Source organism: Sus scrofa, chromosome 2 (genome assembly GCF_054392235.1).
Source record: "Sus scrofa isolate SSC_HxYL_T2T_F1_AM1 chromosome 2, Sscrofa_HxYL_maternal_Yorkshire_Landrace_v2.0, whole genome shotgun sequence".
In the NCBI taxonomy this organism is placed as follows: Eukaryota; Metazoa; Chordata; class Mammalia; order Artiodactyla; family Suidae; genus Sus; species Sus scrofa.
In genome coordinates, this window is record NC_139384.1 from 84,186,032 (window position 1) to 84,693,684 (window position 507,653).

The following is a 507,653-nucleotide window of genomic DNA, read 5'->3' on the forward strand; positions in this document are numbered from 1 at the left end:
CTGGGGTCTGAGCCCCCAGGCACACAGAGCACAGAGAGCGTAGCATACATAGCAGAGAACGCCGCGGTTTATTCACATACTGGAATAGTGCGTACAATTATGAAAAAGGGTTTTTTTGAATGAACTACAGATATAGACAATATGGATGACTCTTAGAGATATAATTTTGAGTGGAAGGAAGTCAGATCTCAAGATATTATACTGCATGATTCCATTCCTAGAAAATACAAGACGGGAGTTCCTGTCGTGGCTCAGCGTACACAAACCTGACTAGCATCCCTGAGGATGAGGGTTCGATCCCTGGCCTTGCTCAGTGGGTTAAGGATCCAGTGTTGCCATGAGCTGTGGTGTAGGTCGCAAAGGCGCTCAGATCCAGCGTTGCTGTGGCTGTGCCATAAGCCGGTGGCTACTGTTTCAATTAGACCCCTGGCCTGGGAAACTCCACATGCCCTGGGTGCAGTCCTAAAAAAAAAAAAAGAGAGAGAGAGAGAGAAAGAAAGAAATACAAAACAGGCAAAGTCAATTTATGATGATGGATAAGAATGGGATATAGGAGTTCCCGTCGTGGCGCAGTGGTTAACGAATCCGACTAGGAACCATGAGGTTGCGGGTTCGGTCCCTGCCCTTGCTCAGTGGGTTAACGATCTGGCGTTGCCGCGAGCTGTGGTGTAGGTTGCAGACGCGGCTCGGATCCCGCGTTGCTGTGGCTCTGGCGTAGGCCGGTGGCTACAGCTCCGATTCAACCACAGGGGCTTCCTGGGAGCACTGGACATGTTTCACTGCTCAATCTGGGGCTAATTACATGGGTGATCAAGTCGTAGAAATTCATCATTATTCATTATGCGTGCTTTTCTGTATGTGTGTTCTACTTCCATAAAAAACTTTTAGAAGTGGTTCATTGAGGTGTAAAAGCCATGCTCAAATCATAAGGTCAATGTCTGGAAATAAGCTGTAAATGTGAGCAGTAAGTAGCTACAGGTCGGCACGAATTGGAAACACAGAATCTGTACGTGCCGTGCCGGGACTAGTTAAACTGTGAGGATGAGGAATTCTCACAAGCACCGGAAAGGGTGTGAATGGAAAACACAGCAATCAATTGGCATTTATCAACTCTGTGGTCACACAAGCTCTGTTCCTGGTGCATTAACAGTTAGGAAACGCTCTTGAAAGGTGACACGGGGCCACTGGCAATCTGAGCTGCAAAAAATATAACAGAATCGGACCAAATATTTTCCAAACAAAAGCCAGTGACCTCTGGATTCAACCAAATATTTTTATCCCACTCCCAAACTTGAGCAAAATAATGCAATTTGTGTTGTGAACTGGTTGTTAAACACAGCCATTATGAAAAATAAAATTATAGAAACTTTATATACGAGACAAATTATATTAAAACCCAAATGATAAATATTCAAGTCATCACTTGGTACTTTTTTTTTTTTTACTACATTTTGCTATCATCTATGCTCTTGAGTTTTTTTAAATATTTATTGTATCTGTTTGGTGGAAACATTATCTAATGGTGGGCTACTGTGCTTCTTTTTCTGATTCTGTAAATCAGTGACATCGGATTGATAGCTTGAAATCAGCCACAAGGAGAGTAATTTACACACTGTAAACAGGCAAGTGCTACCAGCCCAGTGAGTGAATGAATGAAAGATGTCAGGGACATCTCTCAGCCACTCGTGATTACAAAGTAGCTGCTGTGGCTCCAGCCATCATGCCCACATTCCACATGGGAGGAAGAGGTAAGAAGACTGGGGAAAGGGGCAGCACCAGACCTGACTGCCCCTTTCCTGAGGCAATTGAAAACTTCCCCAGAATTCCCCAACTGTCTAGGTCTCATTGCTCAGAACCACGTCCTACGACCATATATACCTGCAAGGGAGGCTGGGAAGGCAAGTGTTTGGATTTCCCAGCCTTTAGTGGAAAGGAGGAGAACAAGGGAGAAGCACTTGGGGATGTCTTCTGTGTCTTTCCACCAGTAGCATCTGCCCCATTTAATTACTGAATTTTTTTCTCCAGGGAAGAGGATCTTTACCGTTAAGCATTTATTTTCTTCCTTTCTTCCTTCCTTCCCTCCTTCCTTTTACTTAAAAAAGACCCCAAAAAACAAAAACCCTAAAGTAGAGCGTTAAGCATTTCTTCGTGAGCCTCAGGGTCGCTTTGGGAAGGCGAGATGGGGTCAGTACTGAAGGGCCACCAGCTTGGGGAACAACCAGGACGAGCCACTGCTGCAGAAAGACGAGGTTGCCTGTAAATTACAAATTCCATGCAGCTTCGTACATCAAGAACAGCCAGGGGCAGTGGTTTGCCTCCTTTGGGGACAGAGCAAAGGAAGAAAATGATGAATATTATGACAACAGCCCCATCGCCCTCTTCAAGCTGGGCAGCAGTGACAGGCTTGCCTGCTGAAGGATGTGGGCGTCCCTGGGAAAAGGTGCTTGCACACATTTTTGAAACATGCGTTTTGAGATAATGTTTCTTTGTGACACCCTCATGTTGCCCATCTCTACAGCTGTTATCTCAGACGGCTGCTCAGCTGCTCACCGCGGGGCCGGGAGGTGTTCAACCACTTGGAAGGCCCGGGGCCATCTCTTTGGGGCTGACATCCCTAACTCAGAACAAATTGGGATTTCTTTCTCTCCCTCACCCCCCAGCCTCTGCCCTTCGACACACCTACAGAAGTTCCGGGGCCAGGGAACAAACTCTTGTCACAGCCAGGACAACGCTGATCCTTAACCCACTGTACCAGGGAACTCCGTGGGATTTCTTAGGAAAATGCAGCTTCGTCACCAGAGGTCTGACCCTTCACACGTGATGGGGCACGTGGTGATTTTCTTTTCCTGTTGGAGATGAATGATTCATCGTGGGATATATTTGAAAACTACACCCAAATGCTTCAGCAGACACCAATGCGGGATTCTTTGCCATGTTAACACAACCGAAATTGGATGTGGCGTGTGTGCTTCTTCCCTAATGGCGAGGACCAATTTTCCAGGCTGCAGGGAGGGAAAGGGGTCTTTGGCGAGACATGCCTGCATTTTCCCAGTCCTCGTTTGAGTTGCTGTCAAGCCTCCTGCCGCCTGAAGCTGACCTTGCTACTCAGTAATTATGGGCTTAGTTTTTCGAATTTCGCAGAATCAGATCAGAGACGAGTGAGCCTGGGATGTGGCCCCTGACCCACAACTCAGCCAGCGACGGGAGCAGGATGGATACAGCGCAGAGAAAGACTGAACATCAAATCAACCTCTTGGCTGGCAGGAAACAATTATCGGGGAATTTTTAAATAATATGTTTTAAGACGGTTCTGACAAAAGGCTTTTCATCATCTGACAGCCTGCTCAATCTGACTCATTAAAAGAGGAATGAATGTTTCGTTCATGAGCAGACATAGTTTTCACCCATCTGATGGATGGGGATCACAGGCTGGGTGAGAGCCCTGGTCCTGCAGGGTGAAGGGGCAGCAGATAGGCTCCTCTATCTAAAGGAGGTGCACAAGGCACTGGGGGTCATCTGGCTACAGGAATTAAAGGCAAAATGACAGAAGCTTCCACCCAGCCATCCTCCCCTCCCTGAGACCCCTTTCAGGAATTTATTCTAGAGAAGCATGAATACATGAATACCAAGAAAACTGCTTTGCTGTAGCATTGCTCGTAATTGGGGAAACTGGGAAATCACCTCTATGTCCACCAATAGGGGATCAATTAAACAAATGACAGTCCATCTGTACAATGGGATATTACTTTTTACCAAAAAACAGGGGGATTCTGTTTGTTCTAGTTTCCTTCTTCTTCTTCTTCTTCTTTTTTTTTTTTAAATGGCTATACAAATTAAAGGCCTGGGCCTTCATACATATGGAAGTTCCTGGGCCAGGGATCAAACCTGAGCCACTGCTGCGACCATGCTGGATCTGGATCCTACAACCCACGGCCCTGGGCTGGGGATCAAACCCATGCCTCCTACAGTTGGATGCTTTTTTCTTTTTAGAGCCACACCCACCACATACAGAGGTTCCCAGGCTAGGGGTCCAATCGAAGCTGTAGCTGCCGGCCTAGGCCTATGCCACAGCTCATGGCAACGCCGGATCTTTAACCCACTGAGCAAGACCAGGGTTCAAACCTGCGTCCTTATGGATGCTAGTCAGATTTGTTAACTGCTGAGACATGACAGGAACTCCTACAGTTGGATTCTTAACCCATTGCACTGCTGCAGGAACTCCTCCACCCTCTTGACTTACTTGTCATTTCTTTCCTTTTTTTTTTTTTTTTTTTTTTTTTTTTTTGTCTTTTTGCCTTTTCTAGGGCTGCTCACGAGGCATATGGAGGTTCCCAGGCTAGAGGTCTAATTGGAGCTGTAGCTGCCAGCCTATGCCACAGCCACAGCAACTCGGGATCTGAGCCGCATCTGTGACCTATACCACAGCTCACGGCAACACCGGATCCTTAACCCACTGAGCGAGGCCAGGGATCAAACCCACAAACTCATGGTTCCTAGTCGGATTCGTTAGCCACTGAGCCATGACGGGAACTCCCTGTAATTTCTTTCTCTGAGAGGAACCTTTCTCTGAGCATCCTTCTTTTTCTGAGGTGTTCTCATCTAGTTTATTTACCCATTTGTTCAATCCTAGGATTCACATAAAGTAGCGACAGAATAGCCTACTTGTGAAAAGCAGCTTCTAGTGGAGTACGCAGTAGTGTCTAGGTATTTTTGTTTCCAGCCTGACAGTATCTGGTCAAAACACTGTTTTCAAGAGTTACTTAGGTCAGCTCTTTTCATCCCCCTTCATTTGTAGTTGGGTTCATGTGTTACCATCTGCTTTCCATTTTGGGGTGCCCACCATGTTCTGGTTGGTTTTAATTAGTTATGGATCAGGGTATGTGAAACAGAATAGTGACTGTAAGAATCACAGCCATTTGTTGTTTGTTTTATGGTTGCATCCACTGCATATGGAAGTTCCCAGGCCAGGGACTGAATCCAAGTCACAGCTGTGACCTACACCACCACTGACCAGGGGGGTTGCTGATGGGACCAAGACTGTGTCCTTATGCTCACGGGGCTGAGAGTCAAGTCAGGGGATGGTCATGGGACCACTCTGTCCTGGGTCACTGAGGCTGTGGTGAGGGAAGGAGGCTCCTGGGGACTCCCCCCAAAATATGTTCTCATCCCACCTCCAAGAAACTGTGATTGTGACCTTATTTGGAAAAAAGCGGCTTTGCAGATATAACTAAGTGAAAGGTTTTGAGATGACGAGGACATCCTAGATTATCTGGGTGGCCCTAAATCCAATGACAGGTGTCCCTGTAAGAGAAAGGCTGAGGGACACTGGAGGCAGAGAGATGGCTCTGTAAAGACAGGGACAGAGGGTGGAGGGATGTGGCCACAAACCAAGGGACACTGAGGGCCACCAGAAGCTGGGAGATGCAGGAAGCCTCCCCTGGAGTCTATGGAGAGAATGTGGCCCTGTGACGCCTTGGTCTTGGATTTCTGGCCCCTGGGACAGAGAAGAAATACAGAGGTTCCCAGGTTAGGGGTCAAAGCGGATCTGCAGCTACTGGCCTACACCACAGTCACAGCAACAACAGATCCGAGCCACATCTGCAACCCACAGTGCAGCTTGCAGCAACGCTGGATCCTTAACCCACTAAGCAAGGCCAGGGATCAAAGCTGCATCCTTGTGGATACTAGGTGCATTCTTAACCCACTGAGCCACAACGGGAACTCCCAGGTTTTGTGTTTCTAAAGTGAAGCAGCTGCCAGGGTTATTGGGGGGAGTGGGGAGGGAGGCTGTCTTGGCTGGAGAGGCCCCTCCCTGCCACCCTGGGGAGCTGCTGGGAGGGGGACCATCTGTCCCTGCCACCTCGTGAGTGGTGGGTAGACCCCGCATCAAGGAGATGCCAGACACCCACTCCTCCTGTCGTGGTGTCACCCTCTCTGGCTGCTGGTGGCAGCAAATCATTCTTATTTTCCCCATTAAGGGAGTAAAATCACAAAGTAAATCTAATCCATAAATAATGCTCTGGGGTGTGGGTGCCAGGGCTACGGTGAATCCCAGCCTAGAGCCATAGGGCAGTCAGCACTCAGCTTTGGCAACTTCTCTGGTTGGTGATGATCTCAGGGCTATGACTTGTGTCCCTAAGCACCCTTGAAGGGGCAGGGAGGTGGCTGGGTGGGGTGGCCAGCAGAGGAGGGGGGCAACTTGGGGTGGGGGAGGAGAGCAAGCAGGCCTACCCGGCCCCAGGCAGGCTTAGAGGATGCTGACCCACCTCGTCAGTGCCACAGAGGGCTCCCTGTAGCAGACAAGGAAACTGAGTCCTGGCTGTGCTGAGGGCACCACAGGCAGCATCTCCCCAAAAAGGGGTCTGAGAAGTGGGTGATGGTGGCAGTGGCTGGATGGAGATTTCATCAAAGGAAATCTGCTCCAGACACAGCATCCTTTAGGATGCTCATACTGCAGAAGAAAAAATGAGGCCCAGAGGGGGAGCCCCTGTCCACAGCCCCCTCACTCTCAGCTTCCCCCCGTCACTGTTCTGCACAGACAACCCAGGGCCTACCTGTCCAGTAAGTACATCTCCTCAAAGCTTTTCCCTTGACCCTCAGCCCCGTGTCCAGCCATTACCTTCCTGTGCGGGGATTGTGCTCAGAACTGACTGGAGAGCAGCTGGCCTCTCCCCACTCCCAACCCACCCATCCCAGATCATGGCAAAAGTCATCTTTCCAGATGCCCAGCTCAGCCCCCTCTGCCCTGGTCTCTGCATGGGTCTGTTCTCCTCTCTGCAGCCAGAGGGCGCCTGTGAGCACTGAGTCCCGTCCCTGGCCCATGGTCCAGCACTCCAGGGCTCCTGCCTTTCTGGGGTAAGGCCCTGCACACCCTGCCCCACTGTCTTCCCTCTCTCCTTCAGGTTCAGTCTGCTCTAGCCACATGGGCCCCCTCAATGTTCCTCCAAAATGCCAGGCACGGTGCTGCCTCAGGGCCTTTGCATTGGCCGTGCTCCCAAGACGCCCCCGTGGCTCACCTCTCAGCTCCTCCAGGACTCCCTGTTATTTGTATCATAGTTGCCATTCCATACATTTTATGTACTGTCAGTGGCTCCCCCTGGTGTCGGCCCTGGAGGGCGAGGGTCCCAACTACGGCTGTATCCCCAGAACTGGCTGGACCATTGACACATTTCTAAATACAGGGGACCCAATCTCATCCCACTGCGTAAGACCCACTGTCTCGCACATCCAGCGGCTGCTCACTACAAAATACACTCCCCTGGATTTCTCTGGTGGCTCAGCAGGTTCAGGTTCCAGGGTAGTCACTGCTGCAGCGTGGGTTCGATCCTTGGCCTGGGGAACTTCTGCCTGCTGTGGGGACAGCTTCCCCCCCCCCCGAAAAAAAAAGTTAAAAAAAAAATTAATAAAATTGAAAGGGAAAAGACACACTCCACAGATATGACAGGAACTGAGTGGGTCAAGGCTGAGAGAGCAAGGGGTCAGATAGAGGGCCCCACCCCAGCAGAAGGGACTTGCTGCCACAGCTACCTCTGGTTCAGCCGGCCCGAGAGGGGTACCTGACAGCCTCTAATGGGGGCAGTCTTATGGAGACACAAACGCCATATGTCCAGCTTGGTAGGTAAATCTCATTCTGGAGGCTGGGAGGAGAGACCATGGGGCCAGGCCAATGTGTGCCCAGCCCACCCTCTGGTGGGGGTGGGGGAAGGAGATGCCACGGCCACCAACGCCCCTTGTATCCTGGGGGTGGGGGCAACCGGAACCCACCCCCTGAGTGGAGACTGCTGACCACCTCCCCGGCACCCGCTCAGAAAAGAAGACACTGCCACGACCTGGAGCTGTAATTCGCAGTGCTCACGAGCCTTTAATTCATTATGAACCTAGAGGCAGGGGAATTAGGCAAAAATACAGCGCATCCTTAATCTCGGGTAGGAAAAAAATCAGAGGGGGTGGGTTTTCTTTTTTCTTGCCGTTTTCGCACATAGACACAGATATATCTTCGTGGGGAAAGTGCATTTCCCTTTGCTGTGCCGCCACCTGTCTGCACCAGTCTGGGAACCCACGACCGACCGGGTGCGACCCAGAAGGACTGGCCATGCGGCCAGAGGGGCGTCTGGCCGCTTCCTTTTTATTCTCTTTACAATATAAATAGCATTTTCAAACTACATATGAACACAGGGACAGCGCCCGGGGTGGGGGGCTGCTGCATGCAGAGGGAACCCCCACATTTCGCCAACTCCCCTGGTACCTCCCGCCCCGCCCGCCCCTCCAGGGCACCTGCCCCTTCCCCCACCAATGAAGTTACTCTCCACTTTCCTTACGTGGTTCTCTGGCCTGGCGACCGTTAGAGCCTCTTTTAAATTAAAAAAAAAAAAATTTTTTTTTTCTTTTTTTATACAAGCAAGTGATGCTCTCCATCCCTCTGCACGGGACAGGGGCGGGTGGGGGTGGGCTGAGCCGGGCTAGCTCCTTCCCCAGCCCAGGGAGGGGGGGAGGGCGAGGAGCACGTTTTTGTGTAGAAATTCAGCCCACAACCCTTAAGAGGCAGATCTCCCTCGAGCTGAAAGCAGCAGATTCCCTTTCGTGCTCTCTCTCCCAGACGCACCAATCCCTGCGCTGCAGAGGACACAGGATATGCCAGCCCCTAGGGGTCCGGGGAAGAGCCCCCCGACCCCCAAGGACCTCCCATCCGAGGCCTCGGCTGGGGAATGGGTCTCCAGAGGGGAAGAAGCTAAAGATGGAGCTACCAGAAGAGAGAGCATTTATTTTGCAAAAGGCCACACACATGGGGGCGGGGGAGAGGCCACCCCCAGGGAGCTGCTGGCCTCCTTCCGAGGGCCCAGGAGGCGGTGCCAGCCGCCCAGACCTTCGAGGGACCAGGCGCCACCTTCCCAGGTCCCCAGGCATCCTGCCCTGGCCTCCGGGCGCCCCCAGGCCTCGCCGCAGCTGCAGCACATCCCTGTGGCTCATGGAGGAGCAAGACCCGAAAACACGACAAACATAAACACAAGAGCTGCTTTCATCTCCCGCAGCCATTTCGGTTTTGAGAAAAAGGACGTTTCGTTTTGTTTTTAAAGCCACAAATCTATAAAACAACTTTGGGTTTGTTTTTTTTTTTCCTTTTCTTTCCTTTTTTCTTGCATTTTTTTTTTAAACAATAGGTATTTATAGAAAGAACCTCACAAAGGTGATTTATATACAGAAGTCACAATCTCCAAGGCTGCTCAGGGGGCAGGCAATGCAGTAGCACCTTTTCGAGAAGAAGAGCTTACATGGTTTACGAATCTGGGTCGAAGGGGTGGCGCGTGCCCCCGCTGGCCCCCCAGAGCCCACGGGGCCCTGCTCCCTGAGTCCGGGGGCGCGTGCGGCGTCCTGCTCGCTCCTGTCGCCGCCGCCGCCGAGGTAGGCTCTCGGGCGGGGGAGGCGAGGACAGGGATTCACACAGCAAGCAAACGCCAGGGCCCGCCGCGCCTGCCTTGCTGGGCCGAGGGGGTCGCTGGGCAGCCGGCTGGCCTAGAAGGAGGCTCCGGGCCGGCACTGAGCCTGCAGGAGGCTCTCCATGAAGGCCAGGTAGTCCGGGTTCCGCCCCGAGTCCTCTGCGGCGCGAGGGGTGCCCACCCGCGGGCGCTTGGCGGCCTTCACCTCCTCTCCCGAGAAGACGTTTTCCTGTGGGGCCCCGGTGCTGACCGACTGCAGGAGACCAGACAGCACGGGGGTTAGTGGCGGGGGGGCGGGGGGGCTGCAGACTCGAGCTTTGGGTCCCCCTGCAAGTCCAACGCGGAAGCCCTCCAGCAATGGGAACAGGAGGCGGGGCCTTGGGGAGGTGATTCGGCCGTGGGGGTGGAGCCCTCGGGAACGGAAGGGGGGTGAGGGCCCTTATAATAGGACCCTGAGCGCTCCCTCCCTCCCCCACCACGTCAGGACAGCTGTCTGGAAACCAGGATCGTCATCAGACACCCAATCTGCCGGTGCCTGGATCTTGGCCTTCTGGGCTCCGGGACCGGGAGAAACTGCTTGTGGTTTAAATGCCCCCCAGTCCAGGGTGTTTTGTTACAGCGGCCAGAATGGACTGAAATCGGGGCTCCACTTGAGGGCCTGGCTAGAGCAAATGCCTGCCCTGCTGGGACCAACGGATCTGGGCTGCTGGCTCCCTCAGTTAATGATCTTCTGAGAGACAACGCTCCCTGGTGACGGCCACGTCTACCTCATGTATCCCTGTCCTGGGAGTGAATTCCCCAGTAGGCGGAGGAGGGGCCCTAACCTCCCAGTCACTGGCCCCCTAGCAGGGCAGGCACCCTGCTGTCCACAGAGCGTGGGAGGCAAGGTCAGGCCACACCCTGGGCGTTGGTCTGCCTGGTAGCTCCTGTCTGCCCACCCCCCTCCCCGCCCCGCAAGGAAACCTTGCGTCTGAGACCCCCCACCAGCTCTGACTCAGCTCTTCCACCCACGGCCAGAGCCCCTGCTCCCCAAAACCTTGCCTTTGGATTAAACATGAAAGAAAGAATAAGGGAAAGCCATCTCCCCGGTTCCTTTCTGCACAGCCAACCTGCAGCTCAGATCCACGTTCAGGTATTGCCTCCTCGCCAGCCGGGCTGACCTTCCCACCGCCCCTCTGGCCCCAGAACAGGCAAAGGCCAAGGCAGGAGCTCAAGGATGCCTGGCCGGGCACTCCTAAAGGCCCACTAAGGGCTCCTGGGGGCAGCGTTCCCTACCTACCCCACTTGGCCACTTACTAGGCGCGACCGGACCCTCTTGGGGAGCTCCTCGTCCAGCGTGAAGAGGTCGCCACGCTTCACCGTCAGCTGGGACCCGTCCTCGAATTCCACCTGCCAAGGGGACGCAGTTCTCAGAGCTCCTGGCTGGCACCTCCTGGCCAAGGCCCTGTCACTCTCCACTCTCTTGCCGCCCCAGGTGAGCGACAGACAGGAAACAACCTGCATTCCGCAGCCGTCAACTTTGTCACAGGGACACAGGTGGTTTTCCTTCTAAGATTTCACACCTTTTTTTTTTGTTTTGTTTTTTAGGGCCGCAGTCGCAGCATACAGAGGTTCCCTGGCTAGGGGTCTAATTGAAGGTACAGCTGCTGGCCTACAGCACAGCTCACAGCAACGCTGGATCCTTAACCCACTGCACGAGGCCAGGGATCAAACCCGCAGCGTCATGGTTCCCAGTCAGATTCGTTTCCGCTGCACCATGACGGGAATTCCCATTTCACACTTTTTAAATAATTTCTCTTCTGTAATCATGGGAAGACATTCACAACCAACTTGCCATTTTTTTAAATCGGAGGCACTGAGTTGCACCCTTAAAAATGGTTAAAACCGTAAGCTTCATGTATACTCCACCACCAAAAAAGCCAAAACCAAAACAAAACAGGAAAACATCTCTACAGGGGAAGCCGCTTGGAGGGCCTTCCAGCTTGTGCTGACCTCCTCAGTGAGTGGGCAAGCGCAGTCACACCCAGCAGGACTGGGCCGACGGCCCCGCCCTAAACGTGTCCCTGTACCTGGGCCACGGGGACTCCCTCACCTGGTAGATGTGACTGGTCACTGAGGAAATGAACTTGGCCCTGTAGATGTTGCCGTCAGTCCACCGGAGCTCAACAAACTCGCCCTCGGGCGGGGGTCCCAGCCGGACACAGTCTCTACTCTGTGGAGAGAAGGATGGGCGGGGGGTGAGGGGTGCTCTAGGCTCTGTTACCACGCTCGCCTGGGCTAAGAAAGGTCTCATTTGGTAGATTTTGCAGCCAGGAGGAAGGCCGAGCTCTCTGCTTGAACTGTAAAGGCCAGACCCCACCTAAGGCTGGGGCAGGGGGGGGTTGCGGGAGCTCGAAGCCCTCCAAGCCCTGGTTCACCTTCCTTCTGGGCGTACCTAGACTGGCCCCGCTCTGGGCTGTTTCTGCAGAAATGGTGGGTGCTTTCCAGCAGGGGACCTACAGCCTGGGCCTGTCCAGCAGGGACACAGGCGACCCTGGATGCTGGGGACCCAGGTCGAGGGATGCAGCCACTCCCAGCTTCTAAGGGTGGTGCCCGCCTTGCGCCACCCCGCCCCTCGCCCCACCCACTGTCCTCGCCCCACCCCCGCCCCACCCCACGTGGCTCACAGTGATGCTCTCTGGGTACAGGTTGTCGCTGTAGGACCCATCGTCAAAGTTCACTTCGTAGAAGGTCTGCGTGGTGGTGCCAATGACACGGCACCGGTAGTAAAGCCCGTTGCGGTTCTTGGTGATGACCACCTGGCCTAAGGACACGGCCCTCAGGACCTGGACCTGGGGGTAGAAGGGGAGTCAGAGGCTGGGCGCAGGTCGGGGGTGGGGAGGGGGGTTTGGAGGGGAGGGGCAGGCACTCACGTTGTGGCTCCCTGACTTGTGCTTGAAGCAGGTGATGGAGACGACGTAGGGCCAGTCATCTGGCTCCATGAGGACGCCGGCGGCGTGGGCACAGGTCACATGGAAGGAGGTGGAGCAGTGCTCGCAGGAGCACTGGATGCAGGCGCCAGACACCTTCTTCATCCGCTTCCGACAGTACACACATTTCTACGGAAAACAGGCAGCGGGAATGGGGCTCTGGCCGCCGCCTCTGTCCCCAGGGCTGAGAGCCCCCTTACTACACCCTCGGCTCTCTCTCCTGGGGGTGACTCTGAGACCTAGGACTGGAGCGCAGAGGCCCGGCAGCTGGCCTTGGATGGAGGCATCCTGGGAGAGGCTGGCCCAGCTCCCCTTGGCTGGGAGTCTTGACCACAGGGCAGGTAGGAGCCTCCCCCTAAACCACTCCCAGACTCACCAATCTGCCTGCCCCAGCACTCCCAGGACTTTCCCACACACCCCTCCACATAGCTGCCAGGAACCACTAGTGAACATGATTCATCCATGAAAAGGCGAGAAGCACTGACACTTGCTACCATGTGAATGGACCTCGAGACCATGAGGCTCAGTGAAGGAAGCAAGACACAGAAGGTTACACAGTGTGTGATTCCGTTTATGAGAAACGTCCCGAACAGGCCAATCCAGAGAGACAGTGGGTTCGTGGTTGTCAGGGGCTGGGGAGATGGATGGGGGGGGAGTGACTTCTAAAGGGGACTGGGTTTCTTTCTGGGGTGATGGAATGTTCCGGAACTAGACAGAGATGATGGCTGCCTAACTCCATGAATGTACTAAAAGCCACTGCAATGTTCCCTTTAAAATAGTGGATTTTCTCTTACTTTTGAATGAACAGCACTGCAGTGGAGCCCCTTTGTAAGGAGGGGCAGAGGGCCCACACCGTCGCAACACCCTATCTGGGCTGACCTGCTCTGCTAGGTGACAGCTCCAGGGCCATGGACGCTGCGCCCCTGCCCACATCCAGCCACTACTTAGCAGCTACCAGCCTATCACTCTTGTACATTTAATAAGTCGGCCTTTATCGCTCTGTAAACCATATTCAAAAGCCAGAGAAGTCCCATAGCCAAGGTGCTGCACAATCGCGGGCCCAGCACTAATCAATAGCAATGAGATCTCATTATTAAACTGTCAATGCCTGATTCTCCGCTGGGCCGCAGGGACAGGTGCTGACACACAATGGCCCTCAGGGACGGGGCTCCGGTTGCCTCCATGGGGAGTGGAAAGTGGGGCACAGCCCACCCAGAAACCCAGCCTTGACACCACAGCTGAAACCCGAAGGCCGAGCATGGCACACAGCTCATCCACTCCAGCACGTAGTGACAGCTCATGATTCTGTGTTTCTGCGTCATGAGGGATGTGGGTCAGGCCTCTGCTGGACCATGCATCAGGAGTGAGCTCCAGGCCACCCTAAGCGCAGACTACCTGTGCCCCCTGCCTTCTCTCCCATCAGGACCTAAAACAGCCCTCTACATCTCAAAGCAGGGCCGATACGAGGGCAGGACCAGTTCAAAGCACCTCAACAGCCTTGCCTCCACCAGCCCCCCAAAACTAACTGGCCTGGTGAGGGACCGAGCTCGAGGCTCAGGCCGCCAGCCAATGGGGCCAGCCCCCACTCACCAGGACTGCCAGGCACCCAGAGCCAGCAGCCAGGGAGTCACGGGGAGAGAAGGATGGCAGAGGACCGATCCTGCAGCCCTTGCGTGGCCCCAGGAAGGCAGGCGGGCGGCTGGGCAAGCAGGAGTTAACCACTGGCTTCCCTGCACAGCTCCATTAGGCAGTACAAGCGAGCCTCGTGTAAAAGGATTTTTAATTCATCGTTACAAGTGCCGGTAATGAAGAGGCTGCAAGCTGGAAATGTCAGATGATCCATAAAGCGTCTGGGAGGGAGGATCTATCACGGTCCCGCGCACCGCACCATCGCTCCACCTGAATAATGAGGCCTTTTATACCCGCACTCCTGGAGGAATCACCAGCAGGCACCGGCCTCTTGCTGATGCTCCTCTGGGCTGGGCAGGGCTGGCGCTGGCCAGGGCCCCCCTCCCCTCCCACACGGCTCCTGTCCACTCAGCCCTGCCCAGGGGCCCTGCATGTTGGGCTCCGTGGTGGATGTCTCTGTTCCTTCGCTCGGGACTCACCACCAGGCACACTGTAGGCCAGGAGGAGCGTCAATACCCAGGCATTGCTCCAGGGAGCTGGGAAATCAACCAGGTGGGAGCCCCTGGCCAGGGACCCAGCTCCCCGGGGGGCTGCAAAACACATCTCATCACCCACATGTCCCCCACAAGGCCACCTGCAAACTCACAGGTGATGACCTGGGAGCATGCGCTGGTGCTCAGACAGCATGATCAGTGCTTTCTGGTGCGGCCCAGCCCGTGCTCACCATGCAGGGGAGCACTGGCACCCCTTTTAATGGAGGAGAAGGCTGAGACACAGAGAGGTCAAGGAGTCTGTCTGGAGCCACACCGCTGGCTGGTGGCTGAGCTGGAATGGAAACCAGCTTTTGCTCACTGTCTTGCCTACTACCTGGAAGGCTCCCCTGAGGGGTGTCTTGCTTTTAGCAAGAGCAGGAGGCCAGCCTGGCGAGGCCACACCTGCCTAAGGAGGGCCGTGCTCCTTAGAGGGAGAGTGCACCAGCCATCAAGAGAGGTCACTTAGGGAGCTCCCGCATCTCCAGAGCAGAGAAGCCAACAGCCCAGTTTAAAAATGGGCAAAGGACCTGAATACACATTTCTCTACAGAAAACATGCAGATGGCCAACAGTTACACGAACAGATGCTGAACATCACGAATCATCAGGGAAATGCAAATCAAAACCACCTGTTAGAACAGCTATCCTCAAGAAGACAAGAGACGCCAGTGTTGCCGAGGGTGTGGAGGAAAGGGACCAATCGTGCACTGTTGGTGGGAATGCAAATTGATACAGCCGCTATGGAGAACAATATGGCAGTTCCTTAAAATACTAAAACTGGAACTAGCATGTGATCCGGCAATCCCACTCCTGGCCTTCTATCTAAAGGCACACCCCACATTCATTGCAACATCATTTACAACACCCAAGACTTGGCTTGGAGACAAGAGCCAGGACTTAGAAGTCTGGTGAGTCGGAAACTTAAAAGAAACAACCTAACTGTTGGCGGACAGTTGAATGGATAAAGAAGATGTGGTGCAGTAATACAAAGGAATACTATTCAGCCGTGAAAAAGAAGGAAATCCTGTCATTTGTGGCAACATGGATGGAGGTTGGGGGACACTATGCTCAGTGACATTAGCAAGACCCAGAAGGAAACCCATTCCCATGAGGAATCTAAAACAAACTTACAGAATCAGAGAGGAGAGTAGTGGTTGCAGGGGTCAGGGAGGGGAAACAAGGAGCTGCTATTTAACATGCCAGCTACACAAGATGAAGATGTTCTAGAACTCTGCTGTACAACCACTGTGACTGTACTGTGTACGGAAAACTTTGGTGACAGACCAACATGGTTAAGCAAGAAAGAATGGGGCAGAGTGCCCATGGTGGCTTCTGCTGTGTAAAAAGCTGGAAACAGAGACTGAGAGAGGAGCCTTGCTTTTCTCCAGGCACCTCTGGGCCTATTTAGGCCAAACTGAAATCATTAGGTCTGGCTCCCTGGCCACTACCCTGCATGCCCAGGGTGGGACTCCAGGGCCCCTACCAGCTTCCACCGCTGCTCGGGGATGGCGCTGATGTCCACGGGGTGGCGCTCCATCACGTTCAGGAACCGCACTTCGGGGACGGCAATGGCGCAGATCACGTGGATCCACCTGGGGGCAGAGGGTGGGGTCACGGGTGTACCAGCACCAGCCCAGAAGTTGGGCCTATGGGACCTCATCTACTCCTCCTGCTCCTGCCCTCGCCCACCCCCCACATCGTCCCTCGGGACACCCCAGGAGGAGGGACCCTTCTACCCACCTCCTGTCCGTCGTCATCTGCAGGGCTCCTCCGCGGAGGTTGCACAGGCAGCACTCCTGCAGGAAGCAGACAATCGCTGGGTGAGGGGTGTGCAGGGTGGGGCCGCCCGCCTGCTGCTCCGGGACCTGGTCCGGCCCCCTCCCTCCGTCCTTACATTTCAAACTAGCGGCCACTGAAGTGATGGGCCAGGAGTGCGTCGGGCTCCACCCGAGGCCCAGGGAGGTGAGGCCGCCAGCCCAAGGTCACCCTGCGGGATCGGGTGAGCCCCGGGCCCGGGCCCGGCTCCCCCACGGGCCGTGATGGCTTTCAGAGCACCACCCCAGCTGCAGGGGCGAGTTACCGCAGTCCAGGCGTGGGCCGCGCACCGGGAACACGTCCAGCCCTCATTGACCAGCTCAGGGCGGATGCCGTAGCAACCTGGAAAACAGGGGCGGGCGGCATCTGTCACCGCAGCTGCGCGCGGGCTGACGGGCCCCTGGGGTGCGGCTGCGGTATTGAGGGTAATTGTTCTCGCCACCCGCTCTACCTCGATCCAGGCCACTGCACGCAGAGCCAGGGAAAGTGTGGAAACAGGCACGGGGAAGAAGAGCAGGTCTCCAAAGCAGAAGCCCTACTGGGTCTGGAAGCTCAGTCTGGCCTTCACTCCCTCCCCCCACCGCGGTCTAGGAGCGCCCCGACCCTCTCTGAGCTGAGAGCCAGGAAGGTGGTGGAGAGGGTGTGTGGGAGGCAAAGAGGGCCTCAGGGAGCCTAGAGTCCAGAGCAGCAGAGCTGGGCAGGGCAGAATCACCGCTCCTGGCAGCACAGTTGGACGCTCAGGGTTACCAAGGCGGGTTGGCTTTAGGACGTGGTCCCAGTTTACAAGTGGGGAGAGGGCCCGCAGGGGGAGTGGAGAGCCAAGTCCCCAAGCAGGGGAGAAGGTACCACCCACCCCAGGACCCCACCTCCCCAGAGTCACCACTCAGCAGTACTGCAGGGGCCCTCAGCCAGCCGAGGCTTGCGGCCCAACAGGGGCCCTGCTGGCTGGGGTGGTTATCGACCAGTGAGGAGGGGTCCCTGGAGAGACCACAGAGAAAGCAGGGAAGCAGAAACGAGGCTCTGTGTCCCCATGGAGGCCTCAAGGTCCCTGAGAGCCATTCCATAGCTGCCTGCTCTGTCCCCTGGGGCACTCAGCCAAGGCCAGGCCCTGGGCAGTGGGAGCAGAGTCCTGGCTCCTGGAGGAAGTGGGGGCTCCCCCTCCAGAGGACCTCAAGCCCCTCGAGAGCAGTGAGGCAGTAGGCTCGGTTGCTGCCATCCCCCTGACCCCCAACCCCAGGAGCAGTTCTCCCAGCCAGGCTCAGCTGGGCAGAGCAAACAGGCTCCCAGCCAAGAGACAAAAGTGAGCCAGGGGAAGGCCTCCTCGGGGGCAGATGATGGACAGAGATCTACGGCCACCTTCCTACACAGGCTGCACACGAAATTAAGTGGCTCCAGAAGCCTTCCCGTCCTAGGAGTTCAATATCACATTCGCTGGCCCCCCTCCACCCAAGAGAGGGGCAGACATCTATCTTCCCGTCTCGGGCTACTGGCCTTCTGGATTTGGGGGAGGGTAGTTGCCGACGGCGGAGATAAATCAGACCCCTGGACCACTCCAGCATCTCAGCTTTACCATCAATTCTAACTCTGGCCCCAAAGTGCAGAGTTTAAAAGCGTCACGGCCCCTGATGGGCACTTGATCTCCTGCTGCCTCCCAGGCCCTGGTACGGAGGGAAGGCCTTGGCAGACCCTTCCAGAACGGGGCTGATCAGACAAGCCCACCGTGGCCAGTGAGAAGGGCAGGACGTCTGCTCCATGACACCAGGTCCTGCTATGGGCCCGAAGGAGCAGCCATGGAAAGTGGCTTCCTTGCCTGGCAGACGTGAAGGCAGCTGTCTCGGAGGGCAAAGTGGGGCTGCATGTGGCAGACCCCACGGCTCTTGTCCGGCCCATAGCCCTCCCTCGGGCGCTGCCCGCCACCAGGGCCCGGCACTCACTGGCGTGGACCTGCAGGCAGCACTTGGCACAGGCGATCAGCAGGCTGGTTCCGTCGTCACCGATGTACGAGTTGGCGGGGAGTGGCTCTGTGTTTTCGCCGCTGGAGATGAAGCACATCTCGGGGATCAGCGGCCGTGTCTTCTGGCCACTTTTGGAAGGCGGTGTGGCCGAAGGGCCCTCCCCGAGGGAGGCCTGGGGAGTCTCCTTCTCGGTCTGTAGGGACTGCGGGAGACGGACTGCCTTCAAGGGAGAGCCCGGCATGGGCTGGGGGGGGACAGGGCATCCCTAACGCTGCCCTCGGCCCACTGGTCCAGCAGCCTCCATCTGTCATGTACATCCCCGGCCAGCTCCTGGCTGCACTCATACCTCCTCGACCAGGACACCTACAGCCGCCCCATGACGGGTCTCCATGACACGCCCTCCCAGCCCCCAACCTGCTTGGAAGCCCCTGATAGAGCCTCTCCAAAGACAGATCCGGTCCGGCCTGCCCCCAAACCCTCCCACTTAGGTTGATGTCCAGACGCAGCATAGACACCACCCTGCTGCCTTCGTCCCCCTCGTCCCCGCTGCCCTGACTCTCTTGGTTCCAGCCACATGGGCCTCCTCGCTGTTCCTCCAACATCTCCAAAGCCAGGATCGGTCCTGCCCCAGGGCCTGTGCATGCACTGTTCCCGTGGCCTGGGGCACTCAGATCTCTGCTCACTGTGCTTTGGACCCCACCCTGCCCACATGACCAGCAGGTCTCCAGGACTCCGCCTGCTCTGTCTGCCTCATGGTTCTGACCATCGTGTGACACCATGTCATCTATGTGTCTATGTGGGGTGTTCGCCTCTCCTCTGACTTGCACCCCATGATGGTTGTACTCTAGTCCTCCCCAACCCCCATATCCGATCAGAGGAAGAGACTGTGATGAAAAGTCCTGCCCACGACACCAGTATCCAGCATGATCCCCGGACCTGTCACAGGCTGTTAGGGCTCCCAGTTGAGCCTCCCGGGCACCCAGAGAGATGGGAGGACACTGCCCCCCTCCCAGTGGAAGCAAAGAAGTCACGGGGGATCACCAGCCTGATGTACCATGGGGGGGGCACCTAGGGTGTCCCACCTGGCACCCTGGATTAGGGGGCTAGCTGGTTTCCAAATAGGCAGAATTTCCAGCCACAGCCCTTCCTGCAATGCAGGACAAGAGAGGCCTGGCCCCTGACTCCAAGGGCTCCAGACTGAGGAAGCCAAAGCCCCTCGAGGCCCACTGGTGCTGTGGGCATGATTTAAACCGAGTCACGATGCTTCACTTAGCAACCAGGATTAAAGAGGTTGGCCTCTTAAGCCAGCGTTCCCAGCTGACTCCCAGCAGCACCAAGGAGGGTCCTGCCTGAAGAAGTCTGAACATTTCATCTCATCCACTTCCACCACCCAATGTGGAATCGCTTAGGGACAGCAGGACCAGGCAGCTGAGCAGCAGGGCCCTTGAGATGGGCATGCTGCCCTGGCACAGGGCACAGACCTCGGACTACTCAGGTAATGTGTGGAAAACCCCAGGCATTCGGCTAGTAGCCGGGGACCCCAAAGCAAGTGAGACCTGGCCTGCCCTCTGGGGGCTGATAAACAGAGGGCAGGATTAAGAGCAGAGGTGGGCAGAGAAACCTGGGGGGCCAGAGTCAGCCTGGGATGGAAGGTCCAGAAAGGTATCCCAGAAGAGGTGGCCAGCCACTGAGTGGCCACAAAGAATGAACAGAAATCCACCTGGCAAGAGGATCTGGGTGGGTGCCCAGGGGCCTGAGTGGGTGCATGAGAGATGCTAGGGCACAGCATGGAGCCTGCAGGGGTTTCCAGCCAGGCTGTGCGTGGCTATAGTGAGGTGTCAACCGGCAGGGCAGAAGGCAGGCAGGGGGAAAGGGCTGGAAAGCAGGCAGTGGTCAGGGCCGGGCTAGGGGGAGAGAGGGAGAAATAAGAAGGAAACCGGGAGGGCCTGGCAGCTGACAGTACCAAATGGAATGCCAGGAGAGGCCAGGTTCATGGCTAGGGAAACTAGGGACAGATGTGAGATGCTGTATCTGGGCCAGGCCACGCAGGGGTCTTTTCCCGGCCCCAGTCCGCCCTCGCCAGCCCCACACTGGTCAGGCTTCCAGGCTCCTGTTCTCGCTGAGGGCCCCTCCTTGGCCCCTCCCAGCCCAGGGGACACTCAGAGGACAGCTGTGTGAGCTTCACGTTCCCTGCTTCTCTTTCAGGGCCTTTCTTCTTCTTTTTTGGCCCCCTTGTGGCAGATGGAGTTCCGGGGCCAAGGATCAGATCTGAGCCACAGTTTCAACCTAAGCTGCAGCTGCAGCAACGCCAGATCCTTAACCCACTGTGCCAGGCCAGGAATCGAACCTTTGTCCCAGTGCTCCCATGATGCCGCCAATCCCATCGCATGACAATGGGAACTCCTCGTGGCCTCATTTTTATGCACGTTAATAAGTTTACTTTCCAAGGGGCTGTTTCAGACCCCGGGGCTCTCTCCCCGCAGGCCTCTTGTGGGCCTTGGGGCTCCCCACCCAGCCCACTGTGGCTCCGACTGCAAGTGGGCTCTTGGTCCCCCCATCAGTCTCCCTTTGGGAGGGAAGGGGTTCCCCTCAAGCCGAGTGAGACTCTGGTGCCAGCGGGAGCAGGCAGATGCTGCCAGGCCTGGTGTGGTCCCGCAGCAGCGGCAGAGGCTCACCTGGCTGTATGGGTAGAAGAGAGTACAGATGGCGCAGTAGGGCTCCGTCAGGGCGGCCGCCGCATTGAACTTCCTCTCGGCCTGGAAGTTGGCTGCCTTGTTCTTCCACTGCAGGGACAGCAAAGACCTCAAGGCCTCAGGGTCACCCACGTCCTCATCCCCAGAGAAAGGGAAGGCTTCTGGAAGAAAGTGGGAGGAGGGAGCAACTTGAGCACTGAAGACCGCCCTCCCCCCCAACCTAGTGCACGCTCGGGGTAGGAGAGGTCCCCACTTCTCAGCCCCTGAGCCCCTCTGCTGGGTAGCGCCCTGGCTGCCCTAGTTCGGGGCCAGTCCTACCCGGGGAAGGAAATGGGGTGGCCAGGCCCTGGCAGGTCAGGAACGGACCCCTGGGAGTTGGGTGGGGGCACTGTCGCCCCAACATCCTATAAGACGGAGGCCACTGAAGACGTCCCTCCTGCCCTACCCGTCACCTGTCACCGGGCTGGCCTCTGCTGGTCTTGGGTCCCAGCCAGCTGTCCCCAATCCCCCATGTCCCATTCCTGTGTCTCCTGAGGACGTGGGGTGCCATCCGCCATGGCATGAGCACCGGTGGTCCCCAGGAACCTGCCTCAGTAGTGGGGTGTTCACTGCTGCGGCCCCAACCTTCCCAGCTATAAGGCTAGGCCACCTCAGTGCGGAGGGACCCTGGGGCCACAGCTGATCTCCAGAGAGGTCCTGCCCACTCCCAGTGCTCTGGCCCAAGACCCATAGCGTTTCGAGAGCCCGCCTCGTCCTCATGCTCAAATTAGATTCAGAATGAAAGACGCCATCCAGACAGTTTTCAAATTCCACATGCATCTTAAACAGAAGGCTGAAGCGGAAGATGAAAAACTGGCTTAGCAGGATTTCTGCACACGAGATAGCAACCCTGACTCTCGGCTGAGTGTTAAATAGACGCTTCTTCATCTCCGTGCCTCCGGCTCCAGCTGCCACAGCCTTTTATTCCAACTTCTCCCAGGTCCACGCTGGGCTCAGGCAACAAGAGTTACTTCTGCTGGGACTGGCCGCGCCCCAGCCCAGTGCTAATCGTTGGCTGAGGGCAGCCGGGCTGCAGGTCAGAGTCTGGAGCATCACTCATAACCCGGGGCCCTGCAGTGCCGTCTCCAGGGACAAGTGAGGGGACTGCAGGGCCAGAACGTCTCCGCTGGAAACAGGCGAGTTTTCCGGCCTTGTGATCCTCTAACCCTGAATTCACTTCTCAGACCTCCCCCTGGTGATGCTGGCACCGCCACCAGCACTCACCGCCAGCAGCCTCTAAAAACATTTGGGAAGCCCCACTTTGCGCCAGGGACCCGAGCAGATCGGGAGGCCATGAGAGGATGAGGCACGGCCCTTGCCCACTTGGGGGGCCAGGAAGGGGCTGTGCTGGGTAAGCATGGGCAGGAGCCTCTGGCAGCAGCAGCAGCTTCTCGGCTCTCACAGGATGAGGAGGGGGCACAGGTTACCATGGAGAGTGTGAGAGCGTCATACCAGGAGGCCCAGGTAACAAATGGTCTGCATTCCTGGTAACTGCTGTGTGCCTGGCACCAGCCCATACACTTCACAGGCCTTAGTCCCATGTACCTCCCTGGCAGGACACCTCAGGGGGCCAGCAGATCCCTTCTACAGATGGGAAAACTGAGTCACAGAAAGGCAACCTACACCAACCACAGTCCTGGGCTCCTGGCAGTGGCCTTGAGGTTTGAACCCAGGCAGCAGCACCTGCCCCTTAGGGACCCCGCTAGACATTTCAGGACCTGAGCCCAGCAAAGCAAGCACCCTCAGGGTAAACAGCACAACTGAGGGTGGGCCAGAGGCTGGGGGCATTCCTGGGGGCAGCTGGGCTTGACCTCAGGAGCTGTGGGCTGGGAAGGGGGCAGCTTGGCTCCATGGCATTTGGGGAGAGGATCTGACACTGTGCTGGTGGCTGGGTCTGCAGAAGGGGCACTGCCCGGGGACCAGCAGAGCTGGGGACACCCTCACTCACCCTCATCACTGGAGGCCTCCTGCTTGACCACAGACAGCGGGGACCGGGTGGGCGGCCTGCCCAGAGGGTGGCGCCGGCTCTTCTTAATCTCCATCTTCAACTTGGAAAAAGTCGCTGGAGCCTAAAACAGCACAGGAAGCCACTGCGGGGGCAGCTCCAAGGGACCTCTGTGTCCTCAGTCATGGTTGTGAGGTCCCAGGAAGATCCCTTCTGGGCCAGGGATCAAACCCAAGCAACAGCAGTGACAATGAAGGATCCTTAACTGCTAGGCCCCCAGGCAACTCTCGCCACCAGTTTCTAAACCATGGACGTGCTGCTGGCCTTTGGGATGAGAGCCACAGGCGCCGTCTGAGACGAGGGGGGGGTCACATGAAGGCAGGAGGCCCCCACCCGGGGACCCTGGCCAGTGCCCACTGCCACCCTACCTGCACCTCGCCAGCTCCGCTCTCCTCCTCAGGCCCTGTTAGCTCCATGGGAGCCACCTGCTCCTTCCAGGTAGGGCCCTTCTGGGCAAAGTGCTCAGAGGCCTGCTGGCAGGACACGCGGCCCTTGTCACCCGTCGTGGGGCCGGGCCGTGGCACCACGTACAGCATGGGGATGATGGGGCGTGGCTTCGCCTCTGGCTCCTCGCCAGGCGCCTCAGGGGGCACCACATTGAGGGGCGGTGGCGGGGGGCTCTCCTCAGTGGCCTCAGGGCCGGGTGCTGGCGCGGGGGACTCCAGCAGGGGTGCCTCCTCCATGGGGAACTGGGGGGGCAGGGGCGGCGGCAGCTGGTGGGGGTGCAGGGGGCCGCAGCTCTTCTTCTTCCGCTCGCTCTTGGACTTGGCCGGCCGCAGTTTGCCCCGCCCGTCCTCTATGGGGAAAGAGAGAGGAGTCAGAGGTGGGGGACGGGTCACCCAAGGGGGCCAGGGGCCAGGTGCCCCCCTTGAGCCCCCCAGCCTGAGCAAGGGCCCGCTGGGGTGGTTGAGGGCCCCTCCTGCCCAAAGAGGCCTTCCCCCAAGGATTCTGGGTTTCAAGCAGTTCTAACTGTTGCCAGGTTCCCCTGCCAGGCGGCTGAGCCATCAAACAACAGCACCCTGGCCTCAGAGTTCTGCCACTTGCTCAAGGAACCTTCTAGAATGAGCACTGGGCACCAAGGTGAGCTATCCAAAAGCAGCTGGGAAGAGACCTGCTCTGGACATCCTTACCGAGGGCAGAGGTGGGATGTGCTTTCTTTTTATGAATTTGAGTTTCATCCATTCCTAGTTAGAACATGCAACTTGCAGCATTTTTATTTTGTTGTTGGGTATTTTTTTTTTTTTTTGGCTGTTTGTTTGTTTTGCTTTTTCAGGGCCACATCCTTGCCATATGGAGGTTCCCAGGCTAAGGGTCGAATTGGAGCTACAGCTGCCGGCCTACACCACAGCCACAGCAATGCAGGATCCGAGCCGCGTCTGCGACCTACACCACAGCTCACCACCACACCAGATCCTTGACCCACTCAGCAAGGTCAGAGATCGAACCCGCAACCTCTTGGTTCCTAGTCGGATTCACATCCACTGGGCCATGATGGGAGCTCCAACTTGTGGCATTTTTAAAAAGCAAAACCTTAAACAACAAACCATAAAGAAGCAACTCTGCTTGAGTGGAGCAGAAGTGCTAGATGGGCCCGCGTGGCCAGGAGCACCCTTCCATGCTGAGGGCCTGGGCACTGGGCTTAGTAGGGGTGGGGGGTTCCTGACAGGAACAGGGTGAGGAGGGAGGCAGGCAGGGAGTGTCTTCAGCAGAAGTTTAATTTAGAGCGTGTAGCCCACCAAATAAACTGAGATGGGCTGTGTGGTTGGTGGGGTCTCAGAGGCTGTCTCAGCAGCAGGGACCCTGCAGATAGGGCTGAGCTAAGGATCCCGAGGTAGATCCTGTGTACTAACAAGGATCTTTAAAGACAGAAGACCTTTCCCAGCTGGGGTTGGGACAGTGGGGGGTGGCGGGGAGCTGGGGCTACGGAAGAAGCCAAAGGTACACTGCATAGCTGGTTGTGAGAAGGGAGGAAGGGCCCGCAAGCCAGGGATGTGGCACCTCTAGAAGCCAGAAAAGCCAGGAAATGATTCTCCCCTGGCCCATCCGGAAGGACCAGCCTCGCCCACGCCTGGATTCCAGCCCACTGAGACCCGTGTCAGACTCCTGACCCCCAGAAATGAAGGAGAATAAGAGTGCTGCTTTTAGCCACCAAGTCCATGGCTGTGTCACAGAGGCCACTCATGCAAGGCCTGCTGTGCTCAGGGTGAGGCATGCAGGGCCTCAGGGACTTCCACCCACAAGGACCACCAGGGCCCAGGGTCCCCGCGAGTTCAGGACATCACATGAGGTGCAACAGTGGTTGATACCCAGGATGGGTTGGTCGTCCTGCTGATGGCAACCATGAGCCACTGGTGCCAGCAGTCGGGCTGGGAAAGAAGGGACTCAAAGGAAAGGAGCGGTCCCTTCCTTGCTAAACCTGTGACAACGTGATGCGTGACAGGGTCCGGTCAGCCACACAGCATCCACGGCATCTTGGTATTAAAAAACCCATCCAAGTGTCACCCCATCCTTCAGCCAAAGATGATGAAGTGAGTGGGACGACGCTCCCAAAGGTGAGATCATCACTCAGTCCTTGACTCATGCTGCCCAGGGAAGGGATCTAGCAAGCACCCTCCCCTCCCCTCCTCCAGGCAGACCCCCAGCCCTGAGTGCTGGGAGGGGGCTGACTCCTGCCCAAGGCCCCCACTAGCCGCTGCTGGCTGCAGCCCTGTGCCCACTTCGGGCGGGCTCCTGGGCAGGGAGCCGTGCATTTCAAGAGGTGCCCAGAGGAGGGAGCGCTCCCCGACTCCCCTCACACCCTTAGGCCCTGAGCCTGCCAAGGGTGCCATCAGGATCCCTCCTGCACCTTCACCCATCTGGAGGAGGCTGGCAAGCTCCCCACGACCCCTTCCACCAGCACCCCAGGAACAGTTACCCGGCCAAGGACACAGACACGCTGTAGACAGAGCTGCTTTTCCCTATGGATGCTGAAGCTGGACAGTCCTGGTGACAAAAGGTCACTTCCCTGTCCCAGGAGATGTGGAGGGTAAGAGATTGGAGGGGAGCGGGGGGAGAGGACGGAAAAGAAGGGGAGAAGAGGAGGGGAGGGATAAGGAGGGAGAAGAGAGGGAGGAGAGCGGGGGATGGGGAGAAAGAGACGTGGGGGGAGCACTGCTCCTAATGCTCGGTAACAGCCGCCCGGCCCGGGAGGTGACTGAGGACCCAGGAGATCAGGCTCTTCCTGGCCGCTTCTACCAATTTATAGAAATGGCGCTGCCCAGAGTCCTGTTCTATTTGTGTAAAAGGCTCTTTCAGATAAACAGCTTTGTTCTCTAAGGAATGTCCCCTCCTGGCAGCAGGAACATGCAAATGGAAGTCCAAGCGGTGGCCTCCCCAGCCTTGGCCTCCAACTGGCAGAACCTATGTGCTGCCCCCGCTCCAGCAGCTGCTGTTAGAAGGACAGTCCCCAGCCTCTTCTAAATGTCTCCCAGGCTCTGGGAAGCCAAGGGAGGCACACCCAGAGAACCCTGTTGGGGACCCTTCCAAGGCCAGGAAGGACACCAAGGTGCCCAGGCTCTGTCCTCACGCCATGGTGACTGCCGCAGGCCCCGGGCAGGGCAGTACTTGGACAGCCCCTTGGCTGGCCTGCCTGAAGAATCTTCAGAACGAAGCTAAGAGGGTGGCTGGGAAAGGCCTGAGGCTCGGAGCGGGGTCCCTCCCCAGCACACAGGGCCTCTCACCTCCCTGGTGCCCAGGTGTGGGGTAGGCAGAATAGCAGGGACCTCCTCCTCCAGCAGATAAGCTGAAGTCCTTCTGGTACTTTCATTTTGGGCCACACCCGTGGCTCATGGAAGTTCCCGGGCCAGGGATTGAACCTGCATCACAGCAGTGACAATATCGGATCCCCCACCCTCTGAGCCGCCAGGCAACTCCATGGTTGGTTTTTTTTTTGGCGGGGGTGGGGGGGCGCACTTTTATTTCAGCACGGAGTCACAGCCAAGAACCCCTCAACAGTAGATGTCAGCTTCCCAGGCCCCCAACACCTCTTCTCCCACTGAAGTTTCCCAGTGAGGGCACTGGGTACAGGGCTGCTGCCTGGCTAGGGACCCTTCCCACCCCACCCTCCCTGGCCTGGGCCAGCTGGTCCTGGTCCCCATGGCCGCTCCCGCCGGCACCACATCCCTCCCCAAGTGGAGCCCAAGCCGGAGAGTGAGGAGGCTGTGCTGGGTGCCGGACAAGGGGCCCCTCCCAGGGTCAGGGCTGAGTGCGGGGGAGGCTGCTGGTCCCACTGGGCCAGGCCACGGGGCAGCAGCTCTTGCGGAGCTCTGGCAGTAGGAGCAGGGGCAGGGGGATGCTGGTAGCCAGGAGGGGACACAGCCCCCCCTCCCTAGGCCAAGTGTCACATCAGCCGGCCCTGGTCCCCTCCCATCCCCTCAGAGTCCGGGCTCCCCCATCGGGGAGAACCCCGTGTGTGAGCAGCAGCAAACACGAAGTGCCCTAGCCCGAAGAACGCCAGACACAGTCCTTACATGCACAGCTTTGAGGGGTACTAAGCTAGCATTAAAGGAAATCTAGAAACCACTTTAAAATCTTCCACTTGTTCCCTGAATGCCTTTGCTGTCACCCCTGACTGTGAGCATGTATTTATTTGATGCGTTCAGAGGAAGCTTCCCTCCAAGGGGCTCGAGGAACAGCCCCTGCCTGGAGCATGGCGCTCCCTCAGCTGTGGCCTCCGGGTTCAGTGGCCCCACACCCCAACCCCGCCTTGGGAACCAGGCTCTGGTGTGGAACGGGGACAGGGTGTCAGAATTGGGGAGCACTGCCAGCCCTGAGCAAAGAGGCCACCCTGGGAATGTCCTCCCTCTTCCTGAGCCTAAGGAAGCCGATGGAAGCCACAGTCCCAAGGGGCCAAAGGGCAGCCCAGCCACCGAACGTTAAGCCCATCACACAGCGTGGACCCTGCAGCTGTTTTGGAGAAGCCCTCAGGGATGGACCCCAGGAAGAGGAACAGAGTGACTGCGGATGCTGGGGATGGAGCCCTGCGTCCTACACACTTTTGTCTATAGTATGTATATTTTACTCTCCAAGGACATGGATACCCCGTTTAGGTGAGAACCTGCTTAGAAAAGGGAAAACCGGGAGTTCCCTGGTGGCTCAGCAGGTTAAAGATCCAGTGTTGTCGCCGTTGTGGGGTAGGTTCGATCCCTGGCCCAGGAACTTCTGCATGTCGAGGGTGAGGCCAAAAAATAAAAGGAAAAACTGGAGAGGAACTAGGGTCTCACTAGGGAAGAGCGCAAGGCCAGCTCTCAGGATCCCGAGACACCAGGGCAAGGGTGCGTGTCACTGTGACAGGGCTGGGTCCAGGCAGCCAAGGGCCAGCGAGGCTGAAGGAGGTGAGAGGAGTGGGGTGGGGGGTGCAGCTGTCTCTAAGCAGTCAGTGGGTTTGGGCAAAGATTCATTTGAAATTCATTCAGTGAAGGAAAAGAGAGCCATTAGTCCTTTGTAAGCAGTTGGGTAAACAGAGTGTCTATTCTCAGTGGTTGCCCTACGCCCAGCCTCAGGCCAGCAGCTGCTCAAAAGGAAAAGAGATGCCTGTGGTCAAAGGGCATTCTCCCCCTCTTGTCAGGAGAGGCCCCAGTGAAACCCCCGTCTCTCGAGACCTTCTGAACTGGTCAGTCCAGGGGCCCCCCGACTCCTAGATTTGTTCCAGGGAGGCTCACCCTTTGGTCACTTTTATTATTAGGAGGATCTTCTTGGAAACCACGTGTTCTGGTAAGAGCCGCTACAAGAGAAGCGTGATGTGGCTGCGTGGGTCAAACTGGGCTCTGGCAACTCTTCTGAATCCCTGCACCCCTAGAGCCCCCAGGTCCATTTCCAAGCGCGACAGTGGAGATGTGGGCTTCTTCCTCACCCGGCCGCCTCTCCTCTCTCTGTCCTGTCTCCCTGGGCTGTCCATGTTATAGACTTCAAGTCCCCTCCAAGGAGATTAAACCCCAAAGCCTCTGGCCATGTCTCATAGCAATGCCCCTTCTGCCACCTTGACCAGCCTGGGCTGCTCCCTCCCTGCTGGGGAAGGCAGGTCATCCAATCCTCACCCTGCCTCTACAGAACCTGTTCCTCACGCAAATAAGGTATCCAGCATGTGGATATAAAAACAACTGTAAAGCAAGACGAGCCCTCTTTTTACCCTCATGTGCATTCTTTCTCTCTCTCCCTCTCCCTCTGAAAATGTTACTTTTGCCTTAATAAATTTGTAACACGCCCACCATGTCAATGCCATGACATGGCGGGGCGGAGAGGGAGGAAACAATGCAAATCTATCATTCTAGAACAAATTCTATCATCCAGACCCTCCTGTGCAATGCCCGGCAGCTTTGTGATGCCTGTTGGGTGAACGGCATGCCAGCTCCCTGGGGACACCCCAGCACACGATTTACCTGAGAAATTCTCCATGCTTCCCTGTCTCAAGCCCCCCTGGGGAACCCCCTCAGGGACACATGGGAACATTTGGGGAGCAGGCTTGCCCTGCCCCATGGACAGTCACCTCAAATGCCATATCATCTGTGACACCAGCCGGGTCCAAGACGCAGCCCCCGAAGAGGAGAATGAGGACCCGATCCATGGCCTGTGACAGGGGCCTGAGGTGCTGCTGCCCGGCAATCTGCCGCCACCACCCCCGCCCCTCCTTTACGCCCAGGGAGCAGCTGCTGCGGCAAACGTGTGAGCAGCTGAAGCTGCAAATTAGGAAAATGAAACCAGCCATGGAAAAGTAAAAGCAGCACCATAAAACGTGGGAGTGGGGAACCTTCAAACGCTCATGGAGTGATGTTCCACAGCTAATGGGCCCCAGGCCATGTAAAGGGCACGTTTCTGAGACACCCCCACCCCGGCGCCCAAATATACCCTTTTGTTTAACACCAGCCAGTGGGTGGATGGGGCGTCCCCACCTCAGGCACATCCAGCCTCTGGCCACTAACAGCAGGCTGAGCAGATAACACCTGTTATGGACCCAAAGTCTGTGTCCCCACAAATTCACGCTGAATCCTACTCCTCAGTGGAACGGTGCTGGGAGGTGACTGGGTCACGAGGCTAGGGCCCTTGTGAAGGAGCAGTGACTTCCTAATAGAGGCCAGAGGGCTCGAGGACACAGCAACAGAGGGTCACATGCAAACGAGGAGGCGGGCTCTCTCAACACACCAACTCCCTGATCTCCCAGCCCCGAGCACAGCCAGGAATCAAGCCTGTTGTTTCAAGCTGCCAGCCTGTGGGTTCTGTCACAGCAGCAGGATGGGCTGGGACAGCCTCTCTTCGGTTTCGGTTTCGGGAGGAGAGGGACTTTGGCAGCGCCCCCAGACCGTACATTTTTTATAAAACGTCCACGCTGCCAACAAAGCACGTGAATTGGATTCTGCAAGAGCAGAGACTGGCCCGTCAAGCTGGGGGCCAGGAAAGGGCCGGTGCAGACACGGGGTGGCACTGACCTTCGGCGCCCTCGGCATCCCGGCCCTGCGGCAGCGACTGGGGTTCCTCCTCCTCCTCCTCGGGGTCGGCCTCCAGTGCGGCCTCCTCCTTCACTCCGCCACCGGCCTCCTCCAGGATGGCTGCCCCAGCTGCCCCCTCACCAGGAGACTTGGGGTCATCCGGCTTGGGCTTCTTGGGCTGGCTCCGTTTCCGGTGTGACCTGGAGAGAGAGGTTTGTCAGGCAGGAGACCAAACAACAGAGGGGAGAAGCCCCCAGGCCGGACGCCCTGGCTGGCCGGCAGATGGAGCCCCCCTTGACGAGCGCCCCCAGGAGGGCAGGGGGACATGGGGCCCTGGCTGAGGCTGGCTCCTGGGCCAGGGGGGCGGGGCCGCAGAGGCTTGGGGGAGGGGAGGGGGATGGCAAGGGTGGCCTGTGTCAAGCGGGTGCTGATGGCAGCTGGAGATGGGATGGCGGGACAGGGTGGCTCCGGGAGCCTCTGTGTGGTGGGGGCGGGAGAGACGGGAGCGCGGACTCGGATGGAAACAGCAGCTGGTGGAAAATGCCTGGACGACGACGACGAGACAAAAGGTGCACTTACGACAGCCCCGGCTTCCTGGTCTGCTCTTTCTTCCTCTCTAGATTGGGTTTTCTCTCCTCCTCAGTCTTTTTCCAGTGTCTGTTTTCTTTCAGACTAATTTGTCTAGAATGTAAATGTCAGGGGGTTTTTCTCTAGGACTCGCGTTAACTGCCCCAGACGCCTCGCCGAGGGGCCTCGCCCCGGCCCGCACTCCCTGCGTCCTCTCCACGCGCAGCGGCTCCGAGCCCAGAGCCCGCGGCGGCCGCTTCTCTAAGCTGCACCCAAGCCCTCCTCACCCACTGCCCACGCGGCCTCCAGGCCGGGGCCGGGCTCCGGGTGTGACAGTCCCCAAAGAGAGGGCACCCCTTGGGCCCCAAGGGAGACTCCCTGCTGAGGCTGAGCTGTGGCTTCTTAGTGAAAACGAGGGAAAATCGAGGGGGGGAGGAATCAGAGTTAAAAAAGAAAGGAAAGCGATAAAGAGGGGTGGGCGGCAGGTTAGTGGCGGGCATCCCTGCCAGTCCAGTGCCTTTCCAGGGAGGGGACAGTGGCTTTTAGGTCTCAGGAGGTGAGTGACCGGCCAGGGAGCAGGGGCAAAAGCCGGGTCAGCGTGGAGAGTCTTAGCCCTAGGTGGGGCACCAGGACAGCCACAGGCTGTCACCAGGACACTCTTAGCCAAGGCAGCTGAGAGTGTTAGCTTTTGGGGGAGGGTTTTTGGCACTGGCTGGGGCTGCCCTCCCCTGGGGAGCTCTCTATGCGGCCCCAGTGGGGTCAGACACTAAGACCTTACAGGAGACCCTGCGGAGTCCCTGGCAGCTGCACCTCCAAGGATCAAGTGCTCGCTAAGGAGGAGCAGGGCCGACCGACTGGAGCCACCTCCCCCAGGGGCGTCTGCAGCACCTCTGCCTTCCCTGCAGGATGCTGGGACCTGACAGCCTCCTTGCTGCCTCCCTGCCTGACGCTGCTGGCTCCTGGGGTGCCTCCTTCTAACCAGCCCCTAACCCTAACCACTAACCACTGCTGGTCCTTCGCTGCTCAGCTGCCTACCTCGGGGGCCCCTGGCTTGTGGCTGCTCGGTGACCTGAGCCCAGGCAATGCCTGGCACATGACAAGCCCTACTTGATGTCTGCAGCATGGACCACCCTGATGACCGAAGGGAGAAAGCAGGGAGCATTCCAGGGAGGGCGCATCATGGGCAGAGGCATGGCACCACACACAGCATGTCATGCAGGCTCACTGCGAGGGGAGGGGTGTGGGAGGACGGGTGTGGGGGGGGCAGGGTGGGGTGGGTTGGGAACAGATGGGGGGCGGGAGAGGGCACGAGAGGCTCAGGCCTCCCCGGGGACCCTCCTCACGCTGGGTGAGCTTGGGAAATGCCAGGTACAGTCCCGACTTAGAGAGACAGATGGGAAGCTCTGGGCTGTCACCCAGAGGCTTGTCTCCAGATCCAGGGATGCTGCAGGGCTAGGTGCCCACAGGTGAACCCCCCCTCACTGGCCCCAGGCAGCACCCAGCAGAAGGCGTCTTCCTACTGCCAACTCACCTGGCCTCAGTTTCCCGCGACCCAGAGGAACCGGCCCTGAGGCCACTTCTGACCCTGCCCCACCTGCTCTCAGGGTTTCCAGAGAGCTCAGGCCTTCCTTGGCCCCCAACACACCAAACTCCTAACCCCAAGCACCAGCACCAAAGCCCTAGTAGCTGCCAGGCCTTGCTAATGCAGGGTCCCCCTCCCCGCTCAGAATGGGGGCACCTAGGCACAGAGACGTAGACCAGGGACCATGTCCAACCTCAAAGGAGAAAGCAGCCTGAACATCCAAATGCAAAGAAGACTCTGTTTCGTGACAACATAAGCTGGGAAATAAGTGGTTGCTGACAGCTGGCGGAAGGAGTGTCGGCCTTACACACCCTTGTCACAGCCTGGCCATAAACGCATCCGCTGGGCCCACTCTCTAGACGCAACACCGTTCCCTCTTTTAGCCATTTCTTCTTGCATTTTCCCTGTGTCTCCTCACGCTGCTACTGTTTCATTTTTTGGTTCTGGCTTCTCTGATGAGTTGCCAGCCCAGACACTTAGGCTGCCTGCCTCTACCCCTCCTGGCTTCTCTCTCTGCATCTGCCACCATCTTCGGTTGTGGCAAAATTCCATGTTACATTTTTCTTAACCCGTAAAATTGCTCATCCCCAAGCAACAGAGTTGCTTGCATGGCACTCTTTGCTTGCTCTTCCTGGAGTTAGTAACCAGAGTTAGTGACCTCTCTCAGAAGCTTGGCTTTCTTGGTTATCTCCCAGCTCCCAATGTGGACTCCTTGGCTCCTCAATGACACCCTGGGGCCTGCCCTTATCTTGAGACTGCCTTGGACTCTCCTGGGTTGGATCCGATTTCCTTGATCCCATGTCTTTGTTGGTTGATGCCCTTGTTTGGCTGGGGAACATCCTCTGGCAGCCTTCTCAGAAAGGAGGGGAAACATGGGACTTTGCTTGTCTAAAATGATTTTTATTCTCCTCCCATATGTGGCTGGTATTTTGGCTGAGTGTACACGTCTGGGCTGAAATGATCGTTCTTCTGACCTTTGAGCCCTTGTCCTTTGTCTATTAGCTTGCAGCATCATGATCACCAAGTCTGGTTCCTTTTTGGTCCCTTGTTCTTTTTTTTCCCTCCGATCACAGCATACAGCGGCTTGATGTGGGATCTCAGTTCTCAGACCAGGGATGGAACCTGGGCTGCAGTGGTGAAAGCACAGAATCCTAAGCACAAGACCACCAGGGAACTCCTAGTCCCCTGGTTCTTTATGTTGATCTGTTTGTTCATTCCAGAAGCTTCAGGAACTTCTGTTTAACCCGAGCTGTGAAATGTCTACGCTGTAGATTCCTCGAGCCGTCTCTCAACTCGCCTCTTAGATTTCTTTGCTCTTGCTGAAATGTCCAAGAGCCATCCCTTTCCTAAAAGTCTTTTTTTTAAAATACACAGGGTCTTCTTCCATAAATGCCAAGTCACCTCCCCTTTGGGAGGAGAAATAGGTTTTCTTTCACTCCCTGCATGGCCCCTTCCCTGGGGTCCTGCTTTCCTTTTGTGTTTGAGATTGCCTTTCACTCTGAGTTTCCTCAGAGGTTTAGGGACCCCCTTGGCTGTGATGTACAAGGGACTACAATGCTTGGGGGTGGCTGTGTGAGCAGCGCTGGTAGAAGGGGACAGGAAGAGCAGGGACTCTTGTCACATCAGAGAGGATCCTCGATGTCCCATCTATGGTCTGTTCTGTTGGGCTGCTCTGACCTGGCCCTGGGGTTGGGGATACACAAGGCTGCCAGGTTCGACCTCACCCCGGAGCGGGGCCACCACCTTCTGCTGGGAGATGGGGTAGTGGGAGGGGGCCCGAGCCCAGCAGTTCCTCCCTCACCTGCCCCCCATCCATTGCAGTCTCCGTCCCAGGAGGTGCCCGTGTCTTGAATCCCAGGCCTTGTGGCAGGAACCAGCCCACTCTCCATCTGTAGGCCCATGGATGCAAGTTTTCTCTGTGCTGCAAAGCCAAGTGTTACTTGCCCATCTTTTCCTTTTTTTTTTTTTAACCTCACCACAGCATGTGGAAGTTCCTGGGCCAGATGGAACCTGTGCCACAGCCGCAACCAGAGCCATGGCAGTGACAACATCAGCTCCTTAACCTGCCAAGCCACCAGGGAACTCCTCACTGGCTTATCTTTTCCTTACTTCAAAGTCTACTCCTCACCCCCTCATTTTCTCTGTTCCTCCTTTATAGTTGTTTTTTTGTGGCATTTCTGGGGAGGGTGGAGATACATGCGCACTTCGCCTGCCAGGCCTAATAGGATGTCACTTGGTTAAGATGACAGGAACCAAATCCTTACCCTAGTATTCCCAAGATGGAAGCAGGTATGCTTAGATCTCAGGTGGCAGGCAGGGCAGAGTCGAGGGCTCACTGAGGGTCCCAGGGCTCAGAGCCCCTCAGGCACCCCAAGGCGGGGCTGTTGTCCAGGAGTTCTGACTCTCCAGCGGCCCTGCCCAGAGTCACAGTCCCTTCCTCCCAGGGTTGCCAACCCCATGGAAAGTAGGTGTGTCCTTGAGTGGGTATCACCTTTGAGAAACCACCAAGCATATTCTGGGGAAGTCACAGGGACAAGCTCCTGGGGCCATGGGCGCTGGCAAGCCCCTTCTGAGCAGCCAGGGGCTGAGCAGGGTGGTGGGCTCGGGGACCAGCAAGGTCAGGGTGCCCAGCGGGAGCGGGGTAAGAGGCAGGCACTGGTGTCCAGCCTGGCCGGAGCATCAGGCACGGGGAGGAGAGGGGAGACCAGGTCGGCCCTTCTTGGGTCTGAAGGCGGGCCAAGTGGGTGGGGATCCGCTCCCTGGCTCTTGGGCTCCTCGTTTCCGTGGTAAATGAGGAATGCGGGCGGAAAGGTGGCAAGTGGGAGCTGCAAGGGGAGGCGAGCAGGGCTGGCAGGCTCTGGCCGCCCACGTAGGATGGCCCTGCGGATGCGGAGGAGCATGTCACGTCTTCCCACTACCCTCTGCTCCAAGCGTGGAGGCTGCAGCAGCAGCTGCTCAGCTGCTCTGCACGGGGTGCAGAACACACACCTGCTGGAACACGTGGGCGACGCAGAGCGCTCCTTAAAGCTCCCGCTGGAAATAATCAGGAGACGAGAGGAAAGACAGTCTACATATGGCAAAGGGCTGTTCGGGCAGGAGCGGGGAGGGGGAACTTGCTGAAGACACAGGCAGAGAGCCAGGCTCCACTGAGCACTGGGCAGGGGTCACACGGCAAGGACAAGAAGGTCACAGGTTATGGGCCCTGTTTGCCACGGGATGGAGTCAGCTTCAGGTGTGGACAGAACATCCACGGGAAGGCATCGTTTTCTCCCAGAGGGGCCAACAATCGTCTCTGCCCTGAGATGACACGTGGGGCAAGGGGCAGGGGGCTGTCTGGAAGGATGGGTCCTCGAGGGGCAGGGCTGGGGGGCCTGGCTGAGCCCATCTGAGCAAGGACCAGGGAGCTGGCGCAGTGTCCCGGAGGAGGCGAGGCTGCGCAGGGACATGGGGGGAGCGGGGGCAGCAGGCAGCAAGCCCACCCCAATGCCAAGTCCTTGGGCAGGGGCATTAGGAGATGTCTGGGGATGTCGGTGTTGTCACACTGGGGGAAGGGGTCGAGCTGGCATTGAGTGGGTGGGGTCAGGGATGCTGCTCAACCCCTTACAGTGCCTGGGAGGGCCACCCACAGAGGAAGTCAGCAGTGCCCAGGGAAGATCCTACCCCCACATCTGGCCCAAGCCAGGATGCTCAGGTAACGCTACTGCTCCCCCATAACCAAACCTCCCACAAGGGAGGCTCAGGGGAGCGGGCAGCCTCGGAGACCAGGCACAGCAATTCGAGAGCAGGTTGGCCGTGTGGCCAGGAGAGAAAGTCACAACGGACTTCTGAGGGCCACTGCCATTGCGACGGGGGGTGGGGGGCAGCCTGGCCTTGGGCCTTCAAATGTGAGTCCCCAGTCAGCCTCTTTAGAGAAAGCCCCCCTCCAAGTGACTTTTTTAAAAAGAGGGGAATCTGCTTTACTCTACACGCTAAAGGCTATAAGGAAGATTATGTCTTTGGGAACACTGAAATACCTGTTATTCAGTTCCAGGCTGGCACAAAAGAGGGGTGGAGGGGAGAGGGACACTCCAGACAGGAGCCGTGCAGCAGGATGAGGGGGCAGGGGGAGTCTGAAGCTCTTCCCCTGCGCACAGAAGGTTTAGCCAAGGCCCGGCGGCCAGGTCCCCATCCTCCGGGCAGGTTCCTGTCAGCCTCTAATCCCATTCCGTCCTGGAATGAGGCCCAGCTCCTTGGCAGTTGGCTCTGTTGACCAATTAGCCTGAGCCACAAACCAATCAACCATTATGCAAATGCCGGGAGCTGGCAGGTCAGCAAAGCTCGCTCTGTGCTCTGTGCTCACCCTCTGCGCTCAGCGCTGCAGATGGGCCACACCAAGAAGGTGCTTTGCGTGGGGAATACACGGGAGAGTGGGGGATCAAAGGGAGAGACAACCAAAGAAATCAGAAGAGAGACTCACCTTCACACGGGCTGTGGGGAGCAGAGGTGAAAGCAGGTCAGAACATTCTCAGAGAGGGGCCGCGGGGTGGGCAGAACAAGCGAATGAGGGCGCATGGATAGGAAAACAGCCCCACGGGAGAGAAGGTTGCAGGCAGCACGACCGCTCCACCAGCCTGACTCTCCCCCAGTTTCTACAGAGTATGGGGGTGCCGCCAAGGAAGGGGAGGCGCTGTCCGCGGCCAGTGCGGCCAAGACCTGCCAGCAGTGACCAAGCGGCTGCAGGAGGAAGCCTGCACCAGAGGCCCAGAGACCCTGCCGCCTGTCTTGGCGCTAACCATAAGCTCAAGTGGTGGTTCTATTTTCAAATGGTTCCGAAGTTAAAACAATAATAACATTTTGTGACACGTGAAAATAATATGGAATTCCCACTCCAGTGTCCATAAATAAAAGTTTTATTTAGCATATGCCACGCTCATTGTTTATGGAACATCTACTGTCCGGGGCAGGCTCTCTGGAGCTGAGGGGTCACAGGAGAGCCCACCAGGCCCTCGAAGCCCTAACACAGATACACGCAGGATGTTGGCCACCTGCTCTGCACCGCCCCCCCAATTCCAGCCACACCCCAGGCCCAGTGAGGGCCTGCTGACCATTCCTCTGGCACCAAAAAGCCTGGACATTTCCTAGAGAAAGAGCACAACGGAGACTGATGCTTCCCACAACAAAAGCAATCAGAACAGAGAGGCTGCCTCTTCTCCTCCAGCCCAGCACAGCCCTGCCACCCGTGCCCCCACGGCCTCGCGCGGATGCCAAGAGGGTGCAGCCCTTCTGCCCCCTCCTTCCTCACCAGACACCAGGCAGCAGACAGGCAGGGACCACAAAAGGTGGAAGGTGGGTCACAATGGGGCCCCCGTGATGGAATGGGGTGGCAGAGGGCATCCAGCAAACGGGTCTCTGCAATCACCTCCATGACCGCGGAGCCAAGCAACATATTATAGGAGGTGCCAGAACTAAGCAGCTGAAAACCTGAGAGGCAGGGGTGTGGCCCACGCACAGGGAGCTGGGGGCCTTCCCCATGGCTCCCACCATCGCTCAGAACCAAGAAGGGCCAAGCAGCCCAGATGCAGAAACAGGGCTCTTGCACCCAGGATCAAGAGCCAAAAGCCCGAAAGGGACAGTGTGTGGTCCTGAGAGGGCAAAAGGACCCACCTCCCAGGAGCGGACGACAGCCCGAGGCCCAGACCACACGGCGCTGATGGTGAGGCTCCAGATGCCCTCGGAGGAAGTCAGGCCTGAGAAACACACGTTGTCTCCAGAGCAGGGAGAGATGGAGGAGGAGGAAGAGGAGGAGGAGGAGGAGAGGAGGGAGGGTAGAGGGACAGCCTGCAGCCCCTGCCATCAGGGAGCGCCGGGCAGGGGTCGCTGGGTGACTCACCTGCGGAGGAGCTTGGCCTTGAGCGAGGCCCGGGAGGCGCTCCAGGTGCTCAGCTCGGGGCTGCTCAGGGCCGTGGGCCGGGTATGGTCCAGCACCGTGAGGTCTTTGCCCTGCTTCCACAGCTCGTAGCGCTCCGGCTGCAGGATGCGCACGAAGACGTCCATGGAGATCTTGACCATGTCCTTCCGGCATGTGCACTGTGCGGGGGCAGGAGACAGGCCACTGAGCCCGTGGGCAGTGACTCCACACACGCAGGGCGCGCTGGGCCCACCCGGCCTCCCTAGAACCACTCTCTAGTGACAGGAAAGGGCGTCTTCTCTTCCCGGAGTCAGGGGGAGGCTGCTGCACCCCCGCCCGGTGATGAACCCCTGGCCCACCCCTCAGAGTTGCACCCCCACTGAGGAGCCCGGAGGCCACGTGCTCTGAGCTGCGGCTGCCTCGCATCTTTCCAACCAAAATCCCTCCCGGTCAGACACACGTGCCCCCGACTAGGGAACACGCACGTGGACTGTTTTATAACAGCAGTAATTCCCAAGATTACTAAGAGGGAGAAAGCTGTCAGTTTCCAAAGAGCCAACAGGGAAACAAATGTGGTCTTCAGCGGGTGCTCCCAAGTCCCCGAGTCCCTGCCTCAGGCTTTGGGAAAGGAGGCTGAGGACTCGGGAGGCTCAGCCACTTGCCCCCAGGGCAGGGGGCGGGGCAGAACCCACTTCACAGGGCCTCCGGCCTGGCCAGTAGAGTCCTTTGTGTCTGGGAGCTTCAAGCAAGGCCCAAGTAAGCACGATGAGGACAGGCGGAAATGGGGTCCTTCCCCACCCCTTGATGTCTAGACCTTAAATACCCTACACACAAAAAAGTAAGTGTCACGTCATCACGGTGGCCCCCAGGACCAGGCACCATGCAGGAGGCCCTCCAGATGCCCCAGAGGAGTCTGGGGCCAGAGAAGGCAGCCAAGGATGGCAGAAGCCTGGCCCAAGACTGTGAGCCCTTGGCCAACGGGAGGAGCCCAGGCAGCCATGGTCTGCTTACCTGACAGCTGAGGCCAAGAGCAAGAGGGAGGACCTAAGAGAGGGCAGGAGGAATGGAGGGACCACTGTCCCAAGGCTGGTGAGCTGCCCACAAAGAGCCAAACGGTAGATGCTGTCAGCTCTATGGTCCACCCCTCTGTTACTACTTCTCAGCTTGGCTGTAACATGGAAGCAGCAAGACCAACTCATGTTCTCATATCGGGGGAAGTGCTGATAAAGCTTTTTTGTAAGTAAAGGCAGGAGTTCCCATTGTGGCACAACAGGATTGGCAGTGTCTTTGGAGTTCCGTGCAAGTTCAATTTCTGCAGCTGCAGCTTAGCTCGCAACTGCAGCTTGGATCTGAACCCTGGCCGAGGAGCTCCACGTGCAGTGGGGGGGGGGGGTGGCGGCAGGGGGGAGGGAGGGGGGCGGATATGGCACAGTCATGGTCTCCAGGGTGGGCAGCCCTAGGGGGCTGCACTCACCTCCCACTGAAGGGGCAAGGTCCTCGCCTCCTTATGGGGACATCTGTCGTGAGAGATTTGACAGGGGACACCTGTGCTGTAGCCCCTGCAGTTCTCACTCCTAACAGATAAACAGGCTTAGGAGATGCCTGTTCCCAAAACTCTGGCTTAAAAAGCATCTGTTTTCTTTTTTTCCCCAGACTGCAAGAGTGTGTGAGTGTGTGTGGATGTGTGTGTGTGCGTGCGTGCAGATGTTTGTGTGTACGTATATGTGTGGATGTGTGTGTGGATGTACTTAGAATCGCACATGCATTTATTTTTCATCCCATACAATTTCAAAAGACATTATGAGTGCGTTTCTGTTTTAAATGCATGTCTCGCCTCCATTTACAACCACCTCCATCACTGCCACTTTCTCAATGGAAATGCAGGAAACGGAAGGAAAAGACTTAATTGAGTGCGGCAATTATGTACCCTGCCCTGACGAGCCCTTTGCAACTTCCCTCAGTTGGCTCGGGAAACAGGGAGATATTTATGACCCAGAATCTCAGGCTGCTAGTGGGGGGCAGGGCGGAGGAGCACATGGCATTTTCTGCAGCCCCAGTGCCCCCACCCTGCCCGCTCCCAGGCCAGATCCCGGACCTCAGGCTGGGGACAGCAACAACCCGACCACGCCAAGTGGGAGGGAATATTTATGACCCAGCGATTCCCAGCAAACTCAATTCATCTAATGAAAAATTGTACAGGAGAGAAAGGCTGGCGATGTAATTTGGCTGCAGAGTGTGGGAAGGACAGATGGCACCCATGCTCCAGATTCCTGCCCGGCCATGGCCTCCCTGGCGTCGCCGTCAACAGCAGCTTAAGGGATTTGTATCGAGCGGCTGTGCAATTGCTTTTCCTTAAGTAATTAAAAAAAGCACCTGTGTGCGGCCTGCAGGGGACACGGAGCCCATGGCCCGTGGCCTGGAGCCCATCCCACACCTCTTGCCCGGCCCGGGCGAAGCACTGGGAACAGCCATCCTCACCTCTCCATGAGGGTTCTGGCTGTGGTGGGGTTTGTCACTGGTGGGGATGGAGGGGTGGGGAGCATGGGCGGGCACAGCGGGAAGGAGGCAAGGCCCTGCGGGTCCTGGGGGAGAGGAGGGACAGCCCCCTGTCTAGGACACAGCAACAGTCACCTTCGTGGGCTGAGCAGCTGAGCTTGGGGGTGCAGACACTACAGACCCATCACCTTGACTCAGTGCAGTCTGGCAGTGGAATTTGCTAAGACCAGCGAAAAGATCCAACTTCTTAAAAGCAACTTCCAGGGGCTGAGCGAGCCAGAACTCCCCACAGCCCCCGCAAAGCTGTCTTCTGATCTGTAGCCCCTGCACAGTGGAACTGCGAGCATTGCTGCTTCACTTCAGGCCCAAGAGTAAGCACGGGGGCTCGTGCTGCAGGGCCATGCTGGGAAGGGGGCGCAGGGCAGCCTCCGAACATCGCCCGGGGAAGGCTCACATTCTCCCCTCCACCCCGGCCAGCTCCCAGACCTTCCTGAGCACCTGCTTGAGTCCCTAGAGCTGACAGTCTCTGTGGCTGTCACTCCAGCTCCTGAGCAGCACTGTCAGCACCAACGCCAGGCGAAGTGTGCTCTTGCAGGGAGCTAGCTGGCGTGAGTTAGTTAGCTCTGATGGAGAAATTGACTCGGAGAGGAGGGAGGAGGGCAGAGGGCCCCCTATGGCCTGAGCACACCCTAGGGTCCTCTGTACCTTAAAGACTCAGCCACCAGAACCATGTGGGGCGGGGCTCCCACTCTGAGAGGAACTAGGTAATGAGGCCGTGAACATCCTGTTCAAATCAACCACGGCAGGCGGCTGGTGATCCCACTAGTGCAAAGGGGCCATCTGGGGACAGAAGGAGTAGAGGCCTGGGTCCCACCACCAGCCTCTGCGGGACAGTCTGTGCCAAGATGAGCTGTGACATCTGTGGCTCCAGACCCTGGGCCTGCCGGCCTGCCTGCGGCAGCAGGGGGGCAGGAGAGGGCCTTCTGTCCACAGGGTGTGCCTGTCCACTGAGGGCTCTCAGCCCCCATCTACCCATTCCCACCCCAAGATTCTGGGCTGGGTGGCCTCCCCTGGTGACGGGAACAGAGGGAGACAGCACAGCTGGGGCTGGGCCCCTCCTGGCACCCTTGACACGCAGAGCCGAAGAAGCCTGACAGCCCCGAAAAGAGCCCTTCAAAGAGCCCTTGACTGCGCCACTCACTCAAGGAGCTGCAGGCGCCAAGTTAATTAACCAGTGGAATGGGAGGAATGGGGGCGGTTTAAGGTGACAGCACAGAAAGGACACACAACAGCTTGACCCCTGCAGTGACACCCCTCCCCAGGAGGAGGGACAAGACGGTCTCCAGGGAAGCCAGGCCCCTGGATAAGCAAACCCCAGCTGCCTGCAGACCGAGGGGCTGGCCTTGAGGGCGAGGGCGCAGCTCTGACGAGCCTCTAACGGGGCTCTGCAAGCCAGGCCCTTTCCTGTCCCTCCTGGGGTTCTCCCCCGAGGAATTGAGAGATCCAGACAAAGACTATCTCTGCTTCATGACAGCGAGAAAAACACACACATGCACACACACACCACCCGTACACGCCTCGGGAAAACTCTACCCACGCTGTTCAACAATCACAGGACAAGACGGGATGAGTGACAGGCACACCACGGCCCTGCGTGGGGCTGATTCACCAACCAATTCAATGACAGAAACGCTCTTAGGATGGATCTGTTCTTAGAAGAAATATAAAACACACAGTTAAGAATACAGCAAAGCCTCAATCACGAGCAAAAATCTTTAGAGAAAGCCAAGGACATCCATCAAACACCACCCATGGTCCAACCACAGTTCTCTCAATGAGGGGGTGGTTAGGGGTCGATTTTGTGGTATCTATTTTTTCTACATCTCTTCATCAAGCAGGGATATCATTTAAGTTGGCTAGGGGTGGGCAGATGATGGAAAGGGGAACCCAATCTGGCCCACCACCTGTTCTTGTAAATAAAGTTTTATCGGCACATGGCCCCGCCCACAGCTGCATTGGTGTTGCTACTGCAGAGCCGAGCAGTCACACAGAGACTGACAGCCCCCACATCCACAAATATCCACTGTCCCTTTCCAAAAAGTTTGCTGAACCTTGATTTAAGTCACAGAATCGTGTTTTTACAAGGTAATCTTGAAGCCCTGACCTCCAGTGTGTCTGTATCTGTAGAGAAGGAAAGAATTAGGAGATAGCAAAGTTAACTGAGGTCGTAAGGGTGGGGCCCTAATCCCGTAAGATGAGTGTCCCTGTAAGAAGAGGAAGAGGAAGAGTTCCCTGGTGGCACAGCACTGCCCTGGATCCAGCATTGTGACTGCTGTGTCTTTGTGTTTGATCCCTGGCCCACCCAGGGAACTTCTGCATGCCACGAGTATGGTCAAAAATTTTTTTTAAATAAAAAGAGGAAGAGAGACAGATCCAGTTCCTATGTCCCTGCTGCCCCCAGGGGCAAACACAGCAGGAAGCTGGCCTTCCGCATGCCAGGACTAGAGTCCGCACCTGGAAGCTGACTGTGCGTGGCACCCTGATCTCAGGCTCCTAGCCTCCAGAGTGTGAGACATCCGTGTCTGCTGTTCAAGCCACCTAGTCTCTGTTACCAGGTTTTAGCAGCCTGGGCTGATGAGGACAGGTGTCTGCGTGGAAAACTTACTGCCATCCGCTTTGTATTAAGCATGGCAAGCCACACACTCCCCTCCACCTGCTGCCAGAATCCGACTCTTGCCAGGTGCCAGGAAGCACCCAGAGTCTGGCACACGGGGCGTGGCCTCAGGCTCCACTTCCTCTGGGCCAGCTGCCTCTGCACCTGCAGCCCGAGCCAGCCACCCTGGGGGAATGTGGCCCCTATAGCCCATCAGGACCCTCCGGGGGCCTAGGCCAGCTGCACACACCCACGGGCAGGCCCAGCCCCACACTATCCTGGGGGGCGGCATGGAGTCTCCTTCCTGGGGGAGGCACCAGCTTCTAACCCCAGGCACAGATTCCCACTTGCCACCTGGGAGTGCCCTGGGCCTCCGGTTTCAAAGAATACACGGAGGAACACAGGAAACAACACCTAAGGAATAAAGGGGTCAGACCCTCGGTCACCTCGCCAGGAGAGGAAAAAGGGCCAGCCTTGGGGGTGAGTTGTTCTATTTTTCTTGGTGGTGGGTGTGTGAGCGGAAGCCCCTTTTCTCACCAAATCAATCCCAATATGCTACACCAACCAGCAGTAACTTTCTATATGTAGCTCGAGACACACCTCAGAGGAGGCCCAAGTTCTAGGCACCGCTGCCCCGCGGGCTCCCTCTCACAACAGGGAAAGATGCAGAAAACTTGCTAGAGCTTGAGAACGGTTTGGCCTGGAGTGGAAGCATATTTTAAGGCCTTCAATTTCCCAAGGTTTTGGATTTTTTTTTTTAAAAAAAAGGCACTGATCTTAGATTAGATTCAGCAATTAAAGCCATAAAATCCCAGAGCCAAATGGTTTCCAACTTTCAGCTCACAGAGAGCTCCATCTCCCTCCTCAGAACCACTACACGCTCCCAACTAATCAGGCTAAAAGGATATGGTCCCACAGCCCAGTGCGGGGGCCCCCGCCCTGCAGCAGTTCACAAGGGGGGGGTCTGGAGAAAAGACATGCCTGCGAGGGGGCAGGAACTTGGAGGCAGAGAAGGGCCACGGCCCCTGAAGGTCTGCCAGAGCCTTCCCCGTGGCTGCCAGGAACAAGCACCTACTGTGTGCTAGTTTGGCCCTGCCCCTCCAGATCTGGGTGCTTTTTGCCCAGATAAGGCCCTGGGGCAGGGAGGGCCCCCCTTCCTGCCTCCTTACCCCCCACCCCAGTCACTGCAGCTCCCAGACTCACCACGGGCCCCAAGGACACCAGTGTGCATGTGGCTGGCCTGCTCTAGTTCTGAGGGTGGGGGTGGGGTGCAGAGAGGGCAGTGGGTAGAATATGGGGGGAGAGAGAGGGTGAGAAGGGAGCGGGCAGAGGGAGTTCAGGGGCAGCAGGAGCCTCACAAGGCAGAACCCTGGCCCCTGCGGCTGCGCCATCCCCACACAGGGTGCCCCTGACATGGACCCTCCTGTCACATAAGCACAGGTCTATGTGACCTGCCTGCCCCATGGCTCCATCACAGCCCCATACAAAAGGTCAGGGGTCTTGACAGCCCCAGCGAGAGGCTCAATGAGACGCACACTTGTCACTTCTAAATGACAAATGACGAGAGCTACGACCGTGGAGTTCAGGAGCCCTGGGTCTAATCCGAGCACCGGGCCAGGAGCAGGGGGGCTGTCGCCCCACGTTGGTGGACTGACACATCAAACCTCCAACATCCGAGCTCGGGTCTCCCAGGACCTGCCGTGAAGTTTGAGGAAAATGAGAAAACAGGGCAGAGCGGAGGTCTGTCTCTGGTTATCAGAGCAGGGGCTCCACGCAGAGACAAATAGGTTTCTTCTTTCCAAAGCATTTAAAAATAGAAATTGGAATGTTCTCGGGCACAGAGTGGGTGGCCCCCGGGGCCCAGCAGCGCTCTGCTCCAGCAGCTCCAAATGCTAGGGCAGGGGCCTGTGGCAGCCCGTGGACAGCAAGGGGCAGCAACGTCTCGCAGGGATGGCTGGATCCTCTGCTTGGGGGGCCGGCCTCTCAGCCCCGAGCCCTGGGGCCCGTTCCTCCGTTCCCCTCGCCCAACCCCACTCAGCTCTGGCCTTGATCCTTCGCGACATCCTCTCGCACCTGCTGACCCTTCCAGGAGCCCATAAAGGCCCCACCCTTAAGCCACCCCTTGCCTGTCGCTGCCAGGCCAGAGGACAGCACTGTGGGGACAGGTAAGCACCACGTGCCAGTCGTTCGGGGTCTAAATGAGCCTGAGCACAGCTGCCTGCTTCAGGCGGGCTGAGGGCACACACCATCTCCCTTGCTCCTGAAACCACGGCTACGGGACCTGTAAGACAGGAGCATCTTCAAGGACGGGGAGGGGGGAAAGAGACACAGAAATGCCCCAATGCAAGTGGCAGGTGAGGAGAACATGGATGGAGGGGAGCTGGGCCAGCAGAGAAACGGGCCATCACAGCCAATGCACATCTGGGTCTTCTGGAAACTGGGGTCAGGGGCGCCACTGAACTACAGACCTCAGGGCCAGGGCTATGGGAAGAAACCAAGCCCTGCTCCCCCACCTGCTTCACCGACATAGGGATGCCAGACCAGGGTGGGGAGGAGGTGGGTGCCAGCCCCGGGACTGGGGGAAGGGACCACATCGTCACGGAACCTGGAGGCACAGGCTCCAGCTGCTCTTGGCACCCCCTTCCACATCCTCCCCAAAGGGAGGGAATCAAAGACACTGGTACCCCAGCCCACTCAGATCACCCTGTGGTATAGCTTCAGGCGAAAAAGACCTGCCCTGTGTCTAGAGCTGCCACCAGCCTCAGGGTTCCCACTCATAATTATTAGTGTTAAGCATCTTCTGTGACCTGTGGAGACCAAAGCAAATGGAAAACAGTAACTGGAAAGAAAAGACAGAGAAGCCAATTTTAAGAAGAATTTAAAATAATCATTGATATCCTCAGAAATAAAAGACACAGCCTTGGAGTTCCCACTGTGGCATAGTGGGTTAATGATCTGGCTTGTCTCTGCGGAGGCAAATTTGATCCCAGGCCCAATGCAGTGGGTTAAGGATCTGGTGTTGCTATAGCTGTGGCGCAGGTTGTAGCTCTGGCTCGGATTTGATCCCTGGCCTGGGAACTTTCATATGCCACAGGTTCGTCCAAAAAAAAGACACAGCCTCATGAAACAAGAACAGAGCCTATAAAAAAGGAATATCCAGAAGACCAAAAAGGGCAGAAATTTTAAAAAATAAAAATAAAAATGCATTGATAGAAAGTTTTAGTACATTAATAGAAAGTCTTCAGCAGAAGTAAAGAAACTCCCTCAAAAAAAAAAAAAAAACAGATAAAAAAAGACAAAACAAAGCAGAAAAGGGGGAGAGAGAAAGAAACTGGATCATGAGATCTGAAAATCTACCAGAATGACAGGAGCTTGAAACAGAGAGAAGAGAGACTGAAGAGAAAGCCATCAATGAAGTAAAGAAATACCCTGGAATCATCAGGTTCCAGGGAGTGTCAGGTGGCTAAAATCAGACTCATACTAGATATATAAGAGGGAAACATCAGAACCTGAAAAGAGGATTCAAGAAGTTTCTAGAATGGGGAGTTGCCATTGTGGTTCAGCAGTAGCAAACCCTACTGGAATCCATGAGGACGTGGGTTTGATCCCTGGCACTGCTGTGAGCTATGGTGTAGGTCACAGACTCAGTTCGCATCTGGCGTGGCTATGGCTATGGCTGTAGCTGGCAGCTGCAGTACTGATTCTAGCCTAGGAACCTCCATATGCCGTGGGTGCAGCCCTAAAAAAGACAAAAAAAAAGAAGAAGCTTCTAGAAGGGAGAAATGCACATCACATACCAAAGATTGGGAATCGGAAGAATGGCTGACTTTTTGCCACAACAGAGAATAGAGACCACAGGTAAGCCAGGCCCTCGAACTTGTGAGGGAAAACCACTGCCGCGGAGATGTCCACACCCAGCCCAAGTGTCAACCACCATCAGGAGCAGCAATTTCTGGGAGAGCCCCTCAAATTCCATGGTCAGCCTTTTTCCATTAAGGTGTTTTTCTTCTCTTTATTTGTTCCCTCTTTTCAGACATGGAAAGTCTCAGAAAACATCACTGCCCTGCTCCTTTCTCAGAAGTCCTCAGAGAACGCATCTTTCCAACATAAGGTCAGAGCAGAGTGTTATTAATAAGAAAGGGAACGAATGTTCTTTCCAGCACCCACCATCCCTCCCCATTGCTTTGGAGGATGTGGCGGGCCGCTGATGGTGCCCACTGGATCCAAGGTCCTCTCGGCAAGCACTGCGCTAAACTGAAGAAAGCATCAGCCCACAGGCTCAGATGTGTGCCTGCATCTTCCTGGGCAGGGGGAAGGGGAGGGGAGGCTGGCGCTGTCTTGCCTGTGGAGGTGGGGCTGGGGCAGGATGTGAGGAAGCCATTGTCACAAGCCTCTCTAGGGAAACGGGACCAGCCTCTTGCTCTCTGAGTTTGACATGAGATAATGCAAGCGAAGCCCCCAGCACTGGAGTGTTCCGGCCCTAAAACAAGCCCCCTTCCATCTGTTTCTCCCCTCCCACTCATCTGGACAGTGAGATGCATCAGGGCTGCTCTCGGTGTGATTCTCCAGCCTGGTACTCTGTTCTCAATGGCTAGGAATTATGCTTTACCAACCATAACCCCATGCAAAAGTGAAATCGTATATAGTGCCTGCTTTCGGAAAGCGTAGTAAGAGATAAAACGAAGAAGACACTGAAAGCCAGACTGTGCTTTAACATCTTATCACAAAAGGAAAATTCTCCCCTCTGCCAAGCCCCGCAGCCACGACAGGGGCTTTGGCTGACACCCCCCCTCAAACCTCAGCCTCTTCCCAGTGACTTCAAAGCCTCAGTCTGCAGGGCTTCCTGGGCTGGACTTCAGACAAGAACCCCCCCAAAGCCCATACAGGGGCTCTGTATTCATCTCAAGCTGGGGCTCCAATGGGGAGCAAACACCCCCAAACCCTCCAGGAAGCCTGACAACTCCAAACTGACACATGGGCCCCCAATGCCTGAGATCTAAAGAACCTGGGGGCCCTCAGGAGAGCTCCCTGGTGACCTGATGGTTAGGACTTGGTGCTTTCATCACTGCGACCTGGATTCAATCCCTGGCCTGGGAACGGAGATCCCGCATCAAGCTGCTACACGCCACGGTCAAAAAAAAAAAAAAAAAAAAAACTTGAGGGTCCCCAAGTGGATCCTCACCAGAGGCGGAGAGTAAGGGCTCCCATCCCCTGGCAGCTATTCACCCCACCACCAACAGCCACATGGAGAGCCCCAAGCCGCACACAGAGATGAAGCTTGGGATGGACTGAGGGAACAGCCACCACTTCGCAGGGGGCAGACGTCTGAGGAGCAAAAGGCACCCTCTCCGTCCCGCACTCGCTATTCCCACTTTCTCCAGCTCCTTCCAGGCACATGCTCTGCGTTCCGACACACAACACAGATGTCCTTCCCTTTCTGGAGAAGACCCCCCTGCAGTCACTGTTCACACGATGCCTCTTCCCGGGGATGGAGGACGTAAGGCGCTCTCACACACACCCCGTGTGCACGGAGTGCCCGGGCCCCGATGGCCGGTCGAGCACGCAGGCCTTTGCATCGTTTCTCCACGTTCAGGAACCTGCATATATTAAGTTCATATAATCCCGGCTTTAGTGACTGATTAACTTCGCTTCCCTCAGCTGCCTCTTTGCTGATGGCAGCCGTCTCCATGGTTCCTGATGGGCATGACCTGCTTTTTCCCTTTTTGTTCTACTTGCTTTACACCACACGTGTTGAATCCACAGTCTTTAAAATAGTGACTTTGGTTTTTTGTTTTTTTTGTTTTTTTTTTTTTTTGGCTTTGTGGAAGTTCCTGGGCTAGGGGTCAAACCTGCCCCACAGTGGTGACCCAGACCGCTGTGGTAACAATGCCGGATTCTTAACACACTCGGCCACAAGGGAACTCCTGAAATACCTGCTGGAAACCTAAAATACTCTGATGGAAAACCTCTCAGCATCCCTACGGCCCTGGATGCATGGAATAGCTGACTGCAGGTCTCCTTCAGCCTCTTGGGTATAGGAGCCATCAGAAGGGAAGAGGAACTCTGCCTATAGGGACCCTGACAACTGAAGTGACTCCAACCCCCAGCCAACTACAGGTGTAAGAAAGCCCTGTTTGGAGGAGGCAGACAAGCGGGGTCTGGGGCTGCAGCAGGGGCAAAAGCGGGGTCTGGGGCTGCAGCAGGGGCAAGAAGCCCACAGCCCTAGTCCCCTCCCCACCCCACCCCTGCCATGGAGAATGAGACAACCGTGCTTCAGAGGGAGGGCCCTGGAGGAACTCTGTGAAGACTCACTGTGTTGCAGGCTTATGATGTGTTTCAGGAGGTGGTCTCTGCTTCAGTAAAATGTTTACCACCCTCTAAAAAAAGCTCGCTGTGGAACCACTCCACTTGGCCTAGAAGGTCAGCCTTCCTCTGTGGGCACCTGCCCTGCCCCCTCCCGCCAGGAATCTGGTTCCCGGGGGGAAGGCACATACTCTGCAGTGCATCTGTCAGGATCGACCAGCCTCCTGGGATCCCCAATTGGAGAATTCCTGATCCAGGCTGAACAGGGCCAATAGCATCCTCAGAGTGTCTGTGTCACATCCCTGCTCCTCTGCCCACACCCACTCCCCCATCCCCATTGGCCCCAGGCCCCCTCCCCTCCCAGCCCGCTGTGGGTGGTAGGGGGGATCATGAGGCTCTGATCTGAGCTGTGACACGTGCAGTGCTGAGGCACATGCCACTGGTCGCCTCTGCTAAGATGGAAGTGCCACAGCAGGACCAACAGCTACACCAGGAACACCAGCACTCCCTCTTGGGAGCTGCGCTGCACCCGCCCCCTCCCCTGCACCGCCTTCATCGAGGTCTGTCCTGGGCAGGCAGTTCGGTATGGAGTACAAGGCTGAGCTGCCCCGGAGCCCCAGGGTTCACCTGCCGGTTCCCCCTGATTTAAATAGCAACAAGCTTTAATCACAGGCCATTTCTTTCTAAAAGATTGAAAGATTTCTAAAAGGTTGAGTTCCCTGGTGGCCTAGTGGGCTAAAGACATGGCATTGTCACTGCTGTGGCACAGGTTTGATGCCTGACTCAAGGAGCCTCCACCAAAAAAAAAAAAAGAAAAAAAAAAAAAAAAAAACATTGAACAGACATTAGGGTTTGCTTGTATCAAATACCAAAGAGGGAAAGAGGAGACACAGCAACCAGCCTAAGGAGAAGATTATCAAACGAAGTTCACTGAAGGCATCCCTGATGGTGTCTGCCCACAGGACCCTCCTGATCTGTGGTCAGTGAGGCCATAGCACTGACTTGGGTCGGGAATCAGGGCAGAGCATGAGGGGCTCCACAGGGACCCAGCCAGCGGCTCGTGCCGCCCTGCCATGTGCAGGGTGAGGGCAGGCCAGGCTGGGGGCCCTCGGGAGCGCAGACTCCATGTAGGAGGCCAGGCCAGGCCTGCCTTCCAGCCCATGGCTCGCTGTAGCCAGGCCTGAGCTGCAGACCCGAGCATGCTGGCTGCCAGAAGGGTCTCCCCCAGACAGCAGAAATGTCCTACTGCCCATGCTTATGTCCGTGTGAGATCACCACCAGCCCCTGCAGCTATTTTTTTTTGGGGGGGGGGTCTTTTTTTTTTTTTTTTTTAACCTTTTCTAGGGCCGCTCCCGCGGCATATGGAGGTTCCCGGGCTAGGGGTCTAACCAGAGCTGTAGCCACCAGTCTACACCAGAGGCACCGCAACGCGGGATCCGAGCCGCGTCTGCTACCTACACCACAGCTCACGGCAATGCCGGATTGTTAACCCACTGAGCAAGGCCAGGGATCGAACCCACAACCTCGTGGTTCCCAGTCAGATTCCTTAACCACTGAGCCATGACGGGAACTCCCCCTGTGGCTATTAACTAGTACGTGTGACCCAGGCATAGGACTTCGCTTTAATTAACTTAGGGTTAACGGGCCGGACAGGCTGATAGCTTCAGTGCTGGACAGTGTGGCTGGAGATGCCCACATCCCCTCTAGGGCCTATCCCACAGACCCTTCCCCCGTCCCTCCCCTCCACCCCACTTCCTGTTCCTCAGTGTGGACTGACACTCCTCCCACTAATGCTCCTCCAGGGGGCGGGGCTAAACAGCTTACCACACACCCCCCACCCCCCATTCATCTTCACCAGGGACCTCAGAACTAGCCCTTATTGGAAAGCGCATCCTTGCAGATGGAGTTGGTTAAGATGAGGTCACACTGGGGTGGGGTGGGCTCTAAATCCAGTGACTGGTGGTGTCCTTTTAAGCAGAGAGAAAGTTAGGGGTTCCCTGGTGGCCTAGTGGTTTGGGGATGCGGCGCTGTCTCTGCTGTGGCTCAGGTTGCTGCTGTGGCGCAGGTTCAACCCCTGGCCTGGGAACTTGTGCATGCTGCAAACAAAAAGAAGGAAAGTTGGACCCAGGTACAGGAGACAGGGCCACATGAACATGGGCAGAGACTAAAGCGATGCATCAATAAACCAGGAACACTAAGGACTGCTGGCCACGACAGAGGCTGGAAGGGGCAGAAGGACCCTCCCATGGAGCCTTGGGAGGGAAAGCGGTCCTGCCTCCCCTGCATCGCAGACCCCAGCCTCCAGGACTGGGTGGGGACTCCTTTCCCCTGCTTTCAGGGTGCCCCGCCCCATTGATGGCATTTTGTGACATGGACACACTGGGGTCTTGAACCTCCCCTGACACTGCCTGTGCACCCAGCCCACTGTGCCTTTGGTGGTCCCCCGAAGGTCAGAGAGCTCCCCAGCATGCTGCCAGCACCTCATTTCCGCCTCCCAGCGACATAGGGGATGACTGCAACACACGACACACTCTTCCTAGGGAACGAGCCGGGGGCCGGGGGCACTTCAGCCCACAAAGTGTTAAACACCCAGCGAAGGGGGCAGAAACCCCGCTGAGGAGCCTGCATCTGCTGGGGATGGCTCACAGACGCTGGCCCCCCGTTTCTGATGTAATTACCAGCACTGCAGCGAGATGCGATAACAAACCAGTTCATTAGGAAATCCACTGGAAGCCCTCGGAAGCGCTTCATAAACAAAACAATTAGGCACAGGGCTCTTGGGGCTCCTTCCATCCTTGGCTGGGGGAAGGGCGGCTGCTTCCCAGGCTCAGGCAAGGTCACGGGCCTACAACCTGCAGGATGCTGCCCACCCCACCTCCAAGGTCACCCCCTTTCTTTCTCTACACAGAGGAAGCCTCATCCGTGTGGCACCATGCAGCCTAGATGGTGCTCCTGCCTGCTGTGACAGGGTCCTCCCACCTCCCCTTCTGCATGGATAATAAACCCAGGCGCTCTGTGCCAGGCCCTTCCAAGGGCACCCCCGGGGACATCTGCTGCAGCCCTTGCACTCTCTGCCTGAGGACCCCTGCCAGCCCCTCAGCTCTCTTCATCCCAAGCTGCCCTTCACCCACGGCCTCTCCTGTTGACCAGGACCCAGTGGACTCACTCTCCCTCTTCTAAGGCTGCAGGGGTGCCAGCCCACCTGACCTCCATAAAAACCTTACCATCCCCCACTGCCCGACGTTTCCCATGACCGAGAAACAAACTCCATCCAAGGCAGGATGATGGAAAAACCTGGATTCTCCTCTGGTCATGAAGTTGGTCCAGACTACACCCTCATCTCAAAAGGCTTCAATCCCTCCTCTGGGCCAGATGTGGCCACTGCCCTCTGGAGCGTGCCTGAGGGAGCATAGATGACAAGGGCTGGGGACCTCAGCTGGAGGAACACACTCCCGGAAGAGCCTCGCCAGCCCAGGGTCCTCACCCGGGGGGACACTGGGCAATGTCTGGGGACATCGGTGGTTGCCACACTGGGGGGCTCCTGGTGTTGAGTGGGTGGGGGCAGGGAGGCTGCTCCACCCCCAACAGTGCCCAGAAGACCCGCAGAGGTGGTTCAACTACAGGGTCCACAGAGCTGAAGGGGAGAAACTGGTCTGCGGATCAGAATCACCGGCCCCCAGTTCTACTGGGAAAAGCAACTAAGCCACAATGACAAGGGGCTGCAGGCCCATGGGTGTGAGTGAGCCCCCTGACGGCCAGCATCCTTCTCCCAGAGCTGGCACCTGGCATCGGAGGACCCACGAGCAAAATGGCCAGCGGAAGCAGCACAGTGATGAGTGGCTAGCACCCTACATGGGGTCTGGAAGCCCCCACCCCAGAGAGACAAGGGTGCAAGCACAGGTGAACAGCATTTCTAGAGCTCACCCTCTGAGCAGGAAGCCTGAACACAGCTGCCTGCAAGCCAGGCCACAAGCCCAGGTGCAGGGGCAGGAGCGAAAAGAAGACGGAAGGAAGATAGCAGGGCTCTGGGCCACCAGGAGGGGGAGGTCTGCCCACCACCCGCCTCGGGAGAGCAGCAAGGAGCGGAGTGGAGGCCTGCACTCTGAGCCACTGGCTTGCAAGGAACCGTATGAAGGGGATTAAGCGAAGCAAGCAGAGGGCAGAAGACACGACAGGCTGGCGTGTTCACGGGGCAGGGAGAGGGCCTGGAACCACACCTGTGATTCTTTGCAATGGTTTCCTGAGGGGACAAGCGGGCAGCAAAGCTCTGTTGCCCTCCCAGCCACAGCAGCAGAGAGCGGAGGGTGAGAAATAAATTGGGGACTGACAGGTGGCCTCTGAACCCCCAGGCTAGAGGGAAGTCCCCCCCCAAGGGAGCCCACCAAGTGCTCAAGTCCCGCTCATTCACAAAACACAGGTCTGAGCTGGCGGGGGCACCTCTCTCTGCCTCCAAGGCTGCTCCCTAGACCCATCCTCCTGGGGTGCACTCATTGGGGCCACACTGCCCCTGAGGGAGTGAAGGCTCCTTCTTAGGGGCAGAAAGGCCTCACTCTCTTGTGTGTGATGCACAGGTACACAAAGAGCAGGTGAACAGACAAGCGGTGTATCCGTGGTGTTAGAACCTTACGGCGGGGCAGTTGGGGAAAAAAAATGTGGAAGCGTTCTGCGGGGGTGGGGGGGCGACAATGAAAAAGATGGGAGAACTGCCCATAACCGTCTAGACCAGGCTCTCTCCCAGGACTGGCCCCAGGGTATACTGGGGACCTCTGTGGTTCTCACGACTGGGGAAGGAAGGGGCTCCCAGCATGGAGGGGGGTGGGGGTCAGGGATGCTGCACCGCCACCTCATCTTCACCCCCAGGGTCGAGATGCCTCAGGGAGACCCTGCCTGAGACCTGTCCTTCCATATCAGGTCACGCCTGTTCTCCGAGATCAGCGTTTAAGCCGAAACGAAACCAAGCAGGAAGACGGCTCTGGGCTGCAGCCCTCCGTGCACTGCTGTGCGCATCCTGGGCTTTGAGCAGGGGAACGGGTTTACAGCTGCTGCCAGGGACAGGACAGAGTGACAGGAAGCTCTGGGGGAGGCTTGCAGGGAAAGCATATTTTATATGGCAATTGACTGCGACCCCCACGCACCAGCCACCACCAGTGCTATAAATCAGGGGGTCAGGGAGGCGTGGAACGGACCGGCGTGGCCAGCACCTCGGATGCAGGAGGCCCAGAGAGGCGCCAGGGGTGCAGCTCTGTTCCCGGCCCACCGCCCACCCCCACCCTCACCCTCACCCCACCTTCTGTCACCTCCCCTTGGGCTCCAGCTAATCGCCCAGAGCAGGCAGCGGGTTACCAAACAGAAGGCAGGTGTTCTTGCTCTCGGGGGCAGCAGAAACAATTTGGTTCACATCTCACAGTGGTCAAGCTCGAGGTAGCCCAGGCTGGGGAAGGGGTGTTCAGGAAAGGGCCCCCCAATCTGGATGTGGGGCTGCCCCTAGAAGCAGGGCATCTGGGGACAGGACTCTCCCCACTGTCCATGTGCCACAGAAGCCTCCCTGCTCGGGGCCACTTTCCCGAGGGGGGTGCCGAGTGGCCCAGACAGCTGGCGGAACACCAGCTAAGCGAGCCGGGCTCCCAGCCGTTTGAGCCGGGTTCTAAATCTCTCTCGCTCTGTTTAATCTCAAGTCAACTCCTGCGCCTCTCGGGGCGGCCTGGATGTTGGAAGAGGCCCTTGTCAGGCTTCACCCCGTCGCCACCCACCGCGGGAGCAGTGAGGGCCAAGTGAGCTAATCCAATGTGGCGTGCAGCCTTGTAGGACTAATTCGAAGCTCAGCCCTAAAAAGGCCGGTGCCGCACACTTCATTTTCTCCGGAGCGGCTGCAGCAGCCCTTTGATCTCCCCTGTTAGTCGTCCCACAACAAAGCCAGCCTGGCTGAGCGCGTGCCCGGGGGAGCTCTGCTCCTGCTGCCTCAGGCGAGCCCCAGACAGCCGCCTGGAGGAGGCCACCAGCCTGGGAGACCTCTGGGGGCAGGAGCACATCTCCCAGAACCCCGGGCAGGCGCACTTTACCTCTCTCTGGTCCTTGAAGGCCACGAGGCCCAGAGTCAGAGTCTGATACAGGCAAGAACTGTCTGTAAAGCTGGAGAGAAAGACAGAGCTGGGTAGGGGTGAAGCCCAGGAGGCAGAGGGAGAGAGCTCTCCCATCCAAGGAAAAGGATGCTCAAAACAAAAGCAGCAGCACATGATCAGAGGTAGCCGGAAGGATGAATATGGCCAGTCAGGGACATGCTTGCTGTCTGGTCTGACTCAGGCGTTGTGGAGTCCTCGTCCTTGGGACCATCAGCTCTGCACCCTTTCCCCCTCCCAGCCAGCTGGGGCTCCTCCTAAGCACTCAGTAGGTGCTCAGCAGAGCTCACCGGACCAGGTGTGCGTGAGCCCCTAGGCAGGAAAAGAAGAAAGGAAGGAAGCCGGCTCCTAGCATGAAGGTTGGCCTTGCCAGGAGGTCCTCACAGTTTTAGCTTGTTTGCTTTATTCCTATGTTAGTGTTTTGTTTTGTTTTGTTTTTGTCCACATCATCCACAGCATGTGGAAGTTCGCAGGCCATGGATCGAACCCATGCCACAGCAGTGACAACAGCAGATCCTGAACCTCTTAGGCCACCAGGGAACTCCAACTTACTTCCTATTTTAAAAACAAACCAACAAAAGCAGCACCACTGATGACAAGCAAGAGCCAAATTTTTCTCCTCAAGGGGCTATAGGGAGTTTACAGGAGAAGTCCCAGGGAAGGCCAAGATCATGTCTTTCTTCCCCCAAAAGTTACAACCAGCTTTAAAAAAAAAAAAAAAAAAAAAAAAAAAAAAAAAGTTGCATAAGTAGAAATGGTACGAAGTCAGGGTGTGATTTTAAGGCATCCCAAATTCCACCCCACAGAGCTAACTAAACTTTGGGCAAATCCACCACACACACACACACACACACACACACACACACACACACACACACACGGGATTACATAGTCGTGATCCAAATTTTCACTCAAAATGCTATCTATTCCCATCTCTCCATGCCAATCAACAGCAACCCATTTCCATGGCTGCATAATATTCCACAATTCACCTAACCGCCTGAAGAGTATAAACTTTCCACTATTAAAATTAATGATACAATGACTATCCCCCTGTGTGAGGATACACACAGGGTACACACCTTCTGGGAACTGCCCCCAGGAATCCCCCCAGCAGCCCACAGAGGGGCCTCTTGGTTCCAAAACCCCCTTCCCAACCACATGGGTAAAAGACATGAATCCACTGGCACACTGGCTTCCTCCTGCAGCACAGGCTCCAAAACCACCAGAGGCAGTAGCTGGGGGGCAATCTGCTAGAAAGAACAGCACCTCCCCACCAATGCCAGAGACCCTGGGGCCTGTGAAGGAGGCAGCTCTTTAGCCCCAACTGGCCAAAGCCAGGGCTGCCCACACCCTAGATCAGGGGCTGCAGATGTCCTGGTAAGGGCCGCGTGGCAACTATTTTCAACTTTGCAGGCCAGATGGTCCTGTTACAGCTACTCAGCTCCACCACTGAGGGCAAGCAGCCCCCACACAGCATGCCAATGAATGGGCACGTCTGTGCCAATAAAACTTTATTTATCAACATGAAACATGAGTTTCATCTAGTTGTCACGTGCTACATATTCTTCTTTTGATTTTTTTTCCCCAGCTCTTTAAAAGTCTAAGAATGGTTGTGTCTGCCTACCATAAAAAAACAGTCAGCCTGCCAGGTTTGGCCTGTTGGTCCTCATTTGCTGACCCTGCTCTAGGAAAAAAAAAAAACACAAACACCTGAAATTCAGGCTAGCGAGCATGAGAGTTGAGAATTTCATATGTCAGCAGAAGGAGAGTGAAGGATAAGGGATGCTAAGGGGAGGAGGGGGCCTGCTGGGTGCCTAAAGAGGTAATGAACCAACAAGAAAAAAAGCTCTAGAAGTTCCTGCTGTGGCACAGTGGGTTAAGGACCTGGTGTTGCCACAGCTGCAGCATAGGTTGCAGCTGCGGCTCAGATTTGATCCCTGGCCCAGGAACTTCCGTGTGCCATGGGTGAGGCTGAAAAAAAAAATCTTTAAAATCTGGGAGGTGGAAGATCTGCCCCTCGACCCCCGACTGTGTTCCGATGAAATGTGCTGGAAGGCGACACAGATGGGGTCAGGCTGCAGGGAAAAGCCCCAGCTCAGTGGGAAGAGCACCCTGGGTCCTCCTCATACCCCACCCCACCCTCTCCCTTAAATCTGCAGGCTCCAGCACCATGGACCTGAACAGTCCCCTGCCTCCGATGCCCTCAGCTTGTTATCCTCAGCGGCCCCTCCAGCCCAGACTGGTTATGGGGGCGGCAGTGGAGCCTGGAGAGGCGGGAACTGCTGGCCCACTTTACCACCTGAAAGCCTGAGAGCTGACATCAGATGGCCACGGACGGGCGCCCCATAGCCAACAGCCACTCCTGGTGGATCCCCAGCCTCCAGCCGCCAGGCCGGGCAGCTGGGGTGGCTCTACAAGGGGGCCTCTCGGCACCTGATGCCCCCTGGAACCCGGGCTGGCTCGGAGCGCCGCACATTACTTGTTCAGTAATTTCACGCTATGCTGCCTGGCAATGTAAGCGTGGAGGCCCAATCAAAAGCCGCGCTTCCCAAATGTCACTTGTTTGTGAACACACGGCTGAACCCAAAATTGCTTTTAATATCCGGGCGGGCCCTGCCGGCCCCGCTGTGGTGTTGGCTCTGGTGGCTCCTCCAGGACAAGCCCCGGGCTGGGCTGACAACTCAATCGTGGTCACGGTACACGCAGGCCCACAGGAACACAAAAAACATCCCAGGATGTGGAACTGCTCCTCTGGATCTAAGGGCCCATCTCTCCTCTTCTAGCAGAGCCAGTCTCTACCAAAGACAATCCCACCACAATTTTCCGAATTAAGTGTAAAGAGCCCAACACTTTAAATCCTGGGGCGCCTCTCCAGTCTTTCCGGCTACAAAGCCCGGTGCCTTTCCTCAAGTGCACTGATGGAGCCAAGTCAGAGAAACAGATCATTAGAAGGACGGAGATGAGCCCAACTCACTCAGACCTTGCTGCCCAGCGGAGAGGTAACACAAAACCACCTTGATTTTTTTAATCTTAGCTTTCTGCCATATCCGAATGTGAAAAGAAACAGGCAATGTTCACGTTAAGGATGTACCCTTTTTTTAACCCCGTCTATTCCAAAGCACCAGTCTGTAACCTCCCTGACCAACCTTGGTGAGGGGATTCCTGCCCTTTGCCATGTGCTGTGCCTTGGACTTGGGAATGGGGAGGGGTGGGTTTCACACTCCGCTCCCCTCCCCTTCAGTAGGCTGTATCTCCAGGCCATGACACCTGATCGTTGCAGCCTAGACCGTATTTTGCAAAGGTCTGAGATCTAGGAGATGCTGAATGAACTGGTGGGTTTTGGTCCACACGGCTCCCACCTCCAGGCTGGGAGAAACCCACATGCCCTGATCCCGGGCCCTGACTATAAACTGACTGAGCCATTTCCCCAGGAACCTCAAGACTCCAGCTCAGGAGGCTGGTGGGAATCACCCTGTTTTCACCTGTATAGGCCCAGCTGAAGGGGCGTCTCCTGTCCCATGACCCCAGCGCCAGAGTGAGATGCTCGTGAACGGCCAGGAGCCTTTTTTGGTGGAGACAGAAGATGAAAGGGGCTGAAACCTACAAGTCAGAGCTACTCGGCCTGAGCCCAGCCTGATGGGCAGAGCTTGCCAGCTTCCACTGGGGCAGCCACAGTGCCAGTCCTGGGAGCAAGGCCCCTGGTCCGGGTAGCTGGCGGAGGACTGGGCCTGCTGCCTACCCATCAGCCCTCCTTGTAGCTTCCTACCCAGGGCGCCCTGCCCAGTGCCCGGCTGCTCCCTGACCTGCCTCGTGTCCCTCCGAGCTGTCCATCAAAACCACGGACCGGTGCGTGCGGGGCTAAAGGAACTGGAGAACAAGCACTTTGTTCAGATGTCAAATCTGTTGGCTGATAATCAGCCCTCGGGGACCAGAATGGCAAATTATTGAGAAAATCAAAGAAGTCTTCTGGCCTTTCGGGTCCTCTAGGGACAGCGAGGCAGCCAGAAGCCTTCTGGCTTGAACAGTCTGCTCTGCCGGGGTTCTGCCCCCCTTTCTCTCGCTCGCTTGTTCACACCATAGCAGAAAACCTCGTAGCAAGGAAGCCAGAGGAGAGTGAAAGCAGGCCCCGGGGCCCTAAGTATCCACTAACAAGTAGCAAATCTCTCCTGATCTGCAGACAATCAGGAGTGCACGTGGGGTCCTTCAGGAGAGGGGGCACCCCAACCTCAGGCCTGCCCAGACCCTGGGCTCCCCACATTGCCCAACTTGCCTGCGCCCCCTCCTCGTGCCTCCAGGTGAAGAACATGCTGGGGACAAGTTTGCTGAGGATCCAGACACAGACCCTGGGGACAGCCTGGGCGCCTAGTCAAATGCCAATAGCCGTCACCTGGGCTCTGGGCTGAGGGAGCCGGCGGGGGGCCTGGCCTCTCTGAGTCCCTTTCCCGGGGTGCGCGCACCCACCTGTGTGGCCACCTTGCCGTAATCAATCCACCGCAGGGTGGCGAAGTTGGTAGATTCTGCGCAGTTGAATCCGTGATTGAATCCGGCGTGGTAGCCGTAGGGAAAGGTGATCATGAATTCTCCCGCCTCCTGCGTGATCTGAGGAGGAAGAGGCCAACAGGTCAGCGGCGAAACCCGGAGTTGGAAAAGACGGGAACTGGTGCGCGGCTGGCCTTCCAGAAGCAACACCTGCCACAGGGCATTATGGGCTGGCAGCAAAGCCACGGGAGCCACCAAGGAGCATGGCAGGGGACACGGGCTAGAGGACTTGCCAAGGAGGGCCAGGGAGCCTGACTTTAGGAGCCAATAGAGGGAAAGGCAGCTCCCCGACGCACAGGCTGCGGGCTGTGCTCACTGCGGCTGGTAAAGCAGGCAAGGCAAGAGGCCAGGTCGGGAGCCTGGCGACCAGCCCCGCTGCTCACGGAGGCCCCGCCAGGCCCCAAGGTGACAGACAGTCTGCAGGCTCCAGACGGATGAGCTGCAGGAGGAGGGGCTGTTCAATGTTGGGATTCTAGGGGCTTCTCGTTTGGGGGAGGGGGGTGCCTCCTGCCTTGGAGGCAGGTGGCCTGTCAGGCCTCCCGTCCACCGTGAGATGTTGCCACAGAGCAGCGGGGCTGGCGAGGAGGGCGGGTCATCAATGGCAGCAGCTGCCCAGCTCTTGGAGCGCAGGGCAGCACAGCAGCCTGCCCTCGTGCCAGAGAGGACCAGCCACATGCACGAAACGTTCCCAGAAGCTGACCTAAGTCACCACCACCGCTGTGAGCGGGGCCTCTGTCCGCTACATCCCGAGATAGGTCCTTCCAAGTGAGGGCAGAGACTGAAGAGGCACAGCCAGCCCACAGGGAGGACACTAATTAAGATCAGAACCTTAAACAATCTTATGTTTCCAGATCTATTCAAAATGGTCTGGATGACTCTGGTCCGGCCTCTGCAACAGATACCCCAAACCAAGGAGCTAGGCATAAGTGACAGGATTGGGGGCCTGCAACAACCCCAGACTGAGACTTCCAGAAGTGCTGCCCCAAGGCCTAGACCCCCTTCCCCAACTCTACACTGACCACCCCCCGCCACCCCACGCTGAGTCCCATGAGAAGAACTCCAACAGACAAGTGTCCCAAAGGACAAGTGACAGATAACAGTGGCCACCGTACCCACTCGTGTCCTGGGACGCAAGGTGGGGCTGCTGGCCAATCCACGGATGTGGATGTGGAGGCTGTGGCAGGGCAGTGACCCTCTGGAGTCAGGTGGGTCTTTTCCTAGCTTGAACGCTCAGTGGAACGCAGATCAGGGGGTCTGCAGTTCCAAGAGCTGTGGCCCCAGAGGCCCCCACCCCCCAGCTCCCAACCCCACCGATAAGGCTTCTCTCCGAGGTTTCACTGACATGGACCACCCGTCTGCGCTCCTGCATTCGGCCTCTTCCGCTCGGCACGTCCTTGGGGTTCATCTGTCCTGCTGGGCACGTCGGTCTCCTGTCGGTCTCCTGTCGGTCTCCTGTCGTGTGGCTGTCGCTAATTTGCTCATCCAGCCTCCTGCCGACAGGCCCGCGGGCTGTTCCCGGTCTGGGGCTCTGTGAACTGAGCGGTGGGGACCTGTCTTCTCTAGGCAGTGCTCACGTGTCTCTGGAGTAAACAGACACGGAGCAGCCACTGGGGGCCCCAAGAAACTGCCTAGCGGTTTTCTGCAGCAACTGCCGATTCTGCACCCACTCGCAGGGGTGAGGGCACGTTCCCATTGCCCCCTTTCCTGGTGGCCTTCGGGGCATTTGGACGGAGCTGTCCTGGAGGGTATGCCGCGCCGGCTTCCTCCCCGAGGCCTGCAGATGCCGCCCAGGCGTCCTGCTGGCACCTGCGCTCGCCTCCTTCTGCAAACTGCGTATGTTCAAGCCTTCTGCTCCTACTAAAGAGGTGGTTTGCTGCTTTGTCACTGATTTGTAGTTCTCAGGCCTGCTAATAACCCCAGAGAGATGAGTAGAAATCAGTAGACTCATCTAAGTAAGCAATGTGGAGTCAAACCCTGGCAGGGGAGGGTGGGCGGCAGGAGACAGGGGGAGTGAGACTTCCAGAAGCCAGCCACGGAGTCAAAAATCAATCAAAACCGACGTAGCCTGGAGAAAAGCCAGTCCTTAAGAACACGGAGATATTTTTCTTTTCAAATAATGAATTGCACCAATCAAGGGAAGTCAGTGTGCATTAAGCTATATTTTAAAATTCCTGTCCAAGTGACAGCCGCGTGCCGGGATGAAGCGATGGCAGATGAGGGAGGAGGGGACACATGGTATCCCCAGGGTCTGGCGGCCAGCGTGCTGGGTCCTCAGGAAGGGTCCCCTCGGCCGGCTCCTGCCACAGGCCTCGGAGCCACATGAAGGGAGGGAAATAAAAGTCGGGTTTGGGGATGTGGCTTGAAATGCAATTACTGATCTTCTTATCCGACTGGAGCGGATCCTGGGAAGCGCTGTCTCAATCTTCGCCAGAGCACAGGCTGGCCTGCTTGAGCCCCAGGGATGTAGCAGGGTCGCCATCGCTGAGCCTGACGCCCTGGTGTGGGGAGGCACAGAGGGCCTGGTCCCCCACCCGACCCCACCCATAAATCAAGGCCCAGAACGGAAGAGGCGTTCATTTAGAGCGACAGGAAGATTATGTTCCCGTCAGAAAATCTACATCCTGGTGGCTCCATCTCAAGCCCGTGCTGTCTGTCCTCCATGTCACCGCTGTCAACATTATCCCGACAATAAATTAGAGGCGCTGGGGATGATGGATAGGCTGTGGGGCAAAGTAATCAGGAGCGGAGGGAGCACCAGCCCCAGACGCCCATCACGGAGGGAGCCCGGAATTCGGCTGCTTCTGCGAGCTCTCCAAGAATAAATGAGGAAGTCCGTGGCAGATTACAGAAATACACACTTTTAATTATTAAAAAGCTCTGCTATTGATCTGCTTTTTCTTCTAGAAGTAAATACCATTACAAAGATTTATAAGTGGAGTGCGGGGAGTCACTCTTTGAAGGCTGCCAGGAATTCAGATGAGGGGTTCCGAGTTCAGCTGGAGCTTGACACCTCAGGGCCTGGAGCCCAGTCCCGGCGGCACACGGAGGGCTCTCTGCCGGCCAGACCAAGGCCTCAGGGGCCAAGCTCTGTGGGCAGCTGGGAGGCCAGGCCTGAGCCAGGCCTCTGGTGTGGGGGTTGCGGCTGCCGACCCAGCCTCGATCGAATTGCCAGCAGCCTGTCCATGGCAAGAGGCCACTGCCTTTGGGTCAGGCTCAGGCATTTCCTATCCAAACTTCAGGGCCTCGCTGGCGCTGACCTGGGAGAACAGAGGGTGCCCCCAGCTGACTCCTGCAACCGGCATTCCTCTTCAGAAGGCACCACCCTGGAGAATGTTCTCAACACACGGACGGACAGCAAATACTTCTCACGTCCATGAGCAATGCTGTGATCTGTATGGGAGGTTCCTGGTGACGAATGCTGTTCCAGCCAGCAGACAGAGGCAAGAAGAGGGAAGCACGGCAAGTGGCAGGTCTCAGAGCCTAACATCCTGCCATCAGATGAGCAGGAGAGACGGCTAGGAGTCAGCCTCCTGGCTGCGGCCCCAGCAGAAAGGCCAAGTCCCTGATCTGCGTGCTCACGCTGTGGGCAGTGTGATTGAAATGTCAGAAGCAATTTCCGACTGGCTGACACTCTCCGCAAGGGGGAAGCACACGGGTCGGCTCGCAGAACTCACTCCTGCGTCTGCCAAATCGCTCTTTGGGGAAACCTACAGAAGCCGGGTGTCAGAAGGGTCCCCCTCTGCCCCCTGCCCCCAGTGCCATAGCCCACACACCTGTCCGGAAAGTTCCGGGCAAGGGCCTCTGGCCTGGACCGACTTAGGGACCCAGGCCTCAACTCTCCTGGGTTCCAAAGAGAGGGTCTCCCAGGAGACTTGTGTGCAGGAAGGACTGGCCTGGAATGAATGACGGCCCCCACCGCCTGCCCACCCTCCACAGGTGGTGGGGTCTCTGCCAACCAGGCTCCTGGCTCAGCCTCCAGCCTCACAGCCCCGCGGGGACCAGGGCAGCAGCCTCTGGAGCAGGAAATTGAATGAGTTCGCAGCGTTCACGCTGCGGGAGAGCCAGACATTCCTTTTATCTTAAATTTATTTTATTGAAGTGTAGTTGATTTACACCAGACATTTCATTTCTAAACAGGTACTCCCCTTCTCTCAAAGGCCCTGTGCCCTGGGCGCAGGTGGGGCCGGAAGGTGCCCCAGCTCCTCAGAGCTTCCTGTCCCCGCCATTCACGCTCCAATCCGACCTGAGGGACCTGCAGAGGCTGGGCTTTGGGAGGGAGCGGGAAGGAAGGGCTGGGCTCCTCCTGACTGCCCCTCTTTCATCCTCACCCCCCACCATAGAAGAGTTGGGGCTGGTGGACCAGCTAGGGTGGCCCTGCCCCAGCTTACCGTCATTCTAGAACCTTCTCCAAGGTTAAGACACCAGTTTCCTGGGGTGTTCGTGGTCACCTGGGCCCAAGCTCCAGAAGCCCCATTAGGAGCAGGTGGTCTGTGCCCAGCCCCTACCTACCCGGCTAAACGGGATCCCATACTTCTTGAGGATAATGGGTGAGATGAGGGTCATCTTGTGCCGAAGGAAGGCATCGCAGCCCTGGGAGCTCCCGGGGAAGAAGCCTAGAACAGAGAAGACAGCGTCAGTCAGACGGGACAGATCTGCATCAGCCTGCAGGGACAGGGTGGGCGGCTGGCTGGGATGTCTCTCCGGGCAGCTCTTCCCTCCCGCGGCCCCCAAGAGAAATGAAACACACAGGGGATGGGGTCCTGAGTGACAAGGTGCACCACGCAGGGCACACATTCATGCCCCAGGGTACAGGGTAGGGGCATGACTGCCCAGAGACTGCCCCCCCCCACCAAGCTCCCCCTAAGCAAAAACCCACTATTGGAGTTCCCTTGTGGCGCAGCGAGTTAAGGCTCACTGCAGCAGTTCAGGTCACTGCTGCAGTGGGAGCTCAGTCCCTGGCCCAGGAATTTCCGTGTGCCATGGGCATGGGCAAAAAAACAAAAAACATAACACTGCAGTACATCCACACAGTCACTCGGCCACATGAGAACACAGTCTGGAGATAGGACAGGGGAGCTGATATTCTAGAACCAGACAACTGGCGAGGAGCGGGAGGGGGGGGGCCTGGCCCTGCCCCCGCCAGCCAAGTCCCCAGCGAAGAGGAAGGCAGCCTGACCCTGCTTGGGTGCTGCCTCGGCTCTCCACCCACGTGGTCCTATGGCCACCAAGTAGTTAAGGACACGGAGGCTTCGGCCAACAACCCACCTGCCCAAGGCCCCAAACCCCTCGGACAATGGCAGGGTGGCCCGACCCATGCCTGTGCCCTCAGCCTTGTCCCTAACCCCCTGTCTGGTGCTCAGTCAGTATGCTCCCTGGCTAGAGCGCGCCTCGTAACTAATTTAAGATAGTGTCCCAGAGGGAGCGGAAGATCCACATCAGCTCTACCTGCCCCGAAGCCCTGCTTAACTAACACAGTCCAGGGGTATTCCCAAACCACTGGCTGGCTGAAACCCAAACCTGTGACACGCGTGTTAAGGAAAAGGTGGTCCTGGGTTAAGTACCCCCTGCCCCCGAGGGGCTCCTCTCCCCAAACCCACACAGATGGCCAGCACCAAACGGCTGTCCCACGGCTCCGTGAGGTGTGGGACACACTCCCAGGCATGTGGCTACCCTCAGGGCTGACCAGCCCCAGGCCCCTTCTAGAAGCTGATCCAGACCAGGCTCCGGCCTCCAGGCCAGGGCACACCACTAATGAGCTGCTGGTAAAGAGGGCACACTCTGTGTGTGTGTGTGTGTGTGTGTGTGTGTGTGTGTGTCGGGGGGGGGCACGCACACGTGTGCTCCTGTGCTCGCAGCCCCACCCACACGTCCAAGCTGGAGGAGGCTCGTGACACAAAGGACACAAAGGCGAGGTTCTGGAAAGTGCCAGGGATGACTGAATCCAGCAACTTTCCTCTGCACTAAAAGCATTTCAATTAGAGTTATGGCTGCCTGCCGCCCGGCCCGCCGGCCTCTCTGCAGTTCCTCTTTTTAATGCACAGTTTAAGTGGCTCTCATTAAAGCTCTAATAAAGGCGCACATTTTAAGTGATTAGCACCAATAACGCGCCAACACATTAATGCTCTCCCTGTGGGCTGCACAACTCTCCCAGTGAGCCCATTCCGCACACAGCGATTCATTTTCCGTATTAATCGCAAACTCATTCCACCCATCTCAATAATGGCGACCGGGACACACGCCCCCAGAAAGTTGGGAAGGGACGCCTAGGAGGGCTGTGAGTCACCTGCCCTGGAGCCTCCCCCCGCCCCGTCCTTCCTCCAAGGAGCAGAGAGCAGGTCTGAGCAGGGGGCTGCAGAGGAAGGATCAGGCCCCCGTGGCCCGACCCGCTGCAGACGCCCAGGAAGTGAGCCTGCACCCAGGTCCGGGTGTCAGAAAGGACCTGGCGGGAATACCGTAGAGGTCGAGCGAGCTCCAGGGACAGTGGCCATGGCATGGTCCAGGGGCAGTGGGGGGGCCCCACAGGGTCCCAAGTCCAGCTTCTCTAGCTGTTGCTCAGGTCACCCCAAACTTTTCTAGCAGAAAAGGCACAATGGGAGGTCCTGCTGTGGCACTACAAGATCTGAGGCATCTTGGGAGCACTGGGACATAGGTTTGATTCCTGGCCTGGCACAGTGGGTTAAGGAACCAGGGTTGCTGCAGCTGCAGCATAGGTTGCAGCTGTGCCTGGGATTCGATCCCTTGCCCAGGAACTCTCTATGCTGCAGGTCAGCCAAAAAAGACAAAAAAAAAAAACAAGGGAAGAAAAGGCACAGTGAGGGAGAACAGTGGGCGTGGCTAACTGCAAACTCCCCTCTGAGCCAGAAGAGCAGAGAAGCTGTGGGCAGGGCCCGGGGAGGCCAGTGATGTGGTCCATGGGGAGCGTCCACACCGATCCCTGTGGCTCTGCAGGTGTGTGGGGCTGAACAGCGGCCCCCAGGATGTTCCATGTGCTGACCCTCACGACCGTGGGGACAGGGACTCTGCCAATGGGATTAAGTTCAGGTCCCTGAGATGGGGATGGGCCTGGATCACCCAGGGGGCCAGTGTCATCCCAAGGGTCCTTATGACAGGGGGGCAGGGGGAGACTCGACCACAGGAGGGGAAGCCACAGACCAGGAAGACAGAACAGATAGGAATCGGGCTCTCCCCCAAAATGATAGCCGACACCTTAGTTTTAGCCCCTAAAGGCTCACTGTGAACCTCTGATCTCCAGAACTGTAAGAAAATCAACCTGTGGGGCTTTTTAGTTGGGACTTTTTTCTGAGCAGTTTAAGAGTCACAGCACAATGGAAGGGATCCATGCTGCTTTAAGCTACTGGGTTTATGGTAATTTGTTAAATCAACAGGAAACCGATACGACAGAAAAAGACATTTTTAATTTGCATTTTTTTAATGTAACGGGAAAAAATTATTTTCAGTTTTTTTTTTCTTGGCCACGCCCATGGCATGCAGGAGTTCCTGGGCCAGAGATCAAACCCACGTCACAACAGTGACAACACCGGATCCTTAACCCACTGCACCAGGGAACTCCTTGGTTTTTCTTTTTTAGCTTAACAAGTAAATGAAATTGCCTTTGCCAGGACCGCCTGCAACTGGAATTTCTACCAGGAGAAGCATGTTCCTAAGAGTGGGTCCAGCCCTGCCCATGAGGACAGGGTTCAGGTTTCCAACAGAAAATGGGACACAACAGCCTCTTCGTTGGAACTGGTCCTTCTCCCCAGATACCCTCCCTCCCACATGAGAACCTGTTTCACGTGCAGCAGGAATTTGCCAGGCAGAGAATGGGCCATTCCCACCTGCAAGGCAAGTGCAGGCAGGGAGGCTCACACAGAAGCCAGCGGCCAGCAGTCAGGGAGCCTCACCAAGGCCAGGCTGTGGCTTGGAAAGATTCTGTGGCCGCCTCAGGGTGTGGGGTGGCCAGAGGCCCTGCGCTGAGTGACAGACCTTCACCCCCCACCCAGTCAGGGCCTGCGAGGGGGTGGCTGCTCTTGGCTACCAAGTGAGGCCCCAACCACTGGGCCACTAAAATCTGTTAACACCTGTCCAGGCACTTACAACTGTCCACACTCAGGACACAAAGAGCCCCCGCTGGGACAGGGCAGGTATGCAATGGGACCGCTGCGGGTCAGGGCGGCCAGAAACCTCAGCACCCCGCAGCCTGGGTGTCGGGCTTGTCTCTAAGGAGCCCATGACCTGAAGGCCTGCCTTGACCCAGATGGTCACTGCCCCCTCTCTGGATGCAGCCTGGCACCCTCTCTGACAAATCTCTTCAGCCCAGGAGGCCTCAGTGAGGGTCTGAATCCAAGTGGTGGGATGTCTGCTGAGAAAGCCCAGGTGACCCAACCCTGCAAGGGATAGTAGACGGCCCTGCGGTCCCCATGCGGCTGTGTGGCACAGGTGGGGAACTCCTAATTGGATTTCCCGGGTTCCAGACTGAACCCAGACTGCACAGAGACACAAAAGCACGTATGTGACCCAGTGCCAGGCACGAAGGGGACAAGAACTCTGTGCCAAAAGGCTGGAAACAATAGTGAGGAAGTGACAGCATCTGTGTCCGTCTTTTTTTTCTTTTTCCTTCTTTTTTTGCTGCAACCAAGGCAGGCAGAAGTTCCTAGATGAGGGACCAAACCGACACCACAGCAGTGACAATGCCAGGTCCTTAACCCACCGAGCCACCAGGAAACTCTCTGTGTGGCATTTGTGAAATGACAGACCCGCAGCGTGGGGACCACAAGTGGAACACGGGGGAAGGCAGTGGAACGGCACAGGACACATGGAGCACAGCCCCTCCCAGACAATGACGCCCAAACAAGAGCGTGAAGCCGGAAGGAGGAGGCTGCCGGCCTGCCACCCACCCTGGCCCCAGACACCTACCGATTGCTAGTCGCTCCAGGCGCTTGCCATGCTCTGGCGGGATGGCATACCTACAAGAGAAGAGAGACGCGTCAGAGGCGAGAGCATGTGGCCGCTGCATAGTTGCTGCATAGTTGAGGGCTCCCAGGGACACGGCCATGGCCTCAGGTTAGGGACTCGGGCCCTGCATAGAGCAGAGCTGGGTGGCTGTGGTCAGTGAGGGGTGACGCACTCATGGAATGCCAGGAGTGGAGACATCCCCAGTTAAACGGCACTCAACTTCGATGAGGTTTAAAAAGCAAAAAATAAAATAAAGAGCACTGAATTGGAACGGCGGAGGATGGGAAGCATCCCAGCCCTCAGCGGGACCAGACTGTTCTCCCAGCCCCAGGAGCCAAGGGGAAAGAAGCTTTGGGAAGAAGAGAGATTCCATTTGTCAACCACTTCTTAAGTTTCATTTTCACACGTTTTTACATTTGAAAGATGACTGTGGCTCCATCCTAAATAAAAAAGATGTAACGGTGAAAGTTTCCAAACAGACGAAGCGAGCGTGTCATCCACTAATGCCGCATGCCGAGCTGGTGGGGCATGTGCCTGGGACACGTTCCTGGCAGAGAGCGGTGCCCGGAGAAATGGCCTGGGCCAGGGGTCCAGAATCCCGACCCAACTGAGGGGACTCCAACAAGATGAACTGAGGGGAGGGCCCGTCTCCCCTGGCAATGTCTGAGACATTTCTAGTTGTCACAGACTGGGGGAATCCTGGCATCAAGGGAGTGGGGGCAGGCAGGCCGCTCCACACCCCACAGTGTCCAGGACACGTGTCCAGCGTCCAGAGTCCCGCCCGATGTCTGCAGTTCCAGGGGGAGGCTGTGCTCCAGAATAACAACCGCAGGATAGCAAATCCTAGAATGAGTCCCAGGTGGATGCCCAGGGCAGTGCTTTCTCCCCCACAGGGCAGGAAGCTGGGGACAGGGAAGAGGGCCCAGGTGTGGCAGCTGGGTGAGCCTACTGCAGTCAAGAGGTTTATCATCACTTTTAATCAAGTAAAAGGGGGTGAGGGTAGGAGATAAGGTGAACATTGTGTTGTCTCTAATCTAACAGGCTAAAAATAATTAATTTCTGAGCATGCTCCGCAGCACCTTTAATTCTGCTGTCGTCAGAGAATTTCCCATTATCCGGACAAAGACTCTTTTTTAAGTGGCCTTTTATCATTTACACAAAGATGATCGAAGTTAATCCCAATCCAGAGCACCTTTGTGGGATTATTGTTCCCCACCAACGAAACATCCTGTCCCTTGTGGGAAGATGCTCGAGGATGGGGAAGGAACTAATTTATGGCTCCAAGGCTGTAATGATTAATGCAATATCCCCAGCCTACAATGCTGCCTTCACTTAATTACCGCCTGTAATTGGGAGTTGTAAAGATAAGATTAATTGAATCTGGGGGATGTTAAAAGTTTAATACATTGGAACGTGGCTCCTCTGTTATCGGAAAGTCCAGGCTGCAGGACGCTGGGCTGTGTTCAGAAGAGCAGCCCCGGGAAAGATGACAAAGGACTCTTGGACGGGAAGCGGGCAGCCTCAGGGGACGCCTGTGCTCTGATAGCCAAGAGCAAGCTGCGCCTCCCATGGCTTGGAACAGGGACAGCCTGGAAGGGGCTAAGAAGCCCAGTGCTTCCCCGGCCCACCCCGAGGGACTCGGGAAAATGAAAACCTCAGTCTTTAAGGAAGGCGGGCTGTAAGGGGGTGCTGGTCCTTAGTGATACAAAATGCTGGGCGTGTGCCATCCATTCAGAGATGGAAGGGAGAGCAGCAGAGGCACCATCTAAACCGCTATGGAGGCGCACCCCATATCCGCTGGACTTTGGGTGCTGCAGGTTCCCAGGGAGCCCCTCCTCCCGACACCAACCCTCCCCTCCTGGGCTCCAGCTACAGAGCTGGCCTCCCAGCAGGGCTGACATCCACCAGTGGAGAGAAGTCCCCAGCCCACAGGCTCTGTCTGCTAGGAGGGCAAAGGTGGCCCTCGAGGCAGAGCCTTGTGGGGTCTCCTGCCCAGGGCCCGGCCTGAGTCACCTCATCACAGTCCTGCCCGGCGATACACTACCAGGTCGGGACATTCCCAACACTCAGGCTTGGCTCTGGGAGGGAAAAAAAAAAAAAAAAAAAAAAGGCAGCAAGAAGGAAAAGCAGCTCTTTGGGTTGAGCAGGTCTGCTCGCTAACCCTCAAGGCAGACAAGCATCTGTGTGGCCATTAGTGACCGTGTTCTCAGGCCATAAAACAGAGTCGTTTTATCGGTCACCAACATGGTGGCAGTTTGTCCTGCTCCTCAGGAACTCTGCCCCCATCACAAGGTCAAATCCCGAGGCCAAAATCAACCTGCTCTGCCTGCCTGAGACCCTGGGTGGCCGCTCTCTGGACGTGGCAGCCCTGGTCTCTCAGGTGATGAAGGGTTCCGGCACATTTCCTTGGACAGATGGCCGCCCCGGGTCCACGTCCATCTCATGACTGGGCCAGTGCTAGGTCTCCCAGCAGGTGGGTAGCCCTGCCACCAACAGCCCCCCATGGCTCCCCCAGCCCACCCTCTGCCAGCCTGAGCATCCATCTCCAGCAAGGTGGGTTCTCACCCACCCTGCTACACATCAGCCCCCACGGCTCCATGGTCCCACAGCCCCAGTGCCGGCCACACCTCCCCACCCCCACCCCCAGCAGCCCTGGTTACCACACTCTGCCCCCGGGGGCTGGGCTGCATCCGGCTGCCCTCCTGGGGGATCAAGTCACTGCAGGCCAGCACACAGGTCCCAGCAGGAGAATCTAGAACCGTGGGGGTAAAGGAATGGGCAAAGTAACTTCCAGAAGCTGGGGAGTGTCGGAGGGAGGACAGACTGGGGGCTTCAGGGGGCAGAGTCAGAAATAGGGGAAACCCCATGGGGCAGGCCGTAGGAGGGACAGGCCACCCGTGCAGGGTCACTCAGGTGCCTCGGGCTGCAGGAGTCGCCCCTCTGGACCTTCCCCCCAGCCGCTCTGCCTGGTCAGCTCATCTCCAGATTCTCGCAGCCTGTGCTGCGTGTCCCTCCTCCGCTCCTTTCTCTCTGCTTCTGAACATTTGATACAAAGTACTTCTAGGTGACACTAAACCTGAAAGTCGTGGAAGAGTTAGCACTCTCGGCTCACTGTCCCTGGCAGCCACTCCAGGTGACCCTGTGGAGGCTGCGGCAGGACTGGACAGGCTCCATAACTCCGGGTTTAATGTCGTGGAATCGCCGAGAAGGCCGAGGGAGAGAAACTCGGGCCTCATTCACCAGACGCCTTTCTTGGAAAGGCAGCCATCTGCAAACATCAGGGGCTTCGGTGAGAAAATAAAACATTTTTCCATTAGGTGTATGGCCCAGAAGGTAACGGGGGAGATCAGGACTAGGAGCCAGTCCCTAGGTGGGGATATGAGACGTGTGTGGAGCCACAGGATGGTTAAGAGACAATCTCAGTCCAGCAGTTTCACCGTTTAAACCATAGGCTGACTGGAAGGGGGATGATGGTGACCAGGGTGGGGACGTCATGTTCCAAAGGAAGCAACCCCTGGTCCCAGGAGACATGGGTGAGCTGGCCTCGCAAGGTGTGTCTCCCAGCTTCCAGCTTCTCTCCTTTTCAGGCTGCCCCCCCCCTTTTTTTTGTCTTTTTAGGCCACACCCATGGCATATGGAGGTTCCCAAGCTAGGGGTTCAATCAGAGCAGGAACCATGGCCTACACCACAGCCAGAGCAACTCAGGATCCGAGCTGCGTCTGCGACCTACACCACAGCTCACGGCAACGCCGGATCCTTAATGCACCAAGCGAGGCCAGGGATCAAACCTGCATCCTCATGGATGCTGGCCAAATTTGTTTCCACTGAGCCACGACAGGAACTCCTTTTTTTTTTTTTTTTTTTTTTTTTTCCGCTTCTTCTTCTACACTTGAGGTATTTTCAGTAGCAGATGTACCCTCTCCACTGACAGCCACCCCCCAAAAGGCAAAGCAGCAACCCACAAACCTGGCACAGGGCGAGAGGGAGGTCTTGGGCCAGAGCAGCCAGCAATCGTGTCCACAACCTGCAGCCTGACACTCAGGCGACAGTCTGACATATTACTGGGGGCCATGAACATAGCCAGAGGGGGGCATCTCTAAGGCCCTACTGAGGCCAGGCTGGAGCCCAGAAAAAAGCTGGTGAAATGGCCCAAAAGCTCATGAAAAGAAGCTCAACATCACTAATTATTAGAGAAATACAAATCAAAGCTACAGTATCACCTCACACCAGTCAGAATGGCCATCATCAAAAAGTTTACAAACAAAAAATGCTGGAGAGAATGTAGAGAAGAGGGAACCCTCCTACCCTGTGAGGGGGGGATGTGAATTGATGCAGCCACTATGGAGGTTCCTTTGAAAACTAAACATACAACTACCACATGATCCAACAATCCCACTCCTGGGCCTCTATAGGGAGAAAAACATATTTAGAAAAAAATATCAGCACCCCAATGTTCACAGCAGCACTGTTTACAACAGCCAAGATATGGAAGCAACCTAACTGTCCATGCACAGATGAATAGATAAAGATGTGGTACATATGCAATGGAATACTACTTGGGCATGAAAAGAATGAAATAATGCCATTTACAGCCACATGGATGTACCTAGAGATTATTATACTCAGTGAGGTCAGTCAGACAAAGACAAATATCACATGATACCACTTATATGTGGAATCTAATATGACACAAATGAACTTATTTACAAAACAGACACAGACTCACGGATATTGAAAGCAAAATTGAGGTTTTCGAAGGGGAAACTTGGTTGGGGGGAGGGATAAAGTAGGAGTTGGGAATTACCAGATACTACTCTACAGAAACTAAATAATCAACATGGGATAGCACAGGGAACTATGCTCATATTCTGTAATCATCTATATGGGAAAAGAATCTGAAAAAGAACAGATATGTATACAACTGAGTCACTTTGCTATACACCTGAAACTAACACAACATTGAAAATCATCCATACTTCAACAAAGTTTTTTTTTTTAAAAGAAGAAACTGGCAAAGCTGGCGGGTCATGGGTGCTGGGCAGGCAGGGGCCTCAGCCCAGCAGGAGGGCAGCTTCTGGGCCCGGATGGAGCAGCTAATTGCAAGGAAACACGTCCTCTGTGCGCAGGCGCTCACCTCGGGCAGGGGACAGGCTGCCTCCACCTTCTGGCGATGCTGGCCCAGGAAAATCTTCCTGTCCGCAACGGAGGATGCTATTAATAGTGTCATTTTCTTGGTGTTTTGTTTATTCCCCTGGAATGGCTTGATGGATGTGAATAATTATCAGACTATAAAAGCCAGCAAATGTGCTATTTTCTATCGCTCTAAATCATCAAACAAATAAAGTGTGAAACTGCATTTTTGAATATAATTTTCCCCTCTAATGGCTTAGAATTATTATCAAGAACAATGAAAATAAATAAGCAAATGCCTCGCGAGTTAAAAATTAAATGAGTGTGTCAAGAGGAGGAACACAGGCCGCCTTGGAGAGCAAGAACCTGCGTGGGAGCCACTGGTTCTGACAGCAAAGCCAGGGGCTTCGGGTCATGTGGCACCCAGGCCTCTGGGTGTGGAAGCGCACCCTCTGGCCCAGGGAGTGGGTGCCCTGGGACCACCTCCCAGGGGGAGGGCTGCACTGGGGGGCTTGCGTCATGGTACCTGTGCCCCCTGCTGACCACCCCCCACCCCCAGGCCAGCAAGAAAACCTGCGGTCCTGGGGCAAACGCTCAGGACAAGGAACAGGAAATGCCAGTGGAAGTGATAGCATCCCCTTGGGACCTGGTGGCCCGGCTGGCTGGCCACCCCGGGATGCAGGGCCCATCACAGTGGACTGAGTTCCAAGTGAAGAGGGTGTGTTGCCATAGAAATGTAATTCCTGCCCAGTCCTGCCAGCTGCAAAGGTAATGAGACTGGATGGGGGCCTGCCTCTCCAAGCCCCAGCTGCCCGTCCCCAAAAGGCCCCCTCAGCTCAGCCAGTGCCCTGCCCAGAAGCGCCCTGCTGGGAGTCAGGGATGAAGCACTGGAACACAGTCTGTATGTCCTCCCCAAGACGTGCATGACTCTCCACCAGGTGACAGCGGCACTCGGGGTCTCTCCCATCGCCCAGCCTGACAGCTTCACCGGCGCAAGGCGCGGCTCCCCTCCCTTCCCCTCTGCCGAGGAAAGGAACGCGTGCCAAGAGCGGGGGTCCAGCCCGGAGCCCTTTGGAAATGTCAGTTCAGTTGACGCGTGTTGGAAGGTGAGGAAGTTAATTTCACAGTGTCTGCACAAGGCCGGGGCAGACGGGCCCCTTGCCGTTTAACATGCTATAATTACAGAAACAGAAACGAGAAGGCAGAGTCCACGGGAAGTGCTGAGACCACATGTCACGTTGGAGGCCACCTGGCAAGAGTGAGCTGCCCAGGAGGCCACGGAAGCTCCAAATGCCAGTGGTCCCTAGTGCCCTGTGTGCAGGGCATACGGAAAAGCTGTTATTACTGCGACCTGCACACAAAGCCCATCCCTGCCTGCAGCCCCTGGCCCACACCCTCTCTAGCCATGTGCAGGGGGACAGTTCCAGCACGCTGCCCCATAGTCTGGGTGGGCCAAGCAGAACGACCTGGTTACAGAGTGGACTCCCCACCCCCCCGGGTGCCCAGACACCAGTTCTGAGCTGGTTAGACATGAGCAGGGCCAGAGTGGCCTCATGCTCCACTCTTCCATGCTCCGCTCCTCCACGCTGCAGAGCGGAAGAGCTCTGAGAAGCACAGTCACAAGCAGTCACTGCTCATTTGATTATCACAGAGATGAGCCATGTCAACTTGCTCAACTCACATGCCCAAGCACTTTGGGTGACTTCCATGCACAGCATTTACATAAATTCCCAAACCATTCGGTATAAAAATTCTTAGCCATCTAGGACAAGGAGGGACCTTCCCATGGTCACACCTCCTGGAGAGGCAGGAGAGGCATAGCTGAAAGTTGGGGCAAGGCAGTCCTCAGTGCCACACTGAAGATACTAGCCAACGTAGTAAGTCAAGAAAAAGATCTAAGCAGAGTAATAACCGAAAAGGAAGACACAAACTTTTTCACATAAAGTAACATAACCTTCTACTTGGGAAAACTAAGAGCGCAAGTTGCTGAATGAAGAACTAAAAGTCCGGTGCAGGATACAAAATCAGTATGTGGATGGCCAGGCTTCCTCTGTTCACAGAAGACTCTAAAACCCACTAAGGTGGGAGTTCCCGTCCTGGCTCAGGGGTAATGAACCTGACTAGTATCCATGAGGTGGCAGGTTCAATCCCTGGCCTCGCTCAGTGGGTCAAGGATCCAGCATTGCCATGAGCTGCGCTGTAGGTCACAGACGCAGCTTAGATCTGGCGTTGCTGTGGCTGTGGCACAGGCCAGCAGCTGCAGCTCTGATTCAACCATAGGCCATGAGTGCAGCCCTAAAAAGATCAAAAAAAAAAAAAAAAAGCAACCCTAAAACCCACTAAGGTAAATCCTCTCCCTTGTTTGGGGTCCCGAGGCAGGAATTCCTCTCCACAAACAAGGGCACACATAAACCAGGGTGAGGTGGCCACTGACAGAATCACAGCGTCTGGTCCAGGAGATCAATGCGCACTCTGTGAGGCTGATGCTGCCAGGTGATACAGGTGCTTGCGGTGTCTCTGTCCGGAGCAGGACAGGGCGACAAACACACAGGCCGACCTTGGAACTATCTTGGGTTTGGTTCCAGACCACCGCAATAAAACCAATACCACAATAAAGCGAGTCGCACAGTTTTTGGTTTCCCAGTGCGTATAAAAGTTACGTTTACACTGTACTATGAAGGGTGCAACAAGAGCATTAGGTCTTAAAAAATAGCATACATACCTTAATTTGCTTAAAAATTGCTAACCATCATCTGACAATGCAGGGTTGCTGCAAACTTTCAATTTGTTAAAAAAAGAAAGAAAGAAAGAAAGAAAAACATCCACAAATCGCAATAAAACAAGGCATGCCTGAACAGCAAAACACCCACTGGCCCACGACAACCACATCCTTCAGCAAAGGAGGTAACAGGTAACAACACTGCCAGGTGACCCCCGGAACACATGCGTGGCAGGGCTAGTTTGTCAGGTACAAGCAGGGCAGCCTCATCATGAGGTTCCAACATGAAACGTGTGCTACTAACAGTTGCAGTGATAGCACGGTTAAAGGGGGACAAATGGCCCCCTTAATAAAAGATGTTAGAGGAGTTCCCTTGTGGCTCAGCGGGTTAGGGACCTGGTGTTGTCACACTGCTATGGCTCTGGTTACAGCTGGGGTGCAGGTTCGATCTCTGGCCCGGGAACTTCTGCATGCTACGGATACAGCCAAAAATAAGTAAATACATAATTAAAAGATGTTAGAAAAGACACACAGTCTCACCATTGAAACAGGAGGGAGGGGTTCTGAAGGCCAGGTAGATGGACAGACCTGGGGGCACTGAGATACCCCACGGTCCCTGTGCCCCACTGGGAGGGGAGGAAGAAGAGTTGTCACCAACCGGTCAGGAAGGCGAGGCTGCAGGGCACCTGGCCCAGGGGGAGGAAACGGGGGACTGAGCCCCTTTTCTAAACACTCGGGAGCAAAGGCAGTGCACTTCCAAGTCCCTGAGCAGGACCGCCACACAGAGGCTCCAGCCCAGGTGGGATCACCCCCTCCACCTCCGACTTGGCCACCAATGCACAAAGGAGCACAGCCCAGGCAGCGTGGCTCCCTCGTTGAGAGTGCCTGAAACTGTCTGACAGCGAAAGAACGAAAGGACGCCTGCCCTATTTCTATCAGGAAATCCCATCTCGCCCTCTGAGGAGCCTGTTCCGTGGGAGGCAGCCTCCCTCATTTGTCCCCAGAACCAGGGTCCTTTATGCGACAACAGATACCAACACTTGCTGGGGAGATAGGATCAGCCTGGGACCAGGGTAGCTTGTTCCCAGGATGGAACCTTATTGAGCTGCAGCGCTTTTATCTTTAATGGATCGTTTTACGGGACAATAGATGGTGGAATTTGGTATCTCACACCAGCAGTGTCAATGATTTCAAATAATGACATTTTTATTGAAACGCGCATGAGATAAACAGAGGCTTGGGAGCTTTGGCTCAGGGAAAAACGGGGAGTCTCAGGTGGGGATGACAGCTGACGGGGGCGGGGGACACCAAACGACCAGCCTGCTGGCACGACAGGGTACTCTGAGGGGGTGGGGAGGGGTGGGCAGAGACCTGGGTTGCCTCCACCTCTCCTGGGTTCCCAGGGGAACAGGGGTGAGCATCCTGAGGCCCCCCCAGCAGCCAGCCGACCCCCTTTAATTAAGGAACAGACTACAAAGTGAGTGGGGTGGCGCAGCAATGAAGCGCCTGATTCCAGCCCCTGGTTTATTTCAGGCCCATGAATTATTTCTGTCGTGTGAGAGGACCGAAAGCGCAGGGTCACATGTGCGCTGGGTTTTAATGCTGCTTTTGAAGCCGTGGGGGGCCCTTTCTCAGGTGAGGTTTTACAAGGCGGGTGCCGATCAATGCAGCGTCTAGTCAGAGGTGGGAAGGGGCCTCGTGGGCTGCCAGCACGGGGGTGGGGTCAGCGTGGGGGGAGCAGGGCCATGAGCGCTCTGTGCTCTCGCTAAAGCAGCCGCCTTCTCCCCCTTGCCTTCTCCCCCTCTTTGAACTGGCCTGAAAACAACAGGGAGGCGGCCTCCCATTGTGTCTAGGGCCCATGACCTCCCCCTCTAGTGGGGCTTGCGCCGAGCAGGGACCCCACCCCAACCCCCCACGCCTTGATTTTATTTCTGCTGCAACACAGGAAGGTTTGAACAGAAAAGAACAGAGGAAGGTCCGCTGAGAGTACCCAAATCTGCAGGGACAGGAGGGAGGTGTGGGGTGAGCTGAGGGTGGGGTGGAGGGCGGGGGCGTGGCTGGGAGTCGAGGTCTGTCCCTGGGCTGGGAGAGGCGACCTGGGAGGCCCCAGGCCTGTGAAATCACTTCCCATGCCCTTGACGCGTTTGTGCTCATCATCACCCACACCCACGGACACGCCAGGCCTTCTGAACCTCATATGGACACACATAGACCGTAGAGGCCCCTGGCCAACAGAAGGACAGGCCCTGGGCTCTCCCGGCCCCCTCAGGGTGGCCCTAAGCGACCTTGACTTGCTCGCTTAACATCAGGACCAACTCTGGAAAGTGTGCAGGTTAAAAGGTTAAAAGCAGCTCTGCGACCACCAGGGGTTCCAGCTGCCACGTGTTAAGACAATCAGGTGTCAGCCGACTGCCCAGCAGATGAATGGCACAGGGTGCTCGGGGTCACTCCCGGGGCCGCTCTGGGCCCTGGTGCTTCGGGTTAAAGTCACACACAGGTAAGCCGGAGAGAGCAGAGACCTAAGCCCAGTGGTGGTGGTGGGGGGGGGCTCTGAAAGAGGGCCTGCCTCTAGCAGGTCTGCTCTCGCCAGTGCAGCCTTGCCGGTTCCCACCTGCCCGGCTCCCCATCTCCTGCTGCAGTGCCCATGTGAGCAGAAAGCACATCCTCAGCCAGATTTTGAAGCAAAGCTAACGAAAGGTCCCTCTACTCACAGATTTGCAGGAATCTCCCTTCCGGGGAGCTGAAATCTGCCCACAGCAACCTCTCTACCTCAAGAGAAATTTGCCATGGAAACCAGACCCTGCAAACAGAGCCGGACTCCCTGATGGCTCATCTGCAGGCCGGGTGAGGGTGGTGAGGGACTCCAGCCCCTCCGGCTTCTGCGGCGGGAGTGGTCCCCACAGCAGGCCACAGACCCCCACAGCTTGAATCAGCCCCTGATCCACACACTGCCAGTGGGAGGATCTCAAAGGGGCACAATGCCCAGCAATGACACTCCTTTCAGAAGGACACACAATTTCTTAGAGCAGCAGGCGGACAGGCAGGGGAAGGATTCCAGTGACTGGCCTGGCGCTCCAGCCTGGAGCCAGGAAGGTGGGCCGCCAGGCAGGCTGGTCGGTTCCCGTGGCCCTCAAGCAGAAGACCTGCAGTCTCAGAAGCAGCTCGAGCCAGCGCAGTGCTTTACTGCTCCAACTCCAAAGCACCCACTTTGAACCAAAGATGCCAAAACGAAGGGCCATCTGCTCCTGCCAGACCAAGCCAGCAGGCTGTGCAACAGGCCAGCGACGCCTGTGATTTGTGATGTTTCAGGGACTCTGTTTCTTACAGAGGGTCCACTCTCTCCCACGGCTTCAGTTCGGGTCACATTTGCCAGCGGAGACACACCCTGTCCCCAAGGGGAGTGCCTGTCTGGGCACATGCTCCCAGGACCCGCCACCCCTTCTGACTTACAGGATGATGCTGAGGGGCAGGGCTGAGCAGTGGTTAGGCACATGAGCTCAGCCCCACTGCTCCCTAGCTCTGAGGCCCCACCACGGCCCCAGATGGGTCCGTAACCCATCTGTGGCGGAGAGCAATGTGGGACAAGACCAGGAGTCACTCCAAGCGCAGCCTGGCACACAAGAAGCATCCGAAGGTGGTCACGGCCATGGCTATTTCTCATCACGTTTCTTACCCAAGCGGCAGGTGAAAGATGACGTGACGTTTGCAATGGCCCCAGGCTGGAAACAATCCAAACATCCCACCATCAGATAAAGAGGCAGAGGTACGGTCACACAACAGAAAACACTACAGCCGTGAAAATGGATAAGCCAGCACCACACGTGCCACAGATGACTCCTCCTCACAGACTCCAAATGGAAACACAAGACACAAGTCAGTCCGTGTGTGTGGACCCCAAACCTGCCAGCACTTAGCCGTGTCTCCAGAAACGCAGACGCACACAGAAAGCAGCCCAGGGAAGCAGTGACACGAGGGTCATCGGAGTCGGGAGGATGGTCACAGCTCTGGGGGGTGGGGAGGGAGGCCATGGAGGAAGGGGCCCAGGATGGGAATGAGGAGGTTACTTTCCCAACATCACACATCTTGGAGAGTCACATGGGGCGGATTGGGCAGTCGTTCCATAAACTGCATGCAAATGTCGATCTTTGGGGGCAAGTACATATTTGGCATGCTTTTCTGTACCATGTTACATCTCACAATAAAAACCTTTATGAAAAAGTGAACGCAACGTGACATAATGTGACTGGCACAAGCCCTCAGATGCCCCCCAAGGCTCCTGGCCCCTGGGGCTCACACACCTGCTCTGGTCATTCCAGCATCCCTCTTGGGGCTGTTATGAGATTGCTCTGCTGTAAATAAAGGCCCCAAATCAACAGATCCTAAAATAGGGAGGTTACCCTGGGTGGGCCAGACCTAATCAGGTGGGCCCTGGAAAGGTGCTGGGCCCTCTCTAAGTCAGAGGGGCCAAATGTGAGGGGACCTCAGCACTGTATGGACCTTCCTCGGGGCTCCAGGTACTGGCCCAGCCTGCTGACTCCACCTCTGAGACCTTGAACTGGGGCTCCGGGTACCAGCCCGCCTGGGTACTGTGCACCTATCACCATGAGCCACCCCCGCCTGCGGGAATCACTGTGCAGCAGCAGAAAACTAAGACTGCCCAGCTGGAGGGAAGGAAGAAAGATCAGAAATATCTGACAGAAGGATGCCAGATCGTCCACATCTGTCCAATTTGGGTTCTGAGCATGAGGCTCTGTTAATTATTCTGTCTCCTTTCCCCATATTTGAAGTATTGAGAGAGAGAGAGGAGGAGGAAAAAAAAAGAAAAAGAAAAAGAATACACTCCAAATAGGACAGAATAGAAGGGGGCAGGCGTGACTTTACAGTGGAGACATCTGACCAGCATGACCTCAGCAGCCAAAGAGCCCAAGGTCAACACCAGCAGTGACGAGCCAGGCTGATGGCAGGCACCCCGATATTACGGAGGAGACGTCCCCTCCCATGTGGTCCTCTTCTCAGCACCCAGCGCTCCAGTCTGACAGGGAGCAAAACACCAAATTCCCACTGGGGGAAATTCTCCAAAACCTCTGACCACCGTCCTCCTCCAACTGGCCAAGGGCCTCAGGAACAAGGAAAGTCAGGGGAATGGTCACAGCCCAGAGGAGCCTGAGGAGATGTGACAGCTGAATGGCCCATGGGTCCTGGACGGGGGCCTGGGACAGAAGAGGACACAGAGGGAAAGTAAGGCGAACTGCATGAAGGCAGACTCCAGTTGACAAGAGTGTAGCCATATTGGTTCATTCACTGCAACACATGTTCTAGCCTCGCGTAAAATCCTAAGGAGGCTGGGTGTGGGGTGCATGGGAACTCTCTGTACTGTCTTCTCAGTTTTTTCTGTAAATCTAAAACAGCTCTGAAAAATAAACTCTGAAAAAGAGAGAGAGCGGATGCCACTGAAACAGTGGATAAATAGACAAGCCTGTGACAAATATGGAAGGAAGCTGGAAGGGGCTGCGGTGGACTGTCAGCACTGGGCCCCCTCCATCACCCTGCCCTCCTGCCCCTGCTCAGCGAGAAGCTGTTTCCCAAAACTCCCTTGGCCACAGGGACACCCAGCTGTCCCGGCTCCAGCTCAGCTCATCCAGGGCATCACCGGAGCCCCCCACTCAGCTTTGCTGGCTCTGGAGGAGAGCATATGGTGAGACTCTTCCTCAGCAGAAGGCTGACCTTCCTCTGCTAGCGTGATGTTAAAACCACTTTGCATTCCCTGAACAAACACCAACTGTGTCTGTCCCCGCCAGCGCCATGAGATTCAAGGAGCCAGCCAGCTCCTGCCGTCAAGTAGCAGCCCCTGGGCGAACGCAGGGTTTCCGAGGTCCCCAAGCCACCCTGAGGCGCACATGGCATGGACTGTCATGTGATGCAAGCGTCCAGCTTTGCTGGAGCAGCACCAGGCCCCTAAGAGTTTGGCGTGGGTGAGACCGGCCAGAAGCAGTCTGGGCTGATCTGGGATTCAAACTGCACTGTGTGAAGTTGCCTGTTGTGCCCACCATGGTCATGAACGACGCAATCCTATCCTCACGGTGTGGTGACACTTGGGGCCTCCATGTGAGACTCAAAAGTCTCTCCGGCATCAGGAGTTAATTTTCGAAGGCCAAAGCCAGCTTTCGGCTTCAGATTTATGACACAATCCTTACAAGCAGTCACTGGGGGATGACAGAGCGGTCCCGAGAGAGCAGGCTGAGGGCTCTACAAGGAGGACGGGGAGGGGACTCAGGCCAGGGGTGACAGGGCTGTCCTTCCCATCAGTGCCCACGTGCTCAGGCCCTCCTGGCCACTCGGCCAGGTTCTAGGGGGCTCTGTGGCTGAGTCAGCTCCCGGTCGCCTTGTGGAACGCCGGTGTCCTGTCTCTTGGGCACAATCCCCAGGGTGAGGGGTGGGCCCTGGAGGCCCGACTCACAAACTGCCCATGCGGAGAGCGAAGCTTCCTTTCCCTACACATGCACTGCCACATACACAACTCAAGAGCGCATGTGTGTGCATGACACCCACGCACACTCCAGGGTGACCGAGCACCATGACCCACCTGGGCCGGAGAAGTTTCCAGGATGCAGGACTTTCAGGAAAGCTGCACTGGTCACCCCAATACCAAGGTCACCTGGCACCCTGAAGGATGAGGTAATGGGCACGCATCCAACAAGGGGTGGGCACACAAGAGTAGAGGCTGCCCTGGCCACAGACGGTGTCAAAAGAGATGACAGAGAGGCGCTCCCTGCTGCCCATGACAAAAGAGATGACAGAGAGGCGCTCCCTGCTGCCCATGACCCCACGACGAGCCTAGCGACAGGCCACAGAGCTAGGACCAGGACCAGGACCAGAGCTAGGACCAGGAAGAGGGGCCTCGGCTGGTCTTGCTCACCAGCCTCAACCTCACTTGGGAAAACAACCATCTTCTCATAGGAGGAGGGTCCTTCTGCAGAGATGGGGCCACCGCCCATGGCAAAACCCCCAGCAACCAACCTCAGGCAGGGCAGTGGGGGTTGGCTGTGGGCCGAGGGTGGCCTCCGCCTGGAGCTGCAGGGTCTGCCCTCTGAGCAAGCAGATTCCAGCCAGCGGGGAGCAGACGCCAGGGCGTTAGACAGTGGGACCCTGCCACCTTAATCGTTATCTTTGAATAAGCAGGGGTCCCGACGCCTCTCTGCTGGCTGGTAATCTGCTCTCAGGGGGAGCCTTCTGCACGAAAACACTCTCTTGGTTGCTGTATTTCTGGTCCTCTTAGCTCAGGTCCTGGGGCTGAGTAAGGAGGAGCCTTGGCTGGTTTCCCCAGCGTGTTTCTATCCGGTGGGTCTCTTCCACCTAACACCCCCTGGTGCTGAGGCCGCAAGGAGCTGCTGTGCTGAGCCGCCACAGCTCTGTCCCCAGAGCCCAGTGGGGCCAGGCTGGCGAGTGAGGGGAGGCGGAAATGCATCATCTCACTCTGGGTCTTGTACCGGTGACAGGGCGCAGTACCGGGAAGCTGAGTTATTAAAGCCAATCTGTGAAGCTGTCAGACTGCCACTAATCTCCATTTCAGATGACCGCCGAGCCAGCCCTCCCAGCCACCAAGGGGCAAGGCGGCCAGGAGGGGCCCCCCTGCACTGCAGGAGGAGGGGGCCCCTGGTCCCCACAGCGCCAGGCTCTCAGCAAGTTCGCACAGGGACCTCCCCCAGCGCTCTCCGCTCTCCACCACAGGCCTCAGGCTGCTGCCTGGGGGTCGCTTTGCTTGGCTCCATCAACCACCAGAATTTCCAATTCTGCTGCTGGTGACGAAGCAGAGGCCCTCATGGCCAGTCTGGCACTGCGGTTCAGCAGTGCCACCTGCAGCCAGACCTGGGGAGCCTTTGTGGGGAAGTGGAGAGGCACTTGTCCCCAAGGCTCACTGGGAGGAACTGATCAGTGCCCGCAGGGGCAGTGGGCTGATGCTGCCTAGGGGGTTGCAGGGAGGTCCTGAGGTACTGGAAGGGGGCCCAGCAGCCCCCTCCCCCCAAAGAGCCTTGCCCTACATCCCTGGGCAACAGACCCATGAATCCAGAGCCCAGGGCATCCAGCCTCTCCACTAAGCTGCAACCAGAAAGCAGGTAACGTGGGAGCCAGCCAGCATCTGCACCCTGGCTCGCCTCCCTCCCTGTGCCCCACAGCAGGGAGCACACACACTTCAATGCACATGGCTGCTTGCACACGCACACACATGCACACTCACATCCGCACAGGCACACCTCTAGAGCACCAAGGGCAGGCAGAGACGACTGCCTGCTGTGTGTCAAGTTTCCCGGCAGCAAAAGAAAGGCTGCACAATCCGCTCCTGTGAAACTCCCCTGAGCAGAGATGCCAAAGAAAAACTGTAGGTGCCACGGAATCAAAAGGAGAAATTCTCTACACGCCCCAGAGCCGCATTGCTCAGGCTTCTTAAAGGTCAGGGAAGGAGCAAAGCTTTGGAGTCTCTGGGGCTCCCTGCCTCTCCCGCCCATCGCACCCCAGGACCCCTGAGCACAATCCCAGGGACCCTCTCCCCCTGCCCCTGACTCAAGGAGCCTGATGCCAGGCAAATAGAGGGGGGAGGACGGGAGGAGCCGAGGAAGCTGGAAATAAACCAACTGCAGAATCTAGGGTCTGCCTGAAGGTTAAGGTTCAGGCCCAGACCATCCCATAGGGAACACTGTCCCTCTAGCGGCTTGTCCTCCACCCACCCCCACTGGGCACACAGTAGGTGCTGCCTGTGGATACGGGGCCCTACTGTCTGGGCAACAGTATGAAACAACAGCTGCGGGTGTGTCACAAGCTCATCTAAAGTTCCTCTTTAGATGCTGCCAGCAGGGACCCACAGACGCCCTACCAGAGGCAGATGTCCAGGGAGGCTGACAGGCGGACCACCCCTGGGATGGCTGACCCAGCACCACCTCTGGGTTCCAGGAGGGCCTTGCTGGGGGAGAATGGAACAGGGGGGGACAGGTGTCCGGCCAAGCCCCGGCTGCCTGGCAAGTCCCTGCAGGAGGCCCTGAGCCAGGCAGAGGCTCAGGCAGAACCACTCAGCCTGCTTCCTGGTGCCCACAACCTCCTGGCCTCGCTGACCAACTGTCTAGGCCACGGGAAGCCTGGGTCGATTCAAAAGCCCCATCTCAAAAGGGATTTTTGAAGCACTCAAACACTTCAGATATTCTTAGCCTCACTGCCTGAGAGCGCCGCATAATGCCGGCCTTTTGGAGCAAATTCCATGCTTTTATCGACACCAGGCTGTTCACGTCACTTTGACACACAAATCACACTACCCAAGTAGCAGCAGACCCGGAAAGCCTCCATGAGACGCCGTAAACCTGAGTAAGTCGACACTTTAAAAAAAACTGTCACCGAAATACTCCGAAGTGGTTGCAATTAAGCTGCTGCAGACGCAAGAGGAACAGTGTAATTAGGGAAACAGACGTGGGAGCATGATCACTGGAGGAGAGCACCCCCCCAACCCCAGCTCAGGGGAAGGGCAGGAAGCAGAGGCCTCACCCTCCCTGCCCAGGAACGAAAGGACACCACCCCTGCCGCCACCCCCCTCCCCATGTGTTGGCCCAAGAGGGAATGCAGCCTGAAGGGCCAGCTCCATCTGATGTGACCTCTGAGCCAGGGCTCCCAGAAACTACGGGGTTGCTGTGCTCCCAGCATCCAGGTCTCCTGACTGTCTCTGAGCTCCCCTCAGTGCCAGGCCTCTGCTGGGGGGACCAAGGACCCTGCCCTCGTGGGGTCCAAGGTCTGGTGGGGATGATGGCTGAGCTGGGTGGGCCAAGGGGAGAGGGTGGGCAGCCCAGAGCCCCTGAAGCTGAATCCTGCATGGTGCCCGGAAGAGCCCCTTTCCAACAGCCACACTTGGTCAGCCTGAGGGGACCCCTACATGCAATCCCACCCTTTCAGGACCAGAAACCAAGATTCGGATTGAGGGACCTTTCCGGAATGTTCTTCCTCTAAGGAAGCTTGGGCTGCTTCCTCTAGCACCTGAGGATTCAGGCTGCGGGGAAGGTGGAGGTGGGTGGATAGTGGGGGCTGCCCCAAGCAATCCAGGGTGCAGCGCAGGCACAGGAGTGTTTGGGGCTGTCCTGGGGGGCGCTGGTGACAGGAGATGAGTGAACAGAGCCAAGCATCAGCCCTGACCTGTCACCCAGGGCCTACAGCTCCTCAAGTTCCCAGTGTCCCTTCTCAGGGACCTTCCACAAACCCAGTCCCACTGTCTTCCAACCACCCTAGGCCCCAGACGCCCACTCCTCCTTGCACAGCGCCTTCCCTGCCCTGACTACCCCCCACCCACCCACCCAGTCCCCAGAACACACTTAGCCCCAAGTCGCCTCAGGCCTCCCACACCTGAAAGCTTCCTTGGCCAGCACGGGCTGGGATACAGCAATGACTGCTTGCTTTCCTTTACTTTTTTCTTTCTTTTCAAAGGAAGAGGTGAGTTTTCTCCCCTCAGAACCTCTCTAGCTGGAAGACCCTGACCAAACCTAGGGCTGAGCATTCCCACCGTCCACCCACCCGGCAGAGGCTCCCTCTCCTTCTGCTGCTGTTCCCAGGGGACGGCCAATGCCACTGCCAGGTGAGGAGTCCATAAAAGGATGAAAGAACCTGGGAAATTTCCACCGCCACGCAGGGTGCCACAGCCCGGTGGGAAGGGTGGGAGCGCCACCTAGTGGCCCTCGGGGGAGCTGCGCCGGGACGGGACTGGGACAGGGCCAGTTCCTGCGGCCAGAGGGTAGCTGTCCCTCCCAGCACAGCCTTCACCATGAGACACTGCCCAGGCCAGGGAGTTGGGCCACCTGTACACACTCAGTCACACACATGCACAACACACACATGAGCACCTAATACACACTAAAAACAGACAAACATACACAACACACATACATACATTCATACGCATACTCACACACACACCCATGTGTACACACCATATACACTCACACTTACATATATACATTCACATATACCGACATCTATTTGTATATACACACAAAAGCAAGTGCACACTCACGTACTCAGATATACACTTATAGACACAGTATATACATGTATATATACATGTGAATACACATGTATATTCACACACGCACCCTCACACACTCTCTCTCACACACACACACACACGTATGCACACGCACACAGCCCCAGCCTGTGGATCTACCTGTACGGGAAGCCAGAAGGCCACTCATCCACACTCAGCCCACAAGACCCATGGGAAAGACGCCGCCGGTGCGGAGCTGGTGGGCAGAGCCCTCCAGGGAAGGAGCCAACCCCCTCACCCCGCAGGTGCGGGCCTGGGGCCAAACATGACCCTTTCCCGGCCAGGCCTGACCGGGGCCCTCCATGCAGTCCCAGCCCACCCTTGTGTCCCCGTGGAGAGAGGAGGGGACAGAGTAGCTGCGCCACCCCTGGACAGCGCTGGGCTGGCACCCTGACCAGGAAACACTCACTTGGGTGCTCTGGACCACACATCAGATGTGAGATTCAGGCCTTTGTTCAGCCACCATCACCAACCTCCTCAGTCTCTCTAAAGTGTTCCCAAAGGCAAATCCCTCCTAGCCTAGAGGTTCTGCTGATCAAGGGCTTATGAAAAGCCATGAAGTAGAGAAGCGGATTGAAATCAGGAAGCCCATGAAATTGCACCAGGATCCCAACAAACACACAAAAGAGCACAACTCAAAGGTCAGAGGGCCCATGGCCAGCAGGATAATGGCCTCAAGAACCACAGCCTAACCTGGGACCCGCGGACATGGCACCTCACGTGCCAGGGGGGCGTCTGCAGGAGGGATTAAGTTATGGTCCCTAAGATGAGGAGGATCCCGGATAACGGGGGGCCCAGAATCATCATAAGGGTCCTTATAAGAGACTCAAGACGCCGCACTGCTGGCTATGAGGATGGAGCGAGGGATGTGGCACCTCTGGAAGCTGGAAAAGGAGAAACTGATTCTGCCCCGGAGCCTCCAGAAGGACCAGCCCTGCACACACCTGGGTTTAGCCTCGTGAGACCAGGCAAGACTCCTGACTCCAGAATTGGCAGAGAGCAAGCGTGACCTGTGGTCCTTTGTTAGAGCAGCCATGGGAAACCCACATAAAGCCCACCATGCCGGTCCCCAACTCGTCTCCAGCCTCCCCTGCCATCCGAGTGGGAACTGCTGCCAGACAGTGGGCCGGGGCCTTCCTCTGCCCACACCAGAGGTGAGGCGAGGGTAGTCACACGGCCAACAGGGAGGCCCGGCTGCTGAGCCCTCCGCTCAGTGGGCCTGCTCCCACCCCCCAGGCAAAGGACCCCCAGACCGGCAGGCACAGGCTCAGCCAATGGGGGCTCAGCTCTCTGCTGGGATGACAAGGTATGGGCGCCTTGGCCAGGGTGCCCCCCGTACAAAGGAGAGGGCTCACTGGCTGAGCCCCACCCTGCCTCCCCTCCCGCCCGCAACCCTCTGAGCTGTGGCGATTATTGTGACAATAGAACTTTCTAAGGGCTGGGGAGAGGCAGAGAGATGCAAAGTCCCCAGCAGAAGGCTCTGCTGGAAACCACAGTGAACAAAGACAGCCTCCTGTCGCCCTGCCAGCAGAAGCTGCCGGCCAGGGGAGTGCTCAGCTCAGAGATTCCAGAACATGATCCAACCCAGCCTGCGGGGCCCCTGGCTCACAAGGTGCCCTTCGGGGCGGCCTGCCCACCCTGCCCTGCAAACAGCAGGTGAACCCCCACAGTGGGAGAGGGAGGGAGCTGCTAACCCCTCCCCCAACCTGCAGGCCAACGAGGAGGAGAGGGAAGGCCCATGCACAAAGCCACCCACTCCCCAGGTCCTCGGCCCCATGAGCCCCCAGCACAACAGCCTCGGTTCCAGGAGGCGCTACCATGAGGTACCCCGGACACAAAGCACAAGCTCCACTGTCAGGGGGTGGCAGGTTGGGGTATGCATTCCCTTATCTAGCTGGGGTGGGGCCAGCAGGTGGAGCAGCCAGAGTCCCCCCACCTCTGCCTGCCCCCCCAGAGCCACAGCCTGAGCCACATCCCCCGGGAGCCACACAAAAGGGATCCCCTGCCCAGCGGGGCAGCCTCTCCTGATGCCTTGAGGGTGACGGAGCCCCTCCTCCTCCCTCAGAAGTGGCTGACGGAGCTGGCCCTCACCATGACTTGGGCTCCCCAAAGTGCAGGTAGTTGATGCTGTACAGGTCCATGTCCTCCGTGTGCCAGGCGAAGGTGGTCTTCCACATGCCAAAGTACAGGTAGGGGGTGTTGACGCCCTCGATGATCGTGCCGCACTCGCGCTCCACCATGTCCAGGATGGTCCGCAGGTTCCCGATGTTCCACTGGGCCACGTCCTGCAGGGCGGCGAGCACACGGTCAGGCCACTGGCCGGCCCAGGCTCCCGGCCTCCCCCTGCCCCCCACCCCCAGCAGTGAGGCACGTGTGTCATTCCCTCCAAGCCCCAGGCTGCAGTGCAACCCTGGCAGAGGGCCCGAGAGTCAGAGGTTGCCCCTGAACCAGCCCACTTCAGAGCCTCACCCACCCCAGGGGTCCCAAACCCACAGACCCCGGCCCTGTGCCCTGTGCTGGGTGGTTGGTCAAGCGTGGCTTTCCCCGGATCCCACGCTGAGCTACTTCACACAGAGGTGAAGGTCACGGTTGATTGTGAATAATTAACATGCCCTGAGGTCAATGACTGGGAAGGAGGAAGGTCGAGCAAGCTAGCTGGGCTCCAGGGATGGTGCCAGACAGCCCTCCCGCACTTTCCCACGGGGCAGCCAGAGACGGCACTCAGGACTAGGCAGGCACACTCCTCTCTTGCTAGCACAATAACCAAACAAACTCCGTCTTGTCATGAGAGCTCCTAAAACACGCATTCATCAACTTCCAGTCCCCAAAGAACCCCCGGGGCTGTTGAGGTACTGAGTGCACTCTGCGTTCCCTCGTCCCATATCCACCCCGTGGGTCCATGTTCCAGGCCCCTGACTCGGCAGGGCCGGCAGTCAGTCCATGCAAGGTGAGCCATGGCCAAGCCCAGGACATGGGGGAGGTCAGCGATCAGACCCTCGCTGCAAGCCAGAGAAGCCCGGGGTCACCTCGAGGAAAAGCTGCCCAAGGTTGGGGGCACCAGCATCCAGTCACCTCCCCAAAAGCCCATCTATCAGCTCCACTGTCTCGACTGAGCAGGATGATAATGCATCCTGTGACTGGGCTGAGTCATTCTCTGCTCTGGGCCTCAGGTTCCCCATCTGCCCAAGGAGATTGTTGCACTAAGTCGGGCACGGCAGACACATGGAACCAAAGCCCCAAGGTCTCTTCCAGAAACTACGGCAGACTCGCTCACTGAGCTTCGCCTTGGCCCCACTGAACCTGAACTTGGCCGAGGAGCCCTCCTCAGGGCCATGAACACAACCAACTGCGGGCAGCACACAAAAGCAAACCTAGAAGTTCCCAGTGGATGAGGCTCCAAACTTTTTTTTTTTTTTTGAACAGACATTTCTCCAAAGAAGACATAGAGGCTCCATTTTTTTTTTTTTTTTTTTTTGCTTTTTAGGGCCACAGCTGCAGCATATGGAAATTCCCAGGCCAGGGGTCAAATCGAAGCTGTTGCACACGACAGCCACAGCAACGCAGAATCGGAACCAGGTCTGTGACCTACACCACAGTTCACAGCAATGCCGGATCCCTGACCCATTGATCGAGGCCAGGGATCAAACCTGCATCCTCACGGATACTAGTCAGATTCGTTTCTGCTGTGCCACAACGGGAACTCTCTCCAATTGTTGAATTTGTATTCAAAAACGATAATTTTAGGTCCTCAAGGGAATGGGAAGATAAGCCACAGACTTGGAGAAAATATTTGTCAAAGACATATCTGACAAAGGATTGTTATCCAAAATACATAAAGAACTCTTAAAACTTAACAATGAGAAAACAAACAACACCTTAAAAACTGGACCCAAGACCTGAACAGACATCTCACCAAGGAAGATACACAAAGATGGTGAATCAGCACATGAAAAGATGCTCCAGGAGTTCCAGTCGTGGTGCAGCGGAAATGAATCCGACTAGTAACCATGAGGTTGTGGGTTCGATCCCTGGCCGTGCTCAGTAGGTTAAAGATGTAGCATTGCCTTGAGCTGTGGTGTAGGTCACAGCTGTGGCTTGGATCCGGCATTGCTGTGGCTGTGGCTATAGCTGGCAACTGTAGCTCCGATTTGACCCCTAGCCTGGTAAAAAAGAAAGAAAATGGAAAAAAAAGAAAGCAAGAAGAAAAAAAAAAAAAAAAAAAAAAAAAAAGATGCTCCACATCCTACAGTCATCAGGGAAATACATATCAAATCCAAAACGACTTGAAAAGACACATGTACTCCAATATTTACCGCAGCACTACCTGCAAGAGCCAAGACATGGAAACAACCTAAATGTCCATCGACAGAGGAGTGGATAAAGAAGATGTGGTACATATATGCACGATGGAGTATTACTCAGCCATTAAAAGGAACGAAATAATGGCATTCTTAGTAACATGGATGGACCTAGAAATTATCATGCCAAGTGAAGTCAATCAGACAATGAGACACCAACCTCACATCCTATCACTGACATGTGGAATCTGAAAAAAGGACACAGTGAACTTCTTTGCAGAACAGATACTGACTCACAGACTTTGAGAAACATACAGTTTCCAAAGGAGACAGTTTGGGGGGTGGGGGGATGCGCTGGGGTGTGGGATGGAAATCCTATAAAACTGGATTGTGATGATCACTGTACAAATATAAATGTAATAAATTCACTGAGTAATAAAAAAATCCAAAAATTATAAACTTCTTAGGAGAAAACATGGGGACAAATCTTCACAACCTTCAAATTGGCAAAGGATTCTTAAATAAGACACCCAGAGCACAAGCAATAAGACAAAAAGAACAGATAAACTGGACTTCATCAAGTTAAAAACTTCTGTGCTTCCAATACAGAGAATAAATCTATGGTTGCCAAGGCGGAGGGAAGGATTGGGAGTTTAGAATTAGCAGAGGCGAACTATTATACATAGGATGGCTAAACAAGATCCTACTTCCTTGTATAGCACAGGAACTATATTCAATATCCTGGGATAAACCATAACGGAAAAGAGCATAAGGAAGAATGTACATAGAGAGTTCCCTGGTGGCTCACTGGGTTAAGGATCTGGCATTGTTGCTGCTGTGGCTCAGATTTGATCCCTGGCCCTGGAACTTCCACATGCCTCGAGTGTGGCCAAAAAGAAAAAATATATAGTGTGCATATATACACACACACACACATATGTATAACTAAGTCACTTAACTGTATAGCTGATATTAATACATTATAAATCAACTATACCACAATAGAAGTTTTTTTTTTCATTCTCTGTTTCAAAGAACACAATCAAGAAAGTGAAAAGACAACCCACAGAACGGAAGAAAATATTTCCAAATCATTTCTCCAGTGAGGAACTTGTATCCTGAATGTATGAAGAACACTTACGACTCAATAATAAAAAGACAAATAATTCAAAATGGGTGACATATCTGAAGTGCCATTCCTCCAAAGCAGGTAGACAAGGGGTCAACAAGCACACGAAAAGAGACTCAAGATCATTATCACCGGGAAATGCAAATCAAAGCTACAGTGAAACACAGCTTCACACTCACCAGGACGGGTAAAGTCAAAAAGACAGGCTAACACGTGTGGACAAGGAGGTGGAGCAATCCGAACCCTCGTGCACTGCTGGTGGGAATGCAAAACAGCGCAGCTGCTTTAGGAAAAACAGTCTGGCAGCTCCTCAAAATAGTTAAACAAGGAGTTACCATGTGCCCTGCAATCCCACTCCTGGGTATGCGCTCCAGAGAAATGAAAACCACACAGGTCCGCACACCGACTTGTACGTGACTATTCATCGCAACATTATTCCTGGCAGCCAAAAGTGGAAAACAACCCAAGTGTCCATCAATTGGGGACTAGATAAAGAAAATGTGGTCCCTCCACACACGGGAGCATCCCTCGGCCTGAAAAGGAGAGAAGCACTGACGCTCGCTACCATGTGGATGGACCTTGAGACCATGATGCTCGGTGAGAGAAGCAGACACAGGACCCACAGTGTGTGCTTCTAGGGATGGGAAACGTCCAGAACAGGCACATCCACAGAGAGAGGGAGTGGGCTCATGGTTGCCAAGGCCAGAGAAGGGGACAACGGTGACTGCTAATGGGGACGGGGCTTCTTTCTGGGGTGATAAGAATGTTCTAGAGAGGGAGTTCCTGTCATAGCTCAGCGGAAACAAATCCAACTAGTAGCCATGAGGATGCGGGTTCGATCCCTGGCCTCACTCAGTGGGTCAGGGATCCGGCACTGCCATGAGCTGTGGTATATAGGTTGCAGATGTAGCTCAGATCCCATGTTGCTGTGGCCATGGCCAGCAGCTATAGCTCTGATTCAACCCCTAGCCTGGGAACCTCCATATGCTGCGGGTGCGGCCCTAAAAAAGAAAAAAAAAAAAAAAAAAAAAAAAAGGTTCCAGAGGGTTCCTACTGTGGCTCAGTGGATTAAGGATCCAGCTCGTCTATGCAGAGGTGTAGGTTTGATCCCTGGCCCAGCACAATACATTAAAGGATTCGGCACTGCTGCAGCTGCAGCTTGGATTCAATCTCTGGCCCAACAACTTCCATGTGCTGCAGGTGCAGCCATTAAAAAAGAAGAAGAAATAAAAAAGGATGTTCAACAACTGACTATTGGCTGCACAAATCTGAATAAACCAAAACCCACTGAACTGTATGCTTTAAATGGGCAACATGTGTGACATGTAAATTACATCTCAATAATCCTTTAAAAAAGAAAAGAGTAAGTCAGATAATCAGCAAACACAATGCAACTAGCACCAACTTTCCAAAACGCTACATGGAAAATAATGGATCACTGGACAATCAGGCATCTGAGTTCACACCCATCCTATACCCAAGCACATGAACTTCAGTTCTTCCATCCTGTCAGCCTGTGGGGGTCAAATTTCCCATCTTAGAAGTCACGATTCAGAAACCAGGCAGCAGAGTAGCAAGCTGGGATCAGGCTGGTGAGAGCGACTAACACTGCCTGCTAGGGACCCAGGCCCACGCTGCAGTTGAGTCAAGAGGGCAGCCAGCCGGGGTCACAGGGGTCACCTGCCACCTGCCAGTCGGCTGGGGTTCTAAGGCCAGCTCAGGACTGGACGCAGAGAGTGGAGAGGACCAGGCTCCCAGCCACAGAGCTTCAATGCCCCCACTTGCTGTTGGAGGAGAATCACTCAATGGTTAAAGAACAGAGGCGCCTTCCTGCCCGGGGGCACCCCAGGCCCTGCCTGCAGAGTCCCAGGGAAAAGCGCCCTCCTTGTGTTTGGAGACCACATGTGGCCATGGGGATATTCACTGCTGTCCTGTCCGAGCAGCTTCCTGAAGGAGCAGAAGGCACAGATGAAACCTGATCCCAGGCCACCAGAGAGGGCCGCTCTGGGCCTCACAGGGGCCTGATGTGGGAAATGAAGCGCTTAGAGGCTGGGTCTCTTCCTCCTGGGCCCAGAGACCCCTGAAGAAGGCAGAGAAGCAAGGGGAAGCAATGGATGGGCACAGGACCTGCAGCCACCACCCAGGTGGATGGGCTTCAAAAGACCCCAGGAAGCGTTGGGGGACATAGCCCAGCCAGCCCCCCACCCCACCCTCACCAACTGGCCATAGGAACTTCTACACTGGCCCAAGGGCAAGCTAACTTCCGGTGCCAAAATCCACTTGTGTAGGGAGTTTCTTGGTAGCCCAGTGGTTAAGGATCCACACTGTCATTGCTGTGGCGCAGATTCAATCCCAAGGCATGGTCTCTCCCAAAAAAAAAAAAAAAAAAAAAAAACACCATGTAACCCCAAAATTTGCCATGAACAAGGTGACCGCTCCCAGCATTCAGAGGTGCGAGGCTGGGTGATGGGCAAGGGGCACCAGCAGGGGTGCAGGGAGGTGGCAGTGGTTAAAGGCCTAGGCTGCAGTGTGTGCGACAGGACCCCTGGGCTGGCATCCTCCAAGCAGGTGCAGCCCTGCTCCCAGAGGCTGCGTGCTCACCCGGACGAGGCCTGGCCTTGCAGGTCATCTGACCCTTTGGGGACAAGGCCAAGTGGACGACGAGCTCAGAGTCCGGGTCACCCCCGCTGAAGGGCTGCCATGAGCCCCGTTTTATTGATGGGGAAAGAGAGGCCCAGAAAGGAAGAAGCATGGTTGGGGCAAACTCAGCGTCAGAACCCGGGGCGAAGGCATCTCCCTACGGTTTGGGGTGGGGTGGCAGGCGAGCTCACTTTGAGCCTGACCTTCATCTCAGGTGAGAAACTAACATCCTCAGCACCACACAGCACAAAGCAGACCCACTAGCGAAAAGCCAGGCCTGGTCAGACGAGCTCCGCAAAGCCAGTGACCCGAAACGGTGGCAGCGATTCGTATCGGGACCCAAGCAGTAGTCAGCTGTTTCCCACACCTTTTGGGAAACACAAGCCACCTGTTCTAACAGCTTCCTCCACTGGGCGCCCGAGAGGGTCACGACCCTTCTCGGGAAGGAACTTTATTCCCTTCCTGCCCGAGACCAGGTGGCGTCCATGGCTGCCCTCAGGGGAGCAGGGCTGAGTGGATACGAGTGTCCCAAGCAGATGACCTTCAGAGGGACGACTGGGGGTGGGGCTGCTGGGGGAAGCGGCGGTAGGGGGAAGGGCTGGGTCTGAGGCCAGGGCATCCTGTGAACACACCAAGGAGAGACACTTCCAAGGGCTGAGATTAACCCCAGCAGATCCATCCCAGGGTTAGCCGAGGTCTCCTAAAAAAACAGGGTCCTCTCAAACCTCCCTTCTTCTGGGGTCTCAGCATCAAGCCTTGACCAGGGCCTGGTCTTGCCCCTGGATAGGCCCCGGCAAGCGCAGGCCCGAAGCCGGACCAGGAGCAGCCTGGCCAGTTGAGAACTCATGCTCCCGGGTTTCCCAGGAGATTGAAGTGATAAAACTTGACGAGAGAAGCACTTGAAAACCAAGAATCTAGAGAGGCCCTTGGGAGAAGGAATGGAACGCTCAACATCATCTTTTGAAAACCGCTCCATGGCTGGGCCACTAGGTCAGCTGCAGAGCAAGGGATCAGGGCAGGGGCAGCGCCGTGACTGGCAGGACAGATTCCGCAAACCTCTCCACCCCTGCTTTTCGTCCTCAGCTTGGCCGGCACTTGTAACGGAGCTGAGCCTTCCGTGTGAGCCTGGCCTCCATCCTCCAAGCCCGGGCCCGCTCGCACCCCCTCCCCAGCCTCCACCACCTACCGGAGGAGCCCTGTCCTCCCCGAGTCCCTTGGTCTGGATGCCAAGGGGCCACAGTACTTACGTCATCGTACAAGGAGCCACTGATGTCTGCCCCGTAGATGGGTGACACAAAGGTGAGATTCTTCCAGTACTTTCGTTCCAGGTCGTCAAAGTCCTGGTGCCGCGGGGTGCAGTACCTGGGGACAAACAGCACACGGAGCGTGTGGGGCACCTGCTGGATACACCAGGGCAGGGGCTCTGCCCAGACACCCGCTGTCCCTGTGGGCACAGCCTCAGAGAACACAGATGAGGTGTGGGGACGGACCAGGGAATGAGGTGGACAGGAGGGTGGGCAGCCCCCACCTGGAACAGTGCCACTGGTCCATCTCGCCAGCTCTTGGGGCTGGGGACCCCCAGGGTCAGACCACCACCAGGGACACAGGAGCAGGAGAAGGGAAACGGAAGCAGGAGGAGGGACACGGGAGCAGGAGGGACACAGGCTCTGGAGGTTATTATCCTCCTGTGGCTCTGCAGATATAAACCCACAATGGGCCAGGGTGCTGCCACAGGGGCAAGGACTGGGTGAGGGAACAGACAATGCCTGTCCTCCCAGGATGCTTGTTTGGGAGCAAAGAGACCACCAGAAATGCACAAATGACTTCAAAGAGCAAAGGAGGCTGGGAGCCACACAGAAAGGGGGCCATAAACGATGCTGATATGTGGAGGGGAGTGTGCCCAAGTGCCCATGAGCTCCGGGGCTGTGTGTGCCATGAGTGTTGTGTGGAACCAGGACACGGGGAGACATGCCAGGGAGCCCTTGTCTCAGGAGGTGCCATCAGAGCCGAGACGTCCTGGGAGCGGTGCTTTAAGCACTCGGGGACAGTGTCGAGGGCAGCGTGATGTGGACAGCGTGGCCCCGGGTTGGGGAAGGGTCCAGATTTTGCCCCCTAAGTCCGGGGTCAGGGACTGTGAGCATGGGGGTGCTGAGACCCGCCCAGGGCACACAGAGTGGGCTTTGGGGAAGCTGCGTGTGCCTCGCGCTCTGCACCCCCCAGTCCCCGGCAGGCTGGGCTTCCACCTCGGGTGTGGCTCCCCACTCCCACCCCAGCCAGGGTTCCACCCACAAGGCCCGCCCGCGCACTTCTCGCTGTTGGCCAGGCGGCGGTACTCGCCGACGGTCATGGCCTTCTTCTGGATGTTGTACTGCGTGAAGAGGCCTGACTGGCCCGTCACCACCTGCTGGATGGGGGCCGGGATGACCACATCATCGATGTCGTCGTACGTCTGCCGTGGCTTCCACTCTTTCGGGGGGATGATCTGCAGGACAGAGAAGGGGATCAGCGGCACCTTCCGGAGGTGCAGCCGCTCAGGACCTGGCGCCAGATGGGGTGCGGGGGGAGGGGGCACAGGGGCACCGGCTTCCCGTCTGAAGACCACCAAGCAGGGGGCAGGGATGGGCTGGGGGCCCCACTCGGCACAGAACACACTCGCCTTGTCTCAGGGCTCTGCTCCCTCGCCCTCTGGCTGCCACGTGACCGGCTCAGGACACCCCCCAGAGCAGAGACACAAATACTGCAGCACACACTCATTCCGGGAGCACTGTTCAGTGCCACCTACTGGGGCAATCCCAGCTCTAGGCGCTGGGGAGACGTTAGGGAACAGACCCACAAGGGCCCAGGCCCTGACTGGAACAAGCATATGACACATTCTGGCACGAGGTAAGGAAACCAGAGGAAGGTGTCAAGTTCTGAGTCCCAGGGATACAGGACAAAGCAGGGCTGGCTGAGCAGCCCAGAGGCAGAGGGCAGGGAGGGGGACAATTCCAAGTGGGACAGGGCCTGAGAAGGTCACACAGCAGTCCCCTCCCCAGAAGGAGTCACCACACCCCTCACCAGCATCTGGGGCGCCTTATCCCACCCACCCCGCTCCAGGAGGGGACACAGGGTTCCATGAATCGACTTCACCCTCTGGTTCCTCTCTGCTGATAACCTCTGCGAAGGCCCACGGGGCCTGGAGGGTGTATCGGGCCAGCCAACTGCTCTGGGTAAAGGAACTAAACCAACTGCTTTTGGGTGTGTCAGCCAGGCACCCTGGGGCAGTGGAATGCTCACCAGGGCCACGAGGGAAAAACACGACCCCGAGGTCCGCAGCCCCACTCTCAATCCCCAGGGTGGCAAGATGCCTCGCTTGGCAATGAAAATACTTACTCTCCAGCTGCTGACTTACAGAAGGGCGCTGCCCAGCACCAGCACGATGGGGGTGCCCACCCGTATAACTGGGTAATAACAACAGCAGCTACAATGGGAAAGTCAGCGCTCCTGCCCCATGGGGAACACTGGGTGATGTTTGGGGACATCTGTGGTAGTCACAACGGGAGTTCCCTGGCACTGGGGGGGGGGGTGCCGGGGAGGTTGCTGCACACCCCACAGGACGGCCCCCTGGGGAGAATGACCCGAGCCCAACATCAGCAGTGCAGGGGAGGAACCCTCATTTATTTATTTTTTTGTGTGTGTGATTTTTTTTTTTTTTTGGCTTTTTGGCTTTTTGCTATTTCTTTGGGCCGCTCCCGCGGCACATGGAGGTTCCCAGGCTAGGGGTCGAATCGGAGCTGTAGCCACTGGCCTACGCCAAAGCCACAGCAACGCGGGATCCGAGCCGCATCTGCAACCTACACCACAGCTCACGGCAACGCCGGATCCTTAACCCACTGAGCAAGGGCAGGGATCGAACCTGCAACCTCATGGTTCCTAGTCGGATTCGTTAACCACTGCGCCACAATGGGAACTCCGGAACCCTCATTTAAATGAGGATTAGACCCCTCCCAGAGCACATGGCCATTCAGTTATGACGCTACAAGCACCTGGAGTGACAACAGGGTGCTGGGCTCAGCCCGCTGGTCAACAGCTTTCTTAGACTTGCAGTGAGAAATCTGAGAGTCAGGCAATGAACTAAAACACTAGGCTGGAAAGGCAAAACACGAGGCCGAGGTGCCTGCCTCCTTGGACCCGTCTGTCCCCACAGCAGCAGGGAGGCACCAGGACGGGACAGGGACACACATGCACATGTGTGTCAGCATGACTATGCCCACAGGGTCTCTCAGCAACAGCGGGAAAACTGCTCCCAGAAGCCTGCGCCCGCCCTTCCAGAGAGAACCACCTGCCCCGCAGAGAAAAGAACCAATAAAAAAACCCAGCACCTGAGAGGTGCGCAAACAAAGGGCAGAGGGGAAGCCTGCCCTGAAAACCCTGGCCTCACTGAAATATCTGGTCCGAATGGTTTCCCGTTCCTGCCAGCAAGTGAGCCGAGAACTGGTCCGTGGGAATGAAAAGCTTAAAGCAAAGCCACGGGGCTCAAAGGAGAGGCAGGCGCTGGCGGCCAAGAAGAAGAAAAGGGAGGGAGGGGATGGAGGCAGGACCCACCGGGGAGACTCGGTCACACCCCATACAAGGCTGGACTCAGAGCAGCCCCAGAATAGAAGATGCTGGAGCCAGAGCCAGAGATGACAGAGGGAAGGAGGAGAGAGGTTAGGGGCAGGGGGAGGGGTTTACAGGTACTGCTGACAGATCGCTCCATGATGTTAACAAGATTCCTGGTAACAAGGATGACTTGATTCCAAAAACAGAACCAGCGGCTAAGACCCGGCAAAGGCGGAACTAGGTCAGGGCCAGGAGACACTCCAAATAGAGGGAGGGCCCCCCCATGCCAGCCCCCTGGGGCACCTGCTGGAGGGGGGAGGTCACCTGACAACGGACCCCTGCCAATCAGCCCAGCCCCAGAGGCTGTGAGCCTGCAAGAAGCCAGGCCAGGAGCCACCAGAGCCACGGCTCCCAACCTCAATGAGAAGGTTCCGCTATGTCTATGCTGCCTTGGTGCCCAGGGGACAAAAATCAAGGAGAGGGGAGGGAAGATGTTGTGGGCCCATACTTTCCTCATCTGTGAGGCTGAGATGCTGTCCAGCCTTCTCCCCTGCCCCATTTTTAAAGGCTTGGTTGGGAGGAAAGAATAAACATAGAACAGCTTTCAGAACAGGTGAAAATTCTGCAAAATGCACACTTCAATGTCTGCAGATCAAGTTTTCCAGGCGCATGGCCACACCTATGGGGTTACAAGTATCTACAGCCACAGAGCCGAGCAGGGGCGACAGACGGTCCAGGCCAAGAAGCTGAAATATTTACTACCCGGCTCTCCGCAGACGAGGTTTACCGAACCCCTGCTTAAACAAGAAGAGAACTGGGTATTAGGTTAAAGTGACGGTCACCCAGGAAGCTACTAGAAGAACCCAAACAGGTTACAAATCTGCCAGAGTATGTGGTGAGCAAAGCCTCACACACGCACAGGTTCACGTGAGCACGAGGAAACGTGGCATCCAGTCCCGACCTGATGTCTGCACAGAAGAGGTGGATGCGGCCACCGCTGGTCAAAAGCACCGCAGGCCTGCTGCCTGCCACACACACACACACACACACAAACACACACATACACACACACACACGCATGCATGTTCATGTCCACACGTAATGCGATGTGGAAAGAGACACAGGAATCGGTGATGCACTGCTCCAGGCAGAGGAGCTGGGGGACGGCACAGGTGGAGAGGAGACATTTTTTTCTCTCTACCCTGTTTGAACTTGCCTGGTGTGCCCTACAGTCTCCAAAAATCTGTTCATGGAGCTTTTATACATGGAGGGGAAAAAGAACAAGTCCTACCAGGAGTTCCCGTCGTGGTTCAGTGGCTAACGAAGCCGACTAGGAGCCTGACGTTTCAGATTCAATCCCTGGCCTCATTCAGTGGGTTAAGGATCCGGTGGTGCAGATCGCAGACGCGGCTTAGATCCTGCGTTGCTGTGGCTGTGGTGTAGGCCGGCAGCTACAGCTCCGATTAGACCCCTGGCCTGGAAACCTCCATATGCCGAAGGATCAGCCCTTAGAAAAAGGCCAAAAAAAAAAAAAAAAGAAAAAAAAAAGAAAGAAAGAACAAGTCCTACTGTACAGCACAGAGAATTATATTCAATGCCCTTTGATAAACCACGATGGACAAGAATAATTTTTCAAAAGAGAGTGTATGTACACATATAACAGAAGTACTTTGTCATACAGAAATTACCACAATATTGTAAATCACTATACTTCAATTTTTTAAATAATCTGTTTAACTAGGAATATAAAGGCAAAAAGTACGACCCCACACACACCCCACCACAGACTCCCCTGGAAGCCCCCAGGGAGGGTAAAAAGGCTGTGGATGCCACCACGATGCTGTGCCCCACCCAGCATCAGCGATGCTAGGGATCCAGTACCAGGACAATGCCTGACATGGGGGAACAAATGTCTGTGGATAAGCGAGGTCAGAGGGGCCCCATGCACAGAGCAACAGGCCCCGTGCCCTGGGATGTGCACAGGGCAGGGGCCGGGAAGAGCTGCACGGGGCCAGGGCATCACCCACCTTGGCCAGGCCTGCGCGGTGGGCTCCCTGGGACTCGATGTAGGCCACGTATTTGTTGAAGTCCTTAAACTCCTCCATGGTTGGGCGAAATGTCATGATTTTACAACTCGGGTTCTGGGCCCCGTGATCCTCAGACCCCATGGCTGCAGTGGAGACACGGCCTCACCTGCGAGGGACACAAGAGAGTGTTAACACCACCACCGCCACCAGCCAGTTCCCTTCTAACCCTAACCCCTCCACCTGCAGGAGGAGGGGCGAGGAGGGCCTGGGGCTCACTACACCACTGCCCCTGGCACCAGAGACCAAGGGCCTGCCAATAACCACCAACAGAGGCGGCCCTGTTCTAAGAGGCCACACGAGGCTGGAAGCCAGGGCACCCATTCCAAACAAGAGGCCTTGGCAAGAAAAGCTCTTCCTATCAGGGTTTCATCCGCCTTGGAGCCGGAACCCAGAGGCGGCAGCATGGGCGGGCTGGGGAGTGAGTGAGGCCGTGGGTGAGCCTTGCACGAGCAAACGCTGAAGGCCACACTCACGAGCTCTGAAGGCTCTGAAGGTCACACTCACAAGCCCCTCCTCGGGCAGCAAGCAGGTCCCTCCAGCCCTGGCCCAGCTGCTGTCAAGAACCCAGGCTGCCCGAAGCCAGAATCTGTAACCAGAAGAGCAAAAGGCCAGCTTCCCGCCAGGTTGCCCTGAGCTATAACCAAGCCCAAACAAGGAAGGGCTGGCGGGGCGGGTCTGGTGGCCCACATTCAGGGCCGGCCCCTGAAGAGTACGGAGATCGGGCTCTTCTCCGTGACAAGGCGGCAGGCTGGAGAGGACCCATCTTGTCCTTCAAGTTACAGGGACCCAGCGGGGTGGCAGGTGGCCCGCCCCAGTCAGGAAGAGGCTGGGGGGACAGACTCCAGGGGAAGGGTCCCTATGGGAAGATTAAATTCTCCAACAAGAGAAGACCAGACCCCCTCCAGGATGTGGGGAAGGTCAGAACCCAAGTGCACATCTTGGAAGGAAATTAACCAAGTCCATCTCCTTGCAGCCCAAAGTGAGCTGAGGAGTGAGAAAGGCAGGGAGCCTGCCGGTCCCAGAAGGTGGAACCAGGGGTCCATGTCGCCAAGATGGGACCATTGCTCCCTAAAGGCGCTCCCCCTGGCGGGCACTAGAGGGCAGCAAGCGCCCAGGAAGGAGCTGAGACAGACCTGAAGGTCCAGGCACCAGGTCCAGACCCTGCATCAGGTGGGGGGCTGAGCACTTGATGGGAGTTGCGGGTGGCTCAGGCCTGGCTCTCAGAGTCACACCTGACAGCTGGACTGGTGAGAACCCTAAGGCCCTGGCGTCCAGACTGGGACCCCCTGAGACCCTCTGGCCTGTGTGCACAGGAGCCTCTCCCTCCTCCTCCCAGGGCAGCCAAAGGCGCAGTCTACACCGCAGGCCATGAGCGCCTGGGACCATGTAACAATGCTCGGAGCAGGATCACAGGGAACCACCAAGAAACCACAGGCTTATGAAGGAGAAGGGTTGCCACAAACCCCCTCCAGAGCAGCAGGCACCAGAGGGCCCAGGCCGCAGCCAGGACGACCAATCCCAGGGATGCACCACCAGGCTGTCCCCAGCCCCCCCCCTCGCTTGGTGCCTTAATCCCCACCTGCCATCCCCTACTCACCTCACCTGAGCCTCCAACACAGCTACCCTTTCCCCTCCAGCCCCAAAGTGGCCACACTGGGTTGTCTTGGGGCCTCTTCTATCTGGAGGGCACTCAAGGCCCGGCGGGGGGACAGGCCTGACCCCAATACTCAGGGGAGCATCAGTGGATCATGTGTGTTTTTTTTTTCTCTCTTATTCATGCTCTTTGCAATGAAGTTTTTAGTAGGCAAATATAAAGAAGAAAATTAAAATGATTTATAATCCCAACACTCCAATGATTCTTGACACATTTTTTTGAAGGAGGGCAAATAAAAATCGCACATGCACATACTTAAAAAACAACAAAAGGAATCTGACTGAAATCCAGCCCTGGGCCAACCTTCTGATTTACTGGAAACCAACCTTCTGGTTTACCAGAGACAGCGGAACACCCCCCACCACCACCACCAATGAGGGAATCAAGGAACAATCCAGAAAGAGTGCTGTGTTCTTCACCAGATAGCAACATGCCAAAGAAGCAGGGGTGTGACAAATCCATCGCAAAAAGACTAAAAGTACAATTTGAAAGCAGGCAAGGAGTTCCTGTTGCGGCACCGGGGAAACGAACCTGACTAGGATCCATGAGGTCAGGGGATCGATCCCTGGCCTTGCTCAGTGGGTTGAGGATTCGGCGTAGGTTGCAGACATGGCTCGGATCTGGCATTGCTGTGGCTGTGGTGGAGGCCAGCAGCTACAGCTCTGATTCTACCCCTAGCCTGTGATCTTCCATATGCCGCAGGTGCAGCCCTATAAAGGAAAAAGAATTTTTTAAATTAAAAAAACAGAGTTCCTGTCATGGCTCGGCAGTTAACGAATTTGACTAGCATCCATGAGGACACAGGTTCAATCCCTGGCCTCGCTTGGTGGGTTAAGGATCCGGTGTTCCATGAGCTCTGGTGTAAGTTGCAGACTGGGCACGGATCCTGTGTTGCTGAGGCTGTGGCGTAGGCCAGCAGCTACAGCTCCTATTCGACCCCTAGCCTGGGAACCTCCATATGCCGCCGGTGCGGCCCTAAATAGCCAAACAAAATAATAATAATAGTAATAATAATAAAATTAAAATTAAAAAACTAAAAGCAGGCAAACAACTTGAAAGACACATCTCCAAAGGAGAGCCAGAAATGGCCAATAAGCACAAGAGCTACTCAAGGTGATTAGCCATCAGGGAAATGCAAATCTAAACCACAGTGAGACGCATCTCGCCCCCACTGAGAGGGCAGGAGGGAAAATGCAGATGATAACAAGTGTTGGTGAGGCTGTAGAGAAACCACAAGCCTGCCTCCCAATCAGTGGGAAGGTAAGACGAGGCAGCCACTGCGGAAGACAGTCCCACAGTCCCACAACAAGTTACACATGGCATTTACCAGGTAATCCAGCAACCCCACGCCTGGATATACACCCAGAGCAATGAAAACATACGTCCACACAAACACGTGTATATAAATGTTCACAGCAACATGACTCAAAACATCCAAAAGGGGGACACAACCCAAGTGTTCGTTAACACATGATGGACACACAAACTGGTCCCTCCTCACGCAGGAGCATCACCCAGCCAGGAAAGGACAGAAGCACTGACACTCACTACCATGTGGATGGGCCTTGAGAATAGGATGCTCAGTGAGAGAAGCAGACACAAGAGGCCACGCATGCCCTGTAGGCTAAAAGGTCTGGGGTTTCTTTCTTTCTTTTTTTTTTTTTTTGTCTTTTTGCCATTTCTTTGGGCCGCTTCCGCGGCATATGGAGGTTCCCAGGCTAGGGTCCAATCAGAGCTGTAGCCACCGGCCTACACCACAGCCACAGCAACACGGGATCCGAGCCGCGTCTGCAACCTACACCACAGCTCACGGCAACGCCAGATCGTTAGCCCACTGAGCAAGGTCAGGGACCGAACCTGCAACCTCATGGTTCCTAGTCGGATTTGTTAACCACTGCGCCATGACAGGAACTCCAGGTCTGGGGTTTCTTTTTGGGGTGATGGAAATGTTCCGAAGTGGACTGTGGTGAGAGATGCCTAATTCTGAATCCACTAAAAGCCCTGAAAACGTGTGCTTTAAGAGGGAAAAGTGGGTGGCTGGCAGATTCTATCCCAATAAAGCTGCTACTACCCCCCAAAAAAGAAAGGGGTGGGGGAGAAGCAAAGAAGAAAGTTCTACACTTGCCAAACAAACAAGCAAACAAAAACAATCAACAAAAACCTCTGGCCACCTGGCAGGAAGGGTAGCTGGAGCCCTCATCTCAGCTCGCAAGAGGGCTCCCCCAGACCTGAGACCCCAACCCCCCATGACAGAAGGAGGATACCCCCAAGCCTGGCCCCAGAGGCGTCTGCTGGGTTCCTTCTAAGATAGGAAATGCAGCCTCCAGAGACATGTGGGCTCCTCCTGGCCCAGCCCCCAAAACCAATAACAGGAAAGATTAGGGTCCCTTTCTCCCCGCTCCTCGTTGTAAGGCTAAGAGCAGGCATCTGAATATGCTCCAACCACTGAACGTGCTCTGCTCTGACACATTCTAAATGGATGAACTGTGTGCTATGTGAATTACCTCACAGTAAAGCTTGTTTTTTTTGTTTTTTTTTTTTTAGAGCCTAGGGCTCGAATCGGAGCTGCAGCTGCCGCTACACTACAGCCACAACAATGCCAGATCTGAGTCACATCTGTGACCTACACTGCAGCTCACAGCAACACCTGGATCCTTAACCCACTGAGCGAGGCCAGGTATCAAACCCACGTCCTCATGGATACTGGTGGGGTTTGTTACCACTGAGCCACAACGGGAATTCCAAGCTTTTCTTTTTTCTTAACAGGCGCTCCCGTTGTGGCTCAGTGGGTTAGGAACACAGCCAGCATCCATGAGGTCAGGGGTTCGATCCCTGGCCTCGCTCAGTGGGGTTAAGGATCCGGGATTGCCGTGAACTGTGGTGTACGTAGGTCGTGGACATGGCTTAGATCTGGCGTTGCTGTGGCTGTGGATAGGCCAGTAGCAATAGCTCCAATTAGACCCCTAGTCTGGGAACCTCCATGTGCCGTGGGTGCGGCCCTAAAAAGACAAAAGAAAAAAAAAAAATGCTTAGAGTTCCGGAGGCCAGGAGCCCACCTGGATCTCACGTGGGCCATGTTCCTCCTAGAAGATACCTGCATTTTCCAGCTTCGAGGGGCACCACATCCGGATTCAAGGCCCCTTCCTCCATGTTCATGGCCAGCAGCACGGCATCTCCATCTCTCACTCTCTCTTCCGACCTCTGCTCCCATCACCACGCCTCCTTCTATGACCCTGACCCTCCTGCCTCCCTCTTTCAAGGCCCTCTGGGATGACATCAGAACACCCAGCCAATGCAGAAGAGGCATCCACCCCAAGATCTTTAACTTAATCCCAGCTTTAACTTAATCCTGTGCAGAGGCCCTCTCCCCACAGAAGGGAGCATCGTCACGGGTTCCAAGGTCAGGGCGTGAGCAGCTTGGCGGACACTAGTCAGTCTAGCTCAAGTGCAGCATGAAAAAGTCATCACACAAATGGCATTCCCACTGTGGTACAACAGGACCAGCGGCATCTCTGCAGTGCCAGGACGCAGGTTCAATCCCCTGCCCAGCACAGTAGGTAAAAAGGATCGGGTAGGGCAACATAGGCCACAACTGTGGCTCAGATCTGATCCCTGTCCTGGGAATTCCAGATGCCCCAGGGTGGCCAAAAAAGAGGGGGAAAAAATCCATCACACAAAGAAGTAAGTCGCCACGTCCCTCCACCCTGGGACCAATGCTGTGAGGTGCATCTCAGAAAGATAAGCACACGCACCTGCTCTCGCTTAGACAAAAGCAGTTTCTAGGAAATCAGAAATGGGACCAAGTGATGCCCAGTGGTCCGTAAGCCCCTGCCTCCCCCTCACTTGAAGAGAAGTGGCAGCTCCCCGGGGCATGGAGCCTGGAGCCATCCTCTGGTGGCAGAGCTGATTCATGGGCACAGCCGGAGGCCCCAGTGTTGCCAACGGAGCCATTTCTGGTCACTCGCCCCCCAGATGACCTTGGCCTGCATCTTCACATGGGTGCGGCATTCCCTCAGGCTGACTACTCGTCCTTCCTCCAGACACCAGGCTGAACTGTGAGAAGGAGCGGGGAGGTGTGAACTCCCGGAGGAGGAGTGGGGCTGCAGGATGGCCCTGGGGCGGAGGTCCTGCCACGAGCCCCATCTCCAGGAAGCCTGAGTGTGGCAAGGACAGGCCCCGGGGATCCCCTGGGGCCAGGCTTGGCCCCTGTCCTCCCACATTCCCAGAGCCCCTTCTCTAACCCCAGAGCAAGTGGGCAACACCCGGGGACCCCAGTGATCAGGGCTATGCTCTTGGAAGGGGCCACGGGGCTGACAGCACCGGCCCACAAAAGCCTCAATAAGCCACGTGGGGCAAAGTCCCAGTGAACATCGTCATGAGTCATGACCTTGGGCGACTCTAAGTTGAGTGTCTGGGAGTTCCCATCGTGGTGCAGTGGTTAACGAATCCGACTAGGAACCATGAGGGTGTGGGTTTGATCCCTGGCCTTGCTCAGTGGGTTAAGGATCCGGTGTTGCCGTGAGGTGTGGTGTAGGTTGCAGATGCGGCTCGGATCCTGCATTGCTGTGGCTCTGGTGTAGGCTGGTGGCTACAGCTCTGATTAGACCCCTAGCCTGGGAACCTCCATATGCCGCAGGAGCGGCCCAAGAAATGGCAAAAAGAGAAAAAAAATAATAAAATAAAATAAGAGTAAGTGTCTAGGAGTTCCTGCTGTGGCCCAATGGGATTGGTGGTGTCTCTGCAGGCCAGGATGCACGTTTGATCCCCAGCCCAGCACAGTGGGTTGAAGGAGCAGCACTGCTGCGGAGAACTCCATATGCTGTGGGGCGTCAAGAAAGAAAGAAAGGATAGAAGGAAGGATGGAAGGAAGGAGAAAGGGAGGGAGGGAGGGAGAAGGAAGGAAAAAGACAAAAATGAGAGTGTCTAGTTCAACCCCCAATCCTCCACCTAAGTAACCCCCAAACTGCAGAGAGCAAACAAATCAACAGCCATGTATGTCCCCCGAGGTGGATGGCCTGGCCCAAAATGGACAGAGGCAAACAGAAACCATTTATCCAGCCTCTCCACCTGAAACCTGTGCTAAGGCCACATTCTTTTCTTGATCTTCAATATACGTTTTAACCTAAAAAAAAAAAAAAAAAAAAAAAGCTCTCCTTGTCCCAACCCTCCCGGAGGAAGTGCCCCAGTGGCCTGTGCCATCACAGTGGAGCCACCCACAGCCCATGACAAGGGCATCTTTTATCAGCCCACAGACATCACCTGTCTGTGCCCACAGATACAAAACTGGGTTCTAAGGGTGCTTTTTTTTTACAATGCAGGAAAAAGCCCCCAGATCTGGGGGTGTTGGGGGGAAGCAGATCAAGCATATGTGAAAGAGGAAGAAATCCTTACAACTTAGTAAATGAACAAATAAGCAAGGGGGGGAGCAGGGAGGGGCAGGGTGGGAAGGCCACCCTTAGCCTGTGTGCCCCTCGCCCTCCCTCCTATGTGGAGCTGTTCTGCTCAGAACTGAACCAGCGCATCTCCAGCTCAGACCCTGCTCCTACAGAGAAAGAGAGGAATGGGAACTGCTTGGACGCTTCTTCAGAATCACGGGAACCCAACCACGGTGGGGGGAGCGTGAAAGGTGAAGCACGGAATTACCATCTGGCCCAGCGATTCCACCCTTAGGCATCAACCCAAGAGAAACACAGACACACATCCACAAAGATCCTTGTACTCAACTGTTCACAGCAGCCTCATTCATAAGACCCAAAAAGTGGGCATTAGCCGAGGGTCTTTCAATGGATGAATGGATAAATAAAACTTGGTCCATCCATGTGGTGGACCATTACGCAGCCATGAAAAGAGTGGCACTGACACTTGCCCAGACATGGATGGACCTTGAGACCACGATGCTCGGTAAGAGAAGCAGACATAGAAGGACACACAGTGTGTGAGTCCATGGATGGGGAACATCCAGAAAAGGCACATCCACAGACGGAGAGTGGGTTAATGGCTGTGAAGGGCTGGGAGGAAAAGGGAGTGACTATTTAATGTACAGTAGATTTTTAAGGGGTGGTAACAGCGTTCTGGAACCAGATATGGTTAATAGTTGCACAGCTCTGTGAACACAGTAAAAATCACTGAACTGTATACTTTTTTTTTTTTGTCTTTTTAGGGCCGCACACACAGCACGTGCAAGTTCCCAAGCTTGGGGTCAAATCAGAGCTACAGCTGCCAGCCTATACCACAGCCACAGGAACACAGGATCCGAACCTCATCTGCTACCTATACCGCAGCTCACAGGAAAGCCAGATCCTTAACCCACTGAGTGAGGCCAGGATCAAACCTGCATCTTCATGGATCCTAGTCGGGTTCTTAACCCACTGAACCACGATGGGAACTACCTGAATTGGACACTTTAAAGCATGACTATTATGACACGTAAACTGTTTCTCTATAAAAATTAAATTCCATGAAGTCCAAGGCAGTCTCTTTGGGACCTGCCAGACCACAGTCAACCCATCTGGTTTCTCATGAGGACTGTGACCCGAAGCACACCTAAGGCCTTTGGAGGAAGGAGCCTGTGACCTCATTCATTTCTACTCCCCCCACCACCTGCCCCAGAAAACGTCCTCATGCCATCCAGGGCCAGTGTTCAGTTTGTCCAGCTCTTATCTCTTTGATAGAGAGGGATGGAAAGCATTCTTATGAGGGATTACTAAGAAGGTAACTGCGAGCTAGGTCCACAGAACGTGTCACGCTGCTCAGGGTAAAGGGCTTTCCTAGAAATGCAAATCAAAACTACAATGAGATATTCCCGCACACCAGTCAGAACGGCTGTCATTAAAAAGTCTACAAACAATAAATGCTGGAGAGGGTGTGGAGAAAAAGAAACCCTCCTACGCTGTTGGTGGGACTGTAAGCTGGTATAACCACTGTGGAGATCAGAATGGAAGTTCCTTTAAAAACTAAATACAGGAATTCTCTTAAGGTACAGCAGGTTAAGGATCCAGCATTGTCATCACAGCAGCTTGGGTTGCCACTGTGGTGCGGGTTCCAGCGCCCAGGAACTTCCACATGCCATGGGCACGGCCAAAAAAAAAAGTTAAAAAAACTAAACACAGAACTACCATATGATCCAGCAACCACACTGGATCCAGAGAAAACCATAATTCAAAAAGCTACATGCACCCCAATGTTCACAGCAACATTATTCACAGCCAAGCCATGGAAGCAACTAAATGTCTACTGACAGATGAATGGATTAAGAAAATGTGGTACATATGTACAATGGAATATTACTCAGCCATAAAGAAGAATGAAATCATGCCATTTGCAGCAATACAGATGGACCTAGAGATTCTTATATTAAGTGAAATAGGTCAGATAAATACCGTAAGATACCACTTATATATGTACAATCTAATTTTAAAGATATGAAAGAACTTGTTTACAAAACAGAAATAGATTCACAGATTTCAAAATCAAACTTCCAATTACCAAAGGGGAAATGTGGGGGGAGACAGAAGTTAGGAGTTGGCAAATTGGCAGGAATTAATATATAAACACGCTACCCTATAAAAAATAGATAACCAACAAGGACCCACTGTATAGCATAGAGAACTCAATATTCTGTAATAACCTATATGGGAAAAGACTCTGAAAAGAATGAATGTATGTCTATGTATAACTGGATCACTTGGTTGTACACCTGGAATTAAATAACACTGGAAGTCAACTGTACTCCAATAAAATTTTTTACAAAGAGAGGGAGAATAACCAGTTTCAGGGAACCGAGTGTCTTGCACGAGAGCCTGAGTTTTGAGGGGAAAGCAGTGCTCTGGGACACAGTCAGAACTGACCACTCCCGAACCAGTCAGGAAGGGCCTGGTCCACCCAGCCCCAGCCAGCGACAAGCCAAGCCGGTGGGGACTGGGCTGGCCCACCTTTTTCAGGCAGGACCGCAGAGTAAATGTCTTCAGCTTTGCAGGCCATGCAGGCTCTGTCGCAACTACTCAAATTCACCACCGTGTGGAGGGAGAGGGAAGGGAGTGGGCCTGGGCTCTGTGCTGATAAAACCCTACTTATGAGAACAGACGGGGACAGGGGGCCGATTGGCCCTCGGGTCACAGTTTGCCGGCCCCAGACCCAGATGCCTGAAGTCTACCCTATTGAGGAGCCAACCCTTTGTTCCACCGCTTGGAAAGGGTAACCCAAGCTCCACAGCCCAGTTCCTGGGTTTCTAAATCCTGGCAGAATAGAAAAGGCCACGTTCAAGTTCACACTCGGCCCTCGTTAGCCACACGGCCTTGGGAGGAGCCTCCGTCCAAGATCAGCACTGAACATGCACCTTTCTCACCCAGCCAGCCTTTCTCAGGCCACCAGGAGTGGCCGGGAACACAGGGACAGCTTGTCCCACATGGAACACCCCTCTAACCCCAGTCACCCCGTCCCTCAGGTGCTGACCACGAGGCTGCTCCCTCTGTTCTTACCAGTGACCACCTTAGGCCACCATCAGAAGCCACCTCTGGAAAACCCTCTGTCCCTGGTTAGTTAGAAAAGTACAGGAGAGGAGTTCCCTTGTGGCGCAACGGACTAAGGACCCAAAGTTTCACTGCTGTGGCTCAGCTCGCTGCCACGGCGCAGGTTCAATCTCTAGCCCTGGAACCTCCACATGCCATGGATGCAGCCAAAAAAAAAATAAAAGAGTAAAATAATGCTCCCTTTTTAGAGACCCTCCCCTACCTGCGACTGGTTGTCATTTCCAGCAGAACATAGGGTGGCGGATATATAACCCTCAGTGAGGCCACAAGTGGTATTCCGCTGTCCAGGGCCTGTTCCACATGACAGACAGGGCAGCTCTTCCTGGGCTACCCTGGTGGCCCCCCAAATACACAATGGTTCTCAGGGCTTCTAGAAGTGAGGCACAGGTGTTCAGATGCTAAGGGGCCAGAGTGCAACAGTGGTGCATATGGACAGGGAAGGCTCGTCTGGCAGAACCACCCGGAAGGGTCCAGGCTCCTCTAGGGCATCTGCTCTCTGGACACCCCAGGAACTCAGAACCAAATGGGGCCACCTTCTCCACCAGCAGCCCTGGGGCTGAGGGCGCGCATGCACTTACTTCAAAGTTCCTGGTTCCTAGTGGGTAGCAAGGCTGCAGGGAGATGGTCCAATAACCGGCTAGGGTTTCTATCGGGTTCTAACAATGGTGATGGTTCCTAAAATGCATAAAACAAAAGCTTGATTAACTAAATTGATGTCATGCTTAAGTCTTCACTCCAAATTACGCCCCTAGCAGCTGCAGTAGCCCAGGGACCCTGGCTTCTGTTTGGATGATTCCAAATCCTCGCCATTGTCCAAGAGCCAGGAAATCCATCACCAGGAGCACCTTCCCCAATCAGTCCTTCTCATGATGCCTGTCTTAAGCTCAGCTCCTAAAAATCAGTAGCTGAGGAAGCAAGAGTCTCTAGAAACAGTCAAATCAACCCAAAGAAGCTTCTGGAGGAGTTCCCGTTGTGGCTCGGTGGAAACATATCTGACTAGCATCCATGAAGATGCAGGTTTGATCCCCGGCCTCGCTCAGTGGGTTAAGGATCTGGCCTTGCCCTGAGCTGTGGTGTAGGTCGCAGACGCAGCTCAGGTCCCACATGGCTATGGCAGTGGTGTCAGCCGGCAGCTACAGCTCCGATTAGACCCCTAGCCTGGGAACCTCCACATGCTGTGGGTGTGGCCCTAAAAAGACAAAAAAAGAAGCAGCAGCAGCTTCTGGAGACCTTTAGGGGCACACCTTTAGGTGGGAGGACTACAAGAAGCTCTGCCTCCTCCGCACCCCCGCAAGCAGGGCAGGTGTCCTCTGAAGAGGACAGTTGTACAGAAAATGCTGTGAAGTAACTGCCACCTACACCCCTAGGGGGCAGAGAGCATAGGACAGAGTGTGGCCAGGGGACTGGGTCATTCACAGCTGGGCTCAGGGGACACTTGCAGGACAGATTCTAAAGGTAGGGTGTGGCCCCAGGGCTCTGACAATCTGGCTCCGGCTGCCCGGCCCCAGCTGCCCTCTCTGCCCCCACCTCCCAGCCACCTGACCTCCCAGTGGCTTGGAGTCTGCAGGACCCTGGGCCTTTGCACATGCTGCCTGGGCTGGAAGTGGCTGCTGCGGGCCGAGCCTCTGGGCAGGGCAGCTTGCCCCTGGGGCCCTGGGGGTGTGGAACTCGGTCCCCACACCCTTTCCCCCCGTTCTCCAGGCACTGTAAATAGCACGAGTTTTACAAATACCCTTTCAACAGGCAACCTGTGCTGACCTCGTCTATCTTATTTTAATCGGGTTTTTTAAATGCTTGGACATGACTTCACTGTTTTCTAACAGGTCACAAGCCCTGGGCTGAAAGGCCACGCTGAGCTGTGGAAATGCTGGGCCTCAGGTGCTGCTGCTGCCGGCCCCACGGCCCCGCCAGCCCAATAGACAAGAGCCGAATGAAGCCCGGGGATCCGATTATTCTGGCACCTCTCCAGGGGGCTGCGGCCGGTGGACTAATGGCCCCCAAGGAGGTCCCCATCCTAATCCCCAGGAGCTGTGACTATGTTCTCTTTTGTGGCAAAAGAGTCTGCAGATGGGATTAAGTGAAGGATCCTAAGATGGGAGACGATCCCTAGGTTATCGGGGGACCCAGTGTCATCACTAGGGTCTTTCTAAGAGGGAGGCAGGGGGGCCAGAGTCAGAGAAGAACGGAAGCCAGAGGCAGAGGGCAAAGTGCTGGGCTCTGAAGACAGAAGGACAGCCACCGGCCAACGATGCAGCGCCCCTAGAAGCTGGAAAAGACAAAGACCAGATTCTCCCCTGGAACCTCCAGAAAGAACACGGCCCTGCCCACGCCTGGACTCTAGCCCCGTGAGACCCATGGCAGACCACTAGCCTCCAGGACAGAGAGATGAGGACTGCGTCGTTTGAAGTCACTGAGTCTGTGGTCATTTGTCACAGCAGCAAAAGAAGACTGCTAAGGCGGCTGCCACGTGCAGCTCCCAGATGGCAGAGGAGAGGGACTGTTTCACGCCCACTGCCCGCAGCCCATCGTCCACTCATGTCTGATGCAACCATGCTCCCTCGTCACTTGTCACGCCCTCTTTGCACGCTGTCTCCTCAGATGGACCATGGGCTGTTAAGGTAGAGACCACCAAAGCCTGTGGTCCTCGGCTTGGCAGACCCCAGTCTGCTGCTGCCTGGGGCTGAGTGGCCACAGAGACCGGAGGGTCTCCTGCCCTTGTGCTCTGGGGGACAAGAGCACTGACCCCAGGATAGGAGGCTGGAAGCTCGGGGGCTGAGGTCAAGGCTCAGTTCTCAGGCCAGAACCACGGCAAGGCTGCTGTCCACACAGGGCGAGGCTCATCTGTCTCCCCTGCTCCCGCGAGGAGACTGAGAGCCCCTGTTGCCAGCTTATCCCCACCCTGGGGACTCGGAGATACTGGAGGCCTGACCTCCCTGGTTACAACCTGTTCAGCACAGGGCAGCCAGGGGTGAGGAATCAGAGGGCCTGTAAGTGTGGGCTGGCCACAGTGACGTCCCCCCAAAAGGGACAGCATGGAAAGCAGGGAGGCGTGACTTTACAGTGGAGACATCTGACCAGCACAATCTCAGCAGCCAGGGGGCCCAAGGTCAACACCAGCAGTGACGAGCCAGGCTGATGGCAGGCACCCCGATACGACGGATGAGACGTCCCCTCCCGTGTGGTCCTCCTCCCAGCACCCAGCGCTCCAGTCTGACAGGGAGCAAAACACCAAATTCCCACTGGGGGAAATTCTCCAAAACCTCTGACCACTGTCCTCCTCCAACTGGCCAAGGGCCTCAGGAACAAGGAAAGTCAAGGGAACGGTCACAGCCCAGAGGAGCCTGAGGAGATGTGACAGCTGAATGGCCCGTGGGTCCTGGACGGGGGCCTGGGACAGAAGACATGGGATGAGGGGTAGGAAACACAGCAACATGAATGAAGGCGGACTCCAGTTAATGAGAGTGTAGCCATCCTGGCTCAATACTGCAACGCATGTTCCAGCCTCGTGTAAAACGTAATATTGGGAGACTGGGTGTTGGGGTCAAGGGTGTAGGGAATTCTCCCTACCAGCCTCAGTTTCTCTGTAAATCTAGAACCACTTTAAAAATGGTCTAAGCAGAAGTTCCCGTCATCGCTCAGTGGTTAACGAATCTGACTAGGAACCATGAGGTTGCGGGTTTGATCCCTGGCCTCGCTCAGTGGGTTAAAGATCCAGCGTTGCCGTGAGCTGCGGTGTAGGTCACAGATGTGGCTCGGATCCCGCGTTGCTGTGCCTCTGGCGTAGGCCAGCAGCAACAGCTCCGATTGGACCCCTAGCCTGGGAACCTCCATGTGCCGTGGGAGCGGCCCTAGAAAAAGGCAAAAAGACCAAAAAAAAAAAAAAAAAATAGTCTAAGCAATTTTAAAAAGGCAAACAAAATGGAAGGGCCCAGGGCTGGTGCCTCTTGCTGGCCTGGCGGCGGGTCCTGGGAAAGCCGGGCACTGAGAACAGAACTCTGGGGAGGGGGCGTCCGGCTGCAGCAAGGAGACAGGCTAGTGGCACAAGGCCTCAGACCACCAGCCCGAAAAGGCGCAGTTAGACCATTTCTCCTTTAAAAAAGCACGACCTGACACTCAGATGATGTTATTCCGAGGTGCCCGCCAGGCCACAGATGCTGCCGCTCCTCCACCTCCTCCTCCGCCACGTCTGCAAAGGGCAGGCAGGTGGGCCAGGAAGAAGCAGCAGGAACAGAGAAAAAGCATCAGCTGTCCCTCCATGCTGAGGCACCAGGAACTGCTGCCAGCTGCTGGCATCTCTAAGGACCCATGGGCATGGCCCCCCCTAGCCCAGGTGGGGTCTCCTGGGTCCCTGGTCCTATCAACTCTAGGCCACCCACGGCTGACCCTGGAGGGGGTCCACTCACACTACTCCCATGGCCCAGGGGGGCCCTGGATCTGGGTCGGGGGTCCAAGAGGTGCAGAGCTGATGGGTATCCTCTGCCCAAAAAGGAAGGGAGCCCTCGCCTGTGTGTGTTACCCGACCCAGGGGGGCTCAGCACCCCACTCAGCCTGTTCTCCTCTCACCCACATACCCCAAGTGGCCCTCAAAAGGGGCCTGGCACCTCCTCCTGCCCAGCCTGGCCTGTGGGGGCTCTGTGTGACCCTCTTGAGGCAGGGAGGCCACCCAGAGCCTCTATTATCCAATCAGCATGAATATGTGGGTTTCTGAAAACTACAGACAGAGACAAAGAAATAAATACAGATGTCCTGTGTGCAGGGATCAGCTTTCTCTGTTCCAGGCTGTGTGGACTGACAGGCCAGGAGGCAGGACACACACACACACTTCCCACCCCACTCCCAGCACTGAACACATCAGCACCGAGATCGCAGCTTTTTTTTTTTTGGCCATGCCTCTAGCACGCAGAAATCCCCAGGGCAGGGATCGAACCTGCACCACAGCACTGACAACCCCAGATCCTTAACCCACTGAGCCTCTAGGGAGCTCCAATCTCAGCTTTTAAATATCCTTCCCCAAGAGAGTGGGGTGGACTGGGAGTTTGGGGTTGGTAGATGCTAACTATAGCATGTGGAGTGGATAAGCAATGAGATCCTGCTGTACACCACAGAGAACTACATCCGATCACTTGTGATGGAACATGATGGAGGATAATGTGAGGAAAAGAATACATATAACGTATATATGTATATAACTGGGTCACTTTGTTGTACAGCAGAAATTGACAGAACATTGTAAATCAACTGTAATAAAAAAGGAAAAAAAGAAAAAAGAAATAAACATCCTTCCCCAAGTCCGGGAATCAGCGCTCCCCGGAGAAGGATGGGGACACCCAGGAAGGGGAGGAGCCTGGCGAAGGGGCGACTGACAACCAAGGCAAGGACAACTGGGTCAACAGGATGAGGAGTGACAGTTCCGGCCCAGAAGCCACAGGACGCCATAAACATATCCCGTCTTTCCTGGAATTCCCAACGTGGTATAAGGGAGGGGAGAAGGGACAGCTCTTTCCTACAAACAATTCTAGCTCATCAACACAGGAGTGAAGGCAACATGAGATCTGCACAGTAACCACTGCGGCAGGAAAGACCCTCTGCAGAGGATGGACTCACCAGGCAAACGTTTGAGGAGAAACAGGGTGCCTTGTCTCAAGGTCCCAGAGGGACAAAAATTGTACCCTGGCAGAGACCCCGGGGCGGCGGAACCTTAACCAAAGGGTGAAGGCTGATCCCAACCTATGAAGAGGCACAGCAGCAGCTTTGAGGACACCTCGCCCTGGGGCAACCTCCCCCAGATGCATAACCTTCTCTAGAAAATTCCCCAGCAGAGCTCGCCAAAAGTGCCAAGGTCAAGACAGACAAGAGAAACACACCCGCCCCCACCCCCAGCCCACCAGAGGAGTTCAAGCCTGCCGCCTACCTCACTGTGGGGTCCAGGATGGGGTCCTGGGGCAGAAAAGGGATGTTAAGGGGGCCGACTGGTAGGATCCTAATAAAATCTGCAGTTCTGACTCCTTCACGTTCCTTGCCTACTCTGGGTGGTGCTTCTGCAGTCTGTTAGGTGCTAAGGTGGGGGTTGGGGGAGAGGTGGCTGAAAGGTACACGGAAACTCTCTGTTCTGTCTTTGCAACATTTCCAAGCCTCTGGAATTATTTCAAAATAAAATATCAAAAGCCAAAAGCAACAACAAAACAAAGAAAACAACTGCTATCTCTGTCCTCTGAAGCTCACTGCACAGCAGGTTCGAGCTGGAAGAGGAGAGTCCGGCTGTAAAAAGATCCAAACCGATAAGAAAAGAAAAAGCAACTTGAAGCCAGTCGGCCATCCAGTTTCAGGATCCATTAAAGGCCCAACCTGCTGAACGAGTGCTTCCCGTTTGAAAGACCTGAAAAACTGACATTTTCATCAGCCCTTCCATCCTGGGAAAAAAGCCTCCTGTTGCAAATATCTCACCAAACCCTCCATACCTGCATGGACAACAAAATCCAACTGCAGAAGTCACAATGGCTCGGCCAGGGAGGTGGCAGGCACCCGGGTTGCTTGGATCCTGAATAAGAAGGCTCTGATCTCCTTACCTGGAAATGTAAGAACCACATCATTTTTCTTTAACGTCCATCCCTAAGACTAGACATAAAATAACTCAGGGTGACAAAGCTACAGTGATCAAGACACTGTGGTCCTGGCCGAAGCGGGGACAGAGAGCTCAATGGAAGACAGTGGACAGTCCGAAAAGAAACCCATACATTTAAAGTTTGTGGGTTTTTCAAAACATTCTCTGGCACCAACCATACAAGTGTTTTTTTTAGATCAGTCTCCTGAGGCAATAGAAATAAAACCCCAAATAAACAAAGGGACCTAATCAAACTCGCAAGCTTTTGCACAGCAAAGGAAGCCATACCAAAAAAAAGAAAGAAAGAAAACCTATGAAATGGGAAAAAGCAGTTGCAAACAATGCAACCAATAAGGACTTAATCTCTAAAATATACAAACAACTCATACAACTCAACACAACAACAACAAAAAAAAACAAATAAACAACCCAATTGAAAAATGGGCAGAAGACCTAAATAGACATTTCTCCAAGGAAGACATATGGATGGCCAGTAGGCACATGAAAAGATGCTCAACATGACTAATTATTAGAGAAATGCAAATCAAAACTATAATGAGGTATCTACCACCTCACACCGGTTAGAAGGCCCATCATTAATAAGTCTACAAATAACAAATGCCGGCGAGGGTGAGGAGAAAAGGGAACTCTCCCACACTGTTGGTGGGAATGTAAATTGGTACCAACATCATGGAAAATAGTATGGAGGTTCCTCAGGAAACTAAATATAGAACTACCATATGATGCAGCAATCCCACTCCCACAAGTATATGGAAGTATATCTGGACAGAGCTAGAATTCAAAAATACATGCATCCCTGGAGTTCCCACTATGGCTCAGCGGTAACAAACCCAACTAGTATCCATGAGGATGTGGGTTTGATCCCTGGCCTCATTCAGTGGGTTAAGGATCTGACATTACCATGATCCAAACTATGGTGCTGGCTCAGATGCTGTGTGGCTGTGGCATAGGCCAGCAGCTGCAGCCCTGATTCAACCCTAGCCCGGGAACTTCCATACACCACAAGTGTGGCCCTAAAAAAGCAAAAAAAAAAAAAAAAAAAAAAAAAAAAAAGATATACGCACCCCTATGTTCACTGTCACAATAGCCCAGACATGGAAACAACCTCAACATCTATGGAAAGATGAATGGATACAGAAGATGTGGTATCTATACACAATGGAATACTACTCGGCCATAAAAAAGAATGAAATATTATGCCATCTACAGCAACACAGATGTAACTAGAGATTATCATACTAAGTGAAGTAAGTCAGAAAAAGGACAAATACTGTATGATATCACTTATATGTGGAATCTAAAATACGGTACAAATGAACTGATCTACAAAACAGAAACAGACTCACAGACATAGAGAACAGATCTGTGGTTGCCAAGGGGGGAGAAGGGAGGGAGTGGGATGGACTGGGAGTTTGTGGTTGGTAGATGCGAAGTATTACATTTAGAATGGATAAAGAATGAGGTCCTACTGTACAGCACAGGGAACCATATCCAATCTCCTAGATAGACCATGATGGAAGATAATATGAAAAAAAAAAGAAGTATATATATATATGTGTGTGTATGACTAAGTCACTCTGCTAAACAGCAGAAACTGGCACATATTGTAAATCAACAACACTTTAATTTAAAAAATGACCTTGGGAGTTCCCACTGTGGCACAACAGGATTGATGGTGTCTTAGGAGCACTGGGACAATGGTTAGACCTCCAGCCCAGCACAGTGAGTTAAGGAACATAACTACAGCTTGGATCTGATCCCTAGCCCAGGAACTCCCTATCAGAAGTGGGAGGAGAAAAAAAAATAATGAAAAATTAAAAATGATCTTACAGTATCAGTCAATAAATAAAGTTATTTGGTTTTCAACGAGGTCGCCGACACTGTTCAATGGGTAAAGAACAGTCTTTTCACCAACTGTGCTGGGAAAACTGGCTGTCCACATGCAAAAGAATGAGGCCAGACCCCTACCTCACACCACAGATAGACATTAACTCAAAACTGACTCATAGATCTAAACGTTAGAGCTAAAACTCTAAAACTCTTAGAAGAAAACACCTGAATTAATCTTTGCAACCTGGGATTAGCAATGGTTTCTAGATACGACACCAAAAGCACAAACAACAAAACAGGAAAAATAGATAAAGTGACTTTGTGCTTTAAAGGACATAATGAAGAAAGTGAAGACAACCCACAGGACAGGTGAAGATATTTGCACAGGGAATTATATCCAGAATACATAAAGAATTCTTACAGTTCAACAACAAAGACAAATAACCTAATTCACAAATGGGGAAAGGATCTGAATGGACATTTCCCTGAAGGAGATATACAAGTGGCCAACAAGCACCTGAGAAGATGCTCAAGGTTACAGCGGCAGAGAGAAGCTAAACCCCAGCAAGGGGTTTAGGGTGGCAGAGCCTCACAAACAGTTCTGGTGATCACGCTTCCCATGGCATGACCTCCTCCATTCTCTGGAGGCCACAGTGGGGCTGTGGGGACCAGCACAGGCCCCAGCCCAGCCGTGTGACCTGGGGCAAGTTCCTAATCTGTGCCTCGGTGTCCTTATCTGTGAAGTGGAGGTTACCATACCCGGCCATGGCCAGAAGCATCCCCAGGAGACCCTGGCATACAGTAAAGCAGCTGTCGTGGGCCTTGTCATCTAAGAGCCTCGCATGGGCAAGGAAGGCAAACCTGATGGCCGGCTCCCAGTGGCCACCCAGGACTTCTTCCAAGGTAATGTGGCCAACATCTTCTCTTTTTTAAAAAGCACCTGCCCCCTTCCAGACACACGGCCCACCCATCCACCCTGACTCTTCCGCAGGATCTGCCTCTGCAGGGTCCGGAGCACGAAAGGCTGGCAGCAGGGGTGGGCTAAAGAAACAGGCTTCCCAGAGAGCCCCGGGACCAGAAGGTTCCAGCTGGATCTAGAGAACCTGAGACGCCTGGAAGCAATCTGCCAAGTTCCACAGGGCACATGGCACACACTTAGCACATTACAAAAGAAGGTGAGTGCATGTGTTTGTCTTGGAGGGTGACTTTCTCCAGGACTGGGGGACCGTAGATCAGGGAGAGGGGGAGATGAGGGTGGCATCTCAAAGCACAGGGTAAGGGCGAATTTAATCAGCGGGGCTGGGACAGGTGGGTCACCATTTAGGAAAGGGTCAAGTCAGGTCCATTCACCTGACTATTTGCCACTATTCGCCACAAGGAACCCTGAGCTCTGGCAGGAAACATGTAGGAAACTTCATAGAGGCAATGGCTTTCCGACTATGGCTCAACCCCCAGAGGCAATAAAAGGAATGATAAATAAATCTGACTATATCCAAAGATTTTTCAACACCAAAAAAAAGTCAAAATGCACAGGGAAACTGAGAGGAAATACTTGTAATGCATGCTACAAAGGGCTCTTTTTCCTAAGACACATAAAAGCTTTAAAAATTAGAAGCGGAAAGGTCAAAAATCCAACCAAAAAGTGGGCAAAAACCATAAACGGACTATTCACAGGAAAGATCTAAAACTGGCTTGTGACACATTAAATGATGCTCAGCTTCACTCCTAATTTCAGACATGCCACCTGAAACTACACTGAGACCCCAGTGCTCACCGCTCAGATCCGCATGTTTTAAATAAAACAGCATGCCCTGCTGGTGAGGCTGCGGGGACCAGGCCCTTTTGGTGCTGCTGTGAGTAAAGTGATTCCACCTCCTGGGAGGGAACATGGCAGAAGCTAAAAGAACACATTTGCACTTATCTTTCAACCCAGCGATCCCACTTCTAATAACTGAGCCTGAAGATACTCTTCCAAGAATACCTCTACGCTAGGGTATTCACGGCAGCAGTGTCTTTACCAGTTAAGAGACAAGCCCAAGCCCCATTCAGGGGTGAGGCTAGGTTAACTGTGCTGCGCCCCCCCGTGGACACCATGCAGCTGTGCAGGAGAGCACACATCTCTATGGCCAGATAAAGCAGTTTCCAGGTTACGCTACACAGTGAAAGGAGCAAAGTGCAAGAGTGATCCCCACTACGTCACTTTCCCGTAACAAAGCTGGGGATATAAGACAGTACACACGTCTGTGGAAACACCTTAAATGTCTATCAATAGATGAATGGATCAAGAAGACTGGTACACACATACAATGGAATACTACTTGGCCATAAAAAAGAACAAAATAATGACATTTGCAACAACATGGATACAACGAGAGATTATCATATGAGGTGAAGTAAATCAGAAAGAAAGAGACAGACAGGAGTTCCCGTCGTGGCGCAGTGGTTAACGAATCCGACTAGGAACCATGAGGTTGCGGGTTCGGTCCCTGCCCTTGCTCAGTGGGTTAACGATCTGGCGTTGCCGTGAGCTGTGGTGTAGGTTGCAGATGCGGCTCGGATCCCACGTTGCTGTGGCTCTGGCGTAGGCCAGTGGCTGCAGCTCCGATTTGACCCCTAGCCTGGGAACCTCCATATGCCGCGGGAGCGGCCCAAAGAAATAGCAAAAAGACAAAAAAAAAAAAAAAAAAAAAAGAAAGAAAGAAAGAAAGAAAGTGTTAGGCTTCTGAAAGGGGATTTGATCAAGGGTGTCCCAAAGAAGGTTGTTAGAACGGGAAAAAAAAAAAAAAAAAAAGAAAGAAAGAAAGAGACAGACAAATACCATATGATATCACTTATGTGTGGAATTGAAAATGTGGCACAAATGAACCTATCTATAGAATAGACTCATAGACACAGAGAACAGATTTGCAGTTGCCAAGGGGGAAGAGACAGGGGAGGGGTGGACTGGGTGTTTGGGATTAGTGGATGCAAACTACTGGATACAGGATGGATAAACAAGAGCCTCCTGTACAGCACAGGGAACTATGTTCAATAGCCTATAATAAACCATAATGGAAAAAGAACATGAAAAAGATTGTATATATATGTCTAACTGGATTACTTTGCTGTATGCAGAAAGTAACACAACACTGTAAATCAATTATACTTCAATGAAAAATAAATCTAAAAATAAAAAGTCGAGGATGGACTGGAAGTTTGGGCCAGAAATGTTTTAAAATTGGGTTGAGATGACCACTGTATAACTATAAACATAGTAAAATTCAAAAAAAAAAAGAAGTAAAAAAAATAAAAGGAAATACACATGTCCGCTCCTCTGAGACAGAAACTAACAAGATCGTTCCCTGCAAGAGGGAGGGTAGGGTGGGGTGATGACACTTCTCTCCAGACACCTTTCTGCACTCTCCACCCTGGAACAGAGCCATGTGGTTGTCCCACATTCGGAAGGAAGGAGGGAATGAATGAAATCTACGAGAGTTGAGGGGGAAGGGAAACCCACAATGAAATACAAACAGAAACAAACCAAACCATATTTCAAGTATATGCCTTTGAGATAAAGATGAAACAAACACTAATATACTCCAGAGGCTTCTTAGACGGTGGGTACACAGGGTTCTCAACACAGAGCAGGAGTCACAGAAAAGGAAAGGGGACGGCGGCAAGCAGACCGAGTGAGGGGCTGGAGGTGGAGGTATGAGTGCGAACGCATGGGCACTAGTGTGTACATGTGGACAGGAATGGATGTGGGTGTCTGTGTGTCATCTGTACACACAGACACAGGAATGTATGCACATGTGGATTTATTTACACACCTCCTTCCCAGAAGGGAGGACCCAGAAGCAAAGACACCCCCCAACCCCCGGCAATGAGCACACCGAACATTCAGAACTTGGTTTCTAAATGCGCTGCCCACAAGAACCAGGGGCTCCTTGCAGATGCGGTCAAGCCCAGAGCTGGGGTGGGAGAGTACAGGACGGGCCTGGAGCACCTCACTCTACCCAAAGGTAGGGAAGCACCCAGAGGCTGGCGGGGACAGGCCAGAAGGACATAAGGAACCTCTGGATAAACCTGGGACCAATGGGCTAAAAACAATAAGAGCAATGGATTATACAATCTGCCAAAGCAGGTAAGGATGTGTGTATCCTCACTGATATAAACAAACAAGAAACAAACAGCTGTTTCTTCCTCAGAATAGAAAGGCAACCAGTACCTGCAGAAGGAATGGTGGGATTAGGCAAACCCCGCTGGACACGGATCCATCGACAATGGCTGCTCCAACAAACAGCTGGAATAGCAACAGGGTGCCGACGTGGTCTCTGAGGACCTCCGCCCAGAATCTTAGCAGTTACAAATGGTACCACGGTAACTTCAGGGTGGAGAAGCCTGGCAGACACCCCCTGAACCAAGGGGGCTAGGCGGGCGTCACCAGAATCGGGCTCCAGGTGCAATACACCGGGAAGGACCTGAGATCGCTTCTGGGGGGTTCCTGCCCGACATGTGAGGACCAGCAGCCAAACCCACACTGTGCAACATTGCACACGAAGGTGGGTCTCTCTCTTCCAGTGTCCAGGCCATGCGCTCCAAGGGCAGATCAGGAACTGACCCAGATTAACAGACACGAAAGCAACATGAGGACTGAGCACCAGCTGTGAGCCTGGGTTTTCCTCTGAGAATTTTGGGAATTAACTTCCTGATTGTGATAATTTGATAAGAAAACCCCTTGCTCAGAAGAGACGACCACTGAAGATTTTAGAGGTGAGGGGGGCACCCCTTTGGAACAGGTCAGGAAAACACGTGCAGAGAAAAGGGGAATAAAGCAAGTCGAGTGGAAAGTTAACCGGGGAACCGAGTGAGAAGGTGCTTAGGAATCCTTGGCGCCACTCTGGCAACTTTCCTGTGAAGCCAAAATTACATCTTTTTAAGGCCACACCCACGGCATATGAAGGTTCCCAGGCTAGGGGTCCAGTCGGAGCTGTAGCTGCCAACCTATGCCACAGCCACAGCAACATCAGATCTGAGCTATACCTGCAACCTACACCACAGCTCACGGCAACACCAGATCCCTAACCCACTGAGCAAGGCCAGGGATCAAACCTGTGTCCTCATGGATACTAGTCAGATTGGTTTCCACTGAGCCATAACAGGAACTCCCAAAAATTTTTATTTAAAAAGAAAGAGAGGGGCAAATACCATATGCTATCACTTATATCTGGAGTCTAATATACGGCACAAATGAACCTTTCCACAGAAAAGAAAATCATCGACATGGAGGACAGACTTGTGGTTGCCAAGGGGGAAGAGGAGGGAGTGGGATGGAGGGGGAATTTGGGGTTAACAGATGCAAGCTATTGCCTTTGGAATGGATAAGGCAATGAGATCCTGCTGTATAGCACTGGGAAGTATATCAAGTCACTTATGATGGAGCATGATAATGCAAGAAAAAAGAAAGCATACATGTATGTGTAACTGGGTCACCTTGCTGTACAGTAGAAAATTGACAGAACACTGTAAACCAGCTATAATAGAAAAAATTAAAATCATTATTAAAAAATAAAATTTTAAAAATTGCCAAAAAAATAAAAAGAAAGGGAGTTCCCGTCATGGCGCAGCGGAAACAAATCCGACTAGGAACCATGAGGTTGCGGGTTTGATCCCTGGCCTCACTCGGTGGGTTAAGGATCCAGCGTCGCCATGAGCTGTGGTGTAGGTCACAGACGTGGCTCAGATCTGATGTCGCTGCAGTATAGGCCGGTAGCTATGGCTCCAATTGGACCCCTAGCCTGGGAACCTCCATATGCCGCGAGTGCAGGCTTAAAAAGCAAAAAGCAAAAAATAAATAAATAAATAAGAAAAAAAAAAAAGAAAAAAGAAAAAGAGGAATGTCCCTGGTGACTCGGTGGGTTAAGGTTCTGGCACTGTCACTGCTGTGGCGCAGGTTCCATCCCTGGCCCCGGAACTTCCGCATGCCATAGATGCAGCCCAAAAAAGAAAAAGAAAAAGAAAAAGGAAGCACTTGGATTACAAAGATAAAAATAAAAGGAAGCCCGTGGGCGAAAGGCCAGGGAGCCAGGAGGCTGCCAGCACCTGCTTTCGGAGCACCATGGACAAGAACAGAGCCTGCCAGCCCACCTATGTCTTGACTAGGCTTGGAGGGTCAGGGAAGCAGCCTAGGCAAAGTCCACCTGTCCCCCTGGCCCGCAGCCCGGGCAAGGAGTTGCCACCACGCAGAGAGGGGCAGATGCCAACGCCCTGGGAGGGGCACCCCAGCAGGCTCCCCACCCAGCCAGAAGGCCGGTCTTGGCAGACGCTCAAAACACCAGTCCATTCTTTACTCGTGTGTATAGGTCTTGGATGTTCCATGACTAACCCTTTAAAACCATAATCATTAACAAAATAATCTTCCTATTCCTCTACGAATGTGCCTCGTAATTAATTGTGGGCGTTTGGGTAGGCGCCGGGTGGGGCCAGGCGATGCTCGTGTATACACGTTCTGAGCCCAGAGAGGACCCTGCCCCTCACCCACCGCCCTGGGGACACTGGACAGGTTCACCAGCCCTGAGCAGCATCCTCCTTCTAGAGCTCGCCTGGGGCATCCCTCAGAGTTAGCACAAGGACCAGGGATGACCAGTACGATAAAAAGGCCAATGATGGGGGGCACAGGTAACCCGTGTGTGAGCCCAGCTCTAAACACCCAGCATGTCCCATCAGCCCTAAAGCCCTAGGAAGCAGGTACTGTTCTCATGGCCCATTTCACAGACGGGCAAGTTGAGGCACAGAGCAGGGATCACATACCTAGCGACAGGGAAGCCCAGCTCAAGATCAGTGGCCTAACCACTAGCTTCACCAGCCTGTGCATACCAGCAAGGAGCCACACGGAAAACACACATCTCTCTGTCTCCGCCCGGTGCTTCCAGCCATAAAAGCGCAGAGAGGGAAGAAGCAGGCCAAAGTCTGGACGATCTTAGGGAAGGGAAGACCTCTCTGGGCAGGTCACAAGACCAGGTGCTTTAAAGGAAATGACAAATCTGACAATAAACTTTAAAATATTCTATGTCACAGCACATCCAAAAATAAAGCTGAAAGATAAATGAGAAACTGAGAAAGAGATGTAACACAACAAAAGATGCTAATAGCCCTATATATAGAAAGGGTTATTATAAAGCACTGGTTCTCAACCAGAGGGGACACTTGGCGATGTCTGGGGATATCTGTGGTTGTCACGACTGGGGGAGGGAAGGGGCTCCTCACATCGAGGGGGCGGGGGTGGGGTGGCCTCGCCCAGAAGGATCCAGCTCAGAGATATCAACAGTGCTCAGGTCAAGGAACCCTGTTAGAGTCTTCTCTTCTCCGCCACCCCATCTGCGGATGAATTACCTCCTCGCCATGTCCTCTCCATGTCTTCTCACAAGACCCTGAGGCTCAAGCGATGCCTGGCCAAGAAACAAAAGCAAGATCATCCCAGCCCCCAATGGATTTGAATAATACCGGTAATAAAATCAGGTACACCGCGAAAAGAAGACATTGGAGAAAAACCACACTGGGTCTATAAGGAGCGATCGGCACGCGAGGTGGCGCAGATACTGATGCTGTGCGGCGGTCGCCTGCATCCTACCATATCACTCTGAAAACAGCACAGCCACAGTCTGATGTGTCAGGAAATGGGTCCTCTTTGTGTTGGTGTTTCTGCATAGTGCTTGCCTCAGTAATAAAAATGTAAAGGCTTCTTGTTGAGGGGGAAAAAAAAAAGGAACCCTGTTATAAGTCAAGAAAAAAACCACACACCCCAGTTCAACACATGGATGATAGCTATGAAATAGCCATTCGAAAACGTAGTGACTAGGGGGTGACAGATGAGGAGGGACAAAAGCTGGGGCTGCTGCCGGTGTGATGGCAGAGACATCCATTCAGACCACCTTTCTGTGGACCACTGAGCAACACCCTCAAAATAAAAAAGAAGCCCACATTCCGAGCAACCGCATTCGCACAAGTCCACCTCAAGGAGAGCACCAGGATGCTTGTGGCAATGTTGCTGAAAGAGAAAAAACACAGATAATCTAAGTGCATGTTAAGAGGAGAACATAGAGTTCCCGATGTAGCGCAAGGCCATGGGCAGTGCCTCGGCAGCACCAGGACACAGGTCTGATCCTGGCCCAGCCCAGCAGGTTAAAGGATCCGGCATTGCCAAGACGTAGGTCGCAACTGTGGCTCAGATCTAATCCCTGGCCCAGGAACTCCATATGCTGCGGGGCAGCCAGAAAAGTAAAAAAGAACGGAACGAAGCACCAGCACTGGCTACAGCACAGATCCTCTCTGAGAACACGATGCTCAGGGAGAGAAGCCAGACACAAAAGGCCACACAGCGTGTGATTCCATTTATATAAAACATCCAGAACAGGCAGATCCACAGAGACAAAGAGTGGATTCTTGGCTGTCCAGGGCTGGGAAATGGGAGTGACTATTTAACAGGTATGGAGTTTCCTTCTGGAATTCGATGGTGGTGACCCCTGTAAATACACTCATAACACTGAACTGTGCACTTCAGAAGGGTGACTTGCTAGAAGCTCCCATGTGGTGCATGCAGCAGGTTAAGGATCCAGGGCTGCTGCAACTGTGGCACAGGTTCAATCCCTAGCCCGGGAACTTCCACATGCCACAGGAGTGGCCACAAAAAAAACCCAATAAATTTAAAAAAGAAAAGGGTGACTTGTATGGTATGTGAGTTATACATAATAAGGCTGCTACTGGAGTTCCTGCTGTGAACAGGACAGACGGCACCTCTGCACCATCAGGACGCAGGTTTGATCCCTGGCCTGCCTGGCACAGCAGATTAAAGGATCCTGCGTTGCCACAGCTGTGACATAGGTCTCAACTGTGGCTCAGATCTGATCCCTGGCCTGAGAACTCCATATGCCATGCAGCGGCCAAGAAAGAAAAAAAAAGAAAGCTGCCACTAAAAAAAAAAAAAAAAAAAAAAAAAAAAAAAAAAAGCCAGAAAATAAAGCAAGAGCAGCTCCCAAAGTTCTGATCAAAATTTCAATGCTGGGAGTTCCCTGGTGGTCTAGCGGACAGGACTCAGCACTTCGATGCTACAGCCTGGGGTTCAGTCTCTAGTCTAGAAACTGAGATCCCACAACAAGCCACTGCACGTCACCACCAAAAACAGAGAGAGGGAATGATTAAAATTGTAAGGTGGGAAAAGGAAAAAAAAAAAAAAAAGCCTCCATGCTGCTTTGAAGTTTCAACTAAATGTACCCGGAACACTGTGGCTGCCCACGCTGTCGGTGACCAGAGGCGCCCACTCTGTCTGCCCCTAACTCCCTGCCTGGTGCCATCCTGACCACTATCCCTCAGGCTGCCCACCTAGGCTCCCACAGAAAGACCCACGGTAAACAACCAAGTCACAGCATCAACTGTCCCGCTGGCCTTCCGCACTGATCCGAGGCTGACCTGGGACTTCTTTGCACCCAGGACTCCTTGAGGCCCGAAGATCTGCCTCCAAGGGGGCATGACACACTGACCCAGATTTGGAATCCTGAGGCAGGATCAGGGCCTCAAGCCAGTCAGCTTAGATAGGGCAAGGGAGAAGAAAAGAGGCCAAAACCACCAAGAGAGGGATGACACAGGAGGCAGGGCCTTCCCAAGCCTGATCCGGGAAAGGCAGAGCTTCACAAATACTTTTGGTTATTATGGGTCCTTTGAAACCTTCATTTCACAGAATGTGAAGAGGAAGAAACAAAAGAAGGGCACCATTCAGGCAAACAGATGCATCAGCATCCTTGAAAAACCCAAGCCACCTAAGCCACTTAATGAATCAAAGGAGTTTAATCCTGATTAATCACCATTCAAATGGAATCCATATAGACTTGCTTCAAATAATGCTAGGAATCAAAAGTAGATTCTGATAAGTTAAGATGTATATAAGACCTAGAGCAACCACTAAGAATAGACTTCCAAAAATATAATGAAAAAAAATCATTAAAGGAACTTTTTTTTTGGTCTTTTTAGGGTTGCACCCACAGCATATGGAGGTTCCCAGGCCAGGGGTCGAATCAAAGCTGTAGCTACTGGCCTACATCACAGCCACAGCAACGCAGGATCCAAGCAGCATCTGCCACCTACACCACAGCTCACGGCAATGCCGGATCCCTAATCCACTAAGCGAAGCCAGGGATCGAACCTGCATCTTCATGAATACTAGTTGGGTTCTTAACCACTGAGCCATGACAGGAACTGCCCATTAAAGGAACTTACACATTACACTAGAAAATATTCACTTACTGCAAAAGAAAGCAAGCACTAGAGGAGGACGAGGGGAGCAAAAGACGTCGGATGAAATAAAGGAAAATGGCAGACATGAATCCAACTATATCAATAATGAGTTAATTGTGAATAGATTAAACAATCCAATCAGAAGACACAGATTATCTGAAGAGTTCCCTGATGGTCTAAGGGTTAGAACTCAGTGCTTTCACCCCTGTGGCCCAGGTTCAATTCCTGGCCTAGCAACCGAGATCCCATATCACATCACTGCATGCCAAAGCCAAAGCCAAAAGAAAAAAAAGACAGGTTACCAGACTGGAGGAAGAAAAAAGATTCTACTGTATGCGGTCCACTCTTAAGATTCAAAAATGTAAGTAGGCTGAAAATAAAAGGGTAGAAAATAAAAGCATGGGAAAGGGTATAACGTGCAAGAAGCAACCATAAGAAAGCAGGAGTGGCTATACTAATATCACACCAAATACACTTTAAAATAAAAGTGCCCACTGTGGCACAGCTAGGATCAGCGGCATCTCTGCAGCACAAGGATGCAGGTTTGCCCCAGCCCAGCACAGAAGGTTAAAGGATCTGGGCTTGCTGTGGTGTAGATCGCAGCTGTGCCTCAGATCTGACTCCTGGCCCAGGAACACCACATGCTGTGGGACAATCAAAAAAGAAAAAAAATTAAATAAAAAGTTTTTTTAATAAAATAAAAGTGTTAGTAGAGATAAAGATGGTGCCTTTTTTTTTTTTTTTTTTTTTTTTTTTTTTTTTTGCTTTTTAGGGCCACACCTGTGGCCTATGGAAGGAACTATTTGAGCTAGGGCTCAAATTGGAGCTGCAGCTGCCAGCCTACACCACAGCCACAGCAATGCCAGATCCAAGCCGAGTCTGTGACCTACACCACAGCTCAAGGCAACACTGGATCCTTAACCCACTGAGCAAGGCCAGGGATCAAACCTGAGTCCTCATGGATACTGGTCAGGTTCGTTACTGCTGAGTCACAACGGGAACTCCAAAGACGGCCATTTTATACTGACAAAAGGGCCGATCCATCAGGAAGATATAGCAACTATAAACTTATATGTACCTAATAACAGAGCCCAAAATACATGAAGCACAAACTGCCAGAAATGAAGAGGAAAATAAACAATTCAACAATAGTTGGAGGCAGCAAGGTCCCACTTTCAGTAATGGATAGAACAAGGCAGAAGATCAACAAAAAAACAGAAGACTTGAACAACACTACAAGGCAACAGACATCTATAGATAAACCCATCTAATGGCAGCAAAACACCCTTTCTGCTCAATGCACATAGAACACTCTCCAGGATAGACCACATATTAAGCTATAAAACAAGCTTCAGGAATTCCCGTCTGGCGCAGTGGTTAACGAATCCGACTAGGAACCATGAGGTTGCGGGTTCAATCCCTGCCCTTGCTCAGTGGGTTGACAATCCAGCGTTGCCGTGAGCTGTGGTGTAGGTTGCAGAAGCGGCTCGGATCCCACATTGCTGTGGCTCTGGCATAGGCCAGTGGCTACAGCTCCAATTCGACCCCTAGCCTGGGAACCTCCATATGCCGCAGGAGAGGCCCAAAGAAATAGCAAAAAGACCAATAAATAAATAAATAATTAAAAAATAAAACAAGCTCAGGAGTTCCCTGGTGACACAGCAGGTTAAGGATCTGGCATTGTCACTGCTGTGGCTTGGGTTGATGTTGTGGTGCAAGTTTGATCCCTGGCCCAGGAACTTTCACGTGCCGGAGACAACGGCCAAAAATAATAATAATAATAAAAATTTTTAAAAAGCAATATGGGGGATATTTCATCATGGGCAAAAGGGCAAATTGCCATATAGGTTGATGGTTTGGGGCTGAGTGATGAATACATAAGGTTCTTTATCCTATTCTGTCCACCTGTGTATATGTTTGAATTTTCCCTAATAAAAGGTTTAAAAAAGAAAACAAAGGGAACCAGCACAACGACAGTCACTAACAAGTGCCTTCCCCATCTAAATTTACAAATATCCTTCAGAAAGTTCCATCACCAGGACCGCATGCTATCTCGTTTGATATCCTCCCTGAAACAAAGGCCAGAGAGGAGACCACGGCTGCTCCAGAGTTTTCATAACACAGATCATAAAAAGACACAGGACTGTGCAAACCCCACTTTGAAGAATGACAGTATTAAAAACAGCATTTGATGGAGTTCCCACTGTGACTCAGAGGAAACAAATCCAACTAGTATCCTTGAGGATGCAGGTTTGATCCCTGGCCTCACTCAGTGGGTTAAGAATCCAGCATTGCCAAGAGCTGCAGTGTAGGTGGCAGATACGGCTCAGATGCTACATTGCTGTGGCTGTGGCGCAGGCCAGAAGCTGTAGATCTGATTGGACCCCTAGCCCGGGAATTTCCATATGCCTCGGGTGCAGACCTAAAAAGCCGAAACAAACAAAAACATCACCAGCATTTGAGATCTGCCTGGCAGGCATGATCTCCACACTGTGCCCTGCCTGGCACCAGGATCCCAGGCTTCCACACAGAACCCTACTTCCTCCTTCAGCCAAAGAAACGACTCTCACCAGGACTGACCTGCCCCCAGCCCTCTTCCCAGTGCGGAAACCCCAAGCTGCTCATAGAGAGGGGATCTGCACAAATCCTCGGGGGCCCTGGGCTCTGCAAGAGGTTCCCCATTTCAAAGTCCTGTTTCTGGGTGGAAATGGTCTGCTCCATCATAGGGATCTCAATTCATTCCAAACAAGAGGATTAAAAATGGAGAACAATAAAGGACAGGAAGACTGGCTGACCCAACCAGCGGGACATGGTCCCTCCTCAGGCACCCGAACCACAACATGACCATTCACAGGGAACTGTGCCCTTGTTCCAGGCATATGAACTCACTTCCACTCACAGCAATCTTCTCAGTTAGCCTGTGTCACCTTATCACAGCTCAAGAGGAGGTGGCCCAGAGAGGTTAAGTGACTTGCCCAAGGTCACACAGTTGGAGAGGAATGATGAAGCTGGGGTTTGAAACCCCCTGTTCCAACCTGGGAGTCAGGTTCCTATCTCCCTCCCATCCAATCCACTTGTGAGGCCCAGCAGGTCTGCCTCCAAAATCCACCCCAAGTCTGGTCGTCCTCGGGCCCAGCCCAGACCACCTTCTGAGCCACTGTCATGGCTCAACTGATGCCCGCTGGTGTCCTCTCCCTGTTTTCCCTCCCAACAGCCTTCACAGGAGTCCTTTAAAACACATAAGTCTCAGATACCATCACTGCCTCCCAAGGCTTCTGCCTTTAATGGGGTCCAGTGCCTCACTGTGGCCCAAGTGGCAGAGTCACTCAGTCTGGCCTCTGTGAACCTCTGCTCTCCTCCTAGCTCATCATGCTCCAGCCACACTGGTTGTCTTCTGATCCTCAAACAGGACAAGCTCATTTCTGCCCCAGGACCTTTGCACATACTCTTTGTTCGTCCCTGTGAAGCTTCTTATCCCAGAGCTGCTTGGTTCAGCACATCATTCAGACCTTTGCCCAAACGTCACCTGGGAGAGGCCTTCACTGTCTATCCCGTGAAGGGAGCACCACTCCCCAGGTTCTGCCATCAGATCCATCTCTGATCGTCCCACAGAGGCCATCACTACCTCCCCCTGCTGGCCTCCCCTGAGAGAGCCGCAAGGGGGTGAGCTTCAGGGTGTGACGTCAGCAGTGAGGGGACACCAGCCAGGTGTTCTCTACCCCAGGCAAGGGCCATGGGGCTGCTCTGTGCCCAGGGAGGAGATCTTAAATGCAGATTCCTCTGAGGCAAAGAGCCAACGGTTCCAGCGGTTTCCTGAGAAACCCACTCATGCCAGGCCATCTCCACAGCCCTGATTTGAGTTTGCAGGCTGCACCCCAAGCCCAGCAAGGCTCAGGTGAAACCACAGGCCAGGGAGATGAAGGTTCTCAGCCAACACTACAGGCAGAGGAAGGGGAGTGCGGGGTTGAGTCTTTCACCCCTGCCCAGTGTGTGGGGTGGGGTCAGGTCACTCAGCAACCCCCACGCTCTTGCCCTTGACCATCCTGACCACACTGAGGTCCCAGCCTCCCAGACGCCCAGCCTGTGTGACAGGACTAGGGCCTGTCGGTCCCAGGGCCACATCGCCAGTCCCACATGGGGGTCGTTGCCTCCACAACTACCCCATCAGCCTCCCAGGGTCAGGAGAATGTCCTGTCACCCCCAAGCCAACCACTGAACCCCAGGAACATACAGAGACCCTCACAAATTCCACAATGGACACACACACTCATCAGATGCTCCCTAGGGACTACACTGTCTTGGTTTGGCATCGCTGTAACTGCTGATTTTTATGCCAGGAAGAGAAATTATTTTTTTTACAATATCTCTCTAGGACGTCTGTTAGGAAAACTGTTGATGCAGCTTAGCCAATTCAAAGTTTTCAGGCCTTCTTTTGTTTTTTGTTTGTTTGTTTTTGGCCACATTGTAAGTTCCCAGGCCAAGGGTCAAACCTGCACCACAACAGTGACCCGAACCACAGTAGTGACAACACCAGATCCTTAACCCACTGAGCCTACAGGGAACTCCTTCTGGTCTTCTTTTGGCTGAAGGCCAAATTAATGTACACGAAGAGACCTGGAGCCTCAGGAGCAAGTGCTGGAACCCAAGGCAGCAGCTCTCGGTCCCCCTGTGTCTCAGCAGCTACACCAAGGATACCAAACCCAGTCCTTCTTCCCAGAGATCTACAAACTCCACTCTACAAAGTCCTACCAGGGCCCTAGCGAGAGCCTGGGGCACTGCTCACCCCAGAACCACAGTCCTTACGCAGGTGGCTCCCAGAAAAACCCAAGTTGCAGGAGGAGGACCCCAGACGAGGCATGTGGAACAGGCTACAGGGCTCTCAGTTCTGGATTGGCTGCTTCCAATTCAGTTGCCGCCAGGAACACCACCCTGGCTGCCTGGCCCCTAGAACCCCAGCCAAACCCTTCAACACACCCATTTAAAATAAAGACACCCCAGGAAAAGAACAGCTTCTTTTCTTTTTTTTTTTTGCTTTTTTTTTTTTTTTTTTTTTGCTTTTTAGGGCCACACCCACGACATATGGAGATTCCCAGACAAGGAGTCGAATCAGATCTGTAGCTGCCGCCTACACCACAGCCACAGCAATGCGGGATCTGAGCCGAGTCTGCAACCTACACCACAGCTCACAGCAACGACAGATCCTTAACCCACTGAGCAGGGCCAAGGATCAAACCTGCCACCTCATGGTTCCTAGGTGGATTCGTTTCCACTGTGCCACGACAGGAACTCTGATTTTGCTGATTTTCAAAGTGCCTTCTCATAACTTCAATTGCTCCTAAACTTCCTTCCCGGCACTAACGTGGAACAGCAGCATAAAAACCATGGGCTATTCTGGAATGGAAAGTGATTTAGAAACTTCTCTTGCAACACCTTGACTCCCAGTCAAGGAAAGATGGAGGCGCAGAGAAAAATCGCTGCTGTGATCTCTGAACACTCTCCCTGGACCTGGGAGACATGAGGACATCAGAGCCAGGTCACTGGGGAGGGTGGGGAGCGTCCTGGGCGCTAAGCACCCTGGCCCCCACCCATTCAATGCCAGGTACACCCCGAGTCGTGACAATCACAAATGTTCCCAGACACCACCCAGTGTCCCCTGGGGACAGAACTGCCCCCAGTGGGAACTACTTCGCTAAGGGATTTTTCACAGATGAGCTCAGTTAATCTCACCACCCTCGAAGCAGAGACGGTCATCTCCATTTGGAGATGAAGACACACACCCAGCAGGGGCAGGATCCACAGCCAGGCAGGCCACGGGTGTGGGTTCCACCTCCGGCTGCCAATCCCACTGGCCATCCCACCTCAAGCCATTGAAGACCTCTGCAGCTGAGCAATGCCATTTCCAAACTAGGCTTAGACACGAGTCTCTCTCTCTCTCTCCCTTTTTTTTTTTTTTTTTTTTTTTTTTTTTTTGCTTTTTAGGGCCACACCTGCAGTATATGGAAGTTCCCAGGCCAGAGGTCCAATGAGAGCTGTAGCTGCCGGCTTACACCACAGCCACAGCAACGCCAAGATCCGAGGCACATCTGTGAGCAACACCACAGCTCATGGCAACACCAGATCCTTGACCCACTGAGCAAAGGCAGGGATCGAACCCCAACCTCATGGTTCCTAGTCGGACTCATTTCCGCTGAGCTACCACAGGAACTCTACAAGTCTCTCTCTTGATCTTTTTTTTTTTTTTGGCCAAAGAAGCATCCCAAGTTCCTGTCATTCCCCTCACGGAAACATCTCGAGTCCCAAATTCAAAGCCCCCCAGGACAACCAGCAGCCACACCACAAATGCCCTGCCCTGGGCTCAGTCACAGGATGCATCAGCCCTCATGGCCAGGACAAGGTTCTGAGCTCCCATTAAAGATAAGGGGCTTAGAGTTCCCGTCATGGCTCAGTGGTTAAAGAACCTGACTCGTATCCAAGAGGATGAGGGTTCGATCCCTAGCCTTGGTCAGTGGGTTAAGGATCTGGCATTGCTGTGAGCTGTGGTATAGGCCGGCAGCTGTAGCTCCGATTCAACCCCTGGCCTGGGAACCTCCATATGCTGTGGGTGCGGCCCAAAAAAGACATTAATTAATTAATTAATTAAGATAAGGGGCTGCATACAAGGGTCCGCTGGAAGGATCAGAGCCACAGCCATGCCACCTCACCCACTGGAGCTGACCCTCCAGTGACATCCTGGAATGAGCGGCAGGCAGCGCTACAGGCCAGGCTGGCTCACTCACCCCTTACGTGGCCCTAACTGGTTTATGCTGGGTCTGTCTTGTCTCCCCAGCTAGAGGCTAACAGATCCAGAAATTCTGATGGGCTGGGCAGACAGGTAGGAATGGGAGTGGGGGGGCAGCCTCCACCGAGCACCAGTCACCCCCATGTATAGCATCCCCGACCCTATCACAGCCCTTGGCTCACCCAGGGCCAGCGCTATAGGTGTGAAATGAACACAGGATGTAGAAGACACACCGCAAAAAGGAGTGGAAAACATCTCATTAACAACTTTTATAACCATTACACGTTAAAATGACAACATTCGGGGTATATTGGGGTATAATGTCAATAAAAGACATGATTCAAATTAATTTCACCTGCTTCTTTTTTAGCTTCTGGAAAACTTTAAAGGACACACAGGGCTTGCTCTGCATCTTTATTGGGTGGTGCTGCCTTAGAAAAACTGCCAGTTTACACTTTCGCCTGTTTTCTTCTGAGGGTTTGGTTGTTTCGGTTCTCACATTCAGGTCTTGGATCTGCTAGTGTCTGTTTTGGTGCCCAGCATGGGGCACCATACAGAAGCTGATGTTTCACCAGGTGACATTTCATGAGTGTTCTTGCCTGTCTCCCATGGGGTCCTCCCAGGGCCACAGCTCCCTGGCACTCAAGATCCTCCAGGTGTCTGCCAAGGGGACTGCCAAGTCTATCACACACATGTCACTGTCCCCACAGGGAAGACACCGGCAATGCCAGTGGGAGGATCAGAGCTGGCTGGGCTGGGCTGTGCGCTGTGACAAAGCCACACCCCACCCATCCCCTCTGGTCCCCAGAGAGCCCAGCTGCATTGCCAAATGGCCCAGAGTGGTGACAGTGCTTCCCCAAAGGGCAAGGGGGCAATGCCTGCCTCTTTATCCACTGGAGGTGGAGGGGAAACGCGTGCCTGGGCAGGAGCCAAGTGTCACCTGCAGGACTCTGTTCAGTGGCGGTTGGAGGGTCTCAGGGGAGACTACAAGGATGCTTAGAACCCAGTGGCTGCTTTCAAAGACACAAGCCACAACCCTGTCAGGGCTAAGGCCAGGCAGGCCAGGAAAGGGAAGCAGTCCAGGAGGCAGCTTGTGTGCAAACCTGCTGGCCAGACATATGGGGGCTGGGGGAGGGGGCAGCTCAGAAAGGAGGGCGCATGTGGTCTAATCCGGAGCCACGTGAAGCTCTCAGGGAGCCGGCTCCACTCGACGCAAGGACCAAGCACAGCCAACCAGGCCAGTCGGGGGCGGGGATCACACCAGGCAGGCAGGAAACAGGACACCCCTTCTGGCCTTGGCCCTGGTGGACTTCAAGGCAGGGAGGGCCCGGCCCCGCCCATCAGGGAACATACAGGAAACAGACAAGCCGGAGGAGCGGGTTGTCAGGGCCACCCTGCTCCTGGGGTGGACACAGGAGAGGTCCTGCTGGGGACCCACCAGGCAAGGCTGGGCCAGCACAGCCCACCCCATGTGGACCCTGCCCGGCTCCAGATGGAGGAAGAGGAGGGTGCGGAGAGGCAGGCATAAGCACTGAACTATGGAGCCCAGAACCTGTGCGACCAAAAAGGGTGGCCTGAGCACCTCCTATAGGCAAGCGGGGCAGCACATGTGACAGCAGCTCCTCACTGACCCTGGCCTCCTCTCTGATGCCTCCTACCCCAGCCCCCAAGATCTAACCCCACAAAGGGTTTTTGGGTGGCTTCTGCCCTGGGGCCCGGCTGGCTGAGCATTCTGCACCGCAGCCCTGGAATCCTGGAACTCTGTGACTGGGCAAAGAAGAGGCAGGGAGAAATAGAAATTACTAGATCCACAGCAGCCAGTGGATACACATGTCCACCCACACACTGGAATATCACTTGGCCATGAAGAGGAGCCAGGCATCAACACTCACTACCACAGGGGTGAACCCTGAAAAACATGATGCTCAGTGAGAGAAGCTAGACGCAGTAGGCTGCAGAGGACGCGAGTCCCTGGATGAGAAACATCCAGAACAGGCAGAGTCACAGAGCTAGAGAGTAGATTCATGGTTGCCAAGGAGGAGGGGGGAATGGGGAGTGGCTCTCTAACAGGTATGGGCTTCCCTTTTGGGGTGACAAAAAAGGTCTGGAATTTACTAGAGGTGAGATTGCAAAACTCTGTAAATGTTCTAAAAACCACTGAACTGTCCCCTTTGAAAGGATGAATGTTATGGTTTATGAATACGGCAACTTAATATATTTTTTAAAAAGCAGAGCAGGATGGAAGTTCCCTGGTGGTCTAGGGATTAGGATTCAGCGCTTTCACCTTGGCAGCCCAGGTTCGATCCCTGGTCTGGGAACTGAAATTCCACATCAAGCTGCTGCACGCCATGGCCAAAAATAAAATAAAAAATGTAGAGCAGGACATTTTAAGAGGGGCTGTCCTAGAAAACTCAAGGGTCTGGTCAGTCAGCACACTGGAGCCAACTGCTGAGCAGCTATGGCTCCTCCATGGCTCCCCTGTGACTGGAACAACTCTGGACCGGCCTCACTGACTAGACTCTATGCCCCCGAGGGCAGAGCTGCGGCCCCCTCCCCTCACCCCTGAAGCCTGGCGCAGGGGGTTCCAAAGGTGTCCAAGGCACGGGGGCTTCCCTTGGCTTCCCCTGCCTCCCCCAGGTGGGTCTCCTGGACCACGGCCCTGAGGGCCACTTCCTGCTCCACCTGCTGCTCACCTCGCCCAGGACCACGAGGCTCGGCCCACATGGCCACGCTTGTGCCACCCCCTAGCCACCACTAGAGCCAGCAAGTGCTGCCCCAGGGCCTGTGCATCCATGGACTTGGTTTGCATCTGTCTCAGCAATTCTGTCCCCGGCCCCTGCCATCTGGTTACTCTCGGGAGGCCTGCTCCACGCTTCCACCATGCTACAGGCTGTGACCCTCACAGGCAGGCTCACCTGGCCATGCGCATGCAGACTAGACAACTACTGTCACCCTCAGCTGGGTGACAGCAGACGCGCACCGCCGGGACGAGGCATGGCGCATGTCCGACGGCCATGTGTCTGCTGTAAAGCTAGACCCGGTGGCTGGTGAAACCAAGCTGCTGACCACCAGGCCAAGAGACACATGAGGGGCCTTTAAGGGTTCCTGATTCCGCATCTTTGCCTTGACACTGGCAGAGAGGACAGCTGGACATTTGCAGAGGCCACTCTGCCCTCACTCCCCACCCCGGGAAGCCTGGACCTGCGGCTGGCTCATCCACCAGTCATGCAACCACTTTTCTGACCACTTTTCTTTCTGAAGGGTCCGGCAATGAGAGCTGGACGTGCAGGGGGGCCAGTTTCTCCATGAGGACACTACCCCTTGGGCTCCAGCTCAGAAGAGGCTCAGGCTGCCCATAGAGCAGCCAGGATGCCAGGCGGCCCCGAAAGCCTGTGGCTCCACACGCCGCTCGCCTCAGCAGCGAAACCAGACGCCTTCCTTCCCAAGGGGGTGTCAGAGGACTCGGTTCCTCCAATGAGTCCTCCACCGGCTCCCTCCTCTTCCTTGGGGGAGAAAGCTGGAATGAAGCAGTGAATCAGGAGTTTAAACTCCAGGGCCTTTGCTCACACGCAAGCTGGAGACGGCAAGCCTCTCTCAACTCGTGACCGAAATAATCAGATCCATGCAGCTCCAGGCCCGAGGGAGGCGGCCTGCCCACGGGGGCTGGCCTTGCTGATGGAGGGGGCCTGAAAGGACGGAACAAGGATCTGAAGGGGGCAGGGGCAGCTCCCGGTCCAGCCACCCAGCCAGGGCCCCGCACACATCCTGGGGCAGCTCCTGGGCTGCCCCTTTCCAAATGGGCTGCCCAGACTGGCCAGGGCCCCGAGCTCTAGTCACACACATAGCCTGTCTCCACCCCACTCATGGTCTGGGGAGCTCCTGTCGTCACTGCGCCTGCTGGCTCTCGCTTAAAGGAGGCCTCCAGGATCCATCCTCTCCTTCTTCTGCACAAAGCAAAATTCCGGATCCCCTGCCAGCTCATCTTCCATGCATCCTCTCCCCTGAGACCCAAGCAAGCAGCCATGATACCACCAAAGGGGGCCTACCTCTGCCCCTACCTGTCCCAAAGGTGCCCTCTCTTGGGGGCAACTGCAAACATGGAAAGGAAATGGGTCCTGGAACAAGGCCTGCCTACCCTACCCCCAGATCACCTCTTCACACATCACCTTTCCTCCCCGTACGGGTTGTCTGAGAAAAGGAACTGTGATCACTAGTCCCGGCAACTGGGGCCAAACCTACGTCAGCTATAATTCTGCTCTGCACCCAGAGACCCATGCAGGACGCAGCAGCTCTTGGTGCTTTGCTTTCCGATATATATATATACATGTGTGTGTATATATGTGTATATATATATACATGTGTGTGTATGTTGTATATATATATACGTGTGTGTGTATGTGTGTATATATATACATGTGTGTGTATACATGTGTATATATATATACATGTGTGTGTATATATGTGTGTATATACACACACACACACACACACACACATATTTTTTTTTTTTTTTTTGCCGCGCCTGTGGCATGGAAAAGTTCCCAGACCAGGGGTCAAACCCACACCATACCAGTAACCAGAGTCAGCAGTAACGACACGGAGTCCTTAACCCACTGAGCCTCCAGGGAACTCCTGCTTTCTGATTCTTATTCTTTGTCCACTGAACAAACATACCCAAGGCCAAGGGCTCAGAGAGATTCCAAGTGACCACTGCCAGAGCCACAGATCAGCCATGGGGCAAAGACAGCAATGCAAACTCTTCATCAGTATCCTTGCATCCACGGGAGCCACTGAAGTGGGATGAGAAAAGAAAAGCGGGGAGGGAAAGAGGAAGGAAGGGAGAGACAATGGAGAGGCAGAGAAAGACAGAGATAAGCAAAAAAAGAAAAAAGTAAAAGGACAGCAACTTTGCAAAGCCAAGAGGTTCTGAGTAACCCTCTCCAGATTGTTTATTTCAATTAGCTAGAGAATGCACGATTGTAAATTAAGGTATGCTTCCTTGACAAGTCAGAATGTTCCTGGGACAGACCCAAATCTAAGAAGCTAATGATCTGACTGGCTCAGAAATCATGCTCAGCCAGTCTCCGCTCCCAACAGTCGCCGTGGAGGAGCAAGGCCAAGGACACGCAGCCAGCACAATCCCCACACCCTACAGAGGCAGGCCTGATCACCCCGCAAAGCTGAACTCGCATATCCGCAAAGGCCACCTCTTCCTGAGTGTCCCTGTGCAGGTCTGTGGCTGCGTGGCCGCAGAAACCTCCTACCAGGACTACGCTGCCCCTTCTGAAGGGGCGCTGGCGCTGGTAAAAAGGCTGGGTCAGATGCTTACAAAACAAAACGATTGGGAAAGAGTATCTTCCTTTTAAACCCTCTGTTGGGTCAAAACAAACTTCTTAGGCCCAGAACACTCTTTCCCAATCTTCTGGTGCCTGGTGGGGTGCAATACCAAGGGGGCATCAAGAATGGCTGGGCATTGCCAATGATGAAATATTTGCCCCTGTTTAAATCTACTCTTTTCTCAATTTTGAGATTGTTTTGGTGGATGAGGTCAGAATATTTTCTTTTCTTTTTCCTTTTTTTTTTTTTTAAAGGCCCCAAGTGTGGCATATGGAAGTTACCAGGCTAGGGGTCGAATCGGAGCTGCTGCTGCCGGCCTACACCACAGCCACAGCAACACAGGATCCAAGCCTTGTCTGCGACCTGCACCACAGCTCAGGGCAATGCCAAATCCGAAACCCTCTGAGTGGGGCCAGGGCAAACCCGCATCCTCATGGATACTCATCAGCTTCGTTTCAGCTGAGCCACAACAGGAACTCCCTCTTTCTTTCTTTTGTTGTTGTTGTTGTTGTTTCCTCAGCATGAAGAAGTTCCTGGGCCAGGGATGAAACTGTGCCACTGTAGTGATAATGCCAGATCCTTAACCTGCTAAGCCACCAGGGAACTCCCAGAAAATTTTCTTACATTCCCTGCACTTTAAATTTCGTTAAAACAACCAGGACCTACTTTTTTTAAATATAGAGTATGTGAGTTCCCTGGTGGCTCAGCAGGTTAAGGATCCAGCACTGTCATTGCAGGCTCAATCCCTGGCCACAAAACTTCCATGAGTAGAGCCAAAAAATAAATAAATTAATTAAATAAAGGAGTTCCTGCCATGCCACAGTGGGTTAAGAATCTGACTATAGGAGTTCCCGTCGTGGCGTAGTAGTTAATGAATCTGACTAGGAACATGAGGTTGCGGGTTCGATCCCTGTCCTTGCTCAGTGGGTTAAGGATCCAGCGTTGCCGTAAGCTGTGGTGTAGGTTGCAGACACGGCTCAGATCCCACATTACTGTGGCTCAGGTGTAGGACAGCGGCTACAGCTCCAATTAGACCCCTAGCCTGAGAACCTCCATATGCCGCGGGAAGTGGCCCTAGAAAAGGCAGAAAGACAAAATAAATAAATAAATAAATAAATAAAATAAAGGAGTTCCTGCCATGCCACAGTGGGTTAAGAATCTGACTATAGGAATTCCCGTCGTGGCTCAGTGGTTAATGAATCCGACTAGGAACCATGAGGTTTCCGGTTCGATCCCTGGCCTTGCTCAGTGGGTTAAGGATCTGGTGTGGCCATGAGCTGTGGTCTAGATCACAGACAAGGCTCAGATCCTGCATTGCTGTGGCTGTGGTGTAGGTCGGCGGCTACAGCTCCGATTAGACCCCTAGCCTGGGAACCTCCATATGCCGCGGGTGCAGCCCTAGAAATGGCAAAAAGACAAAAAAAAAAAAAAAAAAAAAAAAAAGAATCTGACTGCAGTGGCTCAGGTCACTGGGGAGGTGCGAGTTCAATCCCCGGCCCAGCACAGTGGGTTAAAGGAACTGGCACTACCACAGCCACGGCTCAGATTCAATCCCTGCCCTGGGAACATCCATATGCCTCAGGTGCAGCCATAAAAAATAAAAAATAAAATGTAGTATGATTCTAAATACTCTGATGTACGAAAGATGGAAATTCATTCAACAAATGAATGCTTACTGAACACCCAACTGTGTGCAGGAACTGCCCTAGGTGCTAGGGATACGAGCAGTGACCAGATGCACATTGTTCCTGCAGTGGGGACCTCACACCCTCATAGAGATGCTCCCAAACTACAGCCCAAAGGTCAAATCCAGCCTGCCACCCGTTCTGTATGGCCTACAAGGTCAGAGTGGTTTTGACATTTTAACAACTCGGAGGGGTGAGGGGGGAATCAAAAAAAGGAAAACAGTTCATCACATGTGAAAAGCATGTGAAATTCACATTTCTGTGTCTAAATAAAGTTTTATCAGAACACAGGCACATTCATTTGCTTCCGCACTTTTGCATTACGAGGGCAGAACAGAGTGGTCAGGACAGAGACTGTCCCACCTGCAACCTGCAAAGCAGTAAACAGGAGTTCCCATCTTGGCTCAGTGGTAATGAATCCGACTAGGATCTATGAGGACATGGGTTTGATCCCTGGCCTCACTCAGTGGGTTAAAGGATCTGGTGTTGCCATGAGCCTTGCTGTATGTAGGTCGCAGAGGCAGCTCAGATCTGGCATTGCTGTGTCTGTGGTGTAGGCCAGTGGCTACAGCTCGGAATCGAGCCCTAGCCTGGGAACCTCCACATGCCATGGTTGTGGCCCTAAAAAAAAGACAAAAGATTGAGGAGTTCCCATTGTGGTGCAGTGGTTAACGAATCCAACGAAGAACCATGAGGTTTCGATCCCTGGCTTTGCTCAGTGGGTTAATGATCTGGCGTTCCCGGGAGCTGTGGTGTGGGTTGCACACGCAGCTTGGATCCCATGTTGCTGTGGCTCTGGCGTAGGCCAGTGGCTACAGCTCCGATTAGACCCCTAGCCTGGGAACGTCCATGTGCTGCAGGAGTAGCCCAAGAAACGGCAAAAAGACAAAAAAAAAAAAAAAAGACAAAAGATTGGAAAAAAAAAGCCATTAATAGTTCCTCTCTAACCCTTCATAAGAAAAGCTTCTGCCTCAGTGGATGAGACAGACTATAAATATATAAAGAGATTAATAAACACTTCTGGTAGTGCAGAATGCAAAGAAGAAAGGATAGGCTAGGGAGAGCAGGTGGACGGAAGGGTGAATTTAGGCAGAGGGTCAGGGACTGTGTCTCTGAGCAGAGACCTGAATGACAAGGAGCCAGCTGGGGGGAGACCTGAGGGAACAGTGTTCTGGCAGAGGGCACACCACATGCAAAGGCCCTGAGGCAGAGAAGAGGAGGCAGGGAAAGTGGTTTCTGACCCAAGGGAGGAGGCAAAGGAGTGAGGGGTCGCGGATGGTGGGAGAGGAGCGCACCCCGGAGGACAGAAGAGAGAGGCCACGGGAAGGGTCTGCAACTTTTCCCAAGGACACCAGGAAGCCACTGGAGGGCCCTGAGCAAAGGAAGGCCGTTTTTCCAGTCTGTAAAAGCCCCTCGAGGGAGCAGGACTGAACACGGACAGACGAGTTGTGACGCTTTATCTAACCAACGAGATGCCCCAGAACAGGCCAAGTCAAAGCAGCAGCGAGTAACCAAAAACCGAGCCATCCAAACACAACGTGGACGCACAGATCCGCTGTGGTCTCAGTCTTGCGGCGGTACAGACTCTAAGTATCGTAGTTAAATGCATTTCACTGTGTAAAAGCATCTGCAGCTGGCGCATTAACAGTCCCGTGACCACGGACATCACTGCTCAGGAGGAGGCGAAGATGAGGAGTGAGTCACCTCGGAGCCGACTTGAAGAAAACTGTGAAAGCCAACTGACAGGCGCAGCTCACACAGCTCTAAGCCTGCCCACTGCAATTCCAGATCCTGGGAGCCTGGGTAGGGGCCCTGCTTCGGAGACCCCCCCACACCACGCCTGGCTGGCCCCAGGGTGGCTGGAAATGAGAGCCTGCAAATGTGAGCCCCTCCCTTTTAAATGGGGCGGCAAAGAGGAAGGGGACAGAGGGACCCAGAACTTGAGGCGGATCAGGGTCATGGCTAAATACCAGGCTGCTGTGGGGTTAGAGGTTAAGTGAGAGGGATGTCACCTGGGGAAAACTGTGTGCCTGGGGGACACTGGTTGCTGTCTGAGGACATTGTGGTTGTCACAACTAGGGGGGAGGGGTTACTACTGGCATCAATGGGATAGGGGGTCAGGGATGCTGCTCAACACCTCACAGTGCCTGGGACGTGCCCGCCATCCCCAGAGAACAACCTGGGCTTGGATGTAGACAAGGCAGAGTAGGGAGGGACCCTGAGAGCAGGAAGAATTCAGCGCCCCGGCATCATGAGAAGCACTTCAGTGACTTTCATCTCCTTTGATCTCCTCAATAACCGAGGATGGGCTCTTATGACACCCATCATACAGATGCGGAAACCGAGGCCCAGAATGATGAAGTGACTTGACCCAGAGGAGGGATCTGAACCCAGGTCTCTCAGATTCCGTTTGGGGAATGGAGGGGAGGACAGGCATTCAGGAACCCCACCAAGAACACAGGTCAAAAGGGAGTTCACGTTCAGCCCCTTTCCCCGCCTGGCTGATGTTCTGGGTACTCAGGCCAGAAGCAAGGGACCAGGACTGGGGCAGGTAAGAACCGTGGCAGTGAGTCCCCACTGAGCAGCCCTGGAGCAGGTCTCTGGAGCACAGCCAGGAACCAGGCCCAGGCTGTTGGAGAAGCATGGGGTGACCTCACAGCTGCTTTGCAGGGCCCTCATGGTCAGGCAATGGCCCATAGTTCCTCTGCTTTCCCCCACCCCAGCTTCCTAGTAGGCTTGGGAAAGTTTAGTGACCCCCACCCCTCCACCTTTGCTCTTGAGCAAGTGATGGGCACAAGGTCTCACAGCTTGGAGCCTGTCCACCACACTTCTGGACTCCGGGGAAGAGAGCCACCCAGAAATACTTGTTTGCCCACACTGTGGGCCGTACTGCCCACCCCGAGCCAGGCCTCCACCTCGCCAGCACAGCTGTGCCCCACAGCCCTAGACACCCATCCCTCCCCTTCCCCCACTAGACCCAAAGCCCCCCGAAGTTAGAGACTCCACGAAACCTGCCCCAGTGCTCAACGAACCCAACATCCCCAGGCCAGGTGAGTGTGGGATGGACGCAAGGACTGAGGCTCTGCCGGGCCAGCCAGGGGAAGGGGCAGGGCACAAGAGGGCAGGGGCCAGAAGCCAGCAGAGGAGGCGGAGAAACGCGGGGTCAAGCAGAGCAGCGGGGGTGGGAGACAGGGGCAGAGAGGGCCCCCAACAGCCCCAGAGGGACTGGGGAAGGGTCTTTCCTAGGACGCAGAAAAGTACAACAAAGGCAGGGCGGAGTCGGGAATGACCGATCAGCCATACCTTTAAGCTCTAGTATTTAACATCTCCTTAGCAGCCCACTTCCCCAAAGCGACAAGGATCAGAATCAATTGTTACTAAGACCTATATACATTTCCTCTCAACAACTACACACTCATTCTCTCTCTCTCTCCCACACACACACACACACACACACACACACAGCATGTGACACTGTATCTGCTGGAATCGCCACAAAACCTGGGAGCATTCAAGCAACTGCACCTCTGCTCCTGGCACTGCCCTCCCCCAGGGCAGAGCAGTCTGACCGAGGAGGTGCCCCCGGCACGAATGGGGAGCATCATGATTTGCCCAGCATCCAATCAGAAACACAGAAAGAGGGCCGGCGAGTTTCAGAAACCCTCCACTCAGATCAGCACAAGTTGACTCCAGACTTTCACATTCCGTCCTTTGGGGTTCCAAAAAACAAACTAACTGCAAAGACAGAGCGGCTGCCCACTGTTCTTGCAAGGGTGGAGAGAGAAGGCTGACCCATGAGTTGATAAGCTATCCTGATGCCTCAGAAGGAAGCTATTATTTGAGAATTAGGGGAGTCATCAGCTCTTGCGACAAGGAAAGCCCACAGAAGTCATGTAAAGAGACCGTTTCAGGGGCTTTCTCCAGCCTGGGGACAGCGGGATAAATGGCTGTCGAGGCAGAGGAGGGGGCAGGCATTCTCAGACCCTAAGACATTGCTGGCACCCAGTTTGACCCAAAGGAGCTGGCTGAATAAATGCCTTTGATAGAAACACATGGGGAAAAAAGGACACACTCTTCACACATTACAGGATGGGATCACTGGGCTCCACTGAACAGAACAACCTTCTCAATAGTTTCATAACTCGGGAAACAGTTCCCCAGGTGCACCTGAATTATTAAAACAAAAGCATCCTCCCCCGACCAAGCAGATGGGACACACCAAGGCACAGTCCATGTCTCCCCTGCCCCCAGGGGAAAGAAAATCCTCTGTAAAACCTTTCCATGTGGCCCCACGGAGGTGCATCCCATTCTGCCTGGTGTCATCGCGCCCACTGGGTGGAGACCCAGGCCCCAGCAGATCTGGAGTAGGTTCCTTTCAGAATGAATCCGTCCCCCAGCTCCCACGAGGCTGGATGGGACAGCCCAAGGGGTCTCCGCGGGAGGGACTCTACGATTTATTTCTACAGAGAAGGGGGGCTTCGAGATGGCTTTCGGGCCGGCAGGGTGAGGCACTGAGGGCACGCGTCTGTAAGCTGCTATATGCATAGCAACTGGATACATTAAAAAAAAAAAAAAATCCAGGTTGCATGCTTATTTAGGGGGGCTCAGGAAAATGGGGGACGAGTTTGGAAGCCGCGATGGAACGGCGGGTTGATTCGGGGAGATGGGTGGGATGCAATGATGGACATTTCGGGGGGGCACCACTGGGAAGCGCCTCATTAACCCCACCGGTGCCCAAAGGGCTGGAAATGCAGGCGGGCTTCACCCAGGGCCTGGGATTTCTTTCTTTCTCTTTATTATTATTTTTTAAATCATTAGGATTGTTGTGAATAATAGAAGGGGAGGGCCCTGCCAGGCAGGGCCAGCCGGGCCGGGCCACCCACGCTGTCATCTTTTGTGCGGGGCCGACGGGGACGCCCTGGCCCAGCCCCCGCGCGCCCCTGGCCCGGGCAGGGCGCCCCCGCCTCCCGCCCCCGGCCCCGCCATTGTCCAGCCGCACCGCCCCCGCCCGAGGTCCGGCGGGCGCCCGGGGCCAAGCGGTTAACGCCCCCAACCGCCTCGCGGGCCGGGACAAAGCGCGGCGGCTGCGGCCCGAGCAGGCCGCGCCCGAGGCCTGGGCCTCGAGTCCCGGGCGCCCGCCCGCCCGCAGCCCCGGGCGCGGCGCGGGGACGGCGGCGGCCGCAGCGGGGCCCGCGCTCGGACGCGGCGGCCGCCTCCCCGCGGGCTCACCTGAGGCGGCGCGCGCGGCCCGGTCCGGAGCAGCGGCGCGCGCTCCCCCGCCCTCGGCGTCGCACCCCCAGGCCCGCTCGGGCCGGGCCCCGCTCGGTCGCTGGCGGCCGAGCCCTCCGTGAGCGCCCCGGGTGGGGCTTATAAGGCTGCGTTCCAGCTCCGCCCCGGCTGCCATTGGCCCCCGAGCCCACGCCCGCACGCCCATTGGCTGACGCTGACAGCTCCGCCCCTCCCCTCCACCGGGCCCATCAACACCTCACGGCCCGCCCCCCGCGCGCCTCTATTGGGCGGGCGCAGGCGCCGGTCTCGCCTCGCCATTGGCCTGCCGGCCGGGACACGCCGGCGCCCACCCACGTGCCCGCTGACCGGCTCGGTTCTCATTGCAGGCTGAGCACGCCAGGCAAGAGGCCGCGACCAACGCGACGGCCCTAGGCCTCGGATTGACAAGGACGCCTAGGGGACCGCCCAACGACCGCACGGGGGCAAGAGAATATTGGCTTACTGGATCAGCCCCAAGAGCGGACTGGCTGGGGCGAGTGCCAATCACGGCCCGGGCCCCGCCTTGGTTATCAGGCTGCAGCTGAGTACGTGAGACCCAGCACAACATCAGCACCCCGCCTGGGAGTCGTAGCGGTGGGTTCGAGACCCGGAGCCGGAAATTGGGAGCCGCGTTCTCCACTTCGCAAAGTCCGGAGTTAGGAAACATAGCACGAACAAAACTCAATTTGTAAAGGAGGAGAACTGGAGAAATAAAAGTCAAGCAGGAAGCGCCCCTGTCTCTCCTTTCCTCCAGACCCTTCAAAAAAAAGTTCATTTCCATCACAAACAATACAACTTTGCAAAGGCGCAAGGCCTCCCTGCTAAAATTAGGTGACGTCCCCTAAAAATGAGGTAACCTTCCCTAAAACGTGAAGGACGAGAGGAGTTCGCTGCTTCCTGACCAGTTCAAAGCTCAGCTGGGCCCAGGTGCCTCACTGGTTGGCCTCGAGCAAAGTAACCTCACTGGGCTTGTTTTCTCCGGTGAAAAGGATATGATGGTGATACACCCCCTCACGGTCTGCTCCTATCCTGGGAAGTTTGCACGAGTTAAGTGAAAACAGGCACGTAAAATTTGACCATGTCACTTCACAAAGTGAGCATTTAGCTAAGGTGTATCATTAACATCGTTTCGGTGATTAATTGCGGTCAGGCAGTAGAGTGGGTACACTCACATTTCGCTGGCAGGAGTGTAAAACAGGCAACTGATTTATAAGGCGGTAAGTGTAACTACATTCTATTCCTGAAGGTCATGTACCCTGAGAAAGTCTCCCAAGCTCACAGCTTGCCAGTTCAAGGATGATGTTGCAGCACTGTACCTAATTGTTCCCAGTATTTTGCTCTAAATATCTCTCTCTAGGAAATAAGCAGCCTGTGGCACTGGGTACTTTAGAATACTTTTAACTTTATAGCAATTAAAAACAGATTGGAGTTCCCCTGTGGCTCAGTGGGTTAAGGACCTGGGGTTGTCACTGCAGCAGCTTGGGTCGCAGCCCAGGAACTTCCACATGCCACCAGTACAGCCAAAAAAATTAAAATTAAAAAAAGAATAAAAAAGAAGTAGATCTACAGGTACAGTCAGAGAATGATGTCTACAAGCCATGGAGAGCTGCAGAATGGTCCAAATTTCTGAACAGAACATTATGGAAATGAACCTTCAGCAAATAATGCTGTGTGGTTTCTAAGGGCACATACCTGTGGCCCCTCGCAAAACAAGGCCACCCCTAAACTGAGAAAACTAAATCTTTGGGGAGAGGAGGGATCTGCATTGGTAAAAAGGGTAATTGGTAAGGACTTCCATCTGTTCTAGTGTGTTATACATTCTCATGGGGCCATATTTGGATATTCCTCATGCAGTTAAAATTTAACTTAAAAAATAGGAAGTAGTAACTGCTCCCATGGAACACCCTGAACTGCGGGGGGGCAGGGGGGAACTGACATGTAATTTGGTAGCAGTAATACAGTGTCAAAGTGCAATCAAGGGGGAGTCCCATCGTGGCTCAATGGAAACGAATCCCACTAGTATCTATGAGGACAAGGGTTCGATCCCTGGCCTTGATCGGTAGGTTAAGGATCCAGCATTGCCGTGAGCTGTGGTATATAGCTCACAGACCCAACTTGGATCCTGCGTAGCTGTGGCTGTGGCATAGGCCCGTGGCTATAGTTCTGATTCAACCCCTAGCCTGGAAACTTCCATACGCCGTGGGTGCAGCCTTAAAAAGCAAAAAAGAGAAAAAAGGGCAATCATGGGAGTTCTCGTTGTGGCTCAGAGGTAACGAACCTGACTAGTGTCCATGAGGACTTGGGTTCAATCCTTGGCCTCGCTCAGTGGGTTAGGTATCCAGCATTACTGATATGGAACCCTAGCCTGGGAATTCCTTCCATATGCCACAGGTGTGGCCCTAAAAAAAGACCAAAAAAAAAAAAAAAAAATGCCGTCATGAAGGGATCCCCCTACCTCAAAACCTTTCTTTTTCTACTTCCTAGTTTGTCCTATAACACAGTGAATTCCAGTTGATTGGATTCAATAGGCTCTGGACTTTTTTGGCCACACCCACAGCACGTAGAAATTCCCAGGCCAGGAACCAAAACATTCCTCGGCAGCAACTCAAGACACTGCAGTGACAACACCAGATCCATAACCCACAGGGAAGCTCCTAGACCCTGGAGTTTCTTTAAATTTTTATTAATTTATTTTCTTTTTAGGGCCACACCTGCGGCATATGGAAGCTCCTGGGCTGGAACTTCAAATCGGAGCTGCAGCTGCCATCCTGCACCACAGCCACAGCAACATCGGACCCAAGCCACATCTGCAGCTTAAGTCACAGGTTGCAGCCATGCCAAATCTTTAACCCACTGAACAAGTCCAGGAATCAAACCCACATCTTCAAGGATACTATCTCGGGTTCTTAACCAGAAAAGCCAAAATGGGAACTACTGGAATTTTTTAAACCGAGGGTCCTAAATAGGTTCTCAGCTTTCCGATTTTGTTTATGTAAATAAACTTCACAGCTGTAGAACCCAGACAGCAAGTATATTTGAGGGTTCATGAAACAGTTCTTTCAACTTTTCTGTTTGAATGTTTTCATAACAAGCTGTTAGGGAGAAACTATAATCACTGTCATTTAATTAAAAGGTGTCCTAGGTAAAGCAGAAAGGACACACTCTCAGAATTTTCCAATGGACAGACGAATTAACTTGGGAACAACTCAACCTACTTGTCCTGGTTTTCAAATCTTTGCAGACGGGTACAGATCTCACAAAGGGCTGGGGCATCTGTCCCTAAGACAGACCGGCAGGCCCTCTGGCACCGGCCTTAGATGACGCAGGGCTAGCTGGTTTCTAACTGGTCTCCACCTTCCCAGAATGGGTAAGGTGTGGAGCTAAGAAATATCCCATGCTTTTCAAAAACCCCCTCCAGCTTCCGTTAAGGGCTAGTCTGATGCATAAAAGATAGAAATGAGAGTTCTCCTTGTGGTTCAGTGGACTAAGAACCCAAGATAGTATCCATAAGGATTCAGTTTCGATCCCTGACCTCGATCAGTGGGTTAAGGATTCAGCACTGCCACAAGCTGCAGTGTAGGTCGAAGAGCTGCTATGGCTGTGGCGGAGGCCAGTGACTGACAACTGCAGCTCCAATTCGACCCCTAGCCTGAGAACTTCTATATGCCAAATGTGCAGCCCTCAAAAGAAAAAGGAAAAAAAAAAAAAGATAGATATGGATAGACTAAATCCTCTATGTCCTTAAAAAGTAACTTTTCAGCAATACATTTGGGGGAGTTTCCACTGTGGCAAAGTGGGTTAAGAATCCAACTACATAGCAATGAGATGCTGGTGTGTAGCACTGGGAACTATGTCTGGTCACTTATGATGGAGCATGACAATGTGAGAAAAAAAAATGTATACATGTATGTGTAACTGGGTCACCTTGCTGTACAGTAGAAAATTGACAGAACACTGTAAACCAGCTATAATGGAAAGAATTAAAAATCATTATATAATATAATATATATTATATATATAACATATATTATATATATTATATATTATATTATATATATATATAAAGTCTGATTATATATATATAATATATAAGTCTGATTATATATATATTTATATATATATAAAGTCTGATATTATATATATATATAAAGTCTTTATATATAATATATATATATAAAGTCTGACTACAGCGGCCTGGGTCACAACTGTGGCTCAGATTCAATCCCTGGCCCAGGCACAGCCATTAAAATATATATATATATATATATACACACACATTTGAAGAATTCAGACATTCCATTTCATGCCAAGCGTATATTGCTAGACACACATGTAGCACATTTCACCTTTAGGAGCACAGACAGAAAGATAATACATACTCCAGACCACAACTCACATGTTTACTGAGATGCTAAGACAAAGCATCCACCCCATCATTGAACCGAATAAAAAAACAGGCACAAGACACTGTACACACAACCATCCTAATGCTGCTTTTAAAAATTACATATATTGGAGTTCCCATCATGGTGTAGTGGTTAATGAACCCGACTAGGAACCATGAGGTTGTGGGTTCGATCCCTGGCCTCGCTCAGTGGGTTAAGGGTCCGGCGTTGCTGTGAGCTGTGGTGTAGGTTGCAGACGCGGCTTGGATCCCGAGTTGCTGTGGCTCTGGTGTAGGCTGGTAGATACAGCTCCGATTAGACCCCTGGCCTGGGAACCTCCATATCCTGCAGGAGTGGCCCTAGAAAAGGCAAAAAGACAAAAAATAAAAATAAAAAATAAAAATTACGTATAAAACATATAGAAATTCTTTGGTGGCACAGCATGTTGAGGATCCAGCGTTGCCCTGCTGCAGCTCGGGTTACTGCTGTGGTGAGGGTTTGATCCCTGGCCTGGGAACTTCCACATGCTGCAGGTGCAGGGAGTGGCGGTGGGGACCTCCATCACACGGTTGTTCTGAGGTTGAATATTGCTATATGCTAATCCTCTGGGGGGTGGCATTATGTTTTGGCTTTTTCTCCATTTTTCAGCTTCTCAGTGTTCTAGAGGGATTATGTACTAATTTTATAAAACTGAGTGGAAGAAGAAAGTTTTACATTACGAAAGTCAACCAGGGAGTTCCCAATGTGGCACAGTTGGTTAAGGATTCAGTGCTGCTGCAGCTGTGGAGTAGATCACAGCTGGCGCTTGGTTTTGACCCCTGGCCTGGGAACTTCCATATGCCACAGGTGCAGCCGAAAAAGGAAAAACAAATATACAACAAAAATCAACCAGGTAGATTGTGGTCTGCCCATCCCATGGAATATTATTCAGCCATGACAAGGAATGAGATGCTGACACTCACCACCACAGGGATGGCCTCTGAAAACACGAAGCTCAGTGAGAAGCCAGACACAGAGACTCTGCATTGTTACTAATTTATTTATATGAAATGTCCAGAATAGGCAAATTCAGAGACAGAAAGTGGATCACTGGTTGCCAGGGGCTGGGGGAGAAGTGGGAAGTGTCTGCTAATGGGGATCAGGCTTATTTTGAGGGTGATGAAATTCTGGAACTAGAGGTGATGATTGCACAACCATGTGAATATGCTCAAACCCACTGAACTGTATGCTTCAAATGGGTGTTGTGGTATGTGAATATATCTCCATAAAATTGCTATTTAAAAAAATACCAAAAGTCTACCAGGAAATAATACACCTAATACTGTGATTATTTCTGCATAGCAGTGTCACACTTTACTGGGGCTTGCTAGTTTTTGACAGTGACATCATCTTTAACTTTTATGTGAGAAGCATTAAAAAATTCCACAATCTCCACAATTAATGCAGGTCCATGTTGTACCCCTGTGTAGGGCCCACCCAAGGACATTTATGGAGTTTCTGCTGCTCCCACACCTGGGCATCTTATCTATTTGTTTTGGCACCTCCCCTCCCAGCATGTAAAAGTTTCCAGGCCAGGGATTGAACCCAAGTCACAGCAGTGACAGCAAGTCCTTAACCTGCTGAGCCACTAGGAAACTCTACCTTTCCTATTTTTATTTCATATTTACACCTGACTTTTTTTTTTTTTTTTTTTTTGTCTTTTTGCCATTTCTTAGGCCGCTCCCGCGGCATATGGAGGTTCCCAGGCTAGGGGTCCAATCGGAGCTGTAGCTGCAGGTCTACGCCACAGCCACAGCAACGCAGGATCCAAGCCGTGTCTGCGACCTACACAGCTCACGGCAACGTCGGATCGTCAACCCACTAAGCAAGGGCAGGGATCGAACCTGCAACCGCATGGTTCTTAGTCAGATTCGTTAACCACTGTGCCACGACGGGAACTCCCTTTTTTTTTTTGCTTTTTAGGGTTGCACCCACAGCATATGGAGATTCCCAGGCTAGGGGTCAAATTGGAGCTGTAGCCGCTGACCTACGCCACAGCCACAGCAATGCAAGATCCAAGCCACCTCTGCGACCTCACACCACAGCTCATGGCAACACCGGGTCCCTAACCCACTGAGCAAGGCCAGGGATGGAACCAGCCTCCTCACGGATGCTAGTCAGATTCCTTAACTGCTGAGCCATGACAGGAACTCCTACACTTGACATTTTTTGAGATATAATTCATACCCACAGATATATGCAACCATCACCAAATTTAGAAACTTTAATCACCCCTAAAGAGCCCTCCCCGGTTGGCTTTCACCCCCTCCCCCAGCCCTAAGCATCACTACACTCATCTTTCAGTTTCTATAGATCCCTGTGTTGGGCATTTCATATGAATGAAATCACATATGATCTTCTGTGACTGACCTCTTCTGCTCATCATGTTCTCAAAGACACACCTGACACATTTGAAAGTCCAGAAGAGGCAGAACTTTTTTTTTTTTGTCTTTTTGCCTTTTCTAGGACCGCTCTCACAGCATATGGAGATTCCCAGGCTAGTGGTCCAATCAGAGCTGTAGCCACTGGCCTACGCCAGAGCCACAGCAACGAGGGATTCGAGCCACATCTGCGACCTACACTGCAGCTCACTGCAACACCAGATCCTTAACCCACTGAGCAAGGCCAGGGATCGAACCCACAACCTCATGGTTCCTAGTCAGATTCGTTAACCACCGTGCCACAACGGGAACTCTGAGGCAGAACTTTTAATAAACCAGATCTGCCCACATCATTACCTAATCATCAGTAAAGATGTCAGTAATAGTGTGCAGAATTCAGCACTATTTCCTTCCCTGGAGTCAATTTTTTTTTTTTTTTTTTGCTTTTTTAGGGCCACACTTGTGGCATATGGAGGTTCCCAGGCTGGGGTTGAATTGGAGCTACAGCTGCGGGACTACACCTCAGCCATAGCAACAGGATCTGAACCTCATCTGTGACCTACACCACAGCTCACGGCGCCAGATCCTTAACCCACTGAGCGAGGCCAGGGATAGAACCTGCAACCTCATGATTCCTAGTCGGATTCGTTTCTGCTGCACCATGACAGGAACTCCCCTGGAGTTTTTAAGCCTGCCTCATCCTCGGCCTCTGACCTCCCCTGGAAATAGCCTTTTTTTTAGGGCCACACCCACAGCATATGGAAATGCCCAGGCTGGGGGTCGAACCAGAGCTGTAGCTGCCAGCCACAGCCATGCCAGATCTAAGCCACGTTTGTGGCCTACATGACAGCTTGTGGCAACACCGGATACACTGGATCCTTAACCCAATGAGTGAGGCCAGGGGTCAAACCTGCATCCTCATGGTACTAATCGGGTTTGTTACTGCTGAGCCACAATGGCAACTCCTGGAAACAGCATTTCAGGTCACCCGTCTCCACACCCCTCGTGCCCTAATCTCCCCAGACCTGCAGAGTCACCCAGGGTCAAGCAGCAAATTAGTTGATTCAGGCTGCTGACACCCTCTCCAGGCAGAGCCAGTCTCCCAGTGGGGGACCACCACAGCCTCAGTTTCTTCAGATGTAAATGGGAACAGTGCCACCCATCTGGTAACAGTGAGTGACCTCTGGTTCCAAGGTGAAAGGCCCATTTTGGCCTGTAGTTCCCCGACCCGGGAAAGGTCAAAGTGCAACTCCTCCTGAGCGGCAGGTAGAACCACTGCTGGACACTTTTGTCTGGGCCTCAGTTTTCTCATCTGCAAAGTGGGAATGATGTTACCTAACCAGTCTGTCTCCTGGGGTTTTTGTGAAGAGCAGATGAAATAATAGGCATAGAAATGCCTGGTGGGCTACAGGGTGATTGGCAGACAGAAGACACAACCAGGTACATCTGTAAAAGGTATTTATTCTGAGACTCTAAAACCTGGACAGAGAATATGGAACTTCTTAGAAAAAGCCTACACAGGATTTCGTTGTTTCTAATACATTAACAACCTAATAATGAGGAAAAAAGAGAAACTTTAAAAAATAATATTGCTCCAGTTTGTCTGCAGTTGTGATTTAAAATATCCCTGTTCCGTTGAGGTATAAGCTGCAAACTTTGGTAAAGTTAGAAACATTAACAAATCATTCCAAAAAATACAAAACTCCCCCCCTGCCCACCCCCCCAAACCCAACCAAACCCTAAGTTATTAGCTTTCTTGGTACATATACAGTAACTACAAAAAAATTTCATTGAAAAAAAAATGTTTATTAAAAAAAAAAAAAGTTTCCCTCTTGTCGTTCTCAATTGGCGAGTTGAAAATTCAATTTCAAGGTCAGATAAAAATTGTCCCCACTCACTCATCCAGGGTTCCCAGGGAAGCGCTGGCGGACCATGGTTTTAAAGAATCTGGTTGGCAGTGTCAACGATTCAGTGCTAAGGAAGGGCCCCACGCTGAAAAAGGGAGGAGGAACCAAAGGCACTTGAACGTGGCCCCGGGCATTGGCTTCCATGGCGTCCAGGTGGGTCAGCACTTGGCCGGACTTGGCTCCCGCAGAGGGGAGAGTCTGGCAGAGGTAGCTTCGGTGTGGCCCAACTCTCTGCTCCGGCGGCCGGGGACCTCTGTGTGCAGGGGACCGGTCGGGGGTGGCTTGGAGGCCAGGGTTTAACCTGGACCCCACTGGACAGTTCCGATTTTCCTTTGCACAGTTTCCTGGCGGTGACATGGGGCTGCACCACACCCAGGACCACCGTCAGGCGCCACAAAATTTCACTTCTGGGGGCCAAACCCACCAACCTTGAAAAGATTGTTCTGGGCAGCCCGGCGCCTTCTTGCGAGCTGGCAGCGAGAACGGCTGAGAACTTGATGCTGGGAACTTAAGCCGCCTTCCCGCCAAGTCGTTTCTGATCCCATCCTCAGAAGAAAAAAAAAATTTGTTTGGCTGATAAATTGCAGGCTTTGTATTTAAAAACAACAACAACAAAAAAAAACCAAACAAAAAAAAAACAACAAACAACAACAACAAAAACTGAGAAGTCCAACCTTTTTTCCTTCCTCTGAGCCATAATACAAATTGCTGAAAACTTATGGATTAAAAAAACAAAACTGGGAAGACGAGGCTTTTAAGGGAGTGGAGGACAAACTACATGTTTAAGTTAAGCTCACTAAAAACAAGATGGGGGCCAGAGGCCCTGCAGATACGTTTTTTAAAAAACACCGGCGAGAAGTGCTTGAGCATCACCGTCCGTTGCCGTAGCCGGGGAAGAGCTGGCTGAGGACGGCCTGCAGCGGCTGGTTCACCTGCATGGTGGAGTGCCGGCCCAGGTTGTAGCGGCAGGCGGGGCAGCTGAACACCTGGGCCTTGAAGGACCTGTCCAGGCAGTCCTGCAGGAAAGCAGGCAGGTGAGAGGTGCTCCTGACAACCCACGGTCCCTCGGGGCGGAGTCAGGAGTCCAGAGGCCCCTCCTGAGCCTCGGTCTTACTCTCCGCCACTGGCCGCCCAGCCCCAGCCTGGCTCCTCCAGGCTCCAAGGTCATCCTGGCTACCAGGCCTCTGGCTGCCGGGCCTCTGCCCTTGCAGGCCACACCACCTGACACGTCTGTCCCCCTGCTCTCTTGTCACTTGGGCCTCGGCTCAAGTCCCCTCCTTGGAGGACCCTCCCCCACAACCCCTCAGATGCTGAGCTTGCTGGAGACAGAATGATAATGTGAGGACAGAGAACACACACACACACACACACACACACAAACACACGGGCCAGGGCCACCTCCTTCCCAGTGCCAGCTCGTCAGCTGCAGGTGCAGTGACACCCTGCCGCTGGGCCCAGATCCACGGAGCTGGCAGGCTAGACCCCATCAACACCCCTTGGAGCCAGAAAGATGCTGCAGTGCCCCCTTTCCACTGAGGTAACAGGGCTCAGAGTGGCCACAGGGTTTTCCAAGGTCACATGGCCAGAGAGGGCCTTTCTAGCCAGAGCTGGAAATCAAACCCTGGCCCCTGACCCCAAAGGCACATGCTCACCCTGCCAAGCCCGAGCCCCCTCGGGCCCCACACAGCCCCGGGCGTGCAGGGGGTGTCTCTCCCAGCCACACTGATGAAGGGCCTCGGTCAGGTTACATGGCAGAAGATGCTGTCCCTGTGCTCTGTGTCCTCAGAGTCCCTCGCCCGCTCTGACTGCCCTGATGCCCTGGACCGAGACGGCCCTGAGGCCAGAGAGCAGTATAGACACCCAGGGTGACTGGGAGGCAGGAACAGTCCCTTCTAAACTGCCTGCCTGCCTGCACTGCCCCTAAGTTCCTTCTGACCGACCAACCCTGGCCAGAAGGTGCTCCAAAAAACCACGCATGCAGACCAGCGTGTCCCAACTAGGGAGACCCCTGGGACCGAGTACGTGGGGCCTAGGATGCCCACACAAGAGAGAATGATCCACCCCCAAACATCAGCTCTGCTGGAAGAGAGATGCTGGGCTGGCTCAAGATCTCTCTTTCGAAAGCATCAGATCAGATACTACTTCCTTCCCAAGTCTGACCACTGACCAAAGCCCCCACCCTGCCCCCCAAGGGCCCTGACTACTCCCACGTGCCTGCCTGTCCCGGTTTCTGCACATGCCACTCTGCCTCCCCGGGATGCTGCCAAGGCCCCCTCAGGTGGCAGGTTAATGCCACCTCCTCCAGGAAGCCCTCCTCCCCACTCCCCTAGGGGATAAGCACCTCGTGCCTCTCCAGCCTGGCCCACACCCACTTAATCATTTACCACAACCAGATCCCAGGCCAAGACAACAACCCATCCTCCCCAACCCTGGCCCCCCAGGCATACGAGACAGTGGAGGACCAGCGCGTGATTCCTGAGGAAGGCAGGCGCCAGCCTGTTAAAGGCACAGGAGAGGGCCAGTGGTGCTGGAGGTCTGGGGTGGTGGCCAGGCAGGCAGTGGCCGGGTGAGGAGTTTGCATCAGATTGCAGAACACCAGGAGGGTGGGAAGCAGGGAGTGGGGTGATGGGAGACTGTGATAAAGGCTAGGAGGCTACTGTAACCAAGGCCGCTGGGATAACAGAGCCTGAGGCCCCTCCAAAGACCAGAGGCTGGAGGTGCAGAAGCAAAGCAACAAGCCCAGGTCAGATCACCTTTCCAGGACTTCCTGCCTCACTGCCACAACCGCATGCTCACCTTGCACACGTTATGCTGGCACACAGTCGTGATCGGGCGAAACACCAACTCCTGGCAGCAAATACACTGGAACGTCTCCTCCACCTTGCTCAGGAATTTCTGAAGGCAGAGGGAAGGGTGCTTGAGCCCAGCAAAGGCTCTGTTCCCCAGACCAGGAGTGACAGATCCTCAGATTCCCGGTTTAGCACTCGCCCTGGCCCCAGATCTCATCCTCCCACCCCAACACTGGGAGGCAGGAGAAGCAGTGAGAAGACAGAGGGCTCTGGTGCTGACAGAGCACACCCGGGGTCACAGTCAAGACGACGCTCTGTCAGTGCTGCTCTCGGGTTCAGGGCTCAGCCCTGTGACATATGGTGCTGCCCACCTGCCGCCCACTGCTCAGACATCAGGAAGGGCTGCCCTCTTGGGGCCTGGGGCTCAGTGGAGACCAAAGATAAAACAGGGGAAAGACATGAACATCACAGCAGTGCTGGGGAAAGGACAGCAGGGAGCTGGGGAGGGAGGTCAGTGCCCTCCATGGAGAAGGTGACCCATCATCCAAGAATGGATGGACGTGGGGACGGCCCTCGATACATCCACGTCTGAATCCCAGACCGTGTGATGGGGATGACCCTCGATTCCCCAGGGAACTAGTGTCATCACAAAGCCCTCATAAGAGGGAGGCGGGAGGGTCAGAGGCAGAGAGAGACGGAAGATGCTGCACTGCTGGCTGTGAGGATGGAGGAAGGGGCCGCCAGCCAGAGATGCAGTGCCTCCAGAAGCTGGAAAAGACAGGAACCGACTCTCCCCTGCAGTCTCTGGAGGAGCCAGCCCTGCCCACCCCTGGATTTTCGCCCCTAAAGGCTCACTTGTTAGGGCAGCCACAGTGATTTTGTGCAGGAGGAAGTCTGAGCCAGGAGGGCTGTGGGGAAAGGGACTCGGGGCAGAGAAACCCACAAGGGCAAAGGCCATGCAGCGGAAGGAGCAGGAGAAGAGTCCAGGAAGAGGGTGTCAGCAGGAACGGCAGCTCACCCAGGGCTCAGGGTCTTTGGGTTTGACTCTGACTGAGCCAAGGAGAGCCAATCCCCCACTAGGCAGGGGGCACAGCCAGAAGATGCCAAGCCACTCACTTGCAGTGACCCATCAATGTCACTCACCCCACTGAGGCAGGAGGATCAAAAAAAAAAAAGAGAGACAGCCCCAGGCTGGCGGTTCCTCAGAAATTTGAACAGAGAATGACCGGATGATCCTGGAATCCCATTTCTGGGTTTATACCCAAGAGAATTGAGAGTAGGGTCACAGAGACACCTGCACACCCACGTGCACAGCAGCACCGGTCACAACAGCCAAAAGAAGGAAACAACCCAAGTGTCCAATGGCAGAGGATGGATAAACTAGTTCCATCCATGAAGTGGAATACTATGCAGCCTTAGAAATGGAGGAGGTTCTGGGTGTTCCCTGGTCGTTGGGGACTCAGCATTGTCACTACCATGGCTTGGATTTGATCCCTGGCCGAAGAATAAATTCCGCATGCCAGGAGCCCGGCTGCTGGGGGGCCAGGCGGGGAAGAAAAGAGAAGGAGATTCTGACACACCTGCTACAACATGGATGAACCTTGAAGACATGATGTTGAGACAAACCAGACAAAGAAGGACAAATACTGCCTGATTCCACCCAGAGGAGGACCTAGGGGAGTGAGATCCACAGAGACAGGAAGTTGATGGTGGGGCCAGGGGCTGGGAGAGGGGTGGGGAGTCAGTGTTTCATGGGGACAGTTTCAGTCTGGGAAGATGAGAACGTTCTGGAGATGATGGTGGGGATGGTTGCACAACACGGTGAATGAGCCCAGTGCCACGGAGCTGTGCACTTGACCCGGTTAAAAGGGTCAGTTTGAGGCATCTCAATTTTTTTTTTTTCTTTTTTTGTCTTTTTGCCATTTCTTGGGCCGCTCCCGCGGCATATGGGAGGTTCCCAGGCTAGGGGTCCAATTGGAGCTGTAGCCGTCAGCCTACACCAGAGCCACAGCAACGCGGGATCCGAGCCGCGTCTGCAACCTACACCACAGCCCCCAGCAACGCCGGATCGTTAACCCACTGAGCAAGGGCAGGGACCGAACCCGCAACCTCATGGTTCCTAGTCGGATTCATTAACCACTGCGCCACGACGGGAACTCCCTCAATTTTATCACAGTACAAAGAAAGCGGCCCAGACCAGGCGGGGAGCTCACCGGCCCGTCCTTGAGCGACTTCAGAATCTCCGTCCACAGCTTTGTGTTGCTCTTGTCCTCCTTGATGAGGCTGCTCTGCTGCGCAGTGAGGCTGTAGGGCTCCACCTTGGTCTTCTTGGGCGCCCCTCGTGAGGGCCCATCGCTGACCTTGCCGCCTCCTGAGACAGAGCAGGGAGGAGGGAAGGAAAAGGACAGGGTGAGGGTGGGGACACCCCAGGGAGCACAGCCCCACGTTCGAGGACCCTGAGTGTGCGGAGACACCCACCAGCCGCCTGGCTCTTCCGCTTGCCCTTCCGGGGGGTCTCGAAGTCCTCCCGGCCTTCCTCCTCCTCCTCCTCCACAGCTGCCCTCTTGCTATTCTTGTTCTCCTTCTCCTTCTCCTTCTTGGCCAGGGCCTCCAGGTAGCCTTCCGGGTACTGCCGGGAGGAGAAGACAGGAGGGTCACCCTCCCCGGTCCCCAGCCTGGCCCCAGACAGGCTCCTTCCTCACGCAGCCTCAGCTCAGAAGGCCTCTCGCAGAGACGCCAAGGAGCCTCTGTGAGTTTACTCACCTGGAGTAAAGGCCTGGGTGGGGAAGCAGTAAGCGAGATAACACAGGTGAGATGCTTAGCATCAGATCCAGAGAACAAAACGGTCTTCTTACCTGTTCTGATGAGAAGCAGGCCAACTTTTCTAGCCAAGGATCGAACTCATGCCACAACAGTGACAATGCCAGATCCTTAACCCAAGGAACTTCTGAACCCCCCTTTTAAGGCACCTATAATCATGTCTGATCCTCCAATGTTTTGTACAGAAACCCTCAAGCTTTTCTTTTCTTTTCTTTTTTAGGGCACACCCACAGCATATAGAAGTTCCCCAGCTAGGGGTCGAATTAGAGCTGCAGCTGCCGGTCTACACCACAGCAAGGCCAGATCCAAACTGCATCTGTGACCTACACCGCAGCTCACCACAACACCAAATCCTTAACCCACTGAGCGAGGTGAGGGATCGAACCCACATCCTCAGGGACACTAGTCACATTCCTTTTTTTTTTTTTTTTTTTTTGTCTTTTTGCCATCTCTAGGGCCGCTCCCACAGCATATGGAGATTCCCAGGCTAGGGATCTAATCGGAGCTGTAGCCACCGGCCTATGCCAGAGCCACAGCAACTCGGGATCCGAGCCACGTCTGCGACCTACACCACAGCTCGCGGCAATGTCAGATCCTTAACCCACTGAGCGAGGCCAGGGATCAAACCCACAACTTCGTGGTTCCTAGTCGGATTCGTTAACCACTGCACCACAACGGGAACTCCTAACTAGTCACATTCTTAACCCACTGAGCCACTACAGGAACTCCGGAAAGGCGCAAGCTTTTCTTTTTTTCTTTTTTTTTTTTTTGGTCTTTTTGCCATTTCTTGGGCCGCTCCTGCGGCATATGGAGGTTCCCAGGCTAGGGGTCGAATCGGAGCTGTAGCCACCGGTCTACGCCAGAGCCACAGCAACGAGGGATCCGAGCCGCGTCTGCAACCTACACCACAGCTCACGGCAACGCCGGATCTTCAACCACTGAGCAAGGGCAGGTATCGAACCCGAAACCTCATGGTTCCTAGTCGGATTCGTTAACCACTGCGCCACGATGGGAACTCCAAGCTTTTCAAATAATACTAACTTGCAACCGAGACTTAAGTCCCAAATAAAAATCCTTCTCCCACCAAACATCAACGTTCCAGACCCATGGCTCTTTCTCTCCCCAGTTCCTCGGCTGCTAAAACTCCCAGGGGTTCAAACAGTGTGTTCAAAACACATCTCTCAGTGGCCCCCCACGGGGGGTAGGTGCTATCAGACTCTCAATAGCAATTAAGATTCCTTAAATAGTCCCACCACAACGTATCAGCTGTAAAGCAGCTCCCCATAAGGCATAGAAAACATCATAATTACAGTGCAAAAAAGCTGTATTCCACATGCACTGGGTGAACCCTTGGAGATGGAAGATTCCTGGCTACAAAGAGGGGAGTGACTGCTCCTGGGAATCACTCCACCTCATCTTTACATTTAGGCCTCTCCATAGCCTATATTTAGACCAATTCTGTTGACTTGTTTCTGCTTTTGGGAAGTGGGAGGGGTGACCAGTGGAGAGGAGAGGACGGGAGGGGGGAGGGGAGAGAGGTGAGAGGAGGGAGGAGCTAGCAGAGAAGAGACCAGACTCCAAACTGATTTTGGATGAGCTCCTCTAACATGGCTCAGCTAAGCAAGTCTGGCTCTCAGCTCTAAAACCATGAAAACAGAGATGCACGCTCGAGGTTCCTGCCTCCCACCCCCGGCCCCGCTCTCCACTGGCTAAAGGAAGCGGATGGTACAGCCAGCAAGGTGCCACCAGCCCAGAGCCTGGAAATCTTTCCGGATGAGAGGAACCTGGAGAGCGGGACCCAGCTGGCTGGACACCCAGTGCCCAGGCCCTGGGGCCGGCCGGGCTGCAATCTGCCAGAGGGGCTGGGAGTGCATGACTCACCTGCATGGTCAGCCCCAACTTCTTGATCCGGTCCTTCCCCTCCTTGGTCCAAGGCCCCGGCTCGACATCGTCCCTACGCAGGAGGAAGCGCCACACCAGGAAGCCAGACTTGCCCTTCTCGGGCCAGTACCTCACCACCTGCCAGAGGAAGCATGGTGGTCAGTGACCTGGCGGAGGGACAGGTGCAGGGAGTGGGGGACACGGGGGGTGGGGGGAGGTCCCCAGTCACCTTGTAGATGCCATCATATCGGTTGCCCTCGACAGGGGCGTACTTGCTGTGCTTGCGGCCCTTGACGTTCCGCACCACTCGGACTGGCTTTCCTGACCGCCAGTCCTTGGCCTCGGCCCCTTTGCGGTCATTGATGGGGGCAAAGCAGTTCAGAGCCAGCGCCCTGTGGAGAGAGCCGGGCCCGCATGCTGTAGGCCGGATTGTCTCCCCAGAGAGAGGGAGTTGAGTCCCAACCTGCCAAGACCCCATGACCTTTGGGAAGAGGGTGCTTGCAGATGGAGTCAAGTTCAGAGGTGGTCAGAGTGGATCAGGGTGGCCCTGAACCCAAGAACTAGCGTCCTTCTGAGAAAAGGGAAACTGAGACTCACAGGGAACAGGGCCCCATGAAGACAAAGGCAGAGGCTGGAGTGTCCCATCTACCAGCCAAAGGACACCAAAGAAGGACCTTCCCCTAGGCATTTCAGAGGGAGGACGGCCCCTCGACACCCTGATTTCAGACAGTGGGTCTCTAGAATTATGCAAGAAGTCCCTAGTGTTTTTTGTTTGTGTTTTGGCCATTCCCAAGGCATGCAGAAACTCCTGGGCCAGGAATTGAACCTGCACCAGAGCAGCGACTTGAGCCGCAGTAGTGACAACACTGGATCCTGAATGTGCTCAGCCACCAGGGAACTCCAAAGTCTTATTTTTTTTAAACCACCCAACTTGTGGTGTTTTGTCACTGGAGCCACAAGACACAACATGCGGGGAAGATGCCATCCAGAAGGAGCTGGCACTCAATTGTGGGCTGGGCCAGCAGGTCTGTCCTGACAAGGGGTGCAGAAGCCTTGACTAAGTGAGCCAGAGGTTAGTGGGCCCAGCGCCTAGTACAACGATGCCGTCTTCCTCAAGTGAGCAGGAAAGACAGCTGCAGCTATGCAGCTGTCCTCCTATGCAGATGCACCCATTCAAGAACGGATTTCTCAGTTTTAAGTTCAGCTTTTATCACTTCATATTACCTCATGAGCAGTTCCTCACACCATTAAATCTCCTCCAAAAATGGGATTTTAAATGGCTCCCCAAATTTAAATATTCCACCAAATAAATATAACCCTTGCCTCTTTTGGCAAAAAGGCATTTAGTTATTGATATTTTGCTGGTTCAGGTAACAGCATGATAAACATCAACACACATAAAATGTTCACTTCCCTGTGTCTCATAAACACGCTTTTCAAGCAGGATTACAGGGTCATGATGAAGAACGGGTTCACGGCTCTTGCTACACATGGGCAAAGAGCCTTCTGGGAAGATGGGATTCACTTGTATTTCTACCATCAGCAGAAGGCTAGGCTATGCCTTGGCCTTCCTCAGTACTGGAGAATTAGGGGCCAACTTCACTGGGTAAGGAGTGCCTCCATCACTGCTTCAATGTCTATTTCTTTGATCACTGGAGCTGACCAAATTTTCATGGTCACTGGAGATCCGCATTCTTCTGCAGCATGATTTGCATGTCCTTTGCTCTTTTTTATTGATTTGGAATTGCTCTTTATATATAAGGACATATATATCGTCAGCTGGTGTGTTTGTGGCAGACTTTTCCTCCAAATCGTCAGCTGCCTTTTCATTCTACTTACAGGTTTTAGTGGTGTAATTTATAATATTTAGGTCATCAAATTTGTCTTTTCCTTTGGGTTTTATGATGCCGTTTACGCTTTCCTGGAATAGGGGCTCAGCAAACTTCTGCCTGCGCCTTGGTTTTGCAAAAAGTCTGATTGGAACGGAGCCGTGCACACTCTTTTCCGTGTGCTCTGTGGCTGCTTTTGTGCTGTAACGGCAGAGCTGAGGGGTTGCGACAGAGACCATGTGGCCTGCAAAGCGGAGTATATCTATTATCTGGCCTTTGTGGGGGGAAAGTTTGCCTCAATGCATCAGGATGACCCAAGGTCTGAGTGGACAGAGCAGGGAAGAGATGGCTGTCCACGATCTCTAGGTGCCACCACTCTCTCAATGGGCATCTAACTTCCTGCATAGGACATGCCCACACCAGACTAACCCCAGACCAACCCTCACCCCTGCGGAGCTGCTGGCAGACGAGGCTGACACAGGCTGGTGAAGAAATAGGAGCACGAGATTCTGCAAACCTGTTGGTGTTGGTGAGTTTCTGATCACAAGACTGTTCCGCAGTCCGCTTGTTCCCCGAAAGGTCTCGTCCACCGCTGCCGGTGTACGTGAACGAGTTCCCGTGGTCCTGAAACAGACATGAGGGCAGGCTGAACCCTCCACGCCGAGCAGGAGACCCAGTAAAAACTAACCCACACCCACCTATCAGGATGTCAGCTGTCAAAGAGACAGAAAATAATAAGCATTGGCGAGGATATGGCAAAACTGAAACCCGGTGCATGCCTGGAGGGGAGGCAAAATGGTGTAGCCACTGTGGGAAATCGTATAGAGGTTTGTCAAAAAATTAAAAAGAGGGGAGTTCCCATCGTGGCGCAGTGGTTAACGAATCCGACTAGGAACCATGAGGTTGCAGGTTCGATCCCTGCCCTTGCTCAGTGGGTTAACGATCTGGCGTTGCCGTGAGCTGTGGTGTAGGCTGAAGACACGGCTCGGATCCTGCGTTGCTGTGGCTCTGGCGTAGGCTGGTGGCTACAGCTCTGATTCAACCCCTAGCCCGGGAACCTCTATATGCTGCGAGAGCGGCCCAAGAAATGGCAAAAAGACAAAAAAAAAAAAAAAAAAATTAAAAACAGAAAAGTTCCCTGGTGGCTCAGTGAGTTAAGGATCCCAAGTTGCCACTGCTGTGGCTCTGGTTATGGCTGTGGTGTGGATTCAACCCCTGGCCTGGGAACTTCCGCATGCCACAGTTGTGGCCAAAAACAATTTAATTTAAAAACAGAATTACGGAGTTCCCGTCATGGCTCAGTGGTTAATGAATCCGACTAGGAACGATGAGGTTGCGGGTTCAATCCCTGGCCTCGCTCAGTGGGTTAAGGATCCAGCATTGCTGTGAGCTACGGCGTAGGTCGAAGACGTGGCTCAGATCCCACGGTGCTGTGGCTCTGGCATAGGCTGGTGGCTACAGCTCCAATTAGACCCCTATCCTGGGAACCTCCATATGCTGCAGGTGCGGCCCTAGAAAAGGCAAGAAAAAAGACAAAAAACAAAAATAAAAACAGAATCACCACATGATCCAGCAATCCCACTTCCAGGTTTATACCCAAAAGAACTGAGAATAGGGACTTGAAGAGATTTTGCAGACCCATGTTCATAGCAACATTATTCACAGTAGCTAAAATATGGAAACAACCCTAGTGGCCATTGATGGACGACTGGATAAACAAAATGTGGTCCAGCCACACAGTGGAATATTATTCAGCCTTAAAAAGGAAGGAAATTCTGACATCTGCTGCAACATGGATGGACCTTAAGGATATGATGCTCAGTGAGAAATGCCAAACAAAGGACAAATAGATGAGTCCACTTATATGTCAAATCCATAGAGATAGAAAGTAGGATGGTGGGGGCCAGGGGCTGGGGAGTCAGGGTTTAATGGAGACAGTTTCAGCTTTAAAAGGTGGGAAAATCCTATGTTGCACAACGTGGACGCACTTAATGCCACAGAGCTGTGCACAAAAAAATGTTAAGTTTTATGTTATGTGTTTCCCACCATGAAATAAAAATGAAGCCACCTCCCTACACTCACCACGTCGTCCTCATAGCCCCCGGCCAGCACCAGGGAGTATGCCCCATCGTTGCTCCGGCCGTGAATGCCCGCCACGTGAGGTCGATGGACTCCTGACTCGCTGACCTGCAGAAACCACCAAGCATGAAAGGCACCTTCTAGGCCAGCCACTGCAGGAAAGCGTGGCCCCTCTCCTCACTCCCGCCTTAGGAGCCAGCACCCAACTCTCCCACCAAAGGCATCACGCTGGGTCCAAGAACCTCTGCCCTCATAGCCTGAGCCCCAGGGCCCGGGCACCTGCAGGTACCTGGACTCTGAACCTCCACATGGTGCCCACGGGGATGCCCGGGATGGGGCCGTAGTGGTTGGATGGCACAATGGTACATTCCTTGGTGCGGCCCACGCATGCCATGCCCTGTCCAGTTAAAACAGAAGGGAGAGAAGTGTGAGCAGCCATGGGAGGCCAGGAGGGCATGGGGTTTGGGAGCGCAGGGCCGCCTCACCTTGCCCCAGTCCCGCTGTGAGGATGACGTGGCTGACGCCATCTTCGCCTTCTTCTTACTCTCCTTCAGCTTCTCCCCCGCCTGCACCACCTCGCTGGAATCGATCCGGCACTCGGGGCAGTACCTGCAACCACAGGGACGTCACTTTCTTCCTGCTCTCGGTCCCCTGCCACCTTGCACACCCAAGATAGGTGCAGGGGGGTTGAAAGCGAAGTCCATAACATTACATAAGAAATCCAATCACATGGGTCCCGTCTGAAGTGCTCAGTAGCCACGTGTGGCGAGGAGCGTCCAAGGTGGACGGCAGACCCTGACACCCGCCCCCTACCCCCCAGGGAATGGCAGTGCCTCAGCCCGCACATGGCAAACACATGGGGAAGTTCGACAGCACCATCACACTGCCATGGACTCGGGTTTCTTGATCTCTGAGAGGAGGGGGTGGTGCAAACAACAGCCACCTCTGTTCGTTGCTTGGGAGGGGCGTCAGACCAGAGCTGAGCGCTTCTCCAGCCTCCCTTCCAGTGCCCAGAGCATCGCAGCCCAGGGCCCTGCACCAGGGAGAGGCCAGGATACCCACTCTGCTTCCTGCCTGCCAAGCCCCCTTCCCCTCGGTCCAGGCCACGCGCGCCACAGAAAGCCTCCCTCAGCACCACCCCCGCCCTGTCATCACAGACTGTCCACCCTCCATCCACTCACCACTCTGCCTCGCTGGGGACGCTGCTGAGGGGCGGGCACAGGCAATACATATGGAAGGCCATGTCGCACTCGTCACACATCAGCTGCTTGTCGGGGTCCTGCTTGCCCCCGCACAGACGGCAGGCGCACATGCGGCACAGCTTCCGCGGGTTGTCCTTGCAGTGCTTACAGGTGGGCCCGCTCTTCCCTGGACATGGGAGGGTGGGGTCAGCTCAGGCAGGACCACCGCCCCCCACCCCGCCTCCCCAGCCGACACTCAGGGCAGGATCAGAACTCACTTCTCACGGGGGTTTCCACCAAGGGGCTCCCCTCCCCCGGGCGCTCGATCTTGAAAACCTCGTCGACAAAGATGATGCGACAGTCGTTAAGAGAATCATCCCTGCGAGAGACCAGCCATTAGGACCTTCCAGCAGCCAGCCCTGCGAGGCAGGCGCCTGAGACTCCGCCACCTCAACCCCTCAGAGCCCACAAACACCCCCCACCCCCTGCCTCTGAATTGATCAGTGGAGAGGCTTCCCCAGGGCCTCCTACACTCGCTCAGCTGCCCTCCTTGCCAATTTCAGTGCTACCAGATCAGGGACAAGGCAAAAACAACAGATAAACCAGATTTTCACTACATGATAACTTTGAGAGAATAATTTCTAACCTGCAGGCAGGCAAGTCCCAGTTTTAAGGCACAAACTGTAAAGTCAAGTCTGATCAAAACACAAAACCTCCTACAGCTCTGATTCAGTCCCTACCAGAGGAACTTCCATAGGCCATGCATACGGCCTTACAAAGGCAAAAACAAACAAAAAAACAACAAAACTCCTCTAAGTGAAAATGACCCGGAATTCTCATTGTGGCTCAGCTGGTTACAAACCGGACTAACATCCACGAGGACGCAGATTCGATCTCTGGCCTCTCTCAGTGGGTGAAGGATCTGGTGTTGCTGTGGCTGTGGCGTAATATAGGCCAGCAGACGCAGCTCTTATTCGACCCCTAGCCTGGGAACTTCCCATATGCTGCTCGTTCAGCCCTAACAAGCAAAAAAAATAAAATAAAATGACCCCATGTCCATCTGATCACCCCACCACTTACACTGGCAACAACATCCCAGGGGAAGCGAATGTGAGTCACAATATGTAACTTCACTTTCTAAGAATGACATTTAAAAAGTAAAAGCAGGAGTTCCTGTCGTGGCGCAGTGGTTAACGAATCCGACTAGGAACCATGAGGTTGCGGGTTCGGTCCCTGCCCTTGCACAGTGGGTTAACGATCCGGCGTTGCCGTGAGCTGTGGTGTAGGTTGCAGACGCGGCTCGGATCCCGCGTTGCTGTGGCTCTGGCGTAGGCCGGTGGCTACAGCTCCGATTCAACCCCTAGCCTGGGAACCTCCATATGCCGCGGGAGCGGCCCAAGAAATAGCAACAACAACAACAACAAAAAAAAAAGACAAAAAGACAAAAAAAATAAAAAATAAAAAAATAAAAAAATAAAATAAAATAAAAAGTAAAAGCAGACAGAATCAATCAGACAGTTGTATGTAACCCAATGTATACAAAGTATCATTTCAACATGTACTGAACATTAAGGAATTATTAACAAGCTGGTTAACATTCTTTTTCAGCACTATGTTTTTGAAATCCAGTGTGTATTTTATCCTCATGGCACATCTTGGTGTGTCCTGGCCCCAGTTCAAGTGCTTGGCAGCATGTGTGGCTCGTGGCTACAAGACCAGATGGCACAGGTCCTGATCTACCCACCAGTTCATGGGAAACCCAGGGACAGCAGAACAGAGGATATGACACCACGAGGAGGCCAAAATCCAGACTGCAGATTCTATGGGACAAACAACCAGTCTTCCCCAGCAAATAAATTAAGGAAAAGGGAGAAAAAAGAACAGGAAACCGAAATATAAAAGGGACTGAAAAGAGACCAGAGACCTAGCTGAAATCTGTGGACATTACTTAGACCTTAAATAAATGGCTGGAAAAAAAGTGAGATAACTGAAGACCAAACAATGACTGGATATGTGCTAAGAAATTAGTTTATTTTTATGTCATAATAATAGCATTAAAATTAGGTTTTTTTATGCATGGACTGAGAGATGATGATACTTAGTGAATTAAGTCAGAAAGAGAAAGACAAATACCATATGATATCACTTACATGTGGAATCTGAAATATGACACAAATGAATTTATCTATGAAACAGTTCTCACAGACACAGAAAACAGACCTGCGGTTGCCAAGGAGGAAGAAGGTGGGGAGGGAAGGACTGGGAGTCAGGGTTAGCTGATACAAACTAGTAAATATAGAATTGATAAACAACAAGGTTCTGGAGTTCCTGCTGTGGCTCAGTGGTTAACGGACCCGACTAGCATCCATGAGGATGAGGGTTCGATCCCTGGCCTTGCTCAGTGGGTTAAGGATCCGACATTGCTGCAGCTATGGCTTAGGCGGCAATTTTGGCTCAGATATGATCCCTGACCCAGAGATACCATATGCCCTGGGGTGGCCAAAAAAGAAAAATAACTAAATGATAATAAAAATAAAATGGCAGGAGTTCCTGTCGTGGCTCAGTGGTTAACAAATCCGACTAGTAACCAAGACGTTGCAGATTTAATCCCTGGCCTCCCTCAGTGGGTTAAGGATCCAGCATTGCCGTGAACTGTAGCAGATGCAGCTCGGATCCTGTGTTGCTGTGACTGTGGCGTAGACCAGAGGCTACAGCTCCGATTGGACCCCTAGCCTGGGAACCTCCACATGCTGTGGGTGCAGCCCTAAAAAGACAAATAAATAAATAAATAAAATGGCAGGCTCAAGCCCTAACATACCAATTATTATTATTACTATTTTTTCATTTTAGAGCCTCGCTCGCAGCATGTGGAGATTCCCAGGCTAGGGGTCTAATCGTTGCTACAGCTGCCAACCTACGCCACAGCCACAGCAAAGTGGGATCCAAGCCATGTCTGTGATCTACGCCACAGCTCATAGCAATACTGGATCCTTAACCTACTGCACAAGGCCAGGGATCGAATCCGCAACCTCACGGTTCCTGGTCAGTTTTGTTTCTGCTGCGCCATGATGGGAACTCTTCAATAATTATCTTAAATGTAATTGATCTAGACACAGTTGATCTTTGATCAACATGAATTTGAATTGCACAAATCCAGTTATAGGCAGATTTTTTTTCAATAGTAACTACAGTACCACACAATCCCTCATTGGTTGAATCCTCAGATTCGAAGAAAACGCAGAGTGGAGGGCTAACTCTCAACTGCAGAGGGTCAGTACCTCTGCACAACCCCCTACGTTTTCCAAGTGTCAGTAACGTATGCCAATTAAAAGGCAGACTCCCGGAGTTCCTATCATAGCTCAGTGGGTAACCAACCTGACTAGTATCTATGAGGACTCGGATTCAAATGATCCCTGGACTCGCTCATGGGTTGAGGATACAGTGTTGAAGTGAGCTGTGGTATAGGTCACAGATGTGGCTCAGATCCCACTTTGCTGTGGCTGTGGTGTAGGCTGGCAGCTGTAGCTCTGACTGGACCCCTAGTCTAGGAACCTCCATATGTCACAGTGCACAGTGCAGACCTAAAAAGACCAAAAAAAAGTGGGGGGGGAGCAGACTTAACAGAGTGAATAAAAAAATGACCCCACTATACACTGTTTACAGGAAGCTCCAAATTCAACCACAGAGGTTGAAAAATGATACACCATGCAAACATTTACTTTAAAAAAGTGTGTCAATATACACACACGCTCAGTAAAGTAGACATCAGAGCAAAGAAAATTACTAGAGACAAATGGGGACATTAACATCGGGACTAGGAAGACATAACACACAAAAGTGTGTTTGCACCAAACAATATATCCTTGTGATTATGAAGCTGAAAGGAGAAATAGCTAAGTCCAGTCACAGCCAGGCACCGCAACATGCCCTCAGCAACTGACAGAAGTACTAGACAGAGTTAGAAGACGTGAACAACAGTCAACCAACACAGTCTAGCTGATGTAAATATGACCTTCCGGCCAACAACAAAATACACTTTTTTTTTTCTTTTTGGCCTCGCCTGCCTGGGCCACTCAGTGACAAATGCTGGATCCTTAACTCACTGCACCACAAGGGAACTCCAGAATATACTCTTTTTTTTTTTAAGCAACCGTGTACTATTTACCGAGACTGATCCCATTCTGGACCATAAAACAAACCCTGACAAGGACTGAAGTCACAGATTTTGTTCTTTGACCGTAACAGAGTCAAACTAAAAATCAACAATGGAAAGACAATGCAAAAATCTCTAAACACTTAGGGAGTTCCCTTGTGGCTCAGCAGGTTAAGGATCCAGTGTTGCCACGGCTGTGGCTGTGGTTACAGCTGTGGCTCGGGTTCGATCCCTGGCCTGGGAACTTCTGTCTGGGAATAGTTTGGTCAAAAAAAAAAAAAAAAATCTCTAAACACTTGGGAGTTAAATAGCATACTTCTTAATAAGCCAGGAGCCAAAGAGGAAGACGTCTCAAAGAAAATTTTAAACATAGAACTGAATAGAAGTTCCCACTGTGGTTCCCACTGTTGAGTCCTCAGAGGGTTAAGGACCCAACACTCTCTGTGAGGATGCAGGTTTGATCCGTGGCCTCGCTCAGTGGGTTAAAGATCCAGTGCTACCACAAGCTGCAATGTGAGTCACAGATGCAGCTCAGATCTGCAGTGTAGGTCACAGCTGCAGCTCTGATTCCACCCCAGGCCTGGGAACTTCCAAATGCCATTGGTGTGGCCGTAAAAAAAATTAATTAACTAATTAATTTTTTTAAAAAGAGAACTGAATAAAAAGAAAAACATAACGCACCAAAATATGTGAAGTCAATTAAGGCAGTGCTGAGAGGGAAATTTACAACACTAAATGCTTAAATAAGGCTGACAATAATCTAGGTTGCTATCTCAAAAAAACTAGAAGAGCAAAATCAACAAAGAAAGGAGAAGGGAAAAAACTATAAAGATGAGAGCAGAAATCAATGATATGAAAAACAGGGAAACAACACAGAAAAGCAATGAAACTAAAAGCAGGTTATTTTCTAACAATGGCATCACTGCACATGGCCGAGCCCAGGGACATTGCCCCTTGATGCCCCCATCGGCCTCCTCCTGGTCTCCCTGCTGCCATGCTGCCCCCTTCAGTCAATTTCCTGACTCAATCTTCCTAATCGAAGGCTGAAGCCTGTGGCTCTCGTGCTCCCAGGCTCCCACTGCTGTCAGCAAAGAAAATACACACCAGTTGCCTACCACTCCTGGCCATGCTCTGAATATTTCCTCCCTCCCTTTCTCCCTCCACTCCAGCCCACTGGCCTCCTTGTGGGACCACAAACACCAGGGCCTCTGCAATTGCTGTGCTGCACTCCGGACACTGTTGCCCAGATACTCGTGTCTATAGCCAATACATACAGTGGAGTATTAGGCAGCCATGAAATAAGAAAGTTCATCATGCAATATGGATGAACCCTGAGGATGTACTCAGTGAAAGCCAGACACACAGGCAGTCCCTAGAGGAGTGAAATCCACAGAGACAGGGAGTCGATGGTGGGGCATTAGTGTTTCATGGGGACAGAGTTTCCGTTTGGGAAGATGAGAAAGTCCTAGAGATGACAGTGGGGATGGGTGTCTTCCGGGGATGGTCCGTTTTCTATACAGGAACACAAGCACAGAGGCAAGTACAACAGAGCATGACAAATATTTTCTGCAAAGAGCCAGACAGTAAATACTTCTGGCTTTGTGGGCCACACAGTCCCTTCCACAGCTACCCAGCTTGCCTTGCTACCACCAAGCAGCCATAGGGCATCAGTACACAGATGGGCAAGGCTCTGTGATGATAAAACTTTATTTGCCGAAAGGCGAAGGCCACAGGCAGCCTGATGATCCCCGTAGGGAGGGCCCCTGGGTGTGGGTGGGTGTGTGTGTGTGTGTGTGTGTGTGTCTGTGTGTATGCACGCATGCTGCTACTCTGTGTATGTTCACGCCTGCCTGTGCACAGAGTGGCCTTGGAAGGTACCAGGAACAGTCATGTCTCCAGAAAGGAGAACCCAGTGACCAAGCGACAAAGACAAAGAATATTTACATATTAACAGTTTGACCTTCATTACTGTCTGGATTTTGCCATGTTTGGACTTTTCCCCCATTTGCCAAATTCAGAACAATAAACACAAGAGAACAAGGAAGCTTGAACCCTCCACCGGTGGCCCAGAGCTGGTTCCCCAGGCGAGGTGAAGTGAGGTGGGGAGGGAGAATGGTGACCCAGGGACAGGACCCAGCTGGGCCACCAACTCACCCGATCCTGACGTTGGCGTGCAGCTCCCGCGCCGTCCGGGTCTCCCGCTTGCGCAAGATCTCCGCGTCGTACCAGAAGCCGCGGTCCTTGGGGCTGTCGGTATTGTAGTTGAGCATGACCACCTGGCCCACCTCCAGCTCATGCCACTTAAGGATCTGTCGGGCCCGAGCCCGGACGTCCCTCGAGCTCAACTGGACCACTCCATTCTCGGGATAGCTGGAAGGAAAGGCCCGCACTTAGACCCCACGTGCCAGTGGACCTCTCTCCCATGATGGACTGGGACTGGGTTGCACTCATCCTAGCGGCACAGAAAGGCCCCTCCTTGGTGCTTTCCCCTCCCCCATGATCTGATTCACTGGCCTCGAACCACACAGGGATAGAGACACATTCCAATTACAGAAGGTATCACCGGGGTAAGTGCCTCCCCTAAAAAGCTATGTTGTGGCTCAGCAGGTGAAGGACCTGACATCTGTGGGAGGCAGGTTCCACCCTGGCCTCACTCAGCTGAGGTGTAGGTTGCAGGTGCAGCTCAGATCCAGTGTTACTGTGGCTCTGGCAAAGTCCTCAGCTGCAGTTCCAATTCGGCGCCCGGCCCAGAACTTACATATGCACAGGTGTGGCCTTAAACAAAAATAAATTAAAAAATAAACAAAAAATAGGAAAAGGAGGAGCTCCCGTTGTGGCTCAGTGGTAATGAACCCAACTAGTATCCAGGAGGATGCGCGTTTGATCTCTGGCCTCTGCTCAGGGGGTTAAAGATCCAGTGTGCCTGTGAGCTTTGGTGAAGGTCGCAGATGAGGCTGGGATCTGGGGTTGCTACGGCTGTGGTGTAGGCTGGCGGCTGCAGCTCTGATTTGATGCATAGCCTGGGAACCTTCATGTGCCACAAGTATGGCCAATAAATAAATAAATAAAGCAAGCAAGCAAGCAAGCTAGCTATGTTGGGAATTCCCTGGTGGCCTAGTTGTTAAGGAACCAGTGTTGTCACTGCTGTGGCAGTGTTCAATCCCTGGCATGGGCACCTCTGCATTCTGTGGGTACAGCCAAAAGACCAAAAAAAATAAAAGAAAGAAAGAAAGAAAAAGAAAAGCTATGTTGGAGTCCTAACCCCTGGTATGTGGGAGTGGGACCTTATTTGGAAATCGGGTCACTGAAGATGTAATGAATTAAAAGGAGGTCATGCTAGAATAGGGTGACCCTAAATCCAGAGACTGGTGTCCTTCTAAGAAGAGGAGATGAGGCTCAGACAGAGGAGGAGGACATGGGACCAGGGGGCAAAAGCTGGAGTGACTCGACCGCAAGCCAAGGATTTGCCGCAGCCGCCGCCCACTCCACCACCACAACCACCAAGCTGGGAGCAGCAGGAAAAATTCTCCCCACCAGGTTCCAGAAGGGTCACTGCCCTGCTACCACCTTGGCTTTGGACTTGTAGCCTCCAGGACTGTCAGAGAATAAACTACTTGAGCAACAGTAGTGGTACTTTGTTATGGCAGCCCTAGGAAACTGAGAAGGAACTCAAGGCAGGGAAAAACAACTCTTCCCACATACATGTATTGAAAGTAATTTTTATAGAAAGATAGATATTATTTCATTTATGTAAATACACTATACTGGACCACAGATGATAAGAAGGCATATTCTGGTTATGTAAGAATATTCCAGAAGTTCCCATTGTGGCTCAGCAGTAATGAACCTAACTAGTATTCATGCAGACAAGGGTTTTTGATCCCTGGCCTCACTCAGTGGGTTAAGAATCCAGTGCTGCTGTGAGCTGTGGTGTAGGTCACAGACTCGGCATGGATCCCGAGTTGCCATGGCTATGGGGTAGACAGGCAGCTAAGGTTCCGATTTGATCCCTAGCTGGGAACTTCCCTATGCTGTGGGTGCAGCCCTAAAAAGACAGGAAAAAAAAAAAAATTCCATCAGCAAGAAAATTAAGCTTCAGCTGTGAGGGGGACAACTCCAAGTCTACTGGACCCCCTAAATCTAAACTGGTGCTCGTTTTTGCTAATAAACCACCAAGAACCAGGGTCACCAAACTTTTCCTGGGAAGGACCAAATAGTATCTTCAGCTTTGTGCGCCAGAGGGTCTCAGCTGTGAATACTCGACTCTGCTATTATTACCACAAAAGCAATCACAGACAAGATGTAAACGTGGTCATATAAAGCTGCACATCAAAACGCTGTTTTGATAAAGCTTTATTTGCAAAAACAGGCTGTGGGCCAGATTTGGCCTGAGGGCCAGAGCGAGCGGTCCCTGACCCCGAGGATGGGACCCTTGCACCTACTGCAATTCACTCATCCAATTACTCCAAAAATCTTTCGATTGAGGCCGTGGATATGCCAGATGCTCGTGGAGGCAGAAGGGACCCAGCAGAGAACCAGATGAAGTCCCCGTGCCCTACAGAATATTAGCTCCCTGCAGGCCACATGCCTGTCCTGTCATGGACTGAACTGTATCCCCCAAGTTCATACACTGAAGCCCTAACCCCCCATGTGACTGAATTTGGAAACAGGTCCTGTAGGGAAGCATCAAGAAGATTGAATGAAGTCATCAAGGCACGGCCCTAATCTGACAGGGTCGGTGTCCTCATCAGAGGAGGGTGAGACCCCAGGGCACTCTCTCTTTCATGTGCACAGAGGAAAGACCACGTGAAGGGCAGTGGGAAGATGGTCCTCTACGAGCCAAGAAGAGAGACCTCATCAGAAACTAACCCTGCCAGCCCTCGGATCTCAGGCTTCCAGCCTCTAGAACCATGAGAAATGGCTGAGGTTGAGGCGGCCCAGCCTGTGGTTGTTGTCTCGGCCACTCAAGCCCACTCAGACACCCTCTTTTCACAGACGAGACTGCCCCATGCCTACCTTGGGGCCTGCACAGTTAGTGCACTATAAATACCGGACGTTCCAGCGAGGGAGATCGAGGCTGCATAGCACAGTCTCACAGGGTGCCATGTGGTGTGAATTAAGATGAGGCAGGAAACGGGGGACCTGCACCCCAAACGGACGACCAGGGCAGAGTTCTCCGAGGAGGTGTCCATAACACTGGTCCCCAGAGGGTGACCTCTGTGTGGTTGGGGATCATGATGGTGGGGCCTCAAATCCTGATTATGGCCCCCAGGCAGTTCTAGCGCCAGGTTCCGTCCGTGGAGCCGCCCCAGGGGTACTTACTCTTCGTATTTCACGTGATAGATGACATCGTCCTCCAGCGTCGAGCTGGAGCTGGAGCTGGAGCTGCAGGGCCTGTCCTGGGCAACTGTCTTCTTTGTCACCCTGATGACCTGGGCCTCGAACCATGCACCCATGTTTGTGTCCCGTGCATCCACATACTCGCCGGCCTACGGCGGGGGGGGGAGGGGGGAAAACTCTCCTTCGACCCAAGGCAGGCACCTCTGGTGGGCAAACCCACCAAGGGCCGGCTCTGTTCCAGGGCCGTGGAGCTTTGTGCCACAGTGCTCTGGGGGAGGCTGTCCTGGGAGCTATGGGGGATGGAGCAGCATCCCCAGCCCCCATTCACTCGATGCCAGGAGCCCCCCAATCATGAGAACCCCAGATTTCCCCAGACATTGTCCAGTGTCCTCTGGCAACAGAACCATCCCTGCCATGGGGCCCACAGAGGCCAGAATCGCCCATTTTCCCAGAGCAGCGGGGAGGCCAGGTCCTTCCAAGAAACTTCACGATCTTAGAGAGCCTCCTGCAGGCCTGGACACGGGACTCGGCTGTAAGGGCAGGAAGGATCCCCCAGTATTTATGTTTCCACCAGGAAACCTGGAGGAGATGTTCACAGCAGGATGGGATGCCTGGCCACAGGGATGAGGGCCAAAGGAACAGGGGAACACTCCTGGTGTGCAGAGGTGCCCCAGCCTCCCACTGGAGCCTCACCTTGTAGAGGCCCAACTCCGTCTCGTCCCATGTATCTTCATCTGCCTTCACTTCGGGCTCATTGGCGGCCTCACCGCTGTTGGAGGACTTGTCCGACTCGCTCTGGCCCAGGCAGCAGCCCGAGTCCGTGTCAGAAAGCTCTGAGTCTCTCTCCTTGCTGCTGCTGCTGCTGCTGCTGCTGCTGCTGCTGCTGCCGCCGCCACCGCCACCACCACTATTGCTGCTGTCACCACTGCTGCCGCCGCCACCTGGGGACAACATGGGGCTCTGCCGGACCAGGAGCTGGATGGTGTCATTCAGGCGCACGTCGTAGTCAAACAGAGTGTGGCCGTCCTCCATCTGCAGGGACATGAGGCGAGGTAACTGGACACAGAAAGCACCAAGGGCAAAGGACCGAATCCACCCTCGTGGAGAGATTGAGCTGCAACAGACGGCTCCTGGGGCTACAGCCACCCCTCCCCCAAATTCCCCAGGTCCTCTGAGTGAGTGCTGTCACTGCTACTGTGTCTCGGATGTCCATCCTGGGTGTCAGGGGGGTTTAATATTTTATGGGCTTTAAAACTTTTGTTGCTGTAACAGGTGTCACCTGTATACACTGGTGCTCAACTGAGGGCCATCCTGCCCCCAGGGGACCTTTTCTGGTTGTCATGACAGGGTGGGGATTGCCCAGATGGCCCCCACGGAGGGTGACTCAAACCAATGCCCACAGCACTGGCAGGTGGGTCAGGGGAGTCCTGACCTGAGTGAACAAAGGGCACGTGCCCCCTGACATCCACCAGGTTCCTTGTGAGACTTTAGCTCAAACCTTATCCACTCAGGCCACCTCTCTTTTTTTTTTTCCCTCTTTTTGCCTTTTCTAGGGCTGCTCCCGTGGCATATGGAGGTTCCCAGGCTAGGGGTCCAATTGGAACTGTAGCCGCCAGCCTAGGCCAGAGCCACAGCAACGCGGGATCCGAGCTGCATCTGCAACCTACACCACAACTCACAGCAACTCGGGATCCTTAACCCACTGAGCAAGGGCAGGGATCGAACCTGCAACCTCATGGTTCCTAGTCGGATTCGTTAACCACTGAGTCACGACGGGAGCTCCAGGCCACCTCTCTATTAACTCCTCTATCCTAATCCCACCCACACTGTCCTCGCTGACGGGGAGCCCCCCAGGGCACACCGCCAACACCCAACAGGGACCCTCATTTTACACATTTTGCTGGATCCAGATGACCCTAAGGTAGGCTCTACCGCAGCACCGCAGACAGCTGGGGCTCACTCTCCGATGGGGGCAGGGCTTTACGGACAGCACAGGGGGCATCCCTGGCCCTACCCTCTGGATGCTGGGAGCATCCCTAGTCATGACAACCGCCAATGGTCACCCAGTGTCCCCTGCGGGCAGAACCACCGGGTTCAGAAGCACTGCCCTAAAGGAAGGAAGAAAAATACACCAAATATCAACTTTCCCTCCCTCCCAATTTTTAACCCAAAGCTGATGATTCAAAGGGCTAACTGCCATTAACATGCAAACAGCACCTGGGGTCACAATGAAGGCTAGCCCCAGGGCACAGTGTTAACCTTTATTCATTGCAAACCTGAGAATCTGAGGGCTGACCGCCTCTCTCCCTGAGAAACACACATCTGAAGACATCAACAGTGGTCTGTAGCTGCAGGGGCCACAAGGGCCCTCCGAAACCCACCCTGGAGGTCTGACCCACGCCACCGGTTCACCCAGAGCCCAGCAATAGCCCCAATTTCCCCAGCACTGCCAGGGCCCACAGGGGACCAGGGAGAGGTGACCCACGTGGTCACAGTGGCATGAGCACAGGAGCCCAAGGGTGGAGCAACTCAGGGTCCACTGATGGATGAATGGATCAACACGGTGTCGTCATCCTCACGCTGGACGTTACTCATCCTTAAAAAGGAGAGAAGCACCAACACTCGCTACTGTGTGGATGGACCTTGATAACACGACGCTCAGTGAGAGAAGCAGGCACAGAAGAACACTGTGTGATTCCAATACAGAAGGTCCCGAGGGAGCCATAGCCACAGAGACAGAAAGTGGATTCGTGGTAGCCACGGGCTGGGGAGGGGATGGGGGAAGGGAAATGACTGAAAAAAGGTGCAGGGTTTCCTTTGGAGGTGATGAAAATGTCCCCAAGTTGACTGTGGTGATGGTTGCAAATCTCCATCAACATACCCGAAAACCAGTGAACTGCAGACTTTAAATGGGCTGATTGCATGGTATGTGCATTATATCTCAATGAAGGTTTTTTTTGTTTTTGTTTTAAAGAAGCCAATAGAAAAGGATCAGTAGTTGCCATTCAGGGATTAGAGGGAGGGAGGGATGAAGAGGTGGATCACAGAGGACTTTTAGGGCAGTGACACTATTCTGCGGGCTACTATAAAGGGGACACGTGTCACTATACATATGGACTCTGGGTGTTAATGTCAGTGCAAGTTTATCACTTGTACCAAATCCACCACGTGGTGAGAGACAGGTGTGCGGGGGTGGGGAGGGGGTACCGATGGGGGACAGGGGGTACATGTGAAATCTCTCTCTGTACCTTCCTCTTAGTTTTGCTGTGAACCTACAACTGCTCTAAAAAATAATTAATAAAAAAAAAAAAAAGTGGAGAAAGACACGTGTTCCCAGCAGCACGATGACAAAGAAACCAGCGGAGGGCAAGCCAAATGTCATTAAAAAGGATAAGCAAGACACCAGCACCTGGTACCCAGCATCCCCACGGTTAGGCAGACACCCCTCAGCCCTGCAAACATCTGGGCAGTCTTTCTCTGTAGGAGGCCAGCCCGCACACTGCAGGGTCCTGCCCACGCCCCCCCCAACCCCAGTCATGACAACCACAGATGTTCTCAGACACTGCCCAGTATCTCCAGTACGTCCAAATCATCCCCAGGGACCCTCTGGAGAGTACCCGAAGTACAGGGACCCCTGCGCTCACAGTAGGCTCACAGACACATCATTCACAAGCAAGACTGTGTGTCTCTGCCAAGACATATCACACCACTGTGCGTGACAGTTAAAGGCAGAAATGTAGATGTGTCTCCCACACATGGCAAGGGAAGCGGAACGACTTCAGAGGATGGGAAATAAACCAAGTGGAGGGGAGAGGGGACAGGGGGAGGCAGCGGGAGGGGTGGCCAGGGAGCACATGGTGGGACTTCTGTTATACAAAGAGTGCTGGGGGAGGGTGTTGCTGAGCGTCAGAGATAAGGGAGGGAGCAGAATGCACCAAAACAGCAGCTTGTGGGGAGGGTGTGTGTGTAGGCTGCAGGAAAGGAATGGGCTGAGGGCTGTGTCTGAAGGCAATAGGAAGAATCCTGATGGAGCCAGGCAGTGCACCCACTCAGCTCCTTCCTCCTGGCATTTTCTACCCAAGAGGCTGTGCCTGAATGAGCCCCTCACGTCTGTGCGGGGCTGGGAAGCCGGGCTTCCCTTCTGGGCACACTGGACAGAGGTGCAGGCAGAGCCAGCTGGGCACAGGAGGGGGTGAGCATGCTGAGCCAGGCTGGCCTGGGGCTCCACCTCCAGGACGGAATGCATAAGCTGGTCTGACTGCTTCCTGAGGCCACTTGTGGAACGTTCTAGAAGGGCCCCACAGAGGGCAGGAAGGAGCTTGCACAACCACTTACTACAGCGAGAGGGTGGGTGTCCCGGGTGCCCCTGTCTTGACCCTGCTTGCCCAAAGCTGGGCACAGACTGCCAGGAAGTGAAGGGCAGAGGGCTGGGTCCAGCGAGGGGACAGGCCATGGCCGCATTCCTTCTAAGATCTGAAAATTCCAACTGGTGCCTAAAAAAGCTAGATATAGTGAGTGACAGGCGAGCTGCACCTTACTTAGAGGCTCTTTTGTTAAAATTAAACCTCACAGTTAAAATCCTGTATAACCAAAATTCCCAGGGAATATCCCTTAAACTGCCTGTAGTCAAACCCGCACCCAGGGTTTGGGGCCGAGGATCCTGCAGGGCAGCTTCAGGTGTAAAGGCAAAACCGCCCGCGGCATTTAGATCACACCTCCTCTCATCCGACTGCGCTTCCTGGACACTTGGCATTCTGGGCCATGCGGGTGTGTGAAGTGAAATAAACACACAGACCGTGTGACAAGTGCCCTTTCCCTTTGGAAGCTTGGAATCAAAGCTCTCCAGCCAACAGTCCCTGCCCACTTTCTGTCCCCTCAGGGAAACTGGGGGAGGGGGGTGACTTTTCAGGTGCTGAGTGCTGCCCAAAGACAAAAGGAAAGAAATGCCACCGGGCTGGGTTGGGAGTGGGTCTCCGGGTGGCTTAGAGGCAGTAATTTTTGGGGAAAGGTGGAGGGGCTGTAAGGCAGATAGCAGGGCCCCGAGGAGGGCAGGGCATCTGTGAGAGCCTGAACAGTAAGCAAGTGAGACACTGAGGGTGCAGCCCCAGCCCCTGCCTTCCTGTCAAGGCCACCACAGCAACTTGAGGTGCAGGCCAGACAGATGAGAGGAGAGGGAAGAAAAGACACCAAGCAGGACCCAGCCCTGGTGGAGGGACAGAGGGGCAAGCATAGCGCACAGCATCTCAAGCACAGGCACGACTCTCTCTTCATGTCCCCTCCCCAACAGATAGGATTGGTCCCAACAAGTGAATTTTGCCCTTTGACCCCACTGGGCCACAGCTGGAGGGGCATTTGGGGAGGGTCTGTGAGGCTCAGGCTACTGTGTGGTGACATCGTGATGCCACTGGCCCTTTTCAGACTATCACAGTCTGGCGGGGTAAAGAGCCTGCCCCTCAGGAAATGTACATGCATGTTTTCTCGAGCTGTCAACTTTTCTAGGCTTCCAATTGCTACCACAACAAAAATAAGACATGATCCACGGGCACAAATGCTCTTTGGCATCCCCCTTCACTTTGGAGAGTGGAAAGGGGTCCGAGAACAGTGTGAGCACCCGTGCCCTGGGGACACCCGCAATACCAGGGCCTGGGGACACGGTCCGGTGCATCCCAGGGCAGCCAGACTAACCTGAAGGGACGACCCAGACCTGCCACCCAGGATGAGGCTTGGGTGTAACTATCACACTCCAGCCAGCAGGACACTTCTGGCCTCCCCTTTGGCAAATAATTTTTTTTTTTCTTTTTAGGGCTGCACCCACGGCATATGGAGGTTCCCAGGCTAGGGGTTGAATTGGAGCTACAGCTTCCAGCCTACACTGAAGCCACAGCAACGTCACATCTGCGACCTACACCACAGCTCACGGCAACACTGGATCCTTAGCCCACTGAGAGAGGCCAGGGATCAAACCCGCAACCCCATGGATCCTAGTCAGGTTCGTTAACCACTGAGCCACGAAGGGAACTTCCTTGCAAATGAATTTTACTAAGACTCACTGTCAGGACATGCCTGGGCTTTCCAGGGCAGAAGTAAGCGGAGAGACCCCACAGCCCACCGCTGGTCACCTCAGGCTCCTTAACAGAAAGGGTTTGCTAGTCCTTGTCCTAAAGGGTGTGCTTCCAGCCCTCCAGGGGAGAAGGAAGGAAAGGAACCTCCTTCACACAGCCTGAAGGACGGGTCTCAGCCTGTCTGTCCTATATGCCATCTGACACTGTCCTTTGGGAAAATCAAGCAGACATTCAGAAAAGGCCCATGGGGCAGGGACATCTGGCAGGGCACTGTGACATGAGGGACCCTGGATGCCACTTCCACTGATCTTCCAGACCATCTTCGTAAAGGCAATTACCTACCAAATAATTAGTTCTCGACTGGGAACAATTTGGCCCCTGGGGGCACCTGGCAAAGTCGGGGGACTCTGTGGTGGTTTCGACTGGAGTGGCATCGAGTGGGTGGGACCAGGGAGGCAGCTCCACACCCCACAGCACCCAAGGCCCCCCGCAGAGGATGAGCTCGCTGGGGGAGGCTCTGCGCTCACTGAGGTACTGCACCCTCTCCATTAGCCAGGCGGGAGGCCTCCCTGAATTCTCAAAGTGTGTACACAGTGGGTCCACAATGACCTCTGTCTGACGGCAAAGCAGGGACAGCGTCCCTGGCCAGGGCCCTTGGGAACATTATGTAAAGCCCAGCATGGTACCTGAACACATTCAGAGGCACCACAAGTGACAGCTATTGTTATTTTTACCAGCACCCAAAAAGAAGGCACCAGATGCCTCTCGCCCTTGCCCAGCCTGGGCCAGCCGCCCAGAGTCCCTTCCCCCATTGGGCTCCCTGCATTTCCGGCCATCAAGCGACATAACCGCCAACCTATTCAGCCTCCACAAGCCAGCCTCGAAACCCTCCCATATCCTGAAGATGCAACTCTCTTCTGCTTTATCGCCAGTCAGCCTCACCACAGACCTTGGACTGTGATGCCCTGTTTCCTTAAAAAAAGGGGGACAGGATTGCGAACACTCTCTAGAACATTCTGTAAAAACAGCTCCTGTGCACTCGCTGGAAACTGCACGGCTTTCTGTCACGATTAGCCCAGTCTGTATGCAGACCTGACTTGCTTCGAGGTGCCGCTGTGTGCCTTTGTCCCCCACCCTCCTGGCCCTGTGCACACCTCCCAGAGGTCGGGCCACTTCCTGGTCATGCAACCCTGGGGAAATTGCATCACATGAAGGCCTGGCTTCCTTACCCGGAAGGGAGGAAGGCAGAAAGAGCTATGAAGAGCTACCAAGAGCTCCGCACAGGGCACAGGCTGGCTGAGTGGGGACTGGGCGCAGAGAAGGGAAGGAGCAGCAGTTAGAAGTTACGTGGGAACACGGAACCTTCTGAGAACTTCCAAAGATGCACCACGATAAGGCAGAGTTGAGCGCTGTCATTGCTGACATTCTGAAGATAAAGGCACGAGGCCCGTGTGTAACACATTTAGGCGCTGCTGTTATAAGCACAGTTTACAGCTCACACGAACATCACAAAGTCTTCTGTATGGATCAGGTATTAGGTTACCAAAGCAGAGAGACAGGGGTTTGGCTACGAGTGTAGGCATTTATCAAAACTCCAAACAGTCCACTCAAGACGTGTATCTCGCTATAGGCAAATTTTTTCTTAAAAAACAAGAACCGCAAATAAATATTGTACTCTAGCTGACAGGCACACTGAAAGGTTTAAGGAGAGACGTGAACCAGTGTCTGCAACTTACTCTGAGATGCATCCCCCAAAATAAGATGGGCTGGTGGATGGACAGAGGCAGAGGGAACTGCATTTATAAAGCAACTGTGTGAAATGTCAGCGATCAGAGCCACGGGTAGGTGTGCAGGCATTCATGGCTCTTCCAACTTTTCTGCATGCTTCTGAACGTAAAAATTAAAATATGCAGTGCCTGGCACACAACAGGTTCTCAAAAATATTCACTCTCTTTAACCTAAGAGGACTCCATCCAACCCGCCTTTGAATGAACTTTCTACCAGGTGCCTGTGGGGGGGGGGTCTTCAGAAACTTTGTGGAAGGACCTTCTCCTGAACACCAAGATGGGGGTCGGGGGAGGGGGAGAACAAAATCAGTTTGGAAGGAGTTCCCTGGTGGCCTAGTGGTTACGGATCTGGCATTGTCACTGCTGTGGCACAGGTTCACTCCCTGGCCCAGGAACTTCTGCATGCCGTGGATGCAGGAAAAAAAAAAAAAAAAAAAAAATCAGTTTGGTGGCTGAAAAATGAGCCACTGCTGGAGGAGGAGAGAGCCAGCATCCCAGGGGAGCTTCACTCCCCAAGGCGCGCACATGACAGCAGCCAAATCCCCAAGTTCTTGGGATCAGCTTCCCCTCCCTGGGTAGGGCGCCTTAAGTCAAGATTCTTAAGACACTCAAGCCATCGAATCTCTCAGAAGAAAGAGGCAAAAGGTCTGTGAGGATACGGCAAGCCCAGGGAATTAATCATCAGGTCTCATTTCCAGTAGGGACGCAGGATCCTCCCAGCCCCAAAAAATCCTGGCCTGGCGGGGAGCGTTTATTTTTCAACCTAGACAGCAGATGGCGGCAGTGCCCGGTTCAAAACGCGACAACAACAAAGTCCGCACGGAGCTAGGAGCTAGACTACACACTTTTAATCCAGTGAAGCCTCTATGCCGCCAAGGTCCCTCCAGTCCACTCAACTCCAGGGTGGCCCCAGCAAATGGGACGATTCCTTCTGTGGTACCATCTCCCCACTCAGGGAAATCCCAATCACAGCCTGACCTGCTATCCACCCCCCCAAGACACCGACAGAAATGGAAACCCCCGGGGGGGCCACTGGAGAAAGCGCCCCCAAAGTGGGCAGCCGCTCAAACAAGGGTGGCCATCTTAAATTGCTACAGTAACTGGGGGCGATCTCGAAGAGAGGAGACAGAGGGGCAGGGCCAGCAGAGGCCTCAGAAAGCACAAATCCCCGAACAGGGGTAGCCGCTGCGGCTGGAGAGCAGACCCAGAGTGGTGGAAATTCCTGATTAGCAAGCGCCATCTCCAACTCTGAATAAGCTGATCCATATTTCTAGAAAACCCTGTGGGGGTCGGAAGCTCCGTAGGTGCAGGCTGCGTGGGTCATCGGTGTCTGTTTCAAAGAAAGACCCAGTCGCTTCCATCGTAATGTCTGAGTAATGAGTCTAGGCTCTTCCTCGAAATTCATCAGCCTTTCATGGGCCACCTCGAACTTCTTTTTTTCTAGAAATTACTCTGAGGAGAGCTTCAAAAACAAAAGGGAGCTGAGAGTTTAAAAACCCCCAAATGCAACAGATTCGAGGGCCGGCTGCCCGCCTGGTGTGTCAGTCTGGGAGTCGAGCCTTTGTTCCTTGCTCAGGCTATGGAGGTTTCTGTGGCGAAGCAGACCGGACGAGGGGGGAAGAGTGTGTGTGCGGTGCATGGATGAGGCAAGAACAAAGGTCCTGGGCGGGCAGGCGGGCAGCCTGCAGGGCGGGTTTACCTGCTTGCCCCTGTAGAAAAGCCTCTGCAGGCCTGGCTCCACGTGGAACACCTCCTGGATCCTCCTCCTCAGATTTTCCACCTTGGTCAGCCTGGACAGGGAGTTCACAGTGTGGGCCACCTTCCCGTCCATGGTGCGAACCTGGATCCACATGATGCCTGCTGGTGCTGAGAGGAGGAGAGAGCCGGAGTCCTAGGTCAGTGCCGCCGTCACTGCCACCGCCAGACGTGCCATACACGGGTCATCCTTGCTATTGTCCAGACTCTGGACACCGGGAAACTCCCAGAACGCCCTCCCAGCGCCCTAATCCTCATAGACTGCCACGGCTGGTCCAGAGTCAATTAAGGAGTTAATTAATGAGTAGCACCGGTGGAGGACTGAGGTAGGGGAAATTAAGGGAGAGCAAAAGGCTCCTTGGACCACTCAGGCAACCCATCCTTGCACAAAGGAAAAAAAAAAACCACCCAGAACCAGAGGAGGAAAGGGGACAGAGTCAAACGCTGAAGGGCCGAGTTTGTTTGTTCATTCATTCATTCATTCATTCATTCCCGTGGTTAATACTAACGCAAGAGGGAAACCCCAAAGTCCCGCTCCAGGTAGAACTTCAGAAGTCCCAGGGAACTCAACTAAGTGTGACGGAAGGGGGAGGACCCCACCCGAGACCCGAAAGCTCCGGACCCCCCGGGCCCGCGGCCCCCGCCCTGCCGCCCCCCGCGCCTGCGCGACGCCGCCGGCCCCGCGGTGGCCATGGCAACCGGCCGTCCCGTCCCGGCCGCCCCCGCGAGCGCCGCGCTACTCACTTCGGCCCCACGGCCGGCTAGCGCTCCCGTCTGTTTCTCGGACCCCGACGCAGGGCCACTGAGCCCCTCTTCTCCTCCCGCCCGCCCGCGCGGGCCACGGCAGCGAGCCCACGCCCACCCCCACCACCGGGACGGGCCAAGGGGCCCGCGCGCCAAGTCCCGCCCCCTTCACTTGAGCCGCCTCTCTCATTGGCTCCGCTGCATCCGACCGCTCCGCCCTGTTCGCTCCCCATTGGCCCAGACGCGCCCGGGGAACTAAGGGCGCGCGAAATCGGGCTCGGGCGCGACAATTGAATCGCGGGGCGCCCCGCGCGCAGGCGCGGAGCCTGACATCCTCCCCCGCGGCTCGCCGGGCCCTCCCCCACCCAGCCGGCGCGACCACCGCTGGGCGCCGGGGATGTTCCGCTCGCCTCTGCCAGAACCGGGGCTGCCAGGGACGACTCCCAGAGGCCGGCAGGGCGGTGGGAAAACCCCGAAACCGCGTGTGGGGCAGCCCTGGCGCGGGGAACGCGTGCATCGGTGCTGGGCTAGCGTCCTGGGCCGCTCCGGAAAGTTTTGCAGAGTCAACCCGCCGGGTCCTTTACCCCCGACACACATGCCCACCCCCGCGCCCCGGCCCAGGCTGGCACCTAGATCAGCCTGGCCGCTCACCTCTCTGGCCTCCCGGATCCACTTGCTTGCCTGCGCGCTGGCCCTTCTGGAGATGGCAAAGGAGTCGCGTGTGTGGCCGGGACCCCGGGCGGAATTGTGTACGATCCGGAGTGCCCGGACGACTACCACTGCCCGCCGCGCTGCCAGCCGCTCTGATTTTTTTCCCGCGAAAACTTGGCGTTTGGGAGTTGCGGGGCCACTGGAGGCCGCGCCGGGGGCGGGCGCCTGCCTAGTGATTGGCCGTCGCTGTGGCGGGAAGCGAGAAAGGGGGTGGGGGGCGCCCCCGCCTCTGTCCACCCCCCCCCTCCGCCCAGCGGGCCACGGCCCCGCCCAGCCCTGCGCGCTCTGCTGGGCGCGCCCAGCGTGCAACGGGGCCCAGTGGCGGGACCTGGGCCCCCTGACCATGGGTTGCCCTCCAGGGGCCCTAGAGACCCCCTGGGGCAGGGACCCCCAGAGAGACCCCCTGACCTCCTAAGCCTGTTCCTTCAGCCTCTCTCACCAGGCTTGCATTGACCAGTAGAGCGGGAAGGCGGGAATCAGTGTCCAAATTATGCAGGAGAATTTGAGGGGACCCCCCAGGAGACCGCCTACACCCCGATGATGGGCCTGATCCCCTATTCCCACTCCCTAGCGTCAGGGCTCGCCAGCGCTCCCCACCCTACCCACCCGCAGGGCTTGTTTGCTGGGTTTTCCCGCCTCGTTTTCCCGCCTTCTCCGAGCTGTCCAGGCGGGCAGGGCTGCCCTGCCCCCTCGGCCCTGCCTGCTATGCTCTGGCCAGTCTTGGCGGGCACACAGTGACCCATGCGGAGCACCTACAAAGTGCCTGGACAGGGTGCTCAGAGCTAGGGGCTCAAGAGTGGGCAAAGACCGACCCTGTCCGTGGTCTCTGAGAGGTTAAATTCTCATCTGGGGAGACAAGCAAGAAATGAATAAATAAAGCAAATCATTTCAGATACCACACATGCAATGAAGACAGGTCACAAGGTGGAGAGTGACTAGCAGTCCTGTGGGGGGCAGGGAGAGAGGATATTCTGGTTGAGGTGGAGAGGTGGGCCTCTCTGAGCGGATGACATTTGAGCTGAGATCTGAGATGAGAAACCAAGGACAGATGGGTCCAGGAGGGACTGGCAGGCTCCAGACCGGAAAAGTCTGAGAAATGGAGAGAGAGCAGCTAGGAACCCGTGGAGCCAGACAGATGCAGCAAAGGGGAGGGCGGGAGCAGATGAGGTCAGAAGGGTGTCTGTCGTAGAAGACCTCACAGGCCACCAGGATGACTTTGGTCTTTTCTCTCGAGGGCAGTGGGTAGCATGGGAGGAATGGGAGCAGAAAAGCGATGAGCTCCAATCTATGTTTTTACAAGGTTTCTCTGGCCACATGGAGAGTTCCTTCTAGCTTGGCACTAGTACTTCTGCTTTTGTTTCCCCTGGTGGGTAGACAGATTAGGCCCCCCTCCCCTTGCAAAGAGGTCCACATTTTAATCCCCTGAGCCTGTGAATATAGTACCTTCCCTGGCAAAAGGGCCTTTGCAGATGGAATTAAAGATAATTTAAGGAGATGGGGAGATTATCCTAGATTATTTGGGCTGGCCCAACGTCATCACAAGGGTCCTAATAAGTGAAAGAGAGGATCAAGTCAGAGGAAAAGTCATGAAAGAAGTAGAGATTGGAATGAGGAAACCAAGAGGCAAAGGGTGGGGGAAGCTTCTAGAAGCTGGAAAAGGCAAGAGCCGGATTCTCTCCTAGAACCTTATATCAGTATCCTGCCAACACCTTGACTTTAGCCCCATTTCAAACCTCTGACCTCCAGAACTATAAGAGAATCAATTTGTGTTGTTTTAAGCCATGGAATTTGTGGTAGTTTGTCATAGCAGCCAGAAGGAACTAATACACTCCAATACACAAAGCCCAGCTGCTGCAGCTTCAAAACTCCATCCATGCTACTGAACGCATTTCTAGACGCTCTGCCATCAGCCACTTAGAGACCACGTCCCAGGTGTTAGCAGGTATCAGGCAGGCCTCCTCCAGCTTATGAGGCAAATGAAATCTTCCAAGTTGACAACACCTGCCCCAAGAACGCGCCTGTTCCTGGCGAGAGCACACCATCTGTGCCTGCTATTGCAAAAACTCAACATGGCTGGCCAAAAGAGGAAATAGACCTTATCTTCTTCATGAACATTTGGTGCAGAGCACAGCTTAGGCTCCTTGGATATCTGAAGTTGAATGACACAGAAAAAGGTGTCTGGGAGTTCCCGTCGTGGTGCAGTGGAAACGAATCCAACTAGGAGCCATGAGGTTACGGGTTCGATCCCTGGCCACAGCGGAAATGAATCCAACCAGGAACCAGGAGGTTACGGGTTCGATCCCTGGCCTCGCTCAGTGGGTTAAGAATCCGGTGTTGCCCTGAGCTCTGGCGCAGGTCACAGACGTGGCTCAGATCTGGTGTCGCTGTGGCTGTGGTGTAGGCCAGCAGCTGTAGCTCCAATTTGACCCCTAGCCTGGGAACCTCCATATGCTGCAGGTGTGGCCTTAAAAAGCAAGCAAGCAAACAAAACAAAACAAAAAAGAAGGGTGTCTGGCTTTCCCTGCAGAAAAGCCATTGAGGGGTGGTGACACAGGGCCCCATTTCTCTAGTCATTTTGAAAAAGTCAGAGGGGTTGCTTAGGTCAGTTAACAACCTCGAATAAGAGACCATGCCAAGCATTTCCAAAAGAAGCTTGCAAACCGGTTGGGAAAACAAGGTGGTGATGTCCACTAAAGACATCACATCAAATAAAGCGATATACAACAAAGACAGTAAATGAGGCCTGGCGGAGCCTGGAGAATGGACACTTCCTAGCACCTCTTCTGCTCCAGTGTCCTAATTTCACCGGCCCACGTGCAAATCAGGCAACAGGAATAAACCACTAGGGTGCAGAGGGCCTCAATTTCCCTTTTGCAAAAGGATATGCATGCAACGGTTATTAAATCATTCAACAGACTTGTCTGAACCAGGCCTTGGGTCCAGCAGTTAAAATCCTGCCCCAGGAGTTCCCTTGGTGGCTCAATGGGTTAAAAACTTGACTAGTATTCATGAGGATGTGGGTTCGATCCCTGGCCTCGTTCAGTGAGTTAAGGATCCCGGGTTGCCGAAAGCTGTGGCATAGGTCGCAGATGCGGCTTGGATCTGGCATTACTATGGCTATGGTGTAGGTTGGCAGCTGCAGCTCCAATTAGACCCCTAGCCTGGGAACGTCCATAGGCCACAGCAGGTGTGGCCCCAATTTAAAAAAAAAAAAAATGTGGAGTTCCTGTCTTGGCGCAGTGGTTGACGAATCCAACTGGGAACCATGAGGTTGAGGTTCGGTCCCTGCCCTTGCTCAGTGGGTTGATGATCCGGCGTTGCCGTGAGCTGTGGTGTAGGTTGCAGACACAGCTTGGATCCCGCGTTGCTGTGGCTGTGGCGTAGGCCGGGGGCTACAGCTCCAATTCGACCCCTAGCCTGGGAACCTCCATATGCCACGGGAGCGGCCCAAAGAAATAGCAAAAAGACAAAAAAAAAAAAAAAAAAGTTCTGCCCTAGCAGGAATTTGCATCCAATGGAAGAGATGCCGGCATAAAGACAAATGTTAGCTATGAGGGGAGATGGTGTCCATATTTAGTGGGGCATGCAGTGCTCTGAGATTCCATGTTCTGGCCATAGCTATCCTTTGCCTGCCAACACAGACTAGTATAAATAGAGAGCCATTAAAATGAAAACGAGTGTTTGCATAAGACCCAGCATCAATGTGTGAGCCCCAAAGGGTGCACATGCCACACTTAGGGGAACTTTGACGGGACAGAAAATACCTCGAGGCTCCTCCCCTGTGCCTCTCCATCTGTTAACGGAGCCCATAATGTCTGCCTCACAAGAGTGGCCTCTGGCAGGGTGACAGGTGTTCTCTATTTGGCAGGAATGTTGGGATCATGCTGTTTTCTTGTTTGTTATCTCCTACGAAAAAGAGCTCGGGCTACCGTTTCCGGAAACAATGAAGATTTGGGGATTCCCAAGCTGCCACCCGCCCCCAGACAACAACCTTGCCTCCCATCTTGGTCATTGGGAACCCCTTCCCCGAATCCTGGCTGGATGATGTCACAGACAGGTGACCTCACTGTGGCCAAGGAACCCGGAATCTCGGTGACATGGGGGAGGGGGGAGGATGTTTCTCCACCACCCCAACCCCCCATGTCTGTGGTGAAGTCGATTGAATTAGTGCTGCCCAAGGATGCGGTCTACCTGGCTGGCTCCAGCATAAAAGGGCAGGTAGTCCTAACCCTGAACAGTACCCTGGTGGACCCCATAGTGAAGGTGGAGCTCGTGGGAAGAGGTTACGTGGAGTGGAATGAAGAAACTGGAGCATCCCGGGATTATAGCCGAGATGTTATTTGCAACAACAAAGCTGACTACGTGCACAAGACAAAGACATTCCCAGTGGAGGGTAAGGACGAGGCCAGCAGCCAGCCTTAGCCAGAATAGGAACCTGGGTCTGGAAGGTAAACACATCTGTTAGGCAGTCAACAACGCCCCCCCCGCCCCGGTTCAGATCAAAATTCTAGACAGTCATCAGGGAGCCTGAGCTGCCAGGGAACTACATGTCATGGAGATGTTTCCAGGTATTCCACAATTGAGCAGAACGCTTGGCCAATGCTTGGCTGAACAAAATTTTATTTTAGATAGAGTTGTCCAGGCAGGTCTCTCTGAAGAGGTGACTACCAAGTTCAGATCTGGTGACAGAAAGGGTACCTCCCTTGCAGATATCTAAGGAAGGGACAGCAGCAATACTCAGCAATGGGTCATCTCTCTGGGTCCCAGTGAACCCATCTGGAAAATGGGAATAAGGAAAAGTCCTGCCTCCTAAGATTGTCTTGAGGACCTAATGATTTAATGGCATGCAGAGGGCTCAGAAGGGGCAGGGCATGGGTGCATACAGTAAGGGCTTGATAGGTGTTAGTTTTTTCAATTGAAACACTCCCCCCTCCACCACCTGCCCCCGCACCCCCAACCCCCACACCATCCACGGCATCAGGGAACACCTCCCCAATTTCCAAGAGAAGCATCATTTCCCCCGAGAGACATCCACCTCAAGCCCAAAATCAGGCCATTCATTTTCTTCACAAACATGCATTAAGCACCCACTGTGCTCAACAACTGGGCCAGGTGCTGGGGATGCAACAGCGAACAACACAGACAGGGTCCCTGGTGTCACTGAGGTTGCCATCAGGCAAGGAAGACACGGTAATAAGAGAGTTTGGGAGAAATGCTTCCCCTCCCTCACCTCAGTCATCACTCAGCCAATCAACAAATACCAAGCACCTACTGTATGCTGTGCACGGAAGGCCAAGCTCTGCCAGTGCAGAGATTTGCCTGCTTTGGGCTCTGCTGTACACACACAGCCTAAAATAGCCTCTAGAACATGGTAGGGACCCAAGATATGTTTGTTGAATGAATGTGTGTCCAAATCCTGCAGGCTGCGCTTCCAGGTTCCTAAGCACACAGCTGGGGGCAAGCAAGTCCCAGTTGGTGGCTTGGGGTAATCACCCCAGCTGCCATCACCCACCTAGGCCATCCCTCTTCAGCCCAGCTCCAGCCTAATATTTCTGGCCCTGGGCTTTTTTGATCCCTAAAAGCATAGAGCTCAGCCAAGCTCAGGGACAGACAGGCCAGGCCTAGAACAAGCTCCCTGCCAAAACAATAAATAAAGAGAAGGGGAAAAAAAAAAAAAAGAAAAAGAGATTCTAGAACCTTCTGATGGCATCGGTGTGTTTTGCTTTCAGATAATTGGTTAAGTGCAGGCAGCCACACCTTTGACTTCCATTTCAACTTACCTCCCAGGCTCCCTTCTACCTTCACCAGCAAAATATGCCACGTCTTTTACTTCGTTCAGGCCTCCTGCATGGGTCGGGAGCACATTCTAGCCAAGAAGAGAATGTACTTGTTGATTCAAGGGACTTCGGATTTCCACGCAGAAAACCCATCGCAGGTAGTGATGCGGGAGGAGCAGGGCTAAGGCTTGTCTTCAAAGCTCCTGGGAATAGGGGGAGGCGGGCAGACAAGGGACAGAGAAGGCCCCAACCCGGAAGAAGGCAAGGTGTTGGCTGTTCTTCCGGCCCAGTGATTTCACAAAAGGTGAATCAGAAACCAGGGCAGGAACTCAGCCAGCTGCTCTCAACCCAGGTGATTCTGCCTGGGAGATGTCTGGGGACAGTTGTGGTTGTCACAACTGGGGAGGGAACTAGTGGAATCAAGGGGATGGGGGCCAGGGATGCTGCTCAGCACCCCACAGAGAGAATGACCTCGGCCCCAAATGCCCTTGACCCCACAGTAGGGGTTCTGCTGTGACCCCCTGAGTGAGACGGAGTCCTGGGCCCTCGGTGACTCCCCAGGAACTTTGATAATGAAGATGGTGCCCCCCAGAAAGAAGCAAGGAAAGGGGGTGGCCTCTGTCCCTGGGGAGAAGGAAGGGCCTTGTGGCATCGGTCACCTGAGCAGAGGTGGTTTTTGGATGGCTTCTGAAGGCCAGGTGCAAAGGCGGAAGTTAGGAAGGGTGGAGTTTCCTTGGCCAAAGTCATTTCACCTCCCTGGGCCTCATTTGTCATCAGAGTTTGGTGGCTGAGAGGGCTGGCATTTTTGTTTTTGAGATCCCAGTTAAAATCCTAGCATCAAAAAAATTAAAAAAAAAAAAAAAGAAAAGAAAAGGCAGTTCCCATAGTGGCTCAGCAGAGATGAATTCCAACTAGGATCCATCCCTGGCCTCGCTCAGTGGGTTAAGGATCCAGCATTGCCGTGAGCTGTGGTGCAGGTTGCAGACGCAGCTCGGATCTCGCGTTGCTGTGGCTTTGGTGTAGATCAGCAGCTGCAGCAGCTCTGATTGGACCCCTAGCCTGGGAACTTTCATATGCTTCAGGTGTGGCCCTAAAAAGCAAAAACAAACAAACAAACAAAAAACCCACAAAAAAAACCCAAAAAAACCCCAAAAAACCCAGTGTCCCCACCTCCCTGCCGTGTGATTCTCTGCAAGCGCTGTGGCCTCTCTGTGCCTCCATTTCCTCATCTGTTGAATGGGCATCAAGATGCTGCCTGTCCCCAGGTCTCCAAAGGAGCAGTGAGTGGACTTCATGCAAGCCTGGGGAGGGAGGGCAGAGTATTCATGCCCCTGCCACAAATGTTGTCACTGCTTCTGTTGCCACCCGTAGTCTTCTCTGTGCAATACGGCTCATCTCTAGCCCAGCTGACCTCAGGGGAGGGCTCCAGGGGGGTGGATCAGAGGAGAGCAGACTTAAGCTCCAGACCCACTTGGGCACCTGCCCCCTGTGTGATCTTGAGCAGGCTCTGCCCCTTCTCTGGCCCTCCATTGAGAGCAAAAGTTCAGGGAGCACAAGTCAGGAATTGGGGCAAAATGCTGGTGAGGATCAGATCTGGCTTAAGATCTCTGCCGCCAGACACTGCAATAGCTAATGGCCTTGGGCAGTTACTGGCACCTCCTGGAGCCTCAATTGTCCTAATCTGTACAATGGGAATAATAATACTCATAATACTGGAGTTCTTGTCATGGCTCAGCGGAAACGAACCTGACTAGGATACATGAGGATGTGGGTTCGATTCCTGGCCTCGCTCAGCGGGTTAAGGATCTGGTGTTGCTATGAGCTATGGTGTAGGTTGCAGACACGGCTCAGATCTGGCATTGCTGTGGCTGTGGCATAGGCCAGCGGCTACAGCTCCAATTCAATCTGTAGCCTAGGAACCTCCATATCCTCCATATGCCATGGGTGCGGCCCTAAAAAGACAAAAACAATTTTAAAAAATAATAATATTACCTCCCTCAGTGGATGCTTATAAGTGCTGCAAAGCGCTCAGCACAATGTCTACACACAGGAGATGCCTGGTAAGTGGGAAGAGCTAAAATCACTATTAGATCAGCATAGGGAGTTATTACAGATATGCTTTTTGGGGGTTTTTTTGGGGGCCACGCCTACAGCATGCAGAAGTTCCCTGGCCAGGGATTGAACCCACGCCACAGCAGCGACTTGAGCCACTGCAATGACAATCCTGGATCTGCAACCCATTACACCACAAGAGAATTCCCATATACATTTTGAGAGTAAGAATATATCGTTTTTTGTTTTGTTTTTTTTAATATTGTGTTTTTTCAACTACTCGATACAGTTTTAATCAGATTATAGGGGGCACAGTGAGGGTAGGAGCTGATGGGTCAGGGTGGAGGCGACCCCCAGTAGGCTTCTGTCCTTCTCAGAGCGCTGAAGGGAGTCAGGCCCTGCCCTCCTCTGCCCACAGCCCTCCAGAGCTCCCACCTCCCCTGGGGTAAAAACCTGGTTCCTCCCTTCGGCCCACAAGGCCCTGCACAACCTGCCACCCCTCTCCCCTCTCTGCTCACCTCTCCTCCCTCTGTCCCCCTCTGCCTCATTCACTCTGCTGTTCCTCCAATAGGTCAGGCACAATCATGCCCCAGGGCCTTTGCACAGGTTGTGCCCTCTGCCCAGAACACTGTGATATGACCTTCCTATCCTTCCCACTTATCCTTCAGATCTTTGCTCAGAAGCCACGTCTTTGGTCACCTGCACTGCTGATGGCTCGAAGAACAACCCCCACAGAGGGCAATTTAGTCCTATCTATCCCAATTCAAAGGAACGTGCACTTTGCCCCAGCCATTTTATCCTTCTAGAAAATTCTCCTCCCCCTATTTTTTCAGGTGTGTGAAGTGACCTCTCACTGCACTGTCTGTAGTGGTAAGAAATTGGAAACAGCTTAAATGTTTGTTGCTAAGGGAATTAAAGTAGCAGTACACAGGCAGAGGTGAACTCTACAGATACAGCGAAGAGAGAAAGATAGACAAAGAGAGAACAAGGCAGCTCTCCATTATTGGCACCTCCAATCGACTGGGTTGACTGAATAAAGCAAAGTTCAGAACAGCAAGTGTAGTTTGCACCGTTGGTGGTAAAAACAAGAAATGCACAGAACTTCCTTGCAGGTGTAACAAACAAACGTCTCTTTCCAGAGACCGCAGAAACTCACAACAGATCCTGCCTCCTGGGAGGGGAACAGGGGAGGAGAGAAACGTTTCCCCTTCAGCTTTTTTTTTTTTTTTTTTTAAGTCTTTACTGAGATAAATTCACATACCTTCTAATTTACCCCCTTTAAAGTGTCCAGCTCAGGAATTCCCATCGTGTCGAAGTGGAAATGAATCTGACTAGCAACGATGAGGTGGCGGGTTCGATCCCTGGCCTTGCTCACTGGGTTAAGGATCCGGCGTTGCTGTGAGCTGTGGTGTAGGTTGCAGATTCGGCTCAGATCCTGCAGTGCTGTGACTGTGGTGTAGGCCGGTGGCTGCAGCTCTGATTCGACCCCTAGCCTGGGAATCTCCATGTGCCACAGGTGCAGCCCTAAAAAGACAAAAGACAAAGTAAATAAATAAATAAAGTGTCCAGCTCAATGACACCCCCCCCCTTTTTGTTGTCTTTTTAGGGCCACACCCGCAGCATATGGAAGTTCCCAAGCTAGGGGTCAAATTGGAGCTGCAACCGCCAGCCTACGCCACAGCCATAGCAATGCCAGATCTGAGCCTCGTCTGCGACCTACACCACAGCTCAGGACAGCTCTGGATCCTTAATCCACTGAGTGAGGCCAGGGATTGAATCTATGTCCTCATGGATACTAGTCAGGTATGTTACCACTGAGCCACAATGGGAACTCCTCCACTTTAGTGGCTCCTGGTGTGTTCTCAGAGGTTTGCAGCCCTCACCACCATCAGTTTTAGAACACTTTTATTACCCCCCAAAGAAATCTTGCATTCCTTAGCTGTCACCCCCAAGCCTCCCTACCCCCGCCCCCATAGCCCTTGGCCACCATCGATTCACCCTCTGTCCCTGTGGATTTGCCTGGTCTGGACACTTCATAGAAGTGTCATTATACACTATGTGGGCCTTTTGTGCCTGGCTTATTCCACTGAATATAGCGATTTCAAGGCTCATCTATGTTGTATATGTCACTGCTTTGTTCCTTTTTAAGGATGAATCATATTCCTTTGCAAGGATGGACTACATTTTGGGTATCTGTTCATCTGTTGATGGACACTGGGTTGTTTCCATGCCTTGGCTATTACGAATTACCCTGTTACAAGCATCCAAGTTTTAGGGTGAAAGTAAGTTTTCATTTCTTGTGGTTCCTGCTGTGGCATAGGGAGTTAAGGATCTGGCATTGCCTTTGCAGAGGCTCAGGTTTGATCCCTGGCCTGGCACAGTAGGTTAAGGAACTTCCGTATGCTGCGGGCGTGGCCATGAAAAAAAAAAAGTTTTCATTTTTCTTCGGCAGATATCCACGAGCAGAATTACTGGGTCCAATGGTAACTCTATGTTTTACTTTTTTTTTTTTTTTTTTTTTTTTTTTGTCTTTTTGCCTTTTCTAGGGCCACTCCTGAGGCATATGGAGGTTCCCAGGCTAGGGGTCTAATTGGAGCTGTAGCTGCCGGCCTACACCACAGCCACAGCAACTCGGGATCTGAGCCGCATCTGTGACCTACACCACTGCTCACGGCAATGCCGGATCCTTAACCCACTGAGCAAGGCCAGGGATCGAACCCACAACCTCATGGTTCCTAGTCAGATTCGTTAACCACTGAGCCATGACGGGAATTCCAAGTGTTAATTTTCTGGTAGGGACAGTGATGAGACTGTGGCAGGGGGATGAGATAAGGGGAGTCGAGGTGGGGGACACCCTCAGACTTGATGGTTGGGAAAGGCCTTTGGGACAAGCCCTCTACCCAGTGGTACTACCTGTTGGAAGAGGCAGTGGGTCTCGTCTTTAAAAATGTTAAAGGTACACAGAGGGGAGGGGACGTGGGAAAATTAGAATCATTGTACATGGCTGGCGGGAATGTAAAACGGGGCAACTGCTGTGGGAAGTTGTTCCTCAAAAGGTAAAACATAGAGGAGTTCCTGTCTTGGCGCAGTGGTTAATGGATCCGACTAGGAACCATGAAGTTGTGGGTTCGATCCCTGGCCTCGCTCAGTGGGTTAAGGATCCGGCATTGCCGTGAGCAGTGGTGTAGGTCACAGATGTGGTTCGGATCCCATGTTGCTGTGGCTGTGGTACAGGCCGGCAGCTACAGTTCCGATTCGACCCCTAGCCTGGGAACCTCCATATGCCGCGGGAGCGGCCCTAGAAAAGGCAAAAAGACAAAAAAAAAAAAAAAAAAGAAAGAAAGAAAAAGAAAAGTAACACTTATGGGAGCCCCTTGGGTGGCCTAGCGGATAAAGAAGCTCGCCCTGTCACTGCAGTGGCTCAGGTCACTGCTATGATGGGGATTTGATCCCTGGCCTGGGAATTTCTGCGTGCTGGGGGCACAGCAAAATAAAAAAGAAGAAACGGAACATGTTATATGTGTATCTTCCTAACCATAGCAGGGACTGGGCTGGTCTTCTCTGTTGTGGGTTTTTCTTGAACTTGGCACTAAATTGATGCAATCGAACACTAGTTGAATGAATGAATCCCCCCAAAGTTTCCTCTATGCCAAAGGAATATGGGGGTCCCAAGAAACTCCCAGGTACGAAAAACCAGTGTTGAGTTGGCACCCCAACATTCTTGGGCATCAGGGCCCTTTGGCCATCCCATCTGGCTTGGTGTTGGGGGGTCTCTGTTGGGCCATTGCTGATGGCTTCCAGCTCCTCCTTCAGGACAAGGACAGAACTGCCTGCTTGGTCTCAAGTTAGGGCAGCAAGTCTTTTAATGCCCTGGGATCCTAACGCACACGCATTTTGAATTTTCGAATAAGACTGGAGGGATTTAGAATGAAATGGCCTGCCATTAGCCTTCCAAGAGGAGGGAAAGCTTGGGAAGGCTAAAGATAAGCAAGGGCCAGAGGCAGAGGGCAGGAGGTGAGGTTGAAGGGGTCAGGGGTTGGCCTGAGGTCTCCAAGAGGAAATGCATTGGACCTAGAGCAGTGTTTTTCAAATCTTGGGTCAGGACACATTAGTGGGGTACAAAATCCATTTAGCAGGTTGCAAAGCATATTTTTACAAAAGGAAAGAATAGGCAAGCCCAAAATGGAAAATATCAGAAATAGTCAATTTTGTGGATTGCACACTTTTTCTTTTTTCTTTTTGTCTTTTTGCCTTTTCTAGGGCCACTCCTGAGGCATATGGAGATTCCCAGGCTAGGGGTCGAATCAGAGCTATAACCACCGGCCTACGCCAGAGCCACAGCAATGCGGGATCTGAGCCGCATCTGCAACCTACACCACAGCTCACAGCAACACCGGATCCTTAACCCACTGAGCAAGGGCAGGGATTGAACCCGCGACCTCATGGTTCCTAGTCGGATTCGTTAACCACTGTGCCACGACGGGAACTCCACACATTGTTGTTTTTAATATAAAATAGGAAAATAGGATAGAGAATAAAATAAGTAGACTAGAAAATATCAGAGAAAGTCCATTTGGTGGGCTGCAATTCAGGGGTTTTTTTTGTTTTTTGTTTTTGTCTTTTTGCCATTTCTTGGGCTGCTCCTGCGGCATATGGAGGTTCCCAGGCCAGGGGTCTAATTGGAGCTGCAGCCACTGCCCATGCCAGAGCCACAGCAATGCAGGATCCAAGCCTCATCTGCAACCTACACCACAACTCACGGCAACGCTGGATCCTTAACCCACTGAGCGAGGCCAGGGATCGAACACGCAACCTGATGGTTCCTAGTCAGATTCGTTAACCACTGAGCCACAATGGGAACTTCTGCAATTCGGTTTTTTAAATGAAGGAATAGAATAGTGGAGTTCCCTCATGGCTCAGTGGGTAAAAGATCCAGCATCATTACTGCTGTGGCTCTGGTCACAGCTGTGGCGAGGGTTCGATCCCTAGTCCAGGGAACCTCTGCATGCCATGTATGTCAGAAAGCATAAATGCGGTGGTTGCAATAAACTTTGCTTTTGCAAAATCAGTGTGTAGGACTGACTACAATGGTATTGAATAAGGAAAACAGAATTACCAGAAAAAACTACTATCGTGAGTTACGACATTTTTGTTTTATATAAAACAAAATAATAGAATAGAGTAAGTAGGCTAGAAATAATAGAAAAATCAATTCAGAGGGTCCAACCAACACTTTTTAAACAAATAGATTAAATAGAATAGAGTAGCGTGGGAATTGTTAGCAGGCATATAGCAAGGATAAGCATTATATCATGAAACATTTCCCTATCATAGATCTAGATGTAGATGGACATAGAGATTTGTGTTTTCTGCCACAATGTTAAAATTTACATTTTAACTATGAGTTGTGGTTTAAAAAATAATATATGACAGGAGTTCCCGTCGTGGCGCAGTGGTTAACGAATCCGACTAGGAACCATGAGGTCGCGGGTTCAATCCCTGCCCTTGCTCAGAGGGTTAACGATCCGGCGTTGCCGTGAGCTGTGGTGTAGGTTGCAGATGCGGCTCGGATCCCACGTTGCTGTGGCTCTGGCGTAGGCCGGGGGCTGCAGTTCCGATTCGACCCCTAGCCTGGGAACCTCCGTATGCCGTGGGAACGGCCCAAAGAAATAGCAAAAAAAAAAAAAGACAAAAAAAATAATAATAATATATGACAAATATTGTATGTAGCCCACAAAGTCTAAAAAATTTATTATCCCAGCTCTTAACAGAAAGAATTTCAAGTCTTGATTTTTTTCAAAAGAAAAATTCTAGAGCAACTCATTATTATTATTATTATTATTACTGTAGTATAGTTGATTTACAGTATTAGTTTCAGGTGTGTAACATAGTGATTCAATGTTTTTATAGATTAGGAGTTCCCATTATGGCTCAGTGGGTTAAGGACCCAATGGTGTCTCTGTGAGGATGCCAGGACTTTTGGAGTCTGTCTGTCTGACTGTCTGTGTCTGTCTGTCTTTCTTTCTTTTTTTTTTTTCTTTCTTTTTTTTTTTTTTTTTTGTCTTTTTAGGGCTGCTCCAGTGGCATATGGAATTTCCCAGGCTAGGGGTCAAGTTGGAGCTGTAGCGGTGGTTGCAATAAACTTTGCTTTTGCAAAATCAGTGTGCAGGACTGATACAATGGTATTGAATAAGGAAAACAGAATTACCAGCAACATAGGATCTGAGCCATGTCTGCAACCACAGCTTATGGCAACACCAGATCCTTAATCCACTGAGTGAGGCCAGGCATCAAACCTGAGTCCTCATGGATACTAGACGAGCTTGTTTGTGCTGAGCCAAAACAGCTACTCCAGGATGCAGGTTTGATCCCTGGCCTCGCTCAGTGGGTTAAGGATCAGGCTTTGCCCCAAGCTGCAGTGTAGGTTGCAGATGCAGCTCTGATTCAGCATTGCTGTGGCTGTGGTATAAGGCCCCAGCTGCAGCTCCGATTTGACTCCTAGTCTGGGAACTTGCATATGCAGCAGGTGTGGTATAAAAAGAAAAAAAAAATTTTATAGATTATACCCCATTGAAAGTTACTACAGAATAGGAGCTCCCAATGTGGTGCAATGGGATCAGCAGCATCTTGGGAGCGCTGGGACACAGGTTCAATACCAGGCCTGGCACAATAGGTTAAGGATGTGACGTTGCCACAGCTGTAGCTTGTTCGCGGCTGTGACTTGGATCTGATCCCTTGCTCATGAGCTCCATATGCTGCAGAGCAGTAAAAAAAAAAAAAAGTTATTGCAAAATAATGGCCACATTCCCTGTGTTGTATACTGTATCCTTTGTTCCTCATTTTCTTTATACATTGTAGTTTGTGTCTCTTACTTCCCACCCCCTACCATGCCTCTCCCCACTGGTAACCACTGGTTTGTTCTCTACATCTGTGAGTCTTTTTCTGTTTTGTTATATACATGCATTTGTTTTGTTCCTTTTGATTCCACATTTAAGTGATAATATAGAATATCTGTCTTTTCTCTGTCGAACTACCCTCTAGGTTCAGCCACATTGCTGAAAATAACAGAATTTCCTTCTTTTAATGGATGAGTAGTATTCCCGTGTGTGTGTGTGTGTGTGTGTGTGTGTGTGTGTGTGTATACACCACATCTTCTTCATCCATTCATCTGTTGAGGACACTTCAGTTGCTTACAATCATCTTAGTTACTGTAAATCATACTACTATAAATATTGGGATGCATGTATCTTTTTTTTTTTTTTGTCTTTGCTATTTCTTTGGGCCGCTCCCTCAGCATATGGAGGTTCCCATGCTAGGGGTCGAATCGGAGCTGTAGCCACTGGCCTACGCCAGAGCCACAGCAACGCAGGATCCGAGCCGCGTCTGCAACCTACACCACAGCTCACGGCAACGCCAGATCGTTAGCCCACTGAGCAAGGTCAGGGACCGAACCTGCAACCTCATGGTTCCTAGTCGTATTCGTTAACCACTGCGCCACGACGGGAACTCCTGCATGTATCTTTTTGAACTAGTGTTTTCATTTTCTTTGGCTATATACCCAAGGGTGGAGCTGCTGGATCATATAGTTCTATTTTTAGTTGTTTGAGGAAACTCTATACTGTTTTCCTTAGTGGTTGCACCCATTTACATGCCCACCAGCAGTGTGTGAGTGTTCTCTTTTCTCCACATCCTTACCAACATTTGTTATTTGTAGACTTTTTGATGATAGCCATTCTAACAGGTGTGAGGTGCTCATTGTGGTTTTGATTTGCATTGCTTGGATTAGAGATGTTGAGCATTTTTTATGTGCCCGTTGGCCACCTGTATATCTTCTTTGGTAGAGCAACTCTTTCTTATGTGTGAGCCCAAGAAGAGTGTCTTCACAACGCACTTTCTAGCTCTTTTATGATATAAAACACATGGAAACAATATAATTGTCCAGCATGGGGGGGGTAGATAACCTATTTTGTTTCATACTCTATTGCCATCATGAAAACCAATAAATCAGAATGATAGGCAGCAACATGAGTGCCTTTCAAATACAGAATGTCATAGAACGTAATGCTAGAAAAGCAAGTTGCTGGAAAACCTATAAAACTTTCTTTAGTTAGTTATTTATTTGCTTTTTCGGCATATGGAGGTTCCTAGGCCAGAGGTCAAATCGGAGCTACAGCTGCTGGCCTACATCACAGCCCCAGCAACAAGAGATCTGAGCTGCAGTTGAAAACTACACCACAGCTCTCAGCAATGCCGGATCCTTAACCCACTGAGCAAGGCCAGAGATTAAACCCGCATCCTCATGACACTAGTTGGGTTCATTTCTGCTGAGCTGCAATGGGAATTCCTAAAACTTGATTTATTTAAGGCCTTCAAATTTATAAAACAGTACTGTATACTTCGACTGCAAATAGATGTCTCCCTAAACAATATAAATGTTTGCGTGAGAATGCCAAATGCCAAATTCTGTTGATGGCTACCTGTTCAGAGAAGGACTGGGAACAAAGAGGCAAAACACATGGAATCCACAAGATTTCAGTTGAATTGGTAATAATGTTTGATTTCTTAAACTGGCCTGGAAGATACAGGTGAACTTGTTCTATTATGCGTGCCCCACCTTTTTTCTAGATCAACATGTCTTGTTTAGGTCCCCACATGTATGTAGTAAAAGAATAAATGTGTAGGTACAAGAAAGTGATTACTATAAAATTCAGAATAGTTGCCCTTTGGGGTGGGGGGTGGGGCTGAGCACAAGTGAGCGACTTTGGAGAAAAACCAGCAAAATTCTACTTCTCGACGTGGGTGGAGGTTATGAGAGAGTGGGCCTTATAATAACTCACAAAGTTATACATTGCTTCTTGGGGGTTTCTATATTTGAGCTATACTTCCTAATAACATTTAAGAGGTTTTGTTTGTTTGCTCGTTCTTTGTGGGGTGTTTTTGGCATGAAGAAAGTCCGGGGCCAGGGATAGAACCTGGGCCACAGCAGCCACCCAAGCTGCCACAGTGACAACACCAGATATTTGAAGAGTTTTTTTTTTTTTTTTCATTGCATAGATATGATAAACCCCAAATTCAGGATAGTGGTTACTTCCATGGAGGAAGAATGGGGAATGGCTCTGGGGAGGGGTGCACAGGGGCTTCAACTAGATCTCTGCTTTTTTTTTGGGGGGGGGGTGCACCCATGGCACATGGAGGTTCCCAGGCTAGGGGTTCATTCAGAACTACAGCTGCGACCTACACCACAGCCATAGCAACGCAGGATCTGAACCACATCTTCGACCTATACCACAGTGCTTTGCAATGCCAGATCCTTAACTCACTGAGCGAGGCCAGGGATCCAACCCGAAACCTCATAGTTCCTAGTCGAATTCGTTTCCAGTGCATCATGACAGGAACTCCTGATATTTTATTTCCTTAGTGAAGAGAGATATAACCCAATTGAGAGACAACCTTCATTCTGATAAAACGGGTACTAGGTATGCTGGTAAATGGTCAAGAATCAGCTAGGGTACAGGGCAGCCTTGATCTGTAATCTTTGCCAATTTCCACGGTGTAAATATTCCCATCATGAGTATTTCAAGATACCAATCAATATCCAATTTCAAGTTACCAACTTGATGTCCCCAACACGGAATGGGAAGGGAGTTTGGAAGTATTTAGTATTTATTACACTACTCTCTGTCTCATACTTAAAAGGAAAACACATGTGGGCACACTTACACACACACACACACACACACACACACACGCGCAAGTATCAAGTTCCTCTGGAAGCAGACACAGGAAGTCAGCAAAAGTGGAGAGGGAATCATTGTAAGCCCACCCCACATCACATCAAATCTTTTAAAGTAGTATCCACAAATAAAGAGTCAAATGTTATCCAGGTCACCCATTAAATATTATGTATATGTGATTTTATTGCAATCTAGCAGCTGACTCAATATTATAAAAGCTGCATTTTGAGGCTTTTAATTAAACGTGTTACAAAATTTCAGCGCTACAGTTTTCTTTTCATGATTCAAAGCCCGTAAGTCTCCTTAAGTCTGAGCTACTTGGGCAAGCCCTAGGCCTTGGGTTTAAACTCTAAGACATTCCCTGCCTTTCAGGAAACTAAGGCTCAGAGAAGTTGAGCCACAGGTTCAAGGTCACACAGCAAGGGACTCATGGAGCTGGGGATAAAGCCAGGGTCTTGTAGATTTCCCAGGTCTATTTCACAGACCAGGAAATTGACACTCAGAATGGTCAAGGGCTGTGATTAAACCGCAAAGCTGAGCGATGACTCCAAGCTTTGGGCTGCAAAATCCAAGACTCGTATTCCACCTTAATGCCTCTTACTTGGGGATGGTCAGGCTTATGGATGATCAGGGCTCGTTGGCCTGGATCCCTCACAGTTGTCCTTCCCCATTCCCCCCCCACCCGTCCAACCTCTTCTAGATTCCTCTGTTTGTGGAGGCTGAGAAGAAGATCTCTTACAACTGCTGCAGCCAGGGCACCATCTGCCTGCAAATCCAAATGGAAAAGAACACCTTCGTGCCGGGAGAGAAGGTCATTTTCACCACGGAGATCAACAACCAGACGAGCAAGTGCATAAGGACGGTCATCTTTGCCCTCTACGCCCATGTGCAGTACGAGGGCTTCACGCCCAAGGCCGAGCGGCGCTCAAAGGTGGACAGCAGCGAGCTGCTTCGGCAGGAGGCCAACACCCAGATCACGCCCTTCAACACCACCAAGATCGTCAGCACCTTCCACCTCCCGCCCGTGCTGTCCGTGAGCGGCGGCGCTCGGGACAACGAGATCATGAACACCCACTATGAGCTGATCAGCACCATCCACCTGCCCTGGTCCCTGACCAGTGTCAAGGCCAAGGTGCCCATCATCATCACCAGTGCCCCTGTGGACGCGGACAGCTGTCGGTTGCTGGAGGGGGCGGTGTTGCCCAAGAGCCCAGATGGATCGTCAGATTTAAATGCACAAACAAATACGTATTAAAAGCTTTATCAGACTCTAAGGCAGGGCCTTTCTTTGTCTTCACAACTGGCCTTCTGATGAGTCCGAGCATGGCAGCGTGTGCCCTGCACTTTGCCAAGCTCCAGCCAGGCAGGCATTCATTTCTCCCATCCCGAGAGAGATCACTAGGAGTTCCTGCTGTGGCTCAGTGGATTGAGGACCTGACTAGTATCCATGAGGATCCGGGTTTGATCCCTGGCCTCACTCAGTGGGTTAAGGATCCAGTGTTGCCATGGGGTCACAGACGAGGTTTGGATCCCAAGTTGCTGTGGCTATGGTGTAGGCCAGCAGTTTCAGCTCCGATTCAACCCCTAGACTGGGAACTTCCACATACGTAGGTACAGCTTTAAAAAGAAAAAAAGAGAGAGAGATAGAGATGGAGACAGAGAGAGATCACTAAATGCTAGGAAAGGACAAAGGGAAGTTACAAATCCTTCTCAGACCTCACACCATCTAGCACCCCAGACCCATCTCTTTGCTGGATCTTACAGTGCCTTGATCAGGGGTCCCCAACTGGGACCCTGCCCTCCAGAGGATGCTGGCAAAGTCTGGTTGTATCTGTTGCTCCTTGGAAATGCGGGGGGGGGGGCGCTCCTGGTATCCGGTGGGTGGGGCCAGGGATGCTCCACACCCCACAGTGCCCGGGGCAGCTCCCAAGAGAGAATGACCCAAATATCAACAGTGCTGGGGGGTGGGAGAGACCCAGGCTGGGGCCATTTATGGGGATGGGTCCCTGGGCTGGGTCCCTGGGCTGGGTCTCCAGCCTCTTACCCAAGTCAAAGTACATCCCTTCTCTGCTCACACCCCCCACCAGGGATGCCCCCATTTCACTCAGGTTAAAAGTCCAAGGTGTGCTGTCTCATCCACCCACATTGTATCCATTAACAAGCCATAATCTCCAAAACCTCCCCTGGAATACTCCTGTTCCTCTCTCCTCCTCTGCCTTCACCTTGCAACCATCCATCAGCTGAAGCAGTGCATTCACCTGCACCTGGGTCTTCCGACTCCTGACCTTGACTCCACATTCTATCCTTTCTGCAAACAGAAATTCAGGACACCCAGCTAAGCTCAACTTTTAGGAGAACAATAGTTTTTTCGGCCACATCATGCAGAAGTTCCCAGGCGAGGGATCGAACCCACACCACAGCAGTGACAACAGCAGATCCCCTAGGTCACCAGGGACCTCTGAGAACAATTTTTTTTTTGCATAAGTATGACCCCCCACTATATTTGGGATATACTTATGCTTTAAAAAAATCATTTGTTGGAGTTCCCATCGTGGCTCAGTGGTTAACGACTCCAACTAGGAACCACGAGGTTGCGGGTTTGATCCCTGGCCTCCTGCAGTGGGTTAAGGATCTGGCATTGCCGTGAGCTGTGGTGTAGGTAGCAGACGCGGCTTGGATCCTGCATTGCTGAGGCTGAGGTGTAGGCCGGCGGCTACAGTTCCGATTAGATCCCTAGCCTGGGAACCTCCATAGGCCACAGGTGCAGCCCTAAAAAGAAAAAAAAAAAATCATTTGTTGTTTATTTGATATTCCAATTTAACTGAGCACCCTCTATTTTTTTTTTTTTGTCTTTTTGCTTTTTCTAGGGCCACTCCTGAGGCATATGGAGGTTCCCAGGCTAGGGGTCGAATCGGAGCTGTAGCCGCCAGCCTATGCGAGAGCCACAGGAACACCAGATCTGAGCACATCTGTGACCTACACCACAGCTCACGGCAACGCCAGATCCTTAACTCACTGAGCAAGGCCAGGGATTGAACCCGCAACCTCATGGTTCCTAGTCGGACTTGTTAACCACTGAGCCACGACGGAAACTCCTGAGCACCCTCTATTTTACCTGGCAATCTGATTCCCTAAGCAACTAAAAGACCCTGCACAAATTAGGCCATCACACTCCCCAACTTTAAATCTTAAAACTCCATTAGGTCCCCAAAGCATCTGCATTGGCCCACTACATCCTGTGTAGTCAGGAATGAAGGAATAGGCCAGAGTTTTTCTGGGCTAATGACTCTGAAATATTTCTTCAGGCACCCCCATTGCACCAAATAATCCTCACCTGCCACGGGGCCTCCATCAACTTTGCAGACAGGAGGCATATATACATGAATGGTGGGCCCCGTGGCATCCCAGCATCCTGGAAGATGCAGAGATGCTGTTTTACTTATTTTATTTTTTGGCCATCCTGTGGCATATGGAGTTCCTGGGCCAGGGATCAGATACGAGCTGAAGTTGTGACCTGCGAAAACACCAGATCCTTTAACCCACTGTGCAGGGCTAGGGATCGAACCTGCATCCTGGGACCCCAGAGACACTGCTGATCTCATTGTGCCACAGTGGGAACTCCAGAGATGCTGTTTTACTTTTTATTTTATTTTATATATTTTTTGCTTTTTAGGGTTGCACCTATGGCATATGGAGGTTCCCAGGCTAGGGGTCCAATTGGAGCTACAGCTTCTGGCCTACACCACAGCCACAGCAACACTGGATCCAAGCTGCGTCTGCAACCTACACCACAACCCATAGCAATGCCAATTCCTTAACCCACTGAGCAAGGCCAGGGATCGAACCCACATCCTCATGGATACTAGTCAGGTTCATAACCAACAGTGCCACAATGGGAATGCCCAGAGATACTGTTTTAGATTAAACTTCTTTGAGGGGGGGCAGTGAGGGTAGAATGCATATATTTAATTATTTTCTGATTCTCTCTCTCTCTTTTTTTTTTTGGTAGTCTTTTTTTTTTTTTTTTTGTCTTTTGTCTTTTTTTTTGCTGTTGTTGTTTTGTTGTTGTTGTTGTTGCTATTTCTTGGGCCGCTCCCGCGGCATATGGAGGTTCCCAGGCTAGAGGTCGAATCGGAGCTGTAGCCACCGGCCTACGCCAGAGCCACAGCAACGCGGGATCCGAGCCGCGTCTGCAACCTACACCACAGCTCACGGCAACGCCGGATAGTTAACCCACTGAGCAAGGGCAGGGACCGAACCCGCAACCTCATGGTTCCTAGTCGGATTCGTTAACCACTGCGCCACGACGGGAACTCCTGGTAGTCTTTTTAAGCCTGCACCTGAGGCATATGGAGGTTCCCAGGCTAGGGGTCCAATCAGAGCTACAGCCACAGGCCTGTACCACAGCCACAGCAACGCTGGATCCGAGCTGCGTCTGCGACCTACACCACATCTCATGGCAAGACCAGATCCTTAACCCGAGTCCTCATGGATACTAGTCAGTTTGTTAACCACTGAGCCACAACAGGAACTCCCCGAGTCTCTCTTTTAAAAAAATTTTTTATGGGAGTGATCTCTCACTTTCATCCACGTTTTTAGGGCATCTCCAAAACAGCTTGGGTGGGGGTCCTGGCTCCCTGAAGGGGGTCACTACTGGGCCAGGGTGGGGAGGTACCTCTGTTGCTTTGGGTATGAGATCTTCCCTTTGAATTGGACCAAAGGATCCAACCCTGAGGTGGTATCCTTCATCTGATCTACTTCTCAAAACTCAGAAAGACTTTTTTGGGGAGGGGTGAGAATGATTTTCCTTACCCTAGTGTCCTTAACCTGAGAATTCTTGAGGCTCTGGAGGCCAGCTGTGAGCCATCCCCACATCCCCAGAACTAGGTCCAAAAGGGTTGTGTTCTTCAAAGTGGTAGAGTCAATGCCACCTTCTCCAGGAAGCCTTCCAGCCATGCTTCTTGCCCTCCAGTGGGCTCTCCAGTCCCAGTGCCTTCCTCCATCTGGTCCTGACCACTTGCACTCCAGAGGCCTTTGTCCAGCTCTGTCCCATGTGTGGAGGAATCTGAGGTGGGGTTGCCGCAGGGGAGTCCTCCTTAGGGCTCCAGCATTGCCCCAGCACCCGAGAGAGCTTATTACATATGTAACAAGTGATTGTTAACCTACAACAACAGTGTTCAGGGCTCTGCTTATTTTAGATGGCAGGACAGAGCACTTCAGGAATGCCAGAGATGGATCGCAAGCCAGCTGGCAACTGCCCCTCATGGCTGGGGTGTTGTCAGGCTGCAGGGGGGCACCTGTGAATGGGGCTGGGGCACTCAGATTCTTTCCCACCTCACTATACTATCCTTACTTCCCTCTGTGTGGGACAAGGGATTTCTCCTCTCTGGGCCTCAGTTTTCCCATCTGTAAAATGGAAAGAAGAATAGTGTTCATCTCTACAGTTTGGAGATGATTAAAAGGGCTAGTACATGCACCAATTATAGAAGAACTTCTGGAACACAGCAAGTGCCGGCCAGATGTCAATTATGAGTTGTAGAGTATGTGTCCCTTCCATGGGCTTCTCCAATTCTGATAGCTCACCAGTAAGTTCCCAGTGACCTTCGTGTCCTAACTGTCCTTGTCCTTCTTTTATTGTCTTAGACTTTTTACCTCAGAATATTCCAATTCCTATGGAAAAGTGTATATGTATATATATATATATTTTTTTTTTGGCCTCACTCATGGCATGTGGAATTTCCTGGGCCAGGGATTGAACCCACACCACAGCAGTAACCAAAGTCAGAGCAGTGACAAAGCCAGATCCTTAACTTGCTGAGCCACAAGAGAATTCCTGGGAATGACATTTTCTTGTCACATCTCTTGAAGTCTTCTTTTCTTTTTTCTTTTTTTTTCAGGGCCACATCTGCAACATATGGAAGTTTCCAGGCTAGGGCTCGAATTAGTGGTGCAGCTGCTAGCCTCCGCCACAACCACAGCCACAGCAATGCCAGATGCAAGTCACATCTGCAACCTACACTGCATCTTGCAGCAATACCCAATCCTTAACCCACTGATCGAGGCCAGGGATTGAACCCTCTTCCCCATGGATACTAGTTGGGTTCTTAACCCTCTGAGCCACAATGGGAACTCCTCGAAGTCTTATTTTTAATCTAGAGCATCTCTCTGTCTTTTTATTTGCTTCACGATGGTCATTCTCCAAGGGCTGGCTGTCTTGTAGAATCTCCCACAGTCTGATGTTTTCTCATGATGAGAGTCAGGTTGCCCATTCCAAGCAGTGAGATTTCAGAGGTGATGCTGAGTCCTCCTCAGTGCAAGGTACCAGGAGGCACATGATGTCACCCTGTTGCCTTGCTGTTGATGATGGGAATCTTGATCACTTGGTTCTGATGGTATTGACCAGATCTCCCTATTACAGGTGCCGTTTCCCTTTTGTAATTGATGAGCAATCTGGGGGAAAGATATTCCAAGACTGTGTGACCACCTAGGATCTTGTAAACGTTCACCCAGTGGTTTTTGTATTGGTGGATACCCCTTGCTTGAATAAGCTACTACACTAGTAGTTGCAAGATAATGATTTTTCTTTTTTTTTTCTTTTTGGCTATTGAGGGCCACGGCATATCAAGGTTCCCAGGCTAGGGGTCTAATCGGAGCTGTTTCTGCTGGCCTATGCCAGAGCCACAGCAATGCCAGACCCTAGCTGCATCTGCGACCTACACCACAGCTCATGGCAATGCATGAGCGAGGCCAGGGATCAAACCTGCAACCTCATGGTTCCTAGTTGGATTCGTTTCTGATGTGCTAAGACAGGAACTCCCCCAAACAGTGATTTTTCTAATTCTATAGAATCCTATATTTGCTACCTGCATTATTCTGCAAGGAGGGGCCTTCCCTACTCCATCCCCTCACCCCTGCTACCTCTCTAGCCTCTCCTCAGCACTCCTTAGAGCTGACCATTTCCTTTTTACTCATATGATCTCTCCCTTTGACTTCCCTGATGCCACACCCTTCTTTTCCCACTTCTCAGATTTCGCATTTGGAGCTTCTGCTTTCTTCAAAGCCACAGCCCTCATGCCACCTCTTCCAGGAAGCCTTTCAGCAATGCCAGGACAGACCTTCTCACCCTCCTCTGCAAAGTCTTGAAACATGGATGATCTCAAAATTTCATTCCTGCCCATCCTACTGCTTGCTCAACATTTTGAACTCTAGAAACGCTGCATCAAGGGCATTGGACTTGATCCTGTGGCTTATGGGGAAATGGTTAGAATGCTTTCCTTTGAAGATTGGCTAAAGTGTGAGGGTTTGAGAAAACAGATTTGAAAAAGTCACTCCACTGACCCTATGGATGGGATAGAGTTGAAAGAGAACACAAGTAGAAATAAGTTCAGGAAGCTGTTAGGTCTGAATAACAACAAATAATGAAGGCAATAATAATACTGTAGCACAAACTGGCTCCTTTTTCATCAAATGATTTCCTTATTCCTCCTGGGCATGTGCCTGGACTACATTCCCCAGAATCCCTTGCACTTAGGCAAAACTACGTGACTGATTTAACTAATGGGCGTAAGAGGAAATGATATAAGTCACTTCCGGCCTGAGCCTTTAAAGACTTCTCATGAGAGCCTTGCTCAAGCTTTCTCCATTTGCCAGCTTCTTGGAGAGGACTATTTGGAGGAGAGCTGCCCAGAAAACTCGATCTTGATTGATGGTTGCATATCCAAGAAATAAAACTTTACTGAACAAATGGTCTCTACTGAAGTTGGGATTTTTCCTATTCCAGCAATTGGTTTACCCTAGGATTTCTCCACTTCCGCACCATTGACTTTTGGGGTCAGATAATTCTTTCTATGGGGAACAGTCCTGTGCATTGTAGCATGTTGAGCAGCATCTCCAGCTTTTACCCTCCAGCTTTTATATTCCAGTAGCACTCCCATCCCCCAGTTGTGGCAACAAAAATTTCTCCCGATGTGGTGAAATGTCCCCTGGGTGGGCAGAATCACCCCCCAGTTGAGAGCTTCTAGTCTCTCATACATGTATGGAGGCCCTTGAACAGTTTAGGGACATGGACTCAACATGTCCATAGCTAAACCTACCATCTCATCTTCTCCCATCCCTGCCTCCACCAACTCCTCATTTCAATGAAGATCCTACCTGAGGATCATCACTGACCTTTTTTTTTTTTGTTTGTTTCAAATTTGCTAATTCTATACTACAATTTTTTTTTCATCACTGACCTTTTATTCTCTCAACTCCTGTTTGTCTTACTTCCTAAATAACTATGAAACCCATCCATCCACTTTGCTCCATCTCCCCTGCCACCATCAATGTTCACCTGGACTATTGCAGTAGCCACTTCCCAGGTGGTCCTGCTTTTATTTCTGCCCCCTACAATCCATTCTTCATACAGTCACCAAAGAGACAGCTTTTCCAAATGCAGTTGTGATTACAGGCTCAGCTGGGGCTAGAGAAACTGCTTCCAAGATGACTCCCTCACATGGCTATGGGCAGGAGACCTCAGGTCCTTGCTATGTGGGCTTCTTAGGTGTCCTCACAATATGGTATCTGGCTCCCCCTGGAGCAAGTGATGTGAGAGAGAAAGAAAGGAGACTATGATGCCTTTTACTGACCCAATCTCAGAAGCCTCACAGGTGGTTGACACAATCACTTCCGCCATATTTTGTTTGTGAGAAACAAGTCACTAAATTCAGCCCACGCTCACAGGGAAGAGAATTAGGCTCCACATTTTTAAAGCAGTGTCAAAAATGTGTTGACATATTTTTAAAAACCACATTCCCCAGCCAATTCGTTGGCAAATTCTGCTGAATCCACCTTCAAAATCCTTCTCGACGGTTACCCTTCCCTTATCACCACCCTGGTTCAGGAACCTGAGTGTCCATCAATGGGTGAATGGATAACAAATGTGGCCCATCCATACAATGGAATATTATTCATCTTTAAAAAGGAAAGGGATTCTAACACATGCTACAACATGGATGAGCCTTGAGAACATCACACTCAGTGAAGTAGACACAAATGGACAAGTACTGTGTGATTCTGTTCATGAGAAATCCCGGGAGGAGTCACATCCATAGAGACAAGAAGTGGATGGTGGGGCCAGGGGATGGGAGAGGGGGATGAGGAGTCAGTGTCTAATGGGGACAGAGTTTGGCTTTGGGAAGATGAGAAAGGCCTGGAGATGGATAGTGGGAATGCTACAGCATGAATGTGCTTAATGCTACTGAGCTGTGCACTTAAAAAATGGTTTAAATGGTAAAATTTATGGTATATATATGTGTAGTTTTTTTTTGGTTTTTTTTTTTTTTGCTTTTTAGGGCCACTCCTGTGGCATGTGGAGATTCCCAGGCTAGGGATCTAATCGGAGCTATAGCCACCGGCCTACACCACAGCCACAGAAACGCCAGATCTGAGCCACATCTGCAACCTACACCACAGCTCACGGCAATGCCGGATCCTTAACCCACTGAGCAAGGCCAGGGATCAAACCCGCAACCTCATGGTTGCTAGTCGGGTCCATTTCCACTGCGCCACGACAGGAACTCCTCTCTCTTTTTTTTTAATATGTAGATTTGAACCACATTGAACAATTTAAAAAACATCCAACTCTGGAGTTCCCATTGTGGCACAATGAGATCAGTGGCATCTCTGCAGCACCAGGATGCTGGTTCAATCCCCAGCCCGGCACAGTGGGTTAAAGGATCTGGCATTGCTGCAGCTGCAGCACAGGTCACAACTCGGATCTGACCACTGGCCCAGACACTCCATATGCCATAGGAGAAACAAACAAACAAACAAAATCATCTGCCCTTATACGGTGCTTACTGTGGCCCAGGCTCTATGCTAAGCGATGTACTACCTCATTTAATCTTCTCCATCATCTGTGGGTTAGGGACAATGATCATCACCCCACTTTTTTTTTGTCTTTTTGCAATTTTTAGGGCCACTCCTGTGGCACATGGACGTTCCTAGGCTAGGGGTCTCATCAGAGCTGTAGTCACCTGCCTACGCCAGAGCCACAGCAACGCGGGATCTGAGCCATGTCTGCAACCTACACCACAGCTCATGGCAACACTGGATCCTTAACCCACTGAGCAAGGCCAGGGATCAAACCCACAACCTCATGGTTCCTAGTCAGATTCATTAACCACAGAGTCACGACGGACACTCCAATCATCACCCCATTTTACAGATGGGACCACTGAGGCTCAGGGAGGAGCAGCGATTTGCCCAAGGGCTTGCAGCTCCCTTAACCCCTGTACATACTGCCTCTCCGTCAACCACACTGGTTATGACGCTCTTCAGCTAAGATGGAAGAAACCTGTCACAGAAACACAAAGCTGAGGTCACTGACATCACCAGCCAAGGGCCCTCAGTGTCAGTGAGTGGCCAAGCTCGGACAGGGACCTGGGAGGGTCTGAGCCCACACAGCTACACAGGCTTGAATTGTGAAAAGGAGCAGAGGGCCCTGTGCTGGGGTTGTGGGTTCAGGGCTTCATTTATCTCTCCTTTCTGGGCCTCAGTTTCCGTCACTGCAAAGCTTTAAAGGATGCTAAGGAAGCAGCCAAGGGGAATGGATCTCTGGACCCAGGAGTCCAAAAGACAGGCTCTTTGGGCCTTCGTTTCCTCAACTTTAAAATGAAGATTAAGGAGTTCCCTGGTGGTTTCCTGGGTTAAGGATCCGGTGTTGTCACTGTGTTGGCTTGGGTCACTGCTGTGGCACCACTTGGATCCCTGGTCCAGGGAATTTCTGTATGCCCCGGTGTGGCCAAAAATAAAATAAAATGAAGATTATATTTAATAATACTCATTATTATTAATTTTAGTGGTATTGTTCACCTCAGCAAGGCTCTACGTTTGAGGCTGCACTGTTCCCTGTGGGGGGCCGTCCTGGGCACTGTGGGGTGTGGAACAGCCTCCCTGACCCCACCCAGTGGATGCCAGGAGCCCCCCAAGTGGAAATGACCAAAAATGTCTCCAGACACCCCAAGGATTGCTCTAACTGGGACCCCCTGTCCACATTATAGGGTTGGAAGCCTATGTTGAGTTGGTGTATCTGCTTTTTTTTTTTTTTTTTTTTTTTGTCTTTAGGGCTGCACCCACGGCATATGGAGGTTCCCAGGCTAGGGGTCCAATCGGAACTATAGCTGCCACAGCCATGTGGGATCCGAGGTGTGTCTGCACCCTACATCACAGCTCACTACAACGTAGGATCCTCAACACACTGAGTGAGGCCAGGGATCGAACCCATGTCCTCATGGATGCTAGTTGGGTTCATAAACTGCTGAGCCACAACTCAGGTTAGTGTATCTAATTCTGAATGCCACCGAGATTCCCCGCTCTGCGGTTTATATGCTGTGTGATCTTGGTGGAGTCACTTCCCTTTCTGAGCCTCTGAAAGCCTCCAGCAGTCAGATTCATCAATAGCCCCTCCCTCCCGAAGTCTCTTCATCCACATCTATAAACAGTATCGGCCAGAGTAAGCATGACCCAGAGGCATCAGAATCACCCCAGCTGGGGTCTTCTGCAAGATTCTGGCCCACAACAGTGGCCCCTGCACCCTCCCTGCTGCCTGCCTCCCCTCATGCTGGGGGGGGGGGGGACCACACAGGCGGACGCTGGGAACACTTCCTGTGCGGTGGCCAGTGGTGGCTGCTGTGCCAGGTGGGCCAACGGGAGAATGCAGCTGGGCTGCCCCACTTCCTCCGCCGGGTGGAGGCGCCTCTCTGGCTCCTTTGCCCTAGCCCCCAAAATAACATCCCCCCCAACCCGCACCAGCTGCAGCTTCCAATGTGGGGGCCGGGGACGCAAGACAGGCGGCGGCGGGGGGGGGGGGGGGGGGGGGGGCAGTAGCTGCCAGCAGGGCGCCAGCCCCGCTGGGAATGTGTCACACCACCCCCAGCCTGCTGCTTCCACCTCCGGAATTCCAATCCCAAGGGGGTGACCTGTTCCCCCCCCCCCCCCCCCGCCTCAAGGTCCGGACATAGGAACTCTGAGCAGGCAGGGCCAGCTGAGGCAAGGGGGCTTCTCTGCTGCCCTGGGTGACAGGGGACCCTCTGTGGCCAGAACCCCCAGCCCCAGGTGCCTCCAGTCTTCACTTCGAGGGACCATCTGAGGGGGAAGGGGCTGGTTGCCAGGACAACAGCCCCCCACCTCCGCCTGGGAACAAAGGGGCAGCCGGCAGAGCCAAGGACTGTGTGTTCTTTGCCCGCCAACGTGACTGGCACATCCTGGCAGCTGGCTCTCAGAGGGCTGGGCCAGAGCCTCTGGGCCTGGCCATCCCACACAGGGCCACTCAGTGTGGGGGCGGTGGCGGGCCCTGAAGGATCTGGTTCCTGGTCAGCCGCTCCTAGGCATCTGTCCTTCCGGTACATTCTGACAAGGAAGTCTGTCCGCTCAGCCGGCAGAACTTCACAGAAAGGCCAGGGGATGTCTGATGTCCGCCTCCAAGCTGGATGGGCCACCAGGATGGAGGGGGACAAAGGCCACGTGGAGACCTTCCTGCTGCCTGGACTCCTGGCCCTGCATTCTGGGGCTGGGGGTGTCCAGTGGGACTCGCCTGGTTTGCAAGGGGCCCGCCCAGGGGGCAGTGGCTCTGGGAGCAGCTCCCTTCCCCCAAGCGGCGCAGGGGGCAGTGGACAGATGGCGCCACGCAGGCTGGGGGGGCGGGGACGGGCCAGGGCCTGCATGTAAAAAGACCCCCAGCTTCCCATGGTGAGCAGGCCAAGGAGACAAAACCTTGCCTTCACTGGGGCCACAGTTGGTCAGGCTGTCCATCCACTGGCCGGAGCTGCGATGTCAGGGAAGATGTGGGCAGGCCTGTCCTGGCTGGGGTAGGGTTGCCAGAAAAAATACAGGTCATGCAGGTAAATGAGTAATTCCTCTGCGGAAGTATGTCCCTTGCAATCCTTGGGACATACTTATGCTCAAAAAAAATTCACTGAGCATCTAAAATTCACATTTAACTGAGGGTCCAATGTTTTTGGCCCTGCCCATGGCATGCAGAAGTTCCTGGGCCAGGGATCGAATCCAAGCCACAGAAATAACACTGGATCCTTAACCTGCTAGGCCACCAGGGAACTCCCAGGGGTCCTATATTTTTAATTGCTAACTCTGCAATCCTAGGCCAGTGGCTGGGGCGGGGGGAGGCAAAACTGCTTACCGGGGTCCCCCTAAACTTGTTCCTCTGCTAGTCCCAGCCTCAGCGATGGCCCAGCTGTCAACCCTCACACAGGACTCCCAGCCAGAAGCCCGTGTCAGCCTCACCTTCCAAACCATGACCTGTCTAATCCCTCTCTGCCCCCATGCCAGCAGACAGGGCCATGAGTCCCTGCCTGCCCCCCAGTTACCTCCCGCCACCCTTCTTCTCAAAGGTTCCACCCCTCCATCCTCAGAGACCTGAACAGGGCCTCCCCTGCTCTGAATCTGACAGTTGCTTCCCACTGCTCCCAGTAAAGGCCTAAAACCTCTGCTTAACATTGGAAGCCCCTTCCCCAGCCTGGCTCTGACCTCTGCTCCCAACTTCCAGCCCCCCTCTCCTCAACTGTGTTGTGGTTTCCCCAAAACTACCTGTTCTCTGAGGTCCCCAGGTATGGCCTATCACCCCAACCCAAGTCAGGTTCCATCCCTCATCCTTTGGGAGTAAAAGTCCAAGTCCTCCCCGTGGCCCACGAGGCCCTGCACCAACTGTCCCCGTCCCTGCCCTGCCCTCCCCTCCTCCCTCACTCCCCCTCACTTGGTGTTCCAGACACACAAGCTCCTTGCTGTTCCTCCAACACACCAGGCAGGGTCTGCCCCAGGGCCTTTGCACAGGCCGTTCCTGCTGCCCAGAGCATACTTCCTCCCAAGAGCCACACAGTTAGTCCAACAGCCTCCTCTCCCCCAGGTCTCTGCTGTCACCTCCTCCGTGAGGTCTCCCTTATGTAAAATTGCAAACTGGGATTCCCATTGTGGCTTAGCGGTAATGAAACTGACTAGTGCCCATGAGGATGAGTGTTCAATCCTTGGCCTCACACAGTGGGTAAAAGGATCTGGCATTGCTGTGGCTGTGGTGTACGCCTGCAGCTGCAGCTCCAATTGGAACCCTAGCCTGGGAACCTCCATATGCCACAGGTGCGGCCCTAAAAAGCAAAAAAAAAAAAAAAAAAAAAAATTCAAACCATCCTAACTCCCCATCCTTCTTTCCTGCTCTATTTTTCTCTACAACTCCTATCACCTTCTAATACACCCTGGGTTGAGTGTGTTGAGTGTTGGTCTGCTACCCCGACAAGGATGTCAGTTCCATGAGGGCAGGGATATTCTGTCTGGCTCACTGCCTGCCGTACCCTAGGCAGGACACACCAGAGGCACTTAATTAATACTTCCTGGATGAATAACCATCACTGTGCTTAGAATGTCCTCCTGCACCCCTGCTTTCCACCTTTTAAGACTTACCTGAAGCGGGTGAGCTTGTTTTTCTCGCCAAGCTTTCCTTTATCCACAGGATGGCCCAAGAGCACTTTTGAATGCTCTAACATGCTTCTGCTGACCCTGCTTCTGAACCATCTCAAGCTCCCCAGTGTCCTCAGGACTCTGTCAGTCTGACCCTGCCAACCTGTCTAGCTCAGTCTCTCCTCCCTGATACTCTTCAGCCCCTGGCCACATTCTACCCCCAAGTCTCACTCTGTACCCTCTGCACCATCACTCTCTCAGTTCCTTCTGCCTAGAACGACTCCCCAGTATCTTCACCTGACTGACTCCATTCATCTCTCAGGCCTCAGATTAGATATCACCTCCTCCTAGAAGCCTTCCAAGGCCACCCCTACACCTAAGTCCAGTGCCTCCTCTGGGCTTCACCATGCCTGTGGACCAGCACAGCCCTGACCACCTGCATTTTTTTCCACCCAGTTACCACAGCCAACTTGTTATCAGACACAAGAGACTTATGGTATACAACACTTTTTTTTTTTTTTTTTTTTTTTTTTTGTCTTCTGTCTTTTTAGGGCCGCACCTGCGGCATATGGAGGTTCCCAGGCTAGGGGTCTAATTGAAGCTGTTGCCTCCAGCCTATGCCACAGCCACAGCAACGCCAGATCTGAGCCGCATCTGCGAACTACACCACAGCTCATGGCAACACCAGATCCTTAACCCACTGAGTGAAGCGAGGGATTGAACCCTCAACTTCATGGTTCCTAGTAGGATTTGTTTCCACTGAGCCACGACAGGAACTCCTCTGTTTTGTTTTTGTTTTTTGTTTTTTTTTCTGGCTGAATCTGGGGAATGCAGACGTTCCAGGGCCATGGATTGAATGGGAGCCACAGCAGTGACAGTGTCAGTTCTTTAACCCACCATGCCACCAAGGTAACTCCCCACAACACTTTCTGGAACCCATGGAAAGGTTTCATTTTTGGCCATGTCCACAGCATGAAGTTCCTGGGCCAGGTTTTGAACCTGAGTCACAGCAGTGACAATGCCAGATCCTTAACCCACTGAGCCACCAGGGAACTCTGAAAATCGTTTCATTTTAATTTCTCTTAAAGTCAGAAGAAAAAATGAATAAAATAATGCCAACACAATTGTAAGAGATCATTTGTAATATTTTTTCATGAAGATAGGTGTCTGCAATGGCACAAGTGCCTCAGGCCTATGAAGGTCCAAATGGAGCCCTGCTGTTCCCATACAGGTCTCCCCACTAGACTCTGAGTGCCATGAAGGCAAAGGTCAAGACTGGGTCCCCATGGCTGCTCAGCACCATCATGGCACACAGCAGGTGCTTATTAATTGTTTGCTGAATGACTGAATATTTAGTGAATCATTGGGTCCTCACCACCAGGCCAGGCTTGGCTTGGCTCGCACATAATAGGGGCTACTTGATAAGTGGGTGGATGGATGGATGGAAGGGTCAGAGGGCAGACTGACCAAGATACCAATCTGGGACCAGCAGTGCCACCTTGTGGCACAATGCTTGTCGGCCTTTCCCTCTCCTAGGCTTCAGTGGGAAAGATCTGGTGGTTTGTCAGAGCCTTTCCACTGGAAGGGGATGGAGGGGAGGAAATGGAGGAGGAGGAGGAGGAAGGGGAGAAGGAAGAGGAGGCAGCAGGCAGTGATCCCAAAACAAAGACTTTGAATCCATATCATGCAGCCAGGAGATCCCCTTGCAGCTCAGCAGTAAGGAACCTGACTAGTATCCACGAGGACACGGGTTTGATCCCTGGCCCTGCTCAGTGGGTTAAAGGATCTGGTGTTGCCATGAGCTGTGGTGTAGGTCACAGATGTGTGGCTGTGGCTGTGGCCATGGCCGGCAGCTGTAGCTCTGATCCAAACCTGTGGCTGGGAACCTCCATATGCTGCAAGTGTGGCCCTAAAAAAAAAAAAAAAAAAAAAACAACCCCCCCCAAAAAAAACCCCAAAAAACAAATTCTGCAGGCACCCATTTCTGGCCCTGCGTCCCAGGGCAAATTATATCACCTTTTGAATCCTCAGCTTCCTTATCCAAAGAAACAGAAAAAAATCAAAATCATCAAGCCTCTGAATAACAGAATGAAATGGCTCAGAAAAGCAGCAGCTATATCTTACCTCCCACCTGAGGGCTCTTGGAAAGATTTGGTCTTCAAGGCCCCCTCCTCTTCCAAGCCTCAAAAGCGACAGAGTTTTTACGAGGTCTGGGGCAGAGAAAGGGCAGAGAAAAGCACATGGGTTTGGGGGTAGGGTTGTCAGGTTTAGCAAAAATAACAAAATAAATAGGATGCCAAGCTTGATTTGAATTTCAGAGCAACAGTGAATCTTTTTTTTTTGGCGGGGGGGGAATGTTCCCTCAGCATATAGAAGTTCCCAGGCTAGGGGTTGGACTGGAGCTGCAGCTGCCAGCCTACATCACTGCCACAGCAACGCCAGATCTGAGCTGCATCTGTGAACTACACTGCAGCTTGCCACAATGCTGGATCCTTAACCCACTGAGCAGGGATCAAACCTGCATCCTCATGGATAATAGTCAGGTTCTTTACCCACTGAGCCACAACAGGAACCCCAACAACGAATTATTTTTTAGTATCAGTGTATTCCCAAATATTGCATAAAATACACTTTAACCCCCTAAAAGGGTATTTGTTGATGACCTGAAATTCAAATTTAATTGGGACGCCTGTCAGAGTGGCTAAAATTAAAAATAGCGAAAACATCAAATGCTGACGAGGATGCAGAGAAACTGGATATATTCATAAATTGCTGATAAGAATGTAAAATATGGAGTTCCCATCATGGCGCAGTGGTTAACGAATCCGACTAGGAACCATGAGGTTGCGGGTTCGATCCCTGGCCTTGCTCAGTGGGTTAAGGATCAGGCGTTGCTGTGAGCTGTGGTGTAGGTCGCAGACATGGCTCGGATCCCGTGTTGCTGCGGCCCTGGCGTAGACCAGCAGCTACAGCTCCGACTAGACCCCTAGTCTGGGAAACTCCATATGCCGCGGGAGTGGCCCTAGAAAAGGCAGAAAGACAAAAAAAAAAAAAAAAAAAAAAAAAGTAAAATGTTACAGCCACTCTGGAGAACAGTTTGGCAGAGTCTTAGAAAACTACATATGCACTTACCATACAACCCTGCAATTGCACTCTTGGGCATTTATCCCAGCTAAATTTTTGTTCACACAACAACCTATGAACAAGGGAGTTCCCCAGGTCTTGGCTCAGCAGTAATGAACCTGAGTAGTACCCATGAAGATGCAGGTTCAATCCTTAGCCTCACTCAGTGGTTTAAGGATCTGGTGTTGCCATGGTGAATTGTGGTGTAGTTCACAGATGTGGCTTGGATCCCATGTTGCTGTGGCTGTGGCTGTGGCATAGACTGGCAGCTGTAGCTTCTATTTGACCCCTAGCCTGGGAAGTTCCATACGCCACAGGTGCAGCCCAAAAAAGAACAAACAAACAAACAAAGCTGTGAACAAATATTAACAGTAGCTTTATTCCTAATAGCCCCAAACTGGAAACCTTGGTGTTCTCCATGGCTGAGTGGTACATAAACTGTGGTACACCCATACCAAGGAACACTACTCAGAAATAAAAGCAAGGTACTATTGACACTTGATATTCCCAACAACTTGGATGACTCTCCAAAGAATGATGCTGAGTGAAAAAGCCAATCCCAAAAGGTTATATACGCCATGATTCCATTTGTATAACATTTTCAAAAAGACAAAATTATAGAAAGAGACAACAGATTAGTAGTTGCCAAGTGTTAATGAGGGAGAGAGAGAAGGAAGTGAGTGTGATTTAAAAAAAGGGTTGCATGAGAGATCCTTAGAGTTATGGAACTGTTCTGTATAGTAACAGTGATGGTCGAGGCGTGAACCCACATACATGATAAAATTGCATAGAACAAAACATACATTCACATGCACGCAAAAGTAAACTGGGGAAATCTGCACAAGATAGATAGATTGTGCCAATATCCTGATTTTGATATTGTTCAGCACTACTTTTGAAAGATGCTCCCCCTGAGGAAAACTGGGTAAAAGGTACATGGGCTCTCTGCATAACTTTTATCTCAAAGAAAAAATTTAATTAAAAAAATGTCCTTGGGCCATCCTGTATCTTATCTGGCAATCATAGCTTTCAGGCAGGCAGGAAGGCTTCCAGGAGGAAGGGGCAGTGTTCCTAAGAGCCAAAGGTGTAGTAATCTTTCTTTCCCCTCCCCGATGCACACATGTGCCCCTGACCTTGCTCACAAGGTACTGGAGGTGGGGTTGATACCAGGGCAGACAGTGAGCATGGCTAGTCTCCTTTTGTTCAGAAGATGTGGGGCAAAATCACCAGGACTTGATTTCTCCAAATCAGAACTGAGTTGCATCCCCTTGACCAGGGATATTTTGGCCACATCCCAGCACTGAAGGCCACTGGAAAGCAGAAAGCTACTAGGCATATCTCCAGGTGATTTTTCCAGCTGTGTGACCTTGGACAAGTCACTTCACCTCTCTGAGCTCTACATACTCCAGACTCATTCTCCTCCTGCTCTCCCTCTCTCCTCACTTGGCTTCAGCCACTTTGGGTTTTGGATGCATCTTCAGCTCACCAGGCATATGGACCAGCCTCAGGGCCTTTGCACAAGCTATTACCACCATCAGGAACACTCTTCCCTAGACCTCTATGTGGCTCCCTTTCCTTCCCTTCCCCCTCATTTCTGCGTTTTTTGTTTTTGTTTTTTCTTGTTGTTGTTGGGTTTTTTTTTAGGGCTGCAGTCATATGCAGTTTTTAGGGCATATGTAGGTTCCCAGGCTAGGGGTCCAATCAGAGCTATAGCTGCCGGCCTACACTGTAGCCACAGCAACGCAGGATCCAAGCCACGTCTGCCACCTCCACCACAACTCACGGCAACGCTGGATCCTTAACCCCCTGAGCGAGGCCAAGGATCAAACCTGCATCCTCATGGATACTAGTCAGATTCGTTTCCGCTGAGCCACGATGAGGACTCCTCATTTCTGTTTTCAAACGGCACTCTGAAAAGCTTCCCTGACCACCCTATTAAAAAGTGCAGTCCCCACATTCTCAATTCTAGTCCTCTGCTTTTCTCAGTAGCATTTACCATCTCCTGACCCATTACACATTCCACTCATTTTTGTTTGTTTGCCCTTCCTCCACTGGGTGGTGAGTGTCACAAGGCCAGAATCTATGTTATTCACTCTTGCGCTCTCATTCAGCACAGCAGCTCAGTAGGAATTGCTGAATGAAGTAGAAACATGAACAAATGAGTAGGAAAAAAGGCCTGCCCACAAATATGAAAATTTTACCTGTTATAATTCTGTGTATCTGCTTTAATCATTTGGGGGCCTCAGATTCACTTAGGAATCTGACAAGCTGTGTTACTTAAGTATGTATGTTCAGCTTCTTGATGGGCAACAGCCATATGTGCCAATGGTCACTAATTGGGTGGTGCAGAGTTCTAGAACATGCCCCACATCTCAGAAAGCTCGTCACACAGCGCTAGTGTAGACCTTCTAAAAAAAAAAAAAGGCACTTAGTCACAGACAGTAGTTTTTTCCATGTTCTTTCTGGAAGTTCTAGAAGTCCCACCCCAACCCACATACTTCAGCAGAGGTGGCAAACTGGTGCCCTAGACTGGCTATGGCTCCACTGGGTTTTATTTGGTTCCTCAGAAGTTTTTTTAAAGAGGCTGAACACTTTGTCCAAAGTCTGGAATCCCTGTGGCTCTGTGAATCTCTGGGTGAGTCTCCCCCACAGTAAGGCTCTGCTCCCTCTAGGCGGGGCATGCTGCCACTTTTTTTAACAGAGGCATTTACCTCCTGTCTGGCCCCTGGGGCCATCTGAATTTGAGACCTTGGTTTACAGACCAAGAAAATAAAGGAGGTTTTTTTTTTTTTTGGAGGGGATCGGGAATCCAAGTGAAGCAACTCCAGTAAGAGATTGATCCAGGAGTCAGAAATCCATGAGTTGGCCTCTGCACTGCCCTGGGCTGTCTCTGGGCCTCAGTTTTCTCATCTGCAAAATGGGGATAATAAAGGAATGCATAGTGTTGGTATGATTAAGTGTTACGACGCAGGTCAGAGCACGTTGGTAATAATGCTGGGTCTGGCTCGGCTCCATCTTCCTCCCGCCCAGGGGTGGGGTGTGGTCCCTGACACGACGGAAGCATCACTGAATGATCTCTGAGTTCTCACAGCCTCAGTTTGGTCCCAGGAGAAAGCGGGTGGGGATCGCCAGGACTGCACTTAAGTCCCAGAATTCATAAGGTCCCTGGTGGGGAGGGCGCGTCCCTTGGCTGGATCCGGTGTCGTACTAGGGTCGTTCCCCACCTTGGAGACACTGCTGGGAGGGCACGCGCAGCCGCCAGGTCCGTCCGTCCCTTCTCAGGCAACACTTGAGCCTCCAACGTCTAGAGCGGGGCGAGGGGCGTGGCCTGGTGGTGGGCAGTCCCCCAACCGGATTGGTCCTCCGGCCCGTCACTCCCGGGCGCTCACCCCCCCCCCCCTCGCCGCCCCCGAGTATAAAGGTCCGCCTTGTCCTGGCCCAGGACGGTTTTAGAGCTGGCCTTGAAGTAGCTGCTGTTGCACCCTGGACGTCCAGCTGACCGCGGTGAGAGGCGGGGTCCCCGAATGGGGTGGGGAGGCTGGGAGCTGCTGAGCCTGGGACGCCTCTGGGGAGGAAGGGGCGGAGAGGGCCTTCCCAGGGTGCTCTGTTTATCTCCGCGGCCTGGGGAGGGGTCTCCAACCTGGGCTGAACAGCCCTCCCTCAGAAGAATCCAACTTTTGGAACAGGCTCAGACTTTCAGATTCTTCCCTCTCAATATATAGGACTTTCGTGGGGGCGAGGGAGCACGAAAGAGCTCCCCCACACACACACACACTAGAAGTGGCAGGATCAAGAGGGGGCTAAGTCCGTCCCAAACCACATCCTCTTGCTTTACAAACGCACCTTGGAGACAGGCTGCAGCCGGTTCCGCACAGGAATTCCGCTGTCCCTGGGTCTTCAGAGGGGCCCCTTTCCTCCCCGCACCGGGTGCCAATCCCTCGGCCTGGCAAAGCCCCCTCCCCTTCAAGTGGTTTTGCCCCCTGGGGACTTAGCCCCTCCCCAGCCCTCCTTCCGGCCTCCCAGCTGACCCCGGCGAGGTCTTGGGCAAATTCCGCCCCCTTCTCCTGGGTGGGTGTGGCCACTGGATTGCACAAAGTAGCAGTGGGAAGTTCCCTACCCCTTATCTGAATCCTTGCGACCTTTGTGAGAGAAGGGCCTGAGCCTACGTCCGCAGTTTCTGGGAACTTTGGAAGTTGGATCTTAGTATGTCCTGGCTGCGGCTGGAGGGCTATGTGACTTCCGCCACTTTCGGCCAGTTCTCCCTCTGGCAGCTGGAGTCAGCTGCAGGCACGTTGCTGATCCCCAGGACTTGAAATGGGTGTGCTGACATCTGCAACGGCAGCCCTTGGTTCAACTGGTTCCAGAGGGATTGATGGAAAAAAGGCATGGGAAAGAGGACCTTTGAGCTGCCCAGGAGAGTTGAGGCTCAAGGGAAGGTGAGGGGGAGAACAGGATTCAGGTGATATTCACCAGGGGTAGGTGTGCCTCCTTGCCCCACTTCCCATTTGGGGGGGAGGTCCTTCCTACCAAGCAGAAGCTCATTCCTGGCTGGCTTCACCCGTTTCTATGGGACAGACAGAGTGGTGTGAAATGGATCTGTTTATTGAGCACCTACTATGTGCCAGATACCAAGCTAAGTGCCGCATGTGCAGCCTCTCCTCCAGTCCACAGGGACTTTAGGCTAGGAACCATTATCCACATTTCACAGGTGAGGCAAGTGAGGCTCAGAGAGGAGGCTGCCTTCCCAACTTCTAGCTTCAGAGTTGCAAATCCAGGGTTAGAACCCAGTTTACTTTTTTTCTTTTGGCTGCACCCACGGCATGTGGAAGTTCCCTGGCCGAAGACTGAACTTGAGCCACAGCAGTGACCATGCCAAATCCTGAACTGTTAGGCTACCAGGGAACTCCTAAAGCTCCATTTAGACTCCAGAACTGATGCTCTCAAAAGCTCGGTTAGCTGAGTTCCACTTGCAGGATGGTGAAACATGGAGTCTGGGAGGAAATTCACAGACTCAAGGTCAGGGGTTCTCCACAGGCTCATTCCAGAACGACCTGAGGAACCAGCCTTAAGGCAGGTACTACCTTTAGCCCCATTTTACAGACAAAAGGACTGAGGCAGGGGAGAAGACCTTCCTTGCCCAATGTAGCACAGCATGGGTAGAGCTGGGACTCCTGAAATCTAATCTGACAACACTCTGCCCATCTCATCTCACCTGGCCAGGAAAATGGAGCACAACTGTTGAGGCCATTGAGCCTGCAAATGTGTGCATTAGGCTTACCCAGGGAGCTCTCCCTTGCTGTTCCCATTTCCCTGAGATTGACTTGATTGGTCTGCAGAGGGGCCAAGCATGGTCTAACTTTTTCCTGTGGCATGTGGGAGTTCCCAGGCCAGGGACTGAACCTGCTCCACAGAAGCTACCTGAGCCATAGCAGTGACAAATCTGGATCCTTAACCCATTGAGCCACCAGGGAACTCCTTTTTTTTTTTTTTTTTTTTTTTTTTTTTTTTTTAAGCTTAACTGTTTTTTGAACAGGTAATACTATCTACCTGGCTTAAAAGTCAGAGGCCTTCCCCAGTTATCCGATCTTCCTACCTGAAGGTGGCCACTGTTAACAGTTTCTTGTGTCTCTTTAAAGACTCTGTGCAAATACAAGCAAAAACTTTAGCCCCACTCACACCTTTCCTCTCTTAATAGTATCTTGTTCTGGAGTTCCCGTCATGGCTCAGTGGTTAACAAATCTGATGAGGAACCATGAGGTTGCAGGTTCAATCCCTGGCCTCGATCAGTGGGTTAAGGATCTGGCGTTGTCGTGAGCTGTGGCGTAGGTCTCAGACGATGCTCAGATCTGGCGTTGCTGTGGCTGTGGTGTAGGTGAGCGGCTACAGCTCCAATTAGACCCCTAACCTGGGAACCTCCATATGCCACAGGAGCAGCCCTAGAAAAGGCAAAAAGACAAAAAAAAAAAATAATAATAGTATCTTGTTCTGTGTCAATTACATGTAAGTTTCCAGTCTTCAGCTGATTGCCCTGAAGTACCAGAGTTATTTTCTTTAGTCCCCTTCTGTTGGGCAACCCTGTTGTTTCCAGTGCCTTGTGGCTGACACCGCTGTCCACGTGGCAGTACAGGTGTGGAACTGTCCCTGCAGTGAGGTTTCTGGGTCAAAGGGAAGATGCTTCTTGCAGCCCAGTGGCAATCGACAAATTGCCTTCTCCAGGGGTTTTGCACCATCGGTGTCTCCCCACAGTATTAATATAGGTGAGCCCTTGGAGGGCTGTGAGCAGACCTTGCCCCTTGAGACGTGGCCCTGGAATCAGCTGCATAGCAGCACCTGGGAGCTTGTTAGAAATGCAGACTTTGCCCCCCGACCCTGCTCCACTGAATCAGCACCTGTTTGGAACAGGCTTACAGGTGTGTGTTAAGGAGGGAAAGGCAGGGCTCTAGGAAATGGGGGTGGAGGGTGATCAGAGGGCAGGTGTGAACCTGGACTTCCCCCTGGAGGGAAGGGCAGAGCAGGCTGTACCCTAACTAGTCTTTCTGTCCACAGGACCTGCTTCTGAGAAATGTCTGCCAGCGAGACAGAAGCCAGTGCCAGCAGCACCCAGGTGACCACGGAAGAACCGGTACAGCAGGTGAGGAAGGTCTGGGAGCTATGGGCTGAGGCTTCCCACATGGTGGTGCTCTGGCAGAGATACCCTTCCAAGTGGGTTGGGGAGAGCCACTGTGCCAGCCCCTCACAGGCGCCCGCCCCACTAACAGGTGGCCGTGGGAGAACTGGGGATTGCAGGGACTCTTGGGAGAACAGGGGTACAGCTCTGTTTGAAACTGCCTGACTCCCCGCAGGCAGACCTTCTTGGCAGCTTTCCTTTGGGTCCTCCTTCTAGGAGGTCAGTTTCTATTTCCACTGTTTCTTCCCAGTTTAAATAAAGGCCCCCCTCCTTTTTTTTTTTTTTTCCTTTTTGGCTGCCCTGAGGCACATGGAGTTCTGCAGCCAGGGATCAGATCTGAGCCAAGTTTGATAAGCTGCAGCTGCAGCAATGCCAGATCCACCCCCAACCCCCTGTGCTGGGCCGGGGATTGAACCTGCATCCCAGGCTCCAGAGATGCCTCTGATCCCATTGGGCCACAGTGGGAACTCCAAAATCCTTTTAAAATTTTTTATTATTTTAAAAATTTTTGGCTACACCTGCAGCATGCAGAAGTTTGGGGGCGAGGGATTGAACCTGAGCTACAGCAGTGACAATGCCAGATCCTTAACCTGCTGCACCATCAGAGGAACTCCTAAAGTCTGCTTTTAATAACCAGCCTTTTGAAGCTCTCTTGTAGCACAGTGGGCTGAGGAACTGGCGTTGTTACTGTGGCAGCTAGGATCACTGCTATGGCCATGGGTTCGATCCCTGCACAGAACTTCTGCATGCCAGGGGGCATGGCCAAAAAAATTAAATAAATGAACAGCTTTTTAAAAATAAGTTATCATTCATACACCATAAAATTCATCATTGGATTTCCTGTTGTGGCTCAGGAACCTGATTTAGTATCCGTGAGGATATGGGTCAATCCCTGACCTTGCTCAGTGGGTTAAGGCTCCAGCATTGCTGCAAACTGCAGTGTAGGTCACAGACACGGCTCGGATCTGGCATTGCTGCTGTGGCTGTGACGTAGACTGGTAACTGAAGTTCCGGTTTGACCCCTAGCCTGGGAACTTCCATGTGCCGTGGGTGTGGCCCTAAAAAGAAAAAAAATAAAAACAAAAATTCACCCTTTTGGAGTTCCCGTCGTGGCGCAGTGGTTAACGAATCTGACTAGGAACCATGAGGTTTCAGGTTCGATCCCTGCCCTTGCTCAGTGGGTTAAGGATCTGGCGTTGCTGTGGCTGTGGTGTAGGCCAGCAGCTACAGCTCTGATTTGACCCCTAGCCTGGGAACCTCCATATGCCTCGGGAGTGGCCCAAAGAAATGGCAAAAAGACAAAAAAAAAAAAAAAAAAAAAAAAAATCACCCTTTTGAAGAATCCTATTCAATGATTTTTAGAAAACTATCAAGTTAGACAGCCATCCCCGGCACACAGGACATTTTTCATCTCCCCCAAAAGAGACCCCATAGCAGTCACTCCCCATCTCCCCTTCTCCTGGGAACCACTCATTAAGGTTCTGTCTCTATGACTGCCTGTTCTAGACATTTCATGTGCATGGAAACATACAACATGAGACCCTTTTGTATCCGGCTTTTCTCACTGAGCATAATGTTTTTGAAGTTTATCTGTGTTGTAGTATGTACTTGTGCTTCATTCTTTCTTTTTTTTTTTTTTAAGAGCCACACTGGCAGCATATGGATGTTCCCAGGCTAGGGATCGAATTGGAACTGTAGCCGCCGGCCAATGCCACAACCACAGCAACTCAGGATCTGAGCCGTGTCTGCGACCTACTCCATAGCTCACGGCAACGCTGGATCCTTAACCCACTGATCGAGGCCAGGGATTGAACGTGCCTCCTCATGGATGCTAGTCAGATTCATTTCCACTGAGGCATGACAGGAACTCCCATGTGCTTCATTCCTTTTTAAAAATTGTGCTAAGATAAAAATACACTATTTGGGAATTCTCTGATGGCTCAGTGGGTTAAGGATCCAGCGTTGTCACTACTGGGAGTCTGGTTACTGCTGTGGTGTGGGTTCAGTCCCAGGCCTGGGAACTTCCACCTGCCATGGGAGGGGAAAATAAAAAAACCCACAAAATTATTTTAACTATTTTATAGTAGGCAGGTCAGTGGCATTAGGTATATTCACCATGTGCAACCATCACCACTATTTAATTCCAGAACTTTTTCATCTCTCCACATGGAACCCCTGTACCCATTAATAATGTCCTCAGGGTTGATCCACATTGTAGTGAGTGTCAGCATTTCCTTTTTAAGGATGAACCATACTCCACTGTGTGGGTGGATCACAGTTTGTTTATCCATCATCAGTCAATGGACACTTGGGTTGCTTCCATGTTGTAGCTACTGTGAATAATGCTGCTTTGAACATGGGTATACAAATCTCTCTTTGAGATTCTGTTTTTAGTTCCTTTGTGTCTAGTCCCCAAAGGGCAATTCCTGGCTCATATGGTAATTCTATTTTCAGTTTTTGAGGCCTCACCATAATGTTTTCCATAGTGGCTGCACCATTTTGCATTCTCACCAACAGCGCACAAGGGTTCCAGTTTCCCCACATCCTCACCATCATTTGTTAATTTCTGTTTATTTGATGGTGGCCATCCCAACAAGTATGGGGTATGAGGTGGTATCTCATGTAGTTTGATTTGCATTTCCCTGGTGCTTTATTTTATTATTATTATTATTTTGTCTTTTTGCCTTTTCTAGGGCCGCACCTGTGGCATATGGAGATTCCCAGGCTAGGGGTCTAATTGGAGCTGTAGCTGCTGGCCTATGCCAGAGCCACAGCAACACCAGATCTGAGCCACATCTGTGACCTACACCACAGCTCACGGCAACGCCGGATCCTTAACCCACTGAGCAAGGCTAAGGATCGAACCCACAACCTCATGGTTCCTAGTCAAATTTGTTAACCACTGAGCCACGATGGGAACTCCTATTATTATTTTTTTAAGCCATGCAGAAGTTCTCAAGCCAGGGATCAAACCCGAACCACAGCAGTGACAAGGCCAAATCCCTAACTGCTAGGCCAGAGACCTCCTATTTTTTAAAACATGCTCTATACCGCTTTTTTTTTTTTTTTTGTCTTTTTGCCATTTCTTGGGCCACTCCTGAGGCATATGGGAGGTTCCCAGGCTAGGGGTCTAATCGGAGCTGTAGCCACTGGCCTACGCCAGAGCCACAGCAACGTGGGATCCGAGCTGCATCTGCAACCTACACCACAGCTCACGGCAACACCGGATCATTAACCCACTGAGCAAGGGCAGGGACCGAACCCGCAACCTCCTTGTTCCTAGTCGGATTCGTTAACCACTGCACCATGACGGGAACTCCTCGCATTTTTTTTTTAATCCATAGAGTAATTGGTCAACATTGGGGTTGTTTCCACTTCTTGGCCATAATGAATAAGGCTGCCATGAACATTTGTATACATGTCCTATGTGGACATGTGTTTTCCTGTCTTTAGGGTAGACTCCTATGAGCAGAATTGCTGGATGGCATGGGAAATTTGTGATGAACTTCTGAGGAGACCTCCTGGGTAAACCCTGGAGGAGGACTGCCTGCATCCAAAGTCTAACTTCACCACTGGCTGGGTTTGTGACCTTGGGTGACTCTCTTGGCCTCTCTAAGCCTCGGTTTACCCTCTGTAAAATTGGAAAAATACTCCCTTCTCCATGGACTGGCAAATAAGTGAACTCAAACACAAGCTGTAGAAGATCTCCTGTGGTGCAGTGGGTTAAGGATCTGGCATTGTCACTGCAGTGGTGGGAATTTGATCTCTGGCCAAGAAAATGAAAAAAAAAAAACAAACCAAAAAACAAAAAACGCACAAGCTGTACAAGTAGCACCTGTGAGAGTTACATCTTGCCCACATCTTCACTCAGGTCATCCTTGCCACTCCTTTAGGACAGAAATGACTTCCCATTTTATGGATGGGGAAACTGAGGCTCAGAAGGGCTGTCCTGACCACTAAGTTCTGCTCTTGTAGGGTAAGAGGCACCATATTCAGTATGTAAATGAATGGGTGTGGCCATGTGCCACTAACACTTTATTTTTAAAGCTAGGTACCATGGAATTTTATTCGGCGGTGTAAATGAGTGAAGTACTGAAACTCAGTGCAATGTGGCTGAACTTTGAAGACAGGTTAGTGAGAGAAGCCAGACACAAATGGACAAATCTTGTATGATTCCCCACTTAGTAGGTCCCTAGAGGACTTAAATCCATAGAGACAGAAAGTAGATGACAGGGTTAGGGGGATGAGGAGTCAGTGTTTAATGGGGACAGTTTCAGTTTGGGACGATGAGAAAATTCTGGAAATGGATGGTGGGGATGACTGCACAACAATGTAAATGGACTTAATGCCACTAAGTTAGGCACTTAAAACTGGATTAAATGGGAGTTCCTGGTGGCTCAGTGGTTTAAGGATCCTGCGTTGTCACTGCTGTGGTTTGGGTCGCTGTTGTGGCACAGGTTCCGTCCCTGGCCTGGGAGCTTCTGCATGCCATGGCCAAAAAAATTTCTTAAATGAAATAAAATAAAATCAATCAAGTGGTGGCCTGGACTTGGCTGGAGGCCAGAGTTTCCTGACCTCCGTTTTAAACCCTGAATTTCTTAACACTGGGGTTCTTGTGTCTTGTGACTGCCTGGCGCACAGTGGATGTCAGGGTCACGGTCAAAATAAGGGGCTGTGGGGCCCAGATGAAGGCAGCCCTGGCGTTCCTGGTTTGCTCCACCGCGTGGGCACAGAGCGAGGCGGGGGGGCAGGCAGTTCCCCGGTAGCTCAGGCTGGAGCTGCTCTTCCCATAGCCCAGCGTGGTGGACCGCGTGGCCGGAATGCCACTCATCAGCTCCACATGCCACATGGTGTCTGCTGCCTACACGTCCACCAAGGAGAGCCACCCCCACGTCAAGACCGTCTGCGACGTGGCCGAGAAGGGCGTGAAGACCCTCACGGCGGCTGCTGTCAGCGGGGCCCAGCCCATCCTGTCCAAGTTGGAACCCCAGCGTGAGTGAAGCCTGGGGAGAGCAGCGACCCCCCCACTCCGGGCTGTAGTGGGGCAGGGCGGGGCGGGGGTGTGTGATCTGTGGGCTTTCTTGGACCCCCGGGGAGGAGGGCCCCACATGCGCAGTAACCATCAGCTACTCTGTCTTGCCCCCACCCCCAATCCTAGTCACATCAGCCAGTGAATACGCCCACAGGGGACTGGACAAGCTGGAGGAAAATCTGCCCATCCTGCAGCAGCCATCGGAGAAGGTGACTGACCTCTGCCCTGGGGGGCGGAGGGGATGCTCAACCGAGGTAGGGCCTACCTGGGTACTGTCTGTGGACCCACCTTAACCAGAGCAGATGAGTGGGACAGTTTCCCCTGCACCCCCATCCCACCTCTGTCCACCTCACCCCGCAGCCTGCATTGGGCAGCTGGAGGAACATTCTAAATGCCAGGCAGGTGTCCCCAGATCCTTTTGTTTCCCACCTTGCTCAGAGCAAAAGCCAAAGCCTTTGGCATGGCCCCAACCAGATCTGGCCCTGCTGCTGCTGCCCCCCCCCCCCACCTCACTTGCTCCATTCCATCTGCGCTGGCCTCTGTCCTCCTGCTCAGTCACACCAGTGCCCATGTGTACCAGACTTCGTGATAGAAACAGAGCCCTTGCCCTCATGGAACTTTCATTCTGGGGAGGCGAGAGCAGCACATTCAGTGACCACATGCATCTCAGTGCTACCCCAGGATCTTTGCATGTGCTGTTCCTTATTCATGGACCAATCTTTCGGGTCTCAGTTCTAAACTCACCTCTTCAGAGGCCTACCCTTCCCCTTAAAGAAGATCCTCCTAGCCCAGCTCTGTCCAGTAGAACTTTCTCTGTACATGTTCTTTCTCTGCATCCTCTAACACAGAAACCAACAACTGTATGTGGCTGCTGGGCCCTTAGAATGTGGCCAGTGTGACTGAGGAACTCAATCACTAATTTAAATTATTTTATTGGATTGGATTGGATTTATTTTGGCCATGCCTATGGCATGTGGAAGTTCCAGGGCCAGGGATTGAACCCACACCCCAGCAGTAACTCAAGCCGCAGCAGTGACAACATCAGATCCTTAAGCCACTGCGCCACCAGGGAACTCCCTTATTTTAAAGACTTTAGAAGTTCCCAGGTGGCAGCAGGTTAAGGATCTGGATTTGTCAGTCATGTGGCTTGACAAATAATGAGTGATGTGGAACATCTTTTCATGTGTTTTTTTGGCCATTTGCATGTCTTTGGAGAACTGTCGGTTCAGATCTTCTGCCCATTTTTTGATAGGCTTGTTTTTTTGGTATGGAGCTGCAGAAGGTGTTTATAAATTTTGGAGATGAATCCCTTGTCAGTTGATTCATTTGCAAAGATTTCCTCCTATTCTGTGGGTTGTCTTTTCGTTTTGTTTAGGGCTTCCTTTGCTGTGCAGAAACTTTTAAGTTTGATTAGGTCCTATTTGTTTATCTTTGTTTTTATTGTCGAAACTCTTAAGAGGTGGATCTGAGAAGATGTTGTTGTCATTTATGTCAGAGAGTGTTTGGCCTATGTTTTCCTCTAAGAGTTTTACAGTGTCTGGTCTTATATCTAGGTCTTTAATCCATTTGGAGTTTATTTTTGTGTATGGTGTTAGGGAGTGTTCTAATATCATTCTTTTCCATGTGGCTGTCCAGTTTTCCCAGCACCACTTATTGAACAAGCTTAGGAGGCACTCTTGATTCTGGGCCCTGTGAGGTCCCCCTCTGGGCAGAGGTAGCTCTCCCTGGTCTCATGGGACAGTGGTGTTGTCACAGCTGGGATTTGAACCCAGGCCAGCATGAGCTAGGTAGCAGCTCCACTGTGTGCTCAGTGAGCTTAGTGCTGGCATTCAGACCTGACAATCACATCCTCTCCCTGCAAAAGAGACTGATTCTCACAAGTAGGAGGATCTAGGTGGTGAGGGGAGTGCCGACTTAGGATAAGATCATGGTTTTCAGTTTTCCAGGGTGCTCTAGGCATAGAGATCTGCTTAAGGACTTAGACTCAGGAACACCAGGAATGCATCATTGAGTACCTGCTGGATGCTGGAGCTGCTTCCCCAAGGATGCAATGCAAAGCCATTCCAGAGGCCCTCCGCCTGCTTCTGTAAATAAAGTTTTATTGGCACACACAGTGGTGCAGACAGTGGCTTACACGTCATCTGTGGCTGCTTGTGCTCTACCCCGGAGCGTTTGGTAGTTGGGATAGAGCCCCTCTGGCTGCAAAACTAAAAATATTTACTATCTGGCCTTCCTAGAGAAAGTTGCTGACCCTCTTTAACCAGTCGAGAGGTGATGGAATTGAAATACCAGGTTAAAATCCAGATTCTGCCCCTTAGCAGCTGGACAGCCCTCAGATAAGCTGCTCAGCCTTGCTTTCTTTTGCGGAATGGGTATGCTCATCTGTCATGGAGGTTTGCTGAAGTGGGTTCATCACTGGAGGATTCAGAATGGTGCCTGGTTCATACCAAGTGTTGAATCTCAATGACTTTTTTTTTTTTTTTTTTTTTTTTTTTTTTTTTTTTGTCTTTTTGCCTTTTCTAGGGCCTCACCCATGGCATATGGAGGTTCCCAGACCAGGGGTCTAATCAGAGCTGTAACCGCTGGCCTACGCCACAGCCACAGCAATGCCAGATCCTTAACCCACTGAGTGAGGCTAGGGATCGAATCCGCACCTTAACCCACTGAGTGAGGCTAGGGATCGAACCCGCAACCTCATCGTTCCTAGTTGGATTCGTTAACCACTGAGCCATGACGGGAACTCTTCATTGATTTTTTTTTTTTTTAATGCTATTGTTCCCTTTTTAAAAAAATGCTTTTCCTTTATTGTTTGTCGTAGTAAGATTTTATTTTATTTATTGTATTTTTTTGCTTTTTAGGGCCACACCTACAGCATATGGAAGTTCCCAGGCTAGGGGTTGAATCGGAGCTACAGCTACTGGCCTACACCACAGCCATAGCCACACGGGATCAGAGCCACATCTGAGACCTGCACCACAGCTCATGGCAATGCTCAATCCCCGACCCACTGAGCGAGGCCAGAGATCGAACCCGCATCCTCATGGATACTAGTCAGAATTGTTTCCACTGTGCCACAGTGGGAACTCCTATCATAGTAAGATTCTTAATGTTTTATTTTATTTTTTTATTTTTTTGTCTTTTTTTGCTATTTCTTTGGGCCGCTCCCGCGGCATATGGAGGTTCCCAGGCTAGGGGTCGAATCAGAGCTGTAGCCACTGGCCTACACCAGAGCCACAGCAACGCAGGATCCGAGCTGCGTCTGCAACCTACACCACAGCTCATGGCAACGCCGGATCGTTAACCCACTGAGCAAGGGCAGGGACCAAACCTGCAACCTCATGGTTCCTAGTCGGATTCGTTAACCACTGCGCCATGATGGGAACTCCAGATTCTTAATGTTTTAATGCTAGCTTCAGGGATCCAGAAAAGATTAATGTTTTGGGCACATCACCCATTTGCTATGGGGAGTTTAAGGTAGCTAATGCGAAAGTTCCCTGGTGGCCTAGTGGTTAGGGACTGGACATTGTTCCTGCTGTGGCATAGGTTTGATCCCTGGCTGGGGAACTTCCACATGCCATGGATACCCAGGTCATTCTCTGTAGGGGGCCGTCCCAGGCACTGAGGGGTGTTGAGCAGCATTCCTGACCCTCAGTCACCTGATTCCAGTTGCACCCTCAGTTGTGACCACCATAGATGTCCCAAGATGTCCCCACTGTCCCCAGGGGGCAGAACCATCTGGGATGAGTAGGGACTTAGCACCCTGTCCCCCCCCCCACTTGATACCCTTGGTTGTGACCACTGTAGATGTCCCCAGTGTCCCCTGGGGACAGAATCACCAGGATGAGTAGCACTGTCCTGGGGGATTTAGCACCCTGACCACCTACCCAGACAAGATTATGGTTCTTAGTGTGGGATCAGAGTGGTCTCTTTCAGGTGTGTCTCTAGTTTCTGCTGTTGCGCTGATTCTGTGCTTCAGCCTAGCACTGTTCTAGCCCTGGGGCTTAGCCAGTTGTGACAGAGTGCCACAGCCGGGGGCAGGGGCGTGGACTCAAACCACAGATGTTCATTTCCTCACAAGTCTGGAGGCTGGAAGTCAGAGATCAGGGTGTCGGCAGGGCCAGTTTCTCCTGAGGCCTCTCTCCTGGGCTTGTAGATGGCCATTGTCTTCCTGTGTCCTCACGTGGTCTCCCCTCTGTGCCTGTGTCCTAATCTCCTCTTATGAGGACACCAGTCAGACTGGATTAGGACCCACTCTAATGGCCTCATTTTTTCTTAATTACTAAGGATCTTCTCTCCAAATACAGTCACATCCTGAGGTCCTGGGGGTTAGGGCTTCAACTCTATGCAGCCCATAACACCATGGGAAGAAGAAATAGAAGCACAGAGAGGTAGGGTGACTTGCCTAAGGCCACACAGCTAGGACATTCCAAGCCAAGGCCTCTCACCAGGCTGTCCAGCTCCAGAGCATGTGACCTTAACTGCATCCAGCCTTCAGTGTCCCCCCCAGAGCTGGAACTCCTCCCTTCAGCCCATCGGAAGTTGGGGTGCAGGCGTAGGGATACCCAGGTACAAAGGGAGAACGGAGATGCTGAGGCTGGCCTTTCTCATAGGTCCTAGCAGACACCAAGGAGCTTGTGTCGTCCAAGGTGTCGGAAGCCCGAGAAGCTGTGTCAAACACAGTGTCCAGCGCCAAGGACACAGTAGCCTCCCGGGTGACTGAGGCAGTGGATGTGACCCGGGGTGCTGTGCAGAGCGGCGTGGACCTGACCAAGTCCATGGTGACCAGCAGCGTCCACTCGGTCATGGGCTCCCGCGTGGGCCAGATGGTGCTAAGCGGGGTGGACACAGTGCTGGGCAAGTCGGAGGAGTGGGTGGACAACCACCTCCCCATGACGGACGCTGAGCTGGGTGAGTACACCGTGCGGGCCTGGGACCCCCCCCCCCCCCCCGCCTCCTGACATGGGGTCCCTCTCATCACATGCTCTCATCTCCTTCCTGCCACCTCTCCCCATCCGTCTTAGCCCCTGTCACTCACCAGGCAGGACCAGCTAAATCCCCTCTTCTCTGATTCCCAGTGTCTGTCCTCCCTGAAGTAGCCACCAGAGGGTGCCCGTGAGCACTCAGGTCCAGCCCCTCCTCCCCCCACAGCCTTCAGGGTTCCCACCTCCCTAGGATAAGAGCCCAAATTCTGTATGAGGCCACCTTGTACTTACCAGCCTGCCCTCGTACATTCTATTCCAGCCACAATGCCCTCCTTGGCCATCTTTGACCGTGTTTCCACCCCAGGGCCTTTGCACTGGTTGTTTCCTCTACCAGGAGCTCCCTTCCCATGACTTTCAGATACCCATTACCTTCACCTCCAGCCCTGTGCTCAGATGCCACATCCCCACAATGCCTCTAAGATCACACCATCCATCAGTCATATAGAGTCCTGAAACCTCCTCAGCCCGGCTCTGTTTTTTTCTCTTGGGCACTGGTCATCAAGTCCACAAAGTAAAAGTTGTATCCCATGTCTAGATCTGTGCCTGGCGCGCAGCAGGTGCTCAGATCCCCAAATAAAATCACTCAGACACCTCTATCATCCCCCCACCCTGGGCATCTATTTGTTTGTTCCAAGTTTCCTTGAGCACCAGCTGCCATGCCCTCTTCTAGGTCCTAGGGGTACATCAGTGAACAAAGTCCTGCCCTCATGGAACCTACAGTCTAAAGTGTGCAGAAACTAGGTTAAAGGAGAGAGGTTTCTGGAGGAGGTGACGATTGCCCAGATGTGTGTGGAGGAGGCGTGCTGATGTCAGGGCAGAGATGCCTGGAAAACAGATTCTGGGGGCAGGGCCCTGCCTGGGGTGTTGGAGGAACAGTGAGGGGGCTGTGCGGTGTCTGGAGCAGAGTGAGGGAGGGGGAGAGAGGGAGGAGGGAGGGAAGTTGAGCAGGGCCTTGCAGGGCTTTTCCCCAGAGAGAGATGGGAGCCTTGGAGGGCTATGGGCAAAGGAGGGCAGGACACAACTCAGGTGCTCACATGTGCCCTCTGGTGGCAGCTGCAGGGAGAACAAACCGTGCTGCGAGGGCAGAGCTGGGGATCCAGGGCTGAGGGCACTGTGCTGGTCCAGAGGAGTGATGACGGGGCTGGACCAGATGGTGGCAGGAATGAATAGAATTAAACAAACTGGGGATGAAACTGTTGAGACAAAGCAGCCAGTCAGGCAGTCTCATACCCACAGCTCTGGCAGTTGGCCTTGGCCTCACCTTTTGGAGATGGCCATCCTTTGCACACATGCTTGGCACCTCCAGCTGTGCCAGCATTGCAGACTCCAGTGCCCACCATACATTACTAGACACCATGCTCCATCCAGAGGGAGCAGCCTCTTGGCCAGGGGTTTGGCCAAGAGGAACCAAACATTCGGGGCAACTGGAAAAACCTGAAGACAGACTAGATCAGGATTTCCCAACAGTGGCACTGTGGCCGTGGGGGCAGGGTTATCCTCTGTGGGGACCATGCTGGGCACTTCGGGGTGTGGAGCAGCATCCCTAGCCCCCACCTACCAATGCCAGAGCACCCCCAATTGTGACAACCACAGATGTCTCCAGTGTCCCTTGGGGGCAGGATCAGCCCTGGGTGAGAACCACTGCTTTGCCTCTTCTGGAACTTCATATAAATGTGGTTCGTGATGGGTGCTCATCTCCTGATCTTTATCTCCAGTCTCTATTTTTTTTCCCATGGGGATTGCAACGTGTGGCTCTTCCGAGTAGCACTTGTCTCTCTGTTAGCTGGAAAATGTCCCTAGACAAAGTGCTCTGTTGCAGTTGTGATGCCCAAAGTACTGTTTATAGAGGAAAAGCAGGGAAAGTGGCTAATTTTCCCCCTTTTTATTTATTTTGGCATCATGGGCTGGTTCACCAGCACCCTCCACCAGCAAAGAGGGAGTTTTTACCCATAGGTTTGAACACGCAGATTAACACAACACATTACAATCTAAGGTCTTTTTTTTTTTTTTTTTGTCTGTGCCCGTGGCATGCAGAAGTTCCCTGGCCAGGGATCAAACCTGCGTCATACCAATAACCAGAGCCACAGCAGTGACGCACTGGATCCTTAACCCACTGTGCCACAAGGGAACTCCAAGATTCTTTTCCAGTATAGGTTATTATAAGATACTGAGTGTAGTTCCATGTACTATACTGTAGGTCCTTGTTGGTTATCTATTTTGTTCAGGTTGTTTTGTCTTACAGCCACATCTGTGGCATATGGACGTTCCCAGGCCAGGGATTGAATCCAAGCTGCAGCTGCAGCAACATCAGATCCTTTAACTTTCTGTGCTGGGCCAGGGATTGAACCTGCACCTCTGCAGAGACCCAAGCTGATGCAGTCACATTCTTTTTTTAAAATCTTTTTTCTTTTTCTTTTTTTTCAAGGGCGCGTCTGTGGCATATGGAAGTTCCCAGGCTAGGGTCTGAATCAGAGCTGTGTCTGCTGACCTGTGCCACAGCCGTAGCCACAGCAACTTGGGATCTGAGCTGTGTCTTTGAGCTATACCACAGCTCACGGCTGAGCCACAGTGGGAACTCCTGCAGTCACATTCTTAACCCATTGAACCACAGCAAGAACTCCTTGTTCAGTTTTTAAAATATTATCATGAAATTACTCTTCCTGGCTTTTGTAAATAAAGTTTTATTGGCACATATCCACGCCCATTCATTTATGTTTAGCCTATGGCTACTTTTGGACAATGATGACAAGGCTGATTAATTGAGGAACAGTATAGCCCGCAAAGCTGAAAGTATTGATAAAGCTGGCCCCATAACAGAAAAAGTTTATTAATCCTGGATTAGAGTGTGTTCTTCCAGAATTTCATAATGTTTATAGAAAAAACTGAATTCCCCTGATTGAAGGCTTACCTTGATCAAGTGGGGGATGGATGAGCCCTTGTAGGATTATGTTGCTTGATTTTTCCCTGTCTTTCATTTCCGGAACAGTGCCCAGTGCAAGGGAGAGGCACATGTAGGTGATTAAAGTAGAGATCTCGCATAGAACAGCCCTGCTCTTGGCGCCTGAGCAGGGCACTTTCCTCAAGTTATCTTGGTCATGTGTTCACACTCCCTGTTCTGTTTATTTGATAGTCTCCCTTCCCTCAACCTTCCCAGATACTTTTAGAAGGGGAACTTTATCACTTAGCATAAACAGATCAACTGCAAATAATAAATACAGCTAAGCATTTGTTCATTTGTGTGCCTTTTTGAACACAGCATAGTCCAAATTCCACATCTTAGGTGGCTCTGACTCCAGGTGATACAGAAAGGAAACTGAGGCTTACTGGCCAAATCACTTCTGCATCCAGGGGCGCTGCAAACATTTTCTTTTTTGCTTTTTTTTTTTTTTTTTTTTTTTGCTTTTAAGGGCTGCACCTGTGGCATATGGAGATTCCCAGGCTAGGGGTCCAATAGGAGCTGCAGCTGCCGGCCGCAGCAACTCAGGATCCAAGCCACATCTGCTACCTACACCACACCAGATCCTTAACCCAATGAGTAAGGCCAGGGATTGAACCCGCAACTTCATGGCTCCTGGTCGGATTCCTTTCCGCTGTGCCACCACGGGAACTCCTGCAAACATTTTCTTCACAGTCCAGGTAATAGGTATTTTTGGCTTTTGGGGCCACACTGTCTTTGTCGCAACCATGCAGCCCTGCTGTTTTAACACAAAAGCAGACAATAGGAAAATGAATGGGGGTGATGTGCTTGTGTGTCAGTAAAACGTTATTGCTAAAGGCATTTGGCCCAGTTTGTAGACCCTCCTGCCATTCACGAAGCGTGAATGAGTAGGGCTGGATTCAAATCCAGATGGGTTACCTACAAACTGAAACTTTAATAACTACTATATTAAAGTCTACAGGGAGCAGGGGGGTTCCCTGGTGGTGTGGTGGTTAAGATTCGGCGCTTTCACCATTTCCAGGTTCAATCCGTAGTCTGGGAACTGAGATTCCACATCAAGCTGCTTCATGCCTCAGCCAAAAAAATATATATATATGTGTGTGTATATATATATATATGAGAGAGAGGGAGAGGGAGAGGGACAAGATAGGATCAAATAAAGGCAGATGGATTTCTATCCTGTTGTAACTTCATAAGCACTTTTTGGACTAGATAGTCTGACTTTTCCTTCCCTGCTGTGAAGACGGTTCTCATGTAGCTCAGACTTCTCCCATCAAGTATCATGGTTAAGAATGTGGGGCCTGGCTTCAAATCCTGACTTGTGACTTCCTAGCTGTGTGACTTTCAGTAGGTTGCTTAACCTCTCTGAGCCCCAGTTTCCCCCATTCGTAAGAATGGAGTAACAGTGCCTCCCTCATAGAGTTAAGATTTCGCAAGAATGCATGTGAAGCACCTAGAACATTGTGAGAGATGGCCACTAATTTTTTTTTCGGCCATGCCCACAGCATGAGGAAATTCTGAGGCCAGGGATCAAACCACAGCATAGCAATGGCCCAAACCACAGCAGTGACAATGCCAGATCCTTAACCTGCTGAGCCACCAGAGGCCTCTGAGATTGGCCACTATTAATTTATTAATTTATGCTGAGTGTTAGTGTAGAACTGGCCAACTGTTCTCTGTAAGGGACCAGGTAATGAATATTTTCATCTCCTGCAGGCCAAGAGGCTGCATACTCCACTGCTACAGTTTGAAAGCAGCTATAGACAATGTATAATGAATGTGAATGGTTGTATTCAGGGGTCATACCAAAACCACAGGTGGGGTGGATGTGACTGTGCCCACAGCATGTAGAAGTTCCCAGCCAGGGATGGAACCTGCGCCACAGCAGTGACAACACCAGGTCCTTAACCCAGTGAGACACCAGGAAACTCCTAGTCTAAGGACTCTTAACCCTGGGACGTTTGGTCACCATCATACCCATTTTGCAGATGGGGAAAACCAAGGCAGGGAAATTCTTTTACAACTACAGACCCAGGCCTTTATGGTGCTTCTCCTGCCTTCCCCTACAGCCCACCTTGCCACGTCCCTGGAGGGCTTTGACATGGCCTCGGTGGCCCAGCAGCGGCAGGATCAGAGCTACTTCGTGCGTCTGGGCTCCCTGTCGGAGAGGCTGCGCCAGCGGGCCTATGAACACTCTCTAGGCAAACTACAGCACACCAGGCAGAGAGCCCAGGAGGCCCTGCTGCAGCTGTCGCAAGCACTCAGCCTGGTGAGGCCCATGGTGATGGGGGTGGGGGCGGGGAACTGGCCAGCAGTGCCAATGAACCCCTCCCCAAACCTAGCAGCTTATTCCTCCCCATTCCACACATCCGCCTGTGTTTGCTAGGAGCTGCTGTGACAATGTCGCACAGACTGGGCAGTTTAAACAACAGACGTTTGTTGCCTGACAGTTCTGGAGGCTTGGAGTCTAAGGTGTCGGCAGGGTTCTTTCCTTCTGAGGCTTCTCTCCCTGGCATGTAGACGGCTGCTTTCCCTCTTTTATTTTATTATTATTATTATTTTGTCTTTTTTTGTGATTTCTTGGGCTGTTCCTATGGCGTATGGGGGTTCCCAGGCTAGGGGTTGAATTGGAGCTGTAGCCACCGGCCTACGCCAGAGCCACAGCAACTTGGGATCCGAGCTGTCTGCAACCCACACCACAGCTCACGGCAACGCCGGATCATTAACCCACTGAGCAAGGCCAGGGATCAAACCCGAAACCTCATGGTTCCTAGTCGGATTTGTTAACCACTGTGCCACAACGGGAACTCTGGCTGCCTTCCCTCTGTGTCCTTGCCCTGTCATCCCTCCACACGTGTCTGTGTCCTAATTTCGCTTTTTCATAAGGACCCCAGTCGTATTGGGTCAGGGCCCACCCTAAGAAGCTCATTTTAAATTCGTCACATCTTTAAAGACCCATCTCCAAACCCAGTTGCATCCTGAGGTCCTAGGGTCTATGGCTCTAACACAGGGATTAGGAGAAGACACAGTTCAGCCCATGACAGGTTAGCTGGAGGCCGGATCTCGCGGGGTGGGCGCCTCCTCCAGCAGGACGCCTCAGGCTCCCCGCCCCCCCCGCCAGGCTCCTAGAGACTCAGGTACAGTGCGAATACATGAGCACTTTGTTTAAAGTTGCTTTTATTGGGAGTTCCCATCGTGGCTCAGTGGAAACGAATCTGACTAGTAACCATGAGGATTCAGGTTCAATCCCTGGTCTCGTTCAGTGGGTTGGGGATCCGGTGTTGCCATGTGATGTGTCAGTCGCAGACACGGCTCGGATCTGGTATGGCTGTGGCTATGCCATAGGCCAGTGGCTACAGCTCTGATTCAACCCCTACCCTGGAAACACATGCTGCAGGTGTGGGCCTCCCCCTGCCCCCCAAAAAAGGCAAAAATAAAGTTGCTTTTATTGAGATGTCATTTACTAGAGTAAACATCACCCTTTTTAAAGTGTACAGTTTGAGGAGTTTTACAAATATAAACAGGCATGTGACTACCGCTGCATTCAAGATGTGTCACATTGCCATTATCCCCAGAAATTCCCTCCTGCCTCTTTGCAGTCAAATCTTTCCCCCTGAGGTTTTTAATTTTTCTGTCCTTTAAACAGCTAGGTTTTTCCCTTCTCTTTCCTTAGTTTCTGCTAGGTACTATCTCTTTCTTGAAAAAAAATTTTTTTGACTGCCCCTATGGCATGCGGAAGTTCCCAGGCCAGGATTGACCCTGAGCAGTGACATAGTGAAAAGAGCAGTGACATCAGGTCCTCAACCTGCTAGGCCGCCAGGGAACTCCTTGAAATTTCTTAATTGTGGTAAAATGTACATAACAAAATTCACTATTTTAACCATGTCTAAGCGCACAGCTCCGTGACATTAAGCACATTCACCTTGTTGTGCAACCATCCCACCGTCATCTCTAGGACTTTTTCATCATCCCAAACTGAAACTCTGTCCCCATGAAACACTCACTCCCCCACCCTCAGCCCCCACCATCTACTTTCTGTCTCTGTGGATCTGACTCCTCTAAGTACCTCCTGGGAGTGGAATCAGACAGTATTTGTCCTTCTGTGTCTGCTTCTCTCAAGGTCCATCCACGTGGTAGCGTGTGTCAGAATTTCCTTCCTTTTTAAGGCTGAGTCATATTCCATTGCAACTGCCTTTTAAGCCTGTGCTTACACTTTACCTGCTCGTGTCCCATTGGCCGTAGCTGGTCATGTGGCCGGGCCCACTTGCAGGGGGTGGAGAAACAGGCCACGTGGGGGGAGCTGCAGAGACTCCATGACCACCACTCCGTGAACACGCAAAGCATGTTGGTGACCCTAAAGCCCACAGCCAGTGGGGACCCTTTATGAGAACAGCAGTGTCCCTCCCCATCTTGGATGAAAGGAGGTCCCCAGGCTCTGCCTGGAATCCCACCTCTCCCAGGATCCCCGTGGGTTCCCAGGGGCCCTGCTGGCTTTGGCCAAGCACCAAGGCAGCCACTCTCTCTCACTGCTCTCTCTTTGCTCCAGATGGAAACTGTCAAGCAGGGAGTTGATCAGAAGCTGGTGGAGGGTCAGGAGAAACTACACCAGATGTGGCTCAGTTGGAACCAGAAGCGGCTTCAGGGCGGGGAGGAAGACCCAGCCAAGCCAGAGGTACCCACGGCCAGTGGGGGGCACAGGGTGCTGAGGGCCCTGACTTCCCTCTCCCCACCTCCGATCAATAGACCTACCTGCCTGGCATGCTTTCCCCAGCCTCACGAGCTCCCATTAACTGCCTTCAGGACCCAGTGACTCCTCCTCCAGGAAGCCCACCTGGATTGCTGCTCTTGGTTGCAGGTGTTGCTTCTCAACTATGAGACACTTGATCAGGATGCATCGTAACCTGCTGAATTCCAAGCCATGCTCCATTTACTCCTCTTCTCCCCCATCCCAGCATCCCATTGCATTCTTCATAGTCGCCCGCCTAGCTCTGGGTGACAGCTTCTCACAAATGAACATTCTCTGGCCCCTCCAGTCTATCCCAAGCATCAGTCTCTTGTATGTAACTTTTCCCTCCTCATTCTGAGCCATCGTCTCTCACTCTTGGGACCGTCCTGGCACTACAGCTTCTCAGCTTAACCTCTCTAGGCCTCGTTTCCCTGTCTGTGAATGGGATATAGGACCTTCTGCAGGGGTGTGAAGGTGAAACGAACATGTGTGTTCACAGCAGCACAAGTCACAACAGCCAAAAAAGTGGAAATGGCCCAACTGTCCATAAACAGATGACGGATAAACAAATGTGGTCCCTCCACTCACGGGAGCATCTCTCAGCCTGAAAAAGGAGAGAAGCACCAATACTCCCTACCACATGGATGGACCCTGAGACCACGATGCTCAGTGAGAGAAGCAGACACAGAAGGACACACAGTGTGCGATTCCACGGCTGGGAAACATCCAGAACAGACACATACAGAGAGACAGAGAGTGGGTTAGTGGTTGTTAGGAGCTGGGAGCAGGGAAATGGGGAGGGAGTTTCTTTTGATGGGATGGAATGTTCGGGAATTAGAGGCAGCACTTGCACAACCTCATGAATATACTAAAAAAATCACTGAACTGTACACTTAAGGTGAATTTTCTGGTATGTGAGTTATTTAGATATATACGCATATACACACAGGAGTCGATGTATAAGGCACATACTAAGTGCTACAAAAATAATATTTATAAAGATATCATGAATATCTCTATAAATGCAGGACTGTTCAGCGTTCAGACTTAAACCGCCTAAAACTGCCTCCCTTCCCCCCCTTTCCTAAAGGCAGCAGCCAGAAAATAGATATTGGTTCTATAGGCACCTGCCTGCCAAGTTCAAGGTCAGAGCCCTCAGCTGACAGGACTCAGGGCACAGTCTTGCCACCCAGCCTGCTCTGATCTCCTCCCGCACTGAGGGCGTCAAGGACCTGATCTAAACTGCAGTTTCCCTCACAGCTTCCATTTTCTGCCTAGAAAGTTGTTCCAGGCCTCTTGTTTTTTAAAAACCTTTTCTTTTTTCTTTTCTTTTCTTTCCCTTTTTTTTTTTTTTTTTTTTTTTTTGTTGCTTTTTAGGCCCTCACCTGAAACCTATGGAAGTTCCCAGGCTAGAGGTAGAATCAGAGCTACCACTGCCAGCCTACACCACAGTCACAGCAATTCAGGATCTGATCCATATCTGTGACCTACACTACAGCTCATGGCAACGTCGGATCCTTAACCAACTGAGCGAGGCCAGGAATCAAACCCATATCCTCATGGATACTAGTTGGGTTCATAACCCACCGAGCCACAACTGGAACGCCAAAAAAATTTTTTTTTAAAACAGTTTTGTTTATTTATTTTACTTTTTGATTTTTAGGGCCGCACTCACAGCACACGTAAGTGCTAGGGGCAGAATTAGAGCTACAGCTGCTGGCCTACACCACAGCCACAGCAATGCAGAATCCGAGCTGCATCTATGACTACACCACAGCTCATGGCAATGCCAGATCCTTAACCCACTGAGCAAGGCCAGGAATCAAACCCACAACCTCATGGTTCCTAGTCGGATTTATTTCTGCTGCACCACAATGGGAACTCCAAAAACAGTTTTATTGATGGAATTCTTTTGTGGCACAGTGGGTTAAGGATCCAGAACTATCACTGTAGTGGCTTGGGTCCCTACTACGGCTCAAATTCAGTCCCTGGCCCCAGGAACTTCTGCACGCATGCCTCGGCTTGGCCAAAATAAAGTGTACAAGGCAGTAGTTGTTATTTCTGGTATACTCACAGGTTGTGTGACTAACACCACAACTCATTCAGAACATTCCCTGGGACTTCCTGCTGTGGTGCAACAGGATCTGAAGCGTCTCTACAATGTCAGGACGCAGGTTCGATCCCCAGCCTGGCAGTGGGTTAAAGGATCCAGTGTTGCCGCAGCTGCAGCATAGGTTGCAACTGTGGCTGGGATCTGATCCCTGGCCCAGGAGCTTCTTATGCCTCAGGGTGGCCAAAACAAAACATTCCCATCACCCCAAAAAGAGATCTCGCCCCCAATAGCAGTTACGCCCCATTTCCACCTTCCTCCACAACCACAAATGTACTTCGTCTCCATGGGTATTTCATTTCAAGGGAATTTCATTTCAAGGGAACACACACTGTGTGTTCTCTCACTGAGCATCGTGTTCTCAAGGTCTGTCCACATTGTAGTGAGCGTCAGTGCTTCACTTCTTTTTATGGCTGAAGAATGTTGCTGAAGAATGTTCCAATGTGTGGATGGACTGCATTTTGTGTCTCCACTGGCCAGTTGGTGGGCGTTTGGGTTGTTTCCGCTTGGAGGCTGCTGTCCATAATGCCCCTTTGAACATTTGTGTGGAAGTCTTTGCATGCACATGTGTTTTCACTTCTCTTGGGTGGGTCTCTAGGAGTGGGTGTGCTAACACCACAGTTTAACATTTCATGGAACTGCCAGACCATCTTCCAAAGTGACCACTCAACAGGCAGTGTGCAAGAGTTCCAGTTTCTCCCCCATCTTCACCGACACCTGCTGTTATCGGTCTTTTTGACTCTAATCATCGCAGTAGGGGTGAGGGGCTCTCTCATTGTGGGTTTGAGCTGTGCTTCCCTGATGACTAATGAGATTGGACCTCTTTTCACACACTTATTGGCCATCTGTATATCTTCTCTGGAAAAATGTCTATGCCTGTTTTGCAATTTGGTGATTTTCTTGCAGCTCAAAGAGCTGGTTTTGGGAATTCCCTCTGTAGTGCAGTGGGTTAAGAACCTCACTGCAGTATCTTGGGTAGCTACGGAGGTGCTAATTCAATCCCCGCTGGCTCAGTGGGTTAAAGGATCTGGTATTGCTGCGGCTGCGGCATAGGTCGCCATCTGCGACTCATTCAATCCCTGAGCCTGGGAACTTCCATATGCCATGGGTGAGGCCATAAAATTAAAAAAAAAAACCAATATTTTGAAGCCCAAGGCTCGATGGCCTCTCCAAGGTGGGCAGTAGAACCCCCATTTTTTCTCCCTGCCCCAGGCTTTGGATCCAGTTACCCCCAACTCAGACGGTCCTGATTGTCGCCCCCACCCCTTGCCAGCAGGTTGAGTCCCAGACATTCACCATGTTCCGTGACGTCACCCAGCAGCTGCAGACCACCTGCGCCTCGCTGGGCGCCAGCCTCCAGGGGCTGCCCGCCCACGTGAAGGAGCAGGCGCTGCAGGCTCGCCGCCAAGTGGAGGACCTCCAGGCCACCTTCTCCGGGATGCACTCCTTCCAGGACCTGTCCAGCAACGTCCTGATGCAGAGCCGCGAGCAGGTGGCCAGGGCCCGAGAGGCCCTGGACCACGTGGTGGATTATGTGGCTCAGAACACACCCGTCATGTGGCTGGTGGGACCCTTTGCCCCCGGAGTTGTGGAGAAAGCCCCAGAAGAGAAGAAGTAGAAGAGACAGGAGAGGGGCTCGGATTGCCCAGTCCTCCCTGAGGGGCTGGCAGGCCGCATGGGACACCCCACTGGGAACACGGGCTTCTGTGCATTCCTCCCAGCTCATCGCAGCTGCCACCTTGGAAAACAGAGGTCCTTAAAACTGACCAGTCCCTCACCCTCTTGGAGCTTGGAGGAAGCACATCCTAAGCCCCGCAGCAGTCATTAGGATGAGCGGTCCAGAAAAATTTTTTCTAGAAGCTCCCCCTGTCAAATTTTTTTTTCTCCCTTAAAAGCCAGGGGTATACTTTTGATATCCCACTTGCTTTTCTACGTCAAGGGCCCTGGATATCAGCTTTTAGCTAAGGGACGTGAGCTTCTCCAAAGTGGGCCTCCTGGGGATGGGGTGGGGCCAGAACAGCTGACATTCATTCTAGAACAGAAGAGTGCTAAGGCCTGCCTGGCCAGGTGGCTGCCTGGAGCTTAATAAATTTTACTTGCAGCAAAATCCAGGTTGTGTGTGTGTGTGTGTTTTTCTTTCAGCAGCTAAGCAACTCCGATATCTGTGTGGTCACCTCAGCCCCTTCTTTGCTTTGCTCCCAAGGGCATGAACAGGACAGGGCTGGACCTGCTACTAGGCTTGAAGGTCGGTGCCCAGGGCCTTGGAGAAGGCTCATCTGGGTTGTCAGAGATGCTCTTGCTTGGCCTGAGGGGTCTTTCATCTCCCTCTGCCCACATGCCAGAGTCTTTCCCAGTGTCTCATCCTGGGAAGCCAGCAAAAGTGAGAAGTCTGTTGCTTTTCCTGGATTGGGCCTACCCCCTGTGTGGGGGCACCATGTGGCAAGATGACCCCCCAAAAATGTCCACGACTGGATCCCTGGGCCCTGTGACTATGTTCCATCATGTGTCAAAGGGCACTTTGCAGATGGGATTCAACAAAAGATCTGGAGGGAGTTTCCTGGTGGCCTGGTGGTTAGGACTTGGCCCTTTCACCACTGGGGTCCAGTTTTGATCCCTCCATATGCTGCGAGTGCCCCCCCAAAAAAATAGTGCCATTTGCAACAACGAGGATGGACCTAGAGATGATCATACTAAGTAAGTCAGAGAAAGACAAATACATGATATCACTTATATGTAGAATCTAAAAAATGAAACCTATATCTACAAAACAAAAGCAGACTTGCAGACAAGGAGAATAGATGGTCTGGGAACTGAGATCCCACATCAAGCTGCCTGCAGGGTGTGCCCCCCCAAAAAAATTTAAGGATGTAGAGATGGGGAGATGGTCCTGGATTATCTGTGTGGGCCCTAAGTATCTTCACAAGCTCTTCCTGGCCCCACCAGGGCCTCCAGAAGGAACCAGCCCTGCCCACACCCTGAGCAGCCCCACAAGACTCATGTCAGACTTCTGATGTCCAGAACTGTCCAATGAGTATGCGAGTGGTGTTTGCAGCCTTTGTGTTTGTGGCCAGTGTTACAGCAGCAGCAGGGAACTCGTATGGGGTTCAAGGAATTCAAGGCTGCCCTGAATAGACCCCAGCTTGAACATTTTCCTGAATTTTGGTCCATTTCTGGCCGTGTTCCACTGCTGTGCTAATATTCACAGAGAAAACACTAGAACTGAATTCTCTACCCACTGTGGCCCAGGGCCTTTCCACCCGCTGCACACACAAACCCTTTTGGTCTTGCGAGTTAGGTATCCCCACTTTACAGGCAGCTGGCCTGGCGACACTGAACTCCAACTTGGTGATGGAACCTGGGTCCACTGGCCAGCTCCTCAGTCCCTCCCGTTTGATCCCTTTGCCTCTCTAGCTTTAATTTCTGCTGTACAATAAAGTGATATATATATATATAAATATATATATATATATAAATACACACACAGAGTCATTCATACATACATATATGCATGCAATCTTTTTTATATTCTTTTCCATTATGGTTTATCACAGGGTATTGAATGTAGTTCCCTGTGCATTACAGTAGGACCTGGTTGTTTACCCTCCCTATATGTAATAGTTTGCATCTGCTAATCCCAAACTTCCAATCCTTCTCTCCCCAACCCTCTCTCCCCCTTGGCAACCACAAGTCTATTCTCTATGTGTGCAAGTCTGCTTTTGTTTTGTGGATATTTTATAGGTGTTGTTTTTTAGATTCCACATATAAGCGATATCGTATATGTGTCTTTCTCTGACTTACTTAGTATGATCATCTCTAGGTCCATCCATGTTGTTCCAAATGGCACCGTTTCTTTCTTTTTTGGGAGGGGGCACACCCGCGACATATGGAGGTTCCCAGGCCAGGGGTCCAATCGGAGCCGTAGCCACCATCATAGACCACAGCCACAGCAACACCAGATCCGAGCCACGTCTGTGATCTACAGCATAGCTCATGGCAACGCCAGATCCTTAACCCACTGAGCAAGGCCAGGGGTTGAACCTGCGTCCTCATGGATACTAGTCAGATTCGTTTTCGCTGAGCCATGATGGGAACTCCTGTTTTTAGTGTTCTTAATGCCTAGTGTGTGGTGAACATATACACAGTAGATGGTTAAAATAATTGGATGTATCCACTTTTGTTGGATCTGAAGATGAAACATTTAGGGTGGGGATGGGGAAAATGAGTGGCGGGGGTCAAAAACTACAAACTTCGTTATATAAAGTGAATGAGTCTGGGATTGTAATGTACAAGCATGGTAACTACAGTTAACAACACTGCATTGCATATTTGAAAGTTGCTAAGGGAGTTGGTCTTAAAAGTTCTTTTTTTAAAAATAATTTTATTGGTGAGTTCCAGTCGTGGCTCAGCAGAAATGAATCTAACATCTATGAGGTTGCAGGTTTGATCCCTGGCCTCGCTCAGTGAGTTAAGGATCTGGTGTCGCCGTGAACTGTGGTGTAGGTCGCAGACGTGGCTAGGATCTGGCGTTGCAGTGGCTATGTCATAGGCCGGCAACTACATCTCTGCTTTGACCATAGCCTGGGAACTTCCATATGCCACAGGTACGGCCCTAAAAAGACATAAAAAGATTTTTTTCCCCCAGGACCCCACTTGTGGCATATGGAGGTTCCCAGGCTAGGGGTCTAATCAGAGCTGTAGCTGCCAGCCTACGCCAGAGCCACAGCAACGCCGGATCTGAGCCTCATCTGCAACTTACACCACAGCTCATGGCAACACCAGATCCTTAACCCACTGAGCGAGGCCAGGGATCGAACCCGCAACCTTATGTTTCCTAGTTGGATTCGTTAACCACCAGGCCACGAGGGGAACTCCAAAAAAAATTTCTTTTTTATTAGAGTATAGTTGATTTACAATGTTGTACCAATTTCAGTCTTAAAAGTTCCCATCACAAGAAACAAAAAATCTGTGGCTATGAGAGGTGATGGATGCTAACTAGACTTACTGTGATCATTTCACAATATATACATATATCAAGTTATTATGTTGTACACTTAAAATGAACACTATGTTGTATGTCAATTACATCTCAAAAAAGAAGATTAAACATTTGAAGGAAATGGTAAGAAAAAGAAGGTGCAGTTACAAATTCAAAATGAGATGCCACAGGAGTTCCCTGCTGGCATAGCATTTAAGGATCCAGCGTTGTCACTGCTGTGGCTTGGGTCACTGCTGTGGTGCAGGTTCGGTCCACGGCTTAGGAACTTCTGCAGGCTGCTGGTGTGGGAAAAAAAGCTAGATGCTACAGAAAACCTGCCTCTGGACACTTAGTAATGAGTATTTGCTGTGTATCAGGCACTGTGATTTAGACTTAAAGTCTGCAAACCATGGCCTGAGGGCCAAATACCATCCAAGGACTTTTTGTTTGTTGGCATGGCTCATGAGCTAAGAACACATTTTGTGTATTTCTTATTCTTTTTGAGCCCCAGCATGCAGCAGCTTGATGTGGGATTTCAGTTCCCAGACTAGGGATGGAATCCAGGCCACAGCAGTGAAAACACTAGACCATCAAGGAACTCTCCACCAGCTTACTTTTTTTTTCCGGTTGTGTCAGGGATCAAACCAGAGCCGTGGCAGTGACAACACAGCATCCTTAACCACTAGGCCACCAGGGAACTCCACACACTGATTCTCTTTTGATGACGTTTCCAAATCAAAATGAAACTATGAGGACAGAAACCAGAAGAGAGGTTGCCTGGTGGGTAGGGACAGAGAAGGGACCCTCGGGGAATCTGGGGGCTGGAAATGACCTCTATACATCGAGATGGCTACAGGGAGTGTGTCCATATGCAAAAACCCACTGAGCTGTCCAGTGAAGCTTTAGTAGACTTTGGTGCCCATGAATGACACTTCAGCGTAAATCAAGAAAGAGAAAGTAACACGCGGTCAATGAGGGAGGAAATGGGCCTTTTTGTTCACTTCCAGCCGGGGGATGGGAGTGAAAATAGCCACACTATTTTGGACAGCAATCCGTCAGTGTTTAGTAAGAGTGAGAATGTGTCTTCTCCACGTCTGAGAAGTCCCAGAAGTTCCCTTTCTCCGAAGCCACCCTTGAGAAATGCTGTCAACCAAGTCACTGAATCCTTTTATCAAGCCCAAGAAGCAGATTACAAGGGAGGGAAATTGAGGCCCGCCTCAGCCGGCTCACTTGTCATCCCACCTCATGGCTGATAAGTGTCAGAGTAAGGAAAGGATCTGAACCCAGCACTGAGGCTCTCCCTTCCCCCGAACTGTGTTCATAACCACCTCCCTAGAATGTGTCGATGCCTGCTTGGGGGGAAGAGTGGCAGCAACCAGTGTACCCAGTGATAGTGGACTCAGCAACTGTAATACAGCCACGCTTAGTGAGACCATAACACACTTAAAAAGGAACAAGGTTGGGGGTTCCCTGGTGGCCCAGTGGTTAAAGATCTAGGTTGTCACTGTTGTGGCTCTATGACCGCTACAACTCGGATTTGATTCCTGGCCCAGGAACTTCTGCATGCCTCAGGCACGGCCACCAAACAAGCCAAAGAGCAAGGTTAGGCTATATTTATTGGCTTGGAAAAATATTGGAGACATCGTCAACAGAATAAAGCTAAATATAGAAACTATCTGTGGGAGTTCCCGTCGTGGCGCAGTGGTTAACGAATCCGACTAGGAACCATGAGGTTGTGGGTTCGATCCCTGGCCTTGCTCAGTGGGTTAACGATCCGGCGTTGCCGTGAGCTGTGGTGTAGGTTGCAGACGCGGCTCGGATCCTGCGTTGCTGTGGCTCTGGCGTAGGCCGGTGGCTACAGCTCCGATTCAACCCCTAGCCTGGGAACCTCCATACGCCGAGGGAGCGGCCCAAGAAATAGCAACAACAACAACAAAAAGACAAAAAGACAAAAAAAAAAAAAAAGAAAGAAACTATCTGTCTGGGGTCAGCAAACTGTGGCCACTGTCTAGCCTGCCACTTGGTTTTGTAAATTGAGGAGTTCCCGTCATGGCTCAGTGGTTAACGAATCCGACTAGGAACCATGAGGTTGTGGGTTCAATCCCTGGCCTTGCTCAGTGGGTTAAGGATCTGGCATTGCTGTGGCTGTGGTGTAGGCTGGCAGCTACAGCTCCGATTAGACCCCTAGGCTGGGAACCTCCATATGCCAAGGGTGCAGCCCTAGAAAAGACAAAAAGACAAAAAAAAAAAAAAAAAAAAAGACACTGATAAAAACAGTTTTATGGACAGTGCCACGCCCATTTATTGACATCACCTGTGGCTGCTTTGGGACTATAAAGGCAGTGTCAGGTGATTGTAATAAAGATACTACGGCCCATAAGATCAGCAATATTTACTCTCCGGTCCTTTGCAGAAAAAAAATTTGCTGACTTCTGGCCAGTCTGCATAAAAAGCAAAGCCAGACCAAAGAATACGAAAGACGACTTTCAGGGAAATGTATCCATGTGTGAAAAGCAGAAAAGAGAGTGAATGGGCTCCCAAGTGAGAGCAGGAAGGAGAGAAATTGGACAGGAATGTGGACCTCAACTGGAACTTTTATTTCTTTAATTGAAGAAGGGAGATGCACAACTACACCTGTCTGCAGGTGGTCAAATGTATCCATCTGTAGCCCCTGGTTTCCCCTGGAAGCCAGGATGCTCCAGCCCTCATACCTTCTCTGAGCCTCAGTGTTCTCACCTATAAAACAGGCATGTTCAAACTTACCTGGAAGGGTTGTTTTAAGATATGGATCAGGGAGTTCCCTGGTGGCTCAGTGGGTTAAGGATCCAGCATAGTCACTGCTGTGACTCGGGGTTGATCCCTGGCCTGGGAACTTGCACATGCCATGGGAGCAGCTATAAAAAAGACAAGGATCAGAGGGCCACCAAGATGTGTTTGGCATGGGGACACGCATGTAATGGACATTCCAAAATTGGTGATGAGGGGAGAGGCATGGGAAGGTGGGTTTAAAGCCCTCTCCCTCTCCAGCTCCAAAGGCATCACCACTTCTTTCTCTCCCCTACCCCAACCCCGATACATCCCCAGAACCTAGCCATGCCTGCCTGGCATACAGTAAGCATTCAATAAAGTCTCTCCCTTGCAGGAGACAGGCACTAAGTGAGGCCCTGTGGTAGGGCTGGGGAGGGCGGGAGCATTTTGCATCCAGATAACTTCTATTTGCATTTTCCTCCCAAGAAACTTTGAACTTTGAACTGGAATCCAGGCACCCAGTGATAAAATTCAGGGTGTCCAATGAACGGATGGGGAAAAAACCCTCCTATCTTTGTTTTCTCTGGCTCTGACCTATAGTTCCCATTTTCTCAATTCTGAACTGAGGGGATGAGAAATCGCTGTGATTAATAGCCCTTGTTAGCTTATTTGGTGAGACACACAGAGAAAGAACCCTAAGCTATGTTTGTTTTGGTATAGTGCTATTTCAAGTCTTTTTTTTTTTTTTTGGTCTTTTTGCCTTTTCTAGGGCCGCACCCAAGGCACATGGAGGTTCCCAGGCTAGGGGTCTAATTGGAGCTGTAGCCACTGTCCTACGCCAGAGCCACAGCAACGCCAGATCCGAGCCGCATCTGTGAACTACACCACAGCTCAGGGCAATGCCGGATCCTTAACCCACTGAGCAAGGCCAGGGATTGAACCTGCAACCTCATGGTTCCTAGTCGGATTGTTTTTTTGTTTTTGTTTTTGTTTTGTTTTGTTTTGTCTTTTGTCTTTTTGCCATTTCTTGGGCCGCTCCCTCGGCTTATGGAGGTTCTCAGGCTAGAGGTCTAATCAGAGCTATAGCTGCCGGCCTACACCAGAGCCACAGCAATGCCAGATCCTTAACCCACTGAGCAAGGCCAGGGATTGAACCCACAACTTCATGGTTCCTAGTCGGATTCGTTAACCACTGCACCACGACAGGAATTCTCCTAGTCAGATTGTTAACCACTGCGACACAACGGGAACTCTCAAGAGTCTTTTTGAAATGATTGCCTCGCCAAGGGTTTGAAAACAATGTTTTGTTGTGGTAAAATATTCTTGACATAAAACTTACTTTTTAATCATTTTTAAGAGTATAGCTTATCCAGTCTCTTGGGATAGAACATAATGGAAGAACAACTGAGAAAAAGAATATATGCATATGTGTGACTGGGTCACTTTGCGGTACGGCAGAAATTGGCATTGTAAATCAACTATAATAATTTTTTTTTTTTTAAAAAGGAGTACAGCTCAGCGGCATTTAGTACATTCATACTGTCGTGCAACCATCCCCACTATCCATCTCCATCCCTTCTTCCTAAACTGAAACTCTGTCCCCTTCCCCTCCCCCAGCCTCTGGCTCCACCATCTACTTCCTGTCTCTCTGGATCTGACTCCTCTAAGGACTTTCTATTCGAGGAATCAGTGTTTGATCTTCCATGTCTGGCTCATCTCACTGGACATAAGTTTCATGCATGTGTCAGAATTTCCTTCCTCTTTAAGGTTGAATAATATTCCATTGTGTGGGTGGACCCTGTTTTGTTTACCCATTCATCCAAGGATGGATTGCTAAGCAGTTTTTTAAAACACTTTAATAACTGTATTTCAACACAGTGGCCTTTCTTGTAACTTCTTGTACTGGGTTTTATGCATCTACCAAATGGTATTTTTTTTAAAAAGTGAAGTATAGTTGATTCACAATGTTGTGTTAGTTTCAGGGGTACAGCAAAGTGATTCAGTTATACACCCATACATATTTTTTCAGGTTCTTTTCCATTACAGTTTATTACAAGATATTGAATATAGTTCCCTGTGCTCTACAGTAGGCTCTTGTTGTTTATTCCATTTTTTAAAATTTTATGTATAATAGTGTGTATCTATTAAACCCAAACTCCTAATTTATCCCCCCACCCCCTTTCCCCTTTGTAACCATAAATTTGTTTTCCATTACAAATAGTATTTTGACTAGAGGTTCCAGATGACAAAGGGGCCCAAAGACATTACTTATGTCTTTTGTGGGCCCCTTCCTGCATTTAAAAATATTAAATTACATTTTACAACTGCGTTGGTATAAAGACATATATAATCCAAGTTGGCTTATATTCATTTTTTCTTCTGATTTTAAAAGAAATGAAAAAAAATTCTTTTTTCAGGCCCCTAAAAGTATGCTGGACTCGGTGCACTGTGGCTTAATTATGCTGAATGTATTTGCAAGCGCTGGGTCCAGGACCCCCAAAAGGTTGAGACTCCTGTGAATTTTTTTTCTCCATTGTTTTCCATATGCTGCCTTGAGCCATATGGAGTTCCCAGGCCAGGGATCAGATTCAAGCCACAGTTGTAACCTAAGTTGCAGGTGCGGCAACATGAGATCCTTACCCCACTATGGTGGGCCAGGATCAAACCCAGGTGCCAGTGCTCCCAAGACAGGGCAGATCCCGTTGAGCCAGATCCCATTGTGCCACAGCAGGAACTCCTCCTGTGAATTTTAGGAGTGGTTGTTTGCAGCTTCAGGATATGCCATCTTGGGAGTTCCGGTTGTGGCACAGCGGAAGCAAATCTGACTAGGAAACGTGAGGTTGTGGGTTCGATCCCTGGCCTTGCTCAGTGGGTTAGGGATCTGGCATTGCTGTGAGCTGTGGTGTAGGTCGCAGATGCAGCTCAGATCCTGTGTTGCTGTGGTGTAGGCCGGCAGCTGTGGCTCCAAAGGGACCCCTAGCCTGGGAACTTCCATGTGCCGTGGGTGCGGCCCTAAAAAAGACAAAAAGACCAAAAAAAAAAAAAAAAAAAAGATATGCCATCATGCATCTTGGAGTTCCCTGGTGGCTCATTGGGTTGAGGGTCTTGCATTGCCACTGCTGTGGCTCCAGCTGTGGCTCAGGTTCCAGGTTCGATCCCTGACCCTGGAACTTCCACTTGCAAAGGTTAGGCCCAAACAACAACAAACCAGATATGCCATCTTGCTGCCCCTCTTCCAACGACATGGGCGTCCCCAAACCCTTCCGGGAAGGCCATGATTCCTGCACCCCTCCACACCCCAATTATCCCATCCCCTCTGTTCGATTTCCTGGTAAACATTAACTACTAATTGAGATGAACTAATTTTTAAATTGTGGTTCTTTCTTGCTAGACTGTGCGACCCCGAGGGCAGGGCTTTTGTCCCTCTGGGCCCCTGTTGTGGTCCCCAGCGCCCAACGTGGCAGCGGGCAGAGGGAGAGAGGGTGTCATTTGGGGTGTCTCGGGGACTTTCCCGGTCCCGCTGGGAAAGCGTGATCTCACCTCCTTCCTCTCTCCTCCCCGGACGCGGAAGGGGCAGGCGGAGGCTGCAGGCGGAGACCGCGCGCCTCCAACCTCCGGCGCGCCCTCGGCTGCTGCCCGCACCGCGGTCGGGGCGTCGGGCCGTCGGGCCGTCAGGCCACCAGCCCCAGCCCCGAGGACTCCAGCAGCGCGGCGGCCGTCTCCATGGTTCCCTGGTAGGTGAGAAAGGGGTGAGGGCCGGCCGGGGAGGGGCGGGGGACCCCCGCAGGCCAACAGGGGGCCCGGTGCCCCTCGCCGGCGTTCGAGGCCAGCTGCCCCCACTTGGAACTTCTGCCGGCCTCCCTCCGCGTGTTCAGTGCTCCCCTCAATACTCCAGTTCCCTTCCCTGACCTAAGTCCTCCCCAGACCCCCAGCTCTTCCCCGTCACCCCGAATCCTCCCCCAACACTCAGGTCTTCCCCTCCAACACCCCATTCCTTCTCCACATTTCTGATTTCTTCCCCGAGCTGGGCGCTCTGTCTGTTCCAGCCCCTGTTCCTCTCGCCCGCGATCGCCGCCCCCCCGCCCCTCCCCCAGCCCCTCCGGGGCCTTGGTTGGGGGGGGGCTCCCCCTGCGGGAGCGCGCTGCCTCGGTCCGAAGTGTCCCATCTGGAATCTTCAGCACCCCCTACTCCCCATCTTTTCCCGCGGGGTACGGGGTTGGGTTGGTCGGTACCTGCCCAGGAGACAGACTATCCAGGACTGGTTTCTGGCACCACTCGGAGCCCGGTGGCCCCAGGCCTTCTTCCTGGCACCTGCGTTCCTTCCCTCTCCTTGTGGCTGAGACAGGGGTCTGGGGGAGGGGGCACCCCAGTGTGACCCAGGAAAGCTGGAAGCCTGGTGTCTAGGTGCCAGAGTTGGGGGGGAGGGGTTGGTGGGTGCTACAGGCTCTCGAACCTTCCTGGGCCTCTGTGTCTTCCAAATAAGGGACGTTCATTCTTTCTTCAAAGAACGTTTATGGAGCACCTGCTGTGTGGGGGAGACACTGTTCAGTATGCTGGGCACACAGTAGGGGCCAAATAGTGTCCTCATGGAGCCACATGGGGTAAAAAGCGTGGCCTGTCACAGGGGTGTGTGCCAAATGCAGAGGGCAGATATCTGGTGCCATCTCCATTGGCCAGGCTTGAGGATTCCTCAGATCCAGGCTTAGGAAGGAGACTGCACATAGTAGGTGCTTAGTGAGTAAAGGCAGGGGCCCCACAGCCAGGCTGCCTGGTTGAAATTCCTGCTGCTTTACTTTCTACCTGTGTGATCCCAGGCGAAATCACTTTACCTCTCTGTGCCTCCCTTTCCCACTGGTAAACAGGCAGTCAAAATAATCTTAGCTCACAGCCTTGCCCCTCCTTTGCACAGTGCCCAGCACATGGTAGGTGCTCAGCAAACATTTATTGAATAAATGCCCTTCAGTCTCCTGATGTTTTTCAGAGACAGTCTGGCTATGTTTTGGCTTCCGGGTCTCATTGGAACATTTCTTTTTTAGCCAAAAGGAGTGAATTTTGTCCCTGCTATATGCCAGTCCTGGTGGGAGCAGATTAGACTATCTTCTTGGGGAGGGAGGAGTCAAACAGGAAACATTTATTAGGTGCCTACTGTGTGCCGGATACTATTCCATCCACTTATTCATTTATTCAGCCAATAAGTATTTATAAGGTATACGTATCTATTTATGTAAGTATACCTACTGTGTGCCTGTCCCTGGAGATACAGCTGGGAACAAGACAGATGAACGTCCCTGTTTTAGTGGTGCTCACTCTGGTAGGAGGCAGTGCACAGTCAACAGAGTTGATAGGATAAATCCATAGTGTCAGGTGGCTGGAATTTGAAAGGAGAGAAATAAAGCAAGGAGTGTGGGGGATGGGCTTCAGTTTTAAGCAGGGTGTCCACGGTTGACCTTGGTGAGGAGGTGACATCCTTCAGGCAGACCTGAAGGAGGCGAGGGAGCCCGCAGTGTGGGTATCTGGGGAGAGGTACTCTAGGCTTTGGGAACAACCAGTGCAAAGGTCCTGAGGCAGGCTTATGCCTGGTGTGTTGAAGGAACAGTGTGGCTGGATCAGAGGAAGTGAGGGGGGCAGTGGGAGGGATGGGGGTCTGCAGGGAGGACTTGATCAAGTGACTCCTGTCAAAAACGATTCTTGGAGTTCCCATCGTGGTGCGGTGGAAACGAATCCAACTAGGAACCATGAGGTTGCGGGTTCAATCCCTGGCCTCTCTCAGTGGGTTAAGGATCCAGCATTGCCGTGAGCTGTGGTGTAGGTCACAGACGTGGCTTGGATCCTGTGTTGCTGTGGCTGTAGTGTAGGCGGGCAGCTGTAGCTTCTACTGGACCCCTAGCTTGGGAACCTCCATATGTTGCAGGTGCCACCCTAAAAAAAAAAAAAAGCAAAAAACCAAAAACAATTCTTGATTTCTTCCCCCAATCCCAAACCAGCCGCTCCCATGTCCTCCTCATCTCACACATTCAAATGTCCAGGAATCCTTTCCCCCTCCTGCTCCCCTCCTGTGTCTCCAAATTATCCACACATCCATCCACTGGATCTCCTTCCTGGAGACCACCATCCAGTCTGGCTCCCATCATTGCTTAGCAGAGCCAGTGGTCCCCTCCACCCTGGTCCTCCCACAAAACCCAGCTCTCCTGCCCTCGCCCCCTGGCCCCCACCATAGCCTGTCCTCCCTGCAGTAGCCAGAGGGCACCTGTAAGCAGCTGAGTCCCTTCCATCACTGCTCTGCCCACTGCCCTCCAGGGCTCCCATCTCCTTCAGGGTAAAAGTCAAAGTCCTCACCATAGCCCGTAAGACCCTGCATGACCTGCCCTGTCCCCTCCTTTCCCTCCCTTCCTCCCTCTCTCCCCCTCCCTCACTCTGCTCCAGACACACTGGCCTCCTCCCTGTTCCTCCAGCATACCAGGCATGGTCCTGCCCCAGGGCCTTTGCACATGCCCAGCTCTCTGCCTGAAAGTCTCTTTCCCTGGATCTGCCTGCATGTGAGTTACAACCTCACTTCCTTCAGGTCTCAGCTCACTTGTCACTTCCAGAGGCCTCCATTGATCCCCAGTCCTTGGCAGCCTTTCCCCCAGTCCTTTTTGCCTTCCCTGACCCTGGCTCATGTCCTCGACAGCTCTTTCTATTCTCTGCAAATTACTTTCTCCTTCATTCCTGGTCTCTGGAGTTCTGAGAGGGCCGGGGGGGGGGGCGGGGGCTCAGCAGCAGCATCTAGAACAGCTCTTGGCACAGAGTAGGCATTCGGTTAATATCCACTCCACAAGAGTATCGATAAGAGAGGAAGGTGTGGGCATAATCCCAATGTGGTGAACTAATATAAAAGAAGAAGAAAAAAAAGAGATTCTGCCAGTATTTATTTCTGATTCGTAGGCTTTTTTTATATTGTTACACTGAGCTGTCGCTCATGAGGAGGGCTGCTTTTCTGCTCGTTTTTTTTTTTTTGTCTTTTTTTGTCTTTTTTTTTTTTGTTGTTGTTGTTGTTGTTGTTGTTGTTGCTATTTCTTGGGCCGCTCCCACGGCATATGGAGGTTCCCAGGCTAGGGGCTGAATCAGAGCTGTAGCCACTGGCCTACGCCAGAGCCACAGCAACGCGGGATCCGAGCCGCGTCTGCAACCTACATCACAGCTCATGGCAACGCCGGATCGTTAACCCACTGAGCAAGGGCAGGGACCGAACCCGCAACCTCATGGTTCCTAGTCGGATTCGTTAACCACTGCGCCACGACGGGAACTCCTCTGCTCGTTTTATGCACAAGGAAACAGAGGCTGAGAAGCAGGTCCTGCCAGATGGCAGGGGGTGGACCCAGATCCCCACCCCTGTAGGTGCTCCCCTCCCCTAGCCCTGGCACCCACTGTCAGATGCCAAGTGGACTTTGTCCCGGAGGCCATGGAAGGTGGAGCCAGGTTTCTGGAAGCTTGAGGTGGCCTCTAGCCAGGGCAGATTGAATGCACAGGGGACACACCAAGGAACAGCATCTGGGGAGGGGGCCACAGCTGGCACAGTCACTGCATCGGGGCTCAGGCTGGCAGGCGGGGAGATGGAGAAGAAACACTGTGTGACTTTAGGTAACTTGCCAGGAGTGCAGGCAGGGGCAGTCCTGCCTCACTGATTCTTTATTTTTAATTTTATTGACGTATAGTTGATTTACGATGTTGTGATAATTTCTGCAGTACAGCAGAGTGATTCATTTATACATATGTATGTTCTCTTTCTCTCTCTCTCTCTCTCTTTTTTTTTTTTTTTTTTTTTTTTTTTTTTTTGCCGCACCTGCAGCATGCAGAAATACCTGGACCTGGGATCAAACCCTCACCACAGCAGTGACAATGCTGGATCCTTAACTCCTTGTCCGTTGTGCCACAACGGAACTCCTATATATTCCCTTTTTTTTTTTGGCCGCCCCATGGCATATGGGGTTCCCAGGCCAGGGATCGAATCTGAGCCAGAGTTGCAACCTACCCCACAGCTATGGCAATATTGGGATCCTTAACCCACTGTGGCAGGCTGGGAATGAAACCCATGTCTCCACCACTGTAGAGACACCCTGGATCCCATTGCACTCCAGCGGGCACTCCTGTATTCTTTTTATATGCTTTTCCTTTATGGTTTATTACAGTATATTGAATATAGTTCCCTGTGTTATATAGTAGGATTTCATTGTTTATCCATCCTGTATATAATAGTTTGCATCTGCTGACCCCCAAGTTCCACTCCATCCCTCCCCCCTTCCCTCTCCTCCTTGGCAACCACAAATCTATTCTGTATGTCTGTGATTCTGTTTCTGTTTCATAGATAAGTTTATTTTTGTCATATTTTAGATATTATATATGATATTTGTCTTTTTCTGACTTATTTCACTTAGTATGATAATCTCTAGGTTCATCCATGTTGCTGCAGACGGCATTATTTCATTCTTTTTTATGGCTGAGTAATATTCCATTGTGTATCTGTACCACATCTCCTTTATCCATTCATCTGTCAGTAAATATTTAGGTTGCTTCCATGTCTTAGCTATTGTGAATAGTGCTGCTGTGAACACTGGGTTATAGGTTTGTCTGGATATATACCCAGTGAGGACAGGGTTGCCTCACTGATTCTGAGTCTGGCTGGCTCTGTTTACTTTTCCACAAGCCCAGCCCTGAGCCTCTGTTGTGGGGATGTCCAGTGAGGGGGCCTCCAGCTTGGGTGCCTGCTGGGGGTGGGCAGCTATCAGTCACCAAAGGCTCTGATGGTATGCCAGGCACTGCTCTGTGACATTTCTATGTGGATTAACTCAACTAATAGCAGCCCTCGAAGGGAGGGCTAATCCTTGTACCCATTCTACAGATGAGGAGACTGAGGCCCCAGTGTACAGGTAGCCTGTCCAAGGTCACAGCCTGGAAGCAGTACAACTGAGATTTGTACCCCACGGGCATGCTCCCACCAACTGCCCTCTCTTGCCCTGGAGGGGAGTCATTTCAGGTGGGTGTCCCATAGAGGGGGCAGCTTTTGGCTCCTAGACAAGGGCAGCTGACACTCCATTCTCACTGAATACCTGGATTCCAGGAGAACTCAGAACATGAGAATTTCATACAGACTCCTCTGTTCAATGTTGGCAGCTAAGTTGTTTGCTTCTCACAGTCTGAACGTTTGTCCTTTTAACTTTTTATTTGTTTTTTCGTTTGTTTTTGGCTGCGCCCATGGCATGCAGAAGTTCCCAGGCCAGGGATCAGACCTGCACCACAGCAGTGACAATGCTGGATCCTTAACCACTAAGCCACCAGGGAACTCCACTTTTAAGATTTTATTGATGTAGAACCTGACAATAGGACTTGGATCCTAAGTACTGAGCTTGAATTTTCAGAGTGAACACTGGGAAACAGAACTTGACGTCCAGCTCCACTCATGCCTGTCCTTTACCCTTTATCAGCTGTGCTTTTTTAAATTTCTTTTTTTAATTTTTAGGGTTTTTAATTTCTATGGCATATAGAGGTTTCCACACTAGGAGCTGAACTGGAACTGCAGCTGCTGGCCTATGCCACAGCCACAGCAGTGTGGGATCTGAGCCGCATCTGTGACCTACACCACAGCTCATGGCAGTGCCGGATCCTTAACCTACTGAGTGAGGCCAGGGGTCAAAACTGCATCCTCTTGGATACTAGTCGGATTCGTTACTGCTGAGCCACAATGGGAACTCTGAGCTGTGCTCTTTATTAGTTGAAAATTGGAGGGTGTGGAGTTCCTGTTGTGGCTCAGTGGGTTACGAACCCAACTACTATCCTTGAGGATGTGGGTTCTATCCCTGGCCTCGCTCTGTGGGTTAAGGATCCAGCAGTGCTGTGAGCTGTGGTATAGGTCGCAGACATGGCTCAGATCCCACATTGCTGTGGCTGTGGCATAAGCTGGAAGCTGCAGCTCTGATCTGACCCCTAGTCTGGAAAGTTCCATATGCCATAGGTGCAGCCACACCAAAAAAAAAAAAAAAAAAAAAAATTGGAGGGTGCATGTCAACACGCCTGATTTTTTCTTTTTAAGTTCTATAGGGAGTTCCCATTGTGGCTTAGTGGGTTAAGAACCCGACTAGTATCCATGAAGTTGCAGGTTCAATCCCTGGCCTTGCTCAATTGGTTAAGGATCTGGCATTGCCACAAACTGTGGTATAGGTCGTAGATGTGGCTCGGATCTAGTGTTGCTGTGGCTGCGGCCTAGGCTGACAGCTGCAGCTCCGATTCAACCCCTAGTCTGGGAACTTCCATGTGCTGGAGGTGTGGCCATAAAAAAAAAAAAAAGTTACTATACACAGAGCTGTTCCTAGGAGCCATTGAGAGGTGGAAAGAATAGTTGGTCCGATGGAATTCCTGTCATGGTGCAGTGGTTAACAAATCTAACAAGGAACCATGAGGTTGCAGGTTCGATCCCTGGCCTTGCTCAGTGGGTTCAGGATCCGGTGTTGCCCTGAGCTGTGGTGTAGGTCACAGATGCGGCTCGGATCCTGCACTGCTGTGGCTCTGGTGTAGGCTGGCAGCTACAGCTCCGATTGGACCCCTAGCCTGGGGACCTCCATATGCGAGGTGCGACCCTGGAAAGACAAAAAAAAAAAAAAAAAAGTTGATCTGAGGTTCACTGCTATAGAGGGAGATTTCTGATATTTCAAGTAGGTTTATGCTTTGCTTTTTTTCTTTTTTCGGGTGCCCTATGGCGTAGGGAGTTCCCAGGCCAGGGATCAGATCTGAGCCACTGTTGCCACCTACGCCACAGCTGCAGCAACACAGGATCCTTAACTCACTGTGCTGAGCCAGGGATGGAACCTGTGTCTCCGAGCTCCAGAGATGCTACCGATCCCGTTGCGCCACAGCATGGGACTCCTCAAGTAGTCGATACTTCAAAAAGTTTTGGCTGACTTGTGGTCCCACCTGAACATAAGATCACTGTTGTTTTTATCCCATTTTGTTGCTAACAGCCAGCTCACATCAGAGATAGGAAAAACTATACACTTTGCCTTTCTCTTGCTGCTGCATTATGGCAGCGTCTTCTGTCTTCCGTTTTCCTCCAGGAGTACTCTGGCTGTGAGCTCGTTTCACCAGGGCTGGCTCAGCTGAAGCTACATAAGGAGTTCCCCAGTAGTTCAGCAGGTTAAAGATCAGTATTGTCACTGCAGTGGCTCGAGTCGCTGCTGTGACACAGGCTCAATCTCTGACCTGGTAACTTTCACATGCCTTGGGCATGGCCAAAAACAAACAAAAATTAGATAAGGTTGTTTCTCAGTCCATATAAGCTGGACTTTCTGATGATACACTTTGGAGACCTTCTAGAGCCAAGCGGCGTTGGTTCCAAAATAGCAGTGCCCCTTACATACCTTTTCTGGTACCAATTCTTCAAGATCTGGTATGTTATTTTTTCAGATCTCAATTCAGCCATTACATTTTTTTTTTTTTTTAATGGCTGCATCCGAAGTTTTCATTGTGGCACAGCGGAAACGAATCCAAATAGGAACCATGAGGTTGAGGATTTGATTGCCGACCTCGCTCAGTGGGTTAGGGACCCAGCGTTGCCATGAACTGTCGTGTAGGTCACACATGCAGCTCGGATCCTGCATTGCTGTGGCTGCAGTGTAGGCAGGCAGCTACACCTCCGATTCGACCCCTAGCCTGGGGACCTCCATATGCCTCGGGTGTGGCCCTAAAAAGCAAAAAAAAAAAAAGCTGCATCTGAGGCGTATGGAAGTTCCCAGGCCAGGGATTGACTCCAAGCCCAAACTGTGACCTACGCTGCAGCTGCAGCAATGTCAGATCCTTTAACCCACTGCACTGGGCAAGGGATTGAACCCAAGCCTCAGCAATAACCTGAGCTGCTGCAGTCAGATTCTTAACCCACTGCACCACTCCCAAATGCTACAGTTTTAACACTTTAAGTGACATCCAATCCTACCAAAATAAAGTTGGTTTTAACAGGGGGGAAATATTTTAGGCTGCTCCAGCTTTTCCATTTTAATGAATTAAAAACGAAAAAATGTTGGAGTTCCCTCGTGGCACAGTGGTCTCTGTTGCAGTTACTCAGCTCTGCCACTGTAGCCTGAAAGCAGCAAGGACCGTGTGTAAATGAGTGAGCATGCTTGTGTTCCAAGAAAACATTATTTAGTGGAACAGCTGTGCACAGTGTCATCAAGGCAGGCTTGACCAAAAATCTGAAGGATGGTAAGAAGTGAGCTGTGAGGACTTGTGAGAGAAACTGTTCCAGGCAGAGGGAGCAGCCAGTGCAAAGGCCCTGAGGTAGGACCGTGCCTGGCAAGTTTGAAGAACAGCAAGAAGGCCAGTGGGCCAATTAAAAGGCATAACGTGGAGTTCCCATTATGGCACAGTGGAAACTAATCTGACTAGGAATCATGAGGTTTCTAGTTCGATCCCTGGCCTCACTCAGTGGATTAGGGATCCGGCATTGCCATGAGCTGTGGTGTAGGCTGGCAGCTGTAGCTCCGATTGGACACCTAGCCTGGGAACCTCCATATGCCGAGGACGTGGCCCTAAAATCATATACCCACTTTGTTGACATACATATGTATTATGTAGATAGATTAAATTAATATACTGGACTGCCAGTTCCTAAAGGGAAGAGTATGCTTGTTTTATTCTCTCTCTCCTAATAAGTTCAGTGGCACTGTCACTGCTGTGGCTCCGGTCTCCGCTGTGGCATGGGTTCTATCCCTGGCTTGGGAATTTTTGTGTGCTGCAGGCGCAGCCACAGAAAATTTTTTTCGAATCGATTGCTAACGTGACACAACTGAGCAGATTCTTGAAAAAAATGTGTTTCTGGCTTCTCTTAAATAATTAGCAGATGTGGTCTCACCATTTTCTTTCTTGGCAACAGGTATCTTTCTTGATACAGGTAGAGGTGATTCTGGGTTTTTAGTTAAAACCCAGGTGTCCTCCCAGCCCCGCCCCTGTGCCCCCCACTCTCCCCAGGTTCACAGGATCCTGCGCAACCTGTCCCATCCCCTCCCTGCCTTCTGCTCCTTCCTCTGCCCCTGCTCACTCCCTCTGCTTCAGACACATGGGCCTCTCTCCTGTTCCTCCAACAGGCCAGGCACCATCCTTCTCCAGGGCCTTTGCATATGCTGATCCCTTGGCCTGTATCTCTCATCCCTCAGGATGTGCCCACTCTCTCCCCATGTTTATGTCCTATTGAAATCTCTCTTCTCATCAAAGCCTTCCTAAACCGCATCATTTAACCCTGCCTGCACCCACCCATGATTCTTAGAGTCCATGACTCTCCTTTTCTTTTTGTTTCTCCAGAGTGCTTACACCGTGATAGACCATGAATTTCACTCATGTCTTTGGTGACCGTCTGCTCCCCATGCTAGGAAGTCAGCTCCATTTGGGGGGGGGTCTCCGTCATTCTCCCCCACCCCCCACAATCAACAGCTCAGCATGTCGGGCAGCTTCCATTTTCGAAACAGCCAGCCGCTCACTTCCTTATGTGCCCCCTGCCCCCAAGCTGCCTCTCTCCCTGCCCCTTCTTGGCTGCTTCTCTCCTGCTCATTCTGCTCAGTCACGTTCCCCTCATGCCTCCGCCCCCTGGCACCCGCTCTCCCAGGCTCTCTCTGCTCGGCTTCTGGCCTTCCTAGAGTCATCTATCTAGGTCTAAGCCACATGACAAATGCTCAGCGAATTTTTAAAAAACGCCGAGTCATTTATCCTGTGCAGTCTGTGATGTGATCAGCATGGGAGGTTGATGCACATGAATCAGCTCGTGGTCTAGACCAAGATCCCTTGACGTCAGCACTTAGCAATGTTTGGGGCCAGGTCATTCTCTTGGTGGCCATCCTGGGCACTGTGGGTGTCCCTGGCCCCCACCCACTCAATGCCAAAAGCACTTTCTTTTTTTCTTTTTTCTTTTTTGGCTGCCTCGAGGCATATGGAGTTCCCAGGCCAGGGATCAGATCCAAGCAGTAGTTGTGACCTCAGCCACAGCTGCAGCAACGCTGGATCCTTACCCCATTGTGCCAGGACAGGGATCGAACCTGCATCCCAGTGCCTCCAAGATGCTGTTGATCCCATTACCCCAACAGCAGGAACTTCTGTGCGGAGCACCTTTCCCCACAGAATTTATTTATTTATTTATTTTTTGGCTTTTTTTAAGGCTGCACCCACAGCATATGGAGGTTCCTAGGCTAGGGGTCGAATCGGAGCTACAGCTGCTGGCCTACGCCACAACCACAGAAACACCAGATCTGAGCTGCATCTGCGACCTACACCACAGCTCACGGCCACGCCAGATCCTTAACCCACTGAGTGAGGCCCGGGATCGAACCCGCAACCTCATGGTTACTAGTCGGATTCATTTCCGCTGCGCCACAACGGAAACTCCCCCACAGTCTTGACAACTAGAAACATCCCCCGATGTCACCAAGCATCCCCTGGGGGGATAGAACTATCCCCAGTGAAGGAGCACTGTTCTTGGCTCCAGTGGTCTCCTGTGGGCACCCGGACGGAGAAGGCAATGGACCTCAGCCCAGCCCAGCAGAGAGACAGAAAGTGTTCTCAGCCTCCAGGATCTGGCGTGAGGCTGTGCTTTTCCCAAGTCTGAACATGATGGTCCTTGAGCACCCTGGTGTCTTTGTTCTGTGCGCTTGGGAAAGACCTTCTCTCCATGCCTGTTTTCTTTCTCTTTCTTCTTTTTGGCTGCATCCAAGGCATGTGGAAGTTCCCAGGCCAGGGATCAAAACCACAGCAATGATCTGAGCCAAAGCAGTGATGCTGGCTCCTTAACCCACTGAGCCGCCAGGGAACTCCTGTGGCTCTTTTCTTATTGGCACTATTGGAAGGATATGCATGCCTGCCTCACACATGCATTGAGTCTTTCATTCAACAAGTAATTGTTGGGGAGTTCTCACTGTGGCTCAGGGATCTTTGGCGTCTCTGCAGCACCAGAATGCAGGTTCGATTCCTGGCCTGGCAGAGTGGGTTAAAGGCTCCAGTGTTGGCTGCAGCTGCATTCACTCAGGCTCTGGAATTTCATATGCTGCAGGGCAGCCAGAAAAAGGAAAAAAAAAAAAAAGTAATTGTTAGGCTTCTGTTCCATGGTTCCACAACCCTGCAGTGTAGGGAAAGATTCAGCCTACACCCTCTGATGCCCACGGCAGTCGGGAGGCAGAAAGAAAATGTGAAAAGTTTAACACACAGAAAAATTCACCCCGTTGCCAGTTCTGTTGTTGGGGGAACAGGATGACATGGGCAAGAAAGACTGGGATGGAGAACTGGAGTGGTCTTGAAGGGCTCCCTGAGGTGGTACCATTGTACTGGAGGGCTGAGGATGACCTTAACATCAGCCAGACAAAGGTCTGGGGATAAGGTGTTCCAAGCAGAGAGAACAGCACAGGCAAAGAGCCTGAAGTGGGAGCCAGAGAAATGAAGAGAGGAAGAAGAAGCCTCTGAAGCGCTTGGCAGCAGTGTTAGGCGTAGAGCTGGGTTCATCACATTAATAAATGCTACCTGTATCAGCTACTGCTGCATCACAAATTACCCCAGAACTTCATGGCTTCAAAACTACTCATTTATGCATGTATGTATTTATTTATTTTCTTTTTAGGACTGCACCCACGGCAAATGGAAGTTCCCAGGCTAGGGAGTCAATTAGAGCTGCAGCTGCCAGCCTACGCCATACCCACAGCAATGCAGGATCTGAGTCATCTCTGTGACTTACACTGCAGCTCACGGCAATGCCAGATCCTTAACCCACTGAGCGAGGCCAGGGATCAAACCCGTGTGCCTCATGGATACTAGTTGAGTTTGTTACTGCTGAGCCACAACAGGAAGTCCATAAATATTTATTATCTCACACTTTCTGAATATCAGGCATCTGGGGGCAGATGCACTGGATAGTTCTGGCTGGAGGTCTCTAATGAGGTTGCAGTCAGACTGTCAGCCAGGGTTGTCTCAGCTAAAAGCTCAACTGGGGCTGGAGTTCAAGATGGCGCCCCCATGTGGCTGGTGACCAGAAGCCTCAGTTCCTCTCCCATGTGGGCCTCTTCAGAGGGCAGCTTACAACAGTGGTTTACCCCCCGCCCCAACAGAGTGACAGAGAGTGACCAAGAAGGAAGCCATTGTGCTTTTTTAAAATTACTCAATTTTATTACATTTATAGTTGTACAATGATCATCACAACCCAATTTTATAGCCCATCCCAAACCCCCAGCCCTCCCCCACCCCCAACTTGTCTCCTTTGGAAACCATAAGGTTTTTAAAGTCTGTGAGTCAGTATCTGTTCTGCAAACAAGTTCATTGTGTCCTTTTTTTAGATTCCACATGTAAGTGATAGCATATGATGTTGGTATCTAACTTCACTGAGCATGATAATTTCTAGGTCCAACCATGTTGCTGCAAATTCCTGTTAATGGCTGAGTTATATTCCATTGTGTTATATGTACCACATCTTCTTTATCCAGTCTTCTGTCGATGGACATTTAGGTTGCTTCCAGGTCTTGGCTATTGTATAGAGTGCTGCAATGAACACTGGAGTACATGTATCTTTTTGAGTCATGGTTTTTTCTGGATAAATGCCTGGGAGTGGGATTGCTGGATCAAATGGTAATTCTATTTTTAGTTTTCTGAGGAATCTCCATACTGTTTTCCACAGTGGTTGCACCAATCTACATTCCCACCAACAGTGTAATAGGGTTCCCTTTTCTCCACACCCTCTCCAGCATTTATTGTTTGTAGACTTTTTGATGGTGGCCATTCTGACCAGTGCAAGGCAGTACCTCACAGTGGTTTTTTTTTTGTTTTTTTTGTTTTTGTTTTTTGGTCTTTTTGCTATTTCTTTGGGCCGCTTCCGCGGCATATGGAGGTTCCCAGGCTAGGGGTTTTAATCGGAGCTGTAGCCACCGGCCTACGCCAGAGCCACAGCAATGCAGGATCTGAGCCGTGTCTGCAACCTACACCACAGCTCACGGCAACGCCAGATCGTTAACCCACTGAGCAAGTGCAGGGACCGAACCCGCAAACTCATGGTTCCTAGTCGGATTCGTTAACCACTGCGCCACGACGGGAACTCCCCTCACAGTGGTTTTGATTTGCATTTCTCTAATAATGAGTGATGTTGAACATCTTTTCATGTGTTTTTTGGCCATCTATAAGGAAGTCATTGTCTTTTAAAACCCAACGTCACAAGTGATAACCCTGTCACTTCTGCCATAAGAACTCTGGAACAACATTGGATGGATTACCCAAGGCTGTGAATTCCAGGATGTGGGGTCATTGGGGACATCTAGAAGGCTGCCTCTTCCTGAGCAAACATGTATCGAGTGCCTGTTGGCTTCCAGCCTTTGGGTTCAGAACATTCCCTATGCTAACACAGTTCATTCCCTAAAACAATCTCATAAGTGGGTTTATTATCATCCTAATAGGCAGTGTAGTCTTGTGGTTAAGCACAAGCCTCAGACTCTAGAGCCAGATAGCTCGGATTGTAAATCCCAGCTCTGTCACTGGCTGTGTGACTTTGCGGAGGGAGGTTTGGGCTGCCTCCTGGAGACCCCCTTTCTGGTGATAACTGTGTCTTTCTGCTTCACAGGTCTGCTCTGCAGCCCCCAGGAGACCTGGTACCGTGATCCGGTAGGGCTGCCGGGCTTGTAGCACAGGGAGGCGTCAGGTGGAACATGCCTCCATCACTCAGTGCATCTCCTGCCGCTGGAGGCTGCACCCACCTGTGCCCATGGCCAACACGAGCCCGTCACTCTCTGGCGCCTTCAACATTCTAAGTGCAGCAGGCCAGGGGAAGCTCTTGTATCTTAAACACAAGCTGAAGACCCTGCGGCTGGGCTGCCAGGGGGCGGACCTCCTGCACGCCATGGTGCTCCTAAAACTGGGCCAGGAGACAGAGGCTAGAATCTCCCTGGAGGCACTGAAGGCGGACGCGGTGGCCCAGCTGGTGGCCCGCCAGTGGGCTGGTGTAGACAGCACCGAGACCCCAGAGGAGCCAGCAGACGTGTCCTGGGCCGTTGCCCGGGTGTACCACCTCCTTGTGGAGGAGAAACTGTGCCCCGCCTCTATGCGGGAGGAGGCCTACGGGGCAGCCCTCCGGGCTTTCCGCTCCAGGGACGACCACCAGCTGGGGGAGCTCCAGGAAGAGGCCCGGGACCGATGCGGGTGGGACATCCTTAGGGACATGGAGGACGTCCAGGCTCTCCGATCCGATCTGGGCTGCCCCCGGCTGTCCTCAGCATTGCCCTCTCCGCCGCGCAGCCATCCGCGGCCCATCGAAGACCTTTCTGGCTGGAGCAGAGGGCATTCCCTGAGGTCCACTGGCAGCCCGGCTTCCCTGGCCAGCAACTTGGAAATTAGCCAGTCGCCCACCATGGCGCTCCTCAGCCTGCACCACAGTCCCCATGGGCCCAGCAAGCTGTGTGACGAGCCCCGGGCCAGTCCGGTCCCCGAGCCTGCCCCTATGGGCTGCCAGGAACCCGAGGAGATGAGCTGGCCCCCATCGGTGGAGGGTGCCAACTCTCCGGTGCAGTCAAACAGCCCAGTCCCCAGGGATCTCGAGGTGGCGGCAGATGCAAGCCCCGCTAGCCTGCCTGAAGCCCCCGAAGCTCCAGAAACCAGCACACACTACCCGGTGGAGTGCACAGAAGAGCCCGCCGCCCCCAAATCTCTCCCTTCGCCCTCCAGAAACGCCTCTCCTGACGTCACAGACCAGAAGCCGCCCCTCCACCTTTCAGAAGAAGATACCACTTACCCCACAGCCCAGCCACACCCACCGACTCCATCGGTACCGCAGACGTCCCCTCCCTTTCCTTCTCCGTCGACCCTTTCTTCAGCTCCCCCGACCGTCTCCAACCCAAGTCCCCCTGCTCCCGAGCTGGAGTTATCGGAACAGAAATTCTATAACTTTGTGGTTCTGCACGCGGGTGCGGACGAACACATCGCTCTGCGCGTGCGCGAGAAGCTGGAGTCCCTGGGCGTGCGCGATGGGGCCACCTTCTGCGAGGATTTCCAGGTACCTGGGCGCGGCCAGCTGCGCTGCCTGCAGGACGCCTTGGACCACTCGGCCTTCACCATCCTGCTGCTCACCCCCAACTTCGACTGCCGTCTGAGCCAGCACCAGGCAAACCAGTCTCTGATGAGCAGCCTCACGCGGCCCGGGTGGCAGGACTGCGTGATCCCCTTCCTGCCCCTGGAGAGTTCCCTGGCCCAGCTCAGCCCCGGCACGTCCAGTCTGCTCAGTAGCCTGGTGTGGCTGGACGAGCACTCCCAGATCTTCGCTAGGAAGGTGGCCAACACCTTCAAGCCCCAGAAGCTGCGGGCCCGCAAGGCCAAGTGGAGGAAGGAACAGGACGCCCGGGCCCTGCGGGAGCAGAGCCAGCACCTGGAGGGTGAGCGGCAGCAGGCAGCGGCGTGGGGTGCGGCGTGCTCAGCCTACATCCATAGCTACCTGTCCTACCAGACGCAGTTGGAGAAGCTTCAGATGGCTTTCGCGAGCTACATGCCATTTGGGGCTCAGCTGCCCTCTGCACCCCCAGCGCCTTTTGGAGAACAGGGGCCCCTGGGAGCCCCACCACCCTTTCCCACCTGGCCTGGCCTTCAGCCACCGCCTGTGTCTCCGTGGCTGGCAGGCACGCCCCCACCAGCCTTCCCGCAACCTCCTGCCTTCCCGCAGCCTCCTGCCTTCCCTCAGCCTCCTGCCTTCCCACAGCCTCCGGCTGCGTCACAGTCCTCCCCTGTGAACCCTCAGAGCTCTGGGGTGCAGCCTCTCATCATCCACCATGCTCAAATGGTACAACTGGGGCTCAATAACCACATGTGGAACCAGAGAGGGACCCAGGCGCCCGAGGACAAGTCACCAGAAACGCAATGACCAAATGTCTGGACCCGATGACTTCAGCCTTGCCCCTCCCCCACCCCCATCTCCAGGAGGCAGTGGAACAGGGGTCATCCGCTACTTTCAGGACACTGCTGGGGAGACCTTTGGGTCTCAGGAAATGGTGCAAAATGGGCCTCTTGCCTTTCTGGTTCTCCAGGTTGCCAGAACTGGATGTGAGTTTACACATTTCTTTCTCTCCTTTTGGAGAGTGGTGGTGGGGAATGGGCTGGGGGGTATTAGAATGGAGTTTTAATTGTAATAAATATTTATTGAATGCTTCAGCAGTGCCGTTGTCCTCTGGGGGACCTCTGCCTTGCCCTTTGTCAAGATAAAAACTGGGCTACTATTGCCATAAAAGCAAACCTAAAGCGAGAACTTTGAATGACATGAGCCATAGTTGTGCACATTTGCTCTCATTTCATTGGTCAGGATGGAGTAAGAGTAGAATTTTAACATTTGTCAAACACTCACCATTTATCCATTCTGGAGGCTTTAAATATCTAAATGGGAGTTCCCGTCGTGGCGCAGTGGTTAACGAATCTGACTAGGAACCATGAGGTTGCGGGTTCAGTCCCTGCCCTTGCTCAGTGGGTTAACGATCCGGCGTTGCCGTGAGCTGTGGTGTAGGTTGCAGACGCGGCTCGGATCCTGCGTTGCTGTGGCTCTGGCGTAGGCCAGTGGCTACAGCTCCGATTCAACCCCTAGCCTGGGAACCTCCATACGCCGAGGGAGCGGCCCAAGAAATAGCAAAAAAAGACTAAATAAATAAATAAATAAATATCTAAATGTATTTTCAGGGATTCCCCGTCGTGGCTCAGTGGTAATGAACCCTACTAGTATCCATAAGGACGTGGGTTCGACCCCTGGCCTCGTTTAGTGGGTTAAGGATCTCGAGTTGCTGTGAGCTGTAGTGTAGGTCACAGATGTGGCTGCGATCATGCGTGGCTATGGCTGTGGCTGTGGTGTAGGCCAGCAGCTACAGCTCCCATTCAACCCCTAGCCTGGGAACTTCCATTTGCCTTGGGTGCGGCCCTAAAAAAAGACTAAATAAATAAATGTATTGTTGTCTTCCCCAGGGAAAAGCTTCTATTGCTGGTTCCATTTTACATATGGGGAAAACCAAGGCCCAAAGGGGTGAATTCTGGTCCCCAAAGTCACACAGATCGAAAGTGGGGAGATTGTCGTGAAGTAGTTGGATTTCCAAGGGAGGGAATGAAGGTCCAGCCCAGAAGAGCCAGGTGAGCCAGGAAGCTGCAAGCCTCTTCTTGCTCAACAGTGTGATCTGAACATTGACTTCACGTATCCTTTCCTCTGCTGCCAGCTTCCTCAAAGGGCAGGCCTGGTGTGAGTCACCCAGCCTGTCGTGCACCACTTGCTCTTTGAGCTGCTGGCTCAGATTTTTGTTGTGTTCTGGCCTCCCCACCTTGAAGTGAAACCTGGAGAGATCAGATTCTCTGGTGGGGTGGGGTGGGGTGATGTCATGGAAACAGCCAGTTTCTGATTATGGAGGCTAGAGTTGGCTGCAATTCACTGGACGGTTGCCGTGGCATAGGCCATTTGTTTAGTCAACCAACATTTATGGAGCTCCTACTGTGTGCCAGGATTGTCCCAGACCTGGAGGTGCAGTAGGGGCAAAGACAGTTGTGATCTGTGCCCTGCTCTCTTTTCAATCGCAGGCTCAGGCCGAGGGGAGGGAGCATCAAACTCATGGTTGATGAATATGTCATCAAACAAGGAAGCAAGATCATTTCAGAAAGTGAAGAGACTTGGGAAGAAATAAACAGGGCGAGTGAAGGGAGTGCCTCTGGCCCAGGTGGCCAGAGAGGGCCTCTCTGAGGAGGAGGTGGCATTAGAGTCAAGATGGGGAGGAAGAGAAGGGGGTGGTCATGATTGGAAGAGCTTGGGAAGGAAGGTGATCTTATGGGCAGAGGAAATAGGCAGTGCAAAGGTACTGGGGCAGGACTGGACCTAGTGTGTCAGAGGAGCAGTAAGGAGGCCCCTGTGGCTGGAGCAGAAAGAGGGAGGGGAAGCAAGGGAAGAGGTGACGCCAGGGAGGGGAGGGTGCAGTAGGTCTTGGGCTTTTGCCCCCAGGGAGGTGGGAGCCCTGGAGGGTTGTGGACAGAAGAGGGGCGGGGCTTGACTCAGGTGCTCACCAGCGCCCTCTGGCTGGGGCAAGGAAGGCTGACTAGGGCGTGAGGGCAGAAGCTGGGGGCCAGGGGAGGTCTGCTGAACTGGTCCAGGCCAGTGATGATGGGGGCTGGACCTGGCAGAGGCAGAGGAGAGAGGAGGAGTGGGCACATTCAGAATGTGAGTCCCTCTTTCATCCCCCAATCATAGTCACAAGTCATAGCCCTTTTCTGGGCCACATCTTTCCCACCTGTACAATGGCCCTAGTGTCCTTGGGTCTGTCCCTGTGTCACCCCAGCATATTTAAAGCCCTGAGCTGAGGGCTTTATGTGCTGGATAAGCTCATTTCATCTACAACCCCAGGAGCCAGAAGCAATGTCCCCAGTTTATAGATGAGGAAACTGAGGCCCAGAGAGGTGACATCATTTATCTAAGGTCACACAGCTCATAAGTAGCCTTCTGGGACAGGAGAAGGAGCCAGGGGGCTCTCTCCATGGATTCTAGCCCATATGGAGACTGTGCATATGGTCTTGATTTTTAAAATTCTTTTCAATATTCCAGTTCATTTTTTTTTTTCAGGGCCACACCCATGGCATATGGAGGTTCCCAGGCCAGGGGTCTAATTGGAGCTGTAGCTTCCAGCCTCCATCACAGTCATAGCAACACGGGATCCGAGCCTCATCTGCGACCTACGCCACAGCTCATGGCAATGCCGGATCCTTAACCCACTGAGCGAGGTCAGGGATTGAACCTGCATCGTTGTGAATGCTAGTCAGATTCATTAACCACTGAGCCACGACAGGAGCTCCTATTCCAGTTCATTTTGTTACTTGTTAATTCATGGCTTCTTGTCCACACTCTACCCACCCAGAGAGAGTTGGGGACCAATCTGTCTTGGTCACTGCAGTATTTTCGGAAGCCAGCACAAGATGTGCCACAGAATAATTGCTCAGTAAACCCTTTTGACAGTTAGTGGGCACCTATTGTGTACAGGCCGTGACGGGCGCTGGGGACACAGACCTGGGGACACAGTGCCCCATGGAGCTCACTGGGCACTGAATGGAGAGGATGTAGATTCCTCCATCCTTTCGGCTAACCAACATTTATTGAGCTCCTACTGTGTGCAGGTCCTTGGGCACAGTGAAGACTGAGTTGTCACCCCCTCAGGTGACCCAAGACACCCCTGTTCTGTCCTCTCAGAGCTCATGGTCCAGTGCCAGAGACAGAGATAGTTAAGGGGCAATCAGGCCAATGATGAAATGTAGGAGGCCTCAGAGGCCTGAGGGGACCCTTGACCAGCCTGGGAGGATGAAGAGAATCTTTCTGAAGGAGGAAGTAAGCTGACACCAGAGGCAGAAGTTGGAATGAGCCATTGTCAGGGAAGTGTCCCTGGAGCTGGGCACAGCATGGGCAAAGGCCTGGAGGGGAGGCCACTTAGGGAAGGGCAACTTCACGGGGGCCACATGAACCCAGAGGCAGGGGCTCCCCCACAATTTTGGCTGCCCCAGCGCCCCCTGGTGGCCACCACTTTCCCAGATACCCTCCCACATCAATGTCCTGTGGGCCTGGGGTGTTTCCTGGGGAAGAAGTCACATGTGTCCTCCAGGCAACTTTAAAGAAGTCAACAGCTTTAAAGAAAAATGGAGGGGAGTCCCCACTGTGGCCCAACAGGATCTGAGGCATCTCTGCAGTGCCATGACACTGGTTCGATAGCAGCTTGCACAGGGGGTTAAAAAATCCAGCTTGCAGGAGCTGTGGTGTAGGTCGTAACTGTGGCTCGGGCAGGGAACTCCATGTGTCTTAGACCAGCAAAAAAAGAAAAAAAAAAAAAAAAAACCCTGAAACTTGAATAATAACAGAGGTTTTATTTACAGGGGTCAGTAGGTATACCTCTGTAAGCATCATTCCTGCTTAGAATGATGTCTGAGATGATTCGATCTTTTAGAAATTTTCTCTGCTTAGCGGGCAGTGCTGTGCCCAGAGTCGCACGGCGCATGCTCGGCTGCAGCTTGGCCTGGGTAGAACTAGGGAGGCGTTGTGTTTGAATCTCCAAAATCTGATTCTCCAGTGCAGTCTGGTTGTTCCACTGCTGCGGGAGACACAGAAGAGGTGACAGACCCCCACATATCACCTGCCTGGCCTCCCCAACAATCATTGTAGCACTGCACACAAATGCACTATCAACAGAGGCATATTTAGAGTTATTTTCCGGGAGTTCCGGTTGTGGTGCAGCGAAAACGGATCCAAATAGTATCCATGAAGATGCGGGTTCGATCCCTGCCTCATTCAGTGGGTTGGGAATCCGGCCTTGCCACGAGCTGTGGTGTAGATCACAGAAGCGGCTTGAATCCAGCATCGCTGTGGCTGTGGCTAGGCCAGCAGCTACAGCTCCAATTAGACCCCTCACCTGGGAACTTCCATGTGCCGGGGTGTGGCTCTAAAAAGCAAAATAAATACATAAAATTAAGATAAAGTTACTGAACAGAAAATAGATTGCCATGGTTCAAAATTCAAAAGGCACCATAGAAGGATCCGGATAAAGTTGTCCCTCTCCCTCCCCAATCACCTAGAGACACTAGTGTGACTGATCTGTAGCCTGTCCAGCCGCTCCTCCAACCCCACAGTCTGCCCTACCAGCCATTAGAGGGCTCTTGTGAGCACCTGAGTCCGGCCAACCCCTCCTCTGCCCACAGCCCTCCAGGTAAAATCCCAAGTCCTTCCCAGGAACCCACAGGGCCCTACAGAACCTGCCACTGTCCCCTCCCTCACTTGTTGTTTCCTCCTCTGCTCCAGCCACACAGGCATTCCTCTCTGTTCCTCCAACACACCAGGAACAGTCCTGCCCCAGGACCTTTGCATGGCCCCTGCCCACTGCCTGGTGCGTCTTTCCTCCTGATACTGCCATAGCTCACTCCTCTCACTCCTTTCAGGATTCTGCTCAAATGTCACTTTCTGGGTGGAATCTTCTCTGAAGAGCCTATTTAAAATCCGTTTTAAATTGCTCTTCTCGGCATTCCTGTTGTGGCTCAGTGGTTAACAAATCTGACTAGGAACCATGAGGTTGTGGATTCGATCCCTGGCCTCGCTCAGGGGGTTAAGGATACAGTGTTGCTGTGAGCTGTGGTGTAGGTCGCAGATGCCACTAGGACCTGGCGTATGAGAAATGCCCCTAGTCCTGTCTCTAGCCTAGAGCAGTGGGCTGCCTAGGAATTAGGCAATCAACTACACAGCAGAAGGAAAATATGAGATACCTTACTTTTATTCTTATTTTCCAGTTGCATCATTCCTGGGGGTGGAGGTGTGCTCAGGGTCTCAGGTGGGTGAGATCAATGAACAAATATACACATGGGTGGAGTTGCTCACCTGGGTGCTGGTGTGAAAGTTTGCAGATGGCTGCTGCTGAGTCAGTGAGTGTCTGTTTCTTTTGCTTCTTCTAAAAGTATCTGCTTCCTGTCAGGGTCTGGCACTGTGCTGGGTCTTTGCCAGGAATTGCTCTGACACTGAAGATCAGAGTTACCATGACCCAGACCCTGGCCAGGCGGGGCTTCTCGGGAAACAGAAAGTCCAGTGGGGCTAGAAGGAGGAAGTTTCTGCTGGCTGCACAGCCAGCAACCCCCACCCCCTGCCTCCTCTGCCTCTGCAAATAAAGGGGCTTCTGGAAGGTAGGGTCAGCCCTGAGGGGGCCAGGGTGAGGTTTTTCCTGAAGGGTTTGTTCCCGAATGAAAAAAAAATTTTTTTCTAAGGGCTGTACCTGTGGCATATGGAAGTTCCCAGGCCAGGGATTGAATCAGAGCTACAGCTCCCGACCTGTACCACAGCCACAGCAACTCAGAATCTGAACCACGTCTGTGATCTACACCACAGCTCAGGGCAATGCCAGATCCTTAATCCACTGAGCAAGGCCAGGCATCAAAACCGCATCCTCGGAGTTCCCGTTGTGGTGCAGCCAAAAGGAAACCAACTAGGAACCATGAGGTTGCAGGTTCCATCCCTGGCCTCTCTCAGTGGGTTAAGGATCCGGCGTGTCGGTGAGCTGTGGTGTAGGTCGCAGACGTGACTCAGATCTGGCATTGCTGTGGCTGTGGTGCAGGCTGGCAGCTGTAGCTGATTCGACCCCCAGCCTGGGAACCTCCATATGCCCCGGGCGTGGCCATAAAAAACAAACAAACGAAAAAACTACATCCTCATGGATACTAGTTGGGTTCTTAACCTGATGAGCCACAATGGGAACTCCCAGGATGGAATTTACAAAGTCCTCAGGGATACTCATCCTCTCATCCCCCTCCCATTAGCGACTCCTCAGCCCCCTCCTGGTCAATGCTATCCCTAACTTTGAGCCCAGTGGTCCCTTCTCTATCCTCCTCCCTCTCTCAGAGCCTTCTGACCAGGCCAGACCCCCTCCTCCTAAAAACTCCATCCTCATGCGGCCCCCAGGCTCCATACACCCCCTCCCTCCCTCTCACTTCTCACAGACCTTCTCTGGTCCCCCCCCCCCCCACCTGCCAGGGCCTTGTCCCCTCTCAGGGACTGAACTCCATCTATGCCCCTATGACGTCCACAGTCCTGTCTCCAGCCCGGGCCTTCCCTGAGCTCTGGACTCGGAGTTCAGCTACCCCTTGACGTCTCCATGTGGGGAATCCATGAGGGTCTCACACTCAAGGACACCACGGTGTGTCTGACCCTCCCCGCCTAACCTGCCCCTCTTGCGTCTCATTTTTGCTGATGGAAGCTCCATCTTGGCAATCGCTCAACTCGAACCTGAGAGTCACCCTCGACTGATCTATCAGCCAACACTCCTGCTTCTGCTTTCGAAAAATCTGCCCTGGAGTTCCTGTCGTGGCACAGTGGTTAACGAATCCGACTAGGAACCATGAGATTGCGGGTTCGGTCCCTGGCCTTGCTCAGTGGGTTAACGATCCAGCGTTGCCGTGAGCTGTGGTGTAGTTTGCAGCCGCGGCTCGGATCCAGCGTTGCTGTGGCTCTGGCGTAGGCCAGTGGCTACAGCTCCGATTAGACCCCCTAGCCTGGGAACCTCCATATGCCGCAGAAGCGGTCCAAAGAAATAGCAAAAAAGACAAAAAAAGAAAAAAAGAAAATCTGCCCAGAAGCCACCCACTGCTCTCTCCTCCTGCACTTGTACCAGCGAGGTCACCCACACCCTGATCCCCAGATTCCCAACCTCGCCCCACGGGCTGTCCTCCTCGCAGCCACCAGAGGGCGCGTGTGAGCACATGAGTCAGGTCCCGCCCCTCCTCTGCCCACAGCCCTCCAGGGTGCAGCCTCCCAGGGGGAAAAGCCCACAAGGTCTTCCTGCACGACCTGCTCCTGTCGCCTCCTAGCTCTCACCTCCTCCATCTCACTCATTCCGCTCCAGCCGCACTGGCTTCCTTGCTGTTCCTCCAACACACCAGGCATGGTGCTGCCCCAGGGCCTTTGCATGGACTGTGCTAGCTGCATGATGTCCTTCCTCCAGATTCCTCCATAGCTCCCTCTCTCACCTCCTCCACGTCTTTGCTCAGGTGTCACACTCTCAATAGAGGCTTCTTTAAGGCACCCACAGATCCCCCTGCTCTATTTTTCCATAACACTTAGTACTTGTAGGCAAATGTAAGTCACTTACTCATTGCACAGATTATTATCAGCCTTCTTGGGAAGGACATGCATTTTGTCTGATCCCTGTGCCTGGCACACAGTAGGCACTCAATAAATTAATCAGCACACCACACCATGTTGTTCTGTGCTTCATTTTATTGCCTTTTGCAGATATCCGTGTTTTTTACATATTGAAGGTTTGGGGAAACTCTGCGTTGAGCAAGTCCGTTGGTGCCATTTTTCCAACAGCATTTGCTCACTTTGTGTCTCTGTGTCACATTTGGGTAAATTGCCCACAATTTCAAAATTTTTCATTATGACTATATTTGTTATGGTGACCTGTGATGAGTGGCCTTTGCTGTCAGTATTGTAATTGTTTGGGGGGGGACCACAAACCGCTCCCATATATAATGGTGCACTTAGTGGGGAAAAAAAAAGCACACTGGGAGTTCCCTTCGTGGCTCAGTGGTTAACGAACCCAAGTAGCATCCATGAGGATGAGAGTTCTATTCCTGGCCTTGCTCAGTGGGTCAAGGATCCAGAGCAGCCATGAGCTGTGGTGTGGGTTGCAGATGCAGCTCAGATCCCGCGTGGCTGTGGCTGTGGCTGTGGCTGAGGCATAGGCCGGCAGCTACAGCTCCGATTGGACCCCTAGACTGGGAATCTCCATATGCTGCAAGTGCAGCCCTAAAAAAAAAAAAAAAAAAAAGGTGCACTTAGGGAGCAGTTTCTCAGGGCTACCTGAGATGCTGTCTCCCAGGCTTGGGTTCAGTCCTAATTTTGCCCCAAATAAAACCTAACTCTCAAAAACAAATAAATTAAAAATGAAGTGGTGCACTTAATGCATAGATGTTGTGTGTGCTTTTTTTTTTTTTTTTTTTTCTGACTGCCCCACCTACAGGTCATTCCCCCATCTCTCTCCCTCTCCTTGGGCTTCCCTAGTCCCTGAGACACTGCAGGATTAAGTCAGGCCAATTCATAACCCTACAGTGGCCTCTAGGTGTTCAAGTGAAAGGAAGAGTTGCACATGTTTTACGTTATTTTTATTTATTTTGTTGAAGTATAGCCGATTTACAACGTTGTGCCCGTTTCTGCTGTACAGCAAAGTGACTGTCATACATATGCATACATCTATTTTTCTTTTTTCTTTTTTTTTTTTTTAGGGCCACCCCTGAGGCACATGGAGGTTCCCAGGCTGGGGGTCGAATCGGAGCTACAGCTGCCAGCCACAGCCACAGCCACAGCCACGCCAGATCTGAGCCATGTCTGCGACCCACACCACAGCTCACAGCAACACCAGGCCCCCAACCCACTGAGCGAGGCCAGGGATGGAACCCACAACCCCGTGGTTCCCAGTTGGATTTGCCTCCGCTGCACCATGAGGGGAATTCCCATCCATTTTTCTAATATTCTTTTCCATTCTGGTCTGTCCCAGGAGATTGGATATATAGCTCCCTGTGCTCTACAGTAGGATCTTATTGCACACGTCTTTTACTTTGAATCAAAAGCTTGAAATAGGCGTTCCCATCTTGGCGCAGTGGAAACAAATCTGACTAGGAACTATGAGGTTGTGGGTTCGATTCCTGGCCTCACTCAGTGGGTTAAAGATACGGTGTTGCCGTGAGCTGTGGTATAGGTCGCAGATGCAGCTCGGATCTGGTGTCATTGCTGTGGCTGTGATGTAGGCCGGCAGCTACAGCTCTGATTGGACCCCTAGCCTGGGAAAAGCCGTGGTGCAGCCCTTAAAAAAAAAAAAAGAAAAGTGAGAAGCTGGCAGAGGCTGGATCATGAGGTTGAATGAAGGAAGCCGTCTCCCTAGGAGAAAGGAGCAGGGGAAGGAGCGAGGGCTGCTGTGGGAGCTGCAGCAGTTTATCCAGAAGATCCAGCTCAGAGCATCCAGGAAGGTGGCTCCACTAAACAGAGTTTCAGTAAAGGTGAAAGAGCCTTCTGTTGTTGGAAGAGGGTGCCATGCAGGACTTTCACAGCCTGAGAGGAGAAGTCAACGCCTGGCTTCCAAGCCTCAAAGGACAGGCTGACTCTCTTGTTAGGGCTGATGCAGCTGATGACTTTCAGTTGAAGCCAGAGCTCATTTGCATCCCTGAAATCCTAGAGCCCTTCAGAGTTATGCTAAATCTACTCTGCCTGTCCTCTATAAATGGAACAACAGAGCCTGGATGATAGCACATCTGTTGAAAACATGGTTAACTTAATATTTCTTACTTTTTTCCTTGGTCTTTTCAGGGCTGCACCTGCAACATATGGAAGTTCTTGGGTCGGGGGTCCAATCAGAGCTACAGCTGCTGGGCTATGCCACAGCCACAGCAATGCTGGATCCCTAACCCACTGAGTGGGGCCAGGGATCAAACCTGCATCCTCATGGATAATAGTTGGGTTCATTACCACTGAGCCACAGGAGGAACTCCAGTTTACTGAATTTTTTATTTCTTTTTTTTTTTTTTTTCTTTTCTTTTTAGAACTGTACCTGAGGCATACGGAGGTTCCCAGGCTAGGGGTCCAATCAGAGCTGTAGCTGCTAGCCTACGCCAGAGCCACAGCAACATGAGATCCTAGCAGTGTCTGTGACTTACACCACAGCACATGGCAATGCTGGATTCTTAACCCACTGAGCGAGGCCAGGGATCAAACCCGCATCCTCATGGATCCTAGTCACATTTATTAACCGCTGAGCCAGGAAGGGAACTCCCAGTTTACTGAATATTTCAAGTCCCCTGTTGTGACTGACAACTCAGAAAATAAGGTTCTTCTCAAGATATTCCTGCTCACTGACAATGCACCTGGTCACCCAAGCCCTCTGGTGGAGATAGACAACGAGATTCATGTCGTTTTCATGCCTGTTAACACACTAATATGGAAGATGCTTTGTATTCTAGTCCAAGTTAATCACTAAAGTTATGTTGCTTAAATTGCACATAATGACCCATCTCTGGGAACCCTGCTTCCCATGTAATGAGTGTTAAGCTAAAACACCTTTGTTAACTGGCAGGAACCCTCCTGACCAGGCCCACCTGTGAGTGGCTGCAGGGAGGAAGAAATTAACAAGAACCCGGAACCGGAACTTACCCCCTCCCCTCCTAGGATAAAAGCAGCCTGTGTTCTAACTGGAGAAGGTGGTTCTTTGGGACGCTAATCCACCATCTTCTCCGTGCACTGGCTTTCCAAATAATGTCGCTATTTCTTGCCCCAACACCTCCTCTCTGGATTTATTGGCCTGTCCGGTCGTGAGCAGTATGAACTCGGTAACACAAGAGCCAAGCTGCCGCCCACAGATCGAGGAGTCAATTACAACTTTCAGGTCTTATTCTTTAAGAAATACATTGTGTAAGGCGATAGCTGCCATAGACAGTGGTTCCTCCGATGGAGCTGGGCCAAGTCCATTGAACACCTTTCAGAAAGGAGTCACTGTTCTAGACGCCATTAAGACCATTCGTCGTTCATGAGAAGAGGTCAAAATATCAACCTTCATAGAAATTTGGAAGAAGTCGGCTCCAAAGCGTCCTGGATGAACTCTAAGGGGCTCAAGACTTTGGTGAAGGAAGAACTGCAGATGTGGTGGCAAGTGTAAGAGAACTAGAATTAGAAGAGAAGCCCGAAGAGAGGACTGAGCTGCTGCCCTGTCAGGATAAAACTTTAATAGATGAAGGGTTGCTTGTTATGGATGAGCAGAGAGAGTGGTTTCAGGAGATGGAATCGACTCCTGGGGAAGAAGCTTTGGAGACTATTGAAATGACAACAAAGGATTTAGGATGTTACATGAACTTAGTTGATAAAGCAGGAGAGGGTTTGAGAGGATTGACTCCAATTGTGAAAGAAGTTCTGCTGTGGACAAAATGTTATTGAACAGCAGCACCAGCTACAGAGAAATTGTGGAAGGAAGGGTAAACTGATGCGGTGAATTTCACCATTGTCTGATTTTAAGAAATTGTCACAACCACCCAAACCTGCAGCAACCACCACCCTGATGGACCAACAGCCATCAACAGTCCACTAGCAAAAAGATGACAACTCGCTGAAGGCGCATTATGATGAGCATTTTAAAAATGAAGGTATGTACATTTTAAAATTTTATTTTATGTTTAGTCTTTTAAGGGCTATAACCCAGGCATATGGAGGTTCCCAGGCTAGGGGTCAAATCCGAACTGTAGTTGCCGGCCTTTGCCACAGCAACTCGGGATCCAAGCCGCATCTTCAACCTACACCACGGCTTTCTACAACACAGGATCCATAACCCACTGAGTGAGGCCAGGGATCAAACCCGCATCCTCATGGACACCAGTTGGGTTCGTTAACCCCTGAGCCAGGACAGGAACTCCAATGTATGTACATTTCTAAAAGACATAATGCTATTGCACACTTTTATTTTATCATGTTTTAGAGCCACATCTGCAGCATATGGAGGTTCCCAGGCTAGGGGTCTAATTGGAACTACAGCTGCCAGCCTACGCCAGAGCCACAGCAACGCCAGATCCAAGCTGCATCTGCAACCTACACTGTAGCTCACGGCAATGCCAGATCCTTAACCCACTGAGCGGGGCCAGGGATCGAACCCTCAATCTCATGGTTCCTAGTCAGATTCATTTCTGCCTCGCCACGGCGGAAACTCCTACTGCACACTTTTAGGGTACAGTATGGTGCAAACATAATTTATATGCACTGGGAAACCAAAAAATTAATGTGACACACTTTATTATATTCACTTTTTTTTTGCCATGGTCTGGACCTGACCACATTACTGCAGAGGTCTGCCTGAATATGAATTACCTCTTAAGTCTGTTTTTATCTTTAAAACAACATCTTTCGGAGTTACGTCATGGCTCAGCGAGTTAAGGACAGCTGGTGTTGTCACTGCTGTGGCTTTGGTCACATGCTGGAGTGTGACCAAAAAAAAACCCAAAACACCTCTTTTAAAATTATTTATTTTTATTGAAATATAGTTGGTTTGCAATATTATGTTAGTTTCTGGTGTACGGCAAAATGATTATACATATGTAATCTTTTTCATATTCTTCTCCATTAATTTATTATAGAATACTGAATATAGTTTCCTGTGCTATACAGCGGGATCTTGTTTATTTTATTTTTTATTGAAGTATAGTTAATTTTCAGTGTTGGGTTAGTTTCAGGTATACAGCAAAGTAATTCAGTTATGTGTATGTATTCTTTTTCTGATTCTTTTCCATTACGATTTATTAGAAGATATTGAGGATAGGTCCCTGTGCTATATAGTGGGTCCTTGTTGTTTACATATTTTATATACAATAGTTTGTAGCTGCTAATCCCAAACTTCTAATTTATCCCTCCCCCATCCCTTCCCTCTTTGGTAACCATAAGTTTGCTTTCTATGTTTGTGAGTCTGTTTCTGTTTTGTAAATTAAGTTCATTCGTATCATGTTTTATATTCCACATGTAAATGATATCATGATATTTGTCTTTCTCTGTCTAGCTTCCTTCCCTTAGTATGAAAATCTTTAGATCCACTCATGTTGCTGCAAATGACATTGTGTCATTCTTTTTATGGCTGAGTAATATTCCATTGTATATATGCACCAAATCTTCTTATCCATTTATCTGTTGATGGACACTTAGGTTATTTCCATGTCTTGGTCATTGTAAATAGTGCTGCTATGAATACAGGCTGCATGTATCTTTTCAAATTAGAGTTTTTGGCTTTTTTGGATATATATACACAGAAGTGGGATTGCTGGATCATATGGTAACACTATTTTTAGTTTCTTGAGGAACCTTCATTCTGTTCTCCATAGTGGCTGCACCAATTTACATCCCCACCCACAGTGTAAGAGGGTTCTGTTTTCTCCACACCCTCTCCAGCATTTGTTATTTGTAGACTTTTTGATGCTGGCCATTCTGACTGGCGTGAGGTAATGCCTCATTGTGGTTTTGATGTGCATTTCTCTAATAATTAGTGGTGTTGTGCATCTCTTCATGGGCTGTTGGTCATCTGGATGTCTTCTTTGGAGAAATGTCTATATAGGTCTTCTGCCCATTTTTCTATTTTGTTGTTGTTGTTGTTATTGCGTTATATGAGTTGTTTGTATATTTTGGAAATAAAACCCTTGTTGCTTGCATTGCTTTTGCAAATATTTTCTCCCAGTCTGTAGGCTGTCTTTGTTTTCTGTATGGTTTCCTTTGCTGTATAAAACAACCTCTTGGTTCCATGTTCTCTTCTTGCCTGCAGGTGAATGTTTCATTCATTCATTCTGCCACCCATTCATTCATTCACTGAACAGTATATACTGGCACCTACTGTGTGCCAGGGATGGTTTCAGATCAGGGGACACACGGTTGCTTAAAGCAGACCCTGTTTCTACCCTCTTGGGGGCTCACAGACATTAGACTAGGTGACAACCAAGGTGGTCCCTGTGTGATGGGGGCCAGTGGGGGAGGAGGGGGAGTGGCTGTAGGAGGCTTCCTGGAAGGGATCACTCCCGAGAGAAGGTACTCCAGGCAGAGGCCACAGCCCAGCAAAGGACCCCGTGGTGGGACGGAGCTTGGCTCGGAAGGGTGGGGAGGAGCCAGTGTGAGTAAGACCTGTGTCCCAGGGGGACCGGGAAAATGCTGCGATGAGCACTCGAGCACTCGGTGCCACCAGGGGGCGCCGTCGGACAACGGGTCCCACCTCTTCACCAGCAGCCTGGGGCTGTGGAGTGGTTTCCTCCTAAGAGAGCCCAGAGCGATGGAACCCCCAGAGAGTGCCAAGTTCCTGGCCATGCCAAAGGCCACTCTCTCCCTGCTTATAACCTTGGTAAATAAAAATATCAGCAGCCATATCAGTAGCTCCCTTAATTGGGTGTTTGGAAATCGTTGAGTCTATAGCTGTTGGGGACCAGAGCTCAGAGAGGGTGGACACCTGCCTTAGGTCACACAGCAAGTCCTACCCCAGCCTGGCCTACAGCGTCTCCTCCCAACCTGAAATGCCCCTGGGTGGGGATCTTTTATTTTTAACCTGGTCAGTGAACACCGCCTTTTTATAGCCCTGGGATGTGTCCAGGGTTTCCAATTTCCAAGGGAAGTTTGCTTTTTGTTTTTTTTGTTTTAAAGTTCTCTTCCCAAGAAAAGGAACTGCCTGACCTCTCGGGGATAGGAGGGCTGAACCTGTCTCTTGTCTTCCCTGAGGCTCCCTGGGGTCCCTCAAACCCCTTACCAGGTGCTATACCTGTTCCCACCCCTCGCTGGGTCTAAGTCCCCTTCTGTCATGCTTCCTAGCAGCCTCTTGCTGATCCCCACACTCTGCTTACCTGTCTACTGTCCTCAGCATCTTTGCTGACCATCTGCTCTCTCATTTACTTAATTTCTTTTCTTTTTTTGGCTGCGCTTGTGGTATGTGGAAATTCCTGGGCCAGGGACTGAACCCATGCCATAGCAGTGACAATGTGGGATCCTTCTTAACTTGCTATGCCACCAGAGAACTCCAATTTTTTTTTTTCTGTTCCTTGAGTTGTTTAATATTCATTTTTTTTAAACATGTTTTAAAAGCAATTCTTGGAGTTTCCGTTGTGGCTCAGCAGAAACGAATCCGACTAGGAACCATGAGGTTGCAGGTTCAACCCCTGGCCTTGCTCAGTGGGTTAAGGATCCGGCATTGCCGTGAGCTGTGGTGTAGGTTGCAGATGCAGCTCAGATCTGGCGTTGCTGTGGCTTTAGTGTAGGCCGGCTGCTGTAGTGCCGATTGAACTCCCCCTACCCCCCAGCCTGGGAAACTCCATATGCATTGGGTATGGCCCTTAAAGGCAAAGGGGGGGGGCAGCTCTTTTTCTTCTCCACCCCCTCCCACCTGGAATTAGGTAGTGGTGATGGTTGCTCAATCCTGAGATTATAAAAAGCCACTGAATTTTATACTTTAAAATGGTTAACTTTGGGAGTTCTCACTGTGGCACAACAGGTTAAGGATCCAGCATTGCCAGAGCTGTGATGTAGGTCACAGCTGTGACTAGGATTTGATCCCTGGCCTGGAACCATCCATATGCTGCTGGTGCAGCCAAAAAAATATAATAATAGGGAGTTTCCTTATGGCTCAGTGGGTTAAGAATCTAATATCCATGAGAATGTGCGTTCAATCCCTGGCCTCACTCAGTAGGTTAAGTGGATTAAGCTTGCGTTGCCACTTAAGTCACCAGATGCGCCTTGGTTCCCACGTGGCTGTGGCTGTGGTGTAGGCCAGTAGCTGCAGCTCCTATTTGACCCCTAGCCCAGGAACTTCCATCTGCCACAGGTGTGGCCATAAAAAGACAAAATAATAGTAGAATGGTAAACTTTATCTCTGGAAAAGATGGTAAAAAATACAAACTCGTCTTTATTTTTAAACCTGGATTATTTTCAGTATCAACATCTGTGAACTCACACATGTTGGGAGCGGGGGGCCTAGTGATGCTTAATACATGACTACTTAAATTTTTTTAAAGTTCACCCATGTATTATATGTATAAACGAGTGTGGCCTATGGCAAGAGCAGATCCATGGAGCGGTGTGCCGGGTTTTCATGGATAAACTCATTTGATCCATGATTGCTCTTAGGCAGCTGCTACCATCAACCCCATTTTACAGATGAGGAAACTGGACTGAATGAGAGGATTAATTACAAGGCAGTGGCCCCAGGGTTGGATCCAGAGCTGCACCCCACCCCCACCAGCACATGTTTCAATTTTATTAAACCTTTTAAAGAACCACCTTTTGGTTTCATTGCTTTTTTCTCTATCATTTGTCCATTTCTATTTTATTGATCTACATTCTTTTTTTTTTTGTCTTTTTAGGGCCACACCCAAGGCATATGGAGGTTCCCAGGCTAGGGGTCTAATCAGAGCTGTAGCTGCCAGCCTACGCCACAGCAGTGCCAGATCCCAGCTGCATCTGTGACCCACACCACAGCTCGAAGCAACACCAGATCCTTAACCCACTGAGTGAGGTCAGGGATCAAACCTGCAACCTCATGGTTCCTAGGTGGATTTGTTTCCACTGCGCCATGACAGGAATCCTGATTTGCAGTGTTTATTCTTTGGATTTAATTTGCACTGATGTCTCCAGCTTCCTAAAGTGAAACTTTAGATGAGGCATTGGCATGCTTTTTCTGTAAAAGGCTAAACAGTAGATATTTCAGGCTTTAGGAGCCAGATGGTCTCTGTTACAACTGCTCAATTTTGCCATTGCAGCTTGAACGCAGCCACAAGGAAGTTGTGAGCTCTGGAGGGTGGCTGTGCCAGTAACACTTTATTTACAAAATGAGGCTGGATTTGGCCTACAGGACACAGTTTGCAGATTCTGTTTTTCTTGTCTTCCAGTGCAAGCATTTAAAGCTATACGTTGGGAGTGGAAACAAATCTGAGTGGTATCCATGAGGACACAGGTTTGATTCCTGGCCTCACTCAGTGGGTCAGGGATTTGGTATGGCCGTAAGCTGTGGTGTAGGTTGCAGACACAGTTCCAATCCTGTGTTGCTGTGGCTGTGGCGTAGGCTGGCAGCTGTTATCTCCAATTTGACCCCTAGCCTGGGAACTTCCATATGCGGCAGGTACAGCCCTAAAAAGACAGAAAAACAAAGTTTAAAGCTATACACTGACCTCTAGGCACTGGTTTAGCTGCACTGCACAAGTTTTTATATGTTTTATGCTCAAAGTGCTTTCAAATTTTCTTGTGACCAGCTGAAGCTGTGTTACAGCTGCCTACCAGCCAGCTCACTCACCTGTTACCTGCCAGCCCCGAATGATCTCCGAGTTTAAGGCTCTTTAGAAGTCAACCCTGAGCCACTTCAGCAACTCAAAGGCCTACCTTCCCTGGCACTGAAAGCCTTCAATTCAGTCAACACACACTGATTGAGCTCATACTACACACCAGGCATTTTCCTGGGTACTGGCTCTGCAGTGGTGAATGAGGCACCTACGCGGGGCTCCCATTATGCCCTAGAGTCCGCATTATGCCCTAGAGTCCCCTGAAGTCAGGAATTCTGCTCCATTTCTCTCCAGCCCATTAAACAGCCCCCTCAGCCATCCACTTACTGTCTCTGGTCAAAAACCTAGGAATCCATCTTAGACTCCCCTCCTTCCTCCCAGACCAATTCATCAAGTCTTGCCAGCCCTACTCCAAAGCAGATCTGGAATCTGTCCACTTCTCTCCATTCCATGGCCTCCCTCCAATCTGTTCCTCTCGCTGTAGCCAGAGTGAACTCAAGGCTTAAATAAATAAGGTCATATCTCTCCTTGGTGTGAAACTCTGCCATGGCTGCCCATCGCCCTAAGGATAAAACCCACACTGCTTTTCAGGGACTGAAGGCCCTGCACCATCTACCTGTGTCTCCCCTCACAGCCTCTGATCCAGCTACACAGGCCGCCTCACTCTTCTTTGAATGAGCAAGAGAGTTCATTTATTCATTCAACAAATGCTTAATGAGCTACTGTGAGTCAGACCTTCTTCTGGGTGTGGGGAAATGAGTTTCAGTAGTTGACATTCTAAGGGAGGGACACACTGAAAAAACAAGCACACAAAGAAAAAGATGACAGGAGTTACGGTGATAAAGATTAAGAAGGAAGTACACAGGAGGATGTGGTGGAGGCCATCTGGGGCTGTGTTTTTTATGATGATCTGGGCGGGCTTCCAGGAGGAGGTGACATCTGATCAAGGCCATTGCTTCATGGGCTTTTAAGAGAAACATCAGGACTCAGGGCAGGGGGCAAGGGTTGCACTGGGGGATCGCAAATGTCCTGTTCAGTGCCGAGAGCCACTGTCGCTTCTACACACCTTCGAGAAACAAGACTGCTAGGGTCAGGGGAGGGAACACTTCACCCCAGCTTGTAGGGGTGGTGCTGCCCTGCACTTGGGCTGGGTCTTGCCTAACACATGTTGTGGCAACTGCTGGGTGGAAACACCTTTTGTCCAGTCCTGACTCAATCACCTGAAGGAATCCAAACCCCCACCCAACCTTTCTCTAGGGACAGTTAGTGCCCCATGGTGCCAGCCAAGTGCCACGGTCCTGGGGGCTGGTCATCTCGCCTTTCGGGGCTGAGTCCCTGAGTGGTGCTATCTTTAACCTTGGGTTGGGACGCTCTGCTCCCTGTAAACACTGCTCGGATGACAGTCCTGGAATCCCACAGGAGCAGCAGTCTCCAAGCGAGGCAAAGCCATCAGGGCTACTCCCCAAGTTGTCAGAGGGGGACCAGAAATCCCCAGAGGCAAGAGGCATTGGTTTGCTCACTCACCACACAAGTCACTCAGTGGGGACCAACACAGACCTTCCCAGGGCTCCCCAAGGTCTGAGAAAGGCATTAACTAAGCAGGCAAGGGAATGCACAGGACTTCAGGCCCTAATTTCAGTTCTACGGAGGCAGGAAGAGACACTGAGTCGGGCAGTGGCTCTTCTGCATGCTTTCTGACACCCTCAACCTTGGGTCTTAGTCTTGACCTTGATGCTTCCTAGCTGGGCGCTCAGGCACACTTCTCCTGAGCCTCAGTCTGCTCATCTGTCAGCAAGGTGGGTCGTCATCCTGGCCATGGCCTTGGGCAGCCTACTTGACCCCTCTGAGCTTTTCTCTTCATCGTTAACTCGGTAGGTAGCAACCAACCTGGGGTGAACCAGGCAGTACCACCCATTCCTGAGCTACAATGATTGCTCCAGGCTAAGTGACCCTCAGGACTTTGGCTGGCATATGGTATTTTGATGGCTGTCACCTCAGGACCCCATAGGAACAAGGTCATTCCTAAGAGTTTTGAGCTGCTGGGCCAACCCTCACCAGAAACCTGCCTCAGCTTTGTTTTAACATGGCTTTTCCTGGAGTCTCAGGCCAAAGTCCCTTGTGACTCTGGCAATTTTCCTAGAATGGAATCTCTTAATCGTCTCCATTTTCCGCATTTGCAAGAGAGAGCGAATGCTACTTATTTCACAGGCCTGTTGTGATTAATGAGCAAGGGCGCCTGGCTCAGCACAGAGCGGCGCCCACCCTACAGTCAGGGCTCAATAAATGCTGATGGTGTCTCCTGGGAGGCTGTGGAGCGAGTCTGCTGGCTCAAAGCCCATTCCTTTGGGGCGACAACCGTATTTACACCGCCGCTGAGGGGGTGTTAACTGTTAAGGATTGTTAGCCCCCCAATGAAACCAGGAGAGGGAGAACCCTCCAGGCCAATTTGCTACTGGGTGAATGAAATGTCCTCACAGCATGGCCTCCCCACTGTCATAGGAGGTGAGGACCTGGGGAGGTGACAGACCTCAGGTATAATTGGCTTGCTCCTGCCTGCTAAGGGTGCCTGGACCCTGCCTGGCCCTCAGGAAATAAATGACCATCTACCGGGCGGTGCTGTAGGGGAGGGGCTGGACTGTGCTAATATGGACAAAACCAGAATTTAACCGGAAAGATGGCAGGAGGAAGAGAAGGGGCAGGGTGGAATTTCCTCCCACGCCTGAGCGAGCCCCAGGAAATGCATCCAGTTCATGCAGACTTCTTGGGCCACAGGGTCCATGGGCTCTATCCTGGGGTCTTGGCAAAGCAGGGCTGATTTAGGGGTCCTTCGGTTTCCTGAACCTTTCCTGAGGTTCAAGGCATCCTCTTTCCTGCGGCAGCCCTCCCACAAAGCAAAGGTTTTGACTAAGCCAGTGGTTTGCGGGTTTTGTTTTGTTTTGTTTTTTCCTGCAGTAATCTATTTTCTTGAAGAAATCTGGCACTCAGCCAAAGGACAGAAACAAACTGCAGCGGGAGCCAGTGTCCTTCCTGGGCATCTTCTACACTCAGGGCCGCCCCCCCTCCCCCCCTCCCCCCCCATGCCCCCAGGACAGAACTGCCAGGCAGCTCTCGCCCAGTGTCGTCCTTTCAACGACGATGTTGTTTTAACACCAGCGCCAGACTCGCCACTTAAAACGCCTCTTTATTCTGGGCTTCGGGAGCGACAGTGATGGAGTTTTGCGCCTTGATGGAAGGCAAAAACCTGGTCATGTAAATAAAGAAGGTCCTAACTAACACTGCAAATCCAAATGAGACCGCGTTCCCTCAGTGGGCTGGAACATCCAGGGACCCACTGTGGCTTCTGGAGGCTTCTGTGTAGCTGCCCCAGACGAAGCTGGGCGGACAGATGTGGGGTGAGGAGACTTCTCCTGAGCAGAAAGGGGGCAGCAGCTCCCAGTTCCTTCACTGCTCTCCACATGGGCCAAGAACATGCCAAGAACAGGGCAAATGGAGGACCACTGCCCAGAGAATGTCACGGGGCGGAGCCTCTGGCAGGAGCACTCTGTCCCCTGAGTGAGGGGAGACCACGATTTTGTGCCACCTCAGCTGACAACTTGTTCTGGACATTCACCGTCTTCTCAGCTGGCTGACTTACTGAGTTAACCGGGCACTTGGAGTTTTCTTGGGGACACCTGGATCCAGGTCTTCAAGCTGCTAATAAAAAAAATGCCTATGGCCACTCAGGATGCTCACTATGCCCTCGTGGGTGATCTGGGAGGTGGACGTGGCCTGCAGTTTTAACTCGGAAACTGTGAAAACCAAACCCCAAGCCCACCAGGTGAGCTCTGGCTGGGCGGGAAGTGGACCGAGGGCCCGGCTCCTCGTTTGAAAAAATAACTTCTCTTTCTAGTTGTGACAGGAAGTCGGGCGGCCCAAGAAAAAGGCAACCGAGTGAGGTTTGGACAAAGGGACAGCCACCCTCATTTTGGGGACTGATACCCTGGACTGGCACCTCCCTCACCAAATTCTTCACACAAGAAAGCTTACTCCTACTGGCCTTGGCCAGCTCAGGCCCCACAAAACCCTCGCTGCATGAAATGAGCTCATTCAGTCTGACAAACCGAAATCTTAAAAAAAAAAAAAAAAAAGTGTATGGCAGCAAAGCCTCAGGACTCCTGCACCACACGTGTAACCTGCCCCGCTTAGCAAATAAACAGAACACCACACCACAAAAGCCACGCAAGGGGCAGGCCGTCCCGGGCAGAGAGCCCCACCCACAGCAGGGCCGGAGGAAGCAGGTGCGAGTGTGCACGAAAAAGCGGGTCTCCCACTTTTCTTCCTTGAGGCCCCCAGTCTTAACACTGCATTCCGCGGCTGGGTCTATCTGGCCACTTAAGAGGCCGAGGACTGACCCAAATCTCAGCTGCTTCTTGTGTTTCCAGCTGGGGGGAGGAAGGCGATGGCTTCAATCCCTCTGCCTCCAGGTCAGAAGGCAAAAAAATCTCCGAAACCCAGGCAGATGGGACGCGTGGGAAGTGGAGCGTCTTCTCGGGTTAAGGATGGAAGCGCGGGCTCTTGAGAAAGGCCGATCCCGGAGCACGTGATCCAGAAGGCTTCTAGCACCAACAGCTCGCTAACTCCTCTCCTCCTCCCTGCAGAGGTGAGAGGGCAGTGCGGGCGGGAGGCCCTCCTCCTGTTTTGTGCCACCGGAAGTGCTCACCAGGAGGGGGCGGGGACAAACTGGGCCCCGCCCCTCCCGGGGTCTCCTCGCGGAAGCCCCTCAGTGCAGCTCGATGAAGGCCTCCAGCTCCTCGGGGATGAAGCCCTTGTAGGGAATCTTGTTTTTGTCCAGGGCGCGGGCTGCAAGGCACTGTAGGGTGACGTAGTTGAAGGGCTGAATGGTGCTCTTAGCCAGCAGTTTCTCGTCCAGCAGCTCGTAGGCCGTCTTCTTGAAGGCGTTGGTGGCGTCCATGTGGGCTCCTGCTTCGATCAGGGCGTTCATGATCCCCGGGCAGTTGTTCTGTGCCGCGATGTGCAGCGGGGTGTTGTTGTCAAAGTCCCGGCTGTCTGGGTCAGCCCCGCAGTCGAGCAGCACCTTGACCACCTGGAGGGAGGGGAATCTGCCTACCGGGTAGCGGCCCACGTTCGTGGTCTCCGCGTCCACGGCCATGTGCAGAGGAGTGAAGCCGTTCTTGCCGCGGGGGGCGCACTTGAGCAGCCGGTAGACCGTCTGGTGCTTCAGGTGCTCCTGGTCGGGCGTGCACTCCACTTTCTCCAGCAGATAGAGCAGGTGGAGGATGATGGCCAGGGCCTTGGTGAACTGCGCCGAGTCCCCGGGCTCCTTGGGCAGCTGCAGGGCCCGCTCCACTTCCCGCACCCCTTTGCACAGCACCCCCATGAGATCTGCAAAGCCGATCTGCGTGCCCAGGCTACCCTTGGCCGAGCGGTCCTGAAGCACGTAGGAGAAGAGTTCGGCAAAGGAGAGGAAGCTGCTGGCGGTCATGGGACTCAGAGGCTCCAGGTTGTTCTGCTGCATGTCCAGGGCGTACTTCCACAGGCGGATGCAGCGCTCGAAGTTGCCTGAGTCGGCGTACACCGCGCCCCGGTAACGGATATAGTAAGAAGTGTCCGGGTGGGAGGGCCCCAGGATGCGCTCGCGGATCAACAGGGCTTGCATGCGCATCTCATCCGGGTCGGTGATGAGTGCCTCCAACTCCTCAGCGGTATTCACCTCCCTGGAATAGTCATAGGCCAGGACCAGCTGCGGGGGCTCGGGTTTGGGCAGATACGCACCCCCTTGGTGACGCAGCTCCATGGCCCGTCTCCAGTGTTTCAGGGCCCCAAGCAGATCCCGCTTCTTATCCACGTAGGTGGCTCCCAGCAATTCCAAGGCTTCAACGGCAGCTTCCCGGCTGGTGGGGCAGCAGCTCTCGGAAGATTCACCGCTCAGCGGCTCCTCTGGGGAGGCGCTGCAGCAGCGGGGGCTCTGGGGCTGCACGCACGCCGGGCTGGCGGTGGGGCCTTCTCGGGACAGCCCTGGCCGGGTCTCCTCCCCAGCAGGCTGCTCCTGGATAAGGTACTCCACGATGTTGGTGTGGCCCGTCACGCTGGCCGCCAGCAGCGGAGTCATACCGTAGCCGTCACGTTCCATGCGGGCGTTGCACCCGAGCAGCAGCTGCAAGATCTCCAGGCTGCCAGACTCAGCACAGTCGTGCAGGGCCGTGTTGCCTTTGGCGCTGCGCCGATTCACCTGGGCGCCTTGCTCCAGCAGGTAGCGGGCGATCTCGCGGTGGCCCTTGTAACAGGAAATCATAAGGCACGTGTGCCCGTGCCGGTTGGCCACCTCCAGGTCCGCCTGGTGCTCGCCCACCAAGTAGCGCACCACCTCCAGGTGCCCGTCGAAGCAGGCGGCGCGCAAGGGCGTCGAGTTGGTGCGTGTGGTGCGGTTCACCGAGGCCCCGCGGCGCAGCAGGCTCCGCACCACGTCCAGGTGGCCCGCAGCAGAGGCGGCCCACAGCGGCGGCGCGCCCTCGATGGTCTCGCCATCGAAGTGCACCGAGCCGCCTGCTTCCACGCTCGCGCCGCACCGGTCCACCAGGTACTCGACCACGTCCAAGTGGCCGTAGCGGGCGGCGATTAGCAGCGGTGTTCCCCCGCTGGCCACCTCGCCCGTCAGCTCCTCCAGCTCCTCCCGGCTCCGGCCGCTGAGCAGCTTCTGAAGCAGCTGCAGCTTGCCATCACGGGCAGCATTGTACACGGCGGTATGGAGGTCCATGGTCCGGGCCTCCGCCAGGCCATGGGCCTGCCGCCGGGGGAAGAGGGCACGGGGTGACGGCGGACTAGAGCCCAGACAGGCAGGCGGCAACCTTCACCGTCTCCCCCGGCGCCATTTTAGGGGCTTTTCGGGCGGAACAAAATGGCTGTCGTGGCCTGGTGCCGAGGACGAATGGAGCATGCTGGGAAGTGTAGTCCTCTGAGCCAGCCCGCTCCGTAGGACAGAAAAGGAACGGTGATGTGCTAAGACTATTACTCCCAGAAGGCCGAGGGTCAGATGCGATGACGTGAGGACACGATGCATGGCGGGAATTGTAGTTCCAACCTGAGTGAATGGTGTCAGAAATAGGCGAGGCGAGGACTACGACTCCCGTCATGCAGTGCTATGCGATGGCTTGTGGGACCTGGAGAAAGTTTCGCTACGTACTTCCTGTGGCTGTCACAGTACCGGAGCCGATAGGAAACGTAGACGCGGGGCAGAGGACTACTTTCCACGAAAGGCCAGCCTCGGAGCCAACCGGCAGCGAGAACCAGGCGCGGGGTCTGATTCGAGCTTGGCGAGGCTGAGCGGCGCAACGGCAGGGGGCGCTCGGGAGAGACAGGAAAGTGAGGAGGGGTGGGGATGTTAGGGAAGCAGGGACTGACTAGAGGTGGCCGTAAGGGTCGGTGTCTAGCGCTCCTCCCCTTCTTATTCATTCATTCATTTATTCATTCACTCACTCATTCACATACTCATATATTTATTTACTCACTCATTAATACCCAGTTAAAATTTTAGTTTTTCTCCTTCAACCCTCAACATCCTCAATACAAAATCTAAATTAATTTGCCTCAGCCCTTCTCCACTATCATTGTGCGTATCATTTGGGGTTGGGGGCTTTGAAATTTTCAGTAACTTGCCCAAGGGCACAGGGCAAGTAAATGGCAAGGTTGGGATTTGAACCCAGGCAGAAGTGGCTATGTAATTTGCAGGGCCCAGTGCAAAAGGAAAATGTTGAACTTCTTGTCTAAAAGTAGTTCAGAATTTCTCAACAGGGATGGCAGAACATTAAACCAAGTGTGGGGCTCTTCCGGTTGACTGCACGGGTGGACACCTCCAGTGAAGCCTGAACCCCACCCCTGAAGTCAGACCCTCTCCCTAACACTCTTGCCACCATTTTGCTGCTCTGTGCCCCAAGGTTACTGAAATTATGGTAAGGATGAAGAACGGGGTCCTTCCTCCAGGAATGTTTGAGAAATGCATACTGTTCTCTACACCTCCACACTCTTGTGTGTGTCATTCCCTCTGCTCGGAACACTGTTCCATACCCTCTTCACTTGGCTGCCTCTTGGGCCTTCTTCAGGTCTCAGCTGAGACTTCAGGTCTTCGTGGATGATTCTTTGGCCACTTAGTGGGTGCCCTCCCTGGTACCCCCGTTCTTCATGAATCTTGAGAAATACTCTGTTTTAGTCAGTTCAGTGTGTTGTAACAAATACCGCAGCCTGGGTGGCTATGTTAGAATTCTCCAGAGAAACAGAACCCAGCAGGATTTATCCCATTGGGAGTTATATCTTTATATATATACATATATATATAGACACATATAACATATATATTATGTGTACATGTGTATATGTATAAACATATGCTATTGAACTTGGATTCAGGTGCTCACCACTCAGAAGGCAATAATCGAGGGGCAAGTGTTGGTAGAAAGACAAGGTAATTTATTCAGAAAAGCCAGTAATTGGGGGAGAAGGTGGACTCATGTCTAGAGACCAATTCCAAAGATTCTGCTCAGCTGTGACATTTTTTTTTTTTTTTTGACTTTTCTAGGGCCGCTCCTGCAGCATATGGAGGTTCCCAGGCTAGGGGTCTAATCGGAGCTGTAGCCACTGGCCTTCGCCAGAGCTACAGCAATGCAGGATCCGAGCTGAGTCTGCGACCTACACCACAGCTCACGGGCAATGTCAGATCCTTAACCCACTGAAAAAGGGCAGGGATCGAACCTGCAACCTCATGGTTCCTAGTCAGATTCATTAACCACTGCGCCACGATGGGAACTCCATCAGCCGTGACAATTTTTAAAGGAAAAAAGAGAGGGAAGTCTCAGTTAAGCATTCTTTGTCATTTTTCCATTGCATGCAGACTGCCGACTTCTGATCTTCCTTTGGGTGCTGTCTTGCTCACGTGGTCTGCCTCCAGATTTGCTAAGGGGAAGCTGGGGGCGGAGAGTAAGTCATTCTTTAACTATTTCATTCTTCCTTTAATCCAGGAAAGGAATCAACAGGTTAGGCAAGGCATCGTGTACATTCAGTCAAACAAAAATCGGAAGTTAGGTGAGGTGTTTCCTAGTGATCTCATTTTTATTATTGAGGTTTAAGGGAAACAGAAATAGACAAACAGGAGTTCCCGCTGTGGTGCAGTGTGTTAAAGATCCAGCATTGTCTCTGCCACAGCTCAGATTCAATCCCTGGCCTGGCACAGTGGGTTAAGGATCCAGCGTGGCTGCGGCTGTGGCATCAGTTGCAGCTGTGGCTCAGAACATCCACATGCCATGGGTGAGGCCAAAAAAAAAAAAAAAAAAAAAAAAAAGGGAAAAAAAGAAAAGAAATAGACAAACAAGAAAGGGGCAAAATAGCTGCTTACAAATCCCACCTTATCAGAAAATCGTTTCATTTCTGTGGGAGTATGGGTGAAGGTTAGTCTTCTGTAACTTCATGCAGATACAGGGTGCCACATTTTCAGAGTAGATGTCGACATGGGTCTGTAGCATCTGTTTGTTGACGGTTTTAGTTGCCTGCTTGCATACATGGGCAGAGAAAGCTGCAGTTAGTCTAAGGGCCACAAAGATAGATTATAATGAGCAATAGTGTTAATCCCATTCTTTCATCAGACACTGAGTCTGTGACGATATTGTCCTAATCATTAACTGCTTGAGCCTACTCTTTTGTGGCTCTGGGAGGCCTGGGAGATTTCAGCTTTTCTGCAGAGAAGAGCCAGGGAACACAGTAGGGGCTTTGTATTTTGGGAGGGCCTTGCAGGGTTCTGCTCAGTTCTATATATATATATATTAGGAATTTACTCATGTGATTGTGGAGTCTGAGAAGTTCTGTAATCTGCCATCCGTAAACTGGAGAACAAGCAAAACTGGTGGTATAGGGAGTTCCCATTGTGGCACAGCAGAAACAAATCCGAGTAGTATCCATGAGGATGTAGGTTCGATTCCTGGCCTCGCTTAGTGGGTCAGGGATCCAGCATTGCTGTGAACTGTGGTATAGGTCGCAGACTCAGCTCAGATCCTGCATTACTGTGGCTGTGGTTTAGGCTGGCAGCTGTAGCTCTGATTCAGCCCCTAGCTTGGGAACCTCCATATGCCACAGGTGTGGCCCTAAAAAACAAAAAAAAAAAAAAAAAAAAAAAGAAAGAAAGAAAAACTGGGGAACTGGTGTTAAAACTTCAATGTGAGTCTGAAAGCCTAAGAACTCTGATGTCCAAGGGCTGGAAATATGGATGTCCCAGCTCAAGAAGAATGAGAATTCACCCTTCCTCCTCCCTTTTTGTTCTCCTCCGGCCCTCAATGGATTGGGTGATGCCCACATTGGTGAGGGCCATCTTCTGTACTTATTATACTGAATCAAATGCCAGCCTCCTCTAGAAACACCTTCACATGCACCCCCAGAAATAATGTTTTATCCCCCCCTCCCCGGGCTTCCCTTAGTCCAGTCAAGGTGACACATCAAATTAACCATCACAATGGTTTAAACAACAAAGGGTTATGTCCTACAGTTCTGGAGGCTAAGAAGTTCAATGGTCAGCTTTTGAGGAGGATTGTCTTCCTGGCATATAGACGGCTGCCTTCTTGCCATGGCCTCACTTGGAGGAGACAGAAAGGGAGAGCTCTGCTCCCTTCATCCCCTTATAAGGCCACCTTCATGACCTCATTGAAACCTGATCCTCTCCCAAAGTTCCCACCTCCAAATACCATCCCAGGGATGCTTAGGGCTTCTGCATATGGATTGGGGGGGGGGCGGGGGATGCAAGCATTGGGTCCATGGCATGCTCCAGAGTGACTTCTTGAGATTCAGGGCTTGTCAAAGGAATTCCTAAATTGTTGAACACAAAGGAGGGAGGATGGGGAGTTCCTGTCGCAGCGCAGTGGTTAACGAATCCGACTAGGAACCATGAGGTTGTGGGTTCGATCCCTGCCCTTGCTCAGAGGGTTAAGGATTCAGCGTTGCCGTGAGCTGTGGTGTAGGTTGCAGACGTGGCTCGGATCCTGCGTTGCTGTGGCTCTGGCATAGGCTGGTGGCTACGGCTCTGATTGGACCCCTAGCCTGGGAACCTCCATATGCCGCAGGAGCGGCCCAAGAAATAGCAAAAAGACAAAAAACAAACAAACAAACAAAAAAACAAAACAAAAGGAGGGAGGATCGGGAGAGCTCTAAGGAGAGAGAGGTGAGGACAGACCCCTCCCACAGGCTTGGTAGGGTGGGTTTCTTCGGGAAGAAGGGGAGCAGGCATGAATGTGGACATGAGAGGCAAAGGCAGCTAGGAATGCCCCTTAATTCATAAGTGGTGCTTTGAGGATTTGAACCCAGGCTGCCTGGCCCCTGAGCCTGTGTCCTTAGCCATGGCAGTGTAGGTCCTGACAAACTGAATTTTTTTTTTTTTTTTTTTTTGGCTTTTTAGGCCCCCACCTGTGCCATAAGGGAGTTCTCAGGCTAGGGGTCCAATCAGAGCTGCAGCTGCCAGCCTACACCACAGCTCACCGGATCCTTAATCCACTGAGTAAGGCTAGGGATCAAACCCGCATCCTCATGGAAACTAGTCGACATCCTCATTGCTGAGTCATGATGGGAACTCCCAAAACTGTGAAATCTTTAATGTCACTGACTGCACTTAGTTTTTCCTCTCTTTCTGGTTGCACAAATGTTATGTACTCTCTACAGGAAAAAAAAAATCAGACAAGCAAACGAGAAAGAAAAATTACAAAAAGCCTTCCCCACAGCCAGAGACAAAACCATCAGTGACCTACAAGCACTGCTTTCCTTTTGCATCCTTTCTGGTCACATACCTGAATTTGATCCACTCTTACCTGCCACTGATTGTTGAAAAAACATCTTCGATTAAAAACAGCTCTTCAAAAGCAAACAAGCAAAAATCCATACTGTGCTAAATACATGCACGGCTTTAAGTTGAATATAGTTCAGGCCTTTTTTGACTCCAGGAAGACAAAAATATGGAAAAGTGATCATTTGAGGGATCAAGGAAATACAGGTGTTACACTACCTTCTTTCTGATGGTATAGCTTGAATATTTTCCATTCACTCAACAGGTGCCATGTTTTGGGTAGACAGTCTCCTGTTAGTGGACATTTCCTGGGTCTCTCTAGGTGCCAGGTACCACTCTGGATACTGGAGGTACAATCTTGAACAAGAAAGAAAATTTCCTACCATGGCCAAGCTCATATTCTAATGATATATATGTCCTGACAGTATTTTTCATTGCTATATTGTATCCTATGGTGTGGAGTTGTGCCATGATTTATGTAGATGCCATCCTGCTATTAAAACCTCCACTCCATGGAGTTCCCGTCATAGTCCAGGGGAAATGCACCTGGCTAGGAACCATGAAGTTGCGGGTTCCCTGTCCTCGCTCAGTGAGTTAGGGATCCGGCATTGCCATGAGCTGTGGGGTAGGTCGAAGATGCGGCTCAGATCCTGCATTGCTGTGGCTGTGGTGTAGGTCGGCAGCTGTAGCAACAATTGGACCCCTAGCCTGGGAACCTCCATATGCCATGATGGCGGCCCTAAAAAGCAAAAAAAAAAAAAAAAAAAGAAAAAAAAATCTACTCCACTCAGGAGTTCCCTGTATGTTATCACTGCCTTAGCTCAGATCTCTGCTGTGGCGTGGGCTCAGCCTCTAGTCCAGAAACTTCCACATGCCATGGATGTGGCCAAAAAGAAAAAAAAAAAAATGGAGAGCAAAAAAACCCTTCCACTCTAGTGTGTATATGCTGATAGCTAAATTTTTGTGTTTATTTTTTTTAGATTGGGATAAACTATACATATCATAAAATTATCCTTTTAAACCCTTTTTACGTGCACTTCCATGGCATTAGGCACATTCATGCTGACCTGCGACCATCCCCACCATCATCTCCAAAACTTTGTCATCTTCCCAAACTGGAACTCTTGTCCCCATGAAATACTGACTCCGCCTCTCCTCCCCCAGCCCCTGCCCCACCATCTCCTTCCTGTCTCTGTGGATCTGACTCCTCTAGGGACCTCCTGGGAGTGGAGTCAGACAGTCTTTGCCCTTCTCTGCCTGGCTTCTCTCACTGAGCATCACGTCCTCAAGGTCCATCCACGTTGTAGCCTAGATCCTCTTTAAGCTGCTTTAATTCTGGATATTCTGACACACAATGGGAATGTATCTTACCCAGCCAATCTTAGGAGAGGACAGCTGGGGAGAGGGAGGGTAGAGTTAGCAAGAGGTTGGGGATAATTGATAGGGCGAGATAGCAGAGGAATTGGGGCGGGATCCAGAAAGTGGGAGGAGCTCCCCTTGGACATATCATCTTCCAGAGGAAAGAGGGAGAACAGGATGTGGGCATGGAAATGGGGAGGTTTGAGGATCTTCTGTCATTGGGCGTCTCCAGTCATGTTCTGCTGCAGACAGGAGGACTCATGCACCCAAGCAAGTCCGAATTTCACTGCTCCCTGCTCCCAATTTCGTGAGAGGACCTCAGTCCTATTTCGGAATTCTCCCCTTCAGGCGTGCACTGGCTTACAGGAGCTTACTGTTAAATTTTCAGGATTTTTGATAATCAGATATTAAACCCAGCCAGTACTGAATATTAAATTACAGACATTTGGAGTTCCCTTGTGATGCAGTGGTTTAAGGATCCTGCATTGTCACTTCAGGGGCTTGAATCACTGCTGTGGCGTGGGTTCCGTCCCTGGCTTGGGAGCTTCCACATGCCACTGGCACAGCCAAAAAAAAAGATTTCTAGAAATTTATTTATTTTTATTTTTTTAGGGCCGTACCTGCAGGAAGTTCATGGGCTAGGAGTCGAATCAGAGCTGCAGCTCCAATGACTGATGTTTATGAATCCACATAGTGGAAATACCATATGATGATGTGGATCTGCCCGTCTCCTCCCAATTTCCCGTTCTGTGACTCTACCTGGATGCTCAAAACCATCCTTGACAGAAGTGTCTGCATCCTTTGCAACCTTCCTCCCAAGGCCTCCGGACCTTGCTGTTTTTTCCCACAGCACACATCAGTTTGCAACCTAACTTCCTATATGATTTAGGTATTTCTTTTTTTTCTTTGTAGGGCTGCAGTTGTGCCACATGGAGGCTCCCAGTCTAGGGGTCGAATTGGAGCTGCGGCAACTGGCCTACACCACAACCACAGCAATGCAGGATCCTTAATCCATTGAGCCAGGCCAGAGATTCATCCTGCGTCCTCACAGATACTAGTTGGGTTCGTTATTACTCTGCCACCATGAGAATGCCAAAATTCTAGAAATTTAACACAACGAATCATATAAAGACAGAGGCAATAATCAAAACCCATTACCTCCTAGTTCTCCACTCAGTATTACTATTATCTGTGCTCTTCATGGATACGAGTCGGCTTTGTAACCCGCCGATCCACAGCGGGAACTCCCAATTTAGGTATTTCTGATGTTTACTCTCAGTCTGTTTACCATGTCAGTTTGGACAAGGCAGCGAGTTTGATCTGTTGTGTTCACTGTTGTGTCCCAGTTTCTAGCAGTGCCCTGCACACAGTAGGTGCTCAATAAATATGGGTTGCATGAGTAAAGGGGTCATTCCGGGAAGTGGATTTTAACCACTGTTCCACCCTGCCCAACATTCCTTGGCTCGGCCTCAATCTACCTCCTCCTTCTCCATTCTGATTCATTTCTGCGGTGGGGGCCGCTATCTGGCCATAATTGCCGCCCATCCAGGCAACAGCACCCTTCCCAGCCCCTCTGCCTCTGGGAGCCTGTCCTACGCCAGGTCTGGGAAACTGCAAATGTCCGGCCCCTGTGCCCAGGCACATCCTGGGCCACCCGCCAGGTGCACACTGCAGGGTGTCAGCAGCTGTGATGTTTCCTCTCCTGCGCCTCCTAAACGCAGCAGCCAATGCGGAGTCATGGCTGGGCCACCTGCGCCCTGAGGCACACGGCACCAAGAGCCAGGGAGAGCCAAGGAGGCCTCGGAGACACCTGGGGTCGGCTGACCCCAGGTGGGGGGCTTGTATCATAGGGTGCTTTAAACTTTTTGTTGTTGTTGTTGTTGTTGTTGTTGTTGTTGCTATTTCTTGGGCCGCTCCTGCGGCATATGGAGGTTCCCAGGCTAGGGGTCGAATCGGAGCTGTAGCCACTGGCCTACGCCAGAGCCACAGCAACGCGGGATCCGAGCCGCGTCTGCAACCTACACCACAGCTCACGGCAACGCCGGATCGTTAACCCACTGAGCAAGGGCAGGGACTGAACCCGCAACCTCATGGTTCCTAGTCGGATTCGTTAACCACTGCGCCACGACGGGAACTCCTAAACATTTTTTTAAAGTATTAAAGTATAGTTGATGGACACTGTTGTAGCAATAAACACTTTTAAATATTCAGAAAAATAGAGGAAATAATATAATAGACCTCAGGATAGCAGTGGCAAAGATTAGGTGACCTCATTCATTCCCTAAATATTTCATGAGGTTGCCAGAGTGTGTTCGGCACTGTTTTAGGAGGTAGGATAGAACTGGGAGGAAAGGAGCCAAAACTTCCTTAACTCTGGAATTTGGTGGTGGGAGGTGGTAAGAAATTCAATAAAGAAGTGTATTCGGAGTTCCCGTCGTGGCACAGTGGTTAACGAATCCGACTAGGAACCATGAGGTTGCGGGTTCAGTCCCTGCCCTTGCTCAGTGGGTTAACGATCCGGCGTTGCCATGAGCTGTGGTGTAGGTTGCAGACGTGGCTCGGATCCCGCATTGCTATGGCTCTGGTGTAGGCCGGTGGCTACAGCTCCGATTGGACCCCTAGCCTGGGAACCTCCGTATGCCGCAGGAGCAGCCCAAGAAATAGCAGAAAGACAAAAAAAAGAAGTGTATTCATTTGCTAGGGCTGTGTTACAGGCTGAATGTTTGTGTCATGTCTGCCCCAAAATTCATATGCTTAAATCCTAGCCCCCAAGGGTGAAGGTAGTAGGAAGTGGGGCCTCTGGGAAGTGATTAGGTCCTGAGGGTGGAGGCTTCCCTAATGGGATTAGTGCCATTATAAAGGGACCCCTGAGGAGTTCCCATCATAGTGCAGCGGAAACAAATCTGACTAGGAACCATGAGGTTGCGGGTTTGATCCCTGGCCTCGCTCAGTGGGTTAAGGATCCAGTGCTGCCGTGACCTGCGGCGTAGATTGCAGATGTGGCTTGGATCCTGCATTGCTGTGGCTGTGGTGTAGGCCGGTGGCTACAGCTCTGATTAGACCCCTAGCCTGGGAACCTCCATATGCCGCAGGTGTGGCCCTCAAAAGGCAAAATAAATAAGTAAGTAAGTAAATAAATAAAATAAATAAATAAATAAAGGGACTGCTGAGAGCTCCCTCACCCCTTCTGCGCAGTGAGGACATAGCGAGAAGACAGCTGCCTATGAATCAGGAAGGGAGTTCTCACTGGACTATGCTGGCACCCTGATTGTGAACTTTGCAGCCTCCAGGACTGTGAAAAAAATAGATTTCTGTTTGTAAGCTACAGGGTCTGCAGTACTTTGTTAGAGAAGCCCCAACTGCCTAAGACAGACTAGGTGATTTAAGCAGCCCATGTCTATTTTCTCACCTTCTGGATCCTGGAAGTCCAAGGTCTAGGTGTCGGAGGGTTGCTTTCTCCTGAGGCCTCGCTCCCTCCTGCTTTTCCTCCTCCTCCTTCCTTGCTAGTTGAATAGGTGTGTGTGTGACACTTTTGAAACCCGGCCCCCATATTCTCTGAGCCTTCTTGCATCGAGAGGTGAGACCTATTACTGCTTCCCTTCAATGTAGGTTGACACATGACTGCTCTGACTTCTACAATAAGGAAGTGGCGCTGGGATTTTGGAGGCTAGGGTGTAAAAGGTCACCAGCTTCCCCCGGCTCTCTTGAGGTGCCCATTCTGGGAAGTCTGCCCCCATGGTAGAAGTCACCCACCCAAAGACCAGCATGCTGTAGCCACATGTAGACCCTCTGGTCCAATGTCCCAGCTGAGCCCTGCCTTTCAGCCCTTCCCTCCAGGGTGTCCTCCAGGGTGTCCTCCAAGTATGTGCAGCCACCTAGGGCTTCCCAGACCAGCCCGACCCTACTCACATGCCCCAGAAGCTGAGCCTGCCCAGAGTCCTGACCTAGAGAATCGGTGTGATATACAAAAAAGATTGTTTTAAGCCTGTACGTTTTGGAATGGTTTGGTGCAGCAGTAATAACTAAAACAGCATTAAATGTGGCTTGTGGCTTTAATTTGCATGTCTATAATTACTAACCAAATCACACACTTCCCCCAAGAGTTTGTTTACTGTCTGTGCCCTCTCTGGGGAACTGCCTATTCATTGGGAAAAATGCCATAGTTTAGTTTCTAAGAAACAGCCTCAATGTAGCTCCCTTCCCTGAAGGGAGAGATAGATGGATGTTGTTTCACACAGCCTGGGGTCTTGGTATGTGTCTTCTTGTCAGTCATTCAGCCAGGCTTATTTGTATTCTAAGCACTCGCTGCATACTGATCCACGTGCTGGAAGTTGAGGATGTAGCAGTGAGCGAGACACACACAAGCTTAGTGGGTTCTCCTCAGATTCACATGTTGAAGCCCTCACTCCCAACACGACTGCATCTGCAGTGAGAGGAATCAGGATGCCTCAGAAGTCACTCAGCGTCCACCCTGTTCTGTTTGCTGGAGGAAGTCACTAAGGGGAGAGAATAACCCTCTCGAGGGAAGGGCGTTAGATGTGGGAGGGATGTCAGTAAGTTGGGAGGTAGGATTTAAAGCCACGCACGTGGGAGCAAAGACCCAGAGGACAGACTGTGCACTCAGTGTCTCCTTGAATCACCCCACGCCTACAAAACAACAGTTCAGGGGAATTCTCTCCCAAGGATGAGGGAACACGCCCTTCTCCTTAAAATTCCCTAAATTAATTACACAGTTCTTTTAGTAATGCAGTGATGGAGAGATTCAGAGCTAAACACAACTATCAAAAGGACATTTCAACAAAGTCCTCTTTTTTTTTTTTTTTTTTTAAAGGGCCACCCCTGTGGCATCTAGAAGTTCCTAAGGTAGGGGTCAAATTGGAGCTGCTGCTGCTGCTGCTGGCCTGCATCACAGCCATAGCAAGGCCAGATCCGAGCTGCGTCTGTGACCTGCCCCACAGCTCATGGCTACATGGGCCTTAAACCACTGAGCAAGGCCAGGGATCGAACCCGCATCCTCATGCATACTAGTCGGGTTTATTACCACTGAGCCACAAGAGAAACTGCTCAACAAAGTCCTCATAATTTTGCCTCCAAGATACAACCTTGCTGAGTAACAGGCAGACATCATCCACGCTACTTTCCTTGCTGTCATTGGTGAAGTGTCTTTCTTTTCTTATTGTGGAAGACTAAACTGCAAAGACCACTCCCTGTATGTTAAAGTGTAAAATGTAGTGCATTTAGGACCTTCACAATGTTGTGCAACTATCATCTCTATCTAGTTCCAAAATCTTTTCATCACCCTAAAGGAAAACCCCATCTCCATCAGCAGTCAGTCCACACCCCCTCTCCCAACCCCTAACAACCATGAATCCACTCTCTGTCTCTGTGGATTTGCTTTGTTCTGGAGCTTTCAGATAAATAGAATCACACGCTATGGGTCCTTTTGTGTCTGCTTCTCTCACTGAGCATCCTGTTCTCAAGGTCCAGCCACGTTGTAGCAAGTGTCAGTGCTTCACTCCTTTTCATAGCTAAGCAATACTCCACCATACAGATGGACCTCATTGTGTTTATGTATTCATCTGTTGATGGACATGTCGGCGGTTTCCACCTTTCGCCTGTTGTGACTAGTGCTGCAGGCAACATTTGTCTGTAAGAATTTGTATGAGTCCCTGATTTCAGTTCTTTGGGGTATGGACTGGAATTGTGGGATCATATGGTAATTATATGTTTAACTTTTTTTTTTTCTTTTTAGAGCTGCACTCACAGCATATGGAGGTTCCCAGGCTAGGGGTCAAATCAGAGCTGTAGCCACCAGCCTACGCCAGAGCCACAGCCACGCCAGATCCGAGCCGAGTCTGCGACCTACACCACAGCTCATGGCAACGCCAGATCCTTAACCCACTGAGCAAGGCCAGGGATTGAACCTGCCACCTCGTGGTTCCTAGTCGGATTCATTTCTGCTGTGCCATGACGGGAACTCCATGTTAACTTTTGAAACATCACTACACTATTTTCCTGTGTCTGTGATTTTAAAAAGAAGACAGCTTTATTGAGGTAAAAATGAACATAAACTAGACACAGTTAAAGTTCACAATCATTCATCCATGAATAAAGACAGTTTTACGTCTTCCTTCCAGAGGACATACTGTACACTGTAGGTTTTCATAGATACCCTTTATTGGGTTGAGAAAATTCCCCTTTATAACTAGTTTCCTGAGACTTAAAAAAAAAAAATCAAGGAGTTCCCTTGTGGCTCAGGAGGCTAATGATCTGGTGTTGGCTCTGCTGTGGCTCAGGTTAGTGCTGTGGTGCAGGTTCTGTCCCTGACCTGGGAACTTCCACATGCCTTGGGGGGAGGCCAAAAAAAAAAAGACAAACCAAGAATAGATGTTGGGGGGTTCCCATTGTGGCTCAGTAGGTTAAGGACCTGATGTTGTCTCTGTGAGGATGTGGGTTTGATCCTGGGCTTTGCTCAGGGGGTTAAAGATCTGGCGTTGCTGCAAGCTGCTTCATAGGTCACAGATGCAGCTTGGATCTGGTATTGCCATTGCCACGGCTGTGGTATAAGCCTCAACTGCAGCCCTGATTCAACCCCTGGCCCAGGAACTTCTATGCCACAGGTGCAGCCATAAAAAGAAAAATACTTAAAAAAGAATAGACGTTGGATTTTTTCAAATATTTTTCTGTAGTTATTGAGATGATTGTGGGGGGAGGTTAGTTCTTAATATCATGAATTAAACTGATTGGTTTTCAAATATCAAGCCAACCTTGCATTGTTTGTAACCTTTTTTTTTTTTTTGCTTTTTTAGGTCTGCAGTCATGGCGTATGGAGGTTCCTAAGCCAGGGGTCCAATTGGAGCTACAGCTGCCAGCCACAGCCACAGCCACAGCAATGCGGGATCCGAGGCACGTTTGTGACCTACACCACGGCTCAGGGCAACGCCAGATCCTTAACCCACTGAGCAAGGCCAGGAATGGAACCTGCAACCTCTTCGTTCCTAGTTGGATTCATTTCCACTGTGCCACAATGGGAACCTCTGTAACTTTTTATTTTAATATAATTTCAAGCGTAGAGAAAGGTTGCAGGAAGAGGCGAGGTGTTTTTGTATATTCTTTACTTAGCTTCCTCAGTTTTGTCACAGTTGCTTTTTCATGCTCTCTCCGTATACACACACACTATTGTATAGTTTAATCATATAGATTATTGTGTCTGTAATATATATTTATTACATATAATATATTGTAAGTATATAAATAGAATATGACCCATGGTAGTCATTATATAATGCATAATGTTATATGACAAATAACAAAATATAAATACTATACTACATAATATGTATAAATAAAATATTATATAATGCATAAATATGTTGTAAATTCATACAACCTTATATAAAATAAAATAAATTTATATGTTGTATAGATATATACTATATATTCTGTGTGTGTATATATACACACACATATATATACACACACACACACGTATACATACAGACACATCCACAATGTATAATGTTTTCTGAACAATTTAAGAAAATAAGTTGGAATCTTAGCAACCTTTATTCTGGGGTCAGCAAATATCCTTTGTCTACTCTGAGGGGCGTATTCTGTAACCTGTCTGGTCACTGTCAGTTAAATATTCTCACCCTGTTCGGCCCTGTTAACATTTCCACCTCCAAGCTTTCTCCATCCCCTTGGCTGGCTAGACATGTATCTGGGAACCCTGGGGTGTCAGGGAGGCCCCTGGGATCACCTCCTCCCCGAGCCCTGTCCCTTCTGCTTTGTACATGTGGTGTTTCTATCCATCCTTTCATGATGGGGCTGGGGCCAAAGAGAGGGAGCTCTGAACGTACCCTGGGATGTGAGCACCAACCACCCACTCAGCTGTCTGGTCTGGGCACCCATTGGGCTTCTAGGACCCAGAAAGGCAGAGATGGAAGGGGACAGATTCTAGAGCCAGAACTGGGTTGGGGGAGGAAACTCAGCCATCTCCCTGTGAGGCTGCTTGCCTGTTGTCATGGAAACTCAAGCCATTCTCTTTTGAAGGACCCATTAAGTCACGAGATATAATCAGCACTCTCTGTGGCGGACCCCCACCCTCCCTGGTGGGGGCACCCACCATTGGAACAGCACCCCTGGAGGATGAAGCATCCGAGTTCTGGGGCTGACTCCCTGTGTGCCCACACTCTCTGCTCCTGTCAGCACCTCGGAGCGTCCTCCCCTCTAGAAATGACAGAGGGACACGTCACAATGACCACATTATCTCTGAGTAGCAAACTAGGATAGAGGTGTGAGGTAGTGTTTCGACATGCATACCCTGACTGCAGAGTGCCCAGATTCAAATCCTGGCTTTGCCACCTACTAGCTGTGTAACCTCGAGCAGCTTGCTTTACTTCTTTGGGCCCCAGATTTCTCTCCTCTAAAAAGGAGTATAATCTATCAAAGCAGTGTCTGGATACAAGGAGAACAGACTTATGGTTGCCAAGGGGGAGGGGGAGGGAGTGGGATGGACTGGGAGTTTAGGGTTAATAGATGCAAACTATTACATTTGGAATGAATAGACAATAAGATCCTTCTGTATAGCACAGGGAAATATAGCCCATCTCCTGGGATAGACCATGATGGAAAATAATGTATTCAAAATATGTATGTATATATGTACCTATGTATGTATGTATCTATCTATCTATCTATCTCTGACTCACTTTGCTGTACAACAGAAATTGGCACATCTTTGTAAATTAACTATACTTTCATTTAAAAAAATAAAGTCTGGGAGTTCCCGTCATGGTACAGTGGAAATGAATCCAACTAGGAACCATGAGGTTGCGGGTTTGATCCCAGGCCTCGCTCAGTGGGTTAGGGATCTGGCATTGCTGTGAGCTGTGGTGTAGGTCAAAGGTGCAGCTCAGATCTGGTGTTGCTATGCCTGTGGTTTAGGTTGAGCTGTAGCTCCGATTTGACCCCTAGCCTGGGAACCTCCATATGCTGTGGGTACGGCCCTAAAAAAGCCAAAAAAAAAAAAAAAAGAGTCTGTATAAAAAAGATGTAGTTTATTCATGTAATGGAATATTATTCAGCCATGAAAAGGGAGCAAATCACTGACATACACTATAATGTGGAGGAACCTTGAGAGCATTATGTTCGTGAACAAAGCCACACCCAATAGGCAGATGGGGTGTGATGTCGCTTATGTGAAATATCCAGAATAGAAAAATCCATAGAGACAGAAAAGAGATTAATGGTGGGGAGAGAGGAATAGGGAGTAACTGCTTAATGGGAATGGGGTTCCTTTTAGGTGACGGAATGTTCTGAAAGTAGGTGGTTGTGGTGATGGTTCTGGTACTCTGTGAATGGACTAAATGACACTAAATTGCCACTTTAAAATGGTTGGAATACAAAGTTTATGTTATGTGTATTTGATTTGTAAGACAATGATTTTTCATTTCGGATGGTGAGAAAAACACAATGACACTCAGACTAAAGAAAGGTAGAACTCTGCTACTTGGAGCTCCAAGCAAGAAGATATAAGACTTGTCCCAGGAGAGAGGGTGAGAGCAAGCTGGAGCTGTAGGAGGCAGCTCACGTATGCCATGTGGTGGGGTGAGCTAGGTTTCCCAGGCTTCCCAGGATTGGCTAATTTGAATAATTTCTTGGGCTACAAGGCAATAGGGTTGTCCTGAGTACCCTGGTCCCAAGCCTTGGGCAGTCAGAGTAGGTGCATGGTGACCCTTGAGCATAAGAACAAATAAGGAAAGTGGTCCATGTATGGACTTAATCAGCTACTCAAGAGGAACTGATGAGCCTCTGGCCAGAGCCTCAGAAATAGTTCCCTTCCTTCTTTCTTTCTTTCCATCTCCCCACCTTCTTCCCTCCCTTCCTCCCTCCTGTCCCTCCTTCCTTCCTTCCATCCTCCCTCCCTCCCTCCCTTTTCACTTGTCTATCGGTGCATTATTTATCCACCTTTATACTTTTTCATCATCATTATTTCCTGAGCTCTTACTATTGGTGGTGCCACACATTTACATACGCTCTCTCCTTGATCTTTACAACAGAGAAGCCATAATCACCCCGTTTTACAGACAGGAAAACCGAGGCTGAGAAAGCAGAAGCACTTGCCCAGTGTCCCTGCATAGTATTCTTCACCTCCCTGCCCCACTGCCCCTGCAAGTCTCTAATCCCATCAAAGAACTATAAATTATTTTTGCACCCATTTTCCTGGTGCTCAAAACATTGCCTATGGCGTTCCTGTTGTGGGGCAGTGGTTAACAAATCCACTAGGAACCATGAGGTTGCAGGTTTGATCCCTGGCCTTGCTCAGTGGGTTAAGGATCCGACATTGCTGTGAGCTGTGGTATAGGTTGCAGACATGAATCGTATCTGGCGTTGCTGTGGCTCTGGTGTAGGCCGGCGGCTACAGCTCAGATTAGACCCCTAGCCTGGGAACCTCCACATGCCACAGGAGTGGCCCTAGAAAAAGCAAAATACAAAAAAAAACAAAACAAAAAACCAAAAAACCAAAACAAAAACAAAATACTGCCTGTGAGTCTCCAGCCTTCCCCATCCTGGAAAGGAATGGTAAGAACAGAACTCAGATTCTTCATCATCCACAGGTGCCGTTCAAATGGCGGGCACCAAGAAACATTCAGGGAGCAAGCTTGGCTGATTTTAGCTTTCAACCCATATAGTGCCTCAAAGGCACAATCTCATATGCTCCCCATGAGCCTCCGAGGCGTTTCATTCCTGCAGTGTTACCTGAGTGGTAACACCATATTTCAAATTCCCTGTCTTCCCACAAGTGCTTTTAGCTTTTGAAACTGTTGCCTCACTGCGGGCTGGTTGGTCTGTCTTTTTGCTCTGCCCTTGTCTGTCTCTCCAGGGTCTTGAAGCAGCTGCCAGGACACAGGTGTTTTATGTAGCTCTGCTTACGTGCCATGTTGCCCATTCATAAGCTTCCCTCTTCAGGAGCTTATGTCTCTATTCTGAAATATGAGCCTGGAGATACAGGATTACAGGAGGACTCTGTAAGCTTATAGGTGGAAACTGGCTTGGAAAATATGAAAAACACTGGATGGATTTCCAACTTTTTGAGTTATCTGTAGCAGAGATTGCATGCTGTCCTCAACAACTGTTCTCTCCTTCTTTCTGACAGCACTAGAACTCCCAATTTTTATCTAAGCATACCTGGCCTTGTAAAATATAGACAATATTTTAACAAATTGTGTACCACACACTATGTGGATCAGTAAGACACACTAATGATAGAGTAATAATGCCGAAGGAGTCTGGATTCTGCCATCATGGAGCACCAAGCCAGCCCTGAACCGTGTACACTCATTTATATGACATAAAATATATGTATTAGGTGTTGTTTACTTAAAGAAATTGAGCTTGATTTCTTTCATGTAGTAAAATGCATAGACCTTAAGTGTACAGATCCATGAATTTTTTTTTTTTTGTCTTTTTAGGGTCACACCCATGGCATATGGATGTTCCCAGGCTAGGGGTCAAATTGGAGCTGTAGCCACTGGCCTACCTACACCACAGCCACAGCAACACGAGATCCAAGCGTCATCCATCTGCGACCTACACCACAGCTCACAGCAACGCTGGATCCTTAACCCACTGAACGAAGCCAGGGATTGAACCTGCGTCCTCATGGATGCTAGTCAGATTGGTTTCTTCTAAGCCATGACGGGAACTCCAGATCCATGATACAACCATAGAGTCACTACCCTATTCAAGATGAATAATATTTTCAGAACCTGAGACAGTTCCCACGGGCCTCTTTCCAATTAATTCCTACCCACCCCAGAGGCACCCAAAGTTTCGATTCCTGTCAACATAGATTAGTTTTGCCAGTTCTTAAATGTCATATAAATGCAGTATATATTCTTTTGTGTCCAACTTCTTTTGTTCAGCATGACCTTCTGTCATCTAGGCTACTGTTTGTATCATAGGCTTGTTGTTTTTGTTTTTGTTTTTTTCTCCTAAGACGTATCCCATGGTGTGGATATACCACAGTTTGTTTATCCATTTGCCAGTTAGTTTTTGGCTATTATCAACAAAGCCATTGTGACTGTTTTAGTGAAATTCATTCTGTGGAAATAGCCTCCCCTATGTAGATCTAGGCATAGAGTTGTCAAGTCAAAGGGGAGAAAATAAACTTTCATTTTGTTTAAGCCACTGTTATTTTGAGTCTGTTAGAGTAACTCCACTACATCCTCATATATTGGTGTTCCTTCCTTTGCCGTGCTCATTGTTTTCTTCACTTCTGCTTTCCAAGTAAAGCAAACTTGTCTCAGACCCTGCTTTCATATATTCCCAAATTAATATAAATGGACACTGACCAAATATAATAAAATAGCTCATTGGGTTGTACCGTCAGTTCAGATGTCCACAGCACCTCTGTGGGTAATGGCTCATCATTACAGGTACACGTGGCCTCCATGTTTCTGTGTCTGATGAAGGTGACAGAGATTCAGACATTAGCATTTGTATCTCAACTGAATATTTATTAGGTGCTGGCACTGAGCTGGGTATAGCAGAGTGCAAAGATGAAACCGGTAGGATTAACTGAGCTTCTCTTCCTTTCAGTGGTTTTTGGGAGAAGTAAAAGGTTGGTGAGGTTTTTTGTTTTTGTTTTTGTTTTGTTTTGTTTTGTTTTTGGCCGTACCTGTGGAATGTCAAAGTCCTGGATCCAGGATTTAACCCACGCCACAGCAGTGACCCCATCCATTTCAGTGACAATGCTGGATCCTTAATGCACTGCACCACAAGAGAACTCCGGGTATTTTTTTTAAAGCAAAAGAAAAATTCCCCTAAATAACAGTCACTGAAGATGCTGGTCAAAACGCAGATTCCTGGACCTGCCCCACCTCTGGCTTATTAAAAGTCAGAGGGTCCTGGGAATCTTCATTCTCTATGCATTCCTAGGGGAATCATATAGAAGTCAGAGAAGTCAAGCAAGAGGTGGTCTTGTGTGGGCTAATTGTTGAGTATAGCTGGCAGGAAAATGATAGGTAATTGCTCTTAGCAGGGAGGGGCCAGATCATGCAAGTTGTGTGAGGATATTTGAATTCTATCCCACAGGCAATGGGAGTCTTAGAAGGGTTGAAGGAAGAGGTGGGACTTGACCAGATATGTGTTCTAGAAAGACCCCCTGTATGTGGAGAATGAGTTGCCTGTGTGCGTGTTTTGAGGGAAGAGACCATGAGGTGATCAGGCAGTGATAGAGGTAGGGAGCTGGAGACGAGGACAGATTTGATGAGAATGACTTGCCTTGGGGAATACAGGAAGTAGATGAGCAGGGGGAGGATCTCTGGGATGTGGAGAGCCTGTCACATGATGGGGGCATGCAGGGAGGGGCAAGTTGGGGGCTGGCTGGAGTGAGTGTTCAGCTTGAAATGATTAATTTGGAGGGATAGGGAGACACCCAGGGAGAAATATTCAGAGAAATACCAGGACAGAAGCTCTTTTTTTTTAATTGACGTCCCTAAAGTGCAGTATCTGGGTGCTTTTCCTATCTGAAAGCTGTCCCATTCCCAGAGAACAATTCTAAATATACCAGAAAGTCTCTCACAATTAGCCTTAACCCAGACATTGAACTCTCTTCTCCCGATTCATGAAGAGCCTCTGGCATTTAGGTGTCTTGTAATCATATTTGCTCTGCTTGTTAATGGACCCACTGAGGCAGTACTCCTGGGAGGGGGAAGGATTTCATTTGTCTGGGACTGAGGAGGGAGATGGGGTTTGCCAGAGCTAATGAAGAATCAATGCCTCGTAATTGCTAATTAAACGAGCCTGGCTCTCTCCTGGGGCTGTTAGTTGGTTGGCTGGCCCTTGAGTGTCCACAAATTTAATTATGCTCCCCAATAAACACCTGCAGCAACCATCCCCCTATGGTATCTCTGTGGGGGAGACCAAGAAGCAGCAAGGTCTTCATGTGTGTGCCAAAACCATCAGTTCACTTATTGATTGATGTATTAGTTTATTCCCTAGTGCTTTTATTGAGGCAACAAATGTTTATTGAGCACCTGCTGTATACCAGGTCCTGGATTAGGTGCTGGGGACACAGCAGTGAAGATACAAATACAGTCTCTGCCTTCATGTAGTGCACAGTGTAATGGGGGAGACAGACAGTTCTGTAAATACATAACACAAAAATAATTACACTCAGTGTGGAGTAGAAAATATTCTAGGAGAATGTAGAGTGTAGGCGTGACATGGGGAATGGCGAGGCAACAAAGACAGTTCCCCTTGATGAAACAAGGCTTGGGTGAGGGGCAGAATGAGGCCTGGGGCACTCTGGGTGGGGACAGAGCATTCCAAACTGAGGAAACAGCAAAGGCAAAAGGCTGTTCTGAGGCTGGAATGAGCTGGATGTCATGTCTTCGACTTGATTAGGATGTCATAGAGAATTAAGTTTGAGCCTCCATGATGTCACAACACACCTACCAGACACAAGTTTACACGTGTCCTGTAATTGGTTCATGAAACTGATGGTGAGGTAGGGGAGTAAAAAATTCCCCAGAACTTTTATTGAAAAGTCTCCATAGAATCCTGATCAAGGAAGGGCTTCAAACATGATTTTCTCATTGATCTCCCAGGAAAGTGTAGTGAGACAGTTAAGAGTCCTGGGTTCAGAGTCAGATATTTGTATTTCCAAACCTGTGGGTGCATAAGAGTGACATGGCCAACATCATATGCAGCACATCGCCATGTGTTCATGGGGTGCATGCCTCTATTTTGCTCTCTCCCCTGTTCTTGTCCCGTGGAATTAGTCAGCCCAACCCCTGAATAGAAGCAATTCCTCCCTGAACACCCCCACACACACACACACACTTGCTTGTCCGTCTTGGGCGAAGGTCGATGGGAGTCCACGCTGTGAGGAAGCTGTGACTTGTTGTCATAGTACGTCAGAACAACAAAATCACTAGTCTTCCACACAGCACTAGACCACAACCACTCCAGTCTTCTTCACCACCCTCTGCCCCATGTCTGAAGCCCCCACCCAGCTCTTTCCCCTCATTTGAGCTAAGTCATAACACCTGGGCTTCTCCACTGCCTCCTGTTTTCTGTTCTTGGTCCTCTTGGAGAGAGGCAGCATTTGATTTCCAAGGGCTCAGCTCCCACCCATCCATGTCAGTAACAGAATTTGGAATTAGACAAATGTGGGGTTGACTTTCAGCTTCACCCTTGAGCTGAGAGCCTTTGGGTTAGTTGTACCCCTGCCCCTCCCTGGGTCTCAGTTTTCTCAACTGTCACCTTGCTGTAATAACACCCATGTCTTAGGGCTGACAATGTCGTGATATAATGTATATAAAACGCTTGGCACAATGTTTCTCACAGAAGTCTGGAAAGAGCATACTAATGTCATCTTGGCAGGTGCCTGACCCCTCACAGTCCTACTGATTGGCCATCTCACCTGTTAGGAATTACGGATTTCTGTGGGTGGTTTCTTCTCATCTGCTTATCTGGAAAATAATTCACTGAAAAATCCACTACACGAGGGGCAAGTCTCCCAAAGCGTCAGGCACTTCAGAGCACTCTGTTCCCCCATCTGGGTACAAGGGCTTCCCTGTAGCAGTGAAGCTGTCCAGTGTCCTGGTTCTGAAATGAGGTCGCCCCCTGGGAGCCTTAGGAGCTGTCCGGAGCCCTGGTGCTGAAGCAGATCGCGGTGCCTTTCCTGGACCCTGAGAGGCGCTGTCCGGAGTCTCAGTGCTGAAACAAATAGCAATTTCCTTCCCTGGTTGTCAGAGAACTGTCCTCCGCTTCGGTACTGAAGAAAACTTGACTTGCTCCCCCTCTTCCCCAGGTCACCCCAATCCCTCCGTTCTCTGTTCTTCTCACTCTTGGGAACCCTCCTCCACTACAATTCGTTCCTCTCTGATCCTCTTCGAGATATGCCTCCTGGGGCAAAGTCAGGGAGACACGGAGAGGTTGCCGTTAGGACTCAAACCAGCTCCGCACCTCGAGACACGTTCCCAGAACTTACCTTCCAGGTAGTCAGCGCGGTTGGTCTCCGTTTTCCAGACCATCAAACTTCATAGTCTGTGTCGCTTTCTGGGAAAATGTCCATGCGCTGACCTGCAAACCAGCCCCATCCGAGGGGACGCGGGTGCCTCAGACCACCCCTCCCCCACACGGCTTTGGCCCTTCCTCTCTGTCTCACCTGTTTTCAGTCTTGCCCGCAGATGCAGGTGTCCAGTGGCTGCCTAGGCGGGGACGTGTGCTTTTATGGGCTTCAGGGAAGGCGGGGCACCGGGAACCTTGGGAGGGTCTTTGCCAGCCTGCCAATGGGACTCCGCCTCGAATGCAACTCCAAAGATTACCTCATAGGCTGTGGCCTCGGCTTCAGAATAAAAGTCTGGCATCTGCCCAAAACCTGGGTTAGGGGTTTTCTGGAGGGGGAAGGGGTACTCATTGTGTTCCCCTGGGTCTTCCCACTGGCTCCAACCTCTGCCTAGGTCTCTGAGCTCTGTGTCAGTTGGTAACTGCTTCTTCCAAAGCCCCAGCTTGCGCTCTTGCTGGATCAGGAGAGAGAAAGCTAGTAAACCATGCGGGTGGAGGGGGAGAACAGCAGGGTTCAGGATATTTAAGTCCAATTGCAGATAGGGAAACTGAGGTCCTTGGGACTGGAAGGCTCTGGGAAGGGCTGGGGCCAAGGTGAGACTCAAGCCAAGATTTTTTGATTCCTTGACTTAAAACCCAGCTCATACTTAGTTTATTGTTTTACTTTACTCAGGCAGGCTCTGAGCCAAAAACCATACAAACTTGGGTCATATTCAGATTTTCCTCCTCCTCGCTGTGGGTCTTTGGGTATAATCAAATGTCTTTGCTTTAGTTTCCTCAACTGTGAAATGGCGATGACGGTAGGAGCTTCTCAGAATGCTGTGATGAGGAATTAATGCTATGGTGTGAGTTACATGTTGGAAATAAATAATCAGGACTGAGACTAGGGTGAGGGAGGCACTGGCCTCAGGTGCTAAATTTAAGGGGCCACAAGAAAACCCCTCAGTAATCAAGATAAGTAATATTTTGGAGTTCCCTGCTGGCTTAGCAGGTTAAGGATCTGGAACTGTCACTGCTGTGGCTCAGTTTACTGCTGTGGTGTGGGTTCAATCCCTGGCCCAGGAACTTCTGCATGCTACTAGTGTGGCAAAAAATATAATAATAGTAATAATAATATTTCAAGGCAATGTTTTAAGAGATCAAAATAAATGCAAAAAAATCCACAGTGAACAAAATATCAAACTTTAAGTAAAGACAGGATCAGCATTACTGATTTTTTTCCTTTTGCCTCAGGCTCCAATGCAGTTAGCATGGCACTAGAAATAATGTCTGAACATGATAAGTTCCCCAGTAATGTACTATTATTATTTTTTGAGACATTCCAGCCATTTATTTAGTCAACAGACTTTTATTGTATTAGGCACTGGAGCCACATACATGAATTCAGCAACCAGCTTTGCCTTTAGGGAGGCCGAAGATATGAAGATGTAACTATACTCAAATGTAGTATGTGTGGCAATAGAGAGATTTGTGTCAGAGCTTATGTTCTCCCTAGTATGAACGTCCCCTGAAAGAGCTGCTCATTTTGTGGAATTTGAGCTCACAAGTGAGCTGCCTGCAGATCACCCATGGATTCAGGAGCATCAGATAAGGTACCTAGCATTTGTCAACAGAGTGCCCAAACCAGGAAAAAGTACACTGGGAGAAAGCTCAGTCAAACCCGTAGGGATGGGTGCAGAAGCTACATGGAATTCTGACATGTAGTAGGTACTCAATAAATTCACTGTCGGCTATGTGACTTGTGGGAGATCATCTGAAACACTCTGGCTTAGTTCCTCTCTTCTGCCTCCCACACAAGAATCAGTTCTGGCTTCCCAGCTCCAAAGGATAAGCAGGGAGCCTGTGACAAAAGGAAGAGAAAGAAACAATGAAGCAGCCTGGGGTTGGCGGCCTCATTTTTTTTTTTAATATTTTTTTAAAGAAATTCAAACCACAGGAAAGTTTCAAGAATAGTGCAATGAACTCCCATATCTTCTTTCCCTAGAGTGACCCACCCATCAGTTACATCTGGCCACATCTGCTTTCTCCTTGTCTTTTCTCTGCAGAGACCTGTGTCTCTGCCCCAGTCATATAAATTGCACACACTGCTACCTCTTCAGTCCTAAATACTTCAGCACGCCTTTCCCAAGGTCAGGTCTGCTCTGCTATGTAACCATAAAGCAATAATCCCAACCAAGAAGTTAAATGTGTAACAATACCGTTGTCTAATCCAAAGCCCACATTCCATTTTCACCAGTTGTCCCCGTCCTGTCCTTTATGGCATTTCTTCTCAACCTGCCATCCAATTTAGGATCATGCATTGCATTGCATTGCATTATCTATGTTTTGCATGTCGTTTGCAGAGGGGTGGGCTTTGCAGTAACAAGATGACTGAGACCCCAGGATCTTCCTTTCAGCCCTGATATCAAGCTCCCTCACTGTCTTCTACAAGGGTGTATACGCTACACAGGATATGGCCTCCCTTATTTACAACAAGAGTTTGTTTAGAGGATTTTTTCTTTCTTTTTTTTCTTTTTTTTCTTTTTTGGCCGCTCTTCAGCATGTGGAGTTCCTGGGCCAGGGATCCTGAGCCAGAGTTGTGACCTACAACACAGCTATGGCAACACCAGATCTGTAACCCACTGCGCCAGGCTGGGGACCAAACCCGCATCCCTGCTATTGCAGAAACACCATCGATCCCATTGTACCACAACAGGAAGTCCTAGAGGATTTCTTAGGTCCCTTCCTCCTCTGGCATTCTAGATAGCTATGGCCAGATCCGTGCACCCCCAAGCCTACTTTATATATTCATTTACCCCCCAAATTTTCTTTTTGTGAATATCTGCCAAGTGCCAGGCATTGGAAATACAACAGGGAACCAAGCTGATGTGATTTTTGTCCTCCATTTTGTGCAGAAGATAATAAACAAGTAAACAAATAGGAGTTCCCGTCGTGGCTCAGTGGCTAACGAATCTGACTAGGAACCATGAGGTTGCGGGTTCAATCCCTGGCCTTGCTCAGTGGGTTAAGGATCCAGCATTGCTGTCAGCTGTGGTGTAGGTTGCAGACACGGCTTGGATCCCGAGTTGCTGTGGCTCTGGCGTGGGCCAGTGGCTACAGCTCCGATTGGACCCCTAGCCTGGGAACCTCCATATGCTGCAGGAGCGGCCCAAGAAATGGCAAAAAAGACAAAAAAAAAAAAAAAGTAAACAAATAAAGGAACAAGGTAGCCTCACACAGTAATGACTGCTATGAAAAAAATCAGACCAGGGAGGCTGTGATAGTGCAGGAGTCAGCACACTTTTGTAAAGGACCAGAAAGTAAATACTTTCAGCTTTGCACACCAGCCAGTCTCTCTTGCGATGACTCCACTCTGCTGTTGTAGGTCAGAAACAACCTTGGAGAACATATAAATGAATGACCGTGACTGAGTGCCAATAAAACTTTATTTGTAAAAACAGTGGCAACTCATTGGGCCCAAGGGCCATAGTTTGCTGGCCCCTGTGGTAGAATGGGATTGGCTGGTGAGAGGGACATTGCTCTAGGCCAGGAGCTGGAGAGGGTTTCTCGAGGGCGGGGCCCCCTGACTGGAGACTTGAAAGGTGGGAAGGACATTGCTGCGGGAAAATTTAAAGGACAAATATGGAGCTGAAGGAACTGTTGGTGTGAGATCCCTGGGGGCAGGGGGACAGGCCCTGATGGGGGGGTGAGGATGATCAAGGGAGGTAAGAGGAGATACACCTCGTCAGAGAGAGGTGGCCAGGGTTCTGTCATTCAGGACAGGAGCAAATCACACAGAAAAACCTTTCCCCTTTACTTTCTCTCCCACCCAAATTTCTACTCTGTGCTGGGCTCCATACCAAACACTCTACATGCCAAGTGTTCCCAAGACCTTGGGGCAACCCCTGAGATAGCTACCATTGTTGTCCCCATTTTGCAGATGAGAAAACTGAGGCTCGGAGAGGCTAGGGAATTAACCCAAGGCTACCCAGAAAGCAAGTGAGCAAGTGGCCAAACTGGGATGCGAACACAGCTCCGAGTCTTTGTTCCAAAGCTCATGCCCCTCACCACTGCCCCCCGCATTGCCTTCTTTTGGGTCCCCCTCGGACCTCCAGGCCAGCAAAGAATGCCTTTACACCTAGGATTTTGAGATTCTCCTGCCAGTTCTTCTAAGCTGTATAGCGGATATGAAATGCCCCATTTTCAGATGTGGCAGAAGCAAGTCCTTTCTCCATAGACTGCAGTAAGCAGGGAACCCCAGTTTGCTGACTCCAAGATCAAGTTCTTGTCAGCTGTCCATTCTGTTCCCTTCCAGAGGCTCTTTATGCGTATTTGAGTTTATACAACATCCTACAGACACACACACACACATTTATTTTTTTAACCTTTTAAATAATTCATTTTAAAGCCATGCATATTGAGATATAATTTATATGTGGTAAAATCCACATGTTTAGGTATACAGTTCTATAAATTTTAGGTGTTCATTTGTATAATTTTAGGTGCACAGTTTTATAAATCTTGACAAAGACATATACCCAACACCATAGTCAAGATACAAAACAGTTCCATCACCCCCAAAATTTCCCTTGTGCCCCCTGTGTAGTTTGTCCTCTTCCCTCCCCTTGATTCCTAGTAATGGATGATCTGATCTCCATCTTTACAGTTTTGCATTTTCCAGAACATCTTTTGCTTGTTTGTTTATTTTTGGTTTTTAGGGCCACACCCACGGCTTATGGAAGATCCCAAGCTAGGGGTGGAATCACAGCTACCTACAGCTGCCAGCCTATACCACAGCCACAGCAACATGGGAGCCAAGCCACATCTGTGACCTAGAGCACAGCTCACAACAACACTGGATCCTTAACCCACTGAGTGAGGCCAGGGATCAAACCCACATTGCCATGGATACTAGTTGGGTTTGTAACCCCCTGAGCCAAAACTGGAACTCCCTGGAATATCACTTATATGGAATCACATGCTTTCTGTGACTGTTTCTTTCACAGGCCATAATGCATTGGAGAGTCACCCATGTTGTTTTATATGTCAGGAATTAATTTTTTTTTGTTAGTGAGTAGCATTCCATTATGTGGATGGAGTACATTTAGCTAAATGATTCACCAGTGCAGGGGCGATGGCTGCAGGGACAGCTCTAGGTTTGGAGATTATGAAAAAAGATGCTATAAATATTCACATACAGGAGTTCCCATCGTGGCTCAGTGGTTAACGAACCCGACTAATATCCATGAGGACGTGGGTTCAACCTCTGGCCTTGCTCAGGGGGTTAAGGATCCGGTGTTGCCATGAGCTGTGGTGTAGTTGCAGATGCGGCTCAGATCCTGCATTGCTGTGGCTGTGGTGTAGGCCGGCAGCTACAGCTTGGATTCAACCCCTAGCCTGAGCACCTCCATATGCTGCAGGTGCGACCCTAAAAAGACAAAAGACAAAAAAAATAATAATACTAATTCACATACAGGTAAATACAGGAGTGGTATAGCTGGATCATGGGTAAGTGTAAGTTTGACTTTATGAGGAACAGCCAAACTTTTTTTTTTCCATTTTGCATTTCTTTGAGTAGCAGATGAAAGTCCCAATTGCTCTGCATCTTCATCAACTCTTGGTATTGCCGGTTTCTTTTTTAGCCACCTAATAGGTATGTGCTATGTTTTCATACATAAGGAAGCATTCTCTTCACACCTTGCGAAATGCTCTTTCTTCACTTAATAGTCCGTTTAGGAGAACAAGACCTACCTAGTCTTTGACAAAATGTCTAGTTGGAGAGACAGGCAGTCCCAGGCTACTACAGTTTCAAGCAAACAAAGCTGAGATGGAGGAGATTCGGGGCACTGTGGGAGCCCAGGGAAGTGGCCCACCCCCATCCAGTCTGAGGAAGGAGGAGTAAATCAAGGAGGGTTTCCTGGAGGATGCACCACTGGCTCAACTGAGACCTAAGGCTGAGGAAGAGCAAGCTGAGTCACGTTGAAGGAAGTATGTTTCTGGCAGGGGGAACAGCATGTGCAAAGTCCAGAGAAGAATCTGGATTTGGTACATTTGGAGTCAGACCACCGGTTGCAGAGTCTTTCCTCTTCTTGCCCCTTTATGCCTGCCTTTGGGTCTGACTGATCCATTGAAACAGAGGGTGACTTTCCCCTGCAAACACTGGCACCGTGTAGGAGGCTCCATTCCCCCTTCCAGAATCATCATAGCTGGCATTTAAAAATCACTTCCTGTGCCTTTGCTAATTTTCATGCTCTGCCCTTGTCATCTCGCTGGGAATCTCAGTTTCATGGAGCGTCCCCTTTGTTCAGTTTGCTCCCCTTGGGTTCCCAGGATCTGCAACATTTGCCTGTGTCCCAGGCAAGTGCAGGTAGGCAGAAAATGAATGAATCTCTTTAGAAAATGTTCCCCGCATGACTCCAGTTAGGAATAGTAGCTAATTATCTCTGGGGATAATAAGCCAGCAGTATTAATTAATAGCTCATTAGGGCAGAAATAAAGGTTTGGGAATAAGGGTTAAGTAAGGGTCTGGAATGATTCTTCCTCTTTGTCTCCACACACACACACACACACACACACACACACACAGCACACACACACACACACACAGCACACACCAGCCCCTTCCTCAGCCGTTACTATAGAGACCTCCTTCCTGCCACCCTCGTGAGCACTTACAAATCGAGACTGCACAGATGGTGGCCTCAGCAGGCCTGTTGTTCTCTCTTCTAAGGACAGTTTCTGGAGCCCTGAGGATTAAGGAAACAGGGCTACTCTGGACAACATCTGCCAAGGGCCCTGAAACCTGACCCTCAAGCCCAGGCAGGGGGAGATTAATAGAGGCATTTACCCCAAAGGGGCAGAGCACACAAACAGGACCACACACAGCTTGCCCTTCCCACCTGAGGCCACCAGGGAATCCCTCGTGAAGGTCTCAGTCCCCTGCTCCCCGAGGGCGAATCACCCCAAGGGCCAAGCTGTTTAACACTTCAGGCCCTGTGAGAGGGAGCAGCCGCCTGCAGTGTGTGTCCTGGAACTAGTGCAATAATATGACCTAGTGTTTCCTGAGCATGTATTTTGTGCCAAGCACCGCAGACTTTATATGTGTAATAGGCGCGCACTGAAGCACTTCGTGTCTAATCGTTACAATGGTATTAATGCTCACTTATCTGTCATTCAGTATATGCTTAGAGCTTTCTAGGTTATATAAACGAAGATCATGCCCATTTTTTTTTTTTTTTTTGTCTTTTTCTAGGGCCGCGCCTGCAGCATATGGAGGTTCCCAGGCTAGGAGTCTAATCGGAGCTGCAGGTGCCAGCCTGCACCACAGCCACAGCAATGTGGGATCCAAGCCATGTTTGTGACCTACACGGCAGTTCACAGCAACACTGTATCCTTACATCACTGAGCGAGGCCTGGGGTTGAACCTGCAACCTCATGGTTTCTAGTCAGATTCGTTAACCACTGAGCCACGAGGGGAACTCCTCCCATTTTAATCTCCACTGTATTTCCCAATGCTTGGTATTGATAACCATGGAGTCAATGAATAAATGATCTCATTTCCTCCTCACAGCCACCTTGCAGCATAATAACTGAATTCCACTTTTCAGAGGTGGAAACCAAGGCTCGGAGAAGTGGAGAGATTTCTCCAAGGACACCCAGCAAGCAGGGAACAGAGGAGGGATCTGAAAGGAGGTCTTCCTATTACAGAGACTGACACCAGTCATTATGATGAGGTCCAAAGAGGGCATGTAACTTTCTCCAGCTCACACAGCACGTCAGGGACCCAGCCAGGACTAGAATCTGGCTTTCTCACCCCTCTTTCAGCCACCACTCTTTTCTTTCTTTCTTTCTTTCTTTTTTTTTTTAAGGCCGCACCCTCAGCATGTGGAAGTTCCCAAGCTAGGGGTCAAATCAGAGCTGCAGCCCACCAGCCTATGCCACAGCCACAGCAATGCCAGATCCAAGCTGCATCTGTGACCCACACTATAGCTCGCAGCAATGCTGGATCCTTAACCCACTGAGCAAGGCCAGGGATCAAACCCACATACTAGTAGGGTTCGATACCTCCTGAGCCAGAACAAGAACTCCCAGGCACTTTTTTCCTTGGCCTCCCGTAGTTTCTTGTAGTTTTAGCACCAAGCACAGTGTCTCACAGACATGGGGCACCAATAAATATTTGTGAGTGATGCTCTGGGTACCAGATTTGGGCCTTCCAGAATCTTCCAGAACCCTTCTCAGGTTGTTATCTGCTCTGATCTCACACCCTTGCCCTCTAAGAGGCCAGAACTTGGGGTTTTGTCCCTGTTTGAAAGATAAGTGTAGAGGGAAGCCCAGAGAGGTCAGACTGCTAGCTTAAGGTCACATTAAGGGGATGGGGCAGGGGGTGTTGGCTGGGGCTGGATGTCTCTTCCCATGCTATCCTGCCGCTCCCTTGAATGGCTCCACTCTCAGTATCTGCCAGTTTCCTATTTACTGAGCACCTACTGGGTATGGGGTCTCTCTACCTCATCTTATCTTCACATTACCATCCCAAGCTCCCTGCTGTAAGCTCCTTTGCCCAGAGACAGAAGTAGGTACAGAGAGGCTGAGACACTTGCCCAAGTATGCATAGCAGGGAAGTGGGGAGAGGTGCCATTTGACACCAGAGCCCCCATTTGTAGCCACATTCTGTGATTGGGGTCTCTGTCCTGAATGAACTAGCCCCCCCCCCCACCCCCTGCCCCACCCCACTCCCGTCTCTGTAGTGTGGCTCCCGGGCGCAGTGTCAAAGAGGAAAGCCCAATCTGTATAGACCTGGTTTCCTCCACAGCCCTGAGTCCTGAAAGAATGCTGTGTTCTTCCTTCTCAGCTTTCGGATGTGCTTCAGAAGCAGTATTGACAAAATTTCTGGCACAGCCCTCCCCCGCAACTGTCCTCCCTCTGACTGCCCATCTGAGTGGCAGGGGATTGCGGGGGGGGGGGGCGGGAATGGATGGGGACAGGAACAGAATTCCTGGCAGCTGCAGTGGTGAAGGGGAGCACATCCCTAGCTGAGGCAGAGATAAGATGTGCACGTATCTGAGAGGCCCCATTGAGGCTGTGTTATGTGTGTAGGAACAAGAAAAGTGAGAAAGAGCCAGTCGGTGGAAAGAGCTTTTCAGGCGGAGGGAACAGCAGGTGCGAAGGCCTAGAGGTGTGAAGTAGTCCTGGAGGAACTCAAAGCAGCCCAGATATGCCCTCCTGTTCACTGAGATCCTGGGCCACTTCCAGTGGTCAGTGATATAGCAGGTCCTTGGAGCCCATGTTCTCTATAATAAAGCTGAGGGGGGATTCAGACCCACAGCAGAGCCCAGTACACAGTAGGTGCTCAATTAATGTTTGTTGATGAAAGAATAAACGGGACAAAGAACTGGAAGGGATTTGAGAACCAGCTAGGTGAAGAATCAAAAACTCAAATGCCCACAAGAGCGGTTTGCATGAAAGCCCCCGATTTGGGCTCTTAAAGAATATATATAGGAGTTTCCATCATGGCTCAGCCAAAATGAACCTGACGAGCATCCATGAGGACGCAGGTTCAATCCCTGGCCTTGCTCAGTGGGTTAAGGATCTGGTGTTGCCCTGAGCTGTGGTGTAGGTGGCAGACAAGGCTTGGATCCCGAGTTGCTGTGGCTGTGGCTAGGATGGCAGCTACACCTCCGATTTGACCCAAGCCTGGGAAATTCCATGTGCAGCGGGTACCGCCCTGAAAAAGACTAAATATATATATTTACTCAGGCAGCCAAATAGGCATGAGGCCCCTTATCCAATCTCTTCATTTTGTCCATGGAAGAAACTGAGTTCAGAGCCAATAAATGACGCTTGGGAGGTCTCACAGCCCCTAAGTGAGAGCTGGGACTATGATGCCAGTTAGCTTCTGTTTATTGAATGCCTACTCTGTGCCTCACATATACTCTCTCAATAAATACAGCATCCACTAATGGATACTGACTGGGATCTCCATATTTGTTTTTTAACAGATGAGGAATCAGGCTCAGAAAGGCTAAGGGACTCACCTAGGGTCATACAATGGTAGAGATGGGATTCGAACCCATTTACCCAGAGCTTAGTCTTTATACACTCCCTTCAAGAGCATATTTTCCTTACAGGGAGGAAAAGTAGGAAGGGAGACTCAGGGTGCGAGTGATTCAATACAGCCAAAGGCGACTGAACAGTTCTTTGGAGACCCTGAATCTCAGGAATCAAACCTATTGATCCGAATCTCGTCCCCAAACCCAGAAATACCCAAGCAGGAGGCTAGGGTTCCCCACCCCCACTGCAAGCTCTCCAACCCTCCTCCTCCACAGTGGGTGTACACAGTAGGTGCTTAATGAGCGCCTTAATGGTGGTTATGGAGGCCACGGCGAGGCTGCTGGACTGAGAGGGTCCTGCTTCCCTGCCCTCCCCACTCAACCCGTTGGGGCCTGCCCAGCCCCCAGCCCCAGCCCACCGTGTACCCGGAAGCTCTCCCACAGCAATTACGGTAATTAGCACCGAGCTGCTCACGGGGGAGGAAGGAGGGAGGGAGGCGGACTTTGGCCCAGACTGACCTGCTTCCGGGCGGGCGCTACGATTGGTCTGCTCCGGGCACGTGACAAGCGCCTTGGACTTGTTGCTGGGCATCCCGGCGTTGCCAGGGCAACGCCTGCCGCGTGTCCTCTCCGCCAAGGGCGGGGAGAATTGGCTGTGCGGAGGGTCTCAAGACTCGTGGGAGGCGAGGTGCGGGGGGCGGGTGCGGATCCGTAGAGCTAAGCGAGCTGCCTCCCTACCCCCAGCTCTCCCCAGATCTCGCCTCCTGAACCCAGTTTTGACCTTGGCTACCCCGTGGCCATGTCATCTACGAAGGCGGACACAGCAGATTCAGGGTCACAGGTAGAACCAGGGGGGCAAAACGCAGAACCCTTGCTAGGGAACCCCCATGCCCAGACAGGGACGTACAAGTAGAACAGAGAGGCACAGATCTTGCCCTTAACAAACAGTGGTTGAAAGCCCACCAGCCTCAGAGCCTGCGTTCAAAGAGGGTGACACTGGACAAGGCAGAGATGAGACAGTCCCTGTGCTCCCAGTCCTCATCCTCATCACAGAAGCTCTGTACCTGAGAACTCCTACTTGGAGGGCCTCATCTAAGCACTGTACCTGCTTTTCATCCTCATTCATTAATCCGGTTTTACAGATGAAAAAACTGAGGCTCACAACCGGGCCAACAACTTGCCAGGAGGCGGGGACTTCACCCTAAAGCCCACATAACTTATTCACTTTATAAAACTTCAGCTAATAATAGTAGTAATAATAATATATTAATTAGCTGTGTAACAATTTACCCCCAAAACTTAGTAGTCGAAAACAATATTTATCATCTCACAGTGTCTGGGAGTCAGAAATCTGACAGTGATTTAGCTGGGTACTCTGCCTTAGAGCCTTTCCGGCTGAATTCAGTGTGTTGAGCAGGGCTGTGTTCTCATCTGAGATTTGACTAGGGAAGGAGCCACTTCTAAACTCGTGGTTCTTAGCAGGATTTACTTCCTAGAGGGTTGTTGACTGGAGGTGGCCCTCAGTTCTTTGCCTTGTGGGTTTTCCCCACGTGGTGGACTGCTTCATTAAAGCCTCTTTGCCCAGGAGACAACAGTGGAAGTCACATCTTTTATAACCTAGTCATGGAGATTACATCTCATTACTTTGTGTGTGTGTGCTTAATGTGGCAAAATAAAGGTAACAAATTTGCCATTTTAACCACTTTAAGTGTACATTTCAGTGGCACTGAGTACATTCAAAATATTGTGCAGGAATTCCTATTGTGGCTCAGCAGAAACCAATCTGACCAGGAACCATGAGGTTGCGGGTTCTATCCCTGGCCTTGCTCAGTGAGTTAAGGATCTGGCATTGCCGTGAGCTGTGATGTAGGTCACAGACGTGGTTCAGATCTGGTGTTGCTGTGGCTCTGGTGTAGACCGGCAGCAGTAGCTCCGATTAGACCCCTGGCCTGGGAACCACCATATGCCCCGGGTGCGGCCCTAAAATGTCAAATGACAAAAACAAACAAACAAACAAATCCAAAAAACAAACAAACAAAAAAATGTTGTGCAGCCATCACCATTATTTCCAAAAGTTTTTCATCATCCCAAACAGAAAGTCCATGTCCATTAAGCAAAAAATTCCCCTTTCTCCCTTCCCCCCATTCCCTGGTAACCTCTAAATCTACTTTCTGTCTCTATGAATTTGGCTCTTATTATAGGTGCCTTTTGTAAGTGAAATCTTAAAATATTTGACCTTTTGTGTCTGGTTTATTTTACTTAGCATAATGTTTTCAAGATTCATGCATGTTTTAGCTTGTGTCATAATTCCCTTTCTTTTAAAAGCTGAATAATATTCCATTTTGTGGATGGCTTACATTTTGTTTAGCCATTCATCTGTCAATGAATATTTGGGTTGCTTCTACCTCTTGGCTTTTGTGAATAATGCTGCTATGAACACAGGTGTTAAAATCTCTTTTTAAGACTCTGCTTTCAGTTCTTTTGAATATATACCCAGGAGTGGGATCGCTGAATCATATGGTAATTCTATTTTTAGTTTTTTAAGAGCCTACATACTTTTCATACCAGTTTCCCACAGTGGCTGTACCATTTTATGTTCCCAGAAACAGTACGCAAGGGGTCCAATTTCTCCACAGCCTCACCAACACTTGCTATTTTCTTTCTTTTTTATACTCTAATAGGTGTGACAATTAGGTACGTTTAGCATCAAGGTCTGGCCAGGTGAGTTTGAAAGGCTTGAAGGACAACGAATAATTAAGGACCGTAGGTACGGTCCTTAATCAATCAATGTGTTTGTCATGAGATGGGAGTTGCAGGTTCACCCGTAACCTGGGGTCATGGGAAAGGATCTCCAGAGGATTAGAGGGTGAAGTGCAGAGAGAAAAGCTGTTGGAAGAGCTTGTTGGAGTGGTGTGATGTTGTGATTTACAATAAGATAGAGGTACAGATATTTTTAGTCTTTTTCCCTGTTCCTGGCACAAAGTTCCTAAAACCCTGGAATTTCCTACGTGATAAGACCAATAAAGTCTGGGTGTCATTTGTTATCTAATAGCCAATGATTTAATCAATTGTGCCTACATAATAAAACATCCATAAAAAGCCCTAAGGTATAGGTTTGGAGAACTTCCAAGTTGATGAACCTAGAGGTGCTGGGAGGGTGGTACTTAGAGAAGGCATGGAAGCTCCTTGCCCCCATCCCTTGCCCCGTGCATCTCTTCCAACTCTTGCTGAGTTGTTTTCTTTTGTAATACATGAGTAATCCAGTAAGTAGACTCTTTTCTTGAGTTCTATGGGCCATTCTAGCAAATCCAACCTGCAGAAGGCATTGGTGGATCTTCCCATTTATAGCTGGTCAGTCAGAGGCACAGGTGATGATTCAGACTTGCAACTGGCATCTGAAGTGGGGGCAGTCCTGTGGGATTGGGTCCTTAACCTGTGGGATCTGATAGTATCTCAGGGTTCAGAGTGCCAGAATTGAGTTGGAATCATGGCACCCAGCTAGTGTCTGAGAATTGTTTCGTGTGGGTTAAAAACCTACATATTCTGATGTTAGAATTGAAGTATTGGGAGTTCCTGGTGCAACTCAGTGGGTTGTGACTAATATCCATGAGGAGGCAGGTTCGATCCCTGGCCTCACTAAGGGGGTTAAGGATCCAGCATTGCCACAAGCTTGTGGTATATGTCACAGATGGGGCTTGGATCTGGCGTTGCTGTGGCTGTGGCACAGGCCATCAGCTGCAGCTCCAATTTGACCCCTCGCTGGGAACCTCCATATGCCGCAGGTGCGACCCTAAAGAGGAAAAAAAAAAAAAAAAAGAATTGCAGTATTAACAGCAGTTGTAGAGAGGAAACAAGAGTGTTTTTTCTTTCGGATGGAGTTTCAGTGAAGGAACGCTGGTTGCTGGCAACAGTAGTGACACCAGTGAGCCTTACAGAAGAATTGGGACTATTCACAGGGTGGGCTGAATATAGGACCCAGGGCAGTTCTGGGGATCTGGGAAGGAGGAGCCAATGGATAACCCCTCTAAGGAGCTTCAAAGCCTGGGGCAGAGGCATCATTCATCTTGACCTCCTCCCACTCAGGCAGGAAACCCTGAGAAAGTTCTTCCAGTTGTCTCAGAGTCATGAAATTGTCCCCTGAACGAGTGGGATGTGTAGATTAACTGTCCACCCAACACCTAGCACCTAGGGAAGGAGGTGTTCCCTAGCAGTAAACTGGGGTGCTACCAACCCTCAAAACCCACCAGTTCACTATGAACAGGACCTCAGGGCATCAGGGCCTCAGGGCCTCAGGCATTGGACAATAACCCTCCCATCCAGGAGAAAAGTCTCTGTGGTGAGAGTCACCTGGGGCACATAGCCTGGCAGCAAGGTTGACCATATTTTTTCTCTGCTCTAACCTCTTCCATGGCTCCCTATTGCCCTCAGGATAAAGTCCACACCTCAGTTTGCTCATCTGCAAACCAGAGCTACTAAGAGCATCAACTTCCTTGGGATGTTAACACAGGAAGGGCACCTAGACAGTGCTAGGCTTATAGTTACCACTCAAGAAATGACAGTGACCATGATTACAATGATCTTTATGATGATAAGATGTCACCTCACACAGACTTTTGTACACCTTCACATTGCCCCTCAAATGCCCCCCAGAGATTCTGATATGCTTTCCTCCTGATCCAAAAACTCCTGTTATGCCTCGGAAACTCTGTTTCTGCTTCTGTATAATGGCCACTGTGATAGGACCTCCTCAACAGTTTGTGGTGCATACCTTTTTTTGGAAACCCACACATCTGATGCTTAACCGCTGCTGGGAATATGGTAAATGCCCAGAAAATCTTAGCTATGTTGTATACCTTTTATTAAACTTTCAATGTTGAGATAATTGTACATTCAAATGCAATGGTAAGATGGAGTTCCTCTTGTGGCTCAGTGGGAACGAACCTGACTAGTATCCATGAGGACTCAGGTTCCATCCCTGGCCTTGCTCAGTGGGTTAAGGATCTGGCGTTTCTGTGAGCTGTGGTAGGTCGCAAATGTGGTATGGATTCTGCGTGGCTGTGGCTGTGGCTCTGATTTGACCCCTAGCTTGGGAACTTCCATATGCTGTGGGTGTAGCCCTAAAAAGCAAAAAAATATACATATACATATGCAGTTGGAAGAAATAACACAGCGAGAACCAATGTACCCTTTATCCAAATTTCTCAATAATACATCCTCTAGACCTATGGTATAATAAATACACATCCAGAATATTTTTTCTTTTTATTTATTTATTTTGTGTTTTTAGGGCTGCCCTCGCAACATATGGAGGTTCCCAGGCCAGGGATCCCATTGGAGCTGTAGCTGCTGGCCTACACCACAGCCACGGCAATGCAGGATCCGAGCCTCATTTGCAACCTACACCACAGCTCACAGCCACGCCAGATGCTTAACCCACTGAGAGAGGCCAGGGATCTAACCCCGTGTCCTCATGGCTACTGGTCGGGTTTGTTAACCACTGAGCCACGATGGGAACTCCACACATCCAGAATAGCAATGCTGGACATTTCTGTCACTGCAGGGGTCCCTCCTGTTGCCCTTTTATAGCCACCTTCATTTTCTTCTCTTGGAGTTCCCCTGTGGCCTAGCAGTTAAGGATCTGGCATTGTCACTGCTGTGGCTCCAGTTGCTATGGCTCCGTTCAGTCCCTGGCCTGGGAACTTCGGCACGCCGCATGCAAAGCCAAAAAAACCTTTCCTTCCACTCCACTCCTTTGACCCCTGGCAACCACTAATTCAGGTTTGTCACTTCAAGAATGCTCCATAAAGGCCCACATACAGGATGTAGGCTTTGGGAATCGGCTTTTTCACTCCACATAATTCCTTGAAGACTCATTCAAGCTGTTGCATATTATCAGTGATTTGTTTCTTTTAACTGCTGAGTGGTTCCATATATTGGTTTCGGACTTCTTATTTTGAAAAGAGTAGCAAAATTACAAGACTTTTGACCAAATCCTCTTGGGACCCATCACTCCCCTTCACATTTTGTTGTTCACATTTTAGCATATACATCTTGTCATTATCACCGAGCCCCTTAAAGGATTCGCTACCTTTAAGGAAAAGGCTGGGCCCTTATATATCAGGGAACAACAAATTCATGAAATTTAGCATTGAGTTGATGTCACTGTCCAATCCATATTCAAATTTCTCCAGCGTCAGCATTGTGTTTTGTTTCGTTTTTTTTTTTTTAATTACTAGCATTACGTACTTTAGAGCTCTTTTCTTTTCCAATCTAGGATCTAGTCAGAATCATATGTTGTATTTGGTGTTCCTGTTTCAACTGGCTCTCATCTTCCATGACATTTGAAGAGAGCAGAGAAGTTGTTTTGTAGATGGTTTGGGTTTGGGTTTGTCTGATGGTCTCTCTCATTCGTTTCATTCATCCAAACATGGATTGTCTCCTGCGGGCCAGGTGGCCAGGTGCTGGCCTCAGACAGCAGACAAGACTTCCTAGTTGTGGAATGAAACCATCAGGTGGATGGGTTGTAGGGATGCTTTGAGATTTCCAGCCCTTCCTGACCAAACATCTGGCTCTACCCTTCACTTGCTGTATGCCTTTGTACTGGACACTTTCCCTCTCTGGACTTCACTTTTCTCATGCGGAAAACATTGCCGAGGCTAGTCTTTGCCACTTACTGGAGTTTCAGGGAATTCAATGGGACCACATATGGAGAGGCTGGTACTCACGGTTTTTATTATTCTGTGAATCTAGGTCAGGGTCTCTCATCCTCCGCACTGCTGATATTTGGGACTGGATCATTCTCTGTATTGGGTCCATCCTGTGCACTGAAGACTGTGGAGCAGCCTCCCTGGCTCCTACTCACTTGATGCCAGGAGCCCCCCAGTCATGAAATCCACAGATGTCTCCAGATATCGCCTAGTGTTGTCTGGGGAGGAGAATTCCCACCCCTGGGGTGAGAACCACTGATCTGCGATAAGTAATTTTTATTTTTTTTTTTTTTTGGCTGCCCCTTGGCATGTGGATGGATCAGATCCGAGCCACAGTCGTTCCTGAAGTCACAGCTGGGACAACACTGGATCTTTAACCCACTGTGCCAGACCAGGGATAAAACTTGCGTCGCAGTGCTCCCAAGATGCCACAGGTCCTGTTGCACGGCAGCAAGAACTCCTGTGATAAGTGATTTTAAAGAATGACAATGATTGATGCAACCCATGTTTGGGAGACCAAGCACTCTGCATCTACCCAACCAAGGGGTGGCAAGGCTAAGAAGTCTAAAGTCACTTTCTAAACATTTTAGGGTCTCTGGTTTCACAAGGGAGGATTTCCCAAGCTGTGGTTAGACACTCTGCTTGCTGCCCAACCCGCCAGGCCCCAGAGCTCCACCGCTGGCTCGTTTGCTGTGTCTCTGTGGGTCTGGGTGTGCCTGTCCGCCATGTGAAGAGAGGTTCAGGTTTCTGCTAAGGGCAGCTGCTGGGAGGCCCAGGGCAGGTGAGGGACTTGGGAGTGAGGCCTCACTGATGAGGATGGAACCTGATAATCCCTGAATCACTCTTGTCTCTCTGCTCACCTGTAAGAGCCGGCTCCGGGACCTGAAATACAGGGAGGAGTCTGTGTAGGTGGGTGGTCAGTGGCAGTTAGCTGGGTTGGGGGATTTGCCCCCCGGGGGACATTTGGCAATGTCTGGAGAATTATTTTTTTTTCTTTTTTGACCACCCTGAGGCATATGGAGTTCCCAGGTCAGGGATCAGATCTGAGCTGCAGTTGCGACCTAAGCCGCAGCTGTGGCAGCTCTGGATCCTTAACCCACTGTGCCAGGCTGGGGGGTGGAACCTGTGTCCCAGGGCTCCCAAGGTGCCGCCAATCCCATTGTGCCATGGCAGGAACACCTCTGGAGACGTTTTTAATTTTTAAAAAATTATTTTTATTTTTATTTTTATTTTTATTTTTTTATTTATTTTTTTTTTTTGGCTGAACCTGTGACATGCAGAAGTTCCCAGACCAGGGATCAAATGCAAGCCATAGCAGTGACCAGAGCCATGGTAGTGACAATGCTGGATCCTTAACCCACTGTGCCACCAGGGAACTCCCTCTGGAGACATTTTTAGATGGAGGTGCTGCTGGCATGTAATGAGTAGAGGCCAGGGGCACCACTAAACATTCTACAATGCATGGGGCCACCCCTCAAAGCCGGACTCATCTGGCCTCAAATGTCAGTAGAGCTGAGGGGGACAAACCCTGATCAGTGTCAGTGGAAAGGGATTTGTTTCATTTCATCTTTTCAAAACTAATCTTACTTGTTGTCTTTTCCTTATTACATGAGTGCGTATTCCCTGCAGATAATTTAAAGATTAGAGAAAAACAACAAAGAGAATAAAAGTCACCCACGACTACCCCATGCAGAGGGAATTGCTGCTGGCTGTTTTTAATATCCTCCCCGCCTTAATACATCTGTGTTCTCATTGGTATATTTACAAAAATGGAATCATTGGGCACATTATTTCACGTAATAGATACGAAAGTCTTTTTGTGTCTTGAAATTCTCTCCTACATTATATTTCCTGATATGGCTGCCCCACAATTTAAGTCACAAGTGCCCCATCATTGGACATTCTGGTTGGTCACAGTTTAAGGCTAAAGAACCTTTGTTTTTGCTTTTTGATTTTTGCTTTTTAGGGCTGCACCCCCTGTGTGTGGAGGTTCCCAAGCGAGGCGTCGAATCGGAACTGTAGCTGCCAGTCTTTGCCACAGCCACAGCAACGCAGGATCTGAGCTGCATCTACAACCTACACCACAGGTCACAGCAACGCGGATCCTTAACCCATTGAGCGAGGCCAGGGATCGAACCTGCATCCTCATGGATGCTAGTCAGATTTGTTAACCCCCAAGCCATGACGGGAACTCCCTAAAACACTTTTGTGACAGAGCCCTTCAGGACTAACCCTTTGTACAGATTCCTGTTTATTTCTTTAAGTGGTTGGTGAGCCAGAATTGCCATATCAGTAAACATGCTCAATTTTAAAGTATTTTTAAAATGTCTAGTTATCTATCAGCTATAACTGCAGCTGATAATTGCATTATTCACTACAATGCGATTTCATAATGCTTTTCATGAAAAAGGTTAAAAAAGGATGTGAAGAGAAAAAGTGAACATTTCAGCTAGCCGCACAACTCAATACTGATTTCACTCAACAGTTTGGAGCACACCCTGCCAGAGCTTTTTCTAATGGACACAAACCTCTTTTACTGAATTTCAGTTCTACAAAATATGAACCCACTCTGTTCCTAAATATATAAAACTCCTTTTTTTTTTTTTGCTTTTTAGGGCCACACCAGCGGCATATGGAGGTTCCCAGGCTACGGGTCCGATCAGAGCTACAGCTGCCAGCCTACACCACAGCCATGCCAGATCTGAGCTGTGTCTGTGACCTACACCACAGCTCATGGCAATGCTGGATCCTTAACCCCCTGAGTGAGGCCAGGGGTCGAACCTGCAAACTCATGGATCCTAGTCATGTTCATTAACTGCTGAGCCACGATGGGAACTCTAAAACTCGTCCTATGACCATCTCCATTTCCTCCTTTTCTTGTTCTAATCACATCAAAAGCTCAGACTCATCTGATTCTCACATTTCTCAAGTGTTGTGACTGGAGGGTTGAACATTTCCTCATTCATTCGTTTCTTCAGCACGTATTTATTAAGCATCTTCCATGGGCCAGACATTGTTCTAGATGAGCAGTGAACAATACAGACAAACGTCCCTGCCCTCACAGAGTTTATAACCCGGAAAGGGAGACAGACACCAAACAAGGAAGACGTCTAACGCAGGGCATTGGAGTGAGCAGGTAACGGGGCCAGAGCAGGCTTCTCTATGGAGGCGATGTGTGAGCTGAGACAGAAGGGTGCATTGGCATGACTAAGAGACCCAGAGAGGAGAGAATATTCCTGAAGGTGGCCGTAGCATGTGCAAAGGCCCTGAGGTGGAGCAGAGTCAGGGGATCCTGGTGGGAGATGTCACTGGCAGGGTCCTGATTCTGATGTTGGCTGAGACTAAGCTGCGTGTGGGGTGGGAGCAGAGGAAGTGTTGAGGGCACTCGCAGGACTCTGGCAGGAAGGATGATGGTGAGGCTTGATGAGGGCCATGGATAATGGGGTGGGGTCTGTAAAGGTTAAAACTGCAGGCCTTGGTACAGCCTCCTTTCTCCCCACAACAAGAACTTTGAATATATGTCTATATCTGTAAGTCCAAAGCCAGTAAATCTTATACCAAGGTAGTAAACATTTTCTTTAAACAGAGAGAGAGAGGTGGCAGAGGGAGAGAGGTGGGGGAGAGAGAGAGAGAGTGAGAACTGGCAAATCCAGGTGGCGGAGGGAGAGAGAGAGAGAGTGAGAACTGGCAAATCCAGGTGGCAGAGGGAGAGAGGTGGGGGAGAGAGAGAGTGAGTGAGAACTGGCAAATCCAGGCAATATCCTCCTGAAACCATGGTGACCAGTATGACTTTGGAGGGGGGTGCTGATGATATTAATAATAATTCACTATGTGGGTTTTCCAGCATGTGTTATTGTATAGGCAAGGCAGCATGTTTGCATGTGTGTGTGTGCGTGTACGTGTGTGCGTGCATGCATGCATTCATGGGTCTGGCTGTGTGTGTGATTGTTGTGCGGGTGGTGGAGTGCAGGTGTGTAGTTGTCTGTGGGTTGTGCTTGGGTGTGACTGCTTGTCATGCGCTTTTATATAGTTGCGCAGAGTCCCCTGTGTGTTCAAGTGCCCCTTTCCATGCATTTCTGTCATCGGCTGTGTGCACGTGTGCATTTCTGAAGGCATCTGAATCAGCTTACACATATGTGTGTGTGCAACATTGTGAGAGTAACTCATGCCCTTGGATGCAGGTGTGTCTCCGTGTGTGTCTGATATGCATGTGTGACTTCAGCAGTGTGTATGCACATGCTTAGCTGTGTGTGCTCAAGGGGAGCTTAAAGTGAAAATGGGAAGAATTGGGAGTTCCCATCATGGCACAGCTGAAACGAATCCGACTAGGAACCATGAAGTTGCGGGTTCAATCCCTGGCCTCGCTCAGTGGGTTAAGGATCTGGCATTGCCGTGAGCTGTGGTGTAGGTCGAAGACATGGCTTGGATCTGGCATTGCTGTGGCTGCGGCGTAGGCCGGCAGCTACAGCTCCAATGGGACCTCTAGTCTGGGAACCTCCATATGCTGTGAGTGTGGCCCTAAAAGGACAAAAGACAAAAAAATAAAAATAAATAAAAATTTTAAAAAAAGAAGAAGAAAAAAGAAAATCTGAAGAATGAAGACCCCGAGTCTACTTAACAGTTGGTCCCGATGTTGATTTCCTGATTTTGAGAATGTACGAGTTATGTAAGATATTACTCCTGAGGGAAGCTGGAGGGAGGGTACACTAGACCGTCTGTGCTATTTTTGCAACTTCCTGTAGAGCCTATCATTATTTAAAAACATAAAAAGTTAGAAAATTTGAGGACAAGAAACATGAATTTCACACATTTTCATGTCTCCTCAAAACATGCAGGAGAAAAATGGGGGAAAAATATCTAAGCAGCAGACTGATGATTTCTTTTAAGTAAGCTTTTTATTTGAGAACATGGTTCTTGTCCCCCGGTCCCTCAGGGGATGGATGGCGATCTGCGTATGTGTGTTGTGGGCGGGGTGGGGGGTGGGGAAGGGAGACTCAGGCTGGACCCAGGCAGGTGCAGTTGGTGTTAGCAAGCATGTGGCCGTCTGGTGACCCCGGGAGACCCAGACCCGAGAGGGGACAGGGAACATGCAGAAGGAAGGGCAGGATCGGCCCTATCGGCAAATGTGTGGGACTTCACAGGTAAAGAAGAGGAAATTTAATCAAGGTGGAGAGAACAAGTCAGCAGTATCAAATCTCTTAGGCTGGCAGGGGAGGGAAGGGCAGAGAAGCTAATCCCTGGGTTTCAGGTTGTCTGACCACCTGCCGCTGTGCAGGTCCTCCTCAAACCCCAGGGTCCCAAGTTGAAGGGGTGGGGGGGGCAGGGAGGGAGACAGAGCCACAGAGATGCAGAGAGAGATTGAGTTAGGGAGGAAGAGAGACAGAAGCCAGGCAAAGCAGAGAGAGAGAGGGAGAGAGACAGACAACGGAGGGTAGAGAGAGACAGATGGCACAGACAGAGAGGCGACAGAGAGGCAGAGACATAAAGAGAGACAGATAGAGACACAGAAAGAGAGAGACAGACAGATACATAGAGAGAAAGAGAGAGGGAGAGAGAGACAGAAACTAAGCCTTTACTACCTCTGTGGAGCCTTCATCTGCTTGCTTAAAAGAATGGATCAATTACTTTGCCCATGAATGGCATTCCCTCAATAGGTCAGTGATGTATCAGTTACCTATTGCTGCATAACAAACCACCCCAAAACTTAAAGGCTTAAACAAAAACAGTTTATTATTGCTCATGATTCTCTGGTCTGGCTGGGTGGTTCTCCCTGGGCTCGTTCGTGTAATTGGGCTCAAAGGGCTCAAAGCTGGGCTAGAAGGTCCAAGATGGTCACATCCACATGTCTGGGGTGTCATGAGGTGTGTGGAAGGCCAAGAATCTCTCTCCTATGTGCTGTAATGCTAGAAACCACATTTCCCAGACCCTTGCAGCTAAACTTTTAAATTCCATTTTTTTTTTCTTTTTATGGCCATACCTGTGACATATGGAAGTTCCTGGGCTAGGGGTCGAATTGGAGCTACAGCTGCCGGCCTATGCCACAGCCACAGCAATGTGGGATCTGAGCCATGTCTTCAACCTATGCTATAGCTTGAGGCAATGCCAGATCCTTAACCCACTGAGCAAGGCCAGGGATGGAACTCGCATCCTCCCAGACACTATGGCAGATTCTTAACCCGCTGAGCCACAACTAGAACTCCCTAAATTATGTTAAGGGAATACAGTCATGCAGTGTTTGGTGCAGAGCCTGTGTTTCTGCCACATTTGTGCTGCATTTCTTGGCAAGAAGGGTGGTGATATGATATGAACAAGGGTATGAGGATCCAGGGACCATTTTTTGTGGGCATTGAAAGGCAGGGCATAGGGGATTCATTTTTGTTGCTGTTGTCGTTGACCAGCAGCAACCTGTTTGAGATGGGTTTTCTTTTACTGGCAACCCAAAGAATCCTAACCGATGTGGTCAGGAAGGTGAAATCTTCATGGATAGATATTTCATACCGAAAGAAGCAGAAAAAATGATTTCCATGAGGTCAGATTCCCAGCTCAACCAAAGCAAAAAGCAAAAATACTGGAGCCACCTGGAATAGCAGAGCCAGAGTAACCCTCAAAAAAAAAAAAAAAAGGTATGATTTGAACCACAGGGTGGTAAACTGAGTCCAGCAGGGGCAGAAGGGCTTGCCCAGAATCACACAGTGATGCCAGATAAAGCTATTTTCCTGCTGATGGCTAGGGGGAGGCGAAAGGTGTAGGAGGAAATGGGAGAAAATTTCTCTGTGTGCAGGATTGCTACTAGAACAGGAATAAAAAATGAATCATCAGAAAGATGTTTGAGAGATAAAGCCTTAAAATGTCACTGGGGAGTTCCCATCATGGCTCAGCAGAAATGAATCTGACTAGGAAATGAATCCATGAGGACATAGGTTCGATCCCTGGCCTCGCTCACTGAGTTAAGGATCCAGGGTTGCTGTGAGCTGCAGGTTGCAGACGTGGCTCAGGTCCCACTGTAGAGTAGGCCAGCAGCTGTAGCTCCAATTTGACCCCTAGCCTGGGAAACTTCATATGCCACGAGTCTAAAAAGACAAAAAAAAAAAAAAAAAAAAAAAGTTAATGATCTGGGAAGGGCCAATTCTGAGAAAGGATGGAGAGATGGACAGACATCAGGGCATATGTGGCATAGACGATAATTTTTTTTCTTTTTCAGTGTACCCACAGCATATGGAATTTCCCAGGCTAGGGGTCCAATCGGAGCTGTTGCCACCAGCCTATGCCACAGCCACAGCAACGCCAGGACAGGAACTCCAGCCACAGTGGGATCCTTAACCCACTACACCAGGCTGGGGATTGAATCCACACTGCCTCAGAGACAATGGCAGATCCTTAACCTACTGTGCCACAGCAGGAACTCCATAAATGATTTTTTTCAAGCCCTCAATTCAGTCTCTGGATTTCTGGATGAAGAACACACAATAGCTGATGTTGCTGGGGTCCCGGGGTGCAAAAATTACCTCTATTGTCCTAGGTAGGGGAATACCAACAATGAAGGCATGGCATATGGGACCAAGTAATGCAAAATCTCTGCTTATATCTGTGTTGGGAACAATGAGATTCCACCAAGGGTGTATCAGTTAGGGAAGGCTAAGGTTATACGGCAGTAACAAACATCCCCCAAATCTCAGTGGCTCAAAACCCCAAGATGTATTTTGTGCTTTTATAGCCCCTCTCCTTGGATTTGGCCGAGGGCTGCACGTGTACTCCTGTAGGATGCAGGTTGATAGAGTCACCATTAACTCAGACTTTGCTGGTCACTATAGCTGAAGGAGAGACAATGGGACAAATTGTACCCAAGCTATTAAAGTCTCCACCTAGAAAGGGCACATGTTACCTAAGCTCACATTTAATTGGTCAAAGCAAATCTCATGGCCCCCAGCTAACTTCGTGGGGAGCAGAGATGTGTAATTCTGCCTGGGGAGAAGACTGGAAATTTTAGGGGGATAGTATTAATGGCCAACTTGGGGGGGTAGGGGAGAAGGAATTTCTCTAGAAAAGGAGACAACTCTTACCAGCTTTTTTTAAAAAAAGAACATACTGGCACACTAGCAAAGACAAACTACCTCTAATGCTAATGAACATTGCCATTATTCTAAGCATTCGATATGATTTAACTAATTTAATCCTCACAACAACTCCATTTGACCTATTAGGAAACTGAGCCCAGAGAGGTTAGCCCAAGCTCTGAAGTAGCAGTGGTAGGGATTATAACTTAGGTACTGTGACTCTAAAGCTGGTGAGTTTAAGCATGCCATTCTTTTTTTTTTTTTTTTTTTTTTTTTTTTTTGTCTTTTTAAGGGCTGCACCCAAGGCATATGGAGATTCCCGGGCTAGGGGTCGAATTGGATCTACAGCTGCTGGCCTACACCACAGCCACAGCAACTCGGGGATCCAAGCCATGTCTGTGACCTACACCACAGCTCATGGCAATGCCGGATCCTTAACCCCCTGAGCAAGGCCAGGGATCGAACCTGCGTCCTCATGGGTGCTAGTCAGATTCGTTTCCTCTGAGCCACGATGGGGACTCCCTAAACATGACATGATAATGCCTCAAATACAGAGAAGATTCTGGAGGGGAGAAAAAAGAGGCCAAGAAATGTCGGTGGCTGCTGGACCATATAGGAACTCCTAAGGACTCTCAAAGTGACAACCACTCCAGTGACAAGGGAAGCACACTTGAGAATGTTAAAGGAGCTCTGGGAACACTGAAGCATTTCTGAGCAGTGCAGCCACAGGAAAGCTGTGCGATGATGTCTGCGTTTATCGAAGATGTGGACTACATTAGCGTAGAGGCCATGGGCCAAGAGACCCTGAAACATGGGGCTGTGGTTAGACAAAGGGGCTCTGGACCACATATCCTGGCTTGTCTATCTCATGGCTGAGGGACCTCAGGTCAGCAACTTACCCTTTCTGTGTCTCAGCTTTCTCACCTGTAAAATGGGGATAATATTACACATTTCATTAATTCTAAGCCATGCATTTTTTTACATCTGTGAAAGCAGGGCATGCTTTCTGATCACTAGCAGTTCAAGGTTTGACCAGGGTATATTTTCTTTTTTCAAAAGGCCCATGGGGGGAGTTCCCGTCGTGGCTCAGTGGTTACGAATCCGACTAGGAACCATGAGGTTGCGGGTTTGATCCCTGCCCTTGCTCAGTGGGTTAAGGATTTGGCATTGCAGTGAGCTGTGGTGTAGGTCGCAGATGCGGCTTGGATCCCCTGTTGCTGTGGCTCTGGTGTAGGTCAGTGGCTATAGCTCCAATTCGACCCCTAGCCCGGGAACCTCCATATGCCACGGGAGCAGCCCAAGAAGTCAAAAAAATTAGAATTAAAAATAAATAAATAAAAGGCCATGGGGGAAGTTCCCGTTGTGGCACAGCAGTAAAGAACACAACTAGCATCCCTGAGGATGTGGTTTCAAACCCTGGCCTTGCTCATTGGGTTAGGGATCCTGCATTGCCGCAAGCTGTGGTGTAGGTGGCAGATACGGCTCAGATCCTTCATTTCGGTGGCTATGGTAAAGGCTGGCAGCTATAGCTCCTATTTGACTCCTAGCCTGGGAACTTCCATGTGCCTTGGATGCAGCCTTAGGAGGAAAAAAAAAAAAAAAAAACCTCTAAAATAAAATAGGCACATTGTAGGGTATCATTTAAGATGCTCCTCCCTCTCAGGGTCACAGGGTGTGACATGAGACCCAAACTAGCCCATCCACATATCCTATATACTTGGCTGCAGTGATTGGTTCAGGGATGGACTGATGGTCCAAGCTGAGGCAATCAGATACTTCCCTAGGACTTCCTTGCTGGATCTAATGGGATAGATTCTCTGTGTCTACTGGAACTGCTGTATGTCTGGTGAGTGGGTGACTGCATGGAGAATTGAAAGATGGTGGTGATGGAGTTCCCGTTGTGGCGCAGTGGTTAATGAATCTGACTAGGAACCATGAGGTTGCAGGTTCGATCCCTGCCCTTGCTCAGTGGGTTAACGATCCGGCGTTGCCGTGAGCTGTGGTGTAGGTCGCAGACACGGCTCGGATCCTGCATTGCTGTGGCTCTGGTGTAGGCTGGCAGCTACAGCTCCGATTCGACCCCTAGCCTGGGAACCTCCATATGCCGCAGGAGCGGCCCAAAGAAATGGCAAAAAGACAAAAAAAAAAAAAAAGAAAGAAAGATGGTGGTGCTAGTGTTTGAGGCCCTGGATCCATCTATGTCTGAAGTGAATTAATCTTGTACTTCCTAGTTCCATTAGCCAGAAAGTTCCCTTTATCATATTTTTTTTTCAGGGCAGTTTGAGTTGTTTTACTTGTAACCAAAAGACCCCTAAAGGTACAGGCGTCCTTTTGCAGACCCCTAGGAAACTGGCTCAAAGTGAAAAGATCCTAGCATCCTGGAACCCTATATACCTCTAATATATCATAGATGCTGGTGAGCCTGTGCCACAGAGAAGGGAACTCAAACCCTCCAATTTGGTAGGTGTGGTAGCCAACCTCTAATGATTCCCAGTGACCCCCCACCTCCTAGTGTTTATACTGTTGGATGCGCGTCTTCCCCACTATACTAGGGTTGGTCTCTGTGACTAATAGAACCCCCACCCCTCCCTCTGGGGGAAGCCAACTTTCCTGTCCTGAGGACACTCAGGCAGCCCTTTGGAGAGACCCATATGATGAGGAATTGAGGCATCCCATCAACAGCCATGTGAAGGAACCATTCTCCAACCCCAGTCAACTCTTCAGGCCCCGCTGACAATCTGACTGCATCTAATTTCACAAGAGGCCAGAATCACCCCGTGCATCCATTCCAGACTCCTGACCCTCAGAAAAAAACAAGATAATGGACTTTTTTTTTTTTTTTTTTTGCAGCTTCTACATTTAGGGGTAATTTGTTACACAGCCATAGATAACCAGTATACTGGGAAGAGGATTGGGTTCCATGTGGGCTAAACTTCAGGATTAGTGAATGATTTGGGAGCCAGGTCTAGCTGGAGCAGGGGAAGTGGGAGTCAGGTAGGTCGAAATGGACCCATGGGATACTATCTTTGAATCTCAGGTAAAGCCAGTCAAGGACAGCCTCCCAGTAGGAGGTCAGGGCTGCCTGTGCCATATGAAATGTTCCATCTTGAAATAATGGTGACTACGCACAGGGTTGTCATTGAAGTGATAGCCTGCTGCTCGGCAGCCCAGCCCAGCTGTTCCACCTGCCCTCAAGAGTCCGGGAAGGACCTGGCTTCCCTCTTCTTATCTGGCTCTTCCCAGAGTAGCCAACGGGGCAAGGAATACCTGCATCTCTGCCATGGACCTTTAGCAGAATCAGAGCTTGAGTCTCCATCCATTGCCCAGGGTTCTCCTTCCCCCTCCCACTGCCTTCTCCAACCTCTCACCACAGCTATGGACCAGGATGCCATCATCACTTGTTTGGATGACGTCCCCAACTCCTCCTGGGTCCCCGTGACCACTTCCACCTCCCCCGTCCTGTGTCCCCAAGGAGCTCTTGGAAACATCAGCCTGAGCAAGTCACTCTCCTGTATAAAACCTTCCCATGAGAGTTCCCTGGTGGCCTAGTGGTCAAGGATCCCCATTGTCACTCCCGTTGCCTGGGTCACTGCTATGGCATGGGTTTGATTTCTGACCCAAGGACTTCCATATGCTGCAGGTGTGACCAAAAAAGAAAGAAAGAAAGAAAGAAAAACGTTCTCATGAGAATACAAAGTGGTACAACCTTGTGGGAAAACCACTTGGCAGCTTCTAAAAATATTAAACATTCACGTCCCGTAGGAACCATTCCAATCCTTTACCCAAGAGAAATGATAACATATGTCCATATGAAGATGTGTCCATACATGTTTATAGCCGCTTTATTTGTAATCGCCAGTTGAAAAAAGCTATTTTAAAATAACTTCCCATGAGGGCAATCTGATGCCATCCACTAAAATTACAAATAAGCCTGCCCTTGGACTCTGTAATCCCACTGCTAAGAATTTACACTCCAGATGGAACCACACATGAGCTAAATAACACACGTAAAGGAATGTTTCTCACAGCACTGTTCGTGTGTATAACAAAAGAGTGAAAACCACGTAAATGTCCATCAACTGAGGGCCGGTTAAATTGATTATGAAAAAGTCATACAATGAAATATTATATAGCAGGTAAATGCAGCAAGAAAGCTCTTTATGTACTGAGATATAAACGCCTTTAGGAGGAGTTCCTGCCGTGACGCGGCGGAAGCAAATCCGACTAGGAACCATAAGGTTGCAGGTTCGATCCCTGGCCACGCTCAGTGGGTTAAGGATCTGGTGTTGCTGTGAGCTGTGGTGTAGACCTTGGGCGCAGCTCGGATCCTGTGTTGCTGCGCCTGTGGCATAGGCTGGCAGCTGTAGCTCTGATTTGACCCCTAGCCTGGGAAACTCCATATTCACAGGAACAGCCGTAAAAAAACAAACAAATAAAAAATGCCTTCGGGATGTTATTATTAAATGAATAAAGCAAAATGTATAATGATGTGTTACCAATTGACCACAGGTGTATGTGCATGTGTGTGAAATATGTTTCTGTTCAGATTCTTTGTGTTGACTGTTTGCTCTGCACAAAATGCTTTTCCCGGGAGTTCTGGTCGTGGCGCAACAGAAATGAGTCCAGCTAAGAGCCATGGGGTTGCGGGTTCAATCCCTAGCCTCACTCAGCAGGTTAATGATCCAGCGTTGCCAAGAGCTGTGGTGTGGGCTGCAGACGTGCCTCGGACCTGGAGTGCCTATGGCATAGGGCGGCAGCTGTAGCTCCTATTGGACCCTAGCCTGGGAACCTCCCTATACTGTGGGTTCAGTTCTAAAAGTAAAATGCTTCTTCCCATAGATTTCTACATGGCTCACTCCCTCATTTCTTTAATCCTCTGCTCAAATGTTGACTTCTCAGTCAGGCTTTCTTTGAGCACCTCATCTAAGATTTTTCACGCACCTCCCATCTTATATTCCCCATCCATTTTCCCTGATTTATTTTTCTCCTTAGCATTTAACACCATCTAATATGATATTGTTTATGTACTGATACTGTTTCTCTCTTTTTTTATCTAAATAATTTTTATTTTTTCCATTATAGTTTGTTTACAGTGTTCTGTCCATTCCAATATTGTTTCTTAACTCTTTCTTAACTGTTTCCCCCACTACAGTGTGAACTCCACCAGGTCAGTGATTTCTTTTTTTTTCATTGCTTTAGTCATGCTGTGTTCCTATTCCTGTAACGGTGCCTGGCACACAGTAGACATTCAATAAATGTTTGTTAAGTAAGGGAGTAGATCTCTCTCTGAGGTCTGAAGCTGCCCACAGGCATGTTCTATATGGACTGCCACAAATAACTGAGTATTTAAGTGTTCCCAAACTCTTAAAACCTGGCTTTGAAAGACATTTCCTTTGTGGTGGTCCATTTCCTAGTGTATCAGTCAGCTACTGCTATATAACAAATTACCCCAGAGTGTATCCATTTAAAACAATAACTGTGTATTATCTCAAAGCTTCTGTGGGCCAGGAATCCAGAGCTACTTAGCTAAGTGGTTCTGGCTCAGTGTCCCTTGTGATGTTATAGTCAAATTCTTGGCTAGGGCTTTATCATCTGAAGGTTTGACTGGGACTGGAGGAACTGCCTCTGAGATCACTCATATAGCTGTTAGCAGGAGGCTGGATTCAAGTCAGATTTTGTTTCATTTTTTTTCTTTTTAGTTTGTTTTACTTTTCAATAATTTTAGACATAAAATGTTGCAAAAATAGTACACAGAATTCCCACCTACCCTTGACCAATCTTCTTCTAATTTAATACTGTTGATAACCACAGGAAAGTAACATTGATACAACACAATGAACTAATTTAAGACCTTATTCAAGGAGTTTCCTGGTGGCCTGGGATCTGGCATTGTCACTTCTGTGGATCAGGTCACTGCTGTGGCATGGGTTTGCTCTCTGGTCCAGAAGCTTCTGCAAGCTGTGGGCATAGCCCCCTCCCCAAGACCTTATCCAAGTTTCCCTGATTGCCCTATTGAAGACTATTTAACTGGACAATAGATTTTACTCAAATTTCACCAATTTTTCCTCTTAATGGGATTAAATTATTAAACTATCAATCCTACCATTATAATTATTAACTTAACCCTATTAATTATTAAGAGGCTTCTGGTCCAGGCTCCCTTAAGGCATTTTGTCTCCTCCAGTCTTCTCTTTCATAACCTTGACACTTTTTTTTTTTTCTCTTGTTGCCTTTTCTAGGGCTGCTCCCATAGCATATGGAGGTTCCCAGGTTAGGGGTCTAATTGGAGCTGTAGCCACCGACCTACACCAGAGCCACAGCAACGTGGGATCCGAGCCGAATCTGCGACCTACACCACAGCTCACGGCAATGCCAGATCCTTAACCCACTGAGCAAGGCCAGGGAGCGAACCTGAAACCTCATTGTTCCTAGTGGGATTCGTTAACCACTGCGCCATGACGGGAACTCCATAACCCTGACACTTTTGAAAAGCACTAGTCAAATATTTTGTAGAATGTCCCCCAGTTTGGTTTTGTCTGATGTTTGCTTATAATTAGATTGAAGTTAGGCGTTTGGAGGAAGGATGCCATAGAAGTGATGGGTTCTCAGTGCATCTTGGGAGGTACTGATGTCAACATGTCTCATCACTGATGATGCCAACCTAGACCACTTGGTTACAACGGCACCAGGCACCAGCCAGGAGTCGCCACTGAAAAGTTACCATTTCCCCCTTTGTAATTCACTGTAAGTATCTTCAGGGGAGATACAATGTGATGATGCACATACCCTGCTTCTTCTCAAATGTCTGCCCACTGATTTTAGCCTATGAACAGGTCATGTGGCCAGGCAAACCAAGAGGACAATCCCTAATCTAGGTACAGTTGGTGCCCCACCTACATCCCCTCAGCCCACCCCAGATATCCCCTGCTGTCAGTTCCTGAATCTTAAGTTGAGGGTGTTCTCTGGTCCAGGTGCTAAACTTGCTCAGCATGTGGGGGAGCCACTGACCTAGGAGGGACCTTCAGGTATTGATGGATAAAGGCAGAGACAACCTGAGGTGTGTTCTACCAGAACACCTTCTGCATTGCTCTCTCCCTGCTCTAACTTCCCTCCCTGATCCTAGAGCCCTCTCTTCTCCTACACAAACTATCAGTCCCCAGATCTTGTCTCTGGAGCTGTAAAGAGCTAGTGTTCAAGGTGTTCTCATGAGCTCCAGCTTGGGCTTGAGATTCAAGGATGCTTTTTTTTTTCTTCTTTTTATTGAAGTTTGGTTGATTTATAGTGGCATGTTAATTTCTGCTGTATAGCAAAGTGATTCAGGCATACAAATATATGCATTCTTTTTTACATTATTTTCCATTATGGTTTTTCACAGGATATTGAATATAATTCCCTGTGTTATATAGTAGGATCTTGTTGTTTATCCATCCTACATGTAGTAGTTTGCATCTGCTAATCCCAAACTCCCAACCCATCCCTCCCCAAACCCTCTCCCCCTTGGCAACCACAGGTTTGTTCTCTATGTCTGTGAGTATGTTTCTGTTTCGTTGATAGGTTCGTTTGTGCCTTTTTTTCTTTCTCTCTTTCTCGGGCTGCACATATGGTGTTTAGAAGTTCCCAGGCTAGAGGTTGCTACAGCTCCTCTTAGAACTACAGCTGCCGGCCTACACCACAGCCATAGCAACACAGAATCTGAGCCGTGTCTGTGACCCACACCACGGCTCATGGCAACGGCAGATCCTTAACTCACTGAGGGATCAAACCCGAGACTTAATGGATACTAGTCGGGTTTGTTACTGATGAGCCAAAATGGGAATTCCCTGTGTCATGTTTTAGATTCCACATATAAGTGATATCCTATGGTATTCGTCTTTCACTTTCTGACTTACTTCACTTATCACGAGAATCTCTGAGTTCCTCCATGTTGCTGCAAGTGGCATTATTTCATTCTTTTTTATGGCCGAGTAATATTCCATTATGTATATGGACCACATCTTTATCTAGTCATCTATAAAGGGACATTTAGGTTGCTTCCATGTTTTGGCTATTGTAAATAGTGCTGCAGTGAACATTGGGGTACCTGTATCTTTTTGAATGAGAGTTTTCTCAAGAGTGGGATTGCTGGATCCTATGGCAACTCTATTTTTAGTTTTTTGAGGAACCTCTATACTGTTTTCCATAGTGGCTCCCCTAGTTTACATTCCCACCAGCAGTAGGCAGGATCCCTTTTCTTCACACCCTTTCCAGAATTGAGGATGCTTAAAAGGGGGGGGGGAGCTATATTATGATATAATTCGCAGAACTTCCCGCTGTGGCAAAACAGGATCAGCAGCGTCTCTGCAGTGTCAGACGCAGGTTCGGTCACCAGCCTGGCACAGTAGATTTAAGGATCAGGTGTTGCCACAGCAGTGGTTTAGGTAGCAACTGTGGCTTGGATCTATCTGACCCCTGGCCCAGGAACTCCATGTGCCACAGGGCAGCCAAAAAGAAAAAAAAAAAAAAAAAAAACAATTCCCATTGTGGCTCAGTGAGTTAAGGCGAACCCAATTAGTATCCATGGGGACACGGGTTCAATCCCTGGCCTCGCTCATTGGGTTAAGGATCTGGCAGTGCTGTGAGCTGTGGTGTAGATCGCAGACGTGGCTCAGATCCCATGTGGCTGTGGCTGTGGTATAGGCTGGCAGCTGCAGCTCCGATTGGACCCCTAGCCTGGGAACCTCCATATGCCGCAGATGTGGCCCTAAAAAGAAAAATAAAAGATATAATTTACGTGCCATACAATTCACCCCCTTTAAAGTGTACAGTTCATAGTGGGTTTTTTTTTCCTATCTGTTTTTAGTAGATTCACAGAGTTGTGCAACCATCCCCGTAATCTAATTCAGGACATTTTCACTCCCCAAGAAGACAACCCTGTCCTCCTCAGCAGTCTTTCCTCATCCCCCCTCCACCAGCCCCTGGCAACCACTAATCCGCTTTCAGTCCCTGTGGATTTGCCTGTTCTGGATGTTTCATGTAAAGGAAATCAGGTACTATGTGGCCTTTTGTGTCTGGCTTCTTTTGCTAGCATCACGTTTTCAAGATTTGTCCACATCGTAACATGAACCAGCGCTTCGTTCCTACATGTTCTATTCTATGGGTGGACCATGTTTTGTGTATCCTTTCTTTCTTTTTTTTTTTAAGTTTTATGGAGGCATAATTAATTTACAAGGTTGTGATCATTTCTGCTGTACAACAGTCATATACCCATATCCATTCTTTCACAGTAGAGTAGAGTTCTCTGTGCTGCAGAGCAGGTCCCTGTTGGCCAATCATTCTAGGTACCTCAGTGCACATATGCCAATCCCAAACCCGCGGTCCATCCCTCTCCTGTGTATCCTTTCATCCATGGATGGACATGTGGAATGCTTGCCTTTTGTTTTTGTTTTTGTTTTTGTTTTTTGCTTTTTAGGGCCACACCAGCGGCATATGGAGGTTCCCAGGCTAGGGGTCGACTCGGAGCTACAGCTGCCGGCCTACACCACTGCCACAGCAACGCCAGATCCAAGCTGTGTGTGGGACCTACACCACAGCTCATGGCAGCACCGGATCCTTAACCTACTGAGCAAGGCCAGGGATTGAACCTGCAACCTCATGGTTCCTAGTCGGATTCATTTCCACTGTGCCACGACGGGAATTCCCCTGGATTGTTTGCACTTTCGGGCTATAACGAATAATACTGTTTTGAACACTGGTGTATCCATTGCATGTAGACGTAGGTTGTAATTGGTCTTGGCCGTAGACAGGAGTGGAACTGTTGGACCATGTGGCGACTTATTGAGGAGGGGCATCCTCTGAGCCCCTGGGCTGGGCAGTTGTAACTGCTATTTCGGATGACCTATTTCTTGTGGAATTGTTGGTTTGTCTCTCCCACTGGAAGGTCAGCCCCACCAGGATAGGGGTTTCCCTTTGTGAGGTGTCCCCAAGGTCTAACTCAGTGCCTGGCCTTTGGCAGGTGCTGGGTAAATAAGTTATAGATTAAAATGAGGCCCATCCAAAGTTTAGCCCTGGGCTTGGCAAAGAGTGAACTTAAGGTACCTGTAACTACTGGTTTTACTGCCAAAGTGCCTTGGGGGTTAGTGTGAGAGGCCTGGACCAGTTCTGTCTGTTGTTCCCCACCTGAGTTTGTGTTTGGTCTCCCCCAACACCCCACTCCTGCCTCATTCCTTTGGAGGACCGCCCTGGCCAGGGTTTCTCTCATCCTCTCCATCTCCTTTCTTTTTTTTTTTTTTTGAGGGCTGCACATGTGGCACATGGAGGTTCCCAAGCTAGGGGTCTTAGGGGTCTAATCGGAGCTGTTGCTGCCGGCCTACGCTACAGCCACAGCAACACCAGGTCCTAGTGGTGTCTGCGACCTACACCACAGCTCAGGGCAATGCCGAATCCTTAACCCACTGAGCGAGGCCAGAGATCAAACCTGCAACCTCATGGTTCCTAGTCAGATTCATTTCTGCTGTGCCACGACAACGGGACCTCCTCCATCTCCTTTCTGAGGGCTGTCCCTTGTTGGTTCACCAGCCTGGACCACTGTCTCTTTTTATGTTTGGTTCTTTACATCTTTCTCCTCTCTGCCTCTCTCTGTCTCTATCTCTGTGTCTCTGTCTGTGTCTCTGTCTCTCCCCCTGCCACAACCCCTATTTCTCGCGTCTCTCCTCCACCCTGCCCAGTCTCCCCAGGTCCTCTGGGGCTCTCCCCTTCTCTGTTACACAGACTCTGTGTCTGTCCATCTTTGTCTGTGTGTCTCAGGGTATCTGTCTTTGTCAGTGTCTTCCCCCTGTATCTCATTTCCCTCTCCCTTCCCGCCCGGGCTTTTGCTCTGTCTTTATCTCCATCTCTTCCCCTCTGTTTCCTTCTATCTCTCCATCCCTGACCTTCTGTGTCTCTGGCTCTCTTTCTCTATATTCCCTCTGCCTTCCTCTCCATCTTTTTGCCCCATCGGACCCTGGGTGCATCTTTGTCTGCTGTCTCTGCCTCTCTCTGGGGCTCTCCCACCCACCTCCCCACCCCCATCCCCTTTAAGTGCAGGCAGCTTCGTGGGTCTAGGGACACCCCCTCCTTGGTTGCCAAGGCAATGGGGCCAGGGAGGGGCTGTGGGCTCATTACCCTAATGGTGTCTGTGGTGGGCGCCCAGCCGGCCCAGGAAATGGGCCACTTAAGCCTATTGGAGCTGATGGCAGCCTGAGGCCACTTCTCCCTGCTGTAAAAGCAGCAGAGCTGGGAGTGGGAAGTGAAGGGGGAGAGGCGGGGAGTTGGGAGGAGAAGGGAGGGGGAGACAGGGGAAGGAAGTGAGAAGGGGAGGGCCGGGTGGGAGGAGGATGCCTCTCCATTTCAGGCCTGGGGTGTCCCGAGAAAATGCACTGGGCTGGCCAGGAAGGGTGGAGAGGCTGGACCCCAGGAGCAGGACCCCCTCCTTGTACACATGCACACCTCAGAGGGTGCCACCCACAAGTTCACCCTCAGGGAAACCCCACCCCCCACCCCCCAGGATCAGAGTTGTCATCAGCACGACCATACAGACCCTCACCTGTGGTTACAGGTGTACAGATCACAGTGCATACTCACACACAGAGCCCTGAGACACATCGAGAACTGAAAAGGACACGCACTCACAGGTAAATGTCTCACTCTCCGCCAGGCCCATGCTTACAGATACAGATGCCCAGATAGGACACAGCCACCATCCCACACATGTGGGCCACAAAATCCACTTCACACACCCTCACCCCGTGGCCAGCCACAGTCCGCCCTCCAAAGACTCACACATCCACAAACACACGAGCACAGGCAGCAGCAGCGGCAACGATGACAAATGACACACACAACCACAGCCAGCCGCGTCGGTCGGTCCACCCCAGGCTTTGCTCATGACCACTCGTGGCCAGGCAGGAAAGCAAGCCTGATCCACTCATTTTTTCCAGAGAAGCTAGAGATCTGGATTTTTATGTGAAACCATTAAAAAAAAGAGCGTGCAGCGCAAACCAGCAGAACTGAGGGTCTAGACCTCAGCCCCCATTTTGCACAGGGCCCCCTGCCACACTGTGACTAGCTGGGCAAGCCCTAGGCCTCTCTGAGCCTCTGCCTTCTTGCCTAGAAAATTCCATCAGAACGGTCCTCCTCTCCAGAGCCTGTTGTGAGGACTTAGGGATGAAGCCGGCTCAGCCAGGGGACAGAGGGAGGACCTCCTGCCCTCTTCATCTCCCCGCCTCTGCCTGCCTCTGCTCCCCTGGTGGGCCTTGCCCTGTCTCCGTCTTTCTGTCACATGCACACACATTCACACAGGTGGCCTGGAGGCCCAGCCAGGAGGAGGCAGGGAGGCCACTGGGATGAGCTGGGTTCTCACAGGCGTTTTGATTTTGAAGAATCTGAAGAGGAAAGGTTGCAAGTGTGTGCGTGTGTGTGTGTGTGTGTGCGCGCGCGCATGTGCGCGCGCGCGAGTGTGTATGCACACACTCCTGTCTGCATGAACAAGGGTGCCTGGCGTGCCCACCTTTGTGTGTGTACCTTTGCTCTGCTGCCGGTGTGAGCTATGAGGTGACACATGGGTGTGTGGCTCTGTGGCCTGGGCTGGATGTTAAGGGTAGAGGATGGGGTGGGGCAGCTCTGAGACCCGCCTTTGCCTGAACTGGGTCTTCATTTTGTCTTCTTTGGATTTTTGTTTGTTTGTTTGTTTTTCTTTTTTGGCTACACCCACAGCATATGGAATTTTCTGAGCCAGGGATCAAATCCAGGCTGCAGCTGCCACCTATGCTACAGCTGTGGCAATGCTGGATCCTTACCTGCTGCACCACAGCGGGAACTCCTTCATTTTGTCTTTTCGAATAGAGACCCCTCCATCCCTCCTCTGTGGATGAGGTTCCCATCCCAAGAGTCCATAACCCCCTCTCCCCTCTCTGGGTACCACTGGTTCTTTTTTTTTTTTTAATTGAAGTATAGTTGATTCAAAATGTTAATTTCTGCCTCACAACAAGCTGTTTCAGTTTTATATATATATATATATATGTAATATATATATACATACACATATATATACTTTTTCATATTCTTTTCCGTGATAGTTAATTACAGGATATTAAATATGGTTCATCTCCTCTGCTACACAGTAGGACCTTGTTGTTTCTCTGTTCTATATGTAATAGTTTGCATCTGCTAATCCCAAATTCCCAGTCCATCCCTCCCCCACCCACCCCCTCTCCCACTTGGCAACCACAAGTCTGTTCTCTATGTTCATGAGTCTCTTTCTCATTTGTAGATAAGTTCCTATGTCATATTTTAGATCCTCATATAGGTAACATCCTATGCCATTTGTCTTTCTCTTTCTGACTTACTTGACTTGGTATGAGAATCTCTAGGTCCATCCGTGTTGTGGCAAATGGCATCATTTCATTTTTATGGCTGAGTAATATTCCATTGTGTATATGTACCACATCTTCTTTACCCATTCATCTGTCAAGGGACATTTAGATTGTTTCCAGGTCTTGGCTATTGTGAAGAGTGTTGCTATGAGCATTGGGGTGCATGCAACTTTTCAAATTATAGTTTTGTCAGGTTATATGCCCAGAAGTGGGATTGCTGGATCATATTGGGTGCCACTGGTTCTTGTTTTGTGACCTTAGGCAAGTCATTACCCTGCTTTGACCTTCAGTTTCCTTATCTGCAAAGCCAGGAGGAGGAGAGTTCCGTAACAGGCAGGCTGATGATGAACATTAAAAGAACAGTGAAAAGAATAAAGAATCTAAAAAGCAAGTGATTTGAATGGACATGTCTGTAAAGAAGGTGTGCAGTAGTTCCCGTTTCGGCTCAGCGGTAACAAACCCAACTAATTCAATCCTTGGCCTTACTCAGTGGGATAAGGATGTGGCTGTGGTGTAAGCCATCAGCGTAGCTCTGATTCGACCCCTAGACCAGGAACTTCCATATGCCATGGGTGCAGCCCTAAAAAGAAAAAAAAAAAAGATAAGGTATGCGGACAGCAAAGAAACATATAAAAAGCTAGATGCTGGACATCAAAAATTAGGAAATTAGGAACAAAAAATGATGGAGCCACTGTAGACAACAGTTTTTGGCTCTTCCAAAAGTTAAACATAGCATCACTACATGACCCAGCAATTCCACTCGTACTTACCTACTCAGGAGAGATGAAAACATACATCCACACAGAAACAACCCGTACAGGTGTGTTCCTAGTGGCATGATTCATGGAACCCAGTGACACCTGCAGGAGACCCTACAACCCTAGAAACTCTACCAGTCTTGCTTACAGAAGCAACATATCTATCATCAAAGATTTTCAAGGTATGGGAGTTCCCTGGTGGCCTAATGGTTAAGGATTCCGCATTGTTGCTGTTGTGCCCTGAGAACTTTTGTATGTGAGGCATAGCCAAAAAAAATTTTTTTTTTTTTGGTCTTTTTGTCTTTTGTTGTTGTTGTTGTTGTTGTTGCTATTTCTTGGGCCACTCCCACGGCATATGGAGGTTCCCAGGCTAGGGGTCGAATCGGAGCTGTAGCCACCAGCCTACGCCAGAGCCACAGCAACGCAGGATCCGAGCCGCGTCTGCAACCTACACCACAGCTCACGGCAACGCCGGATCGTTAACCCACTGAGCAAGGGCAGGGACCGAACCCGCAACCTCATGGTTCCTAGTCGGATTCGTTAACCACTGCGCCATCTTTGTAAAAAAAGATTTACAAGGTACAGAAGCACGGAAAGGGGTATAAAAATTACCTGTAAGGTCAACATATTCTCTTATTTGTTTAAAGCATTTAAATTAAGGAATGAGAGTTCCCTCCATCACCACCAGGAACCAAGAGCACCAATGAAGAGCATCATGGGCATTTTTTGGAGGACTGCTGCTATTGGTTTCTTTTGTCTTCTGAGATTTCAGTCTTACTGGGGCAAATGTTCATAGAAATATACACTCTTGGTATGTGTATTATTTGATATATAATAGATGTATATTCCTATATATTATGTAATATATGAAGTAATATATACATAGAATAGGTACATATAGAAGATAGATACACATATAATATATGTATATATTACATTAAATATAACAGAATTTTATATAAGATATATAATTCATCTCTACATAGAAAGAGAAAGAGAGACAGTGAGTGACATGGCTTCCAGCTCCATCCTCACTTGCCAGTTCCCAGGTAGGATTTTTTTTAGTTTTTGGGAAAACATATTCTTACTCTTTCCATCCTACCTTGAGCTGGGGAATGCATATAATCCCCTTTGCTTTCTTCCTCCCATTTTTTTGTTTGTGTTTGTTTGTTTTTTAGGGCCACACCCACAGCATATGGAAGTTCCCAGGCTAGGGGTCAAATCAGAGGTGCAGATGCTGGCATGTGCCACAGCCACAGCAGCACGGGATCTGAATCGCATCTGTAGCTTGTGGCAACACCAGATCCTTAACCCACTGAGCAAGGCCAGGGATCAAACCCCCATCCTTATGGATACTAGTCAGACTCTTAACCCCCTGAGCCACAGTGGGAACTCCGTTCCTTGCAGTTTTATTAAGATATGACCTTGTATTAAGGTAAGGCATACAACATATGATTTGACATTTGAACATATTGCAACATGATTGCCACAATACGTTTGGCTAACATCTGTCACCTCACATAGTAACAAACATTTGCCCCTATGATGAGTATTTCAAGATCAACTCCCTTAGCAATTTTTCCAATATCTGATACAGTATTGCATCCTTTTTTTTTTTTTTACACTGAGACAAATAGGAAATTTATTCTATACTTTATCCCATTTTGTATGGTTTTCATCCTTACTATTTAGTATTATCTATTACATTTCAATTTTTCTTTAAAAATTAGCATTATATTAAAATTGTTATATTATGCAACTAAAATTTATAAAGAAAACCTTATATACCATTAAATATTTTATATAGCATAATAAAAAGAATAACTTAACTGGTAAGAATAACAAAAATAATATACCCTCTGAAAATAAGTAAAATATAAAATGCATAAATTGGTTAAAAAACAGTGTAACTATATAAATATGTCCTCACAATTTGTTACATCTTATTGATTCTTCAATATAGGCATTACACCATTCTAGGTGATGTGATAAACAAGACATTATAGACCTTACATTGTACCATGGAGAGAAATGGTTATTAATAATACAATTGTAGAACTGTATTATTTAATTGTACAGTTGCATTATTTAATTATAATTATCATAAATTCTTTGATGGAGAGGAAATCAGAATCAGATGTAAGAAGACTTCAGCATTCCAAGAATGATGTCAAATGACCCCCTTTATGGTGGATTATGCACTTATTTACCATGAGATATATTTCTTCTCCAGAGATTCCTTGTTTGTGTATCAATTGTATTTTTGGTTTGCAGTTATTCTGAAGTTTGGATATGAGTCTATATGTATATGAGATTGTTTTAAGTTTGCCATCCTTTTTAAAGGGACAGAGTAAAGGGCCAAAGTAGGAGATTAAATAGTTAATCCCACTAGGGGATTGTAAGTAGGAAAAAGTATGGTAGACCCCTGTAAATTAATGATCACTCAAGAAAGAAGGCATGGTCTTCTTGCTTATTGATCATTAGCAACAAAACCGTGCAACAAAGGCATGAGACATGTCCCAAAACTAAAACAATGGTGGAATGAGACCCACATCCTACCCAGTGAGGTCAGTAAGTTAATGATTCTTAGGATATGTTTCTCTGCTCACACTAGAAAAATAAAGCTATAGGAAAAGGTGGCATTATACTGAAACCTGAGATGATTTACCATATTTTAGTATATGTTACTGCCTTTTAGCTACATTTCCATTGCACAGTGACAGTCCCAATTTGACAGGTAGAGGCAAGAAAACCCTGCCAGATATGGAGGAGAAGCTGATGATGGAAGTTGATATCCACTCAAGAACGAGGAAGTGGGAGTTCCCATCGTGGCTCAGTGGCTAACGAATCCGACTAGGAACCACGATGTGGCAGGTTCGATCCCTAGCCTCTCTCAGTGGGTTAAGGATCCGGCGTTGCCGTGAGCTGTGGTGTAGGTCGCAGACGTGGCTCGGATCCCGCGTTGCTGTGGCTCTGGGGTAGGCTGGTGGCTGCAGCTCCGATTCGACCCCTAGCCTGGGAACCTCCATATGCCGCGGGAGCGGCCCAAGAAATAGCAAAAAGACCAAAAAAAAAAAAAAAAAAGAATAAAAGAATTCCTCGTGCTCTGCAGTAGGACCTTGTTTTTTGTCCATTCTTTTTTTTTTTTTTTTTTTTTTTTTTTGGTCTTTTTGCTATTTCTTGGGCCGCTCCCGCGGCATATGGAGGTTCCCAGGCTAGGGGTCGAATCGGAGCTGCAGCCACCAGCCTACCCCAGAGCCACAGCAACGCGGGATCCGAGCCGCGTCTGCAACCTACACCGCAGCTAAAGGCAACGCCGGATCCTTAACCCACTGAGCAAGGGCAGGGATCGCACCCACAACCTCATGGTTCCTAGTCGGATTCGTTAACCACTGCGCCACGATGGGAACTCCAAGAATTCTATTCAATATCCTGTGATAAACCACAATGGAAAAGAATATGAAAAAGTGACTTCCCTCGTGGCCTAGCAGGTTAAGGGTCTGGCGTTGTTACTGCTGTGGTGCAGGTTTGATTCCTGGCTCAGGAACTTCATGAGCACAGCTGGTAAAAAAGAAAAGAATACACACACACACACACACACATATAAAGCCCCCTGTGTGTGTGTGTGTGTGTGTGTGTGTGTGTGTGTGTGTATGACCAGAAACTAAGACAGCATTGTAAATCAACTACACTTCAATTTAAAAAACAGAAAGACAAATACCATATGATATTACTTATAGGCAGAATCTAAAATATGACACAGGAGGAGTTTCCCTCATGGCACAGTGGAAATAAATCCGACTAGTATCCATGAGGTTGCGGATTCAATTCCTGGCCTTGCTCAGTGGGTTGGGATCTGGCCTTGCTGTGAGCTGTGGTATAGGTCGAAGATGTGGCTTGGATCCGGCATTGCTGTGGCTGTGGTGTAGGCCAGCAGCTATAGCTCTGATTTGATCCTACCCTGGGAATCTCCGTATGCGGAGGGTGCAGCCCTAAAAAGGAAAAAAAAAATTATACACACACACACATATATATGTAAATAGATAACATCTTGACATACACACACACCTGCGAAACCACCACTAAAATCCAGATAATCAACATACCGATCTTAGCATAAGCTTTTGTGGTTGCTTTCTAGTTACTCTTCCAGCTTTCCATTTAGGGGAGCAATATAAAATTGCCTCCTGCAATAAATGTACATAATTACGTTTTTGAAAAGTGAGTTCATCTGAAGACAATGTTTAAGTAAATCATTGCTACAGGTACAGAGGGACAAAAATTTGAAGTCTATAAATGCCCAAGGCTACGAAGGACATGATTGGGCAAGTGGTGAAATCTGAATATGGACTGTATATTAAACAATAGAATTAGGGAAGTCCCGTCATGGCTCAGTGGTTAAGGAATCTGACTAGGAACCATGGGGTTGTGGGTTTGATCCCTGGCCTCGCTTGGTGGGTTAAGGATCCAGTGTTGCCGTGAGCTGTGGTGTAGGTCGCAGACGTGGCTCGGATCCCGCGTTGCTCTGGCTCTGGCAAAGGCCGGTGGCTATAGCTCCAATTCGACTCCTAGCCTGGGAACCTCCATATGCCTCAGGCAGGGCCCTAAAAAGACAACAACAACAAAAACAAAAAATGAGGAATGAATGTGATCTTCTCCCACTTCCCACTTTTCCTTTGATTATAAAATTATAGCCCACTAAGTTCTCAGGGCGCTGCACTCCCTTGCCTGCCCTCTTGTATTTTTCACAGCATCCTATACAAATAAATTCTTTCCTTTCCTGTCACCCTGCCTCTTGCTGAATTCCTTCTGCATGGAGACGGAAGAACCTACACTTTACTAAGTCCTGAGATGCATTCTACTGATTTCACTCTTACATAAAAGGCAGCATGCTCTACACATTCTGTGCTCTGTTTTTTTTTTTTTCCTACTTAGCAATCCATCTTGCAGATTTCTCCAGATCCATTCAAGAGCCTCCTGCTTCCTATTTCATAACCTCTTCATTTTTTTCAATATTCCAGATATTCTATAATTGATTTAGCTAATTCCTTATGAGGGGACTTTTGGTGGTTTTTGAACATTGCTGTAACAACATCCAGGGCACCACACCTTCTCATGTGCATGGAACACCTCCTTCAGGTGTGTTAAAATACGGTGTATTAGCTGGAGAAAGAGGAGAATGAGGAGTCAGTGTTTCACGGTACCAGAGTTTCAGTTTGGGAGGGTGAGAAAGTTCGGGTGATGGATGATGGGGTGGTTATACAACAACATGAATAATGGACTTAATCCCACTGAGCCACACACTTAAAAATGGTTATGAGAAGTGAATTTTATTATGTACATTTGACCAAAATTTTGTAAAAATAGGGAATATTTTATTTTCTATTTTTATTTATTTTTGTTTGCATCTTTTTGGGGGTGGGGGGCACACCAGGGGCATATGGAATTTCCCAGGCTAGGGGTTGAATAGGAGCTGCAGCTTCTGACCTATGCCACAGCCACAGCAAGGCCAGATTCGAGTTGCATCTTCAACCTACACCACAGCTCACAGCAACGCTACATCCCCGACCCACTCAGCGAGGCCAGGGATCGAACCTGCATCCTCATGGATACTAGTTGGATTCATTTCCGATGGGCCACAATGGGAACTCCTAAGAATGTTTTAAAAGGATGCATTAATAGAGAACTTGAGGAAGTTCTCTGATGGCCTAGCAGGTTAAGACTGCTGCATTCTCACCACTGTGGCCCTGGTTGCTGCTGTGTGGTAGAGGTTCAATCCCTGGCCCAGGAACTTCCACATGCTGCCTGTGTGGCAAAAAAAAGGAAAAAAAAACAAAAAACAAAAAAAACCCAAACCAAACCAAACCAACCAAACAAGAAAGAACCTGAAATAAATGTTGTAACTCTGACTTAAAAAAAAAAAAAATAGAGGAGTACCCGTCGTGGCGCAGTGGTTAACGAATCCGACTAGGAACCATGAGGTTGCAGATTCGATCCCTGCCCTTGCTCATTGGGTTAAGGATCCAGCGTTGCCGTGAGCTGTGGTGTAGGTGGCAGATGCTGCTTGGATCCTGCGTTGATGTGGCTCTGGCATACAGCTCCAATTAGACCCCTAGCCTGGGAACCTCCATATGCCGAGGGAGCAGCCCTAGAAAAGGCAAAAAGACCAAAAAAAAAAAAAAAAAAGAAAGAAAGAAAGAAATTAAAAGGCATGATCAACACAGTGCTCCTTGAGGGGACATCTGGGTCCTGGGAACATGCCTTTCCAAGTGGGAAGAGCTTTCCCAGGTTTCCTCCCAAGCCACTGTTCTTTTAGGCCACTTTGAGGTGTCTCTGGTGTGCTAATTAAGTCCCTGAATGGGGCAGGTAAGCCCTGGGGAACACAGTTCTTTTTATTTATTTTTTTTAAATTTTTGTCTTTTTTTTTTTTTTTTTTTTAAGCCACACCTGCAACATATGGAAGTTCGCAGGCTAGGGGTCAAATCAGAGCTGTAGCTGCAGGTCTGTGGTGTAGGTCTGAGACTGCGTCTGTGACCTACACCACAGCTCACAGCAATGCTGGATCCTTAACCCACTGAGTGAGACCAGGGATCGAACTTGCACCCTCATGGACACTAGCTAGTTCCTTACCGCTGAGCCACAACAGGAATTCTCACAGATCTTTTTAAGAACTTAACTTTCTGGCACAAGTTCATGGTCTCTGTTGAGACTAGACCGAAAATCACCATTTTATCATCCAGAATCTGAAATAGTCATGCAGTGCAGCAAAAGCCAGGTTTTTTTTGGGGGGGGGGGGAGTTGGAAAATTTCAACAGCTACCACCTTGCAGCCATACTAATCCTCATTAAACACTAACTCTCCATCCACCCCCATCCCCTGGCCCCCACCATCTACTTTCTCTCTCTGTGGATTTGACTCTAGAGCTCTCCTGTGAGTGGAATCAGATAGTACTTGTCCTTCTGTATCTGGTTTATTTCACTCAGCATCATGTTCTCAAGGTTCACCAATGCTGACGGGTGTGTCAGAATTTCCTTCCTTTTTAAGCTGAATATCATTCCATTCTTATATATATATAGTATGTTTTGTTTATCCATTCATCTGTCAATGGACACTTGGGTTGATTCCACCTCTTGGCTTGTGACTCATGCTGCTATGAACATAGGTGTGCAAATATCTGTTTGAGCCCTTGCTTCCAATTTCATTGGGTAAATACCCAGAAATGAGATTATTGTATTATGCAGTCAATCTATGTTTAATCCTTTGAGGCATGCATTATAGATAGCACTATGGGTTGGGAGGTCACTGCTAATGAATCAACAGTATATATATATATATATATATATATATATATATATATATATATTTGTTTTATCTTGGTTTTTAGGGCTGCAGCTGCACCTATTGAAGTTCCCAAGCTAGGGGTCAAATCAGAGCTGAAGCTGCTGGCCTAACCACAGCCATGGCAACACAGGATCTGAGCCACATCTGCAAACTACACCACAGTTCACGGCAATGCCAGATCTTTTAACCCACTGAGTGAGGCCAGGGATTAAACCCATGTCCTCATGGATGCTAGGTAGGTTCATTTCTGCTGTACCACAACAGGAACTCCTCAACGATATATATTAAATGAGGTGTCCTTAAACAGAAACACATCTAAAACAAGGCTATGCTGTTTTATATAGATTGTTGTTTACAGTGGCTTGACATGCAAGATATTTGATGTAGTAAATCTTCCTTTGACAAATAACTAAATTTGAAGACAAACCTTGATGGCTCTATATAGACATGAGAGGACGTATCTTCTATTTTTTTTTTTTTTTGGTCTTTTTAGGGCCACACCTGAGACATATGGATATTTCTAGGGGTCAAATCAGAGCCTTAGCTGCTGGCCTATGCCACAGCCACAGCAACGTGGGATCCCAGCTTTGTCTGTGACCTACATCACAGCTCACAGCAACACCAGATCCTTAACCCACTGAGGGAGGCCAGGGATTGAACCCATGTCCTCATGGATACTAGTCAGATCCGTTTCCACTGAGCCATGATGGGAATTCCCAGTTGATTCTTTTGACATGTGTTTGAATCACATATACATCCGTCAGGGCCTTGCCTTTCTCTAGAGACCTACACAACTCACTCATTTCCTCCACACAAATGGATCTTCCCTGAAACCCTCTAAAAAGCACATCTCACCTGGTCTCAATTTTTCTCCCTTCACTTACTCCTAACTGTTGTATGACAGTTGATTCTACTTATTTGTAGGGGTTCTGTACAAATTCACCACAAACACTGATCTGGCCAATGCTGGACCACTGCTCCTAGGAGGAATATGGACTTAGTTTCCTGCAAGCTTCTGGTCATAAGATTTTCATCAAAAATCAATTTTCAGTCAGTACATAGCCTTGTTTAAGTGTGTTTCTGTTGAAGGACTCCTCATTTACTATAAATTGCCTATTCATTAGCATTGAACTCCCAACCAGCCTCACGGTATGACTCGTGCCTGAATGAAGCTCATCTAACACATGCATTTTCCCCATAAGCTTAGGACACTAGACAGCACTTCAGCACAATGCTTGGGGGCCATTTTAGACAGCCAGATCACCACCACCACCACCACCACCCCCACCACCACCAATGCAAAAACCCACAACATTCAAAACACCCTGAAAAGGACACATTGACAGTCTGAGCTGAAATCAGAGGCAAGGGCATTGCCTCAACAGGGAAAACGTATTTTTTCACTATGCTGTACATGTCCATGAATGACTGTGAAAGCCAGATGTATTCATTTTGCAGTTACAAATAAATGTTAGCAATGAGATGATTTTGCATATTCCAAATCTGCAAATAATGAGGATCGAATATCTAGAGAACATATATTTAAATTTCGGGGTTTTTTTTTGCCATTTCTTGGGCTGCCCTTGCAGCACATGGAGGTTCCCAGGCTAGGGGTCCAACCGGAGTTGCGGCCGCCAGCCTACACCGGAGCCACAGCAATGCAGGATCCAAGCCGCGTCTGCAACCTACACCACAGCTCACGGCAATGCCGGATCCTCAACCCACTGAGCAAGGCCAGGGACCGAACCCGCAACCTCATGGTTCCTAGTCGGATTCGTTAATCACTGCGCCACGACGGGAACTCCTAAATTTCGTTATTGTTGTCTGTATTCCTCAACTAAAACAACATATGGACAGGGGTTTGGTCTCTCTGGTTCACGGCTGTGTCCCCCAGCTCCAAAAAGAGAGACTGGCACACAGCCGGTGCTCAATAAATAATTTACTGATGGACAAAGAAAGAATAGATAATGCATTTTATTTATTGTTATTATTATTATTTTGCATAAGTCTTTTTAGGGTTGAACCTGCGGCATATGGAAGTTTCCAGGCTAGGGGTTGAATTGGAGCTACAGCCACTGGCCTACACCACAGTCACTGCAACACAGGATCTGAACCATGTCTGTGACCTACAACACAGCTCAGGGCAACACCAGACACTTAACCCACTGAACAAGGCCAGGGATCAAATCCACATCCTCTTGGGTCCTAGTTGGGTTCATTACCACTGAGCCACAGCAGGAACTCCCAGATAATACATTTTAAAACAGCTATCTTGGGGTATAATTGACATAGAATGAGCTGCACACATTTAAAGCATACAGTTTGCTAGGCATTGACATCCATGAAGCCATCACCACCATATAGATAGTGAACACGTCTGTTACCCCCTAAAGTTTCCTACTATCCTTTTGTCATCTCTCGATCATCCCTCCCTCCTACCCCTCCCTGACCCCAGGCAACCACTGACCTGTTAACTGTCACTATAGGTGAGTTAGCACTTTCTGGAGTCTTCTACAAATGGAATCCAGCCATATGCACTTTTTTTTTTTTGGCTGCACCCTAGGCATGTGGAAGAGTTCTCAGGCTAGGAATCGAACCCGCACCACAGCAGTGACAATGCCAAATCCTTAACTTGTTAAGCCACAAGGGCATTCCAAGGTAAGCATATTTTAAAAATAAATTTAGGAGTTCCTGTCATGGTGCAGTGGAAACGAATCTGACTAGGAATCGTGAGGTTGTGGGTTCGATCCCTGGCCTCGCTCAGTGGGTTGGGGATCCGGCATTGCTGTGAGCTCTCGTGTTACTGTGAGCTGTGGCATGGGTTGTGGACGTGGCTCGGATCTGGCATGGCTGTGGCTGTGCTGTAGGACAGCAGCAACAGCTCTGATTGGACCCCTAGCCTGGGGACCTCCATATGCCATGGGAGCGGCCCTGAAAAAACAGAAAAGACCAAAAAAATAAATAAATAAAAATAAAAATAAATTTTAATGGTTATTATTACCATTGATAATAAGAAGAAAATAGCCGTTACTCCTAATTCTGCACCCCACAGGTAACTTTTCGGTGAATATTCTTTTAGATGAGAAAAAATAGGAAGAAAAAAATGAATTCTAGCACCACATGTGGGCTATTTGAACAAAACAATTATGCAAAAATGTTATGAGCCCTGACAAGCTACTGGTCCATACTACTAATTTTATTAAAGACTATTCCTAGTTTTTGAAAGAGTGGTGATGATGTTGGGGTTATACTTTTTTGAAAGAGTCCTTATATTTTAGCGACCATTCAAATATTTGCGAATGAGATGTAGTGTCTGGGGAGGGCTACAAAAATGAGGGGGTGGGGAGTGGAACTTCCTATTCTTTTTTCTTTTGTGTTTGAAAGTTCCCATAATCAAATGCTGTTAAAATGCCATGACCCAGCCTTTCTATTCCTAGGTATTTACCAAAGGGAAGAGGGAATTTATATTCCTACAAAGACTTGTTTTACCTGCATGTTCACAGCAGCTTCATTTGTAATCGACTATTGTTTTATAGAGCACGTATCCCAGGTCTTTCTCCCAGGTTCCAGGGAGATAACCTCTATAATGCTTGGATTTTCCCCAATCAATAAGAGGGTCAGGAGTTCCCGTCGTGGCGCAGTGGTTAACGAATCCGACTAGGATCCATGAGGTTGTGGGTTCGGTCCCTGCCCTTGCTCAGTGGGTTAACTATCCAGCGTTGCCGTGAGCTGTGGTGTAGGTTGCAGACGCGGCTCGGATCCCACGTTGCTGTGGCTCTGGCGTAGGCGGCTATAGCTCCGATTCGACCCCTAGCCTGGGAATCTCCATATGCCCCAGGAGCGGCCCAAAGAAATAGCAAAAAGACAAAAAAGAAAAAGAGGGTCAGTTGTTCACAGTGAAGCTTGACTACACCTGAGTTTATGCAAATGAGGTAACTCAGGATGGGGACGGATCAGCAGGAAACACTGACCTTATGATTAACTGTCAACCTAACCTTGAAGGACAGGTCAGGCTAGAAATTGAGTTCAATCTCATGGCCAATGACTTGATCAATCATACCTATGTAATGAAACTGCAATAAAAACTCTGGCACCAAATCTCAGCAGATCTTCCTGGTTGGTGAATGCATCTGAAGTGAAGATAGTTTTTTGGAGACTGGGCCCTTAACTTATGGCGTCTGCCTTAAATCCAGGTAGTTAGCGTGAGAATTGCATTTTATTATATCACGAACCACGGAACTGTACAATTAAAAATGGCTACAATGAGGAGTTCCCTTGTGGTGCAGCACGTTAGGGATCCAGTGTCATCACTCCCATGGCTTGGGTCACTGCTATGGCATGGGTTCAATCCCTAGCCTGGAAACTTCTGCAAGCAGCCAAAAAAAAAATTAATTTCTAAACCAACCTATATTTCTAAAGAGATTCTTTTTTTTTTGTTGTCTTTTTAGGGCTACATCCACGGCATATGGAGGTTCCCAAGCTAGGGGTCTAATTGGAGTTGTAGCTGCCAGCCTACACCACAGTCACAGCAATACCAGATCCGAGCTGTTTCTGCAACCTACACCACAGCTCATGGCAACACTGGATCCTTAACCCACTGAAGGAGGCCAGGGATCAAACCTGCATCCTCATGGATACTAGTCAGATTTGTTTCCGCTGTTCCGCTGAACCACAACGGGAGCTCCTGTTTTCTAAAGATTCTAACAGATATCCACGACTTTAGGGATAAGATAACGGAAGGTGCATTCATTTCCTGCAGCTGCTGTAAAAAATTGCCCTAAACTCGGTGGCTTAAAACAATAGAAATTTCTCCTGTCATGGTTCTGGAGACCAGAAATCCTAAATCAAGGTGTCAGCAGGGTCACTTCCTGCTGGAGGCTTTGGGGGAAAAACTGCCTCTCTCCTGGCTTCTGGTGGTTGCCCGAAATCCTGGGTATTCCTTGATGTGTAGATTTATCTCTCCAATCTCTGCCTCCATCTCACCATCACCTTCTCCTTTGTCTCCCTGGGTGTCTCCCTCCTCTTATAAGGACACCAGTCATTGGATCTAGGGGCCCCAAACCCAGCACGACCTCATCTTAACTAATTTTATCTGCAAAGACCCTATTTCCAAATCAGGTGACATTTGGAGGCTTCAGTGGCTGTGAATCTGGGGGGACCCCTTGAACCCACTACATAGGATTAGCTTTTTAGACTCAAAAAGGCAGGAAGGAGGAATTCCTGCTGTGGTTTAATGGGATCAGCAGCATTTTGGGAGCACTGCGACATAGGTTGGATCCCCAGCCTGGCACAGTGGGTTAAGGATCTGGCACTGACACAGCTGTGGCTTAGGTCCCAAGAATGGCTCGGATCTGATCCCTGGCCAGGGAACTCCATATGCTATGGGGCAGCCAGAAAAGAAAAGAAAAAAAAAGACAGAAAGAAAGACCCTTCACTCACTTTCTACAGCCTGATGCCCTAAGGGCTCTATGCCTCTCCATTCTGGCCAGGATGGGGCCCAGGATCTGGGCTGAGGGGGCAGAGCCTGTGGGGAGATGGGGCATGTGGACAGCTGGCCCCCGATCACTGGTGACACCGCCAGGGAGGGAGCCAGTCTTCAAGGCTCCAGGCCTCTGCGCTGTGCCTTTCTGATACTTTCAACTCGCAGCCAGGCTTAGGATAGGGATACAAAGGCAGCCAAGCAGGGCAGGGACACTGGGAGTCTAGAAGCCTTTGTTCCACCTCCCTCCCTGCTGCCCCCCAGCCTCTTTGTATGAAGTCACCAGAGGGACCTTTCATGGTATTTCTTCTGCTTTTGATGGAGATCTCACCTACACAAGAGCAGCAGACCAATCTCCCGTGCTCGGTGCACTGAGAGAGATCATATGTGTGTACCCATTATCCAGCTGTTTGTATGGAACATTCCAGGCTCCCAGAGGGCTCCAAGGACATCTTTCAAAATGGTAAGTCTGTCCTCTCACCTAAAATCTTAACACGAGTCCCATCACCAAGAAGATCAAACTCATAATAATTAGATTGAGGACAACGGCGAGGTGAGCGCTCACTGTATACCAGGCATTCAGGCTACTCCAAAGAGCCTGTCTGTATGGACTGCCTCTCCCTCCTGACATCCTTTAGATGCAGGAACTCTTTTTTTTTTTTTTTTTTTTTTTTTCTTTTTAGGGCCAGACCTGAAGCATATGGAAGTTCCCAGGCTAGAGGTTGAATCGGAGCTATAGCTGCCAGCCTACACCACAGCCACAGCAACACTGGATCTGAGCTGCGTCTATGACCTATCCTGTACCTTGCAGCAACACCAGATTCTTAACCCACTGAGCAAGGCCAGGGATCGAACCTACTTCTTCACAGAGAAGACGTCATGTCCTTAACTTGCTGAGTCATGACAGGAATTCCAGGTACTCTTATTATACCCATTTTATAGATGGGGAAGAAAAGGCATGGAGCATTGAGGCCATTTGGGCTAAATTTGAAGCCAGGGCATCTGGCTCCAACCCCACCTCCCGATAGTCATGCGGCTGCTGCTTGTTACACAAGTGTGTGCTTGAATGTCACCTCCTGTGACCACTGGCTCCCACAATCTGAAGTCAGGGGCTCAGGACAGGGGGCCAGAGATGGGGAAAGACAGAGACAGGGTGGGAGTAAAAAGAGCCACAGAGAGCGCAGAGAAAGAGAAACAGAGATAAAGATCATTGGAGGCAGATGGAGACAAACTGATGATGGTCCCAGCGGGTGCTCTGTAAGCGCACAGCCGGGGGACCACTTTTGAGAGTGTGGAATCCCAATATGGATCGGGGCAGGGGAGAAAGCTGCAAGACCCCAAACCCAGGCACACCTGGGCAAACGCGTGGGCAAGGCACTGTGATGCACCAGCGTCTGTGTACATGCGCGTAAGCTGCATGGGTGCAGCTCTCTGGCCCTAGGGCAAATCCTAGCATCCTCCCTCCTCTCCCCTCACCCCCAACTCTGGGTCCCCCAGCTTTTTCCCAGGTCTCTCTGTCTCCTGTCACTGAGTCTCCATCTCTGTGTCTCCCTGGCAGCAGGTGCTGTGGGGGAAAGGATGAGCGTGGGTACAGAAGGCAGCTCCTGGGGGCAGGGTCCCCATGGCAGCAGCTTATGCTTCACACACTCATTCACATCAGAGTTCCCCCCCCCCCCCGCCGCTGCCCCACACACAAAATGAATCCCAGAAGGACCACCTACTCCATGGCTGACAGCCACAGCGTATTCCCAATTGGCAGCCCCCACCCCATCTCACCCAAGCGTGGACAGCAGACCCATAAGCAGCTGCTCTGATGCTGGGAAGGGGCCCCAAAAACCTGGTGGAGGAAGAATCATAGGGCCTCTCCAGCCAGGCCCATCTGAGGATGCCCACTCCCAGGTCCCCAGGGAAGGAGGCTGGGGCAGGGGAGCTCAAGAGGAGGTGGGGGAAAGGGGCTCAGGGAGGAGAGGGGACTCAGAGTGGGGAAGGGGGCTCAAGCAGAGGGAGGGGAGATCAGAGAGTGGCTCAGAAAAGGGGAGGGGGCTCTTCAGAGGTGGGGCTCACTGAGGGGAGGGGGGTTGAGGGGCAGTCAGAGAAGGGAGGAGGGGAGTGCGCAGAAGTTGAGGAATCCCCAGAGAGGGGCCTGCAGCAATCCTGGAGGGCTTCCAGGAGGCCTGGCCTGCCTACCTGTGTGAGGGTCTTTCCTACCCCCACCTCTCCACTTGGAGTGGACATCATGAGTGGCCGACGAGGGAAAGCCAGCTACCTGTTCAGGTTCCAGAGGTGGGGGTGGGGGGAGCCAGCCATTGGGGTGTGTGTGTGTGTGTGTGTGTGTGTGTGTGTGTGTGTGTGTAGCCCTTCCTTAGGGGTAAAGTGTCTGTGTACCTTACCCCTAAGAGGCCTGTTGCCCCTCTGGATCCCTTAGGCATCTCTGTCTTCCTAATCAGGCCTGGGAGGGGAGGGGACGGACAGATGTGGCTAAGGACAAAACTTTGTCCCTCCTGTGCTTTGCGGGGGTAAGGGGGGCCCAGCTGCCCCCACAGCAGCACGTCTATCCACACAAGTCTCCGTGGGCTTGACAACCCCAGCTCAGGTGCCCCCCACTCCTCTCTCCCCTCCCCCTCCCTTCTTCCTCCGCCCTCCCCCCCCATTCCCCTGCAGCCCACTTGGGCCCCCTGCGGTCTTTAATTGGCTTTCGTGGAGCTGAATTCATTGGGACGCTGCACAGCCCTGCGGTGGGGCTGGGCCGAAGCTCTCTCGTCTCCCGCCTGGCTAATTGGGGGGCCGCATTGTGGAGAGCCGGCCCCCCCAGCCGCCTGCACTCCCGCAGACAATGCTGGGAGCCCGCTGTCCTTAAGGATGGGCTGCTGTAATTTGGTCTAATTCAGCCCGGGAGACAGTGATTAGAGCTAATAAACAGACCCCAACCCTGCTTTGTCTCATCAGCCTGCATCCTGCTTCCACCCTTCCCCAGCCAGCGGCTTCTTTCTCTTCCCCGAGCCAGGAAAGGGCAGGAAAACAGAAAGGCCTGCCAAGCCTCAGTTTTACCATCTAGGAAATGGTTATGGCAGTGGCCCCTGCTATAGGAACTGGTGCCTACCTGTTTCCTCTACACTGTGGGGATGGGGGTAGGGGCAGCAGCCTGCTCAAATCATCCTCCTCCCCTCCAGTGTCCTAGAGACACAGCCTTGTTAACCCAGCCACACTCTTCCTGTCTTTCTCTTTACTCCCCGCCCCCCAGTTCAAGGTCAAGGTTTGTGACTCTTGCAAGGGACTGTGGACCTCCTAGATGGGCAGCCCTCCCAGCCCTCCCCTCCCTGTGGGTCAGTCAAGTTAACACATAAATTAACACTGACCCTGACATTAAACCACCCTGGCCTCGCTCAGTGGGTTAAGGATCCAGAGTTGCTATGAGCTGCCGTGTAGGTCCCAGAGGAGCTTGGGTTCCTCATTGCTGTGGCTGTGGTGTGGGCCGACAGCTGCAGCTCTGATTCATCCCCTAGCCTGGGAACTTCCATATGCCGTGGGTACAGCCCTAAAAAGACAAAACAAACAAACAAACAAACAAAAAAACCCTCTTCATGTTTCCCTGAAGCACGGAGGGGGTCACTAGCATATCTGATGTCACACAGCAACTAAGTGGCAAGGCTGAGATTATAACCGAGGCCTCTGGGTCCAATGCTGTGTGGCTAACCACTAGGCAATCATAATTTAGGGGAATGAGCTTGGTTGAGGGGGTGAACTTAGCTTAGGGGATGAACTTTGAGTGAATATGAGAGACTCTTGGGCAAGTTGATCATCCTCAAAGGAAAGAAATTTCTAGAAGAAAGACATGACCTTTTCCTTCCTTCCTTCCTTCATTCACACAATTTATGTCTTTTCCCAAACACCACAGGTAGTGTGCTGTGGACAGACCAGTGGTGGAAATGGTAGACCAAGCTTGGAGAAAAGCAGAAACAGCAAGGTGTTCGAAGGGACAGTCTGAAAACCAAAGTATTTCTTTACCTGAGTGGGGACAGGTCAGAGGACAACTGGGGAGGGGGCCAGGCTGAGCAGGAGGAGAAAGGGCAACGCTGACTCACTCAAGGACCAGGGACCGGAGAGGAGGAACCCTTTCTGTGCATTACTGCTGTGAGCCATTTAAGACTCAGAACAGGAGTTCCCACCGCGGTGCAGCAGAAACTAATCCGACTAGGAACCATGAGGTTGCAGGTTCCATCCCTGGCCTTGTGATCAGGTTAAGGATCCCGAGTTGCCATGAACTGTGGTGTAGGTCTCAGAGGCAGCTCAGATCTAGCATTGCTGTGGCTGTGGCATAGGCTGGCGGCTATAGCTCTGATTCGACTCTTAGCCTGGGAACCTCCATATGCCACAGGTGTGACCCTAAAAAGACAAAAGACAAAAAAAAAAAAAAAGACTCAGAACAACCCCAGGAGGCAGGTGCTATTATAACCCCCATTATTTTTTATTTATTTATTTTTTTTTGCCTGTACCCAAGGCATGCAGGAGTCCCAGGGCCAGGGATTGAACTCACACTGTAGCAGTGGCCGGAACCACAGCAGTGACAATGCTGGATTCTTAACCTGCTGAGCCACCAGGAAACTCTGGCCCTTATTTTATTTAATCCTCCCATTACCTTCCACGAGATATCACTATGCTTATCATCCCCATTTCACAGATGAGGAAGTTGAGGCTCAGAAAGGGAAAGCTACCTGCCCCATGTCACAGAGTGGGGCTGAGTTCATCAGGCTGCCTAAGAGAGAATGAGAGAGAAACCCAGTCCTGGGGAAATTCCAGCAGGCCCCTTGTGTGTGTGTGTGTGTCTGTGTGTCTGTGTGTCTGTGTGTGTCTGTGTGTGTTGGGGGAGAGAGAGTTACATCAGCCATGTCCCATCCCCTCCTACATTTAGCCTTCAGACAGTGCAGGTCTGTTGTGCAGAGCTAAGAATATCCCTCAACTGCAAAGGGCCCTGGAGATGCAGGGAAGTGGGCGGCAGAGATGGAACTAAGAGGTGAGGGGGGAGGCAGATCTCATCCAAGCGGGGCCCCTGCCCCCGCGCCAAGACTCCCCCTCCTGCAGCTTCTGCCAACAGCCCAGGGCTTCTGCTGCTTTTCTCTACCATTCCTGCATGCCCGAGATAAAAATAACAAGCCGACTTTGTCATCATCTCTTGATTGAGAACGCCCTTTTCTACATTTATAGGTTAGTTGTGGAAAGGTTTAGAGATGTGTCTTCCGGAGTCAAAATGCCAGGGTTAAAATGCCCATGCCCCAGCTGGCTTCATTCCTTCTAGCCTCAGTTTCCCTGTCTATAAAACAGAATTAAGATCACACTGCACAGTGTAGTTGTTCGGGTGAAATACATGAGCAGGGCACCCAGCGCCCAGGTGGTCTTTCATTAGTGTTGTCTATTGTTACAGTCGTGGTGATGGTGGTGTGTGCGATAGAATTGTAGGACCCCCTGCCGAATGCCAGGAGTTGTGTGTATGTTGATGAGGAACTCCAGCATGGGCTGCAGACAAAGGCATTATTTTATAAATCAATGGAGATCGCAAAGATAGGGAGTTCCCATTGTGGCTCAGGCGTAAGGAACCCAACTAGCATCCATGAGGAGGTGGGTTCCATCCCTGGCCTCACTCAGTGGGTTACAGATCCTGCTTTGCTGTGGCTGTGATGTGGGCTGGCAGCTCCTCTGATGAGACCCCTGGACGGAGAATTTCCATATGCCACGGACGTGGCCCTAAAAAGACCAAAATAGGCAAACCAAAAAAGATTGCAAAGATAAAGCAGACGGGAGTTCCCAACCACTGAAAACCTCCCCAGGTAATCAATCACAGAATTGATTCATTCAAACACGATTATTGTGGTTCTGACACCAAGGGAATAAACAGTTTAACTTAAAAGTATTTCTCAATAGCAAAAATTCTTTGTGTTGGAATTCCCATCGTGGCGCAGCAGAAACAAATCTGACTAGGAACCGTGAGATTATAGGTTCAATCCCTGGCCTCACTCAGTGGGTTAAGGATCCAGTGTTGCCGTGAGCTGTGGTGTAGATCACAGATGCAGCTCTGGATATGGCGTTGCTGTGGCTGTGGTGTAGGCTGGCAGCCACAACTCCAATTAGACCCCTAGCCTGGGAACCTCCATATGCCGTGGGTGTGGCCCTAAGAAGACAAAAGACAAAAATAAAATTAAAAAATTATTTGTATTGAAATAGCTGTGCTTCAGGAGACCAGAATGGGAATGGAGTGAGTGAGGTTTTTTATGAAATGAATCTCTCTCTCTCTCCCCCCATACTTCTCCACTACACAGCTTCTTATGTAACTTAAATCACCAAGCCTTAGTTTTCCCATCTATAAAATGGGCATGATAGGAATCTTGACTCCCCCAATAAAAGTGGGTTATGATAAAGAAGAAATTAAAAGACCTAGTGCAGGACTCAGCAACCTAACTATTATTATTTAACTACTAGTTAACTGGTAGTTCACTATCAAATTTTTAGTATTGCCTCCACAGCATATGGAAATTCTCGGGCTAGGGGTCGAATCGGAGCTACAGCTGCCGGCCTGCCCCACAGACAGAGCAATGCAGGATCTGAGCCACGTCTGTGACCAAAACTACAGCTCACGGCAATGCCTGATCCCAGACCCACTGTGTTAGGCCAGGGGTTGAACTCACATCCTCATGGAAACTAGGTGGATTCGTTTCTGCTGTGCCACAGCAGGAACTCTGAAAATGCCATATTCCTAACCCAGTGAGCCACCAGGGAACTCCGTCAAGTAATGTTTAACTGAAAAGATGATATCATTCACAGAAGAAATCAACTGTATCAGAAATGACTTATTGCTTTGAAGAGACTGAAAGCAAATATCCTATATTCTTACCATGTTGAATCGGTTTTAATTATGACAATGGCTCATCCAAATTCAGCAGTGCACAAGGGAATGCTGTAAAAAACGAAGCTCTCTCTCACCCTCTGAAAAAGATCCGAAGGTTTTTCTTTTATTTTTAGCTTATCTTGATGACCTTGAATGTCATCTATGTGGAAGGCAGTCTAGTCTAGTTACTACCAGAAACTACCTTTGCCTATTTGATTCTAGCGGTTTCTGAAGCAGGTCTGTTTTCACTTATCTGCCCAAGCAGAAACCCACCTGTCGTTAGCTCTTTTTAACTTTACTTTTTTTGGTCTTTTAAGGGCCAAACCCGTGGCATGTGGAGGTTCCCAGGCTAGGGGTTGAATCGGAGCTGTAGCTGCCGGTCTAGGCCAGAGCCACAGCAACATGGGATCTGAGCCGCATCTGTGAGCTACACCACAGCTCACAGCAACGCCGGATCCTTAACCCACTGAGCAAGGGCAGGGATCAAACCTGCATCCTTATGGATACTAGTCAGATTCGTTTCCACTGAGCCACAGCGGGAACTCCAGCTCTTTTGAACTTTAAATGTTTTTTCCTCATCAGCACATCTGCTCTGCTCTCTCCCTAACTCCCCTGAGATCAGGGGGCTCCATTCTTTTAATGAGCTGTAATAGAAAAGAGGTTTGGTATTAGAGCCTTGATTGTACTGTCTCGTAAGCTTCTCTGTATGTTTGGAATGGTTTCCAAAATAGAAGCTCAGGGAGTTCCCGTCGTGGCGCAGTGGTTAACGAATCCGACTAGGAACCATGAGGTTGTGGGTTCGATCCCTGGCCTTGCTCAGTGGGTTAAAGTTGCAGGTTCAATCCCTGGCCTTGCTCAGTGAGTTAAGGCTTTGGCGTTGCCGTGAGCTGTGGTGTAGGTTGCAGACGCGGCTTGGATCCCGAGTTGCTGTGGCTCTGGTATAGGCTGGTGGCTACAGCTCCTATTCAACCCCAAGCCTGGGAACCTCCATATGCCGTGGGAGCGGCCCTAGAAAAGGCAAAACGACAAAAAAAAAAAAAAAAAAAAAAAGTTCATCTTGTATACAGGGTGAGGAAAAAAAGTCAGTCTTGCCCATGGGTGCTTCACCCAAAGGTCATGGCCAGCCACCCTGCTGCCCAGGGCATAGGATCCTTCCAGCGATATACCAACCCTGTTTGTATATATTTGTATCCTTTCTGGGCTGTGATCATGTATTTATTTATTTAGGTCTTTTTAGGGCCAAACTGGCGGCTTATGGAAGTTCTCTGGCCAGGGTGTCGAATCGGAGCTGCAGCTGCTGGCCTAGGCCACAGCCACAGCAACACCAGATCCAAATTGTGTCTGTCCCAGCTTATGGCAACACCGAATCACTTAACCCACTGAGCAAGGTCAGGAATCAACTAGCATATTCATGGATACTAGTTGGGTTTGTTACCACTGAGCCACATGGGGAACTCCTGGATTGTGATTATGTGATAGATGGTGGCCTAGGACATACCCCTCTCTAAACTGCCCCCACTTAGAACACAAAGGCTAGACACCCTGCCAGCCAGCAACTCTGCCTGCTGAGGCCACCTGTCTGGGGACAAGGACACTTCTGGGGGGGTGACGGGTGGGGGGGTTCCTGAGAGAGGAAAGTGTCTGACTTTGCGATGCTAGAGCTCAGAGTGGTGCCAGAAGGGAGGATGGGGTGGGTGGCAGGCTAGGCTGGGGATCTGGCAGGGGTGGGGTGGGGGGCTTGGAAGACAGTGAGATACCCATCATCTGGACTCCTGCTGACACCTAGTGGAAAGACAGAATGATCGTCATTTTCATCCCATGCCCCTGTGTGAGTTTGTAGCCTCTGCCCTCAGACACAGACTAAGAAAAGGGGAGTAACTTGCTGGGTGTCACACAGCATGTTGGCTGCTTTGAGTGGGTTTGAAGGAAACAAGAAATAATTTTAAAGGAGGGTATTTTCATGTAATTTTTGTTTGCAAATGTGAGTTCTCAGTCTTGATGGGGCTCATGGGGGATAAAACACATTTTCTGAAGTTCTCCGCCTCCCTCAGGAAGCCCACCGGTATTACTCCATTCCTAGTGCCAGGCATTTTCTCTCCTCTGATCAGCTGTTCATTTGCTCAAAATTTCAACAAATCTTTACTGAACCCATAGTGACACATGGGGAACAAAATAAATTCAAACAAATAGCAAAAAACCCTGATCCCTGGAGTTCGTTGGTGGCTCAGTGAGTTAAGGACCTAGTGTTGTCACTGCTTTGGTGCGGGTTCAATCCTTGGCCTGGGAACTTCTGTATGACTTGTGGACAGAAGAGAAACAGGGGGGAAAATCTACAAATGGGATTATTTTAGAGACTGATAAGCCATTGAAAGAACATGGTGAAGTGATACGGTCTGCATGTGTGGGTGCCAAGGTTAGGGGAGATTAAGGTTAGGTGGGCTCAGAGAAGCCCTCTCTAAGGAGGTAACATTGAAACCAAGACTTGGAGGAGAGTGAGCCCTGGACATAACTCAGAGAAGACAGAGGGCACAGCATGTGCAAAGGGCCTGGGGCAGGACCATACCTGGTGTGTTGGAGGAACAGCCAGGAGGCCCACATGTGTGGAGCAGAGTGGATGGGGGTAGGGAGGAGGTGCAGGGCCTTGTGGGCCATGGGGAGGATTTGAGCTTTTACCCCAAAGGAGGTGGGATCCCTGAAGGGCTGTGGTCACAGGAGGGACAGGATCAGATTCAGGTGCTTACAGGTGCAGTGGCTGCCTCAGGAATACCAGGCTGTGGGTGTTGAGAGGATGTAGGTGACTGCTGTGATCCAACTGGGCCATGATGGGGAGGACCAGAGAGATGGCATCAAAGAGGGAAGAAGTGATCAGATTCTGGGTGTGTTTTGAAAGCGGCGCTCATTGGATTTGCTAAGGGATTGCATGTGGGTGGGAGGGCAGGTGCTGGCTGAGCACCTGGAAGGAAGGAGCTGTCTTCTGCTGAGGCAGAAGATGGAGGGAGAGGCGGTTTCTTAGTCTGGGCCACTACTACAAACTGCCATACCTTGTGGCTTATACACAAGGGATATTTATTTCTCACAATTCTGGATGGCTAGACATCCAAGATCAAGCTCATGGCAGATTTGGTCTCTGGTGAGGATGTGCTTTCTGATTCCATGATGTCTTTTGGGTTTTTTTTCTTCTTCTTCCTTTTAGGGCCACACCTGCAGCATATGGAAGTTCTCTGAATTGGTGCTGCAGCTGCTGACCTACACCATAGCCACAGCAATGAAGGATCCAAGCTGCTTCTGCAGCCTACACCATAGCTCACGGCAACGCCAGATCTGTAACCCAATGAGCAAGGCCAGGGGGATCGAACCTGTATACTCATGGATACTGAGCCACAACGGGAACTCCCATACATGATGTCTTCTTGCTGTGCCCCCATTGGAGGAAGGGGCGAGGGACCTTTGGGGGTCTCTCTTCTAAGGGCACCAATCCCATTCATGAGGACTCCACCCTCATGTCTGAATCACCTCCCAAAGGCCTCGCCTCCTAATACATCACACTGAGGGGTAGGTTGAACATATGAACTTTGGGGAGACACAGACAGTCAGTGCTTAGCAAGCAGGGTGGGGAAGATAGGGAGCTCAGTTAGGGCCACAATAAGTGGGAGAGCCCCATGAGCCCTTCAGGTGGAGACTTCCAAGGGCAGTTGGACCCAAGTCTGGTGCTCAGGGGAGGCCTGGGCTAGAGACGGGACTGTAGTCATCATTGGGGTGTAGATGGGGTTAGAGACCTCAGAGTCAGGAGGCCACCGGGAGAGTGGGGAGGGGAAAGGCCTGAGAACCTTGAAAAGTTCCCAGCGGGAGGCAGTGGTTGGATCACATGCTGCCAAGGGGGAGGAGGACAGAGAAGTGACCTCTGGACTTAACATGAAGTCACCAATACATTTTCCCTTTTTATGGCTGAATAATATTCCATTGTCTGGTTGGACCACACTGTATGTAACCATCCATCCATTAGTGGACACTTGGGTTGTTTCCAGATTTGGCTATTGTGAACCCTGCTGCTATGGATGTATGTGTACAGGGTTTTTTTTTTAATATGGATGTATGGTTTCAGTTCTCTTGGGTTGATACCTAGGGGTAGAATTGCAGCCTCAGACAATCCATTTAACCATTTGAGGGACTTCCTGATGGCTTTCCACAGCACCTGCCTCATTTTTCCCTCCTACATGCAAAGTCTGAGGGTTCCAGTTTCTCCACACTCTCCTCAACAGTTGTTATTGTTTTTCTTGATTACGGCTCTTTTAGTGGCGGCAAAGTGGTAGGTCTGGCCAACACTGGGTTCTAAATATTCCTCAGATCAGCTCACTCATGGCCAGCTCCAGGCCGGCCTGACTTCTGCCTCATCATTCCCCTTGCCTGTTCACAGAGTAAGGGGTCAGTAAATACTTATTGTGTGTGGAATAATATACAGTTGTCAAAAAGAATATCACATAAGAATGTTTAATGACAGAGGAAGGTGTGGTCAGCAGAATAATGGCCCCCACAATGTCTACATCCTAACACCTAAAATCTGGGGAGATGCTCCCTTCCATGGCACAAGGGACTTTGCAGGTGGGATTCAGTTAAGGATTTTGAGATGGGAGCTTATTTTGCATTATCTGGGTGGGGTTGATGTATAATCAAAGGAGTCCTCGTGAGAAGAAGGCAAGAAAATCAAAATCAAAGAAGGAAATGTGAAGACAGAACCAGAAGCTGAAGTGATATGCGGCCGTGAGCCAAGGAGTGTGGGCAGCCTTTAGAAGCTGGAAAAGGCCGGGAACCGTTTCTCTTGGATTCCCAAGGATCAAAGCCTCTGGAAGGAATGCAGCCCAGTCAAAACTTTGACTTTAGCTCTCTAGCACCAATTTTTGGACTTCCGACCTCTAGAAGTGAAGATGATAAAATTGTGTTCTTTTCAGCCAATGTTGGTGGTAATTTGTCACAGCAGTAGTAGGAAACTGATACAGAAGATCTTCAAGATAGATTACAGTGTCACAGTGCCCTGCTGAGCTGTGTTGGGACCTGAGGCAAAAGGAAAACTGTCTCCTTCTTAATGTTTTATGTAATTAAAAATTTTTAATCCCCCAAAGCATTTACTGAAAATATTATTGATATTTCTGCTTCCATTAAACACAGAAAAGTAAAAAGCTTGTGAATTTTAATTACCTACTTTTTTTTTCTTTTTTTTTTCTTTTTAGGGCTGCACTTGCGGTATATGAAAGTTCCCAGGCTAGGGGTCCAATCAGAGCTTCAGCTGCCAGCCTCCTGCCACAACCACAGCCATGTTGGATCCGAGCCACAGTGGCAACATACACCACAGCTCATGGCAACACTGGAATCTTAACCCACTGAGCAAGGCCAGGGACCGAACCCTCATCCTCGTGGATCCTAGTTGGGCTTGTTAACCACTGAGCCATGAAGGGAACTCCTAATATATCTACTTTTAAGTGTCAATATTTTCAACAATGTTCTGGGCGGGGGGGGGGGGATTGCCATTAAAAATACATAGAGGGCGGTGTTCCTGTGTGGCTCAGCGGTAAAGAATCCGACTGGTAGTCAGTGCTGTGGCTCTGGTTACTGCTATGGAATGGGGTTTGATCCCTGCCCCTGGCCTGGGAACTTCCCCACGACAAATGCTTGACAAACACAAATAAACCAAAAAACAAAACGTAAAAACGGACACATAGGGACATTTTTGCTTTTGCCTCAGATTCCAACATGACTCAGTAAGACCTTGTCAAAACCTGTCCTGATTGAAGATTTTAGTATTTTGTTCGCTATGGGGTTGCTTTTTGCCATTAGCCTGATTTTTTTTTTCTTTTTTTTTTTTAACAGCCGCACCTGCAGAATATGGAAGTTCCTGGGCTAGGGGGTAGAATTCCAGCCACAGGTGCAACCTATACCAGCTACTGCTGGATCCTTAACCCACTGCCCTGGTCTGGGATTGCTTGATATTTTAGAATAGTGCGTTCAAATATCATTCATTTTGATTATTGAAGGTTTTTTTTGGAGCCACCCTAATTTTTGAGGTGAAGTCAGTGTCTCACTCTCTTCACCCTAATACTGACCCTGTAGGGGAAAAAAGCGGACTTTACAGCAATCCAATCCTAATTTTTTTTTAGGGCAGCAGCTGTGCCATATGGAAGTTCCCAGGCTGGGGTGGAATTGGAGCTGCAGCTGCTGCCCTATGCCACAGCCACAGCAATGGCAGATCCGAGCCTCGTCTTTGATCTACACAACAGCTCATGGCAACACAAGATCCTTAACCCACTGAGTGGTGGAGCCAGGGATTGAACCACATCCTCATGGACACTAGTCAGTTTCATTAGTGCTGAGCCACAATGCGGGAGTCCCCTAAATTCTTTTTTTTTCTTTTTTGCTTTTTAGGGCCGCACCCTCGGCATATGGAGGTTCCCAGGCTAGCAGTCAAATTGGAGCTATAGCTGCCGGCCTACACCACAGCCACAGCAATGCACAGGACTCGAGCCATGTCTGCAACCTATAACGCAGCTCACAGCAACACCAGATCCACATAAAAGAGATATTTTTTTAGATTCCACATAAAAGAGATATTATATGACATTTGTCTTTCTGTATCTGGCTTACTTAGTATGATAATCTCTAGTCTACCCATGAAACTGCAAATGGCAGTATTTCATTCTTTTCATGGCTAATATTCCATTGTCTATACATACCGCATTGAATCTGGGCCAGGGATTGAATTTGAGCCACAGCTGCCACCTACTGCAGGATCCTTTAACCCACTATGCTGTCCAGGGATGAAACCTGAGCCTCCGCAGTGACCATGCTGATGCAGTCAGATTTTAACCGACTGCCATGCAGCCAGAACTCGTATACCACTTTTTTTTTGTTGTTTTTTTTTTGGCTTTTTAGGGCCACATTGATGGCATATGGAAGTTTCCAGGCTAGGGATGGAATTGGAGCTGCAGCTGCTGGCCTACAACACAGACACAGCAAGGCTAGATCCAAGCCGCATCTGTGATCTACATCGCAGCTCACGCACCGCCAGATGCTTAACCCACTGAGCAAGGCCAGGGATCAAACCTGCATTATCATGGATACTTGTGTTCCTACTGCTGAGCCACAACAGGAACTCCCCCACATCTTATTAGTCTAATAGGTTGGTTCTATGTCTTGGCTATTGTACATAGTGCTACTGTGAACATTGGGGTGCATTTATCTTTTCAGATTATGATTTTCTCATGACATATGACCATATGCATGTTTTCAGATTGCAAGATGGTAGCTCTACTTTCAGTTTTTTTGAGGAAATCCCATACTGTTCTCTATAGTGGCTGCACCAGTTTACATTCCCAGCAATAGTAGAGGAGGGCTCCCTTTTCTCCACACCCTCTCCATTATTTATTATTTTTAGGCTTGATCCTAAATTCTTACCATTTCCCTTCCTCCTATCTCTCTTAAAAAAAACAAAAAAGCAAACAAACAAAAAACCAACAAAAAAACGGACTGGCCTAAACTGAGTTAACTTTGGGTTATGAGATGAAAAGTCATTTTCATCATCTTCTACGTCGAGATTTTTTTTTTTTTTTCTTCCCCTTCCAAATTAGTTGTACCTAATGTCCTTTACAGGTCTTTTACAGAAAGACCTTTCTTTCTCGTAGAAAGTGGTTTGGGCTGAAGCAACATAGTTAATATTTGTATATTTGTATACAGGTAAGAGTTTAAATAAAGAATCTATGCATGAGACAAACTAAAGAAACATTGTTTGCCCTCAGGATGGATTTGTGAACAGTTTTTGTCTTGGACTGTTTTAATCGTGTGTGTGTGCGTGCGTGTGTGTGTGTGCGCGCGTGCGAGCGTTGGGAATGGGGGTTATTAGATTTTTTTATTCTGTGTTTTTCCAGCTTCCAACCGCGTCAAGCCGAGGGATGGATATTCAGAAAGAACGAGAATCACCTGGGCTGACAGAACCAAATGTTCATATTGGGAGTATAATGTAACAGGTCCTGTAACGTTGTCTATAATAAGCCCAAAAAAATATGACCCATATTGGTTTCTTTAGCGTAGCGGTTATCACGTTCGCCTAACACATCAAAGGTCCCTTGTTTGATCCCGGGTGGAAACATTCCCTTTATCATTTCTTTATTATAGAATTTTAAAATTTGCTTCAAAATAACTGCAGTAGAAATTCAGGTTCTATGCTCTTTTTTTTATTTCTCTAATCTTTGTAGATATGGGATTTTATAAGTTATTGCAAAGTAATACAAATATTACTACAGAAAGTTTTAAATGGACCGTAAGAGCAGGGAAAAATGGAAAAGCTCCTTAACCATGTGCGTTGGCCGGGAATCGAACCCGGGTCAACTGCTTGGAAGGCAGCTATGCTAACCACTATACCACCAACGCAACGATGGAACACAATTTTCTTAGGTTTCTTTAGTAGAAGTATTACGTTTATTTGGGCGATACCAAGTTACTTGAGGGGGTGTCTTTCTCTTTAATAGCTCTCCCGGCACAGGAAGGAGCAACCCAAGGGACGTTTCACTCCATTGGATGCGGGGGCATGCTGGCGTGTCCCCCCCCAGTGCTCCGGCCTCTTTGGTGCCGGCCGAGCGGTGGCCAATCCCAGGCCGCCGCCTGGGCCGCTCGACTTCCGGGTCAAAGGGGCCTGAGCTGCCGGGTACCCCAGTGTCCGCCGCCTCCGCTGTCCCCCGCGCCCGCCACTTCCGGGGCCGCAGTCCCGGGCATGGAGCCCCGAGCTTGAGGTGCCGCTGGCCCCGGGACACCTTGCCCAGCCCGGCCGCCGCCCTGCACCGGCCCCGAGCCCTGGTGAGCTGCGCCCGCGCGCCCCGTCCGGCCCCGGCCGCGACCCTGAACCCACCATTGACCGGGCCCGCCTGAGCCTCAACCGTGGACTCTCCATTCACCCGCCTACCGGGTGCCCTCTGCCCCGGTCCGCGCACTCTGGCCCCGCCATTGACCAGACTCGCGGTTCCTCCAGTCCCCGCCTCTCTTCATCCCATCTTCCCCGCTCGACCCCTCCGCTTGCCGCGCGACCTCTCAGCCTCTTCTCGGCCCGGCCCGGCCCGACCCGACTTTCTCTCCCATCCCTTTGCTGCCCAGGCCACCTAGCTCTGGCTCCTTCCGGGGGTGCCGCACCTGGTAACACCTTCCTTTCCCTGCAGGCTGTGGAGGGCCCCGTCTTCTCCCCCTCCCCATGCAAACACATACTACCTATCTGAGAGCAGAGGCCACCTCCCTGACCTGCGTCCTGACCCCCACCTTTTCACCCCTCCCCAACGCTTGGCCTCCTCACCCGCATCCTCACAAGGTCCAGCCGCCTCTCTCAGCTTCCCTCCCAGGCCTCTCCAGCCACCCACCTTTTCCTACATAGGCTTAGCCCAGTCTTGACACTTTCCCATCCATGTGGCAGCTAAGCCATCAGAAGCGGCTAGTTCCCTTTGATCCAGCTAGTTCCCTTTGACTCTCCACCGCCCCCATCTCCGCCTGCCCGCACTCCAGGAAGTCACTTGCCTTGACCACAGGAACAAATCTTTCCAGGAGCTGGGACTTAAGCCCAAGGGGTGCCCTGTAGTCACCAATCCCTGTAGTGCCCTGCTGAATCCTGGGCGAATTGGGCCCAGTGGCTGGTCATGCATGTAGGGTATGGTTCAGGACATGCAGACAGCACTGCAGGGCTGTGAGGCATCATTAGGATATACTGGGTACAGAGAATCAGGCCCGACCCTTGAGGACTCCTGAATGGAAGGAGAGTGAGTGGTTAGCCAGTCTCTCCATTAAGTTGCCCCGTTAATGGCACATTTACTCTGTTAAGGTCTGTGTCACGTCTGCAGCCGGAATGGAGGCTTTCTGGACCCTTTAGAAGGTCAGTGGTGCTGGGGCGGGGTGGCCAGGAAGGCCAGGTGTGGGCTGGTGGGATTCATTTGCCTGCTCTAGAATACAGCATTTGGCAAGAAGTGGTTTCCTGCAGTCCTGGGGTCACTGCCCTTGGGGACAGTTGGTGGGGAGCCAGCCCAGTGGAGGCAGCTTTGTGTGCTCTTGCTGGAGTTTTCTTTCTCTCCAGCATCCCACTCTAGCTGCCCCTGAAGGACTGGGGGAGAAAAAGGAGGGCCTGCTGATTTCCAGCTGGATTTGGCCGATGTGTGCCTGCACCTCGCACCCCTAACACTGTGCCTGGCACTCAATCTGCAGATGGTGTGAATTCTGGCTCTTAAAAACAACTTTAGTGTAACTTTTTTTTTTTAATGGCCACTGGCCACACATGGAAGTTTCCAGGCCAGGGATTGAATCCAAGCCATAGTAGCAATGCCAGATCCTTAACCCACTGCACCACAGTAGGAACTCCCCCTTGGTGTAATTTTAAGCAACTTTTTTAGATGACAGTGTTAGCTGTCCTGTAGTTTCTGCTTCGTCAGCTGTTTTAGCTGTGCAGTCTCCTTTAACTCTCAGAGTAGCCTTAGGCATAGGCACTGTAGTTCCATTTTATAGGTGGGGAAGTTGAGGCACAGAGAGGTTAGGTGGTTTCTTCAAGGTCACATAACCCAGTAGTGGCAGAGTCAGGATTTGAACCCAGATCTCTCTGACACTAGAGCCCTCAGTTTTCACCACTGGACTGAGAGTGAAATCAGTGCTTCTTTGTGGTGATATTTTGTTTCACTTCTTCCATAAGAACTGTCCTGGGACCAGGCGCTGCTTTATTTTTCTCAGAACATCTGGGCATCTGTCTCACCAAGAAGTTACCAGGGTTCCCTTTGACTTTACACAGCATTCGAGTCAGGACAAGGACTCTTTCATTCCACCTGAGATGTCTAAGGAGTGCTGCCTGTGTGCCGGGGCCACAGTGGGAACAGATAAGCACCTGCCTCTGTGAAGCGGACATCCTGTTGTGGGGGGCTGCTCACCCACCCAGAGAAGGGTTCTCAGCTTCAGCACTAGTGATATTTGAGGCCAGATTATTCTTTGTAGTTGGGGGCCATCCTGCTTACTGTGGGGCACTTAGCAGCATCCCTGGTCTCTACCAGGCAGATGCCTGCCACCTGCCTCCCAGTTGTGACAACCAAAAATGTCCGCTGGGGGCCAGAGCTGGCCTCCATTGAGACTCCCTGGATTAGGGGGTTCCACTAACCCCCAAGAGACTCTATGTTCCATAACCATGTGACCTATAAAGGTCCCAGGATGCTGCACCCATTTAGATACGAACCAGAGGGAGGGAGAGGAGGCAACTCACACCACCCAGGTTCACACCATCTGAACCACTGGGTTTTTTTGTTTGTTTGTTTGTTTGTTTGTTTTGGTATCTAGTGTGAGCCTAAGGATCTAACTCAGGTTTTTTTCCCCAAACAATAAACACAGAGTTCTTCCCCCGGGCACTGCTGACATTGTGGCTGGATCCTCCTCAGGGGTGGGGCCTTTGTGGGCACTGGAGGTGTTTGGTGGCATCCCTGGCCCCACCCACTGGATGCCAGTAGCAACCCCCTCACCCCAACCAAGAATACCTACAGACATCAAGCGTCCTCTGGGATGAGAGGAATCACTTCCATTGAGAACTACTGTCCTACACTGAGTGCTGTGCAGAAAGGCCAGGCATTGCAATAGGGGTGACAAGGTCAAAACTGCGTTGCATGCCAGGAAGGATCCCTGAAGAGGTGATATGGGGATACAAAGGATAAGAGGGACCATGTCATACAAAAAGCAGGGCAGGAGTTCCCGTCATGGCTCAGCGGAAATGAATCTGACTAGTATCTATGAGGACACAGGTTCGATCCCTGGCCTCGCTCAGTGAGTTAAGGATCTGGCATTGCTGTGAGCTGTGGTGTAGGTTGCAGGTGTGGCTTGGATCTGGCGATGCTGTGACATAGGCTGGTGGCTACAGCTCTGACCGGACCCCTTCCTAGCCTGGGAACCTCCATATGCTGCAGGTGTGGCCCTAAAAAAAAAAAGAAAAAACACAAAGGGCAGAGGTGTTCCAGGTAGAGGGACTGTAAGTGCAAAGGCCCTGAGGTGAGAGGGAGTCAGTGTGTAAGGGGAGGTTAAGGCCATTGTGGCTGGAGATCATGGTCAAGGATGGGGGAGAGGTGGGGTCAGGAGGGCCGTCAGGGAGCAACCACAGTAGGGAATTTGGGTTTACTTGATTTCCAGCAAGGGCCTGTGAATGGCATCCCCTGACTCATTTGAAGCTCCCATCGTCTCAGGGCTTTTCCCCTTGGGAGAGTGGCTTGATTTCTGGCAAATGCCTGGCAGCCTTTGGAATTTCAGGGCAGGGCCTGAACCATCTGCCTCATGAGAATGCCCTCGGCTTTGGGAGTGCCCCATGGGCGGGAGGGCTGCCTCGAGGAATGGGAGCAGGGAGCAAGGCCAGGGCTTGCACCCCTACACTGTGAGAGCAGCAGCCCTGCATCTCTCCACCAGCAGGCTCACCCACCCAGAGGTCAGCCGAGTGGTTAATGCGGAAGGTTAAGAAGCTGCGGCTGGACAACGCGAACACAGGACGTTGGAGAAGGTAAGGGGCACACCTTGGGCGCCTTGGGCAGTGGGGACGTTGCATTAGTTCCCAAATTCCCAGTGGAGTCTTAGGTCTGGGCAGGCCCCTTCGCCGTCCTCGTGTTCCTGCATTTCCCCAAGGAGCCATCCTGGCTGTTCTATGTGGGCCAGTGTGGGATTTCTCAGCTGTGGCATTGTTGACATAGGCTGGGTCATTCGATGCTTGTCCTGGCATCATAGGGTATAGAGCAGCACCCCTGGGTGCCAGGAGCGCCCCCCGCCCCCAGTCGTGTCAACCACAAATATCCCCAGACATCACCCAGTGTCCTGTTGTGAAGGGATCAGCCTCAGGTGAGAACCGCTGGCCGGGTGGTTAGGACTGGACGTGGGTTTGGGGTCCAGCAGGCTTGGGCTTGTCTTTTCTTGTAGGTGACATTGGGTGGGCCATTTGGTCTCTGAGCCCACTTTCCGGTCTCCCAAACAGGGACCAGCCCCAAACTCACTTTCCGAGGTTGCAGTGAGGATTACACGTAATTATCCACACAAGGCCCAGGTGCTCGTAAATCCCACATGTGGGGCCTGGCGCGAGATGAAGAGGCCACAGGAATTCCTTGATAGAGCTGATCTATCTCACCATCAATTTTCTGATGCTCAGACTGCTTTTAGTGAGCACAAGCAGTCAGGGAGGCGGGAAGAGAATGGAAGACGGTCCTGGTCCTGGAAGACGGGGCTGATGTTATTAAACTCGGTGATTTCCCAGACGCAGGTTCTGAAAACGGGCCGTGTCTCTGCGTTGGGGGATCGTTTAGGGATGGGGCCCAAGTCTCCTTTCTTACATGCTCTAGGTCCTGGGTGTGTACCGCCTGGGCTGCACATGGACTGTTTGAGACTGGTTGTAGGAGCTGGAGGCCAGGTGGTGCCGGGCGGCCCCATGGGGCGGGGGTGGCTGGCCATTTTCGGGGACCCCCGCCTGCAGGGGTGCGGCGAGTTCCTGCCTTTATCACTCCATGGTCGGCCTGAACTCTCCCAGCCTGCAGCCCATGCTGAGGATGTGCACTTCCTTCTTACCTTCTGCCCTGCTTCCCTCATCACCTGCCCCCCTGAGGGTGGGTGGTCCCAGCTCATGAAGCTCCAGCTCAGACAGAGAAATCACAGAATGCCCCCTGACCTTAACAGTGATCGGCCGGCCACTCCCAAGCTGTGGGCTGGCAGTGTCACAGCTGGGAGGCATCCTACCAGTTGGCAGAAGGAAAGTGTAGGTGGACGTGGCCTAAGTGGCTTGGAATCCACTTGCATTTCCCCAGCTGTGTAAACCCTTGACTTAAGAAGCCGAGCCCCAGTTGGCGCCGAGTGAGATGGGCTGGCGCAGGCTGCCTTCAGAAGGGCAGCATTTCGTTCACCTGTTCCTCTCCCTGCGCCTCTCCCTGCCGCTGGCGGGTGGAGAGGCGAGTGGAGGGTTCGGGTATAGCGGCAAGCCTTGGCCTGTCTGGGCTCTCAGGCTGCCTGGCGACATCCAGAAGATTCCTAGAAGTTTCTCCTGATGTTGCATTTCGTTTCTCGTCTCCTGGATCGGATTTTTGCTTCTTGGGCTCTCTGTGCTGATTGGAGGCAAGGTCATTTTTATGGTTCTTTGCTGTGGAAATAAGCCATGAGATTTTATGACTGCTTCTGCCAGGCTCTCAGCTTATGGGCTCCCCTGTGGGAGCCCTGGAGGCCATGGTCTAGTTTTTCTGCCATGAGCACGTGGCTCATGAAGTGTGGCAGCAGACTTGGGCGCGGGGGCGGGGAGCTTGGCGGGTTAGAGGACATCCCCTGGCTTGGTTCTCCAGGCCTCTTCCCAGCAGCTTGTGGGGCCATGGGGCTTCTGCAGTGCTCTGCCGGTCCCGCTGTGGCCACTGCCACCCTAGGGATGAGACACAGCTTTGCGACAGGCCAGGACCTACCTTCGGCAATGTTCCTGTCCTCCCAGGGTTTGCTTTATTTGACCCAAGGGGCCAAAGGCTCTACTGGCTTGTGGTTCTCCATCATCAGAGCCACTGTCAGGGGAGCTGAGAGTGGGCAGCTCTGCCCCCCAGCCTGGCTGGGTTAGAACAGGGGGTGTGGCAGGGAGCCAACCTGGAAAGGAAACTCGGAAAATCAGCCCGCAGCAGTGCTCAGAAGCCATGGGTACCTCCTCCCGTCTTTCTCCCCTTGCCTCTCAGAGTGGGCAGGGGTCCTTTGTCCTGTGGTGGTCACTCTGTGGGGTCTCGGGTTGGCAAGAGGTAAAACCCTCTGGGAGTCTTAAGGCCCCCACGTGAAGAGGGAGCACCAGTGTGTCCATGACTCCTTTGAAGCCGTCCCTCGGCCTCCTCTGTCCCGCCTTGGGGGGGGGGGTTTGTAACTGTTTCAACTTCCTTACTAACAAAGGAACACGGACTTGTGCCCCTAAAGCCACTAATCCCGGAGGAGGAGGGATTGCTTTGCCCATTCGGTGCCCTCACAGGAAAGGGGGGCTGGCCTGCTCACGCAGGCTGGCCTCACTTCAGGCCTCCCTAGACAACCCCAGCTCTTCTAGACCTGGGTCAACGTGGCTGTGTTTAGATTTCCCTAAAACAAATATTTGCCTGGCCAAGCCAGTTCAGCCAAGAAGTGCGCCAAGCACTATCAGGGGGAGGGGCGGCGAGGGAGCCATCGCAGTGGTAGCTGCCCCTGGAGTGGGAGGGGAGAGGGGGCTGGCCTCTGGGGAAGGGTATGCCCGCCAGTCCTCTCACCTGGAGTTCCCCATGTCCAGCGGACGTCTGCCTGGGTCTCTGAGCACCTCTGGTGAGGAATGAAAGGTTCCCCCACTGGCCAGCAAGCTGACGGCAGGGGTGATGAGCTTGGCCGACCCATTCCTTAAGCTCCATTCTTGGTGCATGAGCATGTCTCCCAGGGGCCTTCCCCAGAGTCTGGTGCTCTGTGGCTCCCCACGGAAGGCCTCCTGTGTGCCTGGGGCCATGTGACATTCTAGGGATACTGCCCTGAATGGGACAGATGCAGGGGAGACATGGGATCCATGAACAACCACGGTGACGAATGCTCTGAGGGCAGGGGCGACCAGGTGGCATGTGAAAGACGAGTGGAGAGGCAAGTTTTGGTACAGGTGGTCCTCGGATGACCCAGCAGATATTTAAGCTGAGATCTGATTAGAAGTTAGTATAGGAGTTCCCTGGTAGCGCATCAGATTAAGGATCCGGTGTTGTCACTGCTGTGGTACGAGTTTGATCTCTAGCCTGGGAACTTCCACATACCATGGACTTAGCCAAAAAAAAAAAATTCAGTAGAGGTGTGGGGGTGGGTGGGGAGTGTTCCAGGCAAAAGGGACAACACACATCAAGACCCTGGGGTGGGAAGGAGTCTGGCCTGTTTGGGGAGCTGAGAGAAGGCCACTTTGCCAGAGGCCAATTGATGAAGGGAGGTGAGGTTTGAGGGCCCTGCAGAGGTCAGAGGACAGAAAGCACCAAAGGCTGTGATGCTGGTTTTCACTCTAAGACACAGCTACAGCACTTGGGATCCCAGCTGCGTCTGCGACCTACGCCACAGCTCTCGGCAGTGCTGGATCTTTAATCCACTGTGAGGCCAGGGATCAAACCTTTGTCCTCATGGATCCTAGTCAGTTCATTATCATTGAGCTTCTATGGGAACTCCTAGGATTTTTTGTGGATGTGCCGTTGAGTTGGGAGACGGTTGTAGTCATTTGGCTGTGAGGTGACGGTGGCTTAGATCTTAGGGTTTGTGGCTGGAGAGAAGTGGACCAGTTTGAGAAATACTCAGGGGGACAGGGGAGGCTGCCCGGTGGTGGGCCTCAGCTGGGGTCATCAGAGAGTATGATGGCGGGGGCAACTGGTGAGTGGAACTCGGGTATCACCCCCCCTTCTCATCCTTCCTGCCCATCCCTTCCCCCTTCTAGCTTCTCGTTGAATTCCGAGGGGGCAGAGAGGATGGCCACTGGGGCGCCCACGTCCGACCGGGGCGATCGGGGTGACACGGTTGAGATGGAGGACCCAGCCTCCCGATTTCAGGTGCAGAAGCACTCATGGGATGAACTCCGGAACATCATCCACGGCAGCCGCAAGAACTCGGGTCTGATCGTCAACAAGGCTCCACACGACTTCCAGTTTGTGCAGAAGACTGACGAGTCAGGCCCCCACTCCCACCGCCTCTACTACCTGGGTAAGCTCCCCTCGGGCCCTCCAGGTGGCCCTCGAGCAGGGCCATGTTTCTGGTACAGCAGTTCCTCCGTCCTCTAGTCTTGAGAAGTTAGCCAGTCCAGTCAGGTAGAAGTTTCAAAGCCATGGGCCCAGCCCTGCGCAAATTGTCCCATGAGTGACATGTCTTGATGCCACCCGTGGTTGACATCTATTTATAATGAAAGTTAGGAGCAAGGTTCCCAAGGAGGCCAGGTGTGTGGGTAAGTGGAGCAGAGGGCCGCCCTGCCCCATCCGTGTTGCAGCAGTGCTGTGGTTCGAGCCTGGTATGTGGGCCTGAGTCCCTGAGATTGTTTCCAGGCCCTGTCAGCCAGGCCTGCCCCCTGAGTCATTTCCCAGCCACCTGGGCTGGGCTGGGCTGGGCTGGGCCTGGCTAAGAAACAACTTGACTTCTCCCCCTGTTGGAGTTGAAAGTAACTCCAGTAGATGCTTGTAGGGGAAGAAGGATTGAACCATATGTTAAGAAGGATCCTGAGGCTCAAGGAAAGTTGCTATGATTGCATAACTGTGCCCATCGTGGGCTGACAACGGGGGGTGGTTTGCCACAGGCTTGTTCTCCCTGCCCTAGATCCTAGGATAAGCATGGTAATTACTAATCACTTCTGCATCCGTGTGTGTGCGCGCGCGCATGCCTTGTGAGCGGCGCTTTCTACATCATCGGCAGTTAGGCTGCCTTTGTGTTCTCTGCTGGACCGTATGAGGGTCTTCTGGCAGAGATTAGGCCTCATGCAGGCCTGTGGTCTCAGCAGCAGGGCCTGGCTCCCGCTTGGTGGACAGCAAACATCTGTTGAACAAATGAGTGTTCTGGGGCAGGAACAAAAAGGTCTTCTGGGGCAGGAAAGAACGGTGCCAGGTGTGTTCCTTCATGATTGTTGACCCAGGGTAGGTTCTCAACCTCAGCGCTGGGCAGTGGGGGCCAGATGGTCCGCTGTGTATCCTCAACCCGCACCTGGTCAGCCCTCAGTCAGGGCTGGACCAATGGGGGAAGATCATCCCCTACTTGGGACTGACCCCTCGCCAGGGACCATGACAGTGACCGAGATTGATACCAGAGGGCTCTCCCTTTCCCACAGTCCCTTCCCACAGAGACCCACATGAAGCCAGATGGTGGTTTGGCAAGAGGAGTCAGAGAAAGGAATGGTCTAGAAGGGTCGGCAGGTGACAGCCGTCTGTTTTTAGAAGCCTGGCTTTACTGGTGCGCAGCTACGCCCATTGCTTTGCAGACCATCTATGGTTGCTTTGGAGCATAATTGCAACAGAGGTCATATGGCCTGCAAAGCCAAAAATATTTACTGTCTGGCCCCTTGCAGAAACAAGTTTGCCAACTCTAGCCTAGGAGAGATTAGGATGTGCTTCAAGTTTCATTTACCCAAGGGAGCACTGGCTGTTAGGACCGAAAGCAGCCAAAACTCTAAGTCTACGGTGAGCCATTGCCTCCCTTTTTTTTTTTTCTCTGCATTTCCATAGCTCCTGAGCCCCTTCTCCCAATATAGTCTGTCTTGGGCCATGCACATGCTCAAGTTTAAGCTGCTATCCCGGTGAAGGTATTTGTATGGGTTTCCTGGGACTACTACTGAAACCAGCTTGGTGGTTTAAAAAAACAGAAATGGAAGTTCCCATCGTGGCTCAGTGGTTAACGAATCCAACTAGGAACCATGAGATTGTGGGTTTGTTCCCTGGCCTCACTCAGTGGGTTAAGGATCCATCCAGCGTGGCCATGAGCTGTGGTGTAGGTCGCAGATGCGGCTCGGATCCTGAGTTGCTGTGGCTGTTGTGTAGGCTGGTGGCTACAGCTCCTATTAGACCCCTAGCCTGGGAACCTCCATATGCCACAGGTGCAGCCCTAGAAAAGACAAAAAAACAAAAAGAGAAATACATTCTTTCTCGGTGCCAGAGGCCAAAAGTCTGAGGTGGGTTTCTCTGGGCTGAAATCGAGGCGTCAGCAGGGCCAGTCCTCTCCCAGAGGCTCTAGGGGAGAGTCTGTTCTTTGCCTTTTGTGACTCCTGGTGGCCGACAGGCATTCCTTGGCTATGGCTGCATCACTGCGATCTTTGACACATCACTTCCTCCTCTTCTGTGTGTCTGAAATCTCTCTGTCTCCCTCTTAATAAGGCAAGTGACCATGTTTAGGGCCCACCTAGATGATCCACATGAATCTCCCCCGCTCGAGGTCTTTAACTGGATCCCATCTGCAGAGTCCCTTTGGCCAAGAAGGGAATATAGTCACCAGTTCCAGGAATGAGGACGGGGCATCTCTGGGAGCCCTTGTCAAGCCAACCACAGAGCTGCTGAAAGGGGCCAAAATGCTGCTTTGAGCCACCAAGGGCCCCTGATAGTAAGGACACTGGGGTCGCAGGGAACCCCCACCAGACCTCTTCACCAGCATTGAGAAGCTAGAGCCACAGAGCCCAGGCATCTGCCCTTCTGTATTTCTCTCCATGGATCCACGCTCACTGTCCACCTGCCTTCCACTGCCTCACTCCCAGGCCACATGTCTGGTTCTAGCCACTAGTAAGAACCAACCAGCTTTCTTTAAATTTCTGGGGGAATGAGTGTGATTAGCTCAATATAGGTCAGATGTCCACTCGTCTACTCAGCATTAGCCAGTGTGTAGGCCTGGGGTGGGCGGTCCCTGTGGTCCATAGGAGGCTCCGAGGGCCCACCCCTGTGGGTAGGGGCAGATCGAGACAAGGGCTGTGGACTCACCGAGACCCCAAAACATGCTGAGAACAGCCCAGCCATGCTGCTTCTTTGGGGGGACATTGCTCACCCTTGAGCTGATCTGGCCTGCATCACTCAGCCTTGGGGGTACCCTTTTATTTTTCTGGCCATGCCCATGGCATGTGGAAGTTTCCAGGCCAGGGACTGAACCTGCACCACAGCAGTGACAGTATTGGATCTTTAACCCACTGAGCCACCAAGGAACTCCGCTATTGGGAGTACCTTTGACCTCACTTCATGTCCAAGTTCCTGGGGCAGGTCTCTCTGGAACACGCATGTATTCATAATCTGTCTGTCCTAGCCCAGTGCCAGGAGAATGCTGGCAGCCAGAAACATTTATAGATTGAACAGAAAGGACCTCCGGGGGCAATGCCCACACTGCCGCTCCGAGCACGCCGCCTGCCCTGCTACTTCCCTGGGACCCCTGCCTCCTAGATGGTCCTCCAGGAAGGCTCTTGTGGAGCCCAGTGCAAATGGGATGGAACAGCGAAAGAAATGTGCCTGCTGCTGTCCCCAGAAGACAGGCTCAGGTTCCAAGGCTTGACTGCTCAAGTTCAGTGGGCTCTTCCCCTGCTAATGGGCATCCTGTGTCTGCTGGAGGAGGACACAGGGCCCCAGACAGCACTGGGAGTCTCCTCTGGGGAAAGTGAGACCTTGTGTGTCCTGTGTCGAGGCCAGGGTCACATGCCCCCAGGCCCATCACTAAGGCCATGTGATGTTCGCCCAGGCCTGGGCCACCTGCCATGCTGAAGGGCTTTGGGGTTGGATGCTGTCCCCAGAGATGGAGTGGAGCTGTTAAGAGAAGGTGCGGAGGGACAGTGTCAGCAGAAATCATCGGCCGTGGTCAGCCATCCCAGAGCCTTGCCTTCCGTACCAGGTGCCACTGTCACAGGTGCCGAGGGCAGCTCCTCCAAGGAATGCGTGGGCTTGGACCATTTCTTGTCATTGCTTATTAATGGGTAGTGAGAGGAGGCGACTCTGATGTCCTTGGCAAGGCCACACAATTGGCTTCCTGTTTGGAAGGGTCTTGTCGGCCAGAGAGCTGGCGGACAGAGGCTGGCCAGAGCACACAGCATTCGGTTGAGAACGGCCACCTGCTCCCTCCCAGTGCTCCACCCGGGCCCTCCATGCTGGGCTTTTTTTTTTTTCCCCCCAAATTGAGATGTAATTCACATCCCATAAAATTCCTTCCTTCTCTCTCTCTCCCTCCCTGTCTTTTTACAGCTGCGTCTGCAGCATATGTAAGTTCCTAGGTCAGGGATAGAATCCATGCCACAGGAGTAAACAGAGCTACAGCAGCAATAACACTGGATCCTTAACCCTCTGATCCACCAGGGAACTCCTAAAATTCCCTCTCTTAAAAGTGGACAACACTGGGAGTTCCTATCATGGCTCAGCGGAAACAAATCTGACTAGCATCCATGAGGATGTAGGTTCAATCCCTGGCCTCGCTCAGTGGGTCAAGGATCCGGCATTGCCATGAGCTGTGGGGTAGGTTGCAGACTCGGCTTGGATCCTGCGTTGCTGTGGCTGTGGCGTAGGCTGGCAGCTACAGCTCCGATTCAGCCCCTATCCTGGGAACCTCCATATGCTGCGGGTGCAGCCCTGAAAAAAGAGAAAGACCAAAAAAAAGTGGACAACTCCATGGTTTTTGGTATATTCACAGCATTGTGCGACCATCACCATAGTCTAATTCCAGAACATTTCCACCCTCTGGAAAGAAACAGTGTCCCCATTTGCAGTCACTCTCCAGCCCTTCTTCCCCAGCCCCTGGCAACCACCAACTTGTTTCCTGTTCCTGGATTTGCCTGTTTTGGACATTTCACGTAAATGGAATCACACACCACATGACCTGCCTTGTGAACTTGGAAAGGAGGACGGCCCCATGGACGGCACCTCTGTGCCTCTAACTGGGAATGAGTCCAGCTGCAGCAGCTTAAATGGTCCTTAGAAATCAATCTGTGACTGCTTCTCCCCTGCAAAGTCTAAGTTGGCTTTGCATCTTCATTCTTCTTTTATGGACTATACCCAATAAGCAGACTTTGTCATAGGTGAATACATGAGTGACTTGCCATATTGAGAAGCTACCTATAAGGATAACTGTGTGGAATGGGTGTTATTCATTGAACTCTAGCTAGTTCTGGGGGGGAAGGGGGGTGAGCTTGGGGACCCCAGGGTCCTCCACTCTTAGAAGTGAGAGCGCCTACAAGGAGGTCAGCCTCAGAAAAGAGGTCAGTGTCAAACCAGGGCTCCCTCTTGGAGAAACTTGGGATTAAAAGAGGTCAAAGAGGAATGCCTGCTTTCTGTGACCTACTCTTAGCCACTGCTGTCAGAGGGTTGCATGCTCTGGGGAGTGCTGCCCTGGTACCCTGAGAGAGCTGTTCTGCTCCCCCCTTTAACTTTGTTAACAGCATCCATACCATTATCCATGGAGGCAGAGACACCAGTTGAAAAATAGAGCCTTATTTTATTTGCCATTCTTCTTTTTTTTTTTTTTTTTCTGTCTTTTTTTGGGGGGCCGCTCCTGCAGCATATGGAGGTTCCCAGGCTAGGGGTCTAATCAGAGCTGTAGTTGCTGGCTTCCATCACAGCCACAGCCACGCCAGATCTGAGCCGCGTCTGCGACCTACACCACAGCTCACGGAAACACCGGATCTTCAACCCACTGAGCGAGGCCAGGGATCTATCCTGCAACCTCATGGTTCCTAGTCGGATTCGTCTCCACTGTGCCACAAGTGGAACTCCCATTTTTCGCCATTCTCTGTGCTCAGCACTTTGTATTTCTTACCCCACTTAATCCATACAGAATCCTCACTAGGCAGCTACTGTATTTTACAGATAAAGTTAGATTAGATCAGTGGTTCTTGGGGTGATCCCCACCCCCACCCCAGGGGACACTGGACGATGTCTAGGGACATTTGGGGTTGTCACAACTGGCATCCAATAGATGGGGGCCAGGGAGGCTGCTCCACCCCCCACAGCACCTGGGATGGTCCTGTGGAGGATGACCGGCCTGGTGTCAGCAGTGTGGAAGGGAGAGGGGCTGTATCGGATACACACTTCCCAACTTCTGGCCGTGGCTTTGCCCTTCCACCAATCCTAGATTAATTCATGGCCTTTCCAAAAGCCCTTAATAGAGTAGGCCACTGGACTGGAGCTTAACTAGTAGAGAATTGGGGATCACTGTCCCCCATTTTTTTATCCCCTTGTGCACTGTATTTTCAGTAACTGAAGCTAAGATATTCAGCACTAACATCTCAGAGCTGGAAGAGCCTGCTGCTCCTGCTGGCAGGTGTAAACCCAGAGCCCGTGGCTTCTCCAGGGAGGGGTGCGCCTCCAGGATTCTGTAGACGCAAGAGGAACCAGCTGGGCCCAGCGGCTGAGAGCCAGAGTCACGGCCTGGGGCCAGAGTGCCCGAGACCCTCGCTGCAACCCGGACAAAGGCGCCCATTCCGGCTTTCCTCTCTCTCCCACTAGGCATGCCATACGGCAGCCGAGAGAACTCCCTCCTCTACTCCGAGATCCCCAGGAAGGTCCGCAAGGAGGCGCTGCTGCTCCTGTCCTGGAAGCAGATGCTGGATCACTTCCAGGTGAGCTGCAGGTGTCGGGCCCTCCATCAGGCCACAGGTGGCTTCTGTGGGCCCCACACCCCTGAGGGGCCCCAGCCCACTGTCCCACAGAGAAGACCCGGCCCTGGATACCTACGTGATGCCCTCTCTCCTCTCTCACTCCACACCCACGCCAGCTTGTATCAGAAGCACCTCTTCCTTTTAAATGCCTCACCAAAGGCATGGAAGTGACTTGGACCAAGACCCTTTTATGAAAACTTAGCTAATAGTGAATGCTGTCCAAAGGTGCCTCACCTCCCAGGAAGAGAAGGCCGGTGAGCGGTGAGAGTGCCTTTGCACTGGCTTATATTAATTAATTTATTTATCTTGCTTTTTAGGGCTGCCCCCACGGCATATGGAAGTTCCCAGGCTAGGGGTCAAATCAGACCTGTAGGGGCTGGCCTATGCCACAGCCACAACCATACCGGATATGAGCTGCATTTGCGACCTATACCACAGCTCACAGCAACGCTGGATCCTTAACCCACTGAACAAGGCCAGGGATCAAACCTGCATCCTCATGGATGCTAGTCAGATATGTTTCCACTGAACCACGACGGTAACTCCCAACATTGATTAATTTTTGACCATAAATATAATTTGTCCATAGCAGGGGTGCCTTGCCCATGCAGCCACTCACCCTTTTGCCTGTCCCCTGTCCCAGACAGTAACCAAGCCAACCAACTCCCTTGTACATAGCTTTCCTTGCAGCATGGGGCTAGTTTTGATTTGGATTCTGCTCTTTAAAAACACATTTCTTTTGTATCATTTTTTATTAGATTGCACACATTAGTGATCTTGTAAGATATTTGTCTTTCTCTGTCTGACTTAGTATGAAAATCTCTAGGTCCATTCATGTTGCTGGAAATGGCATTATTTCATTCTTTCTTTGGCTGAGTAATATTACATCATGTATATGTACCACATTTTTTTTTTTCTGCTTTTTAGGGCCTCACATGTGGAAGATCCCAGCCTAGGGGTAGAATCGGAGCTGCAATTGCCGGCCTATGCCACAGCAACACAGTATCCAAGCTGCATCTGTGACCTACACCACATTTCATGGCAATGGCACCTCCTTACCCACTGAGAGGGGCCAGGCATCAAACCTGCGTCCTCATGGATACTAGTTGGGCTCGTTACCACTGAGCTACAGTGAGAACTCCAGTGTACCATATGTTTTTTATCCATCCCTCAACTGTACTACAATACAATTTTTTTAAAAAAATTCATTTTTTCGGGCGTTCCCATTGTGGTGAAGCGGAAACGAATCCACTAGTATCCATGAGAATATGGATTCGATCCCTGGTCTTGCTCATAGGGTTAAGGCTCTGGCATTGCCGTGAGCTGTGGTGTAAGTTGCAGATGCAGCTCCGCTCTGGTGTGGCTGTGGCTGTGGTGTAAGCCAGCAGCTATAGCTCTGATTCAGCTCCTAGCCTGCGAACCTGCACCTGCCACAGGTGCGGCCCTAAAAAAAAAGCAAAAAAAATTAAAAATGCACTTCTCCCCTTTAACCTTCCTCAGCATGTCTGTATCATCTTCACAATTCTCAGGGCAGCTGCATGGCATTCACCGTAGTTTGCCCACCCCACCCAAGGTCAGGTGTTCCAGTGGTCAGGTGGTCCTGCATTTGCCCCCACCCCTACCCATGCAGAGAGTAGGAAAGCCCAGCAGTGGGTGCGTTCAGAGAGACTGTTCTCCCAGGAAGGGGTTGTGACCAGGACGAGAGGGAGGGGGTCTGTAGGATGGCACTGGGGACAGGTGAGGAGTGTCCCAGTGATGTCCCTCTGGACCCCCTGTCTGGGAGAGATCAGGTGGGGAATGATGGGGCAGAGGGGGAGGAGCTCCCCCTGTGCTGGACTATGGCCAGGGTACTGGGGCCTCTGATGTGGGTGTACCGTCCCCTCTCGTGTCCCCAGGCCACGCCCCACCACGGGGTCTACTCCCGGGAAGAGGAGCTCCTGCGGGAGCGGAAGCGCCTGGGCGTCTTCGGCATCACCTCCTATGATTTCCACAGCGAGAGCGGCCTCTTCCTCTTCCAGGCCAGCAACAGCCTCTTCCACTGTCGGGACGGTGGCAAGAATGGCTTCATGGTGAGCCCTGCTCTCTGGCGGGGGGGGGGGGGGGACGACGTGAGGGGGCGGCATCCTGCCCCCCTGAGCCAGGCCTCTCTGTCCCCAGGTGTCCCCCATGAAGCCCCTGGAAATCAAGACCCAGTGTTCTGGGCCCCGGATGGACCCCAAGATCTGCCCCGCCGACCCCGCCTTCTTCTCCTTCATCAACAACAGTGACCTGTGGGTGGCCAACATTGAGACGGGTGAGGAGCAGCGGCTGACCTTCTGTCACAGAGGTGAGGCCAGGCAGAGGACGCCACGCTTCTGGCCCAGGGTGGGTGGGAACCTGCACCCCGTGTGGTCTGTGGGCCAGACCTGGGCCAGCACTTCTGTGGATAGCCGTCACAGACACCAGTCCAGCTTCTAGACAGACCCCTGCCCCTGACTGCACTCCCTGCTGGACCACGGGCATCTCCCCAGACCTTCCCGTGGCCCTCATCTGGCCTCAGAGTCCAGCTGACCGGCGTGTGGTCTTCCTCTGTTTGAATCTGCCGGACCACGGTGCCTGACGTCCCCACCAGATGCTTGTTTGTGCCCCTCTGTTCATCTCAGCCCCTCCTGCCTCTACTCTCCTGTCAGACTCAGAACTCAACTGACCTTGGTTTTCCCTGAGGCCCCTGCTTGCCAGAAGTGACATCACCTTCCTATGGATATCTGCGGAACTGAACCGCTTGTGGCCTCTGACCCCTGCTTCCCGTCCTGCCCCATAGCCCCAGCGCCTCCTCTCTAAACCTGAGCTTCTCAGCCAGGGGCCACTCGGACACTGGCCTTGTGTCAAGACATTTTGAGCGGTCACCGCTGGGTGAGGGTGCTCCAGGCATAGAGTGAGTGGGGACACAGGTGCTGCCTCTCACCCCATAGTGCTCCACAGAGGATGGCCAGCCCAATGTCAGCAGTGCAAGGGGAAGAAGCCCTGCTCTAAACCAGACTCCTCATCTCTCATCCGGCTCTCTCTCCGCCCCCCCCAGGCTTGTCTAGTGTCCTTGATGACCCCAAATCTGCGGGTGTAGCCACCTTTGTCATCCAGGAAGAATTTGACCGCTTCACTGGCTACTGGTGGTGTCCCACAGCCTCCTGGGAAGGTAAGTGTCTTTCCATTTTTAAAAATGCTTCTGCACACACTTTTTTCATTAACAGAGTCACAGTCTACGTGTTCGTCTGCTCTTTGATGTCTTCACTTAAAATAAACCTCGGCATCCTTCCTCTCGACATCCGTGTCAGTCTTTTCAGGCTGCTGTGACAGAATTCCACAGCTAGGGTAGCTTGTGAGCAGCAGGTGTTTATTTCTCACTATTGCAGGGGCTGGAGGTCCAAGACCAAGGCAGATTTGGTGTCTGGTGAGGGCCTCGCCCTGGTTCAGAGGTGCTGTCTTAGCATCCCGTCCTCATGTGGCGAAGGGACAGGGAGCTCTCTGGGGTCCCTATAAAAGGGCACTACTGACCCCCTTCCTGAGGGCTCCACCCTCACAACCGGCTCTCTTCCCAAAGGTCCCGCCTCCAAATACACTACATTGGGGGGGTAGGATCTAACATGTGAATCCTGGGGGGGACACAGACATTCAGTCCATTGTGGTCAACATATAGAGAATCCTTCCATTCTGGGGGGCTTGGCTGTTTCACCGTCGGCTTAGCAAGTCCACGCTGATGGACACTTTGGGGTTTTGGTTCTACTTCAATGTTAGAAATAATACTCCGGGGAACCTTCATATGTTTATCCTGGTGACCTCCTGGGAGTATATGAACGGTTCTCAACCTGGGGTGGTTCTGCTCCTCCAGGGGACACTGGGCCATATCTGGGGACGTCTGTGGTTGTCATGACTGGAGGTATTGACATTGAGGCATTGAGAGGCTTAGGGGCCGGGGATGCTCTTGGCACACCCCACAGGGCCCAGGACTGCCCCCCACCGAGAACAACCCGGCCCCAGGGTGGCAGTGCCAAGTATCGGAGATCCTGCCTTAGAGCAAGTTCCAGCTGTAAGAGAAGCTGAGGCTACATGCATCTTCAAGCTTGATGGATTTTGGCAACAGGTTATGAAAGAAGCCAGATCAGCAGGCCCTTTCGTATCTGTTTCTCTGCCCTGCACATAAGGTGGGGGTGTCTTACCTGCTCCCTGTTCAGTCTGTGTTCAGTCTGCGTTCAGTCTGCCTTCTGAGCCTGGGGAGAGTCATTTCCCCAGGGCATGTGAGTAGCGTCAGGCTTTTGGCTGCGTGAGCAGGAGCGGCCCTGAGGCCTCCTTGTTGGCCAGGATCACCCCTCCCTCAACCTCTGCCCTGTGCCAGTCCTCCACGGCTCACAGAGTTCATCCCCAGCCTTCGCGCCTCTGTGTGTGTCAGTGGGGTGTGTGGCCTCGAAAGCCAGGCTCCCAGGTATCAAGCTGTTGCAGCCAAGGGCCATCCACTGTTGCAGCCAAGGGCCACCTCGCCTGCTGTTCACTCCTGCCTTTACATCACTTCGCCTTTTCCTTAAATTGATTTGAAAAGATAATTTTATAGGCCTACCACAAATAGAAGCTAGGCATTAAAACCATGCAGTGGAGGAGTTCCCTGGTAGCTCAGTGGTTTAAGGATCCGGTGTTGTCACTGCCCTGGCACAGGTTCGATCCCTGGCCTGGAAATTTCTGCATGCTGAAGGCACGGCCAAAAAAAAAAATGAGAGAAAGCAGCACCATACGTTGTACCTGGCACGCAGGAAAAGAAGGAGTTGTCGGCATCAGCTGTCTAAGTGCTGCTGGCATTGCCGACACCTAGATGGAATTGGCATGTTTCTGGGGAGGACACCGCCTGCACTCCTCCATCTGCGCCAGGGTCTTCGACCACAACAGCACTGCCTGTGCCCCATGGTCTGTATCTCTGGGGAAAAGGGCTCCCAGTCAGGAGTCAGGGTCCTGGATCAGATCACTCTTACCCTCTGCTTGCCTGAAGCAAGTGACTGTCCCACTTTGGCTTCCTGGTCTGTAAAATGAAGTTTCTCCTCCCCTGCCCTGTAGATGCAGAGGCCAGATCATTCTCTGTGAAGGCCATGATGACTCAGTGTCACTTGAGTTGTGACAACCACAGATGTCTCCGAACATTGCCACATGTCCCCTGGGGGTCCAGAATGGCCCCTGGTTGAGACCCACTGGTCTCGATGGCATCAGGATACAAACTCTGCTATTCTAAGGCAGCGCAGAACCGCCAGTGCTGTGGCCAGGGGATGCTCACCCCTTGTCCTGTCCCCCCTCCTCATCCCACACAGACCATGGCAACCCGAGAGTTTTCACTGGTTGATGAACTTAGGACCCTGGAATGACCTGAGCCCAGTGGACAGGCACGTGAGCCCTCCGTGCCAAATGGGAGCCACAGCACTGCCACTCCCTCACCATGGGCTTCCAGCCCCCCCCACCTCCAGTGCCCCACAGAGTGGGTGTGGAGATGGCAGCCTGCAGGCGGGTGAGCTTGCCCGAGGTCTGCGGATGTGGTTGGTCTGTGGATGTGGTTGGTCTGTCCAGAGTCAGGCAAGGGTACAAGAGGCAGGTGGGGACCTTTATCAGCTGCCAAGGAAGGAACGGCCGTGGGTTCTGTCCCCTTGACATTGGTATTGCCAATCTCTATGCCCCTTGCTAAGCTGTCAGCTCCCAGTGATCCGCTTATTTCTCATGACAACTTTCACTTGAATCCCCTCCGAGCCCCAAGTGCAAGTCTGCTTGGCGGCCGTCACCAAGTTCCATGGACGGGGCGGCTCAGACAGACGTTCTCTGGCTCGCAGTCTGGAGGCCAGACCTCTGAGATGGAGGTGTTGGCAGGTTTGGCCTCTGAGGCCCCTCTCCTCGGCTTCCAGACGGCCGCCTGCTTCTCGTATCCTCCAGTGGTGTCTCTCTGCGTGTCTGTCCTAATCTCTTCTTCTAGGCTCACAGACATACTGGACCAGGGCCACCCTCAGGGCCTCATTTCAACCTGCTCACCCCTGTAAAGACCTCTTCTCCAAATGCAGCCCCGTTCTGAAGTCCAGGGGTTCAGGCTGGAATGTAGGGCTTGGCTGGGGTGGCAGCTCAGCCCGTAGCCGCCCCCTGCAGTGCCACCTCTCTCGCCTTGCTCTCGGAGGAGCTCAGTTCTTGTTCCCGTTGTGCAGGGAGGGAAACGGGCCCCGAGAGGAAGTGGGGCAGGCTTCAGGTCTAGAGCTGGGGCTCCTGCCCCCAGGGACTGCTCTCACCTGCGCCCTGCTGTGACAGAGCAGAGGCTCCATGTGGGCCGGGGGGTGTGGGGTGACAGCAGGCACGCCCGGCACCCTCAGCGGCTCCCCTGCCCCCTGCCAGGTTCAGACGGCTGCAAGACGCTGCGAATCCTGTATGAGGAGGTCGACGAGTCTGAGGTGGAGATCATTCACGTGCCCTCTCCTGCGCTAGAGGAGAGGAAGACGGACTCCTACCGATACCCCAGGACAGGTGAGGGCCCAGGACAGATGCGGGTGGCCGAGTGGTGGTCTGAAGCCTCACAGAACACCGTGAGGCACCAAGCAGGATGGGCCCCTAGGACCCAGGCTGGGATGGAGAAGCAGTCTGGGCTCAGAAGCAAGAGCAGGGCCAGTGCCACCCTCAGTGGTGACCAGTGTCCTCCCTCGGGGCCCAGGAGGCAGTAGGAGCTCAGTGGAGGTGCGGGCCCCATCCCAGGGTGCATCACACACTCCCTGCCTTGGGAGAAGACAAAGTCTGCCCAGTGTCTCCAGAGAAGCCAGAGGGAGTTCCCTCATAGCTCAGTGGGTTAAGGTTCTAGCATTGTCACTGCAGCTGCTCAGATCGCTTCTGTGGCCCAGGTTTGATCCCTGGCCTGGGAAATTGCACGTGCTGTGGGCGTGGCCAAATTTTTAAAAAGAGAGGGAGAGAGAAGCCAGAAGTCCAGACTCACCCAAGAAACCTCCCAGTTCTTAAAGTCACTTGAACCATTTAAAAATGCTTAGTGAGGAGTTCCTGTCGTGGCGCAGTGGTTAACGAATCCGACTAGGAACCATGAGGTTGCGGGTTCGGTCCCTGCCCTTGCTCAGTGGGTTAACGATCCGGCGTTGCCGTGAGCTGTGGTGTAGGTTGCAGATGAGGCTCAGATCCCGCGTTGCTGTGGCTCTGGCGTAGGCCGGCAGCTACAGCTCCGATTCGACCCCTAGCCTGGGAACCTCCAAATGCTGCAGGAGCGGCCCAAGAAATAGCAAAAAGACAAAAAAAAAAAAAAAAAAAATGCTTAGTGAGCCACACAAAATACACATGCAGGCCAGATTCCATGTCTTCGGGACCTCTCTGGAAGCATACAAGAGACTCGTTCTTGCTAACCGCAGGCTGTGCCAGGCAGTGCCTTCCCATGGAAACTTCCAGTCCCTGGTGTAAGTGAGGAAGTCTTTTCCCTTCCCTTGTTGCAGAGACGAGAAAACGGAGCCTCCAAGACACTACCTGCCTGGGCGCTAGAGCCATGGGGGCCAGAGTTGGGAGTTGTCATAGAAATAACTGGGGCCTGAACTGAATCCCCTGGAGAGTGTGTTGTGGTGGCCCCAGTTTATAGAGCACCTGCGTCCTCTCAGCTGAGGACCAGTGGTGTCGCTGGGACACTGGCCACCTTCCTGCATCATTGGTGGCTTTTCTGTGGGCATGTGCTGTCTTTGCAGCCAGCTTTCAAGCTCTCGAAAGGCTGGGAGAGGGTGTCTTCCTCATGTCTGCAACTCCCCACGGCCCCCTCATCAGCACAGGTCTGACCTGTGTTCTTAAACAGCAAAGATGTTGCCACATCACCACTGGGACCAAGGTCCGGACCCAAAGTCAGAAAGTCCTGCCTGGGGGACTTTGGGCCCAGGCCAGAGAGACCTTTGGACACCCGATGCCTTCCCCTCCTACATGCCATCTGTGTCACCATCTCGTGAGCATCACCCCGCAGCTGCCACCCCAACACCTGCCGTCAACCCTCTGGGCCACACCCACCAGGTCCACCTTGCTTTGTTTCCACAGGCAGCAAGAATCCCAAGATCGCCTTGAAACTGGCCGAGTTTCAGACTGACAGTCAGGGCAAGGTAAGAGTGGCCAGGGCGCCAACTCCGGGCATGCGGAGAGGAAGGCCAGGATCCGTGTCGGGAGATGGTTGACAGCTGGGCAGCATCAGCAGGCTGCTTGCCATTCCAGGACAGGTTTTTTTTGTGGCCAACTGAACCTGCAGAGGGCACCATCCAGAGCCCCAGCTTTTGGGCCCTGCCGCCTGCCCTCTGAGCCCTGTCCCACCTGCCAACAGGCTATCCTAGCAAAGTACCACCAGGAGGCTTGAGCCACCGAAGTTTATGGCCTCCCAGTTCTGGAGGCTAAAAATCTGAAATCAAGATGTCAACTGGGCTGGTCCTTCTGAGGCCTTGAGGGAAGGATCTATCCCAGGCCGCCCTCCTTGGCTTGTGGATGGCTGCCTTCTCCCTATGTCTCGTTGCAAGACATTCTCTGCCTTTGAGGAGCCTGTGTCCACGTTTCCCCCCTTTTATAGGGACTTTGTCTGGTTGAATTCCCCCCCCCCCACCAGTACAACTTTATCTTATCACAACTGCAGGCACCCAGTTTCCAAGTAAGGCCCCGTCCTCAGGGACCAGGAGTGGGGACCCCTACATGTGAGAACATAGTGCCCCTCTAATAGTGGCCACCTCCTCCTGGGCAGCATGTGGCCAGGCCAACTGTGACCCAGGTCTGCCTTTCTTTTAGATCGTGTCGACGCAAGAAAAGGAGCTGGTGCAGCCCTTCAGGACGCTCTTCCCGAAGGTGGAGTACATTGCCAGGGCCGGCTGGACCCGGGATGGCAAGTAGTGAGTGTCTCCCTCACAAAATAGAAGGCATCCTTTTGCAGTCACTTTTTTCATTTTCTTTCTTTCTTTTTGGCTGCACCTGCAGCATGCAGAAATTCCCAGGGCAGGGATCAAGCCCCAGTCACAGCAGTGATGACACCGGATTCTTTAACCACTAGGCCACCAGGGAACTCCTATAATCACTTTCTACCCCTTCTGCCCAGATTAGGGGTCCATGGCTCTAAAAGAGGGCTCCATACCACTGCCCAGGGACCAAATCCAACCCTCTGCCCATTATTCTAAAGCCCACAAGCCAAGAATGGCCTGTACGTTTTGATTGCTCTGATTGTTTGATTGCCACAGCAAGTAGTGGCATGATGTGGGATCCCAGTTCCCAGACCAGGGATTGAACCTGGGCTGCAGTGGTGAGAGGGCTAAATCCTAGCCACTAGACAACCAGGGAGCTCTCTGGCTTGTACCTTTTCAAATGATGTATGTGGTGGCGGGGGGGGATGCGCACAGGATCCACAGGAAACTATTTCATCATTCGTGAAAATGATAGGACATCCCCATGTCCGTGTCCATATATAAAGTTTTATCGGCACACGGCCACACACAGTTTAAGAATCGTCTGTGGCCGCTCGTCCCACATCGGCAAGATTGAGTAGTTTTGGAAGAAATGGTGGCCCACAAAGTGGGCTTCTGGCCCCACTGGCCCCTTTCCTGAGAGCAGAGACTGCCCAGACCAAGGCTCCAGTCTTCGGCAGCCCCTGGGCTCTCACTGGGTCTCACATCCCCACGGTGCTGCTCGGATAGGGTTCTACTTGTCCTGCCTTTATGTTGAGATTGGGCTTTTCCGCCTGTAACCCTGACAGGTCTCCATTAAAAATACATTTAAGTTAAGAAACTCTCAGGAGTTCCCTGGTAGTCTAGCAGATAGGACTCGGCGCTTTCACCCCTGAGGCCTGGGTTCAGTCCTGCTCTGGAAACTGAGGTCTCACATCAGGCTGCTACATGCTGCAGCATGCCGCAGACCAAAAACAAAAAAACAAAAAAAAGGGGAAGGAAGGAGGGAGAAAAGAAGGAAAGAGAGAGAGAAGGAGAGAAAGAGGAAGGAAGAAAAGGAAGGGAGGGAGAAAGAAACTAACTGTCCACTTAGAGCAAAATATGAAACAAAAGATAAAGGTTGAGGATTTGGCAGAAGTTGCCAAAGTTTACAAAACGCTGCTCTAAGACTTAGTGATGGGAGGTGTTTCCAGCTGCGTCCGCACCCCGCACCCCCCGAGCCGTGGGCCAGCCAGGAGGCCTCTGTGTGCGGCAGGGTCGCCTGCTCAGCTGTCAGTGAAGAGGCAACAGAGGAGTGTTCTGGTCATACACAAGTTTGGAAAGGAGGGCATCGGTGCCCCGCTGGCCTCCGCTGGCCCCAGAGGCCTGGATCTTCTCTCGTTTCGCCCTCCAGTGCCTGGGCCATGTTCCTGGACCGGCCCCAGCAGCGGCTCCAGCTTGTCCTCCTGCCCCCGGCCCTGTTCATCCCCACCACCGAGAGTGAGGAGCAGCGGGCAGCCCTCGCCAGAGCCGTGCCCAGGAACGTCCAGCCGTATGTCGTGTATGAGGAGGTCACCGACGTGTGGATCAACGTAAGGGCAGGGGTGTGCATCCCTTGTCCCCGGCCCCAGGTCCCCAGCTGGGCGGGGGCTGGTGACATGGAGAAGCCAGCTCGGGAGCGAGCGCCCCTGGGGTTTGCCCTCCACGCCAGGCTCTCAGAGCCGCCCCTTCCTCAAGGGCCCTGTGTCTGCCTCCCCCACTCCGCTCCCCACCTCCTGACGCGTCCTCTCTCTGCCCGGACAGGTTCACGACATCTTCTATCCCTTCCCCCAACCAGAGGGAGAGGACGAGCTCTGCTTCATCCGCGCCAACGAGTGTAAGACCGGCTTCTGCCACCTGTACAAAGTCACTGCTGTTCTGAAGCCCCACAGCTACGACTGGACCCAGCCCTTCAACCCTGGGGAAGGTGAGCCAGCCTGACTCACGCCTCGCTCAGCAGTCACCACCTGTGGCTCAGTGCACGGTTTGTTCCACGGGTCCCGCCCCACCACCCAGCCTGCTGGTCCCAGAGGGAGCGGTGCTGATGAGTAAGAGGCCAGCCTTTCCCAAAGCCATTCCTGGGCTGGCAGCATCATCACAGCCAGCAGCAGGTTTATTCAGGCAGCGGTATTTATTAAGCATCTACTACATGCCAGGCCCTGTGCACCCCAAGGCCGACCGCCCGTCTTCTGTAAGTAAAGCTTTATTGGCACACAGTCACGCACATGCATTGACGTGTTGTCTGGCTGTTTTCATGTCTTGACGGCAAGCAGTTACAGTGTTTCCCAAGCTGAAAATATTTGCTGTCTGGCTGTTTATGGTAAAAGCTGTTCTACTCTAGTGGAGAAAGAAGGCAGGCATCCAAAGACAGTGGAAGATGCTGTCTCGGGAGTGATGAGCTCTGCGAGGGAAAATGCAGCAGGGTGAAAGGTTAGGGAGAGGGGGCCCTTCTTTCCAAAAGGGAGGCCAGGAGCACGTCTGGATAATGTGCCAGAAAAGAGACCTGGTGGAGGTGGTAGAGGCAGCCATACAGAGCCTCCAAGCTGTGGATACAGCCCGTGCAAAGGCCCTGGGGCAGGAGAAACACTGAGGAGGCCTGTGTGGCTGGAGCAGTTGGGGGCAACAGGGGGGCAGGTGGGCAGCCAGGGGGCAAGGAGGGGACACCCAGGTCAAGCAAGGCCTTGTGGGCCGGGAAGAGGACTAGAGCTTCCACCATTGATCTTACGTTGGTTTTAAGTGTGTCCTGTGGTTGTTCATGGAGCTGAACCTGAAGGTGAGGGGAAGTGACAAGGTCCGGGGTCAGGGAGAAGGGCTGAGATCGGACTCCAGATGTGCTTTGACTGCTGAGCCGACTCGGTTTGCAGGTCGATTGGGCTGGGGGCTGAGGCAGAGAGAGGAAGTGCGTGGACATCTGAAAGGTTTCTGGGAGTCTAGCCTAACACAGAAACACTGAGAGGGATGGTGCGGGAGAGGAAAATGGAGTTGGGCTTTGTGTTCAAGTTGAAGCACCTGATTGGCAGGACTGCTCCACCCAGCTCTGTGGAGCAGGTGGAGCCAAGGTGGGGATGTGGGCGTCATGGCCTTTGGACAGGCTAGGCCGGAAGGGAGTGGCCTGAGTGACAAGCCAGGGATCTTGGAGCTTGGAGCAGTGTCTCTCCACCCACCCGCACTGCTGACATCAGGGCCAGGTTACTTTGTGGGGTGTCCTGGCCACCATCGGGTTGTGGGATATGGAGCAGCATTGCTGACCCCACCCACTCTATGCCAGGTGCCCCCTGGCCCTGACCACCACGGATGTACTCAGCCATTGCTCCTTGTCTCCTGTCATCCAGATGTCCCCAGTGAGTCCCAGGGCTTAGAGGCTATGTCTGCCACGGAGCCTGAGGCTGTCACCAGTGTGGAGACAGTCACTTGAGGGTGGTGTCGGTGGGAGCGCTTAGGGGGGCCCAAGGAGCCCGAGGGTTAGGAACTGGCCAAGCCACAAGCTACGGAGGGGTCAGGTGAGCTGGGGACTGAGGAATGACCACCGTCTGGGGTTGACCCTTGGGGTTGACTGTGGCCCATCACAGGCTCACTGAGCTGTCTCAAAGGAGCTTGTCAGTGTTTGCTTTTCAGTTTGTCTGGAAACCACTTCTTGTTGGAGATTTTGCTGGAGAAATCCTCATTCTGTCTCATTTTGTTTCTTTTCCTTTTTTTCTCTCTCTTTTTTTTTTTTTCTATCTTTTTTAGTTTCTTCCTTTCCTTTCTTTCTTTCTTGGTCTTTTTAGGGCCGCACCTGCAGCATACGGACATTCCCAGGCTAGGGGTGGAATTGGAGCTGCAGCTGCTGGTCTACGCCATAGCCACAGCAATGCCAGATCTGAGCCGTGTCTGTGACCTACACCACAGCTCATGGCAACGCCAGATCCTTAACCCATTGAGTGAGGCCAGGGATCAAACCTGCATCCTCATGGGTACTAGTCAGATTCGTTTCCACTGAGCCACGATGGGAACTCCTTCTTTTCCTTTTTCTTTTCTCATTCTGCCCCCTGACATGGGCCATACTGAGTTCTCATCCTGCCTTGTAGTTGTCGTGTGGAGCTCACAGCAAGCACCCCAGGGTCTCTGGCCTTTGGGTGGGCTGTCCGTTCTCCCTGTGTCCTTCACCACCTCCCTGCCTCAGGCTCCTGCCTGCTGGACAGAGACTGAATGGGCAGGAAGGCGAGGCCCAGCCACTTCCTTGCCGAAGGAATGGGTTCTTTTAGGGTGTCCCAGCCAAGTGGGAGGGTGGTCAGAAGGCAGGGGGGCTGGAAGAGGAGCAGGGATGGAGGAGGAGTGTGTCCCAGTGACACAGGTCACTCCATGGCAAGGGGCCTGTGAGAGAGGAGGAGAGTGGGCCCTGGTGTAGTTTGCGGGACCCTCAGACCAGGAGGAGCGTGGACTTGAGCCCAGAAGGCCGAGGAGACTCAGAGCAAATTGGAGGGAGACAGGGCCAGCAGGCTGAGCCATGGCCCAGGCCTTCTGTGGGCCTCGTGGGGGCAGCAGGAGAACTGAGGGGCACAGAGGTTGTGGACGGGGAACAGGCACGTCACTGGGGCTGGCCCCAGAGTAGAGCTGTGTGAGACTCAGCTCCTACCTGCTTACTCCTCCGAAGGGCATCTTCAGCGTGAGTAGAGAGGGGCCTGTCCAGCCACTGGGAGTGCGGGGAGAGTGGAGCGTCTCTCCCTCCTGAGTCTTCTAGTGTCTAGTCACCTAGATGAGGTCTCTTCCCTGGAAGTTTCTGTCTGTGCACCCTGTGAATGTGTGTAGGACCTGGCTCTCCCCAGGTGACGGGGACAGCAGTTTGCCTTAGACCTGATAGGATGGAAGGAAAGGGTTGGGAGTTCCCGTCACGGTGCAGTGGAAACGAATCCGACTGGGAACCATGAGGTTGCAGGTTCAATCCCTGGTCCTGCTCAGTGGGTTAAGGATCTGGCGTTGCCGTGAGCTGTGGTGTAGTTTGCAGACGAGGCTCGGATCCCGCGTTGCTGTGGCTCTGGTGTAGGCCAGAGGCTACAACTCCGATTAGACCCCTAGCCTAGGAACCTCCATATGCTGCAGGTGTGGCCCTATAAAGACAAAAGACCAAAAAAAAAAAAAAAAAAAAAAAAAGGGTAGCCACTGCTTATAAACTGTCATAATCATTTCTCATACATGTCCATAAATATTCTGTATTGTCATTTACCTGGTAGAAAGTTAAAATTGAGACCTACTCCCAGGAGTTCCCATTGTGGGTCAGTGGATTAAGAACCCAACTAGTATCCGTGAGGATGTGGATTTGATCCCTGGCTTCGTGCAATAGGTTAAAGATCCAGTGTTGCCATGAGCTGCGGTATAGGTCGCAGACGTGGCTCAGATCTGGCATTGCTGTAGCTATGGTGTCAGGCCAGCAGCTGCAGCTCCAATTCAGCCCTTAGCCTGGGAACTTCCATGTACTGCCGGTGCAGCCCTAAAAAAAAAAAAAAAAGATTTATCCTCTCCCAAAAAACCTATGGTAACTCACCTGAGACCTTGCGCCACCCCGCTATTTTATTTTTACTCAGCTTTTATTTTTATTTATTCATTTAGTTTTGCTTTTTAGGGCCGCACCTGTGCCATATGCAAGTTCCCAGGCTAGGGGTTGAATCGGAGCTGTAGCTGTCAGCCTACATACACCACAGCCACAACAACTCCAGATCCCTGACCCACTGAGTGAGGGCAGGGATCAAACCCGCATCCTCATAGATAGTATTTGGATTCATTTCCACTGTACCACAGCAGGAACTCCCACCCCACTATTTTAACGAAGCTCTGGTTCTTCATGGACGCAATGCATCCTAAGGGGTCACAGGTCTAGGGCCTAGAAGGTGGTGGTTTGCCCTTCAGAGTACTAAAATAGGGTGTTTTTGACAAAATGCGTATCCCTGGTTTTTCTGGGGGAATGCCAGCCCACCATCCACATAGTGGGAACCCCGCTCCCTGGGCCATGGTGTGGCAGGGCCCTGTACCATGCCTGGGGCCCATCACCTGGCTGCTCAGGCTCCTTGGCAAGTTTGTTTTGTGCTTTGAGTCCCCTTCACCACTCCAGGCTCCCTTCACCTCTTTTCCTTTCCTTACTTGCAGATGAATTTAAATGCCCCATCAAGGAGGAGATCGCACTGACCAGTGGTGAATGGGAGGTCTTGGCAAGGCACGGCTCCAAGGTACCAGTGTCTCCATGCATGCTTGTACACACATGTGGGCACAGACGCGCACACACACTCCCGCCGCCCACCCCCACACCCCCCACCACTCCTTCCTGCTCTGCTCACTGAGGGCCACGGGGGCTATGCTTCCCACCAGCTGTAGCCCGGGATCTGAGAGGCAGAGTGGTTTTGAGCAGCCTTTGCTGGATCCTGGTGGATGGGGCCCAGCCGGTTCACAGTGCCCCCTGGAGCATTCGCTTTAGCCTCCTGCTCCCTGAAACTACCTGTCCCCAGGTCAGCAGTGTGCAGGACACTGTCCCACAGCTTCCCGCCAGGGCCCACCCCTGCCTGCCCAGGATGCAGCAGCAGAGCTGAGATGTGGACCTTCCACTCCCTGATGCAAATCTCCTTCATAAAAACATGGTGACCAGAACATCTCCACTGGGGTCCAGGTCTACAAAATTCCATATTTCACAGAGATCCTTTGATCAAATGTCCTGGATCCCCACCTCACACCAGCAGGAAGGCTTCCTGGACCAAAGATTTAGACATAAAGAACTAAACCAGGAGTTCACACTGTGGTGCAGCAGGTTGGGGATCCAGCGTTATCTCTGTACCATCTCCTGTCACTGCTGTGGTGTGGGTATGATCCCTGGCCCGGGAACTTCTGCATGCTGCAGGATGGCCAAAAAAAAAGGAACTAAACCACAGGTGACCAGGAGGAGATGTAGGTGAACTCTTTTATAGTTAAGAGGTGGGGCCTGGGAGGGGGCAGTGTGCTGCCCGGGGCTGCCAGGAGAACGGGGCCGGGCACCCCTGGGCAGGCAGCACAGCCAGGCAGCATGGCTTGGCCTTTCTGGGGGACAGAGGCGGCACCTGTTAGCACATCAACCACGTCTCATCTGACCAGGCAGCCCCAGTTCTAGGTGTGGATATTAGGCCACCCTAGGGCCCACTTGAGAGGTTAACATACAAGTGTGTGTCGCTGCGCTCACAGGGGGAACTAAACGATTAGTAAATGCTCCAGGGGGAGAGAAGCGACATTGCTGTGTCTGGGTTCTGTGGTAACTGTGCCAATTGCACTGTGAGCACAACTGTCCCTACTCAGTGGCTCGGCTGTGGTTGAATCTCGGCGGAGACACCCCTATGCTCCTAGCTGAGCTCAGCACCTCTCTAACTGGGTACTAAGCCTCAGTGTCCTCACCTGTGACATGGGATAATCATATAGTTCTGATCCTCTCATCTTCACAGCACTTTCTCCCTCGGTGCCATGGACACTCGGGGCCAGTTATGGGCACCGTGGGTGTGGATCAGCCTCTCTGGCCCCCACCCCAAGTATGACTACCACAGATGCCCAGAGGCTGCCAGATGTCCCCTGGAGGGCACAATGGCTCTGGGCATGTACTTTTTTTTATTACTGTATTCGAAAAGTACAGTGATAGGAGTTCCTGTCATGGCTCAGTGGAAACGAATGACTAGTATCCATGAGGACGCAGGTTCCATCCCTGGCCTCACTCAGCAGGTTGAGGATCCGGCGTTGCCATAAGCTGTGGTGTAGGTCGCAGATGCAGCTCAAATCCTGCGTTACTATGGCTGTGGCGTAGGCTGGCAGCTATAGCTCTGATTCGACCCCTAGCCTGGGAACCTCCAGATGCCGCAGGTACGGCCCTCAAAAGACAAAAATGAAAAAAGAAAAGTACGTTGATAATGACATCACTTCACTGTTTGTTGTAAAAATTGAATTTTCCTAAATAATCTCTGTCCATCCTCACCCTAGACCTGCGTAACCTCCCCCCACCTCAGAGATGACCACGGTGGGAAATCACTGCACATCTTTCCTGTTTGCACCTGTCTCCATAGGAGCATCATTATTTTAGAGGATTTGTAGGGATTTTTTAGACAGTACAGTTTTATTTGACCACTGAGCATTGTGCCACAATTATGGAAGTAGTCTGGCTTTTGGACATTCAGGGTGTCACCACTTGAGTCTTGAGAACACTTGGAGCATCTTTGTGCCTTCATTTTGTTTGGTTTTGGTTCTTGGCTGCTGTGCACAGCAGCATGTTATGGAATCTCACTTCCCAGGCCAGGGATTGAATCCAGGCCACAGCAGTGAAAGCGGCTAATCTTAACCACTAGACCACCAAGGAACTACCATTTGTGCCTTTTTTTTTTTTTTTGCCTTTTTGCCTTTTTGCCTTTTTGCCTTTTCTAGGGCTGCTCCCGCAGTATATGGAGGTTCCCAGGCTAGGGGTCGAATCGGAGCTGTAGCCTCCGGCCTACACCAGAGTCACAGCAACGTGAGATCCAAACCGCGTCTGCAAACTATACCACACCTCACGGCAATGCTGGATCCTTACCCCACTGAACAAGGCCAGGGATTGAACCCGCAACCTCATGGTTCCTAGTCGGATTCGTTAACCACTGCGCCACTACGGGAACTCCTGTGCCTTCATTTTGGTTTTGGTTTTGGTTTTTCTTTTTATGGCGGCACCTGTGGCATATGGAACTTCAGGGCCAGAGATCAAATTGGAGCTGCAGCTGCGGCCTGTACCTCAACCACAGCAACACCAGATCCAAACTGCATCTGCAATCTACAGTGCAACTTGCAGCAATGCCAGATCCTTAACCCACTGAGTGAGGCGGGATTGAACCTGCATCCTCACAGAGACATGGTCAGGTCCTTAACCCACTGAGCCACAATGGGAACTCCTGTGCCTTCACTTTGAATTCACTTCTCAAGGACAATTCCTGGGGGTGTAAATGCCAGTTCAGAGGATGCACCTTTTGGAGTTCCCGTCGTGGCTCAGTGGAAGCAAATCTGACTAGTATCCATGAGGATGCAGGTTCGATCCCTGGCCTCACTTATTGGGTAAAGGATCAAGTGTTGCCGTGAGCTATGGTGTAGGTCGCAGATGTGGCTTGGATCTGAATATTGCTGTGGTGTGGCGTAGGCCAGCAGCTGCAGCTACAGCTCCAATTCGACCCCTAGCCTGGGAACCTCCAGATGCCACGGGTGCGGTCCTAAAAAGACAACAAACAAAAGAGGATGTGCCTTTTTTAAGCGTCCATGCTGCATGATCAACTCCAGAAAGGCAGTGCCTGTTCCCATCCCCACAGCAAGGTTCTTTCCTGCTCCTTCTGAAGATGCTGCCTAAGAAGCACCCCAAGGTTGGAAGGAGGTTCCCCCAGGAAACAGGTGGAGTGGGAAGTTGCCATTTCTTAACCCCAAGCACCTGGATCAGAGGAATGGCTGACCCACTGGGGATCAGAGCCAGGGACTGGCAGGTCCAGGACAGCCCTTCCCTCAGCCTCTGTCCCAGCAGTGTGCCCTCAGCAGCCCCCCACCCACGGCTCTGGGCAGGTCCAGAAGGAGCTGTCCAGGCTTGGATTTCAGATTCTAAGTTGCACCAGACAACATGTGGTTAGCTCAGCCCTGTCAGGGTCTGCTTCTGCCCCCACGGAGTCAGAGAAGTATCTCAGATAGTTCTCCAGCCAGCAGGCCAAAGCCAGCTTAGGAAGACCACTGTCCTGTCCACAGAAGGCAGGGCCCTCCCTGGGGGCAGGGAGGGAGGCCTGGGAGGCCATGTCACCAGGAACCCCTGTGCCACCCTCCCCAGATCTGGGTCAATGAGGAGACGAAGCTGGTGTACTTTCAAGGCACGAAGGACACACCCCTGGAGCACCACCTCTACGTGGTCAGCTATGAGACGGCCGGCGAGATCGTACGCCTCACCACGCCCGGCTTCTCACACAGCTGCTCCATGAGCCAGGTGGGCACTCCCCCATGCCCACTCCCTCAGAATATGCTAGAACATGAGGCAGCATTCCAGAACGGGAGCTTGGGGACACCCCAGTCCTGGACATACATCTGGTGGCAGTTCGCTTGCTGCAGAACCAGCAAGGTGGACAGGCTGTGGCATTGGGCAAGTCTGGGCCTGACCCCGAGGCCCACCGGCCACCACCCAAGAACCCCTGACCAGGGGACAGGTTCCTCTTACCCCAGTTTCTGTGGCTGCAAGACAAGGCTGGTGGTACTAGCAGGCTTAGAGGAGGGAGCACACCGCGCAGGGTAAAGATAGCACGTGGTGATGAAGCAGGGGGTGGTGAGGCGGAGGAGCGGAGCAGTCGAGGGGAGGCCAGGTGCGCCGCAGTCTCAGTGCCCCGTCCCACCCGCAGAACTTCGACATGTTCATCAGCCACTACAGCAGTGTGAGCACGCCGCCCTGTGTGCACGTCTACAAGCTGAGTGGCCCCGACGACGACCCCCTGCACAAGCAGCCGCGCTTCTGGGCCAGTATGATGGAGGCGGCCAGTGAGTAGCCCCAGAGCCCCAGGCCCTTGGCCAGGTCCTTCCCATCCAGAGCTTCAGCTTGCCCGTCATGGTTCTGGCACATACCATGCGAGAGGGGGCGCTGCCCCGCAGAGCTCAAGGCCTCTCCCAGGAGCCCCAACTGTCCTGTCAGCCCCACCCTCCAAGACAGTCTAATTCCTGGAGTGCTGGTAAGGACTGAGCACGTCCCAAGTGCAGGAGCCGGCTCTGCCAGATGGAGGGCGTCCCGACACCCGGCATCCTTGTCCTCGGGGGCTGCCATCTCCAAGGGCGCCTGTGCAGAGCAGATGTCCTGAGCTGGGGGTCGGTGTGCGGGGACCTCAGGGAGTCACTTTGCCCGAGAGCCCGGGGGTGGCCAGGACTCTGCTTAGATGACCCTGGATTCGAATTCTGGCTGTGGGACCAAAGGCAAGTCAGTTGGTCTCCCTCAAATGTTTCCTGATCTAAGAATAGTCCCACAGCAGCCCATAGGAAGTAAACCAAACACTCCGCAGAGCACCCAGCTCGGGAATCATTCACTTTAAAACGGATGCCCTTCCCTGACCCGAGCCTGGCCACTGTAGGTTTCCAGAACGTTGTAGGAAATAGGGAGCCCTGGAGTTGGTGGGTGTTTCATGCTCTGGAAAGCAGTTTTTTTTCTTATCATCGCCTCCTGGAACCTAAAAAGATAAAGCAGCCTCCTCCATCTGACAGCTTGGTCCCTGACTCCCCACGTCCCCACAGACGTGATAGAACCTGAACTCTGGCCGTGGTTTCACAGAGGAGGAAACTGAGGGAGGGAAGGTCTCACCAGAGCATCCAAGCAGGGGGGCAGTGCTGGGAGCTCGGTGTCCTGATGCCCAGCCTTGGGCGTGTAGGCAGGCGGATGAGGGCACTATTTTTGCAGAAGCTGGCAAACGCCCCCCCCCAGCCCCACCCCCACCCCTGGGCCAAAGCTGGTGATACCCAATCCTTTAGGGATCATCTGTGGCTGCTTTAGGGCTGAAGCAGCAGCAGAGTTGAGTACGGTCAGCCCTCCATACCCATACATTCCAAATCGATGAATATGACCAACCATAGATTGAAAATACTCAGGAAAAAACATCACAGAAAGTTCCAAAGAGCAAAACCTGAAGCGTCGTGCACTGCAGCTCTTCACATAGCACTTGCATTGTATTTACACCTGTTCACGTAGCGCTTAATGTTATCTCAGTTGATAACACAGAACCAGGAGTTCCCACTGTGGTGCCATGGGATCCGAGACGTCTCTGCTCTGGGACGCAGGTTCAGTCCCCAGCCTGGCACAGTAGGTTAAGGATCCAGCATTGCCACAGCTGGGGCATAGATTGAAACTGTGGCTCAGATCTAATACCTGGCCGGAGAACTCCATATGCCTTGGAGCAGCCAAAGAAGAACAAAAAAAAAACCCCTAGAGATGACTTAAAGCTTGCAGGAGGATGTGCATAGGTTATATGCAAGTACCACATCATTTTATTTATTTTTAAAATTAAATCTAATTTTGTTTGTTTGTTTGTTTTTTACTGCCACACCTGTGGCATATGGAGGTTCCCAGGCTAGGGGTCAAATTGGAGCTGCAGCTTCCAGCCTATACCACAGCCATGGCAACAGGATCCAAGCCCAGTCTGTGATCTACCCCGTAGCTTGGAGCAACGCCAGATCCTTAACCCACTGAACAAGGCCAGGGATCAAACCTACACCCTCACAGACACTATGTCGGATTCTTAACCTGCTGAGCCACAACTGGAACTCCATCACATTATTTTATATGAGGCACTTGAGCATGTTTGGATTTTGGTATCTGAGGGGCAACCTGGAACCAAGCCTGCAAGGAGACCAAGGGACAACTGTGGTTCCAACCCAGAGACACATACTGTCTCTTCTGCATGCAAAGCCGAAAATATTTACTACCTGGCCTTTTACAGTAAACATTTGTGGACCCATAGCCTACATCACTATTTACTTATTTTCCTTTGCAATTAATTGACATCCTTGGAGTTCCCAGGTGGGTCAGTGGGTTAAGGATCTGGCGTTGCTCCAAGCTACGGGGTAGGTCACTGCTGTGGCACGGGTTCAATCCCCAGCCCAGGAGTTTCTACATGCTATGGGCACAGCAAAAAAAAAAAAAAAAAAAAAAGAAAGAAAGAGCTCTCACTACTGTGCCTGGAAAACCAGTGTTGTCTTTGCAAAAATAAAGGTAACCGTAAAGATCAGCGAGGAGCCCCCACTAAAATTGGCTGCTAATTACATTCTAGGTTGTTACCCTGTAGGAGATGAGTATGCACCAGGGAGCTCTGGAGACGGTTCCGGCCAGACTTCAGCCTGGCATGAGCGGGCACACAGCGTGCAGGGTCACTTCCAGCCCTCAGACTCTGATCTTAACCGTCAGGAAGCATGGAAGATGGCGGGGGGGCTTCCAGTCCACCCTCTGAGTCTGGGCGGGTACAGCATCGGCCCAGCCTGGGCCCTGCTCAGAGCTGGGCTTCCCGGGCCAGCCTTGGCCCTGGCAGCCACAGCCCCTGTGTCTCCACAGGCTGCCCCCCGGATTACGTGCCTCCAGAAATCTTCCACTTCCACACGCGGTCAGACGTGCGGCTCTACGGCATGATCTACAAGCCGCACGCCGTGCAGCCGGGGAAGAAACACCCCACCGTCCTCTTCGTGTATGGAGGCCCGCAGGTGGGCGATGCCCTGCTCCCCATACCCTCCTCCCTCCACCCAGGCCTCAGGGGGCCCCCCTCCCAGTGCTCCTCCCCAGCCCTCTGACCACATGGGGTTTTTGGGGTCCTTCGCTCTCCTGCCTGTGGGTCTCTGCACACCCTGTCCTCCTACACAGCCTTCCCCTCCCACCACTGATAACTCCTTTGTCCCTCTGGGAAGCCCCCCAGACCCCGTGTGCTCAGCAATGACTCTCACTAAGTTGGTGACAGAAGTGGTCAAGGGCCCTAGGCCCAGTCTTGTGAGAAGGGGACAGGGCCAGGCAGGCAGATTGGCAAGGGGGTGCATCTAAGATCGCAAGTCTCAGCAGGGAGTGGTCTCACCCCCCCCCCAGATGACACTTGGAGATACCTGGAGACATTTGTAGTTGTCACAGCTGGGCTTCTGGCATTTGTCAACACCCTACAGTGACTGGGATGCCCCTCCCCCCAGAAGATGATTGGGCCCCCAACGTTAACAGCCAGAGCAAGGGACTGCATTTGTTTGGTTGTTTTTGTCTTTTTAGGGCCGCACCCTCGGCATATGGAGGTTCCCAAGCTAGAGGTCAAATCAGAGCTGCGGCTGCCGGCCTACGCCATAGCCACAGCAATGCAGGATCCAAGTCACATCTGTGACCTACATCACAGCTCACGGCGATGCTGGATCCTTAACCCACTGAGCAAGGCCAGGGATCAAACCTGCGTCCTCATGCATCCTAGTCGGGTTTGTTACCACTGAGCCACAACGGGAACTCCATGGGACTGATTTAATCAAGTTCCTTGGGGACCAAAACTTCCCACCACCAGCTGGCCTTCCTTCCCCTGTCAGTTCCTGTGTCTGTTTTAGGATAACTGAAGGGTAGAAAGGAGATAGAATGTGGCTGAAGAAATAAGGGAGTAATTCCAGGGAGGGCCTGGGGCAGAGGCCCTGGCTGAGAAGGGAGCCTGACCAGGGCTTCCCTCTCTATAGAGTGTCCCCAGCACAGGGCCTGGTGCACACTGGGCCCTTGTCTGACCTTCCACTCCCCTCTCGTCCAGAGCCCATCCAGAGCCTTCCCAATAGAGCACAGGCCCCATATTTAGGCTGTAAGACCCCACCCAGGGGTCTGTAAGACCTGACCCCATCAGGCCCATGTGGCCCATCCTGCCAGTGGATTTCTCATGCTCACCTCACCCCCACCCCTGTGCCCCTAGGTGCAGCTGGTGAATAACTCCTTCAAAGGAATCAAGTATTTGCGGCTCAACACCCTGGCGTCTCTGGGCTACGCTGTGGTCGTGATCGATGGCCGGGGCTCCTGTCAGCGAGGGCTTCGATTTGAAGGGGCCCTGAAAAACCAAATGGTAACATCACTTCCCAGTTCGTTTCAGTGTGGCGAAGGGAGACCTGGGGATAGGGGACGGCTCTGGGGCCCCTTCCTCAAAGACAGTCTTGGCCAGGATGTCATAAGTGGGGTGGCCTTTGGAACCAGAGGGAACATACACTTTGCTGCTCAGCTTTGGGCTGTGCCACATGGGGAGACAGCTATACACCTGTCCTTCTGGGTGCCTGAGGCCCACGTGCAGCCAGACACATCAGTATAAGCCCCATCAGCCGGAAGTCCCAAGGGCTGGGCCCGACAGGCCCTGGTGCTGACCATGAAGGTAGTGATGGTGTGGCGGGGAGGAGGAGGAGGATGTTGATGGTGTGGATGAGGATGAGGTGAGAGGGAGGATGGAGGGGATGAGGAGGATGGGGATGAGGAGGGTGGGGAGGATGGGGATGAGGATGAGGAAGATGGGGATGAGGAGGATGGGGTAAGGATGGAGGGGATGGGGATGATGAGGATGGGGGTGTCAGTGAGGATGGAGATGGTGGTGCTGGTGGTAATGATGGTGGTAATGACACCAGCTGTTCATTGAGCCTCAGCATGTGCCAGGCCCCTGAGAAGAGGACATTCAGCACCTCATTTCCTCCTCACACCCACCGTAGAAATGGTCCTGTGCATGTTAATAGCCGCATTTTGGGGATGAGGAAACCGAGACCCAGAGAGGGGATGTGACTTTCTCAGGGTCAGCCCAGAGATGGCAGGGCAGGGCTGGTGCCAGGCCAGTCTGATCCCCATCCCAGAGAGCAGGTTTGAGTGGGGCTTGGAGAGAAAGGTTGCTTCTAGAGAGAGGCTCTTGATCCGAGAGGGAGAGGGCTCCCTGTGAGGGAAGAGGTGGGACAGCAGGGCATGTGCTTGGGAAGAGGCCACTGAGAGGTGCCTGGCCTCGTCCCCCAGGGCCAGGTGGAGATCGAGGACCAGGTAGAGGGCTTGCAGTTTGTCGCTGAGAAGTACGGCTTCATTGACCTGAGCCGGGTCGCCATCCATGGCTGGTCCTACGGAGGCTTCCTCTCGCTCATGGGGCTGATCCACAAGCCCCAAGTGTTCAAGGTGGGTCCCGCCCCTATCTCTTCCCTCCTCTCTGCCAGCGCCCACCCGCACCCCTTGGAGCCCGCCCCCCCGGGGGAGGCATCTTGGCAGGGGCCTTGCCACGTGGCTGTTTCTCCCCGCAGCAGCCCCACGGGGCCGAGCCCCCCTCCTCATTGCCCGCCACTGCTGACCCCAGGATGGCATCCGGCTGCACAAAACCCCGCCAGCAGCTCTCTGTGGGAGGCTGAGCCCGGGACCCCGGCCTCGGATGGGCAGAGGTGGGGCATGGTGTGAAGAGCGTCGGGGGAGGGGCCCCCAGGCCGGCGGCACTGTCAGGGCACCGCGGGGCGGCGATGAGGAGGAGGAGGCAGGAAGGCAGTGGGCCCAGGGAGGGGCCGATCCCGGCCTGAGCACGCTGGTTCCGCTCACCCAACTTCCCGCGACAATGCGCAGGCCACGGGGGAGACACATCCGAGGGCCCCTCCCCTGCCAGCCCCTCTGTGCATGCCCACTCCTCACGTCATCTGGGGGAGGCCCTGGGACAGCCAGCCAGGCTCAGGCTCCTGGTACTTGAACTCTGTGTGTGTCTCTCTCTCCCCCCACTTTGTCCAGGTGGCCATTGCAGGCGCCCCGGTCACAGTCTGGATGGCCTATGACACAGGGTACACGGAACGCTACATGGATGTCCCAGAGAACAACCAGCTTGGCTATGAGGCGGGTTCTGTGGCCCTGCATGTGGAAAAGCTGCCCAATGAGTAAGGCTCCCGCCCACACCCCTCCTGGGTCACCGTGGGTCACCAGAAGGCTGGCCATCCCTGAAGCTGCGATGCTACTGTGGCCAGGGTGGGCGTGGCTTCTGCACCTGCCTCTCTTCCTGCACCCTGCGTCTCCTCCCGCTGCCCTCCCTCTTCCCTGCTCCTCACAGCAGGTGCCTGGGTTCTCTGGGAGGGAAGAGGGAGGGAAGCCCCCCAGCCCTGCCCCCAGGAAGATGGAAGGAAAGATCAAGAGTTGTGCCGCTTTGGACATGCTGGCTCCCCTCAGCATCTGCACCCCAAGCATGTGGTCTGCTGTAGGCCCTGAGAGTCATTCTTGAACTCGAAGGGCCTGTCTCGTGCGGTTTAGACATTGCGGCTCAGAACACAGGTCCACAGTGGTTGTCACATCTAGACATGTTGGACCAGCTCTGATATCCAATGTCATGTTTTTGGCATTGGCTTCTGATTCTGATTGAAAGATGATGCTGGTGTGACTCTGCTGGTCATTGTCCACCCCAGGCCCCATGTCAGGGTTCTAGTCACAGGCTGACCCCACCTGGGCCCTTCTCCCCATGAGGCTGCTCTCTGGTATGGAGTGTGGTCTGGGGCTACCATTGTGCAGCCAAGACCAGAACCCCCTGCTCTGGGCCTGTGCCATCCACTGTGGGAGCTCATAGCCAATGTGGCCATTTCCATTTTCATCTACATACATTCCAGTTCACCGGAACAATAACCAGTGAAACCATCAAGACAGACAGACACTAGTGGTTGTCCGAGGCTGGGAGTGACTGCTCTTGGGCACAGGGGTTTGCTTCAGAGTGATGAAATGTTCCGGAACTGGATAGGGGTGCTGATTGATTGCACAACCTTGTGAATGCACCAGGTGCCCCATGAGTTAATTTTAGGTTGTGTGATTGTCACCCCAGTAAGTTATTTTTATAAATCAAAAATTTTAAAAATAAGGTTCTTCGACTACTCCTGCCGCGTTTCAAGAACTCAGTTAACCAATGTGGTATTGATGATGGCAACCCTGTCAGGTCGGGCAGGTCTAGAACATTCCATCCTCCCTGAGTGCCACAGTTAGCACTGTACCAGAAGCTTCTGAGCTCAGGGCCCACTGCTCCCCTCCTCACCTGGAAGGATATGAGAGGGTCTCCCGGATCCACCAGTCCCACCCCAGCTCTGAGTTCCACCACCATCTGTTGCTGAGCTGCCGCTTGGGTCCTGGGCCTGGTGCCTCACTTAGGGCCAAGCCCAGGCTGTGGTGCAACAACCTCGGAGTGGGAGAAGGGGACCCAGCCCCAGCCCCTCATCCTGACCTTGTCTTCCAGGCCCAACCGCCTCCTCATCCTGCACGGCTTCCTGGATGAGAACGTGCACTTTTTCCACACAAACTTCCTCGTCTCCCAACTCATCCGAGCAGGAAAGCCTTACCAGCTCCAGGTGGGTGGCTTCTCCGAGGAGCCCACAAGGGGGCACCTGTAGCCCCGCCCCCATTCCCACACCTGTCGGCTCCCGCCCCCCCTTTTACCACTGTCTTGCGCTGATTGCTCCCGACCCGCACTGCCCTCTGCTGGCAGCACCCGGGAAATGGGCCTGGTTGAGGGAGGCTGACGTTTCCAAAATTACTGCGCATACACATCTTATTTTAAACCAAGAACTTTGCTTTGGAAGAACTGTACAGAATGCTGAAAGCATGAGGGGCGGTGAAGGGTTTACCGTGGCTGGAGGTCAGAGAAGAATTCCCTGAGGAGGTGACATTTAAGGGTGCTAAAGAGAGGAGTTCCCGTCATGGCTAAGCAGTTAACGAATCTCACTAGCATCCATGAGGACGAAGGTTCATTCTCTGGTCTTGCTCAGTGGGTTAAAGATCCGGTGTTGCTGTGAGCTGTGGTGTAGGCTGCAGATGTGGCTGGGATCCCTTGTTGCTGTGGCTATGGCATAGGCTGGCAGCTGCAGTTCCAGTTGGACCCCTAGCCTGGGAACTCTGTATGTCACCGGTGTGGCCCTAAAAAGCAAAAAAAAGGGGGGGGTACTAAAGAGTGGCTGAGGAGTCAGGTAGCCCTGGGGCAGGTGGTGGCTCTGGAGGACACCAGGCACAGGAAATTAGTGGGAGGGAGCAGTTTCAGGACTGGAGACCAGGGTGGCTGGAGCCAGGGAAAGAGCTGGGGACCAGCGTTGTGCCTCCATTGATGGGCGGGGCTTCAGCAGTGAGGGTGGGCCTTCAGCCGTAAGGGGCGGGGTCTCAGATGAGGCAGGATCTCGTGAGAAGGTGGGGCTTCAGTGGGAAGGGGTGGGCCTGGGGATGGGCGTGGCCTCGGCTGAGGAGAGGTGTGAGGGCTGTGAGCAGCATCCCGCTAGCTGCACTGTAGACAGAGGCCCATGGGGCCAGTAGGACATGAGCCACAGTCACTGGTCCCGGTAGGAAAGGAGTCAGCAGAGGGGAGCAAGAGGCCTGGTGGATTTGGGAGGTGTGCTTGAGATTAGAGGAACAGATTTTATGACATGCTGCCACTGCAGTCTTTCTGCTCCTCGATCCCTGCACACGCTCTGTCCTGTCAGAGAGCCCCATCCTGCCTTTCATCGAAGGGGGAAACTGGGGGTTAGAGGGTGGGAGGAGGGTGGGAGGGACAAGCCTCAAGGTCTGTGGCTAGGCATGCATTTGCCAGATAGGGCAGGAAGGAGGAGGAGCTCCCTATTGGGGTGGAGAGCTGTGGGCGCCTTTAGGCAGCCCCACCCCAACTGCACATGCTCCTCAAAAACAGGACGGAAGCAGCTGCAGATCAGAGCAAAGGAGGCTGGTGGGGTCAGGGTGGAGCCTCACGGGGCCTTTCTGAACCTCGTGACTGGGCTAGCTGCAGCCTCCCCGTGTGGCAGTAAGTGGCAGGCCCTTTAACCTTGGGCTTTGCCTCCTCATCTATCAAATGGGCATGATAACTCCTGTGTCCCAGGGATTGTGAGGGTCAAATGAGTTCTTTGAGGAAAAACATTTAGCACATGGTGGCTCAGAGGCTTGTGCCTCTACTTCTCTAGAGGAAGCTGAAGGTGAGACAAGACGCTCCCTTGGGGGTGGGAGTTGAGGCAGTGATTGGGGGAAACATTTGGACTGGAGCCTGACAGCCCCAGCTTGTTTGTGCATCACATTTGTTGCCACATACCATGTCCAGGCCAGGGTCAGAGAACAGAGTGGGAAGCCAGACAGAACTTCTCCCCACCCTCAGCCCAGGAGGAGGCGGAAGTAACCAGGCACCCAGGACCCAGAGTGGCATGAAGGAGTGGGGGAGCAGGGTCTGTCCCAGGCAGTGCCACTGCCCTGGGTGGAGTAGGAGGGCCCATGAGGCCGTAGGGGCTGCAGGACCCAGGAATCCTGGCCTTAATCTCAGGCTGGCAAGTCCTGAGCTGTGGACAGTATGACCTGGGGACAATGTGATCTGACCAAGATTAATCAAGGCAAGGGTGGAGGAGGAGAGACCTCTGGGCAGTTTGGTGCATTCCTAGGGTGTTGCATTTTTAGAGTCTGGAACAGGTTTTACGCCTGTCCTGGGAGCCGTCAGGGCTCACCCAGGAACTGTTGGGGTGCAGGAGCCCTCACTTCATGGTCAGAGGCAAAAAACCTTCATTATGTCACAGACCACCCAAGGGCCTGGACATCAACTCAGCCAGGTCTCGGGGACTGGGTGATTCCTTGGGCATGGCCCTTAGCGCCAGCATGCTGCGGCCCCTCTCTGGGGATGGTGGTGAGAGGACCCAGAAGACATTTGGCAAAGCCTAGAGGTTTGGGGACTAGAGCAGCAGCACAGCTTCTTAAGGCTTTCAGCGTGCGTGTGCTCTGTGTTTTAGAGACTTTAGCTTTCTGAGGGGTCCATCACAAAGACTCCCAGTGGTCTGAATTTTTCACCCAGTGTTCAAGGGAGGAAATGCAGCTAGGGAGGCCATCATTTGCCCAGAATTACTCAGCACAGTTGGCCGTGGAGGGGGCATTCGAACCTGGCTCCAGCAGTTCCAGAACACATCCTCTTGCCTCTCTGCACCAGCCCCCAGGGTACATGTGGGGTTGGGGGCGGGGGTGGAGGCCCTGGAGGAGGAAGCTCTGAGCTGGAATCAGAGAGAGGCTCAGGGTGCAGGAGTGGATGAGGGTCCCCTGATGCCACCAGCCTTGCCTTCTCTGTTCACTCAGATCTACCCCAACGAGAGACACAGTATCCGCTGCCCGGAGTCCGGCGAGCACTATGAAGTCACACTGCTGCACTTTCTACAGGAATACCTCTGAGCCCCGAGGGCCGGCATGTGCGGGGGCCCGCACAGTCAGAGCACAAGTGGCTTCCCTGCCGGCATCGTGGGGAGGGGTGGGGGGACGACGAAGCGGGAGGGACTGAGTTGCCCCGCAGATCCCGAGCACCGCCTCCTCCCACGCCCCCACTGGACCGCCCGCCCACCCCGGAGCTGCCACCTTTGCCCCAATGCCTTTTTTTTCTTTTCTTTTCTTTCTTTTTTTTTTCTTAATGCTCCTGGGGGTTTTTTGCCTGCTGCTTCTTGGTTGCCAGGATGGAGAGATAAGGCTGACATCCTCAAGGCACTTCCTCAAGCCATCCCTCTGCTCCCCATGGTCCAGGAGCTAGAGCCTAAGCTCCACAGGGAGCTGGAGGCCAGAAGAGACTCGGAGAAATCGGGCCTTAGCCCAGGGGCCACCGGCACAGAAGCATGCCATTGCCTTTTCTCCCCCACCCGCCCACTTCATATTTGTGTTCTGTTTGGGGGCAGTTTTTCTTAATTATTTAAAAGATAGGAAGCAAGGGGTGCCTAAATCTAGAATCAGGGTCTGCTGCTGGGCCACGGGGGTTCAATCCAGCCAGCAGTGGGGGGGAGGTCCCCAGCAGGCCGTGAGCAACTTGGGAGTCTGACCGGCAGCCCTCTGGCCCGCCTTTCCCCCAGCTTTCAGGCAGGCTCTGAAATGCGCCCCGCCCCGTTCTCTGCTGGTCAGCGGCTGCTGCCCCCTCCCCAGCCCAGCCATCCAGCCACACATTTCTACCTGGCCAGCACAGACCGGGGCTCCGGGGTTGGGAGTGGAACCCTCCCCGCCTCAGGGTTCTCCTTACTCCTTTTTCCTGCCCCACCAAGAGTTCTGCCAGGGGCGGGTTTGACAAAAACAAAAGACCCTACCACCTCTACATATTATGGAAAGAAAATATTTTTGTCAATTCTTATTCTTTTATAATTATGCGTGTAAGAAGTAGACTTATTAAACGACTCCAGATGGAAGTGTTGCCACCTGCCTGAGGTTCCTTCTAAACCCTGGGGCTGGTGATCAGGGTTCCTGGGAGGTCACTGAGCCAAGGGCATGGTGATATTTGCACTGGTGGCAAGGCGGTGGCAGGAGTGGGGGGGATGCTGACAGGACTGCTTGCTCAGAGGTGCTGCGAAGGCACAAAAGAGGGGGGCCTCCGTGCTGTGGCTGGAAGATGCCTCGTCCCTCAGCGGATTGACCCAGTAAGGACAGTCCCAGAGGTCCTGAGGTGGCCCATGGGTACCACTGAGGGACCCTGTCCAGGATGTCTTGGCTGGCCTGGCCCTTATTTCTTTTGCACCTCTCCTCATCCAGAGAGTTGACTCAGTGGCTCAAGAATCAGGATGCACTGGTCAGGGAGGGCTGGCTATGCCCATCTTCACGTTTGTCCCAACATTTAAGAGACTAGGAGACCAGAGGCCGTGCCTGTGCGGGGCCTTTGTGGTGCTTGCGTTTCCAACAGCATAATGGGCTCTCCCCATGCCATCACCCTCTCCATCCTTTGGGAGGATCCAGTTTTATTTTGAATGGCTTAAAGGATAAAACAGACTTGAGTACAAAAGGATACATAGAGGGAAAAGATGCCTTTGGAGAGGTACCCCAGTCTCAAATACCTGCCTTCTATTCTGCCCTGTGAATGTGCCATAGTTTATTTTGCCAGGCACTTAACAAGTGATAATATAGATTATTCTGGGCTTTTCATATAAATCATGTCATGAGCCAGACAGTAAATATTTTAGACTTTGTGGTTCAGATGATCTCTTACAACTGCTCAACTCTGGCCCCTCAAAAGCAGCCACAGGCAATATGGAAATGAGTGGGCATGGCTGTGTGCCAATAGAAGGTTATTTACAAAACCATGCAGCTGACCAGATTTGGCCCACAGACTGTAATTGACCAACCTCCAGTATAAAGGATCCTGCAACATAGAGCCTTGTATGTGTTTGGGGCATATATATGAATTGATAGTGTAAATTCCTACAATTATAAAACAATGCCAGATCCTTAACCCACTGAGCCACCAAGGAACTCCTCGAAAGGCACATTCAGTTTGAATTTTTAAGAATATTGCCAGGGGGAGTTCCCATCGTGGCGCAGTGGTTAACGAATCCGACTAGGAACCATGAGGTTGCGGGTTCGGTCCCTGCCCTTGCTCAGTGGGTTAGGGATCCGGCGTTGCCGTGAGCTGTGGTGTAGGTTGCAGACGCGGCTCGGATCCGGCGTTGCTGTGGCTCTGGCGAAGGCCGGTGGCTGCAGCTCCGATTCAACCCCTAGCCTGGGAACCTCCATATGCCGCGGGAGCGGCCCAAGAAATAGCAACAACAACAAAAAAAGACAAAAGACAAAAAAAAAAAAAACAAAAACAAAAACAAAAAAGAATATTGCCAGGGGAGTTCACGTCGCGGTGCAGTGGTTAACGAATCCGACTAGGAACCATGAGGTTGCGGGTTCGGTCCCTGCTCTTACTCAGTGGGTTAACGATCCGGTGTTGCCGTGAGCTGTGGTGTAGGTTGCAGATGCAGCTCGGATCCCACGTTGCTGTGGCTCTGGCGTAGGCCAGTGGCTACAGCTCCAATTCAACCCCTAGCCTGGGAACCTCCATATGCCGTGGGAGCGGTCCAAGAAATAGCAACAACAACAAAAAAGACAAAAAAAAAAGAATATTGCCAAATTGCCTTCTAAAGAGAATGCCTCAGGGAGTTCCAGCAGGTTAAGGATTCACTGTTGTCACTGCTGTGGCTCAGGTCACTGCTGTGATTCAGGCTCAATCCTTGGCCCCAGAACTTCCAAATGCCATGGGCGCAGCCTAAAAGAGACAGCGCTTCATTGTACACACCTCTTAGCAAAATGTCCTATTTCTCCATCCCTTCAGTACTGCGTGTTATTTTTGCCAATCTTAGGTGTGAAACATGGCTTCTCACTGTAATTCAAACACATTTTTTCCCCCCGCTTTTTAGGGCTGCACCTGCAGCATATGAAAGGTCCCAGGCTAGAGGTCGAATCAGCTGCAGCTGTTGGCCTAAACCACAGCCACAGCAATGCCAGATCCTAAACCCAATGAGCGAGACCAAGGATCAAACCTGCATCTTCATAGATACTAATCAGGTTCCTTACCGCTGAGCCACAAGGGGAACTCCAAACACACATTTTATGTCTGAATATTTTCAAGACACTTGTTTAGGAATTCCTGCTCTGGCACAGTAGGTTAAAGATCCAGTGTTACCACTTGGATTTGATCCCTGGCCCAGGAACTTCCCTATGCTGAGCGTGCAGCCAAAGAAAGAAAATTTTAAAGAGGACACTTGTTTACTAGTAATCGTTTGCCCACTTTTCTTTTGATCTATTGGCTTCATTGATGTGTCAGTACTACATGTGAGGAAATCAGCTCCATGCCATACATGTTGCAAATTGAATCCTGTTGCTGATTTCAAAATGTTTTACGGGTAGGAAGCTCAGCCAAGGAATGTTTAAAATCATCTCAGGAACAAGACAATGTGTTTCCCTCCCTCTGCTGTGAAATAAAGCGAAGAGACAACTAATTACAAGTCACAATGACAGAAAGGGGGCACTGGGGTTGACCTGGGAGGCTTTTCAGCTGGCACCCCGCAACTGTTTCAAGCAGGAACTCTTCATCAGAACTTACTACCCTGGCTTCACTCAGCATCCATGAGCCAAACTTCAGTCAGTTGTATTCCCACCCCGACAAGGAAGCCTGGGAAGGGACATGGGGGGATGGAGGGGAGCAGCTACAAAAGGATAAGTGTCTGCTAGCACAAGGTCAGTCTCAGAGGTGGCAGGTTAGGAGGCCTTTGTTTCTTTCAGGTTGATAGAGGGCCACTTGTTTTCTCCACCACTAGCAGGGGGCTCATCTGCCAGAGGGTCCAGTTGCTGTTTCAGGTCACCTGGGTTCAACCTCAAGTCCTTTCCCAGTAGAACTGTTCATCTCTTTCCTAAATGGCAAGAACCCATGTGACATAAACTCCTGTGTTAAATTGTTTGCAGATATTTTCCCAGTTTGCCATTTGCCTTTCGAACATGTTTAGGTTTTTTTTCTTCAGGGCCACGCCCGCACAACATATTAAAGTTCCCAGGCTAAGGGTCGAATTGGAGCTGTAGCTGCAGGCCTACACCACAGCCACAGCAAAGCTGGATCTGAGTCACGTCTGAGACCTACACCATGCCAGATCCTTAACCCACTGAGTGAGGCCAGGGATCGAACCCACCTCCTCAAAGATACTAGTTAGGTTGTTAACTTGTGAGCCACGGAACTACCTTTTTTTTTTTTTTTTTTGGTCTTTTTGTCTCTTTTTAGGGCTGTGCCCACGGCATATGAAGATTCCCAGGCTAGGGGTTGAATCGGAACTGTAACCACCAGCCTATGCCACAGCCACAGCATGATCCGAACCATGTCTGTGACCTACACCACAGCTCACAGCAGCACCAGATCCTCAATCCACTAAGCGAGGCCAGGGATCGAACTCGAGTCCTCATGGATGCTAGTCAGGTTGATTAACCACTGAGCCCCAACGGGAACTCCATGTGTGTGTGTGTGTGTGTGTATATATATATATATATTTTTTTTTTCTTTTTTTTTTTTTTTTTAATGGAACTCCCTGGTGGCCTAGGGGGTTAAGGATCCAGCATTGTCACTGCTGTGGCGTGGGTTTGATCCCTGGTCTGGGAACTTCTGTATGCCATAGGCCTGGCCAGAAAAAAAATCAACTTAACTTAGACACATAAGAAGTTGCAAAAATAGTGCAGGGAGTGTCAACCAACACTGGATCCTTTAATCCACTGTACCCGGCCAGGGATTGAACCCGCACCTCCACAGCAACCTGAGCCACTGCAATGAGATTCTTAACCCACTGCACTACAGCGAGAGCTCTCCTGTTTTTTTGTGGGTTTTTTTTTTTTTTTTTTTTTTTTTTGTCTTTTGTCTTTTTGCTATTTCTTTGGCCGCTCCTGTGGCATATGGAGGTTCCCAGGCTAGGGGTCGAATCGGAGCTGTAGCTGCCGGCCTACACCAGAGCCGCAGCAACGTGGGATCCGAGCCGCATCTGCAACCTACACCACAGCTTGCGACAACACCGGATCGTTAACCCACTGAGCAAGGGCAGGGACCGAACCCACAACCTCATGGTTCCTAGTCGGATTCGTTAACCACTGCACCACAATGGGAACTCCTTTTTTCCTTTTTTAGGGCCATACCCACACCATATGGAAGTTCCCAGGCTAGGGGTCGAATTGGAACTGCAGCTGCTGGCCTACACACAGCCACAGCAACGCAGTATATTTAACCCACTGAGCAAGGCCAGGGATCAAACCTGCGTCCTCAAGGATACTAGTTGGGTCCATTACCACTGAGCCACAACAGGAACTCCAGCAGTCCTCCAACTTAGGGAGCCAATTCCTAATGGGTCCACAGAAGCCAGTTGCAAGGAGGAAGCCATTCTTAACATAAGCAGGTGCCCCAATTTAGGTCAGGCTGCTGCTGTAGAAAGGCGTGAATTCTGGGGCTAGGGTTACCTGGGAGACAGTCAACCTCCTATAGGATCTTCACAACCAATCTGAAGTTGACCTTCATTCTCTGTGTCTGGGGGGTAGGGAGATTTGTGTTCCTCACAAAGTCAACAGAGCCCAGCGTAGGAGTTACCTGTGACATTTTCTCTCTGTCTTCTGATCTTTCAAGTCAGGAAAGACTAGGACAATCAACTTAATTCTAGACACTCCAGACCTGGCCGCTGATGTTTTCTCAAAATATTAAGCAATTTGGGAAAGAAGGAAGGGAGGGAGGGAAGGAATGAAAGAAGGGAGGAAGGGAGGGAGGGTGGGAAGAAGGAAGAACAAAAGATTTCTCCTATAGTTAAAAGTCTGGGATTTCTTCATTGGCATCTGATGCTAATAACACTAGAATTAGAGTTCTCACTTGTAGGAGCTTCACCTGAATGTCCATCAGCTAATCCCCCTGACAGTTTCTTGAGGTAAGGATTTTTTTTTTTTTTTTTGAAATAATTTTAGGCTTAACAGAAAAGTTGCAGGAATAGTGGAGTCCCCTAATGCCCTTCACCCTAATGTGAACATTGTATATTGCCATGGTACAGGCCAGGTTATTGAAGCCAGGAAATTTACATGAATACAATCCTATTATCAAATATTTAGGCAAACGCCTCAAATAAGGCAACAGACCTTATTTAGATTTAGCATTTCTCCCTCTAATGTCACTTGTCTGGTCTAGGACTGCTATGGACCAACGGTTTCTGTCTCCCCTCCTCCAAATTCATGTTGAACCTTTTTTTAAATATATTTATTTATTTATTTTGCTTTTTAGGGTGACACCCGCGGCATACGGAGGTTCCCAGGCTACGGGTCCAATCGGAGCTGTAGCTGCCAGCCTATGCCACAGCCACACCAATGCAGGATCCGAGCTGTGTCTGTGACCTACACCACAGCTCACAGCAATGCTGGATCCTTAACCCAAGCAAGGCCAGGGATTGAACCCGCAACCTCATGGTTCCTAGTTGGATTTGTTTCCACTGTGCCATGACGGGAACTCCTTCATGGAGAACCTTAACATCTAGTGTGATGGTATGAAGAGGTGGGCCTTTGGGAGGTGATTAGGTCATGAGGATTGAGCCCTCACGAATGGGATTAGTGGTCTTATATAGGGACCCCAGAGAGCTCCCTTGATCCCTCCGTAATGTAAGGACATAGCAATATGGAGTCTGTGAACCAGCAAATGGGCTCTCTCCAGACATCAATTCTGCCAGAGCCTTGATCTTGAACTTACAACCTCCAGGACTGTGAGAAATTGATGTGCACTGTTTAGTTAAGCCAGTCAGCTTCTCGGCCTATGTTACAACAGCCCAGACTAAGGAAATGATTCAATCCAGGATGCTACATTGCCTTTCAACGTCTTGGTCTCCTCACCCTGTGATGGTTCCTCAGCCTTTGTCTTTCAAGACATTTCTTAAGTATTGCCAGTTATCTTGGTAGAATTCCCCTCAACCTGGGTTCCTCTCATATTTGCTTGGAATAGATTGAGGTCGTGCACTTTGTACAGGAATTCCATTGAGAGGCCACTAAGAACGTCCTTCTCTGCATCCCATCAGCGGCTCCATGATGCCTCATTTTTACAACACTGACTACAATCATTGAAATAAAGATGGTGTTTCCACTGCAAAATTACTACTTCTCTCTTTGTAACTAATACGTATCCTGTATCCTGGGGAGAAATATTTTGAGACAATGTAAATATGCTGTTTCTCACCATACATTTCCCCCACCAATTTTTAGCATTGAGCCACAGGTCTTGACTACAACAATCATGATGCGTTTGCCCAATGGTGACCTTCCATTTCCCTGATTCGGCCTACATGGATAAGGTTGAATTTCAGTGGTGAACTTTTACATCCTTCATTCCTTGTACATGTACTAACTGGAAAAGAAGAAAGGTCACTTGCCTAGCGAAGGAAAACTGGACCCAGAGTACAAACACAGGATCCAATTCCAACCACTCCAGGTCCCTCCCTGGTCTTGCAAGCCTCGCCCCCAAGATGGCGATGGGAGCGGAGGGGTCACACGGCCGCGCTGACGCTGACGTGGCCTCTGGTAGACGTCCTACGTGTCCCTCGCGGCGCTCCGTCCGCCGTCCCTGCCCCGCGCACCTGATCCCAAGATGGCGGCGCCCAGCGGAAGAAGGAATGGCGGCGGCGGCGCGAGCTTGTGGGCCGCGCTGCTCTTGGCGGCTGTTGCTCTGAGGCCGGCGGAGACGGTGTCCGAGCCCACGACGGTGGCCTTTGACGTGCGGCCCGGCGGCGTAGTTCATTCTTTCTCCCAGAACGTGGGCCCTGGGGTACGTGTCTCAACCACCCCGGGGGATGGAGGGATGGTGTCGGTAACAGCGGGGTCTGGGGATGGGGTGCGGACCGGTGGGGCGGATCCTGGAGAGGGGGTGGAAGGTTGGACTGATGGGGTGGGGCCTGAGGGGGAGCGCACCGGCGGGGGCGGGGCCTGAGGAGGGGCGACGGGACGTGGTAGTGAGGTCTACACTGAGGCAGGACTGAATTAATAGGAGGCGGGCTTCTGGGGGCTGGCGACTTTGAGGGGAATTTGTCACTAGCCTCAGTCCTTGTCTCTTCTTGTGTGCCCAGTGTGCCTAAGCAGCCCTGTTCCTCTGACTCAGGTGTGTCCCTAGCTGTTGGAGGGCTTGTCCTGCCCAGAAGTGGGGAGAGGGGAACTGGAGATTGAGGGGAATGTGCCTCCAGACCCTGCAGAAGGTCATCTTGCTGCAGCTGTGCCCAAGGAGGAAGTGGACAGATGTTGCTCTTTCCTTCCATTGCACCAGGTCCCCCATCTTTTCCACTGAAATGTGGGGCCAGGCCCTCCTTACTTGGAGGCAGCTGGCCTGGGTCCAGGCTAGCCCATCCCCAACTTGTTGGAAAGGTGGCTTCCTCTCCCATTCTCCTTTTCTTCTTTTTTGGTCCTTTTTTTTTTTTTTTTTTTAAAGGGCTGCACCTGCGGCATATGGAAATTTTCAGGCTAGGGGTCCAGTTGGAGCTGCAGCTTCTGACCTGCACCACAGCCACAGCACAGGATCCGAGCCATATCTGTAACCTACACCACAGCTCACAGCAACATCGGATCTTTATCCCACCGAGCGAGGCCGGGAACTGAACCCACATTCCCATGGTTACTAGTCGGGTTCGTTACCACTGACCTAAATGGGAACTCCCATTCTCCTTTTCTCTGTAACAGTGAAGTTACAGAGTACTTCCTTATGACCAGATATTGTGTCAAAATCTTTATGGTAGGTCCACTTTACACATGAAAAACAAAGGCTCAGAAAGCTTTGCACTTGTCCAAGGCCTCCTGTGGAGCAGAGATGAGCCACCTTTGGAACAGGTGTCCCTGCTTCCAAAGTTCCTGTTCTTAGACATCCTGGAGGGAATGTGACCTGCCCCTTCCTGTTTTACATTCTCCAGAAGCCATGTGGGTTATATGTCCTGACCCAGGAGCTCACAAGTAGGGAGGCAGGTGGGAGAGTTCCAGGTCTGTAGACACTGGAAGGCTTCACAGGGCTGGCCTCTGAGGACATCAGCCAGAGGGATATGATTTCACTTCCATCCCCTTAGTGCCAATACTCAAAAGCAGGATCCTCTCTCTCTCTTTTTTTTTTTTTTTTTTGTCTTTTTAGGGCCACACCTGTGGCATATGGGAGTTTCCAGGCTAGGGGTTGAATTGGAGCTGCAGCTGCCGGCCTGACACCACAGCCACAGCAACGCCAGATCCAAGCCACCTCTACAACCTTACACTGCAGCTTACCAGCAACACCAGATCCTTAACCCACTGAGCAGGACCAGGGATCGAACCCGCATCCTCATGGATACTCGTTAGTTTCATTACCACTGAACCACAACAGGAATTCCCAGGTTCTTCTTGACTTGGGATCTTGGAGGGACATCCTGAGACCCTGCACCTTCAGCGCTAATGATTATCTCCTACTAAGACTTTTTTCTCTTCCGTTCTCCAGAACAAATATACCTGTGTGTTCACCTATGCATCCCAAGGAGGGACGAATGAGGTAAGTTGTTCAAAATTCCATGTAGTTTAGTACAATACCCATTGTCATACAGAGATACTTTCTAGGGGACACTGGATATTGGACAATTCTTGCCTAATCAATAAAAGAGAGTGCTTCAGTTAAATAGGGATGGCAGATTCCACTCAATTCCACAGAGTGAGCAAAAGTCTGGACAGAAGGAGGGGTATGAGACATGAATCTGCCATTCCCACAGGCCTCTGTGAGGGGTATTGTATTTGTTTTCTGTGTTGGATAACAAATCATCACAGCCTGAGCAGCTTAAAACAACACCTGTTTATTATCTTATGGTTCTGGAGATCAGAAGTCCCAGTCAGCTCAGCGGGATGCTTCATAAACCCAAGATCAAGGTGGCAGCTGGGGTGGGATCTCATCTGCAGGCTCTGGGGAGAACCTCTTCCAATCTCATTGAAACTGTTGGCAGAGTTCAGTTCTTTTTTGTGTGGAACTGGGGTCCCTACTTCCTGGCTGGCTGTTTCCTCCAGCTGGTGGCAGAAGAGGAAGTAATATTGGAAATATGAGCAGGACATTGTACACCATTGCTGGCTTTGAGGAACCATGTGGGAGGAAGGTGGTGGCCTCTAGGGGGTGAGTGTAGCCTCTGGTTGGCAGCAAGGAAACGAGGGCTTCAGTCCTACAACCCCAAGGAACTGAATTCTGCCTCACTACATGAGTTGGAAGAAGACCCCAAGCTCCAGGTGGGAAGGCAATATGACTGACACTTTGATTTAGCTTCTGAGACTGAGTCAAACACTAGCCCCGCCATGTCTGGATCTCTGACCTAGGGGAGTGTGAGCTAATGAATAAGCATTGGTTTTAAGCTACTGAATTTGTGCTAATTTGTTAGAGGGTTTAGTGGCTTGAATGATGCCCCCCGCCCTCCCCCCCAAAAAAAGATTTGTTCATATCCTAATTCCTCAAACCTGTGACTATGACCTTATTTAGAAAAAAGTCTTTGGGGGTTCCCTGATGGCTTAGTGGGTTAAGGCTCCTGTGTTATTGCTGTATCTCAGGATGATGCTGTGGCGTGGGTTTGATCCCTGGCCCTGGGAACTTCTACATGCCATGTGTGACCAAAAAAACAAACAAACAAACAAACAAAAAAAAACCCACAGAAAAAATTCCTTGTAACTGTAATTAAGTTGAGGATTTTTTTTTTCTTTTTCTTTTTTGGCTGCCACTCAGCATGGCAGATGGATTCCCAGGCTAGGGGGGTCAAACCTGAGCCACAGGTGCAACCTGTGCCACAATTGTGGCAACATCAGAATCTTTAACCCACTCTGTTGGGCCGGGGATCAAATCTGCATCCAGGCACTGCAGAGACACCACTGATCGCATTGAGCCACAACAGGAACTCCAAGTTGAGAATTTTGAAATGAACAGATCATTCTCGATTACCTGGTGAGCCTTAACTCCAGTGACAAATATCCTTATAAAAGACACACATGGGAGATTTGATAAAAAGAAAAGATGGACAGGAGTTCCCACTGTGGTACAGTGGGTTAAGAATCTGACTCAGTGGCTCTGATTGCTACAGGGGCATGCATTAAATCCCTGACCCAGCACAGTGGGTTAAAGGATCTGGCATTGCCACAGCTGCTGTGTAGGTCACAGCTGTAGCTTGGATTTGATCCCTGGCCCAGGAACTTCCATATGTCGCAAGTGCAGCCATTTAAAAAAAAAAAAAAAAGTGAATTCCCTTTGTGGCTCAGCATTTAAAGAAGCCAACTAGGATCCATGAGGATGCAGGTTCAATCCCTGGCCTTGCTCAATGGGTTAAGGATGCAGTACTGCCGGTGAGCCAGAGTGTAGGTCACAGATGGGGCTCGGATCTGGCGTTGCTGTGGCTGTGGCGTTGCAGCTCCAGTTGGAACCCTAGCCTGGGAACCTCTATATGCCACAGGTGCAGCCCTAAAAAGCAAAAAAAAAAGACAAAAAAGATACATAGAGGAAAAGGCCATGTGAAGATGGTGGCAGAGATGGAGGGATGTGGTTACAAGCCAAGGGAGACACCTAGAGCCACCAGAAACTGGAAGAGGCAGGAAGGCCTAGAGCCTTCGGAAGGAGCATGGCCCTGTCCCCACCTTGATTTTGGACTTCTGGCCTCCCGACTATGAGAGGATGGATTTCCTTCCATTGTTGGAAGCTTCCAAATCTGTGGTGGTGTGTTACAGCAGCCCAAGGAAATGAATACACACAGTAATATATTCCTTTTACAGCCACTAATGCACCATCATAGATAAATACTCTGAGGATAAAATACTGTTATTAAATTCTGGCTAGACACCGCTGCTTGGTTTTGTCTGAAGGCAGAGTGGCACACGTATTCGAAAAGAGACACAAAGCAGACTTTCTCCTTATCATTGCTAAAAAGAACAAAAGAAAATTGAAAAAGAAGAATTGTCACTGGAAAAATCAGCGTAAAGCATCTTTTGTATGCCTAATTGTGCTTTCCCGCAGACTATAGGGAACACCGCTCTCCTTCCAGAAGAGTCTATGGCACTGTGTCCCATAACAACGGTCCTAGAAATACAGGCTGCCTGGGAACCACTCTGTGTTTGCCTCTCAGGCACCTGGCCCTCCCAGCAGGCTGGTTCTGAGTCCATCTCTTCCCCCCGAACTCAGGACAGCACAGTAAAATGGGCACAGTCTCCCTGGACACTGCTGCTGACTTTCGAGGTGGGGTTGCTCTCTCTGGGGGTGTTCTGGGTGCTGTGGGGGATGGGCGGCAACCCTGGCCCCACCCACTCGATGCCAACAGCCCCCAGTCCTGACATCCAGAAATGTCTGCTGATGTCACCTGGTGTCCATTGGGGGACAAAATGATCCCCAGTTGAAAACCGCTGGAAAAAAAATAGGAGGACCCTGGTGGCTAGTGGTTTAAGCATCCAGCATGGTCACTGCTGTGGCTCGGGTTCAGTCACCAGCCCAGACACTTCTATACGCTGTAGGCACAGCTGAAAAAAAAGTAGGAGAAAGAAAAGAAAACCGCTGGGCAGGAGTTTCCTCCATATGCCACGGGTGTGGCCCTAAAAAGAAAGAAAAAAAGAAAAGAAAACTGCTGGGCAAGTGACATGAAATCACTTTCCTTATTTCCAGTTTATAAATAAAAGCCAATGATTCCCCGAAACAATGTTTTAGCAAAATGTGGCAAACACCTGGTGACACCCCCCCAGTGGTAGCAGGGGCTGCAGCTCTGCTGTGGGGCATCACAGCCCTTTCCCTGCTGCCGGGATAGTGGCGATTCTCTTCGGTCTTGATCCTCCCTTCATACAAGAGAACATGGTGGCCAAGAGGTTGCGGACTGCTGGGGCACCCCCAGCTGGAACGTGACTGAGGTCCCCAAGGCGCAGGCCCCTAACTGCCGCCCTGAGCCAGGACACGCCCAGCCTTGCCAGCAGCTTGAGTAAGAGGGCTTGCGCCTCCCTGCTGGGACTTTCAGGTGGACAGCCTGCAGCAGCACCAGGGAAAGGGCCAGGTTTACTCTTGGAACAGTAGCCAGATCACAAACCATAAAACTATCAGCAGGCTTTATTCTGTTTCCAATTCGGGGATTCATCCCAAAGGAGACACGTGAGAGCAGATGTATCTGGGACAGACTTTTTCCGTCAGCACGGGCCTAGAACTGACAGCCAGAGACCGTGGGCTGCTAGTGGGCCAGGGCTGTGGTGGGAACCTGGCAGTGCGACCCACAGGTTCTTTGGCTGCTTGCCTGCTTGCTGCCTCATGAGCAAACAGTTGCCAGATTGTCAGCAAACATTCAGGGAAGGTCGGGATGTTCTCCAGGTCAGCTTGGCCACATATGGGGGCCCTGCCAGGATGCCCCTCAGAGCAACTGGAAAGGGAACACTCCTCCAGAGCCAGCATCAGCAGAAGAGATACAGGTCTGAGTCTGGGCTCCCAGGGGGCCCAGGACACAGGCTGGGCCTGTGGAGGGTGGGAGACTGGACTGCTGACAGTGGTTCGTTTCTCCAGAGGACCACCTGAAAGGCCAGCTGGTGCCAGGTGACAACAGGCACAGGGTTATTTAATCTCAGCACCAGCCAGGATGCTGAGCAGCCAGAGATCTCGTCCACAGTTGGCAGGAATGTGGCTACTTGGGAAGACTGGCCATCTCTTACAAACATCCAACCATGTTTCCACTTCTTGGTATCTGCCCATTAGAAATGAAAACTTAGGAGTTCCTGTCATGGCTCAGCGAAAATGAATCCGATTAGCATCCATGCGGACGCAAGTTCTATCCCTGGCCTCTCTCAGTGGGTTAAGGATCTGGCATTGCCATGAGCTATGGTGTAGGTCACAGAAGTGGCTTGGATCTGACATTGCTGTGGCTGTGGCGTAGACCAGCAACTACAGCTCCAATTCAAGCCCTAGCCTGGGAAACTCCAAATGCCACTGTGTGGCCCTAAAAACACAGGAAAAAAAAAAAAAAAAGAAATGAAAACTTATGGGAATTCCCATTGTGGGTCAGCAGGTTAAGGACCTCATGTCTCTGTGAGGATGGGGGTTCGATCCCTGGCCTCTTCAATGGGTTAAGGATCCATGTTGCTGCAAGCTGCAGCGTAGGTCACAGACAAGGCTCAGATCCTGCGCTGCTATGGCTGTGACATAGGCTGGCAGCTGCAGCTCCAATTCGACCCCTAGCGTGGTAACTTCCATATGGTGCAGGTGTGGCCCTAAAAAAAAAAAAAAGAAATGAAAACACGTCCGTGCAGACCTTGTACATGACTTCATAGCATGATTCATAATCACCAAGTGGAAACAATTCAGATGTCCCTCAACTTACGATGGATGAGCAAATGTAGTCCCTCCACACACTGGAAGGAGAGAAGCACTGACACCACCACGGGGACAAACCTTGAGAAAAGGATGCTCAGTGAGAGAGGCAGACACAGAAGGCCACAGAGTGTGAGATTCCATGGATGGGAAACATCCAGAACAGGCAAATACACAGAGATAAGACAGTGGAATGGTGGTTGCCAGGGTTTAGGAGAGGGGTGGGGAGTGACTGCTGATGGAGACAGGGCTTCTTTTGGGGGTGAGAATTAGATATAGGTGATGGTTTCACAGCTCTGAATATACTAGGAAACACTGAAGAGTGCACCTTTAAAGAATGATTTGTATGGTATGTAAATGACTTCTCAATAAAGCTGTTGAAACATAAGTGAACTGTTATGCATGGAGCAAAGTGGGTGCATCTCAGATGCTTTAGGCTGAGTGAGACTGACAGACACAGGAGACCGTGTCCTCAGATGACATTTTGCAAAGGCACAACTACAGGGACAGATCAGATGATTGGTTACCGGGAATTTGCAGGAAGGGGTGGACTCCAGAGGGATGGGGGAGATAGAATTGATCTGTACTTGATTAGGTGGTGGATACATAACTGTGTGCATTTGTCAGAACTTATAGGACAGGAGTTCCCACTGTGGCTCAAGGGGTCAGGAACCTGACTGGTATCCATGGGAGTGTGGGTTTGATTCCTGGCCTCATTCAGTGGGTTAAGGATCCACCGTTGCTGCAAGCTTCCATGTAGGTCGCAGATGTGGCTTGGATCTGGCATCACTGTGGCTGTAGCCTAGGCCAGCAGTTGCAGCTTTGATTAGACCCCTAGCCCAGGAACTTCCATACGCCACGGCCCTTAAAAAAAAGAGAGAGAAAAGAGGAGTTCCCGTCATGGCACAGTGGTTAACGAATCCAACTAGGAACCATGAGGTTGTGGGTTTGATCTCTGGCCTTGCTCAGTGGGTTAAGGATCCGGCGTTGCTGTGGCTGTGGTGTAGGTCGCAGACGCGGCTCAGATCCCATGTTGCTGTGGCTCTGGTGTAGGCTGCCAGCTATAGCTCCAATTCGACTCCTAGCCTGGGAACCTCCATATGCCGCGGGAAGTGGCCCTAGAAAAGGCAAAAAGACAAAAAAAAAAAAAAAAAAAGAGAAAAGAAAACTCATGGGATAGACACTGAAATGGGTAAAATTTCACCATCTGTTAATTATATATGTATATTTTTTGGCTGTGCCCTATGCATGTGGAAGTTCCCGGGGCAGAGATCAAACCTGGGCCACAGCAGTGACAACGCTGGATGCTTAACCCACTGTGTCACCGGGGAACTCCTCTTACTTAATATCTTAATAAAGAATTACAGCAGTTACCATTTACCTGACATCTATTACGCCCGGCCACTTAGATCCTGATCCCCCTCGCCTCACAGAAAAGGTCACAGAGGCTTGAGCAGGACAGGCCACCCCAAAAACCACACTTGTGTGAGTGTCTGATGCCAAACCTGGGCCCTCCCAAGCCCTACCTACTGCCTGACCTGGCCTGTCACCTTGAGACCACAGTCAGGTTCATATAACAAGACCACTTAGGAGTTCCTTGGTGGTTCTGCAGGTAAGGATCTGGCATTGTCACTGCTGTGGTGAGAGTTCGATCTTGGCCTGGGAACTTGCTCATGCTGCAGGCAAGGTCCAAAAACAACAACAACAGAAAAATCACTCAGAGAGATATTGACCCTATTGCTAAGAAACTCTTGGATTTAATTTTGTTTGCTTTCATAATTAAAAAAAAAATGTTTGCCTCATTTTCATGAACATTAGAAGAGCTATGAACACCTCCCCAGATGTATTTCACAGCGTAAAACTGTTCCCAGGAGCTCAGAGTCCTTGGAGCTGTGGGCAGGTGCTTTTCAATAGAAAATAAGTATGTAGGTCAGGTTTGGTCTGGAGCCGTCCCCTTGCCATGCCCGGCCTGCCTGCCCGCCTGCTTAATGGGCTCCTACCTTTGTGCTGCCGGCAGGAGGCATCTAAGTGGCCATTTACTCCCCTTATAATTAACATTTAAATGGCCTTGTATTTATTAATGGAAAAGCTCTGACATTTAACTGGAATACCAGCAATCATAGTCCATCATTACTCTTGGGAGAAGACAGGACACTCATTTTACTGGGAAAAACGCAGAACCGCCACAGGCTGCCAGACCTTGTGTTTGTGTTTGGCCAGGTTTTCGGAGGCCCTGAAAATTAGACTAAGCTGGTTTTGGAGCCTTTTTTTCTTTCTTTCTTTCTTTCTTTTTTTTTTTTTTTTTTTTTTTTGGCCACCCCATGGCATATGGAGTTCCTGGGCCAGGGATCAGATCTGAGCCACAGTTGCCACCTAAGGTACAGCTATGGCAACGGTGGATCCTTAACCCACTGCTACCATACTAGGGATGGAACCTGTGTCCCACTGCTCTCAAGATGCCACCAATCTCATTGCATCACAGCAGGAACTCCTGAAGCCATTTTATGTAATTTTTTTTTTCTTTTTAGTGCCACACCTGCAGCATATGGAAGTTCCCAGGCCAGGGGTTGAATCAGAGCCGCAGCTGCTGACCTACACCACAGCCACAGCAACACGGCTCTGAGCTGCATCTGCAACCACAGATCACCAATTCTTTTTTTTTTTTTTTTTTTTTTTTTTGTCTTTTTGCCTTTTCTAGGGCTGCTCCCATGGCATGTGGAGGTTCCCACGCTAGGGGTCTACGCCACCGGCCTACGCCACAGGCACAGCAACGTGGGATCCGAGCCACATCTGCAACCTACACCACAGCTCATGCCAACGCCAGATCCTTAACCCACTGAGCAAGGCCAGGGATTGAACCCACAACCTCATGGTTCCTAGTCGGATTCGTTAACCACTGCGCCACGACAGGAACTCCAAGATCACCGATTCTTAACCCACTGAATGAGGCCAGGGATTGAGCCCACATCCTCATGGATACTTCTCGGATTCGTTTCTGCTGTGCCACAGTGGGAGCTCCTCCCCTGGAGCCATTTTAAAAGGTTTTTTTTTTTTTTTTTAAATTAAACTTTTTTTTAGAAAGCTAACATACATCGTTCAAAAAGAAACAAACTTTAAAAGCTCTCTGAGGCTTTCCATCTGTCCAGTTCCCACCCACGTCCTTCAAGTCAGCACGGTTGTTAAAATCTTGCGTCTCCTCTAAGGACTGCTCTGTGCTTATACGAGCAAGCGTGAGCATATTGTCTTTCCTTCTTTTATTTTTGTTTTTGTTTTTCTCAGTAAACTATTTTCTACGGAAAAATTAAGCAGGAGGCACAGTGGTTTCCCATATGCCCTGCCCCCCCCCCCACCATCCCCCACCAGAGTGGGACGTTGGTGCCAGTCAATGAACCGTGACACGCCATCACCCCAAGTCCAGAGTTGACACTAGGGTACACTCTTGGTGTTGTGCAGGCTGTGGGCTTGGAGGGATGCATAATGATGATGCATCCCAGACTCACCTGTCTGTCCTCTCTCCCCAGAAGTGGCAGATGAGTTTGGGGACCAGTGAAGACCACCAGCACTTCACCTGCACCATCTGGAGGTGAGCGAGGGTCTCCCCCAGACAAGGTGCCTTCTTCGCTCACGGCTGTTTGCATCGCTGCTCCAGGCAGCACCCTGGAGGGACTCGGGCAGGAGAGGGGGGCGCTGCACTGTGTAGGAGTTGGGGGCTCCCCAGGGAAGCACATCCACACAGAGGCGGGGGGAGGGGGGGAGAGACTGGGAGGTAGGGGCCAAGCAGTGGCCACAGCGCCAGGAGAGGGGCTGGGCTCCCCAGATGCTACCCCCTTCCTTGTCACCCTCAGTCACATTAATCATGGGTCTTAACCTCCCACCCCCCTTCTCATAATCATAGTGCCTGGCGCCCAGCTCCATGAGCCCGAGAAGGGATGACGGGAAGGCCCTCTGATGGGAAGGAGGGTGATAGAGCTTCACCAAATCCCCACCCCTCTCCCCGGGCCCATGGCCTGCACCCATTTCTCAAGCATTTATCGTGTGCTTCACATAGAAGTCCCAGCTGTGCTCTCACATCCTCAGGGGTCCAGTCTCAATTCAGGGTCAAGAAATGGGACACAGTAAGAGAGCAGCGATGGGAATGTATAATTAAAGGGCATACTCGCAGGCATTGGCGCACGTCCCGGGCTCCTGCTCGGTGCATTACAAACAGTAGGTGTTTGAGTACCAAGTAGATTCTCACAGGCCCGGGACCCCACATTCTCATCAGGCCCCCTCCAGCCCTCTTGAGAGGAGACCCTGTCTGTGCCCCTTCCTGGCTCCTGAGGGCAGCATCGCAGTGGCGAGGAGCCAAGTGGGGCACCCTAATTACAGCTTAGTGATCAGGGCTGCACCCCTCTGGCTCTAGATCACCGTCTCTCGTGGGCCTTGTGAGGGGGCACAGACGCTGGCTGCACAGGCCAGAGCAGGGTCCTCAGCCCACAGCCTCTTAGCTAACCCACCCAGAGGCCCCCAAGGACATGCTCAGCCCAGACACCCTCCCCTTCCTAGTTAACCCCTGTATTCCCGCCCCCCCGCCGCCGGATGTTGCCTGGCCCCACCCCCACTGCACTACCTGGAACATCGTCCGCTAGATGAGAAGCATTCAGTGAGTGAATGGGAGGCTCCCCAGCCTAGAACAGCTAGCACCTAGAAAATGAGCCAGAAGAACCTTCTGGCAAAGAGGAAAGGACGGGTGATGTTGAGGGGGCCCATCTGTCCTCTTCAGACACACTTGGCAGCAGATTCCACCTTGAGCAGGGGACACACAGCCCTGGGCTGACCCCCTTACCCGACCTTTCTTCGCAGGCCCCAGGGCAAGTCCTACCTGTACTTCACGCAATTCAAGGCAGAGGTGCGGGGCGCCGAGATCGAATATGGCATGGCCTACGTGAGTGTCGCCTGCATGTGAGGGTGGCCACCTGGCGGCCCTCCATGGAATGTGCCTTAGAGACCATGGGGTGGTGGAAGGTGACAAAACGAGGAGACAGGCACTAAGCCCTTAGAGGGAGGTTTTGTGACTTGGGAGAACACGGGACACCAGGCCGACCTCAGGCCTGGAGGTGCCTGGGGGTGTCCCGGTTGACCGCTGGAGCCCTGGCCTCCCTCCCAACAGTGCCCCCGACTGGCAAAGCTGACAGGAAGGCAGGGGGCAAGGGGGCCCACCCCTGGAACAAGAACAGGGACAGCAAGGGTGGAGGGGGGCTGTAGGGGGGGTGTCAGAAAGGCCCCATGTCCCTTGGCCCCAGCAACCTGTGCTTCACAGCCCAGGCAGCACCTTCTGCTGTGCTCCTGACCCTCACAGCCCCCTCCAGAGCCCAGCCCCTCTGCAGAGGCCACCCCTGCTTTGTTTGGGTCAGAAACTGTTTGAAAACCACTTTATCAGTCCAAGAAGCAAAACCAGTAGGAGACAGGCCTTAAGAGACTTACTGCCAGGAATTGGCTTCCTCCACGGGGCCCTGGTGAGGCAGGTCCGAGTCCAAGGCCAGGCTGGCAGGAAGGGCTGGCACTTTGCACACTGTCAGCGCTGCCTCCCTGGGCAGGGTTTCGTCCAGGGAAGCCTCAGCTCTGTCCTGAAGGCCCTTCTGCTGATTGAATGAGGTGCACCCAAGTCACTGAGGGTAGTCTCTTTAAAGTCAGCTCAGGATGAACCTCTGTCACATCCACAAAACCCTCAGCAATACTCAGCAAGTGTCAGATTGTGTAACTGGGGACCATGGCTGCTCTAAGTTGGCAAGTCAAACTGACTATCACACCATTAAAGTAATCACTCTCTGGGGTCCCTTCTTACTTTAAAACTCTATTATTTTAACTGGTTTGAGAAAGGTACATTTTTTGTGTGTGGGTTTTTTTTTTTTGGTCTTTTTAGGGCCACACCTGTGGCATATGGAATCTCTCAGACTAGGGGTTGAATTGAAGCTGCAGTTGCTGGCCACAGCCACAGCAACATGGGATCCGAGTTATGTCTGAAACCTATACATACCACTGCTCATGGCAACACCAGATTCTTAATTCACTGAGCGATGCCAGGGATTGAACCCATGTCCTCATGGATACTAGTCAGGTTCGTTACCATGAGGCCATGACGGGAACTCCAAACAAGATACAATTCTGGGGTGTTTTGTTTTGTTTTGTTTAATCTTTTTTGTTGTTGTTGTTGTTTGGTTTTTTGTTTGTTTGTTTGTTTTTCCCTTTTCTAGGGCTGCTTCCCATGGCATATGGAGGTTCCCAGGCTAGGGGTGGGTCTAATAGGAGCTGTAGCCACCGGCCTACACCAGAGCCCAGCAGCACAGGATCCAAGCTGCGTCTGCAATGTCAGATCCTTAACCCACTGAGCAAGGCCAGGGATCAAACCTGCAACTTCATGGTTCCTAGTTGGATTCGTCAACCACTGCGCCATGACAGGAACTCCTTTTTTGTTTTTGTTTTTTAAGTCTTTTTTAGAGATGAACCTGAGCCATATGGAAGTTCCCAGGCTAGGGGTCCAATTGGAGCTGCAGCTGCCAACCTGCACCACAGCTAATGGCAACATTGGATCCTTAACCTACTGCACAAGGCTAGGGATTGAACCCACATCCTCATAGATACTAGTTGGGTTCGCAACCTGCTGAACCACAACGGGAACTCCCAATTCTGATTTTTAAAATTTAGATTCAAGGAGTTCCCTGGTGGCTCAGCAAGTTATTGTCACTACTGCAGCTCGGGTCCCTGCTGTGGCATAGGTTTGATCCCTGGCCCCAGAACTTCTTCATGCCATGGACATGGCCAAAAAAAAAAAAAAAAAAAAAAAAAAAAAAAAATTGCATTCAAGAGACTGCCATGCTAGTATCATTTCCATAAATTAATAACTAAAGGAAAAAATTGAGTTAAATACCTTCTTCCTAGGATTTACAGGGAAGGCATGAAATTTTAAGCCAACAGACAATCTCTTAAGTGGATTAACCAAATGCCTCAACTGGATTCTCTTTTATGTGCTTAAAAAAGCATCGTGCGGCTCTTCAGTAGAAGCGCGCAGCTTTGGTCTCTGCTTCTCTGGGAAGCAAACCGAGTAGTGTTCTTTCCCGTTTAGAAAAGTTTCCACTTGTTCCCTTTCAGTCGAAAGCCGCTTTTGAAAGAGAGAGCGAAGTGCCCCTGAAAAGTGAGGAATTTGAAGTGACCAAAACAGCAGGTGCGTAGAGGGATCGTGGGGATGGAAGCCAGGTTCTCAGGCAGGGAGGGGAGCGGAGCAGAGGGGTAAGACCCCTGTGGGAGGCTGATCTGGGGGCCCTGTAGTGAGGGGAGACCGCCACCCCTAAATGGCTTCTGTAAAAGACCACATTGTAAATATTATTAGGTTTGTTTTTTGGTTTTTTTTTTTTTTTTTTTTTTTTTTGGCTGTACCTGCAGCATGCAGGCCAGGGATCAAATCCAGGTGAAAGCAGCCATAAACCACTAGTCAGTGAATGGGCGGAGCTGGGTTCTAATAAAACTTTATTTTCTGAACTCTGAGATGTGAATGTCGTATCACTTTCCTGTATCACAGGGTAGCATTTTGCCCTTGATTGCTGTGAAAGCTATTTTAAAATGTAGAAACCACCCTTAGCTCACAGGCGGCAGGCGCACTGCCAATCCCTGGTAGAGAATGGAGAGCATGAAAGTCCGTCCTCAGAGCGCTGCATTCTGGGGTGCTCTGCGGGTCTGCTCCATGGTTGGGGGGCGGTGGTGAAGAGGGCTGATGCCCCCACAGCCTGGCTGGCCTGGGCTCCAAGACCAGGAACAGCATTGATATTTCAAGCAGAAAATATCAGCATAGCATCGAGATCAGGAGCTCATGTGCGCATGACGGGGGAGATGGGGGTCACCTCCTGAGGCCTCTGATCCATGCTCAGCTTCCTCTGTGCAGGCCACATGCTGAGCAGAGGAGGGGCGTGAGGTCCCTGAGTTGGGGCTCAGCTTATAGAAGGGAGGGAGAGGATGAGTGAGTGTGACCATGGACATGGGTTGAGCTGAGTCCGGGAGCTCCAAGGGTCCTGAGGGACGGGAGAGTGATGAGATGAGGAACCCACGTGGCCATGGACGTCACCAGGCACCAAAGTGGGGGTGGGGCATGGGCGGGGCTTTCCAGGAAGAGGGGCCTAGGACTGGAAGGAGGCCCACAGGTCCCCAGTGCACCGGGCCCTTCCTAGTGGAGATCAAGGACACAGGGTCGGGTTGCCCCAGGGAGCACAGATGGGGAGGAGGGACAGGGAGTCGGGGTGCTGGGGCAGGCTTGGAGCATCAGACAAGTTCGCTAGTGCAAGGCTCCAACCCCTGTCCATTCTCAGCGTGGCAAGATGACCAGGCTCTTCCCAGCTTGACCTCTGCTGTGGGCTCCGCTGCCCTCAGGACAGGCCCACTGCCTCTCCCCCTTTCGCTGTCCCTCACCTGTAAGACCTTGGTGCTGGGGGCCTTTCCACATGGAGTCCACATGACAACCGCTCCCCTACCCTGCTCCCAGTGTGGGCCCCACCCCACTCAGGACCCGGAGGATTTGTGAAGGCGAGGGCCAACCAAGGGTTTCTTCTTTTGCAGTGTCCCACAGGCCTGGGGCCTTCAAGGCTGAGCTGTCCAAGCTGGTGATCGTGGCCAAGGTGACACGCAGTGAGCTGTGACCAGGAGCCCCACTGAGGGCGGTTCTTCCTCATCTCCACTGAAGGAGCCAGGCCCCAAGAGGGCCCAGTACTGGTTTTGGGGGGAGGGGGCTGTTGGTTTTCTGCCCTGGCTGATGTTGCCCTGTCTGGAGGGGTTCACTGGGCGGCTAAGGGCCTGGAGCGGAGTCTGGGGGACCAGGACCACGGTGGTGCTGAACCTCTCCCCTGGCTCCCGCTTTCCCCGCCCCCACTGCCCCTCTTAGCAGAAGAGGCATCAAGGCACAAGGTGGGGTAGACAGGAGTCACGGCTTTTCTAAAACCAGAGGCATCTCCCCTGGGATCAGGCCAGAACCCTGGATGCTCCAGGGAGAGTCATCCTGCTGCCCTCTGACCCCCAAGCCGACCATGATCTTTTAATTCCCCAGGGACCATCTTTCAGACTAACTGGGAAGAAATGAAATGTTTTCATATTTAAATAAATAAAACAATTAAACAGAGAGTTCCTGGTGTGGCTCAGTGGTAACGAACCCAACTAATATCCATGAGGATGCTGGTTCGATCCCTGGCCTCGCTCAGTGGGTTAAGGATCCAGTGTTGCCGTGAGCTGTGGGGTAGGTCACAGACGTGGCTTGGATCCCATGTTGCTGTGGCCGTGGTGTTGGACGGCAGCTGTAGCTCTGACTCGACCCCTAGCCTGGGAACCTCCATATGCCATGGGTGCGGCCTTAAAAAAAAAAAATTAAACATAATCTTGGCTAGTGCCTACCTGGTTGGGCATGCAGTGCTAGGGGTCCCCACTTCCCTTGGCTGCTGGAGATGGGTGTGCTGTGTCGCCCCAGGTGCAGGGAACCTCCGGGCACAACTTCTGCCTGTGGACCTCGGGGCGGAGCTGGCCACGCCCAGCAGAGGGTGAGCACTCCCCGGCAGACCTCTTCTGCTCCCCGTGATTGGCTTTGCAGCTCAGTGAACTTAAAAAAAAACAAAAAGCAAAAAAAAAAAAAAAAAAAAAAAAACCACCACAGGCAAACAAATAGATAACTAACTGAAATCCCCAGCCACTCAGGGGGCTGGGTCTCCTAGCAGTGGGGGCTGGGAGTCTGACCCCCCCCACCACTTGACTGTCAGCCTGGCTCTGCCTGTGGGGGGAAGGAACCGTGTGACTCTGAAGCAGGTCTTCACTAGTCAGAATCACTGTGCTGCTGGTGGTCTGAGGCCTCTCCATGGCTGTCACTCACCTGTCCCTCCCTTGTGTCACAGAGGAGCCAGGTGATGCTGTGGCCCTGCCCATCAGAGAAGAAAGTGGCCAGGGGCACGGGGTTCTGGCTCGGGGCCACAATGCTGCTGCCGTAGGAGCCTTCCCAAGGGAAAGCACAAGACAGCTGCTCTCAGAGCCAGTAACAACTAAGGAGGACCTCAGGCCCAAGATACTTGGGGGAGGGACCAGCAGCCTCAACAGTCAAGTGCACACAGTCTGCATCACCTCTTGTGAAGCTCTGGAGCACATGTGTCCACGGGGAGGCTCATCCCCACCAAGCACAGGCACCTGCAGGTCTCAACAGGGCCTAGGAGATGACTGCCCAGGGCCTCTTGCAAAAACCAGGCAGCCGGACCCAGGCAGAAGCAACAGTGGGCCCGGAGCCCTAAGGCCTGTGAGGGTCACACCCCAGCCAGCCTGGCATCAATCACATACCACTTCTGAGTGCTGGGCACCAGCAAGGAGGCAGAGCAGGGAGTGCAGTGTGCTGGGAGACAGCAGGGCATTTCTGAATGTAGCTTTCTGCTGAGTGAAGCCAGCTGGCCTCAGGACTTTTGGCCATGATGAGGGGCTGGACCAAGCCATTTGGGCTGCAGAAACCAACCTCTGCCACCCCTGCTGGTCTGTGGTCTGCCAACTGGCTGTGGGCAAGTGACATTTTTGTGTGCAGCTTCCATTCAAAAGGCAGACAACCTTGGCAGGTGAGAGAAAACTGTCAAATGTTTTTATTTACATAATTCTATAGTGCCCCTTGTTTGTTTTTTTTAATTAAACCTCAAATGTATAAAAGAGTCAAGACAGGCTGGCTAGCCCAGCAGGGAACAAGTACAAAGCCATATCACATGGATATTATTCAATCAGCAGAGCAAAGGATTTCATTTTGGGCTTCATGACATAACCAGAATGCATGTTTGTACTCAAATTTGAAGATCTGTTTCTTGACCTGAGATAAGAGGGTAAGTTTGCCTTAGGAATGGAGGGCAGAGAGAGATAGGAACCACTGGCTCTTGGGTGAAAGCCTTTGGCTTTTGCAGGGCAGCGGAAACCAAACAGAGACACTGCCCTGAATCTGGGGTCCTAATCTATCAGCCAGCCCAGCATGCCATGGAGAGGCAAAAAGGAGTGGTGGGGACTGTGGCAAAGATGGGCAACCTCTATGCAGCTTCACCAGCAGGCAGTGGAGGCAAGTTTTCTAGAGGAACTTCCATTGTAGATTGGCAGGGGTAATTTCCTTGGTTTTAAGTTTTGGCAACTAATTCTAAATGCCTCAAACACGGATGGGGCCAAGCAAACCCATCTTCTCACCTAATAAGGCCTGCAGGCCTCCTGTTTGCAACCTCTGCCCTTAAACAGACCAGGTTCTGCAAGAACAGTCATGGGACGTTGTTCCCCGCTCCCCTGAGGGTGACCAGAGTAACCTTCCCACCCTGATGTGGTCAGACCTGCAGCTGTATCTTGTAATCGTCTAAAATCCATGCCCACTTCTGACAAATAAATCACAGATACTCTCCCATACCCCCATGTGCCCCCTCCATGCCCCAAGTTAAGAATCACCACCTCAGGAGGAGTTCCTGTCATGGAGCGGCAGAAACGAATCCAACTAGGAACCATGAGGTTGCAGGTTCAATCCTTGGCCTTGCTCAGCGGGTTAAGAATCCGGCATTGCCATGAGCTGTGGTGTAGTTGGCAGACGCGGCTCAGATTCCGGGTTGCTGAGGCTCTGGCGTAGGCCAGCAGCAACAGCTCCAATTAGACCCCTACCTGGGAACCTCCATATGCCACGGGTGCAGCCCTCAAAAGACAAGAAAGATAAAAAAAAAAAAAAAAAAAAGGAGTTCCCGTCGTGGTGCAGTGGTTAACGAATCTGACTAGGAACCACGAGGTTGTGGGTTCGATCCCTGGCCTTGCTCAGGGGGTTAAGGATCCAGTGTTGCCGTGAGCTGCAGTGTAGGTTGCAGACACAGCTCGGATCCTGCATTGCTGTGGCTCTGGCATAAGCCAGCAGCAAAAGCTCTAATTAGACCCCTAGCCTGGGAACCTCCATATGCGGTGGGAGCAGCCCTAGAAAAGACAAAAAGACAAAAAAAAAAAAAAAGAATCACCACTTCAGCTGGGTGTCACCAAAGCCAGGATTTGCAGAGCTTTGTTTCTAAGGCCTGTCCTAGAAAAACAATTGTGTTTGTTTTCCAAATATGAAATGATCGTTTAAAAATATGCCCACATCTCAGATGGATTCTCCCTGGTGCCCTGCATGGGGCAAGTGGAGGGGGGCCTCTATCCCCTCCCACGAGGAGTCAGGATTGTGATGCCAACCAAAGGGAGGAGGCACCCTCACCCAGACGCCTGCACCCACCACAGCCCACACCATGGCCCCCTGGGCTCATTTCCTGGGCTGTGGAACAAAGTGCCCCAGCCTGGGTGGCTGAAACAAGGGAAGCTTGTTCACTCTCAGCTCTGGAGGCCAGAAGTCTGAAATCAAGGCATTGGCCAGGCTGGTTCCCTCTGAGTGTTGTTCCAGGCTCTCTCCCAGCTTCTACTGGTTGCTGGCCATCCTTGACATTCCTTGTCTCCTTGACACATCCCTCCAATTTCTGCCTCCATCTTCACATAGCATTCTCCTCTGTGTCTGAGTCCAAATGTCCCCTTCTTACAGGGACACCAGTCACAGTGGCTTAGGGGCCCACCCTGCTCCAGTATGAACTCATCTTAACTAATTACATCTGCAATCACCCTCTTTCCAAATTAGGTCATAATCAGTGGGCCCAGTGGTTAGGATTTCAACAGAAGAACTTGGGGGCAAGGACATAGCTCACTCCATAACATCCCCTTTCTCCTGGTCCCTCATGACCCTTTCTGTAGGAATGAAAAAGCCCAGGCAACAACATTAAAGTGGGAAGCCACCAGCTTTCAGAGACACCGAGTGATTTGAGGGGTACAGATGGGTCACTCAAGGGTCACTGTTCAGAGGGTGCACCCGAGGGACAGGGGTCTCCAGGTGTGCGGGGAGGCCGCTGGCGCAGGCAGGCTGTGCCCGGCTCCAGGCTGAGTTCTCCCCATGTAGATTGGGCCGGAGCCGAGGTGACGTGAGTTCCCCAAGAAGGTACAGGTCACCCGTGTGTGTACGTGTGGGAAGGGGTTGGGGGGAAGTTGGCCAGAGTCAAACTGGGAGAAAAGAAGTTAAAAAAGCCCGCAAGCCCCGCCCCCAGCGGGAAGACCCAGGTCGGAGGTCAGATGCTGCCCTCGTCCAGCATCCTGGTGAGACCCTCGCAGATCCTGCGCAGGTGGGAGCGGTAGGGCTCGGCGGGGCCGTAAAGCGCGGCCAGGAAGTCGCAATCCGCAAAGTGGCCGAACACATGGTTGATGCGGCCGTGGGACTTGGCGGTCAGGTGCGCGCCCGCGGCCTGGTGCAGCAGGTCCCGGCACTCGAGCAGTGAGGCGGCCAGCACGCGCCGGTCGAAGGTGAAGTCCACCTGGTGAAAGCTGACAGCGGTCATGGCCAAGCGGCGCGCCTGCTGGCGGAAGCTCTGCAGCCGCGCCAGCTCCTCAGCGCCCAGCTGCCCACCGCGGAGCAGGACGCCCAGCTTCACGGCCACCTTGACCAGGTTCTTGACCACCTTCTGGGCCTCCTTGCGGCTGCGAGTGAACTCCTTGGTGGCGCGGTACAGCTCGTCCAGCACCTCGCTGCTCGTGTCATCGATGAATGCGGCTGCCACCGTCCTTGACGCCATCTTGCTCAGCAGCTTCTTCTGGGCCTGCAGGGCCAGGCTCTTGGTGCTGAAGGTGTCCATCCGCCCTGCCGGGGAGAGACAGACAAGCCGGCCGTCAGGTGCGCACGGCCCGGCCTCCAGGGCCTAACCTGGGCGTGCCACTAACGTTGGTGACCACCGTCTTCCCAATCCGGGAAATGGGCGCCCGCCAATAGCCTATCTCCAGGGGAGTCTATGGACTCCTGAGTGCTCATTCCACAGACCTACTCTGCGTGTCAGGACTGGGTGTGTGTGGCAGACCAGTGAGCCCCCCAGGAACACGTAGCAAGTGTTATTGTCCGGAAAGCGGCAAGAGCCCATGGTGCAGGCACCCCAGCAGATCGAGGTGGACCGGGCAGGCCTCCTGGAGAAAGGGACAGGTAAGAAAATGGGGACGGCTTCCGCGGGGGGGAGGGGGGGGAGATCTGCGTGCTCCAAGGCCTAGAGGAGGGAAATTCCGTGTAGCTGGAGCACAGAAGGCAAAAACCTACATAGGAAAAGTTTGGAAACAAATAGCATTGAGGAGTTCCCTGCTGGCTCAGCAGGTTTAAGATCTGGTCTTGTCACTGCTATGGCTCCTGTCGGTGTCTGGTGCGGGTTCCATTCCTGACCCAGGACCTTCTATGTGCTGTGGGTGCGGCCAAGGAAAAAAACATACCATTCACACCAAAGATATGATGACCCAAGGGACTCTAAGCGACCTAAGGGAATTTGTTTCTTAAAAAAAAAAAAGGTCAGGTGGGAGTTCCCGTCGTGGCGCAGTGGTTAACAAATCCAACTAGGAACCATGAGGGTTCGATCCCTGGCCTTGCTCAGCGGGTTAAGGATCCGGCATTGCCGTGGGCTGTGCTGTAGGTTAAAGACGCGGCTCGGATCCCCGTGTTGCTGTGGCTCTGGCGTAGGCTGGTGGCTACAGCTCCAATTCGACCCCTAGCCTGGGAACCTCCATATGCCGCGAGAGCGGCCCAAGAAATGGCAAAAAGACCCCCCCCCCCAAAAAAAAAAAAAAAAAAAGGTCAGGTGTTCCCTTCGTGGCTCAGCAGAAATGAATCTGACTAGTATCCATGAGGACACAGGTTCGATCACTGGTCCCACTCAGTGGGTTAAGGATCTGGCGTTGCCATGAGCTGCAGTGTAGGTCGAAGATGCAACTCGGATCTGGATCTGGTGTTGCTGTGGGTTGTGGCATAGGCCGTAGGCCGGTGGCTACAGTTCCAATTCGACCCCTAGGCTGGGAACCTCCATATTCCACGGGTGCGGCCCTAAAAAGACAAAACAAAAACAAAAAAAATGGTCAAAGGAGTTAATGTGTAATGGTGAAATCTGGGTAGGGGGTTCTATTACGGTTTATTACTGTATATCGTATGTTCCCTGTGCTATACAGTAGGACCTTGTTGTTTATCCATCCTATAAATACTAGTTTGCATCCTCTAATCTCAAACTCTCAGTCCATCCCTCCCCTCTTCCCCCCTTTGGCAACCAAAAGTCTATTCTCTGTGTCTGTGGGTCTGATCCCATTTTGTAGATAAGTTCTTCATTTGCATCATATTTTAGATTCCACATATACATGGCATCGTATAGCATTTATTGTTCTCTTCGCTTAGGATGAGAATTTCCAAGTCCATTCATGTTGCTGCAAATGGCATTATTTCATTCTTTTTTATGACTGAGCAATATTCCATTGTATATATGTGCCACATCTTCTTTATCAATTTATCTGTCAGTGGACACTTAGGTTATTTCCAGGTCTTGGCTATTGTAAATAGTGCTGCTATGAATATAGGTGTGCATATATCTTTTCAAATTATAGTTTTTTTTTTTGTGATATATGCCCAGGAGTGGGATTGCTGGATCCTGTGACAGCTCTATTTTTAGTTTTTGAGGAACCTCTACACTGTTCTCCACAGTAGCTACACCAGTATACATTCCCACTCACAGTGTAGAAGGGTTCCCTTTCTCTACACCCTCTCCAGCATTTCTTTTCTTTCTTTCTTTTTTTTTTTTTTTTGTCTTTTTAGAGCCGCAATCACAGCATATGAATGTTCCCAGGCTAGGTGTCGAATTGGAGCTGTAGCTGCTGGCCTGTGCCATAGCCACAGCAATGTGGGATCCAAGCCATGTCTGCAACCTACACCACAGCTCATGGCAAAGCTGAATCCTTAACCCACTGAATGAGGCCAGGGATTGAACTCGTATCCTCATAGACACTAGTTGGGTTCGTTAACTGCTGAGCCATGACAGGGAACTCTCTCTCCAGCATTTATGTGTAGATTTTATGATGGCCATTTTGACTGGTGCGAGGTGATACCCCCTTGTAGTTTTAATTTATATTTCTTTTTTTTTTTTTTTTTTTTTGTCTTTTTGCTATTTCTTTGGGCCGCTCCCGCGGCATATGGAGGTTCCCAGGCCAGGGGTCTAATCGGAGCTGTGGCCACTGGCCTACGCCAGAGCCACAGCAACGCCAGATCCGAGCCGCGTCTGTAATCTACACCACAGCTCACATCAACGCTGGATCCTTAACCCACTGAGCTAGGGCAGGGATTGAACCTGCAACCTCATGGTTCCTAGTCGGATTCGTTAACCACTGCGCCACGACGGGAACTCCTTAATTTATATTTCTGTAATAATTAGGTCATCTTTTCATGTGCCTGTTGACCATCTGTATATCTTCTTGGGAGAAATGTTTGTTTAGATCTTCTGCCCATTTTTTGATTGGGTTGGTTTTTTGTTACTGAGTTGCATGAGCTGTTTGTATATTTTGGAGATTAATGAGCAGAGCCTGATGAATCTCACTACTTGTGGGCCCTGGCACCAGCCCTCAAACCCACTGTATCCTTGCTGTGAGTTGAGAAGGGGCTCAAAGTGAGTTATCACTGGGGGGCCAGCTTATCATCCCCCACCCTCATGCCAAAGTTCCATGAGACAGAGTCCTAGCCCCAACCCCTGGGCTGTTCAGGGTGGAGGAGCCTAGCTACCAATCCTGCCAGCCTCACCAGCCCCGTGAGTTTAGGGTGGATGTCTCTGGGCCCTAAGTCAGTCCCTGAATGAGTCAGGTGGGCAGTGGCCTGGGTGGGGGTTCCCCAGGGCCATTTGTGGGGTTTCTGGAAACCCATTGCTCCAGTGATTCCTCTGACACAGAAACACTGACTTGCAATAGCTTCCACCTAGGAAAGGGCCTGGAAGGTGCCCAAGGTGAATGGCAGGCCAGCTCTCTAGTGACCAGGGCTCCAACTGCAGGAGGCTGGACCTCCGTCTGTCCCTTAAATCTATCTCCTTTTGTCCTTCTTGCCATAACAGTCTTCCAGATTCTCCAGGCTCTGGAGCTTCCTCCAGCACCAGAATTCTTCCTAAAGTGCACATCTGGGCTTGGCCCTTCCCTTCTAAGAACCAGCTAGCAGCTCCTCATGGCTCCCACAGCCAAGCCCCACACCTCAGTCCAGCCCCTGCACTTCCCTGGTAAACTCCTATACATCCCCCAACACCTTGGCCCCCAAACCGTTGCCTCTTCCTTGGTGGACTCATAAACATCCCCCAAAGCCCTGACCCCTAAGTCCCCGCCTCTCCCCCTTGCAGTTTCATCCCTCAACTCAGCCTGGATACCACTTTCTCTCGGAAACCATAGCTGAACAGCCACACTGACCATGAGGCACCTCCTGTAAGCCACATAACACCTCCAGGTCCCCCCATCACTGCCCTGTTCCCCTGGCTTAGCTTCCTCAGTGGTCTGCCTCACAGCAGGCCATGGTAGAGATAATGGGCCTCATCCCTTGTCCGTGGTGTCTTTGGAGACTTGAGAAACATCTGCCTGCTGAATGAATGAGGGAGCCCGAGACCCACCCCCAGCCCTCCTCACCCACTGCTGCTCCAGACTCTGGTCAGAATCTGCCCCCACTGCAGCTGTAGGCCAGCCAGACCAGGAATGCCACATGGGCACCCACTCAACCCCAGGAACCCCCACAAAGCCTATCTTTGTGTAAACTCAGACCCCGGGAGAAGTCCCAAGCCTCAGCCGCCCTCTCCCAGCCCACAGAGGTCAGGGCGGGCCTGGAGATTAATGAACCAGTCTTCCCTGCCCCCTGTACCAGCCCTGGACCCTGTACACAGGCTGGGGCCAGAGCAAGGGTGCAGTTGACTCAGCGCCGCGTGGCAGGGCCTGCGCCAGCAGCATGTGCCCATTTCATCGTGTTTACCTGGTACTGAGCTGGTTGCCCATTTGCAGAAGAAATTACATAGGCTCAGAGAGGCTGAGCCATTTCCCCAAGGCCACACAGCAGCACAGGGACTGCCTGCCCCCAGCACCTCTGCACACCTAACTCCCTCTGCCTTCCCTATCTGATGCCTGCTAGTTGCCCTGAGTCCTGGGGGCTGGGAGCTGTCCCCCATGACAAAATATTTAGGGCCTGCTCCTGGCTCTGACCACTTGGTCCAGCAACATAGCTTCCCTGTGCCTCAGTTTACCCACCTGTAAAATGGAAGACGATGACTGTTAGGTCAGAGAACTAACTCCATCCTGGGACAGAAGTTTGTGACTAGCCTGTTCCCCATGCTCTGAGCCTTCCCTGGGCAAGAGGCTGGGTGCCACTAAAATTCCACCATTCAAGCCCTATACCATTCAGCTCCCTGAATGTATAGACCAATTTCTCTGTGAAGTTCTCTGGAAAAAAGAGCAGCAGCAAGGGACACCCGTGCCTCTCACTATATTCTCTAAAATATGCTGTGCCTGTCGTGGCATAGCAGAAACGAATCTGACCAGGAACCATGAGGTTTCCGGTTCCATCCCTGGCCTCGCTCAGTGGGTTAAGGATCCGGCGTTGCCATGAGCTGCAGTGTAGGTTGCAGACGTGGCTTGGATCTGGTGTTGCTGCAGCTGTGGCATAGGCCAGCAGCTACAGCTTCGGTTCGACCCCTAGCTTGGGAACCTCCATATGCCACAGGTGTGGCCCTAAAAAGACAAAAGACAAAAAAAATGAAATCTTCTATTCCATTCCCTCTACCTGCACCCCTCCTCCCCATCACTCATCCCTTAAACTCCTGCTCCTCATTCAAGTCCCAGCATTACTGTCACCTCCTCCTGGAAGACTTCCCAGATGCCCCAGCCTGGGCCAGGTGCCCCCTCGGTTCCCATAGCACCTGAGCATCCTCCATCACGGCCCTGACTTTGGTTTCAGTGCCCGTTTCCCTGGCCTGATGATGTGGGCAGGGGCTGCATCTTTCTTGTTCACATCATGTCTGTGGTGGTCAGCCCAGCGCCTGGTACATAGCAGGTACCCCGTAAGTGTTTGTCGAGTGCACAAGGGAAAGGATGGGCTGCAAACATTGGAACCCAAAGAGAACTCCCAACACCTGGAGCCCAAGGACCCTGGAGCCTAAGTCTTTCTGCCTGTTCAGTTGCTCTTTGACCCTAGGCAGGGTCTGGGCCTTGACCTTCCCATCTGCAAGTCTGCATGTTGGTTCGGGGGAAGCTGGTCCTGTTTACCAGAGTCAGGAAGAGCCTGGGCCCTCAGCAGCAGCACCGCCCTGCCCCCACCCTGCCAAGCACAGAGGGAAAAGGGGTGGGAGTGGGTGCAGCTGTGGCCTCCCCTTTGGGCTCCACACTCCTAGCCCCTCGGGCCCGCTCCAGACCTGTGGCACCTGGACCAGGCCAGCTGCATGGCTCCTCACACCTCCTCCCTCACCCATTGTTCTACCAGAAACACCCCCTTCCAAGCAGCCACACAAGGAGATGACTGCTGTCCCAAGGGAGCACACTGGGGACCAAAATAATCCCCAGACTTCCTTCCTGCCAGCCGCACTCATCCAGGTCCAAGGGCAGGCAGGCCAGGAGGGGCTGGGCTGCACCACGTCAGCCCTTTGGGGCAGGGCCTTCCCAGACTGCTGAGGTTCCCAGTGTCCAGATGGCCAGTGTCCCTGGCCACCAAATGCCAGAATACTCCACTGTCATCACAAGCCGGAAAAGTCCACTAACATACAAAGGCTCGGCTGGAACACTTAGTTGCTCAGAGAGCACTTATGGAGCGCTAGCTGTGTCCCAGGCACTGAGGATATAGCAGTGACCAAGAGAGATCATACATTCATACAAAAACTTATACACACACATAGCCCCAAGGTAGAAACAGCCCAAACAGTCCCTGCCTTTCAAGAGGTCCCAGCCTTCTAGACCCCATGCCACCTCCCTATTACAAAAGAACTTGCCCCCATTTCCCTGAAACACAGTCTGCAGGCAGTGTCATCTACCTCCATCCACTGGTATAAAAGTACAATTTACAGAGGGTGATAAAGGTGAGAGGGATTGTACAGGGAAGAGTTCCGGAATGTTTCATGTCCTATGTGTCGATCTGGGTCTACATGAATGTAAAAAGTCATTGAGCTAGATGGTTACAAAGCAATGTAAATACCCTAAAACCCAGCAGATTGGAAACTTTCAAAGTGTGAACTTTATGGCAAGTGAATTATATCTCAATTAAAAATGTCTGCCATTTCTCCAAAGAAGATATGTAAATGGCCGATAAGAAGGCGAAAAGATGCTCGACATCATCGGCGACTAGAAAAACAGAAGCCAAAAATCATAACGATCCATCACCTCACCCCTACTAGGAAGTTTGTTACCAAAGAGACAGACGAGACCAAGGGCTGGCAAGGATGGGAGAAACTGGGGTCCTCATACACAGCTGAAAAGAAGGGAAAATGGTGCAACCACAATGGAAAACAGATTTTTGGAAGTTCTTCAAACACACAGTTACCACGTGACCCAGCAATTCCACTCCTGAGCATCTGCCCTCCAGAAATGCAAATATACCTTCATACAAAAACTTATACACACACATAGCCCCAAGGTAGAAACAGCCCAAACAGCCATCAACAGATAAATGGACAAACAAAACATGGTGCATCCACACACTGGAATATTATACTGTCATAAAAAGGAATAAGGTACTGATAGTTGCTACAATGAGGATGGACCTTGGAAACATGATGCTCAGAGAAGCCAGACACAAAAGGGCACCGTGTCTGATGACATTTATTTATTTATTTGTCTTTTTAGGGCCGCACCTCTGGCATATAGAGGTTCCCAGGCTAGGTGTCTAATTGGAGATGTAGCTGCCAGTCCACACCAGAGCCACAGCAGTGCCAGATCTGAGCCACGTCTGCGACCTACACCACGGCTCACAGCAACGCTGGATCCTCAACACACTAGGAGAGGCCAGGGATCAAACCTGCATCCTCATGGATACTAGTTGGGCTCTTAACCTGATGAGCTACAACAGGAACTCCAATACATATTTGATTAAATAGAATTTCCCTCCTTAAAAGCTCAGGCCCACTGCACTTGATAATGGAGTGAATCTGTCAGAGGCTTTCCCCATACAGGGCATTGGGGTTAACATGTGGCCACAAATTCCTATAAAAAAGAGCTCCAGGAAGTTCCCATGTGTCACAGGTTAAGGATCTGGTGTTGCAGTAGCTGTGGCGCAGGTTGCAGCCATAGTGCAGGTTCATTCCCTGGCCCAGGGACTTCCAGTTGCCTTGGGTACAGCCAAAAAACCAAAACAAAAAAACAAAAAAAGAGCTCCATCTTCCCTTGATTTACCCAGAAGTTGTGTTTCAGGAACATGCACTGAATATTAAAACCCTAGTCATCGGTTTATGTTTCTGGCAGGACATTAGGAAGCTGTCAGGGCTGAGAGGCTGCCTTGAGCATGGCTGGACATGTAGTATCCCTGGTCCCTGTCCCCTAAATGCTAAGCACATCCTGTTATTATCAGAAGTGGGAAAACTCTCCAAATTTCCAAAGTGGCTGCCTAAGAAGTGTCACCCTTGCTGGAAGGAGAAGGCACCAGGAGCCAGTGAACATGGAAATAAATTAGATAATTTCAGGGACGGTAAGGCCTGAGGACAGGGGGGCAGTGACAACTGGGGACAGCAGGTGACTTTGGCCAGGTGGTCAGGAAAGCCTTTCTGAGGTGGAGCCCCTGGAGTTGGGACTGAAAGGAAAGGGTCTGGGGTGGTGTGAGCCAGGTAGCAGGAAGAGCTGGTGCAAAGACCCTGGGGCAGATGGGTCAAAGACTGAAGGCCAATCCACAGGCCCCATAAAAGCCACTGTCTAGGCCCTCCCACAGCCCTGGGGCCTCCCCATCATGACTCCAGGTGAGCCTCAGTCCCTGGGGGCAGCTTTCCCATCTGTGAAATGGGTGTCTATTTGCTGAATCCCTGGCTCTGCTGACTCCTGCCCTACCCCCACATTCAGCAGAACCCCGGCCCTCTATCCCTACCTCAGACTTTCACCCTCTGCCAACCCCACTTCGTCTTTTCCCTCTGACCTTTGTCCCGTCCCCATTTTGGACACTCCATCTTCCCAAGTGGCTACAAACACACTGGGCGAGGCCAGGGATCAAACCTGCATCCTCATGGATACTAGTCAAGCTCTTAGCCTGATGAGCCACAACAGGAACTCCAGTACATGTTTGATTGAATAGAATTTCCCTCCTTAAAAGCTCAGGCCCACAGGACCTGATAATGGAGCCTCAAGTTGCTCTAGATATGACAGCATCCTTCACTTGCCCGGGCAAAGGCAGGGAGGCAGGACCATATCTGAGCCGACCCCAGGGAAAGGGGACACGGCAGTGGATGGCAGTGGCCCGGTGGACCCTGTTCTTCCTGATCCCTTCAGTCCCCAAACCCTGGAGCAGGGCCAGCTTCTCCCATCATATCACCGGCCTCCCCTCCTTACAGTCTCTCCTTTCCTTGTCTCTGTGGCACGCTGGGCATGGTCCAGCCTTAGGGCCTCTGCCCAGACCCTCCAGGTTGGGAAGCCCAGGTGGGGAGACCCTGCCCACTGCCCCCCACCCAACCCAAGCTGAGCACACGGCAACCCAGGTCGCAGCCGGGCCCCTCAACCCACACAGTCCTGGTCCTGGGCGCTGTGTGTGGGGGTGATGGGGGTTCCACAGGGCAGGAAATCCTGCTTCCCAGGGTCCCCCTTGCCCCAGGTGTGCCATGAATGCTGCATCCCATCCAGTTAGCCATGTGCTAGAAAATTCTCAACCATCAGCCCTCCAGGAAAAATGAATGTAGGCACATTGGTACATACATATGTTTATCACAAATGTTCCTGACATAAGGGATGTGTGCCATGCAGCTTATAGACATAAGGAAGTAGATAGTAAACCTTTCTGGAAACTCCACACAACCAACTGATGCTCATTAAATGTTCTGAGTTTTGCCAAACTGGTACCAACAGCCTGATCTATACTTGCGACAGACAAACGAGCAGTTCTGACATGGATGTCACTGGATAGTTCCTCTTTCTCTCTCTCTTTTTTTTCCCATGCCCATGGCATGTGGAAGTTCCTGGGCCAGGGACTGAACCCTTGTGACAGCAGCAATCCAAGCTGCTGCAGTGACAATGCCAGATCCTTAACCCACTGCACCACAGAACTCCCTGGGTGATATCTTATATGAACAAGGAGAATTCAGATTTCACTCATGCCTTCATCCTCTAAGTGAGCAACTTCTTTGCCAAATCAGATGTCAGTACTCAAAGAATTGTTCCTCAGTGGTTTTGTGCTGTTCACAAGGAAGCATCTAGAGACATACCACCCTTTACAACTTAATTTTCATTGTTGACATTTCCTAAAATTATCCCAGGGGGTGGTGAACTCTGGCCCACCGCCTGTTTTTGTAAATAAAGTTTTATTGGCACATGGCCACACACACCCATTCATGTACATGTTGGAGCACAGCCTTGACTAGAAGCAACAAAGGCCATATGGCTCATAAAGCCAATCATATTTACTATCTGGCCCATTATAGAAAAAGGCTGGCCAACCTCTGGATTAGATGATCAACAGAGCAATATATCAAGCCCTGATCTGTGGCATTTGCCAATTTCCATGGTGTAAATTCTCCCACCACAGCCAATTTCAAGCTTCCAGCTTGAACATGGAGTTGGGAAGAACTGCTCACCATTTCCATCAAAAAAATAACCTCAAGAGCATCGCAAAAAGCAGTAAAATAAACCAGAAGTTGGGATTTTTGATGATTTATGTCCTAGGCTTTTTTATAATGTGTTGAAGTATGTAAGTCACTTATGATAAAATTCACCCTTCCAAAGTGTACAATTCAGTGGTTTTTATATATTCACAGAGCTGGGTAACCATCACCACTGTTTAATTCTAGAATATTCCATCACCCCCAAAAGAAATCCCATCCACATTAGCAGTCCTTCCCCATCCCTCAACCCCAGCCCCTTGGCAACAGCTAATCTACTTTCTGCCTCTATGGATTTGCCTATTTTTCATATAAAAAGCATCACACACTGTGTGATTGTGTCTGACTTCTCCCACTGAGCATCATGTTTTCAAGATTCATCCATGTTGTAGCAAGTGCTAGTCACTCCTTTTATAGCTGAATGATAGTCCATACCTTTGTTTTAAATATAATGTATTTGTAAATTTAGCCTGTCATTTAAAAAAAATGGATTTTTTTCTTCTACTTGTATTGATAATCTATCATTTGAAATAATGGTGATGTTAACAAAAGCGGATCACAAAATTCCTGACAACATAGCAAGTGGCTCTCGTGAGCCAGGGGGCGAGCTGGCTCTGGCATGTCTCTGGTCCATGGAGCAGCCCAGCCTCCGCATGAATTCTTCATGCCCCAGTGAAGGGTGTCAATAATTGATGGGCCCATTCAGCAAGACCAAGCCGGCCCTCCTCTCCTCTCTCAGCCCACCCCAGGGTGGCCCACTGTGGGAGATGCCCCCATGGCCCTTGTCCCCTGCACTGTACCCTCTGCCAACATCAGGGCACCCGCTGCTTCGGGCTCTTTATCAAACCTCACTCAAGTCTCCCAGTCGGTGCTCAGTTTGATATGGCCAAAGGGGAGGGGGGAGGACCTGCGTGTCTGAGGTGGGGGGTGGATACCAGCAGTCCTCAAACCTGGGTCCCCAGAGCCCTTGGGGGCCATCCCAAGCACGGTCTGGCTGCCTGCCAGGCTGCAGTGGGAGCTGGGATAGTGGGTGTAGGCAAAAATGAATATTTGGAAACCATGGCCCAACCCACTGCAGAGAAAGACAGGCTGGGACTAGGCTGAGCAAAAGATTTTTAACAAAAGGTAGAGGAGGCTTGGGTCACTCAGCAGGAATGTGGATGCAGCCCCTAAATGAGTCTGGGCTTCACCCACTTCTCACCTCTTGCTTAGCCTCCATGCCTGTCACCTGGCTCTTGCCCTCACCCCCTACAGTCTGTCTTCTCTGGAGCAGCCACCAGAGGGTACCAGTGAGCACCTAAGTCAGGCCCTGGACCTCTGCCCACAGCCCTCCAGGCATCCCAACTTCCTCCAGGTAGAAGCCCAAGACCTCCCAGTGGCCCACAGGCCCTGCACTGCCTGCCCCTGGACACTACCAGCCCCCACCTCCTCCCTCTCTCCCCCTTGCTCGCTCTGCTCCAGCCATGTGGCCTCCTGGCTGTTCTTCCAACACACCAGGCATGGTGCTGCCCAGGGCCTTTGCATGAGCTGTCCCCATTGCCTGGATTGCTTTTCCCCCAAAGTCTCCACACGGCTGTTTTTTTCTAGTCTGTGAGCTTCAGTTCAGATGTCACCTCCTTAAAAGGCTCTTCCAGATCCCCCATCTTAACTAAATTCCCTATCCGTCTGTCTCCATTTTTTTCATACAATTACAATTAAGCCTAATGGCTTTTCTGGATGAATGTCTATCTCTCCCAACTCCCGTCTGTGAGCTGAGTTGGGGTGAGGAGAGACACCAGATTAACCTTGGTCATTGCAGGGTCCTGCACCATGCTTGGCACACAGTAGTGCTCAGAACCTGTTTGTTGAATGAATAGATTCCTTCAACCTCCCAGCACCAGAGGGGCACAGAGTCAGAGATCTTCTCCAAGGGTTCCAATGTCCAGCCAGGGAAACTGAGGCCCAGAGAGAGACAGATATCGCAAGATCACATAGCAGCACAGCACAAACAGTTCTGGAAGCCCCCCTCCCCCCAGGTAGACATTCCCCAAACTCCACTACCCCATTGGACAGAAGGGGAAACTGAGGATGGAGCCTCAGAAGATCCCAAGGACTCAGCCAGAGGTGCCGCTGTGAAAGCTCAGGTGGCAGGATTCTAGGGAAAGTGGTCTCATGGAGGGGTGGGTAGGGGAGATTCTGGGGTAAAAGCCCAAGTTCTCTGATACTGGGCCCAGTCCTGCCCGTTTCTACATCCCCACCTCTCAGCCCTTAGTACCTGGGGCTGAACCTGCACCAGCATGAGTCAATTATGCAACATCTGCCTCTGGGGCTGTTTCCATGACAATAGCTCGAGTTTTGTCCTACGTACCCTCTTGTGGCCCAAGTTAACAGTCAGGGGACACTGAGTCCTCCTGAACCTACCACATTGGATCACCAAGCATCCAAAAGGTCCCTCACCTGCCCAGGCCTCACCTGACCTGCCCAAGGCCACACAGTGGGAGAGGAAACTGTGGGGCCTCCAGTCTGTACCTACTTGACTGGTCTCTTTGCTTAGGGACCACCTACCTCCCATCCAAGTGGGGTTTGGGCCCCCAACCTGCCCCTGCAGTGGTCTGGGCACTCACCCACAACCGGCGTCCCAGGCCACCAAGGCTGCCAAGAGAAGCTCAGCCCAGGTGTTTGTATGGCTGGGGTGACAGCTCTTTGTTCTGGTTTCCATAGGTACAGCGTCCCTGGGCCTGCCCTTCCTCGGCCCCTCCCAGATGCCCAGCCCTAGCCTTGCCAGTCCCTTGGCCCGGCCCATGTAGACAACCTGTTGTGTTTTAAAGTTGGCGCCTGTGCACCTGGCATGGCGATAGAGGAAACAGCCCACGCAAAGGCCCTGAGGCAGGACTGTGCCTGGTGTATTGGTGGAATGTGGAGGCTGGTATGGCTGGAGCAGAGTGGGGTGAGGGGGAAAGCTGGAGGAGGTGGGGGCCAGGAGGAGACATGCAGGTCCACATTCCTGCAGTTAATCCTGGAAGCTGCCCTTACCCCTCGGGAGTTATGTCCCTCCGACAGGAAACTGAGGCTGGGAGGTTCGAATCACTTGTTCAAGGTACCATCGTGAAAATGGCAGAGCAGACCCAGGTTTGTCTCATTCCAAAGTCTGAGCTCCCCAACCACTGGGCTAAACTACCCTGGCCCTGGCTGTAGCACCCCAGGGCATTCACCTCTCCCCCCTGCTCAGGAAGTAACAGAGGCCTGTTTACAGGCAGGGCTGCCCTCCTCCAGGCAGGCCCCCCGGAATAGAGGAGGTGGTGATGCATGCAGATCTGGGTCAGGTCAACTGCCAGTTACCTCAGTGATGAAGGTCCCAATTCACAGCTGGCAAAACTAAGGCCATGGCTTCAGGCCATTGGGGAGCTCCAAGGTGGCCAGTTCGGGTGGGTCTGACCCTGGCTCTCAGCTGCCAGGACCAGCCGGAAGTCCCACTCATTGTCACCTCCACGCCTTTGGCCTGGCTGCCCACCACCTGGAATGCCCTCCTAGCTCTGGAATCTAGCCCTAGCACCTGGTGCCCTGCACTGTGAAAGGGGCAGAGTCCATCAGAGTCCTCGTGTTGGGGGGAGGAGGGTGCTGGTCCCAGAGCACCACCCCATGCCGTGGGGGTCAGTTCAGACCCGGTCTGCTACCGCCTAGCCCACACAGCAAGAGAGTGACAGAGACAGCAGGAAAGGGAGAAATGGGGAGGGAAACTGAGGCAGGAATACAGTTAGAAAGGGGGGTGCAGGAGCATGGGGGGGAGAGAAACAGAGAAGACAAGTGGCCCCCGAGATTCTCCCAGATGGGGGTGCCCTGGCACCTCTCGCTCACCTGCTCTCTGGGACCCTGTCGTCGGTCCGACCGTCGGGGCTCTGTTCGGCCGCCTCCGAGGGGCCGTTTCTGTAGCCGCGAGACTCGTGCCTGAAGACTGGGGCTCGGCGGGGCGGGGCAGGAAGCTTGGCCCCGCCCCCCTCTGGGCGGCCCCCGCCCCCGCCCCACCCGCGCGGAGAGGACCAAAGAGGGGCCGGGCCGGATCCGGGGAAACGTGGGCTCAGCCAATGGTAGTGCGGGCGGTGTACGAAGAGTCCAGTGGGAGCAGGTCGCTGCGCGGGAGGGGTAGGGCCAGGCGGCTGGGCTCGGGACTGGTGGGGGGAATTCCTCCGGAATCACGAAGAAGGCCGGATGCCGGGGGCCAGGCTAATCCTGAGCCCAGTCAAAGAAAGAAGAGGAAGGAGACTTAAGAGTCAAAAACAGAGAGAGATAGGGGGTCAGGGAGAGAAAGAGAGCTAAAATAAACTGAACAGCCACGCGACCCTTGGAAAGTCCCTTCTTCCTCCCACCCCATCCCCGACTAAGTTTAAAGTATGGCCCCGGGGAACCTTTTATATCAGAAGGACCTGGGAGCCCCTTTAAAATGCATATTCCTGAATCTGACCTGAGGTTGAAGATAAATCTTTCTGGGTTGCAGATAAATGATCTGGATGAAGTTTGAGGCAGTTGCTGCGTGGACGGACCCTAGAGACTCCACCAGGGGACGCCCAGATTCAGCCTCTTATTTCAGTGGGAATGAGCCACCGAGATATGCTGGAGCCTACTGGCAGCCGCCAGGGTAGGGCGGTGGGGCCAGCTGGGGTCCCCGGAGGATGCAGCTGTGAGTCCTGGGAACTGGGCCCTGGAGCGGCTCCCAGCTCCCATGCTGCTCCATTTCCTCCCTGCAGCCCTAGCGCTGGGTCCCAGTTGTGGCTAGGACCAGGGGGGGCCAGAGCAGGCTGGACAACCAATGTATGTCGAGTCCAGTCCTACACACAACCCTGGGACAGACCTCATGAAACAAAAAGTAATGAAGTGTCTCTTTATCCCTTCTTCTTTTTCCTTTTTTTTTCCCAAAGCGGGTGACTGGGAGTTCCCGTCATGGCTCAGAGGAAATGAATCTGACTAGCATCCATGAGGACTCAGGTTCAACCCCTGGCCTCATTCAGTGGGTTAAGAATCCAGCATTGCTGTGAGCTGTGGTGTAGGTCACAGACGAGACTCATATCTGACGTTGCTCTGGCTGTGGTGTAGGCCAGTGGCTAAAGGTCCCTTTTGACTCCTATTCTGGGAACCTCTGTATGCCACAGGTGCAGCCAAAAAGACAAACAAACAAACAAACAAACAAAAGCAGGTAACTGAGGGGAGTTCCCTTTGTGGCTCAGCAGGTTAAGAACCCAACTGGCATCCATGAGGATGCAGATTCAGTCCCTGGCCTCTGTCAGTGGCTTAAGAATCCAGGAGCTCCCGTCGTGGTGCAGTGGTTAACAAATCTGACTAGGAACCATGAGGTTGTGGGTTCGATCGCTGCCCTTGCTCAGTGAGTTAACGATCCGTTGTTGCCGTGAGCTGTGATATAGGTCACAGACTCGGCTCGGATCCCGAGTTGCTGTGACTGTGGCGTAAGCTGGCAGCTACAGCTCCGATTAGACCCCTAGCCTGGGAACCTCCACATGCAGTAGGAGCAGCCCTAGAAAAAGGCAAAAAGACAAAAAAAAAAAAAAAAAAAAAATCCAATGTTGCCATGAGCTGTGCTGGAGGCTGCAGAGGTGGCTCATATTCCAAGTTGCTATGGCTGTGGTATAGGCTGGCAGCTGCAGCCCTGATACGACCTCTAGCCTGGGGGAGCTTCCATAAGCTCCAGGTGCAGCCTTAAAAAGAAGAGAAAACAGGGAGTTCCCGTCATGGCTCAGTGGTTAATGAATCCGACTAAGAACCATGAGGTTTCGGGTTTGATCCCTGGTCTTGCTCAGTGGGTTAAGGATCTGGCGTTGCCGTGAAGTGTGGTGTAGGTCACAGACACAGCTCGGATCCTGTGTTGCTGTGGCTCTGGTGTAGGCCAGCGGCTACAGCTCCAATTCAACCCCTAGCCTGGGATCCTCCAGATGCTGCCGGAGCAGCCCAAGAAAATGGCAAAACTAAACAAAACAACCCACTGTTTACTAAGGCCGAGAGTGGAAGTGACTTGCCTGAGGACATGCAGTGGCAGGGCCAGGATTCAAACCCAAGAGTGCTTGTCTCATCTCCTCCCATACACAGCCTGGTCCTACCCTCTCCCTTGTTCAGTGTTTCTCATTGGAGGCACTTTGTATTGGCATTTGGGGCCCATGATGTCTATGCACTGTAGGGTGTTGAGTGACATCCCTGGCCAGTAGTAACTCACTCAATGCCAGTAGTTAACCACCCCCCAAGTCAGACAATCCAAAAATGTCTCTAGTCATTACCAAATTGGGGGGGGGGTGCAGAAAAGCCCCCAGTTGAGATCCACTATTACAGATCCATCTCTTCATGCTCCCAAGCCCCAAACTAGTGGAGACTCTAATGGAGGTTATAGGGGCTGTTTTTAGCACCTCATCAAACCACAGCAGATCGTTTCAGTGAATCTAGGGTGCGCTTGAGTGGAGTCTGACTCAGGTGGGTTTAAACACAATTTTGTCATTACCTTCCTGTATGTGTTCATCTCTCGAGCCTCAGTTTTCTACATCTGTGACATGGGAATAAGCCAGCCTACAGTTCCACAAATAAGAACGAACAAAGGGTGCCCACAAGGATGTCACAAAATTAGAACCTTCGTACTTTGTTGGTAGGAATGCAAAATGGTGCAGCCTCTGTGAAATTAGCTTGGTCGTTCCTCATGTTACCATAGGATCCAACAATTCTATTCCTAGGTATACCCAAAGGAGTTGAAAGCAGAGACTTTAACAGCTAATTGTACAACAGTGTTGAAAGCATGGTTCACAATAGCCAAAAGATGGAAACAGCCCAAATGTTTATCAGCAGAGGGATGGTAGACAAAATGTGGTCAACCCACACAGTGGAATATAATTCACCCATAAAAAGGAAGGAAATTCATGCTGTATAGAGAGCAGGGATGAACCTTGAAAATGTCGGTTTAATAAGATGACAAGTATTGTATGATTCCACTCCTATGAGGGACGTCGAATAGCCGAATCCATAGACAGAAAGTAAAATAGAGGTGACCTCGGGCTGGGGGGACAGGAATGGGGAGTTAGAGTTTAATGGGGACAGAGTTTGTGTTGGGGATGATGGAAAAGTGGAGATGTTTGGTGGTGATGGTTGCACAACATTGTGAATGGGGCTCAGCGCAGCGTCAAGAGCTCCATCGGGGGTCAGTTTTAACCCGGGAACCAGAGCTGGGTGTGCGCTCTATTCATAGTGGGGCTCAGTCCGCGGTCCCGGGGTGCGTAGCTGCGCCAATTCAGGACGTTTCCAGCAGAGGGCGTGCTCTATCCACTGCAAGGGCTGGCGGCGCCCTTGCTTTCCCAGGAATGGGTAGCCCGGGCGGGAGGGATATGCATGCGGGGCGGGGTCCCCAAGTACAAGTCACCCCAGGCGCTAGACCCATCCAGGGTCACCCGCACCCTAAGGTTAGACCTCGCAGCCGGCGGGGCTGTGTGACTGGGAGAGAGCGACCCCCTTCTCTGGGCCTCTTTCTCGCGCCTGCGTAATGGGACCACCGTGGTGGCGGCGGCAGGGGAGATGGAAGGTAGGAAAGCCTACTCTCCGTGGGCCCCTTCTCCCCCGCCTGGCGGCTTCCGCACAGCCGGAGCGCTTTGGGGGGGGCCAGCGGTGGCAGTGGCCAGAGCATCTCCTCCCACGCCCCAAGCCCAGGCGTTATTCCCACGTGCCTCGATCCATCTGTCCCCAGGCCATCTGTCTATTCCCGCAAGACCTTTCCCAAGGCCACTTAAGAAAGGGAGTGGGTGGTGGGGCCCCAGATGGAGAACTGGAGGAGGGGGTGAAACTTGCGTGAGCACCTACCACGGGCCAGGCCCAGGGTCTCTTGGAACTTTCTCAAGGGCACTGAGCGTGGGGGCGGGCGGGTAGGGATGCTGCTGTCTTCATCCCAGTGTCAGGCTCAGCCTGGAGTCGGGGTCCAGTCCTGGAGTCCCCTCTCCCCCCCACTAACATGGAGGCAGAAGGAAAGTGAGGCCAAAAGGTCCTAAGAACAATTTTGGTCCTCTGCCTCCGTCACCCCCATTTACCCCATCTCCCTCCCTGTGGCAGCGAAGGAGCGGAGGAGCAAGTCGGCCCCAGCGGAGGATGTATTTACAAGTGCCAGCCGGCGCAGACGCCAGCCGGCCTCCTGCGTGTGGGAGGCTGGCGGCTGGGGAGATAAATGGCCAGGTGTGGCCCGGTGTGGGTGTGGGTGTGCAGATGGGTGCACTGTGTGACTGGGGAGGGGATGGCAGTAGTAGTGAACCTGCGCTCCCCCGTACCCCCCACCTACATCGTTCCTGACAAGAGGAAACTTCACTTCTTGGAGTCTCAGTTGCTTCATCTGGAAGATGTGTGCAGTCATAGTGTCAGATTGAGATTTGTAAAACTTCAGGGGCACAGTGCTGATGCTTAGATGAGGCCTGGCACATATGCATGTAGTCATCGCCTCCACAAGAGGCCAAGCAGTCATGTCAGCGCTGTGATGGGGGAACACACAGGCAGCTATGGGAGCCCAGACTGGGCACCTGCCCCCACCAGGTTTGATCCCTGGCCTACCTCAGTCGGTTAAGGATCTGACATTGCTGTGAGCTGTGGTGTAGGTCACAAACGCAGCTCAGATCTGGCGTTGCTGTGGCTCTGGCTTAGGTGGAAAGCAACTGCTCTGGTTAGACCCCTAACCTGGGAACCTCCATATGCCGTGGGTGTGGCCCTAAAAGGACAATCAATCAATCAATCAATCAATTCATTCTGAGAGCATCAGGAACGCCTCAGAGGGTGTTAGAGCTTGAGTGAAACTAGCGTATTGGAATCTTTTTCTAGTAACCTGTGTTGTGGACAGCAGTGGGGAAAACCAGAGCTGGGAAGCCAGGGAGGAGGGGGCTGTGGGGAAGGAGGAGGGTGCCCTGTGATGCCCTGCCCCAGTTGCACCAGAGGGTGGAGACGAAGCTGTGGGGGATCTTGAGAAGACTGGATCACAGGCAGAGCCAGAGTGCGGACGGCCTGGCTGAGCTGTTTTTCCTGGGGGAGATAGTTGGTGTGGGGGCAGTTGTGGGGGTCCTTGGCAGGATTCAGAGTCCAGATGATTGGGGACATGGCTGGAGCTGAGGATAAGGGAAGAGCAAATAGAGGGTCAAGGGCAGAGTTTCGTGCTGAGCCTGTTTCCTCCATGACTTCCCTGCCCCCTCCTGGCCCCAGGCTCCAGGAATCCCAGATCCCACAGCCTCCAGTCTCCCCAGGCTGATGCTTCTCTTCGGGATTCCCCCAGGCCACCTGCCTCTCTCTGTGACTATACCAACCCCACATTCAAAGAAGCCCCCTTCCTTCCCCCAGAGCCCAGACTGGCCCTTGCTCAGTGAGAGGCTAAGAAACTCCCAGTGTCCCCTGGGATCACCTGCTCCAGAACCTGCAGCGGCTCTAACAGGCTGTGCCAGACCTTATCCTGGAGCACCTGGCGGGTCACCCCAGCTCCCCACCCCCCATCCCCATCACCCTCCCTTCTGACAGTGTTTTCCTAGTTTTTCAAGGACCACACTGTTCCCTCTGCCCTCAGAACCCTCCTCGCATCCCTCTACTCAGCCAGCGAGATAGTCTAAAGCACACAGATGAACTTCTTTCGGGCTCAGGCCCCAGTGACTTGCTGTCTGTCAGTCAGTCTCAGTTTCTTTTATCCACCGCCTTCATGGAGCTGACTTTCCAGAGGGAAACAGGAATGATGCGAATCATTTTGAAGTTGTCATCGTGCAGTTCTAAAAGGCAGTGGACACTCAGTGCAATGTGGGGTCCCGGGTTGGACCCCAGAACAGAAGAAAAGGGCATTTATGGAAAAAACAGGAGACATCCAAAGAAAGTCTGGAGGGTGCGTTCATCCAAACATGCCCACGCCGGTTTGTTCATTTGGTCAAGTGTGCTGTGGTTACGTAAGGCTTTAACATTAGGGGAAGCTGGATGAGGGCTAGGAACTCTCTGGACTCTCTTGGCAACTTTTTTGTCAGTCTAAATTATGTAAAAAGAGAAAGAGAAAGGCAGAGAGCAGGGCATTTGTGAGTACTTTTAGCAGGGAGCACCAATACTAATCTGTCCCCCTGCCTGTCCCTGGCACATGCTCAGCTTTCAATGCCAGCTGCTCCTCTGGGACTTCCAGACCTCTCCATAGCCCCTGATCTGCGTAGTTGATGCCGGGACCACTTTGGTTTTTAACTATCCCACAATCTCTGGCGTAGGGTGGATATGAGGCTGGGATTGGCTAGTATGCACACAGGAGGGTGTGTCACATGGCCGGTGTGCATGTACCCGTGCCTTTGCTGGGTGCTTCCAAGCTGGCTCCCGCGTTTGGCTATTGGCAGGAGGCCTCAGTTCTTTGCCACTTGGGCATCACCTTGGGCTGCTTGACTGTCCTTTCAACATGGCAGCTGGCTTTCCCCCGAATGGATGATCAGAGAGAGAGCAAGAGCAAAGAGAAAGCTATATGCCTCATATGACCTCGTCTCAGAAGTCACACGCTGTCACTTCTCCCATATTCTATTTTTCAGAAGTGAGTCACTCAGTCCAACCTACACTCAAGAGGAGAAGAATTATGAGAGTTTCCTTGTGGCTCAGTGGGTTGAGCATCATCATTGCTGCAGCTCGGGTCGCTGCTGTGGCATGGGTTCAATCCCTGGCCTGGGAACTTCCACCTGCCATGGGTGCAGCCCAAAAGAAAAAAATAGAGGATGGGAATTAGGCTTCATTTTTTGAAGGGAAGAGTGTCAAAAAATTTGAGGGCATATTTTAAAAACCACCACAATCTCCCAGATAAACTATCTGCCAGCTACCTGCTGAACTTTCTAGCTTCTAGAAGCTGTGGATCCAGCCAAAGACATCTCCTTCCTAGCACTTCACAGGATGTATTCAGGGGTTGTATGTGAAGGGTGTGGAGGCTGTGAGTCAGGAAAAAAGTCTCATGGTGCCACAGACCTCCAAGATAAAAAAAACCTTAAAAATGTGTTTATTCATTTCATTTCCACACCCTAAACTCTCCCATCCCTTTGTGTGCCAGCCTTGAGCTGGAAGATTAGAGAGCCAGAGTGACCTCATTCTCCAGACATGAGTCTCCAGGAGCCCCCAGTCCTGGGAAGGACAGATCTCTATCCAGACCCTCCTGGCCAAAGGGGTTCCCAGAGCTAGGCAGCAGAATGGAGAAAGAGCTTTTCTGTGAAGGTCCCAGTGGCCTGAATGGAATAGGGGACATTGGAGCTGGGGTTTTGATGACTGAGTAGGAGTTTTCCAGGCAAAAAAAAAGCAGAAGAGGAGAGTGTTTCAGGAAGAGGAAACATCCCAGGCAAAGACTTAGAGGTGTGAAAACAGCAATTAACTCACAATGGTTGAGTTGGTTGGAGTTGGGTAGGCGGAGAAGGATGGGATTTGAATTGAAGGATCCACAGGGACCATGAAAATCAAGACCAGAGACTTAATCCCAACACAAAAGGGAGCCACAAAGGAGTTCCAGTGGAAGTAGAGCCCTACCATGAACCCATAATCGTGTACTTTTTGAATCAACCTTCACTAGGTGGGTTCAAATCCCTGCTCTGCCAGTTACCTGCTGTGTGACTCCAGACAAATCATTTGCCTTCTCTGAGCCTCAAATTTGTCATCTGTGCAGTTAGCACCTACTGGGTGTTAGGTCCTGTACTGCCTAGGGGTACAGCTGGGAACAGTCCCTGCCCTTGGCAAGCTCACAGCCTAGAAACTAGGGCTGCTGATGTGAACCAGGCAGTTTAAGATGATTTTTGTGTTTAACCTGTCCCATGAGCAGGCATAGTCGCATCCATTATTCTCCAGGTGGGCCCTGCCTTCGCATCCCCACATTCCTGTCCAGACCTTTGCTGATGCTGAGCCTGCTGCCTGGCACCCTCTCCCTCACCCCTTTACCTGGGGAAGTCTTTACTCCCCAGGGATCCCAAGCTGAATCAGGTCCTCCTCAGGGTTTCACAGAGCCCTCTGTGCCCCCCCCCACCACCACAGCCATGGTCCCCTTGCATCTTAGCAGCCCAGCCACGTCTGTCTCCCACCCCCCACCCTCAGCCTGAGAGTCCGAGAGGGCAGAGCCAGGTCTACCTTGTTCATGGCTGTGTCCCTGGTTCCCAAACAGAGCCTGGCACGCAGTAGGTGCTTACTAAGTATTTGAGAAAGCAGAGCCCAGAAAGGACTCGTCTAGAGTCATGAGTATGAGTCAGGACTCACACCTGCCTGCCGCCCCGTCCTGCTCAGCACTTTCCCGCACCCTTTGGGGACTTCTGCGGCCCTTTTGGACTATCCTTCCTTCCACCTGGCCAGCCTCTCTGGGGCCCCTCCCTATTTTCCTGAGACCCTCCCCCAACAGTTGCTTGCAAGACCCCAGAGAGTCAAGGCAATCTGGGAGAGCTTCCTGCAGGGGGCCAACAGTGCTGAGGGTTACGTCTCACAGCCTGGGAAGTGTGATGTTCCCCTTGGCTTGCTCATCCTCACCTCTCCAGGAGGCACAGGGCACAAGTGGGAAATCTATTTCCACCGCAGTCCTCACACCCACCCATCTGTCTTGGTGACTTCACTGGGGCCTGAGCTGGGGGTGCTGCTGACCTCATCCTCCCACCTTGGGGAGGGTGTGCGAGCAAAACTCTGACACCGTAGAATAATAACTCAGCAGCAGCACACCCAGCCAGAATCTGGGGCAACAGGCATCTTCTGCGCATTTCTCACAGTCCCTGCCTTGGCCCCAGGAAAAAGGAGTTGTTAAGGTCCATCTTTAGCAGATAAGGAAACTGAGCCCAGAGAGGGAATTCACTTGTCTGGGAACACACAGGGAGTGAGAGATGGAGCTGGGGCATATCCCCCATTGGCCATTGCACTCCCCCTTCAATGCCTTCTCCCTGTGGCAGCTAGAGGGTTGCTGTGAGCACCTGAGTCAGTGCTTGCCCCTCTTCTGCCCACAATTCTCCAGGGTTCCCACCTCTTTCAGGATAAAATCCCAAGTCCCCTGTGTCCTAGAAGGCCCTGCACGCCCTTCCTCATCTCCTCCCTGCCCTCCCCTCCTCCCTCTCTCCCCCTCGGTCACTCTGTTCCAGCCGCATGGGCCACCTGGCTGTTCCTCCAACATGCCAGGCACAGTCCTGCCTCAGGGCCTTTGCACAGGCTGTGCCCTCTTCCTGGGATGCTGTTTCCTGAAGATCTTGTAGGGCTTCTTCTCGTCAGCTGAGTGTAAGGAGGGTGGAGGAGCCTCCTGCTCACATATGGACGAAGGGATGGAAATGGTAGAACGTATGCTCCCTTCATCTCCTCTCCTGGAGAAAGATCTTAGCCCACCAGTGCATTGGCATCATGGGAATCCTTCCTCTTTCCCAGGCTACTTTTTCTCAGTCTATAAAGCGGACAGGTAATTGTTTAATTCGTATTTTCCTTTATACCCACTCACATGTGGAACATCAATACATGTATGGGTTTTTGCAAGTCCTTTTCTCATAATCACAAATGTGAAAGAAAAATCGGCATTTCTCATCATAGATAGAAGATATCTGAAAACACAATTTAATCAGGATCTCATCAGTTACTGCTGCCTGCAGAAGCACTGATCCACCATGACGGGATTAGCAGGTGGAAAAGGCATTACAGACACCCATTCCCCAGGACCCAGCTGAGACTTGAGGAAGATGGAAATGACATTTAAGAGGAGTCTCTTTGCAGCTGGAGTCTGAGGTTATTTAATACCCTGCCAAGCACCCTCTGAAGTCATTTTTGAACAAGGGACATGAGGCTTTGAGCAACACTGGCCACAAGATTCTAGGGCCTGGTGCAGAGACATCACCCTCAGGCACACCCTCCCTGGCAGCCAACATCAGATGTTCTGTCTGCTTCATCAATTGTGTTTCCTCTTTGAAACTCTCACTAGAACGTATGTGCCATGAAGGCCAGAATGATTGCCTTGTTCCCTGCTGTCTCCAGCACCTAGGACAGCTCAGCATCAGTAGGTGCTCAATAAATGTTTGTGGAATGAATGACTGTATCCACGTCCACATCTCTTTGTGGCAGAATAATAATTACTCTTCAAAAAAGATGTCCACATCTGGAGTCCACATCGAGAGTTTCCATCATGGTGCAGTGGAAACAAATCCGACTAGGAACCATGAGGTTGCAGGTTCGATCCCTGACCTCGCTCAGTGGGTTAAGGATCTGGCATTGCCATGAGCTGTGGTATAAGTCACAGGTGCAGCTTGGATCTGATGTTGCTGTGGCTGTGGTGTAGGCTGGCAGCTGTAGCTCCAATTTGACTCCTAGCCCGGGAACCTCCATATGCCACAGGTGTGGCCCTAAAAAGCGAAAAATAAAATAAAAAGATATCCACATCCTAACCCCCAGAACTTCTATGTAGTGTCACTTTCTGTGGGAAAAGCGACTTTGCAAATGTGATTAAGAATCTTGAGATGGGGGAGTTCCCATTGTGGTCCGGTGGTAAAGAACTGGAGTAGTGTTCATGAGGATGCCTGTTTGATCCCTGGCCTCAGTCAGTGTGTTAAGAATCCGGCATTGCCATGAGCTAAGGCGTAGGTTGCAGGCTCCGATCCTGCATTCCTATGGCTGTGGTATAGGCTGCAGCTGCAGCTCCTATTCAGTCCCTGGCCTGGGAACTTCCATATGCCAAGTGTACAGCCCTAACAAAAACAAAAACAAAAGTCTTGAGATGGGGAAGTAAGCCTGGATTACCTGGATGAGCTCAGTGTCATCTCAAGGGTGATTTTGAGGGAGGCAGATATGCCAGAGTCTGAGAAGGCGATGTGAGAACAGAAGCAAAAAAGGAAGCAAAAAAGGCTCAGTGGTTAACGAATCTGACTAGGAACCATGAGATTACGAATTTGATCCCTGGCCTTGCTCAGTGTGTTGAGGATCTGGCATTGCCATGAGCTGTGGTGTAGGTCACAGATGTTGCTCGGATCCCGCTTTGCCGTGGCTCTGGAGTAGGCTGGTGGCTACAGCTCCAATTAGATGCCTAGCCTGGGAACCTCCATACATCGCAGGTTTGGTCCTAGAAAAGACAATAAGACAAAAAAAAAAAAAAAGGCAGAGTGGTAACAGTTTGAAAAAGACTTTATCAGCCTCCTCTGATTTTGAAGATGGAGAGAGAGGCCACGGGCCCAGCAATGCAGGCAGCCTCTATAACTGGAAAAAGGTAGGAAACATGATCTTCCCTAGAGCCGCTAGGAGGAGTGAAATCTTTAATTTCAGCTCAGGAGAGCTCAGGAGGAACCCAAGGTGGGGAGAAGAGGAATCAGGACCCCGGAGAGCTCCACCCAGACCTGCTGTCCACTCAGCCAGTATTTACTGAAGGCCTGCTGTGTGCCAGGCACTGTTCTGGATGCTGGGGATGCAGCAGTGGAGGAAACAGACACAAATCCCTGTCCTTATGGGGCTGATATTACAGAGGGGAAGAGCATGATAAGCCATCCAATAAAAGGCATAGTATAATGGCAGATGGTAAGATCTCTTGCCAAAAATGAAGGAGGTTCATGGAAGGCATCTCTGAGGAGGTGCTATTTAAGCACAGACCTAAAGGAAGTAAGGAGGGAGCTGGGTGGATATCTGCGGGAAGAGCATTTCAGGCAGAGTCAATAGCACATACAAAGGCCCTGAGGCACTAAATCTGGTGAGCTGTTGTTTTGGGGACAGATGGAGAGACTATGGAGGAGAATTGATGCTGCTGAGTGCATCCATCCAGTGACCCAGTGATACCATTTTTAATCATAGTCCTTAGAGAAATACTCCACCTAGCGCATAAAGAGATGTGTAAAGACTGCTCGATAGCAGTGTTTGCAAAATTAAAAGGCGGGGATTGACCTAAAAATCCACTGAGAGAACTGGTCAATAAATTAAGGCATATTCAAACAATGGAATAGAACAGTCTAAAAAGAAGTAATTAGAGCTATACAGTAACTTCTAACATTTATTGAGCACCTATGGTATACCAGGTACTGTGCTAAGCACTCTAGTGTGTGATAACACATAGCATCCCTTAGAAAACAACCCTAAAACAACTACTACAAAGTAACTACTAAAAAGGAGAGGGCATTTAATATCTATATTTTCCAAATGTGGCAGTTTTAAAATATGTCCATTGTTGGGAGTTGCTGTTGTGGTGCAGCGGAAACGAATCCGACTAGTATCCATGAGGATGCGGGTTTGATCCCTGGCCTTGCTCAGTGGGTTAAGGATCTGGCATTGCCGTGAGCTGTGGTGTAGGTGGCAGATGAGGCTCAGATCCTTGGTTGCTCTGGCTGTGGTATAGGCTAGCAGCTGCAGCTCTGATTCAACCCCTAGCCTGGGAACTTCCATATGCCGTGGGTGTGGCCCTAAACAAACAAACAAACAAAATATGCCCGTTATTTCTTTGACAATTTCTTCAAGAGGTGGAGCCGAATTCACTTCTTCTTGAGGGTGGGCTGACTTAGTGACTTAGTTTTAATGCGTAGAATAAGGCAGAAATGACAATGTGTGCTTAGACTGTAAAAGGCTCTCTGGCTTCCTCCTTGGTTTCTTTCTTGGATTATTCAGTGAGTGGGAGCAGGCAGGGAGGAGCCAGCCACCATATTGTGAGGATGCTCGAGCAGCACTATGGCAAGGTCAACATGGTGAGGAACTGCAGCCTCCAGCCAACAGCCATGTGTGTGGACCACCTTGATAGTGGCTTCTCCACTTGAGGCTTCAGATGATGCAGCCACGGCCAGTATCTTGACTGCAACTTCATGAGGGACCACAAACCAGAACCATCTGGCTAAACCACTCTCAGATTTCTGACCCTTAGAAACGTTATGAGATAATAAATATTTGTGGTTTTGGAGTTCCTTTCGTGGCACAGCAGAAACAAATCCGACTAGTAACCATGAAGGTTGTGGGTTCGATCCCTGGCCTTGCTCAGTGGGTTAAGGATCTGGCGTTGCCATGAGCTGTGATGTAGGTTACAGACACAGCTCCAGTCTGGCATAGCTGTGGCTGTGGTGTAGGCTGGCAGCTACAGCTCTGATTCATCCCCTAACCTGGGAACCTCCATATGCCACAAGTGTGGCCCTGAAAAGCTGAATAAATAAATAAATATTTGTGGTTTTAAACCGTTACGTTTCAGAGTATTTATTCTGCAGAAGATAGTAGGGAAACTGAGGCACAGAGAAATGAAGTAACTTTCTCAGAGTCACAGAGCCTTCATGTGGCAGAGCTTGAATTTGAACCTAGGCAGGCAAAAATACAACCCTGAGTGAAAAAAGTAGGTTGCAGAATTATATATATCACATGAGTACATTAATGATTCTTTAATGCACAAAATAAGCCTGTTCACTGTTCATGGATATATGTGTTTGAGAGTCTGCACATATATAAATGTTCTAACATTTTGTTTGTTTCTTTAAAAATGAAAAAGACCTGCAACAAATATGACACGTGTTAACCATTCATTGTCAGCCCTGGGTGGAAGATACACAGGTGTTTGCTATATTCGTCTTTGCACTTTTCTCTATTTTTCACTTTTCTCAAAATTAAAAATAAATGATTATAAGGAAGAGAGAAAGTCGTGGAGGACTTAAATAGGTGGGGAGGAAGCGGAGGCCATTCTAGGCAGAGGCTCCAGGTTCCCAAAGACCTGGAGGCAGCGGTGAGCTTAGCCATTTGGGGAAATGAGGAAACCTAGAACAGTCATTCTCTAGCCCAGTGGCACATTTGAATAATGTAACTAGCCTCCAACTCCAGACCAGGGCAGGAGTGGCTGGGTGAAAGATGGTGGCAGGATTTAATAGCTTCCCAGGTGATTCTAAGATACAGTATCGGGAGTTCCCGTCGTGGCGCAGTGGTTGACGAATCCGACTAGGAACCATGAGGTTGCGGGTCCAGTCCCTGCCCTTGCTCAGTGGGCTAAAGATCTGGCATTGCCGTGAGCTGTGGTGCAGGTTGCAGACACAGCTCGGATCCCGCTTTGCTGTGGCTCTGGCGTAGGCTGGCGGCTACAGCTCCAATTCGACCTCTAGCCTGGGAACCTCCATATGCCGCAGGAGCGGCCCCAGAAATGGCAAAAAAAAAAGACAAAAAAAAAAAAAAGATACAGTATTGGGGACCATTGGATACATGGTCCAATGCAGTAGCCACTTACTACATATTTGCTGAGTGGTAAATGAATTATTTGGAGAGAGTCATAGCGAAAGTGAGGGGGATGGGCAGGGCTCTGCCAGCCTGTTGTTTGGACTTGGGGAAGGTTGGACAACCAAAGATTCAGTTCCCTTAGTTGCACTTAATGAATTGCCATCATTAGCCTAAGAGAATTCCAGGTGATGACAAGTGCTATAAAGAATATGCAAGAAGATGTTGTGGGTAGGAAGCAATAGAGCAGCTTTTTGAGCTTGTTGGTCAAGGAGAGCTTCTCAGAGGAGATGACATTTGACCTGAGACCTGAAGGGTGAGCTGGCCCTAGAGATGTGTGGGAAAGGTGTGCCAAGTAGAGGGAACAGCAGAAGCAGAGGACCTGAGGTGGTTGCAGCACAGGGTGACCAGGGCTGTGATGGGGGACTCCAGAGCTGGCAATTCAGCCCTGTCTCTCCTTGGGAAAAATGTCCCCTCCCTCTCCTCCCCCGACATCCCTGAGAGAAACAGCACCTGAAGAGAGGCGTTTATTTTTTTCCAAGGGGAGCGAGAGTGAACACGATCACCCTACATCCATCTGATTTTAAATTTAGCCCAGTGCACATGGAACTCAGTTCGGGAAAAACAAGAAGTTATAAAAATACAATTCCGTTTTCTATCACAGGCAGCGGCACAGGGAGTGGGGCAGAGAGAGAGGAGGGATTTGGAGGATGAAAATGTAAAACTCTCAGGGCAACTATGGAGTCTAGGCTGTTGGGACAGGAGGAGACTTCTGGGGTCTCATCCCTGGGCCCCCCACCTCCTCTAGTCCTGCCCCTTGGCAGTTCTGTCCCCACACAGCCACAACCAGATCAACCAAGATAAAACCCACACTCATCCCATCCCATGCTGCCGCCAAACACCCATGCCCATGGTTCCCTACTGCCCTGCCAGCCAAACACAAACTTCTCTCCCTCCACCCCACACCATGCTCCCGACAAGAAAATCACCTTCCAGCCTGAAGAAGTCACATGTGTGAGCTTAGTCATTTCTGGTGGCACAAGAACTAACCCCAGACTTAAAGACCACATGCAACACACGTCACTACCCATATTTTCTGCTGGTTAGGATCCTAGCAAGGCTTAGCCAGACACCCTGCCTCAGAGTCCCATAAGACCACATTCAGGGAGACAGCTGGGGTTGCTGTCTCATCCACAGGCACGAATGGGGCAGGCTCAGCTTTCCAGTCTGGTCAGGTGTGTGTTGGTGGCTTTCAGCGTCTCTCCTGGTGCCCTTCTCCATTAGGAGAAGCATGTGAGAAGAGCCAATGAGAGAGAGAGAGATAGAAAGCAAAATGAAATTTACAATCTCATATAACCTAAATTAACTCAGAAGTAACATCCCATCACTTTCGCTATATTCTTTTGTTCATTTATTTATTTATTTATTTTGGCCTCAGCATGCAGTGGCTTAAAGTGGGATCTCAGTTCCCAGACCAGGGATTGAACTCAGCCCTCACTGGTGAAAGCACCAAATCTTAGCCTCTAGACCACCAGGCACTCCCAGTATCGTGTTGTTTAGAAGTGAATCATGGAGTTCCCGTCGTGGCTCAGTGGTTAATGAATCTGACTAGGAACCATGAGGTTGCAGGTTCGATCCCTGGCCTTGCTCAGTGGGTTAAGGATATGGCGTTGTGGTGTAGGTCACAGATGTGGCTCGGATCCCGTGTTGCTGTGGTTCTGGCGTAGGCCAGTGGCTACAGCTCCGATTAGACCCCTAGCCTGGGAACTCCATATGCCATGGGAGCGGCCCTAGAAAAGGCAAAAAGACCAAAAAGAAAAAAAAAAAAAAAAAAAAGAAAAGAAAAAGAAGTGAATCACAAGCCTCACTCACACCCAGTTGGAGGGGATTATACAAGGTGTGATAAAGCAAGAAATGGGGATCCTTGGAAAGCCATTCTAAAACTGTGGTTTCATTAAAAATATCACTTCAGGAGTTCCTCCTGTGGTACAGTGGGTTAAGGATCCAACTGCAGTGGCTCAAGTCACTGCAGAGGTGTGGGTTTGATCTGGTGTGGTCAGATCTGTGAATCAGGTTCAATCCCTGGCCTGAGAACTTTCATGTGCTGTTGTGGAAAAAAAAAAGAGAGAGAGAGAGAGAATACCACTTTAGGCTTATGCTCTAGAATACTACATAGCTATTAAAAGTGAGAGGAAGGAGTTCCCACTGTGGCACAATGCGATCCACATCCTCTCTGGAGCACTGGGACACAGGTTCAATCCTCAGCCTGGCACAGTGTATTAAAGGACCTGGCATTGCACACACATACACACACACATATATATATCCCTATATTCTATATATATAAACACATCCCTCATAATCTAGTAATGGTCCTACCTCAGGGCCTTTGTATGTGTTGTGCCCTCTGCCTGGAATTCTTTACCTTCACATCTTTGTGTTGCTCCCTCCCTCATCTCTTTCAGGTCTGTGTTCAAACATCACCTCCTCAGAGAGGCCCTCCCTGACCACCACCTGTCTAAAGTGGCCCCATTCCCTTCCCTGACTCCTTGCCCTACTTTGCTCCGTCCGCAGCTCAGCTCACCGCTTGACCTTATGTATTTATCTTGTGAGTCCTTCATTTCTCCCACTGGGATGTCAGCTGCACAAAGGCAGAGACTTCTGTCTGTTGTGTTCATGGCTGTGTACCTATCACCTAGCACACAGTAGGTGCTCAATAAAGATGGATTAAACAAATGAATTTGTACACATGTGCCTCCTCCCCACATATACTTTAATTAATGTTTGCCCCCCCAGTCCTGAATATCAACTGTTTTTCTTAAATGCCACCCCCTGCCCAAGAGCCAGGGAGGTCAGTGGTCCTGACCCTGTCTGTCAGTGTCATCTTGGTTGCTAAGCAACCCAATACTCTGGACTCCCCTCCAGCCCTCCAGTGCACACTCTTTTTTTCTCAGGGTAGAACAGATCAGCTTGTCCCACCAAGCCTCAGCACCCCTGGCCACCCTTTCTGAACCAAACTGGCCCCTGGGTTAGGGTCCCAAAGCAGGCTGGCCCCTCTCCCTTCCCCCTCCCCCTCCTGGGACCATCAAAGTCTATAGTGTTCCCCTGACTGGGAAGGTACCCAGCACATCTGAGATCCCTACTAGGAAAGGCTGAAATAGAAGGTCAGAGGAGAAAGGAGAGGTGAAGAGATGAGGGGGAGACCAGATCATTCCCCCACCTGTGACCCGTGACAGAGGGGTGTGTGGGTCCCCAGTGGCGAGGGGGAGGGGAGAAACCAGAAGAGGGGAAGGGAAGCGAAGGAGGTGCAGTGGAGAGGGAAGCTGAAAAGGGGGACCAGAGTGGGGGGGGGGGTGAAGGAGAGGAAAAGAAAGGGCAGGGAGGGGGCTGAGGAGGAGGGAAACTGGGGGAGGAAGGGAGAGAGGCAGTGAATGAAGAGGGCGCCCTGTGGGAAGGAGACTCAGAGCGAGAGAGACCCAGTTGACCAGGCTTAGATTCAAAGTAACAAATAAGATCATAAGTATTTCAACTGCTGTGTTGTCTTCTTTCAGCAGCTATCTTTGGGTACCTGGGCAGGTGCTGGAGCCCAGGCCATTGCCCATAGACCAACCCGCAGGCCTCGTGGTCAGGCTAGGGTGGAAGGGAGCTGGGGGTGGGAAGCATGCAGAGGGGAACAGAGAGAGGAGGCTCTGGTGAGAGAATGAAGGCTGCACAAAAGAAGGGCTTAGAATAGGGGCATTAAAGGATGAATAGGTGACCAATCACTGGAAACAAAAGACTTTGGGGGAAAGGCATTCCTGGCAGAGGGAACAGCCTGTGCAAAGACCCTGAGGCAGGACTGTGCCTAAGGTGTTGGAGGAACAGCCAGGAGGCTGTGAGCCTGGAGCAGTGATCAAGGAAGGGGAAGAGAGGGAGGAGGTGAGGACAGGGAGGGGAGAGGCAAGTTGTGCAGGGCCTTGTGGACCTTGGGAAGGATTTGGGGGGGTTTTAGGCTCAAAAGAGGTGGGAGCCTTGGAGGGCTATAGGTAGAGGAGAGATGGATCTGACAGATTCAAGCTTGATCATTCTGAATTCTTTTACAGAAGGAAAACAAAAATCTCAGGCAAAAGTGACAAAACATTATCTGTGTTCAAAAACTGAGATTGGTTCTTTTTTTTTTTTTTTTTTTTTTTTTTTAGCTTTTTAGGGCTGCACCAGTGCCATATGGAAGGTCCCAGGCTAAGGGTCTAGTTGGAGCTACAGCTGCGGACCTACACCACAGCAACAGCAATGCTAGATCTTTAACCCACTGAGGGAGGCCAGGGACTGAACCCGCAACCCCATTGTTCCTAGTTGGATTCGTTTCTGCTGTGCCATGATGGGAACTCCGAGGTTGGTTCTTATGTGATAATATTCTTTGGATTTTATGTTTAAAAAGAGAAAGGGAGTTCCCGTTGTGGCGCAGTGGTTAACGAATACGACTAGGAACCATGAGGTTGCGGGTACGATCCCTGCCCTTGCTCAGTGGGTTAAGGATCCAGCGTTGCTGTGAGCTGTGGTAAAGGTTGCAGACGCAGCTTGGATCCTGCGTTGCTGTGGCTCTGGCATAGGCCGGTGGCTCCAGCTCCGATACAACCCCTAGCCTGGGAACTTCCATATGCCGCTGGAGCGGCCCAAGAAATAGCAAAAAAAAGACAAAAAAAATAAATAAATAAATAAAAATAAAAAGAGAAAGAACAGGGAGTTCCCACTGTGGCAGTTAGGTTAATGATCCAGCTTATCTTTGTGGAGGTGCCGTTTTATTTCCTGGCCCAGCACAGTGGGTTAAGGAGCTAGCATTGCTGCAACTGTGGCATAGGTTGCAGCTCTGGCCTGGGAACTTCCATATGCCAAAAGTCGCTGAAAGTTTCAGATGCAGCTGAAAAAGAAAAAAAGAGAGCGCGAGAGAAAGAATGGAGTTCTTTAGTGGCTCAGCGAGTTGAAGACCCAGCATGGTCACTTCTGTGGCTCTGATCACTACTGTGGCGCAAGTTCTGTCCTTGGCCTGGGAACTTACACAAGCCATGGGTGCTGCCAAAAAAGAGAGAAAACATCCCCAAATATGAGTCAAGAAATGAACAATGACAAGTTGAATTTGATTGGTGGGTCTTCAGCTCCAGCTGGACCCACTGGGACATCAGGGCCTCCCTCTGGTCTGCACATCTGGCCCTTTCCTGGGGCTGGGTGGCCCCATTGCTGCCCCCTCACCTTGAGCCTCTCTGGCAGGGAGCCTAGCGTCTTCCCTGAACTCAACAACGAATGCCTTAGCTCTGAAGGCCTAATTGTGCGTGAAATCCAATCGAATTATCAGGCCCTGATGAGCAATTCCTGAGATTATTTAGCTCAGTGAAGTAAATAATGACATTAGCATCTCCTGCAAGCTCCTGGAGCCCCCCCCCCCGCCCCATTTCAGTACTGCACTCTAGTTCCCTGCACCGTCTTTTACCTGAGTGGTAGGAACAAAGGTTGAGAGGGGCATGTTCAGAATCCTCAGATGTTAGCACAGAAGGGACTCAATGTTTTCCTGCAGATGTGGAAACTGAGGCTCAAAAGCTAGATCTATCATAAAGAGAGTTAGAGCTTCTGGAATCCACCTCCACCTCTTTGCCATTCCTGCAATGATGACCCACATGGGCAACGCTTTCTAGCTCCTCGCATGGGTTTGCCAAGACAGGACTCAAATGCCAGACAAGCAGGAGTGACATGCAGAGTGTGTGTGTGTGTGTGTGTGTGTGTGTGTATGTGTGTGTTGGGGAGGGGGTGAGATAAGCTCTGGTATACATGAATCCTAAAATCTTGTATTGTTGAAAGAAGCAAAGAGGGAGTTCCTGTCTTGGCGAAGCGGAAACAAGAATCTGACTAGGAACCATGGGGTTGCGGGTTCGATCCCTGGCCTCACTCAGTGGGTTAAGGATCCACCTGTGCTGTGAGCTGTGGTGTAGGCTGCAGACACAGCTCAGATCTGGCATTGCTGTGGCTCTGGCGTAGGCAGAAAGCAACAGCCCCGATCAGACCCCTAGCCTGGGAACCTCCATATGCCATGGGTGCGGCCCTAAAAAGACAAAAAGAAAAAGAAAGAGGCAAAGACACACTGATTAACTTCCTGCTATGATAAGCTAAGTATTTGTGGTTTTTAAAAAGTATTGTAAGAATGACTACTCAGAGGCTAGAAATAGAATGAATACTTTCCAAATCACTAGAGGGAATAAAGAAATAAAAGCTGCATGCAAAGCAAAGAAACTAGAACACACCCTCACACCATGCACAAATAAAAAAAAAAAAAAGAAATAAAGAAAATCCCACGAATTCAGAAGGCTGAAGAGAAGGTAAAAAAAAAAAGCAACAGGGAAAGAAATCACATTTAACAGAAAGCACAGTAAAAGAAGGTGATGGAAATATATCCAAATGCATCTGTAAGTGCAGTAAATATAAATGGATTAAACTCACTATTTGAAAAGACATAGACTCTCACATTAGATCCATAGAAACAGCAGCAAAGAAAAAAATCTATCTCTATGTTCTTTTGAGGACACACACCTAAAACGGAATGCTGTAGCATCAACAAATAAATTGCAGGGAAAAAAGAAAGAGACATAAGGAAATGCAAAGAGAAATCAACTATGTGTGTAATTCTTATTTGGAACCCGCCTCAAACTGTAGGAGGTGGCATATGGAAATTCCCAGGCCAGGGATCGAATATGAGCCACAGCTGTGACTCAAGCTGCAGCCGTGGCAACACTGGATCCTTTAACCCACTATGCCAGGCCAGAGATCGAACCTGCATCCTAGTGCTGCAGACACCACCAATCCTGTTGCACCATAGTGGGAACTCCACTCCTCCCATTTTAGGAGCACAAGTGTCCCTGTCTCTGGTGCCCAGCTTTGGCTGAGTGGGGATCAGGGTCTTGATTCTGATTAAGAGGGTCTCGCAGGTGAGCGTAGGGCCTCTGCTGTGGAGAGACCCAACATTAGGAGCTGTGAGGGATCTCAACAGCTAGAGGAGCCAGGGAGGGGAGGCAGGACAGGACTAGCACCCTTGGCCCAGAGAGGACAATTCTGGGGGGGCGGGGGAGAGCGCTGGGAGCCTCCTCCTGCCCTCACATCCTGCATTGTTGCTGCTAGTGCCCAAGGCTGTGCAGTGAGGAACCACAGTCAGGTCCCCTGGACTCTCCGTCCCTCACTTTGCCCCAGGCCCTTGGAACAATGGAGAATCAGATGTTCTCTCTTTTGCAGAGAAGGTACAAAAAACTCTCTCTCCATGAGAAAAGACCACAGCCCAGGAACCTGATCCCTGGGGGCAGACCTGGTACACAGTAGCTGCTTCATAATTGTTTGCTGAATGAATGGATACTTATAGAGTGCTCACTGTGTCCCAGGCAGTATTCTAGGCATAGGCAATGCTGTGGGGTGCAAGATGGGCAGAATTCCTGCCCTTTGGGAGCTGACATTCCAGAGCAGGAAAACAGACCAAAACCAAACACACATTGTAGTGACTGAACAGTGCCCGTCTCTCCAACCCCACTGTTCTGAACACATTCATGCCCACCTGGAACCTCAGAATCGGACCTTTTCGGCAGTTGAGGTCCTTGCAGATGTAATTAGGGATCCCAACATGAAATCATCTGGACTTAGGGCAAGCCAGAGGGCTCTTCACACACACAGGCTACCTGCATTTCTCAGCTCAGGGGGCGGCCCCTTCCTCCATCTTCACAGCCAGCAGTGACCAGGGGAGTCTTTCTCGCATTACATCACTCTGATTCTCTCGCTGCCTTTTTATAAGGATCCCTGTGATTACACTAGGCTTGCTCAGATAATCGAAGATAAACTCTTTAATTTAACTGTGAATGGATTAGCAAGCTTAATTCCGTCTGCAACCATAATTCCCCTTTGCCATATCACATGAACTATTCCCAAATTCCAGGGATTTGGACACAGACAGCTTTGGGGAGCATTATTTTGCCTTCCACAATTGGTTATGCAACTTTAGACACTGGAACATGTAGAATCATTCTTAATCATACCCTGATATTCCTCCTCCCGGCTCTCTTTTGGGACTTGCTTATGTTTATCCTTCAGGTCTCAGCTCATGGATCACCTCCTCCAGGAAGCCCACCTTGATGCCTCCTCTGGTCCCTACTCACTGCCACCTGTGTGTCATCATCACAGTCCTGTGTGGGTTACCTGGTTGTGTCTGTCACTCCCACTAGACTGAGAGGCCCTGGGAAATGTGTCTTGCCCCTAATGTGTCCTCGTACCTAGCACAGAATCTATGTCTGTAAATAGGTCCGGCCTGGTGATGATAAACATAAGAGCATACACAGGGATTCATGGACTTGGCAGGCAGGTGGGCACTGGTGACCACAGGACTCCAGAGCCCTGGCCCAGCCTGGCTCAGCCCAGCGCCTGCCGCTCCAAGCAGCCCTTATGGCCCCCTCATTAAACCAGGCCTTTTACTTAGGCGGGCGCTGCCAGTTCTAATTGATTGCCTGCATCCCCGGGGGGACTCAAGTTCCCGAGGTCGGCAGCTGGGCCAGGGCCAGGCCACGGCAGGTGGGAGGGAGACCCGCTCCAAGACTGGGAACAAGGCCTGATGGCTGGACCTTCTGTCTTACCGGAGGGGGTCTCCTGTCCACCTGCCCTCCCTCTCCAGCCTCCAGGCCTGGGGCACCCAGTGACCTCAGGCTCTGGATCCCCACCCAGGCCCATGCAAGTCCCTGGTATGTTTGATCTTCACATGCTTGGTGATACCAAGAACACACTGAGATGCACACGGACATGTGAACACATGCAAACCCATAGCCCACAGATCCAGACAGAGAGGTGGTGTAGCGTGGTGCTGAGACACCTGCACACATAACCGCTCCATGGCTCAGTTTTCCTTCCCATCTGTAAAATGGGATTATGATCGTCTCCCACACACACACCCATGGGGCTTCCAGGAGATTTAAACAAGTTAATAATTAGAAAATGCTTTGAGTTCCTGTCGTGGCTCAGCAGAAACGAGTCTGACTAGCATCCATAAGGATGCAGGTTCAATCCCTGGCCTTGCTCAGTGGGTTAAGGATTTGGTATTGCTGTGAGTGAGGGGTAGGTTGAAGATGCTGCTTGGATCTCCCAGGGCTGTGGCTGTGGCATAAGCCGGCAGCTACAGCTCCCATTCGACTCCTAGCCTGGGAACCTCCATATGCCATGGGTGCGGCCCTAAAAAGACAAAAAAGAAAAATTAGAAAATGCTTAACACAGGGCCTGGTGCATACTCAGTGTCATGTAATTCTTATTATATGTATGCATTTGACAGGTATTGATTGAACACCTAACACATGCCAGGCCTAGGCAGTGGTTACAGCTGTGACCAAGATATGCACACATTCCTATCCCAGGGAGCTGCCATCTGCAAGGGAAAGAGGAGAGTAGGCCTAATAAGAAAGTAAATGCTGGAGTTCCCATTGTGGCGCAGCGGAAATGAATCTGACTAGGAACCATGAGGTTACGGGTTCAATCCCTGGCCTCACTCAGTGGGTTAAGGATCCAGCATTGCTGTGGCTATGGCGTATGCCAGCAGCTGTAGTTCTGATTTGACCCCTAGCCTGGGAACCTGCATATGCCATGGTATGGCCCTAAAAAGAAAGAAAGTAAATGCTGGAGTATGCTGGGAGGACACACACACACACGCCTACACACCTGGAGAGGCACGTTCTCCAAGGTCCTGTGATTATTCCCATTTCACAAATGGAGTAAATGAGATTCTGAAGCAAAAGGAAAATGGGCTTGTTTGGGGCCACCCAGTTTCTGAAACAGTTTATGCTGCTGGTGGCCCCAAGGCCTTTAGCCCTGCTGTTCCATGGCCTGGGCACCCCTCCCTGTCCACAGCCTTCTTTTCTCAGCTCGAATCTTACTTCCTCAGGCCAACCCTTCCACTCCCTCACTCCCCTGAAATTCTCCGACTCCTTGAAATTCTCTTGGCTGCAGCTGAATGTGGGTTGGGGAGCTTCTTTCGTTAATATCTGTCAGATGCCTCTGAGTTCCCAAAGCCTGGCTCAGTGGGTGCTCAATAAATGTGTGCTTGCCCTGGGACACAGCCTCTCCCAGACAGAACCTACAAACTGGCAGCTGGGGGAGGGTAGCCTGGGGGCCTCCCACCTCTCAGCCAAGATCCAGGGTGTCCCCTACCTCAGCTACCATGCTTCTAGAACCTGTTCCTAGCTTTTCATCCTCCCTAGAGAGGCCTCATTACAGCTCCCAGCCCAAGAGACAGGAATCTGCAGCCTCCTGGGCTTTGAAAGCATCGCATTAAAATAGAAATCAATGCCACCACGTGGACACCCTGGGGCCTAGACCTGGGGCTGCGAGCCCTTGGCCGCCTGCTGTCGCTTTTAGCCCTTCCTTTGTAAGCTGAAGGAGATGACAGACTTTGGAGCCCAGAGCATCAGGAACTGGTAATAACCATCATTAGGATAATGATTTTAATTATTATCTAATAAAAGTATATTTAGCAGCATCCGTTTTGTGAGCATTTACACTGTTCAAGGCACTTTTTCTTTAGCCTCACCCGTGGCACGCAGAGGTTCCCAGGCCAGGGATCGAACCTGTACCACAGCAGTGACAATGCTGGATCCCTAATCACTAGGCCACCAGGGAACTCCAAGGTAATTTTTACAACCATTTTCTTGATTCTACATTCCTCTCTGGTGACCACCCGGTTTCTGAGAGTCAGCTATCCACACTAACCTTTTCTTCCATACCCTCCGGAATCTGCTCCAATGGGGCTCTCAGGGGCCCCCACGCCAAACCACTGCACTTTGGAAAGGATGCCACTGGCAGGGGCACCCCCCCTTGATGACTTCCGGGCACCTGGAGGGGAAGCTGCCACCCACACTGTTTTGGAAGGAGAAGGGTGGGGAGCAGCTGGCTGGCTCTGGGTGGCCTATAAGGTTCAGGCAGAGGAGATGGGGGAGGAGTGGGACAATCCGCTGTAACAGTCGGGGGGGGGGGGGAAGGGGGGGGCAGGGGCAGCCCCAGACACACCTACCTCAATCCCTGACTCCAAGCCTGGGGTCTGGGAGGCCCTAGGAATACGAACCACCCCATCTCCACCCCAACCCCCACCTCCTGCCCACACAGCCCCAGCCCCTCTAGTAAACACAGACTCAGAGGGAAAACAGGAGTGACAGCTAACATTTATGAAGGGTTGATTTTATGCTGGTGGGTATGTGCAGTATTAACTCCTTTAATCGTCACAGCAGCCTTGTGAAGTAGATACTATTA

At 51.7% G+C, this 507,653-nt stretch overlaps 9 protein-coding genes, 3 long non-coding RNA genes, 1 other non-coding gene and 1 pseudogene across 62 annotated transcripts; 7 read left to right on the top strand and 7 right to left on the bottom strand.

Annotated features, from left to right (window-relative positions):
- Window positions 1–7,836: 7,836 nt before the first annotated feature.
- Window positions 7,837–151,327, bottom strand: KDM4B (lysine demethylase 4B). 9 transcript variants are annotated; one of them, XM_021084029.2, is made up of 25 exons: window positions 151,211–151,327; window positions 119,922–120,029; window positions 114,042–114,138; window positions 103,222–103,387; window positions 98,920–99,095; window positions 97,861–97,975; window positions 90,638–90,831; window positions 69,591–69,640; window positions 65,187–65,290; window positions 60,600–60,737; window positions 38,550–38,746; window positions 31,111–31,212; window positions 30,532–30,731; window positions 23,440–23,867; window positions 23,015–23,135; window positions 21,010–21,188; window positions 18,314–18,536; window positions 16,645–16,721; window positions 16,305–16,360; window positions 16,048–16,156; window positions 12,347–12,532; window positions 12,101–12,265; window positions 11,527–11,646; window positions 10,731–10,823; window positions 7,837–9,687 (listed from the first exon to the last, which is right to left on the bottom strand). In XM_021084029.2, the coding sequence occupies exons 4-25, from the start codon at window positions 103,360–103,362 to the stop codon at window positions 9,511–9,513; spliced, it is 3,351 nt and encodes a 1,116-aa protein (XP_020939688.1). In that variant the 5' UTR covers window positions 103,363–103,387; window positions 114,042–114,138; window positions 119,922–120,029; window positions 151,211–151,327; the 3' UTR covers window positions 7,837–9,510. The 9 variants fall into 9 exon arrangements, 6 of the variants coding, with proteins under 6 accessions (XP_020939688.1, XP_020939689.1, XP_020939691.1 ...); XR_014837758.1 differs by having other exon boundaries at window positions 9,095–9,687; window positions 16,459–16,721; XM_021084030.2 differs by lacking the exon at window positions 119,922–120,029.
- LOC146405524 (large ribosomal subunit protein eL39-like) lies at window positions 129,307–129,461 on the top strand (annotated as a pseudogene).
- LOC146405525 (uncharacterized) lies at window positions 143,458–149,416 on the top strand. The gene is made up of 2 exons (XR_014837781.1): window positions 143,458–145,630; window positions 146,539–149,416. It is a non-coding gene; the product is annotated as an uncharacterized LOC146405525 (long non-coding RNA).
- An 8,168-nt stretch (window positions 151,328–159,495) lies between the features above and the next one.
- UHRF1 (ubiquitin like with PHD and ring finger domains 1) lies at window positions 159,496–193,186 on the bottom strand. Of its 2 annotated transcripts, none has more exons than XM_005661320.4 (17): window positions 193,033–193,186; window positions 191,582–191,748; window positions 182,727–183,065; window positions 182,016–182,182; window positions 178,848–179,063; window positions 172,819–172,919; window positions 172,541–172,727; window positions 171,845–171,968; window positions 171,649–171,756; window positions 171,363–171,467; window positions 169,798–169,904; window positions 167,681–167,843; window positions 167,452–167,589; window positions 165,229–165,379; window positions 164,964–165,121; window positions 162,758–162,856; window positions 159,496–160,977 (listed from the first exon to the last, which is right to left on the bottom strand). In XM_005661320.4, the coding sequence occupies exons 2-17, from the start codon at window positions 191,732–191,734 to the stop codon at window positions 160,831–160,833; spliced, it is 2,463 nt and encodes an 820-aa protein (XP_005661377.2). In that variant the 5' UTR covers window positions 191,735–191,748; window positions 193,033–193,186; the 3' UTR covers window positions 159,496–160,830. The 2 variants fall into 2 exon arrangements, with proteins under 2 accessions (XP_005661377.2, XP_005661378.2); XM_005661321.4 differs by lacking the exon at window positions 193,033–193,186 and adding an exon at window positions 192,382–192,491.
- A 3,968-nt stretch (window positions 193,187–197,154) lies between these two features.
- Window positions 197,155–211,929, top strand: ARRDC5 (arrestin domain containing 5). 3 transcript variants are annotated; one of them, XM_085013236.1, is made up of 3 exons: window positions 197,155–197,485; window positions 198,932–199,027; window positions 211,356–211,929. In XM_085013236.1, the coding sequence occupies exons 1-3, from the start codon at window positions 197,390–197,392 to the stop codon at window positions 211,908–211,910; spliced, it is 747 nt and encodes a 248-aa protein (XP_084869362.1). In that variant the 5' UTR covers window positions 197,155–197,389; the 3' UTR covers window positions 211,911–211,929. The 3 variants fall into 3 exon arrangements, with proteins under 3 accessions (XP_084869362.1, XP_020939699.2, XP_084869363.1); XM_021084040.2 differs by having other exon boundaries at window positions 197,161–197,485; window positions 198,822–199,027; XM_085013237.1 differs by having other exon boundaries at window positions 197,185–197,485; window positions 198,880–199,027.
- Window positions 211,930–228,576: 16,647 nt separating this feature from the next.
- Window positions 228,577–232,180, bottom strand: LOC146405526 (uncharacterized). Its single transcript, XR_014837779.1, has 2 exons — window positions 232,067–232,180; window positions 228,577–231,133 (listed from the first exon to the last, which is right to left on the bottom strand). It is a non-coding gene; the product is annotated as an uncharacterized LOC146405526 (long non-coding RNA).
- PLIN3 (perilipin 3) lies at window positions 231,669–256,785 on the top strand. 10 transcript variants are annotated; one of them, XM_021082016.2, is made up of 9 exons: window positions 231,669–231,727; window positions 234,770–234,854; window positions 238,938–239,020; window positions 239,684–239,882; window positions 240,049–240,131; window positions 244,533–244,830; window positions 249,912–250,111; window positions 252,389–252,514; window positions 255,952–256,785. In XM_021082016.2, the coding sequence occupies exons 4-9, from the start codon at window positions 239,711–239,713 to the stop codon at window positions 256,294–256,296; spliced, it is 1,224 nt and encodes a 407-aa protein (XP_020937675.1). In that variant the 5' UTR covers window positions 231,669–231,727; window positions 234,770–234,854; window positions 238,938–239,020; window positions 239,684–239,710; the 3' UTR covers window positions 256,297–256,785.
- A 9,209-nt stretch (window positions 256,786–265,994) lies between these two features.
- TICAM1 (TIR domain containing adaptor molecule 1) lies at window positions 265,995–303,425 on the top strand. Of its 7 annotated transcripts, none has more exons than XR_014836359.1 (5): window positions 265,995–266,135; window positions 279,998–282,459; window positions 283,363–283,524; window positions 293,010–294,069; window positions 302,656–303,425. XR_014836359.1 is itself a non-coding variant. In NM_001315738.2 (2 exon segments), a coding segment is annotated over 1 exon segment (2,142 nt). In that variant the 5' UTR covers window positions 266,042–266,135; window positions 279,998–280,138; the 3' UTR covers window positions 282,281–282,567.
- On the bottom strand, window positions 302,867–306,586 carry FEM1A (fem-1 homolog A). The gene has a single exon (XM_021084041.2). It carries the CDS (start codon window positions 306,455–306,457, stop codon window positions 304,463–304,465), a length of 1,995 nt encoding a protein of 664 aa, XP_020939700.1. The 5' UTR covers window positions 306,458–306,586; the 3' UTR covers window positions 302,867–304,462.
- Window positions 306,587–326,844: 20,258 nt separating this feature from the next.
- LOC100624940 (uncharacterized) lies at window positions 326,845–329,085 on the bottom strand. Of its 2 annotated transcripts, none has more exons than XR_001305071.3 (3): window positions 328,872–329,085; window positions 328,302–328,597; window positions 326,845–327,018 (listed from the first exon to the last, which is right to left on the bottom strand). It is a non-coding gene; the product is annotated as an uncharacterized LOC100624940 (long non-coding RNA). The 2 variants fall into 2 exon arrangements; XR_299800.4 differs by lacking the exon at window positions 326,845–327,018 and adding an exon at window positions 327,382–327,544.
- A 66,835-nt stretch (window positions 329,086–395,920) lies between these two features.
- TRNAG-UCC (transfer RNA glycine (anticodon UCC)) lies at window positions 395,921–395,992 on the bottom strand. The gene has a single exon. It is a non-coding gene; the product is annotated as a tRNA-Gly (tRNA).
- Window positions 395,993–396,234: 242 nt separating this feature from the next.
- DPP9 (dipeptidyl peptidase 9) lies at window positions 396,235–441,223 on the top strand. 20 transcript variants are annotated; one of them, XR_014837772.1, is made up of 24 exons: window positions 396,235–396,415; window positions 397,422–397,472; window positions 400,019–400,106; window positions 404,016–404,278; window positions 410,512–410,624; window positions 412,559–412,732; window positions 412,821–412,989; window positions 413,722–413,835; window positions 417,045–417,173; window positions 418,716–418,777; window positions 419,445–419,545; window positions 420,984–421,161; window positions 421,373–421,535; window positions 425,729–427,344; window positions 428,042–428,427; window positions 428,630–429,563; window positions 429,970–430,105; window positions 432,654–432,799; window positions 434,011–434,157; window positions 435,078–435,230; window positions 435,353–435,487; window positions 435,822–435,964; window positions 437,296–437,407; window positions 440,142–441,223. XR_014837772.1 is itself a non-coding variant. In XM_021084043.2 (22 exons), exons 3-22 carry the CDS (start codon window positions 400,051–400,053, stop codon window positions 440,232–440,234), a joined length of 2,685 nt encoding a protein of 894 aa, XP_020939702.2. In that variant the 5' UTR covers window positions 396,235–396,415; window positions 397,422–397,472; window positions 400,016–400,050; the 3' UTR covers window positions 440,235–441,223. The 20 variants fall into 20 exon arrangements, 5 of the variants coding, with proteins under 5 accessions (XP_020939702.2, XP_084869350.1, XP_020939701.2 ...); XR_014837762.1 differs by lacking the exon at window positions 428,042–428,427 and having other exon boundaries at window positions 400,016–400,106; window positions 425,729–425,808; window positions 429,411–429,563; XR_014837765.1 differs by lacking the exon at window positions 428,042–428,427 and having other exon boundaries at window positions 400,016–400,106; window positions 425,729–425,808; window positions 429,411–429,563; window positions 435,356–435,487.
- A 6,692-nt stretch (window positions 441,224–447,915) lies between these two features.
- Window positions 447,916–463,764, top strand: MYDGF (myeloid derived growth factor). 2 transcript variants are annotated; one of them, XM_021084047.2, is made up of 6 exons: window positions 447,916–448,101; window positions 449,779–449,829; window positions 458,145–458,206; window positions 459,466–459,547; window positions 461,752–461,824; window positions 463,207–463,764. In XM_021084047.2, exons 1-6 carry the CDS (start codon window positions 447,925–447,927, stop codon window positions 463,284–463,286), a joined length of 525 nt encoding a protein of 174 aa, XP_020939706.1. In that variant the 5' UTR covers window positions 447,916–447,924; the 3' UTR covers window positions 463,287–463,764. The 2 variants fall into 2 exon arrangements, 1 of the variants encoding a protein (XP_020939706.1); XR_014837776.1 differs by lacking the exons at window positions 461,752–461,824; window positions 463,207–463,764 and adding an exon at window positions 461,137–461,497 and having other exon boundaries at window positions 459,466–460,563.
- Window positions 463,765–465,222: 1,458 nt separating this feature from the next.
- On the bottom strand, window positions 465,223–482,849 carry TNFAIP8L1 (TNF alpha induced protein 8 like 1). 3 transcript variants are annotated; one of them, XM_085013240.1, is made up of 2 exons: window positions 482,692–482,849; window positions 465,223–468,313 (listed from the first exon to the last, which is right to left on the bottom strand). In XM_085013240.1, the coding sequence occupies exon 2, from the start codon at window positions 468,306–468,308 to the stop codon at window positions 467,748–467,750; it is 561 nt and encodes a 186-aa protein (XP_084869366.1). In that variant the 5' UTR covers window positions 468,309–468,313; window positions 482,692–482,849; the 3' UTR covers window positions 465,223–467,747. The 3 variants fall into 3 exon arrangements, with proteins under 3 accessions (XP_084869366.1, XP_020939708.1, XP_020939709.1); XM_021084049.2 differs by lacking the exon at window positions 482,692–482,849 and adding an exon at window positions 482,088–482,158; XM_021084050.2 differs by lacking the exon at window positions 482,692–482,849 and adding an exon at window positions 480,857–480,943.
- Window positions 482,850–507,653: the final 24,804 nt, after the last annotated feature.

Bases quoted from the DNA above. Each gene is read 5' to 3' on its own strand.
- KDM4B (XM_021084031.2), bottom strand. From the start codon at position 103,362: ATGGGGTCTGAGGATCACGGGGCCCAGAACCCGAGTTGTAAAATCATG. The intron at 60,738-65,186 runs GTAGGTAGGGGC...CTTCCTCCTCAG, and splicing joins ATGGGATCCCGTTTAGCCGG to ATCACGCAGGAGGCGGGAGA. The intron at 16,722-18,313 runs GTGAGTGCCGGG...CCTGTTTTCCAG, and splicing joins CTGCCTGCAGGTCCACGCCA to GTTGCTACGGCATCCGCCCT.
- UHRF1 (XM_005661320.4), bottom strand. From the start codon at position 191,734: ATGTGGATCCAGGTTCGCACCATGGACGGGAAGGTGGCCCACACTGTG. The intron at 182,183-182,726 runs GTGAGGCTCCAG...CCCCCGCCGTAG, and splicing joins CGGAGTTGGGCCTCTACAAG to GCCGGCGAGTATGTGGATGC. The intron at 167,590-167,680 runs GTGACTGGGGAC...TTCCTCTGGCAG, and splicing joins GATATGATGGCATCTACAAG to GTGGTGAGGTACTGGCCCGA.
- ARRDC5 (XM_021084040.2), top strand. From the start codon at position 197,233: ATGTCTGTGGTGAAGTCGATTGAATTAGTGCTGCCCAAGGATGCGGTC. The intron at 197,486-198,821 runs GTAAGGACGAGG...TTTTGCTTTCAG, and splicing joins AAAGACATTCCCAGTGGAGG to ATAATTGGTTAAGTGCAGGC. The intron at 199,028-211,355 runs GTAGTGATGCGG...AACCTCTTCTAG, and splicing joins ACGCAGAAAACCCATCGCAG to ATTCCTCTGTTTGTGGAGGC.
- PLIN3 (XM_021082009.2), top strand. From the start codon at position 234,786: ATGTCTGCCAGCGAGACAGAAGCCAGTGCCAGCAGCACCCAGGTGACC. The intron at 239,883-240,048 runs GTGAGTGAAGCC...CCCCAATCCTAG, and splicing joins GTCCAAGTTGGAACCCCAGC to TCACATCAGCCAGTGAATAC. The intron at 252,515-255,954 runs GTACCCACGGCC...CCTTGCCAGCAG, and splicing joins AAGACCCAGCCAAGCCAGAG to GTTGAGTCCCAGACATTCAC.
- FEM1A (XM_021084041.2), bottom strand. From the start codon at position 306,457: ATGGACCTCCATACCGCCGTGTACAATGCTGCCCGTGATGGCAAGCTG.
- DPP9 (XM_021084043.2), top strand. From the start codon at position 400,051: ATGCGGAAGGTTAAGAAGCTGCGGCTGGACAACGCGAACACAGGACGT. The intron at 429,564-429,969 runs GTGGGCACTCCC...TCCCACCCGCAG, and splicing joins ACAGCTGCTCCATGAGCCAG to AACTTCGACATGTTCATCAG. The intron at 432,800-434,010 runs GTGGGCGATGCC...CTGTGCCCCTAG, and splicing joins TCGTGTATGGAGGCCCGCAG to GTGCAGCTGGTGAATAACTC.
- MYDGF (XM_021084047.2), top strand. From the start codon at position 447,925: ATGGCGGCGCCCAGCGGAAGAAGGAATGGCGGCGGCGGCGCGAGCTTG. The intron at 449,830-458,144 runs GTAAGTTGTTCA...CTCTCTCCCCAG, and splicing joins CCCAAGGAGGGACGAATGAG to AAGTGGCAGATGAGTTTGGG. The intron at 461,825-463,206 runs GTGCGTAGAGGG...CTTCTTTTGCAG, and splicing joins TGAAGTGACCAAAACAGCAG to TGTCCCACAGGCCTGGGGCC.
- TNFAIP8L1 (XM_085013240.1), bottom strand. From the start codon at position 468,308: ATGGACACCTTCAGCACCAAGAGCCTGGCCCTGCAGGCCCAGAAGAAG.